The sequence below is a fragment of the Pleurodeles waltl genome, chromosome 2_1, assembly GCF_031143425.1.
Source record: "Pleurodeles waltl isolate 20211129_DDA chromosome 2_1, aPleWal1.hap1.20221129, whole genome shotgun sequence".
Taxonomy (NCBI): domain Eukaryota; kingdom Metazoa; phylum Chordata; class Amphibia; order Caudata; family Salamandridae; genus Pleurodeles; species Pleurodeles waltl.
Window position 1 is genome coordinate 902,376,349 of NC_090438.1, and position 576,716 is coordinate 902,953,064.

At 45.4% G+C, this 576,716-nt stretch overlaps 1 protein-coding gene across 2 annotated transcripts; it reads left to right on the top strand.

Annotated features, from left to right (window-relative positions):
• The first annotated feature begins 11,109 nt into the window (after nucleotides 1-11,109).
• Nucleotides 11,110-460,271, top strand: ADTRP (androgen dependent TFPI regulating protein). 2 transcript variants are annotated; one of them, XM_069218829.1, is made up of 6 exons: nucleotides 11,118-11,421; nucleotides 80,702-80,836; nucleotides 100,996-101,097; nucleotides 209,921-210,036; nucleotides 340,783-340,934; nucleotides 460,076-460,271. In XM_069218829.1, exons 1-6 carry the CDS (start codon nucleotides 11,269-11,271, stop codon nucleotides 460,105-460,107), a joined length of 690 nt encoding a protein of 229 aa, XP_069074930.1. In that variant the 5' UTR covers nucleotides 11,118-11,268; the 3' UTR covers nucleotides 460,108-460,271. The 2 variants fall into 2 exon arrangements, with proteins under 2 accessions (XP_069074931.1, XP_069074930.1); XM_069218830.1 differs by lacking the exon at nucleotides 80,702-80,836 and having other exon boundaries at nucleotides 11,110-11,421.
• The last annotated feature ends 116,445 nt before the right edge of the window (nucleotides 460,272-576,716 follow it).

The window sequence follows — 576,716 nt, forward strand, 5'->3', positions numbered from 1 at the left end:
TGGGTTTTGTTCAAACCAAGGCATAAGGAATCAGACTGGAGTTCGGCTATTAAGAGAATTGCCCATTAGCCTTTGGGTTGCATGGGAATATGGGCACTTAACTTGATTATCAAGGTGCTATTTGTCCTCATGTGAAAATAAATTTCCTGTTGCAGATAGGCCAGGTGGAACACTTAGCTAGATACCTAGAGGTTTTGCAGTAACTTTAGGACTTGCCAAAGGGAGCAGAACATCTATGAGTCATAATATGGCTCATGGGACTGCAACAGTTATGATGGACACAATAGAAAGAACAGTGGATAGCAAAGTAGAGGTTATGGGACTAGTAATCACTATTGGGCCAACCATGGAAGTTAGTGTAAAGGTAGAGCTCTCAGCTTAGATGCTAATATAACCAAAATTTGACTCTCTAACGTCTTGAAATGTAGTCAGCACACTTTTCTACATGGCCACAAGGACATGTGCAGTTGATATTAGTGCATATGATGTTGGAAGCAGGGCTTGTAGGCAAGTATCTAGGGCTAGCTCCCACTGTTTATAGTTGACAGTCACGGTTAGCTGAGGTTGGGCACACTGTGGGTTTCATGTACTGCCCGACTGGAGACCCAGACTTTGATCAAACTCATCTGTGTGAGGACTATGGCCATGCATAGAAGAGCGCTACCTGTATGGGAAGTAAAGTGCAGTGCTTGGTCCTGCAGCCAATCACCACTGGAAATGGCCACAGGCCATGCATGGTGCATGACGGCAGGGTCTAACTTCATGGCCAACCCTGCTGCCAATCCCCTACTGTACATTACTGAAGGGTGTGTGCCATTGGTATTGGTTGAGCTGGCAGTTGGGTACAGACCCTAACACACATGTCTGCTGCACATAAGCAAAGGATGTGCTCAGCAGGGATTGATCACACAAAGGATGTGCTGCAGAGGGTGACTGTAGGCCAGTGGCTACCAGTGTGTTTAGCAGCATGGTTGGCCCTTTGCATAACTCCTGCTGTACATTGCTGAGGTCTCTGTAAAACAGTAAAAAATGTGGACTGGGAGCAGGGACTGGCAAGAGGTAAGGGTCTACAGTCAACCACAGCTGCATACAGCCAAAGGATGTGCACAAACGTTTACCTCATGGGAGGTTTGGCACAGGGCCTGGTCAAAACCCTGCTGAACATGGCTGATAGGTGTGCACAGTAGAGGTCGGCCATATGGTTGATTGGCTTTAGGGTCTGGCCTTTTGGTCAATGCCCACTGCACACTGATAAAGTCTGAATTTAAGGAGTACTATTTGTCTGCATTGGTGCTTTTGTGCATGAGCTAGTTGCAAGCCGGCCCAATATATTCAGCTCCTACACCAATGTACAGCGATGGTTTGGTTGCATGGAAAGTTGGGCACAGGACCTAGCTCCTGCAGTTCACATCCTAATAGGGTGCTAGAGTGATTTGCACTATTATGCAGTACTGGTACAGTGGGATCATAACATAATAACATTTTTGGTTCACTGAAAAAATGTCAGTTATGTCAAAGTTTCTTTTGCTCATCCAAAATTAAAGTTTTTGAAAAACTTAGAAAATCCCTTGCAATAAGAGCTCAAGTGAAACTATGGTTTCAACTTACTGTAAACATAACACTGAAATTCCCGAGCTATGGTTAGCTAAGCTACTGTTACTCACCCAAGATTTAACAGATTAAATCATAAATTACATAGTTCATGACATCACTGGTGAAATCATATACTGCTCAATATTAATATCATCAATATCATCACTTTTGACCTGTAATTATCTCTTTATTTTGATGTGTATTGGTATTATTTGATGTGTTGTTATGTGCTGATATATTCTTTTCAACGTATCACCTCTCCTTTGGCCAAGTACTTTTGCATAGCCTCCATGGGGGCATAATCCACTGTACATGGCCTTTAGCCATGTATAGTGGGGAATGAATACAGTGAATGTCTTCAAGCCAGGGCCTATGCTGAGCCTCTCTAAAGATATAAACCACTGTGCACAGACTTCAGCAAGATGCTGAGTGAAATGCAAAACCCTTTTGAGTCACCCTGGATGCTTCCTCATCTGCAAGCACACTTTGAACCATTCCTGCTAGAAAGTGAATTCAGGAGTGTTGTTTAAACCCTTATAATCTTGCATCTGGATGCTGGCAACACACTGCTCCATGGACACCCAGATTGCCACTTTGAGTACTCCACCCTTTGTTTTTTTTTGCCCTCCGCTGGAGGGATCTGCATGAAACATGCATGCTGAGCCCAAATTGGATTGGCGTACTTTGGAAAGGTTTGTGCTGATTGCAGAGCCATCAAATGGCACCAAAGTTGCTTACTCTGCCTGTGTAATATGCACATACCTGCTATATATACATCTATGTATTTATATTTATAACTGGGTAGTTGTAGTTAGGGGTAAGTGAAAAATGGTGTTCTGCACTTGGAGCACGGAGTTCTGGCAAAACACTGCCAATGGTAAGTTGGGGAGCACAAGCGAAAATGTGCATCCCCTAGCTGGATTTCTGGGCTATAGAAGGCCTCCCTGGGAGGTTTCTAAACACGGGTGGTCACGGCTGTTGCAAACGTTAACATTGAGATAGCTGCCGCTTGAATAGAAAAGCACTGGTTTTAAAGTGCAGAACAAGCTCCAGGTGCTAAAAATCAGTGGGAGCTACGCAAAGTGCCTGAATTCCACTAACTTACAATATAAATCATTTGTTGGTGATACCACAATAATTTTAGGATGTGGAAGCAGGCAACTCTCACTGTGTTGACTTGTGCTAGCATCTTGAACTTGTCATCCAGGATAATCTACAGATTTCTGAAGTGTTCAGTGGGTGTTTGTCCTAGGTCTTTTGGGCACCAGGTGCCTTCCAATGTGAAGGTCTTTTTTCCAAAGACCAGTACCTCCATTTTGTTGGTGTTGAGCTTCAAGCACATGTTCTCACCCACTCTGTTACCAGGGTCCTGCAGTTGGTGAAGTTGGTTCTGGTGGTTGGTGTTTTATCCGTCAGGGAGAAGATAAGTTGGGTGTCACTGGCATAGGAGATGATAGTGATGCCTTGGAATGTTGGTGAGTGGTGTCAGGTTGATGTTTAACAGGGTTGGGCTGAGAGGAGATCCCTGGAGGACACTGCAGAACAGGTTCTTGGTGTCTGATGTAGAGGATTGTAGTCTGACTCTTTGAGTTCCTCGCCGTGAGGAAGGGGCACATCCAGTTGAGTGAGGATTCCAATCTCATTGAGTCTTCTGATTAGTGTGTTGTGGGAGACTGTGTTGAATGTCATAGACAGGACAAGAAGGATATGGGCCACTCTTTACCCTCGGTTTAGGATGGTCTCGATGTTGTTGGTGGGTTTGATGACTGCTATTTTGGTAGTGTGGGTTTTTCTGAATCCTGAATGAGTGTTGCCCAGTAGGCTATGTAGTTCAAGATGGCTTGTCAGCTGTTTATGGATGGCTTTCTCTATTTCTTTGGCACGGTTGGGGAGCAAGGAGATCAGATGGATGATGATCGACAGTTTGGGGATGAAATTGTTTGGATCTTATTGAAGTTGCTATAGATGTTTGCTATTTTGCTGTGAAAGAAGTTTGATAGGTCGTTGCAGAGTTCTTGGGTGGAGGTGATGCTCCTGACGGAGGCCAAGAGTGTGGTAAATTCCTCATGATTGCCTCTTTGAGGTTAAGGCAAAACTAAATCATATTTTCTGTATACATACACTATCTTCCTCAGCCATGTGAAAATAAAGTTGGATATATAGAGGAAAATATGTACTCCCAATGGCAGCAACAGCCTGTTAGTTGGTTTCTCATTGTTGTATTACAGCCTTGCACAGTGTTTCAATGAACAACTAAATTGCTAGCATTCTTATTTATCACAAAAGTGTGACACACCTGAAGCCAACCTGATTGAATCAAAGCTATAGAACTTGAAACATTTCTTTTACAAATGAATACAATGAGGGAGATAGTTTTATCATTTAAATTATGGTTAGTGCTGTAGAAAGCCAGAACCCATTTTTTTATGATTTCTGAAATATCTTCCTCATCCATTTGAGTAAAACATTCTGGCATGCAGACTAACACAATCAGCAGCCTATCAGTTAACTTCTTGGTGTTCATCGGCAGCTTTACCACAGTGCTTTAATGAGCGACTAGAGTGCTAACATTCTGTATTAATGAGAAATGTTTGGCACATCTTATTGCCACCTGTGCCATTTGTCTTCTCCATCACTCTGTGCTGTTTGATCATGCTGTCCCCCATTGAAAAGGTCTCCAGTTATAATTCACCCTGTGGCAGTTTCACATGTTGTGCCTAAGTAATGCCTCCAGTCGTTGCCACTCTGCAATGCTCTATCCATTTATTGCCCCTATATCATGTGTTCCTATTTTGAGAGAATTTACTTTATATCTCCTTGTGGGCCCTTTGTGTTTTCCTCTGGACCGTGGCCTTCTCAGGTTTACCTTTCAATGCAAAATCGACTTCTTGAAAAATCACATGAGATTTTGATCCATTCACATGACTGGAAGCCATCTTGGCTGGAACATGTATAAATATCACACCCCAGCCACAAGGCCAGTGCTTGTCTTCGTTGTAGCGCTGAGAAATTAGCTCTTTTATGCTGAGACTTACCTGTGAGGAGCGCCTGCTTCCTCTTTTGCCATCCTGCTCTGGATCTGGATGAGAACAGCCATTGGACATTTGCAACACTGCATTGTCCAATGAAAGAATAATTGGACCAAACTGTGGCAAGGTAATTCTAAAGTTGGTTGGATTAAACAAATGTTTTTACCATGTAGGACAGTAAGGTGGCATATGTGTTTAAGAGTATAACACACTGTTTGTGCCCCCTGTTGATTACAGCCTGCTACCGCCCCAAGCCTGCTCAGCATCCAAGGACTTGAAGCCTAGAATCTACCAATCCTCAACTCAAGAATGTGGTATCAGAGAGGCACCCCAGGCATCCCTTTCTCTCGCTCTCTCTCTCTTCACAACCACACTTCCCCCTTTTGGGACAGCTACGAGAGCCTGATTGCATGCACTGAGAGATGTTCACAAAGAGACAGATGGATTATCCTCGCTCCTGCGCAGGCCTCTGAGACCTACAGGTGAGTGGCACAGCACAAAAAACTTGAAAGCCATCTTGATGGAATCAAAGTGGTAAAATTAAAAGCCTTTTCTACAGAGGAAACTGCAGTAAATGAAGAAATGAAGGAGCTTGATAGCAAAAACGTCCCCATGATGATCGCCCCAGAAAAAGAGCCCTGTTATAGCTCAAATATCACTCAAATGCAGCACAAATATAGCCCAATGATAGAAGTGTGCAAAACGCTCTTTGAGAAAAGAACTCCTTTTATTTTATTAATTTCTGAAAGAAAGGCTTTAGATTTTACCGTTTTGATTCCAATTCTATCAAGACTACTTCATGTGTGCCACACTTTTTTCATAAATACAGAATGTTTGAGCTCTAGTTCTTCATTAGAACACTGGGGGGACAAGGGAGCAGGGGCACAGACTTGGATAAGGGAGGGAAGTAGAGAGGGGGCAGAGGCAGAGACAGAAAAGTGATCATGGCAGGCAGACTGGAAGAGGGAGGGGACAGGGGCATGCACATCAACAACAATGAGGATTTGGGAGCAGGGCAGTGGCAGCAAGCTGCCCATGCAGGAAAGGCGGGAGGGACAGTGGGAACACAATGGACCATGCAGGGCTGGAGTGAGATGGGGAGAGCTTGGACTCAAACAACAGAGAGCAGGGAGGGGAGGACTGGGGTAGTGCACAAAAAGCTAGCTACAGAGGTCAGGAGGGGTTGTAGTAGCAGCACATTGGACCAGGCAGGAGAGAAGGCAGAGACAGGGGCATGAACTCAGACTACAGAGGGCAGGGAGGAGGTGGGTAGGGGCAGCAAGCTAATCATAGAGGGAACGGAAGGCAAGCCGGAGAGCCAACAGCAGCACAAAGACCATCTAGGCCAGGAGGGAGGGGACAGGGCACAGAATCAGACAGCAGCGTTTCTGATCAAATTTATGAACAACTGTTTTTCATGTTTAAAATACCATGAATATGATCATCAGTAACAATGCACTGAGAGAAATATGAACAATAAAGTATAACTCTCATCGAAGATCACGACTACCACAAAAATGTGTGCGTCTCAGTATGTCTCTCTTATCTATTGGTGTAGCAGTATGTCAGGAGTACCTCTCGCAGCTATACATCTAACCAGCTTTTTACGTGACAGTAAAGTGCCTGTGGACTCCTGAAAGTTAATCTTCTTGATTTCCCTTTACACAGGCACTTAACTACTAATAAATGTTTGTTAAAATATGTTTTACTTGGTTGACTAGTTATATTTGAATTTTGGAAAAGTATTTGGTGTCTATTAATAACACTTTAAATATTTCTGATAATATTACATTGTAAATATTAATCTATAAATCAGCAGTGCTACCTTCTCCACCCCTGTAATGCAGGATAAAGGATTTAATTTTTATACCTCATTAATTATTAAATCCATTACTTGTAATTGGAAAGATTATGTTTACTCTTGGAACATGCTTGGTGGACTTACATTGCATTTCATTAAGGAAGGACGTTGATTGCTCTTTATCTAAACTTAACAAAATGACATATGCTTATCAGACGTTTAGGAAACCTCTGGAAAACTATGTTTCAAATTTAGTTTAGGTAGTATTTATTTAATATATTCACTTTCCTTTTATCAATAGTTTATTTATGGAAGATGTGATTTTACTTTTGAAATTGTTGTAAATTTGACATAATACTAAAGTAATTGCCCATATTTAATTTTTAATCTTTTACTTATATGCTAGTTCTGCTAGTACTGCAAAAACTGCAAACTTATTAATAATTTCAAAAGTGCTGTACTTGATTTATATTATAGAACATGTTCATACATAAGTGTATATTTTTTGTTCTTGTTGTTTTGTTCTTTATGATAAAATAACTAAATTAAATTGGAGAACAAAATAATAATATTAATTGTGATGTGCAATTTTAAGTAGTTGTAGCTGTTAATATTTTAAACGTTTAATGTGTAGGTAGTAATGTTATGTGTATGTGTGTTTTCTTTTACTCTCTTATTATATTTTTATGATTGTGACTTTATTTGAAATGTTCTATATGTAGGTTTCTGTTTTCAATGGAGTTGGTAATGTACTTTGTCATTTATTTAAGGTGTATAGATTTAATTTAATTTATAGTACGCAACATTTGTTGTTTAATTTGCATTCTGGGATAAGTAGTTTTAACTTTTTTACATTAACAGCTTTTTAGACTGTACAATATATATGAAGAAAATGTTTTACATTTTGCTGTTTTATATTTAAAAAATGCATTTTTTATCATTGATTTGTGGTTTGTTTAGTAGGTTAGTGACTTAAGTAGTATTTTTCAGTTTAGTTGATGAACTTACGTCAGAGTCTTGGAAATATTTTCTAACCAATCTAATCATTGAAAATGATCAAAGAGTAGAAGCTCAAACCAACCAAGACAGAATTCCTGGTATTTGCCATGAACAACAACCAATAAATAATACAAACCGAGCACAATGACGTGAACTTTCATGGCTTCAAAGCCTAGCTTTCTCTTTGGACACCAACCTTAACCTCAAGGAAAAGGTTTCTAAAAAAACCTAAATGTATAACAATAGCTATTTTTTCTAGAGAGGCGACTTCAGAACTGCTTTCAAGCCCCCATACTCACCTGGACGGTGATCATGCCATGCTCCCCTAGACTCCAAACTGGCACCCCTTAAGAGTATCCTACAAGCTGCAGCACAGCTCGTCAAGGACTGGAAGAAATATGATGACACCACCTTCATGCTGATGCAACTCCATTGGCTCCACTTGCTGGCCTGCATCATCTTCAAAAGCTGCTGCTTCATTTGCAGTCTCATCATGGTCAGTACCCCTGATTATCTTGCATACAAGCTCACTATCTTGGGTGTCTCTTGTACACCCAAAGCCAAGTCACAATCAGACTAGAGGCTAAGAAGGGTAAAAAGAAAAAAAAGGCAACATGCCTTTTCTAGCACTGCACCCAGGATCTGTAACAGCATCTCCATAACCATGAGGACTTCCCTATTTCTGTTCAAATTTAGAAAACAAATGAAGACACACCTCTTTAACCAATTGACTGCTAGGACTCCCATTGGTGCAAAGCCGTTTTTGGACATTTAGGGCAGTTCACACTTAAACCTTCATAACTTTTTTTTCCACAAACGTTACCCATGCCAAATTTGTGTTTATCCCTACATCCTGGGGATTCTAAAGGTCCTCATGCTTTATGGATTCTCCCAAGAGGAACTGAGAAGCTAAAATGTAGCTACATTTTGGGTGTTGTGAGAAGAATGGGAAAATGTGCTGTTCAAGAAAGTGTAAAATGTATTTCTAAAAATGGCAGTAATGAAAGATTTGCTGTTCTAGGATCACCATCTTCCCAGCTTTCAGGAATAATCAGAGTATTCTAAAAAACAGATTTTTTTACCATCTGTTTTTGCATTTTATAAGAGGTGGTCCATTTTTCCGAATTTGTGTGGTTTCCACCTACTTCCAGTGTGTGGTAGAAGCTAGGGTGAATCATAAGGATGATCCCGAAAAGTTATGCATTCCTGAAAAGTAGACACAATTTTTAATTCAGCATGGGATCATTTCTGTACATCCCTCAAGGTTTTAACAAATAAATGGAAAACAATAATAAAAATAAGTACAAAAAAACAGTCATTTGTAATGATATTTTCATCTGTACTTTTTTGTTATGATGGCTGCTTTACAAAAGCATTGTACCAATACATTAATTGCTGCACCCTGAAAAGGTTTTTCATTATGTACCAGCAATCCAGTTCTGCATTTTATTTTTATTATATCAAGAGTGAATAATTATTAACTCTTAGTACAATCAAAATGGACCACAAAACAAGGAGGGTGTACTGTAGTTGTGGAGCCCATAAAGGAGAGCTGCCACTGGTCCAAGGATACCAATCCATCAAACCATCCCATTCACTCAATAATCCATCATTGTACTTATCCAACCACCGTTCATCCTTTCCTTCATCCATCCTTTCAATCATCCATCCATCCTTTCTCTCATCCATCCACACTTTTGCTACATTTATCCACCATTGACCTCCATCTATCCATCATCCTCCCTTTGGCTCACCCATCTACCCATCATTTCACTCAGTCCTCCATACTCACACCAATCCATCCACCCTTCATCCCATCCATCCATCTATTCATCCATTCATCAATTTACTCTTTTACGCATTTACCCATCCATTCATTCATTCAGATATCCATTTACTCTGCCTTTCACTTGTCCATCCATTGTTTTACTCATCCATCAGTAATATCAGACCTGGTGTTTGTGCACATAGTAAATATGGGAGCAGGAACACCAGCCAACTGATAATTGTGTGGCACAAAATTCCACATGTGAATTCTGCTTGGCACAACTTGTTTTTGGAGCCACGGTCCAATACACTCTCTATGGATATCTAGAGGTAAGTGAGTCAATGAAAGTTCGAGCCAAGCTAGAGCCTGAAGCCTGGCTCTGGTTTAGCTCGAGGTACTGTTGAAACATCGAGCCCATAATGAGCCAAGGTTTCATGTGTCTTCTGCCTCACACCCTCACTACACCCCCAAACATAAAGAGGTGAAAACAAAGAATTATGTTTGAGGTAAAAAGGAGGGACAAATAAACACCAATTAAGTGTCCCTTTTGTACAAAGTGAAACCAGTAAGCCTAGATAATTTGCAGCTATGCTACTTAAACTGTGTGATCTTAGGCAAATATTTGATTTTTCAATCCTCCTTTTTCTTCATTATAGGGATATGGAAGCACTTTAAAATATGCAGGTTCAGAATACCAGCTGTACAAAAATATATTGTTTGATTTAATTGAATGTAACCGCCCTTAAACTTTTGACTTCTGTGGACCTCCAATGAATCATTATTGGATCCAAGGGCCCCCCAACAGCATCATTATTGGAATGGCTAAGTATTTTTGATGATGTGAACTACACAATAAACAACAAATACAGAAATAAACATTCTTGAAAAACACAAATAATTAAATATTTTATGTAATTCTCAAAAATATTTAAAAAACAAAACGTTTGATTTTAATAGGAATGTGGAAGCATATCTATATTAAATTGAGGCCACTCATCGTCAACACTATATTCTGTTTGATAGACTTGCACTGCTCCCACGAATCTATTACAGGACACTGACAATGTTTAGCCTCCAATTTCATATTCCTCCACATTTACAGAACGTTTTAAAAATTCTCATACATTTTGCCTCTTCATTTATTTATCTATTAATATTATTTAATTTTGTAAGCAGTTACAGACCTCCTAAATAGGCTTCGCTGACCCATAGGGGTCCCTGGACTACAGGTTCAGAACCACTGGACTATACTGTTGCTATATAACAATCTGGGCCGCATACGAAGTTCACATGACAACTGTCTTGCCTTTTAGTTCATTAATGGCACTGCCGCCAATGTGGGACAAGGATCAGGAATAGTTCGAAATTTATATTTAATAACTAACACTTTAAATAAGTACCTCAGCGCGGTGCTATAATGTGACTTTCTAATGTTAAAGCTCCCACAAGATAAAGAAATACACGTTTTTTTAAGAGACGTTATTACGTGATGTTCGTTGTATGATTTACAAGGAAAACATTTTTAGGGCCCTACTCTCCCTTTTAATTTGTTGGCTCGCCCTCCTCTATGAACACATGCTTTTCTCAAAAGACATAGGGAGATGTCCGGGTGCACATTCTCATCACATTATAATGACAGCAATATTTTTAAAAAGTTTTTTTCTCCTCTTTCTGAAAGTGATTAAAGTAGAACTAAAAGTAGAAAAAAAGACACATTCATCATAAGGCGAGTGAACGTTCCAGTCTAGCACGAAAAATGAAACTGTTCTTTGTTCATTGTGTCTTTCATAAACTACAAAATCCAATTAATTGACACAGTTATCCCTTGCACAGAAAGAAGTTGCATAACGGCCTTTAATCTCCATTAATCATGGCGGGCTCTTAATCACGTGAAACTGCCGGTTTTTCTTAACCAATGGCTAACCTGCAAGAAGTAAACCAACAAAAGTAAGAAGAGCAGCCTTTGCTCTTTTAAGTCAGTAGTGAGGAAGCTGTTGGCTGCCAACTCGCCCTCTTGAGGGGAACCAGGAGCCCTTGGAGACAGCAGCTCTAGGCCGCAGGCTCGAGCCCACCGCATCATGAGGACCCGTGTGCTTATCGCCTACCATTCCCTCGCCTTCCTCTGGTATTTTTTCATTACGTGCTCGGTTTCGTCGCTGAAGGCAGAGCATCAACCCTCTGGAGTGTTCCTGTACGGCGGGCAGTGGAAATATCTAACGATTCTAAATGTGGTAAGCAGCCCCTGCTGTGCCAAATGTGCGTCTTCTCAAAGACACTGGCGCTATGTATTAATTAATTGAGGTAGTAAGGCAGGTGTATCATATCTAAAGCGCCTCAGTGATTCAAATGTCTTTATTGAGTTGTGCGAAAAAGAAAAACAAAACGTTTGAAAAAGACAGTAGCATATAAACTGAGTACAGCCAAGTGAGTGCAGTCGTGTGTCAAAATCACATATTCAGTCAGTACTGCGCACCCAGGAGTAACAGAGCGGTAATAAAGTAAGTTAAATAAAATTAACAAACACAAAGTGTGTCATGATTGATGTTTTCCAAAAGGCCTGAGGAGGTTATGATTCATTTTATATATTGACGCTATTTATCCTTGTGCTCCGAAACTTCATATGTATAACCCTTCAACCACTTTCTTTTGGTATATCGACTAACTTTTCTTTACACAGATGGGGCCCCAAATGTCAGTGTAGATTATAACGGTAATCGAAATATTACTACAAATGTAGCTGCCGAAGAGGAGTAACATGGGAACAATGTTTCTGCAAATGTCCTTAGCAACAACCTACTGCTCCTGCTCAAAAGCACGCATTTCAAGTGCATTGAAGCGGTATTAAGGAATTTCTTGATGCGATTACAGAACGTTTCATTCAATAGAAAAATCATGTTGAAATCAAGGAAATCTACTCACAACTCATTCAACATTTTTAAAGTGCGAGTTATCATTTAGGGCCTGGGTGCCATAATAATTGCAAACATAATTCCACAACAAATCTTTCTCAAAGTTGTATCACGAGTGACGTATTAGTGAGGTTTGAAGGAAGCGTAAGTGGAGCCTTGGATCACTGTCAGGAAAATGGACTAAACTCTTGGGGAAATACTGATAGTTATAATTATCTTAATTTGGAGGTAAAATTACTGCACGATGATGTTTTCGCCTGCGAAATTTATCTGATCAAAATTTCCGGAAATGTATCCATGGAAATGGCTTGGAAGAAAGATTACGAGAGTAATGTAATGCTTCAAAAAACAATTCTGCATGTTGTGCCTCATTTCCAACTGAAAAACCTGGTATTTAATGCACACAGTACACACCTGACAGTGTGGTGACGACCGAGTTGACTGTCTCCTTAATTAGACTTTGCAAATCTACCTGTGAAATTTGCAGCACTTTCTCCTTCTCTGGGATCTGCTTCATATTATGTTGCTTAGAGCTTGCCTTTCTCTCTTCCAACTGCCACTCTGATAGAGATGCGCTACAGCGGTGTCACTTAAAAGCATATTGCCTCACCCCCTGCTCTCACCTGTCTGAGCAATAAGAGTGGTGAAAGCCAATACATGCAACTTTGCCAGGCCTGTCGTGCAAGGCTGCCCCAACACAGGCTTGAGATGCCCTTAACCGGCTATCAAATGGCTATACCACCAACAGTGAAGAAGCTCCCCGCCACAGCCCAGCTCATAAGGGGGGAGTGTGGTGATGCAGACACCTATGCTTCGGGGCTGCAGCCTCACCAAGTAAGTTCACAGCAATTTCTTTGCCAATAATAAAACATGTGAAATGTTTGAAAACTACATACAATAGAAATTAAATAGGAAGAAAACCCGTGGTTTACCAATGTCAGAGACAGAGAAAACACAGGAAACAACAGGAGTGTAGGGGAGTCTTCAGCTCCTCATAGTTGAAGAGGAAGAAGGACTTTATTCTAAGATCACAGACCTCAGAGAGTGGTGAAAGCTCTCTACGAGGCAGAGCACACCTCATATGGTAAGGGATGAGGAGGACTTTGAATCAGGGTAATGAAGATTACAGTACACAATTGTGATATTACTTTGCATTGTTGCTAGTTAGTGTCATATTATGTATGGATGGATCAATTAGCTATTTATTATACTTAAGCCCAAGATTAGCCAAGCACTTGCCACTTCAAAAAGAATTGCTTAGGTTGTGGAGCTACGAGATGTAATCTTGTAGCTGGAGATGCTGAGTTTGAGTCTGGGACCCATGTTCAAATCCTCCCCTTGTCTCAACATCCTGTGATTCTGGGCAAACCACTAAGGTCCCCTATCAAATCTTGGTGGCTTTGGTTAACTTCATCAGGGTTACGGAGTAAATTACTCTGTCACCCTGGCAGAGTCCCCTTCTGTCAAATTTAGAAATGTCCATGCGTCACAGCGGTTCCTGTCAATGCATTGTAGGTTTAAAGGACACCGTCCTCAACATGATGGGGCCATTCGACAACCTCACAACCTTTTTTTTATTTTCAAAAAGAAAATCTCAAAGTGGGATTTTCTTTTTGAAAATAAACGAAAACAATGCCCCTCCAATGGTGAGGGGGTCATTGAGCACTTTTCAGTGCCCCTTACGGACAGGTTTTCCCTAACAGTGATGTGCATTAAAAAATTATGATATTTCTGTCCACCTAAATAAGGTGGGCAGACATACAGCCGAAGCTCCGATGGCCCTTACGTCGTCGGGCCTTCATTGGGGTTTGACCACAACAAAGATGGAGTGGACTCCAACTTCATCGCTCTATGGTCTGCCTTAATCTAAATTGGGCAGGTGGAACATAATGTTATCTAAATCAGGCCCCTAATATCTCTGTGCCTCAAAAAATGTAGGACATATGTGGTGCTCATGTAAAGTGCTCTTATGCCCTTGGATCCGGTTTGTACTTTATAAAACTGCAAAAAATGATATATCATGCAGTTACTGTATCTGTATCTGTATCTGCTTGAAGGGGTGCTGGATACGATTCTGGTGATATGTCTGCATCAAAGTTTGTTGTAACTGATCAGGAAGTGGTAACAATTCAGCAATTGCTCCTGGAAGAGATATGCATCTTGTTTTTCCATGCACTGTGAGATGATGGATTCTGTTCTGGTGAGGATTGGGAGTGCACTCAATATGGTTGTTCACCTCCAGTGGGTTTCTATCTGCTCAAGTTTGTATTCTGGTATTTCTGTGAGTCCACTTGTTAATGAGTTACTGACCATAGGTTGTCTGTCACACGCAGGAACCTATGGCTGGACCATTTGCTGAACGTACTTTGTCTGTAGGCCCTTTGGATCCTGTGGGCCATTGTTGCAGATTTGAACAGATTTCTCGATTGGATTTTGAGTCAGTGTAATTTGTCCAAGCGTGATATGCAAGATTTCATGACCCCCCTGACTGCACTGACTGAAGCATTTTGTTTTACTGTATGTATTTTAAGAAAAACTAGAACAAGGTAAGGGATGTTTACATAGTCAGTCATGGGGTCATTAATTTTCAGCACAGTTGTGAATCTCTGTTCCTTCTTGAGGAAACATTGCATTGCATTTTGTTTAGGAGACTGACATGGTAGTTGCAGCTTTTGGCTAAATAATGGTCCTTATATGCGATAATGTCAGTCTGGAAATTAACAGCTTTCAAAGTAGTGAATGAATTTATTTTTGTCATTGCTGAAGTTCATCTATTTTGTATCTGCTCTTTTTCTGTTTGTTGATAGTTCGCTGTTGAGATTATTAGGCATGGTCGATGACATAAATTATTTTGAACTGTGTCATCTGGGCATTTATGAAAGCCAGGGTCTAATTAAGCAGGCGTGTCTCACTTAAATTATGGCCATTACACAGGATACTACTGAAACCATGGGGTGGCGTATCTTTCAATTTTGTTTGGTGACTTTAATGCTTACCTGATGACAACTGGTTTGTTTTTGTAATTTGGCTGATTGTGTTTGTCTGATTTGTGGATTTAGTCACTGTCCTCCAGTGTGCATCCAGTGTGGAATTTTTCATTAGGTGTCTATTGTTGTATTAGTAAGCGTAGGATGATTCCACCATCTAAGGATGTGTTGACCAAGGTTTTATTGTTCATGCTAGTTGGCCTACACATTCCCTGAACGTACAGAATGTCCATTGATCACCTCAGGATTGCTGATTTGATTTTTCCTCCCTTGCCGTAGGTAAAGGGAGAATGGTCCATCCAAATAGGGTATGAGAATATGAGCAGTTCCCTTTAGCTTCTTTGACTAATATATGTATGTAATGCATTGAGGTTTGATTTGCAAAACCTAATCTGATGTTCATTTCTTTTGTTAGTAAGGTTCTTGTGAAGTATTATGCACTAGTCTGTTGATGTGCTTGGGGAGTTCTTGAATAAAAGTGGGACTTACAGTTCTTAGACAATTTTGCATAGTTGTTCTGATCAGTTGTTCTTGTTTTTATAGAGCTGCCTGTTAGCCCCTATGAATGTATTGTGGTCTTTTTTTTTCCACTGCACATTCATCGCATCTTATGATTCAGAAATCATCATAACCAGAAAGTGTGAATGCAGTTTTAATTAATAGAAAATTATGGTTGCTTTAGATATGTTTTAGTTAGCATAACCAGGCCTCATTTGCCATAACTAGGACTAGTCATCCTGCACTGACATTTGTTTTTAAGTGACAGAAAGAAGAGTTGTTACATCAATAAGCTTCCAGTGTGCATGTTTTTCATCTGTGTCTTTCCATTTCAGAAATAAGTAAAATAACATTAATTTCAAGTTTCTGTTTACTTGTCAAGCTGAAATGTATTAATTTGTGTTCCCAGAGAAGGCAGTTATGTGTAGAACTTTCCTGTATTTGCAACAACTTCAAGGCTCTTTGCCCAAGTTTAATCCAAGCAGTTGTGCAGTTTATTGTTCTTGTATGCTGCAAATGCTTCATGTTATCCGTTCATTTCCTACATATGCCATATTATAATAGAATGCTTGAACACTACAGTCATGTTTGGTTTTTCAATTTTGTTGTCTCCAAGGCCTTCAGTTCATCATAAACTCTTACTTTGAGATCATCAAGTTTGATATTTTATCTCTGTCTTCTCTAGTCACCTTCTTCCTTTCACAATCACTTTTCAAAGCTCTCTTACCACAAATAACTTTTAAATATTTTAATATTAGAATTAGACCAATTAGACTCAATGCTAATATTATTAATGGTGTTATTTTCATGAGTGAGCCGCTACTCAAATCTTTCACCAATTCACACCACATCACCAAACCATTCACCAGTCTTTCCAAATTCATTTCCAATCTTACTAAACCATTAAGTAGCGTTTTCCAAAACACTAGTCTCTCTCTGGCTTTACTTGCAATATTAGTTATATTATTAATATATTTATTAATTCCATGCTGTTGTCAGTCACAAACGTACAACACTGCTGAACCTTAAGTAAACTGCACACACCACCTTACTTTGCTAACAAAATATCCAAAGCTAATCCATTTTGTATTACCACTGTACAATTAGTAACTACTTCCCGATTATTTGAGTTAATGCACCTACAGTATTAGTACCTACGTGATCTACAAAGTACACCATTTTTTAACCATCACATCATTTTAAGCCGGGCCGGTAGGAGGAATCCCTGTATGATACACACCCATAAGCACTTGACAAAATCCATGTTTCACTCTCTTCAAACTCGCTTCAGTCATACCACTCAACTCATTTGTATGATATATTTTGTCGAACACTAATGGTAGATAACAAGAACCTATCGAGTTACCTGGAATACTAAAATAAGCCATTTTACCAAAAATTTGAGCAATACCGCCTAGATATGGTATCATCAGCCAACATAAACTTTCTATCAACTATATTATTACCGCTACTACTACTCATTCTTTTCTTAACGGAAGCATGTGTTCTGTCACATTTCTCTCACATCATGCAAACATCTCCCTTCTTCTCCAGTGAATTCTTTAGTTTAGGATGTACCAGTGAGCGGTCTAAAAATAAGCTCAGCTTCCTCTTTTAACTGTATTTTTATTGCTTCAGCAAGATTCATGTCATATTCATCATCTTCTTACCATACTCTCTAATAAAGTTACATTCTACATCAGTTAGTTCATACACTCTCCTCCCATCACTGCTATTATTTTTAAAATCATTCAACATGAAGGGCCTATTGTGTTTATTAGTAGCATCTACATTTTCATCTTCATGTAATTGATTTACCATGGGATTATAATCTATTTAGAAGGAAGTCTTGCCCTGAGAAAATAGAAACATAAATGCTACAAGAAATACTATAGGAAAGGGGAAGATGTATGTATGTAATGCATTATGAAACAGAGGACTGCAAATAAGTATAACCACAACAATTTGACGTAGTCCTAATTAGCTTATATTCATTTAGTAGATTTGTACAAATATTGGCTTTCAAGTTTCCATTAGAACCATCTCTTTGATCTAATCTTCTATTATTGTGCACAATTTTTGATAAATTGAATCAGCTCAATCAGGACAATACATTATCACTAAAACACACATCAATTTTCGTAAAATAAAAATCAGAAAAGCTATTTTTAAAGTCAAGCAAAATCTTCATTACATGTAGGCATATTTTTTCTATAAAACTATCACAATAAAATCTCAATCTCAAAATCAAGGTGCACAATTCCTAATATTCTCCAAGATTTTAGTTTAAAATGGTTTTGAGCATATAACAAACCAGTCTTTCAGACATTTTGATATAAGTATCAAAAACAAAAAAATGCATAGAAAATATTTTCAACTGTTCAAATGTTTTTGATATTAAGCGAGCATTAGAAAAATAATTCACTTAGAACTAAATTGAATTCACACTTTCATACAAATTATGCAGACACAAATTCCTCTTCAACTTGCTACCGTAAAAGATACAAAACCAGTCTTTTTCAAATGCAAGCTTTTACTTGTGGAAAGCATTTGTAAATGCAAGCATAGACAAAAACAAAAATTCTAATTCTGACATGAGGGTTATGCAATCACACTCTGAAGAATTAAAAATTATCTTCTTAAAAGCTTCAAAAATTTATTCTGTTATTCTATCAAAAAACTATTAAATTATGATCCCTTTCACATTCAGTTTATGCAAATTCATGGAGATTCTTCAAAGAAAAATCAATAGTGCCTCAGGTCAGTCTGTCTTCTGGTTAAATCTTTGGCAGATATTCCCATTCAGGAGCTCCATGTTGTATGATTGGCATGCCTGCTGCTGTTGCTATTCTGACTAGGCTTTTCAAAATCTTTGTCATTTAGATCTGACACTGCTTTAGTTGCTTTTAGATCAGTTCCCTTCAGACTGTCAAGTCTTTCAAATGCTCGTCTCTCTTTCACATCTTCAGATCATTCAGCATGTATCCATCTTTCAGTGACATTTGTTCTGCTTGCCTCAGTTTCATCTTCACTTTTTTCTTGATTTGCACAACTTGCAACTGGAACACTTTTAATTGCTCTTGGGATTTTCAGAGTGTGAGTTTTTAAGGTCTGATTTTCCTGTTTTTGATTTTGTTGTTGGTGTTCTTGGTTTTTTTTCTTCTTGAACTGTTTGTTCTTCCCTTTCTGGATCCTCACAGTGAACAGCAGTGCTCATCACCATAATCACTTGGTATGGGTTGAACCAGAGGAAGGACATCTGGCTTTTTCACTGATTTTGAGGCACAAACATTTGTCAATACTGTTGGCTCTTTCCACTACACCTGATGCTTTGGGAAGATAACCACAATGGAATTTCTGGTGGATGCTCAGTGCCCTGCATGACTGTCACCACCTCATTTTTAAAACGAGTTCCCCTAGCTGATTTAAAGATGTCGGCAAGCCAAATCTTGGGCTCATTTCCTCTTGCAATAGTTTGGTTACAGTGTGTGTTTCACAAAACATCATTGGTAACACTTCCGTCCATCTGCTGATTAAACAGATGACCACCAAAATATAATGCAGCCCATTAAACAATGGCATTTCTGCAAAATCTACTTGTAATCCTGTGAATGGACCTTCTGATTATCCTGCGGGCTCATATTCACTTTTGTTTTTGTGACAACATTTACCTGCTTGCAGATTCTGAAATGAGGATTAAACCAATACTTTTTAAACATCACAGCCATCCTGTTCCATCACACATGTATCCTGACACCTGCAATAATGTTGAATCTGGTAATCAACCTTCCCATCTGTTGATTTCCACAAATCATCTTTGTCTTGATAACTGCCTGTGTTTTCCTAACTTTTTCTTTCCTCTTCCAATACCCCACCGTGCAAATATTTAAATTCTTTAAATGGTTGAACTGATATTGACAAAATATGTTTATTTTACTCTGTTCTCTTTCTGATTTTTCATGTAGCTGCTATGTATCAGGTGCAAAAGCACAGCACTTTGCAATTTCATCTGCAAATTTGTTGCCTACTGAGGTCATGTCATCTCCATTCTTGTGTGTAGCACATTTTACAACAGCAGTTTTTTCAGCATTTGCAGGGCAGCAAGTAAATCTAGAATTTGCAGTCTGCTTTCAGTGGGAGTTCCCGATGATGTCATAATACTCCTTTGTGATTACAGCCGCTCACAATTGTGGGCTACTCCAAAACCATATTAGTTATCCATGTAGACTGTAGCACTCCTTTATTTAGCCACACAACAGGCTCTTGTAATTCAATAAATTCTGCTACCTGTGCAGAAGTTACATTACACAAGAGCGGCACATCAATAACATGTGTCACTGTTTACACTGCATATGCTGCTTGAAGAGTTCCATGATAGTCTCTCAGACAAAAATTATCCACAAATCAAAGCAAATCATCCAGCTCCAGTGGTACATCTTGAATAGCGGGTCTTTGATTGGTGCACAACTCTGTCACGTCAATACAATCAAGATGACCATCATCTCCTTTGTCTCCCCTTTCCCCTTTTGGCAAAGGCAACAGTGTAGCAGGATTCAGGGTATCACAATGTCTGATTTAAATATTCTTTGCTGCCAAGATTATCTGCTTATACATGGCCAAGCAACTATTTTTGATCTGCTGAGTGTGGGTGTGAGTTAGCAATATGTCTACTGAATGTGGATCAATTACAAAGAGTTTGCACCACCTCACAATTGCCTCACTCTGTGCAATTAACGAAAAAGTTGCTGCAGTATTTTTCATCCAACCAGGCAGAGCGGCAGCTACTGGATCCAGTGTTGCATAAAAATATGCAATGAGCTGTTGCTGGATCAAAACAGAAAATATGCAACCTTCTCTTTCATGACTGAGTAAATACAAATCTTTCTCATGATTGGCCATTTCTAGAGAAGGCATGCCACACAATCTGTGTTTGAGCTCTAGGAAGGCTTGCTTGGTATCATCTCCCAAGGGCACTCTAGGAAAGTACCATCTTTCTTGCCATGTTACTCACATTTGTACCTGTATGTCAGTATGTTTTTGCCTGTTTCACTGGGATCCTGATGGTCAGGACTGCAGTGGTCCTAGTTTGTGTCCTAATGTGTGTGTTGTCACTGCTTAACTGTGTCACTGAGGCTCTGCTAACCAGAACCTCAGTGCCTATGCTCTCTCTGCTTCTAAATTTGTCACTATAGGCTAGTGACTTAATTTACCAATTTCAATTGGCACACTGGACCCCCCTTTTAAGTCCCTAGTATATGGTACCTAAGTACCCAGGGCATTGGGGGTTCCAGGAGATCCTTATGGACTGCAGCATTTCTTTTGCCACCCATAAGAAGCTCAGACAAACCCTTTCACTTTCTGCCACTGCAGCCTGCGTGAAATAGTGCACACACTATTTCACAGCCATTTTCGCTGTACTTAAGTAACTTATAAGTCATCTATATGTCTAACCTTCATTTACTGAAAGCTAGGTGCAAAGTTACTAAGTGTGAGGGCACCATTGCACTAGCAAAGGTGCCCCCACGCAGTCGAGGGCCAATTCCCCGGACTTTGTGAGTTCAGGGATGCCATTACACATGTGCACTACATATAGGTCGATACCTACATGAAGCTTCACAATGGTAACTCTGAATATGGCATGCAAGGTGTCTAAGATCATGGAATTGTTCCCCCATTCCAAATCTGGTATTGGGGAGCCACTTCCTTGCATCCTGGGGCTCCACCATGGACCCCCAGAACTGCCAAACCATCTCTCTGAGGTTTGCCCTGCAGCTACAGCTGCTGCCACCTCACAGACAGGGTTCTGCCCTCATGGGGTCTGAGCAGCTCAGTCCCAGAAAGGCAGAACAAAGCATTTCCTTTGGGAGGAGTGTGTTACACCCTCTCCCTTTGGAAATAGGTGTTAGAGGCTTGGGAGGGGTAGCCTCCCAGAGCCTCTGGAAATGCTTTGAAGGGCACAGATGGGGCCCTCCTTGCATAAACCAGTCTACATTGGTTCAGGGACCACCAGTCCATACTCTGACATGAAACTGGACAAAGAAAAGTGGAGTGACCACTCCCCTGTCCATCACCACCCCAGGGGTGGTGGCCAGAGCTCCTCCAGTGTGTCCCAGACTTAAGCCATATTGTTTTCCAAGGTGTGGGGACACTCTGGAGGCCTCTGAGTGGCCAGTGCCAGCAGGTGACGCCAGAGACCCCTCCTGATAGGTGCATACCTGGTTAGGTAGCCAATCCCCCTCTCAGGGCTATTTAGGGTCTCTCCTGTGGGTTCTGCTTCAGATTCTGCTTGCAAGTTTCCATCAGGAATCCTCTGCAACTACTACTTCATCCTCTGACCTCGGATTGACTGCAGACTGCTCCAGGAACCGCTGTAACTGCAACAAAGTATCTAGAAGGGATACTTTGACTCTGCAACTTCAGCTCCAGCCAGCAACTGCAACAGTTTCCACGGTGTGCACTCTCTGGGGACTCCCTGTCTTCACCCTGCACCAGAAGGACCAAAGAAATCTCTGGTGGAGTAACGGAGTCACTTCCCTGCTCCAGTAGGCACCTTCTAAGATGATGACTTGTTCTCTTGGACTCCTCAACTGGCGATGAGCATGCTCCTTGGAACACAGGTGGTGGACCCCTTTGACACAGACTGTCCTAATGTCCTGCCGTCCAAATGTGGAGGAGGTAAGAGCTTGCCTTCCCCGTTTACGACTGTCCCCCTGTGCACCTCATCATATTCACCTCCTGAGGCCTCTGTGAACTATTTGCAAGAATCCTTCATGCATAGGCTGGCCCAGGTCCCCAGCACTCTATTCTGTGATGCTCAACTCGCTGAGTTGTTCTCTTGCGGCATGGGACCTTCTTTTGTAGTGCTGCAACAACCGCAATTCCACCTTCTTTGTCCCAGTGTACTGTGACCTCCGTGGGTGTTGCCTGGTCATCTGTGGGTTCCCTCCAGTGTTGGGAGGCTCCTTTGTCTTCTCAGTTTGAGTTGAGTCCTCCAGGTCCCTCCTGGACCCAGGCAGAGCCATTTTGACGCAGTCCGTGACATTGCTGGAACCAAGGCTTGTTGAATGAATCCAGCGCTGCAACTCGTCTGCATCCAGCATATCCACATGGGACGTCCTTTGCATCATGCGGAACCCACAGCCATCTTCCTTGGTGCTCTTCTGCAGTCTTCTTCCAACCGAAGACTCCTCTTTTGCACCATCTTCTAGGTTGGCAGGGGCTCCTGCCCTTCCTGGAATATTCTGCAACTTCTGGACTTGGTCTCCTCTCTTCACAGGTCTTCAGGTCCAGGAATCCACCATTTGTTGTTTGCAGTCTTACTTGGTTCTTGCAATAACTCTAATCATGACTTGTAGTGTGTCCTAAGGAAACTTGCAGTACTTTACTCCTACTTTCCTGGGCTCTGGGTGGGGTATTTTACTCACCTTTGTGGTTTTCTTACTCTCCCAGTGATTCTCTACACCCTACACTTGTCTAAGGGGAAATTTGTGATTCGCATTCCACTTTCTTAGTATAAGGTTTGTGTTGCCCCTACACCTATTTTCTCCTATTGCATTCTATAGAATTTCCTATTGTTTGCACTATCCTATGACTAATTACTTACCTTATTTTGGTGTCTAGTTTATATATTGTGTATAATACTTACCTTCAGAAGGAGTATTGCCTCTAAGATATTTTTGGCCTTGTGTCACTAAAATAAACTACCTTTATTTTTGGTAACACTGAGGGGCATATTTATACTCTGTGTCCACCGAATGTGCGTCAAACATTTTGACACACATTCAGCGCAAACCTTGCCCCATATTTAAACTTTGACGCCCGCGGACATCAAAATCACGCTGTGTGCATAATTTTTTGGATGTGGCAACCCGACTTGCGTTAATCATATGCAAGGTAGGCCTTCCCGTCCAAAAAATGACTTAAACGCCCGTGCGTCGTATTTATGCTTCCGGGCAAAAATCCTGCATGGCCGGGAGGCGGAGCCGGAGAATGATTCACAGCCCAATTTGCGTCAAAAATTAACGCCTGGGTCAGGGCAGGTGTTAAAATGGGGCAAAAACATCTGTATTTAATCAGAACACACAGAAGCAACAGCAGAGCAGCAAAACTGAGACATGGAGGTGATTCTCATCCAGCGTGCACGCAGATGCAGAGCCCAGCAACAACAACAGCAGCTACCACAGCACCAGCAGGGACCCCAAAGGCAGCGCAGAAGACAGGAGAGGATATTCCGCACCAGAACAACCCTTCATGGCCTCAGGGAACATGACATCATCCAGAGGTACAGGTTGAACTGGCAGGCCATTCAGCAGCTGCTGCGAAACATAGAGCCACAGTTGGCACCCACCTTGCTGACACCTTGCACCATCCCAACAGAAACCAAGCTGCTAGCTGTACTTCACATGTTGGCAAGTGGCTCTTTTCAAACAACTGGTGCCCTGGTTGCCGGAATATCACAGCCATCATTTTCTGCCTTCTTGCCCACAGTACTGGATGCCATCATTGGACTCACACCCGCCACATCCGCTTCCCAAACACACTGCGGAAGCAGCAGGAGACAAAACAGGTGTTTTACCTCATTAGTGGCTTCCCACACGTCCTTGGTGTCATCGACTGCACACATGTACGCCTTGTGCCACCTGCTGCAACTGAACACCTCTACCGCAACAGGAAACGCACACATTCCATCAATGTGCAGGCCATTGTTGATCACCAAGGATTGATCACCAACATCGTGGCAAAATATCCTGGGAGTGTCTGTGACTCATTCATCTTCCATCACTCTACCATCAATCAGCACTTCCAGGATGGACGGTATGGCAATGAACTACTGGTTGGTAAGTACAGAAACCTACTTATATACACACTGCACAGCAACCCTCTAGGACACACAACACATACACCACAACAGCAACATGTGGACAGGAACTCACTGAGGTCGTGACATCACTAGCCATGTTTCATAGGTCTGCAGTGAACCTGTCACACATCTGAAATTAGTGTACAGTCTAATGTTAAAACGTCAATGATCACAACGTTTGGAGTGGTTTGCCTAATTGTCACCTTGCAAAATGTAAGAGTCTCACTGATGTTTTAATTAATCCATTGCATAAGTCTGAAGGTATGGTATGTCCAGGGTACATTAATGTAAACGTGTTACCACCACTGTCAATTTGAATCTGTGTATGGAACTATCATCTCACCCCCAGTGAAGACACAGGGACACCTGTATCACAAGTCACAATGCTCGGGAGGGCACACTGTACTGCAAATCCCAAAACATACTGCTGACAACCGGTCAGCAGCCAAACACTTGTTCAGCCAAGGAAACAACACAATGCAGATGTTACATCCTACAAGCCTAAGAAGGAACACTATAATACAAAAGAGTCACAGACAACACAAGACAACTACTGTCATGCAAGGTGATTTCAATGGGGCAAGCTACATCAACATGATCCCATTCATTTTCTTTTTCAGCTGATCAGGGTATGGGATCCAGCCATGGATAATGACACCATTTGGCAACCCAAGCACTGCAGCAGAGCGTGCCTACAATGACGCACATAGGAGGACACACAGCATAGTCGAGAGGACCTTCGGCATCTTCAAGTCGAGATTCAGGTGCCTCGACATCACTGGTGGTAGCCTCCTTTATTCCCCTGAAATGGTCTGTAAGATCATTCTAACATGTGCCATCCTGCACAACATTTGCATACGAAGGAACATTCCCCTCTTGGAACCAGAGCCACACATGCCTGAAGAGGAGGATGGTGGCCTGCAACATGAGGGGGAACAACAAAACATGGCTGCTGGAGTGCGTAGTCGCCAACATATCGTGAACAATTTCTTTTAAAACTAATCACCATTACCACTGTTTTAACTAATGTAAATAAACACCGATAATAATCACCATATCATGGTCTGGCTAATCATTTTTGCTCACCTTTATCTCTAACTATCAGAATAAGAGTGTAGCCTGATGGAGCATTGCTGATATACCGATCAGGACACAGAAAATCCCAGAGCAATTGTGATTCGTATCATACAACAGTCACATACACACACACTGTAAATGACATACATCCTGTACATTTCACCTTTGAAGGGCAATAGCAGAGGACCACACCTATTTCACACATACATGTTGGCAGCATGGGTCATCGCAGCATATGGCACACAACTAAGACACCATCACTCAATAAGGAGAAAACAAGCCTCATACATGAGGCAGTTGATGTGCTATTGCATTGGTAACAGGAATGTATGACCAGACCCTTGACAGCTGTAAGTCCAACTGCACCGATCTTTGCAAGGAGTATCTGTGACTAGAGTTCCATATAAGCAGAACATAGACAGCACAAGTGCCACACCTATGACAAGCATTGCGCACATGACATTCCATGTACATGTCAGCCCATTTCCTAACTCCTGACACACCTATGCTCCTGGTCACAACCCACCTGTCTGAAGAGGTCCCTGGAATGGTAATATGTGTACCCCGATATTTCCTCCTCTACACACACAGACAAACAATACTAATCCTGTGTGCTACACCCTTTCCTATGTTATACCATTGTCATAATACATCTGACTGCATGGACGTCAGGTCAATTAATACACTGGCTTGTAGTTTCTAAGCCCTGTTATCTCTTGTAGATTGCTTCCCGTGTGAAAGGTACTGTTGGCCATTTGAATTCAAATTTCACATACAGGACTTGTGAGAAACTGATGCAGCACACCCGTGATCACCTCCATGCACACCACCCATTTGAACATGCACTGCCCCTGCTGATGCCTGGAACAGCATGGAAGTTTCCATTTAGTCAAATACACCGTTATGCTTTGCTACTAATTAAGCTGTGTAACACAGCTCTTGGGCTTATGTGTCACCTTCAAAAACACAGGACATACACAGTTTTCCATGTCAACTGTCTTGTTCTTCCTCCGACCAGTCTTAGTCAGACCACTGATTATTGTAAAATTGCTGGATCCAGATTGGCCCTGCATCCTGTCAGCCTGACTGGCACCTGTCTGTACGTTACCCTAAAGGTTCCTTGTGGCTACATATGTACCACACTTGCGTTAGCAGACCTCTCATTCCTCAGAGGGTATTTTGTCATGTGCTTCATCAATGCATACACAAATACATTGTATAGCATCATCTGCTTTTTAATTGTACCATATTAGTAAAATTGTCTTTGAATACCAAAATCATGGCCCATCCCTTGTCTGGGTCTCATGTATGCATGAACGACAAAGTGTGACAGTGTACCAGGGCCGTATGCAGGGATTGGGTATGGTGCCTCCAGCAGAACCAGCTACCTCTGATAATGTGCATGAAAAGTCCACACATATTAGGACCCTGACAGTTCACATGCTGAATCACATTGCTCACAACATATTGATGGGCTGTGCATGCTGAATAGCTGCTACATTAATCAACACAGAGGCTATGATGTTCCCAGATGCAGTGGGAACTTCACAGGCCAACTTGTGTACAAATGTTGTAATGACACCTGCCGGAACATGACACCTGAGACATTATCTCACTCAGCACACCAAGGTGGCCCTGTTGACAGTCTCATTACACGTCGTCAGTGACAGGGTGGGACCATCCCCATGTAGGTTCATATGTCCTTATCCACTTTACTCACATTGATCTCCGAAGGTTACTCAGTAGATACAGGAATAGCTGCCACTGACTCATGATGAGACCTGGATGTAACTGTGACAGCATACACCCCTAAAAATATACAGGATCAACATTGGACCACACACCTGAACAAGACACCTCTGTGTAATTGATCACTGGAAATATGTGGCCACGTGCTGCCTCGTCTGCTGGTCCACCACTGCCACTGGAGAGTTGTGGCTCAGTCATATGACCACAACTGTGGCATCATATTACATTTGTGGTTCACCTTTGGCTGTCTGTGCCAATAACATGGTACCCAGTTTGTCTATGCACGTGCCTGACTGACTGTGCCTAGGAAGCAGTTACCAAATTTCTAGGACATGGGATGGCCAACTTGTGGACCATTGACATGAACAAGCTTTTGCCATCTATCCGGTGCATGCTTTGTCATTTGTGGTGTCTACGTTACCCAAAATCTTGGAAGTGTACACAACAGATGTTGCTACATGTATGACTAGCACATGTCCTCTCTCATTTCCACAATGACTTTCATCTAAGGTTTGGACACATTGACTTCACATTTATACAAGCATATTTGCAATAATGCATCTTGTGATGCACACACACTGGGTCGACAAATACCTTAGTAGCCACTGCACACACATTGAGCCATAGGCATTGAGGTATTGTACTCATGTGCGTCACCTTGCTATCCTCTCCTGATGCCAAACATGCCCAAATTGTGCAACACATATATGTAGGCCACACATATGGCCATCTAGTGCGTCAGCCAAGCGTGAGAATCCTGTTAAGGAAGTAACGGGTCATCGTCCGCAGCAGTATGATTTCTCACATGTGAACATACACCATCAACACCAAAGTGGGTGCAATCAGCCTATCTCAGTTTTGTCCCAAATGTAACATTACATGAAAATTGAAAAAATACCCAAAACCAGTTCATGCCCTGAAATTTTGAGGCATACGCGTAAAAAATGACGCTTATTCCCGAAAAACGATGCATAATGGCCTGAAAATTGGTTAAGTGTTAAGACTATTTCCAAATATATGGATGCAGCCTAATTTTTACTTCTGTGCATCACAAAAAATGACGCACATACCGTATGTGTGAAAAAATATGACGCATAACGATAAAAACGGCGGCCATTTTATGCAGGAAGTGATGTAATAGGATATCCTGTTTACAGATTATGTACAGTGGGTGTACTTTCACTTTGTAGTCTGTGATTCTTCTAGGCTGTGTGGCTGTGTTCTGAGTTTTGTCCAGTGAAATTGTGCTTTTGTCTCCTGTGTGCTCCTTTACTTGTTAGTTTGTGAAATAAATATTGTTGTTGTATACTGTCTGAGTGTGTTTTGTGTACAATTGTCCAGTATTGTATTGTATTTGTTGTTTGTGGGAGTCTGTTGTGGGTAGTGCTAGTTTGGGGATAGTTGGGCTCTTTTAGTTGTTAAGTTTACTTTTTTTACTTCTACTTTCCCCCTTTTCTCCTTTGTTCTTCTTTATCCCCTATTCCCCTTTTCGGTGCTAAGATGTTGGGTCTTCAGAAGACCGCGTGGTTATGGCAATTTTCATACTGTATTAAGGTTTTGCTATGGATTTTGTTTGACTGTTGTAGCCCGTGAATAGGCACAGTTTTTAGTTTCCATTAAGTTCGCCGAGTGCACTTTAAAGATGGCGCCCGCGTTGGGGTTTTAGTCCTTTTTCACTTTCAAATTTGAGTAGCGTCCGAGAGGACGCTATAAGTTGTGTTCTCCTCGGGCTGCTGATGTTCATTATGATGCACTGGATACAGAAGCGCCACGTGATTATTTGAACGCGGTCTTCTGAGGATTCTGTTTTCTATATTGATAGGTGAGTTTCTGTTCTTGTGTTTAGGCTAGTGGCAGTAGCCTTTAACGTAGCGTGTAGCTTGATTCCTATTAACAGTACCCTATTATCTTGTTTCAGTTGCCTTTACATGTTACGGAGCTGAGCATTTAGCGTGCAGCTTGATACCTAATTAACATTACCGTATTTACTTGTTTCAGTTGCCTTTACACGATACGGAGTTGAGTATTCAGCAAACGTTTGGTACGGCAAAATAAGGGTAAGTTAGGCCTATTGGCTTTACAATTTTCAGAGAATAGTCACCGTTTACTGACCTTTACATGTTCATTGTGTTAATAAGTAGAGTTTCATGGGGGTCATTATTATTTTTCTAGATATTCAGATTAAGTCTGATGGTTTTGTAGATACAAGTTCTTTGAATTATTGTGAAAGGTATGTATTGTGAGACGTCAGGTTAGTTTTTCTGGCACTGAATTATTGATTGGCACTCTGGGTATATTGGCAGCATTTTTGTGTGAATTCTCTTCTCAATTTTGTTACTTGCGACGCACTTTCTTATCGTTTCTCATCTTATGAGAGGACATGCACACTGATGTCATGACTGTTTTTTGATCACGTGTCACCCTTTTTGTTAATCTTGAATACATGATGTCTTTGAGGCATTTTGATGCATGTTATAGATCATAATTTTATACAATGGTGGCCTTCTGTCTATTTCTATGTGTTAAATACATGTCACATAAAGTCACAAATTGTGATAGCTGTTTTTTCACAAAAGTCACGGGGACAAGGGTTGAATTGTACAATGGGATAAGTTAATTTCATAATTTCAGTTACTGTTTATATTTCTTACTGCCCTGATGAAGTCTTTGAGAGTAATTATCTCATAGGACGAAACACGTGTTGGCTGTTGTTGCATTATGGATATTGGTTCCAAGGACGGCTTTTGTTGCCCTGATGGACTTCTTGTTTCATGATTAAACTGAGTCTTTTGCTTACGAATCCCGGTCCGATTTATATTTTGATGGTATTGAACTTAACATCAAGCTCTGACACAAAACATACATGAAGGATTGAGCTTTGATTCATGAGTGCCCTGACATCTGTTTATCACTGTTTGGTTTCCTAACGGAAACATTAGAGGAGGGAGGAAGATCCTCTTGCCAGGAGCACCGTGCTAAAATATTGTTCTATTTTTGATGTGATGATTCACTATGAGCGCTGTTTTTCCTATGACTTTCTTCCTATTTGCATTTGCCTTGTTTCTTTTTGCTGTATATAGGAGGGCTGCTCCAGACCCTCTGTACAGTGTACCTATGTGACATAAATGTGTCATGGCCACATAGGCTGTTTGACTGGTAATACACTCCTCGAGTAACCAGGCTTTGGATGTCTCTCTTGGATGCACATGATGAGACGAATACACGCCATTATTATATCTGCTCACTACTGAATGAGCATGTTTGCCACCACATGATAGTTAGGGCCACTGCATGTGTGCAGATATGTGTGTAATCGTCACAGGAGACCCATGCTATGTACATGTTAGCCGTGCTATATCGGATGCAGTATCATCATGTCTGAGTGGCTTTACTTACTTATGTCATCTTCCACATAGTTTTTGTCTTTGGAATTGTTGATCAGTGCACAGATTTTGAGCACATTTCTTCCTTCCGTGCCTTACAGGTGGACCGGCACACTACACTGTGGGTGAGGTGGCTTCATTTGAGGACCCGACAACTCCAGTAAGTGTTGATATGTCTGTTATGTGTTGTGTTTGCTGGTGATGTGTGATGGACTCCTGTGTGTTGAACACACAGCAAGGTATGCTGCGCTGGCCCATCATTTGTCTTGTTCCATGAGTGGGATTTCATTTTCTAAGCATTTTGGAGTTTGCCAATGCTTATCCTATTGTCTTATCTAGGGATTCTAGGTCATTCCTGTAGGTCCCGCAATGTGAACTGGGGTGAGTCATGTGGATAGCACTTGTATCAACAAGAGTCCCACTTGACCTAATCTCAGATTTAGTCTGCCTGTCAGACCCACATTCTCCCTGAATGGGGCTGCAAAATGCTTACCCACAGACTTCTGCTTCCCTATTCACCAAAGTACTTATGAAACTGTAGGGTGAACTTCCTAGCAGCATGTAGCTCCACATGTAGTGCTACAAGTATGTGGCACTTGAGTGCAATGGCCTAGGTGTGGCCTAGGTGTGCATGCAAATCATGGCCAGGGGCGTTCTTGCAACTCTGTGTTTGTTGTAAGTCATGCCTTACTGGAAGTATATGATGTGGACAACGGTCTGCATTCCCAGACATGTGTGGCGCTGCGATTGGTCAAGGGTTTGCTGTCTCCTATTTGTAGATACACCTTACCTGTGGTGTGTGTATAGAGCCAAACACATGTCCAGCTTTCATAAGCTTCCTAGGTGTCCATGTTGGTTGAAATTGTTAGTTGTTTCCCCACCCCCACCCTCAAACACAGGCATGCGTTTGTGAATAGCGTACCTAGGACTTATGATACAAGTATGTTACACAGACATGTAAATCTGTGAATGTTTGGTCGGAACATAGTATACACACTCAGGTATATCACATGAGTACTATACTAGCAAGTCCATTTACAACTTGCAGATCATGTGGCCCTAGATTTCCATCCCGTACACTGACATTTGTAGCCCTGGCATTGGCGGAGGATGTGCTGCATGATTGTTAGCTGGCAACTGTCAGAACTCTGATGCCAAATTAATGCCAGTTGTTTCCCATCTTGTAGGGTTTGGATGTGCTATGTGTGAGACGACCTTTGTAGGCTGGCCTGCCATGTACTTCCTCAGGGACATTCAATGATCTGTATGATGATAGGAGCTGTTACAAGTACAGTAGATGTACTGTCTGATTTACTTCTTGTGCCATTTCACACAATGCAGTTCCTGATGTAATTTTTTGCCTTTGTCTTCACAGCTGCTAACATGACACCCATCCAAGTCCGTGAGTTCCAGAGGAGGGCAATGCGTTACCAGCATATCCTGCTGGTAGAGTCGGGGTTCAGACGGATGGCCCGAAGATACAGGAACGAACGGGCCTCTGGAGCATGGAGGGCTTTCCCACAAGGTGGCCCTACTTTGCCCACCACAACCACCACCAGCACAACCACCACTTCCACCCAGGTGGCACCACCCACAGTTGGGACTGTTGTCCCAACAACGTCTGCAAGTGCTCCAGGCCCTAGCAGTGGACCACCTTTTGGGCAGCCCACAGGCATTGACTATACACGCCCACACACGTCCTCAGCTGGTACCCAGACCACCCCAGCTGCTACAGTTGACCCTGCAGCTTTTCAGGACATGCAACGCAAAATGGACCGTGTCCTACGGAAAGTTAGTCACCTGAGCCGGGGTGTTCGCCATATGAACAGGCGTGTGCGGTCCATAAAGCGGACCCTCTGGAGGGCAACCTCTAGACTTTTTGAATGGACATAATTCCCTCCCCTCCCTCCTCTTTCCTTGTTCGTATACTTAGTGGGCTTAGGGGGCTTAGTGTTAGGTTAGTATAGGCTGTTAGTTTAGTTAGTGTTAGTGGGTGGGGGAGAGGGGTCCTTATTATTTCTATTTTTTCTTTTTGAGTGTGTGGGTGGGGGGCTATGTTGGGGTTCCTGTGTGTTTACAAAAAACAAAATACAAAAAAATATATATTTTTTAGTATAGGATAGTATGTGTTTAGGTTACTATCTGTTGTCCTCCATGTGTCCTGTCTCATAAGGGGGGTGGGGTGTTGATGTTTAGAAGGTTTCGTTACATATAATAAGTAAGTTTAGCTTAGGTTAGTTAGGGACAGTTGTGGGTAATGAGTAGTTAGGGTAGATTAGGGTAGGTAAGACTTTTCCCCAAGTTTCCTCTTCTGTTATTACAGTTTAATAAATATATAGTGAACCCTTTACAGTATGTGTTAAATGCTTGTTGATAAGGGCCTTGGCATAAGTGTACATGAATTTTGTTCTATTACATTTGTGTCCTATGCTACGAACAAATCGCAACTGAGCTGTAAGATTGGCAGCTACCCCAGAGCTACCTTGCAAAGATTCCACCATTCATTGCAACCACCAATCACAGTTAATATGGATCCCAACGTGTTTATTTCAATAAGTATGTTTTCAAAGTCACAAACAGTGCTTCCAGATTTGGTATTGGGGGAACTGTTTTATATCTGACTGCAGTGTGATGTTCAAGGAAACCCTTATAAGGTGAGTGGTCGTAAGCACTCTTGTAGTATCGTCTTCATGACTCACAGACATAATTTGTGACACTGTTCAGCATGATTACTTATTTGGATTGAAACTCAGACACCTTCATTCATGCAGTTTTTTGAGTGTTTGCTTAGATTTGTGGGCACTGTTATATGTGTTAGTATTGCATGGTGACAACATTTTGCTGACACTATTTAATGGCTTAGATATCCCTTGAAGAAGCATTATTCTGTCCAACACAGCTTGATGGTGTATGGTTTCTCTTTTCATCAGATATTACCCTCAGGAAGGGCAGAGTATGATGCAATCCAGGCCACTGTGCAAAGTTATCAGACTGCATAATTTCAGGACAGTTATATTGACAAGCTACGTAATTTGTCAGGAGGCACATTTCAGTTATCTACTGCACAGTTGATGTATCACATTACACAGAGACAAAATGGTTGTGTAAGTGCTATTTATTGAAAAGTGCTGTAGTGCTATATGTACATTGTCGATGATTGTGAGTCCATTATAGTGACATCGTCCATTGTGATCATACACAAGTGCTAAAGGAAAATGCATTTGACATGCTGGGGCGATGTGTCAGACAGTGCAGAGGGACAAGATTTGCCAATGAGTAAGTGAGAGACAATCACTGGGCAGGCTGACAAGATAAACAGTGGTTTGCAGAACAGTCATTGAGTACAGTTGTTGTAAGACTGGCATGTAACAAAGCACTGGGCCTTGGTAATAGTTGGCCATGTGGCAGGGACCAGTGCTTCCGGGTACTTTTCCATGTGAAGGTGATCTGTTCCATGTCTTCTTTTTCTGATGTGTGTGTTGCTTCCTCTGTTCTTGGTGGTGGTGTTTGTGAAGGGGCAACACACACCTCAGTGTTAGAAGACGTGGAGTCAGACATCCCGGTCGCTGCTACCTGTGAAGGTCTTAAGGGCAGTACTGCTGCAAGGAGGATCTGCTGATTCTTAAGTATAGCAGCCACATCACGATGGTAGGCAGACAGGTCGGCCCTGAGGGGGTCATGATTGCATTTGTGCATGCAGTGGAAGGTTTGGGGTGCGAGGTGTTGTGGCAACTCCCTTACTGCAGTGGTGAATTCCTTGACAGTTTGTTGTACTCCTTGCAGGATAGATGTTAGGGCTTGCATGGCTGCTGCCTGATCTGCAGATGACATCATGCACGAACGCACCCCCTCTAGGCTGGCTGCCATAGATTGCATCCCCAACTGCACCTCCTTGGCCAGCTCTCGCTGTACTCCGACTACAGTTCTCCCAAAGCTGGTGCCTGTGTCGTCTGAGTCCTCAGCTGTATTGGAGCTGGCAGGTCTTACAATTGGTGTTGTGGGTGGGTCCTCTGTGATGGCTGCTTGTTCTGAGCACCTCCTTGTGACTGAAGGTGGGGTCTGGAGGGTTCCAAGGACATCTTGGAGGGTCTGTTGGGTGATGTTTGTCAGCTCGTCATCCGTGTCATCAGGGTAGTCCTGGACAGGCATATCTGCAGGAGATACATCATCCTCTACAATGAAATAGGGTACAATTAGTGTGTCTGTGTTGTGGCATTGGTGATGTGACATGCCTGCCTTGTGATGAATTTACATTGTAATCTTGTTTCCTGTTCATTGCTCCAGTCTTTCAGATGGGCATTCTCCCAGGCCAAAGGCCCACCTGCATGTCACATGTATTGTATTAAGTTATTAGACTTGTCGGCATCATCTCCTCTAGTGTTGTTTTAGGCCAAATAGTGATTTGCCACATTCTTGTCCTACTCAAGCTTCCGTCTACATCCATTCTCGTGGTGAGGCCTTTCACTGGCTGTGGGTGCTCTGATGGCACTAGCAGCACACTTAACAATCTGGACCTGCCCCAGTCTCTGGTCTTTTACATCCACTTATATGTAGTTGACATGTAGCGTATCCTATGCATAGCATTGTTATGGCACGATATGGATGTTAGCATTGATAATGTGTACAGCTGATGTTGGGAAATGTGTGGTACATTGGATTGCCCTGATAATCGTAGCAGTGTCCTATTTCCTCCTCTGACTGTGCAGGTGTATGTCAGTGACCAGTTACATGTGTCCTCCCCCTCAATGCTGTGGTCTGAGCAGTATGACATTTGGGATGTTGCATTGTGACCCAGGCACAGGATGGATCCTGGTATATGCAGCATGAGTGTGTCCTTAGTACTGTATAGGTTCTCATTTTGATGACATTGGCTGATGTTTGCGGCAACTATAGGCATTCACATTTGACCGGACTGGAGCCTTTGTCTTGTTTCAGGGGATTGTTAAAATTGTCATCCTCAACCCACTAATTTAGGTGTGTATGATCCATGGGGACGTTACTGCCATTGGCTACTTGACCAGCACACACAGCAGAGGTGGTAGTGGCAACTGTTGTCACTGTTACATTCCAGTTGTTGGTATGGCTAGAGGTTGTTAATTGGGCCCTAGTTAATGTAGGGGGTATAGTGGCTGACGTGTGACGGGATGTCAGTTTGACATTGTGCCCTTCCCTCCTGGCATGGCTTTACCTTTGCTCCATCGTTGGCATGGCAGCATGCCCCCATGGGACTGTTGTTGGTGTAGTGTAATGGTGTGCCCCAGCTTCTGTCTGTGCAGGCCATGCCCTCATGCCATACCCTTTAACCCATGCCACTCCATGTATATGATGACTTCCATGCATGTAGTGGTCCATATCTCCCCCTCTTACAGTTGACATTAGTGCATTATAATTCCCCATGTGACTTACCCTGCATGTGTGTTGTCTCCTGGTAGTCTACGCTGTCCTGTCCTTGAATCCCTGTGACGATCTCCTCAGGGATGATGGCTGCGACCATCTCCTCCATGTGGTCCAAGGCCTCCTGGTGTGCTGGACTCCCACCTCCAGTCTGCAGTGCTGCCTTCCTGTTCCTGGCAATCATTTCATTGGTCCTGCGCTTGCAGTCATGCCAGCGTTTCTTGCACTTGATGACTGTTCTGCGTACATCTGCCACACTGTTAATCTTGTCAACAGTGTGTTGCCATATTGCCTCTCTCCTACCGATTGGCAACTTTGAGGTGACAAACAGTTGGCGCTGGTGTTCCGTCACCTCTTTAACCAGAATTTCCTGTTCCTCTGCACTGAAGCAACACTTTATTTTCTTCTTAAAACTGTCCTGGTTCTTGTGTGGGTCCTCCTGACTGGTTCCTGGTCTGTTGTAATCTTCCTGGGGTCTGTACAGGCATCTGGGATCTATTTTGGCTCTCCTCTGCTGAAATGGCAGTCATTTCCGCCACGTTAACGTCGTTTTGCTTTACGACTTGAAGCTGCGGTTTGTGTAAAAAAAAAAAATGACTTACACCTGTGGTTTGCACCGCTGGGCAGCAAAGTATAAATTTGATGCCCACACGGCGCACAGAAATGGCGTTAGCCGGCGGTGATATTTTTGATGCAAAACTGCGGCGGCGCAGTTTTGCGTCAAAAAGTATAAATATGGTCTTGAGTATATTCTTTCCTTGTGTATAAGTACTGTGTAACTATAGTGATATTGCAGGAGCTTTGCATGTCTCCTAGTTTAGCCTAAGCTGCTTTGCTACAGCTACATCTATCAGGCTAAGCTGCTAGAACACTACTACATTTCACTAGTAAGGGATAACTGGACCTGGTATAAGGTGTAAGTACCCAAGGTACCCACTACAAACCAGGCCAGCCTCCTACAGGCACCAAGTCCCTTACATCATTCTGATACAAACCCTGTTGAGACTAAGCCATCAAGGAAAAGTTTGCAATTCAATGACAACAGTAGTTAACCATTCACAAAAACCCTCACTTCGCCCTGTGTAATTAGTGACTTCATTCTCAAAACTGTAGAAATGTGTTTTTGGACACCTTTCCCACTCCCTTTTCAATTTGGCATTCAAAATAAATGACTTTAGTGGTCCTTATGAACATGACGGTGTAGGTCACCATGCCGGCGATGGCGGGAAATCCCACCAGCCAGCATGGCGACCCACACCGCCACATAATGAATCTATGGAGGGCTGCCAGAGGCGGCCCTCACTCACTGCCAGGCTGCCTTCGTCAGGCACCCTAGAGGCAGTCGCCATCATCATCATCCGACAGGGCAGCAGTGCTGCCCCTCGGATAATGATCCCTCTGGCTCCAGCCTTTCCCTGGCGGGTTTCCCCGCCAGGGAAAGGCTGACAGAAGGGGTGCACCGGGGCATCCTTGAGGGCCCCTACACTGCCCATGCACTTGGCATGGGCAGTGCAGGGGCCCCTGTGCAGTGCCCCATTGCGCAGGTCACTGCCCGATTTCCGTGCAGTGATCTGCGCGACGAGTGCAGCTGCACCCACCGCACGGAGGCATTGGCGGTGGCTCCATGTGGAGCCACCGTCAATGTCCGGGCCAGGCATTCCTCTGGGCCGGCAGGCGGAAACAATGTTTCTGCCCGCCAGCCGACAGGAATGTTAATAATACAGCCGGTGGGGTTCCAGGTGCACTGGTGGTCACTAAAAAGACCGCGAGCATGAACACAGCGGTTTCAACCGCCATGTTCATAATGAGGGCTTTTGTTTTGATAGTATTGTAACTTGGCTAAGGATACTTAGGCCCTCTTTATGAACACGGCGGTCGAAACCACAGTGTTCATGCTGGCAGTCTTTCTAGTGACCGCCAGTGCCCCCGGAAAGGCTGGAACCTGAGGGATCGTTATCCGAGGGGCAGCACTGCTGCCCTGTCGGATGATGATGCCCCCCACCGCCAGGCTGCCTGACAGAGGCAGCCTGGTGGTGAGTGAGGGCCGCCTATGGCAGCCCTCCATAGGTTCATTATGTGGCGGTGTGGGCCGCCATACCGGCTGCAGGATTTCCCGCAATGGCGGCCAGCACCGCCATGTTCATAATGACCACCTTAATGCCCAGTTTCAGCCAAATGGTTTAATAAAACCATTGTATAAAGTCTACAACCCTCTCTTGCTCTGGCTGCTATCATCATACCTTTGATATATTATACCAGCACTGAATCACAGGGCAAATTAAAATTTTCCAAATCCTTATTCAGTATTTCAGAAAAGACTGAAGGACTCTCTATGCCATTGTGGATTAATTTATACCAAATTATGTCTTTATTTTGGCATCTGAACACAGAGATACTGACTATACTTATGTAAAGGGATTCTAGCAAAATGCTTGATGTGAGCCTGTGATAGTGGACAAATCAGCTTCTGCTAGAATTTGAATAAATGTACTGCTGGAGTTGGTACTTTGGGGCAACACTGGATCACTTTAGCATTAATTTTGCACATGTCTTGTACTATGCATCATTTTCTGCTCGGTGTCTTTATTTTAATGATCAGAGAGTTACATGGGCTCATTAGCACTATTTTAAAATGCCCTGTTCAAACATTTTGTCTGTGACAGGTGAAATTCCCTACACTGCTTCATGAATAAGCCTGTATTGAGGAGTAAGGGTGCATTTGGTTTTCCTGTGAGCTGCACTGGTTCTGAACTTTTAATCAAACTCATTTCTTTTCCTATAAAATCCCAAACCTCCTTCTTTAAAGTATGCCTTAAATCTGGAGATAGGTCTTTTGAAATGAGCACTGGGAACATTTTAACTTTTGCCTCTTGTGATTTTATTTTAAAATCTAAGGGCCTGATTCAGAGTTTGCCAGAGTGGGCGGGATATCCATTATGTCTGTGATGGGGTAACCTGGTAGCCAAACTCTAAATCAGGCCCTAAATCTTCAACTTGTATGTAAATGCCAGCACCATCCTGAGTGCAGTAGATCACACATTCAATTTCCACAAGAGATCTTGACTCAACAAATTAACTGAATTTGCCTCACTGACTATAAATTCATGATTATTTATAGTGGAACCAATGTCCACCGGAAACATTTTAAATTTGTCTCTTGTGAATTTATTTTAAAATCTAAGGCCCTCATTATGAACTTGGCGGTAATCACCGCCGACCGCCATGCTGACGGTGAACAGAAAGACCGCCAGTTGCAGTGAACATCACACTGTCGAATAATGATGCCAAAAAGATAAACCTCCAAAAATCCTGCAACTTCCACCCACTGCCAGGGCCAACGACGGCAGAAAGGCAGTACACCCCACTCTGCCACCGCCATGCAGACAAAGCCCCCACCCACCAAATAATGATGCAGAAATCAGCTTGGCAGGCAGTGAATGCCGAAGGACCATTGGAGGTATGGACCGCCACAGCCAGCAATGGAACCACCAACAACAAACGCACACATTGGCAAGTTTGTAACCCCCACACCTGACACACATCCACAATACTATAAAACACTCACATACACACCCCACAATCCTTTTCAATGCCAATTGCACAACAGATATTGACAATACAACACGCTTACACGGAACTCATCATCACACAAGCCACACACACAAATACACCACCAAAAACCATACATACCCCAACCACACAACAGCACCCTCACCAGTACACCTACAACACACCACCCACAACACACACCATGGCATCCCTAAACACCCCCACTTCACAGACAAGGAGCTAAGGACCATGGTGGACGAAATACTCAGGGTCGAGCCAGAACTATTCAGGGCACAGGTGCAGCAGACACCTGTGGCTAGGAAGATGGAGCTATGGCAGAGGATAGTCAACAAGGTCAATGCAGTGGGAAACCATCCACGCACAAGGGACGACATCAGGAAGAGATGGAATGACCTGCGCGGGAATGTTCGGTCTATGGCATCCAGGCATAACATCGCCATACAGAAGACTCGTGGTGGTCTCCCACCTCCACCCCCTGAATACACAGACTGGGAGGAGAAGGTCCTGGCTATCCTGCACCCGGAGGGCCTCACTAGACTCACTGGAGGTCTGGACTCGGGTACGTAAACTACAATACCCTAACAGAGCACCACACCTGTAATGCATGTATCACCCCATCCCCTCACTACCACCAGAACCCCAACCACTACCCAGTCCACAATGCCCACATCCAAGCCCCCTGCATGACCACAATCCCCCCAAAAAATCACCAACCAGCCCCCTGTGCACAGTCACCTACCCCTGCATGGAATCCCAGTGGCACCACAGCACCCACAATGCAACTCCACCCCCCACAAAAAATGCACCAAAATGTACACGAAGGGACCTTGCATGCCACTACATGAGAATTCAACCACCAATCAGTGCTTCAATTGACAAGAAACTCCAGGACACCCACAGCTCTATTCTCTCACACAGGCACCACAACCCGTGCCACCTGGACGTAGACGTCAAGGAGTGCCAGTCCTCCACCTGAAGATGGGGGCCCAACTCAGGAGAGTGCAGAGGGATGTCTGGACATAGAGGAAACCCCTGGCCCATCCCACACCCCTGGACTGTCATCCTCCAGAAGCTCTACCCAGACCACCACTGACACCCCTACCACTCAGCCACCATCATCAGCTCTGGCCAAACGACCGCACACTACTGTCTCCCAGGAACGGACTGGCTGCCCACATGTACAGAGGCCAGAGTCTTCACCCACCAGCAGGCAGGATAATGAAGGGCCAACTGCAAGTGGGACTGCCAGACCTGTGCAGGGGACACAGGCACATGGGGCTAGGGCCAGTGGGAGGGCATCAGTGGCCCTGGGGGTGGCTAAAGGATGGACGCAGCAGCCCAGGAGGAGAAAACTGAGGTCCTGGGAGCATACCACTATACCCAGGACGGGATAGGCCAGATCGTGGCCACCCTAGAGCAGAATCAGAGGCTGCAGATAGCACACCACCAGGAGGCCTTGGAGCAATGGAAACAGCTCATTGTCACCATGGGCACCATTGCAGGGGTGCTGCACCACCAGTACCACAGCCAGCCCCAGTCCTCCACCCACCTGCAAGCCACTACAACTAGCCAGGACACTGCCCTGATTCTACATCTGCAGCATCCACTGGACTGGTGGCACTGCCAGAGGACTCACAGGACACCAGAACACCTACCCCTGCAGCCCAGCTGCAAGTTCACAAACATGCCCTCAGACCCAGATATCCCACTGAAACACCAGCCAAGACCAAGCCCAGCACCAGGAAGTGACTCTGCCCTGAACTGTGTCCTTTGTGTGCCACAGAGCTACCTTGTTGACATGGCACTGCCATCACCCCATCTTCCACTGGCCACATGGACTATACCCCAGTGCAACCAACAGCTGAGCATATGTACCTGAGTATGTTTTTCACCATGTGCCCACTCCCTTTCACTGTCCCAACACTTATGTATATATTGTCATTGAATAAATACACCTATGCACTCAAATGATATGCCATTCATGAAGATGAGAGATCAATTGTGAATGTGACTGCATTAGCCAGTTACTATCATAATCCCACTTTTATACTTTTATTGCAGGAGGGGACCTAACACACTGTAGTGTCAGAAGTATGTCAAACTGTACCTAAAATTGTGTTTCCTGGCACATGCCACTTCAGTCATGATTTAGCATTGTCACTGACAAAAGACACCACAATACTAATTACATGAGTCAGACTGTAACAATGCAGTAAAGACATCACCATCAATGAACAGTACCTTAGCGTCACTGGAAGTATAGCCAGATTAGCTGGGTCTTGGAGTTGAGATCTTCCCCCTCTTCTTCCTCACCGTCACTCTCATCTCCTCTCTGAGGTTGCAGGGCTGGTTGTACAGCACCCTCTTCTTCCAGAAGGGGGGTAGCTTTCCTCACAGCCAAGTTGTGCAGCATGCAGCAGGCTACCACTATCTTGCACACCTTGTCAGGGACATGGCACAGGGATCCCCCAGAGAGATGGACACAACAAAATCTTGCCTTCATGAGTCCTATAGTGCACTCCATCACACTCCTACTATGACCATAGGCCTCATTATAATTCCTCTCTGCATCTGTCCTAAGATTCTGTGCAGGTGTCAGGAGCCATTGCAAGTTTGGGTAGCCAGAATCACCTGCAAAAGTGGGTGAAAGAGGACTTGAAAAAAATGCCTTTACTTGTATACAGCCTGGCTGTCAGCTATGTAACTGATCCAGTGTCATACACACTCTCCTATGAGCCAAGCTCTGTCCCCCTATAGTTGTCCCATCATGTGCGACAAACTGCTGTTTCTCAGGACAAATGAATCATGGACTGATCCTGGGAACTTGGCATTGACATGTGATATGTACTGATCAGCAGTACACACCAATTGTACATTCATGGAGTGATAGTTCTTATGATTCATATACACCTATTCATTCACTCTTGGAGGTATGAGATCTATGTGGGTACCATCAATGGAACCTCTTACATGGGGGATATAATCCTGATGTGATGGCAGTGAGTTCAGCCCTTTGGGAAAACTGGACATAAGTTTGCAGGTGTTGAACGAATGCATCCAGGAAATTGGACAAGATGTGGCTGAACATTGGCTGTGAAACCACTGTAGCCATGCCCACTGTCACTTGAAATGAGCCCATGGCCAAAAAATGGAGCACAGATAGCACTTGCACAGTTGTAGGGATGACATGCTGATGCTGATTGTCCGGCTTCAGAACAGGATCCATTAATGCACACAGGTCACGGATTGTAGCTTTATTGAGTGGGTAGGTGATAATGATGTGACCTTCCTCCATAGTGGCCAGATGTTCCAGGGGTCTGTAAACAGATGGCCCCCCTCCCTCACCCCATGGGTCTGTCCCTATAGGGGAGGAGGAAAGAACACATTTTGAGTGTCAACATACACTTGGGGAGGGTGTGGCCTGTGACCGATGAAGCTGCACGCCTAGAGCGAAGCTCCCTGCGGCCGTCGGAGGGCTCTAAGTACCCTGTCAAATTGGTGGCCCGAGGGTGGAACTGAGCGGTGTCGGAGGGCCCCGTGCAGTGGGGGCACCAACGCGCATACTTTTCCGAAGCAGAGGGAGCCCCACAAAGCCACGCAGAGTCTTCGGACTCCGGGCTGATATGAGACAAGATGGCGGCCGCGAGTCATGGACGGAGGAGGCTACGATGACTGTGCTGTGCACAGGAGCGCAGAATTGAGTTAGGTGCAATCCGGACCCACCGTTGAAAAGGAGACCCTGGAGCTGGGTGCTGTAGGGGTGACTGCACCCCCTCCGAGTACTGGTGAGATCCATCGAAGGACGGCGCTGGGGTGAGTGGGGGCCGTGCTTGGGTTTAATGGAGTGGGAGTCCCAGTCCATTGCCATATGCCAGCCCCCACGGGTTGGACACCATAGCGGGAACCACCATCTGTGCCCCTCCGGCCCCCTCCGTAACAAGTGGATGCTAGGGGTGGTTGGGGGGGGCGGTTGCAACCCCATCGCGCTGGAATTGCCTTTCGGCATGTGGCGCATCATTGCGGAGCGCCGCAGGTTACACAAGTAGCGTGGCTCTCATGGGCCCAGGGGAAAGTGGCAAAATTGTCAACAGCGAGTTTTTCTTAATGGTGGCGGCAGGGTGAGGCACAGCCACATAATATTACAGCTACATAAGGCTACATCACGCTCCAGCGCAGGGCCCCGGGACTAAGAAGTGGAGATTAGATTCATGTATGCTGATACCCTCCACAATTGCTGGAGACATGAACGGGCTGTGGCTGGCGCTAGGCAGCCAGTCTCCTGGACTAAAAAGGACTCAATAGCCTGCTGTGATTAGTGGCGCTTCGTCCCCGAGAGAGAAGAGGAGATAGCATCCATCACGATGGACAAATCAAAAAAGAAGGAGGGCCAGGACTCGGACACTACAGGAGCTGCTATTCCGCCTGGGCAGACCACTAACATAGGGGTGAGCAGCAGTGTACCAACCCCTGAGACCACACTGGACACTATACTCCAGGCGATCCAAGTCTTCTGAGAGGCCCTTGAACATAAAAAAGACACTCTAACAGTGGATCTCTACCTGCTTAGGGACGACCATCGCAGGCTAACGGATAGAGTGGTCTCCAATGAAAGAACCCTTGAACATCTGGCCCCAGACCATAAAGCTCTCTCTGCAGACCTGACGGATCTCACATCCCGATCAATGATACTGGAAATAAGAGTAGAGGATGCCTAAAATCGTGCTTGCATGAGCAATATCCGACTGCTGGGTCTCCCTGAAAAGGTGGAACAAGGGGGGGTGAGTATGGAGACTTCCTAGGAGAAATGGATACAGGGAAAGTAGCTCCCGAGGGCTTATCCTCCTTCTTTGCTATTTAAAGGGCCCATAGAGTGCTGGCTAGACCTCCTCCCCAGGGGCAAGACCTTGCCCAATTATTGCCAAACTGCTCCATTTTAAAGACAGAGACTATATTTTGGCCCAAGCAAGACTGAAGGGTGAAATAAAGCTGGGGAACCAACAGATAATGATCTTCCTGGACTTCACCAGGGAAACGCAAAAACAAACAGCCTCTTTCAAGGATACCAAAAGAAAACTCTGTGACCGAGGAATTCAATATGCTATGCTCTTCCCGGGCAAATTGAGAGTATCACACAGCGATAAGACCCACTTTTTCACTTCATCCCAGACGGTATGGGACTGGTTAGAATCTCTTGACTCATCTGCCACAGATTCGCAGCAGGGAACGGCCCGAACAACCAGCAAGCAGCGCAACAGGCCCAGCAGACAAGGAACAATTGTGGCACCCCCACGTCACCAGGCACTACAAGAAGTGAAAGAAGCAGTGGACGTTGCAGCAGTTAGGCCCTCTCCGATCATGACTCCTATTTTGGAAGTGCATCCGTTTCATCTCAAGAAACTTCCATCAGTATGCCTAAAGTAACGCTGAGATCCTCGGAGGATATTATTTGAGTTCTGTATACATTTGTGTTGATGGACTTGAGGAGTAACTTTGTAGACTGAATATAACAGCTTGCTCTATTGAACAGTGGCAGATGACTTGCAAGCGGTATGTGGGTCCTGGGGGGGGGGGGGAGTTGCAGCCAACACAGGGAGGCTTGCTGTGGGAGCCCATAGTCCATGGGTCCTTCTCTTGTCTGCACAGCATAATGACCCCCAGCAGATACAGGGGCGGCCAAGTAGCAATACTGATGAAACATGACTCAGTCTGATTGGGCACCCGATGACACGCCGGGATGCTGGCTCTCGGTCCTTGATGTGTCGCCCTACCTTCTTAATGTTAGTCATTGCTTTAACAGTTTGGATGGGGATAGTTATAGATACCGGTCCTGGGGAGAGGGAGTTGGGGGGTTGGGGCTCTAGTTACATGTATTATAGATTGTTTGCTCCCAGCACAGTGACATTTGAAGTATTTAAAACCAGGACGAGCACATCTCTGATGGTACGCCCCACGCTGCTATGGTGGGGTGAGGGCACCTTAATTTTCCACACTTATAAACTATGGATCCCTCCTTGACTTACAAAATAATTACCTGGAATGTCAGAGGTCTGAACAGCATGCGTAAAAGGTATAAGGTCTACAATCAGCTTAAAAGAAGAGGGATCCATGTAGCCATAATACAGGAAACAAACCTCTTAGAATAGGAGGTTAGGGCCCTCGCGAAGAGATGGTGTGGCCAAATATATGCAACAACCTATTTAGCCTTCGCTAGAGGTGTACTAATATGGGTTAGTCCTGGGGTGCCCTTCCAGAGGATGCACAAAATTATAGATAAGGAGGGGAGATATGTCCTGGTGGCTGGGAGACTAGAGGGTAGAGATATAACAATAGGGGGCATATATGCACCAAACCAGGAGCAGGGAGCTTTTCTTACAGCGCTTTCCTGGGAATTGGGACCCTACTTCACACAGGCAACTCTAATAAGGGGAGACTTTAAATGTATTGCAGACCCTGACTTAGATAGGTCGCACCCCGCCACATTCCCCAACTACTAAAGTGGCTAGATTGTTCTCTGAATGGCAGCAACAGTGGAGGTTTATTGGTAGTTGGAGACACCTCCACCCAACAGCCTGAGACTACTCTTTTCATTCCACACTACACGACCTACACGTACGTCTGGACGCATTCATTGCCTCCCCTGAGGTAGACAGTGTAATGGAAGCAGCGGAATATCTATTCAGCACAATCTCAGATCATAATCCCCTGTTGTTGTCACTAGCTTGGCACAGAGAAAAAACGCGTATACCAAATTGGCGTCTCAGAGCAGAAATGCTTGAGGATCATGCATTCAAACACTCAATATCATCTGCAAGAGGGGATTTCTTTGATTATAGCACGGGAACTGCATCCTCCTGAGCGATTGAGTGGGAGACATTTAAAACAATCATTAGGGGTAAATGTATAGCGGAGAACATCGGGGTTCGTAGGACCCTAGAACAAGATATCCAAAAATATGAAGACTCCCTTAGAGACATCAAACGTCATAGGCCAAATAACCCAGAGCTGGCCCACCTTCTCACAGATGCTAAAGAAAAAATCGCAACGGCAACAGAACAGTTGAGCCGTTTTGATTACAAAAGGTACTTATCTAGACAGCACGCAGAGGGAGATAAGGCGGGATCACTGTTGGCACGGCTTGCGACTCTACCAAGACCTCAGGCCTTGGTAATGGAGATTGAGGATGCTACAGGATGCCATCTATATGGGCAGAGTGAAATAAATACCAGTTTTACTAGCTATTATTCTCAATTATATGCCCCACCAGTGGAGGCTTTGAGCCCAGCTCAACTCAAAGATTTAGATGACATTGACCTCCCACGCCTAAGGGAGGAGGACAGACTGGCCCTTGCGGAACCAATCACGACTGCGGATATTAAAGCTGCTGTGAAAAATATGGCAAGAGGAAAGGTACCAGGAGCTGACGGACTCCCAGTGGAGTGTTATAGTGCATACTTGGAACAGTTGTCCCCACATCTGTGTACCATCTACGCTGAAGCGAGGGAGAGGGGATCGCTACCTCAGTCCACAAATTAAGCGATAATGATACCACTCCTGAAACCTGGCAGACCGGCGGGGGATGTGCGCTCATACTGCCCCTTGACCATGCTTAACATAGACTATAAAATACTTAGCCGAATACTAGCTGCCCAACTCTTGCCCCATATGCCAACACTAATTCATAAAGACCAATCTGGCTTTGTCCCCCAGCGTAGCACAGCACAGAACATAAGACGACTGGTCTCGATCCTACACTCGAAATCCCCAGCCTTGCAGAATGCGGCAATTATTGCAGCAGATATTGGGAAGGCTTTTGATAGCCTTAGATGGAATTTTTTGGAGCACCTAATGTTGAGATTCGGACTAGGGCAAGACTTTATCCGTTCGACGAAGCTGCCCCCACGGCACGAGTACGCACAGGCAGGTCTATATCAGAACCCCGCATAAAATAGCAAAAATGTATGCTACTGGAGGTGAGGGTGCCCCGCTGCTCAGAGCCGGAAGCAGGATTAGAACATATGTTATGGAGCTGTCCAAAAATCGTGCCCTACTGGGAAGAGGTGTTCAGGAGTCTGACTGCGATTACAGATAGAAAGCTAGAACTATCCCCCTTAGCGGCACTACCAGGGGATTTTCCCTGCCCCCAGGCCAAAAAAACAACCAATAGATATATTGACCTAGCATTAATTCTGGCCAAAAGAGAGATCATGATACACTGGAAGGACGTTGGGGGCCCTCACATACAAAGATGGCAGAACGCAGTGATAAAATGGGCAGAGGCAGAGGGAAGCATATTACATCAAGAGGCAGCACAAGGGTGTGGGTCACGAGTCATGGCAAGACAATGGGACACATTGGGGGTCATTACAACATTGGCGGTATAAGGTGCTTACCGCCGTGCAGAAGACCGCCAATACACCGCCGCGGCCGCGGTAGACCGCCACAGCTACTATGACACACATCACGGAATCTGCCGAAATTCAGACACCCACACAACACCGCCACACCAAAGGTCAGCGATAAACTGGCGGAAACAAATCCTCCACCTCCACGCCAACAGAAACACACCCATGCTATTACGACCCACGAATCCACGCTGCGGTCTTTCAACCGCGGTATTCCATTGGCGGTACACACCGCCGCGCTCAAAATATACACACATATACAAAACACCGCCACATTGGACAATTAAAAATACACACACCTGATACACATACACACACAACTCCAACACACGCAATACAATATAAAACACACACCCACATCACACAGAAACTCCTACAACCAGAAATTCTGAGAGAAGGCCAGAGAGACAGCATAGCTATTGACAACCCCATCCCACAGAGGCACACAACACCATCACCCACACAACATCCACGCACAAAACACCACATACCACTACACTCACCACACTCATCAACACATACACCACCCCACACATCACACATAACACCCCATGTCACGCCAAAGACACCCCCGCTTCTCCGAGGAGGAGCTCAGGGTCATGGTGGAGGAAATCGTACGGGTAGAGCCACAGCTATTTGGCTCACAGGTACAGCACACATGAATAGCCAGGAAGATGGAGCTATGGCAAAGAATAGTGGACAGGGTCAACGCCCTGGGACAGCACCCAAGAAATAGGGAGGACATCAGGAAGAGGTGGAACGACCTAGGGGGGAAGGTGCATTCAGCGGTCTCCAGGCACAACATAGCGGTGCAGCGGACTGGCGGAGGACCCCCACCTCCTCCCCCACAATTAACAACATGGGAGGAGCAAGTCCTGACCATCTTGCATCCTGAGGGCCTCGGAGGAGTTGGTGGAGGATGGGACACTGGTAAGTCAAATCTTAACTATCACATCCCCCACCCTACCTGCATGCTATCACACAACCCCACCCTCACACCCTCCCCTATCACCCCAAATCCTCACTAATCTACCCATGACACCAAGCACCATCCCAACACCAAGCCCTGCATGACACAACTAAGCATGGTCCCCCCTCACTAAAGCATGCCCACTGCACATACCCAGAACACCCCCCCAACCATCACCACACAAGCCCCCACACAGGAATGCCTGCACTGGGGATCACGCACACCCAACCATTGCACACCATTACACACACAGATGCAATAACCATGTTCTCATACCCCTGCAGGAACCCGAAGGAATGTCACCACACCAGAGGGTCCAGACAACACCACCCCACCCCCAGAAGAGGCCCACAGTGACGACAGCAGCTCTGCCCCACTGGATCCGGATGACCAGCCCGGACCATCGTGGGCCTCGGGACAGTCGGTTCCCCTTGCCCAGCCACAGCCCAACACCGAGCTGCCACCCTCTGGTAACACCAGCACAGCACCCACCCAGCGGGCCCAAACCTCCCTACCCAGGACAGGTCAATCAGCGGTGTGTCCACCACTACAGGGCACCCAGGGTAACCCACCACCCCAACAACAACAGGGACCTGGGGGCAGTGGTAGTGGCACACGGTCCAGGGGACGGAGGCACAGGAACACAGGGGAACTGGGAGGGCTGCTGTGCGACAGAGGGAGGACAGGCCAAGGGAACCAACTCTCCACGAGGCACTATCCTCCATCATGGGAGCATACCACCACTCCCAGGAGACGATGGTCACGGTCCTGGACAAGTTGCAGGAGACCCTGCGTCTGCAGGACGAACTGTATTTGGGGTTCAGGGAGGAGCATCAGCTCCAACCTGGGCACCATCGTAGGGGTGCTGACGACCATTCAAAAGACCTTGAGGGACACCATGGCACTCCAAGGGGCCCCTGACACTAGCCAGGACGACAAACTGCCCACCACCTCCGCTGGCGCTAGTGGACAGGACGCCCCGCCACAGGACCACCACACCAGCACCCCATCCCCTGCAGACGGGCAACCACCACGCAAGCGGTCCCTGAGATCCAGGAACAGGACAGAGCCAGATGGCAAGACCCCTGCCAGGAAATAAGACCACCCTGATTGTCCCCCCACTGTCCCACTTTGTCACCCTGTCCAGATTGGAACTGCCCCAGCTCCACTTCCAATGCCCAGATGGGCAGTGCACCTGTGAGACGAATAGACTGGACTCTGCCATGGACATTCCTCCACCATCACCCATCCCCATTTTACAACCTTCCTTGATTTTTTTAGCACTTAAATAAACACCCTTGAAAGCCAAAAAAATCTTGAGTCAGTCTATGATTTGGAACTTTGTATTATCAATTACAGTGTCATAATGGGTTACCCATTGTAAGGCTAACATACCAATGTCACACATCACAAGCCCTTGAAGGATGCAAGCAGTTGACACGTAGGTTACCACACTTGTGAAACTGAAATGGAAGGGTACAACTCAATTAACAAATAGTGAGTGAAATGTAGGTACAGGATAGAGGTAGACGTGTTAAAGTGATTGTAATGTTAAACCAGAAAATGTTCTCACCTGTGTGTCACTGGAAATATTGCTGTATGACTGACTCCCTGTTGTCGTTTTCTCCATACTCAGCTTCATCCTCATCACTGTCCACTGGCTCCACAGGCTCCACAGCTGCCACAACACCGTCATCTGGATCATCCTCCTGCAGAAAAGGCACCTGGCGTTGCAATGCCAAATTATGGAGCATGGAGCAGGCGATGATGATGTCGCACACCTTCTTCGGTGAGTAGAATAGGGATCCACCTGTCATATGGAGGCACCAGAACCTGGCCTTAAGAAGGCGGAAGGTGCGTTCGATTACCCTCCTAGTCCGCCCATGGGCATCATTGTACCGTTCCTCTGCCCTGGTCCTGGGATTCCTCACTGGGGTCAATAGCCAGGAAAGGTTGGGGTAACCAGAGTCCCCCAATAGCCATACACGGTGCCTCTGGAGTTGACCCATCATATCAGGGATGCTGCTATTCCACAGGATGTAGGCATCATGCACAGAGCCAGGGAACATTGCATTTACCTGCGAGATGTTCTGGTCTGCCAAACAGACCATCTGGACATTCATGGAATGATACCTCTTCCGGTTTCTGTACACTTGTTCACTCCTGCGGGGGAGACCAGAGCTACATGGGTCCCATCAATGGCACCTATGATGTTGGGGATATGTCCAAGGGCATAGAAGTCACCTTTCACTGTAGGCAAATCCTCCACCTCAGGGAAAATGATGTATCTCCTTACGTGTTTCAACAGGGCAGACAACACTCTGGACAGCACGTTGGAAAACATAGGCTGGGACATCCCTGATGCCATGGCCACTGTTGTCTGAAATGACCCACTTACAAGGAAATGGAGGACTGACAGCACCTGCACGTCAGGGGGGATTCCAGTTGGATGGCGGATTGGTGACATCAGGTATGGCTCCAACTGGGTACATAGTTCCTGGATTGTTGCACGGTCAAACCGGTAGGTGAGAATGATATGTCTTTCTTCCATTGTCAACAGGTCCACCAGCGGTCGGTACACCGGAGGATTCCGCCATCTTCTCATATGTCCCAGCTGACGGTGCCTAAGAAGGACAACAGCGAAGAACCAGTCACTATTCCTCCAGGTATGTACCCACAGTTACACACAAGACTACACCAGACAAAAAAGCCTTCCTGTATGTGTGTTGATTATAGGCCTAGCTATGCTTGACGCAGTAGTAAATGAAGCCATGTGGGCCCCTGAAATGGCGGCTGCCTGACCTCTAAACTGGGACAATGGGATTGTGGGGTAACTGCGCTGGCGTTGCACACCATCGCGGTAGGCGGTTGTAGACCGCGGCGCAATGCTGCATTGGTTAACATTGGACCCTATGGGTCCCAGGAGCCAATGAACAGGTGCGCCGGCGGTGATGATGCGCACCGCCGCGGACGTCACCGCCATTTTCTATCTCTTCACTCACTAGATACCTGACCTTCGACAGGAGAGGACCTACACTGCTAGTGCTGCTGTGACCTCGGTCTGGAAGCGACGATGGCTGATGCGTCTGGGGAAAGGGCCCCTGCCTTCACTGCACAGGAGTTGGAGAAACTTGTGGATGGGGTCCTCCCCCAGTACACGCTACTCTACGGTCCTCCAGACCAACAGGTTAGTACACAGGGAGCACGTTGTATGGGCTAGGCCTGGGTGGAGAGGGCTGGGTGGAAGAGGGAAGGGGGCAGAGTCCATAGAACAGTTATGCATGGGCATGAATGGGCCACAAGGCCAGAGTAGGAAGGGGGCCACTCACATTGACGGTGCAGTTGGTAATGACTGTTCCTCTTTCCTTGTGCATGTCATGTAGGTCAGCGCCCACCAGAAGAGGGACATTTGGTGTGCCATCGCCAAGGAGGTCCGGACCCTGTTGGCCCACCAGAGACGGGGCACCCACTGCCGTAAGAGATGGAAGGACATTCGCCGCTGCAGCAAGAAGACGGCGGAGGCTCAGCTGGGGATGGCCTCCCAATGTGGGAGGGGTGCCTGTCGCACCATGACCCCCCTGATGTTCCGGATCCTGGCGGTGGCCTACCCAGAGTTGGATGGGCGCTTGAGGACATCACAGCAGACACAAGGGGTGAGTAGAACCTAATTCAGCCCACTTTGCGTGCAGTGGAGGGGTCTGGGTGGGGGAGGTGGGCTGTCGGTGTCCCTAGGCCAGGGCGAGTTAGGTAGGCAAGGCCCCTCCGTAATGTAGGTCATGTGGCACTCAACCCCACCTCAGCAGAGTGGCAAGTTGAGGTATAGTTTCCCCTGTGGCATCCATGTGTGCAGATTCCCACCATTGCCATGTAGGCCATGTCCCAGAAATTGCATGTGCAGAGGTCAGGAGCACGGCGTAATGCAGGGGGCTGCTGCTTCTGTCTTGTCCGCCAACGGTAGCGGTATGCCATGCACTAATACTCTCTTTGTTCTGTCTCCCCCCCTTTTCCTGCTCTTTCTGTCCTTTTGTACATCAGCATCATCAGGCGGAGGTACAGTGGCACCGGAGCACGAGGGAGCTGCATCCCACATGGCCATGGAGGGCCACACCACAGACTCTGAATGCACCAGTGGGACGGAGGGCGAGGGGAGCTTCACGTCGGCCACCGGATCACCAAGCAGCGACACGGACTCGTCTGCCGATGGGAGCTCCCCTGTGGTGGCGGCACCACCTGTGCGCCCCACTTCTACAGGTACAGCCGCCCCCCCCCCCTACCAGCACCGCCCTCCCAGCAGCCCCTCAGCGTTCACCCCGTGCCCGCTCACCCAGGAGGGTGGGCATCACTTTCGCCCCAGTCACCCCTGCTGCCCTCAGTGAGGAGGCCATTGACCTCCTCAGGTCACTCACTGTTGGGCAGCCTACCACTGTGAATGCCATCCAGGGTGTCGAAAGGGAGTTGCAACACGGTAATGCATTCCTGGAGGGCATTCATTCTGGTCAGGCTGTCCTTCAGCGAACCCTGCAATCTCTGGCCTCAGCACTTATGGCAGCCATTGTCCCTGTGTCTAGCCTCCCTCCTCCAACTTCCTCCAACCAGACCCAATCTCCTGTACCCCAGCCCATCCCAAGCACACCTACAGACTAGCATGCACACAAGTCAACACACACAAGTAGCTCAAGGAAACATAGGCACCACACACACCACAGGCACTCACGCAAGCCTCACCCACATACAGACACAGCAACATCCACTGTCTCCACTGTGTCCCCCTCCTCCTCTTCTCCGTCCTCCCTCCCAGTCTCGTCTACACACACACCTGCATGCACCACATCTACAGGCACTAGGACTCGCACCAGGACACCCAGCACCACAAGCCGCTCACCTGCACTCACCACCTCCACTGCCATTTACACGTCCCCGTGTCCTCTCCCAATGTGTCTGTGACGCCCCCTCCCAAAGTACCCAAACGCCGGCAATCACTCACCCAACATCTATCCACCTCACGACAGCCTCCAGTATCTGCACCTGCACCCAAAACATCTAAAGTGACACCTCCTACAACCACCTCCTCTCCCTCCACTCCCAGACCCCCTCCAGCTACCCATCCCAGTGTTCGTCAGAAACTGTCCCTCTGTCAAATTGACCTTTTTGCCCCCACCCCCCCTCCAATTCATCAGTCCCGTCGTAGCGCCTCAGCCAAAAAGCTCCAGTACCAGTGGTGCGTGTTTCAGGTTTTTGGAGTGCACCGGCCACCAGGGCAGGCAGTAGGACCCGGAGCCAAGGCAGTGGCAGCCCACCCCCTGTAAAGGCTCTGAAAATGGACAGTGGACGACTGGACCGTCTTAAGACTCCTGGTGGGACAACAAGTGACATGGGATCGAAGGCAATTGGTGAGTCAGCTGTAACTCCACCAAAGGTGGGGAAGGTCCAGAGGAAGTCTGCCCAGCCTGTTGTGAGTGTCACGGCGGAGAAGTGCGCCATCATATCCGGCGGTCCAGACACAACCGCCAGCACCGTCGTCACTGGTCCAGAGACCACCACCAGAGTCACAGCCCAGGAGGGCCCAAGTATCGTCACTGGTCGAGAGACCACCGCCATAGTCACAGCCCAGGAGGGCACAAGTATCGTCACTGGTCCAGAGACCACCGCCAGAGTCACAGCCCAGGAGGGCACAAGTATCATCACTGGTCAGGAGACCACCGCCGGAGTCATTGCCCAGAAGGGCACAAGTATCGTCACTGGTCAGGAGACCACCGCCGGAGTCATTGCCCAGGAGGGCACAAGTATCGTCACTGGTCAGGAGACCACCGCCGGAGTCACAGCCCATGAGGGCCAAGTATCGTCACTGGTCCAGAGACCACCGCCAGAGTCACAGCCCAGGAGGGCACAAGTATCGTCACTGGTCAGGAGACCACCGCCGGAGTCATTGCCCAGGAGGGCACAAGTATCGTCACTGGTCAGGAGACCACCGCCGGAGTCATTGCCCAGGAGGGCACAAGTATCGTCACTGGTCAGGAGATCACCGCCGGAGTCACAGCCCATGAGGGCCCAAGTATCGTCACTGGTCCAGAGACCACCGCCAGAGTCACAGCCCAGGAGGGCACAAGTATCGTCACTGGTCAGGAGACCACCGCCGGAGTCTCAGCCCATGAGGGGCCAGGATGCCACATCCCCGCTGGGCAATGATGGAACGTCATGCCACACACCAATGTCCGTATCAGAACCGCCATGTCAAAGCACTGCTGAACAGGGCAAAGACCGCCATGTCAAAGCACCCCTGAACAGGGCGAAGACCGCCATGGCAAAGCACCGCTGAACAGGGAAAAGACCGCCGTGGCAAAGCACCGCTGAACAGTCCTGAAACGCCATGTCAAAGCACCGCTGAACAGTGCAAAGACCGCCATGGCAAAGCACCGCTGAACAGGGCAAAGACCGCCGTGGCAAAGCACCGCTGAACAGTCCTGAAACGCCATGTCAAAGCACCGCTGAACAGGGCAAAGACCGCCATGGCAAAGCACCGCTGAACAGGGCAAAGACCGCTATGTCAAAGCACCGCTGAACAGTCCTGAAACGCCATGTCAAAGCACCGCTGAACAGGGCAAAGACCGCCATGTCAAAGCACCGCTGAACAAGGCAAAGACTGCCATGGCAAAGCACTGCTGAACAGGGCATGCACCATGTAGGAATTAATGGACCGCCACATCAGGCATCCTTCTCCCATGTGCAGCTGGGACAGCGACAGGACAGATACTTTCATGTGGAGACTCATCCAGTCTGAGCACCAGTCCCCCTCCACAACCAGTGGAGACCTGCATCTACTTGAGAGACTGTGGCTTTGCACTCCCCAGGATGGCACAGTGGGCAAACCACCCACTGTAGTGACTTGAGAGACTGTGGCTTTGCACTCCCCAGGATGTAACAGTGGGCAAACCACCCACTGTAGGACTTGAGAGACTGTGGCTTTGCACTCCCCAGGATGTAACAGTGGGCAACCCACCCACTGTAGTGACTTGAGAGACTGTGGCTTTGCACTCCCCAGGATGTAACAGTGGGCAAACCACCCACTGTAGGACTTGAGAGACTGTGGCTTTGCACTCCCCAGGATGGCACAGTGGGCAAACCACCCACTGTAGTGACTTGAGAGACTGTGGCTTTGCACTCCCCAGGATACATCAATGGGCATGGAGCCCTGTCGTGGATCTGGCTTCGCATTCATCTGGCTGAGGTGCCCCCCATTCCCTTCCCCCTGAGGTGCCTGTAGTGTTTCTATCTGATGCCCCGGCAGTGTTCTCTCCGATTTTGGTCAGGTATCTATTGTGGGCCTCGCCCATGCATTTTTGGACTGTTGGTGCACGGACATTGTTGTGTACATATCTGCACTACTTCTCGGATTGTATGTGTAAATAAGAGTGATTTTGAGATATGTATATCTGTATATTTTTGTATGACATGTATATTGGCACATTACAATGTTTGCCCGAATTTCGCATTGTCTTTGCATTCTTCTGGGGGGGATTGTGGGTTGTTACTGTGATTTTTGTGACTACATTGGTGTGTATGTTGTGATATGCGAGGGTGGGGGTGGGGGTGTTTGGTGGGTGTCCCCCTAACTTTTGCCTCCCCCTCCCCCGTGTCGTAGGTGCAGTACTTTATCTTCTGCGCCTACGTAGCTGTTGGTTGTAAAGGAGCAGAAAAACAAGGGCAGGTAGGATTTGTAATACCGGCTCCATGGTGTCCTCCTTCCTCGTGGGATGTGTTTAGGTGAGTGTTTTCCCATAGCAAAAGCTGTTTCCGCCGTGTTTTTGTTCGGGTTGGTTCCGCCCCGGAAAAGGTGGCGGATTGGCGGGTTGTAATAGTGTGGGCGGTACATTGTCTCCCGCCTGTCTGTTGGTGGTAACCGCCGCGCTGCTTGTCTGTACCGCTGCGGCGGTTGGAGTGTTAAAGTGTCTGTCTTTGTTGGCGGTTTCCGCCACGGTCATAATTCCTTTTTTTTTCCCACCAGCCTGTTTGCGGTATTACCGGCGCTTTAACACCATCCGCCAGGGTTGTAATGACCCCCATAGTTAGATTGCCACAAACATCCAAGTGGAACAGCCTCAGACCAATCGCGATCAGCTTCTGAATTAGATACTGCCAAAGACCCTACTTCATAAATGTACAAATAACCAAATCTGATCAGGTTTCTCATCTGAAAAGACCATGATGCTCAAGGAATGACTTATTGTATGCTGGGAGTGAACATGGGGGGAGGGAACGGGGGAAGTATAATGTTTATTACATCTTGTAGGTGTATGTTCTTTTACTATCTTTATTTGCAAACTAATAAAATATATTTAAAAAAACAAATACACTTGCATCACATGATGTCACTGTAATTTTCAAAATGCATCACGTAGGTAACGCACAAAAACAGACAGAATGAGGTACACTCTCAGGCTGATGTGTGCTGAGGTTTCTCTGTCATAATTGCAGCACATTGTATACACACTTCCGACCGTGACTACATGTGGGGATCAGGGAATCATGTCGGTAATCAACGAATGGGAGAGACAATGGGACCATGGATAAGTCCTCCGGCAATGCCATTGAAACGTGGTGAAAGCAAAATGGCATTCTTCTGCCATCCAGGTATAGTAGTGTGGAAGTGACTTGATTCCGCTGGCTAAAGTCGTCATGGCGGAAGGCGGTGGTCACCGCCGTGCACCTGATCATTGGATTACATGGTTGTCAATGTGGAACCTGGGCCAATCCTGATTGCCTCCAGCGGTGATGGTGCACACCACCGTGCTATCTACCGCCATTTTGTCAGACCCTTGACACCTAACTCCTGCTTCACGGAAAGGGTAGTACTCCACTGCATGTGCTGCTGTGTCCTGACTCTGGTCCCTGAGATTGCTCGTCACAGGGGTATAGGCCCCCACCTTCACAGCGGAGGATCTGGAAAAGCTGGTGGATGGGGTCCTACCCCTGTATGCAAAGTTGAATGGGCGACCAGAGGAGCAGGTGAGTTGCCATCTGTGATCCTTAGATGTGGGTGATTGTGGCGGATGCCTGTATGCATGCGTGTTCAATGTGTGACTGCCCAGCCGTAGGTTGTCTGGCACTTTCTGCCTGTAATTTGTTGATATACAGGTCAACATGGGCCATGTCAGTATGTAAGGGCATGCCATTTGTGTACGGGGCACCCACACTGATGTCTGTTTCTTTGCTCTGTGTGTCCCATGCAGGTCAGCGGAGGGAGGACCTGAGGTGCTGGGCCAGGGAGACCAGAGAGGCCCAGCTGGGGAAGGCCTCCCAACAAGGAAGGGGCGCCCGTCGGACCCTGGCCCCCCTAATGGCCTGCATTCTGGCAGTGGCCTATCCAGATTTGGGTGGGCGCTTGAAGGCAGCACAGCAGCCACAAGGGGGTGAGTACCAACACTGTTGTGATAACACTTTGATGGGTGTATCTAGGTGCTGTGGGATGCATGCATTGTAGTGCAAAGAACCCAGACAGGTGTGTCCCCGCAGTCCTGCCCGCTCCACGTCCTTGGGATAGTGTCATAGCTACTTTTGGCAGGGTCTGTAGGCCTATGAGGGGTCCCCTTTTGTCATCTGGTAATCATTGTGGCCTTAGGGACTTGGAAATGCATTGGTTTTGCATGGTCTCTCATGTGTGTACTTCACACAGTGTATCAGAGTCGTGTTTCATGAGAGTTATGTGGTGTATTCTGGGTCATGACTACTAGTCAGGGGCCCGTTCATGACATTTGTTGTGTCTGCTGAGGGTTCGTGCCTGACCTGGGTGGGAGTGTCTGTGACCCAAAATGTACATACTTTCAGGATTTTACATACTTCTTTCTTGTTTTGTTTCCCTACCCCTGTGCTCTTGTGTCCCTATGTACATTAGCATCAACTAGCAAGGGAGATGAGGCACTGCCAGATAGGGATCCAGCAGCCCATGGTTCCAAGGAGGCAGAGTCGACTGACGTCAAGGGGACCAGTGGGTTGGAGGGCGAGGGGAGTACCACGGGGAGGCAAATACCACTGGAGGTAGCGACTTTGATTCCTCCTGTGATGGCAGCTCCCTGGTGGTGGCAGACCCTACTGGGCCCACCTATTCTTTATCATCTTCCACCACCCCCATACCATCTGCCCTCCCAGTTGCTCCCCAACGAGTTGCCCGTGCCCGCTCACCCAGAAGGGTGGGCGTCTACTTTGCCCCAGGCACCTCGTCCCCAGCCCCAGTCAGCCCTTCTACCCTCATGGAGGAAGCTATTGACCTCCTGAGGACCATATCTGTAGGGCAGACAACCATCCCAGATGCAGCAATGCAATGCATACCTGGAAGGCATTCAGGGTGCCATGTCTAGCCTACAGAGATCTTTTCAGGCTATGGCCTCCTCTTTGATGGCAGCCGGTGTCCCTGGTCTTTCCCTCCCCTCTCCCACCACCTCTATCCCTTCCAGCACCCCACTCCCTTCACCCATCCCAAGCACACATACAGACAGCCATGCACACAGATCAACACACAAGAAGCACACTGAGAAACACAAGCACCACACTTCCCACCACAGGCAGGCACACGCTCAACATTCCAAAGCACACACAACAACATCCACTTCCCCCAGTGTGTCAACCTCCCCTGCCACCCTGTCTGTCACCTCACCATGCACATCCACACGCACTGCACCCTCAGTCACTGCTGCTGCCCCATTTATGCAGTCACCACAACATCTGACATCCAGACATGCACCCCAGACACCACATCTGCACTCACCATGACTACATTTAAAGACACTTGCAGCACACTCACCAGACCTGCAGACGCCCAGACAACATCCATCTACACTGGCAGCCTGTCTTCTCCCACTGGGTCCATTCCCCTCCTCCCAGAACACTCAAACGTTCGCTCACATCCACACCACACACATCCAACACACATAAGCATACTATACAGTCATCTGCATCTACGTCCGGCACACCTACACATGGTACGAGCACTCTCTCAACCTCCACTTCCAGACCTGCCTCCAAATCCCTTCCACCTGCACCTAAGAAGCTTTTTCTCTCCAGTGTTGACCTGTTCTAACCCACTGGCCCACTCCGTCTTGCCCCTAGACGTTCCCAAGTCCTTGCCCAGTCCACTCCTTCCTCGTTTAAATCCACCCTAGTCCACCCTTTCCATTCCGGTGCCCCTTCCCCAGGGAGGAAGAAGCCCTGTGTTGCCCCAGGTCCCTCTGCCACCCCCCGGTCCAGGCCCAATACCCCTACTTCCAAGGGCAAGCCCAAACCCCCTCTACCTCCCAAAACTAAGCCCAAGACCCCCCTTCCAGACCTAAGTCCCCACCCCAGCTATCCCCTGAGCCTGTTCCCTGAGATACCTGGCTGCCCCATTGATGCTCATTTCCAGTGGAGTTTTCTTTGCACACATGGGAGTCAAGTTTGGGCTATATTTGCCCTTCAGGCACTTTACAAAGGAATGACCACTGGCCTTATGTGGACATTACCTTTCTTCCTAGAAATACATTTTAGGTGGCCAGCAGTGCTGTTGGCACATTATAGTGAAGTTGTGCAGCATTTCACTGTGGGGGTGTAGTGTGCACAGGTGTGTACAATGGTGCAGGTATTTGTTGGCTTGTGTCTGGTAAATATATCTTGTTATTGCATGTATGGCTTGGGATGGTGAGAGGGGTTTGGAGTGCATTGCGGGGTGGATGGGGTGGGTGTGTAACTGTGCCCTTATTTCCACTGTGTACTAGGTTGCGGTACTTACTGTTGTTGTTGGCCACGGTCCTCCAGGAATATGGCAAGGAGAAGCACTGGTATAATTTCCAACTTTTGCTCTGTGTCTGCGTCGGCGTGTTCTTTGTACCTCCGGTGATTGTTTCCTTTTATATTGTTAGTTTCCGTCACGCTTTGCCTGGCGGTGGTTCCCGCTTTGGAACTGATGGTGGTGTGGTGTTTCATTATTTGGTGGGCGGGATGGTCCTTTCCACCGTCCTGAGGGCAGCCTCCCCGTCGTTGTCGGGACTACAAAAATGGCAGTGTGGGGATGGACCGCTACTTGTTTGTCATGTGCTTCATTATTTGGCGGTCCGGACTGCCAGCCTGTTGGTGGTAGTTACCGCCACTGCTGGCTGTCCGATGTTTACCGTCATGTTCATAATGACCACCTAAATATTAATCTTGTGTTTGAATGCCAGCACCGTCTGGAGTGTAGTAGATCACACAGTTCAATTTACACAAAATATCTAGACTTAACAAATTAACTGGATTTGTCTCATTGATTAAAATTTCATGATTATTCATAGTTATACCAATTTTCTCCGGGACACCAGCTGACAGCGTCTTAGTCACCTATTTATTTGAAATGGCTGAAAGCTGGATTTCCTTTCCCAAGAGGGGGTATATCAGGAACCTCCACTTGCCAAACCTATGAGTGGGTAGCATCTTCATCCATTAACAATAAAACTTTATGTGGTAAAGGTGCGGAGGGGGGTGGGGGGAACTGGGTTAGTAAATACATGTAATATGGTTGGAAAATCAATAAAATACTGTATAAAAAATAATAATACTTGATGGCCTTTCAACACTATTTCCAGGAAAGAAGGTTTCTGGTGGGCCCCTAGGACTTTACTAAGCATGCAGTCCTTCTCCCTACTCAGACACCTGTACTGTATTTGCCTCCGTCCTATGGATATTCCAAATGTAGCTGCAAATTGTGGAAAGTTTTCATTATTCACTGGATGTTCTTGCTGAAATCTGAACTTTGGCTGAAATTCTGCATGTGATTCTGCATACGTTGCATGTCTGGGGCTGAAGACATATTCCCATTGAATTGCCCTGGAGACTGCATTTACAGTTCATTTTGAAATATATTTGGATTAAATCTACAATCCTGTTTCCAGTGCACCCTGCAGATGTGACATGGATTATTTCTTATTTCTGCATTGTCAATACTATTGTCCACATTAGCATTGTTATTAAACCCTCTACCATAAGGACCACCATTTCTACCTTGCAGAAATTGGACTCCATTGTCTTGTGAATTAAAACCTTGTGTATCAACATCAGCACCAAAAGTAGGTGCATGAAATCCACCTTGAGCTCCTTTTTGAATGAAACTTTTTTTGAGTCACCATCAGCTTCTCATTCCTCATTTTCCTTTTTAGGAAGGATTTCGTCTAACGATTTTGCTTGCTAATGCATCACTTTTTGCTGAATATGAGCACTAATCTCTGGGCACAGTCCCGACACAAATGCGGGGAGAAATTTGGAGATGCCTTCTTATTTGGGGTCATCAATTTCACTACACTGTCAATAAATCTGCACCAGTTTCTCATAATATTCCTGTACTGACTTAACTGGATTTTGTGTCGCTCTCAGGATTTCTGACTTGTTTCTGGGGAAACTTCTGAAACTTTGTCTTCAAATGCTCAATAACCTGATAACAATTGGGAGTGGCTTAGTAAGAGGAGCCCCTCTCTAGTTCTTCTCCTGATCACTGCACTCTAGTTTTTGAGACAGCTCACAAATATCAGTGCATAACAATTGAAAATAAAGCATCCAAGTGTGCCCAAAGTACCTTTGAAACAGCCACAATTCTTTCTATCTCTCTCTACCACATGTCAGACTCTTTTCTGAGCTTCAGGAAATTCTTTTTAAATGGGAATAGATCACTTCTTGACCAAGGTACTTGAGCATATGCACCTCCCTGCACAACCACCTCACTTTCAGAATCACTCACATTCTTCCCATTTTTTGATCTTGTCAAGTAACTGTTTAATATTTTCTTGCAAGGTTTTATGATCATGGTTTTGTGATTCACTTTCTGTTTTGCTTAAGTCCACATTTAGGGCCAGATGTAGCAAACAAAAAATTTGCGACTCGCATTTTGCGAGTTGATGCGACTCGCAAAATGCGAGTCGCAAATTGGAATGCAGGCAAAAAAAACGTGCCGAAATAGCGACTCGCACCCGGACTCGCAACGCAGTGTGCGAGTCCGCCGATTGCGAGGTCGCTTTTTGCGAGTGTGCAAAAAACGAACTCGCAATTAGCGAGTAGATGTCGCAAATTGCGATTAACTTGTAAATTGATTACAGGTGCAGCAGAACACTCCAGAAACCACTCCAGAACACTCTGGAAACACTTCCTGGCACATGATGATGACATCACAGCCAGGAAGTTTACTAATACACCTGGGAGGAGGGAGGACCACACCCTTTTATAACTGCCGAACTACACACAGGTCAAAGAGCAGCTTCCATGGAGGGAACACCAAGGAAGAGGAAGATGAAATTCTCTGAGAGGGAGCTGGAGGTGCTGACAGACGAATGGTGCCAGCACTATGATGACTTGTTTGGTAAATCAGCCCTCAATGTTCCTGAAGCCACCAAGAAACAGCTGTGGCAGGACATACAGGACAAGATAAATTCCCTGGGGGTGAGCCATAGGACCATAGACGACATAAAGAAAAGGTGGTATGACCTCCGCTCCCGGACCAAGGAGAGGGTGGCTGAAAGGCTCCGGGAGATGAGAGGCATAGGTGGGGGACCATCGTCTGTGCCACCACCCACACCCCTGGAAGAAAGGGTGGAGGAAACCTTGGAGCAGGAGGCAGTGTATGGATTTGGGGACCTGGACACCACAGAGCCCAGCACATCAACCGGTGAGTACCATGTGACATGCCTGTACCCCTATCAGTGCCATACCCCCATCCACCATGTACACAGGGGCATGCACAACCAAGATAGCTCCATTTCAGGGTAGCAAATGCCAGAATGATGCATTATGGGAAATGTAGTCAAGTAGGCAGTTCATAGGCACATGCTTATTATGAAGTGTGCAATAGATAGTAGACACTGACAGTCTGTTCCCCATGTCCCACAGGTCTCCAAAAAGACACCACCACTACTCCAAGCAGCCAGCCCCATGAGGACACCTCAGGACCCGCCAGCACCCCCACCTGCACGGTCAATAGCATCCCTGCAGTAGCCACACCTGCTGCAACAATATCACAAGAGGCTGCCCCAGCAACAGGCAGGGATGAGACAGGTGAAAGCACAGGGCAGCCACCGCTGCGCAGGCGTCGCAGGTCCATTACATCAGGGCTGCAGTCTGCATCCGGGCTACTTCCTCCCAGCACCAGTGAGGCACATCTGCTGCATGGTCAGCGCCTACAAAATCAAATTTTAGGGAGGATTAGTGGTGTGCTGCACCGCTTCGTGCGCAATAACCATGCCAGCATGCAGCACCTGAACTCAAGGATGGACATGATCTGCAATAACACTGGGGACCTTGCCCTTGCCATGAGGGAACTGGCGGGAGGACTACTGGCCCAGGCCGAGGGTGGGCGGCGCAGGGACCGTCTACTCCTGCACAGACTGGACAGGATGGCCACATCCATCGGCAGGCTCGCCATGAACACCACAGGCCTGTCGAGGAGGACAGTTGGGCTGCAGGTGGAAATGGGCCATTTTGCTGGGGATGTGGCAAGGGGCCTGGGACGTCTGACCCACATCATAGACATGATGGAGACACGGAATATGTCGAGGGGCACAGGGGAAACACCCCAGGACAGTGAGGAGGGCTCGACAGTGAGCAGTGTCTCTGTCACTGACAGCAGGGTGCTCAGGAGTAGCAGGCAGAGCACCACGGAAGCACCAGGGAGCAGCCAGGCTGGCAGGAGGGGCAGAAGGTCTTAGAGATCACCCTGGACCATAAGAAGTGGCACATGACGTCAATGTGCCACATGCCTGGTTTGCATTTTCATGCCCATGGACATTCAGTACTTGTAAATAGTTTCATTAATGCACTAATAAAACAGTTATTTTTGTTCCACTTAACAAATGGAGTTTTTGGTCAATAGGTGAGTATGGTTGGAGTTGGCACGTACCTTCCAAAATATTGTGTTGCGATGTGTTCCCGTCTCAGTCTGCCTTGATTAGCTATACTCCTATCCCCATGATGGCGATGTGGTTGTTCTTGCTCTTCATCATCAGGATCTGGGTCTGCGGGGTGAGAGGTAGCCCACGTCGGGTGGCTATGTTGTGGAGGATGGCGCATGCGACCACAATTTTGAATGCGGTAATGGGGGTATATTGGAGGGCACCTCCACTGCGGTGGAGGCATCTGAATCTTGCTTTCAGGAGTCCGAAGGTGCGCTCTATGAGGTTCCTGGACCTCTTATGTGCATTGTTGTATTGCCTCTCTGAATCATTGCTGGGTGATAAAAACGGAGTCATGATCCAAGGCCTAAGAGCATATGCACTGTCACCTGTTGGGCACAAAAAGAACACTGTTAGGAAGTCCTGATTGTCGTGCACAGTGACCTGTGTGTATGTCTGCAAGTGTCTGTAGCTCTACCTAGGAGGTAACCGTCTCCGAATTCCCCACGTTCCAGGCATTGATGTATCCCACTATGCCTAAACATGTATGAGTCATGGGTACTGCCTGGAAACTTAGCTACAATGTCCGTGATGACATAATGGGCGTCACAAACAACCTGAATATTGAGTGAGTGGGTACACTTTCTGTTGCGGAAAAGGTGTTCCAGATTTGCAGGGGGGCATATTTGAATGTGTGTCCCATCTACACACCCTATGACATGGGGAAAGTGGGCAATGCGGTAAAAGTCCAGCTTGGTGCTGTTCATTTCTGGCTCATTCCTTGGTAGGTATATGAAGTGAGACATGTGTGTGAGCAAGGCATCTAGGAAGGCCCTGAGGAACCTTGACACTGCACTTTGGGATACCCCACCTGCCACAGCAATGACCCCCTGATAGCTCCCTGAGGCCAAGAGGTGCAGTGAGCATAGCACTTGCACATGCGTAGGGATGGCGCAGCCACGCAGGGTCTGGTGTTCTAGCTGTGGTTTGAGTTAATCAATTAATTCTAGGATGGCTGCGCTGCTAAGGCGGTATTTATCGTATATCTCATCCTCAGTTTGCTGAAAAAGAGTCTGCCTTGTTCTATATATCTTCTCCTGTCTGTGGCCCCTCCTCCTCCTCTGCTGGGCTGCGTGGACTCTCCTTCTCACTGCTATCAGGTATATCTCCGCCATCTTGGTGAACCCAGATGCCTTCTGGGGCTCCTTTTATACTTTGGTAATGGTTACCACCTGCTCTGAGTTAGTGGTAAATGGGACGTGCAAATTGCGACTTGCTATTTGCGGGTCGCAAAATGGGGTCGCAACTGATGCGACTCGCAAACGGGTCCCATCGCTTTTTGCAAGTCGGAAATGGGCTTTTTGCATCCCATTTCCGATTTTGCACTGTCGCAAATAGCGAATCGGCCCATTTGCGACTCGAAAACCTTTGCTACATCTGGCCCTTAATTCTTTAGCCTTCTGCTCGATCTTCTTAAATGCATTATCTGCATGCTTTTCTGCACTCAAAAATGCCAATTCTTAGTTATTGTATGTGACATTTTGTTACTGTAAATTCCAATTCTGTCACAATTTCTAAATCATTTGATTAAGTCAGAAAGTATTAATCCTCACCACTTTAATCTCACTTACTGAATAAGAACTAACCTCCACTTCATCTAGCCTCATGCTTAGCTCACATGCTCTTATTTCTTCCATCTCCACTCACACATGTGCCTCGTTATATGGAGGTAGTCTTACCTCAGTCAACAATCTGTCTATAAACTCATCCTCTCCCTTTCATTCTTTTCCATCCCATTCTTTTTCTTGTTTTTGTTTTTATTTTTGTCATGTTTTGTTTTCTTTTTGTCTGATCAGTCAATATTTGCAGGAAAAGCACCAACAGTGTCCAACAGTTCCCAATTCTTCCTAATGCCACACCTTCTTCTGTAAGTGCAATACCCGATCCAGCCAATTGATAACAGCTTTACAAATTTGTCCTTTAACAATTCCCGTATTCTCATTAGCCAAGTAGTCCCACTCATTCAAAGCTTCAAACTGTGCAGCTTCTTATCAAACATGACATGCCTCAAATTCTCAATATTTTCACTTCCAAAGTAACATTTGCATGAAATTGTAATTTTATATTGTCAGCAGTAATTCTGTTTCATTGTTTAATCCATAGACATGTGTGCTTCTCTGAGTTAAGGAGAACTTCATGTGCTGTGGTGCCAACCAGGGGTGGAGTCCCTCCCCCAAAAGTAGGAATTACGGACTTATTCAAAAGTGCACCCATTGCAATCTCAACCTAGCTTGACAATACATATAATGCTAATGCAGCGAAACACAATACAGTTCGAAAAAGAGGCCTGATACGGACTCCAAAAAGTTAATAAGCAAAGGAAATAAAAGTTTTTTCTGCCTAGTGAGATATGGAGTGTGAGAATATGGGTGTAATATATGATATAGCTGTGCGGCCTTGCTGTGGAATATACTGAAAAAAACTGTCTTGGGTCCAGTCAGGCTCTTTTGTACAACCTTTATCTTAACCCTGGGTAGCTGTGGTTCGAGCAGCCAGGTTTAACAATGCAACTTAGTATAAAGAATTTAACAGTACCAAAACAACAGAATTAGGAAGCCACAGAACACACAAGAAACTGGACAGAAATTTTTTATAATACATTACATTTTAATAAATTTTTAGAGACCTTGATGAGCGAGATCAGCCAGAGAGTTCCAGAGATTGAGATTTATCCGTTTTTAACTCAACCACAAATATGCATTGGTCAATCAAAAGTTTGTAAAAGTTACTTTGGCTACTCCATCCCAACCAACTCTGATAGGATGAAGGTCTTGGAGGCCGATGGGGTAGAGTTAGACAGTTACTTTACCACCATAGTGTTTTCCAGTCTAGTTCCAAACTTTTCAGCATGACTGCCATAGACTAAAATGGAGTGGGTCAGATGAGGGGATGCAGGATGAAAAGATGCCTTTGTGGTGATTCCTTGGTATACCAGTGATGTGGGGCGCCTTTGGCGACAGAGGTCCTGGTCCCCTGAATTCCTCTGTGAGACAATAGGATAGCTCTGGGCTCTGGGGACACTCCTGGTTCTGTCTGACTCGGGTGCAACTTCTGGCTATCAAGGTTCTCCCAGCGTCAGGTAGCTGCATATCTCCTTCTGTGGCTACCATCTTGCTGGTTTGGGCTTCTTCTGTTCTTTTGTCCATGGAACTGGTTCTAAGGGATCAGTCAATTGATCCTTGAAGTCACTGCGTTGGTCTGACGCTGGGGCACGACTTTTCCTCATGTCAGGAGCCACAGTCACAGTCCTAATTTTGCTAGCCAAAAGTATAGGAGGCACAGTCCATAAGAAGGTGAAATCTCAATTTGTGCAATTTTAAGGGCAGTAGGGCACTCCTTCTTTGGTCCTTGTTCCAGTTCTGGTGTGATCCGGGATTCAGGATGTCAGGAGTGCTATATTTATCCCAGGAATTTGTCCTGAGAGGACCACACATTCACTGGCCAATAGGTTACCTTCTGGTGACAAATTTCCAGCAAAGTATGGGATTTGACAATCCCAGGTTGCACTATTCTAGCCATGTTCAAGATATCTGAACCTTCCTTCAACTGTGAGGATCTTGGCAGCCCAACCTAGATGTGTGGCTTCTGGGGGCCACATGCCCACAGAAAAAATGGTCCATGCACTGCTCTTCCCTCTCTGGCCCTCTCATCGACATTTGCACCCCAAAGGTGGCCTCCTCTTTGAAGCTCCCCTTTTGGGCTAACACCCAAGTGGCTTCCTGCTAAGGAGAGGTAACATTTCACCCTTCTGCCGTCTGCTATTTTTCCTTAGCCTGGGAGTGATTTACGCAACTGTCCAGGTGCGCAGAAAGCTGCCTGTTGGCCAATGCTCGTGTGAGGCCACTGGTCTGGCTGGATAACAGAGTGGTAACTTTCTAAAAGTTGCATTAGTTTAATAGTGACATTAAATTCTGCCTGGGCATCAGGTCAGTGCTAATGCCACGATTAATTTGATACCTTACAGCACCCAGTTAGGTAGTTCTATTCAGAGTTAGCCAGGCTGGGGAGCCAGCCAGTAACCCTGTGTTAGCCAATGGCGCTACTAACTCTTCCACAGCTAAACAACAATTATGAAGTGTTGCTGCTAAGACATAAGGAAAACATATGTCCCACTTAATAATATACAGCTCCCTGCCGTAGGGCTCTATGGGCTTTCCTTAGGAGACTTACAAATAGTGTTGAGAGCAGGGGTGATTTTGCCATTGGCTTAAATGGTAAAGACAAAGTAGTAGTGTAAAGACTGCCCTTCCAGACTACAGTAGCAGACTGGGAACCATTTGTACTTGGTCACTCTCAGCACCCTGAGTACCATATACTAGGGCCTTATTAGTAAGTCAGCACTTGCCAATTGGGTAAAACCAATTCGACATACACTTTATAAGGGGTTAAAATACTGGCACTGAGGTCTGGTTAGCAGGCCTCAGAGCACTCTCGACAAACCAGCAGCATCAGTCCAAAATTGGGTAGGAACATGCAAAAAGAGGCATTTCCTTACAGGGATGTAAAATCAAACTCTCCAGAGAAAAGGGATAGCACCTTGAGTGCTTCCAATCACACCAAGATCGGCTCGCCACCAGTTATAACCTACCCTTACAGTAAACAAGTCTTCCCTCGTGTACACAATAAACACCACTACTCAGGATTAATTCTCATACACAACCAGACTAATAAGGATTTCATAAAACTTCAACCTATAACCTGGTATACCATCTAAACCTTTATTCAACAGACAGCCTTAATATAATCTCAAGATCTTAGATTCCCATGAATCTGTAACCTTTATAGTTAAATCCAAAAAGCTTTACACATAGATTTCCTAAAATCACAATACTTCTTCACAATGTACACAGCTTTAGGAATTTGTGTAACACATTACACTGCAATAGCTTTTTCAGTGCATGCTCGAAACAAAACACCATTGGCATAACAGGATGCGCGGCATGCTCAAAACAAGTGACTTCACTCCAAATCACATGTCACAAGACAATAGTGTCCAAGCATGACAACTCATCCTGCAAAGCTCAATTGAGTCTCATATCATTCAAATCCCACCAACACCAACAGGTACACCAGCAATAAACCAAACCTTTCAAGGATTCTCTAAATTCTTGCAATTGTTGGGGCAAAAATGTTCACTAATTATTTAAGATAATTAATTATGCAACTAATGCAAATTAATAAGTACGTACAATTGCCTGCATTACTCCACCAAAATTTAGCCAATGGTTTTAAATATAAATCAAAAGGGTTGAAGCACAGGAGTGGGGTGGTATGAGTCTTATAACACAATGGCTCTTGTACAAATTAAAAAGAAAACCTTCACAAGACAGCATTCAAAGTCAAAACCATAGTGTTTATTTAAAAATCTAAGAATCATTACTGAAATCAAAGGGTAATTAGTTAGTCGTACTCAAATCAGCATCAGTATTGCATCAAATTATGAACATTGCAAGATGATCAACATAAGTTCAACCTTCAAAGCAAGTAACTAGCTTGACTCACAGTATACTTCAGAATAGGCAGAATGACATAGAGACTGCTCAGTTTGAGAGGCAAGAAAAGCCTAACTATAAACCAATAGACAGACTAGTGTAGATTCTGCACAATTCAGAAAGCAAAAAAAGCCTGGCACATCTCCAAAATGGGCACATTTTATAGGTTTCAGGCAGCAAAAGCCACAAACACAACTTGGTGAGATCAGAGATAATCGGACTGTTGTAATAACATAACTTTCAAGCAAACCAAATATTTCAAGATAATATAATACATCAAATAAGAAACAATAAGGAACACCTCCATTCATGCATAACTTAAATAAGGTGTACATAGAAAATGAAGGGAATAACATAGCATTTGTGCAATCGATAGAAACAGTAGACAATGCAACTGCTTAGAGCAATAAAAGTGCCTTAATTTGTTGAAAATATAGGTACATTATGCAAATGGAAACCTTCTTGAGGAACACAAATTAATACATATCAGCTCGACAAGTGAATAGCAAGAGGAAATTAATTCTATTATATTTTCTGAAATGCAAAGATGCAAAAAGCGAAACATGCACAAAGAAAAAGCTGATTTCTTTCTGTCACCCTAAAACTAATATCAATGTAAGTTGGCTAGCCATGTCAAATGAAAGCCTGGTTATGCTAACTAAAACACATTTAAATCTAACTGGTATGTGTGTGTACCCTCATCTCTGTGTGTTACCCATTGTAATGAGCCATTTAGCCATGAAAAGGATGTTGATGTGATGCAGGAGGCAGAACAATGCGATAGATAGATAGTTTTTATTAAAGGAAAAATAGCACAGATTAAAAATAAGAAATTGCATATTACATAGTGATTGACATTATCAGCAAACTTTGCACCTTGCCACAGCTAATATGTGAGCTAGTGAAGTTACCTCTGTGTTTGCTAAACAGATGATACATTTTGATGGACTAATTGTAAAGAGCAAATCAACATATTAAATGCCTGGGTATATGTTTATTGGTTAAGAATTTATTAAAATGTATACATAAGCCAAACTTGGACCTAGACTATACAGTGAATTTAATTCCATGGGGTAGGGAGTTCAGTGGTACGAAACAAAGGTGATTCTGAAATTTCCCTTAGATCTTGGCACAGCGGGGGAGAGCAACACACCTCTGTTAACAAAACAAGAAGGAAATACGGACACAGACACTTGATGACAGCATTCAATACTGGATATCGTTCTCAAGAGGGAAGCCAATGAGTATGTGAAAAAGTCAGCAAGCAAACAAAATGATGTTTTTATAACTTTGGCAGCATTTTCACCATTTCCAGAATGTTAGTTTCTTACTAGACTCTGGAAATAGAGCAGTGAAGATCAGGAATCTGGAAAGCTTCAGAAGGGTTCTGGTGTTAGACCATGTTGCAGCAAATCAGAAAACTGAAAAGAGAATCCAGCAGGACCAAATATTTCACAGGAGCAGGGTTACTAGATAGAAGCAAAGAAAACAGGTCAAACTACCAATGATTCTCTGGCACAATACCAAATTTACCACAAGATAAGCTAAGTTAGCAGCTTTTTCGAATAAGTATGTACCTAAATCGAATCTAAATCTCCACCACCCAATGTTCCAGACCACCCAACAGGACCAGGTAGGGAGGGGGTAAGGGAAGAAAGGAAAGAGCAAGGAACAGAACATAGGACATAACATGTTTGTTTTATGCTATGATTTCCATTTTTTTTAATCAGAAATGTGGAACTGACAAAGTCAATAATTTTGAAGGAATTCCAAAAAAGGAATCCTACTACTGGGTTGGTTCTTTACACGTTCAGCCAGAGTCCTATGCTAGGGCAATAATGTAAGATCTATCACCTTTTACGGGGCAAAGAATGCACGACCCCCTTCTGAAATATGACTGTAAAAAGAACCTCTTCTTGGTATGGCTTGGATGTTTAAAGGGTCAGAGCCATATACAACAAGATCATAACTAGACTCAACATCATCTACCACATCAGAATCAACGTGCACTAAATCTTTCACACACTTCAATATTCTTCATGAACTCTAAAATTTACCATCCTGGGTAACGACACTCCCTTTGTTTACCTTAAACATCTGTATTGGCCTGAAGTACTGTCTTCTACCTTTCTCACCAAATTTGGTATCCGGTTCCTGATCAAATCACCAATGGCAATATTTGAAGTGGTAGCCCTATGTAGGTGTAATAATATTTTGGGGAATTAATTTAGGGGGAATGACACTTTAGTCCATACCTTCTTTAGATCTACAGTGGTTCCCCTTTACTAGGCATTGGATGAGTTGGACATGAACCACCATTAACAGACCAAAGAAACACTTCCCTTTAGTTACTTTTTGAAGCATTCCACTTGCCCATTAATTTGAGAGTCATAAAGAGCAGCCTTATTATGTTCTATATTATGCATATGGAGGATCTCTGACATCTCCTTAGTGGAGAGTTGTAACTGGTATCGACGACAAAACACTCTTGGAAACCTTCCCTGCTAAAGACTTCCATGAGAAACCTTAAGACACCAGTTCTGGACACTCTCTTTGAAAATAAGAACAAGTACCTCATCTATGGCATTTTCAGACAGCCATTTATCTCCTCCTCGCACAGCACCACACACATCACAAATGCAAGCAATATCATCTAATTCTTTGTCATCAGATATATACTGCCTGTGGCTTGAGGAAGGCAATCTGAACAAACATACCTCAGTTGATTTCTGCATCCAGGCACATATGTGATGTCAAGACTGTACATCCAAATGTACCAAGCCTTTATTCGTTTGGAAATGGTCCAATTCACAGAATTGGGTCATTTGAACCCCCAAAAAGGCATTTTGGTATGTCAGAACATATTACCTTGCCACAAATTACCAATTCAGTATTTGGAAGGGGCATATTTAGGGCATCCCTTCCAAATTCCCAATAGTAGTGTATTAACGTTTTGCAACCGATAATTAGTTGCAAAACATTAATGCTTTACAAACTGCTAAAAGGTAGTGGTAAGGGATTCACTAATGGGAAAGGGCACCTAGGGACCCCTTCCTCTTTGTGAATGTTTAAAAATATTTTTAAGGGTAGGCAGTGGTCAACGGACCACTGCCAGTTCTTAAAATATTTTAGATACAAGATTAATATTTCTGTTTAAAACATTTAGGACAACAGGTAATATTTTTTGATAAAAAATTATTTATTTTAAAGCAATCACACATACGGTGGCACGTGATGGCTGCAATTCATAGAGGGTCACAGTTTGTGACCTACCTCAGTAACAGTCATTAGGTAGGTTGAAATAAGATCCCATAATGAATACAGGCCCAAATGTATTAACCCCTTGACTGCCAGGTGTTTTCCCCCTAGTGCTGAGCCCTTTTTTGGCTATTTGGGGTAGTTCATGCTTAGGCCTCCATAAAGTTTTGTCCACATAAGGCACTTGTGCCAAATTTGCATCCTTTTTTCCAACATCCATGGGATTCTAAACTTCATCAGGGTTTGTGGATTCCCCCGAATGGGACCAAGAAAATAGCCAAAATATAGCATATGGCATCAACAAACAGCTTGGTGTGCTAAAGTCACCATCTTTCCAGCTTTCAGGAACATGCAGAGCTAAATCAATAAAACTAATTTTTAATCTCAGTTTTGACATTTTTCAAAGAGGTAGCCCATTTGTCATATTTTGTGCTTTCAACTTACTTCCAGTTTGTGGTGAAACCAGTGAGAAACCTAAGGGTGATCCATGAAAGTTATACATTTTTGAAAAGTGGACAAACTTCCAAACTCATAGAGGGGTCATATTTGCACAGCCCTCAAGATTTTCCAAAAGAAACTTGGGGCCTGATTTAGACCTTGGCGGAAAAGAATACTGCATCACAAACGTGATGGATATCCAGTGCGCCATATTCCGCTCCCATTATGTCCTATGGGGATCGTAGTACTGCAGACGGGATATCCGTCATGCTTGCGGTGCAGTATTCGATCCGCCAAGTTCTAAATCAGACCCTAACTGTTTAAATAAAGAAAAATTGAAAAAGAGTTGGAAAAAACAGCCATTTTTGACAGTGTTTTCACCATTAGCTTTTTGTCACAATGTCTGATTTAGAAAAGCAATGAACCATTATATTTGATAGACTATTTTGGTTGAGGCGATATATAGGGTTTGTAGGTTCTCCAAGAACCCAAGGTACCCAGAGCCAACATCTGAGCTGCACAGTAAAATATTTTTTAACTGTGTACTGAGAATAGACCAGTTCATATGGTTAAACATGGTAACCCGTGTGTTTCTGAACTGAAAAGATATGGAATTTAGGGACAGAAGTTATTAGTATATCTCTGAATTTGTGGGTATCTGTACGAACATATGATTTGGAGGGTATTTTTCAAAATGCCTTCTTTCTTACACACTGGCTTACATTTGGAAGGCACAAATGCAAAACAAGTAAATTCCTAATAAAAACTATCCTACTAGTCTAATCTCCCACGAAAATGGTACCTCACTTTGTGGGTAGGCCTAGTGACTGCAACAGGAAATGGACCAAAATGGAACATGAACACATCACATTTGTCCACTCAAAACCTACCTGTTTTTTGCAAAGTGTGTAGCTGTGGATTTTAGGCCCTATCTGAGCTGACACCCAGACAAACCTAGCAAACCTGTAAAGTTTTGAAAACTAGGCACATAGGGGAATCCATGATGGGGTGACTTGTGTGGTTCTCACCAGGTTGTTTCACCCCGAATCCCTTACAAACGTCAAACTTTTACTAAAAAACATTTTCCTCACATTTCTGTGATGGGAAGTTCTAGAATGTGCCACTTAAGTCTGGGGCACAATCAGTGCCCTGGGCACAGGTAGTGTACTTTATTACAGATATATACATAAATTAAATTTGCCAATTATGAATAAACCAATGTTAACATGTTTTAGGCAGAGAGCACATGCACCTTAGCACCAGTTAGCAGTGGTGAAGTGCCCAGAGTGCTAAAGCCAGCAAAAACTAGGTCAGCAAAACAAGAAGTCTGAAGGCAAAAGGTCAGGGAAAACCATGCCAAGGATGCCATGTCTAACACTACCTAAATTTAAATTTAAATTTGTGGTTTAGTGAAAACAAAAGGATTTGCTTCACGAACCAAGTGATTTTACCGATGCAAAGGTCAAGTTTGAGCCTCTGCGGTCTCAAAATTGCTTTTTTATTTGTACAAAACTCAAATTGTGATTCAGTAACATTTTACAGAATCACAATTTGGGCTTTGGAATAAATACAGATTCGGGGATTGCAGTGTGGTGTAAAAGGGGAATCCCTTCTGATTTTTAGCATATGTATTAATGTGTTGCAACCAAAATCCAGTCACAAAACTATATTATTTCACAACAAAATCAAAATTGGTGGTAACCATTTGCAAATGGGAAGGAGGTCCCTGGTAAGACTGCCTGCTCTTAAAAATGTTTATAAAAGTATTCATTTTCTTTTTTAAACAAATCCCTTTTACTTATTAGGTAAACAGGGTCTGTCTTAAAAGCTAAAAAAATTAGTTATATAAAAGTAATAACAGATATGGTGGTCTGCTGACCCCAACTGGCCAGCATGCCTGTGACTCTAACCAATCATAGATGGTCTCAATGTGTGACCTATCTAATGCATAATGATGAGGTAGGTCGAATTGTGACCCACTATGAATTGGTATTTTGTGAATCAACCTATTAACACGGAAGATGGTTTGTGAAATACTAATGTATTTATTAGAAGTTGGTGTACAAATTGCACCCACTTCTACCGAATCCATTTTAACAGAATCAAATCCTTATTTGATGCAATGTATGATTTCTTAACAGGAATCTTAGTACATCAGGCCTCAAGTTATGAGTTGAAATTAAAAAAAGTCCAATAGTCTCTAGAATCTGGACTTTAGTATGCAAGGTTATGAGTTTGAAAGAAAGTCATGGAAATATATGTTAAAGATGGGGTGAAAGTAAGAATTGGTATAGGATTTTTGTTATTCATGAATGATGGTTGTCCTCTGTTATTGTTGGGTTTTCAGTGTGAGATTACATTGGCTGTATATTATAGCTGTTGCTTTTTGCTCTGATGAATAGGATTTCTTACTGGCTACATGTAAGGTGTTGGAATATACAGTAGATACGCGGTGGCTTTCATCTGTTGAAGGATAACAAGGCAGAGATGCGTGTACAGTAATGCATTGCGTGCTAATTTTTGAATTTTTCAATTTGTGCAGGTGATCTGGACTGAAGTGATGACAGACGCAAGGTTGGGTCCCATGACTATTTAATATGGGTGGAGAAACAAATATTGTTTCATTCTGTGTGTGAAATGAGGCATGTCCAAATGAGAGTCAGAGAACTGGCTTTGCTAGCATTGAATTCAAAACATTGATTGAGTTCAGTTGTAGCCCACACCCCTTGTTACCTTGAACGAAAAAGAGTCCAAAGTTGAATATAGAGCAATCTAGTGCTTTGATAATAGAATAGAAAGCTATAGAGTGGTGCTGTCTAGTACTCTGAAAGGTTGGTGACTGTTACTGTTTGTGTACTTCATTTAAAAAAAAAAACAATTTATGGAAGCCATGTGTAGATGATTTTGCAGGTCAGGAGAGGCAAAAGACTGTGCACAATATGGATATCCAAGCTATAATTTGGAAATGTCTTTTGTAGATAAGAAAACTGAATCAACTTATTCACAAAAATGTTTTCACGTTTGATAGTTTCAGATGTTGTGACATTTACATCAAGCATTAAAAGCGTTCTTTATTTTTTTGATATGCAGAGATCATCAATGACATCCAGGAAACACTAAATCATTGTGTGAGGGAAGTAGAGATATTTTGAATCTGATTTAAGATGACTGCCAGATGTCCCATTTTAAGTGAGATGTGTATTTTGTGGCTTACAGTATATTTAAAACTTCCTTAGTATTGTAATCTATGAAAACATTACATGGTAAATGAAATAATAACATTAAAAAATACATTCAGGTATAACTTGCATTAGAGATTATCCAGGAAGTGTCCCTGGAAATGGAAACATAGCATACGCAACTTTTGAGGGATCTGAGAATACAGTGAACTTATGAAAACGATTACTAAGGTGAAATTATATGATCAAGTGTTATGTTGTATATATAAAAGCATGTCTTTGTCTGAGATATATTGATTTTTTAAAAAATTTGTGAACATTGTCAGTAACCTAACTGTAGGTTCAACAAAAACATAAAAAGATAATGATGGATGTGATTTGACTAATTTAGAGGAAGGGAATGAAGCTATACTTTTAAAACTAGGAGTAGAAGTGAGTTTTGTAAAGGACATGTTCAGTGAACTCATGCTATATAATTAGGGTCAGATTTATGTGCGGGTTACCCCATGCATACACAATGCATCACTAAGTCATATTCTTGAAGCCACATAAAGCCACTTTGCGTGGCTTTGAATGGCCTCAAAAATATGGAGTAAGGCAAGGCTGCACAAATTGCTGCGTTGCCTTATTCTGCTCCAGGGAGGCATTCCATGGGTGTTTTGTGGGTGTTCCCGCACAACTCCCATGGTTTGTGATGCATTCCCAGTTTTACAAGACCTTCTAAACCTGGGAATGTGCCAAAAAGATATGTCTCCCCAGTATAGGTGTAACGAGGAGAAATATATTTTTTTCTCCTCATTTTTTTCCTCTTTTTGTGTGTTGCATTCTGCAGCACACATAGAAAGAGGGAAAAGCCTTTCAGAATTGTTTTTGTGCAGGAAGGTGCCCCTTCTGAATTTAGTCTTTAAGGTCCCAATCCACCATAGGAGTGCAATTCTAAAGCCCCACCAAGACCTTAGGGGAGGCCCTTAGAGACTCAAGGGTGTTAGGCGGAGGCCAATAGCAGAGTCCAGCCCAGGTCCAGTTGTCACTGGTCAGCTGAACAGTTAGAGGAAAGACCTCCTTATAGCTTATTGTATTTTTGTAGCTTGCACATGCGATTATCCCTATGATACTTGAAGCCCACTTCTTTGTCTGGGTACAGGAAAGATCAGGTTAAGCCCTCTTCTGTTCTTCCTTAAGTGCAAGAGTGGTCTGAAGTGGGTTCATGAGAAGCCACATTTATGCTTGGCATGAGCTAGTGAGTGGTAATGAATCTAAGCATACCCTAACCAATGGGGTAAAGGTTCCCGGGGACAACACTCCCTGACCCCCTCTTGTCATTTTCAAGATGGTGAAAGTCTTCGGCCACACCATACTTGGGCTCTGAGGGTTGGAATTTTACTGTGGTAATCCTAGTATCCTCCCACATCTAACACTAAAATCTAGTTTGGTGCAGCCATTGTACCCACAAAAAACACAGACGATGAAGTCTGGTAGAATAAAAGTAAGTTTTTACAGCAACCAGACAGTGGATATTCAAGAATTGTTTTGGCATCCCATTTCCCTTCTTCTCAAGGTGTCAATGTTAAATGTAAAGCCAAGTGACAGAAGCCTGGTAGATCAAAAGCAGGCTTTGCAGCAACCAGACAGTGGATACATAATAATTATATTAGCATTCAGTTCTCTGTCTTTCAAATGTACCCTCAAGTGTTATATGTAACCTCAGCAGATCTGTTAAGCGTAATTTGACATTGAAGCAGGATTTGATACTATAATACCAAAAAGGTTTCTCACAGTCCCCACCCTGCATATTATGTGAGGATCATCTCTACTCATTCAGAGCAGCCTATTGTTTTTTATTAGGGGGCATGTCACACCTTTTTCACATCTGTTCATATACTAATCAGTGACTGGGTGACTTTTGAGAGCCAAGACAAATTAGCGTCCAGGAACTTCAGGCAGGGAAATGTTACGTTTCCTTGATATTTATTACAATTCCAACTTCACCATTAAAACAAATTTTTTATAACTATTAAAAATACTTGTTTATTAGGATTTTTAATCTGTGCTCTGGTTTTCTACACTGGACAGGTAGGCCTCCCACTGTAAAAAAAATAGCTTTTGGTTGCTAGTCACTGTAAGGGCATGTTAACATTAAATTTCTATATGTCCTACTTTTAAATACCATGCTCCCTGCTTTGTAGACTAGAAGGTCCTTGTACAAGTCACGTATTATCATTTAAAAGATATGTTTTGACCTGTCTAAAGGGTTTATTTTGACAGACTGAATTGCAGTGTTTAAACTGTCACAGTTAGGCTATAATGGTAGGGCTGAAGACATGTTTTACACTGTCACTGCAGTGGATGGCACGGTAGATGTTACAAACCAATAGTACCCTGGGTACACATTGTGTCATATACTAGGGACTTATAAGTAAGTTAAATATATCAATAAGGAATATGCTAGTTCAACTATATTTGAAGGTGGAGCCCAGGCATGTTACCACTGGTTAGCAATGTTAAAATGCACAGAGTTCTAAAGCTAGCAAAAGGCAAAACATCTGAGGTGACCACGCAGAAAAGGCAGATTTCTTACAAGTTGAATGCTGTTAGAGTTTAAGATATAAAGGAAGTAATTGCTTCCTCGTCTATTGTGGAAGGGTGAAGATAGTAATGGTACCACATTAGAGGATATCCTCACATCCTTAGTCTGTGTACCCTGACTTTACAAACAGTCTCAAACCATAACCAGGGTACTCCGTATAGTTAGACCATCTGTATACTTCTCATCATAAGACTACTTTCAGGCTCATTCTCTCTCCTATAGGATATCCCGTGCAGGTTCAAACAGTAGATTGAGACAGGATCAGGATTCCAAGTTTTTGTGTTTGCATGTCCTTTCTTGTGGCCCTCCTTAATTTATTTTTTCCTCTTCCCATCTTGTAGTAGATGTTCCTAATTTTCCTGTCTCTTTGGCTTACCAATCTTGCATATACATCAAAAAATGTATACATACTTGTGTGTAGTTCACCGTGATCATGGCCTAGAGCTAAACACATGGTGGATAGAACAGGTATAGGCAGAGATCTCTTCCACTACATATGTGAATTACATTTAACAATGATACTATAAAAGTACTATGTCGCATACACATAAAAGCCTTTGGTTGATTGGGCACAGAATGTTTGATCTGGATTTACAAATGCTCACTTACCTGGTGAATGTATACATGGCCTTTGAGTATACATTCCAGTGGTCAACCAGTTTGTAGGCTTATCATGCAGAGTGCAAATTGTGCATTACAGGGCAATGCATACGTAAAACTAAAACATTATTATGCGTTTGCAACAGGGTGCTTTCACTTCATTTAGCTCACTTAGTCATTTCAAAGGAATGGATGACCTTATCTCACTATGTTCATTGTCACTGTTTAGCTTTTGCAGACAGTTTTCTACGGAAACGCTCTCCTGGCTGATCTTTTGAGACCAATAGGCAAACTGAGAGGTGTGAAGTTCATTACATCATGCAGAGACCTGCTTTTTTCTGTCCTGGCTTTTCCAGTCGCCATGGTGAGTTTTCTTGTCCTGCCTATTGTTGCAAAGTGCTTTATTTCTAATGGTAGTCAATAAGCTAATTTCTGGACATTGATATAACGGTAATGACGCTTCTCTAATATTTGATTCAGCTAACAGAAGCCAACAGTTCAGATTCCAAGGACATTCTCAATTAAGAGCTGATGGTGCATATTATGTTAGCCATGATAACTGAATGCTCTCATTTTGAATCTAGCACAAAAGTTTATGTTAAATTGTTGGCAAAATATTAATAAAGGTGCACAAACAATTGATATAGTCAGATACAATGTGAGCAGAAAACATGAAGGACTGGGTGTATAAGGAATAAGAGAAATGTCAGGCATGATTTTTGACAAAGTATGCAGGGTGAGGGGATGGAGCAGGGCCACACAGTGAGATTCTCTTTCATTTTCAGACTATAAAACTTAATGTACATTTGTTTTTCCCCTTTCATAATTTGATAATAAGAGTCACCACCTCCAACCACCTAAGAAGTTAAACAAATCATATTGGCAAGTATATGAAATATTGGTGTGTTATGAACTGCATGCTAAATGACTTGTGCTAATCCAGAGACTAAATACACACTATTGGCATTTCATATGCACTGTTGGAGACTCACAATGTATGTATCTAGTACACTTACATTGGAGTCACAAATTAACAGGCGTTGTGCATGGATGGATTGCAAATTGTTTGATAAAATTATCACAAGGGCTCCGGGAAATGCCCCCGAACTGTATTTGGAATTTCTGGGTTTAAATGCATTATTTTTACTTGCAGTTTGGTCACAGTTGTTGACGGAGTAATGTAATCTTTGGTGTGCAATGTTCACAGAATGTTTCACAGAATAATACTTAAGCTATGTGAGAATTTAACAATATGATCTCTTCTTAATCCTACATATATTGACCAGTGGTAAACACCCAGTATGGTTTGTGGGCAACTGAGTGAGTGCAGGCATGAGATAACAAACTCCAAGTAGGAGAACAGCCCTTGAAACAACAAACAAACAAAAGAGGGATCATATTTTCTGGCCAAGAAGAAAGCCAATTGACCTGTATAAGTATAAGTAACAACCTGGCTGAAACACGTAGACCTAGAGATGATGAAGATAATAATTAATTACCTCCAAAAGCATTGCTAAATGTTTTTAAGATTATCAGGAAACACTTTCTAATAAAACTTAGAAATTCTTTATAACGGGTACCAATAGGTACTTTTAACTTTAGATTTAGACCCCTCTGCAGAATAGAAAGTGCTGCCTTGGAATCCTAGGTTGAGCCCACTCCGTCACACTAGGTAGCTGGGTGCGGACTCGATGAAGCTTGCCACTAGATTTTCTAGTAGGTGAAAGTTCTTATGTGACCTATGAAGGATTCCACAGTAGGTTTAGGGAGATTGGCAATGCGTTTGGTGTGTTACTCTTTATTGATATATCGTTGGGAAGTTGGGAAGCAAGGACACAATGGACCTCTTCTCAATTCTATCTTCATGGTTCATACTTACCTCTTGTTGTACATGGTCAAGGCATTTTTGAGTGGGTGGCAAGTCACATGATACTTGGTACTGAGATAATGATGGCAATTTATTCAATTATTAACTTAGGAGTTTTATACATCCTTGCAAATCATCGCACAATTGTTTGTGAGAACTGTATAGTTTAAAGTCAGTACTTATGGTGTAGAAAACATCAAATAATTTCAGAATCAGTCAGCATAACTCATTTTTTAGGAGTTTGCTGAAGTACCGATAATTGAGTTTTGCTTTCATGGTCCGTTTCAGCACATTTCTCAATATTGGGCCTTGAACTCATAACAATTTGTCTCATTTAAAGTTTCTGTGGTAATCCAAAGCAGTGTGGTTCATGAGAGGTTTTTCAATGGGGATATAATGGGGCATGATTTTCAATGTACCTCTGGGCTTTCCTCGAATTAGTTTTATGAACAGTGGAGAGAATTTTAAGGCCCTTCTACCAACAGTCAGTGGCTAGTGTTTGAAACATATAGTTATCTCAAAATTTGATTTTTAAAACATGGACTTGGTGTGAAAGAATGACTGGCAGTCTGTCTTTGCTTACTGTCATTGTCAGTATGCTTACACTTTCTATTTTGAAGTTTTCTTTAGAATGTCCCCCAGGTGAAGACTATCTTGATTTTATTTATGATGTTTGCTTCTTTCTTGCTTTTTCCTAAACACATACTTGTGTATGCTGAGATTCTGTTTTTCTTCTCCTTCATTATAAGGCAGAGACAAGGGGGAAAAGGTCAAAATCTGCATATCTGGCCCAGTGCAATATTCAACCCAGAATATAAAGCCCCTACTGATGATTATTTTCATAATTTCCTCTTTGGTGACTGGCAACTGGGTGTCCTCTGTTGATGGAGTTTCTTGCCTTCATCTCCCCCCTCACGGCAGCAGTGGGCATAGTAGAGACTGGCAGGTGCTATTTAATATTTTATCTCTAGTTCTAGAATATTTGGGGAATGTGCAACTTCCCCCAAAATAATCCATGTCTTATTTCTATTCTTACTCCAGTCCTATAGAAAAGTACTAATCTTGTTTTGCAAAAATTGCTGCCTTGAGGACGCCACTCAATGTAAACAACTAGCCATATGTCCATCACTCTTCACTATGTATTTGGCTGATGCATCTTATCATAGCATTACATGAACCAATGATTGTACAGTGATTACTACAATCATGCCGGAAGGGAAATTCTGAATGACCAGTGGACTTTCATTACCCATAGCACATGATTTATGAGTGGGGCAAAATGTATTTCCTTCAGCTGGTATTTTGAAGAGGTAATTGCACCAGAATAGTCTATTTTTTATAAGCCCTCTTTAGCTCTCTGAAATTCAGTATAGTCTCCTGATCTATTTCTCTGTGTGTTTTATTTTTGATTTTTGCCACCTAACCCCTTCGCTGCCAGGCCTTTTCCCCTCCTGTGCCGAGCCTTTTTTTGTGGCTATTTGGGCAGTTCGCGCTTAGGCCCTCATAACTTTTTGTTCACATAAGCTACCCACGCCAAATATGTGTCCTTTTTTTCCAACATCCTAGGGATTCCAGAGGGACCCAGACTTTGTGGGTTCCCCTGAAGGAGACCAAGAAATTAGCCAAAATACAGCAACATTTTTTTTTTTTTTTTAAACAATGGGAAAAAAGGGCTGCCGAAGAAGGCTTGTGGTTTTTCCTCTGAAAATGGCAGCAACAAAAGGTTTGCAGTGGTAAAATCACCATCTTCCCAATTTTCAGGAACAGGCAGACTTGAATTAGAAAATCTAATTTTTCAACACAATTTTGACATTTTACTGGGACATACCCCATTTTTACTACAGTATTTGTTGTGCTTTCAGCCTCCTTCCAGTTAGTGACAGAAATGGGTGAGAAACCAATGCTGGATCCCAGACAGCTAAACATTTCTGAAAAGTAGAAAAAAATTCGAAATTCATCAAGGGGTCATTTGTGTAGATCCTACAAGTGTTTCCTACAGAAAATAACAGCTGAAATAAAAGAATATTGAAATTGAGGTGAAAAAAACAGGCATTTTTCTCCACGTTTTACTCTGTAACTTTTTCCTGCGATGTCAGATTTGTGAAAGCAATATACCGTTATGTCAGCTGGACTCTTCTGGTTGCCGGGATATATATAGCTTGTAAGTTTATCAAGAACCCTAGGTACCCAGAGCCAATAAATAAGCTGCACCTTGCAATGGGTTTTCATTCTATACCGGGTATACAGCAATTCATTTGCTGAAACATAAAAAATGAAAAATAGGTATCAAGAAAACCTTAGTATTTCCAAAATGGCCACAAGATAAGGTGTCGAGAAGCAGTGGTTATTTGCTCATCTCTGAATTCCAGGGTGGCCATACTAGCACGTGGATTAAAGGGCATTTCTCAAATAGACGTCTTTTTTACACACTGTCTTACATTTGAAGGAAAAAATGTAGAGAAAACAAGGGGCAATAACACTTGTTTTGCTATTCTGTGTTCCCCCATGTCTGCCGATAAAAATGGTACTATAATATAATACACTGTTCCAAAACTGGTGAACGGGAAAGGGGAGAAGTCCTGATAATCAGGAGCACAAGTCCTCACACACCACATTTGGTGTCATGCTTCATCATAGGACAGCTCCTCGTCAGGCCGGCACTGCAATGCCTGACGGGCACCCCCCGAAGGGGGGCTCTTTGCCGGAGATCTTTTAGTTAATGATGAAGCCGCGGAACCACATGTGGGTCCGAAAAAGAGGAAAGAAAAAAGACAAGAAGAGGATAAAATTGGCTCAAAACCCTCACTAAATAATTTATTGTTCGCTGTTGGGAATTGGTCAAGATTAAAAAAGTAGCGAGGGAGTGAAACAAGAGGTAATGCTCAGACACTCGTACAAAAATCAAGACAAAGGAAGACGGTAATTATCCGAAGTCCCTCAGTATAAGGTCAATATACGGTCGACATGTTTCGCGTCTCTCATGGTCCAACAGGATCCCTTGACGCTTCTTCAGGACCTATTTATTCATTGGACTTCTCCAATTGAAAACAAAGGAAAATTCATCAGCTCCTGCAACCTAACGCTCACAGTCAAGACGTCATTGGTCACTTACTAGAGGTAAACCGGACTGGCTTCCCTTTCCTAATAGTCACCCATCTCTATTTAGAGGAAGTGTTTCATGGGATCACGCAGGCCTGTTGCCCGGTTCACAATGAATTAGAGGTAAACCGGACTGGCTTCCCTTTCCTAATAGTCACCCATCTCTATTTAGAGGAAGTGTTTCATGGGATCACGCAGGCCTGTTGCCCGGTTCACAATGAATTTGTGAGGTTACCGGCGTGCAATGAGACACCTACCCCCGCGGCTGCGTTCCCGAATATGGAATTTTCCCGAATATTCGGGAACGCAGCCGCGGGGGTAGGTGTCTCATTGCACGCCGGTAACCTCACAAATTCATTGTGAACCGGGCAACAGGCCTGCGTGATCCCATGAAACACTTCCTCTAAATAGAGATGGGTGACTATTAGGAAAGGGAAGCCAGTCCGGTTTACCTCTAATTCATTGTGAACCGGGCAACAGGCCTGCGTGATCCCATGAAACACTTCCTCTAAATAGAGATGGGTGACTATTAGGAAAGGGAAGCCAGTCCGGTTTACCTCTAGTAAGTGACCAATGACGTCTTGACTGTGAGCGTTAGGTTGCAGGAGCTGATGAATTTTCCTTTGTTTTCAATTGGAGAAGTCCAATGAATAAATAGGTCCTGAAGAAGCGTCAAGGGATCCTGTTGGACCATGAGAGACGCGAAACATGTCGACCGTATATTGACCTTATACTGAGGGACTTCGGATAATTACCGTCTTCCTTTGTCTTGATTTTTGTACGAGTGTCTGAGCATTACCTCTTGTTTCACTCCCTCGCTACTTTTTTAATCTTGACCAATTCCCAACAGCGAACAATAAATTATTTAGTGAGGGTTTTGAGCCAATTTTATCCTCTTCTTGTCTTTTTTCTTTCCTCTTTTTCGGACCCACATGTGGTTCCGCGGCTTCATCATTAACTAAAAGATCTCCGGCAAAGAGCCCCCCTTCGGGGGGTGCCCGTCAGGCATTGCAGTGCCGGCCTGACGAGGAGCTGTCCTATGATGAAGCATGACACCAAATGTGGTGTGTGAGGACTTGTGCTCCTGATTATCAGGACTTCTCCCCTTTCCCGTTCACCAGTTTTGGAACAGTGTATTATATTATATTATCAGTTTGACTGGAGGGTGTACACTGGACCACAAAATCCTCCGATCCCTTCTCTTTATTTGAAGATAAAAATGGTACCTCACTTGCGTAGGTAGGCCTAGCGTCCGCGACAGGAAAAGCCCCAAAACACAACAAGGACACATCAAATTTTCACAAAGAAAACATAGCTGATTTTTGCAAAGTGGCTAGCTGTGGATTTTGGCCTCTAGCTCAGCCGGCACCTAGGGAAACCTACCAAACCTGCGCAGTTCTGAAAACTAGACACCTAGGGGAATCCAAGATGGGGTGATTTGTTGAGCTCTGACCAGAATCCTTTGCAAACCTCAGAATTTGGCCAAAAACACACTTTTACCTCGCATTTCGGTGACAGAAAGTTCTGTAATCAGAGAGGAGCCACAAATTTTCTTCCACCCAGCGTTCCCCCATGTCTCCCGATAAAAATGGTACATCACTTGTGGGCGTAGGCCTAGTGCCCGCGACAGGAAAAGCCCCAAAACACAATGTGGACACATCACATTTTCACAAAGAAAAAAGAGCTGTTTTTTGCCTAGTGCCTAGCTGTGGATTTTGGCCTCTAGCTCAGCCGGCACCTAGGGAAACCTAGCAAACCTGCGCAGTTTTGAAAACTAGACACCTAGGGGAATCCAAGATGGGGTGACTTGTGGGGCTCTGACCAGGTTCTGTTACCCAGAATCCTTTGCAAACCTCAGAATTTGGCCCAAAAAACACTTTTACCTCGCATTTCGGTGACAGAAAGTTCTTTAATCAGAGAGGAGCCACAAATTTCCTTCCACCCAGCATTCCCCCATGTCTCCCGATAAAAATGGTACCTCACTTGTGGGGGTAGGCCTAGTGCCCGCGACAGGAAAAGACCCAAAACACAACGTGGACACATCACATTTTCACAAAGAAAACAGAGATGTTTTCTGCAAAGTGCCTAGCTGTGGATTTTGGCCTCTAGCTCAGCCGGCACCTAGGGAAACCTAGCAAACCTGCGCAGTTTTGAAAACTAGACACCTAGGAGAATCCAAGATGGGGTGGCTTGTGGGGCTCTGACCAGATTCTGTTACCCAGAATCCTTTGAAAACCTCAAAATTTGGCCAAAAAAGCACTTTTACCTCTCATCTCGGTGACAGAAAGTTCTATAATCAGAGAGGAGCCACAAATTTCCTTCCACCCAGCATTCCCCCAAGTCTCCCGATAAAAATGGTACCTCACTTGTGGGGGTAGGCTTAGCGCCTGCAAAAGGAAAAGCCCCAAAACACAACGTGGACACATCACATTTTCACAAAGAAAACAGAGCTGTTTTTTGCAAAGTGCCTAGCTGTGGATTTTGGCCTCTAGCTCAGCCGGCACCTAGGGAATCCTAGCAACCTGCGCAGTTTTGAAAACTAGACACCTAGGGGAATCCAAGATGGGATGACTTGTGGGGCTCTGACCAGGTTCTGTTACCCAGAATCCACTGCAAACTTCAACATTTGGCCAAAAAAATACCTTTTCCTCTCATTTTGGTTACAGAAAGTTCTGGAATCAGAGAGCAGCCACAAATTTCCTTCCACCCAGCATTCCCCCAAGTCTCCTGATAAAAATGGTACCTCACTTTTGTGGGTGGGCCTAGTGCCCGCGACAGGAAAAGCCCCAACACACAACGTGGACACATCACATTTTCACAAAGAAAACAGAGCTGTTTTTTGCAAAGTGCCTAGCTGTGGATTTTGGCCTGTAGCTCATCCGGCATCTAGGGAAACCTAGCAAACCTGCGCAGTTTTGAAAACTAGACACCTAGAGGAATCCAGGATGGGGTTACTTGTGGGGTTCTGACCAAGTTCTCTTACCCAGAATCCTTTGCAAACCTCAAAATTTGGCCAAAAAAGCACTTTTACCTCTCATCTCGGTGACAGAAAGTTCTGTAATCAGAGAGGAGCCACAAATTTCCTTCCACCCAGCATTCCCCCAAGTCTCCCGATAAAAATGGTACCTCACTTGTGGGGGTAGGCCTAGCGCCCGCAAAAGGAAAAGCCCCAAAACACAACGTGGACACATCACATTTTTACAAAGAAAACAGAGCTGTTTTTTGCAAAGTGTCTAGCTGTGGATTTTGGCCTCTAGCTCAGCCGGCACCTAGGGAATCCTAGCAACCTGCGCAGTTTTGAAAACTAGACACCTAGAGGAATCCAAGATGGGGTGACTTGTGGGGCTCTGACCAGGTTCTGTTACCCAGAATCCACTGCAAACCTCAACATTTGGCCAAAAAAATACCTTTTCCTCTCATTTTGGTGACAGAAAGTTCTGGAATCAGAGAGCAGCCACAAATTTCCTTACACCCAGCGTTCCCACAAGTCTCCCGATAAAAATGGTACCTCACTTTTGTGGGTGGGCCTAGTGCCCGCGACAGGAAAAGCCCCAAAACACAAAGTTGACACATCACATTTTCACAAAGAAAACAGAGCTGTTTTTTGCAAAGTGCCTAGCTGTGGATTTTGGCCTCTAGCTGAGCCGGCACCTAGGGAATCCTAGCAACCTGCACAGTTTTGAAAACTAGACACCTAGGGGAATCCAAGATGGGGTTACTTGTGGGGTTCTGACTAGGTTCTGTTACCCAGAATCCTTTGCAAACCTCAAAATTTGGCCAAAAAAGCACTTTTACCTCTCATCTCGGTGACAGAAAGTTCTGTAATCAGAGAGGAGCCACAAATTTCCTTCCACCCAGCGTTCCCCCATGTCTCCCGATAAAAATGGTACCTTACTTGTGGGGGTAGGTCTAGCGCCCGTGACAGGAAAAGCCCAAAAATAGGCCCCAATGGGGGGCAGATATGGCCAAGAGTAATGTGCCCCTATGGGGAGCGACCTTTACCTAAGGGGCTGCCCCCTAAAGAAAACACACGCATACACACACACCAATCCCTGGTGCCTAAGTGGTTTCTGTCCCCATGGGGGCAGATTGGCCTAACAAAAATCGGCCGATCTGCCCCCAAGGGGGGCAGAAATGGTCTAAATACAGTTTTCCCCCCAGGGGAGCGACCCTCGACTAAGGGGTCGCATCCCACCTCTAAAAAACTAAAAAAACTAAAAAACATTTTTTTATCCTTGGCGCCTGGAGGTTTATGCCACACCTGGGGGCAGATCATCCTAATAACAATAGGCCGATCTGCCCCCGGGGGGCAGAAAAGTCCTAAAATAAGTTTGCAAAATGTATCCCTGGCACCTAGAGGCTTCTGCCCCACCCGGGTGTAGATTGGTCTAATAACAATAGGCAGATCTGCCCCCGGGGGGGGCAGAAAAGGCCTAAAATAAATTTGCCCCCCCTCTCCCTGGGAGTGACCCTTGCCTAAGGGGTCGCTCCCCACCTCTAAAAAAAAAAAAAAAAAAAAAAAAATGTGTCCCTGGCGCCTAGAGGCTTCTGCCCCCCCCCCCCCCGGGGGCAGATCGGCCTAGTAACAATAGGCCGATCTGCCCCTGGGGAGGCAGAAACGGCCTAAAATAAATTTGCTCCCCAACCCTCTAGGGAGAAATCCTTGACTAAGGGGTCGCTCCCATTGCGTGACATAGGTGCAAAAAAAAAAAGATGCCTGGTTGTTTTTGCCCCTCTTGGGGGCAGATTGACATAACAAAAATCAGCCGATCTGCCTCCAAGGAGGGCAGAAATAGTCTAAATACAATGTGCCCTCCAGGGGAGCGACCCTTGGCTAAGGGGCCGCTCCCAACCTCTAAAAAACAAAACAATTTTTTTTTTTTTATCCCTGGCGCCTTGAGGCTTCTACCCCCCCAGGGGCAGATCGGCCTAATAACAATAAGGCGATCTGCCCCCGGGGGGGGGGGAAGAAATGGCCTAAAATAAATTTGCAACCCCGGGGAGCGACCCTTGCCTAAGGGGTCGATCCCATTCTGTGAATTTGGCGTAAAAAAACAACTCCCTGGTGTCTAGTGGTTTCTGCCCCCCTTGGGGGCAGAAATGGCCTAAATATAATTTGCCCCCTAGGGAGCGACCCTTGCCTAAGGGGTCGCTCCCCAACTAAAAACAAAAACAAAAGAAACACACAAAAAAAAAAAAAGATCCCTGGTGCCTAGTGGATCCTGCCCCCCCTGGAGGCAGAAATGGCCTAAAATAGATTTGCCCCCCCCCGGGCCTAGGGGGTCGCTCCCCTTCTGTGAATTTGGCATAAAAAAAAAACTCCCTGGTGTCTAGTGGTTTCTGCCCCCCTTGGGGGCAGACTGGCCTCATAAAAATAGGCCATTCTGCACCCAGGGGGGGCAGAAATGGCCTAAATATAATTTCCCCCCTAGGGAGCGACCCTTGGGCAAGGGTCGCTCCCCAACTAAAAAAAAACTAAAGCAACACACAGGGGGGGCAGAAAAGGCCTTGAAAAATATTGACCCCCCTGGGGAGCGACCCTTGCCCAAGGGGTCGCTCCCTTCATGCCAGTTTCCCTTGAAAAATACATCCCTGGTGTCTAGTGGGCATTTCAAAAGCCGGATTGCTTTACAATCCGGCTTTTGAAATGCTCTGAGAGACTTCAAAGGGAAGGAAATTCCTTTCCTTCCCTTTGAAGCCTCTCAGGCCCCAATCACATGATCGGAAGAGAAATGCTTTGCATTTCTCTTCCGATTGCACTGGAAGCTGAGCTTCCTGCACGATGGGGAAGTGTCCTCTGATGAGGTCAGCTCGCATTTGCACGCTGATGTCATCAGATGTCACTGGGGGGGGGGCAAGGGGGGTCAGGTGGAAGAGGAAGGGCTTCCCCTTCCACCCCTGCCTTGGGGGGGTTGGAGGGAAGCCCCTAGCACTCCCTCCCCTCTAAGCTCAGTGCCGAGGACGTAATCGTTGCATCCACGGCACTGAGCACTGTGCCGCAGGACATAACCATTACGTCCGCGGCACAGAACCGGTTAATTGGTTTAGCCATTTACATGTGTCAGCCCTGACTGTTAGGCTTCAGTACTCTGGCATTGTTTGTTACCTGCTTTGATAACAAAATGTAATGGTCTAACCAGCTGGTTATTTTTCTGAGCATTTTGTTAAAGATTTATTGTAGTTTGTTTGTCAGATGGTCCATTTCTCATAGTTTGTTGTGGCGCTGGTTTTAGTGTTGCTTTATTAGGGTAGTAAACGTACTTGATGATTGTTTTTGTTTTGTATTTGACTGTCAACGTAGTTGAATGTTGGGCTAGATACTGGTATTCATGCCTGATCTAACTTTAGTGTGGTTTTCAGCATCGTTTCTTTAGATACAAAGTTCCTTGTGAGAAACCAGTCCAGAATATGTCCTTTTTTGTGAACATGAGACCTAACTCATTTGACCATAGAAAGAGCATCTAGATGTTCTAGGAATCAAGCTACTATAGTGTGGTTTACATTGCTCATCCATCTAATGAAATCACCTGTAAAATATAGTGGAATATTGTATGCAACTAGTAAGTAATAAAGTTCAATAAAGTCCTCTTAAAGACTATTAGGTTTTATAAATGCTCACAATGTTGTTGGCTGTCAGTGCTTTCTTCTTTTCATACCATATTTCGGCCAATTACTTGTCTAAATTGCTTCTACAATATTTATGGACCACTTCAACACTTAACAAGTCAGGAGCTAACTGCTAAGAGTCATATATTTAATCATGCTTTCCTAAACTTATTATATGGAGTGCGGCATTTAATACCATTTACCACACTACCCTGTCCAACCGATTACACCCAATAAATATGCACAAGCCTACCCACATCAAATCAAATATAGTATTGACCATACACGATGATCTTGTTTGCTGCCTGATACCTACTAAGCCACTCTGTCCTCCCGACTCAGGTCCTGTCTAACGTCCTATTGTGGGCTGATTTTCAGGTACCCTTCATTTCCCCTATTATTTATTTTACTTGTGTAATTGCTACCATTGGCCAACTTTATTGCACTGTTCAGCTTCTAGTTCACATTTCAGACACATTTTACTCAATTCAGAACACCATCTTAACCTGATGATGATGCCTGCTTAACTAATTTCTTAGCGAGTAGACCACATGATCCCCAAAATGCTCTAGAATAATATATGTGAAGGCCAAGAACTTAGAGAGCATATCACCTTTTATAGCTTTTATTTGGCTACCAGTAAAAATAAGCATTCTGTTCAGATCCTTTGGCATTAACCCCTAGCCATGCCAGGCAGTTGTTCCACCTTACTCCTTCAGATAGTCACAAAAAACCCTACAAAACTGTGTTTTGGAAACAGAAGACCAAGACCTGCTCAAGATTCTTCCATTTTGATGCATGAGAGGTGAGTGCCATGCATTTACGGTGCAGGTCACAAAACTATGAAAAGAATAAGTAACACCATCTTAAACATAGATAGTCATGTGCATCTCCAAGAAGTAATGAAGACTCGTTGATTGAACCTGTGATAGTCCAAGTGTGCTTTATCTTCATACGTAATGGTCTATCTAGTCCCTGTGCCACAAGGACGCTTGAGTCATCATATATTCAATGTACATTCTCCATGTTACATAGCACATCAAACAAAACAGCTATTATCACTCTACAGTTTTCCCTTACACTCATGTTCACATGATTTGTTGTCATTTAAATATATTTCCACCATCCACAGACTGTTGCTGTCTCTTCCATTTGATACATTTATTTGTACTTTAAAAGATCATATTCAAATAAAAAATCACAATACTCCTCCCTGCCTTTTCACTTCTTTCCAATTTCATGGGCCAACTGATATCTCTACTTATCTACCCCATCCTTTCAGGTTTAACCCAGCTGCTATAGCTAACTTTCCTTTGCTCTTTTAAATCAATATAGAAAACGCATAGAGGACCTAATGCTTCATTGGGTATGTCACAAACGATAGGTGTAGATTGCAACTTGTGACTTGCACAGCATGTTGAGATGCAACTCATTTTCTTATGGCAATAATAGAATCCTGTAATGGTCAGCAGAACTCCAATGCTGAGATCGTACTATTGATAGAAAAAACAGAATCTTGGCATCTGTTTCTGTATACCTACTCTGAATTACCTCTTTGTGCATAGAGATGGTTCAGACACCCGTTCCGCTGGTTTTCGATGGACAGTTGTCAGAAGGCCTATCTCCAAGGCCACTGTGTCTATCTTTCTCACATGTAAGTTATTATTTCGCCACAGGAAAAAAATATTTAATTCCACTGCATTCTCAAAAAATATGGAAAGGCATACTCCTGCTTTTGAAAGATGTGGTTTTAAAAGTCTTTCCATGGTGGGAAGCTACCTGCAAAATGTTTTTGAGTACCCACAAGGCTATTAGCTTGTGGGTGTCCTGTGCATTTTGCAAGGGCACCACCCACTCCCAAGGCACTTCATTTTCCAGCCTTGGCCCGTAATTTAAGATGATGGAAAATGTACTATGGAAGTGAAGTTCCCATAGCTCTAAGCATTCCCTAAATCTTTTTGACCAACCCAAAGAAACGTCTGTTTTGAACAGTGTTTGAGGGTTAGGGAAATCTGTTACATTCTTAGAAATGCTTGAAGAGTTTGTTTTGGGATTCAAAGACCCCTTGAAGGTGCCCTACATGTCACTACAGCATGCACCCGCTTGTTTGTTTTGGAAACGTATATTGTAATCAAAATATTATGAATTATGAGGGATCATATACAAAGCATGTAAAGGGTTGGTGGATCAATATCATAATTTTGAAGAAAAAAAAAGGAAATAGCATGAAAGCTAAAGAGGATTAAAAATACAGGGTTGTAAAATATATTGTTAGGGTAGTGCATTTACTGACTATATGAAACTGAAACAAAAAAATAATTAAAAGATCCACAAATTGCTATCAATTCTGAAAAATACTGTTCATGTTTCTCAATGATGCTTGAGCTGTCTAGGTTACAAAATTCAAGGAACGACCCTGGTTTGGGCTGGTGCACACCTTATTTGAACATGCTTGGCACAGATCGTAGGTGAACGTCTAATTGGAAAAATGTGCAGTAATCTAAACAGTGCACATGCTAACTTGCTATGAAACATTGGGTGGAGTGCAAAATGCTGTTTTATCAGTATCTATTTAGAGCAGAGACCAGGAGAAGGGACCCTGATTTAGGGACCCTGATTTCCCACACAAGGAGGAATGCCGTCACAAAATACAACCACCCTGGTGTGGAATTTAAGCACTTGATGTGCTGCGTGCATGCAGAAGCAGAACACTGACTGTGTGAAGTCTGCCATGACCCATATTACACTGGCTGTATCGTCCCAAATTATTACTGTGGTTCTTCGAAGTGAGATTGGGACCTCACCATCACCTGAAGTCAGGAATCCCTGTGGATCTTTCAAACCCTCTTCCTATCTTACCGCAAGGCAACCTTCTGTGTACCATCTCCTGGGTGATGTGTAGTCAGCACATCTTTCAAATATCTTAATGCATTTAGAACCAACACCTTAAATATGATGCAGGCACACAGGCAAATGTGATAAGTTATTTCTTTGAGTTCTGCGCCATGCAACTGAGAGTGTAAGAGCAATTAAAGTGGGTGAAAACACCACTAAAATTGTTAAGTCTTTTTAATAAAGTGACTCTAAAATATTTCAAGGCAATTTGCTGATGAAAACACGTCATTAAATTGTTCTGCACTTACTTTTTTAGTCCTTTTATGCAGGGAATAAGTTACAGGCAATTTTCTCCATAAGTTTTTTAAGGTGCCGGAATGTTCAAACATGACTCGTATAATCACCATTGTACAATTCCCAAAGTCTGAATCCTGAAATAACTGATCTTATGCTACAGCCTTGAAGGGTCGTTCCTTACATATGGAACCTCTCTTTCTGTATGATGCTCTTGTCTTTCAAGATTCTTGCCATTAGAATTTCCTTAGCCACTAGACAGGAAACAGAAATCTTGATACGGCAACCCACCAGGTTTCAGATGTATTAACATTTTATGTTGTGGTTGTGCCACTTTTTTGGTACAGCCACAGTGCAAAATGGTAGTCAAGATTTACAAAGGCATGCAACAGTTGATTTGCGAGTCTTTTGTCAGGTAGCCGTTACATGGGCGTTCCCATGCATCTACCCATGCAAATTGACCCAAACACAGGTTAACTAAATGTAGTAAACCTTGGTTAGCTTGAAAATAGTCTGCCAACCCGGGAGAGGTGTAGCAAGGAGAAATAGCTTCATTTCTCCTTGTTAGTTCCTTTTTCCTTGTGTGCTGCAGAAGCAAGCAGAATATTCCTCTAAGGATTCTTTTCGTTCAGGAAGGTATCCCTTCCAGCACAAAAGCAATCCTACCTGTAAAGCAGACACCCTTGCGTCATGGTCCAAGGTGAGTGTGTTGATGCTAAGCAGCCACAAGTTCACCAGCACACGGAGAGAGAGGAACAGAGCCATATCTTTGTAAATATGGCTGTTAGACCTGGCATCCTTGGCGTGGTCTTCCCTGTCCTTTCTGGCTCTGCTTCCCATGTTATGGCTGTGTGCTGGACTCTGTTTTTGCTGTTTTTGGTACTCTGGGTACTTTACCACTGCTGACCAGTTCTAAAGTGCAAGTGGTCCCCGTGTAAAATGTATGTGTAATTGACTTTTCCATGATTGGCATATTTGATTTACTAGTAAGTCCCAAGTAAAGTGCACTAGAGGTGCATTAGAGGTGTCCAATGCCTGTAAATCAAATGCTACTAGTGGGCCTGCAGCACTGGTTGTGCCACCCACATGAGTAGCCCTGCAAACATGGATCAGACCTGCCACTGCAGTGTCTGTGTGTGCAGTTTTAAACTGACAATTCGACCTGTCAAGTGTACCCACTTGCGAGGTCCAAACCTTCCCTTTCTATACATGTAAGGCACCCCTAAGGTAGGCCCTAGGTAGCCCCATGGGCAGGGTGCAGTGTATGCTAAAGGTGTGACATGAACTGATGTATTTTACATGTCCTAACAGTGAAATACTGCCAAATTCGTTTTTCGCTATTGCAAGGCCTATCTCTCTCATAGGTTAACATGGGGGCTGCCTTTAAATATCTTTTAAGTGCAGTTTCCCTTTGGGAGGAGATAGAGTTTAAAAATACATATTTTGGTAAATTTGGTTTTTAAATTGTCAGTTTGAAAATACCACTTTTACAAAGTGGGCATTTTCTTGCTTAAACCATTCTGTGACTCTGCCTGCTTGTGTATTCCTTGTCGAGGACAGACTGGCAGTTGGGCTGTTTGAGAATCCCCTCTAGACAGTGACACAAAGGGAGCTAGGGTGTAGCCTGCATATACTGATGAGCCACCTGGGCTACAGTGGAGGGAGGAGTAGTCACTTATACCTGAATGGGTTGTGCCTGACCTCACACAATGCAGTCTCCAACCCCATAGTGTGTGTCAGGGGCCAGGCCTGGGCAAGGCAGAATCTTGTGAACAACAGAGACTTTCCTTTGTGGTTTGCCTACTTCAAAGGTAGAAATGGATATAAGTAGTGGATCCACCCCCCCAGATTTTTAGATTACTTCTGGAAACAAGAGGAACCGCTGCCAAGGAGAAGAGCTGGAGGAGGAGTACTGCCCCTTTGCCTGTGACTGTGGTTTGCTGGGTTGGCCTGCAATTGCTGCTTCTGCCAGAAAGAGGACAAAAACTTGACGTTGTACTATACTCCTGCTTGTGAGGTGTCTCCAAGGGGTTGGACTGAGCTTGCCCCCTGGTTTGTAGTCTCAGGGCCATCAAAGATTTCCTCTGCCAGCATTTGGACTCTCTGCTGAGACTCTTGCCCTGCCAAGTGGTGCCCTATCAGTTCCTGGTCCCTTGAAAGGTGAAGCTGCTAGAACAAGGACTGAAATTATTCCACAGGGAGACGTGTGGGAAAATTTTTGATGCACCAACTGGAACAGTGCTGTAAAAATGATGCACCCCCACCTCTTGGCTGAAGTCGACGCATCACTTGCATCGTGGCAGGAAAATCGATGCACCTCCTGCATTGCGGCTGAAGAAACAATGCAACACCCACTTGTGGCTGATGAAAACGATGAAAACCCACACAGCATGATTTTCCATCACTGTGCGACTGGATTTCTCATGCAACACCGCTGAGTGTCAAAATCCACTTGCGTGGTTCTGAGTTGCCCAGTCTGGAAATTGACGCATCGCTCCCTTGCAGGAGTGAAAAACTGCGCATCGCCTACTCAACCGGAGAAGAAACGATGCACGGCCTCACTTGCGAGTAAGAAATTGATGCATCATTGACTTTTCTGACGCCCGTTCGCCCTTGTGGCTTTACTTTTGATGCAAACCAGATACTTTGTGTAACAACAACGTTACCATTGTTTTCTATGGAGTAGGACTCTTTTTATTTTAAAAATTCATATCTTGACTTGTGTATGCTGGATTTTTGTCGCTTTGGTCTTGTTTGCTTTAGAAGAATATTGGCTATTTTTCTAAACTGGTGTGGTATCCATTTCGTAGTGTTTTCCCTGTATTGCTGTGTGTGTTGGTACAAATACTTTACACATTGCCTTTGGGATAAGCTTGACTCCTTGTGCCAAGCTACCAAGGGGGTGAGCAGGGGTTATCTTAAGTGTGTATCTCCATTGCCCTGACTAGCATGTGAGTACCTCCTTCAACAGAGTGCAAACTTACTTCCAACCAAAGACCCGATTACTAACAATGGCGCTGTTCATCTCTCTCCCATTCATGCAGCACAGCAACTTGCCTTGCTGTACTGCGCAAACGTTTAGTGAATCTAGCCCTCAGTATGGCGAGATGATGCCATGCAGCCCCAGCAGCTGCTCTGCACCATAGACACTTAAAAGATGGCATTCTAGACCTTCATCAGTACCTCTAACTTTTTCAGTCTGCTTAGGAGGCAGAATATTAAAATCAATACTGACCTGCTGAAAGTGAACAAAGATGGGCAGGTATGTGATTTCAGGCATTGTCAATAGTTTGGTCTCCCCTTCTCTGAGGCTCTTGTCATTTATCAAGGTGCATTTGTTGCAGGCATCGGGTCGCATTAGAGGCAGTGTACCACCAGCACACCTTGCGTTGGTCAGAGAGAAGACAATTGCTTCCTACACAGTTTGAAGCCTAAGACTTTAGGAAGATACCTGCCACTGAGGACAAACGGTAACATGAAGAACACAGTAGAGCTGTGGCAGGGTTGATTCTAGGATTTTTGAGGCCCTGGGCACAGATGGAATGTGCGAGGTCCCTTTAATTTGCATACAACATGACATCACAGAAAGTCACATCACAGGAAGTATCATCAATTGACTATCAATCCTATGACATTATAGAAGCGACTTGCCTACAGCTAATAAACAATAACAACATACATAATAACCCTAATAAAATACATATGTTTCAAAACTCTGTAAAGAGAAAATACATTTTAGTAGTCCCATTGAATGGAAAAGCTTGTCCCACATCTGTCCAAAATGTATATCTTTATTTCAATATTAAAACTATTTCAAGACTAGCAGGTTATAATATAAGCATGTGATATTCTGCATTGCAAGAACATTGTAAAAGAAGAATTTATGCTAGTGGCCAAATGGCACCTTATAATTGTTAACACAGAGTTTTTAATAAGTTTATTAAGGAATATTCATGTATTTTGAGTTTCATATTTGCATAGAAAATGTATTAATTTAGAGAAACATAATGCACACATTTGAAGGTGCACCCACCAGAGTGGCCGTCAACGTTCACAAAGTGTACTTATTAATGGCCTATTAATATGAAATGAATAGCTTATGTTTAATTAATGTAGTAATATGTCACATTAAGGGTTATGCATTAGCTTTATTAATTGTAGGCTTTAACTTAGCGAGGTTGTGGCCTGGTTGCACGGCCTCATGTCAAGCTGCATTTCTTAGCCGTTTCATGAAATGTCTCTTTAAGGAACTAAACTGTGATTTCCTACTGTACTGTCCATGTGCTCATAGCTGAAGTTATTTTTCATGAGAACCGCTTTCTAGAAGATGATGTACTTGCTAGTGTAACAATTTTTAATGTAATGTGTGTAAGACTGACCTTCCCAGGAGAAGACAATGGACCCACTGACTGGAGTATAAGCTGCAACAATATTGATACCTGACAAGCCGAATGTCGGGAGCGGGACAAGGGGAGCCAATCATTGACATGTGAACCATGTGCTAGTAAAATTGTAGATTAGAGGGTTTCGTTTTATCGCACAAAGTGTAAATATGCGATGCCTTGACGAATTAGGGTGCAGGAAGTAGTTTTGAGAAATCAAACTTATCCAGACTGCACTGAGAGGAGATATGCCATTCTCCCCATCCTTCATGAGAGTTTAGAGTATTAGCTATATTCTTTTGATCTGCTTAGAGAGAGACTTTGCTTTTTCTGAACTTTGATGCTGAATCCTGATGTGTAGCTGACTGAACTGATGTTCTGTTGATGAAGACTGTTACAGCTTGCTGAACCCTGTTGAGGACAGGTATACAAGGACTTTACTGATTGCTATGTCTATTTGCTTTTGTTTCTAAGTACCAGCCGCTATTTTGATAGAGCCATAGTTAAATGTTTTCCAAATTTGTGTGACTAAATTGTTTTGCATGAAGCCCAAACATGCTATTTTAATCTGGTGTTAGGGTTCTCACTGATGAAGTTCACTACATGTAATAACAGTAGAAGTATTTTTCTTGCTGAATCTAAATGTATGTAATATAATTTGCACAGTTATTCTTGCTATTAATTAGTATCGTAACATTAAAATGTGTAGTAGCACAAGCTTGATTAGATTGCTTTTATTTTGCCGCTTTTGACAGCCAGTATTGTTTCTGTATGTTTATCAATTGATTCTGAGATTGAGTTACATGACATTAGCATTGTTAATATAGGGAAATAAACATTCTAACTTTTACATAACGTGTGGTTATTCGTGACCACAAGGTCATGGTGAGTGAAAAATGACTGACTCCTGTTGTTCATTGATGTCATTGATTGATTATTGTTATTGATTTGTGTTGGTACGGGTTATATGGTGGGAAAACCTGAAGCAAGTCAAAAGGTTCATCGACCTATATGCGTCTCCCTTGTAAGTTTACTTAAGGAAGTCTGACACACTAACATAAGGAAGGGGCTGTGTCGTCGTGTGTGGAGTCATGGCCAATGCTCATTTGAGGGCTATTGCAGTGTGAAGAATTCCAGTCCAGTCTACGGCCAGAACATACTCAATGGCTAAGGAATCTGCAGGAAGAAATATATTTGAAACTACTCTTTTACTAATTGGCGCAATGGCTTGTTCTTTTTATTAATAGTAATATCAAAAAGGTAAATACAGAAGATGTTCTGAGGATCCGTTGTGGATATTTCTGAACATTTGCTTCTTAAATCCATAAATATTAAGGCATGTTTACTGTGTGGGTGTGTGGTTGTATAGACTTTCTTCTAGACCACACAATTCTTCTATTGTGAGTTGCTGTTGCTTAAACTCATGTTTTTCTTTTTTAGTTTGTGTTCACATCCTTTTGGGGATTGTACACGTATAACAGAGAGCTGGTATACCCCAAGGGTATCGACGAGTTCATTCCTCTGTGGTTAAATCATGCTATGGTAAGTCTACTGCTATTAATTCCGATTAAACAAATTGCAAAAAAGATAATCCCTTTTAACAACATTGCACTTGTTGGTATAAGTTATATAGTGAAATATTTTTCTTTGTGTACTATATCTGCATCGCCATTACTGTTACAATCCAAGTCTCTCCTCTATTAATCTGCATTTTCAAAATATGTTCTCTATTTTATTTAGTGTAGCTATCTATGTTGTACTGTTCTTTACTCTGATTAGACCTCTTTCAATCTACCCTCTGTCTCTCCCTTTCACGTTCTCTCTCTCTGTCACTTTATCTCTTTATTTTTCTCTTCTCATCCTTTACCTCTCTGTCTCTTTCTGTCTCTCTTTCTCTTTCTAATTCACTTTTACTCTCTCCCTCTCGTTTTTCTCCGACTCTCCCAAAAAAACAGCGTTGTAAGCTTAAGGATGTATTTGTATTTTGCATGTGTTTATCTTATAAGATAATTACAGTTATATACGAATGCAACGCAGTCAGTCAATTACGATATCATCAATGAAAATGAGTAATAAGAGCTTGAAGTCAATGATAGTCTTAGGCCTTAGGAAGAGTAAAAACTGAGCTGTGATGGAGAGAAGAGCGTTCCACAATGCAACTCCGGCTATGCCCACCTGCCTGGTCAAACCTTGGCGCATTTTTATCTAATGGGAACTCATTTAGGACCAGATACTGAATGTAACTCACTAGGTTGCTTCCCGAGATGAAAGCAGTTCAATAAGTAATCGGGGCTAAGCCTGTGTACTGATTTCCATAGCAGAACGAAAACTTTAAAATTGATCAAGCCCCTGATTTGAAGCAGGTAGGGTGCTCTGCAATGATTGGACTAATGGTAATTGTTTAAGACTACATACGCCTTGGATTATTCCCATTTTGCCCTACTTTTAATGTGGTGAAATTGTACTGAGTTACATTTAAGTATTTTCTACAGCCATATAACTGTGTGCAAAAAAACACCAACAGAAGAAGGTGTGTGGTCTATGATCGTAGAGTGACTGACTAGACTATCTGTGGAGAGTTGTCACGTTCAAGGGGTCCAAAACATGAGAACCGAATACTTGCCACCATAGAGCAAGATGTCTCTTTTACTGGTAGACAAAATATAGACTTGCTGTACTCCACGTCTAATGTCACCTTTAAATCATGCTTATGTGCTACCTATCACTAGCCATTTACCTTAACTTTGCATCAGGCCCTACACAGGCAGCCTCTAAAGTTATTTTTTCAATGCTATGAAAACACTGTGGTGGTCTGCAAAAATTATCACATTTGTTTAAACAAACTTTGTGTCAGCGAAGCCGAAGAAAATGGTTTGGGCCAAACCTTTCCTATTGGAGCATGGCCAAGACTGATTTGCATATGGTAGGTCTCTGTCTATAGTGCCTACCAGCAAAAACAATGATCTGGAATGTGGCCTTGAGCCGTCGGCTGTGGTAATTCAAGCATTCCTTCATCGATTTAATGTTTTTTGCGGTGCATATCCTAAGTACAACAGATATGTCCAGACGTGAGCCCTGTGGTCATGCTGCCACAGGACTCATGCTATACCTCCATGAAGGCGGGGACCCGGCCTAGCAGTCTGGCCTAGCAGTCTGGGCTGGAATTATTCCACTGGCCCAAGACTAATTTGCATATGGCAGGTCTGTATGAAGAGAGCCAGAATTAGTTAAAACAATGGTATTTGGTGTTGCTAGCAGGCACACTGATTGCACTTTCTATTGTGCTGTAGTGAGAGGGAAAGGTGCTACAGAGGTAGAGTAAGGGAGACAGAATTAAAGGGAAGGGGTCAGACTGGACCATATATATGTTTTTGTGGGGCAAGACACAAGCAGGTGTTGGTAGCAGCACAGACCTCTTTTGTATAACATGAAAGATAGATGCAGGATAAATATGGATGTACTGGACTTTAAGAAGACAGCACATACGGTACATAGAGGAGAGGAAACAAGTACAACATTTAAATGTATGTGGGGCTGGGAGTAAAGTTTAAGGTAACAATAGGCAAGAGGAGAAGTTGAAAGATGGCAGGAAATTTGAAGTACATACAAGATAGATTTCAAAGAGGAAAAGTTGAAGTGGTGTATTAGATTCTAAGTATTTTGTAAGTATTTTGTACGTGTTGTATGTCATTTTTCGACACACTATAGCCACTCAAATATAAATGTTGTACACAACTAACATAAAGTTGCAGGTCCACTGGAATTATCCGATTCTGTGGCTGCAGTTTTCAGCATAATTATTGACTTACTATACTTGCCACTTAATCAAACATTTGCAGATTTCAACCAAAAAGTTTGTTTCTAACTCAAACGATTTGAAGGTTGGATTTGAATAAAAAAAAAAAAAAGTATTGGCATTTCAATAGATGACCACAGTTAAACGGTATTTTTACATTGTTACAGTGGCAGATGACCCAACCCTGCAATTGTGGCAGGAGAATAAGTACCAAGAGTATACCAATAAATCAAAAGGCACTAAACAAGTTCAACTCTAGAATCCCCCCTACCCACCCTCAACTCCAAAAAACGTCTACACCCCACTGGGTCACCGATAGATGAACAAGGAATGTAATTCATCAGTCACTAGTATGTCAGCACAACAAAAGACAGTCACTTTAGCAGTCATGGTCATAGGGTCGGCGGCACAGCCTGTCAACCCCGTGCTCGGCATGGGGTCAATTTCTCCAGACTTGTGTAGGTCATCAAGGAGTACCGTCCTCCAGAGAATCGGTAAGTGCCTGCATCATGACCTCCTAGGAGACAAGGTCACCTGCTACCCTCTCATTCCTTTGTGTCTTGCATATTTGGGCCTCCTCCACTGCCAGACACTTTATCATGTCGTTCCTCCAGTTTTCTAACTGGGGAGACCTCATGCTCAGGCAACATATAGAAGTGCATTGTTTTTCAACAGTGAGACACTATACCATGAGGCGCCTGCTTTATTTCTTTTTGGCCCTAACAGGGAGCAAGCCTAATAGGCGGTGTTGAATCTCAAGTGGGACATCCCACCCCGTCAGATGTAGGAGCTGGGCCAGGACTTCCACCCAATAAAGACTAACAACAGAACAGCTCCATGCCACATGTAGGAAGTCTTCCACTGTGGTGTTGCACCTGACACATCCCAGATGTTTCTTAAGGTAAATAGCATTTAGCCTTTTAGGAAACGGATCAAAGGTTATTTAAAATGAACCATGTCATGCCTTGCCATGGAAGACACTTTGTAGAGGTCAAATTGTCACCTTTCACTTGTTGATTGCTGTATTCAGATGTCACACCGAGACTGGTACTAAAGAGGTAATACATTTGCCCTTACAGAATTAATATGTGTTAACATGCCAGAATATCAAAATAGTACTGCCGCAGAATTTGCTACATTATACAGCATCATTTGCTTTTTCTTATTGCATAACTGTCAAATTGCATACTTTGCTCCTTGTTTGCTTCTTAATTTCAGTGGTCACATAAATAGGTGAAACACATAAGACAATTGAACAAACTTGACAGAAACATATTGATGGCATTGTATACATTTAAGGAGTGGTAGAGCTAGTCAAATAAAGACTACATACATAATATATGATAGGTGAGACCTCCTTCATGGGAACCTGGAGCGTTCAGATATTACTGTAGTCCAAATGAACTGCTTGGAGTCATTTACCACTGGTGTACACATTAGTATTAAACCCAAAGTGAAATGACCATCTACAACTTTTTTAGCACTTGACAGCCAACTGTAACAAGACATACTGGTCTGCAACTTAATCAATGAGATGGTGCAGGTTTAGGCACTCCGAATATGAGTAAGATCCCAGTAATATCACTGAATATTTTTAACACTTCAGTCAGTGTTTTACTTTATAGTACACATAATCAAACATACTGTACTGAAAACAATAAGCAATGACAGCCATAACTCTCTAGACCACTCCCAGTGAGAGATATTACTGTACCTTATTACAGTTCTTACACGCTATCATTTTATTAAAATTGAAGTCGGAGGACAGTGTTGGTCTATGGCAGCTCATGACTGTCTATGTAGTTAGTGGATCACCAATCCAGTGGCCTCATTGCATCTTGAGGAGAATGAAGCAGGATGGGTGAACTACCAACTGTTTCATAAATTTCAGGAATACATACAGTACCAAAGGACCTTCAGAGATACAGTTCAAAGTGGGATGTCTGTTTCAGAGGTTTTGATTTCTTGTTCTGTGTTTCAGCAAGACATTTGGGCCCTCATTACAACCTCGGCGGTCTTTTCAAAAGACTGCGGAGGCTGTGGGAGCCAGAATGCCGCCAGTGCTGGTGGTATTTCTGGCCCCCTATTACGACATTTCTGCTGAACCAGGGGACGGTAACAGTGTTACCGTTCGCTGGCCCAGCGCAAAAGTCACATCAACATTGCTGTCGGCTCATAATAGAGCTGGCGGCAATGCTGGTGTGCAGCTGGTAAAGTAGCACCAGTCGTGCATTTCAAATGCGCGACGGGGCTATGCCTGGGGGCCCCTGCACTGCCAATGCCAAGTGCATGAGCAGTGCAGGGGCCCCCAGGGGCACCCCAAATCCCCCTTACTGCCAGCCTTTCCATGGCGGAGTTTACCGCCGTGGCCAGGCTGGCGGCCGGGGGGTCATAATCCCCAGGGCAGCGGTTCTGCCTGGCAGTATAGTGGAGGGGCTGGGGGTATGGCCATGGCTATTGTGCCACGGTCATAATGGCTGGCAGAATACTGCCACCCTGTTGGCCAGCTTACTGCCGGCCGCCAGGGTCATAATGAGGCCGTTAGTATTGTGTAGGGCACTTGGAAATCCTAGGAGTGTCCATGGGCAAACCCTCCAAAGAACAAAGTACCCACCCACACTTTGAAAGATAAAAAGTGTTTTCTTGATGTCATAGTGGGGTGTGGGCCCTAACCATAAAGTAGAACTCTCACTATACCATAGTATTGTAGCCAAAATATCGAGGACAAATATATCAATGGAAGGTATGTGGAGTTAGGAATAGTAAAACTATGCACCCGATGTGCTCAATATTTTGGTTACCATATTAAGGTATGATATTTCCTATTGGACATTCCAGACTAACCCCCATGGTGATGTCTGATGCCCAGTTTGGAGCACAGTTTACTGGGTTCCTACTAGTCTAGTGCCCACTGACTAGTCCTTAAGACGTTACAGCTGGTCTATGTGTTAATCCATGCAGATGTTAAAAGAATAGCACAGATGTTGGGAGGGGCTATATCTCCAAACCCTCTAATCAAGGTTATGACATTCTGTTAGTGGTGGACACCCAGTGGTTTGGCAATGCCCTTTTCAATCACAAAAAGCACAAAACAGGAGACAGTCTTGTCTTGGTGGCCCAGACTAGGGGGTTCAAATCCTTATAATTCTGGAACCTCTTTTAATAGAAAGATGGAGTCATACATTCCAATATCAGGGTAACATTGACTGACACCCTTTCAGAATTCCCATACTGTAGGGTGAAACTGAGGTAATCCACAAGGCCTCTGGGTACAGCTGAATGTCACACACAGGTAATCCTGCAACATGGATAGGGATCTGGGATAACAGAGCCTCATCTTCAACAGTTGCAGAAGGCAATAGGTTTTCCACTGGGTCTCAGGCAATGTAATTGATGCAGGAAAAAGTGCGGACAAGTTCTGATGCAGTTGGATTGAGGGACCCTTGTGTCTCAAAGAAAGCACTATCAATGATGTCTCCAACATGTCCTTGCTGCTCAGCTGAGCTCCTAACCTCACTAGTGTGTAGGCACTTCTTATGAAAGATACAGCACAATCTTACAAAAGGAGCAGAATTTCCTCAAACTTGATGGTCACAGCAGCACTTCTTCTTGAGACATTCATCCAAAGCTGACCACATCTGGCTGCTACCTTTTTTCTGCTAGCGTTGTGTGCAATTCTGCCTAAGATGTTAGGAAGTCCCAGAACAGCATAACCTTCAAGAGATCCAGTATTTATGGTCATGCATATCAATCTTTTCTTCTTTATCCTTTGAATTTCGTGGGAATCCTCCAACCCATGCAAGGACCATAAACAATAATAGGTTCTACTGGGCTAGTTTCAGCTGGTCCATTAGGAATATGTATCCAGTCCTGACAAAGTGATGTGATCCTTCAGATATGTAGATTAAAGTAGCAAAAGAGGGAGAAGCAGAGGGCTCTTTGACAGAAACACAGCAACTACTTCAAAGCCTTGGAGGCGGGTGGCTTAAACAAGAGGAAGGAGGAAATATGGAACCCTTTGGTAAAATGGGGAAGAGATCAAGAGAGGTGGTAAAAGATTAAAAGGGCTTAAGATCAGGTGTTCATAGTCCAATGATTATACTCCCTCCCCCCACTCTTCAGCTGTTTCAGTGCGGGCGTCCACCTACAGCGGGATGGCTGAGTGAGAGAAAAAGCAGGCTCCATGGCATGGGTCAGCTCCACATTTGAGAAGGTGCAAGGTGCAACAATGGAGTTGATTTAGGAGCTTGAGGTGTATGAGGAAAAAATTAATAAAAAAACTACTTCAAAGCCATGTGGGCCAAATATCCACCTACAGAAATAACTATTGGGGGGCAAGAAAATGCAAACATGCAGGCCACCATCCGAATGCGGCATACCCTTGAAATCCAGTGGTTTCTATTATGCACTACACACTCATTCACAAACATAGACAGGTATGCACATTCACCCCTATACATGTCCCATGCAACTAGGAGGTAAAGAACTCAGTTTTGGGAGAGTTGATGGACCTTTTACATGGGAGACGCCAGAAAGATTCTTCACCTAATGGGCACATGTAAATGTTCAGTCTATTAACCATGATAAAGCTGCCACCACTCGGCCAGTCTCTCAATGCCTATATAGAGAGGGTAGTAAATACTCTTTGAAAAGATGAATACACATTTGGAGGCCACTGACAACAGAAAACAGCTCTGGGGTATCATGTCATTTAACAGATTGAACACCAAGATGGCTACTATGATTCTAAAGCTCACTGGGGAAAAGCAATAAAACTTGCAGGTAAAGAACACAAAGTAGGGAATTATGGCTCTGCAGAGGCATGCAAGGGACGTTTTATTTAAACACATAATTACAGTATTAGGCTTTAGGAGTTAGTTGTTATGTTTGGAATAAATCCCTTTGTTAGCCATTCTTACCTCATTTACTGCCTTCTGTGCTTCACTGCCAAGGCCCCTAGATGAAGTGCTGATGGAGCAAAGATAAGAGCAGGTCACACATAGCACAAACTTTAGGATGGATGGGCCCATTTCAGGATTAGTGAATCCCACTTTGGGTCTGAGAGTGGTATTGATGTCTGAAGTTGTGTGTTTGGCCTTCCTTTGACAGAGTGCAAAATGACTGCCAACCAGAGACCCCATTTCTAACAACGTTGCATTCCAGTTTTTGTATGGTCCATGACTGTTTTGGCTCTTGTTTGACTGCAGTAAATATTGAAGTTGTGCAGTTTGTGAATAGCAACAGGCGTACTCTTATGTGTGTTGGTGCAAGGCTCTCCATAAACATCTCTCTAGCCCTCCCTTAACCCCTCCCTACTCCATCCCTAAACCCTTTCCCTTTATTTGTCAAAGTTACCCTTTTTCTAGCTACTCTCCTTTCCCTTCCACATTTAATAGTAAAATGTCTGTCTGTGCAGATATCTCTGTTCTATCTGTGTGGAGATTGCTGTACCTAAACGCTAGGAGAAGCAGAGGCATGGCATAGTGAACAGCATTTTGTTGTATGGTAGTAGTGCAGTTGTAATACTACTAAGAGTACACCAAAATGGAGTTTGTGAAGAAGCCCCTTTCATTCTTCAAAGAGCCAAAGTTTTCGGAGGGTTTCTTTGGTTCATAACTCTCAGCCAATTTTGAGGAGAAAAATATCCATGGTCAGCTAACAATTACTATTAACTGGAATAAGAAATTCAATTGTATATTCAGCTTAACATCTGCACATGAATAGGTCTAACACATTGCCTTAATAGTGACTAATTTAAATTCCCTGGTTGCATTGACTGTCAGTATTGTGATTTTCTTTACTTAACTAAAGGAGTCCTTGAACTAAGTCATGGTCTGTCCATGTTAAAGGAGTAATTGTTGGATTTTATGGTAGGAGGTTAAAACCTAATACAAGAGCTAGTAGCAGGCAAGTGATATGTGCAGACCTACCTGTTGCCTGAATAAAACATGAAGTATCCAATAAAGCTAAATCACAATTTGGTAAAAGACGATCATTTTCTATCCTAACATTAAATCACCCAATATTAAATATGTTTTCACAAGGCTTGGACACCTTCATGAAGTCTTGAAATTCTATTTAGAACAATGTGTTGTACTGGGGAGATACACAACAGCAATTGTACTAGAGGAATTCTCTTATGTAATGCATGTCATTGTTAGATGCTCAAAGGAGGTAAGGGAGTGGAAAGGATTGATATTAACAGATAAAACGAGTGTAATGCTTTATTGCCAGTGCTCCATCCCTCTTACATCGAGAGCTAGATCAAATGACTTTGAAACATTTAGGAAGTTCATGTATATAATTTACAATTTTCAGTAATCCAATTCTCAGTTGCTGCCAGCAGGCCTATTACCTTAGCATTGTGTAAATCTGAAATACACTAACAGTTCTTTACTGTTGATCACTGTTAGAAATTGATTTTTGGTTGGTAGAGCGATGCACCCTGTCCAAGCGGGAACCTCAGTCCTAGTCACAAACACACCTTCTGTTAACCTATGCTCGTCCTCTGGTAACTGGGTACAGAGCATTCGGGCATAACTTAAGAGGCAATGTGTTAAGTATTTGGCCAAAATTTCAAACAGCACAGTAGTAAAAACACCACACAAAAGGATTCCACACCAGGTTAGAAAAATATAACTTAATCTAATAAATAAAACAAGACCAAAACCACAAAACTTCAAAAAGTAGAAGTTGAGAAACACATTTTTAAAGATTAAAAGTAAAATAGCGCTTGGAAGCCATAAGTGCTTAACTGGGATATCTGGTCTCACTGTACCGGGCCAAAGTCGAAAGTTCAGGTTGCCCGCGTGGTGTGTGGGCTGGATACAGGGACTCATATGGGCCTGCTGAACCAAAGTACCTTGATCCGGGGTTGCGTAGTTGTTGACGATGTGAGGTACAGCCTAAGCAATGCATCAGTGTTGAGCCACACAGTGGACAAGGTGTGTGGGGTTTTCTCCACAAAACTGAGGCAGTTCCGAGTGTGAAGCGCTGGTTGAAAATGGAATGCGCACCTGCTGCTCCAGCATTAGGCAATGTGTGAATTCTGAAGGTGGTGCGCCGGTTCTGAAGGCAATGTGTCAGGTCCACTCCACACAACTAAGAGGATGCTTAGGTTCACACTCATGCAAAGGTGAAGATGTACTGGTACCAAGGAGGATGCTTGGATTCTGGTTGAAGCAGCACTTTATACCCACTCCCACGGCCCCAGGACTGGATTGGCTCTTAGCAGGGCAAGACTTACAGAAAGCAAAGTCCAGATGCTGTAACAGGGTGAGTTGAAGTCTTTTGTATCTCTGAGATTTCAGAAAACAGGAGACCAGTCAGCTGGCCCTTGGAGTCCCTCTGGTTCTTGGTTGTAGAGATGTAGGTCCAGAACTATTTCTCCCAGGCCAGAGAGCAGCAGGCAGCCGGTCTGCACAGAAAAGCAGGAGTCCAGCAGAGTAGCAGCTCAGCAGATTGACAGTCCTTGTAGCAGCACAGCAGTCCTTCTTCTTGGTAGAGTATCCAAAGATCCAGAAGTGTACTGAGTTGGTGGTGTCAGAGGTCCAGTACTTATACCCAATTGTGCTTTTGAAGTTGGGGAGACCTCAAGGAAAGGTCTTTGAAGCGCACAGAGGCCCTCCCTTCCAGCCCTGACTCTAGATATACTACAGGGGGTATACGGTTCTTTGTGTGGGGCAGGATACTGCATATTCAGTGTCAGGTACTCCTTCCCATCCTGCCCAGGATGGCCCATTAGGATGTTGATGGCCCATCAGTCACACCTAAGCTCCCATTTTGTGTGGCTTTCTAGAGGGAATGTACAAAGTCCAGCTGTAACTCTACCCCAGACGTATACTGGAGACTGGCAGTAAGCACCAAATCGCTAAATTAGGAAAATGCCAACTTTCTAAAAGTGGAATTTTCAGAAAAGCAACTTGAAATCTGACTTCGTTGTGGTTTTAAATTGTGAGTCCAGAGACACCAAACTTGACAGACATATTTCTTCTAGATTGTGAATTACACTTATAAGATGTAATTCGGTGTTCCCAATGTTATCCTATATGAGAGATAGGCCATGCTGTAGTGAAAAGTGACTTTGGGAGTTTTTCACTGCCAGGACATGTAAAACTTTAAACTACATGTCCTGCTTTTTTAATATATTGCACCATGCCCTCTGGGTTTTCCAGGGCCTACCTTAGGGGTGATATATGCATAAAGAGGGAAGAATTGGGTCTGGCAGAAGGGTTAGTTTGCCACGCCGACATGGTAGTGTAAACTACACACACACACTGTGCAGTGGCAGACCTGAGGTATGGTTAGAGGGCTACTTAAGTGGGTGGCACAATCAGTGCTGAATGCCCACAAGTAGCATTTAATTTACAGGCCTTGGGCACAGTTATTGCACTTTACTAGGGACTAATAAGTAAATCAAATGTGGCAATTGGGTTTAAGCCTATGTTACTATGGTTTAGGGGAGAAAGCAAAAGCACCTTAACACTGGTTAGCAGTTGTTAAGTGCATAGGCCTAAAGCCAGCAAAAACGAGGTCAGACAAGTGGAGGAGGTAGGCAAAAGGTTGGGGGGGGAGACCACCTTAAGGCTACCTAGTCTAACAATCACAAAATTAAAAGTATCCATACAAACAGGATCGGTCTTCATTATTTAGGGCATATAGCTGACATTCAGGTACTTAATGCAAGTGACCACTCTTTTTACTGAAATCAAAGTAATTATGTGCAACTCCCAATGCTCCCAGACTCCAACAGAGTTTTAACGTTCTTTAATGGAGGTCCAGTCAATTGACGCCCAACAGTAGTGACCAATAAAAGTTTGTGATGTTAACATCTCTGGATGGCTGAACAACAAGCCAGTCAAGAGCCTCACTGTATCTTTAGGCAAAAGGTTGCATTCTACTTGGGAGCTAGCTCAGTTTACCAGTACTTCAAACTGTGATGAGCTTCATAATGTCTACTTCTTGCTCACATCACCAAACGCCTCACCACGTGGCATTTTGGGCAATGGACAGCAGAATGCCAGACTCACAGTCCTTATGAAGTCCAGCAATCATGTGACCTCTCATCAGCCTGGCAGACAACCAATGACCACCCTTCAAGGATTTTGAGGAGATGGGCTCTATTGAAGTCCGGACTTGGTCCTGATCACCTTGTGTGTGATCTCACCACACCTGCCACTCGCTGGTGCTCTGGTTTTACTGTGATATTTAGTGACCAGTTTCTATAGCTGTCGGTAACGTTCTGTGGGGATGTTTTCTAAAATTGCGCCCTTATCGCTCTTATGAGTACCAACGCCAATCTTTCTCAAACATTCATAGTTCTTCATACAAAAAGATGATGTCTGGGAGGGAGCTAGTTGGAAAGGTACCCTGTGGATGTCTCTGGGCTCACTTTGTTACGGCACCGATAGCCAGTCATCGAGAATTTTCAGATATGAAGCACTTTTCTCCTGCAGCGCTGCAATTAATTTGTATGCAGCTGTCATCACAACATAGGAACGTCCCTCTCCGTCTGCCAGTGACTCACAGGATGTCAGTTAAAAATAGTGCTCTTTTCTGAACTTGTATTGCACTACCACGTGTGGCTGTCGGAGTTAATTAGGCAGTATCCCGATGGTTTGCCAGGGGCAAAATATCGGGCGTTTTGGAGCGCAGACGGTTTGTATATCAAAAACATAGGTTCAAAATTCAAGCTGTAAAAATCGTTTTTTTAACTCATAATTAATTGGAAGTTGGTATGTCAAATATATCACCAATTTCCAGCCTTACCACCACAAAAAATAAATACAGTTATCACCCGAGCCAAAGCTGTAAGCGAAACTTAGCTTTCCTCGAACATATCCCAGTCATCTCTCTCCGTCTATCTCACAATTCGGACCCATCTGTGAAAATAATGCAAGGTGTACATATTGCAAAGTTACATGCTATTCTAAAACAAATATATTATCAATATAATTTAGATAAAATGCTGCAAACTTTCAGCATTTTCAAAAGTCTCTCTATAAGTATGTACATGGTATTTGTGGGAACCTAGTCAAACGGCTCGCTATAGAGGGCCAAACGCAAAGATACAGTCATTGAGTCTTTGGAGAGGAAAACAGGTTCTGAGAGTAGAGAGGGGCTGTTTCTACGTCCTGGTGTTGTGTTCTTTAAAGAGGTGCGTCTTCAGTTCTTACCTAAATTAAACCAGGCAATGATCAGTCTTGATAAATATAGGGATGTTGCCCCAGATCCTGGGTAAATAAAGTAGAAAGCCTGTTGCCTTTTTATTTTCGTTTTGCACATCCTCATCTCCCATCTTAGGGGGCCAGATGTATAATTTTATCCAATAGCGATTACCTAATTACGATTTTTTGCGAATCACAATTAAGTAATCGCTATTGAAATGTATGAAACTCCAGTAGTTTCATACTGGATTCACAATGGCTTGCAAATGGACCTACCTCATCAATATTCATGAGGTTGGTTGCAATTTGCGAGCCATTGCGAATGGCTACAATCACAGGGATGGTGGCCTGCTGGACTCAGCAGACCTCCATGTTTGTGATTGCTTTTCAATAAAGCAATCTTTTTTTTTCAAATGCAATCAGTTTTCCTTAAAGGAAAACAGGATGCGTTTAAAAATAAAAAATGAAAAGTTTTCTTTTCATTTTTTAAGAGTAGGCAGTGGTCCGCGGGACCACTGCCTGCTCTTAAGAAACGTTTTTGCATGCATTCACAAAGGGGAAGGGGTCTGCGAATGGGTTACCACCTACTTGAAGAAGTTGGTAACTGCAATTGTTTTGCGACCTCATTCACGGTCACAAAACAATCATATCTACCTCTGTGATTCGGTATTAGGAAGGGACGCTCTTGACACGCCGCTTCCTAATACCGAATCGGTATGTAGTTGCAAATCCAATTTGCGATTCATTAACAAGTTACCAAATCGCAAATTGGACTTGTTACATACCAAAACGCATTTTTGCAATTGCAAAAATGTTTGGTACATCTGGCCCATGGTGTCGTGGCTGTGGGTGTGCTGACAGCAACCGGACGTCATGAGCTTTTATGCAGGGGCATAATGCAATCCCATGCACCCACTGCAATGCAGGGGTATCAACCTTTTTAGGGGTTCTCCGGGGAGCCCACATTCAGCTCACAGTACTTGATGAGGCATGCTGAGGCATGTGAAATGCTCTTAAGGAAGGCAAAGTGGAGGCTGGGATTCTCTGGAACAGGGCATTGCCACCATCGAGATGCAAGCCTAATATGGCTTTAATAATAATCAAGATGTTAGTATTACTTGAGTTGACCTTCAAGTGTCAATTTTAGAACCGTTGTTAAAGGAAGCACATTTAGAGACAAACTGATGATATAATACACATAACAACACAGAATTATTATAGCTTGATTATTACAAAGTATAAGGCACTCTCATTATCTTAATCCTCATTCCAGACAATTGTCATTGTGGGGGCTAAGCTGAATGCCTTAACCAAGTTTTCTTGTAATCCTAGGATCATAAAAAAACATCTCTGGTACCATAGATTGTGATTTAGTCCATGTTGTTAGTTGAAACATTAGAATACTGGCTCACCGGTTAGAAGTCTAGTGGTCACAAAACATATATTTTCTGACAGGGGGGGTGGGGTCAAAGCCTTCCTTTTCAATGTCTTGCTATCATAATTCTTGCAATGCAAGTTACTAGTATTATCAAAGTTTGGAGAAACTTTGACTTTTGTTAAAGTTGCAAATTTGTTTCATACATAAATGTTATTTTATCCAGCGCTAATAATTATATAAGTCAGTTTTCAAGATAATCTGCTGTAGCACTCTTTAATTCTATTAAATTAGAGCATTTGACAGATGTGTGAAGATGGTCTGTTTTTTCTTGGTTGCATCTAGGACAAGCATGTTCCTTTTGTTTTGATATTTTAGTTTACTGGCAGTTCATTTAACATGCTGTATAGTTAATAGGCATTAAACTCTTTTTCACAAACAGGATCCACGTGAAAAGATATCTGCCAAGCTTTAGGCAGAGACTTCCACATTGATGGAATTCTCCAATTTCAAGTAAAAATGTCAGCTTGAAAGTAGATATTTGAGAGTCACCTTACAAATGAGAGAGTGAAATATATTACTACCGTAGTTATGGTGGTATAGTTACTTTTAGTAAATCTGTACTTGCATTTCTACCACCCATCTCTTTGGAGTAATCTCTGCCACCGGGGAAAAACAGTCTCACCACCGGAGCGGTGATATCAGAATAGAAGGTCTAATGGGTGTGTGGGCAAATGCTTTCAGCTACAGCTGTTCCTATTGGCAGTGACTTGCGGGATAATGAGGTTTAGGAGGGGGTACAAATAGAGGCCTCAATGGTATGGGGGTCTCTGGAATGAAGGAGGAGGGGGCTAAAGGCCAGATGATATTGAGCCTCCTCTGGGACACTAGTGCAAGCTTTTCTTGAGAGTCAGGAGGAGCCCCATTGTCCACCTCCTCCTGCAGTGTGCTCTCCACTTTTCTTCCCCCAATCATGGCCCCAAGAGGGACCAGCAGACTCCACCCAGATACCTTTTTGCAGTAGCGTGTGACTCCCAGGGGGATTCCTCGTATTGCTAGGACTTGGTTCCTCCTCCTCATTGGGGTAGTAATGTCTTATGTCTTGCCTTAGTGCCACCCGAGGACCTTAATCTGAAGCTGTTTTTACCTTACTTTCAGTTGTACATGATACATTGTTTTTGTACTCTGGTGAGTTGTTCCAGTTTTACCAGAGGTTACACCACCAGGTGTTTTTACCCTTAGTAAGTTTTCATCTTCAGCACCAAAATTCCTTACTTCTTGACTTAGGAACATTTCATCTTGTGTGATGTACATTAATTCATTCATTCACTTACCAATAGAGTGGGGATCCATTTACAAACTCCCTTGAATTCGGTATATTCCTTACCCCTTGTTCCATGAGGCAGAATGCGTAGTTCTCTGTTGATATGTCCTCAACCATGATGATGCTTTGCTGGAGGCTCTTATTTTCAGTGAGTACACAGACTATTGCAAATTCATGCTAAATGGTTTCCAATCTATGTGTCTGCCCTGTGAAGACTGTCCTGGGATATTACTTAGTTTAAGGGCCTTGCTGTAAGTGTTTAGTCACTTTTTCAGTTTCCAGTTAGGAACACTTTTAGACAAGGAAGATCATCATAAGTTTGTGGCCTATGTTCAGCCAAAGTGCTTGGTGCAGTAAGTGCTTAATGGCATGGGTGTGCAGACCTACAATCCTAGGGATCAACTACTGCATGATCTGTAGGCATGGACAGGTGATTTGAGATTCCTACAGTACTTACCTTTTATAGGGATAATACTTTCACCCTTTGGTCTGTTGTCTATGTTTGTTACGCTTAAATTGATCGTCTTGCACTGATGAGTTCCAATAATGTGGAAAGCAAGCCCTGCCCTGGGAGATGAAGTGGGCCCTGACTATGCCAACTTCTTGAGGGAGTTGTTATTTTGGGAATCTGGAAAAGAATGGCATATGAGAACTTTGTCTGCCACAGTATCAAAGCACAATCCACAAGCTGCATATTACACCTCTGGATTCATTTTCCTCAGTGAAGACCTTAACAAACGGATTTATCTTACATGTTTGACTAGATCATGTTCACCAGTAGAAGTAATAGCAAGAATAATGGATGTGTACCCCAAGGGAGAGGATATCCACGATCATGAACTCCTTATACAAATTGTATACCACATCTATTGTCTCTCTCAGACAACAATCCAATGTTTACCACAGCAGAAGTTTGCACCATGTTAAATTTGGCAGTACCAGGATTGTAAAGGAATTTATAGCTTGATTTTTGAAACACATGAAAGTGGTCAGTCCGGGTATACTAGAACAGGAGTGCTTCAGCAAGCCCCCAGTAATGAAGAGATTGCACAGTCTGAATTTCTAAAGAATAAACTGTACAATAGAACTTAGAAGCAAAAAGTGCCAACCGGGGATATCTGGCCGGCCTTGACCGGGGCAAAGTCAAAGGTTCAGGCTGATTGTGATAGAGGATGGACTGGCTACAGGTACCCAGTTAGGTTAACTGAACGAAGTACCTTTATTTATTTATAATGCTTTATACATCGTGAACATGACCCTTGCGAGTATCAGATCGCTTTACAAATGTTCAGCATCCAGGTTGCATGAAAAGCAGCATAATCAAGGATGAAAACAAGATGAGTCCGAATCTACAAAGAAACCGCATCCAAGGCCAAACAATTAGAGGTCATGAGATTTACAGCACAAATTTGTTCATCAGTATCATTGTAACTTCTTTCTTGAAAGTGGCCTTTGAGGGGTTCAGTCTGATTTCAGGGATAGGGAGTTCCAGATTCTATGAGCAATACCATAGAAAGCTCGGTTTTATGTTTTCTTTTTGTACAATTTAGGTGATTTCAATAGTAGGATGCTAGTCCCTCTGGATACTCGTAAGTCACCAGATAACTCTTGTTTTTGTGCAAGCTATCTTGGGATGTTAAGGTGTAAGGCTATGTGGGTCATGAAGGCAATTTTAAATGAATCCTCCCCTCATTTGAGAGCCAGTTTAGTGATTTCAGACTGATGCAATTGTTTCTTTTAGATCCTGTGATAAGCCTAGCAGCAGAGTTAAGAGAGGCCCTTAGTGGTGCCATCTTAGATCTGGGAAGGCCACTGAGGGTTGCACTTCCTGCTTAGGGATCACTAGGGCTTGAACAGCTGAATTGAGGTCATCGAGTCGAAGAAAGGGTATAATTTTTCTTAGGCTATTCATGTGGAAGTTCACTCCTTTGGTGGCAGAGCTAATATGCTCCTGCATGTTCATAATTGAATTGTACAATGTGGCTGCATAGTTGTACAAGGACACATTTCTTGAGGAGCTTCACCAGTGTCAGAATGTTAGAGATTTTTTGCGGAAGTTGTTTGGGTCTCAGTGATCCGCCATGTTTTTTTTTTCAAAATGGGGGTAACCTGTCTTGCTTTAAGGCAGTCGGGGATCAATTCTTAAAGTAGTGAGGCATTAACAATCTTGGCCCAGAGAGGGAGTACGGACATTTTGATCTCACTGAAAACATTCACTGGAAGAGGGTCACTAAAGTGGTTAAAGGGGATTAGGGCCAGATGTACCAAAGGGTTTTATCCATTCTGTGTCTATGGGAAAATGTGTTCGTACATATGGGCCTTAGTGTTGTAAGGATTTTGAGAATGGCGCTTTCATTCAAGGTGTTGAATATGTTCCATGAAGCATTGTTTTTGGGTGTGTGCACTGAGCGACCTGGTGGCTCATTGTAGGAAAGTACCATCTTGCCAGGCATGTTACCCCCATTTTTCACTGTATATATGTTGTTTTAGTTGTATGTGTCACTGGGACCCTGGTAACCCAGGGCCCCAGTGCTCATAAGTGTGCCTGTATGTGTTACCTGTGTAGTGACTAACTGTCTCACTGAGGCTCTGCTAATCAGAACCTCAGTGGTTATGCTCTCTCATTGCTTTCCAAATTGTCACTGACAGGCTAGTGACCATTTTTACCAATTTACATTGGCTTACTGGAACACCCTTATAATCCCCTAGTATATGGTACTGAGGTACCCAGGGTATTGGGGTTCCAGGAGATCCCTATGGGCTGCAGCATTTCTTTTGCCACCCATAGGGAGCTCTGACAATTCTTACACAGGCCTGCCACTGCAGCCTGAGTGAAATAACGTCCACGTTATTTCACAGCCATTTTACACTGCACTTAAGTAACTTATAAGTCACCTATATGTCTAACCTTTACCTGGTAAAGGTTAGGTGCAAAGTTACTTAGTGTGAGGGCACCCTGGCACTAGCCAAGGTGCCCCCACATTGTTCAGAGCCAATTCACTGAACTTTGTGAGTGCGGGGACACCATTACACGCGTGCACTACATATAGCTCACTACCTATATGTGGCTTCACCATGGTAACTCCGAATATGGCCATGTAACATGTCTATGATCATGGAATTGCCCCCTCTATGCCATCCTGGCATTGTTGGTACAATTCCATGATCCCAGTGGTCTGTAGCACAGACCCTGGTACTGCCAGACTGCCCTTCCTGGGGTTTCTCTGCAGCTGCTGCTGCTGCCAACCCCTCAGACAGGCATCTGCCCTCCTGGGGTCCAGCCAGGCCTGGCCCAGGATGGCAGAACAAAGAACTTCCTCTGAGAGAGGGTGTGACACCCTCTCCCTTTGGAAAATGGTGTGAAGGCAGGGGAGGAGTAGCCTCCCCCAGCCTCTGGAAATGCTTTGTTGGGCACAGAGGTGCCCAATTCTGCATAAGCCAGTCTACACCGGTTCAGGGACCCCTTAGCCCCTGCTCTGGCGCGAAACTGGACAAAGGAAAGGGGAGTGACCACTCCCCTGACCTGCACCTCCCCTGGGAGGTGTCCAGAGCTCCTCCAGTGTGCTCCAGACCTCTGCCATCTTGGAAACAGAGGTGCTGCTGGCACACTGGACTGCTCTGAGTGGCCAGTGCCACCAGGTGACGTCAGAGACTCCTTGTGATAGGCTCCTTCAGGTGTTAGTAGCCTTTCCTCTCTCCTAGGTAGCCAAACCCTCTTTTCTGGCTATTTAGGGTCTCTGTCTCTGGGGAAACTTTAGATAACGAATGCATGAGCTCAGCCGAGTTCCTCTGCATCTCCCTCTTCACCTTCTGATAAGGAATCGACCGCTGACCGCGCTGGAAGCCTGCAAACCTGCAACATAGTAGCAAAGACGACTACTGCAACTCTGTAACGCTGATCCTGCCGCCTTCTCGACTGTTTTCCTGCTTGTGCATGCTGTGGGGGTAGCCTGCCTCCTCTCTGCACCAGAAGCTCCGAAGAAATCTCCCGTGGGTCGACGGAATCTTCCCCCTGCAACCGCAGGCACCAAAAAGCTGCATCTCCGGTCCCTTGGGTCTCCTCTCAGCACGACGAGCGAGGTCCCTCGAATCCAGCGACACCGTCCAAGTGACCCCCACAGTCCAGTGACTCTTCAGCCCAAGTTTGGTGGAGGTAAGTCCTTGCCTCACCTCGCTGGGCTGCATTGCTGGGAACCGCGACTTTGCAAGCTTCTCCGGCCCCTGTGCACTTCCGGCGGAAATCCTGTGTGCACAGCCAAGCCTGGGTCCACGGCACTCTAACCTGCATTGCACGACTTTCTAAGTTGGTCTCCGGCGACGTGGGACTCCTTTGTGCAACTTCGGCGAGCACCGTTTCACGCATCCTCGTAGTGCCTGTTTCTGGCACTTCTCCGGGTGCTACCTGCTTCAGTGAGGGCTCTTTGTCTTGCTCGACGTCCCCTCTCTCTGCAGGTCCAATTTGCGACCTCCTGGTCCCTCCTGGGCCCCAGCAGCGTCCAAAAACGCCAAACGCACGATTTGCGTGTAGCAAGGCTTGTTGGCGTCCATCCGGCGGGAAAACACTTCTGCACGACTCTCCAAGGCGTGGGGGATCCATCCTCCAAAGGGGAAGTCTCTAGCCCTTGTCGTTCCTGCAGTATTCACAGTTCTTCAGCCTAGTAAGAGCTTCTTTGCACCAACCGCTGGCATTTCTTGGGCATCTGCCCATCTCCGAGCTGCTTGTGACTTTTGGACTTGGTCCCCTTGTTCCACAGGTACCCTCAGTCAGGAATCCATCGTTGTTGCATTGCTGATTTGTGTTTTCCTTGCATTTTCCCTCTAACACGACTATTTTGTCCTTAGGGGAACTTTGGTGCACTTTGCACTCACTTTTCAGGGTCTTGGGGAGGGTTATTTTTCTAACTCTCACTATTTTCTAATAGTCCCAGCGACCCTCTACAAGGTCACATAGGTTTGGGGTCCATTCGTGGTTCGCATTCCACTTTTGGAGTATATGGTTTGTGTTGCCCCTATCCCTATGTTTCCCCATTGCATCCTATTGTAACTATACATTGTTTGCACTGTTTTCTAAGACTATACTGCATATTTTTGCTATTGTGTATATATATCTTGTGTATATTTCCTATCCTCTCACTGAGGGTACACTCTAAGATACTTTGGCATATTGTCATAAAAATAAAGTACCTTTATTTTTAGTATAACTGTGTATTGTGTTTTCTTATGATATTGTGCATATGACACTAAGTGGTACTGTAGTAGCTTCACACGTCTCCTAGTTCAGCCTGAGCTGCTTTGCTAAGCTACCATTATCTATCAGCCTAAGCTGCTAGACACCCTATACACTAATAAGGGATAACTGGGCCTGGTGCAAGGTGCAAGTACCCCTTGGTACTCACTACAAGCCAGTCCAGCCTCCTACATTGGTTGTGCAGTGGTGGGATAAGTGCTTTGAGACTACTTACCACTCTTGTCATTGTACTTTTCATAAGAGAAAAATATACAAAACAAGGTCAGTATATATACACATAGACAAAAAGTTTTGCATTTCCTCTTCTCACTGTTTTCTAAGTGCTGAAAAGTACTACTAAACTTTCAAAAAGTTCTTAAAAGTTTAAAAAGTTTTTTTCTGTCTTTCCAAAAAGTTCTGAAAACTTTTTTCTCTTTGTCTATCACTTTAACTCTCTCTAAAAATGTCTGGCACAGGCCAAAAAGTTGAACTGTCCAAACTTGCATTGGATCACCTTAGCTGGAAAGGAGCAAGGAGTCTCTGCATAGAGAGAGGTTTGAGTGTAGGGAAGAATCCTTCTTTAGAACTGTTAATTAATATGCTTAGAGTACAGGATAAGGCCATAAGTGCCCAATCTGTAGAAAAAGTAGCTAATGGTTCTCAATCTGATCCAGGGACTCCCCCAGGAAAAGGTTCAGGAAAGAAACTTCTCAGCCTGCCCATTACTAGACAGTCTAGCATAGTTGGTACAGAGGTTGAATCACATCATACTGATGATGTGCTCTCACATTATACTGGTAGCCAAGCTGTTAGGGTGCCCTCTGTAAGGGACAGGTCTCCTTCTGTTCATTCCCATCATACCTCTGTATCTAGAAATGTCCCTCCCACCCACCCTGATGACAGATTGTTGGAAAGGGAGCTCAATAGATTGAGAGTGGAGCAAACCAGACTGAAGCTCAAGAAGCAACAGCTGGATTTGGATAGACAGTCTTTAGAAATAGAGAGGGAAAGACAGAAAATGGGTTTAGATACCCATGGTGGCAGCAGCAGTATTCCCCATAGTCATCCTGCAAAAGAGCATGATTCCAGGAATCTGCATAAGATAGTTCCCCCTTACAAGGAGGGGGATGACATTAACAAGTGGTTTGCTGCACTTGAGAGGGCCTGTGCTGTACAGGATGTCCCTCAAAGGCAGTGGGCTGCTATCCTATGGCTATCATTTACTGGAAAAGGTAGGGATAGGCTCCTTACTGTAAAAGAAAATGATGCTAACAATTTCCAAGTTCTTAAGAATGCACTCCTGGATGGTTATGGCTTAACCACTGAACAGTACAGGATCAAGTTCAGAGATACCAAAAAGGAGTCTTCACAAGACTGGGTTGATTTCATTGACCAGGCAGTGAAGGCCTTGGAGGGGTGGTTACATGGCAGTAAAGTTACTGATTATGACAGCCTGTATAACTTAATCCTGAGAGAGCATATTCTTAATAATTGTGTGTCTGATTTGTTGCACCAGTACTTGGTGGACTCTGATCTGACCTCTCCCCAAGAATTGGGAAAGAAGGCAGACAAATGGGTCAGAACAAGAGTGAACAGAAAAGTTCATACAGGGGGTGACAAAGATGGCAACAAAAAGAAGGATGGTAAGTCTTCTGACAAGGGTGGGGACAAATCTAAAAATGAGTCTTCATCAGGCCCACAAAAACACTCTGGTGGGGGTGGTGGGCCCAAACCCTCCTTTAATCAGAACAAGGAAAAGAAACCATGGTGCTATTTATGTAAGATAAAAGGCCATTGGACAACAGATCCCAGTTGTCCAAAGAAAGGCACCACAGCTCCTACCACTACAACCCCTACTGCTACACCTAGTGTCCCTACTAATAGCAGTGGTGGTGGGAGCAAACCTACTAATAGCCAATCCAAGGGAGTAGCTGGGCTCACTTTTGGTAATTTAGTTGGGGTTGGTCTGATTAGGGAGACCACAGAGGCTACTTTAGTCTCTGAACGGGCTATTGACTTAGCCACTTTGGTTGCTTGCCCCCATAACTTGGAGAAGTACAAGCAACTAACCCTAATAAATGGTGTTGAGGTCCAGGCCTACAGGGACACAGGTGCCAGTGTCACAATGGTGATTGAGAAACTGGTGCACCCTGAACAACACATACTTGGACACCAGTACCAAGTAACCGATGCTCACAACATAACACAAAGCCACCCCATGGCTGTTGTAAATCTCAACTGGGGGGGGGTATCTGGTCCAAAGAAAGTTGTGGTAGCTTCAGATTTACCTGTAGACTGTCTATTAGGGAACGATTTGGAGACATCAGCTTGGTCAGATGTGGAGTTGGAGGCCCATGCAGCAATGCTGGGCATCCCAGGGCATATTTTTGCTTTGACAAGGGCTCAGGCCAAAAAGCAAAAAGGACAGGGAAGCTTGGATCCTGAAACAATGGACCAAGTGCTCCCTAAAGCTAGGGCTAGTAAAAGCAAACCACTTCCTACTATCCCTCCCTCTACAGTGGATTCTAATTCTGAGGAAGAAGAATTCCCTCCCTGTGCAGAACCTACACCAGAGGAGCTGGAAGCAGACACTGCTGAGCTTTTGGGTGAAGGGGGGCCTGCCAGAGAGGAGCTGAGTGTGGCACAGCAAACCTGTCCCACATTAGAGGGTCTCAGACAGCAAGCTGTCAAACAGGCTAATGGGGATGTCAGTGACTCACACAGAGTTTACTGGGAGGACAACCTCTTGTACACTGAGCAAAGGGATCCTAAACCTGGAGCTGCCAGGAGATTAGTGATTCCTCAGGAGTACAGAAAGTTCCTCCTAACACTGGCACATGACATTCCCTTAGCTGGGCACCTGGGTCAAATGAAAACTTGGGACAGATTGGTACCACTGTTTCATTGGTCTAGGATGTCTGAGGACACAAAAGAATTTTGTAAGTCCTGTGAAACCTGTCAAGCCAGTGGCAAGACAGGTGGCACTCCAAAGGCACCCCTTATCCCACTGCCTGTGGTTGGGGTTCCCTTTGAAAGGGTAGGGGTTGACATAGTTGGCCCCCTTGACCCTCCTACTGCTTCAGGCAATAGGTTTATCTTAGTGGTAGTGGACCATGCCACAAGGTATCCTGAAGCAATTCCTTTAAGGACCACTACAGCTCCTGCAGTGGCAAAGGCCCTCCTGGGAATATTTTCCAGGGTGGGCTTCCCAAAGGAAGTAGTATCAGACAGAGGAAGCAATTTCATGTCTGCATACTTAAAGGCCATGTGGAAGGAGTGTGGTGTAACTTACAAGTTCACAACACCCTATCATCCACAAACAAATGGACTGGTGGAGAGATTTAATAAAACTCTCAAAGGCATGATTATGGGACTCCCTGAAAAACTCCGCAGGAGATGGGATATCCTTCTACCATGCCTCCTTTTTGCCTACAGGGAGGTACCCCAGAAAGGAGTGGGCTTCAGCCCCTTTGAACTTCTTTTTGGACACCCTGTTAGGGGTCCACTCACACTTGTAAAGGAGGGTTGGGAACAACCTTTAAAAGCTCCTAAGCAGGATATTGTGGATTATGTACTTGGCCTCAGATCAAGGATGGCTGAGTACATGAAAAAGGCCAGTAAAAACCTTCAGGCCAGCCAAGAGCTCCAGAAGCAATGGCATGATCAGAAGGCTGTTTTGGTTCAGTACCAACCAGGGCAGAAAGTGTGGGTCTTGGAGCCTGTGGCCCCAAGAGCACTCCAAGATAAATGGAGTGGTCCACACACAATTGTTGAAAAGAAGGGTGAAGTCACCTACTTGGTTGACTTAGGCACTGCCAGGAGTCCCCTTAGGGTGCTCCATGTCAACCGCCTGAAACCCTACTATGACAGGGCTGATCTCACCCTGCTCATGGCAACAGATGAGGGACAGGAAGAAGACAGTGATCCTCTACCTGATCTCTTCTCTTCCACAGAACAAGATGCTCTTGTGGAAGGGGTAGTTTTGGCTGATTGTCTTACTGCTGAGCAGAAAGATAATTGCATAAATCTCCTAGGACAATTTTCAGAACTCTTCTCCATTGTGCCAGGCACCACTTCTTGGTGTGAGCACACTATAGATACTGGAGACAGTTTACCTGTCAAAAGTAAGATCTATAGGCAGCCTGACCATGTCAGGGACTGCATAAAGCAAGAAGTTCAGAAGATGTTGGAACTAGGAGTGGTTGAGCACTCTGACAGTCCATGGGCTTCTCCTGTGGTACTGGTACCAAAACCCAATTCTAAAGATGGAAAGAAGGAAATGAGGTTTTGTGTAGACTATAGAGGTCTCAACTTGGTAACCAAAACAGATGCTCACCCTATACCCAGGGCAGATGGGCTAATAGATACACTGGCATCTGCCAAGTATCTAAGCACTTTTGATTTGACTGCAGGGTATTGGCAGATCAAAATGTCAGAAGATGCTAAACCTAAGACTGCATTTTCTACCATTGGAGGACATTACCAGTTTACTGTAATGCCTTTTGGTTTGAAAAATGCACCTGCCACTTTTCAGAGGTTGGTGAACACAGTCCTGCAAGGGCTGGAAGCTTTCAGTGCAGCATATTTGGATGATATAGCTGTCTTTAGCTCCAGCTGGGATGATCACCTGGTCCACCTTTGGAAAGTTTTGGAGGCCCTGCAAAAGGCAGGCCTCACTATCAAGGCTTCAAAGTGCCAGATAGGGCAGGGTAAGGTGGTTTATCTGGGACACCTTGTTGGTGGGGAACAGATTGCATCACTTCAGGGGAAAATCCAAACTATTATTGATTGGATTCCCCCTACCACTCAGACTCAGGTGAGAGCCTTCCTAGGCCTCACTGGGTATTACAGGAGGTTCATTAAGAACTATGGCTCCATTGCAGCCCCTCTTAATGACCTCACATCCAAGAAAATGACTAAAAAGGTATTATGGACAGCAAACTGTCAGAAAGCTTTTGAGGAGCTGAAGCAGGCCATGTGCTCTGCACCTGTCCTGAAAAGCCCTTGTTACTCTAAAAAATTCTATGTCCAAACTGATGCATCTGAATTAGGAGTAGGGGCAGTCCTATCACAACTTAATTCTGAGGGCCAGGATCAACCTGTTGCTTTTATTAGTAGAAGGTTGACCCCTAGAGAAAAGCGTTGGTCTGCCATTGAGAGGGAGGCCTTTGCTGTGGTCTGGGCTCTGAAGAAGTTGAGGCCATACCTGTTTGGCACTCACTTCATTGTTCAGACAGACCACAAACCTCTACTTTGGCTAAAACAAATGAAAGGTGAAAATCCTAAATTGTTGAGGTGGTCCATATCCCTACAGGGAATGGACTATACAGTGGAACATAGACCTGGGAGTAGCCACTCCAATGCAGATGGACTCTCCAGATATTTCCACTTAGACAATGAAGACTCATCAGGTAATGGCTAGTCTTATTGTCCTTCGTTTGGGGGGGGGTTGTGTAGGAAAGTACCATCTTGCCAGGCATGTTACCCCCATTTTTCACTGTATATATGTTGTTTTAGTTGTATGTGTCACTGGGACCCTGGTAACCCAGGGCCCCAGTGCTCATAAGTGTGCCTGTATGTGTTACCTGTGTAGTGACTAACTGTCTCACTGAGGCTCTGCTAATCAGAACCTCAGTGGTTATGCTCTCTCATTGCTTTCCAAATTGTCACTGACAGGCTAGTGACCATTTTTACCAATTTACATTGGCTTACTGGAACACCCTTATAATCCCCTAGTATATGGTACTGAGGTACCCAGGGTATTGGGGTTCCAGGAGATCCCTATGGGCTGCAGCATTTCTTTTGCCACCCATAGGGAGCTCTGACAATTCTTACACAGGCCTGCCACTGCAGCCTGAGTGAAATAACGTCCACGTTATTTCACAGCCATTTTACACTGCACTTAAGTAACTTATAAGTCACCTATATGTCTAACCTTTACCTGGTAAAGGTTAGGTGCAAAGTTACTTAGTGTGAGGGCACCCTGGCACTAGCCAAGGTGCCCCCACATTGTTCAGAGCCAATTCACTGAACTTTGTGAGTGCGGGGACACCATTACACGCGTGCACTACATATAGGTCACTACCTATATGTGGCTTCACCATGGTAACTCCGAATATGGCCATGTAACATGTCTATGATCATGGAATTGCCCCCTCTATGCCATCCTGGCATTGTTGGTACAATTCCATGATCCCAGTGGTCTGTAGCACAGACCCTGGTACTGCCAGACTGCCCTTCCTGGGGTTTCTCTGCAGCTGCTGCTGCTGCCAACCCCTCAGACAGGCATCTGCCCTCCTGGGGTCCAGCCAGGCCTGGCCCAGGATGGCAGAACAAAGAACTTCCTCTGAGAGAGGGTGTGACACCCTCTCCCTTTGGAAAATGGTGTGAAGGCAGGGGAGGAGTAGCCTCCCCAGCCTCTGGAAATGCTTTGTTGGGCACAGAGGTGCCCAATTCTGCATAAGCCAGTCTACACCGGTTCAGGGACCCCTTAGCCCCTGCTCTGGCGCGAAACTGGACAAAGGAAAGGGGAGTGACCACTCCCCTGACCTGCACCTCCCCTGGGAGGTGTCCAGAGCTCCTCCAGTGTGCTCCAGACCTCTGCCATCTTGGAAACAGAGGTGCTGCTGGCACACTGGACTGCTCTGAGTGGCCAGTGCCACCAGGTGACGTCAGAGACTCCTTGTGATAGGCTCCTTCAGGTGTTAGTAGCCTTTCCTCTCTCCTAGGTAGCCAAACCCTCTTTTCTGGCTATTTAGGGTCTCTGTCTCTGGGGAAACTTTAGATAACGAATGCATGAGCTCAGCCGAGTTCCTCTGCATCTCCCTCTTCACCTTCTGATAAGGAATCGACCGCTGACCGCGCTGGAAGCCTGCAAACCTGCAACATAGTAGCAAAGACGACTACTGCAACTCTGTAACGCTGATCCTGCCGCCTTCTCGACTGTTTTCCTGCTTGTGCAGGCTGTGGGGGTAGCCTGCCTCCTCTCTGCACCAGAAGCTCCGAAGAAATCTCCTGTGGGTCGACGGAATCTTCCCCCTGCAACCGCAGGCACCAAAAAGCTGCATCTCCGGTCCCTTGGGTCTCCTCTCAGCACGACGAGCGAGGTCCCTCGAATCCAGCGACACCGTCCAAGTGACCCCCACAGTCCAGTGACTCTTCAGCCCAAGTTTGGTGGAGGTAAGTCCTTGCCTCACCTCGCTGGGCTGCATTGCTGGGAACCGCGACTTTGCAAGCTTCTCCGGCCCCTGTGCACTTCCGGCGGAAATCCTGTGTGCACAGCCAAGCCTGGGTCCACGGCACTCTAACCTGCATTGCACGACTTTCTAAGTTGGTCTCCGGCGACGTGGGACTCCTTTGTGCAACTTCGGCGAGCACCGTTTCACGCATCCTTGTAGTGCCTGTTTCTGGCACTTCTCTGGGTGCTACCTGCTTCAGTGAGGGCTCTTTGTCTTGCTCGACGTCCCCTCTCTCTGCAGGTCCAATTTGCGACCTCCTGGTCCCTCCTGGGCCCCAGCAGCGTCCAAAAACGCCAAACGCACGATTTGCGTGTAGCAAGGCTTGTTGGCGTCCATCCGGCGGGAAAACACTTCTGCACGACTCTCCAAGGCGTGGGGGATCCATCCTCCAAAGGGGAAGTCTCTAGCCCTTGTCGTTCCTGCAGTATTCACAGTTCTTCAGCCTAGTAAGAGCTTCTTTGCACCAACCGCTGGCATTTCTTGGGCATCTGCCCATCTCCGAGCTGCTTGTGACTTTTGGACTTGGTCCCCTTGTTCCACAGGTACCCTCAGTCAGGAATCCATCGTTGTTGCATTGCTGATTTGTGTTTTCCTTGCATTTTCCCTCTAACACGACTATTTTGTCCTTAGGGGAACTTTGGTGCACTTTGCACTCACTTTTCAGGGTCTTGGGGAGGGTTATTTTTCTAACTCTCACTATTTTCTAATAGTCCCAGCGACCCTCTACAAGGTCACATAGGTTTGGGGTCCATTCGTGGTTCGCATTCCACTTTTGGAGTATATGGTTTGTGTTGCCCCTATCCCTATGTTTCCCCATTGCATCCTATTGTAACTATACATTGTTTGCACTGTTTTCTAAGACTATACTGCATATTTTTGCTATTGTGTATATATATCTTGTGTATATTTCCTATCCTCTCACTGAGGGTACACTCTAAGATACTTTGGCATATTGTCATAAAAATAAAGTACCTTTATTTTTAGTATAACTGTGTATTGTGTTTTCTTATGATATTGTGCATATGACACTAAGTGGTACTGTAGTAGCTTCACACGTCTCCTAGTTCAGCCTGAGCTGCTTTGCTAAGCTACCATTATCTATCAGCCTAAGCTGCTAGACACCCTATACACTAATAAGGGATAACTGGGCCTGGTGCAAGGTGCAAGTACCCCTTGGTACTCACTACAAGCCAGTCCAGCCTCCTACACTCATTGATAAGGGGCGGGGGTTGGGAGATGCCGATATGATGTGTGAAAGGCATGTGCTCCATAGCTGACTGCAAATCAGTTTTAATCTTTCTTTTCTTTTGACATGAAGAAGGAGGCAAATTCTGCGCAGTGTGGTTGTGCATTAGACCCCATTGGGGAAGAGACACCTGTTGGATTGTAGCTTGACGAGTTCTTTTTTGGATGATTTCTAGCTTTATTTAATTGGTTTCTAAAGAAATTTAGCTCCTGATGCATTTGTTGTAGATATTCATCTGAGATCTCAGGTGTTTAAGGTGTTCTAGGGACAGGGAGCTGAACTTAGGCTATCAATGAACCATTGTTTTGAATCTTTGGTGGACATTCTTTTTAGCAGTAGAGGTGCTATTGAGTCAAGAATGTTCAGTATGGAGTTATTGTAATGGTCAGTGAGCACATGGACATCTGTCATATCCAAGGGAGGTTGCAAGAAGTTATTGCTGAGGGATGTCAGATCATTTAGGTTTATACTACGCATTCTCCTTTGTTTGGGTTTCTTTTGTTGAGGCTTTTTTGTCCTCACCAGTTCTGAGGTGCAGAACGTGATGCAGTGATGATCTGTCCAGTCACAAGGGATGATAGTTCCATTTGATTTGGATGGTATTGCTTTTTGCAGTGATAAGGTCCAAAGTCGCACCAATGTTGTGGGTAGCACTATCACAGAATTGAGTCAGGTTGAGGTAATCTAGAAAGGTTTTAAGGTGTTAACAGCTGTGTCGTTAGCTTTGTCCCAGTGGAGGTTGAAATCTCAGAGGAAGATCTGGGTGCAGTAACGTCCTGCACTGGTTGAGATAGTTTCCATGATTTGTTCTATGAATGTGATGTTATCTCCTGGTGGGTGGTAGAACGTGTGCAGTTTGCATAATGTATTGTTGTTGCTCAATATATCAATCCATAAGTATTCGCATGAGGATAGGGCAATGGTATGTGACTGTTTCATTGAGTGATCATTATGACGAATACAAGCAATACCTCCTCCTGTTCTGCTGGATCTATCTAGCCTTATGATGTCATGTTTAGGTGGAACTAGTAAGTAAAGGATAGATGTGAAGGAGTCATTTAGCTATGTTTCAGCCAGGATAAGAAGGTCCAACTCATGCGCAAGGATGAGATCCACAATGTCAGCCACGTGTTTCAAGTATGGTTTGGTGTCAGCAGAGGTATATTGAGTGGTGGCACTTGCTTAAGGTTAGATATGTTTACAGTTCTGTGACTGGGTCTTGGGTCTTTGTGTGGGTTTGTAAGAATAATTTGGATTCAATCCAGATGGACTTTGTTACCAGAGTAAGTGGAATTATATGAAAGTAGGAGGGAGTGAACGTTACTATTAGAGAGAGGATCATTCATTCTGAACGGTTGAGTGTGGGCATTGGGGTAAGGTATCGTTCTCCATCACATTTGGGAGGGTGCAGAGATAGTTGAGGTCGCGTTAGCTGTGGGCTGTGACATTGGTTTAGTGCGATAATGATTGTCTAGGACATAAATGTGTCTATTCTTCACAGGAGTTTTGTTACGCCACCTATTGTTTGCCAATTCTGAGGTGATGCTTATTAGGCTTGTTAGATTTGTCTTCAGTAGTTGAAGGTTATAGGTGATCTCATCCAATCTGGATTCCAATGAAGAGTGAGCACAGTTGGTCATGGTTTGGGTCAAAGAACCTTGAGGTGGGGTGTGCTCAAGACTTTGGTTTTAGAGTGCTGCTGGTCTAGGAGTAAGTGGGGTGGAAGTTGAGTTGATGGTAGAGAGGGACATGAAGGGTAAGGTGTAGAGCTCGTGAGTTAGTTAGGTAGGGGAGCGGGGGTCTGATGTTGTATGGTACTGTTCGGTTTTGGATTTTCAATCGAGGAAGACATCAATTGGGTGAAGGAAGTGTCCTGAGCACATTGATGTGTTCATCAGTTGAAGGTGTAGTCTGGGTGATATGATTATTTCCGTGGTTTTGTGTCTCTGTGATTGCTACTCTTGAGGTGTAGTAAGGCTATGATCTTGTTTGGAAGTTTATGGTTCTGGACTTTGATTGAAAAGTTGTTGGTGGAGATTTGGTGTAGTTGGTGTTGCATACTATAGGGGAGCAAGGGGGGAAGGAGTGGAACACTTAATGTGGATAAGTTATTAGAGGACACTACTGGGGGATCCTGTGAGACTCCTAGGGAGTCAACGCAGCCTTGTGAGGGGACATATTCAATGCTGGTTAAAGAGTTTTTGATGTTATAGAAGATTTCATCAAACAAGCCAGGTTTGCGGTCTGAATATTGGATGAGGATAATACTGTTATTACCTAGTGAGATGGTTGCATCTGGTCTGAAAGAAAGTGAGGGAGCTATCGAGAGTCTGAACCCATGTAGGATTTTGCTGGATATAGTGATCAGGGGCAGAGAGAGCAAGAGTTTCCTCCATTGTGCTCTTCTTTTGGTGTTGAATATAGGATCACTTTTTATAGCGCCTTTTTTGTACAAACGTAAGGGTCAGAGATTAAGGTTTCTAGGTGGAATTTGAGAAAGTTGTGTTTTAACTTCTTGGATGCTTTCTTAGTCAGGTTGGTAGGATATATAATTCTAAAGGAATTGAGGACTACCTGCTCCAATTTATTGTCGAGTGCTGTTAGGGGGTTAGTCTCCTTGACTGAGAGAATAACTTACAACCAACTAAATAGAAGGGACCTGGTTGCAGAGCATTGCGTGGTTCCGAGACAAAGATGTGTTGTCCAGCCGAGGCGATGCGTTGATTCCAAGATGTGGCAATTCTGCAGTGCGAGCTCCTGTAGCATCGATGTCAAGGATCCCGTTGATGGGCTTTCATTGTGAAGTTTGAAGTCGGGGATGCATCCTGCACTCGAGGTGATGCGTTTGTTCTGATAGTGTGATGCTGAGCTTCACCAACTGTGTTAAGGCTTCTATCGACGATGGATGTGAGGAACTGCTCTGGTTAAATTGTTGCACAGCTGGCAGTTCTGAGTGTACTGCGCTGGGCCCAGGATGCGGGTTGCAGAGGTGATGCGAGTCTGTTGCAAATAAACCAATCAATGCTGCACCGGTTCTGCTCAAGGATGCACTGATCCGTAGAGGAGATGCATATGTTCTGCTCAGAGATGTGGCACTGAGCAGGGGCGATGAGTCAGTTAGGCTCCGAGATGTGCCACTGTAAATTAGAGATTCACCAAGTTGGTATATGCCAATGCTGCCATGTTTTGGTGAAAGAGCGCAGCACTTTAGAACTGATAGCAGGGGTAAAGTGTGCAGAAAACTAAGTCCAGCAAAAATAAATTCAGCAAAACAGGAGATGTGAAGGCAAAAAGTCGGGAGGAAACCACACCAAGGATGTCAACACTGACACAAAGTGTTTCTTAATTTGGACAGTACAACACCCCTATGCAATAAGGGAATGTTCCCTTGAGATCACACTGACGTACATATAATCAAGCATGTTCTGCATTACAGAAGGTTGCTTAAGCATCTGCAGCACCTTCTGCAAAAACAAAAAGTCCAATAAAGCAGGACTATATGCCCTTTTCACCACCAAGGCACTTAGGGGGTCATTCTGACTTTAGCGGGCGGCGGAGGCCGCCCGCCAAAGTCCCACCGTCAGAATACCGCTGCGCGGTCAGAAGACCGCTGCGGTAATTCTGAGTTTCCCGCTGGGCTGGCGGGCGACCGCCAGAAAGCCGCCCGCCAGCCCAGCGGGAAACCCCCTTCCATGAGGATGCCGGCTCCGAATGGAGCCGGCGGAGTGGAAGGGGTGCGACGGGTGCAGTTGCACCCGTCGCGATTTTCAGTGTCTGCTTGGCAGACACTGAAAATCTTGGTGGGGCCCTGCTAGGGGGCCCCTGCAGTGCCCATGCCAGTGGCATGGGCACTGCAGGGGCCCTCAGGGGCCCCGCGACACCCGTTACCGCCAGCCAGGTTCTGGCGGTCAAAACCACCAGAGCCAGGCTGGCGGTAAGGGGGTCGGAATCCCCATGGCGGCGCTGCCTGCAGCGCCGCCATGGAGGATTCCCCAGGGCAGCGGGAAACCGGCGGGACACCGCCGATTTTCCGTTTCTGACCACGGCGGTACCGCCGCGGTCAGAATGCCCATGGATGCACCGCCAGCCTGTTGGCGGTGCATCCGCGGTCGTTGGCCAGGGTCAGAATGACCCCCTTAGTGTAATGCGGTCCCTGTTGTTTCCAGTAACAAGGGCAAATAAGCCACTATATTGTAAAGAGTTCTGAACATTTAATATTGATGCCGAAGTGTGACAAAGTGGTAGACACTTTGGAGGTCTGACATTATGGGTGACGATAAGTACTGCAGTGAAAGTGGTAAATATCCTGTTTGCAACTAAGACTATAACACACATCCAGTTTGAAGGGAAGAAAGGAACTATTCCTAATGTGATAAACACTTATAATGCTGGGATTGATATAAATGGAAATTCTGAAACCCCCAACATGCTAGTTAATATAATTTACAATTTTCAAACCAAAGAAGTGCAATTTAAAAAAACTTTAATGGTAATTTATGTGGATTTAGCTCCTCAATAATTTTTAATTTAGTGATATGGGGGAATCAAACTGCTTGCCCTCTTGCAGGCAGGTAGGATTTAATCCCCTCCAGTGCTTGTCAATGGATCGCAGATTCAAACAATCAGGCATTCCTGGCAGACCATATTAAAAGCAGCGGTTAAATCCAGCAGCACCAATGTTAATAAATGTCACTGGTCTGCTGGTAAACAAAAGTTATCTAATGTACTTAACAAATCCCGTTTTGGTACTGTGAGATAACTGAAATTCTAAATGTGCATCACCTAACACATTATGGTGGTCATTACAACTCTGGTGGTCGGTGTTAAAGCGGCGGTAAAACCGCAAACAGGCCGGCGGAAAACAAAATAGAATCACGACCGTGGCAGGAACCGCCAACAGAGGCAGCCAGGCGGAGGACAGTGTACCGCCCACAGTATCACAACCTACCAATCCACCACCTTTTCCTAGGCGGATTCACCGCGAACAAAAACACAGTGGAAACAGGACTTCGAAGGGAAAACGCTCACCTCTACACACCCCACGAGGAATCCGGACGCCATGGAACCCGAGCTCCAGATACTGCCAGCCCTTATCTTCTTTCTCCTCTACCAGGAGCACGAACGCCGGCGGCGAAGACCACGGTGAGTACTGCACCTACGACACAGGGGAGGGGGGAGGGAAAAAACAGACACACACACATGCAACACCCCCACCCCTACCCTCACCCACGACAACACACACACTAATACAGAATGATACATTACAGTTACACACCGCAACCCCCGGGAAGAATGCAAAGACCAAAGAAAATGAGTGTAACCATTGTAATATATTAAAATCCAGTACGCAAAAATGTATATATACACTATAAACAAAATATACACCAAGAATAGTAGTCCAGGTAGTGCTCCATTGAAGTCCTTGGAACACTGGGCCCACATGGTATGGGCGATGCCCACACTCAATCCCCGAACATGACGGAGAGAACACTGCAGGGGCATCAGATAGCAATAGCTCAGGGGGAAGGGAAAGAGGGGGCACCTCAGCCGGTTGAGTGCACGACGCCAAATCAACGAGGGGGCCACTTGCCCACTGTTCCATCCTGGGGAGTGCAAAGCCACAGTCTCTCAAGTCTCTACAGTGGGTGGTTTGCCCACTGTTCAGTCCTGGGAAGTGCAAAGCCACAGTCTCTCAAGTCTCTACAGTGGGTGGTTTGCCCACTGTTCCATCCTGGGGAGTGCAAAGGCAAAGTCTCTCAAGTCTCTACAGTGGGTGGTTTGCCTACTGTTCAATCCTGGGGAGTGCAAAGCTACAGTCTCTTAAGTCTCTACAGTGGGTGGGTTGCCCACTGTTCAATCCTGGGGAGTGCAAAGCCACAGTCTCTCAAGTCTCTACAGTGGGTGGTTTGCCCACTGTTCCATCCTGGGGAGTGCAAAGCCACAGTCTCTCAAGTGGATGCCTTTCTCCACTGGTTCTGGAGGGGGCTTTGTGCCCAGAGTGCTTCATCCTGCCAAGGACAGAGGTAGTGGATGTGATACTCCACTGGTTCTGGAGGGGGCTTGGTGCCCAGAGTGCTTCATCCTGCTTGTGGCGGACTCAGTAGTGTCAGTGCCCTTAGCGCTCATGGGCCAGCGGTGCTTGTTGCGGCGGAGCCCTGTTCAGCAGTGCTTGTGGCGGCGGTGGCCTCCTGGGCAGCGGGCATGATGGCGGTCGCCTCCTGGGCAGCTGGGCTGGTGCTGGCGGTGGCCTCCTGTGCAGCGGGGATGATGGCGGTCTTCTCCGCTGTGTTACTCTTCCCAGACTTGCTGACTTTCTTGTGGCTCTTCCCCACCTTGGAAGGTGTTGCAGCTGACTCACTCCACACTCCCACCTGTACCCCTGGGAGCGGCTTTGGTGGCTGGAGTCTTCCCCCTCTCCCGCCGGGCACTGGCCAACTTTTGATGCTTGACAAGTGGGGGACTGTCCGTGCTGCTGCCCTGGTGGCCGGTGCACTTCCAGATTCTGGTGACTACAGGCACCACTGGTCCCGGAGATGTTGTGGCTGGGGTGCTAGGTTGGGACCTGGAGATTCGGTCCCTAGGAGACGGACGGGGTGGGGAGGTGAGGGAAAGAGGTCAATGTTGAACAGGAAAAGTTTCTTGGGAACACTGGGACGGGCAGCTGGAGGGGGTTTGGGAGTGGAGGAAGGGGTTGTGGTTGTAGGAGGTGTTCGTTTGGTGACTTTGGGTGAAGGTGCATGCGCGGGAGGTTGTCGTGAGGTGGATGGCTGTTGGGTGGGTGTGTGCATGCGTTTGTGTATCTTGGGAGGTGGCGTCACAGACACACTGGGAGAGGACACAGGGGACGTGTGAATGGCAGTGGGGGTGGTGACTGCACGTGATCGGGTGTGGTGGTGGATGTGCTGGTGATGGAAGTAGTGGCTGTAGATGTAGTGCATGCAGGTGTGAGTGTAGACGAGACTGGGAGGGAGGAGGGAGACGAGGAGGAGGGGGACACAGTGGAGGCAGTGGATGTTGGTGTGTCTGCATGTGTGTGATGCTTGCGTCAGTGCCTGTGGGATATGTGGTGCTTATGTTTGCCAGAGCTTCCCTTGTGTGTTGACGTTTGTGCATGCTGGTCTGAAGGTGTGCTTGGGATAGGCTGAGGTACAGGGGATTGGGTCTGGGTGGAGGAAGTTGGAGGGGGGAGGCTAGAGACAGGGACAATGGCTGCCATCAGTGCTGAGGCCAGAGTCTGAAAAGCTCGCTGAAGGGCCGTCTGACCAGAATGAAGGCCCTCCAGGAATGCATTTGTTTGTTGCAACTGCCTTTCTACACCCTGGATGGCATTCAAAATGGTAGACTGCCCAACAGTGAGGGACCTGAGGAGATCAATGGCCTTCTCACTGAGGGCAGCAGGGGTGACTGGGGCAGGAGGTGAGGTGCCTGGGGCGAAGGTGATGCCCACCCTCCTGGGTGAGCGGGCACGGGGCAAAGGCTGAGGGGCTGCTGGGAGGGCGGTGCTGGTAGGGGGGTGGCGGCTGTACCTGTAGATGCGGGGGGCACAGATGTTGCCGCCACCACAAGGGAACTCCGATCAGAGGACGAGTCTGTGTCACTGGTGTCAGCTCCTGTCCCTGCCGTGGAGCTCCCCTCGCCCTCCGTCCCACTGGTGAACTCCGAGTCTGTAGTGTTGCCCTCCAGGCCCTTGTGGGATGCAGCTCCCTCCTGCTCCGGTGACACTGCTCCTCCGCCTGATAATGCTAATGCACACAAAAACAGGAAGACCACAAAAAGGGGTAGACGACAGAAGAAAGACATGTTGAGTGCATGCATTACCGCTCCCGTTGGCGGACAAGACTGTTCAATCCCTCGGACATGGCCTACAAGGCTATGGCCGACATCTGCACACATGGATGACACAGGAGCCTGACTAGGTGTACTTGGCACTGTACACAGGTGGGGTGGGGTGGGGTGGGGTGCCACAGGGTCTGCCAGAACAAGGGGACCTAACTAGCACACTCGCCCTGGCCTAGGGAAACCCACAGCCCACCTCCCCCACCCAGACACCTCCACTTCGCACAAAATCAGCAGAATGAGAGTGTACTCACCCCCTTGTGGCTGCCGTGATGCCCTCAAGCGCCCATCCAACTCCGGGTACGCCACCGCCAGGATCCTGAACATCAGGGGGGACATGGTGCGACGGGCACCCCTCCCACGTTGGGAGGCCATCCGCAGCTGGGTCTCTGCCGTCTTCTTGCTCCAGCAGCGAATGTCCTCCCATCTCTTACGGCAGTGGGTGCTCCGTCTGTGGTAGACCCCAGGTTCCGGACGTCCTTGGCGATGGCACACCAAATATCTTTTTTCTGGTGGGCGCTGACCTACATGAATTGTACTAGTAACTACCAAACGCACCGTCACAGTCATTGGCCCCCATCCCTACCCTTGCCATGATGCACATGCACTCACCGTCGTTTCATGCACGCCTCAATCTCCTCCCCCCCCATCTTTCATCCACCCCACTCCACACAGGAATAGCCCATACAGCATGCTCCCAGTGTAATAACCTGTTTGTGCGGAGGACTGTAGAGTAACGTGTACTGGGGGAGGACCCCATCCACGAGTTTCTCCAACTCCTCCGATGTGAAGGCAGGGGCCCTTTCCCCAGATGCACGAGCCATTGTCTCTTCCAGACCGAGGTCACAGCAGCACTTCCAGTGTAGGTCCTCTCTTGCCGAAGATCAGGTATCGAGTGATTGCACAGATAGAAAATGTCAGTCACGTCCGCAGCGATGCGTACTGTCTCCGCCGGAGTACATCGTCATTGGCTCCTGGGACCCATAGGGTCCAATGTTAACCAATGCAGAATTGCGCCACGGTCATCGACCGCCTAACTCGACGGTGTACAACGCCAGCGCAGTTACCTCACATCCCATTGTCCCACTTTACAGGTCAGGCAGCCGCCATTTCAGGGGCCCACATGGCTTAATTTTTCACTGCGTCACACATAAATGGCCTTGCCTCAACACTCATACAGGCCAAATTTCGGATTATGATTTGTGTTCTGTGTAAGCTGTGGGTAGGTACCTCTGAGTTGGTTGACTCTGTGCTCGCTGTTGTCCTTCATATGCACCGTCCGCTGGGACATGTGAGGAGATGGCAGCTTTGGTACCCCCCGAAGGAATAAACAGGTGTACAGAAACCGGAAGAGTTATCATTCCATGAATGTGCAGATGGTGTGTTTGGCAGACCAGTACATCTCCTATGTTAATGCCAAATTCCCTGGCTCAGTGCATGACACTTACATCCTGCGGAATAGCATCATCCCTTATGTGATGGGGCAACTCCAAAGGCACCGTGTGTGGCTATTAGGTGAGCACCTGGAAGCAAGTCAGTGGGAATGGTTGTCTGGGTCTGGGGATATCCCTACAGGTTAGTGTGTGTCTAACAGTTGTCCCTCGCCATTTGCAGGTGACTCTGGTTACCCCAACCTGTCATGGCTACTCACCCCAGTGAGGAATCCCAGGACAAGGGCAGAGGAACGCTACAATGAGGCCCATGGGCGAACTCAGCGGATAATAGAGCGGACCTTTGGCCTCCTGAAGGCCAGGTTCAGGTGCCTCCATATGACAGGTAGATCCCTATTCTACTCACCAAAGAAGGTGTGCCAGATCATCGTGGCCTGCTGTAGGCTTCACAACTTAGCTTTGCGAGGACAGGTGCCCTTTCTGCAGGAGGATGGTCCAAATGGCGGCGTTGTTGCAGCTGTGGAGCCTGTGGACAGTGAAGATGAGGAAGCAGAAGAAGAGGACATCGACAACAGGAACTCAGTGATCCTGCAATATTTCCAGCAAGACACAGGTAAGAATACAAACCTGCCTACTATGTGTACTTTAACACTACTACCTCTCTACTGTCTGTCATTTTCACCCAGTGTATGGTCACTGAGTTGTCACTTTCCCTTACGATTTCACAGATGTGGGTCCCACAGTGTGACATCTGCTTTGTTTCCTCATGGACTAGAGCTGTGTGACATAGGTATGTTGACAATACAATTGAAAGAGCATTTTGACACTGTAATTGCTAATACACTATTTCGAAATCACAGACTGACTCCAGATTGTTTTGAGCTTCAAGGGTGTTTATTTAAGTGCTCAATATTGGAGGGGGTTGTAAAATGGGGAGGGGTGATGGTGGAGGAATGTCCATGGCAGAGTCCAGTCTATTAGTCTCACAGGTGCATTGCCCAAATGGGCATAGGAAGTGGAGCTGGGGCAGTTTGAGGATGGACAGGGTGACAAAGTGGGACAGAAAGATGACATTCAGGGTGGTCTAATTTCTTGGCGGGGTCTTGGCATTGTTCTCTGTCTTTGTCCTGGATCTCAGGGACCGTTTGCGGGGTGGTTCTCCCTCTGCAGGGGGTGGGGTGCTGGTGTTGTGGTCCTGTGGCGGTGCCTCCTGTCCACTAGCGCAGGCGGAGGTGGTGGGCAGTTCATCGTCCAGGCTAGTGTCAGGGGCCCCTTGTTGTGCCACAGTGTCCCTCCTGGTGTTGAGTACTTCCTTCAGCACCCCTACGATGGTGCCCAGGGTGGAATTGATGGATCTGAGTTCCTCCCTGAAGCCCAAATACTGTTCCTCCTGCAGGCGCTGGGTCTCCTGAAACTTGGCCAGTACCGTTGCCATCGTCTCCTGGGACTGGTGGTAGGCTCCCATGATGTTGGAGAGGGCCTCGTGGAGAGTGGATTCCATTGGCCTGTCCTCCCCCTGTTGCACAGCAGCCCTCCCAGTTCCCCTGTGTTCCTGGGCCTCCGTCCCCTGGACCGTCTGCCCACTACCACTGCCCCCAGGTCCCTGTTGTTGTTGGGGTGGTAGGTTAGCCTGGGTTCCCTCTAGTGGTGGACACACTGCTGATTGACGTGTCCTGGGGACAGAGGTATGGGCCCGCTGGGTGCTGGTGTTTTCAGAGGGGGGAAACTCTGTAGTGGCCTGTGACTGTGTCATGGGAACCGACTGTTCCGAGGTCCCCGATGGGCCGGGCTGGTCGTCTAGATCCAGTTGGACAGAGCTGCTGTCATCACTGTGGGCCTCTTCTGTTGGTGGTGTGGACATGTGTGGACCCTCCTGTCTGGTGACATTGGGTAGGGGTCCTGTAGGGGTATAAAAGGATGTTTATTACATCTGTGTGTGCCATGGTGTGCAATAGGTGGGTGACCGTGTACCCCTGTGCTTACATTCCTGTGTGGGACCTTGTGTGATGGTGGTTTAGGGGGGTGTATGGGTATGTGCAGTGGCCATGCTTTGGTGATGGGTGTCCATGCTTTGTTGTTGCATGCAAGGCTTGGTGTAAGGATGTGTGGTTTGTGATGTTGGGACATTTGTGAGGAGTTGGAGTGATGGGGGTGAGGGTGGGGGTATGTGATGGCATGCAGGTAGGGTGGGGGATGTAATAGTTAAGATTTGACTTACCAGAGTCCATTCCTCCATCTACTCCTGCGAGGCCCTCAGGATGCAGAATCGCCAAGACCTGCTCCTCCCATGTTGTTAGTTGTGGGGGAGGAGGTGGGGGGCCGCCGCCAGTCCGCTGAACCGCAAGGTGGTGTCTTGAGACCACGGAACGCACCTTCCCCTGTAGGTCGTTCCACCTCTTCCTGATGTCATCCCTATTTCTTGGGTGCTGTCCCACTGCGTTAACCCTGTCCACTATTTTGCGCCATAGCTCCATCTTCCTAGCTATGGAGGTGTGCTGCACCTGTGATCTGAATAGCTGTGGCTCTACCCGGACGATTTCCTCCACCATGACCCTGATCTCCTCCTCAGAGAACCTGGGGTGTCTTTGCCGTGCCATGGGGTGGTGTGGGTGATGTGTGGGGTGGTGTGTGTAGTGATAAGTGGGGTGATATTTAGTGGTGTGTTGTGTGAGGTGCGTGGAAGTTAGGTGGGTGATGGTATTGTGTGCCTGTGGATGCTTGGTAGTTGTTTGTGGTGTCTCTCTCTGGCCTTCTCTCGGTAATTGTGGTTGTAGGGGTTTGTGGGTGATGTAGTTGTGTGTTTTATATTGAAATGGGTGTGTGGGAGTGGTATGTGCATGTGTATCGGGTGTGTGTATTTTGAATTGTCCAATGTGGCTGTGTTTTCTAAAAGTGTGTGTATTTTGAGTGCAGCGGTGTGTACCGCCAATGGAATACCGCGGTTGAAAGACCGCTGCATGGATTCGTGTGTCGTGGTAGTGTGGGCGTATTTCTGTTGGCGTGACAGTGGACGTTTTGTTTTCGCCAGTTTATCACTGACCTTTGGTGTGGCGGACTTGTGTGGGTGTCTGAATTTTGGTGGATTCCGAGCTGTGGGTCATAATAGCTGTGGCGGATAATTGTGGCCGCGGCAGTGTGTTGGCGGTCTTCTGCACGACGGTAAGCAGCATGTTGTAATGACCACCTATGTGTGTCCAGAAAAAAAAATATATTTATTGATAGCATTTTTCAAGAATTTAACTTAAAAGGGAAGCAGCAAAAACAGTCAAACATTAATCAGACATGATGGATCTGCAGTAGTCTTCTTCCAAATTGTTATAACCAGAGCTTTCTTCCAAGCCTCTAGTAATGATGCTGCAAGAATTCATTTGTTATAGATATTAAAGACTGATTGAGGAAGGGTTGGAGTGCCAGATTATGGGAGGAACTAGATCAAGGGGTAAACTAGAAGAGATAACTAATAGCATCTATGATAACTTTTCATAGCTGAACAGATCACATTGGCTTAATGAGGTAAATGTATTGTCATGCTCAACAGGAGACTCTCTCGTACACAGAATTATTCAAAGAAGTGCCACAAGTGTTACAAAGCTTTTTGAATTTGTCAGAGAAGGAAATCATAAACCTTATCTCACGGACCCTGTGAATGTTCAGTGGTCTGAGCCAAGTAAATGAGGCTAGAGAATCGGCAATAGAAAATACTTCCTTGGAGGCATTAAGGCCCTGATTTATACTTTTTGGTGCAAAACTGCACCAACGCAGTTTTGCACCAAAATGTTTAGCACCGGCTTGCACCATTTCTGAGCACCAGCTGGGCACCATATTTATGGAATGGTGCAAGCTGGTGCAAAGGGTAGACGCGTTAAAGATAATGATGTTAGCTGGGTGGGGCTGGCGGTATGGAAGAAGCGGGGTTTGCACCAAAAAATGACGTTAGGCAGGTTAGAGTAAAAAGAAAACTGACTGTAACCAGCCTAGCATCATTTTCTGACGCAAAACCATCCAAACCACATGACTCCTGTCTTAGAAAAGACAGGTGTCATGCCCACCACCCCAATGGCCAGCACAGGGGACCAAGGTCCCCTGGTCATGGCAATTGCACCCAGTGCCATGTAGGGGGCCACTTCATGGGCCACAATGGGAGTTAAAAAAAAAAAAACTTACCTGAACTTACCTATACTTACCTGGGATGGGTTCCCCCATCCTCCGCTGTCCCTCTGGTGCGGATGGGTGTGTCCCTGAGGCCTAGGGAGGGAACCTGTGGGCTTATTCCATGGTGTTCTGCCATGAAAATAGGCCCATAGGTCCCCTGACGCCTGGCCTGACCCAGGCATTAAATGATGGTGCCAAGCAAGCTCTGCACCATTATTTGACCCCTCCTCCCTCTATGCATGATTTTAGCACGGGGATAAATATGGCGCTGAGGCCATAGAGTCAATTTTTGCATGGGAATGCCTACTTTCCATCTCATTGACGCAAAGTAGGTTTCCACATCCACAAAATGACTTTAACTCCATAAATTTGGCGCTAGACGGGTCTAGTGCCAAAGTATAAAAATGGAGTTCGTTTTGGACCGAATTTGCGTAAAACAATTACGCAAATTCGGTCAATTACAAGTATAAATATGCTTCTTAATGAATTGAGGATCCTATTTGCATAATATTTAGTCTTGGCGGATAAGACTGTTTTTTAAATATGTCTTAAAGGCTTGTTTCAAACCAGCCTTTGCCTCAGGGGCGTAATATATCTGGTGTTTACATTTCAATCTCTTAAAACTAATTTGACTTCTCTTAATGAAGAGTCATAGTAAGCAGCTGAAGGGTGGAAGCGGGGGAAAGAGAGATTTACACTGGGAGAACCATGTCTAAAGCAGAAATTATCAGGTTACTGCATTTCTAACAATAAGCATCCATAGAGGAGTTAAGCACAGGGATCCACAGGTCAATTAAATCATTAGATAGTGCTTCCAAAGGCACTTCGGACATGGTCACATAGAGGTTGATTATTTCCTGAGGGGTCAAAGATTTTCAAACTATGTCATGACAATCCTAAATTCGATCAAGAAATAATCTGACCAGACTACCAGTGTGATCATCCAACATCTCAGCAATGCTTTAGGAGCAAAAATAAGGTAGAGCCAATGAACCACCTGATGAGTTACTTCTGCAACTATTTGTTGGATATTTAAGGCCACTAAGCATTGCTGCTATTACATTATTGGGCATCTCTGCCCATACACGGAAATCACCTAAGATGATAAATGCCAAATGACTGATGAAAAGAGGGGCCAGGAAGGCAAGCAGAAAATCACCAAAATTAGGCCATGTTGCAGAGGGGTGATAACAATGCTTTCCCCAATTGGGACAATGGGTGAAAGCACAGCTGTAAAGCCAAATAGCCTAGCATAAGGAAAGGGCCTGAGGTTGAATATATTTCATTTAAAACATTTCCTAGATAAAGTTGCTAGCCCCAATGACCTGTTGGGGCACGGCCAATAAGATAGTTTATGTGCTTGAGGACAGGCAGTAAGAAAGGCAAGTGGCAAAGCATCGGAGGCGCAAGTCTAAAAAAAAAAGGTCAAATATAAACTGGGCTACAAGCTCAAATACTTCTATTGAGTGCTTGATTCTTGAATGTGTGTTTATATGCTCACAATTAAGGCCAGAGCCGTCAGAGGCTAAAGATCTCTCAATGTTAGGGAGCCCAAAAGAATCATCAACAATATGGTCGAAACGGGGCTTCATCGTCATGGGTTCCACCTTCTTCAACATGAGCACAACAGAAGTGCCCACCAATATGCAAACAGCTCTGCATGTCGATTGCACCTTAATCTTAAACTAACTTTAAATAGACTTTCACAAACATAGGTCAATCTAGACTTATCCTCAAGTTAGTATAATGTTGCCATAAAGGACGAGCAGCATGGATGGTGTTTTGCGTATCTGGTGCGTGAACAGGTGCAGATGGGCTTGTCTTTAGTACGTTGCTGACTGTCTTGGTGCAGACATGCTGTGGGCTGGTGTGAAAGTCTGCCCATGAATCTACCCATTAGCCTGACCTGAAAACTAGAATGTATGCCAAAATCGCTGCAGATCGCATCGCTTTGAACAGAAGAGAAAATGGCAGCGTGAGCTGGCCCGTACACCATGTCAGACCAACTGGCTCCGCAGAGGGAGAAACACACAACTCTCCCAGGAGCTCAAACCAGTAACTATAGAACACGTTTCATGAGAGGTAAATTACAATGAGAAAATAAAAAGTGATATGCAGCTAAAGTGCAATATGAGTTGAACGTATCTCCTGAAAAAATCTCCCTCTCCTTCCTTCTCACTAAGTAGCAGTAATGACAGAACTAAAACAAAATGGAAATAGTCAAAGATCAAAAACTAAAATGTATGTAAAACATCGTAAAGCAAAATGTCACCCAATGTTTTACCAACTAAACGTGCTGCAATAATCAGGCAGTATGCCATCATTCACATTCCCTCACTAGCCAAATACGAATGGCTGTCCTTTTGGCTGATACTAATTGTGATTGACGTTACCCATAAGCCAGTGACTGGAGGGGGCTGACCTTGACACTCGCTCTATGTATGGTGTCCTAGTGATTGAACTTGAGTAAATGACAGTCCAACAGAACAGTAGCTGACGATGGCTGACCAAAATCCATTTTTTCTATATAATGGTACTAAGGGGCAAATGTACTAGGAATTGGCATAGTGCAGCGCCACAAGACTTTCTGCTGCGCCGCTCTATGCCAATTCAAAAGGCCAGATATGCACCGTATTTACAAGATACAGTGCATTTCTGTTTCTCCCCATGCTGCCTAGCACCAATGCCCTCACCCTTGCACCATGGTGTTAGGGTGTCTGCGTTGTTATCAGGATTGTTTTTGTGCTGGAAGGGACACCTTCCAGACAAAACAATCCAGAAAGGTATTTTCATCTCAGAATGCAGCTCACACAGAAAGAGGAAACAACGAGGAGAAGTAAAGATATTCCTACTCGTCGTGCCTTCCTTGGGGTGGCTTATGGTTTTGATGCATTCTCAGGTTTACAGATTCTTGTAAATCTGGGAATGCTTCAAAACCCATGAGTGTTGCATGGGAAAACCCATTGCAACGCCCATGGTACGCCTCCTTGACTCAGTGAAAGGCAACGCAGTGACTTGTGCTGCATTGCCTTTCACCATATCTACGATGCCATGAAAAGTCACACAAAGTGACTTTGCGTGGCCTTGTAGTTATGGGTCTGCACTATGTGCTGCCGGTGCATCACAAAATGTGACGCACCAGCTGCGCACAGGGCTTGTAAAGTCCCCCTAAGAATAAAATATATTCATTTTTGAGAGTACAATAGGTCGGCAACTTGTGGTAAATTTTTGCTTATGACAGACTTAAAAATACCTGAGAGCATGTTACAGGAGGGTACAGATTAGGAGGCCCCTAAAGATAACCTATGGATAGTAAAAGAGAGTGCAGGCAAGCAATAAAATGAAATAGATTGGCATTTTATGGACAGACGTTGAATTGCACTATAAAGGCAGCATGATAGAAAGATACTAGGAATGTTGGTCTATTGTAGTAATAGCAATACAGGGGCACTTTCTGAGGAAATTAGCACAGTTAGTGGTGACTGGGGCCAAAATGCCACTTTGTTGTACAACACTAGAGGTATGACACTAGCTGATGATATAAGAGAGTGGAGCTGTGAACATGCACCAATATTAAATATGGGAGTGTCTAATCTAAGCACACTAGGGGGATAAACACATAATACAACTGCAGGGACCTTATGTTCATCGATATTTGTTTGTCTCGTCATGTGGTATGGTTTCCCATTCAGTGGAAAATCATGATTGCCTTCCTACAAATTCGCTTTTTTTCCAGCCTCCTGGAAAGTGCCATAATTTTCCCACTGTCTAAAAAACGTGACAGGAATATACCTGCAAACTAAAAACTAACGATAAATTGAAGTTAGCTGGTAAGAACTTTGGTAAGCTCTTGATGATCAGATATATTTTTTTTTAATTCTAAGGATGATTTTGCGGCCATCACAGCAAGATTTTGCCGTGTTTTCAACTACTTTTGATAGAATTGAAAAAATACCTACACAAAACAATCATCTCTATGGCTGTCTGCTTATCACAAAGCTGTATTTGATTCTGTTTATTCGGATTTGTGAAAAGCCCTTGAAAATGAAGGAATGCATTGTAGTACGATATGTTTTTTTTTATTGGTTCTCACAGAAAACACTTTACATTCATGCCATGACAGTACTGAAAATTTGAAATAGACAATACCAATGAAAGGGGTATATTTAATACTCATATTTTTATGGATACAGGAACATAGTATAAAAACAGAGTATAAAAGAGACATTTCTACAATGAATGCTTTGAAAGCTGCCCCTATAATTATGCTCTTTTTCTGGATTAAGCTCAACCATGCGCATTGAGGAACAAATCACCCGGATAGGTTCTGAGACAGTGGCAAAAGAGAACAATGAAGCACTGTTAACACTGTGTGTGTGTCTTGCTCGCTATCCTGTAAATAGACAATGCTGCTCACAGCTTGTGTCACATAACTCTAATGAGGGCTATCTCATATTTTCTGATGTGCCGCCTTAAATTTCATTTGTATACTCAACATACTAAAGGATTTTCTTGTGAGTCCATTTAAAGCCTTGTGAGTTATTTAATTTTCAAAAGCTTTCATAGGTTAGTTAGCTAATAGTTCAGTTAGAGTGTTTCTTTCATCGGAATGCTCTGATTATGCTTCCTCTGCAGTGCCTCTCTTGGGTTCAATGCTACCAAAGGTACACATATTAGACCAATCAGAGCTAATCAGGGCTCATGAATCCCACATTCTAGAGGTCGGTCAGTTGTTCCAGAGAAGTCACAGCTTAAAAATTTTAAAAAATCAACCCTGTGACAAGGAAGGCTTCATAGATGAACCACTACAGTTATAGTATCAACCTCAGAAGTGATCAATTCTGTGGCTAATCCGAGTTGCAAAATTCCATTTCTTAGTCCAATATTTTCACATTTTCTTCCAGAGATATGTTTTCAGCTATTTTATTCTCTTTTAGATGCAATGCTAATGTACAATTAATTTCTGCATGTAATAATCCGTCCATTTGTCTATTTCTGCAGGGCTCAATATGCCATTAAACAGTTATTTTAACAGTTAGGTATGTCACTGGGAAGCAGAGGTTCTGGAGAGATAACAGTGTATGTGGAAAATGAGATTGAAAACTCATACTGTATATAACTATCTATTAAGGCCCAGTAGGATGACAAGAATGTGTTCCTCCGATAATAGCACTTCTGAGGAGGTGGGAAACACTGTGGAGTCCTGCTTGTCCACAGGCACCACCAACTAGTTTCCATGATGCCAAAGTTGAACATATCTGTTATATTCAGCCACCTAGAAACTCATTGGGACTGTTCTGGATAAATCAGTAGCAATGGAGAGGTTTTCTGCATCATGATGATGCATAGGCACGGAGATCCTCTCAGATAAAATGTATATTGCCAGACCAGTCTGCTCAAACTGGAACAGCATCACTGGAAGGGTCTGGAACACTGCTATCAACCCACTGACCAAACATAGCAACAGCCTCCTCAATGCGATCAAGAGTTTCACCAGTTGGATCACCGTCCGCACTGACTCCCTGGCCAGCTCCCTCAAACACAGCAATACAAGAAGAACCTGATCCCAGGCCAGTAGGTACATGGGGGCACTCAGACTGATGAAGCGCCAATGCAAACAACTGAAGCACCAGTTGAGAATGAGCCAGGACAATGCAGACAGAGGCATGTTCAAATCCAACCTAAGATGCTACCATCAAATGCTCTGGACCATCAAATGATCTGGACCGCCAAATGTGCCGCTATGGCAGAGTACATCAACCCAAAACACTAATAGAAGCAAAAACACATTCACCATGGTGAAAGATTTCACCTCAACATTGGCCGCATCCAACTCAACAGCCCCCTTCGCTGGACCTCTGCAACAATCTATCTCAATTCTCCAGCACCAATATCACCGCCATTTGGAACAATTCTATCCTGCAACGGGACCAGAAAGACCTCGTCAAACACTTCCCGATCATATCCAGAGAACAAATACTGAGCACATGGCCAGTCATCACACCAGAAGAAGTGCCACCACCATGAAGTACATTCACTCAGTGACTCCATCAGACCCCTGACCTCACCATGCCTACTCCAGAGGACTGTAATTCATCAGTGCCATGCTCACACCCATTCTGAATGCCTCCATCTCTTCGACGACTTTCCCAGATGTTTGGAAACAAGCAACTGTCCTCCCATTGCTGAAAAAACCCTCTACAGACCGTTTAACGCTCACCAACTGCAGGCTGAACTCTATGCTATCATTCCCAGCCAGGGACTTAGAGGGAATCCTTAACAGAGACCACACCAAAAACCTCAGTGACTATCAACTCCTCAGCACAACTCTGTCTGTTTTTAGACCCAACAGCATCATGGAACCTGCCCTCATCACTGCCACAGATGACATCTGCATGACTTTGGACAGACGAGACACAGCAGCCCTCATCCTCCTCGACCTCTCCACAGCATTTGACATAGTCTCCCACCACATCCACATCAAACACTTTCATGACATCAGAATATAAGGACATGCACGTCAATGGATCTGCTACTTCCTAACTGTAAAGACTCAGTTAGTCAGCCTAACACATACACCCCAAACACCCACAACCTCATCTGCAGAGTACCACAAGGATCATCCCTGAGCCAGACCATCTTCAATGCATATATGTTCCCTATAGCCAGAATCATCCACTCTTACAACATCAACATCCTTCCTTACACCAACAACTCATTCTCTCCCTTATGTACAAGATGCAGATTACCCGGATCAAGTTCAGTGCCTGCATAACTGAAATCGGCCACATTTAAAGTTGAACACCGACAAGATCAAAATCATGATTTTTTAGATGAGCACATCACCATGGACTCCACCTCGTGGCCAATATAGCTAGGACTGACACCCGACCCCACCACACACACTAAGAATCTCAGAATTAGCATCAACAGCAAACTCGACATGACAGCCAAAAGTCAATGCTTTCATTGCCTCATGCTTCCAAACCCTGAAAATGCTGAGGAAGATTTTCAAATAGCTTGCAATCAGCACCCGGAAACTTGTCACACATGCTCTGGTCACAAGCAAGCTTTACTACGGGATCACCCTCTATGCCACAAGCAACAAAAAACAAACTAGACGGCTGCAGAGTATCCAGAAGTCAGTGACGAGAATCACTCTCAACCTCCCACACGCGCTCACATCACACCACAGTCAAAGGAACTCCACTGGCTCTTCGTTCACAAACAAGCACAATTCAACCTCCTCACCCACACTTTCAAGTCACTACATAACACTGGTGCAGCATACCTCAGCATTCACCTTTGCTTTCACAAACCTTCCAGACACCTGTTCTCACCTGGACTCCTACTTACACAAATCCCATGCATACAGAAAACCACATCTGCCAGTCAGTCCTTCTCGTACATTTCTCCTAAAGTATAGAAAGACCTGCAGCTACACATAAGAGCCTCTTCCTCACTTCTTCAGTTCCACAAGAAGCTGAAGACCTTCCTTTTTGAGTAGTTCCATTAGGCCCTAGATATAGCTAGACTTTCACTTGCTCAGCACCAGGACACCCTCCTGGTTGATAGTGCGCTCTACAAATCTGCATAACATAACATGACATCACAAAACGTATGTCACAATATTCACCTTGAGATTATTCACAGCTACAGAATCATCTTTAGTCATCTGTGACAGCTGTATAGCTTAGCAGAAAGGAGTTTTGACACCAGGAACATCAGTTCCTCAAAGGGACTTAAAATGCACCCTTTACATTTGTTTTGCATCCCTCCAGCAGTATACTCTCTAGACTTACAATGTGATAGCGAGTGTTGATGTAAAGTACAGTGTCACCACAGACGGAAACCTACTTCCAACATCTGTGTCTTCCAGCCATCCCTTGCTTCCCATTCCCAGTATCACTTGATAGTTGATAATTTGAAGAAAGGGCTTCCTTACTAAAAAGTTCGCCAATTGCAAGCGTATTGTGTTAGTACACATGTCTGGCTAGGGTGTCAGTGCATGTCCTCTGGTCTGTTAAGAATGAGGATGTACAAATATGGGGACCATGGCAGGCCTAGGGATATGTATAAGGAGGAGAAGGTCACAGGTAACCAGTGGCCCTCTGGCACACCAGACTTTATAGAGGGTAATATAGGCACTAGCAGGAATATCAAAGAAGGTTTAAATGTATGGTGTTGCAGAGATCTCTGTCAGTTTACTGTTGCACTGACATCTACAGGCTGATGCCACAGCAATGGAAAGTGGTCTACAAATGCATTGTTGGCAGATCCTGTGATCAGCCACCATTTGCACATCAACTGGATAGTTCTCTACGATGTCATTATTAATGGGTGTTAAGATGCGTTACCTTGGTTGTCCAGCGGCCCTCACCAAAGTCAGTCTCCCAAATGCAAAACCGAGTACATTGTGGCTGTTCAATACACATACCACACCTATGGGGAGAGATGTATACTTCAGCTTCTGTACTTTGGAGAATGAGTTATGTCATACTCACTTATTAATCTGACAAAAGCAAAGGGGCCTCCACGATTCCTTTCATATTCGATTCTTGGTGCATGGTACAACCCGACGCTCCCTAATCAGATATGACCAGACATTCCTGACCACTTAAGCCCTTCCTGGTAGCTTCAAATATGTGCAAACCTGACATGTTTGTGGGACCAGCTATCATAATTATAAAAGGATACTTTCGGTAGATGCAGTGGCAAGTAGTTGTCTTGTAGCCTGCTTCCTTTGACCTTCCGAATTGGTATTTGTCACTATGACATGCATTTCTCGTAATATAAATTGTAGTATGGTATAATTGTATAACTCTATGGAGTCATTGCTAATTGCATTGCACTTTAATTCCAGGTAACACTGTTAAAGTCATACTTTTAGATTTTCTCAAGTGGTGTATACCATTTTATAAATAGTTTTATGAGGTATTTTCTAATGAACTTTGCAATATTGTATAACATAGATGCCAATGAATCGGCTCACAAACAGTCAAATGAAAAACCTAATAAAATCCCCCCCTTTCTCACCATTTGGTTAATGTCTGCCATCTGATTTTAATACAGCTTCGAGCAGAATTTCATATAGTTTTTTTTAAAGAATTAGGAAATAATTTTGGTATCAACATCAAATAAGGCTAAAGATCAGGCATTAGAAGACACGTTTAGGTTAAAGTCTGGCTTCTTAACATTTATTATTTACAAAATATTCAAATGGTTCGTAACACTTTCTTTTTCGGCATTCTGGCTATGCACTTTTTTAGGTGTGTAGATGTGTGGTCATTTAAGCGAGATTTGTCAAACTCCCGTCCTTTTTCTAGGCATTTCCACTGAGGCTTGAAAATTATCGTATCCACATGTTCCAGTTGTGGCACTAAACCATAAAGCCTCAGTAATTATCTGCTGGTGATCATCGTTTTCATTTTATTTCCTTACCCACTTGCACCAGATGGATTAATTAGCTATCTGCATGAAAGAAAAATGTCGCTGTTTCACATCCTATTGGTTACCATCCGGTGCAATTGGAGTTTGTTTTTTAACTCCAAGAAATTTACATAGGAAATAAGTAGATATTAAATAAATATATGTTCGAATAATTGATTTTGTCTAATATGATGTGACAGTAACTCTTCATACTGGTCTCCTCTCTAAGCCTCTCCCCTGTGCAATGCACGATGAATTCACGTTCCATTGCCATATTAGTTTTCTCTGAAATCTTTACTTTGCTTCGAGTACCTACGATTCTTTTCAACCTTTTCTTGTATCTTAGCCGTGTGACTTAAGCATTTTTTTAAATAAACACCTTGGCATTTCAGAAACCCAATTTACTTTTTCAGTATTTTTTTGGATTTCCTTTGTGCATCAAGAAAACTGCAATTTCCTTTTAAACTCTTGATGAACAGAGGGATGCTTGTGTGTGTATGTGTGCACAGTTACTGCTACAACGTTTCTTCTACGACAGAACACATTAAAAGGTCTTGTATCATTTGGTTTTCTTTGCATAACACCAATTGCTCTTCCATAAGCCATTTCTTGAGCTTCAGTACTTGTAAAGATATGTCAACTAGGTAACACAAAAGGCCCTCGATGTAGTGAACTGTAGGTGTGAGGGGCTTCGTGCCCCTATTAATCTTTTTCTGGAAGAGTTTGAGCCACGTGGGTCCTCCCCACCCCTTTTATAAGGGATGTTTTAACCTCCTTATTGCAGCGGGATGCGCACATGCCAGCTTCAATGACAATGCTGTATCTAAATCATTTCAGCTCTTTTCTTCACCATCACAGTATGGTCTCCACACAATTTTCAAGGTGTGTGTGTGTCTGCATGTGGGCCATGGTGGTTGAATGACACTATATTGAGAATGCTACTCTACAATAACATCAAATTCACTACATCATCTACCGCGATATATCGTCAAGAAAAATAAATGATTACAGTCCTTAACTTCACGTATATGTACCTAACGATGGGGTAAATAGTTCGATCAAATTGATGGGCTATTATTGTGATGCAATATAACACATACAGCTACATGCGTACCGGCATCGTTGGTTTACGTGTCTCAGGTAATAGGTATTCCCTCTGGACCCTCTTGATTTCTTCCCCCATCCGTACCCTCTTCCCTTCCTCAATAACATCCCCACTATATGAGTCTGACCAAAATCAGGAATGTGGAACTTTACACATCATTGACTCTTACCAGTAGTTTGCATAAAATTAACAATTTCTGTGTTTTGCAGAGGCTCACACGCATCTGTTCGGACATCCATGGCAATCGCAAAATTCCAGAATTACTTGTGGTCCGCTGTTTATGTTTAGATTGACCGCCTAAATGACAAACAAATCCTGGCGTATTCAAGGCAGACATGTGTAAATCAAATGATATTACCATTTTATATGAGTAAGATAAACCTCTTCCCCCTTGGAGAAACCCCTTTGATTATACACCCATGAAATACAAGGGTAGAATAATTCCCTTCCCGCCACTTAAACGTACTTCAACAAATCGCAGGAGTAACATGTTATTGAGGAAATGGAACTAAGGGTGCCGATGTTCACAGACATTTGACTAAAACACGTCCATGCACTTTTCTGTCTAATGTGTGATTGAGCAAGAGTTTTGAATTAATTGCATTTTAGTGGGTCTCTGCTGGACCTCTGCGGTGAGCAAACTCTCGTCTCTCCACTTCTCGAGTCTCTTTGTTACATGAGCAGAGAATTAAGTTTTGAGTGAAGGAAATAAAGGTAACCTCCATACGAAGGAGCACAACAAACCCTACTTGTCATTTCCCAGTAGCTGAGATCTGGGAATATTTGGCTGTTGGAATTCCAAAGAAGTCTAATCAGGCACGTTATGTACTGAAAAGCCTTATCAGATGAATATCTAATTTACAAAATGGTCAAACTAACAAAGAAAAACGTTGAATTTTTTTTCTCCAAAAATGGACTAAAACATTTATTTTACTTCTCTGACTAGTTTTGCATAAAAACCCTACGAAACTTTTACTAATCCCCCCAGTGTTAGAAATGGAAAGAATAATGAATACAAAACACTAGTAATGAACGAGGGATTATGGTAAAAAATGGGTTTGCAGTCCATCTTTGGTATCTACCATGTTTAATGCCCCTCTGTTTAGCCATTAGCTTTTCTCGATTTTCCATTATTTGCCGTTGCTTGAATAGGCTGTCCATCAAGGCCATGGCATTTCCAGGAGAGTAACATTGTTCGGGTAAAGTTCTTATTTGATTTCTGACATGGAATATCAAGTAGACCTTTTGTTAAAATACAGATGTGACATGATCCATTGCTTGTAATTTTGTGTTTTTGTTGATGTATGTATTTTTCTGACATATGACATTTTAAAGGCTGATTTATGCTTTTTTTGTTTAAAAATTGATTGCTGTTTGGGTGTGCTAGTCAATTATTAAAACACAGTGCTGTTCATTAATCACCCTTGCCTGTTTATTTGTTTTACTCTGCTGTTATCTTAATATGTTGTTGAATGTACAGCTGTTTTTATTCACAAAGTAAAGGCATGTTGTCAAAACCCCATTCAGAGGGCCATGAGGTAAGCAGAACCTACTGGGCCTAACCGTGGTGGTCAAAGCCTTTTATTTTTGATGTCCCAGGGCCCAACATACGATGGACCCTGACCAAATGAGCCAAGTAACCCTTTAGCACTTAACTCTTAGTGGTAGCACAGGTTGAGTAATCCAAGGCTTCCTGGGAGTTAGATCAGGAGGGTAAAAACATGTTCACAACTCAAAATACATTCAGTATCAGCAATAAATAATTGTCCAGTTAAATACTTGCTTTTATGACAAAAGGAGTATTTATATATGAACACAAAGTAAAATACTTCAGTCACCAACAATACACACAGTCCCCTGAGGTCAGGACTCTAATGTTTTAATAGGTGGGTCCCTGAGTCCCACTTCCCTGTTGCTAAGGGTGGTGGCTACTCCCCATTCACTATAAGTAACATTCAGGTTATTCCCCCCAGTAGCCCATGTCTCAGGAGTCCCCCTCTGACCTTTATTAAAGTATTAGGGTTCCCGGGCTGAAGTGCTATATGGCAGGTAAGCTCCCCAGGGGCTGTCTGGCCACAAAATCAGTCTTACCTCGCCCAACAGAATCTGAACGACTGAGTGTGGCCCCTTTACGGATGCTGAAGCTGCAGCAGCAGCCTGCAATAAGTTCTTCACATGCGGCCCTATTTGGGAAGTGGTCAGGTGTCCTTGAGGTCCACACTTGCAGTCCTGTGGAGGCAGAGGCCAGGAGGTCCTCAATGCTCCTCCAATGCTGGTAAATGTTTTGGGATCCTCCCCGCAGGTGGGAGGGTCAGGGGGGTCCAACACTCCTGGTACAGGTCCTCAGTCAGGGTTTGGACCATCTCTGGTTAGTACAGCAGCCTTCTTCTCACGATAATGGCCTCAATCAGACCTCGCTCCTTGCCTTGTCCCAATGCTCCCCCGGCACACAAGATCACTGTCCTCACTCTGTACAAAGGCTACGGCTCAATCGGTGAAGCAGTAATCTTTCAAACGGCCCCACCTGTCATACGGGGTTGCCAACTTTACTCCACACATAGGATATGGCTTGATTGGCACAACAGAAATGTCACTGTGGCCCCACCTATCATACGAGGTTGCTGATTTCAGAACTGCACACAGGCAACGACCCGATCAGTGGAGCAAAGTTCACTGCTCACTTCACAGTGGCCGTCTTCTGGCGTACATGGGCTGTCAACTCTTCCTTATGCATGGGCAGTGACCCAATTAGTGCAGCAGCCATCTCCTCACACCCAGTAGCAGTTGGTGATATGAAAAAGGTGGGGCACTACATACATTAATACAAACATAAATTACAAAATTACATTAAAACAAACATTGCAATAAACAATTAAGAAAAATAAAAATAAAGTATCACTTGCTTCATCCTGCAGCATTTGTTCAGTGCTTTCCAGTCCCAAGCTCCAAACTCCTCTGAGCACGAGCTGACATCACACAGCCAACTATCTTATCCAATTGGCCACTCCTCATTGCTGCCAATCAACAGCAGTGATGCACTGGCCCTGCCTGCACACTCCGTTCAGCAGAGAGTTCACAGTAAAATGGTAATAAAATAATTCTATTACCATTTTATTTTTCACTCTCTCTGCAGCAGTGTGAGGGGCGACGTTCCTCGACTCCTATGGAGGAACCGCTGCTGCTCACACCTTGCTACAGGCTTCCAATCTCTAGGTTCTACCACTGAACGTCATTCCTCCAGCACTTTCCTCTTCCTAAAAGAGCACCCTGGTAATGGCAAGCAGTCAGGCACTGGTGCTCCAGACTCCAGGGGCAGGTGATCTTAGATTACCTGCGTGATGTCCCTCATACTCAGCTGTGAGGCTTGGCATGCCATAGCTCTCAGTCCTGATCACAGACCAAAGTCTTTCAGAGCTTTTTCTCCTCACACAGACTGATTGACTGCTTAATAGTTGACAGTTTGAGACCGGGTCATAAGCTCCCCTTCTTATTGTCCATTTCCAGATACCAAATGTGATTTAGAGTCTAAGGAGCATATTTACAAGCCCCATGCGCCACTGGAGCATCACTTTTTTTGAAGCTATGGTGGTGCAGACTACAGTGCCATATTTATGAATCTATGCAGAGTCACTTTGTGTGCCTTTTCATGGCCTCATAGATATGGAGTGAGGCAAAGCAGCACAAGTCATTGCGTTGTCTTACTCTGCAACAGGGAGCGTTTCATGTCCGGTGCAGTGGGTTTTCCACTGCAACTCTCATGGATTTTGCGCATTCCCAGATTTACAAGGACTTCTAAACCTGGTAGTGTGTCAAAATCTTATGCCTCCCTAGGGGAGGAGTAACAAGGAGACATATTTTTATTTCTCCTCATTTGTCTTTTCCTCTTTCTATGTGTAGTGCATTCTGCAGCATACATAGAAAGATGAAAACACCTCCATGGATTGTTTTTGTGCAGGACGGTACCCCTTCCTGCACCAAAACAATCATGCATGCAACAGAGGCAACGTTGTGCAATAAGGGCGCCATCGCAGGGGGAAAGAACAGGAATGCACCATTTTTCATAAATAGGGTGCATTTCTGCCCTTTCCCTGTGATGCAGGGTGGTACAGCAAGGTAACTTGCTGTGCTACCCTGCGGCACCATTTCAGTTAATATGCCCCTGAGTTTTTGAAGTTTATGTTAGGGCTCTGTATCCCTTTGAGATGCCCTTTCTCAGCCCTGACCTTCCTCATGAAATCAGTCTGTCACAGCAAGAGAGACTCTAAATCTGATTTCCCCGCATCACAGGCCATGGGAGTGACTAGCGGTTGACACCTGGATGTCAGCCACAGTGATATGGGCATCAAAAGATTACCCCAGGGCCTCAGCCCTACTCTTTATGATTCTCTTATCATCCCTATCTCATTCCTGAAACGTGCCCAGGCCCTTACTAGTTACCTCTCTCTGAATCAAAGAGCACTCTTTGAAGTCCACTAAAAAGCCTGACTTTCTCTTCCTCCAATGTGTTTCACCAATTTTACAGGAATTCAGCAATCCACAAATATGTTTGGGCAATCCATAAATATGTCTCTACCTTCTCATGTTTCTCCATTTAGCCTTGGATCTCCCAAAATGAAACCCAGAATCCTCCATGTACCATTCACAGGCACACATTCACCCAGCACCTTCATATGTCACACATGCACTGCACAACACTGCATCCTCTATGTATTGTACCATTCACATGCACACATACACTCAGCACATGCCTATAACATACATTCACTGTACTACACTGCACGATCCCTATAATGTATCACTCACAGGCACACATACACACAGGCACTGCGCAGCACTACACTTTAAACCCGATTTAGGTAAAAGGTGAGTTAAGCACACAAGAGATGAACTTCAAATGAATGAACTTGTAGGCCTCACTCCAGTGGCATAGGTAAAGCGGTTTGTTCAATCCTACTGATCACTACACAGTATGCTGCCACCACCGTGCTCATGCTACTTAACTCATGGCAAAGGTATAGTTCACCACTATGAGGGTAGTGTTTTGGGGACCACAATCTGTGAGGCAAGCCTTTTGTTATGGTGCATGCATGATCTGTGGTCACCCATGACAACAAAAATCAGCAATAGGGATCCAGGCATCTTTACAGTTGGGGCACTCACGGCAAGGGTATAAGTCCTCTGCGAGGGACTTTTCTGTCCCAACCCATATAATGATATGCTTTGTTATAGAAGCAGCAATAATTTTGTCCATTTGTAAAAATATCTACTATACAAGCTATGCAATACTTTGTTGTGTATGCCTTTTAATTTCACTGTTTATAGTGCAAACATCATCTTCTGCCTCCCTTTCGCAATACTGTTCTTTAAGGGTACACCTTAACTCTGCTAATACAATTTGTTCAGCAAAATAGCTAAATGTTTTTATTTTTAGGGAGAACACAAACACACAATTTAAACAATAAATCAATAATTTTTATATTTGTTTGGAGATTTATATTTCATGGAGTGAATTGTACAATCAGTATAGACACATTACAGCAACAAATATAATAAAACACTCATCTGTCTGCAAGAATGTGTGATTTAATATTAACAATACATATTTCTACTTCCCCAAGATAATATTTTATTTATAGGCAAAATGTCTAGAAAATATTTAAGTAATGCAAACCTTTAATTCTCAAGCAAAAATGTTATATCTCCTGCCATACAGAACCTACCATACCTACCATACCTTACCTACAATACCTACCATGCCTATCCATCTACCATACCTAACCTACCATTCCCAACTATTTTAGCTAGACTATTGTACCTACAATACATAATACTATACCTACCATCCATATCTATGATAGCTACCTAACCTCCATGCTATGCTTACTCTAGCATACCTTTCTACAATGCCTACCTACATTACCTACTTACCATACTAACCATTAATAACACCCTGTACCTACCAATCATAATTACCTATCATACCTACCTACCATATTTAAGCTACAAACGTATCATTCCTAATGATGTGACATATCTAACTTCCCATACCTACCTATCATACCTGCCTACCATGCCTACAGTACCATAACTAACATATAAGATGACCAGGTTTAAGAAATAAAAATTCTGGGCGTTTTTGCAAACATAGAAGTAGGGCTACAATTTAGCATTGACCTGGAGACTGAAAACTACTTAACTGAAAACACTCATCAACATAGTAGAAACAGACAATGAGTCAGTAAGGGAAAATTACATGCAGGTTTTACACAGGTATCATTTGCCTTCTGCTCATGGCTGCTAATTCTGCACTAGAACAGACAAAACTTCTGTCCCTCTGAGTTAATTTGAAAACCAGGACATGTGTTACATTCACTCAATTTTGGCAAGATAGATTTTGAAAATCTGGGACCGTCCTTGCAAACCTGGGATATCTGATCATCCTTCTACCATATCTATAATCCCTGTCAATCATACCTGCCAACCATACCTAATCTACCGCTCCTACCTTCCATGCCAGGCTACCTACAATACCTACATACCACTGATACGTACCTAACCTAAATTATGATACCTGCCTTGCATGTTTACTTACCATAATCATGTGCCATACATACTGTAACTAACCTAGCATACCTACCTACAAACCTAGCATGCCATACCTATACTACAAGACCCAAACTACCATACTTGCCTAGGATGCCTACCTTTCATATCCAACCTACCATAAAAAAATCATACTTACCCACAATACTTAGCTACCATACCAACCTACCAGATATAATCTACCAAACCTACAATTCCTACTGACCTGACATGCCACCCCTCCCTATCATAATTGCCTATCATGATTACCATAACTACATATCTGCAATTCATATCTGCTACACCTAACCTACTATCCCTACCTACCATACCAATCTGCAGACTATACACATCATAACTAGTTGCTGTATGTACCTACCTAACCTACTAGGCCTACCTCTCATACCTCTCATAATTATATACCATACTTACCTTAACTAACCTCTGGTACCCACCTTCCATGCCACACCTAACCTACAAGACCCGAATCTACCGTACCTGCCTATGATGCCTACCTACCTACCATACCTAACCTACCACAAATAAGTCACCATACCTATCTACCATAACTATCTGTAATGCCTACCTACCATACATAACCTATCATACAAAGCGTTCCTGTCTACCTACCCTACCATATCTCACCTACCATACCTATCTATCTACCATACCTTCCAACAATGTTCATCCTACCATAATCACTGTATCTACTATCCCACTCTACCATACCTTCTTGCCATGCTTAACCTGCCATTCTTAATTATCACACATACCTACATACCTCACCTAACCTACCACACCTACCCGCCATCTCTAGCTTCCATACCTAAACTACAATTCCTACCTACCATACCTTCCATAATTATTCTACCATACTGGTCATCCCAATTTACCATACTTAACCTACTATACCTAGTTTACCAATCATTCCTGCAATCTCTACTTACCCTACCTAACCTACCATGCTTTCGGACATAACCTACTAACCCTACACATCTAACCTACCGCCCCTACATGCCACAACTCCATACCATGCCTACACTACTATAACTACCATACTAACAATACTTACCTGACATACCTGCTGTTGTAGCTCACAGATTTTCATTACCTGTGTGCAGGAGGGACATAAAGCTAATCCTATTCACCTCCACAGAGACTATGATTTCTAATTGTAACAGAAATCACATTAGCCTATACAGAGGGAGAAAAGGAAAATGGGAAGAGAGTGAAAACAATAATGCCAGGCTTCTCACACGTCTGCAGAATTTGCTTATGGAAGTCTGCAATAAAACAATAGCAGATTAGAAAAAATATCTTGTAAAATTCAAATCATATGCAATCCCTATACCTAACTAGCACCAATAACAAGTCCTCTAACTCAGCCCTTTTTCTCTAAAACAGAATGTGTTTATCTCACTGAAACTATAAAGAAACAATATTTATTACTTTTTCTCTTGAAAATCCTTGTGGTGTAGGCTTTGCATAAGATTCTTATGTATGGGGCTTGGCTGGGGGCACATTGACACAGCGGCATGGGAGCCGGGGTCCAGTGCCCAAGGCACATGACAGATGACATCCTGCAGATTCCTAGGTCCTCTAGGACCACAGGCAAGGTGGGGGGTCCTTCAGAGGTTCAAAGCAGGTGGGGAAGTAGCAGCAGCACCTGCAATCTTTCAAGCTGCTCGGTCGATATGGACCTGGAGAGGCGATAGGCAAGATGGTGGCCCCACAGAGCCAGTGTGGTAAACGGCCAGCCAGGGACCCAGTGAATAGGCACATACTGGCGTGAGGATACTAGATGGGTGCTCAACCTGGACCCAGCCACTCACCACGAACACCCACGACACCCTAGACAGCGCAGAACACCTACACTTCTTAATTCACATTAACGCCAACACCACCCTCAGAGAAACTCTCATTTACAGACCACCAGGACCCTGCCCCCTTTCTGTGATGCCATCGCTGACACCATCAGCCCCCACGCCCTCACCGCCACAGACTATATCCTCCTTGGTGATATCAACTTTCACCTGGAGAACCCCCACGACCATAACTCCACAACCCTGCTAGACAACCTCACAAACCTAGGACTCAAACAACTGGTCACATCACCCACTCACTCAGCAGGACACACGCTAGCTGCAATTTTCTCCTCCAGAGGCATGCCAGAGGCAAGCCCGTCTGCGCCCGTCTGCGCCCGTCTGCGGCTGGCCTGCGCCCAGCGCCAGTCCCCCTGGTCCTCGCTGCCCCGACCCCCCTAGGCAGCATTACTCCTCCACTAAACTACACACCCTCAACCCAGGAAAGCTCCCGCCTGCTCCCAAGCCAACCCCAAGCACCCACACGGACGTTTCACATGTCATGCATGCCGTTTCTCCTGCACCCCCACAAATACCAACAACACCAACATGCACCACACCAACATGCCCCACACCAACTCTAACACGCCACACACCAACTATAACATTCCCCACATCTACACTAACACGCCCCACAACTACACTAACACGCTCCACAACAACACTAAGATGCTCCTCAACAACACTAACACACTCCACAACAACACTAACAAACTCCACACCAACACGCACCACAACAACAACAGCCCCCGCAACCACCTTAACTGCATACTCCTAAACACCTGCTCCATACACAAGCACACCATTGAGCTCTGGGACCTGATCACAACACACTCCCCTGACATCGCCTTCCTCACGGAAACTTGGATGAACCCCTCATCTGAACCCGACATACCCATAGCCATCCCAGAAGGCTACAAAATCTCCCGTAAAGACCGTCTAAACAAACCGGGAGGAGGCATAGCCATCATACATAAAAGCACCATCAAGATCACCACCAATACCCACAACACCCTAGACAGCGCAGAACACCTACACTTCTTAATTCACATTAACACCAACACCACCCTCAGAGGAACCCTCATTTACAGACCACGAGGACCCCGCCCCCCTTTCTGTGATGCCATCGCTGACACCATCAGCCCCAACGCCCTCACCTCCACAGACTACATCCTCCTTGGTGATATCAACTTTCACCTGGAGAACCCCCACGACCACAACTCCACAACCCTGCTAGACAACCTCACGAACCTAGGACTCAAACAGCTGGTCACATCAACCACTCACTCAGCAGGACTCACGCTAGATGCAATTTTCTCCTCCAGCAACCACATAACATTCACACACACCACCAAACTCCACTGGACCGACCACCACTGCGTCCACTTCTCCTTCATGAAACCCCCCACCCACTACCGACAACACACCACACCCTACCGTATGTGGGGCAAGATCCCTACAGAACATCTGAACGCCAAGCTCACACAAACTCCCCAACATCGCTGCCCACAACCTCACACAATGGATTACAAAAGAAACAACACCACCCGCAACATCAAGACCGCCCCTTTTTCACTACTGAACTCCAAGCCTCGAAGCGTGAATGCCACAAAACCAAGAAAGCTTGGCGCCAAGAACCCTCCATGATCAACTTCTCCACCCTCAAAACCACCATACGCAAACATCACCAATTCATCCGAACCACCAAAAGGGCTTACTACAAAGAACTTCATAGATAGTAACTCACTTAACAGCAAAGAACTCTTTACCTTCATCAAAGAGCTCACCAAACCCAAATCCTGCAGCACCGACCCCACTCACACACAAAACCTTTGCAACTCCCTCTCCAACCACTTTCACCTAAAAATTCTAGACATACACAACAGCTTCACACCATCTGCACCCACCATCACCACCACCGGCATGACCAACAACACCACACACCCCCACTCCAACCATCTGCAGGCCTGGGCCCCTAACAACGATGAAGAAACCGAAAAAAACATGAACCCCATCCACTCAGGCTCCCCCACAGACCCCTGCCCCCACCACATCTTCAACAAGGCCAGCCCAATCATCGCTCCCCAGCTCTGGCTGTAATCAACAGCTCCTTCGACGCTGCCACCTTCCCAGACTCCTGGAAGCATGCCGAAGTAACCGCACTCCTCAAAAAACCCAAAGCAGACCCGGATGACCTCATGAACTACCGCCCCATTTCTCATCTCCCCTTCCCCGCCAAGGTCGCTGAGAATCTAGTGAACACCTGCCTGTCACACTTCCTAGAGGAAAACAACGCACTCAACGCCTCCCAGTCTGGATTACGCAAGAACCACAGCACTGAGACCGCCCTCATCGCCTGCACTGACGACATTAGAACCAGAGTTGACAAGGGCGAGACCGTCGCACTCATCCTCCTGGACCTCTCCGCAGCCTTCGACACTGTTTTCCATCAAACCCTCTGAACACGCCTTTTCGACGCCGGAATCCGACACAAGGCCCTGGATTCCTCGCCGAAAGAACGAACAAAGTTCGCCTCCCTCCCTTCCAGTCCCCAGGAACCAAGATCATCTGCGGGGTCCCCCAAGGGTCCTCCCTCAGCCCTACCCTCTTCAACATTTACATGGCCCCGCTCGCCAACATCCTCCACCCTCATGGAATCACCATCATATCTTACGCAGACGACACCCAGCTCTTCATCTCCCTCACCAGTAACCCCACCACCTCCAAGACAAACCTCCACGCCAGACTCCTCGACACCACCAAATGGATGACAGCAAGCCACCTCAAACTCAACTCCAACAAAACAGAAATCATCATCTTCGGCCCCAACAAGACAGTATGGGACGACTCCCGGTGGCCCACCGCCCTAGGACCACCACCAACACCCTCCACCCACGCACGCAATCTCGGCATCATCTTAGACTCATCTCTCTCCACGGCCCAGCAAATCAACTCTATAACTTCCTCCTGCTTAAACACCCTCTGCATGCTGCGAAAGACCTTCAAATGGATCCCCATAGAAACCAGGAAGACCGTCACCCATGCACTCATCAGCAGCAGACTAGACTACGGAAACGCCCTCTATGCTGGTACCACAGTCAAGCTTCAGCAGAAACTCCAGCGGATCCAGAACGCAGTCACACGTCTCATCCTGAACCTCCCACGCCACAAACTTATCTCCGCCCACCTCAGATCCCTTCACTGGCTGCCCATCAGCAAAAGGATCACTTTCAAAATCCTCATCCACGCCCACAAATCCCTCCACAACATGGGACCAGCCTACCTCAACGAAAGAGTGAACTTCCACACTCCCACTCGTCTCCTCTGCTCTGCTGACCTCGCCCTCGCCACAGTCCCCCGCATCCAACACAACACTTCCGGAGGCAGATCCTTCTCCTACCTTGCCTCCAAGACCTGGAACTCCCTCCCGACCAAGCTGCTCAAGACCCAGGACCTCCTTACCTTCAGAAAACACCTCAAGACATGGCTTTTTGAACAGTAAATCGGCTCCCCCCTGTTTCCCCCCCCACAGCGCCTTGAGACCCTACCGGGTGAGTAGGGTGCTTAATACATTTTTTGATTGATTGATTGATTGGGAAACCCTGACAACCTGGGACCTCTGTTTGTGGTCCGATGGCACAGTGGGGCTATCACGGAGAGTGTCCCGCCTTTTTGAGAAAGTGAACGGGAGGGAAATCTCCCTCAACAGTGCTAAATTGAGATCCTGATGTTTTGTGAGGAGAGTTAAGCAGACTACAGCCAGTGACAGAGGGGAAACCAAAATGAAGCAGTGAGTGCCTGCAGAGTGAAGGGGGCAAGTAGGGGAATGCTGGTGCCCAGGGTGCAGCAACAGAGCCAGCCCGGGAAGGTAGCCGGGCCCACCAGAGTTGCGCTTAGTGCTGGACAGAGGGAAAGGAATGCTACAACTTGCCAGAGGCTCAACTAAAGGTAGCCTTTGAAGGTGTTCCCCAAAACAAGACTCAGGCTCGAACGCTCCACCAACTCAACTTGGAGGACTGCGACTAATGGACATTTCACCACTGGAAGGGCCTCTGCTAAAACGATGATGTAGCCTTAACCCCTTCGCTGCCAGGCCTTTTCCCCCTCCTGTGCCGAGCCTTTTTTTGGCTATTAGGGGCAGTTCGCGCTTAGGCCCTCATAACGTTTTGTTCACATAAGCTACCCACACCAAATGTGCATCCTTTTTTTTCCAACATCCTAGGGATTCTAGAGGTACCCAGACTTTGTGGGTTCCCCAAAAGGAGGCCAAGAAATAAGCCAAAATACAGTGAAAATTTCTTTTTTTTCAAAAAAATGGGAAAAAGGGGCTGCAGAAGAAGGCTTGTGGTTTTTCCCTGAAAATGGCATCAACAAAGGGTTTGCAGTGCTAAAATCGCCAGCTTTCAGGAACAGGCAGACTTGAATCAGAAAACCCAAATTTTCAACACAAATTTGGCATTTTACTGGGACATACCCCATTTTTACGATTTTTGTGCTTTCAGCCTCCTTTCAGTCAGTGACAGAAATGGGCATGAAACCAATGCTGGATCCCAGAAACCGAAACATTTCTGAAAAGTAGACAAAATCCTGAATTCAGCAAGGGGTAATTTGTGTAGATCCTACAAGGGTTTCCTACAGAAAATAACAACTTAATTTTTTTTAATTGAAATTGAGGTGAAAAAAACTGCTATTTTTCTCTACGTTTTACTCTGTAACTTTTTCCTACAATGTCAGATTTTTGAAAGCAATATACCGTTACGTCTGATGGACTCTTCTGGTTGCGGGAATATATAGGGCTTGTAGGTTCATCAAGAACTCTAGGTACCCAGAGCCAATAAATGACCTGCACCCTGCAGTGGGTTTTCATTCTATACCGGGTATACAGCAATTCATTTGCTGAAATATAAAGAGTGAAAAATAGCTATCAAGAAAACCTTTGTATTTCCAAAATGGGCACAAGATAAGGTGTTGAGGAGCAGTGGTTATTTGCACATCTCTGAATTCCGGGGTGCCCATACTAGCATGTGAATTACAGGGCATTTCTCAAATAGACATCTTTTTTACACACTCTCTTATATTTGGAAGGAAAAAATGTAGAGAAAGCCAAGGGGCAATAACACTTGTTTTGATATTCTATGTTCCCCCAAGTCTCCCGATAAAAATGATACCTCACTTGTGTGGGTAGGCCTAGCGCCCGCAACAGGTAATGCCCCAAAACACAACGTGGACACATCCCACATCCCACCCATGCCTACCTGTAGATTTTGGCCTCTAGCTCAGCCTGCACCTGGGGAAACCTAGCAAACCAGCACATTTCTGAAAACTAGACACCTAGGGGAATCCAGGATGGGGTGACTTGTGGGGCTCTGACCAGGTTCTGTTACCCAGAATCCTTTGCAAACCTCAAAATTTGGCCAAAAAAACACTTTTTCCTCTCATTTCGGTGACAGAAAGTTCTGGAATCTGAGAGGAGCCACAAATTTCCTTCCACCCAGCGTTCCCCCAAGTCTCCAGATAAAAATGGTACCTCACTTGTGTGGGTAGGCCTAGCGCCCACGAAAGGAAAGGGCCCAAAACAGAACATGGACACATCACATTTTTTCATAGAAAACAGTGCCTACCTGTGGATTTTGGCCTCTAGCTCAGCCGGCACCTGGGGAAACCTAGCAAACCAGCCCATTTCTGAAAACTAGACACCTAGGGGAATCCAAGATGGGGTGACTTGTGGGGCTCTGACCAGGTTCTGTTACCCAGAATCCTTTGCAAACCTCAAAATTTGGACAAAAAAAAAAACTTTTTCCTCTCATTTTTGTGACAGAAAGTTCTGGAATCTTAGAGGAGCCACAAATGTCCTTCCACCCAGCGTTCCCCCAAGTCTCCCGATAAAAATGGTACCTCACTTGTGTGGGTGGGCCTAGCGCCCACGAAAGGAACTGGCCCAAAACACAACGTGGACACATCACATTTTTTCACAGAAAACAGAGGTGTTTTTTGCAAAGTGCCTACCTGTGGATTTTGGCCTCTAGCTCAGCCAGCCCCAGGGGGGCAGAAATTACCTAAAATAAATTTGCCCCCGACCCCCCGGGGAGCGACCCTTGCCTACGGGGTTGCTCCCCTTGCGTGACGGCGCAAAAAAAAAAGATCCCTGGTGCCTAGTGGTTTCGGGGGGCAGATTGACCTAAAATTGGCCGATCTGCCCCCAAAGCGGGCAGAAATGGCCTAAATACAATTTGCCCCTCCAGGGGAGCGACCCTTGCCTAAGGGGTCGCTCCCCATCTCTAAAAAAAACAAACAAGCAAAAAAATAAAAACACAATTTTTTTTTTAGCCCTGGTGCCTAGAGGTTTCTGCCCCCCCTGGGGGCAGATTGGCCTAATAATAGGCCGATCTGCCCCCGGGGGGGCAGAAAAGTCCTTAAAAAAAAATGCCCCCCCTGGGAGCGACCCTTGCCCAAGGGGTCGCTCCCTCATGCCAGTTTCCTTTTTAAAATTAAATCCCTGGTGTCTAGTGAGCGTTTTGACAGCCGGATTGCTTTCAACCCGGCAGCCAAAACGCAGAGAGAGACTTCAAAGGGAAGGAAATAACTTCCCTTCCCTTTGAAGCCTCTCTCAGCCTCCCCCACGTGATCGGAAGAGAAATGCAAAGCATTTCTCTTCCAATCGCGCTGGAAATGGGAGGAGGCCCTGTGACAAACAGCGCGGAATTGCACGCTGATGTCGCAGGGGGGGTGGGGGGGGTCAGGGGTGGAAGGGGAAGGGCTTCCGCTTCCATCCCTGCCTTGCGGGGGTGGGGGGAACCCCACAGAGGGAGCGCTAGCGCTCCCTCTGGGCTGTGTGCCCAGGAAGTAATGGTTACGTCCTGGGCACAGCAGCACTGTGCCTCAGGACGTAACCATTACGTCCTGGGCACAGAAGGGGTTAAGAGGCCAAATTACCCAAGATTACTCCAGGGGATGGAGACACCATGCTTGCAGGAAGACAAGTCCCTACCTGTAGTGGTACCTGGGACGCAGGACCTCAGGGCCCATACGTCCATCATACTGGCAGCAATACAGGATGCAAAAATATCCCTGGAACACAGAATTGTGATGGTGGACCATAGTGTCCTATTGGAAATGGTCCTCTCTGGAGGGTGAGCCCCAAACCTTTGGCCTGCTTGCCTCCAATTTTGCTGAATTCGTTTTTGTTGGCCTTAGGACTTTACCACTGCTAGCCAGTGCTTAAGTGCCTGTGCTCTCTCTCTAAAACATGATTTGATCGGTATACACCTAATTGGCATATTTAATTCACTCTTAAGTTCCTAGTAAAGTGCACTGCATGTGCCCAGGGCATGTAAATTAAATGCTACTAATAGACCTGCAGCACTGCTTGTGTTGGCCACTTAAGTAGCACTTTAAAAGATGTCCCAAGCCTGCCATAGCAGCCTGAATACAGTGTTACACTGTCATGTTGACTTGGTATTTAAAACCCCTTGCCAAGCCTTAAACTTCCTTTTTATTACAAATATGTCACCCCTATGGTAGGCTCTACGTAGTTGCTAGGGCAAGGTGCTGTCTAAATTAAATATTTGTAATTTTCAAATGTCCTGGGAGTGAAAAAGTCTCAAATTCATTTTTCACAACTTTTAGGCCTATCACTCTTAAAGGATAACATTAGCGTTTCCTTATTACATTTAATAAGTTGTAATTCCTGATTGGTAAGAGGTAGATCTCTCATGATTATTGCCTATGGAATTGTAATGGTAAATTCTCTTTAATAGTAAAGTCAGATTTATTGTTACAATTCTGATAATATCATTTTTAGAAAGGTGGCATTTTCTTGCTCTTGACCCAGTGTGCCTGCAGCCTGTCTCCAATACACATCTAGGGAGGATGACAGCTAGGCCTTGTGCATTCCCTCCAGACAACAACACACAAAGGGGGCATAGGTGTGACTGATGGGCCACCCACATCCTGATGGGACATCCGGGGCAGAATGGGAGGCAGGAGTTGAGCACAGCCTCACACTTACACCTGAATATGCTGTGTCCTGTCCCCACACAAAGGGCTGGTGAACCACCTATAGTGAGTCTGGAGCCAGGGCTGGAAGGAAGGACCTTTGAGCACCTTAAAGTCCTCCTTTGAGGTCTCCTCCACTTCTAAGGCACCACTGGGTATAAGGACTGGTCTTGACCCTACCAACTTGGCACACTTCTGGACCTGTGGATACTCTGCCTGAAAGGTCTGATGTGCTGCTACAAGCACTGCAACTCTGCTGGACTGCTGGTCTAGAAGAACTGCTTTCTTGATGTGCTGACCTGCTGCCTCTTACCTTCCTTGCGTGGGGGAGAAGGTCAACGACGATACATTGCCTCCTTTGTCGTTTGCATCTTCCTCAACATAGAAGCAAATAAGGTACTTTTTCAGCGGGCCAAGGTCTATCACAACCAGATAGCCTCATCGACGCTTTATGGTTTTAAGCACTTCATTTCAGTTTATTCTTTAAAAAAATAATCATATCTCAAGGTCTACCTATTGGATTTATGTCATTTTCGTCTTGTTTTGTAAACTGGTGTGGAGTCTTTCTGTGGTGTTTTCACTGTGTTACTGTTTGAAGTGTTGGACAAATACTTTACACATTGCCTCTTAAGTTAAGCCTGCCTGCTTTATGCCAAGTTACCAGAGGGTGAGTACAGGGTAATTTAGGGTGTGTTTGTGACTTAACCTGACAAGAATTGTGCTTCCTGCCTGGACAGGGTGCATATTTCTGCCAACCAGAAACCCAATTTCTAAGACACCTGCATTCAGACCCTAGAAAAAGAGATAAGCAGACTACAGGGTAAAATGGACGACGCAGAAGGAAGATCCCACCCCAACAATGTTCGACTGCCGGGTGCCCCAGAAGGGGCAGAAGGCCCCAGTGTGGAGATCTTCTTAGAGAAATGGCTGGAGTTGGTGTTGCTGAAAAGGAAAGCTTCACATGGAGAGCAATCATAGAATGCCAGGCATGCCACCGTGCCCGGGGCATCTCCATGAGCCACAGTGGCGAGACTACTCAACTTCTTTAACAAAGATACAATACTTCAGAGTGCACAGACACAAGGCTCCTGGCATGTGGAATAGAGTGAGGTACATATCTACCCTGACTATACCACGGCATTCCTGAAACAATGCAAAACATTCATCAGAGTCAAATGACAGCTGCTCAAATTGACCATACCATATGCCCTACTCTTCCAGGCAAACCGAGAATAATTGAGAAAGGCTTGTCCCACTTGTTTGAGGCCGCATCGGAGATATGGTGTGGCAGGAAATACATGGCTACCCCCTACTTGTGGAGAAGGAGACATGCTGAACCAAGCAATGGGATGAGCACAAGAAACATCACAGACCTCAGAAACGCATCACTAGGGCACCCACCAAAGACCAAACTAAAATAGAATGAGAAAAAGTAGTGGCGGAGATCCAGACAGACCACTCTTTGGACATTAATGACTGGTGGGAAGCCCTCATCCAGGAATAGGAGACCTCCAATGAGGAGGACAGACAACCAGGAGACTGGGAAGACAGCCAAACATCACCAGGGTCACACCCATGGTAGTGGATGAAATAGTATGAACCATGACTACACACAGGATGACCAGTGTGCTGAGTACCAGGTGGGTGTCTCAGGGAAATCCAATGAACTGGAGAGCATTCAGTCAACTGGCCCTTGCCCCCAATACTCCAGCAACATGAGCAGAACTCAACCTAGACATCAATGAGGCTGAAATTCTACATGTTGGGGCAACGGACATACTGTGAATTGGGAAGGCAGTCAGTTCAAAGACCATGGCACGGTAAGGTAGGGTGTGATGAGATTTAAGACTGGTTAATAAGTTAGCACACAAGACACACAGTACAGGACTCGAACAGGAAATGCACGACCTGCGTGAGGGCTGGGAGACTTATTGGGGAATGGAAACAAAATGCGTGACGACCCATGCACTTAAGATACTAATATAGAATGTTAACGGCCTGGTCAGCAAAATTAAGAGAAGGCTATTGATGAAAGCACTCAGTTGATTTGTGGCAGATGTTTTCCTCCAAGAAACACACATGAAGGGTACCAAGTGTGAAGCACTAAACAAAGGGAAGTACGTAGTAGTGAGCCATGCAGGATGTACTTCATGCTCAACCTTCCATTTCATTAGAATGTGGGATGAAGACCTAGGCCACTACATAGTAACACTGAAAGAGTGACAGGGGGAAACAATTGCCCTGTTAAATGTATACACCACAATGGGACTGCAAGTAGAAACACTGGCCAAGCTAGGAAGCCTGATTATGTAACTGCCTTATGCAATAACAATCTTGGGAGGGAACTTCAACCTGACATTGGACTAGGACCTCGACCGCATCATGGCTGATGGGCAACCTCACCACTGCCTGGAAGGCTGCACTCGTTCATGCAGGCACTAGGCATTGGGGATATCTGGAGAAGCCCATTGTGCATCGGTGCTAGGGAAAGGACAGGAATTCACCGTATTGGAATAAATATGGTGCATTCCTGCCCTTTTCCTGCATAACCTGGTCATAAATAGGCCTCGCAGTGAGGGAGAAAACCACCCTCAAGGAAGTCTATAAAGCCATGATATGTGGAGTGATAATATTGGGGTAAGTGAAAGAGAGGCAGAACACAGCAGCACAACATGACATAATTGAGGGGAGCTCCTAGAAAGAGAGAGAGATTATCTCCTACAACCCTCAGAGGCATATAAGACCCTCCTCACACTGAAACAGGAAGAATTTAGAATACTGGCCATGGAGATGGTCAAATGCACTTACATTGCACAACAAAAACACATTTACAAGACAGGGGACAAGGCAGGTAAGATCTTAGCCTGGCTTGGCACCACAGAAAGAGAAAGGAGCCATATTCCGTTGCTAATAGCCCCAGTTGACACACGGGCCCGAGGCAGTAAGACAATAGCTGATTCTACGGCAGACTATTTGCAACACTTCTGTTCCACAAAATCCACTCAGCCAGAGAGGGCTGTAAGGGAATTTGTTTACCAATGCCCTTGCAGGAGGCTACAGGATGCAAGGTAGAGGTACTGGATGAAGACCTAACACAGGATGAGATCCAACTGGCCTTCACACAGTTGCTTTCAGGGAAAACCCTGTGCCACTGTGGAGTTCTGGTGGAATTTCTCAAGAGAATGGCCTGTTAGATAGTGATGCCACTACACAACATGGTCAAGGAGACCCACCAAAAGGGCATTCTCCCCTGGAGATATGGAAACGGCAACAATAGTACCCACACCCAAGGCAGGGAAGCCTGGAGAGTGCTGGGAATCATACAGGCCTGTCATGCAACTCAAAGCAGACACAAATATTCTAGCAAAGGTCTTGGCAAATTGTTTGAGGAGCATAAAGCTGTATCTGGTACACCTAGACCAGAACGGCTTCATGCCCTACAGATCCACAAACCTTAACCTACGACGCTTATATAACAACATGGCATTGGCAAGTAGGCCTGATAGAACCACTGGTTATAACCTCCCTAGATGTGAACAAAGTATTTGATTCAGTAGAGTGGCCCTTTCTGTTCGAGACCCTCAGTAAAAATGGCCTTCAGACCAAAATTCCTGAAATGGGTGCAATTATTGTACACAAACCCCAGGGCCCATGTTAAGGTAAATGGGGTCCTATTACATGAATTCCCAATTTGACGTGGACAAGGCAGGGCTGCCCCCTGTTGCCAATGCTATTTGCCTTGGCAAATTGATAAGAGATAACCCACATGGGAAGAACAGATAGCTCATTATTCGGAGGATATTGTGCTGTACCTGGCAGAACCAGAACTCTCCCTGGTTTGTGTGGGTGAGATGTTCCAAATGTATGGGGAGTACTCAGGATTAAGTATAAAGTGATACAAATCCCTATTCTCCCGATAGGTGGCTGGACCCCGCCATGCTCCCTAACTATGTCCCTAAAGATTGTAGATAGCCACTTTAAATCCCTAGGTCTGTGGCTATCCACCAAGGAGAATAAACACTATGCTGACAACCTCGCCCCTCTACTCATTAAACTGGAAGCAGACATAAAGCACTGGAGATCTCTGCTGTGCTCCCTAATGGGTGCTGCCCAAATTCACATAGATACTACATAACTGCCCATACACTGTACCACACACACACACATTCTTTCAGACACCCAATAGATTATTGCAGTGCCTGTTATGGCAGGATGGTCTGCCACGCTTAGCACTCACTAAGCTCCAATGCTCACCATACAAAGGCAGCATAGCACTCCTGAATGTCTGGAAATATTAGGAGGTGGCACAAGGCAGTGTCATAAATGAATGGGCCTATGCATTCCTGGATAACCCAGGGTATCAACTGGAGCGGGCGTGATGGGCGAAAGGGCTCTGTTCATGCCCTATTTTATGGTAGACTGCCATGCGATGCACAATACACTGGTGCCAATGGTAAAGACGGTCACCACCTGTCGCAGACTAACAACATATATATGGGATGGGAAAAGCGACTGACACCAAAGACCCCTCTGTGGCTGGGGAATAAACTGGACCTAGTCAACTTCCTGGCTGGGTTCAGGAGATGGCATATATTGGCTTATCAGTGCCAGAAGATGTATGGGATGCCAAAGCTATAGTCCCCGGTCAAACATTTGAGAATAGACAACGACATAGCACCCAACCAGCTATTTAAATACTTGCAGCTGTGCCATGCACTACAACCCAGCTCTTCCCCCTGGAAGAGACTATGAAAGAGTCTCCCCTGAAGAGACAACTGCTAGACAGTCATATGACCACCAAAACAATTTCTCTAGCCTACGACACATTAATGGTAAACACACATGGTAACCTGAGCAAACTAAAAGAACCCTGACAAGGAGATCTAGGAGACATAGACGATGGCTGGTGGGACTCCCCCTGATCTGTCTTATACTGCACTAGAACACTGTTGCACAAAATAGGATGGGATTGAAAATGACAAGAGCCTGCACGTGTTTGGCCAGCAAGGGTCCTTTTTTCCTTACAATATGGAACTGCCCAATGTTGTTGCAATTCTGGACGGTGGTGTGGATCAGACTGGAGGCTGCAATGGGCACACAGGTAGATGATCAGGCATCTCTAATATTGCTGGGGGTGTGGAGGGACTCAGATGTCACGTTGTACCAGAAGATACTGGTTAACCTGGGCCTATTGTTGGTCAAAAGAGAAATTGTGTAAAGGTGGGGTAGAGCAGGCCGACTATGGGTGCAGGTCTGGTGACAGAAATAAATAGGTGCAAGCAATAGAAAAACTACTATATGAGGACAAAGGATGTTCCCAACATTTTTTTAAAATCTGGGATAGCTGGGAAGTGGAGGAAAACTAGGCAATGGAACATCACCATCAAAGACCGATGGGGTGATAGACTGCACCACAGCTGAAAAAACTATTGACGGTCTTAAACCTATTGTGAAGGCATCCCACTGCCCATAAATGTAATTGAAGGGGCAGGTGAGGTGCTGTGGTAAACCCAGGTCAGGGAGCACTGTCAGGGGAGAGGTGGTGGGCGAGACCATGCATGCCTATAACTTGGTTGGTTGTGATTCAACAGGATATAAATGGTTAGGCTTCACTGTGAGTTATACAGCTACTGATACTGTAAAACCTGCAAAATATAATTAAAAAAAAATTCTTATGAACATAATAGAGTTCATGCAACTAAGTTCAAAATGAGTTCCACTCTTGTAAATTCAAGCAAAAATTACTATATATACAATGTCGACAATAAAACTGGGGAGAAGCAAAGAGCAGATATGAATATAAAAAAACCCAAAAACATGATAGAAAAGAGTGCACACATATAATAGGCATAAATTGCTTTGTGAAGTATGGAGTCTCTTAATTGACTCTTCTCTTATGCAATCGTAATCTAAGATGGCCACCACATCTGAAATTCCACTTCCGGTGAGATGCAGGTTTTTTTTTGTTTTGTTTTCGGCATTCACTGCCGCACACACCAGCTTTTCTCTACACCTGAATATCCTTATATATTCAGCTCTATAGTTGATGAAGGCAATTAACAAACACCACTTGAAGTTGTTATTACCTCTAACATGACAGTTATTAACACAGCTATATTTAGCAATCATGACATCTGCCTACCAAATCTAACCTACCATCCATACCTACTATACACTCCTACCTCCCATACATGCCTACCTTACTAATCTAACATACCTTTCTGTTATACTTACCATATCTACCACCCATAGTTACCTTTTCTACCTACCATATCTAATCTACAATGCTTCATCTACTTACCATACATAACCTATCATATCTACCATCATACTAAGCCTGCCTATCACACTTACCCACCACACCTACCTACCTACCTAACCTACTATGTATAGCCTGCCATCCCCTTTGGGACCCAATCGAGCCATCTTGAAACACAGCTAAACAGCCCTTGTCTGTTCTGCAACGTGCCCACTGGCTTGCAGGCTGTGGCCTGCTACCTCCTTGAATGGAGATAGGTCAAGGCCCAGGTGGCAAATCCAGCCAGAGCAGAATGGCTCTAGCAGTGCTGGGACTACAGGAACATGAGTTCTTCAGAGACTGGTGACATGCACTGTTTGACTCCTTCCTGCCAACAGATGACTGGGATGAGAAACATAATGGATTTGGCTCCAAGAGAGCTTACAGAGGAGTTGGTAGGCTAAATTAAGAAGGGCAGTGCTGTTAAGTGAGAGTTGGCGAGTGCTGGCGACAGAGCAGTGGGGTGCTGACAATGCCCTGCCCATTGGCCTAAATGCATAGTTAGATGGGGACCTGGCCCTCAAGCTCACTGAGTCTTTCTGTCACAGCGGATTATCCTGGTCAGCATTGACAATGGGCACTGAAAGGCACTGATGGACATGTTTTAAGTGTTGCCTTGATAATCATATCAAAATGTCATGCCTTTGAGGACACTCAGCACTGGGTCAGGGGTCCCAGCAGCCAGAGGGGACATGCTGAGTCTCATGGTTGCCCTCTCCTTTGGGCAGCTTGAGGAGTTACCTCTTCCTTTACTGGGCAGGAAAAAATGTCCTGCTTCTCGCTGACTAAACATTCAAAAATGCATACTCACCTCAGTATTGGTAACTACACATAAAGTACATTGCCCTGAGATGCTGGTAGGCATTGCCACTTGTCATTGTTAGGCTTAGACCGCAGTGTTCCACTATAAGGTACTATGAAGATCCTAATAGAATGGCGAAGGCCTAGTGGAATAAACAGGGTACAACATGAAGGCAAAGACATGTGAACTCAACAACAGGACAAACTAGACATTATCCTCAAAGCAATAAAAGAAACCCATGAAGCCCCAGAGAAAAACACTTTGGCCATTGATTTCGCTCTCTTATGAGCTGACCAACAGAAATTACGTGATAGAATAAAGGGTAATTAAATTGTCCTCTCTGTGCCGTGGCCAGTGACAAGAAACTTGCAACAACAGTTACTCAACATGATAGAATGCATATGTTTCCTGGAGTACAGAGCAGAGAACACCGAGGGCCTCTACAGGAAAAACTATATTAGAATAGTAGGCCTGCCTGAGAAGGCAGAGGGCTCAAAGAGAGAGCTGTTTCTCCAATAAGTTTGCTTCTGGTCATCTCTCCAATTCCTTCTATGCTGAACGGGCCCATTGAGACCCGTCTCTGCCAACTGCCCTGGGAACCCCACCAAGGCCAATGCTCCTCCCTCTTCTTACTTGCGTGCGAGAATGCCTCCTGAAGAAGACAAAATGGACCCTATGTGATACAGAACAGCAAAATCTTTCTATCCTGAACTACACAGATATAGCCCAACAACAACAGAACAGATTCAGAGAAAGTAAACACATGCTGTATGTCCTGAAACTGAATTTCATGCTTATGTTTCCATCGAAACACAAGGTAAAAGGGCAGTGAGACACCCATTCCTTCAGGGACACCATGGAAGCAGGACAAAGGGGGGAGAGATGGGCCACTGAGCACAACTTTTGTGTTCCATTTCTCAAGATACCCATCCCGGGGACAAGGGACCAAAGCCCAAGACCGAGCGCAAGAAAGGAGCCATCTGCTGAACATGCAAGAACTGAATGCAAGGATATCATAACCAAGGTTTAATCTTGGTGGCAGAGCTTGATGCAGGAAGAAGAGGAGTCAATGAACTCAGGCAGCAATCTGTGGCAGTCATCGAGTAGCACTGGCAATAACAACAAGGACTCCCGCAAAATCAACCTCTGAATGTAACAGCATTTACAGTGGACAATTTCCTCTAGAATGAAGATGAGTTTGGTATGTCGTGACAGGGCCACTCACCTGAAAAGCAGGATGTCTGCAGGGGCAACCTTCTGAAACACCTCTCGGCATCTCCTAGTGGACACAGAAACCCCGGCAGGTGTCTCAAAAGGAAAGGGGGAGTGGAAGAGAAAGAGACAAAACACTGCCTCGTCTTGCCGGTCCAGCCAGGCACCCTGTATCTTCGGGGGCAGGTCGTTGTTGACAGAGTGATAGTAGAGTTAGAGCACTCAACTTCCTTGAAACTGAATCTCTCTTTCTGATATGGGCATGGGAGTGGTAGAAGAACACCAGGATGCTCCAGCACTTTTCTCAGATAATAATAACTGTTGGCACAATTACTAACACTGCATTACCAAAAACCCAAACTGAATACCATAACAATAAGTACTGCAACACTATGGCTGGCTTCACAGAGATTCATTGTTGCACATTACAATTAGAACTGTGGTTGCACTTATCATGTACAAGAAACACAAACAAGGGCATTAATTATATCACGTATAACTTTCCGGCATGCATAGGGTTAAACTAAAAAGAACAAAAACAATCCAAGAAATACAAATGTCCACTCTGGGTTTAAACAGTTAGGGTGGCACAGTTTGGTTTGGTTTCAGTGTATGTGTGAAAAACCCTTCAAAATCAAATTCCTCAAGCCTGAAACACAGGCATGAATGACACAATTTAAATCCAAGAGTTGTGCTATTAGAGAAAGAAAAGTCACGTAAATGCTCTTTTAAAATTGCACTGTCACTTTTTGTAGTATTTGAGCTATAGCAGATTTCCTGAAACACATGTAGGCAAGTAACTACAATAATAATGTAGAATGTTCAGAAATGCATTTGTCTCTTCAAGATAAGCACTCTGTCAAAATACGAGGTCTGAAATACACCAGCTGTTCTAGGAAAGCGTGGCGCTCAAAGAACAAACACGGTGGAGAATACTAGTCACTTAGCTGCAGCCTTTTCCGGAGTGCTGGAGGAATGCCTGGTGTCAGCTGGTACAGGAACGAAGAAAAGAATTGCCTCAAAAGTCCTGAATACAAGGATGTCAGCAGGAGCTGGACTGCCAAATCAGATGCTGAGATCAGGAACCAAAACAAAGCCAAGCAGGGAGGCATGCTTCACTCTGCTATTTATAGCCAATCAAGAAAGCAGTTGAGTTTCCACATGTGGATGAGTTACCACACCCAATTAGAAGCACATGTCCTCACCACACCCAATTAGAAGCACATGTCTACACCTGCTCACATTAGCAAACAAGCATTGGTAAAACAACCATTGATAAAAACCAATTGTGTAACATAGCACATTATGTTTATGAAGAAACATGAAGGTTTAACCAAGAACAGCAATATGATTTAACCCTAATCCCTGGGGATGCTGACATATAACACAGGAGGCACCTTGGGGATTCCTGGCAGGTATATGTGAGTAATCTTTCTGCATGGTGGTCTTGCAGTAGCAACTAGTTTTATTGTTATGTGGTACTTGCAGGCACTTACTGAAATCAGTAGGCCAATGCATGCCAAGTAACATCAAAGGCACGCCCCCCTACATGCACTTTCACTCCATGAGTGGTATAAGGTTCCGGTAGGGATGGATTTAATGACATTTGGGTTGGACTTCGACAATTTGGAGTTGAGACAGGGCTAGAAGGTTTACGTTTGATTAGAGACTGGCACATAACAATAGGGTGGCAGAACAGTCTACCTCATGCACCTATCTAGATGACAGGAGGAATGTGAGGTGGAACCACAGTTTCCGTTCTTACATCATACCATTTTATATTTGTGCAGCAGGGGCACAGACTAGATACAGAATTTTGACCTGGAATGAACACACAGGCAATGAGAAACATAGTTAAAAGGCACAAAATGTACTCTTTCATCATGAGATGTCAGGTAGATATTGAATGCCTGCAGGAAACACCTTGCAGTGCAAGAAGGGGCTAAAAATTTTAAAAGATGGAAGGTCAGATTTTCTTCACGACATACTCTGCATACTCAAGAGGTACACTGATCTGGATTAAGCAAGAGGTACCTTATGTGGTGCATTCAAACAACATAGATCCAGTAGGCAGATACTGTATATACTACTGGACTGTACACTAGATGGTAGACTCCTCATAACAGAAGGCCTGGTTTCTCCCTCATAAAGCACAGATGGAGTTCGTAGGTGGTAAGTATGACGGAGAAAGTATAACCATGTACGATAAACACTACAGGAAAAATCTCACTCCAGTGCTCAATACCCACTGACTAAAAATTAAATGGGTATTCAGTTCAGAGCTGACTCAATTTTTGGAGGCTGCTGGATACGTGGAGGGAGCTAAACTCAAACACACATGAATACATGCATTACTCACTCTTGCACAAATTATACTCTACACAAATTGCACAAATTACACTCAAATTACACTCTAGTATGATCTACTAGAAGATACTATGCAATATGTTGAGGGCCTTGGCAAGACATTCTGCCATGTCTAACTTGGCTAGATATGTACCACACATTCCTACCTGGTGGCTACAACCACAAGCCTTACTAGACACATCATAATTTGCATGTATCGAAGCACTCATAGGCCAGTACTTGAAAGACAGTGAAGTGACAAATACCAACATGAGAAAAGAATGGAATGCATTCTTGGCTTTATAAGAGGAATATGCACACAAACCTTGGATGGGGTGAAGACAACAGTCAATAGAGATGTGATTAGGCAGGAGCTGGAAATACACTATCTAGAAATTCTTGAAAGCAAATGTGAGCAAATGAGGCACTATCTCTGTGAAACTAGGAAGACATATATTAGTACAATGGACCACCTTTGCAAACATGACTATAAAAATATACTACTGGGCAGCACAGCGAGGCAAACAAAAAAGTCAAACTGCTGGCATTGTGTTGAACTTGGCCCTTTTTGCAGGTTTATCCCCAAACTTTTTGCCTTCTTCCTCCTTTTTTTCAGACCTGTTTTTGTTGGCTTTAGGGCACTGGGCACTATACCACTGCTAATGAGTGCTAACGTGCAGAGAATCTCTGTCTAAAATGTATTGATGATCGGTTTCTTCATGGTTGCTATATTTAGGTTGCTAGTAAGTCCCTAGTACAATGCACGGTGTGTGGCCAGGGCCTGTAAATCAAATACTACTAGTGGGCCTGCAGCACTAATTGTGCCTGCTGCTTGCTGTATCTGTCCAGGGAGTAAAAGGACTAGACTGGGCTTTCTACATCCTGCTTCCAAAGGTTCTCCAAGGGCTTGGACTGAGCTTGACTCCTGTTAAGAAGTCTAAGGAACATCAAAGGCTTCTTCTGGCAGTGCCTTGACTCTTCTGCTGAGACTCCTAACTTGCCAAGGGGTGCCAGCTCGAGTCCCTGGGCCCTTGGAAGTGCAAGCTAGTAATCTGAAGAAGAAAATCCATGCAACACTTCACGCTGGAAGAATTGACACAGTGGCTTTCTTGCAGCTGAAGAATCGACATAGCACGTGCCCGCTGCTGGAGAATCAACATGGCACCTGTCTCATGGCTACAGAATCGACGCAGCACCGTGGCCCCAACACTATGCATCTAGATTTTCCATGCATCATTCCTGGGTGGCAGTTCTTCACTGACCCTGCACTGCAGTAAGGAACCAGGGTCACGTGTCTAGACATCGACGCATCACCTTTCCTAAGAGGAAAGAATCGATGCATCACTTTGCATTTCTGGCACCTCACCTACCCCGTGGGTGCATTGTCATTGTTTTTGAAGCATCCCAGGTACTTTGTGCTAAAGAAATACATCCATGATTCCTATAAATTAAGACTTGCTTAGACTTTTAAAAAGAGATATTTTGACTTGTGTATTTTGGATTTTTGTCCTCTTGGTCTTGTTTTATTCTGATAAATATTGCCTATTTTTCTAAACTAGTGAGGAGTATGTTTGTGGTGTTTTCACTGTATTGCTGTGTGTGGGTACAAATACTTTACACATTGCCTCTGAGATAAGCCAGGCTGCTTGTGCCAAGCTACCAAGGGTGTAAGCAGGGGGTATCACCTTTGTGACTCCCTTACCCTAACTAGAGTCAGAGTCCCAATTTGAACAGGGTGCAAACCACTGCCAACTAGAGACCCCATTTCGATCATATGTCTAGTCAAAAACAAAATACTCATCAACCAGTCATGTCTCTACATGCTCCAGATGGGGAGGCAATCAATACAGGAATAAAAATTAATTAGGTCATCCATGCCTTCTGTAGGAAAGTCTTCCTTTTTGCCCTGGTCACCCCCAAACCTTTTGGACAGATAATGGTGGTTATTGATTCTTGGCTGTGCCCTGGGTACTGCTTACCAGTCCCAGGGCCAGTGTTCTGTGCAAAGTGGATATGCAAATTAGGCTAATTATAATTGGCAGTATCAACCTACCTATAAGTCCCTAGTATATGGTAGAGCATGTAGGTTTAGGGACTCCAGCATAGGTAGTTAACCCGTAGGTGCCCTGCTGATATGCCCAGTGTCATTTTAAAGGCAGGCCTGCCTTGCTGGCTGCTTTTAAACTAAAGTTATTTGCAAATTTGACTTTGGAAATAAACGTACTTCCAAAATCTTAAACTACCTTATTTTTACATATAAGTCACCTCTAAGGTGTGCCCTAAGTGCCCCAATGGTTGGGTCCTTTTTAACTATAAGTAGGGACCTTATAAAATTGTTGTACAAGCCCTGGTGAGGTAAAATAGCCAAATGCGTTTTCCCTTGCTGTAGTGAATGTAATCAAGTCCCAATAGGAGCCAGATTTTTGGAGTTTGGTATCAAACTTATTGTTATAATAAATCCCACAACTTGCCATTGTTGGATTTAACATAACTAGTTCAGGGAAGGAGTTTTAAAACTGTATCTGAAAGTAGCCAACTTCAGCTCTGTAGTGCCCTTCTCTGATTGGCCAGCCTCTGGCAGTCTGTCTAGGCTGCCTTGATGAGGTGTGAAGTGGCATGGACTGAACACAAAGGAAGTGCCTGGTGGAGGCCCTGTGCCTCTGCAGATGGTGAAACAGGATGGGGGGAGAGCAGCCAAACTGTCTTCAAAGGAGGGAAGGACATTTGGAGCAGTTCAGGACCTCCCCAATTTCCTGCAGCCCCAGACAACCAGAAGCCCTCTTGAATAGATTAGGAGAGGTCAGGAGAGGGGTGTGTTAAGGATTTTTAGCCACAACAGTGGGTGGGCTGAGCCAGGTCTAACCTCCAAAAATCAATTTCAGCCATGGTGGATTTTTAAAGAATGCTGCTCCCTGGAATTGATTTTTGCCACACTTCTCAGGAAGTGGCCATCCAAGGGGGTAGAAGCCTGCCTGTGATTGGACAGACTCCCCTCCTGTCTTTCAACCCAGAAGCAAGGATAAATATAGCATAGCTGCACCTACACCTCACATCCTTACAAGGAACAACATCAGGAGAAGAAGACTGTCCTGCTGGACCCCTGACCTGCACCTAGACACTGCACTATGATGGACTGCACCAGCTGCACATGGGCTTCACCACAAGATGGACTTTGCCTGGTTTTAACTGGTTCAAGAAGGGACTCCGTGCTTGCTACAGGTGAAAAATAGCTAACTAGAGTCCCTTGCATCAAATTCTGGAGAAACTGACCAGATGAACACAGTGGCCATTTTGGAGTTTGAGCAGGGTGCATTCTGGGAGTTGGAGTGCTAGTCCTCAAGAAGCAACTCAGAGCCTCTGGAACCTTGGGGTGCGCTGCAGACTCCTAAAGGACATTTAAACACCTGGTGGATGAAGATGCACATGTTTGGAGAAGATTGGAGAACGTTTGATAAAAAGCTCCATAAGGGGATTGACCCGCTGTCGAGAGTGAAGCCGGCTTATGACAAACACAACACAACCCGGCCTGACTCCCAGCATTTCATCGGGGGCTCCTGGAAAGGCAATCTGCCATCATCAACTCGAAATTGGCTTGCTGTTGAGGGTCATCTGAGAGAAAAAGCTTTTAAAAAAGTGACACATTCCAAACATAAAAAATTGACTGGGACTAGCCCATGCAGTGTATCCTAGGAAGGTTCCAGGGATGTCGGACCAAGATTCATCTTTGGCCCGGACGAAGATTTCCGTCCTGAAAAATCATCTAAGTCCGAAGATAGAATTCTTCACTGAGGTCTCCTGCAACGCGTATCCGAAGAGGGCTCCAGTTAGGTCAGATCGGATTGGTGACTTTGTCTTGCTGCAGAAAATCTTCAAGAAAAAGACTAAGGCCCTCATTACAACCCTGGCGGTTGGTGTTAAGGTGTAAATGGAATCATGAACACGGCGGAAACCGGCAACACATACAGCCACTTTAACACTCCGACCGCCACGGCGGTAGCAGCAAACACCACAGCGGTAACCGCCAACAGCCAGGCGAAGACAATGTACCACCCACTGCATTACAACACGCCCATCCGCCAGCTTTGCCGGGGCGGTACCAATGCCACAAAAGCACGGCAGAAACAGCACTTTGAAGGGAAACCACTCACCTCTCGACACTCAAGGAAGAACCAGGACGCCATGGAGCCCTAGATGCAGGTTTTACCCATGCTGGTATATCTTCTCATATACAATGAGCATGAACACCGGCGACGACGATCACGGTGAGTACTGCACCTAGCACATAAGGGAGGGGGGAGGAAAAGAGAGTGACACACACACACACAACACGCAACACCCCCAACACCATACACACATACACATGCTACAACATTAAATGTACACCCCGTAACCCTCAGGAATAATGCAAGGACAAAAGGAATGGAGTCAAATGAGTGTAATATTAGTAATACTTAGAAATAAGTTCAGAAAGCAAATACAGTATGTACAATATATACAATATATACAAAATGTGGGACAATGCCCACTCAAAAATTGTCCGAGGCCCACTGGGCCAAAACACATAGGCCAAGCCCGCACTTGACTCCTACCTCAATACAGAGAGAACACTGCAGGGGCATCAGGTTGAAAACACACAGGCACCTTAGGGGGATGGGGAATGGGGGGCACCTCAGCCGAAAGATGGTACAACGCCATTGCTCCTGGAGGGGGCTCCATGCCCACTGCTCTGTCCTGGGGAGTGCAAGGCCACAGTCTCTCAAGTGGGTGGTTTGCCCACTGCTTGGTCCTGGGGAGCGCAAAGTCACAGTCTCTCAAGTGGGTGGTTTGCCCACTGCTTGGTCCTGGGGAGTGCAAGGCCCAGTCTCTCAAGTGGGTGGTTTGCCCACTGCTTGCTCCTGGGGAGTGCAAAGCCACAGTCTCTCAGGTGGGTGGTTTGCCCACTGCTTGCTCCTGGGGAGTGCAAAGCCACAGTCTCTCAAGTGGGTGGTTTGCCCACTGCTTACTCCTGGGGAGTTCAAAGCCACAGTATCTCAAGTGGATGCCTTCTTCCACTGGTTTAGGAGGGGGCCTTGTGCCCAGTGTGCTTCATCCTGGCAAGGATGGGCTGAGTGAATGCCTTCTTCCATTGGTTCTGGAGGGGGTCTTGTGCCCAGTGTGCTTCATCCTGGCAAGGAGGGGCTGAGTGGATGCCTTCTTTCACTGGTTCTGGAGGGGGCCTTGTGCCCAGTGTGCTTCATCCTGGCAAGGAGGGGCTGTGCTTCAGCCTGCCAAGGAGGGGCTGAGTGGATGCCTTCTTCAACTGGTTCTGGAGGGGGCTTTGCGCCCTGTGATGCAGATGTTTTTGGGTGCAAAGTCACAGTCTCTCACCTGGGTATCACAACGACAGCTTTTGCAGGGGCCAGGATGCACTGCAGCCCATGTAGTCACCACTACACACTGCTCTCCGGCGGTGACGGCTGCACAGTGGATGCCAGTTGCACTGCAGGTGGCAGTGCTGGTAGTGGTGGTAGTAGCCTCCAGGCCTTCACCTGCAGCCTCAGACGGCTTCCCCCTGGGGCTGCTGCTGCTGGCAGTGGTGCTGCTTGTGGCGGTGCAGGTGGTGGTGCTGGCTGTGGTGCAGGTGGCGGTGCTGGCCGTGATGCAGGTGGCGGTGCTGGCGGTTGTGGTGGTAGCCTCCAAGACTTCACCTGCAGCTAAAGTGCCATGGCTGGTGTTCTGTGCCCCTTTCTACCCTTGGCAGATGGTGGTGCCTCCTTGCTTCTGTCAGCTGGAGTCTTTGACTTGGCCTTGCTGGCTGGTTGTGCCTCCTTCCCCTTGCTGGATGCTGTCCCTTTCTTGCCCTTGCCAGGTGGTGGAACCTTCTTGGAGCCTCTCACAGCAGCTGAAACCACAGCAGACGTGGACTGGGTGGCTGAGGTGCTGGGCTGGGTTCTGGACACCCTGGTCTGAGGTGAAGGAAGGGGGGGAGGGGGAGGGAAGAGGTCAATGTTGGCGAGGAAAATCTTCTTAGGGATACTGGGGCAGGAAGAGGGTGAAGGTTTGGGACTGGAGGAAGAGGGAGTGGTTGTAGGAGGTGTCAGTCTGCTGTGTTTGAGTGCAGGTGCATGGGCTGGATGCTGTTGTGAATACACTTGGTCAATGCCAGCAACAACACTACTGTTGGCGTACACAACACACAGGGAACAGCCCTAGGCACTAGGCCATGCACTACCAGTCACAATAACAGTCACCAGCCCATGGGGTACATTGCCGAACTCCATTAGCTGCACACCTGAAACCAACAGGACCCTGCTCAGTAGTAGATGACCACTAACACTATTGGGGTTGGAGTGCTTCAGAGCCGGCCCAACAAGGGACCTACCCTGCAGTTCGCCCTGGCCTAGGGGCACCCACTGCCCATAACCCACACCCAGGTAAAACCTTAACGCTCGCAAAGTCATGATACTGAATCTGTATTCACCTCCTTGTGGCTGCTGTGATGCCTTCAAGCGCCCATCCAACTTCGGATAGGCCACCGCCAGGGTGCGGAACATCAAGGGTGTCAGGGTACGACGGGCACCACTTCCTCTTTGGGAGGCCAGCACCTGCTGGGCCTCCACCGTCTTCCTTGCCTCTGGCTGTCAAAGACCCCTAGGGTCCGCACCTCCTTGGAGATGGCACACCAAATATCCTTTTTCTGATGGGCGCTGACCTGCAGAAAAATTACAGCAGAAAGGGGATTATTCATATCGTCCGGACTGTTACACTCATGGCCTACAATATACCTCCCATCCCCTTACGCATGGACATTGACCACCAGACATGCAGTACTCTGCTCAGGACCCCTCAGCCCCCCCTACACAAGGTTTACACACACTGCAAACCCTACATTCATGGCCCACGCATCATGCTCACAGTGTACTCACCTGTTTGTCTGGAGGACCATAGAGTAAAGTGTACTGGGGTAGGACCCCATCCACCAGTCTCTCCAACTCCTCTGAAGTGAAGGCAGGGGCTCTTTCCCCAGACACTCAAGCCATTGTCTCTTCCAGACACAGGTCACAGCAGCACTTGCAGTGTAGGTCTTCTCCTGTTGAAGGTCAGGTAGCAAGTAAGTGAACAGATAGAAAATGGCCTCCTGGAGAGTGGGTTCCCTGGGCCTGTCCTCCCCGTGTCGCACAGCAGTCCTCCCAGCTTCCACAGGGCCTCTGTCCCCTGAACCTTGTGCCCACTTCCACTGACCCCAGGTCTCTGATTGTCTTGGGTTTGTGGGGTGTCCTGGGGTCCCTGTAGTAATGGACACACTGCTGATTGACGTGTACTGGGGACAGAGGTATGGGCCCGCTGGGTGGGTGCTGTGCTGGTTTCCTGAGGGGGGAGGCTCTGTGGTGGGTTGGGACTGTGGCAGGGTAACCGACTGTCCAGAGGTCATCGAGATCCAGGCGTGCAGAGCTGCTGTCATCACTGTGGGCCTCTTCTGGGGGGGACTGAATGTTAGTGGCACCTCCTCTCCGGTGACATTGAGTGGGGGTCCTGTGGGAATGTAAATGCAGTGTTAATGTATCTGCGTGTGCCATCTTGTGCATGGATATGTTTCCCTCTATGGTTGTTATTAGCAAGGCAGCTTTGGCTTGTGTGAGTTGTGATTTTGTTGGCTAAGTGATTGTCACTAGTGTGCTTGCTGTAGTGATGTGTGTCCATGCAGTTCTGTGATGGGGGTCCATGCATTGGTGTTGCATGCAGGGATTGAAATTGGGATGGGTGGGTTGCCATGGTGGGTATATGTGAGGTGGTGGAGTGATGGGCGTGAGGGTAGGAGTTTGTGATGGCATCCAGGTAGGAGGGGTGAAAGTAGTAAAGCGTTGACTTACCAGAGTCCAGTCCGCCTGCTACTCCTGCAAGGCCCTCAGGATGCATGATTGCCAAGACTTGCTCCTCCTATGTTGTTAGTTGTGGGGGAGGAAGTGGGGGTCCACCGCCAGTCCTCTGTACAGCTACCTGGTGTCTTGCAACCACGGAATGCACCGTAGGTCATTCCACCTCTTCCTGATGTCATCACTTGTTCTTTAGGTGCTGTCCCACGGCGTTGACTCTGTCCATAGCTCCCTCTTCCTAACAATAGATGTCTGCTGCACCTGTGATCCAAATAGCTGTGGCTCTACCTGGGTAATTTCCTCCATCATGAACCTTAGCTCCTCCTCAGAGAACCTGGGGTGTCTTTGGGGTGCCATGGGTGTAGTGCGAGTGGTATGTGTGAGGGTGTGTGGAGTGCAGTGTTGGGGTGTGTGCTGTGAGGTGCGTGGATGGTGTATAGGTGATGATGTTCTGTGGCTCTGATTCAGTGGGTGCTCCTGGCTTGTCTCTCTCTCAGTTGGCAATATTTGTTTTCATTGTAAGGGGTTGTGGGTAATGTGTGTGTGTGTTTGATAGTGTTGTGGGTGTGGTGTGTGTATGTGTGTCAGGTGTGTGTAGTTTGAATTGTCCACTGTGGTGCTGTTTTGTTAGTGTGTGTGTATTATGAGTGGGGCGGTATGTACCGCCAATGGTTTACTGCGGTTGAATGTCCACCACGGTGATTCGTGGGTCACGATGCTGTGGGCGTATTTCTGTTGGCCTAACGGTGTGGGTTTTGGTACCGCCAGTTTATCACTGACCTTTGGGCTGGCGGACTTCTGTGTGTGTCTCTATAGTGGCAGATTTCTCTGTGTGTGTCATAATACCCATAGCTGTATACCGCCGTGGTCACAGTACGTTGGCGGCCGTCAGCACGGCGGTATGGGGCATTTACCGCCAATGTTGTAATGAGGGCCTAAGTTCGAAGGTAAACTTTTGACTGAGGCCTCCTGCTTGCTGTAGCCGAACAGGGCTCCATTGTGGTCAGCCTGAAACTTTGACTTTGCCCCGGTCGAGATGCGACCAGATATCCAGAGTGGAACTTTTAGTTCATATCTCCGGTTCCACTTATCCTATTTAAATTGTTTTTGTGTCATATTAAAGATAAGAATATTTACTATTTTTATAAATTGGTTTAGGATTTTTAAACTGTTTCCTGTGTTTTATTATATTATTGTTCTGTGATACTAGAATGCTTTACACACTGTCTCCTAAATTAATCCTTGTTGCTCATTGCCAAGCTACCAAGGGTTGAGCTTGGGTTAATTTATTGTGACCTAACTGAATCTAGTAGGGATTAGTGGCCTATTGCTAAGTGTAGGTTCTTACCTGCCCTTACCAATAATCCACTTTCCAACACCTTCTATCACGATTTATACATATTACCCCCCATAGCTTCTACTGACATATGAATATCTGACAACTGTCCTCACACCTGAGACTGACACCAGCAAAGGTTGCATGTCTTGAGGAACCATTTCATCTGGATGAAATAACTACGGCCATTAAGGAAATGAAACCAGGCAAAATACCAGAAAGCAATGGCTTCTCTCCTGAATGTTACTCACATTTGTGGGGTACCTTGAGTGCACCTATGGTCCAAAACTAAAGAAACACTACATCCCACATGTGTCAATGTTTTGCTGATTCCCCCTGCCTATGCAACATCTTCCCTCTTTAGCTGCTGTGTCATAGCAACCCCCTCTCACTATTGATGATTTTGAGTAAAGGGTTTGTCAGTAGAATGATACCTTTAAGATGAGTATTAATACATCCACCACCAATTTGGATTTGTATCACCAAGAAATATTGTCCTAAACATTAGATGACTGTTTCACATGATGGGTGCCAAACTACACAAGGAATCCAGGCATTCGCTGCCATTGACATGGCCAACACCTTTGACAGTTTGGACTGGTAATAATTGTACAGCAGAAGATGGGCTTCTCCCCTGACATAACCAAATGAAACAGGCTAGTGTTAGTAAAACCAACAACTGGAAGTAGAACAGGCAAGATGGTTTCTGAATAGATACAGGTAAAAAGGGGTTCATGTCAAAGCTATCTCCACTCGACCATCCTTTTTCACTATCTGTGGAACCCCTAGCACCTGTGTTATGTAATATAAGGTGTGGTAGAGGTAATCATGCGGGAGGAGTAACACACACTATGTCCTTGTATGCAGATGACATACTAGTAGACCTCTAAAACATGGAGGAAGGTCTTGGGGAACAACTGATGAGACAGGGTACATTTAGTAAAGTCTCAGGACTGCACATGAACTAGACAAAATCCTGTGTATTTCTGCTAAATTTGCAAGAAAAGCTAGGGATCTTACAAGTGACCAATGGCTTGGGAGTTCCATACTTTCATATATTTGGGGCTTTTGACTTATCAACAGAAGCCCAATCTGTTAGACAGCAACCTGATCATGGTTATCTCAAACGCCAGTAGCTCCATTGCATTTTGGAATAGGCTGCTGTGTCTGTAATGGGGAAGATAGCCATTGCCAAAATGATATTGTTTCTTCCTATTCTCTCCTTTCCCAACATATCCCCTAAAAAGTATTTTCACTGAACTAGATGCAACCTTGAAGGATTTGATATGGGGTAATCTGTAGGATCATATAGCTCATACAGAGATACAATGCCCAAACAGGAAGCGGGGGTAGCAAGAATTATTTAGCGGCCCTGTAGCAATGAACAGCTGACCCCATAGCTCCTAAAGCCACACACAGTTGTGTGCCACTCATGGACAAACTGCTGGTGATGTGTGTGGTAGAGCCGACTACTTAAACTAAAAAGCCACACACAACTTGAGGTGGGCAACCAATGCCAGTGTAAATTACTAAAGAACACAGCAGCCTCAAGAATGTTTGCCCCAACACTGCTATTATAGTGAATCCCTGACCCGAGGCAATTGGCTGTGCACATAAACACACTGGAGTTGTAGGAGGCAGATATCTCAAATTTAGAAAACATCTATATTGGCACCCCATTCCACCCCTTCCAAATTCTGCCACAAGAGTTCCCAGTTCCAGCAGTTTGATTTATGGTGTTCAACACTATAGCACTCGCTAAACAAGAGATCTGGTGGCAAATCACCTAGCTCCCCTCGACACACATAATGTTCAGGACATATGCCACTCTAGAAAAAAGGTTGCCAGACCATGGTGGTCATTATGACCCTGGCGGTCTGGTGACCGCCAGGACAAAGGTGGCGGTTTCACCCCCAACAAGCTGGCGGTAAAGACCGCCACATCATGAGTGTGGCGGGTTGGCCTCAGCCAGCCCGCCACATGTCCACTCATACCTCCATGGCAGTCAGACCCGCTGGGCCGGAGATGAGCATCTCCAACCTGGCAGTCCACAGAAGATTTCCGGCGGTATGAGGAGCTACATTTCCACCCGGGTTTCCGCAGCGGTAAGCACCGCCTTGAAAACCCTGGGGGAAAGGCTACTGGTGACAGGGAATTTCTTCCCTGTCACCAGTAGATGGCTCCCCCAACACCCCTCAGCAAGCACAAAACCTCCCTACCCCCCCTCCCGGTACAACGCCCCCCTCCCTGCATACATGAACATGCACACAGATACCCACACTCACCACACATACATTCATGCACCTACACTTACATACACGCATTCACTCACATGCATCCATATTTGCATTCACCTCAGCACTCATACACGCATTCAACCACGCATACACACACCCATCCAAACATGCATACAAACACCCGTACAAACATGCATACACACATGCGGACAAACATGAACACACACACCCATACAAACACGCATACACACGCAACACCCCCACCCTCCCACCCTCCTCCCCTATCAGATGATCAACTTACCTGGTCCGGGGAGGAGGCCGTCCGGCAGGGAACGGGAAGGGGCACTTCCACCTCCGGCCGTGCCCTGCCATCAGGACACCGCCACACCATATTATTCCACATAATATGACGGTGTCCTTCTGGTGGGGCAGAGCCGGTTGTGGAACTGCCAATGCGCCTCCGCCTGCCACCACGACTACTCCTGAATGTCCGCCCAAAGTGTGGTGGAAATCCAGCAGCACCCGTAATATGGTGGGCGGAAGACCGCCAGCACTGGCGGTCTTCTGGCGCCCACGGCTTTGGCGTTCTTCAAGGAGGACCGCCAAAGTCATAATGTTCAGCTATATGTCCCTCTTGTGCAAGCAAATAAACTTGACATAAAGGTTTTGGGAGGGTCATGGGAGGTCGACCTTAATCTGAAACTAAAGGACGCTGAATGGAGTAATGACCTGGCTTTCTGTAAAATTGTTTTAAGGAACAATAGGTTCGAGCTTATATAATATAATATCATTCGGCGAACATCGCTAACTCCATATCCTTTATATAAAGTATTTCACACCTTCCCGACCAATGCCCAAGATGTAACTCAAGTTGCGCCATCCTACTACATATGTTTTGGACATGCACGGAAATGCAACAATTCTGGAGCTAAATCACGAAGTCCAGGCCCTGAATTACCTTCATACAATTAGACACGTCCCCAAAGTCTCAGCGATTAGGCTGCCTTCACGAGTGAGGCAGACACAAGAAGTTCGGTATTGATAGTATCCCTCAAAATGTTCCACCTGGATCAAAATCTCACCTACTTGCGCTCAAGAGATAATGTTGCATCTTTTGTGAATATATGTTAATCTCATCTTCTGTTTAATGGTCCTAATTTATTACATTATCTCCCCTCTTGCACCCCCAATTTTCCTTTTTTAATAACGGCAAGTGTTCTGCATGTAAATAACCATTGATGTATAATGGATGGTAGTTTAAATTATTAGGCACAGCATAACACTTTACTTGTAGTTGCAATGTGCTTTATAATACCATAAATCTGACAACAAATCCCCACTCTAAGAACAACCTCTCTCTACCTCAAAGCATTCACATTAAATAAGTAGTGTACATTTCTAGTAACTTAAACACATACACTTTCGAACATTCACAACTCGTTTAAAAGCGTAATAACATATTTTAAAAAATGCTCACTAAAGAAACTCGTATCTAAGCAATAAATAATCGAATAAATTAGGGATTTTAAATGCTTTTAAAGTCGCTTTACAGTATTCTTTTATTATTTCTATTCAATGTGAATATATAAATATATATATGTATGTGTTTATTACAAATACAATTTATTGTCGAACTAATTAATATAATTAAAAGATCATTCCATTTTAACAATGTTGTCAATAAACTATCAATTGCTTAAGACAACGTAATTAACAAGCCAGGTTGTTGGCATTGGCAATGATTGCTTATATACTTTGCATTGCATCGAAATACGCAGACATTGTAAACAGTGAGTCCAATGGAAAGTGCTCCCTTTTTTTTACAGAAAATGGGCCTACTGCTACTACACTGAACACAATTTGATGTTTGTTTTAACCGAGATGTTTAAATCACCCACTAAACCCCATGTATGAGCTGTTTTTTGTAAGAACAACTTCCCATCAGTCCTTTGACATTTTGCCTTAAAAATTACAACAGAAATCTCTTTCAGTATGGTGCACTTATTGTATACAAGCTATACTAAGAGGGTCTTATTTACAAAGAGCTTGTCACTGATGCATCGTTTTTTTTTTACACAGTGGCAGTGCTCTGTTAGCTCCATATTTACAATGTGACGCATTTCCGTCTGAAAAAGTCACTTGCTTCTGTCAGATGCATTAAGCAAAGCCTCCAGTGTGACAGAATCCCTATGCCTCAAAATCCCAAGCGTAGGGTCTGACACAGTGGCTTTAAATCAGGAATCTGACCATTTGAAGTGATTTCACACCTTGGAAGATGTCTTTTTTTCACATCCCCACTAGTTGTGGTAGGTCTACACATGTGCCAATCATGTTGTAGGACTCCTTCCCCAACCTGGAACCATGGCACCTCTATTTCCATCATCCACTGCAGCAAAGCTATGTGACATTGTGTACTTTTTGTAAGGGACTGGCCAGGATTGTCACTTGTTGATAGAGGAAGGGATCCCCAAGTCCAGGCCTGCCTACTCCAAAGGATAACAGTTAAGTACACAAATAACGTAGTAGAAACATGCATTGCCACTTCACATTCTGACATATACTTGTTTTCACGTACATTATACTGTCACTCACTACGTCACACATACTAATGTCTCTACATAGACATAAGTAGAATATTCCAACTCTAATATGACAAATAGCCATACTGCATGCCTTACCTCTTACATCCAGAACCAATGTAGAGTGTAGAAGGTGATAATCCACTATTTTACAGACTTTTCCATTGGTCTTCACAGATTAGGCTCCTCTTGTCAATCTTTACTGACGCAAACCCTTACACAGAAACTTTACTAATTCGCCACTTTGTGAGTGGGTGTGTTACGGCATCCTTCCCTCGGATGTGTCAGTATTTCTGAAGCATTCTGACACCTTGCGCCATGGTGCACCATATTGTAAATACAACGCATCCATGGCTTTATAAGCTTTCTTGCTGTAGCGCAAGCATTTATGATGCTTTGTTGCTTCAATGTCAGGCTCCGAGTTTTGTTCAGCAAATTCTTTCTAAAGTTGAGTCCATCAGAGTTTTAAGCTCACATATATTTTCCTTTGTTTACCTGCAGCATTTATATATTAGCCTTAGCAGCTTCTATCTTATTAGTTTTTCTCCTTGATATTCTAAACCTCTTCTTTTCATCTCTCCCTTGCCAAGTAAACTGGTTGCCAATGTTTGTAGGAGAAGTATGATAACTCTTTTGTACTTCAATTGGATATGTTATATATAGGATTATACACTATTAAATGTATGGATATTGCAAGACCTCAAAGGTCCAGGGTCCGAATAGCCAAAGTGCCTGAGACTGAGTGCCTTTATGAGATCACAAACTTTGAGGTGGCTTACAGCACCATTCATACTTTCGAGTTCGGAGTACAATATTAATATAATAATTGGTATTTAACATTTACACAAGAGATCTCACCACAAGGCCCAGGTAAGGCAGGAGTAGTTCCAAATCTGTTTGACGGAGATAGTGGAATTTATAGTAGGTTTCCAAAGAAATGAAATAGGGCCGTAAGTCCCAGAAGGCAAAGGAGAAGCCAGGCCAGTTAATAGGACGTATTTTAGATGGCCTGGATTTAAAGGCTTTTTTAGGACTAGCTGGAAATAAACAAGGAGAAGCTTGCAGAACCTGGCTGTTGACTGCTTTTCTTCTGCATCCAGATTGCGGCACCCTGACCCCTTTTGAGAAATTGGAAACAGAGAAGAAGTTACCTCTTTGGGGGAAGCATTGCAGTCTCAGTACGGTTTTGCAGCTCCTCCTTCACAGAGTAAGGCCAACAGTCTTGTCCAACCTGCAGTGACAGATCAATTTGTTATACCGATTTTGCCTTTATCAGATTAATAGGGTCTGGTTTGGAGTTTGGCAGATGGGTACTCTGGCACAAATGTGGCAGATATCTCACCCCCTAATTACAAATGCTTTAGCATATAACGCATTTGTGATAAGGTGGACCGGATATCCATCACACTTGTGATGGTGTATCTGTCCACAAAATTCTAAACCAGTCCCCCAACTCTCATATTTCATATTTTTTCTCTGACACTCTTTGAATGCCGTTATCTTACAAGAAATTGCTTTCTCCTTCTGGGTGGCATGGTCCTCCTCCTACTGCGTATTTTCTCCTTAACATTATCTACCAGCATTTGTCAACAGCTACTTGTCTTGTAATATATTTCTGCTATATATTTTCAAAAAGGCTCCAATATGTATTGTAATGCATTTTGTATGTAATCACTTACACCTTTACTGGGTATGCATATCTCATATAATGATAAATTTAATAACCAGCCTAGTGCCACTATAAAATTCCTATGTATCAGCACATGTGTATATACACACACCCAAACACCACGATTGATACAAGTCCAAATATATTTTGATAGCTGGCGCTAAAGCTGCACCTGTTTCAGCGTATGGGGTAGTAACTAATAAGGTTCATCAAACTGGTCTTTACTCATTTTTATGTTTGTGGAACAGGAAATTTAAGGGGCTGCAGACCATGATTTTTTGTGTTTGTTAGAAAACATGTTGACCTAGAAACTGTTCACAAAACAAGTACTGGCAAACCCAATAGGTCTGGCTTGCATTTTAGTCCTGATTAAAATATTTAAAGGTCTCCACAGTAAAAAGTCAAAATGAAACTTTAGTCCTGTACGTTTAATGTGTGTTGATTCTCTGTATTTTGATATGTAAAATGGTCCCCTGTGCATTGCACTTCTAACATTTCAGAGGAAGCAGAATGATTCAGTGATGAGCAAGTACAATGAGGTGAGAGGGAAACACTCCTTGGGAAGAGCCAAAGTCCACTCTATGGCCCTCATTCTGACCTTGGCGGGCGGCGGAGGCCGCCCGCCAAAGTCCCGCCGTCAGGTTACCGTTCCGCGGTCGAAAGACCGCGGCGGTAATTCTGACTTTCCCGCTGGGCTGGCGGGCGGTCTCCTTCAGACCGCCAGCCAGCCCAGCGGGAAAGAGGCTTCCACGATGAAGCCGGCTCGGAATCGAGCCGGCGGAGTGGAAGCTGTGCGACGGGTGCAGTTGCACCCGTCGCGTATTTCACTGTCTGCGCAGCAGACAGTGAAATACATTTAGGGCCCCTCTTACGGGGGCCCCTGCAATGCCCATGCCAGTGGCATGGGCACTGCAGGGGCCCCCAGGGGCCCCGCGACCCCCCCTACCGCCATCCGGATCTCGGCGGTCCGACCGCCGGGATCTGGATGGCGGTAGGGGGGGTCAGAATCCCCGCGGCGGTGCAGCAAGCTGCGCCGCCGCGGAGGATTCAATGGGGCCGCGGTACACTGGCGGGACCCCGCCAGTGGTGCCGGTCCGACCGCGGCTTTACCGCCGCGGTCGGAATCCCCATTGAAGCACCGCCGGCTTGTCGGCGGTGCTCCCGCGGTCCTCCGCCCTGGCGGTCAAAGACCGCCAGGGTCAGAATGAGGGCCTATATGTTTTAAATAATTGGCAACAATAAGTCAGGTAGAAAACTACACCATCAAGCCAGACCCAATCAAGTGAAATGCCATTAACATATTTTGCTTTATACAGATTATATCCACCAGGGTGTGAGCTGCAGTTTTATTGCAATGTGTTTACATTTGTTCTTCAAACCGGTGAATAGTGACTGCTCTATTTAGTTCAGTAAAACAGTATATTTAGTTTGATGATACTCCAAGTGCACTCTGATACATAAAGGCAGTTAGTATGTTCCAATGTGAGGGCTACATTCTCAATGATGATGGAGCAAATAGCCCTCACTCACGGTTGAAAAAGGCCTGAAAGAGCTAACTTAAAAAAGATGATAACTTTGTCAACTATATGTATTTACACAATTTGCTCAACACTGATGTTAGTTTTCAACAACCAATAAGATGGTATCATTAAGAATTAACAATCATATATTATTTTTTAATTTACATTATGATATTTTCAGCCTCGTCTGACTAAGCTTTCATTGGAAATGTAAGCATGTATCCTGTGAAGGTGCTTTGCACATCAAATCATCAAGTTGATTAATTTGCAAATGAGGGTATGCTGGGGGCTGACAGTATGATCTTAAAGGTTATTTGTCCCGCTCAGGTGTGCAATACCCTTTGGGCTAAAAGGGTTTCAAGCCCAATTCTCTCCCTTCCCATACCCCAACCCCATTGTGTGTCATAGTATGGGCTGTTGCAACATCCAGGACACTCACCATTGCAGCAGCGGCCGGCACAAATCTCAAGGGGGGGTTGGGGGACAACGAGAACAGGAGAAATAAATAATTTTAAAAAACATACCCGTTCCTGACACCGAAGCATTGCTCCTCTTCTCTTTTGGTGTCCCAGCATTCCCTGGGACAGCAGCACAGGTTCCCCAGCAATCCTGCACTGCTCTCATGCTAAACCTTGACTTGAAAAAATGGGGGAACCCTGTGCCCTGGGACCTGGTTAAGTGAGTAAAACTTTGTCAATTGGCCTTCTATTTCAAGTAGCCCTGGTGTGCTATCAATAATACCACTCTTTTACATCACCATCCCCACCCCTAAAACCTAAACCCTGAACCCCCAGCCCTAAAACCAAAAATCTGAACCCCCCTCCCCGTCCCTAAACCCTAATCACCCTGATCCTCCCACCCCACCCCCAAAAACTAAAAATACCCCAAGTCCCCACCCCGCCCCTAAAACCTAAAGCTCCTTAAGCCTCCAACCCACCCCTAAAACCTAAACTTTGACCCAGAGCCCCTCCCCTGCCCCTGAACCCTAATCACCCCAGGCCCCCACCCCACCCCCAAAAAACCAGCACCAGTCCCAGCCCAACTTACCTTCTCCTTCACCGCGTCGACTCCCTTCTTCTGTGGCTTAACCAAGCATGTACGTGGTTCACACATGCGTGGTTAAGGCCCTAAAACCAGGAAGTCGTGGAAAATGAAACCATTGTTTCGCTTTTGTTTTCCACGACTTTGTGGTTTAGGACTTGTTGTTCCAGGTGTTTCCCGTGTTTGGCCGGCTTGAGAGGTCCGGCCAAACACACATATGCAGTTAGTGCACAGACTCCACTCCCCCTCCCCCCTTTCATGGCCCAGCCCTGCCCCTTCCCACACATGCTGCTGTCTGAGCCAGCAGCTTTAAACTAAAATGATAATGAAATATCATTTTTGTTGGAAAATGGGTTATTGGTAGGGCAGGTAGGTACCTACACCTAGCAACAAGCCACAAACCTCCACATAAGTACAGTTAGGTCTCAGTAAATTAATCCCAGCTCTACCCTTGGTAGCTTGGCATCGAGCGTCAAGGCTTAACTTAGGAGACAAAGTGTAAAGCATTCAAATATCACAAAACAGTAATTAAATAAAACACAGGAAACAGTTTAAAAATCCAAAACCAATTTATAAAAATAGTTTATATTTTTATCTTTAAAATGACACAAAAACGATTAAAATCGGTTCAGGGGAACCGGAGATATGAATTTTTAAAGTATTATTATTTTCTAGCGCTTAGAAACAAAAAGCGCCAATCGGGTCATCTGGTTGCACCAGGACCGGGGCAAAGTCAAACTTTCAGGCCGACCGCGATGGAGCCCTGCTCGGCTACAAGTCGCGGGAGGCCTCGGTTAAAAAGTTACCTTCTGACTTAGTCTCTTTTTTGATGTTTTTCTTCCCCGGGACGAACCTGCCAGTTGAATCCGACCTCCTGGAGCCCTTGTCCGGATACGCGAAGTTGGTTTCCTCGGTGGTGATTTTTACCTTCGGACTTAGTCGTTTTTTCGAGTTGAAAATCCTTCGACCGGGGTAAACCTGGATCTTGATCCGACGTCCGTGGAGCCCTTCTCGGATTCGATGGCTGGGAGGTCCCGGTCAACTTTTTACGTTCGGACTTAGTCTTTTTTTTGGATGTTTTTCTTTACCGGGACGAACCACGAAGTCAGGCCGGGTCGCGGTTGAGGCAAGCCGGCTAGAATTTCCGCGTCGGGTCGGTCACTTTATGGAGCTTTTTTTCAAAAATTCTCCAATCTTTTCCAAACTTCTGGGGCTTCACCCAGATGTTCTTTTAAGGTTCTTTTGGGGTCCACAGCTCACCCCAAGGGTCCAGAAGTTCTGTGATGGTCCTTGGGAAGTGCGGACTTCAACTCCCAGAATACACCTGGCGCAAACTCCTTTTTGGCCACTGGACAGTGGTCAGCTGGTCACTTTTTCAGGAGTTGGTGCAGGGGACTCTGGATAGCAATTTTTCACCTGTAGCAAACAGGGAGTCCCTCCTTGAACCAGTGGAAGCCAGGCAAAGTCCTTCTTGTGGTGAAGCCCAAGTGTGCAGCTGGTGCAGTCTTTCTGAGTGCAGGGTCCAGGTGCAGGCCAGGGGTCCAGCAGGGCAGTCCTTCTTCTCCTTGTAGTTCCTTCTTCTTGAAATTTGGTGGGGATCTGAGGTGTGGGTGCAGGTCTGCCAGTTTTATCCTCGCTTCTGGGTGAAAAGCAGGGGGGCCCTGGTTCTCCAATCAGGAACAGGGTCGTCCCCCTGTGATGACCACTTCCTGGGAAGTGTGGCAAAAATCCATCCCAGAAGGCAACAGTCTCTAAAAATCCAACATGGATGAATCTGATTTTTGGAGGTTACATCTGGCTGAGCCCACCCACTGGTGTGGCTAAAAATCATAAACACACCCCTCTCCTGCCCTCTCCTAATCTAATCAAGGGGGCACCTAATTGTCTGGGGTTGCAGGATGTGGGGGTGTTGCTGGGTGCTTCAGATGTCCTTCTCTGCCTTTGAAGACCAGTTTGGCCGCCCTCCCCCTTCCTGCCTCACCGTCTGCTGAGGGGAGATTTCTCTCCCCCAAGCACATTCCTTTGTGTGAAGTCAGGCCACTTCACACCTCATCAAGGTAGCCTGGCAGAAGCTGCTGCAGGCTGGCCAATCAGAGCACAGCAGCAAAAACAATGCAGAGCTGAAATTGGCAACTTTTTAGGTAAAGTCTAAACTTTTTACCTGGACAAGTTATATTAAATCCCACAACTGGAAGTTGTGGGATTTATTACAACAATCAATTTGATACCAAATTCTTGGTATGTAACATTTAAGGAGACTTTAAAATTTAAAATAAAGTCTGCCCATTCTAGCCTATGAAGGCCATTTACTTCAATGAGGGAAAAACGAATTTGGCTGTTTTTACCTCACCAGGGCTTATAAATCTATTTTTATAAAGTCCCTGCTTATAGTTACATGGCACCCAGCCCTAGGGGCACATAGGGCACACCTTAGGGGTGACTTATATGTAAAAATAAGGTAGTTTAAGACTTTGGAAGTACCTTTAATTCCAAAGTCGAATTTGCATATAACTTTAATTTAAAAGCAGCCAGCAAGGCAGGCTTGCTTTTAAAATGACACTGGGCACCTCAGCAATGCACCTAGGTGTGCACCACCTATGCTGTGGTCCCTAAACCTACATGCCCTACCATGTACTAGGGACTTATAGGTAGGTTAACTTAGCCAATTATAATTAGCCTAATTTGCATATCCATTTTACACAGAGCACAGGCCTGGGACTGGTTAGCAGTACCCAGGGCACCTTTAAAGTCAGGAAAACACCAGCAAAAAGAGGAAAATGGGGGCAAAAAGTTATGGGGCCTCTGCAATCAGCCCTGTTTTCTCACAATTTTATTTTACAGCGTCTGGCTCTTTGCCAGGGGGCGATGCTCCTCCACCATTGCGGAGGAGCCGCCCCTACACCATGGTTTAGTTGATGCATGCTGCACTGGAGAAAGAGCATCATGTATTTAGAGTGTTATGAGGCCCCAGCCTGTAACTGAATGAACTGTGAACATGGAAGCCAGTATTTTAAAATTATATTGCACAGTATAAGAAAGGATGTTTCTTTTACATAATCTACAATGCCATTTTTCAGTTGAAAAGCCTGTTATTCATTTAGAAAGGCTAACAATTCGCTATTTTGAAGAGGTGTGTTTAGGGCCTCCCTTATAAAACAGCGATTCATTATGGTATGATTTGCAACGGGAACCTAGTTGCAACATATTGAAAAGTTGCTGACTCCTAAGTTGGAGTGGTAACACATTTGCAAAGGTCAACATAAAAATAAAAGTTTATTGTGGAATAAGCAGTGATCCAGGAGACCACAGCCAACTGTCAAACATTTTTTTTTTTAAATGTCTTTATTAATGCATCCCTGCTTCCTTGCCTGAGATGCTGCCACACAGTACTAGTAACTACTTGTGCAGGGTTTGCACCTTGCCAGCACAGTGCACATATGTAATTGGTGCCAAAGTCTGCTACTTAAAGCACCTGGAGATAAATCAACAGGGATGAAAGGCACAGTTATCACATCTCACCACACATACAAACGCACATTAGGCTACTTCATCACAGGTTATTGTCAACAAAAGTGAGACACTATTAGAATCTATCAGATTGTAATAGCTGGAAGCAGTGATACTGTATTTTGTTGTCATTTGTACAGCACTTCCCTAACCCATGTGAGGCCCAAAGCATAGATATAGCAGAAACATTGCTCTATTTTATTTTGTTAATGCTTTGAACCCATTCTCAAAAACATGTGCTATTTAAACACCAACTGATAGAAAACATGATCTATTCTGTCATTAGATTTTACCATTGGTTCTAATTAATGCCCCAGCCCTCTAAAGCCTGTGGACTTCCTGATCCCAGGTATTTTTTCACATATGTACAGCATATTGTGGACACTGTAGGCCATGTTGTACTGTGAAATTTGCGTGGCTTTTTCTTTCTACAGGGGCTGTTTTGGGTTAATTCTATGCACTCTTGGGTCATAGCTGTCTTAGTTCCTGAGTTTTCAGTTCCCAAGGGTAGCTCCTGGTATCTCTATACTCTTTCTCAGCCCCCATGTTCCTGTTTATTTGGATCTGTGTAGCACAGATCTCTCTACAGAAGGCAGGTATTGGGTTGTGCAGCTCCATCTAGCCTCACACCTCTCTACTACTCCAAGAGTAAGCGCTGCTACATGCTTGTTTATAGTTTCATAAGTGGAGTCACAATAATTCACATAGAACTAATTTAGAACAAGATACTTGATAGTGACAGTACAATCACTGTCAGCATTATGATTCACATAATTTATAAACACATTTAAGCAGCAGGTTTCACTTACAAAAGCAGATTTATTTGCATTTGTAAAGCACATCTTCAACTGCATATTAAGAATAACCACGTGGAGAGCAATATTAACCAACAAGCAGCTGCACGGGTGTTAGTGCTTAGAGTGTAAGGATACAGCACTCTACTTCCTAATGGTCCTATTGTTCGGAGACCATATACCCAATACCAAAATCCATACATAAAACGGAGTGCTAAGGTGGGCCAAAGAACACGGAAAGGCGATATCGCATCCTTCTTTGCAACAAATACAGGTCCCACTGCGTAAAAAGGAAACATGACCGTTGTTTGGCATGTGCTATAGAAGAAGAACCATCAGAGAAACAATAAAAAGGTGAATAAAATTTCTTTGGACTACCTTAGCACTTCCTTTTATGTAAGAATTTTGGATATTTAGAATGTATTTGTGCAAGGGGTATTTGGATAAAACATATCGGAATAAAAATATCAGGTGGCAGAAAAAAAGCCCTATTAATCCTTGCTTCTTGCAAGCCACACCTGCCCAAGAAGTGGGCGTTAAGGTTGTAAAATGTGTGGTTCTTCCGTGAAATTGTCACTGGTAAACTGCCCGGAGACCTTTTCCTAAATCTTTTTCAATAAATAAATACATCAATTAATGCATTTTGAAAAGTCTCACCACCCCATGCAGATTTTTGGGATTACTTTTTCCAGGTGAAGCTTGAACTATTAAAAAAAACCCTGTCAAAATGATGAAGAACGAATTTGAATCGCAATGCGTTTGTGAGGTAGCGTTGAGGTGTTTGTCTCGGAGACGAGGAGTGAAGCATGCCGAGAGAGAAAATGCCACTTAAGTGAATGGTATGTTCAGCTGCATACATGTGAAATAGCAACAGGATTTTCAGTGGAGTGCAAGGCCTACATCACTGCTGGACGTTTCCAAGCTGTTCATTTGCACACAATAGTTTGAGACAAAAAAAGTAAGCCACAGATCAGAAATGGGTGAGTGTTAACCTACGTTCATTTAAAGCTTCCATGATGAACAATTGTACAAGTAGTATCAGGTAAGAGGTGATTGCTTTAATAGACAATTACACAGTCGGGTAAGCAATGACAGTTTCCGCTCAGGCATACATACAGCTGCGGTGGTGGAGATGCTGTAGGTATTTCTACATTACCTGACAGATGTTATCAGAACATTTCCATCCTAATACTCAATTACCTGAACTACACTGTTTCCAACATAATACATGTTGCTATAGTGTCATTTTAGACGTAATTAGGATAAAGACATCTTTAGCTTTGCCTCATTTTTCAGTTTCACTTAATAGGGTTTGTTCTTGCCTCGTATATGTTTTGTGGCGCAGGAAACCAACTGCATAGGACAGAATTATTGTTTTCTGAATTTTTTATCCAGCCATTCATTCCGACTGAGCTATTCTTCGTTTTATAATGTTTTCTATAGTGAAAAAGTAAATGTCATATAGAGACTCAAATAAAATGCCAGTAATTCCTGCAGGTCCACCTGCTGTTTTCCCTCTGTCTTAAGGTGCCCCTATATTTTTGCTTTTTTGACACCAGTTTGAGGGGCATCGGATCCTGAAGGACCTCTAAATCTTCAGATCCCACACTCCCCAGGAATACCATTTGTGTTCTGATGCTAATGAGATCCTCCAGAGTACTCCATACCGTGTATTCTCAAGTGAGTAATGTCCCTTAGTCCTCTCTAAGCAGACTCTAACTACTAGAAGCATAACAGGTTTGGGGGGCAGTAACTGCACGCAGGGGTGATACCTGCTGGTCTCACCATGTAAATTAAGTTTACATGTAGTATCCTTCTACTAGATGGAGAGCTCTTCATATTTATTTTTTGTGTGATTACAATATTTGCAAACATTGGTGACTACTCACATAGGAAAAGTTACTTGTGTGTAAATCTACATGTATAAAATTACTCTTACACTTTGTGACCAGTTCACTACTTTTTGTTATTCACTATTGTCAAACGTAAAAAGCTTAGATTTACATACCTTCGCCCACTGAATTCAGGAAATGGCGCCTAATTTACAAGAGTACAGTTACAAAGTTACTTCTAGCAACTTTCCCACATATGTGCAGATCTCCGCCGCCAGGGCTTAGACCTCCCTATTGTAAAGCAATGACATTATTATTGTGAAGTATAGGGAAAAGGGAAGAATAGGGACACGTTTTTATAAACTTTTATTTATATTTTTTTCACTTATCCATCTATAACAAGCCCAGGAATACAGACAAAACTAATGAACAAAGTGCAATCAATGTACTACAGATACCCTGTATCAAAAACATGTAGAGTTGTATACGGACACCCCCAGGGGAGCAACAAACATCAAATACTGGCTTCAACCACTCAACTGGCATCTGATTCTCAAAGTAATAATGCTGCGTATCCCAAAAATCCTTAGAACAACTACGGACAGGCTTATACTGTCCATAACACTCAGCAGAAACACTGCAAAAAACAGCATCACAAATCCAGTGCTTTACAGGAGTGGCACCCCTCCAACAGGCAGGGCAAGTCTTCACTTTGCTAGTAACAGCAGCAGTGAAATCAGTTTGTCATGCTCTATCCTGTTATAGTCTGCTGTGTATCCGAAATATGCTTCCAGGAGGCTCCTTTGGACTGGGTGATCCAAGATAATTTGCAACCGAACCCTCACATCACACCAGAAAGCATATATAACCAGGCAATGCCAAGCAAGATGTAGAAAGCCCGCCAGCTTTGTAGGACATCTCTGGCACTGTGCACTTACAAATGCATAGAGCCTAGACATAAGCTCCGGGGTGTAGTACACTCTGTTAAGAAACTTAAGGTGAAAGAAATATGTTTATTTTAAAAGGAGATTAGTTTAATCTGTGCACAAAAATTTGACTTTCTTGCCCTAGGTCTCTTTCCCATAGACATTTATGCATGGAGGGGAGATCCAATGCATCTCTGAGCGCACCACACATCCTGTAAATTAGAGCCTAGAGACCCAGTCAGTGTTCAATGTTACACTTATATTGTGTGTAAGAAAGAAGAATTTAGGCAAGGGTTCAAGATATGACGTGAATGCAGTCCTTGTGGCACGACAGAGATGAACATATGTGTACAGGTCTATGAGTGTGGCAGTGACATCAAATTTGTATTGTCCTGCCATTATGAACCCCCTCCCCAGGGAATAGGTGCCCAAAACATGTAAACCCTCATCTGTGCAGTGAGGCTACTCTAGTTTGGGCTGCAGGAGAGGATTACAGGTCGGGGGAAAAACTGGAGAATAAAGAAAGTTGAAACCTGTCCTTCGCACAAGAGTCCACCAAGCAATCTGTGTAAAATGTGTTGTATGGTTGGTATTGCTGGGTCTGGGAATGGTGTTCCAGTAGTAGTGGAAGCCACCCCCTGTGTTTGTAGGAATTTTGTTACCATGCAGCAGGGGAGTTCGGTAAGTATCTCAAAGGGTTCTTTTTCAGCCACATCACATTCTGTCTTCTTATTTGTAGTCCGCTAAGTCAATATAGCGTGGTTTTCAACGTAATACTACAAAGCTATCATAACAGTTGAAAAATTTAACAGTGAATGCCATTTTATTCATTTCAGCAGTAATGATAATAATAGCACACTGCTGACGTTTGTATGGTGGTATCTACTCCATGCACCCCTCCTCTCTTGCCTGCTTTCGAGAGAAAACTATCTCTTTTAAGCCCTTATCAGAACTGAACTATTGATTGAGATCCGAAAGTATGCTGGGTGGTTTTGAGAGTCAGTGCTGAACAGGAATTCTCAGTCCTTCATCTAACGTGATAGCTGTGGCAATTGGAAGTGAGTTAGGTTTAACTTCATGGTGAGACCAAGCACGTGTGCATTTGATAAGATTTCTACATTTCTTTTCCTACAGTGGTCACTAAAAAATTCCCAGCTGTGTTGAAAAGAGGCACAAGCGAGTAGAAGAATATAGGCAAGGCTGGAGTAAACTAGCTAAATGTATATAAAGAAATGTATATCACTCTTAGTAATATTGAGCCGTTGTTCTCGAAAGAGGCATTCAAAGGGTTTATTTGACAGAGAAGATCATCAGAATCTAGAAAAGAAATCCTCAATCTAGTTTATCATAATATCTTCTGGGAACGAAGAATGTTTTTCGTATACAGACTGCATTCCCGACCTTGAGAATAGAAATACTTAAATTACGGTTGGGTATTAATCCCCTTATGCTCTGTTCTAGGTATTCTAGTAATTATTCATGTTAATGATGAGAACTGTTTATGTGCTTTTAATTTTAAGTCTATCTGCTTTCATTTACCTATGGATAGTTCAATATTTTATATGGGCGTCCAGAAATTTCAAAACCACTGTCTTAAAATATGGTAGTTTATCTTGATTAACTGCTAGGAATTTATTGGTAAATATGAATTTTCTTGATGTAGTTATAGGCTTCAGCTGTATTTAATGTCTTTAAAAGAGTACAATTTGACCATTTAAATGTGTTTTATTATTTGGAATTTTGTGGATGTGTTAGTTTAAAAGATTGTATTTGTCTAAATAAACTTAATTTTACACTATATTAGTTTCTTAGCACTGTAGATAACAGGTGCCACTATTACCCAATTTAATTGTACTCAAAAGGCTGAAATGCTGATTTCTCCTTACAGAGTTTTAGCCTCATGACCTTCATGTCATTGCAGCAGTCAGTGTACTAATCCCAACATCTCCATGGCCTGGACAAGATGCACCTACAACCCAGTTTCAGACCTTGGATAATATCCACCTCCAAAAACATTCTCCTGTTAGCTAGCTATTTGTTTACCTAGGTGAATGTGCCAGGGTGCGGCAGTTGTCAGGCACATGTCAATTCTGTAAAACTTTTATCTTAAATCATGCTCTGTAGCACAAGAGGCAAAGAGGTTTGGATGTTACATGCATTGATGCAGCAGTAAGTAGGCAGAACACTCAGGATGAAAGTTTTGGTCCAGACAGCCAATCTGACATTTGCCATTTTAGCTAAATGACCCTTCCCACCACTGGCAGGATTACCCACACTTTAGGAGATTCTCCTCTGTATAGCTCATGGTGTAGGACTTGCTTTATTTACAGAAGAGTAATAGGACATTGCCTACATTCGGAATCAACCTCTGTGTCTTACCTCAATAAGGTACTTCAGCCACATTTGTAAACATAAGAAACTGTATAGGACTCAGATACAAGTATGTATTTTCTACTGCACCTCCAACAAAGTGAATCTTTGTATCCAAATTGATACCGGTGACCTGTATCAACCACATTATTTGCTTAATTTAGACACTAATATATCTCCATTCACTTAGAACATGCATCAGGACCGGAGAAGTTAACACAAAAGCTCACATAGGAACTGTTGACCATATTCGTGTTCATTTCCCCCACTATATCATAATTGGTCAGATTTATCCATTACTCAGTTACACACAGTAACTTCATGGATCAATAGATGTTTAGCCCTCCTACTTGCTTCTGTATAAACAGTGATGATGTTGCTGCAACAAGTTTAAGACCCTGAGTTGCCCCCCTTCAATATCCTGTGTGCAGTTGTTTTGACCACTTAGGCTTTTGTGTCCCAAAACCCTTCATCTCAAAAAGTATGGGGAGTGCAGTTTCTAATTACTATATTACTGTGTTCAGTCTCCACCACAAATTAAAAGCAATAAACCAGTACCTAACACACGTTGACACAAAGGTTAACATGTTTCAGCATGAAACAATGTATGATGCTTTCAGCAGGGCATAACATTTCGTTTTGGAAGGATATGATGGTCACATCTTTAATATAAGAAAGCCCTCAATCAATTATCAAACTCTAGCAGGTCATGCACTGATCTACAATGCAAATCCCATCATTTTCCTTTGCAACACCATCGAACTGAAGCCATATGGAGCACACATGATAAGCTTGGAACAGCTAGTTACGGCTCTATCAATAAGAATATTCACACAGCAAAACGTGTGGAACACTTTCATTACCCCACCTTTCAATGTAATCAACAAACTCAAAGGAACAGTTATTTAATCAAAATCACCTGTGTAACCAACATATCAAATTCTAAAAGAATGAGAGGACCAATATTAGTTTACCCTCTTTGCATATTTATAGGTTTGAATGGATGACGAATCATACTAATGACACATTACTAAATCAGTGCAATAGATCATGCGCCAGTACTTTATTTTCACTGTGTGGGAAGAGGATACATTAAAGGTGCTACTTCTTATAAGCTAATGCTCATTGGCAATGTGTTTGACATGAATTTAAATTACATGACTGCCTCTTAGTGTACCTCTGAGGAATGGCATAGTTACTGTCCCCATGTGTGGACTTTGGTTGTTTCTAACATATGCCTCTGTATACTGTGCCAAATTGCACATACCAAAATGAAATATGATGACCAGTGTGTGATATTGTGTATTGTTTCTTTCCAGCACACAGCTATATTACCATTAACCTTGTTGGAGTCTTTTGCTATCCCTCACCACTACCTACCAAAGAAGAGCGGGCTAGGTCTATTGGGATTCTTCTCCTTCAGTTATCTCTTTTGGTAAGAACAACATGGCTCCTAGCATCCGCCATTATAAATTGACTTTGAAACCACCAGCAGTATTTTATCATTTAGAAAATGGTTCCTCATTTTAGGATACGTTTGCTTAGAGGCACTTGTACAGTGCACAGACCCAGATAGGCTCTGCACATGTATTCATCCTAGCAGTTACAAAAGTTTATTTGCAAAAAAGAATATTGTATTGCTTTACTCAGAGCAAAGTGGTTTTGCTGGCAGTCAGTTACTAAAGTATTGGCATGTGAGAAGATTTTAACAAATATAGGCCCGTATTTATACTTTTGTATTTTGTAAGTTTGTGCCGCTTTTGCGTCACAAAATGACGCAAATGCAGCGCTAAAAAAGTATGAATATGGGCCATAAAGAGCCCTGTTGTCACACCGATTTTCTTGAAAGGTTAGCTATAAACAGGAAATATTACCCGATCAAAGGAACCTTGAGTCCGTTTTTGCGTTTTGAAAGTGTATCTAGCAAAATTAGACTTTGATTAACACTTAAGAATATTTCAAGACTTAAGGCCGGATTAGAGTTTTGGCTGGCAGGAATTTACTCAAGAAAAGTACTCCGTTGTCCTAAGAGAGTACCCACCAACCAAACTTCAACTCAGTAGACATCTCTTGCATTTCCAGGAACTGCTGTTACGGCTCCGTCAACATAACATGAATGTTTGAGAGAAGAGACATTATTTTACCTATAAGGGTCATTAAAACCATTACAAAACATACAAATAAAAATAAATATGCACAAAATAGTAGTTTAATTGTCTAAAATACGACAGTGAAGTCTCCTTGCAAGGAATTTGAGCCCTAGTGTTACTCTGGTCCTAAAAACTTACAGGGCATGCAAAAGATAGATTAGTCATAATTTAAGGATTAGAAAATGAAAATAATAAATCAAATCCATAAATATACTGATAAAATGCAAATTCTAGACATTTAGGGCCACATTGCAATGCTGGTTAGTCGAACCGCCAAAACACTGCTGCCGCTGCCAGGTTGGTGGTGGTGAATGTTGTGGTCAGCAACAGCGGTGCCTAGTTTGGCATCACTGTGCTGATCACGACTTTCCTTTCCTCCAGCCTTTGCATGGGTGCGTCCCCAGCATGAAAAGGCTGGCGAAAAGGCAGAGATGGGGCCTCCTGTTAGCACACTCAGAAAGCACACTGTCTGCCATGGCAGACAGTGCGCATTCTGAGTGTGCTGTGCGAGGCGGCATTGGCCTCAGCTCTCTCTGAGAGCCAAGACCAATGCTGTTGTACTGTTTCCAATGGTCAACCCAACTGAAACATTGTAGTACAGTGGTAGGAAGGCCTACCGCTTGACAGCCGCTTCCCCACCACCATATTGGAGGTTTGACGGTCAAACAGACCGCCATCATAATGAGGCCCTTAATAACTGGCCATTAAAAAAAGATACTCATAGTATTCTGTGTACTTAAAACACCTGCAAGCCAACTGTGGGTTTTCCCCTTTGAAACACAAGATTAGTATTTGTCAACAGGTTTGCATCCCTGATTGGTTCAGTGGATCATGTAACCTAAGTTGTTGTGTTGCTTGAGAGGGAGAGAGCAGGACGGCTCCGTATCTAATAAGATATAACACTGGTGGTCCCCTGTCCTGGTGCACATTCTGGTGGAAAATTAAAAAAATATTGAATTAAAAACATGAAGTGAATGTGACATCAATATTGTGTTAAAAATATTGTCACTATAAAAATATTGAGGAACAGAAAATAGCAGATAGGGAGATCAGTTTTTATATATATATATATATATATATATATATATATATATATATATATATATATATATACACATATAGATGATATATATATATATTGTTTTTACAAATGTATATATTGTTTAGTTTATTATAGTTATATGACTTTTTTTAGTTAATATATTGGTTGTTGAATCATATTCGATGTTGATATTATTAGTGTAGTTGTTTTACATTTATTTTTCTAATTTTTACTGAGTAGTTACATGTTTTTCAATTTAATTAGTAGTTTATAGTTCAGTAGCTGTGTATTGAGCTTGTAGTGGAATTGTGTGAGAAGTTATAGTAATTGTAATTATAGTTTTTTATTTTTATTTAATCTTATGTTAATTAAATCTTTAATTGGTGACTAATTGTGTAAACGGATTACTGGATCAATTGTTTTTTAGTGCATTTTGTGATTTTGAATCTATATTTTAATTTTGTACAGTTTGGTTAGTAATTTACATTTTGTAGTGGCTTTTTGGGTTTGTAGGGGAATTAGGTGGGAACTTATTTAGATTATATATTTTTTTAGAAATGCATTTTTTATTTTAATTAAATATTTAGGGCCTCGTTAGGAGTTTGGCGATACCACCATGGGACCTCCAAAGTCGCTGGGAGGACGCCTATGCCATGGCGGTGACATCTCACCCGCCCTATTTCAATTTCTGTTGTAATAGAGCGTTCCAAATGGTCAGGCAGGTGGGAACAGTGCTATGAGGTAACACACATCTCCCTAAGTGCTAAGTGCTTCCTTGTAGCACAGAAGTAGCCAACCAGCACCCTCAGAATGCACACTAGCCTGGCAGGGGGGCCGCTGCATTGCCCATGCGAGGGACCCCCTGTTGCCCCCAGCACTTGTTCTCCACCAGTCTTTTCATGGCAGAGAACAAGGGTGTGATCTGCCAGGCGGCACTGAGTTCAACCAACCAAGACCGCCATCACCCCGTCAGAATCTATGTCCTAGGACCGCCAGCCTTGTAATGAGGCCTTCAATATGTAATTGATTGTTATTTTTAATTGCTTGTTTGTTATGTAAATTTATGTTTTTTAAAATAAATTTTGAATTGATTAATATAAGTATTTAATAGTAATATTGTATTTAGTATTGGTTTTAATTTTATTTGTTTATTTTAATTAATTTTTTTTATGTTAAATGATGTTGCAAAATTTATGTAGGGGAGGTTTGTTTTAACAATTGGGAGGGAAATGCATTTTATATTTTGTTTTAACAATTGGGAGGGAAATGCATTTTATATTTTGTTTTATTTGTTAAGTTATTTTTGTATTCGTTTTTTACATGTAAATTTTTGTTTAAAAATGATTATGATTTAGAAAGGTGTATTTAACCGTTTGTAAGTCCTACACTGTCAATGTTTTTTCTTACTTTGGAGTGGGAATGGTAAATGTAACTCCTACGAAGTCTAACACTTCCCCTACTGTTGATCCAATTGATATAGGATTAGTAAATGTAACCCCTCAAAATTCCAGCACTTTTCCTACTGTTGGTTGGATTTGAGTCGGAAAAGTAAGTCTGTCCCCTCCAAAGTCCAATACTTCATGTGGGGGTGAGAATAATAACTCTAACGCCTCCCAAGTCCCACTTTTTTCCTGATTTTGTTGGAGTAGAAATTTTAAATGTAACCCCTCCAGTGCTTCCCCTACTCTTACTTAAGTTGGAGCGTGAATAGTAAATCTAACCCCTCAAAAATCCATCACTTTCTCTTCTATTGTTTAGTTTAGTGTGGGAATTGGGAATCTAACCCTCCACAGTACAATATTTTCCCTGATTTTGCTTACGTTGGAGTGAGAATCGTAAATGTAACCCCTTAAAATTCTAACACTCTCCCTACTGTTATTTAGATTGAAGTGGGAATAGTACATCGAATCCATCCAAAATCCAACACTTTTCCTGCTTTTACTTATGTTGGAGGGAAAATAGTAAATCTAACCCCTCCAAAGACCAACACTTTCCCTACTCTTACTCATGTTGGAGTTTCGGATAGCCAATCCAACCCCTTGAAAGTCCAAGGCTTTCTCTTTTGCTTAAGTTGCAATAGAAATAGTAAATATAAGCCCTTCACATTCCAACGCTTTCCCTGCCTTTGCTTATGTTAGAGTCGCAATACTAAATCTAACCCCTCCAAGTGCAGCACTTTCCCCGCTTTCGTTTATGTTGTATGGAAATAGTAAATCTAACCCCTCCAAAGTCCAAGAATTTCCATAGTGTTGTTTTAATTGGAGTAGGAATGGTAAACTTAACCCCTCCAAAGTATAACACTTTCCCTGATTTTGCTCATGCTGGAGTGGGAATTGTAAATCTAACCCCTCCATAGTTCAACACTTTCCTTGTTTTTGCTTAGTTTGGAGTTAGAATAGTAAATTTAACCCATCCAAAGTCCAGGAGTTTTCCTATTTGTGCTTAAAATTGATTAGTTAAACTGACACTGTGTAGTCCAACACTTTTGCTATTGTTGTTTATTTTTGATTGTTACTTTTTAAATAGCCCAAAGTTAATGGTCTATCCATTGGTTATTGGTGTTAGTCTTGTTCTCTGTTCCATGTAATTACTCCAGTGCTATATTCCATGTGTTTACTCCAGTTTCTTTGTGGTATAGTACTGACTTAGGTGTGATCATTAGAGGGGGGGCTATGTGAGAAGGAAATGGTTGATTGAATTAATATATATTGTTAGGTTGCAGTGATATGGTTTCAAAGAAAGAGTGATTAAAATACACGTGATTTAGAGTGTGCAATATATAGATTGGAATGTAGAAGGTAGAAGGGAAGGAGAGGGGCATGCAAAATAACTAAGGGAGGGAAAAATTGAAAGTTTAAGTGAAGGTCAATTTTTCATGCAGGCTGTTAGCAATACAGGAGGGAGTTTTTTGCAATAGCATGCAACATGTGGACTCTGTAGAAAGAATCACATTTTAAATTGTTCTTCAAAGGAATTTGGCTTTTAATAGTGTTTCTAGAGACAGTGTCACTTTCAGAAGGTGGCAGATACTTGCCTTGCAAAATGCAACCCATGAGCTTGTTGAGACCCTTTACAAGCGACCGTCAAGCAGTGACATTTAAGCACATCCCAGTGAGCATAATTACCATTTGACTAAACAACACTATGGAGAGAGCTGTTGTGCACACCACCCTACTGCAGGTGCAATATAAATACTTGCAAACCTAGAAAGGACTCCTGTGTGTGCCTACTTCAGCAGCACACTACATACTATCAAGTATTGTTGGAGTTTATGCATGCAAATCATGTTAAACCATGCAAACTACACAAATAAACATGTTATTTTTAAAGGTTTTGATATACCTACCTTTTTAATGATATCATATTCCACAATACTTATGAAATTATGTTTTGGTGGTTTACATACAAAAAGTATGTAAACTTAATATTTTTGTACATAGTATTCTGGTGTCATGATATTGTTGTGCACAACATTCAGACATACAGGGGCATATTTATACTCCGTTTGCGCCGGAATTGCGTCGTTTTTTTTTACACAATTTCGACGCAAAACTAACTCCATATTTATACTTTGGCGTTAGACGCGTCTAGCGCCAAAGTCCATGGAGTTAGCGTCATTTTTTAGCGTGGACACCTACTTTGCGTTAATTATATGCAAGGTAGGCGTTCCCGTCTAAAAAATCGACTCCGAGGCATGTGCGTCGGATTTATACTCCTGGGCAAAAATCACGCCCGGGAGTGGGTGGGTCAAAAAAATGACGTACGGCCGCTTTTGCGCCGTTTTTTAGTGCCTGCAAAAGGCAGGCGTTAAGGGACCTGTGGGCTCTGAAGGAGCCCAGAGGTGCCCTCCCATGCCCCCAGGGACACCCCCTGTCACCCTTGCCCACCCCAGGAGGACACCCAAGGCTGGAGGGACCCATCCCAGGGACATTAAGGTAAGTTCTGGTAAGTATTTTTTTTAAAAAAAATTGTGGCATAGGGGGGCCTGATTTGTGCCCCCCTACATGCCACTATGCCCAATGACCATGCCCAGGGGACAGAAGTCCCCTGGGCATGGCCATTGGGTAAGGGGGCATGACTCCTGTCTTTGCTAAGACAGGAGTCATTTCTATGGGGGTTGGGAGTGAAAACAAAATGGCGCAAATCGGGTTGAGGCGAAAAAATTGCCTCAACCTGACTTGCCCCATTTCTTGACGCCCAAGCCCCATATCCCCCTACGCCGGCGCTGCCTGGTGTACGTAGTTTTTTTTAACGCACACCAGATGGCGCCGGCGGCTAACGCCGGCTAACGTCATTCAATAAATACGGTGCCCGCATGGTGCTTCAGAATGGCGTTAGCCGGCGCTAATTTTTTTGACGCAAAACTGCGTTGGCGCAGTTTTGCGTCAAAAAGTATAAATATGGGCCACAACCCTTTCACGACACATACACTTTTGCACTATAGTGCTCTGGTTAACATCCAATTTGTAGGAACAGATACTGCAACCTCCAGTTTCATTCCTATTTGAGCAACTAAGAGCACTCCCCTGGGCTCTCTCACTCACTTCCCTGCTTTATGTACATTAAACCCCTAATGTATTATTTTAAAGCAACAATGTCAAGCCACACTGTATCATTTTGGCACCCTTAAAAGAACATAATATTGAAATGTTTACTGTTTTACTTGTCTCTTTATCAAATCTCATAGCCACAAACATTGCACAATTAATCTCTTACTAAAAAGATGAGATTGGTTGTTTTATTTTCATAAAGCATTACACTTAGGAAGCCGGATTCACATTCATTCCTAAGAAAGGCAAATTAAAATCAAGAGCTATTTAAAGGCATGTCAGCATTGAAACCTTCAAAGTACTACAGTGACTGCTGCAAGCAGAGAAAGGCTTTTGCGACTTATCCAAAGGGGTGGAGGAGGGACAATTTTAAATAGCTTTACACAGCCACTGAGTTTGGACATTGCAGGGTCCCATTGACATTTGCTCACTTGTTATTCCCTTACTTTTTTTTGGTCAGGTATGTACTAGGACCTCAGCAGCTCCAACACACGGGCTACTTATGAGTTATGGACAGGCCAAGGAAATCAAAGGAGAGCTGAGTCAGAGGCCTGGATTACCTCCTAGGACTAAATCACAAAATGTTAGCTGAGCAATCAAGACATTGGGCGAGTAAATGATACAGGAAACACCCTGTAAAAGAGGCTAAAGACATTTTCCGATGAGTGGCAGTGGATGACTTTTGAATGTGGTGAGGCATAAAATTTGGTGGCACGATTGAGGGAACAAACAAACCTGACTGAACTATGGTGGCTTGCAGAGTTTCTCCCCTCCACCTCAGGACAATTTGTTTAAAAAAGAGCGGTAAATTTTAAAGCTATTTTTGACAAAGACGTTTGTGAAAAAGCAATAAGGTTTATAAAGCAGTTTTGAAGGTGTAGTTTTTTTGTCTTCATACACCTCAGGCACCAATGCAACCCCCTGGTTCCAATGTTGCATCCTTCTATAGGGGGAGAAAAAAAGGCCATGGAGGTGTTTGCCCCATGTTTCAGGTTACCCTTATCCAAGACCCGCATAGCTTCAACCATAGCAACAGAAGGTGTAATCATTGGACAGTGTATGAGCTCACCACAGTGTTAACCAAACTCTTCACCATTCCCACCATCCCAACAGAAGGGCCTAAACCTTTTTACTCTTAGAAACACCCACTGTGAAATCCATTCTAGATATGTAAGAAAGAGCATTAAGCCAATCTGTACACAAGATAGGGACAACGGCCACCCATTTCCTAAATGTTTTCCTTTGGGCCAATTGCACCATATAAAAGAGCAGTGTGGACTATTCGCCAGGGAGTCTTGCCACATCCTCTGCTACCTTGAAGATAATTAGCCTGATACCTACCTTCAAGTTTATCCCCAGTATGCGTGTGACAATCTTATCCACATTCTCCCAAAATTGTTGGATCCCAGGGCACTCCATAAACATATGAATGTCAGTCGCTTTCTCTAGTCCACACTTTAGGCATTTAGCAGGACCCCCTTTCCCATCTTTGGGATCCTACATGGCATCCAGTAGGCCCTGTGAAAGGAAAAAAGATGACTCCTTCTCAAAGAAGCAGGGTTGACAATATTATATAGAGTGTGCATCAATACTTGCCATAGATCTTGGAGCTGCGTCTTGGGCAAGTATCCTCCTCAGAGCTCTTCGAGAGGGTAAAGTCCCTGTCCAGATTTTCCAACAGCTCCAAAAACCATAATAATACTTCCTTCTTCCCAGGCATTTTTTGACTAGTGGTTCCTCCAGATGGTTAAAGGGTCTGATATCAAAGCTCAAGTTCTGGGACCAACTTTTTAGTTGCAAGTACTTGAACCTAGAGAGGTTGCCATCTATTATGGCCAAAAGCTCTTGTCAAGGAAGAAGCTTTCCATCGGATGTAAGTTGGCCCCATGTTTGCATGCCTACTGACTTAATGGATAGAGCTAATTTATTGTTGGGACACTCTGGGGTGCCCGGGAAGTCCCAGATAGGAGCAAAGTTACTATAGTATTCCAGTTTTATGGTTTTTCGAATACGAAACCACAGCCTGACCATAACCTGTAGTACTTTCAACTTCACTTTTTTGAAATACTTAAAGGTATATTTGCTAAGTTTTAGCGCCGTGCTTGCATCACAAATGTGATGCAAATCAACACTAAATCTTTTTTTGACTAAATCACGCAAAAGTAGCGCAAAACATCACACAGCACTGCTTTGCATTACTTGGCGCCAAGGGGCATACCATGGGGGGGTCCCAAGCACCACCTAAGGTTTCTGATGCTAAACCCTACTTACTGAAAAAAGTAGACAGAGTTTAGCATCTGAAAATAGTACCTACTTCAACCAGGCACTATCACTGAGAAATGCTTTAATTTCTGATTTATTTTCTGACTTTGCATGTGTGCTGCACTGTACAGCACACCTGCAAGGTGGTAAAAGTTTTAAGGTTAGTCTAAGTACAGTATTTTTTATTGAAAGAGTATCCTCCCAGTACAAAACCTATGCTAGTTTCACGTAGACACCCTTGCATTGTGGTGCAAAGGTGTGTACGTGGTACACGGCAGCACATTTCTGCACCTGCGCTACGGAGAGGGGAGGAGAGTGCCATTATTCTGTACACATGGTGGTCTCCTGCTCTCTTCTTCTCTTGCAGCACAGTGCAGCATTTGCTGCTGCTGCACTACGCTGCAGGATTATTTAGTAAATCTGGGTCTTAGTGTCCCCAAATTTAGACAAAAAGTGGTTACTAGCACCTCAGAGATCTTTTAGCATGGCCTTCAGCAGCAAACCTATCTAGGAACAATCAGGGGAGGTAAAAAGTATTCTAACATTCTTCCACTGGAAGGCCCAAGCCTAGTTCTGCATATCATGGAGCTTCGGTCCCCCGTCCGTCCTTCTGTGAAGTTTCTTCCACAATATCCTTGTGCCCGTATGTGCTCAAATAAGAGTTGATAGCTTGTTGTATTTTATCTACCCACTCCTTTCTAAAGTGTATGGGTATTTTATTAAAAAGAAAGGTACATTTAGGTAGAATAAATGTCTTCTCTAAATTAATTCTGCCAAAGACCAACAATGGAAGGTGAACCAAACTCTTCATTAGTTTAGTCGATTGCAATAGAACTTTGGCAAGATTCACCACCGGAATCATGTTGGTATCTTCTGTGATATTTAAGCCCAAGTATTTCATATTGCTTTTGACTAGAACATTATTGCTACCCTGATTCCAAACCATAATCTGTTTTTCCTACATTAACTAAATAGCCAGAGACCTTTCTCACCTCCGATGTCAAATGGCCAATAACTGGAAGGGCAGTCTATAAATTCAAGGTGTATAGCATACGGTCATCCACATATAGGGTGACTTTTTTCTCCCAGCCATTGCAAGTAAAGGGAATTATGGAAGAATCTTTTCTGATCCTCCAGGCTCAAGGCTGAATGTAGAGATTAAAAAACAAGGGGGAGAAGCGGGCACCCTTGTCTCAAACCTCTAGATATCCTGAAAGCTGAGGTTAAACTGCCATTCACTAAGACTCTTGCTGAAGGGTCTCTGTAAATCAGACGAACAGCTCTCCCAAAATTTTCTACCGCATTATTGTGTTGTAAAATGGTGACCAGATAGGTCCAATTTGCCCTATCAAAGACTTGAGCTGAATGTTGGTATTGCCCCCATGACAGCGGTGTGAGATGCACTTAAGGGTTTTCTAATGGGGAAGATAAATAGTTTATCAAGCTTTAGGAATAAGAAGAACAAGAAAGAGATCATGAAGTTGGAGCCTGGAATGACGAAAGTGGAAGTGCTATTGTCAACAGAAGCTAAAACCAAGGAGGTCCCAGCCTTAGGAATCAGACTTTGGGTGCTTAGGGAAGAATTGGCTGCACTACTGGAGGCCAGTGTGAGCTAGGTAGTGAGTAAGCTAGGTCGTTTTAAATATGGAGAGAAAACAGGGAAGCTTCTGGCTTGGAAGATTAAATCAGACTGGGCAAGGAACGCTGTTAAGGGAATAAAGAGTGACGTGGCGGAGTCTATCTTGAGATCAGTGCTGATATAGAGAAAACCTTTCAGTTTAAAAAAAAAAAAATGTGTATACTGAGGACTTGCAGATAATGGGGGAGATTAATAACCATTGGTTAGTTTCACAGGCTCAATCCATTCTATCAGTAAATGATTCAGTGTGCTTTGAATGATTGTATTACCCAGTTAGATAATAAAGAGGTTACTAAACAGGGTAAAGCACCAGGCCCAGATGGTCTTCCAGTTGGGCTTTTAAAGGCCCTAGGCTATTTGATTCTCCCTTTTATGGCCAATTGTTTGGGGAGAGTTTTGAGCAGGGGCCTCAGTTGCCACAATCTTGGTAAAAGGCAACAGTTATGTTAATCCTGAAATCTTGGGAAAACCCTTTTATATGTGAATCCTACTGACCAATCTCTCTCTTAAACAGCAGTTATACAATAGTTGTGAAGGTTTTAGCAGAGAGGTTAAGTGGAGTAGTTGGCAGCTTGCTGCACACAGACCAGAAGGGGTTTGTGAAGGGAAGATACCTAAACACATTCATTTATGGCCTTCTTGGTTCCATAGATTTGGCCACAACCCTGAATATCTCTGTAGCTATCTTAGCACTAGACGCCACAGAAGGTGTAGTCTTGAAATGTTTAAAAACCTAAAAAAATTGAGTTTTCAGGTGAAAATCGGGAAGAAAACTTTGTGGTATTAAGAATTTCGACAGTTACACAATGCTTTGCTATTTTATGATAGGTCAATGATGTGGCTAGACTGCACAACGATCTCACTAGCAAGTGCTTAAATCACTAGAGGTATTTCACTGGTGTTACTGAGTGGAACTGGCATACTAGAAACACAGAGAGAGCAGGTGCCTTAACCTCAAAAGATATTTTAAAATGTCGTCTGTTTGCGACCATTTAAGTATACCAAAACAGATATTGTCACCTTTGTCATTGCTATGTCCTCAGCCAGACTTCTGTCAATGAACCCAACTTCACGCTATCTGGGGCAGATCTCACAAGCTACTCTGCCAGACCTAACCCAGGCGTTGATCACTGTACTACTTTAAAAGTACTTATCACACCACTTACGGCTAGGAGGGACCACAGTACAGCTGTTGCTGCTATTACAGTGAGTTTATCAGGGGCGATCCAGCACTGGTTCGACAGTGAATTTTAATAAATCTGGTGATAAAACTATTAAGTAGGATTACCAGTACATCTGCGCTCACCCAGTGCCAGGGTGTACACACTGCTCTTATAAATGACCTTACTCTTTCCAGAGCTGGAACCATCACACTATTCTAACATGGCAGCTGAAACCAGGCACAGGAAACGATTTGGTGTTGACACCATCTAACTGCTCTGCAAAAACATTTCAGTCCATCAAGCGTACGGACAAGCACAGAACTCGATACATGCACCTCTTTCACATTATAAAGAAGATCACCCTACTGCTCTACTAAGGGCCTGATTTAAGAAAGTGGCACTGGCCTGATTTAAGGAAAGTGGCCAACGCTCCCTAACACCCCCATGTGTGTGCCGTATCTAAGACACGGCACACCATGGCGGTAGTTAGGTAACTAGTGTCAAAATTGTTAACTCTCGTTCGGAGCTTTGCAGGATTAGCATAAAAAATGTTGATGCTAATCCTTCAAAGCCCATTGAGACCCATTGAGAGCAGGCGTTAAAAGTGCCAAAAAATAAATGATGCAAGGAAAACTCTTAGATTTCTTTGCACCATTTTTTTGAGCCCCCTAATAAGGGAATGCCCCTTTTGCATACATTATGCATGGTGCAGGCATAATGTAGCGCAAATCGTTTCAAAGTGGTGCACTGCAAACATTGCATCACTGTGTAAATATGGCGCTGCGATTTTGGCCTCGTGGGGCCACATTAGCGTTAAAAAAAATATATGCCAATGTGGCACAAGGAGGCTCTTAAATCTGCCCCTATCTTTGGCCTACCGGGTCTGGGAAATCCACAAAGCCCTGTGAACACACCGAAACACATTTCAGTTTCCCAATGCTCTCCCAATGCACCTCATATTTACAAGAAAGTGGCGCATCGGTCTATATGCACCACTTTTCTTGCATCACCCCTGCCCCACCTAACGACTCCATAGTTGCGCCGTATTTACAAAACGGCGAACCATGGTGGATGTTAGGACAATAGCATTAACATTTTTGCCGCTATTGTGGTGCTTTGCCGCACTAGAGTCAAAAATGTTGACGCTAGTGCAGCGAAGCACAAGGAGTCCCATTGATTAAAATGGGTGCCGCATTTTAATGCCTGCTTTGAGCAGGCATTAAAAATGCCTGAAAAAATAGCGCAGTGAAATATAAATTTCACTGCGTGATTTTTTGGGCCTCCCTGCGTCGGAACACCCCCTTGCATACATTATGCCTGACGCAGGCATAATGTGGCACAAGGGGTTGCCAAATGACGCAATGCAAACATTGAGCCACTTTGCAAATACGGTGCGGGGGAAAAGCCACCTTAGCATTAAAAGAAATTACGCTATGGCGGTGCTTGGGGCTTCTAAATATGCCCCTAAAGGCTGGAGCCTAAATACTACTGTCTCACTGCACATCAACCTATGCATGGTTAGGAACCCCACATCACTCAGTCCGTACATCTCAACACATCAAGGGTCAGGAGCCCCACAACACGGCTCTGCCATTACGGATTACACTGATGTGTAAATGCACACCCACTTATGCAGTGCTGGGCGCCCAGTGCAACTTGGCAAGTTATTCTCAACCCTTCGAGGAAGCCCGGGATCACTTCATGACTCACTCCTTTACCCTCATAAAGGGTGCGTCTACAATAGCACAAGGAAAGCAGGTCTACAAAAACAGAAAGCTTTTCAAAAAATTAAAAACTACCACGTGCTCTGCGAAATTAAACACTAACCCGCGCAAAGCATTGTACTTTGCTGCTAAGGAGCAGAAAGCAGCAGACATCCTGTGGCTGAATACATAGTGTGTGACTGGGAAAACAGATCTCAAATCCCAGCTTCCCATCTATATCAAATTGTGCGATCCTATTGTAGTGGTAGAAATGAAGGAAGCGAGGCAATTGCATTTGCGTTTTAAATTGCTCTTTATTTTCCTGCCATTAAACAATAAGGCCCACGGGGAGCCGCCGCGAGCACAGCCAGCCGCATCGTGCGCGCTCCGCTTGTCGGTCCCCTCGCGCCACCCCCGACATCACGACCATCCTCGATCCGGATTGGACGTGACATCAGGAGGCAACCTAACATAGAGGAAGGACCACATTCTGCCGCCCGCGTCTCGTGCGTTAACTCACGTACGACATCTCCCCTTTTAACAGAACAAGAAACCTTATGGAACTTCATCTCATGACAAAATCTTCGAACCTCTTGGGAGCTCGGATATGCCTCACTGGCCTGCTCGGAGTAATATACTGGGGTGAACCCACCCTGCCGGCGCCTGCACCCTCTTGGCCTGAACTCATTACGTTGTGACTGTCGCTCTTCGCAGGTTCGGGCCTGCTACCATTCTGTCCTTCGGCATCCACCAAGCCGCACCATGCTTTCTCACACCGATCTGCACTTCCATGTCCGATCCGCCCTCGCATAGGGGGCGTATTCACACACTCCTCGTCGTCTGTGACTACATCCCTAGCTTCGTGCCTTTGCCACTCATCCACATCGTTCGTGCTCTCGGCCCCACACACACGACTACCTCTCATGATGATTTCCTCTTGACCAGCCTTGAGCCTGACGATGTCGTCCTTACTCCGCCACCCCCCTCCTTCCAAACAGACTGCCCCTCTTGTCACTCCTTGCACACGTACAGGGGTTTGAAACACAGACTCTCCTTTCATCACCTTGTTAGGTTTCTTCACCAATACCCAATCCCCCTGCACTATATTTTTAGTTTTGGCTCTGTTCACGATGTCAGCATACCGCTTGTTGCTTTCCTGTTTAGCCATTATTCTTTCTTTGACTCTCAAACTCTCATCAGATACCACCTCAATTTCCTCCCTCATGTCATACCACTTATTGAATTTGGGGGTAAGCTCACTCATGCATCTTCTCCCTCTCATCAAGTAGAACGGAGTGTGTCCCGTAACTTCATTGGGCGTGTTATGAAAAGTGTGCACCTTGTCCGCCAGAAACGCTTTCACATCCATGTTGGAGGCGACTGCCTGTTGCACGCCCTCTTTGAGGAATCTATTCATCCGCTCAACCTGCCCATTGCTCTTCGGGCTGTACAATGGGGTCTTCTCCTGCTTTATCCCTAATCTGGACAGAAAATCCGTCATCTGCCTGGACACCAGCTGGGTGCCATTGTCAGACACCATGATCTTCGGCTGCCCCTCAATCGCGAAAATTTTCGTCAGTGCCTTGATCACTCGTTCAGTGGTAACTTCCCTGACGAACTTGTAGTGGATCCATTTGGAGAAGTAATCCGTGATGACGATGAGATGTCTACAATCGTCTGGTAGCAGGGTAAATGGGCCCGCGAAATCAATGGCAATCTTGTTCCATGGGCCAGCAGGAATGTCCACCAGCTGCAGCTCCCCTTTCGCCGTCTTCCAGTGCTTGTCGGCCCTTAAACACGGTCTGCATCGATCAATGAAGCTGCTGACGTCGCTGCACATCCCTGGCCACCAGTAGTACTGCTTGAGGAGATTTTTGGTAGCGGTACTGCCCGGGTGGCCCTTGTGGGCAATCCTGATTAGCTTGTCTCTCAAACCTTCCGGAGGCACGAACAACTCGTGTCTTTTCACAAAGCCGCCCTCAATGGTAAGTTCGGAGCTAACCTGTTGGAAACTCCTGAGTGCTCTGTGCAAGTTCCGGACCGGGGGCCAACGAGCCGTCATGTAGTCCATCACCCTTCGAATAGTCGTGTCCTTCTCCTGAGCCGTCAACCACTCCGATATGGATCCCTTGCACATAGCTGTTGCGTCAACCATTGCTACCACGCATTCCGTGTCATCCAGGGAACCGTCCTCCTCATCCGTGACCGGTATGCGCGATAGGCAATCCGCCCTGCAATTGAGGCCACCCTTGATGTGTCTGATGATGAAGTGATATTCTTGCAACTTGGACAGTAAACGTAGGAGCCTCGAGCTGGCTTTGCCATTGCCACATCCTTCACCGTCCATCATGTATATCAGGGGTTTGTGGTCAGTAACCAGTTCGAACTCCCTGCCCCACAGATAGTTCCTCAGTTTCTCCCCGGCCCAGACGCATGCGAGCGTCTCCCTCTCGATGGTGCTGTAGTGCTTCTCTGCTTCGTTCAATGACCGGGATATGAATGCGACTGTGTTCTCCTTCTTCCCTTGGAATTGGCAAAACACTGCGCCGATACCCTTGGCACTAGCGTCAACCGTGATTACGTTCCGGAGATCCTTGTTGTACGGCTGTAATACTGGAGCCGCGGTGATTGCCTGCTTGACTGATTCAAAGGCAGCGCTTTGTTCCTGTGTCCACATGTATTTTTCATTCTTCCGCAGCAGTTTCCTTAGAGGCTCCACGGTGGTCGCGTATCCTTGCATGAAATTGGAATAGTATTCACTGAGTCCCAGGAACGACCGCAAGGCGTCTTTGTCTCCTGGGCAAGGGGCATCTCGTATGTCCCTCACTAAGTCATCTTTAGGCGCAATGCCATTTGGGGTAAGCACATGCCCTAAGTATTCGATCTTCCCTTCCATGAACTTGCATTTGTCCTTGGAGACTGTCATCCCCCTTTTTTTTAGCCCCTCCAGCACTCTGCCTAGCAGTTCCAGGTGCCCCTCCTCATCTTCCGTGTGTACCAGAATGTCGTCCTGGAAGGCTTCAACTCCCTTCATATCACAGAAGAGAAGGTCCATCAGCTTTTGGAAGACGCCCGAGGCCGATGCAAGGCCGAACGGAAGACGGACGTACCTGTATGCTCCAAACGGGGTAATAAAAGTGGTCAATTCCTTGGAATCCTCTGTGAGACATACCTGGTGGTATGCGGACTTCAGGTCTATTAGGGTGAAGAACCTCGATCCTGATGTGGAAGATAATATCTCCTGAATGTTAGGCAGAGGATGGCAGTTCACCAGGATATTTCTGTTCAAGGATCGCAGGTCTACACAGAGCCGAATGTCCCCTGTCCTCTTCTTCTTGGACACCACGATTGCGGACACCCACTCTGATGCACCTGCTTCCTCTATTACTCCTTCCATTTTCAGCCTATCCAGAACAGCCTTCAGCTCCCCCTTTACCGAAAGAGGAATCGTTCTGACCTTGTGCTTAATTGGCATGGCACCCTCTTTCAACCGTATGGCAAGCACAAATCCTCTTACACACCCTACCTTGTTTTCAAAAACGGAATCAAATTTATCGAGAACCTCAGCTAATCCTTCATGCAAATCCTCAGGCTGCACGTAATTGACCCAATCATCCCTCAGAACTATGGGATCTTCCGCCCCAGGGACTAGCATCACACCCAGCTTCGCCAGGTCCTTCCATCCCACAAGGCTCCTCCCTTTTTCAGCCACATATATCTTTGTTCTCACCGTGCGCCCTCGAAAGGTGAGGGAGTCCCAGAAGTACCCCCTCATCAATATGTCGTGTTCCCCGAATGCCTTTGGATTTACATCCGTCTTATGCAGTCGCACATTCTGCCATTTCAAATCAAATGTCCTATCAGAGATCAGGGTAAGGGGGGAACCAGAATCAGCCGTAAATGGCAATGCTACCGCACCAATCATGACGGAGCCAATAGGCCCCTTCACTCTTCCGTCCTCATTGTCAATGGACAGCACGATGTCCGCATCCGTGTCACTATCGCTCACCGAGCTCACTTTCATGCCCGTACTATATTTCTTGGCTTTACACACTGCCGCAAAGTGGCCCACCTTCCTGCATTTAGAACAGCTTTTGTACAAGGCAGGGCAGGTCCTGTTGTCCGCTAAGTGGTCCCTTGACCCACATCTAAAACAAGCGATCGGCCTCCTGCCTCCCCCTCTATCGCTCGCCGCCCTGTCTGGATTCTTGGGCGCATGTTTATGTCTGTCCTGCACATAGAACACATTTGAAGCCTGACTAGTGCTCGCCAGTTCCTTAGAAGACATCATGGAGCGTTCCATTGCCTTTGCAATGGCCATCACTTCCTTTAGTGAAGGGTTCCTGCATGAAAGCAACCGTTCCTGCACTTTCTTAGAATAGCAGTAGAACACCACCTGGTCTCTGATGTAAGTATCAGTCATCTCCGCAAATTCACAATCTTGGGCCAAAACTCGTAGGCACGCAATATACTCTTCGATAGTCTCTCCTTCCTCCTGTTTCTGCAGTGCGAATTTATGGCGCCCCACCATGATGTTACATTCCTCAGCATACTGCAACTCCAGTCGCTTAACGGCCTCCTGGTATTCATTCAGAGGAGCAGTAGCCCCAGGAGGATTCACATAAACCGGCAAGCTATCAAAAACTTCCTGGCCAGCCTTCCCCAACAGTCCGAATAACAGCGACTTTTTCCGCTCGGGGCTATACCCCTTACCATCAATGGAGACGATATAGTTCTCAAATGCGCGCAGCCATCCCTTCCATTTCATGCACGGCTTACCAGGAGAGTCCAGGAAGAGAGGAGGCACACAGATATTACCGGCCTGCGACATGACCGGAAAGCGGGCACCACACCCGGAGAGACCGCGTGACACAGGTGCAGCAGCAACTATGGAAGGCTTCTAGACAGCGCGGAAGGATACCCCAGCACTCCGGATAGCCGGGGACCACCAGTACTCCGGCCACTTCCAATGTGGTGTACACACGTTGACAGGAAACCCGGGGCACGGGCCTACTGCCTGGTCCTCACGTGGCAGGGGTCGTCAAAGATCACTCGCATAGAGCTCCCCAGCATCAGCTCACCGGAGGCAGTGCACGTGGTCATCGGGGAGGAGATATCAGCACGCCCCGCCGGCATCTGGAGACATCACGCAAGTTGGGCTACCTTCGTGGGCCATATTAGAAGCTGTGATCCTCGTCGCCATTTGTAGTGGCAGAAATGAAGGAAGCGAGGCAATTGCATTTGCGTTTTAAATCGCTCTTTATTTTCCTGCCATTAAACAATAAGGCCAACGGGGAGCCGCCGCGAGCACAGCCAGCCACATCGCGCGCGCTCCGCTTGTCGGTCCCCTCGCGCCGCCCCCGACGTCACGACCATCCTCGATCCGGATTGGACGTGACGTCAGGAGGCAACCTAACATAGAGGAAGGACCACATTCTGCCGCCCGCGTCTCGTGCGTTAACTCACGTACGACACCTATGCAAATGATTTTAATTCACTGTGCCTCCATTTAATTGACCATGAAATCTGTGGCCACCTTTAGGGAAATTCAGTCTAGGATGACTGCTATATTAAAAACTAACGTGTACCGTTGAAGACATAACCTGTTTTTAGTATAAAAGTGTATTTAGAATGTTTTGCATGGTGTTTCCAACACAGGGGCTTTTTATCCAATGTGGCTAAGCAGGAAAATCAAAGGTGAGCTGAGCCAGATATCTGGCTGGCCTACCTCCTACAGTTAAATCACGAATCACCAAACTTCAGCAGCCGCCACTGCTTGGAAGAGTTCTGAGGAAACCTGCTAATCCGACTGTGATCATTGAGGAAAATCAGCCCAATGGCGCAGTTTGTGCATGCCCTTCAGGAAAGATAGGCACTCATTTGGAAATAGGCCTCTGCAGGCTGATTGAATAAGATGACATGACTGGCAGTTTTAATATACTCAAAACCACCAACATATTAAACAGAAAATCATGGTACTGACACATCTGTCAGTCGACACCATGTCATTGAGGAAGAAAGTTATTTACCATGAACACCAGAACGCATTTGGGGGCATATTTATGAGCCCCTAGCGCCACCGGAGCATCACTTTTTATCCGGTGGCGCTATGCCCTGCACTGTCTTTACAAAGTGGCGTTAAGCCACTTTTTGTGGCTTAACGGCTCCTTGTAAATAACACCTTCACACGCAGCCCTTTACATGGAAGTGGCATGTAATGAGCATTGCTGTGGGTGTGCACAGCAACACCCATTGTATTTGGATGCAGCCCCAGATTTATGAGTTATTGTAAACCTCAGACAGCGCCAACATCTAACGGCACCCCATGGATGGCGTTAGCAAGGTGCAACAAGGAGGAATACTTTTATTCCTCCTCGTTTCTTGCTTTTTCTATGTTTGCTGCATTGAGCAGCACGCATAGAAAGAGCAAAATGCCAGAAATGATTGTTTATGTGCCAAATCGCCATTAGTGATTGTTTATGTGCAGGAAGGGACACCTTCCCACACATAAACAATCAAACCCCTCAACGCAGATATCCTTACACGATGGTGCAAGGATGCCTGCGTTTGCGCTAGGCAGCTCAATTTAGCACCAGCACAGGGGACAAAACAGGGGTGCGCCGTATTCAATTAAATACAGCACATCAATGCATTGTGAAGATCACAGAGCGCAGCGCTGCCAATCTTGGCGTAGCGTCCTACTCTGTCATTTTCCTTTAAATTTGGGCCTTAATCTCTTATGCTGGATGAAAGTTTTTTTAAAGATATGTTCATATCTAGGTGGCATTTGAAAGGCTCACATAGGTATGTATGCTAAATAGAGCTGTCATGGGGCTTTATCTATGAGTGACAGACATAAGATGATGGACACTGTATCCATAAGTACCTCCCAGGCCACATTTGTGTGTAGTGGGATTTGTCATAAATCTTTTCAAGGGATATGTATGCCTAAAATAATTTCACCCTAATTGGGCATATGGATCAATTGGTATGAGATGTAGAGTATATGATGATTGATTATCAAAAGATGGCATACCTTTAATTCTACAGACTGCCCTGTTTTACACTGGAAGCAGTCATAAGAACGCTTTTCTTTCTCTCCGGCCTGCCATTATTGAACTGATTGCTATGGCCCCCAAGGCCATAGTTTTGGGAGACTTCAATATACATCTCAAAGATAAATATGATATGGCCACGGGTGAGTTTCTGGACCTGATGTCAAGCCTTGATTGGGACCTTACAGGCTCGCCCGCCACCCATCGTGCAGGACACCCGCTGGACGGTATATTTATCCATCATGACAATTGTACCCGATTGGATAACACTGCCCTGGAGTGACGGATCATCACTTGCTTACCTTTAAGGTAGCAAGTACAATAGTCTCTGCCAATGTACCCCTTGCCCACAGGCTATCCAGGCAGTGGCACAGGGTGGAGGAGCAGAGCTTGGCTAGGGCCCTTAAGTTGGGCTGAGATCAGGCCAGAGAACAGGACATTTCCATGCGGAACAGCTTTGAGTTTGGGCTTTAACAGCGGAAACAGTGTCTTATGACTTTTTGGCACTACTTTGTCTTATTTGTTTTGGGTAAAAATACACAGCCTGCATATATTGAGTGTTGATCGTAAGATGTAAATCATTTCTGTCTTGCTAAAAATAACAAAAGTAATTATAAAAATAAGAAAAGCAATTAATTGTATTGTATTGAATTACGGTTAATGAAACGTGTTGTCTTGAACATGGTTGACTACAATGGAACAACTGCCTGGCTAAGAGCAAGACCACCGAATAAAGGAGATATGGATTAAAAACTAGACTTTAGGAATGATTACAATGCATATTTGTAGGATATAATTGTGTACTCAAGGGAATCAGTTGTATTTGCAAGAAAGTTGACCTTACAGTGGAAAAGTTGGCACAAAGCTTGCACACAATTGTGTAATGTTAGCCCCTGGACCAGTAATATGATCACAGTGAGAAGCTGGGTCATTGGCCTAAACACTGAAGAACTGGATGACTTTCTAGAAGGATTCTTCAAAGCAATGTTAATAGACGCTGTTGTTGATCAGATCCTTTTTAAGTAAAGGTCCCAAAACTATTTGCTCATCTCCAACAATCTAGACTGCCTCCGCATTGGGCTTTTCAGTTTAAAAAATGTGTCAAGTTTGTAATTAAATCAGTAGTATCCCAGAGTCTGTTCTGCTTGCCTCATTGACACATTGAGCTACCTACTGGAGATGTACCACTAAATAATGAAACCCAGAGCCTGGTACTTCCAGGCACTTTCTTCCATCGGAATTTTATTTTATGCAATGCACTTTGGGTGTATCAGTATTCCATGTCAAGGCAAGGACAATGTTTATTTCTTTAAACAACCCACTCAGCAGTTGCACAGGTATGCTAATCAAATAATATAGTAAGAAGATACAAAAATGAAAGTCTCACCCTAGCTAGCTTAAAATTATCCAAACTCACCCATTGTTGGATTAGCTCCAGAGCCAATGACATTTAGCAGCAGCATTTCACCTCTATGTAAAATGATTACAGGCACACCATCTAACACTGCTATTTCCCTATCTCTTCCTTCCTTTCGATACATTTTAGTAAATGGTTGTTAGACCTGACATCCATGGTGTGGTATCCCCTAACATTTTGCTCTCTGACCTCCTGTTGTCTCACTTCATTCTTGCTAGCATTGCTAGCCAGTGGTAAAGTGCAGGTGCTTTGTACTCTAAACATGGTGACATTGGCTTCCCTATTTTGGAAACATTATTCACTTCTCCAAAGTTCCATAAGAGAAATGTGCCACTAACAAAGGGATGTGTATATAGTTAAGTGCTGCAATGTACAGTGCCTCCACTCTATCTATATGGGAGGAAGCACCAGCAACACCAGTATCACTACCAGCTGTACAACAGAGGCACACACTTTCAATATTGCACTTCCAGGTGATCCAATCACTGGGAACCCACTACAACACCAAAAATGTAAATGCTCAAACAGCCCTTTACTAGGACAGAGAAGCAGTGCTTCCTTCCTGATATACTAAAAAGCAAATGGCCACATTGAAACTCCTGAATCCCAGCTTATTAGGAAAAGAGCAGGGGACGAGCAATAATAACAATAGCTTTCCTATCAACTACATCGGTTATTGACAAAGTAATGTAAGAGGCTCTCCAGTGTCAGACTATTGGTTATTGTATAGGTGTAAATGCAATACTGACTCTGCTTTTAGGTCCTCATAAGCTCCCAGGTACTCATGTGTAGTTTTAGGTGTATCACTATCTTCACTAGAGGTGTGTTCTGAGACTCATCACACATCAGATTAGTTTCTGACAGTATTGGTAGAGTCCCTCGAAGGCTGTCTGTTAGGAAATTCCACAAGGTCTGGTACTTCTTCATCTTTCCCTGTGTGTTCCTATATTTGTGACATTTTTGTCAACTGCCAGAGAATGGATGATTTGCGTTCTCTTCTTCATTGCTGGAAATCCTCTTGATGGTTAACATCAACTTCTGAAAATGGATGTCTCCACCCAGTACCACTTTTTTGGGCTTGGTGAAGAAATACAGTTGTGTTGAATTATTTCAGTTTTACAGGAGATGGGAATGTATTCCTCTCTCCCAGATCTCCCAATTTACATTTGACCTCTATAAAGGAGCACCATCAGTTTTGAACATCTATCTGATAGTCCAGAAAAATAACTGTTTTCTGTCATAGAGTGGCCAGCCTCAGAAGACCTTTCAGATCTTTATTGCAGCATTTCAGGATCGTAGCAACCACAGCTCTTGGCAGTGCCAACTTGGAGGAGACCTCTCAGATACAAAATGAGAATGCTTTAGAGTGGAAAAGTTTGATCGACCTTCAGGATTCACCACTTGGATGATCTATTGTTTTAGAAAAGGAATCATGCTGGGTTCCACACTTCTTTGAACACGGTAAAGACATGATTTTTTCAGCCATTTATTTCATTTTTGCAGGAAACAGAAGGACACGTCTCACTCTAGCTCTCTCAATTTACATTTGAACTCTAGAATGGAGGAGCTGCACTATTGAATTACTACTATATAGCCTGGAAGAATAATCACTTTACTCTTTTCTATCGCACAGTGGTTGGCCATATGTGTCTATCAGGTTCTGGGCATAAGACCGACCAAGAACCCCTAATGTCCCTCAATCTCTGGGTAGAGGTATTGGTTTGAGGAGATGCCTTTCTGAGGAACAGACGGAAAACAAAGAAAAAGGGATAAGAGAAAACCAAGACTGGAGTAACCCTCTAGGTGGAGCTGCTATCTCAATCAGTACTCTTTGTAGTATAAAATCGCTGTTGCTGTAGTTTAAGAGCCTAGCAACCACAGGCCCTGGCAGCATAGCTGGCAGAGGAGTACTGGCAAGTACACAATGATTATACACTAGAGTGTAAATGTTTTATAGACGTTCAGGAGCCACTGACTGGATATTCCATTGTTCCCAAAAAGCAGCCCTGTTGGGCCTCTCAGTCTTCTCTGGCTGGGCCACTACCCCGACGTTGCATTGCCAGCAAGGGTCTTCTGAGTTCTTCACTCTATACTTTACAAAGCACACTCTTTCGGTGAGGTTGATCACCTGTTTTTGTAGTGCTTCAGTAGCTGTCTTATGCTCGCTGTGGGAGGAATCGATTTGCCCAACACATTCTGTGAGTTTACTTTGTCCTTCTGTTAGGAGACTAAGGCCCTCATTCTGACCCTGGCGGTCAAAGACCGCCAGGGCGGAGGACCGCGGGAGCACCGCCGACAGGCCGGCGGTGCTCCAATGGGGATTCCGACCGCGGCGGTAAAGCCGCGGTCGGACCGGCAACACTGGCGGTCTCCCGCCAGTGTACCGCCGCCCCATTGAATCCTCCAAGGCGGCGCAGCTTGCTGCGCCGCCGAGGGGATTCCGACCCCCCCTACCGCCATCTAGATCCCGGCGGTCCGACCGCCGGGATCCGGATGGCGGTAGGGGGGGTCGCGGGGCCCCTGGGGGCCCCTGCAGTGCCCATGCCACTGGCATGGGCATTGCAGGGGCCCCCGTAAGAGGGCCCCTAAATGTATTTCACTGTCTGCTGCGCAGACAGTGAAATACGCGACGGGTGCAACTGCACCCGTCGCACAGCTTCCACTCCGCCGGCTCGATTCCGAGCCGGCTTCATCGTGGAAGCCTCTTTCCCGCTGGGCTGGCGGGCGGCCTGAAGGCGACCGCCCGCCAGCCCAGCGGGAAAGTCAGAATTACCGCCGCGGTCTTTCGACCGCGGAACGGTAACCTGACGGCGGGACTTTGGCGGGCGGCCTCCGCCGCCCGCCAAGGTCCGAATGAGGGCCTAAGTGGCAGATTTTTGAAAAGTTGTGCTTCAAGTGTGCCTCACACTTTCTCACGTGATGTGATGGTGGTCACTTGAGAAATTGGGTAAGGGGTTTCTGTACGAAGTCTTGTATAGAGTGATGTGTAGATTTTTCCAACCTTGTGCTTCAATCATAGATTTTGAAAATTATTTCACTGTGCTACTGGCCAAGAAAAAATTAATGTATTTTGTTTGGTTCATAAAATGCACATAGTTCCTCTGTGATCCCAACCCAGATGCGCACCGCACTGCTTATGTACCATTTACATAATGTGATCCTGTCTTTGAATAGATTGGTAAAAAAAAAGTTTCTACCTATACTCTGCTACTACATGTTTGATAGTCCCTAGTGCAAGGCAGTAGCCCATGGCTGTGCCTTTCTTTTGTATAAACTATTAGTCTGGGAACATAGGGAACTTTGTATATTCAAGATGAAATGTTGAGTTCATTATCTAGATGTACTCTTTCTTGGGGGTGCAGCTCAGTTATTTTCAATAAAGCAATTAGTGTATATTCCTCAGGTGAATGGTTGAGTATTCTTATCAAATAGTGGAACTTCTAAAGTATTTATAGCTTCTACTGAGTCTTTAAGAAAGCTTAGTGCTCCTGAGATAAACAGTTTGATGAAAATCTTCACAGAATTTCCTGATATTGGCTTTCAGGGGAGGTTAGATGGACCCTATATTCAGGGAGTTGTACTCCTTTTAAGGGAGAGACTCTTCTTCCAGTCTGTCATCCAACAGTTATCTAACTTGTGTGTCTTTGGTGAAAAGTGGGAGTTACCTTTTTGTAATGTTCTATGCTGGTCAGTTGCCAGATTACTTCTTCATTGTATGCTTTTGTGCCACTGGCCATGATAGCACCACCTTTATCTGTTATCTAGTGGCTCAATTATTAGTGAGTTATCTGGTGAAAGTGGAAGTGGCCCTTCTAAAAGGTCCTTCTTCATGTTGAGTCTTTTCCATGTGATTGATTTCTTTAAGAGCCAACTTCTCACAGGTGGATATTACTGGAGGAAGGTAACTGCCAAAGACGAACTAGATTATCCTTCAGTGACATCTGAAGATGCATGAGAGGAAAGTGATATTTCTCCTGGATTCACATGGACATTTTGTGAGCGCCTTAGGTAGCTTGTACCCTGATCACTTAGGTAGCTTTGAGATTTTTAGAAATACAAGTAATTGCACTTCCAATTCAATGAGCATTCGCTGCAGATAGAAGCAGCTTAATCAGGCTCTATATGAGTTGCCCAATTCTACCAGTCTAGGTATGCAGCTTGATAGTATTTGTTGATATGTGGGAGTGCAAGTTTCTATCTTCAGTTGAGAGCTGTAGCATGGAAAGTTTAGAGTGAGGTTTTTTCCTTGCCATAAGAACGGCCATATCACCTGATCCACTTCTAGAGCAAATGATTGATTCACCGCAATCATAATGTTTGAAATGACGAAGGTGAATGGAGGAGAATAGACATTTTAATTATCGTAGACCACCCTATATTGAATAGTGATAAGTTATGCCAGTTGGCCAAGATGGTGTGTGTCTTTTTTAGGGAAGCCATGTAATTCATTGTAAAAGAGTCTAAAAAATCATGAGTGACAAAAATGCCTAGATATCTAATGGCGTGAGTGTGGAAAAGTGTTGTTGCATCTCTGATGTACAGTGGAACAACAGAGCTTCTGATTTAGCTTGATTCATTCTATAGCCCCCACTATCTGAAAAAGATTGAATTCTAGCTAAAACATTCTGGACATCCAGGGCTGTACCTGCTAAATAGAGGACAATCTCTTTGGCAAATAACTTTAATTTTGGGGCTCCATTTAGCGGCGGTAAGATTTCAGGGTCCTGTCTAATAGGCGAGGCCAGTGGCTCCACAAACAGAACAAAAAGAGCTGGCAACATTGGACAGCCTTGGTGCATGCCCCTCCGGATTGGGATGGAGACTAATTACTATGAATTGACCCTAATCTGAGCCGTTGCACTAATATATATATTCTGCAGCATCTTGACTAATTTGAAAGGAAAGCCAAAGTGTAGCAGAATCATAAACAGGGCCTCCCATTGAATGCGATTAAACTCCTTCTCGCCATCTAACATAATTATGGCAGCTTTGATATTGTTAGTGGAGAAGTAATCTATCGCCTGGACCAGAACGTTCGTACTGATGGACCTTTCTGGCAAGAATCCATTCTGATCACCATGTACCACTGATGCTGCGGTGGGAGTGAATCTCAATGCTATAATTTTAGTGAAAAGCTTATAATCCGCATTCAGAAGACTTGTAGGGCAATAGGAGTCCAGAAGTTCAGGAGGCTTGCCTTTCTCAAGGAAACGAACAATAATTGCCTATGTAAAATCTTTTGGAATTTCGCCTCCATTCACAAATTCATTGAGTAGTATGACTAAGAAGTCTAATAACTGCATGGCGAATATCTTATAAAATTCAGACAGTATACCGCCATTGCCGCACGCTTTAGCGTTAGGAAGACTTGTGAATCCTTTCTGAATTTCTGACTGTGTAATGGGAGCTACTAAGTTTTCCCTCAGTTCGTTATCCAACGAAGGGAGCTTGATTGGATTTTGAAAATCCTTGATCATACTAAATGAAGGATTATCACTATGTGAATAAAGTTCGATGCAATGATCTAGAACGATTCTGCCAATCTGATCTAAGTCACTTGTTATAGTATTTTGCTTTGTAGCTAGGATTTCTCTAATAGACCCCTGACTATGCTTCTTCTTAAGGGACCATGCTAGGAAATGCCCAGTATGCTCGCTGTCTTCATAAATTCACTGGAAGCAAGCCATTTGGCTAATTGTATTGTGCAAAAAGAAGAAACCTCTAAGATTCTGACTTGTCTCTGCCAGTCTGGATTTGGTGTGGACCATACTTAACCTAATATCGTCCCTTCTAGCCTGTTCAAATTCTTGTTGTAAGGTGGCGATTTCCTCCCATCTTGTTCTATTCAGTCGGGCAGTGTAGCAAATACTCTCTCCCTGTACAAAGACTTTACAACCCCCAAACTGAGTAGTTGGAAGCTGTATTTTGCTTTCTTTGTAGAAAGTCAGATGGGCTACTTGCATACTGTCTATCCAGTTTATTTTGGTTAGTAAAGCTCTGTCTGGGGTCCATCGTACACTCCCCTTAACAAAGTTATTCATTCTCAAATCACGTACAGGGCGCAGTGGTCAGAAAATCGGTTCAAGAATATATCTGATCTTGCTCTTTTTGAAGTACGCAATATTAAAAAGTAGCTGATTCTAGACGCAGAATGGTAACGTCTGGAGAAACATGTCAATTTACTCCCTTTAGGGTGATCAGTTCTCCAAGGATCAATCAAAGGGAAATCCTGCCTCAGCTGGGCCAAAATGTTTGTTTATTTTGGCTTATTTTGCAGTTTGTTTCGATATGGGCAGTTGCAGTTAGGCTCTTAAACCAGATTGAAGTCGCCTCTCACTAGAATTAATCCCATAAGGGGTACTAGAATATCATAGATTTCTTTTAATGATGTTGCCTCATCTTCAATTGACCCCTAAAAACTGATTAGATGAGTTACCCAGTTACAAATTTGTACACTCTCCAGAACCCACCTGACTTTCGGGTAACGTACCACTAGCAGCACTTCTCCATCAAATCTTTTTTGATTTGATGGAGAAGTGTGTTAATAATATAGCCACATTTGCAGATGCATTGAACACCTTTGATATGAACTTTGGCATTACTCGCTGCTTAGTTGACACCTTCAAATGCGTTTCCTGAAGGAAAATTATTTCAGAGCCTGTTGACTTAAGGCAGAATAAAACTTACCTACGATTACTCTGGTTGTTGAGACCATTCATGTTACAGAAGATAAACCTCATTATCGTGCCATTAGGGCTTAGGCACATCACAACAATACTCTCTTGTTGGCGCCTCCGTGCTCTGCTTTAAAACAACCATACCAAATGTTCAAGCCTGGCTTTGGTATATCCCCCTGAGTCCTCTTTCTGAATGTGATTGCTAAAATTTAAGATGCCTTCATTCTATTATATTTACTCTCCTAATTATCCTTTTCCCCTTGATACCTCCCATTACCTTCCTCTCCCCCCTCATTACCTCCCCCTTACCTTGTCCCTGGAGCCCTCCCTGCCTGAGGCCCTCTGGAGAGATCCCGCATCCCTCATCACTGTGCCAGCCCTCCTCCACCTGATTCATGTAGAAAAATTCCCCCACCGGTCTGCCTCAGATCACTGAAGCAAGGAAAAAAAATCTCGAGCCTGCTCTATGACTGAGAAAATGTGTGCACTCCCCTTGTGCAGGGCTTTTAGTTTAGACTGTTGAATGATGCCTGAGGGGATGCCCTGCTTTTGAAAGCAGCTGGTCATAGTTTTAAATTCTTTACGCTGCCTGGCCGAGGAGACAGACGTCTGAAAATATCCTAAAGGGGACATTTTCATAAGTCTGATGCGACTTGTCTCATATGGCATTCGCTAGGATACTCTTTTTTATCCTGTAGTCCCCAAAGTTTATGATAATCGTCCGGAGAAGTTTAGCATTGGAAAGTTGAACTGAAGGGACACGGTGAGCACGCATAATTGTTAAATCGATCTTCTGCATAGCAGCTTTTGGGTAAACCTGTTTCAGAATAAGTTCCCTGTAAACCTCAAGTTGGAATGGCGTGACCTATTTTCCACATTGTTCACTTTAATTTGAAGCTCCTGTAGTTCATTCTGTAGGTTGCTTGTTAATAGCTCTATTGATCCGTTTGTGTCCTCCAAATCAGAGGTTCGTTGCTCACACCTGTAATGCAAGCTGTGGTCTGTTGTATATTAGACTGAATCAGGCTAAGTTATTGCTCAGTTTTCTTATGCACTTTCTCTTGTGAAATTTTAATTTGCTTCACTTCTGCTAGAATCTGATGAAGAAGTGTTGACCCTTCATGAAGTTCCTTGCCCCAGGAGTGCTTCCTACCTCCTACTCTGGCTGCATTCTAGCTATAGGAACTGGTGTATCTATTGCGCCTCACTCATCTCACTGCAGTTCATTCCCTGTTATTAATAACGTAGGAGCCTTGACCGTTGATTTGGGATCGGCAACATTCTTAGATTCCTCCACAATGGAACTCTCCTTTCTTGAGTTATGCCGTATCTTCCTTTCGCTGCTCTATAAATTTGTTGCTTGAGAAAAGGCCATAGGTCTGTACTTGCTTTGTTACTAACGGGCTAACAGCTGGCGAGCTTGGCTCCCTTCCTGCTGCATCCGGCCCCTGAAGGGCTTCCGTCATGGGTCGAGGGAGGTTGCTGGAGCTGTTGCTTGTATCACTCCCAGACCTTCGATCACTCCATCCAATGAAGAAACACCACTCCAGTTGGCACTCAATTCCATTGACATCTGGGTTATTTGATCACTTATGAGGCCATTTCCCCATGGCTTGAGGTTTAGTCCGCCCATTTCTGGGTGGTTCGCTTGCTCTTGCAGTACATCATGGGAAATACTATTGATAGTCAGATAATTTTGATATACTTCCTTTAGCGAAAGTGCTAGCGCGCCTGGTCCTTAGTAAGTACACTGACAAGGGGATGCGTATAGATCGATGAACCTTTTGAATCGCATGGAGTATCCTAATCATGCAGTGATTTCTGTATCAATAATCAACACCAACAGATCAATATCAACTACTTTGGAACCCAAAAGAGAAACCATATTAATCAGAAATAACCATTACTCATGAAGAAAGTTAATAATTTTTATTGCCTATTGATTACAATTCTAGTCATCGGTTAGTTCAATCTTTATTCAAAATCAAAATTTTTATAAATCCATCCTATAAAAGACATTGGCCCTCATTACAACATTGGCAGTAAATGCCGCTTACCGCCGTGCAGAAGACCGCCCGCACACCGCTGCGGCGGCGGAATTCCGCTACAGCTATCACGATCCACAGCTCGGAATCTGCCATAATACAGACACCCACACAAGTCCGCCACACCAAAGGTCAGTGATAAACTGGCGAAAACAAAACCGACACCGTCACGCCAACAGGAATACGCCCACACTATCACGACCCACGAAACCACGTGGCGGTCTTTCAACCGCGGTATTCCTTTGGCGGTTCACACCGCCACGCTCAAAATACACACACATTTACAAAACACAACCACATTGGACAAATCGAAATACACACACCTGATACACATACACACATCACTCCCACACACCCAATCCAATATAAAACACACACCTACATCACCCACAAACCCTTACTACCAAAAATTCCGAAAGAAGGCCAGAGAGAGACACCACCGGAAACAACACTAGCATCCACAGACACACAACATCATCACTCACACAACATCCACGCACTTCAAAGAACACACAACACATCCCGTCACACATCACAACACACACCACCTCACACATCACCCACACCACATCATGGCACCACAACGACACCCCAGGTTCTCTAAGGAGGAGCTCAGGGTCATGGTGGAAGAAATCATCTGGGTAGAGCCACAGCTATTCGGATCACAGGTGCAGCACACCTCCATTGCTAGGAAGATGGAGCTATGGCGCAGAATCGTCGACAGGGTCAACGCAGTGGGACAGCATCCAAGAACACGGGATGACATCAGGAAGAGGTGGAACGACCTACGGGGGAAGGTGCGTTCCGTGGTCTCAAGACACCAGATTGCAGTACAGGACTCTGGTAAGGCAAATCTTAACTATTATATCCCCCGCCCTACCTGCATGCCATCACATACCCCCACACTCACCCTCACCCCCATCACTCCAACACCTCACATATGTCCCGCTATCACAACCCACCCATCCCAACACCAAGCCCTGCATGCAACACCAAAGCAGGGACACCCATCACTAAAGCATGTCCACTACAGATACCCACACAGACCCCAAACCAAATATCACACAAGGACCTAGACAAGAATGCAAGCACTGGAGTACAGGGTCACTCACCCATTGCACACAATGGCACACACAGATGCAATAATCATGCCTTTACACCCCTGAAGTACCCCTACCCAATGTCACCAGACAGGAGGGTCCAGACATATCCAGTCCCCCCACAGAAGAGGCCCACAGTGATGACAGCATCTCTGCACAACTGGATCAAGATGGCCAGCCCAGCCCATCTGGGACCTCGGGACAGTCGGTTCCCCTGACACTGGCACAAGCCACCACAGAGCTTCCCCCCTCAGGAAACACCAGCACAGCACCCACCCAGCGGGCCCATCCCTCTGTCCCCAGGACACGTCAAGCAGCAGTGTGTCCATCACTACAGGGAACCCAGGCAAACCCACCACCCCAAGAAAATCAGAGACCTGGGGGCAGTGGCAGTGGGCACACGGTTCAGGGGACAGAAGAACAGGAAAACAGGGGAACTGGGAGGACAGCTGTGCGACCGGGGGAGGACAGGCCCAGGGAACCCACTCTCCACGAGGCCCTCTCCAACATCATGGGAGCGTACCATCATTCCCAGGAGATGATGGCAACGGTACTGGCCAACTTTCAGGAGACCCAGCGGCTACAGGAGGAACACTATCTAGGGATCAGGGAGGAACTGAAGTCCATTAACACCACCCTGGTCACCATTGTAGGTGTGCTGAAGGACCTTGTCAACACCAGGAGGGACACTGTGGCACAACAAGGGGCCCCTGACACCAGCCTGGATGATGAACAGCCCTCCACCTCTGCTGGCGCTAGTGGACAGGAGGCACCGCCACAGGACCACAACACCAGCACCCCACCCCCTGCAGATGGAGAGTCACCCCGCAAACGGTCCCTGAGATCCAGGAACAAGACAGAGAACATTGCCAAGACCTCCGCCAGGAAATGAGACCCCCCAAATGTCACCCTTCTGTCCCACTTTGTCACCCTGTCCATCCTTTAACTGCCCTTTCTCCACTTCCTATGCCCCTTTGGACAATGCACCTGTGAAACAAATAGACTGGACTCTGCCATGGACATTCCTCCACCATCACCATGGCCCATTTTACAACCTCCTCCACTAACTGCACAGAAATAAACACACCAAAACAATCTGGAGTCAGTCTGTGCTTTCACTAATGTGTAATTGCAATAACTATGGAATATAGCAAAGTCAATTTAATTGTCCACATACTGATGAAACCCAGCTGTAGGGCTGGAGGAAATATAGCAGAGGGCAAAAAGTTGGACCCACAGCTGTAAAATGGAAAGTCAGGGTCCATACTCGGGTAAAAATGACAGACTTCTGATAGCTCAAACAATAGTATGAGATGTGTGAGGCAGTGACATCTTCTTACCTGTGTCTCACTGGAAGTATTGCTGGATAACGTTGTTTCTGTTGTCGATATCCTCTTCTTCTGCCTCCTCTTCTTCACTGTCCACAGCCTCCACAACTGCCACAAGACCTCCAGCTGGACCATCCTCCTGCAGAAAAGGCACCTGTCGTCGCAAAGCCAGGTTGTGCAGCAAACAGCAGGCCACGATGATCTGGCACACCTTCTTTGGTGAGTAGTAGAGAGAACCACTTGTCATATGGAGGCACCGGAACCTTGCCTTCAGGAGGCCGAAGGTCCGTTCGATCACCCTCCTAGTTCGCCCATGTGCCTCATTGTAGCGTTCCTCTGCCCTTGTCCTGGGATTTCTCACTGGGGTCAGTAGCCATGACAGGTTGGGGTACCCAGAGTCACCTGCACATTTCGAGGGACAACTGTTAGACACACACTAACCCGTAGGGACAACACCATACCCAGAGGCCTATTCACACTGTATAAGGTCCTTGTCCTCACCTATTAGCCACACACTGTACCTCTGGAGTTGCCCCATCACATAAGGGATGCTGCTATTCCTCAGAATGTAAGCGTCATGCACTGAGCCAGGAAATTTGGCATTCACATGGGAGATGTACATCGAATGATAGCTTTTCCGGTTTCTGTACACCTGTTCACTCCTGCGTGGGGGTATCAAGGCCATATGTGTCCCATCAATGGCACCTATGATGTTGGGGATATGTCCCAGGGCATAGAAGTCACCTTTCACTGTAGGCAAATCCCCCACCTGAGGGAAAACGATGTAGCTGTGCATGTGTTTCAGCAGGGCAGACAACACTCTGGACAGCACGTTAGAGAACATTGGCTGGGACATCCCTGATGCAATGGCCACTGTTGTTTGAAAAGACCCACTTGCCAGGAAATGGAGTACTGACAGGACCTGCACTAGAGAGGGTATCCTTGTGGGATGGCGGATAGCTGACATCAGGTCTGGCTCCAACTGGGCACACAGTTCATGGATTGTTGCACGATCAAGTCTGTAGGTGACTATTACGTGTCTCTCTTCCATTGTCGACAGGTCCACCAGCGGTCTGTACACCGGAGGATGCCGCCATCTCATCAACTGACCCAGCAGACATGCCCTATGGAAGAGAACAGCGAGCAGAGTCAGCCTACACTGAGGTATCACAAAATGTAATTTGCACACATTTATTAATCCACAATGTGCCGGTTACTGTGTGTATGCAAGGCCTAGATAGGTGTGACGCAGTTAATATTAATGCCATGTGGCCCCCTGAAATGGCGGCTCCCTGACCTGTAAGGTGGGACAAGGGGATATGAGGTAACTGCGCTGGCGTTCTACACCGTCGCAGTAGGCAGTCGAAGACCGTGGCGCAATCCTGCATTGGTTAACATTGGACCCTATGGGTCCGAGGAGCCAATGACGATGTACTACGGCAGTGACGGTACGCACTGCCACGGACGTGACCGCCATTTTCTGTCTGTTCACTCACTTGATACCTGACCTTCAACAGAAGAGGACCTACACTGCAAGTGCTGCTGTGACCTCAGTCTGGAAGCGACGATGGCTCATGTGTCTGGGGAAAGGGCCCCTGCCTTCACTTCGGAGGAGTTGGAGAAATTAGTGGATGGGGTCCTCCCCCAGTACACACAACTGTACGGTCCCCCAGACAAACAGGTGAGTACACTGTGAGCATGCTGCATGGACAATGCCTGTTTGGAGTGGTGTGGATGGAAGATACATGGGGGGGAGGACTGAGGCCTACATGAGCGGACGGTGAGTGTATGTGCGTCAGGGCAAGGGTGGGAACGCCTACCAGAAGAAGGATATTTGGCGTGCCATCGCCAAGGACGTCCGGACCCTGGGGGTCCACCACAGACAGAGCACCCACTGCCAGAAAAGATGTAAGGACATTCGCAGCTGGAGCAAGAAGACGGCGGAGGCCCAGCTGGGGATGGCCTCCCAACGTGGGAGGGGTGCCCGTCGCACCATGACCCCCCTGATGTTCCGGATCCTGGCGGTGGCGTATCTGGAGTTGGATGGGCGCTTGAGGGCATCACAGCAGCCACAAGGGGGTGAGTACATTCACATTCATCTGACTCTGCGCGCATTATGATGTGTCTGGGTGGGGGAGGTGGGCAATGGGTTCCCCTAGGCCAGGGCGAGCTTGGTAGGCAAGGTCCCTTGAGAGGCAGGTTGAGTGGAACCCCAACCCCACTAGTGGTTAGTGCCATCTACACCTGGCTCCTGTGACTTCCATGTGTGCAGCAATCAGGCTTAAGCCTTGTACCCCATGGGCATGTGAATAATCTAGGAACAATAAGTGCATGGCGTAGTGCAGAGGGCTGCTGTGTCTGTAGTGTCCGCCGACGGTAGTGGTGTTGCATGCATTGAACATGTCTTTCTTCTGTCTTCCCACCCACTTTTTGTGGTCTCCGTGTTCTTGTGTGCAATAGCATCATCAGGCAGAGGAGCAGTGGCACCAGAGCAGGAGGGAGCTGCATCTCACTTGGCCCTGGAGGGCGAAACAATGGAGTCAGAAGCCACCAGTGGGACGGAGGGTGAGGGGAGCTCCACGGCGGGGACATGAGGTGACAGCAGTGACAGCGACTCCTCTGATGGGAGCTCCCTTGCGGTGGCGGGCCTCTCTGTGCCCCCCCATCAACAGGTACAGCTGCCACCCCCCCTACCAGCACCGACCTCCCATCAGCCCCTCAGCGTGTATCCCGTGCCCGCTCACCCAGGAGGGTGGGCATCTCCTTCGCCCCAGCCCCCTCAGGTCCTGCCCCAGTCAGCCCTGTTGCCCTCAGTGAGGAGGCTATTGACCTCCTGAGATCCCACACTGTTGGGCATTCTACCATTCTGAATGCCATCCAGGGTGTTGAGAGGCATTTGCAACAAACAAATGCATACCTGGAGGGCATTCATCCTGGCCAGGCAGCCCAACATAGAGCATTTCAGGCTCTGGCCTCAGCACTGATGGCAGCCATTGTCCTTGTGTCCAGCCTCCCCCTCCAACTTCTCCACCCAGACCCAATCCCCTGTACCTCAGCCTAACCCAAGCACACCATCAGACCAGCATGCACACACCTCAACACACAAAAGCGTCTCAGGCAAACATAAGCACCACACATCCCACAGGCAGTCACACAAGCATCATACCCATGCAGACATATCAACATCCACTACCTCCACTGTGTCCTCCTCCTCCACGTTCCCCTCCTCCCTCCCAGTCTTGTCTCCACTCACACCTGCATGCACTACATCTTCAGCCACTACCTCCATCACCAGCACCCCCATCACCACACACCACTCACGTGCAATCACCACTACCACTCACACATCCCCTGTGTCCTCTCCCAGTGTGTCAGTGAGCCCTCCTCTCAAAGTACACAAACGCAGGCACACACCCACCCAACAGCCATCCACCTCACAACAGCCTCCAGCCCATGCACCTTCACCCAAATTCAGCAGACGTACACCTCCTACAACCACTACCTCTTCCTCCACTCCCAAACCCCCTCCATCTACCCGTCCCAGTGTGTCTAAAAAACTTTTCCTGGCTAATATTGACCTCTTCCATACACCTCTGCCCCGTGCATCCCCTAGGGCCAGGCTTTCCAGGTCCCAACCCAGCACCTCAGCCACCACATCCCCTGGCACAGTGGTGCCAGCAACTGCGGGCTATTGGAGTGCACCAACCATCAGGGCTGCCAGTGTGCCACAGAGCGAGGGCAAGGACATTCCGCCACCTGCCAAGCTAAAAAAGTTGCCCACATCCCGGAGGTAGAAGCAGAAAACACCTGCCACCAAGGGGTGAGGGAAAACGAAAGGGGATAGTGGCAAGACAGCTGCGCCATCATCAAAGGTGGGGAAGGGCCAGAAAATGAAGGGCAGGTCATGAGAGACAATGGTGGCACCGACTGAGGGACCAGTGTCTCACCTTCTTTCCACATCGACACTACCTGTACGGCAGAGAACACCGCCACCTGCACTGTTGCCACAGAGCCTGCTGCCAGCACCGCTGCCACAGAGCCCACTGCCAGCACCACTGCCACAGAGCCCGCAACCAGCACTGCCGCCACAGAGCCCTCTTCCAGCACCGCTGCCACAGAGCCCACAACCAGCACCACCGCCACAGAGCCCGCCGCCAGCACCGCTGCCACAGAGCCCGCCACCAGCACCGCTGCCGCAGAGCCCGCAACCAGCACCGCCACCACAGAGCCCGCTGCCAGCACCGCTGCCACAGCGCCCACCGCCAGCACCGCTGCCACAGAGCCCGCAACCAGCACCGCCGCCAGAGAGCCGCCGCCAGCACCGCTGCCACAGACCGCGCCGCAAGCACCACCGCAACTGACACCGCCGCAAGCACCGCCAGCGGCCCGCGACATCCTGAGCCAGTGGCACCACCGCAGACATGGCTGCCATCCCCAGTGGTCAGTCGTCCGAGGCTGGTGGTGAGCTCCAGGAGCCTGGGCAGCTTCCATGAAGCATCACTTTCAATGGAGAAAGGCTTCCACTACCTCAGTCCTTGGCAGGATGAAGCACTCTGGGCACAAAGCCCCCTCCAGAACCAGTGGAGTATCACATCCACTACCTCAGTCCTTGGCAAGATGAAGCACTCTGGGCACAAAGCCCCTTCCAGAACCAGTGGAGTATCACATCCACTACCTCAGTCCTTGGCAGGATGAAGCACTCTGGGCACAAAGCCCCCTCCAGAACCAGTGGAGTATCACATCCACTACCTCTGTCCTTGGCAGGATGAAGCACTCTGGGCACAAAGCCCCCTCCAGAACCAGTGGAGTATCACATCCACTACCTCAATCCTTGTCAGGATGAAGCACTCTGGGCACAAAGCCCCCTCCAGAACCAGTGGAGACTGTTATCCACTTGAGAGACTGTGGCTTTGCACTCCCTAGGATAAAGCAGTGGGCAACCCACCCACTGAAAAGACTTGTGAGACTGTGGCTTTGCACTCCCCAGGATAAAGCAGTGGGCAACCCACCCACTAAAAAGACTTGTGAGACTGTGGCTTTGCACTCCCCAGGATGAAGCAGTGGGAAACCCACCCAATGAAAAGACTTGAGAGACTGTGGCTTTGCACTCCCCAGGATACATCAATGGGCATCCGCTCACACTCTGCCGGTCGAGCTAATTACTTCCCTGATATATTTTTAGTGTATGCTCAAACATAGTCAGTTATGCCATCCAGTGGTGCTAGGCCACCCCATTTCTTGCTTCCGGCAGACACTTCCCCTCAAATGCCCAACGGTACCTTATTTATGCAGCATATGAAGCTGAAAGGCTTCTATTGAATCAAGATAGAAGAGTGTCGTCCTGCCCGCAGTTCTGATGATGGGTTACAACTGGACCCGGTTGCCCCTCTCACTAGTCTGGTGGTGCGTTGGCTACTTTCCGAGCCTTCATGGTGCCCGCTCACTCCTTAAGCCTTAGTAAGACTTTCTCTCATCAAGCTATTTGGCAATCAAGCAGCGGGGGCATCCTTATGGTCTCTTGAGGGGCTTGATATAGAGTGCTATTACACAATGCTGGTAGCTGAAGTGCTGAGAGGGTATGCTTGGGGTGTGAAGTTTACTGCATGTAGCGGAGCGCGCGGAGCAGGATGCTATAGACCTTCCATTTTGAATTCTGTCATCTGCCATAAGCGCCGGAGCAGCCTCAGCCATGGAGCATGACGGGTGCTCAACGTGACTCCATTTCTGAAACAAATGTGTTAGCTTTTTAAGAAAGAACCTGTTTTTGTTGCCGTCAATTAACTGCTCTGTTTTTGCACAGTATGTTTTTTTCGAAATCATTTTATTTACTTAATTTGTTTTTGTGATCTTTTGTGATACTTTGCATACTTTAAAGCAATTTGTTTCAGGAAAATCGGGGACTGAATCAAATATCAATGCGAAACAAATGGGTTGTCAAAGTCTGCCACATTCACTTTTGGGCAAACTCGTTTCCACAGTTCTCATTTCTACATTATTTTGCAAATGGAGACAAAAAAAGAAAATAGAAGGTTTTTTACGTCATTTAACCATGTTTTGCATGTGAAGAAGTGCAAAATGATTAAGGTGCAATTGCACTTAATCTGAAGTATAAGAAGTAGAAAATCCACTGAGCTAAGGTCAGGTATAATCAATACATATTAGATTTCTACACATTCCCATGCATATTTTGCGTAAATTGTGTGAATCCTAAAAATGTAGAGTTTCTGAATTATAGTACTTTTTGTTAAACAGATAGAAATGCATGCCTTCATATGTCTGCCTCCAAGGAGTCAGTCCCACTAAGTGAATCTGTCATTCTACATCCTATAGAGGGGCTCACTGGGGAAGGGTTCTTCTCTAAGAACATTTTGGAATAATTATGTCTGAAATGGTGCACTTTACATCCTGATTTGATATAAATATCCAGGCTCTGAAGAGACACTAATAAAATATTTGATTTCCTTTTTAGTGTTGGGAATCACCATCCTCCCAAAGAAATATTGAATATGTGGCTGCAGAACAGTTGATATTTCAACGTAATGCCCCTTAAAAGTTGATGAGAGTTGCATTACAGGCAAAAAGAAAATATGTTTATGCAAAGGCATGAGGTCTAAAGATTTCCAAAATGTTTTAGCATTTTTCTTGCCTTCCTTTTTACCTCCAGCCACTTCTGAGAAGACCCCCAGTTATATATTACATTGCAGTGTACTGGAGTTCTATTTATATAGTGCTTACTATCCCTGATGAGGTATTGAAGTGCATTACAGAAAGTAGCATGCTACTCTGGAAGCCAGGTTAGGGGCCTTTCTAGTGTTTATTGGTTACTCTCTGCTATGCATGTGGTCCAGATTTTTTGTGTTGGATGAAATTCATAAAGGTTAGGTGTATTTGTTAGTGGGAGGTATCTAAGTCAATGTAAATGGCTGGCGTGATGAATAGAATGGAAATGAGTCATTGTTAAGTTGCAGGGATATGGTGTCAAAGAAGATGGTGTTGTTACCTGTGAAATGAGGTGTAGGCAATTTGCAGAATTACAACAGAGAATAAGGCAGACAATTGTGTGACTTAAAGTAGACTACACTGAGAGAGAATAAGGTGTGCAAAGGTTTTTGAAAGTAAAGTGTTTAATGCAGAATTTTAAGATTATAGTGGGAATATGTTTTTTGGTATAGCATGAAATCTGGGAATGTAAAGCTGTAGAAAGAAATTGTATATAATTCTCACAATGAGAGGTTCTACACAGGTCTTACAGATTCATAGAGCAATGGTGCTGCTCAATAACTTAGAGGTGATAGGATTAGACAGATGGAAAATTAAAAGTTGTAATTCTCTCACAAGCACAAGCTTTAGAGACTGGAAATAGACAAATACTATAGGTGCAGACAACAGTTTTACTGCTCCCCGACATAGAGGTCACTGGAGCAAATAGCTGTTAAGTTATACCAACCTTGCATGCATGGAGAGAAGTAATGATAACATAAAACAGCTTTAACAGTAGGAATGATGAACTGCTTTCACAAACATCGTGAAACAATATCCAAAGCAGTAAGTGACTCTGCTACCAAGGATCCAAGAGACTTCACCTTGCCCCCACCTACCAGGTGACCCAAGTAGACAGCATAACCCTGCTCTATCGGGCACTTACTGGCCTTGATAGTCAGGCTTACCTTCTGAAGGGCCTGAAACACTGCCTGGAGGTGGGTCGCATGGTCATCCCAAATGAAGCTGAAGATGGTAATGTCATCCAGATACACAGCATTGAACTCCTCCTAATCTGCCAAGACCCCTTTGACCAACCTCTGGCAGGTGGCAGTGGCATTATTTAAACCAAAAGGCATCACTTTAAACTGGAAGTGGTTTTCTGGGGTGGACAATGAATATTTCTACTTGGCCTCCTCAGTTGAATCAATCTGGCAGTATCCAGATACAGTATGTATGTACTGCCAGAAACTTGACAGCTCCCAACCAATCTATGAGCTCATCAGCTCGGGATAGGGTGTACATCAGTCTTGCTGATTGAGGGCCCGATTCATAAAGGTAAACTTAGACTTCTGGTCTAAGTTTAGACAAAAAGTCTAAGTTTACAACTTTTCATTATTCACAAAGGTAAGTTAGGAGTAGTGTCTTTATGTCCGCCCTTGGGGCGGATGATCTGCACTCGGGGTGGATTATCCGCTCTTGGGTGGATTATCTGCATTTGGACTTGAATTATTGTAACTACACACACCTGCACACTATCAATACCACCTGCAACCCTGCACCAAAAACTAGATAAAAGCAGCACACATCCAAGGCTCTGGTTTTTTCACGCCAAAACTGTGTCTGCCTGCTCTGAAGACATGTTACCCCTCAGGAGGAAGAAAAATTATACAGTATCCTCCCTACTGCAGCTGTGCCTCACAGAAGGTACCCCTATGGCAGCAGTTGACCACGGCTTTCACTGCATTGGGGGAGGATATACGTACAGTGAAACATATTAAGAAGAAGTGGCAGGATGAGAAGAGGAGGGGGCGAAGGTGAAATACAGCAGGATAGAGGTGGCCAGAGCTCTTCCAGGTTTACAAACTAGACCCTGCCTCCAACTCTCCCCACTTGAGAAGGACGTCCTTTCCACCCTAGACCCCCATCTGCTCCATGGGATGCCTTTGAGTGATGACCTCAATGTGGTGCCAGGTAATATGTGATGATCCTAACAATGACACTAAATGATCAATATCTGTGATACACTACAAATGTGACCATGAATGTTGTCCCAAGTATGTGCAATTTGCATGGTGAGATAGATCCTGATGTGCCTCATTTAGCCCATTGCACTCCAAGTCCCAGAATCATTTGCGATGGAAATTGCAACTTCCAATTCCTCATTCTCAAACAGTGGCCCTTACTGCTGCCTCATCCACTTAACACTGGTAAGTGGCAGTAGACAATGTCTGTCATTCACTTACCATTTCTGTTGCCATGTAGATGCAATTGTGTACATATGTGACAGGTTGCATATATGCAAAAAACCTGGCTAGGTCTGATGACCTTTCTTTTTTGTTGCCACAAACGGCCAGAGTTCAGTCACGCACAGGAGCACAGGTACCTACACCATCAGGCAGGTAACGTCATAGAGCACATCCACCATAACATCAGCACAAACTGGTCCTCAAATATGGTCAGAAGAGGGTCCAAACTCCGTAATTGTGCTCAGTCTACTCATAGATATATTACATGGAATCCATAAACTGTATCAAACCTGTGAAATGAACTAGGAAATATTGTGTAACATGTGTCAATTAGAATGTAAACAGAAAACACACATATCATTGTAGGACCTGTGACATTGTCCAGAAATAAACAGCAGTGAACTCTGCTACATGTATGGGTGTGACATCTGGTCAGGCACCACACACTGGGCAGATGTCGGACCCTGGTAAATACACCTAAAAATGACTTTACCAAATGCTTATGGTCCTAAACTGTGGATTAAATCTCAGCAGTTTGTGGTGTGTGTCTAATATCACTGGTGTCACTTATCTCCATATGCTCACATGTGGCTCATAACAGTATAGCACATCTTAACATGTTGACTAATGAAAGGTTGACTCCACATGTATGTGTACAATACTTACATAAGTGCTAATATTGGCCCCCATATAGGTGGATTTGGCGGAGGTCAGTGCAGCAAGTCTTAACGTTACAAGTCATTACATCTCACCTCAGGAAGTGTAGGGTTTTTGCACAAACCCATGCTTACATGGTTCTGCCACTCTGGGGAAGTGTCAAAATCCATGAGCGCTGTGTGGGAACACCACAAAAATGCTCATGGAACGCCACCCAAGTGCAGATTAAGGCAACACAGCGATTTGCACAGCCTTGCCTTACTCCATAGCTAGGAGTCCACACAAAGCCATGCAAAGGGGCTTGGTGTGGCTTCCTAGATTTGATATAGTAGTTTGTGCAGCCAGAACCGCACAAACAGTGTTGCTCTTGTAGCTCAAAGGGCTCAAAATTATGCACCCAAGTCTCTTATGGAGAGGAGTAGTCACAATTGGCTTGTATGCCCATGACATAGATACTCACTGACAAACTACCAGGCACCAAAAGGTATAGTAATGATGTGGATGAGGGGTGCAATGATGCCAGCAGGCTGGCAGTTGGGGAGGGGGTTGTGGCATGTAAGGTGATTGTAGAGGAAGTGAAGCATATACATCTAGTGGTTGAAATGCACAACACGAAACCAATAAAGGTGGGGATCTGTCCAGTTTCTCTAACTGACCAAATTGTGTGCCAATTTATTTTTTTTCAATTCCCCCTCTTTTACCTCATTATCACAAATAAGCAAACTCTGGAATATAGGACTTCTGTGTTCTGTACATGACCATATCCAGTGTCAGGTAAAATTGATCATGATGTTGTCCATGTACATTAAGAACACAGGCCAGCAAAGGAGTGTCAAAAAGCAAAAAGGGGGAGGGGCTTGAGAATACGGGAGATCTGGAAATTGAGTCCTGGTCCTGTGTATAGTACTCCCATCTAACGCATAAACAAAAAAGTATACACAATTCCACTAGAAAAAGGGTGGAAGAAGGGGGGTAAAGTGGATCCCTATACCTCAAAGGGAAAAAGGGAGAAGAAGTTCCCTGAGAATTCAAATAATTCAGAACAAAAGCCCACACTCACCAATTGGTGACATGCTTCATCATTGGGCTATGCTCCTCATCAGGCCAGCACTGCAATGCCTGGCGGCTCCGCGAGGGGGCTCTTTGCCAGAGATCTTTTGACAGTAAATGGTTGCCGGTCATTATATACTGTTGTGCAGGATTGGTATGCAAAAAGAAAAAGAGTGCTGTTAAAAATGATCAGAGGTAAAACATAATTTATTGGGATATCTAACCTCTTTCATGATTACAAACAAGAGTGAGGGGAGAGAACAACGTTAGATCTAGTCTCCCCAAAAGAACTGTGTGAATATGAGCCACTGTTGGGAAGATGTGTGCATTTGGCCCCCCTTGAAAATGTTGGTCCCATTTTGTATGAGACATGTATCCCAAAGTCAGCCTTTATTCCAAGGCACATTAAATAATATTTTACACTGATAAAACACACACAAAAGGCATACATGATACAGCATCCAACACCCAAAGGCTTCTTGTACCCCCACTGGGCATTGTCGGACCCATTCCTTTGCCATTCCACATAGCAGTTATAAGGCCCTTGGTTCACCAGTCATGGTGTTGGCATTGCATATATTCATTCAAATGCAAGCAAGAGGCTAATTTCTTCTGTGGTGTTCATAGCACTACATGTCCCATGATGCACTCTGTTTAGTGCAATCAATGTGCTACAATGAGGGATTGGCCTTGTAAGCACTAGTGGTGGAGGCTTCTCAGTCATTGCACTTGGGGCAGATCTCCACAATGGGGATTCCAAGTGAGGGGACCCATTGTGAATCAGGCCCATGTATGTGTTTCTGGATTTCATCCTTATTCAGTAGGAAGCAGCAGTCCAAGCCCCCTTTAATACGGATTCAGCCTCTCCTCCAAGCAGGATCCTCCTCCTTCTTGTTGCACTGGTGAACCCACCTCATCTAACATGGGTTAGGGACCTGAAGACAAGGTATATACTCATTCAATAAAACTGATATGAACATACTCACTGAGGGGGTGCATGATAGATAGTCTCAGCATTATGTGGGCCCAGAGAAACAGATGCGTGCTACTGTACAATGAGATCTGGGGCCTTATCACACATAGGACACACTTTCTCTGTTTGCGCCACGGCAGAGCTTAAAAAAGGTGCACCATTAAACAGAGAAAGTGCACCCTATTACATTGAATGCACTGCCCCCAGGGCAGCCGCAAACTCGCGCTGCCCTGGGGGCAGCTCAGTCGCCTAAAAAACAGAGGAGCAGCCGCTCTGTTTAGCACTATGCAGACATCAACCTGCATGCACATTTAAGGGGGTTTAGAGATGTCCTTGCAGGTAGGTGCAATAAGTGACAACACCCAACTGCAAAGGCATGTCTGTGGATTCTGTAGGACCACCTTCCTACCCTTCAGAGGGCTGCAAACAGGGGATGCACTGACAGTGCCCCACCTTTTATGTGGTTTTATATGGCGCACTGTCAGTGTACCTCCTAACAGCTTCTTTTCCTCTGCACCTGCATCTACTATATGACATGGATGCAGTGGCAAAGGGATTCCTTCATTTGCTTGAGGCTATGCCCCATGCTAATGAGTGGATACCTGCTGGTGGTAGTGCAGGCACTATATGTACGCCAGTGCTATCTGTAGTGCAGAAAGGGCACTGCTGCTCTTTCTGTACTACAGACGTGCCTTGGGGGTACACAGAGCGGTGCACTTTCATGTTGCACACCTGGGGCACTTTGTAGCATACAGCCAATGGAGTTTATTTACCGCAGTGTAGTGTGTCTTTTTACCTGTGATAGGCCTAGATGTGCTATTAGAGCAGAGTGTATTTGTGTTAGTACACTTCCAGCTCAGAGAGTGGCAGCCACTCCATGTCATATATCTTGTAATGTACCTGTTGAGTTAACATGAGACAGTGACATGTCATCATAGGGGTACATTAGAACTGCATGTGTGATGCATTCTACATTACACGCAATACAAAATACTTAGCAATGTTTGAATGTGACCAGTAGTAATCACACAGCTCTGCCAAGTTTCCTTGGTCCATTCATGATGTGCTGATCCAGGCCAAATGATCAGGATGAATTCGGGGACCTGTAGTGTTTGTCACTTCATAGTGAAACATGAACACAAGTCCCAGTTTCCACCATATTTAACCACAGGCCTGAAGTTGTACATCACATGAGCAGCTGGCAAACATTGCAGATATGAGCATGGACTATCCATGGACTACCCATGTCTTTACACTGGTCCATTTGTACTATGATGTACCTATGACATACATGTGGCCACACTGCCACACGGTTTGCATCACACACACATACAAGGGGGCTGATTCACAAAGGGACTCAGCCCTCATGGCAGACGCCCCTAGTTGTGTGGAAGTCTCCACACTTGGCGCAGGATCTCTACACTGCAAGATCTCATTGCAGTAATTCCGCCTTGTATACAGAAACGCACCGAACCCTCTGTGTGGCACCTCTCCCCCGAAGGCAGAGGTCCTTTGTGAATTAGACCCCTCTTATGAAACTGTCCAGGGAGGTCTCACATATGCTTACATTTAATTCCCTGAATCAATGGAGCCCTTAGAGATGTTGTTCCCAAAATCCCTGACGTGCACATAACGTTTTGCATGGTCAATCTTTTGTCTGCTGTCAACGGCTGTTGTTTACAGACATCATGTATGGCTTACAAAATAGTCTCAGGATGGAATTTGTGGACAGAGCGGTGAAAGGTCCGACTATCAACATTGACAACAGACTGTAAACCAAATGAAGGCCATGACACAACAGGTAGCTCAGGTGAAACTTTTTTTAACCAGCGGGTCATGCCCTCTGTTTTGTACAATGGTCCGGTTCCCCAGATTCATATCTAGATGAGGGTCCAGAGGTATGTGTAAACCGTGATTTCATGCTATGTTGTGCAAAACACAAAAGGCTACTCTAATCTTGCACACAACTTGAGGAGCACAACACCCCCCCGCACAGTCAAGACATCTTAATCTTGTCTTTAGGAGACCAAAACTGCGCTCAATAATGGCCCATGTATGTTTGTGTACCCTATTGTACCTCCACTGAGGTACAGTGGTTGCACATCTGTTTGGTGTGAGGAGATGAGGGGAGAGTGCATATGCAATATCACCTGAGGAGAGTAATGAAATAATATTTTACATCCCTCTTCCATCTGTACAGTACATGATCTAGGAAATGGTATATGCTGTGTCTGTTGGGGGCATGTAAGTAGCATGAGGATTATTATTGTATGATGGTTGTGTATATTAAAAATCAATTATATCTATCATACTTGTGTAGTCCTTGGTACTTAACCAGTAGCCACATGTTGCTAAATTCTCCTGCTGTCATCGGCTGGGCAAGGGGTCACCTGCAGATTCATAGCTGTCACGTGTACTGCCTGGAACACGGCATGCACATCAATTAGGCTACCACTGGCATCACAGGCACCCTGCACATTGCTAGAGTGCCAGCCGTGTCTGTTGCAGAAGATGTGTGCATTGCGGCAGGGTGGCTGGAGAGTCACATGAGTGCAGTCAATACCATCCAGCACATGTGGGGAACGGGACATGAGGTAGAAATCCCTATCTACCCTTTGCCTTCTGGCCTGTGTATGGGGCATTCGTATGTTGAGATGGACTCTCCTATTGATGCAGGCATCAGGACTGGGTTGCCTGGGAGATGGCCACAAGGTCACCGGAGACCCTCTGGAATGACCCCATAGCAAAAAAATGGAAAGCTACTAGAATCTGGACATAGGATTGGATGGCGTGGAAGTAGCAGGTCTCAGAGTCAAGATCCTGCTCCAACTCACAAACCTTCTTCAAGATGACATCATGGGGAAAATGGTATCTGGCCATGACATATTGGCTGGACATCCCAAAGAGGTTTATCCTTTGTATGAAAATCCTCTCTTCTCGCCTTCTCCTCCTTCTCAAACCATCCTGTTGCATGGCAAGGGGCAAACATGCAAACACATTCAGCAACATTTTGAAAGGTCTGAAAAGGTGTGTTTGTGGCAGCTCTGCTATTATATGTGCAGCAAGGCTGGGATTGGCTGTTGGGCTAAGGAGTTTCAGCTGGAGCTGATTGAGGGGATTGTAGGCACTCACATGGGTGTATCAGTATGAAGGATTAATTCCCCGAGTGCGGAAGTAAAGTTAATACACGTAACTTACCATTGTGAATACTGAAAAGTCATAAACTTAGACTTATGGTCTGATCTTAGACCAAAAGTCTAAATTTACCTTTGTGAACGGGCCCTGAGTTGAGCCCTCTATAATCCACAGAGAGCTGGAGTTCTGGTGCAATGCCCGGTTGGGTACCCTTGGGTACCACAACCAATGGGCTGGATGAATGGCTGCTGGAGTGCTCAGTCACCTCTAGTTCCAGCATCTTGGATGCTTCCTCCTTGATGCTGGCTCTTGCATTGTCAGATACGCTGTAGATCTTATTCTTCACAGGCCTATAATACCCATTGCATCCATGTCATGGGCACATAAATGGGTGAGCCCAGGGGTGAGAACATGGAAGAACCCTGCTTTAGCAGCTGGCTGCACTCTTTTTCCTGTTGAGGGTTCAGATATGATAGAGCTTCACATCCTTTGCTGACCCATTGTACTCTTTTGAGGAAAGGAGATCCAGGGAAGGTTCACTCTCTTCTTCCTCCCCTCCATCCGTCACCAATAGCTTAGTGCCCTCAGACTTCTCAAAGTGTGGCTTGAGGCGGTTGATATGCAGGACCCTTAAAGGATTCCTCTGGGTTTTGAGGTCCACCAGGTCAGTGACTGCTCTCTTGTGCTTCTTGATCTCACATGTCTGAGTCCACTGGCCCTGCAAATCCTGGAGCTCCACTGGCTCCATCACCCACACTTTCAGGCCAGGCAAAAACTAAACCAGAGTGGCCTTCAGGTCATATCAGAGTTTCATCACTTCCTTGCTGTCCACTAAGTACCAAGTGGCTGTCTTAAAGATCTGCTTCATCTGGGTTCTTAGGGTCAACATGCAGCTGATCACATTCTGAGATGGCTTCTTGAGTGCTTGGTTCCACTCCTCCTTCTATACAAGGCTGAGGGGTGCTGTAACAGAGTTACCAGACAGAAGCTCTAAAGGGCTGAACCCTCCCTGTAGGCAAACGATCATGACAAGAGGGCATCCTACTTTTGCCTTAATGGCTCTGACAGGCCCATAGTCATGCGATCATGCCCTTAAAGGTCTTTTTGAATCTCTTAACAACCCCATTGGTCTGGAGAGGATAGGGTGTGGAGAACCTATAGGTTACTCCATACGCATCTCACATGAATTTTAATGACATGAAATTAGAACCCTGGGCAGACACCACTTCTTTGGTGAAAACCAATCTAGTAAAGATCCCTATCTGTGCCCTGGACACTGCGGGCACAGTCACTGTCCTCTAGCCTCTGGTCACCAAGTGGCAGGGTCCATCATGAGCAGAATATACCTGTTTCCCAGGGCTGTCTTACGGTCTAGAGGCCCAACTATGTCAAGAGCCACTCTATCAAAGGGGGTACCAACCACAGGAAGGGGTAGCAGGGGAGCCTTCTCCTTTCCCCCTGTCTTCCCACTGACCTAGCAGGTAGGGCAGGAACTACAGAATGCACCTGGGGTCATTCAAGGCCAATGGAAGTGGGTGACCCACCCTTCGAAAATCTTGGTCTTCCCTAGATGATCTGCAAGGGGAACATCATGAGCCAGCCCCAGTAAGATGGCCCTGCAGCAGTGGGGGGCCACCAACACATGAGTTGCCCTAGAGTCAGGAACCTTAGGTTCACTAAACAGGAGATAATTCTTTCAGTAGATGAGATCATCTTCGCAGGTGTCTTCATTTGCCTGGGCATCTGCCTGGTGGGGAATGCTCCAGAGAGTGGGGAACTCTTTCTGTGCATGGCAGACCTCTGCCTGGGAGGGACCTCCTTCAGCTTGCTACCCAGTCAGCTCAGGTAGGTCTCCCAGGGACCAGTGCCCTGTTCTGTCGGTTCAGGTTCAGCTTCCACTCGGACCCTGAGAATCTCTGAGGCAGGTTTCCCACACTTCTTCCCCCTTCTCTTCTTGGCAGGTGCCTGGGCCATTGTTCTAGGCTCTAGGACTTTTTAACTCTCCTCATGGACTGTGTAGTTTGACACACCCACTAAGGCAATCCTATCATCTCTAAGTGTGGCCAGATCTTCACCTCCTTCTAGATGGTGTGCTCCATATCATTACCGGGATACCATCCACAAGCATGGCTGGACTCATATTCAAGAAGCCTGAGACTCCACCCCCCCATTCAAAGGGACCCAAAGGCACCTCACAGTGACCCTCATGGTTGTCAGCAGTTACCACTTAGTGGACTAGATTGGGAAGTACCTGCTCTGAGAATACCAGGTCACATCTTTTAGTAGTCATACTGGTGCCTGGGTCCCTCAGAGCCTCCACACTCTGCCCATTGATGATGACCCACTGCCTTTACCTTTTAGTGGTATTAGGCATATGAGTCGTGGGTACCATCTCTCTGTCACCCTGGGACATTAGGCTAACCTCTGCACTACCCCTAAACTAAGTAGAACAGCCTCCTCCTTGAACACTACACTTGCCATTCCCAGATTTTGGGGTACTTTTGAGAACTCATTTGTTTTATTTTTGACTCCTACTTCTTTCGTCTGGTGGGGGCACTGTCCACCCTCAGGGTTATTCCCCCAGATAACTTCTTGTGGACGATGTTGGTGAACCAGGGGTCTCCCTCCTTAGCAAGCTCTCCAGGGCTTGTGAGCTTGCTATCTATTAGGTGTTACCATAGCTCTGGGAAACAGTGACTTAATATGTTCCCTCTGGAAAACAGATTGTACATCTCCTCATAGGTGTTTACTTCACTATACTTCACCCTCCCACCCAGTGCCTTACTGAAATACTGAACAAAATCCTCCCAATACTGGTGGAGCTTCTTCTGGCTCTCCCTGAACTTCAGCCTATACTTTTCAGGGGTGAGTCCATATTTCCTGATAAAGACTGCCTTCATCAATGGGTAGTTCATCCTGCCACCCTTTCTCCGGGCCAACAAATAAGTCCTTCCCTCTCTGGATATGTGCCTCCGAAGACTGGCTCCCTCATCTCCCTCTGGGACACTGTCCATTTTAAGACTAACTCATGAGCCTCAAACCACTTATCAAGGTCATTCCCCACTACAATGCTAGGCACCAGGGCTTTTCATATGTGGACCTTTCATTCATGATGGGGCATTGGGGGTCACTGGCATGTGTTGTTAATTGAGGTACAACTTCTTCAGACTCACTTCCTGAGTCAGAAAAAAAATTCTCCTTCAAGGCCCTCTCAGCCTTGGCCTTTCTCCTTGGCTATGGCCTTCTCTGCCTCAGCCTTTTTCTCCTAAAGGGCTAACTTTCTCTCCTTGGGCCAGGTACTAGGCTGTATGCAAGTACAAGTCATCGACAACAGGGAGACGCTTGACAAGGTTTCAGCGAAGTCATCAACAAGGCCGGGAAAAGCTTTGAGTGGGAGAAGCTGTATTTACAGGCTGAAGAGTTCGTCTTTGTCACTGAGGTGCACATGTCCTGCGTTTTAAGTACCATGCACCCTGCCCTAGGAGCTGTTGGGGCCTACCTTAGGGGTGACTTATAAGTTTTAAGGAGGAAGGTTTAGGCCTGCAAAAGGTATATTTTAGCACTAACTGGTGCCCAAGAGGTGCCCCAGACCCAGGATGCACTACCAACTGGCATACGCCAATGAAATCAACAATGTAAGTCCAATTTCATCAATGTTAGTCCAGTTTTAATCATTTTTCCTTCATTTGAGCTTTCTTCAATACTTGTAGTGATTCCAATAATCAAGTTTATATAAGAAGCTACTCCAGGCTTATTGCTGCAGTATATAGCAGTTCACAGTTCACTAAGCAGGACCATGATGGCATCAATCCGATGCATTTCGGCACTGCCTTTATCCCTTCGTCAAACGGGTTACCAACAACTTGAAGATGGTGGTAACTGCGAATGTTTTGCAACCGTATTCATGGTTGCAAATCATTCCTACATGCCAGTGCGATTTGGTATTAGGAAGGGACTCCCTGACATGCTGCTTCCTAATACCAAATTGCAAAACTAAAATGCAATTCGGTAAACAAGTTGTGGAGTTGCATTTTGCTTTGGTACATAGAAAAGGGCATTTTTCCGGTCGCAAACTGTCCCATGGGCCGTTTGCAAACACAAAAATGCTTTGTACATCTGGCCCTCAGAGAGCATGCTCACCTTCAGCTAAACAGAAGTGCATAGCAGCATTCCAGAAAATCCTTAAAACTGCCTAACCTGTGAAGCTTATGTTAATTAATTGTGCCTAGGTTCTTAGTCATGCCATGATTTAGAATAGACCGCATGCATGTCAATTGTACATGCAAAAGCATGCACAGTAACAAAAACCAAAGTGAAAAAGAAACTCTAAATAAAGGGGCTTCAACCTTTTGTGTAATAAGAGCTACTTATTTTAATCAAAAACCATCAGGAGCTACTAATATTATTAGTGTTGTAATAGTGACCACATCAGACAAGATTACATTAGTAACCACTATGTCTAGGGTTATCAGCAGTGATCACCTCAGTGCATCAGGAGGTTTGCCAACAATAATTTTAAAAAGGCTTTGTTGATTTGGAATGCCTACATGTAGGTAATACATGCCAGCTATATCTGCAGGGACCGTGGCATAAATGTAATCATATTGGTAATACGTTTCTGCACATGATTTATCATTCACAAAATCACGTTTTAATATATATTGGTAAATTCATTTATTTTTCTCTAAACATCAGCTTATAAATTATGAGAATACTCACATATTTGTCTTGGAACACACAATTTTGTCATACATAAGTTAATCAACCAAACAAAAAGTTCCAGTTAAAAGACTGAGATGCACAGAGGAGAGCTACTGACAGGTAGCTGGAGAGCTACCAGTAGCTCACCAGCTACTCGTTGGAGAAACCTGCACTAAATAATAAAGGGGTACGTAAACTCACTGCGTGTGCATCATGTAATAAAAGACTGCTGTTGTTGACAGAACAATACAGAAACTCCATGAGTGAAACTCAAGATCAAGCAAAAGTGCATAAAATAATTAATATGATGATTTAACAACTATTCTAGTTGCAGAAGACGTTGAGAGAATAACTGTAAAAATGCTCAGTTTACCTGAACCAAATGGACTGGCCACTTACGAACAGCCCATCTGCAAGTTTTTCTCAAACAAAGACGTGTGCCGAGCACTTCTTAAATTGCGCCTTTGGGTTAATATGTGTCATATAACCCTGAACAAGCCCAAAGAAATTGAAAATAGAAACAAACAAAGTACACTCAACGTGCCATGCATGCTGCATCTCAGAAATAAAATTGGAGATGAAAATAAAAAATAACCTCCGGAAGTGACCATAATAAATGTTTTACAAAATTACACAGCCACTGTCAGAGATGCCGTAATCACCAAAACTGATAAACAAAAATAGAAATAAACAAAATACTCTAATCGTACCAAGCACGCCTTATTTCAAGATAAATAACATGAAAAATAAATAAAATACAAAATTAAAACCCAAGTGCCAATGAAGAATAGTTTGCTGGAATTCTACAACCAATTGTCTAAACCAACATAACAATCTTTGACATGACACAAATTATACATCAGAAATACTGCCTGCTACAACACAATATTAAACATTTGTACTGCAATACAGATACTAACATTTACTTAAACATTAACATATTTGCCATATAAATGAAGTTGTTTTAACGCTAGTTGCTCATGGTTTGCATAATAATAAAACAATGATTGCTGATATGCTTAGTGACCCACAGCCTTTAAAAAGAGTGATCTTAAAATGCTGATGTTATCATTGATACTGCACTATCTGTTACCTTTCAATGAAATATGCAAATCCATCAGATATGATTCTAGGGTGCAAAACTATCCTGCGGGGCAAAGCACACACCAGGGTTGCACACCAAAACCTTGTTTTTGAACATTTGTAAAAGTTGTGTGTTAAAAGGGTGCATTGTATTGGTTATACAACAATGTGTTTATTTTGGAAGATCAAAATGGAACTTTAAAACTGCACTACAGGCTACAGTTTCAGGCCTGAGGCAAATTTAATTTTAAAGTTCTACATTAGTGGATGTCACAATTAGTGCTACAGACCCAATAGTAGATTTTAATTTACTGTGCCTGGTTACATGTAGTACATTCTACCAGGGACATACAAGTATATTAAATGTGTCAATAAGTTGTAGGCCAATTTTACCACGTTTTGAGGGGAGGGGCACAAGCACTTTCGCACTGGTTAAAAGTGGTAAACTCAACAAACCGAATCAGCAAAGTAGAAGATGTGAAGTAAAAAAAAGGGGGGGGAAAGGGTTGGGGGGAAGTAAACATTGCATTTATTAAATTTTAAAAAACACTTACCTTCTCCGCCACCGCGCCACTCCTCTGCTCTGCGGCCAATCCTGACTGGGAGCCTGTGCATGCTCTCTCCAGCCCCACAATGTGTTGCTGGGCTGGGGAGAGCCTACTGCGCATGTGTGTTTGACCGGCCCGAGACGGCCAGCCAAACACACATGCGCTCTGAGGGGGGTAAGGGGTGTGCTGTGCACTCCCCCTCGCTTCTCGTCACTCCCGTGGCCCCACACCTTTAAAATAAAGGTTTTGCAGCTGCCGCTGCTGGCGGAGGGGGTGACGCTCTTCGCCTTAATGGAGGAGCCGCCCCTGCCTGCCATTGCCCTCATTAATACTGCTATAGGACACACCTATTTTAGGCAGCTCTGAAATTAAATAGACTATCTGTACTTCAAATATGACCACCAAGTCATAATCCTGTTTTTCACAGCTATGCAACTAGAGACATTCCAGAATTATTTATATATTTTCTTTGTGTCTGGTGCCCACTATTTTGTCAAAAGTGTTCTCATGAATATCATATACTCATTGAAACTCCCATGTTCTCCTGAAATCATCTAAGCCATTGGTTCTTAACTTGTGCTCCGGTGATCCTGGGGATCCGAGAAGCCTTCTCAGAGGCCCTGAGACTGATTAGAAATTTAAATAGAATAACCAGAATAATAAAGTGTATATAAATAAAGAAAAAAAATGTAAACTTGGACATTTTAAAACGTTCTGTAAATGTGAAGGAACTTGATATTAGAGGCTAAAATGAAGTTAGTATCCATAAATCGATTTGAGCAGTGCACATGCATCAAACAGAATTTGGTGTAGACAATGTGTGGCCTCAATTTAATTTTGAAATGATCCAACCCTCAAATTGGAATTACTATTTAGTTTTTTATATGTATTTGTGAAGTAAATAAAAATACTGTGTGTGTCTTTGTATGATGAATACTTGTTTCTGATTTTTTTCGTTTATTGGTTTGCACTTTAAATCATTGAAAATGCTTAGGCCGGGTCCCCAGCTTCCAATAATGATTAGTGGAGGGCAGAGGGTCCCCGTATTCCAGTAATGATTACGTGGGGGCCCACAGAAGTCAAAAGGTTAAGAATCATGCTCCAAGTGATAGAAATAGGATGAACGGAAATCATAATGTCCAGAGACTAGATGATGACAACAGTCCTGTCAATCTTGCTAACTCTTGACCAAGAACAGTTTCTTCGATATTATTCTCAACACTCTTTTTGACTGCCTTCTCTTCTTGTGGTAAAGGTTGGGCCATTGCGTCCTCCGACTTTACCAGAAATTCTAAAATATCTCTAAAAATGGCTCATCCTTTACAATATAACTCAATTTTCTTGATGGATTGAAAGTCAATATGAGGTACTCTTGTAACTGCCGTTAGTCTAGGACATTTGGAAGATGTCAATTTATAAAATTAAATTATGAATGCGTCTCCTCGTGCCCTCAAAAAAGCTAAACATGATTTAAAAGCTTGGTAAAACAAAAAGGTGCGAAGACAGCCTAGCTAAGTGGCATGTGAACTGTTAAATCCTGTTTTCAGGGCAAAAATAAATAAACTTCCTGTCTTCGTGATCCATTTCGACTGCTAAATAAATTCCAGTCACACACTCCAATCCTGGTGTCATCTGAGAATATTTCTGCATAAATGAATCCCCTCATTTTTAAACGATGGAATATCACCCACTTGTTCAGATATTTTAAACAGTTTTTATTTGTTATCAAAATTAAATAAAAGTACTCACCGGATGTTTCACTGTAGCAGTACACTGTGCAGGGGCGGAGACCCCTGACTGGGTTTAGGGGAGGGGGGGCCCCGGGGGAGAAGGGGCCCAGGTACTTTGGGGAGGTGGGGGGGGGGGGGCAGGTTCTTTTCAGGGGGGGCTGAAGTTTCCTTACGCCACTGATGCAAAGCAGCAATATAAGGCCTGTACTTGCAGCACCTACCTAAATTTTGATTATTTGGCCATGTTTTCCATGAGATAGATTAAGCAGTTTAGACACTCAATACTCCATGGCACCTACGTGGTCGAGGACTGAACATTGGGATTGTCTCAGCCAAAATGTGATAGGATCTCTGCAGATGAATGGAGGAGGGCTGTACATTTTAATGTTTCTTAAAAATAATTGTGTAAAGCAGACGTATAACTTAATTATTGACATTATTTCTATGGGGTAGGTGGAGGGAAGAGAAGCTTGGGGCTGCCCATTCTGCCGCTGCTGCATGGTTTTAAAATGAGAACAACTTGTGGCGTCAATACGCCCTCACAAATAACAGTTCTGTACGGGTTATGGAGTTCTCTAAGCAGGCGCAGGCCATCTACTTATACAGCTCTTTCTCTCAATAGGAGGGGAGGGGAAGATGTATAAAAATATGTAAGCTGTCTTACTTGTCAGCTCCTAGGTCCTTAACCTCTTTCAAGTAACAACAAAGTTCCCTATAATTTTCATCAAATTGAAAACCAGCCATTTACATGGCAAGCAGGCTCTCCTGCACGCACACCATATGATAAATAACTTGTCCCAGTGACATGTACTGAATGCAGTGATATGTAGGCGACACAATGACTAACGGGGAAAGCGTGATAAAGATTTGAACAATAGTGGTCACGATTTACCCATTGTATTGCAAGATCACGTCCACCTTCAGCAGCTAGTGCTCCTTGCGCAAAAAATGCAAAACCATGGTAACTACATTCCAGCTGATGTTTGTGACATTCCACTGGATGCTGAATGAAAGTGTTTTCTGGTAACAATTGTGGTGATGCACTACTTTTAGGTTTGGTTTGGAAACAACTTTATCTCTATTGGGCCTCATGTAACAAAAAAATCATAACACACACACACGCACACACATATATAAACATGCATATATATATACATATATATTTACTTATATATATATATATATATATATATATATATATATAGAGAGAGAGAGAGAGAGAGAGAGAGGGGAGGGTGGGAGGGAGTCCATTTCTTTGTTCAACTGGCAACCATATCATGCTTCTGTACAGCAGAACATACAGCATGGGGCTTTAGGTCAGCCCTCTTCAGCTATTAGTTCTCTTGCACTGTGTGAGTGTCCGCCTTTTCCGAAGTCACATGGGCACATCCTCTGGAAAGAGAAGTGCACTTCAGTGCCAATGCTTGTGGACCGATGCTGTCCATGTTGACAGTTTTTTATTTCTCTAGTGTTTGAACCATGTCTTCTAGTTACAGAGATTCAAAGGCAAACTTAACATTCCTTGCACAAATAGGAATTATATTTTCCTGTAAAGATAACTGAAATTGAAAAGGGTTTCTACACCTTTTTTGAGTATATGTGCCTGCTTGGAAGAGCTCAGACTCTTCTATTATTAATCTTATATTTGATGGCTATCTTTTAATTTAAAACTTTTATTGCAAGCTTATAACAGCCTGAGTGAGGCTGCAGCATATTTTCTTTTTTGTCTTGCTTTTATTGTTGTGGTGTATGCTTGCAATTAATAAAAACAAAAAATAACCATTGCACCAGCTTGCCAAGGTCAAATCAATAGGCTTTCTTAACGCTAGTTTAAAATGTGGCTTCGTTTTTTATGTCATGGTTCCCAGACTGTATACATGGCTGCGGTTCTCACAGCTCTCATGAATGTCGACTTACCAAAATACACGGAGTAGCGGAAGTGCCTTCACACATTATTTGACCACTGATGACAACACATGGTTAACCAGTTTTCGAACCCTTAAACCCACAAAATTCTCCAGGATCCTGCTGAGGGGCTAAATAATGGAATGGCAAGGGATAGCAAATAACAAAAACAGTTTTCCTAAAGCCTTCTCAACTATGTTTTCAGGAGACTTTTTTCATGCTCCCTGGAGTTAGGCGTAGAAAGGGCAGTGCCTGAGGTACCAAAGGACAAGCCACGGGTAGTAGGCGCTACAGCTGAATTCTCTTACTTGACGTCTATGACTTCTGCTCAAAAGGGATATTGTATCTAGAGAAGCTGTGCCGAATTTTAATATTTATGCTCATTCACTCCAATCCACAACACAGAAAGAATGCCTTCAAGATACGGAGCACACCCGCAATACATTCCCACTCAAGGAAATTGAATTTGATACCTCTTTCAGTCTCACAGGAGGTGAACCTGGAGAGATTCCGTCCTTCCGACATTTGTGTATATTGACAAATGCTAAGTATGATTGAAAGTTGCTCCTCTTTTAACTGTTCAGGCCTCCAGTGCAAATCTGGTATTGTGGAATTCTCGTGCGAAATTCAGCTCTGCCCAATCATGACTGGTCTCGTGCTCCAGCACCAGGATTTTGTGGGTGTGGAAACACTGGTCCTGAATTTAGCATCAGGAAAATGTGGCTGGTAAACTCCCTTTGGGAATGGGCTACATTGCAGTCGGACCCATTCAGCAACCCTGAGCTGTCCCTCAGCTGTACCATAAGGGAGCACGCAATTCTTCATCTGCTAGCCAACATCATCCTTGACCCTGCCCCACCCTGCACAGGAGCCACCTCACACATTTACCACCTGCTGAAAGCATATGGTAAACATATTCTTTAAATCCAATGACTAGGGAAATACAATTTAGGAAAGCAATGTTATTCCACATTCAGTGGGGTTTAACTCATAATTGCAAGATACTGCTGAGGTGTTCCCGCAGGCAACTAGTTTTTACACCTTCTGAGTTATCACCCTGCTAGTACAATGCAACTCGTAATCAGGGTCTGTGTTGTGTAAACCTGTTCCCCAGGAGTGTTCAAAGAAAGGTGCTATTTTGTGTGTGGTTTTTACGTTTATGGTGAATCCTGAAGTACTAATCTCCTTCTCAGCATTCATCCTGTCTCTCCATTTTTGCTAAGAGTTCCCTGTCATCACAGCGTCTGTCCTTGCATGTTTTTCCAATACTCAAAGTTCTCTTTTCATTTCTCTGAAAGGAAGTGAGCCACTAGCATTGTTACGAAGTGTAGCAGTCATAGATTGGAATGAGTCTCCTAGCAGTAGCCATGTTAGACACAGATGCAGGTGCACTGAGAACCACAGATCCCGGAGGAGGTGCAGGCAGTGTCAGAGGGCACTGTCAAACCAGGGTGGGCCACTGCTAGGTCGAATGCTGGCTCCCCAACACCTGAAATGTCTGCGGGCAGGGGCGAAGCCTGAGGACGGCCATGTTAATTTGAAATTGGCGATTGCTGCCACTCGCCAGACATGGACTTGGACTAGGTGAGGATGTAGACATCAGCAGAAACAGCGAGGAGGTGAAGGCACTGAAGCAGCAGCAGAGGCAGCAGCAGAGAGGTAGTGAGTCCGAACATCTTCTCTTCCACCTTTCTACCCATGAGTCATCATGCCCGGCCATGATATCGTACTCATGTCCCCAGTTAATATTAAGGTAATAGCAATGCAAGACGTTTAAAGACTGTCACAGGGGGGTTGTGGCAGTACTCATAAGAGATCTGATGCCGATACTGTTCAAAGTGACCTAGTCAGGTAGGTGTTCTCTTGCTTCGAAAACTGAAGCCTAGCACTGCATGGAGGATATGAAATTCAAATGGATCCTAGAGAATTAGCCCTGGACAGTTTGTGAACCTGAGATCAGGCATTCAGACCAAAAGGACAAGGACTCGGTCTTAAAATAAATGAGTGGATCCAAGAGGTATCTGAGAGTATCTGAGAGTGAAGAAAGTGCCCACTACACCCTCAGAGTGCCCTCAGAGTATAACCTGGTGCAATTAGTGGTCTAAACAGTCTGTTGAGCAAAGAGCACATGGTTGGAAATGGTTGCTAGAGCCAGCGAGAGATTACAGGAGACTTCAGGACTACAGGACATGGATACAGGGATCTAGAGGCATCAGGATACTGAACACAGTGCACATGGCATAGGCTGAAGCAGCGCACAATCCTGTCAACGTATCATAGCGTTAAGCATCATGGGACCACGTGACCGTCATAACCATAGCAGCTTCAGCCACAGTGCTTCATGAGGTTGGGGAAATCAAGAAACCTGCCACAGCATAAAGGAAAACAAAAGAAATCCACTGCAAGCATTACACTACTAAATATGTGCAAAACCGGGGACTCTGATTGTCATCCAAAAATTACCACCAAATTCCAACTTTTAAAAGGTGCAGGGACTGCCATCTACTCAACAATAACACCAATTACGGGGCTACCAGCCCCCTCATTCCGACCATCATCATCCAAACGAAAGGTCAGCTCCCAAACCCGACCCCATATAAAATCTCAAAAACAACATCAATCTCTCCATCCGACAGTATAGCCAATGGTCTTCATGAAATCTTAAGTAATGGAAATTGTACCTCAAACATAAACTGCATAGATAAAATAGCAAGGAAAAGCCCTCAGCATGGGCTCAATAAAGAAAGTGACAACAAGAAGGAGAAAGAGGCCATTAAACTAGAGGAAGGACCGGAGAAACCACTCCAAATAACCCAATTAGCCCAGCAGGTCAAACTGGACACAAAATATCAACCCAAGTTACTATACTGACTATCAGTAACCCAAGGATAGCATTAAGAGTCCTACGGAATCAGTAAGTCAGCAATGAGGTGAAGTGGCAGGGACTAGCCCCGGAAAAAGCCAGCTAAACTGCCTAAAAAAACCAACCCAGCAGGCGGTGGATGAAGGCCCAATGGAGCTAAATAGTAACACCACCTTCGAGATGACCCACAGCTGCACACCTCCAGTAAGGAATGTAGGAGGCACGGAAGAAAGATTACAATTCTCAGACCTTATACAAGTAGAGTGGAATGAGGTACTACCCTCATATATTTCTGATAAAGCTCATGAGAACTCAATTGAAGGCACAGAGGAGATCTCACCATCATCAGGGAATCCACTCCATGCAAACGGACCAGTCCAACAACGGTGCACGGTCTTCTTTGTTAAAGACCATCCAAACCCAATGGTTGACGCCCTGGTCTATCACTCTTTCAAAATGGACATTCAAATTGAGGTACTCAACACTGTAGCAGCCCCTGTGGCTGGAATTGATGGCAAAATCACCGAGCTGAATAATCTAATTAAAAGAGCTGAAGATGACACATCGGAACTCACCCCAAGGTGCACTTGCTCCTCAGTACTAGAGAAATTGAGCACCCTACCTGAGTTTCTGGGAGAGATAATTGAGGTTCTCAAAGCTTCTAACAAGCATAAAGTAAAGTTGGATTCGCTTCATGGGTAGGGCGTGAAGGTCAAAGCAGTGACACCCTAACACTTGAGCATAGAATATTAACACTGGAAAGGCCTGTTCAACACTCATCAGAATATCTGGGCAGTCCGATCATGTCCCTAACAACAACGGGTAGTACGTTGACAGAAGGTGAGGTCGTGAGGTTAAGGGCCGAACCGAGGAATGGAACCACTTTAGGGGTGGCTAGTAAAAGGGACAATCCCCCAAATACTTAAAAACCTACCAAGGAAGGAGCCAATTCCACCTCAGGAGCCTCAGGAGTAGTCAGCAAAAGGGACAACAGACCCCAAAATCATTCATCCATTCCAAAGGAAACTTACTCTCCTGCTGCGGGTGGAAATAGCATGAAAATGAAGTCTAAAAGTGGTGAAAAAAGGAAACCACACAATAAAAACTTCCCTACAACAACTTGGCTACAGAACTATGCCATCTTTGACATGCCTGGTCCTAAAACGGAAGGAAATACTAGACCCCCTTCACTGGCAACTGAATTGTCCCCAAAACAAGAAAGCAATGCAAACAACAGCCCACACATTCAACTACATGCACAGAGGCTCAAAGGGCCGGTGCCAGGGGTCCCTTGCAGCCCCTGAATCCTTTTTCTGAGACACACACACACAGGGTCTCCCACCAGTTGGCCCTTTAAAAATGTTAATAGCCCTCCAGATCTCAGAGGTACCCAGACCAGGATAACAGCAGTTCCTAGATTGGGCTCTGATGATCAGTCCAACATGCCCATGGGAAATGGGCCGCCCCCCCCCCCCCCCCCGGGGGCATATTTAAAAAAAAAGGTAGGTGCCCCCTGGGGGGGGGGGGGGGGGAGGGGTGGGGGCTGGGATGGGGGGGTGGCGCAATCGCGCCCCCCCAGGGTATTTTTTTAAATGAATAAAATAAAAAGACAGGGGGTCGCCCGTGGACAGGGTGACCCCCTGTGGGGGCCATATTTTTTTTTTAGATGTTGTAGGGTTTCCCTGGGGGCCATGTTGGCCCCCAAGGAACCATACAACAACTAAAAAAATATAGAACTATATATAGATATATATAGATATATCTATGTAGATATATCTATGTACATGGATATATCTATAGATATATCTATGTAGATGCATATATATATATATATATATATATGTATATATATATATATATATATATAGATAGATCTATATATATCAATCAATCAAAGAGATTTATAAAGCGCGCTACTCACCCGTGAGGGTCTCAAGGCTCTGGGGGGGGGGTGCGGGGGGAGGGAAAGGGGCTGGGAGGTTCACTGTTCGAAAAGCCAGGTTTTGAGGCCCTTCCTGAAAAGAAGTAGGTTTTGGGTATTGCGAAGGTGGGTTGGGAGGGCGTTCCAGGTTTTGGGTGCAAGGTAGGAGAAGGATCTGCCCCCGGTGGTGGTGTGTTTGATGCGGGGGACAGAGGCGAGAGAGAGGTAAGCTGAGTGGAGGTTTCGTGTAGGGGTGTGGAAGGTGACTCTCGTTGAGGTAGGCAGGGCCTGTGTTGTGGAGTGATTTGTGTGCGAGGATGAGGATCTTGAAGGTGATCCTTTTGTCAATGGGGAGCCAGTGGAGGGATTTGAGGTGTGGAGAGATGTGTTTGTGTCTGGGGAGGTCGAGGATGAGTCGTGCTGCTGAGTTCTGGATGCGTGTAGTTTGCGCTTGAGTTTTAGAGTGGTGCCGGCGTAGAGGGCGTTTCCGTAATCAAGTCTGCTGCTGATGAGTGCGTGAGTGACAGCTTTTCTGGTCTCTGTGGGGATCCATTTGAATGTTTTTTTCAGTATACGGAGTGTGTTGAAGCATGAGGAGGTAAGAGCGTTGATTTGTTGGGTCATCGAGAGGGAGGAGTCTAGGATGATGCCGAGGTTGCGTGCGTGGTTGGCGGGGGTGGGTGCAGGGCCTAGCGTGGTGGGCCACCATGAGGGGTCCCAGGTGTTTTTGTGTGGGCCAAAAAGGATTATTTCGGTTTTGCTTGAGTTGAGTTTCAGGTGGTTGGCTGTCATATATATATCACTTTTGTCAATATGTGTGTGGTTTCCCTGGGGGGAAAAGGGTCAGACTTGTCTAGTGGCAGTTTTAGTGCCATAAAGAAGCGCAGAAGGTTTATATGCCTACTGCAAAGAGCAAATCTGTATTTTATGTAAATAGCTGAGTACATTAGTAAAGTCAGCCATTACCTGCGCTATAATACCAATGAAATGTATGTGCGGGTGGAGGGCGGCTATGGAGAGATGAAGGGCACTTTTGCTGGGTGGTAATGAGGGAATCCTAGGAGGAGGGAGTGGGAGCACCAATAATGATTGTTGGACTGGGCGCAGGAGGTGCTAAAGACTGTGATGAATGGTATGTGACAAGGTGTTTTTTGAGAGTCTTGAAAGAATGTGCTGATTGAGGGAAGAAGCGCAGGTAAGGTGGCCTCTACTGTTGCACGTATCTCACACACACCATCGATTTTGTGACTGTCTACGTAGGCTAGTGTTTTAGAGCAACAGTTTAGCCAATAGCAGAGATGGCATCTTGATGGATGACTGCTGCCTGCACTCGGGTTATAGAGGACCGCTCTGACATAGGATCAGAGACTGACACATCAGATACTGAGACAGCATCTGAGGGATAGGACAACGGCGCAGACTCTGGGAGTGATTTTTCAGTCGGAGGAGTCCCATTCGATAACTCCTCTTCCAGTACATTATGAGGGAGGTGATGAGGACAGTCCTGCTGTCCCTTCGCAAGCTGTTTGTGCAACTGGGTAATAGTGGGTTAGCCCAACCCAGAGAGCAGGTGAATGCGGCGGCAAGCAGAGAGAGAGAGAGAGTGCTCTCTTGGGAGCTCCCCAATTTAGTTCAGCCCCAAATTCCACCACCCAAATCGTATTGTGGAGACATCAAAATTATCTATGGCAAAACAAACTGGTTTTGTAAGGCAGGCACCTGTGTTTTTGGTCCTGGATTCGGCGGCCATATAGAGAAACACACTAAACCCAAACATTTCTGGAAACTAGACATTCGGGGGAGTCCACAGAGGTGTGACTTGTGGGGATTCCCCAAAGTTTTCTTACCCAGAATACCCTGCAAAGCTGAGATGTTGAATAAAAACTCTATTTTTCTCGCATTTCTGTCACACAAACTACAGGAATATGCTGGGATCCACAAAATTCCTACCACCCAGTGACTCCTCACCTGTCCTGATAAAAACACTACCCCACTTGAGTGCCTACACCTAGTGCCTGCGTCAGGAATGGATCACCCCAGGGTCAACAGCTGCCTCACGTAAGGACCAACATTGACCGTTGTGTGATCTATTCCTGTCGCGGGCACCAGGCCTACCCACACAAGTGAGGTATCATATTTATCGGGAGACTTGGGGGAACGCTGGGTGGAAGGAAATTTGTGGCTCCTCTCAGATTCCAGAACTTTCTGTCACCGAAATGTGAGGAAAACGTGTTATTTTAGCCACATTTTGAGGTTTGCAAAGGATTCTGGGTAACAGAACCTGGTCAGAGCCCCACAAGTCACCTCATCTTGGATTCCCCTGGGTTTCTAGTTTTCAAAAATGCGCTGGTTTGCTAGGTTTCCCCAGGTGCCGGCTGAGCTAGAGGCCAAAATCCACAGGTAGGCACTGTTTTCTATGAAAAAATGTGATGTGTCCACGTTGTGTTTTGGGGCATTTCCTGTCGCGGGCGCTAGGCCTACCCACACAAGTGAGGTATCATTTTTATCAGGAGACTTGGGGGAACGCTGGGTGGAAGGAAATTTGTGGCTGCTCTCTGATTCCAGAACTTTCTGTCACCGAGATGTGAGGAAAACTTGTTTTTGTAGCCACTTTTTGAGGTTTGCAAAGGATTCTGGGTAACAGAACCTGGTCAGAGCCCCACAAGTCACCCCATCTTGGATTCCCCTAGGTCTCTAGTTTTCAAAAATGCACAGGTTTGGTAGGTTTCCCTATGTGCCGGCTGAGCTAGAGGCCAAAATCTACAGGTAAGCACTTTGCAAAAAACAGCTTTGTATTCTGTCAAAAAATGTGATGTGTCCACGTTGTGTTTTGGGGCATTTCCTGTCGCGGGCGCTAGGCCTACCCACACAAGTGAGGTATCATTTTTATCAGGAGACTTGGGGGAACGCTGGGTGTAAGGAAATTTGTGGCTCCTCTCAGATTCCAGAACTTTCTGTCACCGAAATGAGAGGAAAACGTGTTTTTTTAGCCACGTTTTGAGGTTTGCAAAGGATTCTGGGTAACAGAACCTGGTCAGAGCCCCACAAGTCACCCCCTCTTGGATTCCCCTAGGTCTCTAGTTTTCAAAAATGCATAGGGTTGGTAGGTTTCCCTAGGTGCCGGCTGAGCTAGAGGCCAAAATCTACAGGTAGGCACTTTGCAAAAAACAGCTCTGTTTTCTGTCAAGAAAAATGGGATGTGTCCACGTTGTGTTTTGGGGCATTTCCTGTTGCGGGCGCTAGGCCTACCAACACAAGTGAGGTATCATTTTTATCGGGAGACTTGGGGGAACATAGAATAGCAAAACAAGTGTTATTGCCCCTTATCTTTCTCTACATTTTTTCCTTCCAAATATAAGAGAGTGTGTAAAAAAGACGTCTATTTGAGAAATGCCCTGCAATTCACATGCTAGTATGGGCACCCCGGAATTCAGAGATGTGCAAATAACTACTGCTCCTCAAAACCTTATCTTGAGCCCATTTTAGAAATGCAAAGGTTTTCTTGATACCTATTTTTCACTCTTCATATTTCAGCAAATGAATTGCTGTATACCCAGTATAGAATGAAAAACAACTTCAGGGTGCAGCTCATTTATTGGCTCTGGGTACCTAGGGTTCTTGATGAACCTACAAGCCCTTTATATCCCCGCTACCAGAAGAGTCCAGCAGACAAAACGGTATATTGCTTTTGGAAATCTGACATCGCAGGAAAAAGTTACAGAGTAAAACATATAGAAAAATGGCTGTTGTTTTCAGCTCAATTTCAATATTTTTTTATTTCAGCTGTTATTTTCTGTAGGAAAACCTTGTAGGATCTACACAAATGACCCCTTGCTGAATTCAGAATTTTGTCTAGCTTTCAGAAATGTTTAGCATTCCGGGATCCAGCATTGGTTTCACACCCATTCCTGTCACTAACTGGAAGGAGGCTGAAAGCACCAAAAATAGTAAAAATGGGGTATGTCCCAGTAAAATGCCAAATTTGTGTTGAAAAATGTGGTTTTCTGATTCAAGTCTGCCCGTTCCTGAAAGGTGGGAAGATAGTGATTTCAGCACCAGAAACCCTTTGTTGATGGCATTTTCAGGGAAAAAACCACAAGCCTTCTTCGGCAGCCCCTTTTTCCCATTTTTTGGGAAAAAAACGAATTTTTTACTGTATTTTGGCTATTTTCTTGGTCTCCTCCAGGGGAAACCACAAACTCTGGGTGCCATTAGAATCCCTAGGATGTTGGAAAAAAAGGACGCAAATTTGGCGTGGTTAGCTTATGTGGACAAAAGGTTATGAAGGCCTAAGCGCAAACTACCCCAAATAGCCAAAAAAGGGCTCAGCACTGGGGGGAAAAGGCCCAGCAGCTAAGGGGTTAATCAGAAATGGGAAGAATCACAGATGTCTTGACGCTTGATGTAGCCCACATCATTCATAGGCATCTACCCTCAACCTCTCCCAGTCCTCAAAATCTTACACAAAACACACAGGGCTCTATCAGCAATCAGGCCCACGGAGTCACAATCCATCCTTCCTTGGAAAACATAGATCAACCCAGTGAAACTTCAAGGAGGTCTATAAAGCATAACTCTGTTCCACCCTAAATATCGGTGGGCACTGAAGGTATTATAAACCGAGGCAATATAATCAGACTGTTAAGGCAGATACCTACACTAACTGGGCTTTTCTCAACTGAAATAGACTCATTCAATTCATTAGCCCAGCACCAGGGTATCTTTGTGACTCAACCAAGGTTGCCTGGAGATCTACTGACACAGCCCAGAGAGTCCTAAACAAATGCAAACAGTTTATGGACTGGGGGGGTCGCAGTGGAAACCTTTCTCGAACCTGGTTATCCGCACCCTTTGAGAAAGCTTAAAGACCCTCAAATAAAGAACACAGAGTTCTCATACCAGCCCTACTCGGTCGTTAGGAGCTCTAAAGGGGTGCAAACACTAAAAGGAGGTAAAGCCAAAAATCCAGACCTATCTTTATCCAGTGACCCACTTCACAAGGGAGTCCCCGAGGAATGACTGAAGGTGGACCGCTGACTTCATTAATTTATTAATAACCAGCCATTTTCAAAGTGAACTGACACTATAGAGGCTGCATCAGGACAAAATGAGTCCAAACTGAAACTTTGTTCCTGGAACATTCACAGCTTGAGGGACAAAATAGGCAATCTGGACATGATTAGATACCTCCAAACCTTTGTAGTTGTAGCCCTGCAAAAAACCTGGGCCCTTGAGCCAGTGCCCATCCCTGATTTTTCTCACACTTTGACTCCAGCTTTAAGGATGCAAAATTTGGTTGCGGTAAAGGTGGCCTAGGAATTTACCTATCAACAGCCATCAGAGCCAAGAGTAAGGTATTAACAACTGACTTTGAGAATTTTCAAATACTGCATATAGGGTTCTATCCAAGTACATCACTAGTAGTGAAGAGAGATGAAAATTCTCGGCCAGTTTACACAAAGTTAAGTTATAGAGGTCCAGGACCATAACTTTGACAACCCCAAACAAGTACAAATAAACTTAGGCAGGAGGGATGTAATGGACCAAACCCTGCTTGGCAATCTAGAGCATCTGGGTCTGCAGGTAATAAACGGCCGCATTAGTGGGGACATTCCACCAGTTTATTCATTCCATTCAATCCAAGTAAATTTGCATATAGATTACACACTGGTATCCCTTCCCCTGCTAAGATCAGTTGCTTCCTTCAAAATGGGACTAAGACCAGATTCCCATCTTATCCCTCAGGAATAGAAACTCTCTTTCAAACCAACTGTACACAAACCAACAATAGAACCACGGGGGGCCAGCTACTCAACTGTTTTAAAAAGAGTTAGATGGTCCTCCGCAACATTAGAGACTTTGGTCTGTGAGGCCAAACATCACCCGCTGAAAATTCAACAACCTGATTACTCTGTATTAAAACAATGGGACGTTTTCATAGAAACCTTCATGAAGCAATTCACCTCAAAAGTTAACCACCCAGGGCCCTATCCCAATCAATTCCTTTGACCACCCAAAACATTAATGAGCTGGGAGCGCTGAAACAATTAACGCAGAAAGTCAATAATGCCCTTTGAACAGCCCGTCGGGCCCCACTCAATAAAGACTATATTGGTAATTTGAGGACTGCTAAACTGGAATACAAACAAGCTATATGGGCCATAAGGAGGCAAAATATCAAGCGCCTTTGGGCCAGACTCATTCAGGACCTCAAGCACCACAACTACAACAGGTTCTGGAAAATGGTATGTGCTCTAAAAAGTACTACCAACGGCAAACTAGAATGTAGTATTCGAGAAAACGTTTGAGATGCCTACCTACTCAGGGGTACTTCATCCGGAAGGAACTGACTCAGTTGTGGAGCTAATGCTGGATCCAGGCCGCTTGCCTCAAAACACTGTAAATGAGGTCCACCAGCAGATTGCTAAGGGGCGTATTATCAGTGCACCAGGCCCAAGGGTATCGCTTAAGCCATTTACAAAATCAGATCCGTCAATATGGGCTGAAGCTATGGTGCCACTATTCAACCGTGCTCTAATAGCGGCCACAATCCAAGCCTCCTGGATTTATCCAATTTTTAACAGTGGCCATTAAATCGATCCCGGGAATTATAGGTTAATAGCCCTCATTGACAACAAGCCGAAATATGCTGGTATTTTACTTGAACATCTCTGTGACTGGGCAAGCTCAAACTTCATCATTCCTCCATGTCAAATAGACTTTACTAGGAAAACCAGAACCATGACAAATATGTTGGTCTTGTCAATAATCTTCGACTCTTCTAAAAATGAGAATCTTCCTTTATACCTGTGCTACATTGACTATAAAGCGGCCTTTGACTGTGTCAACTGCAAAAGCCTCCGGGAAAAGCTGAAGAGTCGGGGCATCCCCCCACTTCTCTTAAGAGCGATAGAAAATGTGTATTCTAACACCTGGGTCAGAATTAAGCTGTGGAGCGGTGGAAATTTATCAAGGGCTATACCAACAGATAGTGGCCGCAAACAGGAGTGCATCTTGGCACCATCCTTATTTAATTTATTCTTGGTGGACTCCCCTTAGTTTTGTCTTCGACAACTCACATCTTCCAAAATTGGGGTCAATACAATTGTCAAACCTTCTTGATGTCGATGACCTGGTGCTACTAAGCCGAACCAGGGTTGGGATGCAATGCCTCTTGGGTCTGACACAAAAATACTCCCTAGTAAATGGGCTGGGAATAAACTTAAAAAAGACAGAAATTATGATTTTATCGGTGGGCACTCTAAAAAGGTAAGCCATCTGGTTCCTCAATGGAAAGAAGCTTGAAGAGACAAAAGACTATAAATGTCTTCAGCTTCTTATTCGATAATAAAGGCTTGTTCAAACTGCATTATGAGGAAATTAAAAGGAGGCACTCACGTTGCCAGTAGGGCTTTCTGTTATGTTCAAGAATTTGAATGTGCACCACCCAACATCCCTGCTGACCTACCACCCCTTCCACGCGACATAACTACTCCTGATTCGACTGCTTCCCCTACTGCTGACTCTAAAAACACCCTCCCCCTTGTCCTGGACACGCCCAATCCACAGATTCAGGACCACTTGGTTAATTCTGACCACACAGCTTCTGAGGGGTAAACAAGGATAGCATTCTGGAACGTGGCAGGTCTACTATCTAAGGTTGTTATAGCAGACTGGTGTGATTTTGTTAATAGCTTCACCGTAATCTGTGTTCAAGAAACATGGGCAGAACACCCATTCCACCTAAATGGTTTCAGAACCTATCATACCCTGGCAGAACCATCCAACTCTGGGAGAGCAAAAGGGGAGGATCAGTACTTATGTTTCAAACACCCTGAGAGCAGCTAGCATAACTATGCTGGCTTTGCAACCCTATGATCACATCGTTGTTGTTGAAATATCAGTAAAACGGGCACTGGCCTTAATCAACTTCTGTAACAACATCCTGAAAGCTGAGTTAAAAACCATCCTGACTCTACTAAAAAGGGATATTGAAGCTCTCAGGAATACAAATTCCAGGATTTGGTATTTCTCTGGGGGGGAGATTTCAATACAGAAGTTTGCACTAGGGCTTCAGAAAAGACCTGTGGTTTAAGTGAAAGGGGGAATGCTGGACACTCACACTTTACACACTCTACCTGTGGGGACCAACTGAATGATCTTATATTCAAAATTGACTTTGCATTCTGCAACGAGATTTGCTCCCTGCCAATCCCATTCACACCTACGTTCAATGCGTATGGGAAAAACTCAGTGATAGATTACATATTGGTCACAAACAGAGAAATTTCATTAACCATACAACTGCATGAGGCTCAACGGGTACACCTTGCGCTGGTCAAAGATTGATCCCCATGAGTTTCTAAAAAAGTTGATCCGTGGTTGTACGCAGGTTTTTGTAAGCTGTCCAGACCTGGGATCTGACCCCGAGGCTATCCTTGAGAGTTTCCAAATTAGTGCTGGGTACGTTAGGTAAGGACAGCAGCAACAACAGGATGAGAGGGTGGTTTGATGAACATTTAACAAAAGGCCCATTGAACACTGAAACTAGCACTACAAAAACGACCACGCTGTACAAATGAGGTCAGGGCGCCTAGGAAACACTACAAGGGTGTTTTAACACAGAGGAAAACAGCTTTAGAAGAAGAATTATGTGAGAAACTGCATGAAGCAAGCACGAGTAAAGACCCTGAAGCTTTTTGGCGGGCAATTAATTCACCCTACCTACAGCTAGATACCGGTCCACGCCTTGAAATAGCCATTAGTGGGGGTGACTGGATTAGTCACTTTTCCAGTATTTACTCCAATCCTACTTACAGGTCAGGGCGGACAGTAGATGCTGTATCCGATAGTGATACTTCCCCCCCTGTTACCTTCCCTATCAAGCTGGCATTCAACCTGGATGAGACCATGGCTGCCTTGAATGCTAGCAAAGCCGGCAAGGCGCCGGGCCCGGACTTCATTCCTGTAGACCTGTTGAAGCCAACATGACCCTATGGGGGCCACTGCTCACTTAAGTCCTGAATGTGTGTTGTCAAGTTGGCCTAATCAAATCCTGAAGGGAATCAATTATAGTCCCAATCTTCAAAAAGGGAGATAGACATAGTCCAACTTGCTACCATCCTGTCTCTCTCCTAGACGACTCAATGCTAAAAGTAGCAGGCCGCATTATCTTGAGCAGACCACAGGAATGGGCCCAGAACAAGAACGTTTTATCAGACTTAGAGTACGGGTTCCGGGAGGGAGTACACACTGTGGAACAGAGTCAGAACCTAAGGATGCTGATCAAGAAATACACCACTATCAAACAGGGGAGATACTCCCTAGTTTTTGTTGATTTAACTGCTGCCTTTAACTGCGTAATTCATAGCAAATTGTGTGCTATCATGGGGAACATGGGTGTGGAACTACTGATCATACAATTTCTCAGGGAAACATATCATGGATGCAGCTCCAGAGTGCGATATGGACTCAAGAGCGAATGTACCCAGCCATTTGGAATAGAGAGGGGTGTAAGGCAGGGTTGTGTTCTGGGACCCTTTCTCTTCTCCTTATACATTAACAGTCTGGGTATCTGCCATTTGTAACAACCTGCCCCAAATAGGTTCCCGGCCCGTCCCCACCCTTTTATATGCTGATGATGCGGTCCTAATGGCCCGAACCCCTCCTGCACTGGTACAGTTACTAACATGTTTTGTGTCCTATATGGAGGGTCTGGGGCTACTAGTTAACAAAAGCAAGACATTTGCTTTGAGGTGTGGGAAAGTGTTACCGAAAACTCCCAGTCTCATGATAAAAGACACCAGAATAAAGTACGTTATGTCCTTTCCTACCTGGGGATCATGTTTGACGTAGAAGGGGTGTGGCAAGTGGCAATTGGAACCAGCGGGCTACACTTCCAGAAAAACATTGCAGCCTTACGCAATTTTTTGTTTGCAAGGTTGGTACGAAACCCCCAAGGGAGATACTAACAGTGTATAAGGCCAAATGTATGTCAACTGCCATGTACGGGGCTGGCTTTTGAGGGCATGTAAACAACGTATCCCTACACTTTTGCTACTCGGAACTAGGGGTCCCACTAATTTTAAACCTAGTCAAAACCCAACCGATCTTGCTATGGCACAAGATATGGACGTCTGAGTATACAAAGCTAAAACAAGAGATCATACAGGATTGCCATAGGTCCTCTAATGTAGGAAAAGTAAAACGGCTGGGCTGCGGAAATTTTTTAATGAGTGATCTAGGACACCCAGACTACTACTATAAACCAGATACACTACGAGCTGTCACTAGAAAAAAACCTAAAGAAAGACTGCTTGTCACATCTAGAGGAACTAAGTCTAACCACTGAACTACTTAAGCCAAGTGTTCTTAAAAACCAGCTGATCTTAACCTTACCGGGGATGCCAATATATCTAAAGGAGGTGAGCAACAAACAGCACAGATTTGTTCTGACCAGGTTCCTTTATTTGGTGAGTTTTCCAACTATAAACGACTGCTCGAGACCTATGGCCAAAAGCCCATGTGTCACGGCCACTGAGCAAAGTTCTTTCCATGCGATTCTATTCTGTTCATTGTATAACTCCCCAAGAAAGATACTATTGCTGCCATTACTGAGATGCATGAACTTGAAACAATGTCGACTTTTGCTAGCGACTAAGAAGTAAATTCCCTAACTATTGCCATATGTAACCTGATGGGTGATCTAATCATTTTTATTGATTTATTCCTTGACTTTTTATGATATTATTCTGAACAGTTAATGTATATATATATATATATATATATATATATATATATATATATATATATATATAATTTTCCTTATAATTTTTTTTGCATAGTTTTTAATTACAAAACCCTGTATTTTATAGTTTTATTTTGTCCCAACACCATCCATTCTACCTGAGTCTTACTGCTTCACTTATATATTTGGTTTGTGGTTAATGTACTTATTTTGTCTTCTGTATGTATGCATTTATGACAAACTCCTGTCGACTAAAGCTTATTTGAGTTGAATGGGCACTCATTCAGCTCTATTTTGGAAATAGCCAGGGCACAAGTGGTTCCAACCTTGGCCTACGGCTGTGAGGCTCCCTGAGGAGGAAAACAACAATCCTGGACACTATGGTAAAACACATATATACGCACATTTTTTAGCTCCCCAGGTATATATCACCTGACCAGATTAGGCTAGAGAGTTCGGTCTAGTGAAGCAGTCCCTTGCCAGGTGCGTAGTGTTTGCTCTCTTTTGCCACAAGCTTAAATCCACGGAGGTAAACAGAATCAACCACTACATATGGGAGGATATCTCAACGAGGTCCCATTCATCAGCAAGAGACTACATCAAAGAAACGATCTCTTTTGGGTTGGCTGCTTTTTTAAAAAAGCTGTCAATAAAATCACAAAAATAATTTCCTCATTAGGCGGCAAGGCTACTTTAGAAAAACACTCTCATCCCTGGACTGTACTTAACAGGTATAAGGCCTTAAGACAATAGCAATACCTTGGGAAAGTCCTGAACTGCAGGACCAAGAGTAAGTCCTTGGCTGAGAACGCAGGGGGCAATGACCTGTAGACTATGTAGCACCGCACCTGAAGATCTGGTGCACACTTTTGCATCTGCACTCCACTATAGACACCCACTGGAAATGGCTGTGCCCCCTCTGGATTCAGTTAGGGGTCCATTCATGTGGACAAGCCATTCTGGCATGCCTGAATTCAGCAGATCACAGAACAATTGCACTGACTGTTAAATATCTCCTAGGAGTAGAGAGGGCACTAAAGCAAGTACGACCCCTCAACTGTAATTTGATTGCAAGTTACTCACCTCTCCTCCTGTGACGTAACTGCAGACTGTGAACCTTTGAGTTTTACTATCACACTCCTTTTAACGACTGCTATTTTTTAACTAGCTGTTGTTAGCTTACCTAAAAAAAATGTTTTATTGTCTTGCACTTGCTCTATGTGGCCTATTTTGCACATGCATTATTGAACAGTTGAATCCATTTTGTTTGTATAGTGTAACGATTTTAATTAATCTAACAATCAATTTGACTTGACTTGACAGTTTTTCATCAAATTAGCGTGGACCATAAGTTAAAAGGAGTTTTAAAAATATTTTAATATAGTTGCATCAAGCAAATTATGAGTCTCCTATAGGGCTTTGGGGATGGGGGGTCTCAATCTATCTATCTATCTATCTATCTATCTATCTATCTATCTATCTATCTATCTATCTATCTATCTATCTATCTATCTATCTATATATATATATAATACATATATATATATGTGTGTGTGTGTGTATAAATATATAACTCCTGAAGTAATGCACAACTTCAGCATTTGACCCAACACCCAGGAGCAATATTTCTCTGAAGAAGCGAACCATGCATGTGCCAGTAATAAAAATGTGTATGGCTCCCAGATGAGTGTATTGAGGGCTGACTTTGGTGAGAAATCACCCACGCCTAAAATTAGCTCCACCACTCTCTAAAGCCTATTGGGGTTTTCCTTGCATCCCACATGTCCAGACCCTCGCAGCCTAGGGCTGTCATCTAGAGGTATTTTTATACTTGGTTGTGAATTATCCACTGCTTGCAACACAGCACAGTCCTCATCAGTACAATGTAAAGTGTTAATAAAGCAAAAAGAAAATGCTACTTTAGCTTCTGAGAGTAAGTAAGATTAATGGAATGATGGGTTGAGTTAATGATAGAAAAACATTTTCTCTTTCTTCTGAAGATCTTTTGAATTTGTCCCATAATGTGAGATTCCTGTTGCCCAAAGGAACTAGGGATACAGGAATGTCAGTCACCCTCTATTTCACAGTGCAGCTAGTTATTAGCACGAGAATCTAAGTTCACCTTTCCTTTAGCAATGTTCGAACATTTTCTAACTTGAACCTAGCAATAGTCCTGCTGGTTCCTAAGTAAGACCACGACATGTCAAACGTTTTCTAATCAGGTACATGAAAGTATTGGTCTCCTGTTATCTAATGAATTACCACAATATATCTCAGAACAGAAATGTAGACGGCATCTGGGTATGCTGAGAACTGAGTAATGTCCCTGATCCCTAACACTTTTCTTAGGCATTTCATTGACTTTTTAAAACTGCCGCATGTGTTCTTGGACATATGTTTGTAGATATCACGTTAATGGACAAAGTAAAATCAGACACACTATTAAATTCAGTGCACATTTGTACAAGTGTACAAGATGTATGTGCGAAAATCGCTCATACAATATGTGCTTCATTGCTAAGACATGCTTTTTCAAGAGTAATTGCAATCATTAAGACCATAAACAATACGGAAGTGCTAACGCTGAATTTTTACTAATGAATTTTCGTGTATTCTGAGTTTTGAATCTGCATAGAAAATAAGTTCATGTAGAAAAATAATACACACATTTGAAATTGTGGCTATTTGAGTGACAACCAATAATTACAAAGTGTACTTATTACTAGCTTATTTATGTAAAATGTTGAGCTCATGTTTAGATTAAGGTAGAAGTATGTCATATTAATGGTCATGTATTTTGTATTTGCGTCATTAATCATAGGCCGTAAATGTAGCGAGGTCTTGGGCCTACTTGCACGGCCTCATTTCAAGCTGCATTTCTTAAGCAAACTATAAAATGGCTGCTTAGAGAATTAAATTGTGATTTTCCACTGCGTTGCTCAGATGCTGCTAGCTGAAATTCTTTCCCATGAGTACTGCTTGCTAAGGATACATTGTATAACTTAAGTGTGTGTAATGGTGACCTTCCCAGGAGCAGAAAATGGATGCACTGACTGAAACTATAAGTTGTTACAAATTCGTTACCTGACAAGCCCAACCACAGAAACAGGAGAAGAGGAGCCAATCATCGCAATGTGAACAGTGGTCTAGTAAATTCTTAGAATTGGGGTTCTTCTTTCATTGGACTAAACGTAACGTACGATTCCTTGACCAATAGCAATGTGGGAAATAGTTTTAGGGAATCTAACTTAGCCAGACTGCACCGGGAGGAGAGAGGCCACTAGCTGTTTTCTTCTTAACAGTCAGAGTGGCCATTCCGCTATATTCTTCTTAGCCGTCTTGAGTGTTTAGATATTATTTTTTCAAACTGCATGAAAAGACTGTTTTCTTGAACTTTACTGCTAAATTCAGATGCTTTGCTGACCGAACAGATGTCCAGTTGATGAAGACTGTCACAGCTTTTTGAACCATACTAAGGCAAGGTATAAGACGATGTTACTGATTGTTATGTATATTTGCTTTGTCCCTAAGTACCAACCGCTAAATTTGACAGAACCATAGTTATAAGTTTTCCAAATTTTTGTTGACTATATTGTTTTCTATGAAGCCCAAACATGCTATTCTAATCTGAAGGTTAGTTAGTACACTCACTGATGATGCTCGCTGCATGTAATAACAGTTGATTTATTTTCTTTGCTGAATCTAAATGTAAGCCATTTCTCTTGCACAGTTATTCTTGCTATTGATTTGAACTGTAACCTTAGAATGTGTAGTGGTCCAAGTCTTCATTAAATTACGATTCTTTAGAAGATTTGGGCAGCCAGTATTGTTTGTTTATGCTTATCATTTGACTAAGTTACGTGATATTAGCATTGTTGATACAGAGAACTAAACATTTAAACCTTTACATAAGGTGTGGTTATTCATGGCCAAGAGGTCATGGTGCGTGGAAATTACTGGCTCCTATAATTGTTGATGCTATTGATTGCCATTGCTATTGATTTGTATTGGTATGGAGTCTCATAGTGGGAACTACTCTAGGCTCAGTCAAAAGGTCCATTGAACCTCCAACGCATCCCCTTATAAATTAATGATGAATAACCAAATAAGGTCAGACGCGTCAACAGAGATAGTAGCAGAGTATGATGGTTAGTCTCCTTAAGAGCCCATCATAGAGGCCCCGTACACTGGTGCCCCCCAAAAGGTAAATTTGACAGAAAGTTTGGATTTTTCAGATTTGATGATACAAAGTGGAGAGAAAATGTGCTCCTAAGTACTTAGAAAGAATTTCCCAGAACCTTGGAGATTGCCAATGATTGTTTGAGGATGTTTCCTGAGTTCTAGTGACAGTGTGAATGAAATAGGTTTTTGGCGCTTGCACAGCTTATGCAAATCGCAGGTGAATTGTGATGTCTGCGAGGGTTTAGGGAGATTGTGTACGCCAAATGAAGTTGTAGAAGGAGCATGCATACTCCAGAGTGTGAGAGTAGGGAAGCCGTCAAACTTCACTTGTGAGTGGCGTTTTGTGCTAAAAAATTGTCCATGTGGTTGTTGTATATGGACCCTGCGTGATCTAAAACTACGGAGAATATTGAAAAGTTTATGAGACACTTGGTTTTGTTGTAATTTGTCTGGTTTAATAGGTCGATCGGGCGTGGTCGACAAGTCAGCGTGTGAGTCAAAGTGTGGGAAAGAATTTTCGACTGGGGTCTGACGAGTCCTATGTGCACTAGGACAGACCCACTGATCAGTTGAGAGTAACATTTGCGGGTAGAATTTTGCTTGCGAATCAGGGAAGCTGAGAAAGAAGGAGTAGCTGCTAGAGCGAAAGCCATCAGTGAAAAATCAGTAAGGTTTTTGAAGCGATTGTGTTACGATACCTGTAGTAAACTGTCAAATTGGGTTTTGATTTTGTTTAGTGTTCGCAGTAATTTTGCATTAGTTTAGTGTGAATCTGAGGTTAGGAGGACAAGCCACAAGACTTTGTCAGGCACAGTACGTGTGAGTGTGACGTCACTGGAGCCGCGGTGGGATAGGTTGGTTAGTGAGAAGGGTCACGCATGGATTATTGGACAACCGTGAAGTGTAATTGGATGAGAAGGTCGGTGAAAAGGATTCTGAGATTAAAAGTAACTTCCTGATTTGACTTAGAATAACATAAAGGTTGCAGAAATGAAATTTTTCAAAGCTTTAAAGAGTTTCCTAAGGGGAGATATGTACATTACAACGAGTATAAGAGATATCGCACCACCAGAAGGTACACCAGCTTACACTGTGATCGAAGAAAAGGGTGCTGCACCATGTCTTGGCTGAAGCAACGGTGCAAAGTGACAGAGAAAGATGGGAGCTTAGCATTTCCTGCCCATGGACCATTTAATTTGAGGAGCTTAGAGAATTTAAGAAGGGTGCTATATGACTTGAAACCTCCTTTCAGACCAGCACACTTCGCGGCATTAGCAATCTGGGAATTAGTAGCCAGACAGCAACAGAAGTTTGAGAGGAGGATGAGAAAGGAAGAAAAGAAAGTAGCAGAGGCTAGATGGGACAGTGATCAGAAAATTTGGAGAACCAAAACTTTACAGGGGATTAACTTGTTTCCTGCAATCACGCAGGAGAGTGAGAGAGAAGGAAGGAAAGACAAACAGAAGCCCTTTCGAGAGTACAGAGTGGAGATCAAAAGAGTTTAGGAGATCTTTAACACTTGAGGAAGAGTCAGATGATGATGAGTTTATTTTCCAATTAATGAAAAATCATCCTCCACCATATGCAGCATAAGAGAGCAGTCCGAACACTAGAGTAAACCCTAGATAAGTGGGAAGGCAGATGGATAAAGAAGAAAGATAAAAGGAAAAGAGATTCTGCAAATCTTACTGCAAATGTGCAGCAGGTTGAGGATCTGGTAAACATTTTACCAGTGAGAGAGATTCCAGGAGGGAAATTCGTTCATGTTCCTTGGAGCAGAAGTGACATTCTGTCCTTTACAAATGACTACCCCAGGTTGACAGAAAAACCAGACAGGTTCATGAAACTTGCAAAATGCATCTGGGAGGACTTGAACACTCTATTAGAAATAGTAGTTCCAGCTGATTTATGGATGGAGTGCAAGAGGAGTGTAGATTGGCCAACAAAAGAATCAGAGAGAGATCTGATTACAGGTGCACTATCACCTGAGGTAATGAAATACTACTACAAGGTGATTGAATTTTTTAATATGAGAATTTCGCCCAAAAACATTGACTGGCAGAGAATAGACAGGACAGCTCAGGAAGTGAAAGAGTCGATACAGGTGTATTATGAGAGATTGTTGCAGGCATTTAAGCATTACAGTGGTGCAGAAACAATTGAGTCAAAATACATGATTCATTTTGTTTAGATTTGTGGAAGGTTTGAGACTGAAATTAGCCAGATGATTAAAAGTCATTTGATTTGCTGGCAAACAAAGCCGATTGATGAGGTATTGCAGTATGCAAAGTACTGTAGTGACAAGATTGAGTTGAAGTAGAGAAAGTTGGAAGAAAAAGCAATGGTGATGCAGATTAGAGCGGCACAGACAGGGATGCAGGGAAATTTTCCACAACAGCAACAACAGCAGGGAATTGTGGTCTTTCAAAATCAGGCGAGAGGTAGAGATCACTGAGGAATTGGAAATGGAAACTGTAGTCCCAATTTTGGTACTGTAGTGGTTCAGAATGATGTGCAGGGAATGAAGAGATTGTTACCATGTCACGCTTACAGAGCAATCGGACATTAGAAGCAGGAGTGTCCGATGATGGTACAAGAAGGAGTTGTTCAGCAAACAAGTGACATCAATTTATTCCAAAATATGAGAGGACCGAGAATGAGAGGTCATAATCCAAATTTCCAAGACAATGTGAATCAGAAACAAAATTTCCAACTCGTGCAGCAGATGCAAATGCCACATGCGCAAATGGCACAGTTACAGCCAATGCAACAGCAGGTTCAAATGGTACCTAGACAGCAAATCCAAATAGCTCATGCCCCAATGGAACAGCAGCAGGTAATGCTTCTTTAACAGGTCACAGGTCAGAAGTTTAACCAGAGTAATAACACAGGACACCAATTCCCGTTACACAGTGAGAATGGAATAAACGATGATTGGGTGAGCGAGAGTTCCGATGAAGAGGAATGTGTGTTTGAAGCTTCCTTGGAAGTAGATCAGAAAGGTCCATATGTGAAGGGAAAAGTAATGGGTCACAAAGTTTCCTTCTTGGTTGACACAAGAGCTACACGCTCTACAGTGAGAACTGCAGAAGTTCCAAACCTGCCCCTTTCAGGAAAAACAATCCAGATTGTAGGAGTAGCGAATAAGTATCTGACCAACCCAATTACAGAACCAGTTCAGGTAAAGATTGGCAACTTTAAAGGATTACACAAATTTGTAGACTGTGATTCAAGTCTCGTATCCCTATTGGGAAGGGACTTGCTGTGTAAGACAAGATGCTTGATTACTTGCTCAAACCATTGAATTGAGATACAGATGAACAGTGATGATGAGGATGACCCAGCTCCAGAGACAGAGGGGGTCATTATGAACATGGTGGTAAACACCGTCTCCTGCCGTGGCAAAGGTGAACAGAATCCAGCCATTGGCGGTGAACAGAAACCCACCATATAAAGATGCAAAAAACAGAATATTCCAAAATTATTCCTACCACCATACACTGCCATGGCCTTGTCGGCAAAAAAGCTGCACATCCCACCCCACCACGACCGAGCACACAAATCCCCGCCCTCCAAATAATGATGCATAATTCACTGCAGCGCTCAGTGGATGTTGAACGACCATTGGCGGTACAGACTGCCACAGCAGCAAGTGGACCCAACAGTAAGAAATGCACACATTGGCAAGTTTGAAACCCACACACCTGACACACATCCACAACACTATAAAACACTCACACACACCCCACAATCCTTTGCATCACCAACAGGAGAAGCCAGACAGACAATACTACAGGCAGACACTGAATGCCACATCACAAGACTCACACACCCAACCACACAACAGCACCCTCACCAATATCCACACAAGACACACCATGGCACCCCCCAAGCACCCCTGTTTCACAGAAAGGGAGCTAAGGACCATGGTGGACGAGATACTAAAGGTCGAGCTACAAATATTCGGGTCACAGATCTAGCACACACCCATCGCCAGGAAGATGGAGTTATGGCATACCATTGTCAACAAGGTCAATGCAGTGGGAAACCATCCACGCATGAGGGACGACATCTGCAAGAGATGGCATGACCTGCGTGGGAAGGTCAGGTCCATGGCATCCGGGCACAACATTGCGGTACAGACGACTGAGGGAGTACCTCCACCAACACCCCAGACTACACTGACCTGGGGGAAAAGGTACTGGCCATTCTGCACCCTGAGGGCCTCACTGGAGGAATAGACTCGGATAAGTCATCCACAATTACCCCATATCCACCACACCTTGAATGCATGCACCACCCCACCCCTCCAATTACCACCAGGACCACTACCCCACCCAGGCCACAATCACTAAATCCAGTCACCCTGCATGCCCACAAACCCACCAACAGACCCACATCCCTCCCCCTGTGCACAGCTACCTACCCCTGGAATGCATCACAATGGCACTATACCACCCACACTGCACCTCCACATCCCAAGTAAAATGCAATGGCAACCTCACAAAGGCACCCTGCATGGCCCACCAGTGGAAGCCCTGCACAAAATAGACCTTCCCTGTGCACCCCATCCGAATTTGCAATTGTAACATACATGTCCATTCCCCCCAACAGGCACCACCACCCATGCCACCCTGACGGACAGGACAAGTAGTGGCAGTGGCCCACATGGAGACAGAGGCACCACTCAGGACACTGGAGAGGGTACTTTGGAATACCCTGGCCCTTCACACAGTCCTTTGGGCTGTCACCATCCAGCAGCCCCACTGAGGACACCACTGACACCCCTCCCACCCAGCCACCAACATCAGCTCCAAGCAACCGGCCCCACACCTGTGTATCCAGGCCACAGACTGGTGGAACACAAGGACAGAGGCCACAGTCACCACCTACCAACAGGCAGGAAGACGATGGCCCCAGTACAATTGGCACCGCCAGACCTGTGCAGGGGAGACAGGCACAAGGGGCTAGGCCCAGTGGGAGGGCAACAGTGGCCCAGGTGGGAGGTCAAAGGATGGAAGCTGCAGCCCAGGAGGTCACCTCTGAGGTCCAGGAAGCATAACACCATACCCAGGAAAGGATGGGCCAGCCTGGAGCAGAATCAAAGGCTGCAGATAGCACACCACCAGGAGGCCATGGAGCTGTGGAAACAGCTCAATGCCACCATGGACACTATTGCAGGGGCGCTACTGCACCACTCCCAACCCAGCCTGAAACCCCCACAGACCAGGAATCCCCTACCACAGACCAAGATACAGACCAGCCATCAACAGCAGCAGCAACTGGACTGGGGCCACAATCTAAGGACACACAGGAGACCAGCACCTCCACCCATACAGGCCAACACCAGGCACCCAAACGGTCCCTCAGGCCCAGATATGGCACGGGAACACCTACCAAGTCCAAGGCACCCTCAAAGAAGTGACTATGACACAAACTGTCCCCCAAGTGTGCCACTCAACCACCATCCTCACCCCTGCAATATCAACTCAACAACATGTAAAATACAGATGGACATATTACCACTGCCAACAATCGCTAAGACCATATAGCCAGTATGGACATCCACCAGCAGCCCACTCCCATCACTGTAAAGAACACCCTGGCATCCCTGACACCTAATAAAACATATGTACACCAATGTCAATGTCCCCTGTCAGTATGTTGAAACAAATCGAACTGTGCATGCAATTGTCATTGTAATCATATAATCATACCTCTATTGCAGGAATGGCACCCCACGCACAACATGGGGTGGTGTCAACAGAAACGTCTAACAAGTTGTTCATCATGTCACATGTCACATGCACACCTTGTTACAGTGAAAATGTCTATTGACCCAACAACCACAGAGGGGATAAGTCAGACAGACAGTATGCAGCACAGACAACAACAGCAGCAAATAGTGCATCTTAGTCACTGGAAGTATAGTTGGATCAGTTGGTTCCTGCAGTGTACATCTTCCCCCTCTTCATCATCACCATCACTCTCATCCCCTCTTAGAGGAAGCTGGTCTGGATATACAGCACCCTCCTCCTCCAAGAGGGGAATAGATTTCCTCACAGCCACGTTGTGCAGCATGCAGCAGGCCACCACTATTCTACAGACCTTTTCAGGGCCATAGGCCAGGGATCCCCCAGAAATATGGAGGCAACAGAATCTAGCCTTCAGGAGACCTATAGTGCACTCTAATACCCTCCTAGTATGTCCATGGGCCTTATTGTAATTCCTCTCTGCATCTGTCCTAGGATTCCTCACTGGTGTCAGGAACCAGTGCATGTTGGGGCAGCCAGAACCACCTGCAAAAAGTGGGCAAAACAGGACTGAAACTAACAACCCTCAGTTGCAGACAGGCTGGCTGTCAGCTATGTGTAGAAAATGTGTCAGACACACTTACCTATGATCCATCCTCTGTCCCCTTGTAGTTGTTCCATCATGTGTGGCACACTGCTGTTCCTCAGCACAAAGGAATCGTGGACTGATCCCGGGAACATGGCATTCACATGGGAGATGTACTGGTCAGCAGTACACACCAATTGAATGTTCATAGAGTGAAAGTTCTTCCTGTTTCTGTACATCTGTTCACTTACTCTTGGGGGATGAGAGCTATGTGGGTGCCGTCGATGGCACCAATCACATGTGGGATGTTGGCAAAAGCATAAAAGTCTGACTTGATGGCAGGGAGTTCAGCATTTTGGGGAAACCTCACATATTGTATTGTATTGTAATAGTATTTATATAGCGCTTACTGACTGCAGGTGTTGTACAAATGCATTCAGGAATCTGGAAAGCATGAGGCAGAAAATTGGCTGTGAGAAACCTGCACCCATGCCCACTGTCACCTGAAATGAGTCAGTGGCCAGGAAATGGAGTGCAGAGAGCACTTGCCCTTCAGTAGGGATGTCATGCTGATTACGATTAGCCGGTCTCAGTGCTGGATCCAGTAATGCACAAAGTTCATGAATAGTAGCACGAGTGAGTCTGTAATTGATTATGATATTACGCTCCACCATGGTCTCCAAATCAACAAGTGGTCTAAACACCGATTGGGCCCTCCCTCGCCACATGGGTCTGTACCTAGGAGGAGTGGAGAACACATGTGAGAGACACATATTCATCTTCCCAACATGTTGATTATTCATCACTGCTGGCAAACAATTTGATGGCACATATGCATTGTAGGATGTTAGACTGGAGTGACATGTCCTCACTGATACATCTGGACTGTTGTGGTGAGTAAATATTTTTTTGTCCATGCACTTGGGAGATGGGGTCCATAGGGCCTGCATGGGGCCAATGAGAAATTAATAACTGCGTAGTAGTGTGCAAAATGTCTGCCCCCAGTAATCCAGATATGTAGCAGTGGAAGTGACCTCATACCGCTAGTGGTTGTCGTAATGGCATAAGGCGGTGTTCACCGCCGTGCACACATTCATTGGTTAACATGGTTGTCAATGGGGAATATGGGCCTATCATGATCGCCGCCGGTAGTGACTGTGCACACCGTCGCGGAGCGTACGCTATCTCGTCACCCCAACTTTACTTGACTCCCGGATTACAACCATGCAAGTACTCCACTAAGTGTGCTGCTGTGTCCTGATCCTGGTCCTCGAAATGGCACAAGTGGCAGGGGAAAGGGCCCCGGCCTTCACCACCGAGGAACTGGAGAAGCTGGTGGACGGGGTGCTGCCCCTTTACGCCAAGCTCTATGGTTGACCAGAGGTACAGGTGAGTAGCCGGATTTGGGTGCATGGAGGTGTGAAATGGTGGTAAATGGCTGTAAACATGTGTGCACGATTTGACACTGTACAGACGTGGAATGCATGACATACTGTGTGCATGAGGTGCTGTAATGCTGTTTTAAGTGTCTGTCTGTCTGTAGGGGACGTATAGCCAGCTGTATCAACTGTGCATTGTCTAACCTCAGTGTCACTTTTCTGTGTGTCCCCTACAGGTCAGTGCCCATCAGAAGAGGGGCCTATGGCAGGCCATCGCCAGGGAGGTGTGGACCCTGGGGGTCTACAACCGGCGGAGCATCCACTGCAGGAAGCGGTGGGAGGACCTGCGGCGCTGGGCCAGGAGTACCTGCGAGGCCCAGCTGGGGAAGTCCTCCCAATGAAGAAGGAGTGCCATTCAGGCACTGACCCCCCTAATGTGCCTCATTCTGGCGGTGGCATATCCAGACTTGGATGGGTGCTTGAAGGCTGCACAGCAGACACCAGGGAGTACAGAGACCATTGTATGCCTCCTTGATGGATGTCTGAGGGTGCTGTAGTAGGTATGCTGTCTAGTGGCAGGGACTCTGAATGATGTCATTTGGCATTGTGGCCCCCATGGGCAGTTAGATGATAAGGGACAGGTGTGCATGTTTTCAGGTTCTTCTGTGATGTTGCAGATGGATGTATACCAGGGTTGTGGCCAATACAGGGAAACTTTTCCTATCCTCTGCAGACCTTTTTGAACCCACCGTCCCACCCCGTCTCGTTCCTAAACATGCCCACCTCCTTGCCCTGTCCACTACTCCCATGTCCAAGTCTGCCCGTGTCCGCCCTTCACATTCCCATGCACCTTCCCCTTTGAGCAAGAGGTCTCGTGCTGGCCCAGGTACATCTTCCGCACCCCAGTCAAAGGCCGTTCTCCCACCTTCCAAGACAAAAACCAAACCCCCTCCACCTCCCAAATGTGAGCCCAAGCCCCCACTCTCAGACATAATTCCCGACCCCGCAACCCCCTGTCCTTGTTCCCTGAGGTGCCTGGCTGCCCCACTGATGCCCCTTTATGGTGGAGTACCATGTGCAAATGTGGGTGTCAAGCTGGGGCCATTTGGGCCCATCAGCCTTTTAGCTATTGACTGGCCATTGGCCTAATGTGGACGTTCTTTTGCTCATGGAGCGTTAATAAAGTGTGTGTGGCCAGTGTTGTTGTTAGCACACTCTGAATCCTTGGTTACTCGTTTCATTGTTGGGGGGGTGTTTTGCACATGTGTGTACTTTGTGCAGGTTTAAATTGACTTGTGTCGGGTAAGTACCTCTGGCTCTGAGGTGTATGGCTTGTGCTGTTGTGAGGGGTTGTGGGTGCGTTGCGGGGTGGGTGTACTGGGTGGGTATGTGACTGTGCCCTTTCTTCCCTTGTTTACTAGGTTGCGGTACTTACCGTCGTCGTCTTCGTCTGTGGTCTCTGTCGTGGAGGTATATGGCAAAGAGCAGGACTGGCATGATTTGCAACTCTCTCTCCATGCCTGCTTCGGCGTGTTGTGTGAGCCTCTGGTGAGTGTTTCCTTTTATTTGGCTCGTTGCCGCCTGGCTTTGTTTGGCGGTGGTTCCCGCCCCGGAACTGACGGCGGTCTAGTGCTTCATTATTTGTTGGGCGGGTTGGGCCTATCCGTCGGCCTATGGGTGGCCTATTCCATAGTTGTCGACACTCCTCTGCTGGTGGTGAGTGTTTTTCAGGCTCCCTGTTTTTCATGTGCCTCATTATTTGGCAGCCCAGACCGCATGACTGTTGGCGGTAGTTACTGCCACCGCCGGCGGTGCGGTCTTTCCCGCCGTGTTCATAATGAAGGCCAGAGTGTTGAATATTAAGTGAGGAGTACCCTCTGATTAGTTTCTTTCCAGTTTTTACAGTAAAGGATCTTCCTCCTGACTTACAGGGAACAGTAAAAGAGAGAGTGTGGGATTTGACAGGGAAAGAGATTGGCCTGATAAAGGGAGTTGAGCCAGTTAAACTTCTGTAAAGCAGAACACAATTTTTCCCCATATTCCCCAGTACCACATGCCACTGGACATCATTGAGAAGGTTGCTCACATAATTGCAGAATTTGTGAACCAAGGGGACTTGAAAGAAGTGTTGAACAGTCCATGTAATTCACCAATAATTTGGTTAGAGAAAGCCCTGTGGGAAAGTACGGATTGTCCAGTACTTGAGAAAAATAAATGACATTGTAATCAAACGTTGTCCTGTAGTGCCAAATCCTGCCATGATTTTGTTTCAGATTCCATGTGATGCTGAATGGTTCACTGTCATAAACTTGTCACAAGCCTTCTTTTCTGTTCCTCTTCATGAGGATAGTCAATTTCTCTTTTGTTTAAAATTTTTAGATCGAGTTTACTGTTGGTGTACAATTCCTCATGGGTTTTCAGAATCACCTTCGATATTCAATCGGATCTTGAAAAAGAACCTGGAGTCATTAGAAACACAATACCTGACAAGTGCCAGATTAACTCGCTACGAGAGGAGCAGCTTGGGGTCACCTAATGTGTCACTGAGAAGATGTATAGGGGCATATTTATACTCCGTTTGCGCCGGAATTGCGTTTTTTTTTACGCAATTTCGACGCAAAACTAACTCCATATTTATACTTTGGCGTTAGACGCGTCTAGCGCCAAAGTCCATGGAGTTAGCGTCATTTTTTAGCGTGGACACCTACTTTGCGTTAATTATATGCAAGGTAGGCGTTCCCGTCTAAAAAATCGACTCCGAGGCATGTGCGTCGGATTTATACTCCCGGGCAAAAATCACGCCCGGGAGTGGGCGGGTCAAAAAAAATGACGTACGGCCGCTTTTGCGCCGTTTTTTTTGCGCCTGCAAAAGGCAGGCGTTAAGGGACCTGTGGGCTCTGAAGGAGCCCAGAGGTGCCCTCCCATGCCCCCAGGGACACCCCCTGTCACCCTTGCCCACCCCAGGAGGACACCCAAGGCTGGAGGGACCCATCCCAGGGACATTAAGGTAAGTTCAGGTAAGTATTATTTTTTTTTTTTTTGTGGCATAGGGGGGCCTGATTTGTGCCCCCCTACATGCCACTATGCCCAATGACCATGCCCAGGGGACAGAAGTCCCCTGGGCATGGCCATTGGGCAAGGGGGCATGACTCCTGTCTTTGCTAAGACAGGAGTCATTTCTATGGGGGTTGGGAGTCGTAAAAAATGGCGCAAATCGGGTTGAGGCGAAAAAATTGCCTCAACCTGACTTGCCCCATTTCTTGACACCCAAGCCCCATATCCCCCTACGCCGACGCTGCCTGGTGTACGTCATTTTTTTTAACGCACACCAGACGGCGCCGGCGGCTAACGCCGGCTAACGTCATTCAATAAATACGGCGCCCGCATGGCACTTCAGAATGGCGTTAGCCGGCGCTAATTTATTTGACGCAAAACTGCGTTAGCGCAGTTTTGCGTCAAAAAGTATAAATATGGGCCACAGTGCTTAACCCGGCAATCTTACTCCCCAATGAAAATGTTGAAATTGGAAAATTGGAAGATATTGAGCATAATTGTCTTCAAGTAACTGATCTGTGCACAAAACCGAGACCTGATATCAGAGATACCTGATTGGAATATAATGACCAAATTATCTTTGTTGATGGTTCTTGTCTAAGGGACAGTATGGGAATAGTGAGAGCAAGATATGCTGTGTGCACAATTTCTGGTATACTTGAAGCTTCCTGGCTTTGAGGAGAATATTCTGCACAGGTAGCAGAACTGGTAGCCCTAACTAAGGTGTGGCAGGTTTCTGTGCAGCTTAAAGTTACTATCTACACGGATAGCCAGTATAGATTTAGGATAGTGCAAGATTTTGGCCAGTTGTGGTCACAGAGAGGTTTCCTGACCTCCTCTGTTTCACCAGTAAGAAATGGTGAGAGAATTCAAGAGTTGTTGCAAGCTATTCAAATGCCTGAAAAGATTGCCTTGGTGAAATGCAGTGCACAGCTGAAATCTCAATATTTTGGCCCTCATTATGACATTGGCGGTAAATCCCACTTACCGCCATGCTAACGGCCAGCGACTTACCGGCACAGCAGCGGATATCCGTTCACCATATTATGACAAATACACACCAATCTGACAGAATTCAGCCACACACACAAATCTGCCAGACCAAAGGTCAATGATAAACTGCTGGTATCAAAACGCACACCGTTACGCCAACAGAACTACGCTCACCACACTATGACCCATGAATCACCACGGCAGACATTCAACAGCGGTAAACTATTGGCGATACATACCGCCGCTCTCACAATGGACACCCACATACAAAACAACACCACATTGGACAATTCAAACAACACACACCTGACACCCATACACACACCACACTCACACACCCACACCACTATAAGAAACCCACCCACATTACCCACAACCCTTTACAGATACAATTAATTGCCAACAGAGAGACACTAAGACCACTGACACAACTAGAGCCACACATTACTCACACCTATACAGCACTCACGGACTCCACATAACACACCCCAACACACTACCCAACACAACCTCACATTACACCCATGGCACCACAAAAACACCCCTGTTTCACTGAGGAGGAGCTAAGGGTCATGGTGGAGGAAATTGCCAGGGTAGAGCCACAGCTATTTGGAGCACAGGTGCAGCAAATATCTATAGCTAGGAAGATGGAGCTACGGCGGAGAATCGTGGACAGGGTCAACGCCGTGGGACAGCACCCAAGAACTAGGGATGAAATCAGGAAGAGGTGGAACGACCTGCAGGGGAAGGTACGTTCCGTAGCAGCAAAGCACCAGCTCGCTATACAGAGGACTGGCGGTGGACCCCCGCCTCCTCCCCCACAACTCACAGCATGGGAGAAGCAAGTCTTGACAATACTGCATCCTGAGGGCCTGGCTGGATTTGGAGGAGGACTGGACTCTGGTAAGTCAACTTTCTACTGTTATCACCCCATACCTGCATGCCATCTCACCCCCTCACTCCCATCACTCCACTACATCCCACACACTCCACCCTCACATCTCACTCATCCCAATGCCAAGCCGTGCATGCTGTACCAATGCATGGACACCCCTCACAGCCCTGCATGGACACTCATCACTAAAGCATGCACACCATAGAGTACTAACAATCCCACCATACACTAACATACAAGAGTGAAAGCTGGCAGAGCACATCCAACCATAGAGGGGAAGCCACGGATGTACAATATGTCAGACACATTAATCATAACACATCATTTACATCCCCACTGGTACCCCAGCCAATGTCACCAGAGAGGAGGTGACAGCAATATCCAGTCCCCAAACAGAAGAGGCCCACAGTGATGACAGTAACTCTGGTCTTCAGGATCTGGATGACCTACCTGTCCCATCAGGGACCAGTGGACAGCCGGTTACCCAAGCCCAGTCACAGACCACCACAGAGCCTAACCCCATCAGGATCCAACACCACAGCACCCACCCAGTGTACCCACACCTCTGTCCCCAGGACACGTCAATCAGCAGTGTGCCTACCTCTACAGGGACCCCAGGCCTCACCTTGCACACAAGACAATCAGGGACCTGGGGTCAGTGGCAGTGGGCACACGGTTCAGGGCACAGAGGCACAGGCCAAGAGCGACACTGGGAGGAGTGCTGTGCACCAGTGGGAGGACAGGCCCAGGGAACCGACTCTCCTGGAGGCACTCTCCGAGAACCTGGGAGCCTATCAACATTCCCAGGACCCGATGGGTCAGATCCTGGACAACGTGCAGCAGATGAGGGGGTTGCAGGAGGGACAGTGCCAGGGGATCAGGGAGGACATGCAGGCCATTAACAACATGCTGATCTCCATAGCAGGGGTGCTGGCTGACATGGCCAACATTGTGAGGGAGACAGTCTCACACCAGCGGGCCCCTGCCACTAGCCAGATATCTGAACAGCCTTCCACTTCCGCTGCAGCTAATGGCCAGGAGGCCCTGCCACAGGACTCACAGGCCACCAGCAACCCTCCCCCTGCCGAAGGTGAACCACTCCACAAACGTTCCCTGCGATCCAGACAGAAGCCAGGGGCACTTGTCAAGATCCTGCCAGAAAATGAGACTCTCCTGATTGTCACCCTTGTGTCCCACTCAGTCACCCTGTCCACCTTGAACTGCCATTGCTTCCCTTCCTATGTCCTCTTGGGCAATGCAGCTGTGCTACAAACAGACTGGAACAATACGCTGGACTTTCCTCCATCATCACCCCATCCCATTGCACTTGCCCCCTATATGTTAGCACTTCAATCAACACCCTTTGAAAAATATCCATTTGGAGTATGTCATGTATGTCAAATATGTATTATTATTTGAAACAGGAACAAACATTGCAAATGAACTGTACATAGAATGAGCATAGATTAATGACCTGTAGCTGGCTGGTGTGATCACACCAGGAGTATATGTCAAGTCACCAACATCTGCAAAATGAATTGCCAGAGGGAACAGTAAGTGGGCATGGAAGTTGGAAATATCAGAATGCCATTGCCAGACAGATTACAACCAAAGTCATTGAAATGTAAAGTTCCACTGTCCTACCTGTGTGTCATTGGACGTATTGTCATATGACTGATGTTCTGTTGTCCTCATCCTCATCCTCTGCCTCCTCATCCTCACTGTCCACAGGGTCTACTGCTGCCACACGGGCATCTTCAGTCTCGTCCTCCTGCTGAAAAGGGTCATGGCGTCTGAGGGCCATGTTGTGCAACATGCAGCATGCCACTACTCTCTGGCAGACCTTCTTGGGTGAGTAGCACAGGGATCCACCTGTTAGATGGAGGCACCTGAACCTGGCCTTCAGGAGGCCAAAGGTCCTTTCAGTGATCCTTCTGGTTCGCCCATGTGCCTCATTATAACATTCTTCTGCCCTTTTCCTGGCATTCCTCACAGGGGTCAGCAGCCATGATAGGTTTGGGTAACCAGAGTCACCTGCAAATATTGAGGGACAACACTTAGCCACACACTATCCTATATGGCCCACACCATACCCATACACCAAAATCTACTGGGTGGTAACCAGGGCTCATCTATTAGCCACACCCTGTGCCTCTGTAGTTGGCCCATCACATTTGGAATGCTGCTATTCCTTAGGACAAAGGCATCATGCACTGACCCAGGATACTTAGCATTGCCGTGGGAGATGTACTGTTCCGCCAAGCACACCATCTGAACATTCATGGAGTGGAAACTCTTACGATTCTTGAACACCTGTTCATTCTGCCGGGAGGGACAAATGCAATATGTGTACCATCAATCGCCCCATTTATGTTGGGGATATGTCGCATTGTATAAAACACGGTCTTCACTGTGGCCAAATCCTCAACCTGGGGAAAAACAATGTAGCTGCACATGTATTTTATCAGGGCAGACAACACTCTTGTCAGCACTATTGAAAACATTGGCTGTGACATTCCTGCTTCCAAGCCCACTGTCACTTGGAAAGAACCAGTTGCCAGGAAATGGAGTACAGATAGCACTTGCACAAGAGGGGGATTCCAGTGGGGTGACCAGATACTAGGTCAGGTTCCAATTGATGACACAGCTCTGTGATTGTGGCCCTGTCGAGTCTATAGGTGAGGTTAATGTGCCTGTCCTCCAGTGTTGCCAAGTCCACCAGGTGTCTGTACACAGGGGTATGTCTCCATCTCCTATTCTTCCACAGCAGTAGGTATCTATGGGACACGAGAGTTAGGAGGCTGTCACAAACTGAACATTGGAGCCACAAAAGTAGTTTTCAATCTGTAAACTTGTAATGAGTCGGTGTGCATTGTCCAGTATGTAATTGTAATTGTAATCGTATTTATATAGCGCTTACTACCCCTGACGAGGCGTCGAAGCGCTTTTCGATGAGTAGCACGCTACTCCGGTACCCAACAAGAATTAGTGATGGATTAGTATAATTTAATAAGGAGTACAGTTTTAGTATTATTATGAGTTAATTTGAGTTGCGGATATGAGAGTTTGTTAGTTAGATTGACTGGAGTAATGGAGGGGTGGAGGAGGAAAGAAATCCAGAAGTGTTAATTGGGAGTTTATCCTTCATTTGCTCAATCCAAAGGCTTGAGATGAATAAAAGGGGGGCGGAGGGGAAAGAGGATGTGGAAGGGTTAGGGAGAGCATAGTAGCAGGGTGAGATGAATGCAGGAGAATTTAGTAGGGTTGTGTGGGAGGTCACAGAGGTAGAGTGAGGTTTGGTGAGTTAGATGTGGGGGTGGAGGGATGAGCTTAGGCAGAGATATTTAGGAGATGGAAGTGGTCGAAGGGATTTGGGATGAGTCCGAGTGAGAATGGAGGATAGTTTGATAGAGACATGACATAAGAGCGATGAGTAGATAAGTGTGATAAAAAGAGAGCAGAAATTCATAGAAACATGCCAGGCACAGAAACAACATATACACATATATATATATATATTTATACACACACACACACATGACTATACACACACATCTGCACATACAATACATAATTAGAAACATGGGTAAAAAATACTTAGTCGTCCATCCATCATCCTGGTAAAAAGGCGGGAACTCCCCCACCTACCTCGAGGGTGGACGGGGCGTGGCCCAGCGGGCGGAGCCCACAGGTGCTCCACAAAGGGAGAAACCCTCCACTCTGTGTCTCCAGCAGAGGAAGACAGAAACCGCGCGTCCCAGTCAGACACAGACCACGCTCCAGCACATCATCAGCTCACCTCCAGGAAGGATTCCAGATCCCCTCCGCCATGGGATCTCTGAGCGCACAGCCCCGCCCCGCCCCATCCCTGCTAAGCCCAAGAGCCAGGGTGGGCCGTCCTTTCCAGAAGGTGAGCTTCAACCGCGGCATCTGCCGCGTCCACATTGTACACTAGGGTACGTGATGGGCCACGGGGGCAAAAACGTCTTCAGCAACCTTGTGTGCCCCCGGCAATGTCATTGCCACTAGTGCGTCCCCGCGGAGATGTCCTCGCGCCCCTGCGCATCAACGACGCACCACGCGAGTCGGCGGCAAACGCAGTGGGGTCGCCTTGGAAAGCTGTCCATCATTCTGGCAAGAGGTGGGAATTCCCCTACCTATTTCGAGGGTTGACGGGGCGTGGCTCAGCGGGCGGAGCTTACAGGTGCTTCATAAAGGGGGAACCTTCTACTCTGTGTCTCCAGGAGAGGAAGATAGAAACCGCGCGTCACAGTCAGATACAGATTACGCTCCAGTACATCATCAGTTCACCTCCAGGAAGGATTCTGGATCTTCCTCTGCTATGGGATCTCTGAGCGCACAGCCTTGCTTTATCTTTGCCAAGCCCGAGAGTTAGGGTGGCTTGTCCTTTCCAGAAGCTGAGCTTCGACTGCGGCACCTGCTACGTTTATATTGGTATTGGTAAGTGCTTCCTTTGAGGTTTAGTTTCTGTAAAATGAGCATCGTGGCCTACACAAACCGGAGTATTTTCTACGAGTATGTCAGTAAGCGTTACCTAGCATGTTTTATATACCCTGTTTATATTGTACAATAGGGGTACGTGATGGGCCACGGGGTAAACGTCTCCAGCAACCTTGTGTGCCTTTGGCAATGTTATTGTTACTAGTGCGTCTTTGTGGAGATGTCCTCGTGCTTCTGCGCATCAACAACACACCACCGGAATCGGCGGTAAAACGCAGTGGGGTCGTTTTGGAAAGCTGTCCGTCATCCTGGCAAGAGGCGGGGATTCCCTACCTACTTCGAGGGTGGACGGGGCGTGGCTCAGCGGGCGGAGCTTACAGGTGCTTCATAAAGGGAGAACCTTCTACTCTGTGCCTCCAGGAGAGGAAGATAGAACCCGCGCATCACAGTCAGATACAGATTACGCTCTAGTCCATCATCAGTTCACCTCCAGGAAGGATTCTGGATCTTTTTTTGCTATGGGATCTCTGAGCGCACAGCCTTGCTTTATCTTTGCCAAGCCTGAGAGTTAGGGTGGCTTGTCTTTTCCAGAAGCTGAGCTTCAACTGGGGCACCTGCTACGTTTATATTGGTAAGTGTTTCCTGTTGAGGTTTAGTTTCTGTAAAAATGAGCATCGTGACCGAACCAACCGGAGTATTTTCTACGAGTATGTCAGTAAGCGTTACCTAGCATGTTTTATACGCTCCGTTTATATTGTACACTAGGGGTACCTGACGGGCCACGGGGTAAACGTCTCCAGCAACCTTGTGTGCCTTTGGCAATGTTATGTGCCTATTTCTCCTGTGATGCAGCATGAATCCATAGGGCTGCCCCACCATGAAATGGCATCTGCCTGTCCTGTGTGGAGGGACAGGTGGAAGTGAGGTCAATTCCACTGATGTTGTGCACCGTGGCGGGAGGGGGTCGGGAACCGCCGTGCAACTTCTCATTGGTTAACATTGGCCCCTATGGGGTACAGTGGCCAATGGCGATCTACGCTGGCGGTGACAGTATGCAGCGCCGCGGACATGACCACCATTTTCTATCATATTCCTCACTTGCTACCTGACCTTCCATAGGAGAGGACCTACACTGCATGTGCTGCTGTGACCTGTGTCTGAACCTACCATGGCCAGTTTGACTGGGGAAAGGGCCCCAGCCTTCACTTCGGAGGAGTTGGAGAGACTGGTAGATGGGGTCCTACCCCAGTACGGACTGCTGTATGGGTCTCCAGACCAACAGGTGAGTACATTGTGGGCACTATGCATGTGGCATGAACGCATGGAGTTGTGTGTGAAGGCCTCAATATAAGGGGAGGGTGGATATCTTCTTTGCGGTGTACACGCTGAGTGCTTGGCTATGTGTGTGCCAATGGTGATGGAAATGGGTATGGTGGGCCATATGTATAACAGGCTGGACTGTTTGTCTAATGGTGTTTTCCTGTGTGTATTGCCTCTGCAGGTCAACGCCCATCAAAAGAAAGCTATATGGCGTGCCATTGCCAAGGAGGTGCTGCCCTGGGGGTTTATGGCAGGCGGAGCGCCCCCTGTCGGAAACGATGAGAGGACCTGAGACGCTGGGCACGGAAGATGGCGGAGGCTCAACTGTCGATGGCGTCCCAATGAGGAAGGGGTGGCCATTGAACCGATGGCCTGCATACTGGTGGTGGCCTATCCAGAGCTGGATGGACGCTTGAGGGCATCACAGCAGCCACAAGGGGGTGAGTACAGTGGCTATCATTACAACTTACAGCTGGTGGGGTGGTATCCGGGTGGTGGATGTGTGCCAGCAGGTGCCCCTAGGCCGGGCCTGACATAGCAGCATAGGTCCTCTGGTGGCTAGGGTTCTGAAGGGATAATCCTGCCTACCTAGCTTGTAAGCATCAACTACTGGTCAGGGCTGCATGGGTCCCAGGTGTGCTGCATTTGGCAGTGTGTGTCCCTCCTCATACCTTGGTGGCTAGCAATATCAGTGGTGGTGCAATGCATAGTGCGTAGGCCTGTTCCCTGTGTGTGAGGGTGCTGTGTACTCCAACTATGGTGTTGGTGCAGCAACTGACCCAGTGTATCCTTTGTCTCTCACCCCCCCTTTCTTGTTTTGTCATCCAGTCCTTATGTGCATTAGCATCATCTGGCGGAGGAGCAGAGGCACCGGCGATGAAGGGAGGTGCATCCCACAGGACCCAGGCATCTCCTTCGCCCCAGGCACTTCAGGCCCTGCCCCAGTTAGCCCTGCTGCCCTGAGTGAGGAGGCTATTGACCTCCTGAGATCCATCTCTGTAGGGCAGGCAACCATTGTGAATGCCATCCCTGGGCTGGTAGCCCAGGTGCAACAATCTAATGCATTCCTGGAGGACATTCACACTGGATAGGCGGCCCGACAGAGATCGATCCAGGCTCTGGCCTCTTCTCTGATGGCAGTCATTGTCCCTGTTTCTACTGTCCCCCCTCCAGCTTCCTCTTCCCCGTCCCATTCTCCTGTACCCCAGCCCATCCCAAGCACACAGCGAGACGAGCATGCACACAGGAGAACACCCAAGAGTGTCACAGGCAAACACAAGCACCACACTTCATCCCACAAGCACTCACACAAACAACATACAGTTGCAGACACTACAACATCCACTGCCTCCACTGTCTTCTCCTCCTCCTCCCCATCCACCACCTCCCTAAAAGTCACGTCCACACTCACATCTGCATGCACTACATCATCACCTCACTGGCAGACACCTCCACAACATCCATGCACACGTACCGTGTGTCCTCTCCAATGTATCTGTCCCCCTCTCCTGAAGTACACAAACGCAAGCACTCAGACACCCAACAGCCATCCACCTCACAAAAGCACACAACCCATGACACCTGAACCTAAATCCAGCAGACGGACACCTCCAACAACCACTCCCTCATCCTCCACTCCCATCCTTCTCCCTCTTCCCGCCCCAATGATGTACCTAAGAAACTTTTCCTATCCACCATTGACCTGTTCCCTACCCCTCCCCCTGTCCTGCAAGTATGGCCAGGCTATCACAAACCCAGCCAAGCATCTCAGCCACACAGTCCATGGCCCCAGTTCCATCCGCACCTACTCGTGGTAGAAAGGATTCCAGGCCACATATACTGAAGGGGAAGGAGCCTGCACCAGCAGGCAAGAAGAGCAAGGAGCCTGCACCAGCAGGGAAGAAGGACCAGGAGCATGCACCAGCAGGCAAGAAGGACCAGGAGCATGCACCAGCAGCTGTCACGGAGCCCCCACCACCAAGCATGGTTGTGCATCCAACCGAGGGTGAAGGGGATATGCAGGAGTATCCCACCACCACCACCAGTACCAGCACCACCACAGTGCATCCATCCGAGGGTGCAGGGGATGTGCAGGAGCCTCCTACCACCAACATGAGCACCACCACAGTGCAGATATCACCGCCGGTGGACGCAATGTGATCCTGACTTCATGGGCTGCTGTGCGGGCTGCCCCCTCCAGAACCAGTGTGGGAGACACCCACTCAAGAGACTATGGCCTTGCACTCCCCAGGACTAAGCACAGAGCATGTTGCCCCTTCCAGAACCAGTGTAGGAGACACCCACTTGAGAGACTGTGGGCCATCACGGCCCAGGACCAAGCATAGGGTATGTTTCCCCCTCCAGAACCAGTGTGGGTGGCACCCACTTGAGAGACTGTGGCCCATCACTCCCCAGGACCAAGCACAGGGCATGTTGCCCCCTCCAGAACCAGTGTGGGAGACACCCACTCGAGAGACTGTGGCCTTGCACTCCCCAGAACCAAGCACAGGCATGTTGCCCCCTCCAGAACCAGTGTGGGAGACCCCCACTTGAGAGACTGTGGCCCATCACTCCTCAGGATCAAGCACAGGGCATGTTGTCCCTTCCAGAACCAGTGTGGGAGACACCCACTTGAGAGACTATGGCCCATCACTCCCCAGGACCAAGCAAAGCGCATTTGCCCCCTCCAGAACCAGTGGTTTTGTTTCTTTATCCGGCTGAGGTGCCCCCCCTCCACCTAAGGTGCCTGCCTATTTGCCAACTGATGCCCCTGCAGTGTTCTCTCCGTATTGATGCAGGTGACAAGTGGGGCCTTGGACTTTGCCCTGTGGCCATTTGAAGTACACATGACACGTATTGTTTCCTAAACCTATAGTTTAGTGGGAATCACTAGCTGAGTAGTCAGTGCACAGCAAGACATGTTCATTTTACTTTGTTCCATGATACATACTTGATTACGTCACTCTGATAAATCTCTCCATTTTAAGAATACCCTGTTTTTTTCGTAATTGGCACCATTGCATGCTCCAAAGCACTGTTTGTTGTGACATAATGGGCAAGTCCAAGGTGTAATGGGAAGTTGATGTAGTTTATCATCCATTTTACGTTTTAGTACTTTTATATAATCCCAAGCAAATGGTAAATATTTGCAGAAAAAAACGTTTTTTTTTTATATATCACCATTTGAGCACATTCTGAGTTTCATAGCAATTACAGAGTGTGATTTTACTGCATATGTAACAAGGTTCAACTACTTAACAAGATGCAACACCTTGTCCCAGAATCAAAGCCAAAAGGATTATGGTATATGTACAGAAAAGAAGGTAATGGTGATACTACATTCATCCTTCATTTTCTCCTCTCAAAAAATGCCAAATTTAGAGACAAAGCCCAAGTGACATATTTTTGCACTATCAGGTTTTATCTCCCAATTGACTACTGTTTTTTAATGGAGAATAATTGTAGTTTTTTGTATTTTTTTGACCTCAGATGAACCACATTATTCCAGTGTCTCATATGTGTTAGCTATGACTATCTTTGGCGTGATTTTCCCCCAAAAATTTGCCCTATCTAATTTGGTGAATTTTCAACTGTGTGCACTTTTGCCTGCAAAACAGACTTAAGTGTCTCAACACTGCCTTTAAAAATGGTCAAATTAGTGTACCCCTGGTTGAAATATTTCACTTTCCTTTAAGTCCCTAGAATATGGCATAGAAAATGCACCAAGAGCGTGAAAGTTAAATGCCACCTGTGGACTAAAACACCTATAGTGCCATCCACCAGGTTGGGCGATGAAATAAAGCTTCAGGCGTAAAATGTGTAGCCTGACTACAGCATCCTAAAAACCTGCTGTCAAACCTGTCAATTCAACCCTTTTTGACAGGCGGTAAGCCCTCTTTTAAATATCAATGTCACTGTAACGCTGGGGCCTAATGGATTCCCAGGTTATTTGGTCAGGTTTCGTGCACCAAAACTGACAGATCCACTTTTAGAAGTAATGATAGAGTCCTTGGAGTGCAGGAGGTTGCACCTGGATTTGGACTTAGCAGAAATAGTGGTCAATCACAACCCAGTGCGTCATTCAGACCGTTGCTTCTCTGTCCGCCTGATATCCTTCTTCAACAATGCCATGGCTCTTGCAGAAAGCTTGTTAGGGCCTGCAGCAGTTCTGGTTGCTGACTTTAAAAATGCTTTTCACTTGGTGGGGTGGTACTACTTGTTTGCCTTATTACATAGCAGTAATATTCCAAGTTTTTCAGAATCTTCCGAATATTATGCACGGATCAGTCAGCTAGGTTTAGAGTAGGGAAAGAGACATTGTATCCGTTCCTGATACCGAGAAGCATAGACTAGGGGTGCCCTTTGTCCCTGTTGCTTCTCTGCATTGCAAATGAATCTTCAGCAGAATGACAGCTGGGCAGGAAGTGACCTTACTACGTTTCCCACCATGGCCATCTTTAAAAGAAGAAGCCAAACAAGAGGACTTCATTTCCCATCACCCATCAGCACAGGAAATGACATCACAGCACCCTACACTCTTTCCCCCTCCCAGTACCTACTTATTGGCAGCTGCAACACAGATGCTCAGTGGATATGTAAAACGTGTGTGCCACAAGAGTGCCAAAGGGGTGCCAACGTGAGCTTGTCTGCGCATGTCCAAGCCTGGACTGTGCTCATTGCAAGAAACCCTGGTCCGATCTACGCCCAATGATATTCTGCTGCACTCCTTAGGATGCTAGACCCCGGACGCTGTTCCCCCAACTACTGTTATGCCGTGCCTCAAACCATGGTAGGAGCTTTTCCCAGGACCTATTGCCAGTTCTCCAGCAGCCACCAACCCCCACCTTCCACACAAATACTAACAGCATCCTCAACACCCCCTCCCAATACACAAGCACCAACAATGCCTACACCTCTACCTTACAACACACCTAACAGCAAACCCGCACATCAACACCAACTTCCATGCATGCTTCTCAACACATGATCACTCAGCAAACACACAACGGAAATATAGGAACTGCTGAGTAGTGATGCACCCAGCATTCTCTTCATCACATACACCTGGCTCAACTCTTCTTCAGCTCCCGACGCAGCCACAGTAAATCCAGCTGGCTACAAGGATGCTTAACAGGATCGCCTTCACAAGCCAGGAGTAGGACTTGCTATCATCTACAAAGAATCTATCAAATGCACAACATCCACGGAGAACACCATCCATATTCATGGAACACATGTAATTCAAGCTGCAAATCTCTGAAAACTTCAATTGTAATGGAACTCTCCACTACCAGCCACCCAGACCATGACCCACTTTGACCAAACCCTTCACCAAGTTTTCTACTCCGCTCACCATCGGCTCCAGAGCCTACATTCTCCTCGGTGACCTCAACTTTAACCTAGAAGACCAAAACAACCCCTGCTCCACAGCACTCATCGAAAGCTTGAGCAAAATTGGACTCACACAGCTCATTCCAGAACCAGCACACACTGTGTGACATATGCTGGACCCCATCTTCACCACAAGGAGCAGCATCAATTACAATTCCAACACACAACTCATATGTACTGACCACTTCACCCTGCCCAGATACAGCATTTCGAGCTGCAGCTGTTGCAAAATCACGGAAACAGACTGGCTCAGCTCCCCCAGCATGGCTCAACCTAGCCCCACAGACAACCTTGACAAGAACATCAACAACGTCAGCAACTGGACCAAGAACTGTATGGATTCCCTCACACTGATCAAGCTCAAGAAGCATAGTAGATCAAACAAACAGTACAGCTGATACATAGAAGACCTCTGAGACTCCAAACAACACTATAAACAGCTAGAAAGGAAATGGAGAGCCAGCCACGATACCAAAGACAGAATTACCTACAAGGCTGCACTCACACGGCGGTACTACAATACTTGGCTGCATGATGTCTGAGAATCTGTAAGGCTCTGCCGAATGAAGCAGAAAATTTGCCAATGATCCTAACTTTAAGGTAACAGCAAGTCATCTGTGGTGTCTGCACCCTAAAATCTCTGCTGCACATAAAGATACCAAAACAGAGACTTGAGAAGAAACAGGGGGCCACTTCTTAGTCGAGGAAACTGTTGGTTTGTTGCCAGAGCTGTGCCGCATGTGTGAGGCTGCAGGAGTGATGAGCTGTTGCGGTACTCCTGCTCCACTCAGCCTAGTGCTGACTGCTGTGCCCGAGTGACGTCCTGTCGGTGAGTCAACCTAAGTGTGGGACCTGATAAATGGTGCAGGGAGATCAGCTGTTGCTGGAGAGGCCACCTCAGGCAGGAACAGCTTGCCTGGTACAACATGGAGGGCTGGTGGCTGGAAGAGGGTCGGCACCGAGGTCGGGCACAGTAAGGGTCCCCTGAATATTGAGGAAGTCATGCCAGCTTCTTGCATAAGCAGATGGGCTGCCTGCCTATTGGCGGCCCACTTGAACAGCACTGAGGGCAATGGGGCCCATTTTGAAGAGCCTGCAGTGCAGGGAAGAGTAATATTCCTGATTAGGGGGACCCACTTTGACCAAACCCTTCACCAAGTTTTCTACTCCGCTCACCATCGGCTCCAGAGCCTACATTCTCCTCGGTGACCTCAACTTTAACCTAGAAGACCAAAACAACCCCTGCTCCACAGCACTCATCGAAAGCTTGAGCAAAATTGGACTCACACAGCTCATTCCAGAACCAGCACACACTGTGTGACATATGCTGGACCCCATCTTCACCACAAGGAGCAGCATCAATTACAATTCCAACACACAACTCATATGTACTGACCACTTCACCCTGCCCAGATACAGCATTTCGAGCTGCAGCTGTTGCAAAATCACGGAAACAGACTGGCTCAGCTCCCCCAGCATGGCTCAACCTAGCCCCACAGACAACCTTGACAAGAACATCAACAACGTCAGCAACTGGACCAAGAACTGTATGGATTCCCTCACACTGATCAAGCTCAAGAAGCATAGTAGATCAAACAAACAGTACAGCTGATACATAGAAGACCTCTGAGACTCCAAACAGTGGTGGCTTGTTACCTGCAATATTGGAGGCCCAGCACCCCACCCCCTGCATTGCAGAAGTTCCTGAGGCCTACCACTTTCCCATCTGAAGACCGGATGATGCAAGGATGCCCCAAATAGACTGTGCTATCCAGGGCCTTCACAAATGAGACTGGTTGAAACCTTTAGACGTTTGCCACCCCATCACATGAACGGTTATGTCTCTTAATGGCACACCTGACCCCACTAAAGAGCCCTAGCCTGCTCATGCCCTGTGACTAGGTATTGGGGTAAGGTGGTGCCCAGAGGAGACAGCTGATGCCTGCTTCTTTTTAACTGCACCCATTGAGTAGGACATGGTGTCTCTGGAGGGGCCAAACCAGCAATGGACAACTTCTCTGAAGACTAAGCCTGTAGGGAGACCACAGTCTGCTCATGCCCCCCTCATCATTTTCCAGTGGGGGTGAGGCAGGAATTTTCAGTGAGAAACCCTGGCTGAGAGGCACAAGATTGTGCTGGCCCACATTCGGGTGTTGTGAGGTGTTGTACCCCGATGGTGTGACATGGGGAAGATGGACTCAAAGCATTCTAAGCACTCCTTTGAGTATAGGCAGACGAGGACGACAGATCTCCCTCCCAAAGTTCACGAACTGAGTCAGGGTGACGGGGAGAGCTCAGCTCCAGAACAGGACATCCGCACTATGGGCCAGATTTATGCTGTCCTTGTGTCATTCCAACGCCACATAGCGTCATTTATTTGCACTAATGTGGCGTTGGAATGGAAAAATGCTGCACCATATTTACAAAGTGTTGCAATGCTTGCATTGTGCCACTTTGTAACCCCTTGCACCACATTATGCCTGCGCCAGGCATAATGTATGCAATAAGGGCGTTCCGGCGCTACAAGGGCCGTAAAAATGGCACCAAGGAATAGATGAGATTCCTTTCAGCCATTTTTATCTGCATTTTTTTAATGCCTGCTAAGTGCAGGCGTTAAGGCTCCCATTGATTACAATGGGCCTCTGAGTTCTTTGCAGGATTAGTGTCACAAGTTTTGATGCTAATCCTGCAAAGTGCTGGACTAGCGTCAAAAATGTTGACGCTAGTCACCCTAACTACCACCATGGTGTGCCATATTTTAAATACGGCGCTGCCATGGTGGCCTTAGGGGGCGATAAGGGGCGCAGGAAAAGTGGTGCTGTACTACGTGCAGTGCCACCTTTCATAATTCTGCCCCTATGTTTCTCACCCTCAAGCAGAGCTGACTGCCATTGTTTCTAAAATTGACCAATTGAGGGCCAAATTTGACCGCCTAGAAAAAATAGTTGCTAAACATTGATGAACGCATAGAATAACTGGAGCGGCGAACATGAAACGTGGGTGGTGGGCAGTCCGTGGCTGGGGAGAAACTATTTCAAATGGAAAGAGCCCTAGAAATAATTTGCAACGAAAATGAAGACTTGGAGGCCCAATCACAAAGGAACAGCTTGCACATCTAGGAAGGACTACGTCAAGGAGATGCTCCTGGTGCTGTTTGGTTATAGTCTCCCCAATATGCTTATAGTGGAGCAGGTTCACAGATCACTCAGACAGCACCCCGCATCCCCAAGTGTGCTGGCTCACCCATTATTGGCCGGCTACTTAACTATAGAGACAGAGACAATGCTCTGCGTCTTGCAAAGAATAATCAGTTGCTCCACTACCAGGTAAACGAGATTTCCATACTCCTTGATTTCTCCTTAGCTGTGCAGACCACCAGTTGAGACTTTTGACAGATTAAACACTCGCTACAATGAAATGAAGCCAAATACTCCTTGCTATCCCCCGCCCAGCTGCAAATATATTACCTGGGAAGACCACATTATTTTACAGATCCAAAGGCAGCCACAAAATTTGTCATAACTCTCCCCTTCTATGTGGTGCAACGAGGATTCAAGACACCTGAGTGACCATGATTAAAACTTGTTCCCTCTTTTGGGGACCAGCTATGGCCGCACTTCCGTGGGATTGCCAGATCAGTTGGGGTCCTCCCATTGCACCATGATGGACAACTTTGCATTTATGATGTGCAGTAAACTGGCAGCAAGGATGAATAAGAGACTACCCTTACTGGTTCTTTGGAGGGGCCCCTGATTCTCCTTTCCCATGAGCCACCTGGCTTAGTATTAGCCGGGACAGTGCTGGGTCTCTGGTTTGTCCCGCTTAGGCATGAGTCCCTGCCTGTTCTGTGTAGTTGTTTGTTGGGGTATCCTGCATGAGAGGGTAGGTGGCATTTAGCATGATTGGGGGGCCAAAGTGGGTGGTGGGTGGTGGGTGGGTGGTGGAGGTAAAGTTTTTGTTGGCAGACTCTGGGCTGCAAAGGGTTGTCCTGTTTTCCCCCTTGATTACCACTCATATGCTTGCATTACGTTACTCTGCATGGAGGTCTACATTGGCATGCCACGGACTCACACACCTAAACATACATGCAACAGCAGACCATTAGATGCGTCACCTGGAATATAAGGGGCATCAGTGACAGGCGCAAGGCGCAGCAGGTTTTTGCCTACTTACTGAGACATTGCATCAAGATTTGCTTGCTACAAGAGATACCTCTTGTAGCTTGGAGGCATGTATGCTTGTGGGGTGAATTGGTGAACGACATACAGCGTATTATTTGAATTATGCTTGGGGTGATTGTATTGATCCGTAAAGGGTTGCCATGGCACACGTGCAGAGTTTTATATGATCTCCAAGGGCGATATGTTCTGCTTTCTGGTGTACTGCAGGGGCACCCCATCAGACTCCTCTCAGTACATGATGAGGGTCTTATTGAAGACAGTTTTGAATGGTCCTTGGTCCTGGATTATTCAAATGTCATCAGTGGCCACAAGAAGTGCTATATGGTCCCAATGTAGATGGTCCCAAATTCCTCTCGGAAATCTGGAGACTTGTGGGTACTCTGGGGGTCATTCTGACCCTGGCGGCCGGTGACCGCCAGGGTCACCGACCACGGGAGCACCGCCAACAGGCTGGCGGTGCTCCCGAGGGCATTCTGACTGCGGCGGTTCAGCCGCGGTCAGAAAGGGTAAACCGGCGGTCTCCCGCCGGTTTACCACTGCCCTACAGAATCCTCCATGGCTGCGGAGCGCGCTCCGCAGCCATGGGGATTCTGACACCCCCTACCGCCATCCTGTTCCTGGCGGTTCGCCCGCCAGGAACAGGATGGCGGTAGGGGGTGCCGCGGGGCCCCTGTGGGCCCCCTGCCGTGCCCATGCCAATGGCATGGGCACGGCAGGGGCCCCCGTAAGAGGGCCCTGCAAAGTATTTCAGTGTCTGCTAAGGAGACACTGAAATACGCGACGGGTGCAAACTGCACCCGTCGCACCCCTGCAACTACGCCGGCTCAATTCTGAGCCGGCGTCCTCGTTGCAGGGGCATTTCCTCTGGGCCGGCGGGCGCTCTTTTGGAGAGCGCCCGCCGGCCCAGAGGAAATGTCTAAATGGCCGCCGCGGTCTTTTGACCGCGGTGCGGTCATTCAGCGGCGGTACCTTGGCGGACGGCCTCCGCCGTCCGCCAGGGTCATAATCAGGCCCTCTGTGTCTGAGCGCAATCCTATGGGGGGAGGAGTGTAACTGTGCTGTATTTCTTTCTGAATCCTGATTGACTGTTGTCCAGAAGATGGTGAAGATTGAGGTGAGTCGTGTGTTGCTGGCTGATAGCCTTCTCAATCACTTTGGCTAGACAGAGGAGCAGGGAGATGGGCCAGAAGTTGCTCAGTTGATACAGGCTGGCAGTAGGCTTCCTGAGGATGGCATTGATTTCTGTAAGTTTCCATTCATCCAGAAAAGTGGTGAACATGATGGAGGTGCTGATGATTTGAGTCCGAGTGGTGCTGATTGGTAATGTTCCCAGGTTGTAGATGAAGTGGCAGTTAATTTGGCAAGAAGTTTTTTTGTCTGTGTTAATCATGGAAAGAGGTCTACACGACTCGCAGCACTGGTGCTAATTTAGCTTAAGTATTTCTGTGATCAGTGCTTCTCGCAAAGAGAAGGAAGCATGCTAGCAGCAAGAATTCCTCATACACAGCTGAAAGATGTGGTGCTAGGGCGCTGGCAAATTCCTTAGAGAAGGCCATGGCAAGACCATCCAAGCCTTGAGCCTTACCCCCTGGCAATGGAACGATAACCACTGCAACCTCTCTACAACCTTTTCCATGAAGAAAAGCTTGACTAAGAAGTGGCAATGACCCTCCTCGAGCCACAGTAACAGCAAGGAGTCAAAATAAGAGGCAAGGTCCTGGGGCAGAACCTGTTGCTTGGTCTCGTAAGGGGAGGAGGAAAAAGTGGTAATTTCTCTTTGTATTGAATCAGTGCCCACATGTTCATTAGATTGTTCGACCCTCAGTGAAACTATGTAATCACTAAACCATTGTCTGTGCAGCAGGCTATCCAGTTCCTTGCCTGCCCTATCAGCCTCTCCATATTGCTGAGCACTGTCCTCCTTCCCCAAGAATGAAACTTCCCTCTGCACTGCTTTATCATACTCCACCCATTTACTGCGGTTAGATGCTGAAAGGGACGTGCTACATTCTGCAAAATAATGGAGCTCCAGCCCTTGAATTTCCTCTTCCAAGCATGCAAGTTCGCCACACAGTGTGTGTAGCACCCCCGCCTATTTCACTATGCATGCTCCTAGCATCACAACCTTGAAGGCCTCCCAGAGTGAGGCTAGTGATTATTCTGAGTGCTTGTTGAGCTGAAAATACTCCAGGATGGCCAATCTAATCTCCTCCCTCAACACCTGATCCTGTAGCACCCCAGCCGGGTAGCACCAGGAAAATTTGCGTGCCTCCCTCCCTATAGAGCCATTTCCAGTTGTACTGGGGCATGGCCCAATAGGGATCTCCGCAGGTTAATAACATTTGTGGACCAAAGATAAATGTCACGAGTTCCCAACCAATAGTCAATATACCACCATATGGTGTGAGAAGGTAAAAAACAGGTGCCCTCTGCACTGTCTACACGCCCAGAGGACCAGGGATCAATGAGGTCATTATTTTCCATGAGTAAACAAAGCTGTGCAGCCACTTTTGCATGGAGGCAACAAGACTTGCTAGATCTATCGGCTACGCGGTTGAGAAATATGTTGAAATCCTCCTCCCACAGGATTGCACCCGGACACAGAGTACCCACAAGTCTCCAGACCTCCGAGAGGAATTTGGGATCATCTACATTGGGACCATAGACCACTCTTTGTGGCCACTGATGACATTCGAATCATCCAGGACCAAGGAGACACACTGGCCCTCATCATGCCCGACCTCTCTGGCATTCAAAACTGTCTTCCATAACACCCTCATCAGAAGACTCCACAAGATTGGCACACAAGGATCTACTATCAAATGGATATGCTCCTTCCTTATGGAAAGAACCCCAAAGATCAGGATGCCACCCTTCACATCAGAGACAAAGAGACTGATATGCGGAGTGCCATAGGGATCGTCCCTCAGCCCCACCCTTTACAACATATACAAGACACTGCTCACCAACATCATCCAATCACAAGACATCACCGTCATCTCCTGTGTCAATGACACCCAACTGATCCTTTCCCTGACGACAAGACAACCAGGACCAACTTCATCAACTGCATAACCAGGGTAGCAGACTGGATGTGAACCAACTGCCTGCAGCTCAACTCCAAAAAGACAGAAGAACTGGTCTTTGGCAACAAGACCTTCCCATAGGACTCCACCTGATGGCCGTCGGAGATAGGCCAACACCCACACCCACAGACCACGTAAGAAATCTAGTTATCATACTAGATAATGAGCTCAACATGACAGATCAAGTCAACGCAGTGTGCATCTCCTGCTTCCACATCCTACACAAGCTACGAAAGATCTTCAAATGGTTGCTTCAGAACATCAGATAGACCGTCATGCAAGCACTCATCACCAGCAAGCTGGACTATGGCAACATTCTCTACACTGGAATCTCCAGACAACTCCTACACAGACTCCAGACCATTCAGAACACTGCTACATGACTCATACTTGACCTCCCATGCCACACCTCATGAAGCCTGTCTGGCTCCCTATTCACAAGTGTAGCCAATTCAAACTTCTCATGCACACATACAAAGCCCTACACAACCCAGGACCAGCATTTGCTAAATAGCCCATACACTTTACCAACCCACCAGACACCTATGCTCTGCCTCACTCTCATTTGCACATATTTGCTGCATATGCAGCAGCAAAACTGGAGGTCGCTCTTTCTCCTACATCGCACCTAAGACTTTGAAAGACCTACCTCAACACATCAGAGCCTTCTTCTCACTTCTTGAGTTTCCTAAGAAGCTGAAGATCTGACTCTTCGTATAGGCACCTTGGGGACCACATACATACACACTTGCTCAAGCACCTGGATACCCTTTTAGGTGATTAGTTTGTTGTACAAATCAATACACCATAACATCCAGCCAATAATTGATAAATTCCTTGGAGATATAACATTCTGGGTGAAGCTTCCATTGTCGTCTTTGGGCAGATCTGAACATTTTAAAATGGTGGCTCTAACATGCTTATTATAACAACTTCAGGATTTCCCCTTTGAGATACCGCATACATTTTTCACACAAATCAACTTCATCCCAAGGCCCTTTCTGTGGAATCTGAGATTTCCCTGGATAGCATTAGCAAAATATGTTTTAAGTTTAACTATGAGGGTAGAATAGGTGTGGCTGATATTAGATCTTACTATAGAGTGTCATGGCTACCTGTCATTAATCAGTGGTGGTATGACGCACAAGGAGGCTCAGCTTATTTTTCTGAAAAATGGGAGATGCAGAGTGTAAATTGTGAATCTACTTTATGGAGGGGTGGTATATCCCACACTCCCCTCTGTCACCAGATTGGTACTGACAACTTGAAATTACACGCAGTAAGACCTGGGATGGGGACAAACACACACTAGAGAAACACGGCTGTCGGCTCAGAAAAGACTATGGCAGGTGGCAGCGTTGACGGGATATAAACAATGGGACATGATTGGAATCTGCTGCCTGGGGGGTTTGATTTCGAGAACTGTATTCAAATTATTTGGAGAGTTATAAGAAGAATATGATAATCATCAAAGTCAGTTTTTCTGCTACCTTCAGCTCCAGCATGCAGTACTCCATATATTTGGAACCAAAAGAACACTCTCACTTTTACAAAAATCACTCAAATGTATCAATCTAAAGTCACTAATAACTCTGACTCCTTTCATATACTGCATCAAGCCTGGGAGTATTATTTGGGTCCACTCTCTGATGAGGACTGGCAGAGGCTTCCCTCCCAGAGTCTAATATTGCATCAAGGCACCACCTGTTCACACTAAAGTTTCTGTACATGGGTACAAGTGTACTTCACATGGGACAGATTATGGAAGATTGGTGCAATAACCCCTCGACTTGCCTTACATGTACCTCACATGTTAATGCCCTTATACATACAGTATGGGGTTGTAGTAGAGTGATCACCCTTACTGGCAGGTATGTGCTTTCCTCTTTGTGTTCAGTGTGGGTTGGAGATTTCTAATTGATCTTAAAGGGGTTTCTCCAGATATATGTAGGCTTGGACTCTAATAGACATAAGATGGCTTTGTTGTGGCTGGGCATCCTCATTGTGATAAAATGCCCATCATTGGAAAGAGAGGAATAGCCCCATACTTGATGGATAGAAGAAAGAACTGGACCAGTGTATGCACCTTGAAAGACTCATCTATTTGGTTAGAGGGTGCCCTCAGAAACACAGAACTCGGAAAGACTGGAGCCTATACCAAGGGACTACTCCCAAGCCAAGTGGATCTGGAGTTAAGAGATTAAGGGCCATATTTATACTCTGTTTGCGCCGGAATTGCGTCGTTTTTTTTTACGCAATTCCGACGCAAAACTAACTCCATATTTATACTTTGGCGTTAGACGCGTCTAGCGCCAAAGTCCATGGAGTTTGCGTCATTTTTTAGCGTGGACACCTACTTTGCGTATGCAAGGTAGGCGTTCCCGTCTAAAAAATTGACTCCGAGGCATGTGCGCCGTATTTACACTCCCGGGCAAAATTCACACCTGGGAGTGGGCAGGTAAAAAAAAATGACGTCCAGCCGCTTTTGCGCCGTTTTTTAGCGCCTGGGCAAGGCAGGCGTTAAGGGACCTGTGGGCTCGGAAGGAGCCCAGAGGTGCCCTCCCGTGCCCCCAGGGACACCCCCTGCCACCCTTGCCCACCCCAGTGGGAGGGACCCATCCCAGGGACATTAAGGTAAGTTCAGGTAAGTATTTATTTTTTATTTTTTTGTGGCATAGGGGGGCCTGATTTGTGCCCCCCTACATGCCACTATGCCCAATGACCATGCCCAGGGGACAGAAGTCCCCTGGGCATGGCCATTGGGCAAGGGGGCATGACTCCTGTCTTTGCTAAGACAGGAGTCATTTCAATGGGGGTTGGGAGTCGAAAAAAATAGCGCAAATTGGGTTGAGGCGAAAAATTTGCCTCAGCCTGACTTGCCCCATTTTTTGGCGCCCAAGCTCCATATTCCCCTACGCCGGCGCTGCCTGGTGTACGTCATTTTTTTTCACGCACACCAGGCAGCGCCGGCGGCTAACGCCGGCTAACGTCATTGAATAAATACGGCGCCCGCATGGCGCTTCAGAATGGCGTTAGCCGGCGCTAATTTTTTTGACGCAAAACTGCGTTAGCGCAGTTTTGCGTCAAAAAGTATAAATATGGCCCTAAATGAGGAGGTGCATAGATATAGGTTCAGGTAATAGATAAATAGAAATGTGGTAAGGTTTGCAGATGTATAAAGTTGCTGGAATTGATCATTGTCATGTTTACTGCCAAGATGTACTGCTGAGGAGGGGAAAAGTTTTTTTACTTTTCTGTTCTTCTTTGTCCTACATTGTTGACATTACTGATATATAATGTGTTATTAAAACATGTCACCCCACATGGTAGGGTGCCTGATATTTTAAAGTGAAACATGTGTGAAATTAAAATTGGCATGTTCCTCCTCCTTTGTATTCATGCAAGGCATCCCTAAGGTAGGCCCTAGGTATCCCCATAGGCAGGGTACAGTGTATGTTAAAGGTGGGACATGTACTGATGTGTTTTAAATGTTCTAACAGTAAAATACTGCCAAATTCGGTTTTCACTGTTGCAAGGCTTATCTCTCCTATAGGTTAACCTGGGGGCTGCCCTTAAATATCTTTTAAGTGCAGTTTCCCTTTAGGAGCAGATAGAGATCTGGAGACATCTTTTAGTAAAGTTGTTTTTTAAAATTGTCTGTTTGAAAATGCCACTTTTAGAAAGTGGGCATTTTCTTTCTTAAATCATTCTGTGACTATGCCTGCTTGTGCATTCCCTGTCTGTGTCAAACTGACAGTTGGACTGGTTGTCAATCTCCACTAGACAGTGACACAAAGGGGGCTGGAGTGTAGCCTGCATATCCTGATGAGCCATCTGGGCTAGAGTGGACAGAGGAGTGGTCACTTACACCTGAATGGGATGTGCCTGCCCTCACACAGTGCCGTCTCCAACCCCCTGATGTGTGTCTGGGGCCTGGCCTGGGGAAGGAAAGATCCTGTAAACAATAGAGACTTCCTTTGAAGTTTGCCTACTTCAAAGGCAGAAAGAGGTATAAGTAGTGGACCCAAAACCCCAGACTTCTGGATCACTTCTGGAACCAACAGGAACCTCTGCCAAGGAGAAGAGCTGAAAAGCTTAGGAGAAGTGCTGCCCCTGCCTGTGACTGTGATTTGTTGGGCTATCCTGCAGTTGCTGCTTCTGTCTGTGAAGTGGGACAAAGACTGGGCATTGTTGTGCATTCCTGCTTGAGAAGAATCTCCAAGGGCTTGAACTTTGCTTGCCTCCTGTTTTGAAGTCTCAGGACCATCAAAGACTTCCTCTGCCAGCACCTGGACTCTCTGCTGAGACTCCTGCCCTGCCAATTGGTACTCTATCCAGTTCATGGGCCCTTGAAAGGTTAAGTTGGTAGAACAAAAGCTGAACTCCATGCACAGACCGCTGTGCGGGCAAATTTATGATGCACCATCGGCAATGCAGCTGATAAACGACGCACCACCTTCTTTGCGGCTAAAATCGATGCCCCACCTGTATCGCAGCTGGGAGATTGCTGCATCATGGCAGGAGAAAAGACACAACACCCAATTGCAGCTGCTGATAATGACACAAACCCCACGCAGCCCGATTTTCTAACACCATGGGACCAGATTTGAGCTGGAGTGTAGCCTACATATCCTCATGGGCCATCTGGGCTAGAGTGGATGGAGAGTGGTCACTTACACCTGAATGGGCTGTGCATGCCCTCACACAATGCAGTCTCCAGCCCCCTGGTGTGTGTCTTGGGTGAGGCCTGGGTAAGGCAGGATCTTGCGAACAACAGAGACTTTCCTTTGAAGTTTGCCTATTTCAAAGGCAGAAATGGGTATACGTAGTGGACCCAAAACCCCAGATGTTCAGATTACTTCTGGAACCAAGAGGAACCTCTGCCAAGGAGAAGAGCTGAAGAGCTGAGGAGAAGTGCTACCCCTGCCTGTGACTGTGCTTTGCTCGGCTATCCTGCAGTTGCTGCTTCTGTGAAGTGACAAAGACTGGACTTTGTGGTATATTCCTGCTTGAGAAGTTTCTCCAAAGGCTTGGATTGAGCTTGCCTCCTGTTTTGAAGTCTCAGGGCCATCAAAGACTTCCTCTGTCAGCATCTGGACTCACTGCTGAGACTCCTGCCCTTCCAAGTGGTGCCATATCCAGTGCTTGTGCCCTTGAAAGGTGAAGCTGGTAGAACAAGGACTGAAATCCACGCACAGGAAGACGTACAGGGAACATTTTGACGTACCACCTGCAAACCTGCTGTAAAAATGACGCACCACCTGCCTCGTAGCTAAAATTGATGCACCTCCTGCATCGTGGCTTGGAAATCGACGCATCACATGCATCGCAGCTGGAGAAACAACACAACACCCGCTTGCAGCTGCTGAAATTGATCTAAACCTCACGCAGCGTGGTATTTCATCACTGTGCGTCCGGATTTCACATGCATCATCGCTAGGCATCAAAATCTCAGTGAACCTGCGCATATCCGAGGTACCCTGCCCGGAAATCGACGCATCTCTCTCTTGAGAAAAATGACGCATTGCCTACCCGACCAGAGAAGAAATGATGCGCCGGCCTCACTTGCGAGTAAGGCATTGGCGCATCGCTGACTTTTCTGACGCACGCTCACTCGTGCAGCTTTATTTTAGATTCAAACAAGGTACTTTGTGTAACAACAACGTTTCCATTGTTTTTTATGGAGTAAAGATCTATTCTTTTGAAAATGCATATTTTGACTTGTGTATGTTGGATTTGTGTTGTTCTGGTCTTGTTTGATTTAGATAAATATTGCCTATTTTTCTAAACTGGTGTGGTGTCCATTTTTTGTGTTTTCACTGTATTACTGTGTGTGTTGGTAATAATACTTTACACATTGCCTTGGAGATAAGCCTGATTGCTTGTGCCAAGCTACCAGGGGGGTGAGCAGGGGTTATCCTATGTGTATCTCCATTACCCTGCCTAGAGTGAGGGTGCCTGCTTGGACAGAGTTCAAACTGACTGCCAACAAGAGACCCCATTTATAACAATGTCCATATAGTTCAAAGCCTTTTTTGATAATACATGCTTGTGGCAGGAGAAGCAAGCCATCATTACCAGAGTGTCAGCTATCTTTCACTTTTGTTAATCATGGACTGCCTCAAACAAAGCCTAAGTTATGAAAATATCCGGTTGCACATTGGTGCCACAAGAAATGCTGTGGAATGGCAATTAAATAGAAAAATCTAAGCAGAAAGGGTTGAGTGCGCTCAGCAAGATAACATCTTACCACTTCTATCTGGCCACAGGAATGTTAAAATAGACTGTGGAAACAGTCTCAGCTAGGTGCGTCTATTTACTTAAAGAGAAGCAGTTCTGTTCCTGGTGGCAAGGTCACTGTCACTTCACAAAAGTAAAAGTGACCGTTCACAAGCCAGTTATAAACATTTAAAGTACTTTTCCATCTGAAATTTTTTTAACTATAATGTTGAATTCATCAGGGTTATTAATGTAGTTTTACAGAATTGCCACATGTGCATAAGGTTGGTGCTGGCATGATCCTTATGCAGTTAAGACAGTTATAAAATTATTATTTAACTGCTTTATTGAACACCAATTCCTCCGTGCTTCTGAAATTGTGCCATCCCTCAGAATCAGGAACTCTCATTTTCAGAAGAAAGCTAGCTAAAGCTCTGCAGTCATCCAGCTGGGATTATGTGAAGCTTCGAAGCTTTTCTTCCCTGAACTTACTGTAATGCTCACAAATACCACAATTTCTACGCGTAGCATTTTGAATTGCATACTAGTTACCGTTCTGTAGTCCTGGACAGTGATCCGCATTAACCCTTCATTTTGTTCTGATGAATGTGTGAATGTGGGACATGTTTACGGGCAGTTAGTAGTACAGAAGCATTTTGGCATATGCAAATGTTATGTGTCTAGAAATGATGTCATCTTGGTTATTAATTATGTGGTATGGGAGCTTTAATATAGCATGATAGCCCGCTGTTGAGGATTATACCAGTTGTTAAGGACCCTGAAGATGAGTCATAGACCCAAGCCAAAGGGCTTTGAGTGAGATGTATAGCCTGTGGCAGAAGGACTAGAACACTAGTAGAACAGTCTCCTTGGGGTAGAATTCTAAATTAAACAGGGAGAGCCGAAAGGAAAAACATTGGAGTGTTGGAGTAGAAGTCTAAACCAACCCTTATTACCCTTAAGAACTAATCATTGAATGTGGAGGTCCCAACATTCCAGTGCTGTATTAAAATGGAGATACCCACTCTCCTACAGTTAGTTAAGATAACATTATTTGGAAGATAAAAGATAGAATGCAGAACACCACAAGACATATTAGGGATTACCATTAATTTCGCTAGTCAGAGTGTTGCACTTTCTCCTAAAACCCCCTCTTTTATTACCCCCTTAATATGTTAAACGGAAAGATTTGTTATCCTAGGTGTATGAATTAGAGAATTTCCTTCCCCACATGCAGTGAATCATACTCCGAATGTAGAGGACAAGGGTTATCTCTTGCTAAATAAAAAATATAAGAAGGTAGCATGTGCGCAGGAAGGAGTGGGTATTTTTCAAAGAACCGTGACTAAATGAATTATATTTTCAACTAGAACCATTACATTACTTAACATGTGCCCCTCAAAGTTACTCTCAAATTCAAAATCACACCCTGATTGAAATCTGTCTGGCTGTATCTTTTTTAATTAGGAATAACAATCGCATAAATATACCGGGCTGTAAGTTTGTAAACTGCCTTTTCTGTAAAGGTGTTGCCTGCCAAACTTGGGGCCAATTTTAGACCTAAAGCGAGACAGAACAGCACATTTAAACCTCAAGTGGCAGACATGCGTGACTTTGGACTTTCAGAAATACTTCAGGGGGATCATTAAAACCATTTTTTATTAAAAATGCCCTCGCTCTTTGAGCACGGGGATTAGGTTCTCATCGGAGGGAAACCTTTCAGGACTTAACTAAAGACAAATCTAGTCCTGGGAACCGATTTTTCATCACACCAAGGGGAATTTCTCTTGGGCTCATCTCTGGAAAGTTAAAGGGGAAAACAATAATAAATACTCGGAGCTGTCTTACAGAAATATTGCAATGTGTAAAAAAAAAGAAAGGAAAAGAAAGCAGGGGACATGTATTTGTTCATTTTTTCTGCCAGTGTAGTACTGAACAGAGCAACCGGTTTTAAATCCTTGTTTTCAAAGGATTTCTGCACCACAGTAGGTTTGTGAAATCATGGACCGTTTCACAGAAGCTTTGCACTGGTACCTTTCTGAATTATGGAACTGTGAAAACATATTTGCCACTGTTTATGTTACAGACATGGTTATGCACCAGTAAAAATGTGTCAAAATGGATTATGGAACCATTACTGAGCATGTGTAATTCACTAGGTTTTTGCTTATAAACAGTATCATGGACATTTTAAAAAGCAAACCTTAGTTCATCAATAGCCCTTTCTTCAAAAACCGAGCAAACTCATTTTGCGTTTTGTTTGCTACCTAAGTTATAAAACATAGAATAAGCTGGCTTGGGGTTTAGTTAGAGTTTTGCTGATCCAGGACAACTGACAAAAAATCAGCAAATATCTTGTCTGCTACTCTTTCGGGTATATACTGATTCCTAGTCAGGCAGAGCTGTATCGCCAGGTGAAATATGGCTCCGATAGATCACAAATGGCCTAGTCTTGCCGCACCCTTATTTTCTGGATGATGATACACCAGACCCGACTTTACCACCTGGAAAATACTCCAGGTAAAATAGCATGAGGACTAAGCAAGGGCTGCAGGCACAAGTTCAGCCTTGCCTGACCCAAAAACCTTCTACAACACAGTGGAAAATGGATGGTGCTTCATCGGTCCTGTGACGCCCTCCCTAAATAAACCCTTCACCCTGCCCCACACACGTAGGCTGCCCTGTTAATAGCAGGTAGCACATTTACGTGTAATTATTCCCAAAACTTCGCAACCTGAAATGACACAGTTATTCTGGGTCCGCCTGTTTTCCCCCATTGCACGGATAATAACTTTGAATAGATAGCTATAGGGCAGAAATATAGTCCATAAACTAGTTCCGGGAACTTGGTATCCCTGCAAATAAATTCCTCCTCACGTATAACCGGACCCGAAATAGAATGCACAAGACATTTGACATTTTTTGGGAGATGTCCTGCCTCTGCCAAATTCTAAATTGAACACTTTGGGGGTTATTACAACTTTGGAGGAGGTGTTAATCCGTCCCAAAAGTGACGGTTAAGTGATGGATATACCACCAGCCGTATTACGAGTCCATTATAGCCTATGGAACTCGTAATATGGCTGGTGGTATATCCATCACATTTGGGACGGATTAACACCTCCTCCAAAGTTGTAATAACCCCCTTTGTCTCAAACACGATTCCTGCGTTCAAGGTTCCTCTACTGACTCTTATGCAAACAGTATAAAAAAGTGAAATCATTTTGTACCATGTTTGCCGTGGTGCAAGCACCTCTTACCCTATTCTATATAATACAAAAAGTGTTGGAAATGCTTTAGTCTATTTTTCTTGTTGCGCCAGTGCAAAGCTTCTGTAATACAGCCCAGCTACCCACTGAAATAGCTGCGACTCACCACTAAAAGCACTTGCCTTTCTTGCTGATGAAACCTGCAAGATGAAGCCCGAGCTTCTTTGTGGCTCCTTTGTTGATGTGTTCTACTACCTTGTGTCACACCAAAGTCCGTTCTTTCTTCTCCTGTGAAATGGTTATGAGTGACGATCCTGCCCTCTGTCTAGGTCATATATACGTTTGCCCTGAAACATTGAACCTTATGGAGAACCCAGGTATCTCACCTTATTGTCATCTAATTGTCATAATAAATAATGGTAAACTATGTAATCCTCGCGTCTTTGCTTAGAGCCTCTTCTGTCCGGAACACCTTCATGCGCTGTTGGCTGTTGCCAGTGGTGAAGCAACAGAGTTAGGTACGATGTTTGCTTAGGAGATGGTCTTACAATGTGTTTTCTAATCTGATCCCAGATGCAGCCCTATTAAAACCTGTATCGGGCCGGAACACCTGGGAACATCATTTCTGTGTTCCGAAATGCCTCCCTTTCGACTCTTCAACACTCTGCAGTTGGTTTAGAGCCCTCTGAATTCAATCAAAAACATTAAAGTGATATAATCATTCCTTTTTGAGATGTGAAGCTTTGTTCTAAAAAAGATACATTTTTTTTAACCTATTTTAGATTAAGTGGTAACTCTTGCGATCCATACCTAAAATGTTTTTTTCCCCTCCAAAATGTACTTATAGCATGGCAGTTGTCGTTTTGCAGCCACTTCAAATCATTTTGTTATGCTTACTATATAATTAAAAGTGATGATATCATTTTGGGGGGTTTGCGTGGGTTGAATATATATATCTGGAATAATCCAAAGGGATTCAATATTTATTTATTCGGCAAATATTATTAACATTTCTGGGGAAAAATAGTAAATTGACGAAAAAAGTGTCCGTTTTAATTGTATGGATATCCATACTGAAATGTACATTGTGGTCCATTAGCCACTGGACTCTGGCTAACTATTACTCGGTTACTGCATATACGGGCTTGTCTCTCACTGATATAGGGTCTGATTTAGAGTACATTATTTACTTCCTAAGGGCATGCATCTCTTAACATTTGCAGTAACCACCAACACTGTAGTTCCTGTCGGTGTATTAACATTTTGACAGATGGTACCATCAAAATGGCGGAATGATCCATCAAGCTTTTAACATGTTTTTGTTTTTTTTCAAAAACAAATTCCCAGTCTGGGATTTATCTAATGCCCCCGACCAACTCCCATGGTAGGGGAGGGTCTTTTAAACATTTTTATTGTCCCATACTGACACATTTTTCACAGTGGTAAAGGGGAGTAGAACCTGACTATTCAACCACCCATTATAAATCGGGCAGGCATTCGAATGGCTGAAACGGCTGATGGGTCTTATTCTGTCAGGCCGTGGAAGGAGAAATTCAGTGATGGAGACAAAAAAAAGTAGCCTGGACATTTTGTAGGTGTGCGCTTGTGTGGTAATGCCTGCAAAATGACGCAGTGAGCCCTGTCAAAGATGTTTTTTTATACTTTAACCGTCTGCACAGCTTTACATATGCTGTGCCCCTTTGCTAAAAACCATTGACAAAGCCAGTAGGTCCCAAAGGTGAGACCTGTTGGCTTTGCCAGTGTTTATTTGGAGAATTTACATTGCAGAGACAGGGGTTACTTTATTCATTGTATTAAATTTTGGGGTGAAGAATAGACAGGAATCAAACCAGACACTAACATTATGAATGCTGTGTGTTTTGATATAAACAAATCCCAGAGATAGGAGCCTTTTCAAATGTCTTGTTCCACACTTTTCGGCTCTAAGCACAAGAATTTCTGATTTGGAAACATTCAGTAAAAGACTTTAAAAAAAAAAAATAATTGAACCATATGTATGATTCAGTTATTCTGTGATGTGGCTTGATCCTCTGTTTTATTTTCTAAATCCTTGTGTAGTTTTGTGTCATCTGTATATATTCAAACATGCAGGTGATGTTATTCAATAATCTGAGTTAATGGACTCACAAATATGCTAAAGAAAAATGGCCCGAGGACTGACCTCTCTGGTACTCCATTGAGGATTCCTCATTAGGTAAATTTGCTGGCTGCCTTCATTGTGAGTAAATGGTTTGCCCAATTCTTTTGCCGTACTCAGTAGTCTCATGCAATACTTAAGATTTCTAATTTAAATGATGTCATCAGTTGTTTGCCCATATATTTCCCTTTAGTTGGCACACTTCAATTTCTTGGATCCCCTTGATACGAACCTCAGCAGTCTTCAAACTGGAAATCACATGTATGCTGATGACATTATGGCTTTATAGCCTGCTGACGAGGGCTATACTAATTATTAAAGGCTCTCAAATCTGGTTATGGTGCTGAGGCTCAAAAAGAGCCTATAACGAGGGAGAGGGCTTTTAACAGCTGATATGGCCCAAGGCAGAAGGGCTATAAGGCTATTCCACAGACATATAGCAGCCATTACTGCCCTTGAGATACTTCCTTGTCTTAGGGAAGCTCCCACCATTCTAAAGTTCTAATTAAAAATCCAGATAGCTCCCAAAAGAATCAGAACAAAACAAAATGAGTGACAGGCAAATGTCTGTGAATGGGTGGCACAAAATCTGAGATATTTCTGAAATATGCGAGTCTTGCTTTTTTTTCCATCTGGTCTCTTTCAATGGGTTCCTCTTCTACTCCTCCTAACTCAGTCAGAAATCTGGGAGTCATATTCAACAACGACCTAACAATTCCCCTCAAAAACACATTTTGCAAGTCTGAGAACTCAGAAGCACTCTACCTGTACTTCCAATTTACAAGAGAATCAAAGTTGTCATAGTCATCGACTACTGCTAAGGCATATTTTGGAGATTCGCAGCCAAACACCTATACATGCAACAGACAGCACAAAACATATTTGATTGTTTAAAAGGTTTGAACCACATCATCCAACTTTAATATTTCCCCACTGTCTACCCGTGAAGCAGAGAAATGATTTCCAACTCTATCTGGTATGCAAATTACTGTGCAGAACAGCTTTATATATAATTCAATCCATAAAGACTGACCAAATGCCTAATGTTAGGCTCCCCTAGCAGTCCCTTAATACACTCACCTATAATGAAACTGTTTGGGAGAAAGCCTCTGCACCTTCCAGACTCCTCCTTCTGGAACTCTATTCCTATGCATCTTGCATGATCCCAACATCGCCTATTTCAGAAAGCAAGTGAAGACACTCCTTTTCCTCCATGCGTCTAATTCTGTATGACTACATCACCCTTTCTCTTCACCCCCCTCCTCGGGATGGCGTCAGCATTCTGTAACCTCCCTCAGTCATTTAAGCATATTATAAATAAAACAAAATGAAATAAAATATAGTAAGATAAAATAAATGAAGTAAAATAAAATAAACGTAACCTGTGTGGTTATTTTCATCAAAAGGTGTTGCTAAGTCCTCTGACACTTGCTGCTGACATGTGCCTTCCTTTCATGAGTCTCTTCTTTTTGGTAGTCGTGTATTAGATGATGTTGAAAAAATGAATTGCCCTAGATCTTATGCCTGGTTAATTTAATACATTGTTTGCTTTCACAAGACTTTGTTCTTGTAGTCTAAAGTCGACGGGTCTAGTCCCCTCTGGGTGCCTGTACTAACACACGGGAGTATTATAGTCACTCCCTTATCCTATAGCATGTTTATCCTCAAATGCACATAAAAAGGGTAGCCTATAGTTGTTAGCCACAGAGTTTATATTTGTATTCTCAGAATGTGACTTTGTGACAAATTACTAAGAGAACTTTAAACATTATTGTGCTGTAAAGTGATGGTGTTGCTGAGGCGGTAGATTGGTCTGTTGAAGGAGCTTCACCAGGCAAGTCCTGCTAAAGTTAGTTTTTGTGGCCTCATTGTTTCTCTCTCGTTCTTTCTCTGTATTCTCTCCCCCTCTCAATTTCTATACCTGTGTCTGTCCCGCTCTCCTCCTTCTAAGCTCTCTCTACCCATTTCATTCTCCTCTATTTACAATCTCCCTTTTTTCTTCTTCTATCTCAGTTCTCTTTCAAGACCCCTTTCTCTTTCTGACTCCCATCTTCCCCTCTCTCTTTCTGTCTCCGTCTTTTGCTAGTTCCACCCCTTCTCACATGCTAGATCTGTATTTAAAATATGATTTTGTGGGCTTTCTCTCACCTGCCAGCCTTTGATGGCTGGAATACATTTAAAATAGCTAATTGGACACATGATCCAATAATAAAAGTCAATCTGAAGGTCACAGGTTTGAACCTCAGTAGATTCACTTAGTTTGTCATCCTTCTGAGGTCATTAAAATGAGCCCATCGAATTGGGTAATAATTAACCTTGTTATCACCATTACCTACAAGTTAATTTGCAAAATATGCCCTTTGAGTGCACTAATTATTTGTAAATTATACAGCTCCTCAGATGTTTCAGAAATATACATTCTTGCTATCTTGCTGACAAACCATGCCTCTCTTCCTGGCTCCTCCCCTTTTTGCTCTGCAACAAATCAGAATGGTGCCATCCTTTTCCAGAGAGCTGTAAAAACTGTAAGAGACATCTGCAGAACAAAATATCACCAGCCTTGCACAAACAAGGATTGTCTGAGCACTTAACTGTATCTGCATGAGGTGCCACCCAGCAGCCCCCAAAATCGTACTTACTTATGCCTACTACCGCTTCTTGGGTATATAGACCATCAGCCCGTACTCTCCAACCATCTCTTTTCTTTCTGGCCTTTTCATTCAGTCTGACTCCAGGTACAACCAGTCTCCTTGCAGACAGCCCCGAGGCTTTAGCACCAGGTGTTGCTTGGTCTTCTGCTTTAATCACGAGGGTTCAAGGTAAGGGTTGAGTTTGCCTAGCGGTCTTTGATGCTGGTAGTGACCTATCCGGCCGCCAACTTCACACAAAGACTAAACTCTGGTATAGTCTGATGGGGGCTGATGTAGTCTGATGCAGCTTATTGATGGGGCAAGTATAGTCCCTAGCCTACACCTGTACTCACGGGTTAACAGTAGCAGCTTGCTTTTTTAGACACATGCAACACTTGTGAAGCTATTGAAAGTTTTTTGGCATTCCTTGCTACAGTCAGGATTGCTTTATTGGCCACTCCAAAACGAGCGGGTGCTCTGGACTTTTACCCAATAACTCAACTGAAGCAGTGTTTAGGTGGTGCAGCAAAGCTGTCTTCCTAAGCATAGGGGACATTTTCCTTTTCTTCCAACACGGCTGCCGAATGGCAGGGTTGGACTATATTCCACCTCTGAATTTCACAGCTAAATCTGATATTTTAAAACTGACTGCTAAACAAACATTACAACTGCGATTTATGGGGTAAAATTAATCCCACAAAAATATAATTTTGCCATTATGTTAAAATATGGTTTTATTTTCAGGTGATGTTTTTATTTTGCATTAATGTTATCCGTCTGAGTAAGGGATAAAGACATCGAAATGCTTCGATGGGAGTGACGAGGTAACATTAAGTTAACAAACAACAGAAAAACAAAAGAAAAACAACTTACAATTATGTGAAAACCAGAATTACATAATAAAACAAATCATACCCGCAGAACGAGAAGTTAAATTATTTTCACTGAGTTGGTGAGTCAGTAGATTGAGAATGGAAGGAATCCCAGCCTCAAAATGTGCAACTTATTGGAGAGGTGGATTTTGACCTTGCACAACTTCACTGGGAAATTTGGCACTGTAGATTTAAATTAAAAAAAAGTCAATGTGAAATTAGAAGTGCTCACAGAAGTCAATGAATGCATTGTGCTAGATATTATTGCTTTAGTTTATCCCTGATTTCAGGTTCTGAAATGCAGTAGATGTCACTGCCCAGAATAAATGCTGCTAATGGGGGTACTGTGTACCCCTAAATTCTTTAATAGCGTGTACACAGGTGGGTGTATCAGAGATGGTGTTACACATCAATTTTATGAGTCAAGGTGTCCCAAGATAAGGTGCAGATCAGCATATCAGATTACAATTAGGTACAAAAGGGCCTGGCTCAATTAGTGAGCTCCAGGTTGTAATTAGAACATTTATAAAGATTTATTACTAAAATGTAAAAAGGTGGAAATGTACAACAAAGAAACTGTAAAGAGCAGATGGATAATACTGATACCATGAAGGCTTTCAGTAATATGACAATACAGAATAAGACACAAAATCAAAAATAGCTTAAGTCCCAAATAATTAGCAAGTATGTAAGAAATTGGACAGCATCCCTTGTAGGAGGTGAAAGTCATCTGGCTCACCCTCAAAATCGAGGGTTTTTATAAGATAGTTTCTTATAGGTAAGTATAGAAGGGGCCGGTGTGAGCAAAAGAGATATATTTTAAACAAATCAAAATAAGAATTATAAGTGTCATACGAGCTAGCCACCCAAGCACTATCCCACTACATGAATATGGATTCAGCCCAACCTAAGTTATCATCACCAGGAGATGTCAGAAAAAAACTAAGTAAAGAACAGTGAACCATTGTGAATCAATGCAGTACAGTGTGCAGGTGGACGATTGTGAGAAACTGCCTCTTTTGACGTGTTAGCTTTTGCCTGGAATATGTTGTGGTTTCAAAGTTGTTTGTTCCCTGGAACACTCTAAACAGGCTCAGAAGATCAGATCTCTTCCCCAAATCTGTTGGGATGCATTGGCGTAATTGACAACACCTTTAGCAGCCCAATAATTCCTTAATAAATGGTACTTAGGCAGCCAGGGCATGGGGTACTAAGGGTAGGCCCCTGAAGTCACCCCTCTGGCAGGCTTTGCAGCCTAAGTAAGGGTGCACTATAATGCATGTGTGAGCATAGGTGCATGAGCAATATGCCCCTACTGTGCCCTTGCCAAACCTGGGACATAGTAAGTGTACAGAGTGGCCATTGCATGTGCTGGACACTGGTCAGTATGAGTTTTACAGCTACGTGAAGGTCACTCTGAACCGTCGGCTGTTTGGTTTCAAATGTCTCAGAACAGCAAATCCAAACTGGTACCAATATTGGATTTATTGCAAAATGTAAAAAGCTAACTAGCCCTGGCATGCTTGCTGGCCAGTCCCAACCAGCCTACCACCACCTGACAATATTCTGGATCCCTGGGGTAAGGGCCTTTGCTCTCTGCTATCAGAAAACAAAGCCCTGCCTGGGCAGAGGTGTTACACCTCCTCCCCCAGGAATGTGCATTGCCCTGCCTGTGAGCTTCAAAGGACTCTCCACCCTTGAAACTCATCCCACAGCCCTGCTGCTAGCAGTAGATGGTCGCCTCCATTGCAAACCCCCACTTTTGGCTGGAGAAGTGGCGGGAACATGCACAAAGACTAGAAGGAGTGGCCACCCTCTTCCTGCACAACCCTTCAGGTGTAACAGGTGAGGTGAAATCTCCATTTCATTTTCCTCCATCTTGCATGGTAGGAAAATAGCCAATCAGGGTTAGGGACATGACCTCTCCCCTTAGCTCAGGAGTGGTCACATCATGGGTGTAGCCACCCTAAGGTAGTTGGCCCATTGGCCACTATCAGGTGCTCCCCTAAATGCAGTATTTAGTAGGCATCCCCAGACCTATGGATCAGGTTCGATGGACACAAGAAGACCAGCAACAAAGAAGACCCAAGGCTCAAGAACAGAAGTCCTGCTGCAAGAAGAAAAAGGCACCAAACCCTTCCTGCTGCTCCCAGGGCTTGACAGTCGCCACTGAGGGGTCAACTGGACATCAGCTAGACTCTAAGAAACCCTAAAGGACCCCCAACCTTCTTGAAACCATCAAGCAAGATGCAGTGAAGTCCAGTTCACTGACCAGCCGCTGACCAAAGAACTGGACAAAGCAACCAGACCAAATTTCCCCAATGGAACCGGAGGACAAACCCAGCAAGTGTGTCAAGTATGGTGGCACTACAACCTCCAGTGGCTGAACTCTATAAGAGCCAGGGGTCCTGGACCTCCAACGTCAGACACCCACAGGAAAGACCACTCCAGACTCACCGAGTACCAGAAGCAAGCAACAGCTGAGGAACTTCAGGGCACCACCTATGAACCACCCCCCAGAGTGGCCTGGCTGACCTGCAATCCACCCTCCAAGTAACCTGTGCAGTAGTTCCAAAGGCTCCTCTGCGCACAGTTCTTGGCGGACCTATCTGCTCTGCACCTGGCTTCCCTGGCCCTTGCATCAGAGAACCAGCTGTGCTCTAGGTGTCCCCAACCCCTTGCAAACTCTACACTCCCAGGGGACCCACTGGATTCACCTTTAAGTCTGCCTGTGCAGTGCATTTCCAAATGGTCCCGCTCGCCTGTCATGCACCAGCTCCAAGACTTTCAGTAGCTGCTCCCACTCAAGCTGGGTACTGCCCGAACTTCGCCAGCTGGCCCACAGGATGTCTCGATGACCTCGACCTGAAACCAGAAGGTGACCCTTGTGAAATTATTGCCTGATTTGATATGCATGTTTAAAGTTTTCACCCATTCATTCCTATGGTGCTTAATTACCCACAAAAAGACTATTTTTGCTAAACTTTGAAAAATCATAACTTAAAAAGTACTTTTGATTTTGATGATTTTGGTCTTAAAAATGTTATCAAGATCTGAAGTATTTTTGTAAACTCGTCTTGAGTTATTCTTTTGAGTGTGTGTCCACATTTATTGATACTGTGGGTACAACAAATGCTTAGCATTTCTCCAAGATTGGCCTAACTGCTCGACCAAGCTAACACAAAAATTAGAGCATTAGGTGGTCTAGTTTTTACCTCTGTGAACCAACGTGGAATTGCTCGGACTCCCTGCACAGTGCACATCGTTTTTGTGCACTACATAGAGAGCCAGCCTCCAACAAAGATACTTAACTGAGCCCATGCTAGAGTTGCTTCTACAAGAACAGTGACTGCTGGAAATAAACAAACATGACTTTCATGATTAGGTGCGGCAGGACTAATAAACAGAACACAAACATGATTAGAGACCCATTTTTAGCAAGTTGGGGTTGAGCCCTAGGTGAGGCCTAGTCAGCATAGGCTAGGAAGAAAATCCACCTAAAATCTTTTTAAAGGCAATAGCATCATATCAGTGTATACATGTGAATTGTAATGTAGATTACTATTCAGCATGCTAGTGATAATGCACAAATCTGATTAATGCATGTAAACCTCCACTCTACATTTAATATGAAGCTGCATTTTGATGCAAGCTCTTGTATCCCTTTCATAAACATAGTTTGAGAATTAGCTGGTAGTCTCAGCTAAGAGATGGAATGCATTTATTTTGTATGTTGTGTTTTTGTATAGCACAAACCTAGCTGGGATGCTACGGAGCATTCAGAAGGGATCGGATTCAGATGACCATTCACAAGAGGCAGGTAGCTGGTTGGCAGTTTGTGGGGGTAGTGCGCCTTGAACATATGTATTCAACTTTGTTTCTGAATTGCAGGAAGGTTGGAGCGTTACTGATGGGAATGTTCCATATCATGCAGGCATCGATCAAGAAGGCCAGGTTTTTGAATGTTTGTTTCTATCATCTTTTCATTTTCAATCTTGAAGTGTCCTCGCTGCTGCAGTGGTTTTGTCTATTTGAGGCACGGGCACCAGCGGGCTACAGTGGCTCAGCTAAAAGGCTTGTGAAATTCACCATGGTCTAGGCCCTACTTGGGAACAGGGGTTCCCATGGTGGGGCTTTCTATTCATCATTACATTCCAGAGGCTTTCAATTGCTGCTGCTGCAACACAGGGACAATTGGAGAGATGCGGGTTGCTGATGGTGCTATGACAAATTGTCCACAACGCATGGGTGCTTCCAATGGGCTAGCAAGTAATGTCTTTAGTAAGTGACATTGTTGTACAGGAGTGTGACACTCAAACTTTAACATCTGCCCATAAAAATCAGTCTCCGTCCTTTCATGACTTCACTGATTAACAACCTTTGATTGCTTCGAGAACAAAACCAAATAGCACAAACTGAAATTTGTTTTTTAAATATTTGCATAGTTGCCACGTGTACCCTTGTCTTGTGTGACTCCTTCAGCCAGTCCTGCTTTTCTTGCACCACATTGCTGCATTCTGGTACATTTAGTATTTTTAAACATTGGATGTAGGTGCTGAAAATCTCAACATGCAAAGTGTTGTTGGCTAAAAATCCAAGACCGCCTGTAGGAGTCACTAATACTATAAGATCACCTGGATGTCATTTTTAAGTTTTACAAAGTGGTCTCGTCTTTTTCAACTATTGATACCACTTGATTGACATGCAAATCCAATAAATAACCTTAGTCTATCACCACTTTTCTGCATTGTTTCATTCTCATCATGCACGAAACAAGCATTGGCAACATGATTTTTTCACTTTTGAATAGGGTATAAAGAAAATGATTTTAACCAGCCTTAGTAACAGACAATCCACGGATGACAGAACAGTGCAAGTTGTTCTAACACAACACAGGGCGATTGGAAAAGTGTGAGTGTATGAGAGAGTGTTAGAGAGAGAGAGAAAGACTTTTAGTGGGAGTGAATGTAAGACCGAGTGTGTCAGACAGAGCATGTGTGAGTGTGAGGGTGAGTGCGTGTGAAAGTGCGTGTGAATATGTCATTGAATGTGTGAAAGTGTGTGTAAATGTGTATTACAGTGTGTGTTTTTGAGAGCGAGAGGACAGTACGGTGTGAGAGTGTCATGCTTTTGAGTGTGCTACTCTTCCTGGAATACTGAAGTCAATTATTGGCGTATATGTAAGGGTCCTTTGATGTATGTTTTAGGGTGTTACCCATGTTAAAGGCAATCGTTACCATACACAGGATAATTCTTGGAAAATTAGGGCACCCGTGATTAAATTCTGGTGTTGGAATTCTGTAGGTATTTCTTGGCATATGAGAGGACGCCCATGATATGTGGTCTTGCATGGTAAATTGCTAGTCTTTACTTACTGCGTATATTTTTTTACATATGGGGTACCCAAAATATACTGGAGCATTCATGGCAAAATTCTATCACTGACATATTGCATGCAATTCTTAGCATGGAAGGGCACCCTGGAATACTGGAGCTAAGTCCTGGCATAAAGCATGTACACATTTTGGAAAGAAAAGGGGTTTGCCCCTGGGAATGGTCAAGATTTCTTGGCACACCACAGAAGTACTGTAATACTTCTTAAGTTCTCTTTAAGAACCTATGACATATTAGCAATTATATGTTAAAATTGTGTTTTAAAGACCAATATTTAACGCCTCTTTTCCACCCAAACCCTCTTAAAAGAAGTCTGTCTCACTGGCTGTACTCACTTGCTGGAATCTGGGGCAAGCATTACGTCCTGCCACTATGAAAGATCGCTGACCAAAACAGCTTTGCAGGGTTGTAGAAAGAGTATGTTTTGCAGAGGACGCAGATATGTGTGAGTGTGCAGAGGTTGCAGCAGCACAGATTTGCCATTGAAGTTAAATGCCTAGTCCAGTTTTAGAATGTATAAAAATGCTTACATTTCACAAGTGGATAAAACAGCCACATTCATACCCTCCTTGTAATTCTTCCCAATTTATATTCAGAATTGACTTATGTGGCCTAAGCCTCACCAATAATGTTGTCAACCTGGCGCTGATGACCTAAGGTGGTTAGTTTCGAGGCCAGGTCAGCTAGGGTGTCATTTCTAAGGAACAAATATGTACTGCAGTTCATCTTGAAGATGACTTGGGCCTGAAGGAAAGGCCCTTGAGTGTAGGAGTGGTCCAGTGGAAATTGTTCAAGCCCTTGATAAGGTGAGATGTAGTGTGTAGGATAATTTTCAGGGGTGGAAAAGTAATATCCGGGATGCAATTTAGGAAAACATTGCTTCCATCAAGGTGGCCATGGTTTGCACTGTTGTTCTGAAATCAGTTTCTAGAAGAAGAGGTTTTAGTTTCTCTTCGAGTGAAAGTTGTACAATGCTGTCTTGGTCTTTGTTGCAATTTTCTCTTTAAAAGTGAATTCTGTGTTGAGGATGAATCCAGTTGATTTAGTACAAGTCGTCTTCAAGCTGCTGTTGTTTGGAAGCATTGGTGAAAATGACGAATTCAGTCGTTGTCCTGCTGAACTTTAGGCACCTACGACATCAGTATCTGAATCAGTTCAAGGCCATGTTAAGGTAGGGGAGATTTTGAGGTGGAGTTGGTGTCATCAGCTTAATTACTGTTTTTGATGTTGTTGTCAATGAGTATTGCTCTAAGATATTCCTTGTAAAGTGCATCTAGGCTGGTTTGTCTGATTATGTTTATGTCTAGAGTGTTGGTGACTGTAGCGTTAGAATTAACACAAGATGGAGTTTGTGTGGTTGTGGTGGAGTGTGCGCTAGTAAGTGGTATGTGGATGAGATTGTGGGTATTAGAAATATGCCAGTGTTGTTTATTTTTGCATGGTCTGTGTGTTAGTGTTGGTATTGGCATGCTACAGTCTCAGTGTGGCAGATGGTAAGGGCTCAGACAGGCACAAACATACTGCACCCTTGTCAGTGTGTTACCTTTGCTGAGGAATTCCTGGTTCTGGGATGCTTAGAGGTCCCCCTGAGCTTTTCGTAAGGTGGAGGACCAGTTGCTGATTGGACAGGAGCAGGGCAATCTTTGATGTTGCCCTTCCACTGCTGTCCTTACACAACCATTGGGGGTGCTTTGGTGTTGCTATCTCACTGTGAGGACTAGAGAGACAGAGGTTAAAAGTGTAAGCAATGAGAAACATTGTAGTGGAGAGAAGAGTAGGTTTATACAGAAACTGAAGATGTGTAAACATTGTGGCTGTTAAGGACCATCAGGAAAGTCTAGTATGTCATATCCATTTACCCACGATTTCATCAGCTATCGCGTTGACATTCTAAGACAAATTTGCTTTAAATGCCTAGAGTGTTGAGAATACAGTTTCTTCTGTTCACAATGCAAAACATATTTAATAATGTGTATGTTAGTTTTCGATGTTAGCATGACATGAAATAATCTCTTCTGCTTAACAGGGTCATATGGATATACATTGCTGCTGGAGAATGGGTGTATCCTCTCCTCGGTCTGCTTAGTCCACTTGGTTTTCTAACCTTTATCTCCACCAGTATGGTCTTGGTTGCTTTCATCTATATTATCGGTGATATCCTGAACAGCCTGAAATGGGGTAAGTTAATTATCCAAACTTTACTTAAATATTATAAAATGTAACGTTGTATTAAAGCATTGAGCATTTTCTGAAGTGTCATAGAAATACAAAGTTTAATGTAAGGTTCCAGACAACCTAAATACACTAATAGGCTAATAAATATGATTTGATTTGAGTTTCTGGGGGGTGTACATGATGTTTAAATATTTTGAATGTATTATATGGTATTTTAAGAAAAACTTCAGTTCATTTGATGTCAATGTTAAAAGTAATTCATAGTATTTAAAGTATTTTTAACAATCAAATTTAATAAAACCCAATCCTTGATTTTGTAATATTAAAATTAGAAGGGCTGTATAGATGATGGAATTCATGGTAATCACCCGAAAGTCAGTAAAAACCTTATGTTGTAGTTAAGATTTCTGGCTAAGCACACATAATCAAGGAATTTAAAAAAAAATCCAAAGTAGACAGTTTCAATTGGCAGCTTCACGTTACTGTTCCAGTCCCTCAGTGGAGGTGGTTGTCTTATTCAATCCAGAGATGTAGCCAGTTCCTGGATTCATCATTGAGACACTAATCCGTTTGCTCATACAGGTAAAATAATATAAAGGATCAGCCTCGTATAGCCAATGAAGGGAAAGAAGCATCAAAGTTGGGTTGGTGTCAGTTCCTGTGCTCTTGTTTAGGCTTGGATTGCACACATCAAATTTCTTCTCCTTAATCACATACATATCATAAAACTGTGCAAAAGCAGTTATTCCTCTGCAAAAAAAACATCAGGCAACAATGTTTAGGAAAATATATAGCCATGATTAAGGTGTTGGAACAAGAAACGCCCATTATGATCCATCTTCATGGCTGTTTAGCATTTATGGCCCAAATTTATACTTAGTTTGCGCTGAATTATCATCAATTTATTTGACGCTAATTCAGCGCAAACTTAACTCCATATTTATATTTTTACGTAATACCCATCTAGTGTCAAAATATAGGAGTTAACGTAATTTTTTGGGTGTGTGAAACCACCTTGGGTTAATGAGATGCAAGGTAGGTGTTCCAGTCCAAAAAATGACTCTAAGCCCCTAGCGCCAAATTTGTCCACCTGTGCAAAAATGACACACAGGTGGGAGGCGGATCCCGAAAATTACATCAACCCCGATTTGTGCCAAATTTTAATGACAACCCTCCTTGACCTCAGGGAACAAGACCTCATTAGGACTTACCGTCTCAACCCGCAAGCCTTGCTACGCCTGCTGCACCTCATTGAGGCACAGATCACAGCCAGGCTGCAGACACTACATAAAATATCACCTGTCACAAAGCTGCTAGCTGTCCTGCATATGCTGGCAAGTGAGTAATTCCAGACAGCGGGTGCACTGGTTGCTGGTGTGTCACAGCCGTCTTTCTCGATCTTCCTGCCGAAGGTATTAGACTCAATCATCTCCCTGACACCCCGCTGCATCTGCTTCCCCGTCACCCGGCAAATGCAGCAGGAGATAAACGAAGGATTTTACCAATTAGCTGGCTTTTCGCATGTGCAGGGTGCAATGGATAGCACCCATGTTTGACTTGTCCCACCTGCAGAAACAGAATATCTATACAGGAACCGGAAACATACACATTACATAAATGTGCAGGCCATAGTGGGCCACTGTGGACTATTTACCAACATTTTATTCAAGAATCCTGATAGTGTCCATGATGCCTACATTTTCAGGCACAGCAGGCTCAACAAAGACTTCCAGGATGGCCAATATGGTAATGGCCTACTTGTAGGTAAGTCAACACAACTAGCAATATACACACAACACACCAACCCTGTAGGACACACAAGACATACACCACTCCAAAAACACATGGTCAGGGTAACACAGATGTGCAGGTAACAATACATATGCACCATGCTGCAGTACAGTACAATTAATGCACAGCACAAATACATACACCCACATGTACGTAACACACCCACAACTTGACCGGCACGCCACGTGAAGGACAGGTGGAGCTATGTATCCTTTGCTAACAGAAGATGTCCACAAATCACTTCAAATGCCCACAGGTTGGCTACTAAATACACTTCATGCACACATTACACCAAACAAAGAATAGCACAGCAATGTCAATGGCATACACCATGGCCATGTAACGAACGTCACACATAGTCACAGACCCCTTAAATTATACTGTCTCTGCCAGAACATACATCACACGCCAGACAACTGGTGCCACTACCAACTACATCTCATCAACACATACCTGACTTACCTGCAGTGTGCATATTCATCTGCCTGATGCAATGGGTAACACACATAGGAATATCAAATTACCAGCCCTTACATACCATGTGCCAGATTTGTGAGAAGTTGCACCACCCCTATTGTAGTACCACCTCACATGCACCACTTACTGGCCCACAACACCATCATGTCTGCACTGTAAACAATAAATGGCCCACCGTAGGGCAGAGTCACTGTTAGACAGTGCAGATCATGGATGCTATAGTGGGACCCTGTAGGAGTATTTAGGACATCACTGACCTTACATGCACTGTGCTAAGGGACACATTTGTAAAGTAGCTGTGCCCCATCCCATAGCCTGCACTGTGCATATGTTGAGAGTATAAATGCTGATTCATGTATTGGAAGATAGGAGGAACACTACTAGTAATATTGCTCATCCTGAAACAATGAGATACACACCCTTGGACACCTGATGGCTGGCATAAACATCAGCTGCCACTCAAGATCACTAAGGATCATATGTAAGAGCCCCTAGTGCCATCGTCATGCCCTGCACTGTATGTACAAGTTGGCGGATGACCACTCTTTTGTAACTTGATGCCACATTGTAAATAGGGTCCTCTCCCAAGCAGCACTTTGCGTGGTAGTGGCGTGCAATGTGTGTTGCTGTAGGTGTGTCACCACAAGACGCATAGCATGATGACACTGACTCAGATGTAGGTGTCACCTAAAACCTGAAATAGTGCCAACATCAAACACCATCCCAGGGGTGGCGTTTGCAGGTTGCAATAAGGTGCCACATATCTGTGCTGCATTCTGCTGCACACATAGAAAGAGAAAATTGCCCATGAAAATAGTACATGTATAGGAAGGTGTCCGTTCCTACACAGATTTATCCACCTCCACAGGGCAGCCAGCCAAGCACCCTGGTCCAAGGTTGGCAGTGTTGGTGCACAGCTGCATATTTGGCACCGGCGCGGGGAAAAACAAAGGTTTACCTTGTAATACATTATACATGGTGCATTCCTGCATAGCAAAAATGATGCAGCACGGTGCTGACAATTTTGGAGCTGTAATGTGCACTGTCATTTACTCTTTAAAATGTGTTGCACTTCATGTGTACTGACACATGTCAAAATGGCTGGGATGCCCAGGATTTGTAGGGCTACCATGTTGTCACTACATCTGACCATATTGTGTTGCAAAGATGTGTCATGTCCCCTCTAGTGATAGCACACTGCTACAAAGATACACTACACAACACACGGTACATACATACTGAGCATCAGTTAGGAATCCAAATTATATGTCCCAGGTCCTTGAGCCAATACCCAAGATTGTCATGGCCAACAACACAGTGCTAGTGAAACTTAGCACAAGGCCAGGAACTCACACCATACCACAAACACGTCTGAGTCACAACCAACTCCAACTAACAACTGCCATGCTACATACTAATTCGGTTGCAAGCTTTAATAACAATTTACATCTTTAACCTTTGCAGCAGATCAGGGTTACAGCATACAGCCGTGGGTGATGACCCTATTTGCAAACCCTAACACAGCAGCAGAGCATGCCTACAATGAGGGACACCATCAGACACGCAATGTGGTGGAAATGACTTTTGGCATCCTTAAATCCAGATTCAGGTGTCTGGACCTGACAGGAGGCAGCCTCCTCTATGCCCCACCCATTGTGTGTAAAATAATCCTCACATGTGCCATCCTGCACAACATGTGTGTGTGAATGAACGTGCCATTATATAACCAGGTTGGAGACCTGCCTGAGAAGGAGGATAGTGCTGACGGTATGGAGGAGGAATGACACAACACAGCTGCTGCGGTATGCCAGAGACAGCATATTGTTGACAACTTTTATACATAAGAACCACAGAAATCACCATGTAAAATTTGTAAATAAACAGTTTGCATTTTTCCACCAATCCTGCTATGGTCTATTTAATCTCCACTACATATGCCATAGGAATGTGACTCTAACCTCAGGGAGCATGTAAGAAACACTAAACTGACTAGTGTTGTAGCAACATCATATGTGATGTGTTAGATCATACTGCCACCATCACACACATCACTTACATACTTATCATTGGTACATGACAACTGAAGGACACAATCCATGGACCTCTATATATTTTGTACTTTCACATTGCCAACTTGCTAATCAATAGCCCATCACACCCAACTACACCATGTCCTAATATGATGTATGCAAGGGGCCCACATACGAGGTAAGGATGTCAAAAAATGTAAATGAAGTAATGTTAGAACTGAACACTGTCACAGCTCAGTGTGAGTTGCAATGGCTGCATGGAACATGTGTGATGAGTGGGGACTTCACCGGTAACTATAGTTATCATGATTTGAGAAGGGATAGTAACAAATGGAAGAAGTTGAGCCTGCACAGTCTATCCATGGTAAACTGTCCTGCCACTGTCATGGGGCACAACTTTGACACAGAGTAAACATGATTTCACTCATTGCACAGACACGTCTGTGGAATGCACCTTAGTATAGAGTAGAATATATGCAGCTAGGGCTGCAGATCCACAACACAAAAACAACAACTATTGGTAAATGCAGTGATGTAAATAAAAAAAGTGTTATTAAACCATATTATGGGTGGAATATAGGCAGAGTGTATCATACACACTATGTACCAAATGTGTACATATGTCAGACAAATATGTTGTCTTCACACATGTCTCCAGAAACTCTAAATCTAAATACAGAGACAGATGCTGGGTTATATTTCCTAGGGAGCAATAGTTTGCACATCATCAACAATGCCTGACCTGTGTATGCAGCTTTAAATAGTATGCTCTGTATGACAACATGACACATCACATACCAAAACACAATACACAATCACAATACAGAACAATTGCATGGTACTAACTGTTAAGATGTGTCCCATACATGTTATGGACTCCAAAAGCACAATCTGGAGTGTGAAGTGAGAGCTGAATACAGACCTGAGATGATTTATAACTCTTACATCATACAGTCATGGTTAGAGTCAACTAGTTTGTGGGATGCTGGAAAGATTGCATGACCATGTTCCAAGGAGGGTGTGAATGGGCAGCTCAGAGATATTCAGTGATAGTTCCAAATAGTACACGCCATGTCACCTGGAGACTACACAAGTGCTGTGTGCGTGGTACCCATTACATCTTGCAAATACCACCAATGGTACGGGAACTAACAAGTTGCCAGTAGGAGGAGGAGGCAAGATCCCAACATCACACAAGTCATATGTTGGATTCTGTCCCCACATCACCACACAATGTAGTTGGCGAAGATGCGTACAAAGCAGTAACTGCCAAATATCTGTGATTGATGAAGGACATAATACATAACTTCACAGTAATGCCAGAAAATAATAGGGAAATGAATAGAGATACTCCAAAATGGACAGTGCAACACATCCATGACTGCAGGTCTATCCTTCACAAATGTATATTGAGGCTGGCCAAATACATACATGACCCAGACATCTTTGGCACTACCATAACATGACAATTGTCCTGCACCTGGCATCTTACTTAAAACACCATCGGTACCATGCCAATTGTTGACCATTGAGACAACTATACTCATACAACCCCTACACATGCTGCAAATGGAAACAGATGATGAGTCCCATGAATGTGAGATGTCCTATATGTGCAAGCATCCGAGCACTGTACCTGAGAGGGGAATGCCTGACATCAAGTACTGCATAGCAAAGCAGCACATCCTGGTCTGTATGAACACACTTGTGCATGTGTAGAACCACTGTGGAGTCAGCATAGATTAATGGCCTAGATCCCAGCTTTGTTAAGCCACAGACCACTGTCCTGGCTACATCAACATATGGCATGGTCAGGTGCCTGTTGTAGCTGCACAGGGGCAAGAACAAAGTGGAGCACCAGGGACTTGCAGCTTCCCAAACAAACGTGTTTCTGTGGCCATTCATACCCACAAAGTGATGATGGAGAGTAGCCCTGCAAACTATGCCACACTGCAACTGTGGTACCCCGTGGTACAGCAGAGTATGTGACAGTACAGACAAACATGAATGAGACTAGTCTGATAGTCCATTTGGAGGCTAGCACACATATACAACGTATCACTGCACGTTTTCAGCCATAATGTTCCTGGCATTGTAACGTGCCAGGATTAAGGACAGTATTCAACCTAGCAGTGGTATGATGGCATAGGCAGCAAAACACCTGTGACATCCATATATGATCTCCCCATGTGTACCCACATACATACTGAATAGGTGCCAGTGGTTTGACTGCATATACAATAGTCAAATTCCAATATCTGCCCATGCTGTAAGTTTGTTATGTGACCTTGAACAACCCTTCAGACACCAATCTCATTTGTGTTACCAAAATGCACTTACAATTATTTCTACACACACAGGGCATATCACATATTTATCACAAACACTGGTGTGCATGACATCCCCAGCAACTGAGATGCATGGGTAACCACATGACACACGTGTACCTGAGCAACAAGACAGAACATACAACTAAACACCACAGAGTCAACATACAATGCCATGTAACTCATCAATGGAAATGTGATGTTAAAGCAGGACAAGTACACTGCATACTCTGAATCCAAATTGTAATGGCTGATACATGACAAAGCATGTGTTGGAGTTAGGCCATCTCATATCATCAGTCATAGGTATGTCTAAACACTATTGTCACAGAGTTTACTAGGTGGTACACCCACACATTCAGATACCTACACATAGCTACACATAGGGCACACATGTGCCAAATATATGTGGACAGTGTTGTTACACATGCATATATATGCACGATGTGCAAATGATTGCATGCTGTTGACTCTGTAACACACTTATTGATGGACCCAACCAATCACACCCTTACCACATTGCTGCATGGACTCCCACATGTGGCCATACACCATATGCCACATTGCAGCTCAGCCCCTGTCATTTGTATGGTGAAGCAGGGTGTACTCAAGGACAATGCCAAAAACCTCACAATCAAGAAAAGAGTCAAACAATATGACGCAAATGCGTCAAAAACATCTGCAAATGTTAAGAAAATGACACATAGGCCATTAGCATGAATTCTACGTTCTACGCAATGCAGCCTTCTGTGAAATCGACACATAACCGGCATGCATCAATGTAAACGACGCATGTGCTTTATGCATCTAAAATAAACTACGCATATGCCAAACGTGTCGAATAAAAACACACCTAACTAAGAAACGGGACGCACATGCCCAGGAAGTGATGTAATAGGAAATCCTATCTACAGATATGGTTCACTGGTTGTAGTTTCACTTACTCTTTACAGTCTGTGCCTTTGGGACTGTGTGTGGTTGAGTATTGGAGCTGATGGTCGATTTTTGGCTGTGATTGGAAGTTTGTGGTGTCCCTTGTGCGTGTCCTGTGTAATTTCATGTGCATTTTGTCCTAGAATGTGTGGTTTTGTGTAGTTTTCGTCCAGTTTTGTAATTGTACTGTGGGGTGTCTGTCTGGGGTTGTTAATTAGTTGGGATGGTTGGGTGAAGTTAGTGGGGTTAAGTTTCCTTTTATGTTGTATCATAATTTATTGTGGTGAACTCTGTACATCTGTTGACATGTCCAGAAAGAGGAAGATGACCAGAATGTCAGCGGATGAGCTTGGAGGATCCCTTTGACTGGTTGCACACTAGCTGTCAATGATGCTGGAAATGGGTGGCAGGTGATCTTCAGCTACCAGATAGAGGCCAGGCGGCTGCGGTGGGGCAAGGTGCTCCTCCACCTTAGACGTGTATATCAAACAGGCCGGAATGACCACCAGCTGAAGCTTTGCTGGGTAGATCTGGTGGCCAGGGATCAGGATCTGCTAGATCACCTGGGGATCGAGATGGATGGAACTGTTGGCAAGTCTCCCATTGGCATACTATTGACTGTTTACTGCTTTTGATAGACAGTAGCAGATAAGTTGGAGTGCTGCATGCAATGCTTGTGAACAGGTTGTATGCAACCGGTCTGAAGAGTATGTACACCAGTTCAGGCATGGAGTTCACATGTTCAACAATTATACCAATGCAGGTCAGATGCCCGATGAGTCCTCCACAACCATCACAAAGGCATAGAGCCCATAGGGTCACCTTGCACCGGCACAGTGTCTTGTATGTAATGCCAAGGCACCGCCAGCCTACCATTTCTCCCAGGATTGTTTCAACCAAGTGGCGCAATGCATGCATAGCGCAGCTTTGTCAACATTTCACACACATGAGCCCTGCCCCAGCCATTATGTTTGCAAAGGGGGCTTACTTGCCTTAAGTGGGTAATGAATATGGTACATTTGATTCCATAAGACAACTTTGCCACATCAGTCATGAAATGATCAACGCATGATCATTGCAGACTTTTATTAGAGCTGCATTTCAATTACAAAGTGCCTCTGGGTGCCTTGCAGGACTAGTTTAAGTACTTGAGTTGTAAGTCTTGCAAAGCGCCAGGGTAGTGTCATGTATTAACTACACAACTCCCCCATACACCATGTTGCGCCATTTTGTATAAACAGACCACACATGGGGCCAGATGTACCAAGGGGTTTTACCCATTCTGTGTCTATGGAAAAATGCTTTAGTACATATGGCCCAGGGTGTAGTAAGGGGCACACATCATGTGGGGCAGCACTAGGGGCCAAATTCATGAGAGGATAGCACCACCCTTCCATCACTGTGTGACGCATTGGCAGCACAAAATTAACCTCAAACATTGTAATTTAGCATTGCTTTTGCGTCGGAAAATGATGCAAATGCTGCGCTCACTTTTCATTACTCAAGTCTCAGGTGCTGCACCACTGTTGACCTATTGGCCCCTTTGTCTCATTAGGCAAGGCCATGTATGGGAGATTGAACATGAATTGGGAAGAGAATACTGGCAGTTCCATGCTCCAGTTCATGTTCTGTCACAGACAGCCTCTACCTCCCTCATACAACACACATGTGCAGAGTCTGTTCCACTGGCCTACAACTCCTCACTGACAGTATGAGGCTGCACTGCATCAGCTCCATCTCTCCCACATCACTCAATAACCTGCAACTCCAGATGCATCCTCTGACCACAGAGGATATGTGTCTGTGTTGAGGGCTATTTCTATGCCCAAGTACCCACTATTTGCAATACATACATAGCACAATGCAGTCAATGTGCAGGTAGGTAAAGCAACTGCACATGTGTTCACAGCAATAGCAATTTCTTAAGCGTGTCTTCCTTGTGATGGCACACACATTTAACGCTGTTCATTGCAGGGTGTGTAATGCAAATTCCCAGCACCTTGCAATACCCACACAATTCCTGGGTAGTAGCATGTCTGAGAGCTATGATGATGACATAGTTGTTTTCTTCATCTGTTGCAGGCAGAAATGCCATGGGTATGACAATGGTCCTGCCACTGCTACAACCATAGCATGGCCCTCAGATGGAAAATACATGATCAAACAGTCCCATATGGTAGTGGGGGTGTCGTGCCCCCAGATAGCTGTATGACAATGCCACATATAAATGTTTCAGGGTGTAGCACCACAGGAGTCTCTGGCCCAGTGCTAGTGTTCAGAATGTTGCTATAACTCATCTGAGTGTAGGTGTCATTGTGTGATAGTAGTGGTGTCTCTGTTGCATTGATTTCCACTAGGATGACTAGGTCACTCCTCTTAATTAGTTCTCACTGACATTTTTTCTCCACTCACAGTGACTATGATTTGATACTAAGCATGGTTTACCATTCATGTCTTACAGGTGGACCAGCCCCCTACACTATTGGTGAAGTGGTGTGTTTTGAAGACCCTGATGCATCCAGTAAGTGTGAGAATGTGTGTCCTGTGAAGTAATCCATGGTTTGGTGTGAGTGAGTCATGTGTGTTGAATACAGTGCCAGCTGTGATAAACTGTCCAATGATCAGATATCATAGTAGGCTGTATGGAGATATCATGGCCCATTTTAAAGAGCCCCAAACACCACCAGAGGGTCACATCTTGTGAGGCTGATGGTGCGCAATGGCCAGCATCTTGTATACAAGGTGGTGACAAGCCACATGTAGTGCCATGTGTAACTAAGAATGACAGAGTGCAATGCTGTGAGAAAATTGGCAGTTGCACACTTCGTCATTTTCACAACACAGGGTTGTGCCATATTTAATCGTATACAGTGCACCCCTGTGTTGTCCCCTGTGTTGTTGCTAAATTTGAAGCCAAGCCCCAAAGCAGCTACCCTTGTGCCAAGGTGCATGGTCGGCTGCATTGAGAGGAGGGTTAGTTGTGCAGGAGGGACACCATCCTGCACAAAATAGTATCTACATATGTGATTTGCCCTTACTCTGTGTTTTGCAGCGTGCAGCAAGGGTATATGCCAATTTCTTTCCTCATTGCACCCTGATAACACCACCACTGGCATGGGGTTAGCCAAATTTGCTGTGACTGAGGTGTGAGTAGATTTCAATGTCTGGGGCAGCGTGATAAGCTGCAGTGGATGTTGCTGTGGCACAACCACAGCAACAACCATTGCATTTAGACATAGTCCCAGATTAACAGATATGCTCACACCAGAGTCAGTGCCAAATTCAGCACACACCCTAAGGGGGGGCCTCTACAATGCTCACTAAGGATGAATACTCTCATGTATTCTCCAATTGGGATCTTTCAATGGCTGATGCATTAGGCAGCACACATCTATTGTATATCCTCTTTCTCGGTAACTGTAATGTGTTGGAAGGTGTCCCTTCCGGCACATAATCAAACTCATCCTCATCGCAGCCTACTGTGCACCATGGGGCAAGGCTCCCTCGAGGGACGTAAGATAGCAATAAGTGCCCAGTCATAAGTGACAACACAGGAGTGCACCATATTGATCCTGTATTGTTGCCTGTATTGTCATGAAGGTGAAGGACTGGGCTGGCAGTTGTCCCCCAGCATGACGCTTCGTCTTTTGAACTCCATGTATGTTTCACTTTTGTGGAATGTCATTAGCTTGCATGCAGGTCAAGCCTCAACGTGTGCTGGCATGGAACTGGGTGTGAAAGGAATATTTATGGCTGATCCCATATTGATGGGTGTCTACACCTGGACACATGAATGTAGATGTGATTGACCTATGGATACCAGCTTCCTAATTGGCAGCCCTCCTAATATATAGTCCACTCCTTGACTCCATGTATGAGTGGTCAGGCCTTGGTGGAGGACCAGGACTGTTGAGATGATGGATAGCATGGCCATCCCTCCCTAGGCTCAGGGGGAGAAGAATAAAAAATGTGTAGGTAGATGTGATGTTCACAGTGTAGGTGACAGTTATGTTGATCAGGCTTGCATGTGTACCTATCAGCTCTCACCCCCTTATGGTTACCAAAAGCATCCCACTCTCCCAATGACATGTCCAAGTTACTGGTGACGTATGGTTGGAAATAGACACAGATGAGGAGGAAATTTGGGCCTGATCAATGTAAATTTGGCACCGCCTTTGCATGATTTTTTGACGCAAAAGCGGCGCAAACTTACAAAATATAAGTTTCTTTTGTAAGTCTGCATCGATTTAGTGTCAAAATAATGATGCAAAGGCGGCGTTGATTTCAATATTTATCAGGGCCTTTATTTTTTCTAGAATGTGAGTTGGAGTGCATGTGTAATTAGATGTAGCAGTGTAAGCTAGTAATCTGTACAGACTCCACACAATGCTGACACTGATGGTTGCTTGTTTCCATATTACAGCTGCCAACATGACCAATGAGGAGAGGCATGAGTTTCAGAAGAGGGCCGAAAGGTACCGCCACATCCTGGCAGTGGAGTCTGGGTACAGACGTATGGGTTGCCGCTTCTGGGCAGAGAAGGCTACAGGGGAATGGTGGGCATTCCCACATGGGGCCCCCATACTGCCTAAAAAGGCTCAGCAAACTTCAGGCTCCTCAGCAGTGCTGCGGGACACAGCTAACACCACCCCAACGACATCGGCTGCAGCAGTCACCAAACCAGCGCAGCAGCCCACACCACCTGCTGCCATTGCAACACAGTTGCTGCAGGATCTGCAGAGGGACGTGTCCTTCATTCTCAAACTTTTGGACAGATTGGAGGAGGAAGTTACAGAAAATAAGAAGATGTTGAAATACATCAAAAAGAAACTAAAAAAGGCAAAACTGTGACTGCAATGTGATTTGCCACCTCCAAGTTCAGTCCCCTCCCTTACGATGTTCTTAGATATTTTATTGTGGGTTTTAGATGGTTAGTGTAGGTTTATAGATTAGTTAGAATAACTGTAGTTGAGGGGTGGGTTATTTTCTTCTTATTTGTTTCTTTGTGGGTGGTTCGTCATGTTGGGGTATCTATGTGATTTATTAAAAAATAATGAAAAAAAAAGATTTTTTTTTTTTTACAAGAAATATATATTTGTTTAGAATTAGTATATGTGTAGTATTAGTATGTGTTGACCAGCATGTGTCTTGTAACTTACGGGGGTGGGAGGGCAATGTTTAGAGTGTGGTGTTCAATGTGTAAGTTAAGTTTAGCATGGGGTAGGTAGCTTTAGTTGTTGGATAGGTATAGTTAGAATAGGTTAGTTTACGATAGGGTAGGTTTTAGTGTTTTTTTAGGTTATTCACATTTTTCTGAAAGATTTTTGCATTCTCCCATACAATTTGTGTCATATGCTTGAGTCTCAGGGTCTTCCCATGAGTGCACAGGGCAAATTGAGGGTTGGCCTAGGGATTCTGTCCTGCCTCCAAATACCTCTTTTTAACAACTGAGCTCTCACATTGACAGAAACTTTACATCTAGTCCATGCATCTGCCATCCAGTGTACCCACCTCTCATGATGACTATGTTTACTTTGTATTGGACAGGTAGGTCTGGTACTTCAGCTGTCAGTGTTGGCGTCCTGTGTAGGAATGTCGGGAACTGTGGGACATCTGACAACAGCCTAAATTGGAACTCTATCCTGCAAAACGGACCAATGGCAATCACTAATGAGGTTGGCTACCTCTGTATCACACCAATGAATTCTATTGGTACTCCCAGCTGACTATATTGCCCTAGACTTGCTGTCCACCCATTCCTGCCGTGTATAGTGAGGGAAGCATACATGTGTTCTTCATTTGTGACATACCCAGTAAATTACTTGTAGGTGATGAGACCAGCATAAACATTTGTCTTTTAGGGACCTTCTGTGTAGCTTTGTTCCCCCAGAGTCCTGCACTCATGTACTTATATTCTGTGACCAGTTACATGGATTCACACATTACAATCATTTAGCTAAGTCGATGGATCACAATACACGTAGACATGCTGATTGTGTAGAAGGTGTTTATTTACAAATAGAAGTGTTGTAGTGAGATATTTGCAATGTCCAGGTCAGTGATCCCATTTGTGAAATCAATACATTTGTGACACAACACAAGTCCAGGGTTAAGGAACACGCCCTGGGACATGCTTGGGAGAAGTATTGTTAAATGCGGAGGAACAATAATTGCCAATTGGTAAGTGAAAGACAATGAGAGTCCATAGCAGACAGGTGAACAGTATGTGGGTAAAGAGTGCACATATCTAACTGTGCTAACACTGGCATGATCTCAAGCACAAGACAAAGGAGAGCACTGCCCACGTGTCATAGGCTGGTGCAACTGGGAACTCTTACGAGTGAAGCTGATCTGTTCCACATCTTCATCCTCCGGTGAGTGTGGTGTCTCCTCTGCCTTTGATGGTGGTGGTGGGAAGATAGAGGGGGCCACACACACTTCAGTGGTTGAAGATGTGTAATCCCAATTCCCGGCAGCTGCCATTTGTGGAACAACGTATGGCATCACTGCAGCAAGGAGGAGCTGCTGATTTTACAGGATAGCAGCAACATCCCAGTTGTAGGCAGCCATGTCTGCCCTGAGGGAGGCCACTTCCCGCTGCATGGAGTCCAGCTTGTTCTCAATCATGCTGCTGCCAGTTTAGGAGGGCAGTTGTTGTGGCCTCTCCCTCATGCAGCAGCTATGTCCCTCCGACACTGCTGGACTCTATGCAGTGGAGAGTCCGTGCCTCGTTTGGCAGCTGCATGTTCATTGGCCGTCACGAGGCACATGCACATTCCTCTAGGCTGGCTGCTACAGTCGCCATCCCCACCCACACCTGCTCCCGCTGGACTCTTACCACTGTCCTCTCGAAGCTTGTCCCTGAGTCCTTGGAGTCCTCAGCTTTGTCGGTGCTGGCAGGTTGTACTATTGGGGTGTTGGGTGGGGTATCTGGGATGGCTGCTACATTATTTGTCCTGGAGGTGGTGTCTGGAAGGATACCAGGACATCTTGGAGGATCTCTTTGCTGATGGTTGTCAGCTGGTCATCCAGGTGATCGGGGAATTCCAGGGCAGGCAGATCAGCAGGAGAGCCGTCACCCTCTGTAATGAGATGGTGTAAAATCAATCTTTCTATGTTGTGGCAGTTGACATGTCACATCACTGACTTGCTATTGGAGGCTCAGTGACAACTTACAGCCCAAACATTGTTCCTGTACATCATAGGTGCAATCTATCAGCCCTTTGCCCCACCTGAGCAACATATAAAGGGAAGCTTAGGTGGCGCAATTGGGTGCGTCATATGTACTAGGTGTGATGTATTTCCTTTTGGTGGCTTGACACCACCTTGTTATTGTGGACCCTTCCTATGCATCCATTTACATGGTAGGGCCTTGCAATAGGTGTTGCAGTGGTCAAACCACAGAAACACACATTGCAATATGCCCCTGTCCCAGTGTACATGTTTTACATACACCAGGGCAGTACCAAAACCATACACCACCACAGAGATGGCATTACCAAGGCGCTATGTTGTTTCCGTTGATTGCTTCTCATGTTGATGTATGTGTATGTGTGCTACACTGCACAGCACACAGGAACCCAGCAGATTGCCATTTCAGTTTCTGGTTGTGCTGGAAGGTGCTCCTTTCTACACAACTATGATCTCCACCTCAATGCAGCCATCCTTGCACTATGGTGCAATAGATGCAGCATTGTGGCAGTACAGCTAATTTAACACAGGAACAGGGGTAGACCAAGGGATGACCAGCATGGGTACATCATTTTCTACATGATAGCACCTGATGGCACAAAATAATGGACATAGCCAGTTGACTAAAGTTGAACTTAGATCAGGGCCTCAAGCTAGTTTGACGGAGATTTTGCAGGTAGCTGTACTGGTTCATATATTGACCCTCATTACAAGTCCAGCAGTTCTATGACCACCAGACTGCCATTGTCAATATGACCACCGCCAACAGTGCAGGTGGAAGTACACATGTTGTCCATGGCAAATGCCCCATGGGCCAATGGCCTGGCACTGGCAGTTTGCCGGCAGCTTACAGACTGCCAATGCCACCTGTCTTGTGACACCAGACCTGTATTACAATCGTTACCCTCCAGGTATGTTCCAGCTTTTTCACCAGCCTTTGCATGGCGATGAAACCCCCATGCAAAGGTTGGTGGTAATGTAGTGTGGTGTGCCCCTGGCTGCCCCTGCACAGCCCAGGCACCTGGCATGGGCAGTGCAGGGGGGCCGATGCCCAGGCCCTTTGTGCTTTCCACTGGCTGATTTGCAGTGCTAAGAGCAGCATGTCCTGTTACACCCAATGCACCCCAAGATTGGCGCTGACTGTATTTGATCCATCAACAGTGTACTGGTAGCTATCCCACAATGCTGACATGAGCAGACAGATTTCCACCCGCCATCCCAGTGTGTAACTCATACTGCCAACCGCAAATGGCACACTGTATTGGCAGTCTTACCAACACCAGACTTGCCCATGCACCATTCCCCGCCATCAATGTGAAATTGTACACCATGATGTTCACAAATATACACATGGGTTGTGTTTGTGTGGTTATTTCCTCATTCCTATGTGTCTCACATGGTTGTGTCAGAGAAGTTGTGGGTTCAGCCTGTATGTGTTGTGATCTACAGTTTACAAACTGCAGTACATATTTTCCCTAGTGGCACAGTTTTGATCAGCGTCCATATGTGTGGCTCCACACTACACCAGTTTAGTTACACTGGGTAGTGCCATGTTTCCTGTGATACAGGACCACCCTGCAATTCCCCCAGTGGCTGCCCAGATTACCTTTCCCTGCACCCAGAGAGGCATCCTTACTGCATGATGGAGAAGAGGCTGTCTTATGAAGATGTGTTGTTTATGTGCGGGGTGGTGGTGCTTCCGACACATGTCTGAGTAATGTTGGCTAAGGTTGCGTTTTATTGTGTGCTGTAAGATGCAGCACACATGTGTTTTTGTAATGGGACAAGGCAGTTGTGAGGTGTTTCTGCAAAGGACATCACAATGACATAACCCCAGGAATGATATTGACTGACTTCATAGTCTCTGATGTCTGGATTGTCTTGTTGGGATTTGTTTGACTATATGCAAGGCATGTTATGATGACACAATCATAGGCACAGTAATTAGACATGCCTTCCATCCTATGTGCTGCATATGTACATGTTGGTATGTAGGCTCAGTGATTTATATATGTCCAGGTTGTGTTACACAGATACCGCAGCACTCACAACAAATGTTCGTAATTAACACGTCTTCCAGATGAGTTAGTTGTAGTGGTTTCCTTTTATTTGTAGACATGGACATCATAGTCATAGGATGGGCATCATTCCACAATCGTAGCCTACACGTGTTTAATCACAACAGGTGATTTTTTTCAAGGCTGCAAGATATACAGAGATATGGTTGCCAAAGCTTGTATGCAAGTGTTGAGGATGACATCATAGAGACTATACGTGTAAGCTCTGTTGGTAAAGCATGCGTCCATCCCAAGTAGAGGACAGGAGATAAAGTACCCCCTTATGTCAAAAATAGGAGTCAGACGATTGTGAAGCACGCAGAGTGGTTAATAACAGGGCAAACTAACCAGTGCAAAGTGTACAAGCAAAAAAACGGTTCCTTGCAACAATGTTCTCTCTCCCCCACTATGATTCATCACCACCTCATTGTTGAGTTTCTCTGACACACAAATTCACATTAATGGTGACAGGTTTAAGATTTAACTAACCTCATGACCGATCCAACGACACTGCTATGCGGTGGGCACATACAATACTTTTTTTTTGCTTGTATACTTTGCACTGATTGGTTTGCTCTGTTATTAACCACCCTGTGTGCTTCACAATCGTCTGACTCCTTCCATTTAATATAAAAGGATCCCACTACAACTAACTCATCTGGAAGACGTGTTATTTACAAACATTTTTTGAGTTCTGTGGTATCTGTGTAACATTACATGCATGGTGTTTCCCCTCTAACACTATATTATGCTCTTGGGTAGTGACGCATACCTCCCAGCATAGCACCATAGTCCACCCTAACTCTGAATAATCATCGATATAAACTACTATTGACTGTACTCGCATAACGCTGGCGAAGTGCTCCCTGTCAAACCACCACTACCCATATCTTGCTTTAAATATGTCCAGGTTGTGTATGTGTTGTGGTGCATGGCACAACCAAGGCGTATATACATGTGTTGCTTACGTTTGAATGGTGCAACTTGTTTCATGTGCAATGGGTCCCTCTGCGCTCCTTTCACATGCATTGAGTGTGTCCTATGTGCCTCCCCCTTCTTGCATTTTACAGTTTTGCATTAATTTCCCCCAGGCAACTTACCCTGCATTTGAGGTGGTTCCTGGTAGTCTGCACTGTCCTGACCTGCGATTCCAGTGACCAGTTCCTCTGGGATGACCGCTGCAACTATCTCCTCCATCTAGTCCAGGTCCTCTTGTGGTGCTGGACTTCCACTTCCAGTTTGCAGTGCAGCCTTCCTGTTTCTTGACATTTTCTCCTTTGTCCTTCATTTACAATCATGCAAACATTTCTTGCATTTGGTTATGGTTCTCCTCACCTCTGCTGCACTGTTAATCTTGTCAACTATCTGCTGCCATATTGCCTCTCTCCTGCCAATTTGGAGGTGACAATAGTTGTTGCTGGAGCTCTGTCACCTCTCTCACAAGGATTTCCTGCTCCTCTCCACTAAAATGACACTTGCATGTTTTCTTCTCCTTCCCCTGGGACTTGTGTGTGTCCTCCTGGCTGGTTCCTGGTGGAATGGGGTCACCCTGGGGTTTCTCCTGGCTTGCTGGGTCCATTTTGCCTCTCCTGTGCAATGTTTTCTGCATTAGCATCTGAAGTTGACGCAAATTCGGTTTAAAATGGTGCATATCCATTTTGCAACATATTTACATGCTGTAAAACTGATTAGAGTCATTTTTGCAGTGCTAACATCATTTTGCCTTACGACAGGGTGCAAGGGTTAACGTAAAAAATGTTGACTCTAACCAGTTTTTAGCGCCGTCGTGCATCATAGGAGAAATCTTTCGATGCAAAACTGCATTTGTGCAGTTTTGCATCAAAAAGTATAAATATGGGCCTATCTTTTTAGTAAGTGCTACTTTCAACACAAAATGGCCTCATTGTTCTAAAGTGGTGCATAACAGACTTAAGCAATGAAAAAAGGAAACAATGTGCATGGAACAAGGGTTGCCAGCGAATATTCATAATAGCTGCTGTGTAACCTATTCTCTAAAGAGTTCTAAACAATTCTTCTGTTTTCAATGGTTTTGTGAGTGGGAATTTGCCAGGAAGCGGAGCTATCATTCTACTCAATAAGGTCTATAGTACTTGAGGACTGATAACATAGTTTCTTTAATATATATTGTGGACAGGGGTGTAGCTTCAGGGGTGGGGGGTGCTTGGAGTGTTACACCCCACTAATAAATATATTTTCTGCTAAATAGTTGGGTGCAGGTGCTTTCAGTCGGGTAATGGTGATGTGTCTGTCAGATTTCACCAGGAATTTTTATGTGCACAAAGACAAAAACGCACGAGGGCGCACGCGCACACACACACACACACACACACACACACACAGTTTTGAAAGTCTTAAAAAATGTTGGTTAGTTTACAAAATATTGTTTTTTCCATCACTGAGTACCCTACCAATCTGCATTACTATTCCTTTCCACTGCCCTTTCAGCATTTCTCATGTGTCCTCCCTGCGTGATTGTTGGAAAAACTGAAGCTGACCCCCCCCACCCAATCTTACTGACCAAGCTACGCCCCTGATTGTGGACTTCACTTCTACAAAAGCAGTGATATACATGTGCTTAAAAGTCCAGTTTTCAGCGGCCGGTAGCATGTGAAGTGAATGAAAGACTTGCAGTATGTGTTTTCTGGACAAGAGCTGCAGTTTGAGCCTACATCTCAGTTTCTGAAATCATTACTGATGGGCCAGAAGACAGACAGTAGACCCCAGTAAAGGTGGTTGACATAGTCAAGTGGGGTTATACAAGGACTACAACAGATGTCATCCTCTGTGGAAAAGCCAGTTATGAAATGTCCTTTTTTCTACAGTAAGGTATAAAATGTTTTCTATATCATTTTGAAATCTTGGAATCAAGATTTATATTATTAAAGGTACACTTGATGCTATTACAAGGCTTTCCAAACCTTTGACTCACACCACCCAATCGAGAACTTTGATTATTATTACATGTGTTAAGTAGAACTGATGCATGACTGACTCTATGCTATGAAGTGCTGGGGGCCAAGCAAAGTAGTACTTTTAATAATGGCTATCATTTGAGCTATTACAGCTGACGCCAAGCTTGAAATCAAAACAGATTTCCCATTTAACATTCCATTGCCCTATGTGTTTCTATTTGTGTCTGGGAGTTGATAATAGCTTGCTTAATAATACATCTTCTGCGTCAAATTATCTTCTGAATTTTACAGTGTGTTTTTTCAGTAAGGACATGCCATCCAAAATGGACCATCCTACATTTTTGATTCACAAAGGCTTCTTAAGCACCATTAAATATGATGTTTTGTATTTTTGTATGCCGCAAACTCAACCCAAAGCATGGGAGAGCTTAACACTGACATCAGTCACATTACACAAGGTCACATTAGTTTTGTGTAGGCACTGGAATATTAAGTGATTTGCCCAGAATCACAGGATGTTGAGTCAATGCTGAGACTTGAACCTGGTTCCCCAGTTCCAAAGTTGGTAGCTCTGGCCATAATGCCACTTATACATTATATAAAAGCCTCTACTTGCTGAAGGCTTTTAAATGAAGGGGCACTTTCATCATCCAAGAGAAGTACCCGTTCCAGGATAATCAGCTTTCAGTATTTTCCTGGTCTAAATGACCTTCCCTGTTTAGTAAAAGGAAAAATGTAGTTCAGTAAGAAAAGGGCTGGGAGAGAAAACGAAAACATTTTAAAGTGCAAAAGAGCCTCCAGGCATTGCTGCTAACAGAGCTATTTATGCTAGAAACGCTTGCAGTGCTTCCTCCCTCAAATAACACACTAGCAAGTACATCACTTGTTGTGAATTCTGGGTTTTATCCAAGATCTGCAGGCGTTGGATTTCTAACCGACAAGTTTAATGCACCACAGTGAGGAACAAATACCACTTGAACTGCAGACCCACTCAACCCACTGTGAAATTCTAAAAGGTTGGTGTTTTTAGGTTACTTGCATTCCTAAAACAAATTCAGGGACACAGTGGTAATCGAAACAATCTTTTATTAACAAGTTACTTCAAGGATCACTAGAAACGGATTAGACATTTTGATATATTTATTTAAAAATAGTTATTAGAAAATCCCTGAATCTAAACCACAGAATATTGTATGGTAACATCACAGAAGATATAAATTAGAAGCATCTAAGCATTTCAGAAGCAGTGAAATAACATATAAAAAATACAACATCATTATCACAATGTGTAGCCCTAAATCCCTCACTGACCTATCTCTGGAGATATGCTATTTCTAGCAGAATCAGTAAGTTATATGCCTATTTCTTGTGTTTCAGGGATGGTGCTCATAACTGAGACAACAGGGTTTGTTGCATGTCTGGAATAGTTTGGTAGCTATTGTGAGGGCAAAGCATTGTGCTTGTTCAGGGACAAACATCTCCCTGGCACCATTCAGTGCAGCCTGAGCCTCGTAGGAGTCTCGCTCTAACCTTCTTCAGTTAAGGGTGAATCTGGTACCACACCATCTGGATCTGCTCCCTGGGTGAAGTTTCTCTCTCAATCAATGGTCAATATCTGGGGCTTATATAGAGTATTGATCACTGATTCTTATCTTATGTTTTCAGAATTAAATGGGGATTTTAAACAACTGGATGTAACCGAACTAAAACTGGTGGGATGCAAAATTTGTCATATATGTAAAAGACCCTAAGCATCTGAGCCATCTTTATCTTACATTTACTATGTTTACTTTGAGTGTTTAAGGTTAAAGGGTGTTTAGATATGAATGTCTTCTTCAGACATTCTGTGAAAGATCTTAGAAATGCTAATACAGTGCAAACAGGATAACAAAAATTAAAACGTGTTTAAGAAATCCCTGGAACAGCTTCTAAACTAAACAGTCACTGGATGTGTTTTTGCATTAGCTTTATTATCATAACTTCATGGCAGATTTAAAGACAAAAAGAATGTGCTAGAAACACACATTTGATGGAATCACAGTTCATCACTTGTTGCGTGTTCAAAAACACATTTTCCTACTGAAAAGGAAAGGTTCTCTGCATTGGAAGACACGGGATCACAACAACATGCCTTCAGGCTTCTGGAGATATCAGCCATGGTAAAGGAAGATGTAAAATAATTCTTCTCCTTAATCACTAAGAACATTATTTAGGGGAGTTCTCTTGAAATAATGGGGACTGGGAAAATGAAATACACTTATTTCTAGTTGTATATTGCAGACAATGAGTAACTGCATTGTCCATCCCCAACCACAAATAAAAACAGCAGAAAGAAAAAAAAAGTAATATTTCAGAAGTGTTGATGGTTAAAATCTTCCATAACTTGTGTCAACCTCCAGTTATTTACGCTCTCTGAGGAAACATGAAGTCACTACTTTGCCCTTTCTCACCCAGTTGCCACTACGCCCTGTCCAAATGCCAGCCCTCTCCCACTAGAGATAGTATCCTGTTACCTCACTGGAAATATGACTTCTGGGAGTTGCAGATGTCCCATGGTTGTACAGTATTTTCTGTGATATTGCTAATACTTACTTCCTTTATCAAGTCTGTTCTTTAGTTTATTTACTTTTGTTGCATGATTGAAATAAATATGGGGATTTCCAATGTGTCTAATTGAAAAAGGTAACCATAAACTGAAATGGTGAACAGTAAGCAGGCAAATGAACGCACTACATGGTGAGAGGTCTCCTGCTAATTTTCAATGATCATGGGACTGTTGAATTTGAGCCATTCCCACAACTATGCATCCAGTGGCACATACAACAATAATGAAATCATGGTATAATTCAGCACAATTAAGCCCCACTAAGAGCTGTTGAGATAGACTCTTCCCTGTGCTGCAGCTTTATCAACTGACCCTCCATCAGATATAATTCTGGCAGTGCACCCGTAGGGTCATGACAACCAAACAAGCCTTCTAAGTGCACCATTTCTACACTGTCCCCAATTTATCGCAGAATGCAAGCACACATCCATTACAAAGAGATGCACTCACAAGCAACCACACTCTCACACACCATGTAGTGATGCAGCTCATTTTCACCCTTCCAGCAAAAGATGCCCAAAACGAACAGAGAAATCTAAACATAATCTGTAATGCAACTGGGATCTTACTTGCGTGTTTGTCTATCTTTGAGATGATGCGTTCACATGAAATTACCATGGGTCACATTGGCAGAGTAATCTCCAAATCTGCTATGTGCTACTTGTCCATTATATGCAATCACACAATTCAGATTTCACACAAGACTATAAATTACACCTAAACCTTTGCCATAAGAAAGTTCACTCTCAAAGTATTGGAACAGCACAAGGCAAACCTATGCCTGATACACAAAAAACTATTTCCATCAATTCATCTCAGATGGGTGAATCAACAACTGTTCTTTTGTCATCCCTCTTTCACAAGCTTTATTACTTCTAACAAAAGCCACAGGATCTAGCAAATTCTGCTCATATCCTTCAGCTGCAGTCAGTGATTTAAAGACCATGGCCCGTATTTATACTTTTTGACGCTAAACTGCGCTAACGCAGTTTAGCGTCAAAAAGTTTTGCGCCGGCTAACGCCATTCTGAAGCACCATGCGGGCGCCGTATTTATTGAATGGCGTTAGCCGGCGCTAGCAGACCGGCGCTGCCTGGTGTGCGTGGAAAAAAAACACGTACACCAGGCAGCGCCGGCGTAGGGAAAAATGGCGTTAGGGTGTCTTAAAAATGGGGCAAGTCAGGTTGAGGCAAAAAAATCGCCTCCACCCGATTTGCGCCATTTTTAACGACGCCCAGACGCCATTTACATGACTCCTGTCTTAGTAAAGACAGGAGTCATGCACCCTTGCCCAATGGCCATGCCCAGGGGACTTATGTCCCCTGGGCATGGTCATTGGGCATTGTGGCATGTAGGGGAGCACAAATCAGGCCCCCCTATGCCAAAAAAAAATAAAAATAAAAAATAAAAATTATACTTACCTGAACTTACCTGAATGTCCCTGGGATGGGTCCCTCCATCCTTGGGTGTCCTCCTGGAGTGGGCAAGGGTGGCAGGGGGGGTCCCTGGGGGCATGGGAGGGCAGCTGTGGGCTCATTTTGAGCCCACAGGTCCCTTAACGCCTGCCCTGACCCAGGCGTTAAAAAGAGGCGCAAATCCGGGGTTTTTTGCCCCGCCCACTCCCGGGCGTGATTTTTGCCCGGGAGTATAAATACGACGCATTTGCGTCGCAGTCATTTTTTTAGACGGGAACGCCTACCTTGCATCTCATTAACGCACGGAAGGCGTTCACGCAAAAAAATGACGCTCTTTCCTCATACTTTGGCGCTAGACGCGTCTAACGCCAAAGTATAAATATGGCGTTAGTTTTGCGCCGAATTTGCACCGAAAAAAACGACGCAAATTTGGCGCAAACGGAGTATAAATATGCCCCCATGTACGCTATCCTTCACATTACTTTCTTCCTTGTTTTCTTCCTCCTTAACCAAAAGTACACCAAATTGTCCTCTGCGTTTACCTGTAAACAACGGTTGATCTATAGCAATTGTATTTATCTGAGCTTGGGTCACCTATGTACAGCTTTGTGAGTCACTATCACATCTTTTCAAGGCCTTTGGTTGTAAATGTTGTAAAAATTGCCTTCAGAGGTTACAAAATGGAACACGTTTTCTATACTTTCCTATATCACCTGTGCACTCCTTTATTTCCACTCAATTTTTCACCTCTCTGAGGAAAGCCTTTGCCTTCTGTCTTTCTTCTATGTCCTTGTAAAATCACTTCCTCTATTCTTCTAAACATTTATGTCACACAATATACCTGTTCTGTCACCCTTCATAATATTTTTTCTGTCATAGTCTTAATATGGCAGATTGATCTTTATACAAACCATGCAGTGCCTTATATTTTTACACAGTTAAAACTAAGATATGGTTGAGGGAGTACAAATAGTCTCATCTTAAACCATTGAAAAAACAAATGAACTTCACTTTAAAAAAAACAAAGTTAAAATATTGTTATGTTTAAAAAGTCAAACCCAAAAGCTCATAAATTTCAAAGCTGCAGTACGCTACTTATAACTCATGCTCCAAGATGCAATGCTCACAACCTCCCACAAGGCCTCACTGTTGATATCACCAATGAAATCCAAGTGAATGTTTAAGAGTTCATACTACAAATAGCCATGATTGTATTTTAACTGTTTAATTCATAAATTTCTGAGGTTTCTGAAGGACAATTAGTGGTAAGATACAGGGTCACTGCTTGTTCACAAAATCGGTGAATGCCTTATATGCCAATGCATGGCTTTAATATTTTCTGTGTTGATATCAACCACTGTAAGGTGCTTAGAAACAGTCATCAATTTCATCCAGCAGCCACATCGCAAGAAACGTTCAAATGTTGTTGACCAATATAGAAAGGTGTTACCCCTTTCAAACCATCTTGACACCCTTTACAAATGAGCATATATTCAAAACTACTTGATGGATGTATGCCAAACCATAAACAGCATACTTTCCGGGTAATATTTTACTTTCATACCAGCATTAATATAATGCAATTCAGCAATGTTGCTGCAGCGAAGTGCAACTTTTCATATGGATGCTTGCCTGGGAAATTCTGTTTTTAACTTCTCCACTTAAATATATCCCATCCCCTGAACAAAAGCGCATGAAACTTGGGAGGGTACAATTTAGCTAGATATGCTAAGAAAGTGTCAACTTATGGTGCAGATTCATCAAATGACACCAAAGTTATAAAACAAAAAATCTGTCTTGTCAATGGAAAGTGCATATCAACCTAACTAGAGTCACTTTTGTTGTTAGACCTGTCAGCCATAGTGTGGTCTTCCCCCAAATGTTTTTGCCTTTACCCTCCACATTTTGCTGAAATGTGTTTTGATGACTCTAGGAGTTCAGTGCTAAAGTGCTTGTACTCGCTCTCTTAAGCATGGTAAAATTGTCTCAGACCTGATTGGCATATTTAATTTACTGATAAGTCCTCCTTTGAGTGGTACATCATACACCCAGGGCCTGTAAATTAAATGACACTAGTGGGACCGCAGCACTTATTGTGCCACTCACTTAAGTAGCCCCTTAAAACATCTCCCAGGCTGCCATCACAGCCCGAAACCAGTTTAAAACTGTCAATTTGTCTTAGCAATATAACCTCCTTTCCAAGCCTTAAACCACGCTTTCAGTGCATACATCACCCCTAACGTAGGCCCTTGGTAGCCCATAGGGCAGGGTGCATTGTAATTAAATGGTTTAAAACTCCTAAATTCATTTGTCACTATTGTGAGGTATAAGCATCCTATAGGATAACATTGGGTTGCCTTATTATATTTAATCAGTGCTAACTTTTAATTTTGAACAGGGAAGCATATCATGTTTGGTATCTGAGAAATTGATTTAAAAATCCTCTTTGGTGGTAAAGTTGGATTTTAAATTACAATTTTATTTTGAAGATGTTACTTTTTGAAAGTTGGCATTTTCCTGCCCTAACCACGGTGCCAGCAGCCTGTTCCTGAGTCATATGACTTTGGTGCAGTTACCAGTTGGACTTAGTTTATTCTTCCCAGATAGGTACGCAATAGATGGATTAGGTGTGCCTGCATGGGCCATCAACTGGCAGGATGGGAAGAGCCAGGCATAGCCCCACTTGCAACTGAATAGGCTGTCACTCCTGCATTGTTTGTGCAGTCAGATTGGAACAAGGAAAGCAGACTTAGGAAACGTCAAGCACCTCAGAGAGAATTCTCTATAAAAATCTCCTACTTCTAAAAAGGCACCAGGTATAAAAATGGGACCCTTATACCCACTCTTCAGTTCTCATTCTGGACATGTGGAAGTACCCTTGGATACTTCCTGCTGCTGTGACCTGCTTTAAACTCCACAAGACTGCTGTGCTGCACCTGTAAGGACTGTTTTGCTGCTAGGGTGTTGCAATAACTCCTCAGGGGTCTGCCTTGCTGCTTGAGCTCTGTTTCATCAGTTGAACCCAGGACTACTAGAGTGACTCCAAGTGCTAGTTGACTGGCCTCCTGGTCAGAGCCCCAGGGACAGAAAAGGCTCCAACCATCTTGAACCCACACTTGGACTCCTAACCCCCTTAAACCCCCCCTCCCCAAGTGATGTCCCTCCAACCCTGGACCCTTGGTAGTGGTGCTAAAGTTACCCGAAAACCAAAATCTGAAACATTAGACTTAAAAAAAGTTGGGGTAAAAACTGCTCTGAGAATCGAAAGGAGACTGGCACCAACCTGCCCGTATATCTGCACAAGGTATATTGCTGGCCAGCCTGACTTTGCAGCAGCTCCTGCTACATTCATCTCTGCAGCATCAAATCCTGTTCAGCGGTCCTTCAACAAACGGGGTATCCACCGTGTGGAACTTTATTCAGCTACAGCCTCCAGCCTCATCCCACTGGAGACTTTCAACTTCCAAACAAGTGACTAAGTGTGAATGAAACTTCATCTAGCTGTTCCCTCACAACAACACTCCCTCCTCAGACACCTCCCCCAGCCTTGCCCTGCTGAACTTTACCTTCTCTGAACATTTTTTCTTAAAAGTTTCTTCTAAATGGGAAGGTAAGGCTGATCGGGCCTTATCCAGTTTTTGCATCCGACTCACACTCCATTGCGGTCTATAATATTATTCAAAGTCGACCCAGTTTCGCATGATCAAGGGCCTGATTTAGATATTGGCAGATGGGTTACTCCATCACAATGGTGAGAGATATCCCATTCTCTGAAATCTACATCCCATTATGTTCTGTGGGATTTAGTTTTCGGTGGGCGGGATATTCCTCACCGTTGTGACGGAGTAACTCATCTGCCAATATCTAAATCATGCCCAAAATGTCCACTGTTGCCGCTTTGATCTGTTAGATGCTAGTTTTTACCTTAAGATTTAAACATTCATAACTCTGGTGCTACTAATTGGATTTTTGTTATTTTGGTGTCAAATAATGTATTACAATGTACTCTATGTTTCTAAATTGGTGTGAAAATTGTTTTTGTTATGTTTTCACTTTATTACTGTTTCTGTGCTGCATAAATAGTTTACACATTACTTCTAAGTAAAGTCTGACTGCTTTTGTGCCAAGCTACCAGACGGTTAAGCACAGGTTACTTTAGTGACTTCCATGGTTCACCCAGACAGGGATTGTGACATATGAACAAGGGTCACCCACGTTCAACCAACAACCCATTTTCTCACACTTGTCCAAAAAATAAAGTTGAATGGGAGTTGAAACATTTACAATAGTTTGCCATAAACTAAAAGAGTGCAGAAATTGCCAAGTTAAGGACCTACCTTCACCCCAGAAACCACTGTACTGAGTCAACCTTAACTACCACATCTGTTATTAGAGGGTTTTTGAAGCAAAACTATTAAGAACTGTAAAAGAGAGGTTGTAATGGTTCATGATGGTTGATGTATGAATGCTTTACATGGGTGGTGGTGGAGTTGTATGTTAGTAGAGATGTGCTTGTTCAAGCATGTGTGTTTGGATGTATAATGCTAGCTGTGTGGGTAAATGTTTTTATGTGTGCTGCAAAATGCAGCACACATAGAAAGAGGAAATAAGGAGAAATAAACATATTTCTCTTCCATACGCCTCTGTTGGGATGGCGTAGCATTTTGATGCATTGCCAGGTTTACGACCCTTGGTAAATCTGAGAATGAGCCAAAATCATTGACTGAATGTGTGGGAATGCCCACACTCCACTCATGGAATGGTTTCCGTACACAGAGTAATGGCAGGCATTGATTTGTGCTGCCTTAAATTACTCTGGATTTACCAAGCCATGCAGACCCATGCAATGTGGCTTAGTGTGGCTTAGTAAATATCATTTAAGCTGCAGTGGCACTGCAGGCGCTTAGTAAGGCTGCCACCAAGTGTGATGCAAAGATGTTGATTGCTCTCAATTGGAAGTTAAAGTTTACACCTGTGTTAGCATTTATTACCACAGACTTAGGAAAGTCGTGGGCATTTCACCTAAGTTTAGGGAAATATGGAACCCTTTACTCACTTCTTGTATGATATTGGTGCATTTTCGTTTTTCACCGGTGCACCTAAAGGCCCTCCAGGTTTTTTCCCCTTACGGAATGGTAGGAAATGGTACAACTGAAACTCAGTTCATTATCCCTAGCATCAATACTCTATGTGGGGAGCCTGTGAACATCTTTGACAGTACACGTCTGCTTGCCAACTCAACAATGGACCTGTAAATTGTGCAGATCGTTGTAAAAGAAGGAAATCTTTTATTATGGGCTGTAGACCAACAGCCTTAGGTATAGCTCTGTGATTTCCCTCGAAACTTTAAAAAAACAGACAATTACCAAAAAACGATAGACTATTTTTGATACATACCTCTTTTCAATCCTACCAATGTGAAATCTTCAGTGATCATAGCTCTGTAAACCTGTTTAACAGTTACGTCAATGAGATTCATTGCTGTTAGAAATCTAGGGGCAGATGTAGTATTCTTTCATGCAGTGCAACACAACGGGAGAGGGCAGGAGTGTTCTATATTTGCCATTATAAGGCACTTTCCTAACCTTTCCTAGCACACTAGCGGCCTAGTTTCAATGCAGACACCCTTGCGTCATGGTGCAAGGGTGCCTGCGTTGTAGGGACACTTTCCTGCAAAAAAACAATCCTTGGAGGCATTTTTTTTTTTCTGTGTGTGCTGAAGAATGCAGCACACAAAGAAATAATTAAAAATGAAGAGAAATAAATATATTTCTCCTTGCTATGCCTTACCTGGGATGGTGTACTATTGTAGTGGTCTACTACTAATGATAAATCTGAGAACGTGGCAAAATCCATGGGTGTTTGAATGGGAACATGCATGGAACAATACTTTGCTGGAGAATAATGCAAGGCAGTTGCATTACATTGCTCTAGATTTATCAAGCAATTCAGAACCATGCAAGGTGGCCCTTACGTGGCTTGACAAATTTTATTTAGGTTTTGTGTCGTTCTTGGGCACCTTGCGTGGTGCAAGGGTGAAACAAAACCTTAATAAATTTGGCCCATAGTTCTGTCATAGATACATTTCACATTGACTAATTAGAGCACCCCACTTTAAATGTCATTGAATGGGTACCATATCAATATGAAAAGATTAGTTTGTAGTAGTATGGGCGCAAGAATTTTACACGGAAGAGATCAGAGGAGAAGAGTGGGGGGGTTTCAAATTCTGATGGTAATGAAAAAGATAGATTTTCCATGGATGCCTTTTTTGAGGGGGATATGAATAAAGGGCTTGAGTTAGAGTTTGGCAGGCAGAGTAGTCTGTTGCAAACACAATGGATTACCCAATCCACCAAATTCTCTGCCAGCCTCATTTATGGAGAGCCAGACCCTAAGTTTTCCATTACCGAAACCTCTGTGGGCTCCATTGGTAGGATGCTTTCTTCCACTGCCCGACAGAGTAGTGGCTGTCGGAGGAAGGGTATTAAACTGCCTGCCCTTTTTAAGATATATAGTGTAATGCCCTTCTTTTCTTTCCATCACCACCACAACCTGCCAGTGAGGATAGAAAAAGCTGCCTCTACCTGCAAGGTACAAACCTGGTGGTGACAACCAGGAAATAAAAAATAAACCACACACCTCAGGAAAAGATAAGCTTCCAGGGTGTGGGGAACATTAGGTTTTTAGTTTTTTCAGAAACAAACTGCTGATTTTCAGAAATTGCTTATGAAAAACAAAAATAAGCTTACAAGGTTGAAGAACAGCCCAAAGTCTCTCCTGGATAAAAATGAAAGCTAGGTAGAGGACAGCGCAGCATTTAGAGGCTGGGTCCTCTATTGTTGCTCTGAATAGGACTTCCTATCCAAAAAAAAGTGATTTAAATTTTTTTTATTATAGGGTTAAAGTGCCAGTACAAACATTATCACAGCCTTCAAACAAACCATTATCAAGACCTCAGTGGTCAAACCTCTTTAGTAATTAATTTTCCACTGTGATAAGATTAGGGAAAGCAATAAGGGCCACATTTATCAAACTTGTCATGCACCGCAGCAAGCCACCTGTGTGAGATGGAAATTGCAGGGATGCGCCATATTTACCATCATACAATACATTACTTTCTTTTCTTTATGCCGATGCCCTTTTGGCTGCCTAGTGCCAAAAAGGCACCCTTGTGCCACTAGCGCAAGGGTGCCTGCGTTAAAGGCAGGATTATTTTTGTGCAGGAAGGGGCACCTTCCAGGCAAAAACATTCCTCAGGATAATTTTCCTCTTTAATTTTTTTAAGGGTGCAGCAGAATACTGCACACTTAGAAAGAGGAAACAACCATGAGAAATAAAGATATTTCTCCTCCTTGCGCATCCCCTGGAAAGGCGCAGCATTTTGACACATTCCCAGGTTTACCAGTGTTGGTAAATCTGAAAATGCACCAAACTCCATGGGCCTAAGAAAAATAGGCCGATCTGCCCCCCCAGTTGGGCAGAAAATCCACTGACCCAAAAGAAATAGGCAGATCTGCTGCCAAAGGGGGCAGAAATGCCCTAAAATAAATTTGCCCCCAAGGGAGGCATCCCTTGGCTAAGGTGTTTCTTCCCTTTGGTCTAGTGTTTTCTGCCCCCCTTAGGGGCTGATTGGCCCTAATAAAAATAGGCTGATTTGCCCCCACGGGGAAGAAATGGGAAAAAATAAATTTGGACCCCAGGGGAGTGACCCTTGCCTAAGGGGTCGCTCCACTCCTGCAAAAAAATAAAATAAAATTGTCGCTGGTGTCTAATGTTTTTTTCCCCCCTTGGGGCAGATGGGCTTCATCAACATAGGCTAATCTGCCCCCTAGGGGGACAGAAATGGCATAAAAATATTTTGGCCCCCTGGGGAGCGACCCTTGTCTAAGGGGTCACTCCCTTCATAATAATAAACAAAAACAAACAAAATCCCTGGGCCCTTATTTATACTTTTTTAGCGCCGCATTTGCGTCATTTTTTGACGCAAAATAGGTGCAAACTTACAAAATACAATTGTGTTTTGGGAGCTTGCGCTGCTTTTGTGTAAAAAAATAGCGCAAATGCGGCCCTAAAAAAGTATAAATATGGGCCGTGGTGTCTACTGGGCATTCCTGCAGCCTGATGGCTGTGCGATCGGGCTGCAGGAATGCTCAGAGAGACATGAAAAGGAAAGGAAGAGCCTTTCCTTTTCATGCCTCCCTGACCTCCCCTGCCCCCCGCACTGAGAAGAAACTACTAATTTTCTCCTCGGATCACACTGGAAGCCATGCTTCCAGTGCGCGATGGAGGCGACCTCTGATGAGGTCAGCGCGTGATTGTGTCAGGTCCATCCCTGCCTAGGGGAGGGGTGGGAGGCCCTTGGGAGGGCCTGGTGCAGGACGTAATGGTTACATCCTCAGCACCCGAGCGGTGCTGCCAAGGACGTAACCGTTACATTCTGGGCACCCAAGGCGTTAATACAGACTATGGGGGTTATTCCAACTTTGGAGGAGGTGGTAATCCGTCCCAAATGTGACGGATTTACCACCAGCCGTATTACGAGTTCCATAGGATATAATGGACTCGTAATACGGCTGGTGGTATATCCGCCACTTTACTGTCACTTTTGGGACGGATTACCACTTCCTCCAAAGTTGGAATAACCCCCTATGTCACTAAGTCACTAGACAAAAGTATTGCCAAAAAACATCATTACTCGTAGTGAAACCCTACTTCTCTACTAGACCATATGGCAGGACATTTGTGCTTCTTCACTTCCAACTCCACTCGTTGCCTGGCCCCAATAAATTAATGGGCAAGGGGTTTATAGGAACAAGCAGCAGAAGCACTGTTGAACAGACAGCTGTTGGGTAATTTTGAATGTAACAACCAGGGGCATTTCTGAGTTAATGAGATTCAGGGGTGTCCATCTCAAATTTCCCTAACAAAAAAGCAGAGATTTGCAGGGTGGAGGGATGAGATGACTAAGGTTTGGGATGAACTTTTTCCATGAGCGACATGGTCAGTGCTGATTTGCATTAGGTGGGCATCTGTATAAGGTAGCACAGTGGGCAAAAAGTGATGGGTTGGAATAGTACCCCAAGTGATTGCCATTGGTTCGACTATTTGTAAGTAGCCTCCTCACCATGTTTTGAGTGTTTGATTGTCTGTAGTATGCCTGGAAACCTGAGACTGGTGCAGCTTTCCAAGTCTACTCCTGCCAATGTTTGTGAATTCTAAAAAGTAGTACATTGCACTCATTCAAGGAGTACATATATGGGTGTGGATTTACCATTTTTTTATAAATCGGTCACTGTATAGGCATTAGTCACAAATTACACTTTTACAACTTTTTGGCTAGTCACAAAATCAGTCTTAATTTACTCCAAAAGTGTAGCATACATGTCTCCGAAAAATTAAAAGGCCTGGGGCGAATTACAAACTGCATTTCGTACTATGCTTTGTACTACTACAATAGTATTGCACACATACTACAAAATGTTATTCACAAACTGCACTTCTATTATTGAGGAAAAACAGTAATACTTTATGAGTCAGTTTGTTTTGGCCCGCTGGGGCCTTTCTGACCCAAGATAAAGGCCCCTTAGGGCCGAAACACGTTGGGAGAAGCCACAAATACACTGTAGTATGCACATTCCAGCTGTTTCTGAGCCATTTTTCTTTGGTGTGAAGAGATGAGCTGATTAAAAGGGCTACTTTGAGCCCTGCTCTGACCACCATGCCTCAGCCTTGGATAAAACCAGTAACGTATGTGCAGTGACACACACACACACACACACACACATATACATATATATATATTCACTAAGTAGCTAAAGCTCGTGCCCTAAGGTAACTATAACTTGCGCCCTCGCCATGCACAGTTGTCTCATCAATAATTTTATTGCAAATGTTGCAGTGACAGTATGAAAAATGACATACAATATGTCATCAATTATATAATATGTGACGTAATTAGCTGTGCATGGTGAAGGTGCGACTTGTAGTTACCCTAGATTGTGAGTTTTAGTTATGAAAGAACTCTTACTATAATTGCTGAATTTCTGTGGTTTTGTACGAATAAATTCAGAACTTAACTATAACGTCCCTGTAACTTTTTTTTTCCAGTGAATTTCTATGTTTTTTGTATGTATATTAGTTTTAATTGCATTCATTTCTATACGTGAATCCAACCACCACTGCGCACGGCCGTGCGCAGTAAGAGTTGCCCGCAAGGGTTGGCCTGTACCCAGTCCCTGTGGCCTACTCCCCTAACCACTTAACCCACTGCTCTGCACAGCACTTTGCCCATGCATGGCAGAACTTGGCTGCAGCCTGTCTGGGTGTGAGATTAGGTGTGACAGGCTGTATCTGGGGGTCAGAGTGGCTGTCAGAGTGTCTGTCACGATGTCAGAGTGCATACATCAGTGTTTTATTCTGTGCATCAATATGTGTGCTGGTCTGTGAGTGGGTGCATCAGGGTGTCAATGGGTCTGTAAGTGGGTGTGTGATGGTCTGAGTGGGTGTGAGTGGGTACGTAACTGTCTGAGAGGGTCTGAGTGGGTGCGTGAGGTCTGACTGGGGCTGTGAATCAGTGCATGAGGGTCAGAGTAGGTTTGTGAGTGAGTGCATGAGTGTGTGTCTGTGAGTAGGTGCAAACGTGTCTGAGTAGGTCTGTGAGTGGGTGTGTAAATGTCTGAGTGGGTGCGTGAGTGGGAGAACTGAATGAAAGAGAGACACAGAGAGAGAAAGTGAGAGGGAGAGAGATGGAGATTTTTTTAGGCCTTGATGTTTGATATACGTAGAATGAGGTATTTGTCTACAGTTTAAATTTAAAAAAAGTATTTGCTATTTTTAAAACATAAATTATTTTGTTTTTATAAAAAAAGAAGAAAAATGAGTCCAGCTGGACTCAAACCTCGAATGCGAAGGTCTGCGACCTTCACACTGAGCTATGGGTTTTTGTTTTTTTATTGTATATTTTAGCCCTTTATGGACTATCTGGGACTGTGAGGGAGCCCTCAAGGGTTCCCCCACGGTCCCTAGTGATTTATTTATTTATTAATTTATTTTAACATTTTTTTAAATTAAAAAACCCTGGGCCTTATTTATACTTTTTGGTGCAAAACTGAACTAAGGCAGTTTTGCCCCAAAAAGTTTTGCACCGGCTTGCACCATTTTTTAGCACCAGCTGGGCACCATATTTATGGAATGGTGCAAGCCGGTGCAAAGGGTAGGCTAGCTTAAAAAAAAACGACGTTAGGCAGTTTTGAGTCAAAATAAATGATTCTGACCAGATTAGCATCATTTTTTGACGCTAAGGGGCATATTTATACTCTGTTTGCACTGAATTAGCGTCATTTTTTTTAAACTCTAATTCAGTGCAAAACTAACTCCATATTTATACTTTGGTGATAGACCCGTCTAGCACCAAATTTATGGAGTTAAAGTCATTTTTTGGAAGTGGAAACCTACCTTGCCTTAATGAGATGCAAGGTAGGCGTTCCTGTGCAAAAAAATGACTCTATGGCCTTAACACCATATTTATACTCCCATGTAAAAATGGTGCAAGGGAGGGAGGAGGGCTCAAAAAATGGGGCAAAGCTTGCTTTGCCCCATTTTTTAAGACCTGGGTCAGGGCAGGCGTTAGGGGACCTGTGGCCCTATTTCCATGGTGGAACACCATGGAATAAGCCCAGAGGTGCCCTCCCTAGGCCCTAGGGGCACCCCCACCCACACTAGAGGGACTGCGAGGATGGGGGACCCCATCCCAGGTAAGTACAGGTAAGTGCATTTTATTTTTGAAAGTGCCATAGGGGGCCCTGAAATGGGCCCCCATACATGGCACAGGGTGCAATGGCCATGCCCAGGGGACCCCTGTCCTCTGTGCTGGCCACTGGGGTGGTGGGCATGACTCCTGCCTTTTCTAAGGCAGGAGTCATGTGGCATGGTAGGTTTAGCACCATAAAATGACGCTAATCTGGTTAGAGTCATTTTTTTAAATTCTAACCTGCCTAAAGCAATTTTTTGGTGCTAAACCCTTTTCTTCTATACTGCCAGCCCCACCCGACTAAATAGCATCAAAAATACCCGCGAACACTGCCCTTTCAGCAGAGGAGAGCCAAAATGGATCCCAGATGCCACTACAGACCCCAGGAAGATGACAGCAGACCAGGAACCAGCAAGGATGATCCATACAGGAACCAGGACATATATAGACAAAAAAGAAAGTGTCGCTTCAGTGCAGAGGAGCAGGAAATCCTGGTTAAAGAGGTGACGGAACACCAGCACCAACTGTTCATCACCTCTAAGTTGCCAATCAGTAGGAGAGAGGCCATATGGCAACAAATTGTTGACAAGATCAACAGTGTGGCTGAAGTACGCAGAACAGTCACCGAGTGTAAAAAACGCTGGCATGACTGCAAACGTAGGACAAAGGAAAAAATGGCCAGGAACAGGAAGGCAGCACTGCAGACTGGAGGGGGGAGTCCAGCACACCAGGAGGCCCTGGACCACATGGAGGAGATGGTCGCAGCCGTCATCCCTGAGGAGATCGTCACAGGGATTCAAGGACAGGACAGCGCAGACTACCACGAGACAACGCACATGCAGGGTAAGTCACATGGGGAATTATAATGCAATAATGTTAACTGTAAGCAGGGGGGGAAATACCTCTACACATTGCATGTAAGTCAGCATATACATGGAGTGGCATGGGTAAAGGGGCACCGCAGGGGGGCATGCCCTGCACATACAGAAGCTGGGGCACAACATTACACAACACCAACAACAGTCCCAGGGGGGCATCCTGTCATGACAACAATGGAGCTAAGGGAAAGCCTCGACAGGAGGGAAGGGCACTACGTCAAACTTACATCCTGGCACTCGTCAGCTAAAATATCTCCTACATCAACTAGGGCCCTATCAGTAATCCAGTAGCCAAAACAACAACTGCAATGTAACTGCCACAACAGTTGACACTAACACCTCTGATCTCTGTGCAGCTCAAGTAGCCAATGGCAGTAACCTCCCCATGGAACATACATACCTAAATTAAGGGGTGAGGATGACATCTGCAACAATCTCCTGAAACAAGACAAAGGCCCCAGTACACTCATATGTCAATGCCCATAGTTGTCACATACATCAGCCAAAGTAAACAGCAATAGGAGCCACACAGCACTAAGGACACACACATGCTGCATATGTCAGGGTCCTTCACGTGCCTGGCTAACAAGGCAACATCACAAATGTCATACTGCTCAGACAACAGCATTGAGGAGGGGACACATGCAACTGGTCACTAAAATACACCTGCACAGTCAGAGGACCATATAGGACATTGATACGATAAACAGGGCAATCCAATTAAACACACATTACCCAACATCAGCTGGACACATTAACAATGTCTACATCCATATCACATCATAACATTGCCATGCATAGGATATGCCACATGTCAATTACAATTAAGTCAATGTGATCAATCAGGGATTGGGGCAGGTCCTGAGAGGCAAGTGTGCTGCCAGGGCAATCACAACACCCACAGCCAGTGAAAGGTCTCACCATAAGAATAGATATACACGGAGGGTCGAGTAGGACCAAAAGATGGCTATTCCCTATTTGGTACAAAGCAACACCTAGAGGCGATTAGGCAGACAAGTCAGATAACTCTATATCATACATGTGACACACAGGTGGGCCATAGGCCTATAACAATGCCCATATGAAGGACAGCAGATACCAATACCAAACAAGATCACAAAGTGAATTCATGAAAAGGCTGGCATGTTACGTAAAAATTGTCAAAACACAGACACACTAATTGTACCCTGTTTCATTGCAGAGGATCATGGATCTCCTGCCGATATGCCTGTCCCTGATTTCCCTGATGACATGGATGACGAGCCCATAAACATTCCCCAGGAGACCATCCAAAAGGTCCTTGAAACCCTCCAGACCCCACCTTCAGTCACAAGGAGGAGCACAGAACAAGCAGCCATCACAGAAGAACCACCCACCACCCCAATTGCAAGACCTGCCAGCTCCAATACAGCTGAGGACTCTGACGACACTGGCACCAGCTTTGAAAGAACTGTAGTTGGAGTACAGTGGGAGCTGGCCAAGGATGTGCGGGTGGGGATGCAAACTATGGCAGCCAGCCTTGAGGGGGTGCGCTCGTGCATGATGTCATCTGCAGATCAGGCAGGAGCTATGCAAGCCCTAACATCCATACTGCAAGGACTACAAGAAACTATAAAGGAATTCACCACTGCAGTAAGGGAGTTGCCACAACACCTCGCACCCCAAACTTTCCACTGCATGCACGAATGCAATCATGACTCTCTCAGGGCCGACCTGGCTGCCTACCATCGTGATGTAGCTGCTATTCTCAAAAACCAGCAGGCCCTCCTTGTTGCAGTACTGCCCTTAAGAACTTCACAGGGAGCAGCCACCGGGATGTCTGACTCCACGTCTTCTAACACTGAGGTGTGTGTTGCCCCTTCACAACCAACAACAACAAGGACAAAGCAGGCAACACACACATCAGAAGAAGACGACATGGAACAGATCACATTCACACGGAAGAGTACCCGGAAGCACTAGTCCCTGCACCATGGCCTACTTTGACCAAGGTCCTACGTTTTGTCAATTGCCAGTCTCAGTACAACTATACTCAATGACTGTTCTGCTAACCACTGTATGACTTGTCAGCATTGCCAGTGAATGTCTCTCTCCTACTAATCGGCAAATCCTGTCCCTCTGCACTGTCTGTAACATCACCCCAGCATGTCAGGAGCATCATCCACACCCCTTCTGTAGGATCACCATGTAAGAATGCACTAGAACGGACTCAGCAAACATGGACAATGTACATTTTGCACTACAACACCTATCAATAAATAGCACTTGCCCAACTAATATGTCTCTGTGTTATTTGACACATCAACTGTGCAGTAGATAACTCTAAAGTGCCTGTGTGACAACCATGTAGCTTGTCAATACAACTGTCCTGACATCATGTAGTCTGAGACATCTGTGCAGTGGCCAGGATTGCATCATAGCCTGACCATCCTGAGGAGAATAACTGATGAAGGGAGAAACCACACACAATCATGCTGTGTTGGACAGAATAATGCTCCATCAATAGCAATCAAAGTCAACTAATGGTGGCTGATAAATGTGGGCACCATGCAATACTAACACATGAAATTATGCAGTATAATCTAAGCAAACACAACTAAACATAGCATCAATCACCCTTTCTGAGTATACTTCCATGAAGGGAAGTAATGCTGAATTTTTGAACACATGATCTATGTCAGCAATGAAGACAACAAGACAAGAGTGTTAACAACACCTCATCTACAAAGATGTCCCTGAACATCACACTGCAGTCCGACCTAATAAATTACCCACAATACCAAGTCTGGAAGCACACTTTGTGATGTAGAAAACATACTCATCAACACAATTCCTTGGTGATCCATGTAAACTACAAATGGTGGTTCTATCAAATGGTGGATACTTACCAAGTTAGCACAGGGGTAGCTGCCATTTTAAACCTCTATTTTCTTCGGTGTGTAGCATAGGACACAAATGTCATAGAAAAACAATCACCTACACTGATGTCAAGGCCATGATCAAGTAGCAGTTAACACATAATGCAAAGGGTTAACTAGATATTTATTCATATGTATTCCCACCAGAGGCAACTAAGGGAAAAGTCATACCTACACTAATCTAACCTGACTACTCCTTACCCACAACTGTCCCTAACTAACCTAATCTAAACTTACCCTACACATATAACGAATCGATCTAAACATCAACCCCCCACCCACCATTATGAGACAGGACACATGCAGGACAACACATACTAACCTACACACATACTATACTATCCTAAACAATCATATATTTTTTTGTATTGTTTTTTTTTTTCTAAACAGACAGGAATCCCAACATGGACCCCCACCCACCCACACACTCAAAAATGAAAACTAGAAAGAATAAGGACCCCCCACCCTCCTCCCTAACACTAACTAAGCTAACAACCTATACTAACCTAACACTAATCCCCAAAACCCACCTATCATGATAAAAAGGAAAGAGGAGAGAGGGGAGGCATAAATTTAAATGAACCAAATAAGTCCTAGAGGTTGGCCCTCCGTAGGGTCCGCCTGATGGACCTGACCCGCTTCTTAATGTACGCCACATCTTGGCTCAGCTTGTCCACCTTCTGAATGAACTTGTCCATTTTCCGGTCTAAAGCCTGGAATGCCGCAGGGTCAATTGGAGGTGCTGCTGCTGTCTGTGTGCTGGCAGAGGTGCTCGGTGTGGGAGTTATTTGTAGCCCACTGGACTGTCCTGCAGCTCTGAAATTGCTGGGTCCAGGTCGTGCTGCAGAGGCAGGGACAACTGTCCCCGCCGTTGCTGGGGCCACTTGGGGAGAACTGGTGGATGTGGTGGTGGTGGCTGTAGTGGGCAACGTTGGGCCACCCTGTGGTGAGGCCCACCATGCTCCGGAGGCCCGATCCGCCTGGTATTTTCAGGCCATCCGTCGGAACCCCGACTGCACCTGCAGGATGTGCCAGTATCTCATTGCCCGCCTTTCAAAATCATGCCTCTGTGCGGCACTCATGTTTGCAGCTGTGAAGAGAAAGGGCAACTATTTACCATAGGAAATGCATTGGGTGGAATAGCACAATGGGTCAATTGGAAATTACTTTTACTGTAGTTGTAACAGCTAATTTCACCACATAGATCATTGAAAGTCTCAGAGGAAGTACATGGGAAGCCTGCATACAAAAGGGCATCTCACACCTAGCATATACATGTCTATACATGATGGGTGACATCAGCCTAAACTTCTCATCAAAATAATTAGTAATGCAGCTGACATTATGGCTGCACCTCCTCCGCCTATTGCCTTGACTACATATGTCAGTCTATGTGATAACAATCAAACCCCTCAATATCTGTCATTTGTAATTGTTTTTGCTAGTATAGAACTCATGTGCCATAACCGAGTGTGTACACTAGGTTCAAAACAAAGTTGCAAATGGTCACAAGTATGTGTAACATACTGGTTGCTACAGTCCTAGGTACCCTATTCCCAAACACATGGCAGTCTTTGAGGTTGGGGTGGGAAGAACAACCAACAATCCCATAATCAATGCACACCCAGGAGTGTCTAGAAAGCTCAACAAGTTTTTGCCTCCACACACACAACACCAGTGAAGGCCTAGCAACAAATTGGAGTCAGCTAAACCTTGTCCTATCCAAGGTCCACACATGTCAAAATGTACTGACTTAGGCCAACATCACATACCACCAGTGAGGCATATTTTACTACACACACAGAGGAGCAAGAACACCCATGTTCATGAGTAGAATGTACACCTAGGCCATTGCACTCTAGTCCCACACACTTCTAGTTCAACTTGTGGAAGTACATGCCCCCGGAAGATCCAACCTACAGTGTACTCAGTCCATCGTTAACTAGGGAAGCAGCATATTTCAGACAAGCCTTTTGCAGAAGCTATCTGGGAGAATGTCAGTCTGAAATGCAGACTCAGTCCGAGACAAGTCCCAGAGCAACTCTTATATTAACCCGTATAGTCCACATGACTCACCCCATTCCCCATAGCGGGTCCTACTGGAATGGCCTACAGATGCAAAATCTGAGAAATGGATAAGCATAGGTCTACTCAAAATGAAGTGATAATTGAAATCCCACTAATGGAACAATACTAATGAATGGGCAGCGCATCAAACCTTGAATTCTGTTGAACACACAGTAGTCCATCATGCATCACCAGCAAACATTAAAAATAGCACACATGCAACACTCACTGTAGGTGTCGGGGTCCGCAAAATGAGCCACCTCTCCCACAGTGTACGGTGCAGGTCCGCCTGTAAAGCATGGAAGGAAGAATATACTCAGAATCTGTGCACTGACAAACAATTGCAATTACAAAGACAATGTGAGAATATGACATGAGTAATGAAACACTTTCACACATGCTCATACTGCATGGAATTATTCTTGAGCAACATTTACATTGGATGAGTGTCCTGCTACAGTTACACACCCTACTACACACATGCAGTGGCCTGGACAGTCATGTGGTGTCAAAGATGTACCTCCATTAGTATGCCCCAACAATATAGGGGTGCATTCATCTCATCATGTGCATCCAAGAGAGACATCCAAAAGCTGGTTACTTGAGGACTGCATGACCTCTCAAACTCAAACAGCCTATGTGGTCATTTTCCCTACACACCAACCAGACACACATGTGACATATGTGTGGACAACATTGCTAACTTCAATTTACGTGAAGGCAACACTAATTTATAGCATCATGTTGGGTTTACAAATGTCAATCTAGCTATGGCGTCTACATATATAGGTATGATGTTTCAACATCCATTTTCCACTGGCTATTGTGACCTGTAGAGTTGTAATTGAGTCATTAACGTGTTGCTTGTCTGACACAAAGGCAGCACTACATTACATACTGCTACAGGCAACCGGTATGTGTCGAAAACATGAGCTACCTGACTGCTAGCATTTGTCTTCCTTCACATTGTGCAACAATTACCCAGTAGGTTTCCCTAGCATTACACACAGTCAGCTACTTATCTGGCAGATTGGGTAACAATCATCACATGTCGCCACACAGCTTTAAATTGTGCACATGTAATTGATGTGTACTCACCAACATGGCCACCAATCCTGATTCCTAGGTGGTCCAGCAGATCTTGCTCCCTGGATATCAGATCAGCCCAGCGGTGCTTCAGTTGATGTTCATTCCTTAGGCTACCATATACACCGACCAAGTGATGGCGCACCTTCCCCCACCGGACTTTACGGGCCTCCGTGTGATACCCCTGTACCACCCTACCCCCAGCCTCCAGCATGAGTGGGAGGAAATGGCAAACAAGCCATATAAATCCACCCAATTCCTCCTCACCCATCCTGGCAAGCCGTGGCCTACCAGACATGTCAGCACTGACAAAGGGGAAAAAGTTGGAGAAAAAGGAAAAGGGGGAAATGGGGAAAGGTAGAGTGGTGAAAAACAAAGAAAACTTAAGAAGAACTAACCCCTATATTACAGTACCCACAGCAGACTCCCACAGACAATAAATGAAACACTGGACTTGACAAAATAATACAACACAGACTCAGACAGTATTCAACAACAAGACAATGATGACAAAAGCACAATTGAGAAGGTACACTGGACACAAAAGCACTAATACACAGGACAACACTTTCCACACAGCCACACAGTCTAGAATAATCTGAGACTGCAAAGTGAAAGTGAAAGTACACCCACTGTACAGATTCTGTAAACAGGATATCCTATAACATTACATCCTGCATAAAATGGCCGCCGTTTTTCCCCGCTATGCGTCATTTTTTCACGCATACAGCTTGTGCGTCATATTTTTTGACGCATAGGAGTGCACATAATGCAGAGTCAAAAAAAAATTCATCATTGGTCCATTATATTTGTTTGAGGCTTATTTTACAGTTCTAGAGTTGAGAATTAAGCCGCTGGCAATTATGATATCTAAATATGAAAAATAATTTTGACTCTGCATTATCTGCACTCCTGTGCGTGAAAAATTATGACGGACAAGCTGTATGCGTGGAAATATGACGCATTATGGAAAAAAATGGTGGCCATGTAATGCTGGATAGTATTATATCTATTTTTAAGATATTTTTTTGACTCAGCATTATCTGCACTCCTGTGCGTCAAAAATTATGACGCACAAGCTGTATGACGCATTATGACAAATATGTCTTTCATTTGTCAAATTGTGAAAAGAATTTTGTCATGACCAAACGGTGCTAAGTGATACACATTTGGGGTTAGCTATGGCAAATGTCCCTTATAGGATGTATAGAAGGTATTCACAGTGCAATAGTAATGATTGTTCAGAATGGATATTACTCATAATTGTACACATATGTGGGTAATTGCTGATGGCTAATTTCAAAATGTGAATGGGATACCAGGATGTATTCCTTAGCAAAAATGTGTCCACATTTATCACGGTAATCAAAATTATATAAAGGCCAAATAGGTAGTGCAATTGTCGCCTACACTTTTCAAGGGGGTAACCATGTCCTAATTACGAGTTAATGTATCTTAAATGTGTTTTACTTTTGACATGTAGGCCACACATGCGCCTTATGCATGTGTGTGCTTCACATGTGCATATATAATGTCTATTTGGGGGGCAGTAGAGGTGGACTTAGGCCCCCAGCACCCTAGGGTTTGCTCTTCCAGACTTGCAATTTTATCCAAGGTTTTCCCAAATTCAGTAATGCTAAACCTGCAGCAGCAGGCTCATGGAAGCAAATAGGGTATGATTCACTGTTTGCCATTCTGTAATCCCATTTGCCCATTTGACGTTTGCCCTATTGATTCTTTGGAGAAATCTGACATACCATTTTGCATTGATATTTTTTGCTAAATCTCAACGTTCTTCATGTCCTGATGGCAAATAGGTTGTTGATGTATGTGGCCCTTTATGCATTACCTGGTTTAGTGGCATGTTTCATTCTTCCTGCTAGGTTACAACTGGGACACTACTGTGATCGGCTGCTTGCAAATATTTTGTTGATTGGATGGTACATGTTTATGTGTGTGGTCCAGTATCAACTGTCAGGGTGTATGTTGTCACTGTAACTTCCAGGTCTCCTCATGAGTTAGTGGCAGCTAATCTTGTTTCAATTGGGTATTGTTTGTAGCAAAATTTGAGAGAAGCCATTGAGGACATGGTCACCTACACATGGATGGTCCCACCCTGTCACTGAAAACGTGTAATGAGACTTTCAACTGGGCAACCTAGGTGTGCTGAGTGAGAGAATGTCTCAGGTGTCTGGATCCGGCATGTGTCATTGCAACATTTCTACTCCAGTTGGCCTCTGTGGATGGTAATGTATCAGGAAACATCATAGCCTCTGTGCAGAAGTAAATGGCTGTTATTCAACACATGACTCATCTTTATCATTTGAAAAATGTTACTCAGCGTTTGAACAGTCAGGGTCCTCATATGTGTTACCTTTTCATGGACATTATCTGAGGTTGCTGGCTTTGATGGAGGCCATTTACAACATCATACACTATGGTCCTGGTCCACTGTCACACTTTGTAGTTTAGGCATTAATGAGGGCCAGACAACGGAAGGGCCAAGATTTGGCTATTCAAGGGCACTGTCACAAATTGGATGCAAATAACAGTCAGATGATGCAATACTATGTATTTGAGTATACATTGATGAGGCTAATGACAAATTAGTGTCTGAGGTACAAGAGGTTTTGGACAGCACGTGTGGTCCATAGGTGGACCCCAGGTATCTGTAGAATGACCCAGGGACAGGTGCCAGTCAGGCTGACAGGATGCTGGGTCAATCAGGAGCAAGTTCTTTCAGTAATTACATGATCACGTGTTCTGACTAGGACTGGTCAGAGGGAGCAGTAGACAGTTGAGATGTCACACTGTGTATGTCCTGTGTTGTTTTGAAGGTGACACATGAACCCTGAAAAAGTTTTCTACAGCAACATTAGTGTCAAAGCTTAATGATGTAATAGCTCAAATTCAAACATGTATGCAGTAGGAGGCATCAGCAGGGACGGGGCATGTACATTTGGGTGGTGTGCATTGAGGGGATCACTGGTGTGGCCTCCATCTGTGTCTCACTAGTCCTGTCAGATGGGATTTGCTGATAAATTGCCTACAGTACCTTTCACAGAAGAATCAATCTACAGGTGATACCAGGCCCTATAAACTCCAAGCCAGTGTATTATATGAGCTGAGTTCCATGCAGTGAGATGGTAGTATGACAATGGTAGGCATAGGAAAGGGTGTGGCACACTGGATGACTCTTGTGAGTGTGTGTGTGTAGATGAGGGAATCTCAGTGTACACAAATCGGCATTCCAGGGACCTCTTCAGACAGGTGGGGTGTGAGCAGCTGCAAGTGTGTGTAATGTTTTTAGAAAAGGGCTGACATGTAGATGGGATGTGATGTGCTGGATGCTTGTCATAGGTGTAGCACTTGTGCTGTGTATGTTCTGCTTATATGTAACTCTAGTGACAGATAGTCATTGCAATGATAGTAAGTAGTTGGAATTACTGTTGGCAAGAGTCTAGTACTACATTCCTGTTCCTGAAGCATTAGCATGTGAACTGCCTGATGTATGAGGCCTGTTTTCCCCTAGTTGAGTGATGGTGTTTTAGTTGTGTGCCATCTGCTGCGATGATCCATGATTACTACATGTATGTGAGTCATATGTGTGGTCCTCAGCTATTGCCCTTCAAAGGTGAACTGTACAGGATGTCTGTCATTTACATTGTGTGTGTATTTGATCATTGTATGGTGGCCATTACATTTGTGGTGTATTTTTTTGTGTCATGAGTGTTATATCATTCTTGCTCAATGAGACGACATTCTTCTTCAGATATTTCAAGCTAAAGGTGGGCAGAAATGAATAGGCCAAACCATGATGTGGTGTTTGTTATCAGTGTTTATTTACAATAGTGCATTAAGTGGTGATGGTGATAATTATGAAAATAAATTATTTACAATCTGTTAGCGCCTACGCACTCCAGCAGCCGTGTTTGGTTGTTCCCCCTCCTGTTGCAGGCCAGCATCCTCCTCTTCTTCGTCTTCAGGCATATATGGGTCTGGTTTGAGGAGGGGAACGTTCCTTTTTACACAAATGTTGTGCAATATTGCACATGTGAGTATGATCCTACAGACCATCTCGGGGGAATATAGTAGGCTACCGCCAGTGATGTCAAGGCAGCGGAACCTTGACTTGAGCATCCCAAAGCTCAACAATGCTGCGTGTCCTCTTATGGGTGTCGTTGTATGCCCGCTCTGCAGCAGTACTTGGGTTCCCAAATGGTGTCATTAGCCATGGCTGGATGCCATACCCCTGATCAGCTGAAAGAAAAACACAGAATGGGATCATGTAGATGTAGCTGGCACTATTGAAAAGACCTTTAATAGCAGTAGTTGTCTTGTGTTGTCTGTGACTCTTTTGTGTACTAATGTGACATCCTATACTTGTAGGCTATGCCATCTGCATTGTGTTGTTTCCTTGGCTGAACGAGTGTTTGTCTGCTAACCGTTTGTCATCAGTATGTTTTGGGATTTGCAGTACAGTGTGCCCTCCCTAGCATTATGACTTGTGATACAGGTGTCCGTGTGTCTTCACTGAGGGTGAGATGATAGTTCCATGCACATTTAAATTTGGAAGTGTTGTTAACACGTTCATATCAAAGTACCCTGTACATCCCATACCTTGAAACTTATGCACTGTATTAATGTAAAGGTCATTGTGACACTTACAATTTGCAAGGTGACATTTAGGCAACCACACTCATTAATGTCTTCACATTAGGCTGTACAGTAAATTCCAATGTGTGACAGGTTCAATGGTGACTTAAGAAACATGGCTAGTGATGTAAGGACCTCAGTGTGTTCCTGTCTAGATGTTGCTGTTGTGGTGTATGTGTTGTGTGTCCTAGAGGGTTGCTGTGCAGTGTGTATATAAGTAGGTTTCTGTACTTACCAACAAGTAGTCCATTGCCATACCGTCCATCCTGGAAGTGTTGGTTGATGGTGCTGTGACGGAAGATGAATGAGTCATGTACACTCCCAGGATATTTAGCCACGATGTTGCTGATCAATCCCTGGTGATTGACTATAGCCTGCACGTTGATTGAATGTGTGTGTTTCCTGTTGCGGTAGAGGTGTTCTGTTGCAGCAGGTGGTACAAGGCGTACGTGTGTGCAATCGATTGCACCAAGGACGTGTGGGAAGCCACTGATTGCGTAGAACCCCTGTTTTGTTTCCTGCTGCTTCTGCAGTGTGTTAGGGAAGCAGATGTGGAGGGGTGTCAGGCGAATGATGGCATCCAGTACTTTTGGCAGAAATGCGGAGAATGATGGTTGTGATATTCCGCCAACCAGGGTACCAGTTGTTTGAAATGAGCCACTTGCCAGCAGGTGAAGTACGGCAAGCAGCTTTGTTTCTATTGGGATGGTGCGGGGTGTCACTAAAGTGGGGGCCAACTGCGGTTCAATGTTGCGCAGCAGCTGCTGAATGGCCTGCCAGTTCAACCGGTACCTCTGTATGATGTTGTGTTCCCTGAGGCCATGCAGGGTTGTTCTTGGGTGGAATATTCTCTCCTGCCTTCTGCGCTGCCTTTGGGGTCCCTGCTGGTGTTGTTGTAGCTGCTGTTGTTGCTGCTGGGCTCTGCGTCTACGTGCACGCTGGATAAAAATCACCTCCACGTCTCCCTGTTGCTGCTCTGCTGCTCTGCTGTTTGTTCTGTGTGTTCTGATTAAATACAGGTGTGTTTGCCCCATTTTAACGCCTTCCCTGACCTAGGTGTTAAATTTTGACGCAAATCGGGCTATGCGTCATTTTTTTGCTCCGCCTCCCGGCCGAGAGTCATTTTTGCCCAGAAGCATAAATACGACGCACGGCCGTTTGCGTCGTTTTTTGGACGGAAACGCCTACCCTGCATATCATTAACGCAGGGCACGTTGCCGCATCCAAGAAATGACGCACACTGCGGAATTTTGTCGTCCGCGGGCTCGGGCGTCAGAGTTTAAATATGGGGCAACGTTTGCACTGATTGTGCGTCAAATTTTTGGACGCACAATCGGCGCAAACGGAGTATAAATATGCCCCTTTGTATTTTGACAGAAGGACTTGCTTTACGGATCCCGCTGGCAAAACCCTCACTGTTTGCTGTGGCTTGCCTGCAGAGCTGCAGACAAGCCTCAGTAAAAAGCTATGACCCGGGGTGTGCACCCCGGGACATAGTAGGAGCCGGCCCTGGTGGGTGGCAGTCCCCAGGTCCATCAATGGTTCACCGAGGGGGGCCATGCAGCTCCTCTCCAAGGTGAAGATAGCCCAGGGGCGTGGTGGTCCCCAGGACTACTCGGGTCTAAAACGGACCCCCTTTCTATTGTTTTCTCTTTGCCCCAGGGGGTGTTGGTACCCGGGGCAAGGGGGGTCATAGGGCCCCCATATATTTAAATAGAAGCCCAGGTGAGGTGGTGGTCCTTGGGGACCCAGGGTCCCCCGCATGTATTTAAATAGAAGCCCTGGTGTAGAAGACTGGCCTGGTTTGTAGCGGGTACCTCTGGTACTTACACCTTACACCAGGTCCAGTTATCCCTTATTAGTGAAATATAGTAGTGTTCTAGCAGCTTAGGCTGATAGAGGTAGCTATTGCAGAGCAGATTAGGCTGAACTAGGAGACATGCAAAGCTCCTGCAATACCACTTATAGTCACACAGTACTTATACACAAGTAAAGACAATACTCAGTGTTTCCAAAAATATTTTGGGGGTGACACAGTACTAAAAATATCTTAGAGGCAACACTCCTTCTGGAGGTAAGTATTATACACAATATATACACTAGACACCAAAATAAGGTAAGTAATTAGACATAGGATAGTGCAAACAATAGGAAATGCTTTACAATGCAATGGGAGAAAATATGCCTGGGGCAACACAATCCATATCCTAAGAAAGTGGAATGTGAATCACAAATTCCCCCCTGGACAAGTGTAGTGTGCGCAGAATCGCTGGGAGAGTAACAATACAGTAAAGGTAAGTAAATTACCCCACCCCAGAGCCCAGAAAAGCAGGAGTAAAGTACTGCAAGTTTCCTTAAGACACACTAAAAGTCTTGATTAGAGTTATTGCTGGAACCAACCAAGTCTGCAAACAACAAATGGTGGATTCTTGGACCTGAAGACCTGCAAAGGAAGGAGACCAAGTCCAGAAGTTGAAAGAAGTTCCAGGAAGGACAGGAGCCCCGCCAACCCAGAAGAGGGTGCAAAAGAAGAGTCCCTGGTTGGACGAAGACTGCAGAAATGCACTCAAGGAAGATGTCAGCGGGTTCCTGCATGATGCACTGGATGTCACATGTCGTGAAGTTGCATGCAGGTGAGTTTTGGTGCTGGATTCCTCCAACAACACTTGGTTCTGGCAAAGTCGTATTTTGCATCAAGTAGGTGCTGTCTGGATGCAGGAGGAACCTAGGGGCCTCAACTCTGTGTGAGGTGGAAGAGAGGGCTCTCAGCACTTCAGAGAGTCCTCAGAGCACCAGGTAGCACGCACAGGAGTCCCACGACACAGGGACAAAGGAGGTGCAAAATGCACTACAAAGGAAGGTCCCACGCCGCCAGAATTCATCTCAGCCAGTTAAGCGTCGCAGGATAGAGTGCTGGGGACATGGGCCAGGCTGTGCACAACGGAATTTTGCAAATAGTGCACAGAGGCCACAGGAGGTGAAGAAGATGCTGTGCACTGGGGTACTGTCATTCTGGGGGAAGGCAAGGTCTTACCTCATCCAAATTGGGACAGCAGGACCTCAGGACAGTCTGTGTCGGTGGGGGTCCACCCTCTGTGTTACAAAAACCACGCTCATCTCCAGGAGAGGAGTCCAAGAGAACTGGTCATCGACTTAGAAGGTGCCTGCTTCAGCAAGGGAGTGACTCTGTCACCACATGGGAGATTTCTTCGGTCCTTCTGGTGCAGGGTGAATATAGTGAGTCTTCAGAGCGTGCACACCGTGGAAACTACTATAGTGGCTGGCTGGTGCTCAAGTTGCAGAGGAAAAGTATCCCTTCTGAATACTTTGGCCCTCGTTATGAACATGGCGGTCCATTCCGCTCCGCCGGTGGTGGCGGTAGAAACCGCCAACAGAGGATCGGGCCAGACCGCCAAATAATGAAGCAAGCAAAACACACGCATCCCGCGCACCACACACCGCCAGGAAAGGAGTCCCGCTGACGACGCTAGAGTCCGCCCACAGGCCGTCCGAAAGGCCCAACCCGCCCATCAAATTATGAACCACCATTCTGCCGCCAGTTCCGGGGCGGGAACCACCGCTACACAAAGCCAGGCAGAAAAGAAACAAATAGAAGAAAACAGTCACCGGAGTTCCACAAAACGTGCAGCAGCAGCCATGGACGGAGAGCTGCAGATCATGGCAGCCTTGCTCCTTGCCATATATCTACATGACCGAAACCACTGACGAAGACGACTACGGTAAGTATCGCAACCTACGACACAAGGGAGGAAAGGGCAAAGTTACATAGCCACCCACTCCACAGACTCCGCAGCGCCCCCAACCCTTCCCAGTCAGATACTCCACACCAAGAGGGACGTACCCGACCGAAAGCCACTGCAACTTGGCCATAGTACATACAATAGTCTCATACACATAAATAATTAAAAAAACACCAGGGTGGAACTGCGTGCAGCCCAAACAGAGGCCACACCGAAACATTAATATGTAGCTCACTGAGCAAAACAGTGCCAACAGAGCCAATGGCCAGTCCATAAAAAGTAATTTGTCATTGGCCACAACTGCCCACACCTGACTCTCACAAGTGCTGGGTACTCCACTGAATGGGGCACCATATGGGGATCCAGGCACCTCACGGAAAGGTGGTGGGGGGGGGTGGGTTTATTTCCGACGGGGGTGGGACTTAGACTTGTGTGAGGAGGTTGGAGATGGGGTGGGCTTCACCTTTGAAGGGGGTGGGGGCTGCTTGGCTCGGGTGGCGCAGGATGCCTTAGGCTCTGAGCGGGCCTTCTTCTTTACCAGAGAAGGGGCACGGGAATGGGAAGGCTGGACCGGGGTGGGCTGTGATGTGGAAGGAGCGGAAAGGGCAAGGAATCGGGCAAGTTTCGGGACAAGACGGGGCGGGCCTGTGGGTTCGAACAGGTCTTCACGGGAGCCGAAAAGTTTTTTGGGAGCAATTGGGGTGGTCGTGGATGAGGGCGTGGGAGTGGAGGCAGAGGGAGTGGATGTATGGGGTGTAGGTGTGCGTGTAGTGGATGCAGGTGACTGCTCAGTATGCTGTGGTGTGGTGGATGTCTGATGGGTGGGTGTCTTGGTGCATGAGTGTTTTGGGAGGTGGGGGGATGGACACAGTGGGAGAAGACAGACAGCTAGTGTGCATGTATGTTGGGTGTGTGTCTGCAAGTCGGGTGAGTGTGCTGCATGTGTCAACTACAGTGGAGGTGGTGAGTGCAGGTGTGGTGTATGGGGTGCATGCATGGCTGTCTGCTATTGTGGTGAGTGTAGGAAGAGGAGCAGTAACAGTGAGTGAAGGTGCAGTGCATGAGGGTGTGGATGTAGAGGGGACAGACAGGCAGGCGGAAGAGGTGGGCACACTGAGGGAAGTGGATGTTGTTGTGTGTGCAGGTGTCTGTTGGCTGTGTGAATGCTTGTGGTGGGAGGTGTGGTGCTTGTGTTTGGAAGTGTGCTTCTTGTGTGCTGATGTGCCTGTAAGCGGCTGCTTTGGACGGGTGAAGTGAGTGGGGTGCTGAAAGGGGTAGAGGAGGTTGGAGGGGGGACGGAATGGCCAGGGAAACTGGCTGCCATCCAAGAGGAGGCCAGAGCCTGAAAAGATCTCTGTAGGGCAGACACAACACCGTGAATGCCATCCAGATAGGCATTGGTCTGCTGCACCTCAGAAGCCAGACCCTGGATGGCATTGACGATGGTTGTCTGCCCTACAGAGATGGTTCTCAGGAGGTCAATAGCCTCCTCTGTGAGGGCAGCAGGGCTGACTGGGGCAGGGGAGGAGGTTCCTGGGGCGAAGGAGACGCCTACCTTTCTGGGTGGGGGGCATGGGCAACTCAGTGGGGAACAGAAGGGAGGGCGCTGATGGTATGGAGGGTGGCAGAAGATCTCACGGTAGTGGTTTGTCCACTAGGGTCCGCCACCGCCGGAGGAGCCCCATCGGAGGAGGTCTCAGAGTCCCTACCTCCTGTGGTAGTAGCCTCCCCCATGGAAGTCCCCTCGCCCTCCCACCCACTGGTCCCCTGGGCGTCCATTGTCTCTGCCTAGGAGGATCCGTGGGCTGCTGCCTCCCCACTTGCCGGTGCCTCAGCTCCCTCGCCTGATGTTGATGCTGTACCAGACAAACACAAGAGAACAGGGATGGGGAGACAAAATAAGAGAGACACTTGTGAGTAGCTGAATTCTGATACACAATGGCCAGACATACACCTACCCAGCAGAAACACCCAACAGGCAGCACCGTGAACTATGGCCATGGCCATGGCCATGACTACTGAGCAGTATACTGACCTACACCCATATCCTGAAATTGTATTGGAGCTGAGGTAGGTGAAACCTGACAGGGACACCCCTACACCCTTTGGGGACCAGACAGTAGCTGGACACCAGTCAAATTCACTGCTCTAAGCACCATGAGCCCTATCGCACACACACACTCATCCTTCCAGGCTGAAGTATGGTCTGTTAGTACTCACCCACTTGTGACTGCTGTGCAGCCTTCAGGCGCCCATCTAGGTCTGGGTACGCCACCGCCAGGATCCTTCGCATGAGGGGGGTTAGTGCCCGACGGGCACCCCTTCCACGTTGGGACCTCAGTGATCTTCCACGCCCAGCACAGCAGGTCCTCCCACCTTTTCAACAGTGGGTGCTCCGCCGGTTGTAGACCCCCAGGGTCCGTACCTCCTTTGCAATGGCATGCCAACGTGCCCTCTTCTGGTGGACGCTGGCCTAGTTGGGTGACACAGAAATGGCACACATAGTCAGGCACCTGCACGATGGCAACAGCTGGCAGATTGTCAGACATAGGACAGACAGTACTCCCAGACATGCAGGACAGTGGCATGCAGCATTCCATGCCCCAAGGCCCATCCTGGCTCACAGGAGCACACATCTGTGCAATCCACTCCATCCATCACTCAGACAGTGCCCCCCAAACCCAGACTCACCTGTACCTCTGGCCGGCCGTAGAGTCTGCCGTACAGGGGCAGGACCCCTTCCACAAGTTTCTCCAGTTCTTCCTGGGTGAAGGCCAGGGCCCTTTCCCCTGCACCACGTGGAACATCCATAGCCAGAGGCAGGCCACAGCAGTACACAGAATGGAGTACCTGTCCGCACAAGATCAGGGACTCAAGTGATCAAGCGATGACGAATGCGCGTACGTTCCGCGGCAGTATGCACCGTCAACGCCTGCAGCGATCATGATACACCAGGATTCTCCATTGGCATCCATGTTAGCCAATGAGGGTGCGAACAGTGGTCAACACCGCCGTACGCTGTGACATCAACCGCTATCAATATTAGGTCACTTCCACAACGAAGAGGCAGAACTACAGTGGGCAGACATTTTGCCATCACCTACGCATCTTGAAATTCATAATACTCATAATGCTGGGCCTGCTAGCCATGTAAAGCACCTAAGCCTCGATCCATTGATTATATAATCACACATGATTTACTCCGTTTCCTCCTAGTGATGTACATGTACATCTGTCAGGTTGAAGTCATTGTACAGACACTACTATAAATAATTCACTGCTAGTGTATGTGTGCACATCACTCCTTTCTCTTACCCCTCATAGGTACCGACCCTTGTGGCGAGGAAGGGTACCATATGTGTACAGACCACTTGTGGATATGGCGACCATGGTGGAGCGTCAGATCATAATCACCTACAGACTCACACGTGCAACTATTCAGGACCTATGTGCATTACTGGATCCTGCACTGACTCCCGGAAATCGTAATCAGCATGCCATTTCAACTGAAGTGCAGGTGCTCTCCACACTCCATTTCCTGGCCACAGGCTAATTTCAAGTGACAGTGGGCATGGGTGCTGGTTTCTCACAGCCAGTGTTCAGCCAGGTACTGACAAGATTTCTGAATGCATTTGTACAACATCTGCAATCCTATGTGCGATTCCCCCAAAGTGCTGATCTCCCTGCCATCAAGTCTGACTTCTATGCCTTTGCAAACATTCCCCATGTCATAGGTGCCATCGATGGCACCCACATAGTTATCATCCCCCCAAGAATGAGTGAAAAGGTGTAGAGAAACAGGAAGAACTTTCACTCCATGAACATCCAATTGGTATGTATGCAGACCAGTACATATTCCATGTGAATGCCATGTTTCCGGGTTCAGTCCATGATTCATTTGTTTTGAGGAACAGTAATGTGCCACAGAAGATGGAACAACTACAAGAGGATAGAGGATGGATCATAGGTAAGTTTGCCTGTCACTAACTGACACATTGCAGAAAACCAGCCTGTCTGACTAAGGACATTCCAATGACGACTCTGTATTGACCATTTCTCTAGGTGATTCTGGCTATCCAAACTTGCGTTGGCTCCTGACACCAGTGAGGAATCCCAGGACGGATGCAGAGAGGAAATACAATGAGGCCCATGGACGTACTAGGAGGGTGATAGAGCGTACTATAGGTCTCCTGAAGGCTAGATTCTGGTGCCTACATATCTCTGGGGGTTCCCTGGCCTAAGGGCCTGATAAGGTGTGTAGAAAAGTGGTGGCCTGCTGCATGCTGCACAACGTGGCAGTGAGACATTCAATCCCCCTTTTGGAGGTAGAGGGTGCTATAGGTCCTGATCAGTTACCTCAGAGAGGTGAGGAGAGTGATAGTGAGGATAAGGAAGGGGAAGATGTCAATTCCAGGAACCAATTGATACAACTCTACTTCCAATAACTGTGTGGGACTTAAGCCTGTAATTGTGGTTAGTGACTAATACTGTAAGTGTGCCATGTCATATAGGGGGAATTGGTCATGATAGGCGAGACATGGACCTCTTCAGCATGGTACTGACAGACAATATATGCATTAACTCCTTGCATAATTTGAAACACACATTACCACCCCCAGGCACAAACTGACAATAAAGTTGTTCCCTGCAGGGTGGTGGATGTGGTGGGTAATGGCTGGATGGGGTGTGGGTCTAGGTGGGTGTGGGTAGGGTGGGGTGGTGCATGCGTTGCAGGTATGGTGTATATGGGGTAATTGTAGATGACTTACCTGAGTCCATTCCTCCAGTGAGTCCAGTAGTCCCTCTCGGTGCAGGATGGCGAGTACCTTCTCCTCCCAGTCGGTGTAGTCGGGTGGTGTTGGTGGCGGTCCTTCCCCAGTCTTCTGCACTGCGATGTGGTGCCTGGATGCCATGGCCCTGACCTTCCCCCACAGGTCGTCCCATCTCTTGCAGATGTCGTCCCTAGTACGTGGATGGTGTCCCACTGGATTCACCCTGTTGACAGTGGTCTGTCACAGCTCCATTTTCCACACAATGGGTGTGTGCTGCACCTGGGCCCGAATATTTGTGGCTCCACTTTTAGGAACTCGACCACCATGGTCCTTAGCTCCCTTTCAGTGAAGCGTGGATTTTTGGGTGGGGACATGGTGAGGGTGGTGGATGGCGTCGGGACTGGGGACGGGGTTTGGGTGTTCCTGTGTGGGTCGCTATGCGTGTCCTGTCTGCTGCCGTTTTCTGTCTGGCTCTGGTGCTCTCCGTCTTCTGGTCCTGGTTTCATTGCAAGGGATTGTGGGGTGTGTCTGGGGGTGTTTTGTGGTGTTCTGGATGTGTGTCAGGTGTGTGGGTGATAGGCCTAGCCAATGTGTGCACTGGTTGCTGTTGGGCCCACTTGCCGCCTGTGGCGGTCGCAGCCAGCAATGGTCGTCCGGCCTCCACTGTCCGCCAAGGTGAGTTGTGCATCATTATTTGGAGGGCGGGATATGGGTGTGCTTGGCGGTGGTGGGGTGGGGTGGGCCGGGATTCCCGCCGACAGTGTCCTGGCGGGGAGTGGTGGTCTGGGAATTTTTGGCGGGGTTGGGTTTTTCTATCTTTATATGGTGGGTTTCCATTCGCCGCCGCCACAGCGGTCTTTCCCGCCATGTTCGGAATGACCGCCTTTGTTTCTGTCACAGCAGTTCCTGGAGCAGGCTGCGGTTGATCTGAGGTCAGAAGATGAAGTAGTAGTTGCAGAGGATTCCTGCTGGAAACTTGCAAGTAGTATCTGAAGAGAACCCACAGGAGAGACCCTAAATAGCCCTGAGAGGGGGATTGGCTACCCTATCAGGTATGGACCTATCAGGAAGGGCCTCTGATGTCACCATCTGGCACTGGCCACTCAGAGGCCTCCAGAGTGTCCCCACACCTTGGAAAACAATATGGCTGAAGTCTGGGACACACTGGAGGAGCTCTGGCCACCACCCCTGGGGTGGTGATGGACAGGGGAGTGGTCACTCCCCTTTCCTTTGTCCAGTTTCGTACCAGAGCAGGGACAAGGGGTCCCTGAACTGGTGTAGACTGGCTTATGCAAGGAGGGCACCATCTGTGCCCTTCAAAGCATTTCCAGAGGCTGGGGGAGGCTACCCCTCCCCAGCCTGTAAAACCTATTTCCAAAGGGACAAGGCATAACACCCTGCTCTCAAAGGAAATGCTTTGTTCTGCCTTCCTGGGACTAGGCTGCTCAGACCCCAGGAAGGCAGAACCCTGTCTGTGAGGTGGCAGCAGCTGTAGGTGCATTGCAAGCCTCAGAGTGCTGGTTTGGCAGTACTGGGGGTCCATGGTGGAGCCCCCAGGATGCATGGAATTGGCTCCCCAGTACCAGATTTGGAAAGGGGGGTCAATTCCATGATCTTAGACACCTTACATGGCCATATTCAGAGTTACCATTGTGAAGCTACATATAGGTTTTGACCTAAATGTAGTGCACACGTGTAATGGCGTGCCCGCACTCACAAAGCTCTGGGAATTGGCCCTCAACTATGTGGGGGGGCACCTTTGCTAGTGCAAGAGTGACCTCATACTTAGTAACTTTGCACCTAGCCTTCATTAAATGAAGGTTAGACATATAGGAGACTTATAAGTTACTTAAGTGCAAATGGCTGTGAAATAATGTGTACTATTTAACGCAGGCTGCAATGGCAGACATGTGGAAGGGTTTTTCTGAGCTCCTTATGGGTGTCAAAAGAAATGCTGCAGCCCATAAGGATCTCCTGGGTACCAATGTCCTGGGTACCTAGGTACCATATACTAGGGACTTATAAAGAGGGTCCAATGTGCCATTCGAAATAGTAAATGAAGTCACTAGCCTATAGTGACAAATTTAAAAGCAGAGAGAGCATGAGTACTGAGGTTCTGATTAGCAGAGCCTCAGTGACACAGTTAAGCACTATACAGACACACACATTAGGCCATAAACTATGAGCACTGGGGTCCTGACCAGCAGGATCCCAGTGAGATAGGCAAAAACATACTGACATACAGGCAAAAAAGGGGGTGACATGCCAAGAAAGATGGTACTTTCCTACACCTGGGGAGGGGATGGCCCCCAGGGTGCGGGGGTTCCCTTGGATATATGAAAATTAAAGCCCTGGTGAGGTGGTGGTCCCTGGGGTGTGGGGGGCCTTGGGCCCCCTCCTACTATATTAGATTATAAGCCCCAGAGAGGTGGTGGTCCCTGGGACTCTTGGGGGGGGGGGGCTGGGAGGCCCTGCCACACAAAAGTTTTAATGCCCCAGGACGTGGCCCACCTGGGGGCCTATAAAAAAACAAGTGTGGGAGCCCACGCTTGAGTTTAAATTGCTACAAATTTTGCGAATTAGCAGCAAAAAAATAGTTTAAACAATGTTTTTTGCTCTGGGGGGTCCCTCTGAGCTAAGGAGTGTCCTAACCTGGCCCCTTTTCTTTTTTTTAAACCTTATTTCCCTGCTCAGCTCAAGCCGAGTTCTAAGATGGTTGCCAACACTTCCTGGTTTGAAGTGTTGCCAGCCAATCAGAGCTGTGCATTTCCTTGCACAAGCTTGTCTTTGTTCGTGAATACTTCATGGCCAGAGATATGCAAATTTGAATTTCCCCACATTTCTCAAAAACTACTGAACGTATTTACACCACATAACAAAAAGCACAATCTGCTTCTTGACAGCTGGTTTTCTACCACATTTGGTGTAATTCCGTCCAGCGATTTAGGCTGTAGACGTGTTGACAGATCCTATGGGAATTAACATGGGAAACTCAATTTTTTTTTAGGCCCCTTTTTATCTGCCTCTGCTTGATGGATCACCCTGAAACTTTCCATGCACACCAAGAATCACTCGGCCGCTTTTTTTTGTGAAAATTTAATGAAGATTCGTCAAATGGTGCCAAAGATACAGGCAAGTCAAAAAATGCTTTTTCTATGGAAACATTGCCTCCTAACTATAAATACCTAGTAGTGACTGCCACTAAGTAATATATATTTATATATATATATATATTTGTGTGTATATATATGTATATATATATATATATACATGTATATATATATATATATATATATATATAAAAAACAAAGGAGAACTCTGGGAAGTTCCCAATTTTAGGTGGAGAGCTGCTCTAGTAAGGAGCACCCTGCAACACCAGCAACACTCTAAATTTGCTCACCTCAAATATCTGCTTATCTAGCAAAGTTTTTAAGCATAGGATCAGCACAGTGCTATCCTCGCCAAGCTAGATAGGGACAAAGTCTTTTGCCATTTGTACAGCAAAATCTTTAAGCATAGGATTGACATAGTGTCATCCTCACCGAGCTGTAAAATGACAAAAGCCATTTACCACTCCAGGCACAGTATAGAAGTACACAACTTACAACCACAGTCTTCAGAGTTTCAGGCTAGCATCGGGCAACGTTTAGGTAGGTACCAAGTGTGCACTCACAGCGGTGCAGGGGCAGCTGGGTGCCAAGGTCGAATTCAGAGTCGGTGGCTAATGTTAATCAATTGAGACTGGGGGGACTCACGACATGCTACTCCCAGGTAAGTGCTGGTGGTGTTAAAGGTAGGTCTCTTGTTTGGTGTGGGTGAAGCACTGGGGGGGCCACAAGGCAGCAGCTAACTTACACCCTCAGCAGCACAGGGGCCGCTGTGTGCAGTGAGCTAACACAGCGTTGGGCACTCAATGCTATCCAAGGAGACAGGGAGTATCTGCTGCATTGCTACTTACAGGTGAGTAGAGCGGGGTCAGGGGTGGATCTCCCGGAGTTGAGGCAAGGACAAGGGGAGCCACAAGGCAACACCAAACTTACAACTTCAGTGGCACAGAGGCGGCCGGAGGCAGAGTGTCAACACAGCCTTGGGCTCCCAATGTTTGTCAATGCAGGAGATGTCTTTCAGAAATGGGCTGCAGGCTCTAACCAGGGGCTCCGGAGAGGTCAACCCACAGCTGCCAAGGTAAGTTAGGATGCCTGGGGTTGTAGAGACACCTATGGTCTAGTTCCCCAAGGCCCATGGGCTCCTGGTGCAGGTGTGTCTTTTGGTGTCGGAAACAGCTTACCGGGCAGGTCGTGGTCAGGGGTAGCCCTCAGGTTTAGGCTTCAGGCGTCTCTATGGAGTCCGGCAGGGGTCAGCCCATGATGGACTCTGGGTCAGAAGTACTGGCGAACCTTCACTGGACTCGTGGGCCAGTTGGACTCTGGCTGTGGGTGTCAGGTGCAGAGGTGGTTCTAGGCGGCATTTGTACGGTTCCTCAGGCAGACTTCTTTCTTCTTTGAAGATGTTTCTTTTGGACAGGTCCACTGTCCACAGGTGTTCTTGTTCTTTTTTGAAGAATTACAGTCCTCCCAAGTCCTCGGAGGTTGCTGGGCTGCAGGACAGTCATCTTCTGGGTGCAAGTTTTTTTGAAGGCTGTAGACAGGCCGGTACGGCTGGGGGCAAGTAGGTTGGTGTCTTCAGTCTTCTCTGCTGGGCAACTTCTGTTTTGTCTGGCTCCTCTTCGGTCAACAGGAATCTTATTCTAGGGTTCAGGGGTGCCACATAAATACTAAATTTAGGGGCGATAAAGGGAGTGCCAGGTGGTAGCCAATGGGCTGCTCACCTTTAGGGTGACTGCACCCTTCCTATGACCACTTCCTTTGGGAAGTGCCATAGCCCTAACCCTATTGGCGTAATTCCTTCCAAGCAAGATGGAAGAATTAAAAAAGTAGGGTCCACTTCAACTCATCCACACTAGGGGTGGGACTCGCATGAAGTGGACACTCCTCCTAAAATTACCTAATTGTCCCGCTAGTCCTGCCACCAAACGTGGGGTCAGGTGCTGGGGGTTGGCCTCCTCCACCATTTGGAGAGGTCTGGGTCGCATTTCAAAGATGGCAAGGCCTTTGAAGTTCCCTGCCCTGAAATGTCCATTCTGCCTAGGAGAGGAAGTCACACCTCTGTCCAGAGCAGACCTTTGTTCTGAGCCCTCCATAGCACTGGCTCTCACTGCAGGGGGCCACAACTCTGTCTAAAGTGGCTGCACTGTTTCAGATCAGTCATTGCCCACTTTAGGAGTTGGTAGGTTGCAAGGGGCCGCCTATAAGGTGCCCTCTGAGTGCATGTATTAATAAATCCATCACTAGGTTCAATGAGGGTTTATTAATATGAGATGTTTGATACAAAACATCCCTATTATCAGTGAAGCCATCATGTAGCAGGGAAACTCATAAATACCAGTGCCCAACACATCCTTAAAATGGCTGCACTATTCACTTACTATGTCTGAGAATGAACAAAAGCATAGCAAGGGCATATCTGCTCAATTTCAGTTGAAATTACACCATAAACCAGGCAAAAAGTGGGGGAATGATCATGTCAAAAGAGGCACTTTCCAACATGACCCCCTCCCAAACAAAAGAGGATGAAGCTAACTCTTCCCAGGAGAAGACCATCTGCATTGGCCTGGTCAGTCCCAGGTCTTGTTCCACTGCAAAAGTCCATTCCCTTTAGGGAGATGGACCACTTTAAAAGTTTGAGGTTTTCCCCTTTCATTTCCATTAGCCATCTGAGAGGCCTGTAGTCAGTTTGAACTAGGAAGTGAGAACCAAACAAGTATGGTCTCAGTTTCTTCAGAGACTAAAGCACAGTAAAGGCTTCCCTCTCAATGGCACTCCAACGCTGCTTTCTGGGGAGTAACCTCCTGCTAATGAAGGCAACCGGTTAGTAATTGTTATCATCATTGATTTGGGACAGAACTGCTCCTATCCCATGTTCAGAGGAATCTGTCTGCAAAAGAAACTGCTTAGAGTAATCTGGAGCCTTTAGAACAGAGCACATTGCTTCTTTCAGGATGTGAATGGCCTGTTGACAGCTGACTGTCCAATTTACCTTTTTGGGCATCTTTCTGGACATGAGTTCTGTGAGGGGTGTCACATTGGTGCCATAGCCCTTCACAAATCTTCTGTAATACCCAGTCAAGCCAAGGAATCCCTGACTTGGGTCTGGATTGTTGGAGCTACCCAGTCCAGAATAGTCTGGATCTTGGGTTGGAGTGGTTAAACTTGGCCTCCGCCAACAAGGTGTCCCGAGTATACAACCTGACCCTGCACTGTCTGGCACTTGCTTGCCATTATCAGGTGATCCTGCCAGGTAGAGCTAAAGACAGCCATATCATCAAGATATGCTGCAGTAAAGTCTTCTAACCCAGCAAGGACCTTGTTCACAAACCTCTGAAAGGTTGCAGGGGCATTCTTCAGAACAAAGGGCATAACAGTGAACTGATATTGCCCATCAGGAAAGGAGAATGCAGATCTCTCTTTTGCTCCTGGAGTCAGGCCTATCTGCCAATACCCTCATGTGAGATCAAAAGTCCTCAGCTATTTGGCTGTTCCCAATCTGTCAATGAGTTCATCTGCTCTTGGAATTGGGTGGGCAACAGAACCTCATGTCTTTCTTCCACACTGGGAATGAGGGTTGGGGACTAGCGCAACTGGGCTGGCCCAGGAGCTCTCTGAGTGCTCAATAACTCCCAATTCCAGCATCTTGCTGGCTTCAGCTTTGATGCTCTCCTTGACATGCTCAGATTGTTGTTATATTTTGTTCTTGACAGGTAAACTGTCCCCAGTGTCCACATCATGGGTACACCAGGTATTTCTGGTAGGGGTCAAGGAGAAGAGTTCAGCAATCTGGTGCAAGGCCTACCTGTATTCGGTCTGCTGTTGGTTTTGCGATGGTGTCTAAAAAGACTACTCCCTCAACTGAGCCATCTTTATGATTGCTGCTGAGGAGGTCAGGGAGAGGTTCACTCACAATTTCCTGTCCCTCATCTGTGACCATAAGCAGGGTCAACTCAGCTCTGTCAGGGTAGGGGGTTAGGCAGTTTAAATGGATTGCCCTCTTGGGATTCATGCAACTGCCACAGTCCACCAGATAGGTGACTTCCCCTTTCTTTTCTAGGCTGGGGTAGGGTCCACTCCACTTATCTTGGAGGGCCCTAGGGGATATAGAGGCCAACACCTAAACCTTCTGCCAATGTTGGTATACAACCAGTGCAGCTTTTTGGTCAAACCAGAGCATCTGGAACTCTTGACTGACCTCAAGGTTTTTATTTGCTTTTTTCATGTTCTCAGGCATCCTTGAATGAAGGTCAAACACATTCCACAATGTCCTGATTGGGCTCTCTAGGAGGTCTCCCCTATCCTTCCTTCGCAATGCAAAGTGGTCCCCTAACAGGATGCTCAAACAAAAGTTCAAATGGGGAGAAACCTACTCCCTTCTGTGGCGTTTATCTATAGGCAAAAAGCAGACAAGGAAGAAGGACAGCCCATCGCCGTATTAGTTTTTCAGGAAACACACCAATCATGCCTTTGAGGGTCATGTTAACTCTCTCAACAAAAACATTGCACTGGGCTTGATATAGGGTTGTGAACTTTTAGGTCACACCACATTCAGCCCACATGTGCTTCAGATATCCAGACATGAAGTTGGTGCCTCTGTCTGACACCACCACCTTAGGAAAATCCACTCTGGTAAAAATACCAAAGGCAGAGGCAGTAGTAGTCCTTGGGGTGGTGGGGGGGATGCTTCAGGGTACCCAGTGGCATGATCCTCTGCCACCAGTATCAGTCTGTGCTCTGATATTGTTGGAAGGCCAAGGGGACCAACAATGTCAATCTCAACCCTTTCAAAAGGAACCCCAACCACTGGAAGTGGAATTAAGGGGGTCTTTGGTTGTCCACCTGTCTTGCAACTGGCCTGACAGGTGACACTGGAGTTATAAAACTCCTTTACTTTCTGGGACATGCTTGGCCAGAAGAAGTGGTTAACCAACTGACTCCATGTTTTTGTCTGGCTAAGAGTTCCAGGTAAGGGGATGTCAGGGGCCAATGTTAGGCGACACTCTCTGCATTGCTGAGGCACCACTAGTCTTCTGGTGGCACCAGGTGTAAAGTCTCTTCCTCAGTATACAGGAGTCCCTCCTCCCAATAGGTCTTGTGGGACCCACTAACATCACCTTTTTCATGTGTAGCAGCTTTCTGCCTCAGGCCTTCAAGAGTGGGATAGGTTTGTTGTCCCTGGCTCAGATGTTCCTTAGAGGGTCCCCCTGGTCCTAGGAGCTCTGCTGTGTAAGGCCCACGCTCCTGACGCTCAGTTTCCTGTGGGGCTGTTAGGATTTCTCCCAGAAGAGAGAGACCCTGTGCTGTGATCTGTTTGGAAGTTGGTCCTCCAGTCTTCCTGCCTTTTCTCTTGGTAGATTGAGCCATTATCCCAGGCTCCAAGTCTACTCTTTCACCCTGTGCTTTGCTCTATGTTCGGGTTTTGACGCACACTCACTCAGGGATACCCAGCATAGCTGCATGGGTTTTTCTTTCTACCTTAATCCAGGATGAGGACTTCAGATCATTCCCTAGCAGAGATTGGATAGGTGTTACAGGAGATACCACCACCTTCTTTTGGCCAGTAACCCTTCACCATTCTAATGCACAGTTGCCATGGAATGGACCTTAGCCTGATTGTCAGCATCGTGGACAGTCTATGTCTCTCCAGGAGTATATTGATCTGAAGACACCAGTTGCTTAGTCACCATGGTGACACTTCACCTTGAATCCCATTGATCAGAGCTGTTGTCTGTACTTCTCCAGACTACTAGGCCAGACAGCGAGGGCAGCTACACCCACTGCACCCTCTGTGACTAAAGTTGCCTCAGTAGACTCGTTGACATGGTCAAGGTCTACTTGGAATCCCATCTGGAGACTTACCACTGCCTTTAATGCATGTGCGTTAGTGGCATTCCTTTTGTTAAGACAGTTAGAAAATCCAGTTTAGTGTCCATTGGCTTTGCAGGCATGATAACAAGCCATTCTGGGATCCCACTATTTCCCTTTGTACCCACACTAGGCCTGGGAAGAGCCTTGGGGCCCACCCTCCTGTGCAGGTTTTTGGGGGCCTTAAGAAGACTCTTTATTTTTGTCCTGCTTGGAGTGACCCTCTTTCCCCTGTGTTTTTTTTTGGCCTCTTTCATGTGGTCATCCCCACCAGTGGAAGTTTTGGTCACCCATGTTTGACCGAGTGATCTGCCTTCTTCCCCAACTCTTGAGGAGAAAATGAACCTAGGTCTACCAGGTACTGGTGCAACGTTTCTTGAACACAATTACTCAACAGATGCTCTTTCATCACAAGATTGTAAAACCCCTCACAATCACGGACATTGGTACCTTTTAATAAACCACTGAGAGCTTTCACTGAGAAGTCCACAAAATCAACCCAGGACTGACTCTGGGTTTTTCGAGTCTTCCTGAAGTTTATTCTGTACTCCTCAGGAGTCAACCCAAATCCCTCAATCTGGGTAGCCTTCATGAGACCATATGAGGTTTCATCTGCCTCATTCAGTGTAAGGAGTCTATTCCTACACTTTCCTGAGAACACTTCCCAAAGGAGACTTCCCCAGTACTCTTTCTTAATTCTCCTGGAAACAGGCCCTCTCATAGGCTGTGAACCACTTGGTGATGTCATCACCTTCCTCATATTTGGGGACAATCTCTTTGGGGATTTTATGGTCATATTTTTTTTTACTCTGACCCTGTTTATGATATTGTTGAGACCATTCATGGGTGCTAAACCCATTTCTGCTCTTTCCCTCTATATAGCTAGGATCCGGTGTTCCAGATCCAGTCTCTTAGCTAACTTCTCTAAGAGGGCATCTTCCTCAGAGATTTTATCTCTGGATTTTGAGAACCTAAGTCGCTTTCACTAGAGGGTGGTTTCCTAAACACTTGGGGTATAGATTTCTTTCCTTCAAATGGTGAAGGGTCCCTTTCTTCCTCTTCACTTGAGTTGTCTTGATCCTGATTTACAGGATAAGTGGCTTCATCAGAAGGATGGGCCTGTCTGTATTGTGCCAGTAGCTCCTGGAGCTTTGCACTGGTAGAGCTTGGGCCTGTTTTTATTTTGTACCCTTTACAGAGGACCCTTAACTGCTTGTGAGAAAGCTTAAGATAAGGGGTGATGTCGAGCTCCACAACCCTGTCCTCTGAGGTACTCATTATTTTACTTAATTGGGGACCTTTTTGAGCTAGATAAAAAATCCTAACAAGTTTTTCAGTCCTCACTGAAGTAAGGTTTAAGTTTCACTGTTAAGCTACAGGGACATAACCAGGGTCCTCACAATTACTTTTAGGAATTGAGAAAAATACCCAATTCAACAAATGCAATTTAACCAACTGCTATTTTTTTATTTATTCATGTAGTCACTTATTTTCCCAGTGGTATAAGTAAATGCAAAGTCGCAGACCACACTTCTGTTCTATCAATGTGTATAAGATAGCAAGCTGGCTTTCTATATAGTACACTAAAATGAAGTGCACTGTGGAGAGAGTCCAGGTTTGCAGTGGCAGAAATAGATAGGTCTAGTGCCCTTTGTGTGGTAGTGTGGGCTAGCAGCTAGGCTTATCAAGAAGTTGTGTTAAGCATTTGTTGTACTCACAGAGGCAATAAACGAGACACACACTCAAAGAATAAATCCGAGACCAATTTAGAAAAGTAGCAGTTGCTTTTATTTATGCTTTGAACCAAAGAGCTTCATTATAAGATAAGCAATTTTTAAATTAAAAATACTTTGATGTTTCAAAAATCGACACAGTACAATTTTCATAGTCTTCAATGTTAGCCTATGGAAGTAAAACAAGAATCCAGTTTCTCAGGTAAGTACTCAACTTACAACCCCAGTCTTCAGGATTTCAGACTAGCACCGGGCAAAGTTCAGGTTGGTACCAAGTGTGCAGCCACAGCAGTGCAGAGGCAGCTAGGTGCCAAAGTCAGAGTTGGTGCCCAATGTTAGTCAACGGAGACTGGGGGAGACTTAAGATGCCCTGCGTTAAAGGAAGTACAGGCAATGTCAGAGGTTGGTCTCCAGGGGGTGAGGCAAGCACTCCCGGGGGGGGGGCTATAAGGCAGCACCAAACGTATACCCACAGCAGCACAGAGGCAGCCTGGTGCAGTGTGTCAACACAGCCTCACGCGCCAGTGCTATCCAACTAAGACAATGGGTATCTGCTGCAGCGTTGCTTACAAGTGAGTAGAGCAGGGTCAGGAGTGGATCTTCTGGGGTTGAAGCAAGGACAAGAGGGGCCATAAGGCAGCACAAACTTAAACCCTTATCTGCACAGGGGCGGCTGGGTGCAGAGCGCTAATACAGTATCAGGCTCCCAATGGTAGTCAATGCAAGAGATCAATTTCAGAAAAGGGCTGTAGGCTCTGACAAGAGGGTTAGGAGAGGTTAACCCATAGCTGCCCAGTTAAGTTAGGATGCCATGAGTCGTAGGGACATGAACGGTCTCGCTCCCCAAGGCTCAGGGGCTCCAGGTTTGAGGGATGTCTTCTGGTGTCTGAAACAGCGTATGGGTCAGGTCAGGGAGAGCTCTCAGATTTAGGCCATAGGCATTGCCGTGGAGTCTGGCAGAAGTTAGCCCATGATGGACTCTGGGTCAGAAGCACTGGGAACTTTCACTAGTCTGGTGGGCCACTTGGACTCGGGCTGTGGGTGTTGGGTGCAGAGGTGGTTCCAGGTGATAGTTTGGCTGCTCCTCAGGCAGACTTCTTTCTTCTTTGGAGAATTTTTTTCAGACAGATGTGCTGTCCACAGAGGTCCTTGTTCTTTGTTGAAGGCAGGAAGTCCTCCCAAGACTTTGGAGCTCACTGGGCTGCAGGACAGTCATCTTCTGGGTGCAGGCTTCATTGAAGCTGGGGTCAAGTCAGATGGTGTCTTCAGTCTTCTCTGCTGGGCGATGTCTGTTCTGTCTGTAGGAATCTGATTCTAGGGTTCAGGGGTGTCACCTAAATACTGAATTTAGGGGTGTTACGGGGAGTGCCTGGTGGTAGCCAACAGACTGCTCACCTTTAGGGTGACTACACACTTCCTATGACCACTTCTGTGGGCCAATTACTTCCTTGCTAGATAGTGGAATTTAAAAATTAGTGACCACTTCAGCTTGTCCACCCTAGGAGTGGGACTGGCATGAAGTGGGCTCTCCTCCTAATTTACCTCATTTTCCCGCCAGTCCTGCGACCAAAAGTGGGGTCAGGAACTGGGGGTCGGCCTCCTCCACAATTTGGAGAGGCCTGGGTCACATTTCAAAGGTGGCAAGGCCTTTGAAGCTCCCTGCCCTGGAATGTCCATCCTGCCTGGGAGGGGAGGTCACACCTCTAACCAGAGCAGACCTTCATTCTGAGCCTTCCCGAGCATTGGCTCTCACCTCAGGGGGCAAGAACTCTGTCTAAAGTGGCTGCACTGGTTCTGACCAGTCAGTGCCCACTCTAGGAATTGGTAGGTGTCAAGGCAGCACCTCTAAAGTGCCCTCTGAGTGCATGTATTGATAAATTAATCACTGGATTCAGTGAGGGTTTATCAATATGAGATGGTGATACCAAACATCCCTATTATCAGTGAATTCATCATGAAGCTGGGGAACTTGTAATGACCAGTGTTGAGCATATAGACTTAAAATGGCTGCACTGTTCACTTACTATATCTGAGAATCCACAAACACATAACAGGGGCATATCTGCTCATGCAGGTATGTGCTCATATGTAACATAATGCACCTTGCCTTCAGGGATGGAAGGCCTGAAATAGGGGTGACTTAGATATATTGCATGCAGTGGGCAGGGCACACAGGCTTGTGCCATGTTGTGTTTTCATTTTAGGTCTGCACCAAGACACGCAGCCTGTGAAGGCAGCACTGTGTGCACTTAGATGAGAGGGTCCCTGAAGGTGGCACAATCTGTGCTGCAGCACTGAGGGGGCTTCCTGTAGTACTCCATGCCTTAGGTACCAAGGGTACCATTTACTAGGAACTTACAGTGGCAACTAAAGATTTGACAATAGGAAAAACGACTTTGCAGTTTTAGGAAAGAGTTCTGGCACTGGCTGTTTAACAGGGTCCCAGGGCACTGTCAGTCAAAACTGCACCAGGAACCAGGCACAAAGTGAGGGGTGGGGGTCGGTGACCATGTCAAAAGAGGCACTTTCCTACACTTACCTATTTATGCTTACCTTCACAATATTTTGATTTTTAATACTTACAACACAATATTTTGGCACCGCAGTATTTAAAACTCCATTTTCCAATGGCATATAATAAACAAAGTCATTCCACAACGATCATAAAGAAATATAATAAAAAGACAACACATGGGAAGGCTGCAAAATGAAGGATGTAAAGCAGGAGAAAATAATTGCAGGTTCTGAGAAAAAAATGGAAAGTTCAAGGAACTCTTCTAACATCAAATCTTTATGATGAACGAAACTGAGACTATCTCAGAATTCAGGACATACCATTTTCTAAAGTCTGGGCTATGCTGAAGAGGGAGGAGAGGAGTGCAAGAAAATCACCACTCGCAAACATACACAGGCCGTCCAAAGACATACAGACAAAAACACAGCCCATCATTCCCAAGCTAGCCCCTTAGTCCTCCCTGCATTCTACTTGCTGGGAAGGGAAAAGTCACAGTCACAAAGGATGCTCAGTTCAAGCATGACACACTGGGAGCACCACCTCATCCTGTTATCTGATCTTTCTACACAAGCTGCCTTGAACTGAGCTCGAAGTATGTGTAAGAAAAAGATCCTTACGTTTGCCGCAAGGACGTGGCTTGCAGATGCTCACTTCAGGAACCCCTCTTCATTGGCCATTTTGTTTCCTGTGTGTCTTGAGGCACAACTGGAATTCTGGATTCCTGCATGCCATCTCCTGGCATAGGTCTCATTAAAAAAATATATAAAGGAGCCAGTGAAGAACTATAAAATCATGCCTACACATTAATATGATTGATCTTGTTTTTTTATCTTGAAGAACTTATAGTAACCTTATTTTTTCTTGTCAATCCAAGGAGGCCAACTTTTTTTTGTTTGAGGTCACTTCCTTTACTCCACTAGATAAGCAGGTTCATTGAGAAGTCCAGTTGTGTTGCAATTCTTTCTTGCCATTGCTCACTCCTGGTTTCTGTGGATCTTCAATATTTCCAGTCTTCCTCTGCTTATCAAGCTTTCTGTTGGACCAGCCTATAGTTTTTTCTCTGGTTTCCTTCTTCCTGGGTTGTTACCTGGAGCAGTGGTGGACTCTAGTTACAATCTTGCATCCAGTCCTGCCTCTTGAGATAGACAGCCTTATCTTCTCCAGGAGAAACCTTTGTCAGCGTAATTTATACTCTTACGGAGATGGCTAAGATACGAGCTCAAAGGCCAACTTGCTAGGGTGGCCAGACCCCCTGACCTTCAGGCTCTTATCTAATTCGTCCTTCAAATTGATAGTTGCCTTCAAGAAAGGAGTCAGGAAAAAAGGAAACAGTCCTCCTTCAAGACTCTTTTCAGGCCACCACTAAAAACATTGCCTAAGGTTTTCATCACTAAAGAAGAACCTATGCAAATAGGATCTACTAAAGGTCCCTTAACCGAAGAAGAGAAGGCAAAAAGATTACAACTATACCTTGATCAGGCATGCAACCTTCTGAGTTCTTGTCTTGCAAATCCTGTGTGTCCCTCACAGAACTTGGGAAACTGAAGAGCTCACCACTAGTGTAAGGAATTGAGTTGAGTGATGAACAACAATCCCTGCCTTCATCATTAAACTTTCTACTTTTGTTCTTCTACAGGGTTGCAATTTTCAGTGAGTGCAGAGCCTCGAACATCTATATGGACATTCAGTGAGTTTCACATCACTGTATCCTGTCATCAGAGAGAAGCTTCTGGTGGCTGCAGAGGCAGTTAATGGTACCTTAATACATTCTGGATTGGCAGTAAAAGAAACTCTATCATTGCCTCTAAAAATAGCTGCTCATTATGAGGTGATTACATTTGATCTGATTTCTTGTCCTCGCTGTCTATTCTAGGAATTAAATGGTTAGCAAAGCACAATCCCTATATTAACTAGACTGCCAAATCTCCTTTTAGGTTCTGAATTATGTGTCGCCAACTGAACCGTTGGCCAATTCTTTTATAGAAACATCTGAACTTCAATCTAAAATTCCTGTTTCTTCAGTCATCCACCATGTGGAAAACCCAGACATCTATTGTGAGTTAATGGATGTGTTTCAATAAAACTGCAGCTAAAGAGGTAACCTGTCACTGCCCCATTGATTATGCGATTGAAATCTACCTGACGCCATTTTTCCTTATAGGAAAACTTTACCTTGTCTCTGTCAGAAGCCTTAGGTACTATCTGGATGCCAATCTATCTAATGGACATATGGGGCCAGATGTAGCAAATTTTAAATTTGCGAGGTGCAAAGTGCGAGTCCATGCGACTCGCACTTTGCACCTCGCAAATTGGTATGCAGTACGGTGTCTCAGACACCGACTGCAACTCGCAATGGGGTCGCAATGACCCACCTCATGAATATTCATGAGGTGGGTCGCAAATTGCGGCCCCATAGCGAGTATAGGCACTCGCAAAAATGGAGGCCTGCTGTCGTCAGCAGACCTCCATGTTCGTGACTGCTGTTAAATAAAGCAGTTTTTTTTTTTTTAAGTGTAGCCCGTTTTCCTTACAGGAAAACGAGCTGCACTTTAAAAAAACCGAAACCTTTAGTTTCGGTATTTTTTCTGGGCAGGGAGTGGTCCCTTGGACCACTCCCTGCCCTGAAAAAATATTTGTGGGTCCAGTCACAAACTGGAAGGGGTCCCATGGGGACCCCTTCCGATTTGCGAGTGGGTTACCATCCACTTGAAGTGGATGGTAACTGCGATGCCATTTGCGACCGCGTACGCGGTCGCAAATGGTATTTCATACCACTCAGACTCGCAAATAGGAAGGGAACACCCCTTCCTATTTGCGAGTCGGAAATGCATATTGCGAGTCGGTACCAACTCGCAATATGCATTTCTGCATAGCAAAGAGGCATTTGCACCTCGCAAACTGCGATTTTCGCCGTTTGCGACGTGCAAATACTTTGCTACATCTGGCCCATTGTTCCTTCAGAATCTTCAGCTGGTGCTTCTTTTTTCTGTGTACCTGAGAAAGGAGCATTCAAAATTCACCCATGTATTGGTTACAGAGGCTTAAATCAGTTACTGTTTGCTTTTAATTTTGGACATATTAGATGCCGTCCAAGGAGCAGAACAAGTTAGACTAAGGGCAGCATATAATTTGATTCCGTTTTGATCTGGAGATGAGTGGAAAACAGGATTCCGAACACCCTTTGTACATTTTGATAATCAAGTAATGCCTTTTGGCTTATGCTATGCTCCAGCTGTATTTTAACATGTTATGAGTGTGGTTTTCTCAGAATTACTGCTGCACACTATGGTCTTGATGATATTTTATTAATCTCAAAAGTGCCAGGTAAAATCATCAACCATGTAAACAAGTGCTACAAAGTTTACAACAGAACAAGTTGTTAGCCAACTCCGAGGAGTGTTTATTCCATAAGGACTCCGTGGAGTACTTGGGTTATGTTTTTTCATGTGAGGGAATCTCTATGGATAGTTGCAAAGTTCAAGCAATTCCTGTCTGGCCTGTTCCCTCTTCGCTGAAAGAAACATAGGGGCAAATGTAAGAGCCCCTAGCGTCTCCTTGAGCCACATTAGAATAATTTATTTTTTACACTAATGTGGCCCAACAAGGCCAAAATCGCTGCCCCAAATTTACAAAGTCATCATTACATACAACGAATGCCCTAAAAAGAAAAGGCCAACAAAATTATCTATACAACATAGAACAACATAGGTGAAGATAGAAAAACTATTTATTCATATACATATATATTCATTCATATACTTATACATCTAAAAATAATCTTAATATATTCATCCTTTACAGACAACCCATCTAATAAACAACACACCGAAGGACAGGCAGTGTGGGAAAAAGTGCTTGTGATAGACAGAAAGAAGAATAATACATATTCAGATAGATCAAACACCTATACAGAAAACAATAAAAACAGTCAGTTGGTTCTTTTTTTGCTGCATTGACTCCATTCCAAATCCTCAAAGAGTCTATATCACTTCCTTCAGTCCACCAAAGATCCTATGCAGAAACCAATCCAAACTATGACATACACGTCGACGTTTCGACCCCTCAATATCTTGGGCCAATTCACAGCTCCCCAATGGGTCTTCTTCAGGACTAAACTGATGGGAGTCCCTTAATATATCCTCAGGCTCCATCACTTTTCTATTTATCTACTTATCAGTAGACTGAATCTGATTCTAAACTACAATTCCTCCTCATAAAACGTGTCTCTGATCACTTCCATACATTCTTCATTTGTTTTCAGAGCCCTCGAAAAACTGAGTGTTATTCAAACAAAAAGGACATTTACAAAGTGGTACAATGCATGCATTGCACCACTTTGTAACCCTTTACGCTACATTATGGCTGACCAGGAATAATGTGTGCAAAGGGGGCATTGCCCCTTTAGGGGAGGGGGCCGAAAAAATGGCACAAAGAAATCTAAGAGATTTCTTTGCATCATTTTTTTCGGCACTTATAAAGGCACTCAGAGCAGGCATTAAAAGGAGGCCACCATTGTTTTCAATGGGTCTCAAAGGGCTTTGCAGGATTAGTGGCTACATTTTGGGTGCTAATCCTGCAAAGCTACGAAATATCATCAAAACATTTGATGCTAGTTCCCTAACTACCACCATGGTGCGCTGTATCTTAGATTTGGCACACACATGGTGGTGTTAGAGGGGTGCTAAGGTGTGCAAGGAAAGTGGCATTTCCCTGAGTGCAGCACCACATTGTTAAATCAGGCCCATAGAGTTTTCTTGGGTTAGCAAACTACGCCTGAAAATGTATAAGAATGACATTTTTTCTAGCTTACGCGTTGAGAATTTTCAATTCTATTAAGGACACGGAGGCGAGGATTATGCTTCTCTTTCTTTACTGAAAAATCACAGCAGCCAATTAAAACACAATAAACAAAAAACTTCATCTCCCAAGATGCTCCAGTCCTTGAATCACATGCACCAATCACAGTATGTGACCTTAGTCCTTATAAGCAATAACCCCCAACATCATATCCTCTTTCTTTGATCAAACCAATAACTTTAACTCCTTTCCAACGACCTCTTCTCTAATGGATGATACGAAACCTCATCCTGGAATGGAGCGTACAACGAAGAATAGACCAGACTGAACTTCAAGTCGGCTTTCTACTCATGGAAGAGATAGGGTCTTTAACACATAGCTATCAGGATGGAAAGACCATCAGGAAGTCTTTTGATCCGACCCTGGAAAAAATAATAAATACAGGCCGGTAATATCTCAAAACAATAGAATTAATAGCAAACACAAAAGTCTTACATTTCAATACCCAATATAACATACTGGGAGGGTATAAATGGATAGGGTTCAAAACATATAAATATAAATACCATTATTCATTATAGGGTGGGATAATCCTCGCCTCCGTGTCCTTAATAGAATTGAAAATTCTTAACGCGTAAGCTAGAAAATTTTTCATTCTATATCAGGACCGGAGGCTCGGATTATGCTAGTTCAAAGCTGACCCATAACAACAGAGGCCACATCTAGCACAGGTTTAAAATAAAACTTACAAAAAGTGCCCTCAGACGACCAGTCTGATGATTTCATAATGTTCTCCAAACTAGAACCTAGAATAAATGACTTAGATGCCATGGCTCCTCTCACTGAATAAGCACCGAAATGACTGGTATCAATACCTGCTTCATTCATAAGCCATCTTATCCATCTCGCAAGAGTGGCAGAGGCAACTGGTTTAAATAGTTTCTGTAATGCAATTAAGACTTGCCCATTCATGTTTTGCCTTAACTCTTCTGTAACCACTTCAGAATCGTTAAGACACTGCACCACACATAGAGGGTCATTCTGACCCTCAACGACCACGGAAGCACCGCCAACAGGCTGGCGGTGCTTCCTGGCCAATTCTGACCGCGGCGGTAAAGCTCTGGCCAAAGGAATCCTCCATGGCGGCGCTGCAAGCAGCGCCGCCATGGGGATTCCGACCCCCTTCCCGCCAGCCTGTTCCTGGCGGTTTACACCGCCAGGAAGAGGCTGACGGGAACGGGTGTCGTGGGCCCCCTAACAGGGCCCCATTAAGCAGACTCTGAAAATCGCGACGGGTGCAACTGCACCCGTCGCACCCCAGCAAATCCGCCGGCTCCATTCGGAGCCGGCTTCATCTTTGCTGGGGCTTTCCCACTGGGCCGGCGGGCGATCTTTTGAAGATCGCCCGCCGGCCCAGCGGGAAAGTTAGAATGCTCCCCGCGGTCATTTGACCCCCATAATTTTGAATTGTCTGGAAACCAAGGATAAGATACTGACCTGCAATTATTCTTAGTTCTCCTGGAAATATTAAAGGTTACACTTTCCGGAGAATAAATCCTACCCGATAAGTCCAGTGCTCTAACATCTGAAACCCTCTTGCATGAAACTAAACATAATAACATAGTCAACCTGGCTGAAAGCTGTTTACGGGATAAGTATTTGTTACTGGGCCAAGAATCCCAAAATTTTAGCACAATGTTCACATCCCAAAGAACAGAATATTTGGCTTGAGGAGGATTCGAAAAACGAATACCCCTCAAAAGCTTACATACCAGTGGATGTTCACCTACCTGTTTACCATCAATAGGTGTATGACCTGAGGAAATTGCCGATCTAAAATTATTAATCGTGCTATAGGCCAGACCAGAAGAAGCTAATTCTGCCAAAAAATTGATAATCATATCAATACTTGACTCCAAGGGATTAATACCCCTTCCATTGCACCAACTATTCCATCTACACCATGCAGAAGCATATCTCTTGTGGGTGCTAGTTGCCCATGCTTGCTTGATATAGCTTTCAGCTTGTTGCGAAAGTCCTGGGGTTTTCTATCTTGACCTGAAACCCTCCATGCCATCAACGTTAGAGTCCCCGATACAATCAAGGAATGTTGAAGGCCCTCCGGACTCAGTAACAGGTTCTGACGAGGAGGAATGAGCAATGGCAGAGCACACGCTAACTGAAGTGCAATAGGGAACCAAGGTTGAGACCTCCACAATGGAGTCACCAGGATCAGATCTGCCTTCTGCCTCCGCATTTGATACAGGACTCTGGGTATCAAGAGAAATGGAGGGAATGCATAACTCCGGACAGGGTGCCAATTCTGTAAAAAGGCATCTGTCGCTATAGCCTGTGGATCTGGTCTCCAGCTGTAGAACTTCAGGATCTGAGTGTTGAGGCGAGACGCAAAAAGATCTATCTCGCAACAACCCCATTCCTGGACTATCTGTTGATAGATCATTGGATCCAGTCTCCAATCGCTGGGATCCGTCAGATATCTGGAGTTCCAGTCTGCTACTGTATTCTGATCTCCCGGGAGATATTCCGCCATCACCACTAATCTGTGGCTCAGACAGTAATGCCAAAATTCCTTGGCTATCTCCGCCAGAACTCTGGATTTTGTTCCTCCCAACTTGTTGACATAGCGCACTGCCGAAATATTGTCCATTCTCAGAAGGATGCAGCAGTCTGACTTGATCGGGGATAAACTCTTTATTGCAAAAGACCCCGCTAGGAGTTCTAAGCAATTGATGTGAAGATCTTTTTCCCCACTTGACCAACGTCCCTCTGTCACTACTGAGCCGCAACGAGCTCCCCAACCCCACTGGCTGGCGTCTGATTCTATGACAATTTTTGGGTGATATCTGAAGATGGCCCTGCCATTCCATGCTTCCATGTGGTGAAGCCACCACTGAATCTCTTCCTTGACCTCTGGGTTCAGAGGGATTAGAGCCGAGTAACTCAAACCCTGTCTCAAGTACTGGATCTTCAGTCTCTGGAGAGCTCGATAATGCAAGGGGGCCAGAAAAATTGCTTGAATGGATGAGGCTAATAGACCCACCAAACGAGCAATGTTCCTTAGAGAGATTGTCGGGCTGATCAAAGCCGATCTCAACTCCCTCTTGATGTTGCGAATTTGTGACGCTGGAAGAATCAATTGCGAGAGGATGGACTCTATCTTGAAACCCAAAAACTCTATTGTTTGGGATGGTTTCAACAATGACTTCTGCGCATTGATAAGGAAACCTAAATCCTGTAACAGACTGATTGTCCAATTCAAATGCATCAGTAAAGTCAGGGAGTCTTGCGCCATCAATAAGATGTCGTCCAGATATATGATAAGATGAACACCCTTGGTTCTCAACCATTCCACCACTGGTCTCAAAAGTTTTGTGAAACACCATGGGGCCGAAGACAGGCTGAACGGGAGAGCCGTAAACTCCATGCAATGACCCTTCCACTGAAATTGAAGGAATTTCCTGTGAGGGACAAAAATCGGAATTGAGAGGTATGCGTCCTTAAGGTCTAATCGTACCATCCAGTCTCCTTCTAAAAGGATGTCTCGCAACATGTGAATCCCTTCCATCTTGAAGTGCCTGTACTCTATCCAAGAATTGAAGTCTTTTAAGTTCAACACCAGTTGATGACCACCTCCCTTTTTGTCTACTACAAAGATGGGATTGCAGAACCCGGCAGGATGAGCGGTTGAATAAATCACTGCTTCTTTGTTTAATAAAGCTTGTACTTCTAGATCTATGAAACTCTGATTTATTTGGGAAAAACTCATATTTACAGGAGGAGTTAGTTGAATTCGGAGTGCTGATAAAATCTAGGTGAAAACCTGACACAGTCTGGATAACCCAAGGATCCCCAGAGATCTCTTTCCATTTGTCCACAATCAGTCTCACTCTTCCCCCAAACATAACTTGTGAATGGTGAATAAGTCTTACCGGTAAGGGAGGAGTCTTGAATAGCTCCTTGTTGAACTCTGCGGTGTCCCCTGCGGAATCTGGACCTCCCTCCTCGGGGGCGGGAAGGATAGAACGTGGTATCTGCTTGGTCTCCGGACCAGCTACCTCTACCTCTCGGGTAATAGTTTTGGGGACTGACAAAACCACCTCGGCCGGGCATTCATCCGCCATAACGCCCAGCCCTGATAAAAAGGCCTCTTCTAAAATCTTTTTTGAGGGACAACTGAGCCTTATCCAAGGTGAAGAAGGTAAAACAAAATTTGGCCAGTTCTTTAATGAAGGAAGATCCAACAAGGAGACCTTCGGCTGCCGGCCCAGCTTCTGACGCTGCTAAGTCAACTAATTTAGGGTCCATTCGCATAAGAATAGACTTTCTGCGCTCAGTGGATATAGCACAATTTGTGTTGCCCAAAATGCACACCGCTCTCTGAACCCAGCCTAATAGGACGTCCGTGTTAACAGGGGTGCCCGATTCCTTGGAAGAGATAGCCAAATCTAAGATCTTTGTTAGTGGGCCTGACATATCAAGTAATTTATCCTGACAGATCTATCTAAACCTTTTTTGGGGTCTTTCGTGTATTTTTTCAAAAAGGTAATCATAGTTGGGTCAATTTCTGGCGTGTCCGCCACATTATTGTCCAGATCCGGTCTGGGACATTCCGCCTTGAGTCGGGAACGCACTTCCTTATCAAAACTTTTTCTTAAGTTTGCATGAACATATTGCGCAACCTCTGAGGATGGCATCCAATTAGAGGACCTAGGGTGCATAATCTCGGAAGGGTCAAAGTCTAAAAACTGAAGGGCGGTAGGTTGTTTTTTGGCTTTTTTACTGGGAGTTGGTTTGGTTAAGTCATCGGAATCAGGATCATCAGAATCCTCAGAAGAGGAGGAATCCAGACGAGAGCTATAATTGTGCTCTTCACTCCTTTTCTTACGCAGTTTCTCAAACATATCTGCATGTAATTCTCCAGAAGGAACATCCTTTGTCAAGTTCTTAGATTTAGATTTGGACTTTGACGATACTGGTGTAGTAGTTTCTTCAGAGAGGGGGGTTGCATTGCCAGCCATCCAGCCCTGAGATTGGGCATATTCTAACAATTGCCCAGAGAATGGGCCAAGTGCTCTCACCAGAGCATCATTAACTGACTGTTGCACTCTGGAGTCTAGTGCCTCAACCAAATTCACCTCCAATTGGTTGTCAGTATCGTCAGGGTAGTACCCTGCATCTTGGTCACTCCACTGAGCCGTAGAAAATATTAATAGGATCAGCAAAGTCAGAAATTATAAAGGGGGAGTGAAAAAAACCCTACAGGCACTTTAAAATGTATATAAATATATATGTATAAATATGCACAAACATATAACCAAGATATAAATATGTATTAATGTACAATCAAATATGTATGTGGAGGAAGCTGCCTGTAATAACCCTTCTAGGCAAAGCCTTATTTAGATTTTACTACCCAGCAAGGATTTAAGCTGGGCGTCAGGGAGATGTTCTAAGTCTGCCACTTGAAATAACAAGCTCCGATGCCTCGCGCGCCGCTCTAACACGAACCGATCTCCTGAAAACAGAGGGAAATTAGATCGGCTCGTGAAGAACGCGCGCGCATGGCAACCTCGGTTTCCAGTGAAAACAGACAACGCGCTCGGCGCGTAGCACACTCCCGCTTCGCTCCACAGGATCGGGGTCTAACGAACCCTGTCAAAACTCGGGGGGAAGCCGAAATTAACTCGAAATAATTCTGGAAGGCGAGCGGAATCGCGTCACCTACACAACTTTAAAAATAACGATTAAAATTCGAAATAGCATACAATAAACAGTACAACAAGAGATAACTGTTACTTATCTGCTGCGAAGCAGCAAAGAAAGAGGATATGACGTTGGGGGTTATTGCTTATAAGGACTAAGGTCACATACTGTGATTGGTGCATGTTATTTAAGGATTAGAGCATTTTGGGAGATTAAGTTTTTTTTTTATTGTGTTTTAATTGGCTGCTGTGATTTTTCAGTAAAGAAAGAGAAAGCATAATCCAAGCCTTCGGTCCTGATATAGAATTTCTCTCAACTACCAAGTGCTGACCGATTAAAAATGAACAAATCTTTTCAGTGGTCCCAAGTTGCCTCTATCGTCTTCAAAATATTAAAATCTGAATTCATTAAGGCTCCAATTTTACAACACCCTGACATTACCAAACCCTATATTGTCTAAACAGATGCCTTTGATCAGGCCATGGGGGCTGTTCTAAATCTGAACCCAGTCAGAAATGAGAAAAACAACCTATGTTTTTCTTCTCAAAGCAATTTTTTCAGCTGAGAGAAATTACTCCTTAAAGGGAAATAGCTGTTTGCTATCAAGGGACTATTTCTAGAGTGGAGCCACTTTTTTTGCTTCTGACACAACACAATGTAGTAGTTGATACTGACCATCAAAACCGTCAGTTTCTTTAACGAGTTGAATGTCAAAAAAGCAGGCAAGCCTGTTGGGTATTTTTCTTTCAGCAATTTGACTTCATCATCACATACATTCCTGGCTCTGAAAAAATAATAGTAGATTCTTTATACAGACGTTACTCAGAGTCTGGTAATATTAGGAATGCAGAGAATATCATTAACCCTCAAGCATTTGTTTCACCCATGACCTCTACATTTCTCAAAACAATTTGTCTAGAAACAAGACGTTTTAATTTACAAAAACTCAGACTGTATTCACATTTTCAATTCAAAGAAATCAATGGCTAATTTTTGTACAAAGAAAACACTTTGGGGGTCATTCCGACCCCGGCGGGCGGCGGGCGCCGCCCGCCGGGCGGAGACCGCCAGAAGACCGCACCACGGTCAAATGTCCGCGGCGGTCATTCTGACTTTCCCGCTGGGCGGGCGGGCGACAGCCAAAAGGCCGCCCGCCCGCCCAGCGGGAAAGCCCCAGCAACGATGAAGCCGGCTCCGAATGGAGCCGGCGGAGTTCCTGGTGTGCGACGGGTGCAGTGGCACCCGTCGCGATTTTCAGTGTCTGCTTTGCAGACACTGAAAATCTGAATGGGGCCCTGTTAGGGGGCCCCATGACACCCGTTTCCGCCAGCCTCTTCCTGGCGGTGTAAACCGCCAGGAACAGGCTGGAGGGAAGGGGGTCGGAATCCCCTTGGCGGCGCTGCTTGCAGCGCCGCCGTGGAGGATTCCCTGGGGCAGGAGAAAACCGGCGGAAAACCGCCGGTTCCCCTTTTCTGACCGCGGCTTTACCGCAGCGGTCACAATTGCCCCAGAAGCACCACCAGCCTGTTGGCGGTGCTTCCTCCGTCCCCGGCCCTGGCGGTCCATGACCGCCAGGGTCGGAATGACCCCCTTTATTCCCACAAAACAATCACAGAAATACATAATGCAACTATGTCATGATTCACCAGTCTCAAGTCATCTGGGTCAATGCGTAACAGAAGACTGCATTAAAATAATATTTCGGTGGCCATCTTTTCACCTACACATCAGCAGATTTGTTAAAACTTGTGAAATCTACGCCCAGACAAATCTGAACCTAAAGATAACAGGATTGCTAACACCAAAAACTAATTCTAAGCATTGGTAAATAATTCCTTTGGACGTTATCACAAAGTTACCCGCCTCTGAGGGTTGTACTACAATCAGGTTTACACTCTGCGGTTGATTAAACAATTTCTCTTAAAACATCCTTACAAACCCAGAGCTCTTAAGAGGGAGCAGAGTGTAAGGAAATGATTGTTACCTCTGCTGTGAGAGCATGGCTCACGGCGCCTTCCTTCAGGGACCATTTGTTTCTGAGAATGTGGTGGTGTCCTTGCCCATCGCCATGTTGTTTCTTGCACCTCATGAGGCAAACAGGGAATTCTTGGACAATTCCTGCATGCTCGCTCCTGGTATATGCCACTGGCAGGAAAATGATTAAAATCAAAAGGGGGGGAACTATACGTTCATACCTGTACATAAAGAATATTATGGATTGTGTTTTTTTCACCTACAGTAACCTTATTTTTTCTTCCCAATCCAAGATGGCTGTTTTTTTCTTGATTTAGATCACCTCCTGTTCACCTCCATATAAGCAGGCCCATTGAGACATCCAGTTGCATCAAAATCCATTCTTCCTCTGCTTATTGCACTTTCCATGGACCAGCTCAAAGTGGTTTTCTCTGCCTACCAGTTTGTTCCTTTTTGCTGGTTTGTTTCCTGGAGCAGTGTTGAACTCTAGTTACAATCTGGCCTCCAAACCTTCTTCTTTAGATAAACAGCTTTATCGTCACAAGAAGAAACCTTCGTCAGCATTGCCCAGAAGATCAGCTCTTCACAAAATTATTCTCATACCTGTTGTGTTGCCTCAAAGGAGGTGTGGCTGCTGGGGCACAAAATCTTTGGTATGAGAAGTCCTGTTATTGTGAGGGAACTGATCTTTAAGGAGCTGGAAAATTGTCTCAGACACAGAGCCACCATCATCGTTCTTTATCACTCTAGCTGGCAGAATCCCGCTTCACATCCTCCCACTACATGCATTTGCAACAAAATTAACACATTGAGCATGCATATTAGAGCAAGACAGATTCATTCATCAGCCAATAAAATGTGAGCCTGACTGTTGATAGATTGTTGTGAAGAGTGAGTGCCAGGTTTTGATTGCCAAGTGTTAAGGTGGGTGATCAAAGAGACTGAGTAAGGGTGAGAATAATTAAACGGGAGCGTGAACTAGGTATAGCAAAATTGGGGAGGGCAGGAAACTGGTCCACCATGTGCAAGTGTATTTTTTTTAATGTTTTGTATTAGCATTTGTCAGGTGAAACCTATTGACATATGGTAGATGCATACAAATATCTCCACATATTTGTCGTACAGTTATCATGATGGTGATCCTTGAAATAAACCCAGTGCATTTCCCACGTAATTCTACATCACATAAGTAAGAAATTGCAACAGGCCGCACTTATTGAGGGAGAAAGCATATATAAACCTTTCACTGTAACATTCTAATACCAGTTTAGACTGGAGCAAAGAATATACTAAAAAATAAGAAGAAAACAAAGAACATTTTCAAGTCAAACAGTGAAGTATTGTACCCAAACTCCACCCTCCTCCTCCCCCTGGCTTTCCGGGGTCTCAGCTCATATTACTACATAATGTATTGTTCCACACATGTTCACTTAATATCAATCATATATACAGAGCCATAAGTGTTGCAGCACAATAACAACCTACATACGGTTAGCATCAGCCATGGGTCAACATAAGTATTTCAGCTATCTAGGGTCCATGGTCAGCGTCGTCTCATTTATCTCTGTTGAGGTAACGCCCTTCCCTGAAAATTTGGTCATGGTCTGTATGATCGTTCCCCATGCCAACAGGGCATCTGCTGACTTTGTGTCTCATCGTGGACATCAGGGGTCTCTGACAAAAATATGTGTAATTGTTTAGGAGAACCATATGTCATATGTACAATATTATATTTTATTTGTTTGAACCGTGCACAGGCAGACACTCTCCGGACCCCAATGTGGATTCTGCACCAATCTTTTGGAGTGATAGGTTAGTTGCAGAGATGTTGCCATTTCTCCTCTAGGCTCGGTTGTATCGTCTATTTATCTGCTTGACGAGTCCTATATAGATGTGTTATGAGCTGGGAGCCACCCGCTATGCCTGGTAATGTCACCATTGTGTGTGAGGGGTCGTGTTTCTCTGGAACCGAGGGCCACAATTGTTGGGCGGGGCAGTAATTTTTGCATTTTGAAAGAATTTCCCACTTCTTCTTCTCAGTCCAAAAGTGTCCATCGCCTCTTGGACAGTTATGAAACAGCCCCCCCAGATAGAGGTCAGACAGCATTAGGCATCCTCTCTTTTGCCATCTATCAATAGCTATAAATTTTGTAATTTGGGCAAACAAATTCAAGATCCAGATATCTAGGTCCGGAGCATAAGGAGTGTGACCAATCACCTTGCAAACAATTCTGTCCAATATTCTGCACATTATTCACATCCAGATTGGGAAGGTATTAGCGATATCGCAACCCCACATCAACAATCTGCACAGTTGGAACCCACTATGTGTGCCCTCAAACAGTGATCTCTCCCAGTTCAGTTCACCATGAAGCAGCATGTTGTATCTGGGCCGGGAGATAGTATAGTTCCAGATCAGATAATTCCATTCTACCCTTGCCCCATTCCCTATTTAAAACACTTTAAGGCCTATCTTACATCTACTGCCAGCCCATAGGATTTCCACTAATAGGGAGTCCATGTCTTGGAACATCTTTTGGGGTATTTCATATATTTCTCCCTGCTGGGTGTAAAGGCAACTGGTTAAAATCACTATTTTAATTAGAGCTGTCTTCCTCATCAGGGCTAATTTAGGGTATTCCAGAACTGAATTGAGGGGCATAGGTTATTTATCACTCTGCCTAGGTTTAGGTCAAATTCATGTTGTTCTGTGCGGGTGACATATGTTCTTAAGTATTTAACCTTGACCATTGCCCGGAGCAGGTCCACTGCAGGAAGCCAGTGGGCCAACATGCTGAGCAAGCAGCCAACTGGGAACAGTACTGATTTTGTAGCACTGAGATGCAGCCCTGAGTATTCCCAGAATTCTTGCATGACATTGAGTAACAGTGGAATGGAAATGTCATGCTGACGAAGATAGACCATCGTCAGCACATAGCAAAACTATATGTTCAGATTTACCTATCCGCATGCCCCAACCATGAAGGATCTGTCGCAAATGGCAGGCAAGTGGTACTATTGTGATAGCAAAGATCATCAGAGACAGGAAGTAGCGCTGCCAGGTTCCCCATTGTAGTTCAATGATGTCCGATACATAGCCGCCCGTTTGCACTTGGGCCCTCGAGGACCCGGACTAGGCAAATCTATTTGTGCCCCAATCACATCACATCCAACACTTGCAAAATATATTCCCAACAACTCGAATGCTTGTTCTATATCTAAAAATGCCAGTGCATAACTGTCTTCTTGTAGTTCAAATGCATGCAGGACATGGGCAAGATGGCACTCGTTACACAGTGTATATCTCCTCGGGATCATTCCTGATTGGTCAGTGTGTATGAGCATCTGGAGTTATGGAAGCAGTCTTTAAGTCAATCTTCTGGTCCATATTCAACATGGAGGGTGGTCTATATGAAGACATCTCTAGGGGATCCCTATCCAGCTTAGGATACATAACAATGAGGGCCTCCATCATAGAGTCAGGGAGGTAGCCGGTCCACAGGGCCTCATCCTAAACTGGTAGTAGTTTGTCAACCAAGCAGTCTGTAAAAGGGTTATAGAATTCAGGGGGTAGCCCATCTCTGCCTGGCACTTTGGGAGCTTTCAGGGCAGATACAGCATAAAGGAGTTCTTGTTTAGACAGGGGTACACCCAGTACCCCACCACCCTGCAAGGATGAGCACAGCCACGGCACATTACACAGGTAATTGGATGGGGGGGGGGGTGCTTTATGTCAGCATGGGCCTCAGTATAGACCTGTTTCAAATGTGTTTGTTAGAATTGTTAAGTGCCTGTTGCATGTGTAGTACCATTCCTTTTTGCTTCTGAAATGCTAAGATAGGTTGTGGCGCAGATTCGGACCGGATCAAGTGGGCCACAGTCTCCCCGCTTTGTCAGCCTCTATATAGCAGCAGCAACAGTTCACGTTTGGTTTTCAAGCTCATCCCACAACTCAGTAATTTTATATTGTTGCCTACCCAAGCACACAGCATATCGGGATTCAGCTGACAGAGCCTTTACAAGCTCTATTCGCTCTGTTTCTCTCCTAGTTAAATGCTCGTCCAGCATTCAGGGTATGCCAACCTTCATGGTCAGGCATACCCCATGAACCACCACTTTAATGGCATCCCACTCCATCGCCCTGCTGTGTGTACTATTCCAATTATGATAACAATATTGAGATAGGGCCTCAGTAAGCATGTGCCTTAAAGCCTAGTCTGTTAGAAAATCAGTGTTGAGGCACAATAACGATATTTTGGGCAGCAGTCACTCCAGGGAGATGGTGAGTTGGGCACGTGAATGATCTGATATATAAGGTGCTAAGCATTGTACATCCATTACCCTATAGGTTGCGTTTGTGTGAACAAAAACATAATCTAGCCAGCTGTGTGTTGCCGTTGCCAGTGTGTAGCAACAATACGGAAGTGGTTGGGGTTGAAGTACCTGCCAGATATCTCAAAGCGACAGGACCGTGAGGGAGCGTTGCAGTGCTGCGGTCATCTGAGGTTTAGTATCATGATGAGGGGGGATTGGTCCAGCTGACCATTGAGCACGGAATTAGAGTCACCTGCCATTAGGACCTCCACAGAGGAGTGAATTTGAGCAATTGCTAGTACTCTACCAAAAAAGTTGTTATCATCTGTATTTGGCTCATGTATATTAATGAGGCAGAGCTCGTGTGAGTCCACCATGCCTTCAAGTACCACATATCTCCCCTCCCTGTCTACAATAGTGCGGGTGTGTTTAAATGGAACCCCTGGGGCCACCCAGATGAGTGCTCCGCGAGCAAAATCAGAATATGACGTAGCATAAATGGAACCCCTCCATCTCTTCCACAGATATATAAGGCGGTCACACCAAATATGTGTTTCCTGTAGGAAGGTCACAGCAATTCGATAGCATCATAGTTAAGCATACACCCTATTCCGTTACACAGGGCTATTTAATCCCCAGACATTCCAGGTCAACAATTTATATTGGGTACCCATGAAGTTTGTGAGTAACCAGGTATATGATGTTTGGTAGAAGGTTGTGTGCAGCATAAAACATGCAGTAGTTCATAGGAGCCGTTACACTCGGAAGCTTGTTCCCTAGGAGTGGAGGAGGCGGCTGCAATCCGCAGCAGTGGGGGAGGAGGCTGATGAGGGAGCCTCCAGGCGTGTGAGGCCCCAAAGGGAGACATTGCTCTCCGCAGCAGCACAAGCACAGGGTTATTTGCAGGCCTCCTCCATCACTGATACTGTGGCCCCCATGAGCTGCTCCTTTCCTCAAGCACTGGTAGGCAGTCGATGTCCTGTTTATCAGCCCCCAAAGTGGGCCTCAGCAACATTCAGGCATCTTCTCTTTGTGGGAGCTCTCCTTCCAAGCTCAGTGGAGAGCCGAAGGCATAAGGGCAATACAGGATTGAGCAGGATTGTTATTTTAGCAGCTGGAGTAGCTCCGGGGCACATCTAGCCGGCTATCTTGCTTGGCTAAGCCTCCCCAGGTGCATGTGTTATTTTTGCTGTGGTGGCTTGCTGTACCTACCTGCAAGTGCACTGCCATGTTAGTGTAAGGCTGGGACCAAATTGGCAATGAAGAAGAGGTTTCAGCAGAGGAGGGAAGGTGGATGGAGATGTTCAGGCACATACAGGATGACTGTTAAAACTTCAATTAAGGGCAACATCTGTATCTGCTTGTGCTTCCTGTTCATCTTGCAAGAATCTGGGATGGCTATCTTGGGAGTCAGGCTAACCTGATGCAAGAAAAGTCAAAAGAATGAGGTGGCAATGTTAGGGACATATTTACATTTTTTGGTGCAAAACTGCTCTAATGCAGTTTTGCACTAAAAGGTTTACCGCCAGCTTGCGCCATTCCTGAGCGCCAGCTGAGCACCATATTTATAGAATGGTGCAAGCTGGCGCTAAGCTTGGGCTAGCATCAACAAAAATGACGCTAGCCGGGTGGAGTGGCAGCATGGGAATAGGAGGCTGTGCGTCAAAAAATGACGTTAAGCTGATTAGCGGCAAAGCAAAAAAAAATGCAGCTAACCAGACATATATTTCCAGGTGCACAACCGTCCTAAAACATGACTCCTGTCTTAGCTTAGAAAAGACAGGAGGCATGCCCACCACCCCAATGGCCAGCACAAGGGACCAGTGTCTCCTGAGTGTGGCCATTGCATCCAGCGCCATGCAGGGGCCCCTTGTTGGGCCCCAATGGCACTTCACAAAAACAGAACAAAAATGCTTACCTATACTTACCATTTTTACCTGGGATGGGGTCCCCCATCCTCTGATGTCCCTCTGGTGTGGGTGGGGGGTGTTCCTGGGGCTTGGGGTGAGCACCTGCGAACCCATTCCATGGTGTTTGACCTTGCATTTCATTGACGTAAGGTGGGTTCACGCATCCAAAAAAGGGTGCAAACTTCAATATTTTGATGCCAAACGGGTCTAGAATCAAAATATAAATATGGAGTTAAGTTTGCGCAGAATTTGCTTAAAAAATGACCCAAATTCTGTGCAGAGTATAAATATGCCCCTTAGTGTCACGCTCCTAACCCATTTCTGCCACATTGATAAAATGTAAAATTGTAAAATAAAGAAGTATCAAAACATGGAGGTCTCCTTGAAAAGATGGTTCTGTGGTGAGAGCAACACATCTGAGATAAGTATAAAGGAATGACACCTTAAATTATGAATACATATGTATGTGGATGCATTGAAATATTTGTTAAGTTCCTGTTTTCCAGATTATTTTATATTGCTTTTTTTTACAAACACAAAAAATGATATTTATTGTTATGCATGTGTATACTAATATAGATCCAACTTCTAGAAAGTATTTTGTTAACATGTTTAACATCTTGCTGTTAGAGGAGCAGGGGGCTTCTTTCCAAAATGACTTGTTTATTCACCAAAATATTTCTGTCACATCCCGAACCCAATGTGACTCATACATTGCAATGGAAACACTTTTTAGGAGCTTGAATGATACACAAAACAACCAAAATTACGTGGTGAGAGATGAATACTCATCTGAGTTTATCCTCGTTTTAAAGCAATGAAAAGCGATGGCTGAAGGAAGCTAACCCACACACGGCAGTGGTTAAAGGGGGGAGAACCCAAAACCGCACTCTGAATATTGTGGAAAAAAGGTTTTGAAAACAACTAAGCTACCAAGCAGGACATACATGTGAAATGTTCATAAATTGCTTTGGTCTGCTCCAGTGATACGCAGCACTAAGAACGGCAAGGAACATCACCCCCCACTTTTAGATCTGGAATCCAAGTCCTCCCTGCCCAGCAGTGCACATAGCAAGTGAAGAAAGATTTTCTTCACCAGAGACCAGAAATTGCGTGAAGGTCAGCCCAACACTACTAACAACCACAGTCACGTTTATTTACTTCCACCTAGTTCAAACTATTTTCATTTTAAATAAAACAAAATTACATTGACTATTTATGTTGTATAATTTACATCACGAATTGGTTCTTCTTGTTTGCACAGCAAATTTAACCATTTCATTGATCTCAGAAAGAGGAAAGGCAGCCCCACTGAAACTCGAACCCATGACTTGCATGCCACATGCAAAGATCTGCAGAAGAGGCCTCAGCTCATGGAGCTTTGTTCTGGTATTCTGACATCATCTGTGAATAGCAGAGTGATATCAGTAGAAGTTTATTTCTGCTGTTCTTATTTGTAATGCTTAAACTGAATATCTGTTTTTGATCCATACTACAATTATCACTTTTGGTCCATGTTAAACACTGCTAAGTTTATTGTGCTATGTACTGAAAACATCCGTTGGTACATTTCTGATTAAAATGCTATGGTGGCTAAATACATAATGAAGTAAGTACATAAGATGTTGAACTATATGAAGGTCTTTACCAGGGAAGAAGAGCTGCTTTCTCATCCACAAGAGGTGTAGCAATATTCCCCGCTGGATGATGATGTGCCATTCAAAGGCTTGATGATACAAGGACTAAGGCCCATATTTATACTTTTTTGCACTGCATTTGCGTCTTTTTTTGCCGCAAAAGTGGCCCAAACTTACAAAATAAATTATATTTTGTAAGTTTGAACCGCTTTTGCAACCAAAAATGACTCAAATGTGGCCCAAAAAAGTATAAATATGGGCCTAAGAGCAATCGACACTGGAAGTAGTGGTACGGGGGCGTGGCAGCAACTCCACAATACCCATGTATGAGTTCAGAAGGTGAATGAGCTATAAAGATGCCTTAAATTTTGTTTTTATCTTGTCACAGAGGTCAAATGTCAGACTGTTATCTTCTGGCAAATTGCAGCTTATTCTTTTACCATGGAGATAGATACCTTCTTTCTCTGAATGTAGAGTGAGAGGACTTCACAAAGTGAACTTTGTGACAATTATGCTGGGGTACAAACAGGGAGGGTAAAGGAAAGGCTGCCAGATGTCATTGTTTTTCTGAAATCAAAACATAAATACCTGTCAATGAACTGTAAAAATATTCCAAAATATGTCAGCAGTTGGGAAAGCACAAATTAAGTAACTTTCTTTTTTTAATTCTGAAGTGTGTTTGAAGCAAAGATTTTAAAAGAAAATATTTTTAAAGGATCAAAACAAATCAAGACACTTTATTTATAAAAAGTTGCTGAAAACCGATTTCCTCATAATGTTGTTTGAGTGCTACATCTGCACAAATTTAGTGGCCATTTGAAAGGCACATTGTAAATCTGTGTCTTTAAATGACAGTGCCCTACTCCAGCTAACTTTATTAATATGACCTTTAGCCTCAATTGTCAAAATGCTTTAATTCAAACCAAACCCCTGTCTACTGGATTCGTCAATCTTGTTTTATCTATAGCTGTGCACAATGAAAATGTAAATAAAACAGTTTGTTGTACACAAGGCTGGGCTGGCATATGTTGCAGTTACCAACTTTTTAAATATAAATTTAGAACATATAATTACAACCACGTGAAACATAAAGTTGCTCTATAGCATGGTGCGAGCAAAAGTATTATTTTAGCCCATATTAAACATAATTACTGCAAATTTAAAATCTTCAACTTATATGAAATCATATCAATATGGTCTTTCTTTCATCCACCATTATATAGCACCAGTGTGTGCCATTACAATGGCATGCATCCAGCAGAAGCTCAAAGCTTGGGGGCTGATCCAGAGGCAGTATGCAATTTATTTAACTTTTTAACACTTTGGGCCCAATTACGAGTACGGAGGTCCATGACTGCCGTACCTTGGTGGCAGTCAGACCGTGGCAACCTTGCTGGTCCGACCACCACATTACGATGCAGGTGGTCAGACCACCAGACCACTGCTGCCACCTCCAGGATCATGGATCCTGTTGGGTTGGCAGCAGTGCAAGTCATGTTTAACCATGGGTACCGATTTCAGCACTGCTGTGCTGATTACAACTTACCTTTCCACTGGCCTTTCCATGGTGGGGACCTCTCTGTGGAAAGGCCGATGGAGAGGCAGGGACGGGGCCACACAGGGGCCCCTGCACTGCCCATGACATAGGCAGCACACTCCGAATGCACCCTGCCTTGGCAGACAGTGTGCATTCCAAGTGTGCTGCCAGTGCACACAGAGTGGCAGCATTGGCCTCAGCTCTCCTTGAGAGCTGAAGCCAATGCCACCAAACTGCATCCACAAGCCAGTTGCAACGAAGTATGCAGCAGAATTGGTGGGAGCAGTAGTGGCCGGGCTATGAGTAAGATGGCGTCCAAGGTCCAGTAAAGGGACAGAGGATGATCCAGGTAACAGGCAGCTGGAAACTAACCCGGACGACTGGAGAAACGCGGCTCCTGAGCATAACTCTCTTATAGGGGTGGGAGACTACTGCTGACAGACGCCCCAGAGACTGCACAACCCTGGCAAGGTGGCAGAGTGTGGTAAGAATGTACCACGCAGAGTAGGAGGCCTGAACGCTGGGTGCAGGATGAGAGGAGGGGGCCCATCCTGCATATGGCAATGTGCCGAAGCTGCTGCTTTGGAAGGCGGCACAACACTACAAGGAGGGCAGAAGGGGCATCTAACAACCGCCAGCGAGAGATCAACTACCTGACGCCGCAATAGGTCAAGCAGCAGAACCAACGAGGGCAGAAAAGACTGGGCCGAGTGTGAGATGGTGGATGCAGCTCGCTGAAAAAACGGAGATCGCTCCACGCAGCAGGCGATAAGGAGATAGCCCTGGAGATCGGCAGATTGAGACTCCTGATGGCACCTCTCCCTAATCGACGGAGAGGTAGCACTTAACAACATCCCTGAGACTATACAGCCCCCCGTCGACGTGGTGGAGCGGGAGAGAGGCCACGTGCAAGGTGAGAGAAGTGGGTCTGATTTGCTCACAGGAGTGAAGCGGGGCTGCTACACACAGCGGTGATGGGTGAGACGTACCTAAAACCAGCAAAGTTAAAACAAGGGGCCTGATCTAAAGGGCTTTGGGAGGACGCTTGGAGAAGAACCTGACTGAACTCTAGAGGGCCACTGAGGTATAATCTGGATGACATAGACCCAAGGACCCTGACCAGTTCCTGGCACCAGGCGCGTCATGGGCACAAGCAAACTAACTGAGCGAGTACATACAAAGGGGGGTCCCCCTGGAGATCCATCGAGGATGCAGCCAGCGCACCCTACAAGCAAAAGCCAATGAGGTGATCTATAACCTATAACATACCACTAGACTAACAGATCGGACTCGGGGGCCCTGGCGGAGGGAACCAAGCAGAGCAGGGGGCTGGTATTGCGGACACATCAAGGGGTTAGACATGGGAAAAACTAGGCACAAAAAGGATCCAGAGGTGAGAGAGTTAGTAACTGCGGGCTCCCCGATTCCACGCCCGGAGATTAAACTACCTCACCTCATCGAAGGCCCTGACAACCCCACCCTCTGGGACATCCTACAGGCAATCACGACCTCTCATGAAGCCCTAGAGGGTAAGATTGATGCATTGGCGATGGATCTGAGCATACTGCGTGATGACCACCACCAACTAGTGGAAACAGTATCTACCTCGAAGAAACAAATCAGTAGTAAATGATTCAACCGATAAACTGCAAAAGCTGGAGGAACAAATCCGCACTTTGGAACCAAGAGCAGATGACGCAGAAAATAGATCACAGAGGAATAATATTTGCCTAATTGGTTTACTGGAGCGAATTGAGAATAATAATATGGTGGACCTCCTAGAACATTGGCTCTGGGAGAGGGTAGCTGATGAGGGTCTCTCCCCCTTTAACGCCCTGGAGAGGGCACATAGGGTTCCGGTGTGCCCTCCCCCACTAGGGGCACTGGCACATTCAGTCATCACAAGGTTATTACACTATAAGGGCATAGGCCACCTTCTAAGTCAGGCGCGATAAAATGGTGACTCCACTATGGAGACTAGTACAGTCCGCCTATTCCCAGACTTTTCACGAGAAGTACAGAAACGGAGAATTACTTTTCGCGAAGCGAAGCAAAAGTTGAGGCAATTAAACATTCAATATAGCATGGTGTTTACAGCCTGCTTGCACATCATAACGAAAAAAGGAACACAATTCTTTCACTGTCAAGAAGAGATCTGGCAATGGATAGACACCTGCGAGACAAATGGACTAGATACCGAAAGAGGTGACAATCCTCAACAGGTGCAAAGACGCCCTCAACATAGACTCCAGCACAAACCGACTGTCCCTTTCCCAATGGAACTCCAGCAGGAACGCCAGAAAGTGATGGAAGCAGTGGCCGCCCTGAACGGCCGGTTATGGTCTTATCCCCAGTGATCGGAGAAGAGATGTGTAAGGAAATGCCTCCTTGGCATGGTTACCCCCTGACTTTTTGCCTTTGCTGATGCTAAGTTTTTGATTTGAAAGTGTGCTGAGGCCTGCTAACCAGGCCCCAGCACCAGTGTTCCTTCCCTATCCTGTACTTTTGTTTCCACAATTGGCACACCCTGGCATCCAGGTAAGTCCCTTGTAACTGGTACCCCTGGTACCAAGGGCCCTGATGCCAGGGAATGTCTCTAAGGGCTGCAGCATATCTTATGCCACCCTGGGGACCCCTCACTCAGTACAGACACACTGCTTGCCAACTTGTGTGTGCTAGTGGGGATAAAAAGACTAAGTCAACATGGCACTCCCCTCAGGGTGCCATGCCAACCTCACACTGCCTATGAAGTATAGATAAGTCACCCATCTAGCAGGCCTTACAGCCCTAAGGCAGGGTGCACTATACCATAGGTGAGGGCATAAGTGCATGAGCACTATGCCCCTACAGTGTCTAAGCAAAACCTTAGACATTGTAAGTGCAGGGTAGCCATAAGAGTATATGGTCTGGGAGTCTGTCATGCACGAACTCCACAGCACCATAATGGCTACACTGAAAACTGTGAAGTTTGGTATCAAACTTCTCAGCACAATAAATGCACACTGATGCCAGTGTACATTTTATTGTAACATACACCCCAGAGGGCAACTTAGAGGTGCCCCCTGAAACCTTAACCGACTATCCGTGTAGGCTGACTAGTTTTAGCAGCCTGCCACACACCAGACATGTTGCTGGCCACATGGGGAGAGTGCCTTTTTCACTCTGTAGCTAGTAACAAAGCCTGTACTGGGTGGAGGTGCTTCACACCTCCCCCTGCAGGAGCTGTAACACCTGGTGGTGAGCCTCAAAGGCTCACCCCCTTTGTTACCGCACCCCAGGGCACTCCAGCTAGTGGAGTTGCCCGCCCCCTCCGGCCACGGCCCCACTTTTGGCGGCAAGGCCGGAGGAGATAATGAGAAAAACAAGGAGGAGTCACTGGCCAGTCAGGACAGCCCCTAAGGTGTCCTGAGCTGAGGTGACTCTAACTTTTAGAAATCCTCCATCTTGCAGATGGAGGATTCCCCCAATAGGGATAGGAATGTGCCCCCCTCCCCTCAGGGAGGAGGCACAAAGAGGGTGTAGCCACCCTCAGGGCTAGTAGCCATTGGCTACTAACCCCCAGACCTAAAACACACCCCTAAATTCAGTATTTAGGGTCTCCCCAGAACCTAGGAACTCAGATTCTTGCAACCTAAGAAGAAGAGGACTGCTGAACTGAAAAACCTGCAGAGAAGACGGAGACACCAACTGCTTTGGCCCCAGCTCTACCGGCCTGTCTCCCCACTTCTAAAGACACTGCTCCAGCGACGCGTTCCCAGGGTCCAGCAACCTCTGAAGCCTCAGGGGACTACCCTGCATCTAGAAGGACCAAGAACTCCCGAGGAAAGCGGCTCTGTTTCCCAAAGACTGCACCTTTGCAACAAAGAAGCAACTTTGAAACAACACACGTTTCCCGCCGGAAGCGTGAGATTTTGCACTCTGCACCCGATGCCCCGGCTCGACTTGTGGAGAACAAACACCACAGGGAGGACTCCCCGGCGACTATGACACCGTGAGTAGCCAGAGTTGACCCCCCTGAGCCCCCACAGCAACGCCTGCAGAGGGAATCCCGAGGCTCCCCCTGACCGCGACTGCCTGCTTCAATGACCCGACGCCTGGTAAAGACTCTGCACCCGCAGCCCCCAGGACCTGAAGGATCCGACCTCCAGTGCAGGAGCGACCCCCAGGTGGCCCTCTCCCTTGCCCAGGTGGTGGCTACTCCGAGGAGCCCCCCCCTTGCCTGCCTGCATCGCTGAAGAGACCCCTTGGTCTCCCATTGAAACCTATTGCTAACCCGACGCCTGTTTGCACACTGCACCCGGCCGCCCCCGTGCCGCTGAGGGTATACTTTTTGTGCTGACTTGTATCCCCCCCGGTGCCCTACAAAACCCCCCTGGTCTGCCCTCCGAAGACACGGGTACTTACCTGCTGGCAGACTGGAACCGGGGCACCCCCTTCTCCATTGAGGCCTATGCGTTTTGGGCACCACTTTGACCTCTGCACCTGACCGGCCCTGAGCTGCTGGTGTGGTAACTTTGGGGTTGCTCCGAACCCCCAACAGTGGGCTACCTTGGACCCAAACTTGAACCCCGTAGGTGGTTTACTTACCTGCAAAAACTAAGAAACACTTACCTCCCCCAGGAACTATTGAAAATTGCAGTGTGTCTAGTTTTAAAATAGCTATATGTCATTTATGTGAAAACTGTATATGCTATTTTGCTAATTCAAAGTTCCTAAAGTACCTACCTGAAATACCTTTAATTTGAAGTATTACTTGTAAATCTTGAACCTGTGGTTCTTAAAATAAACTAAGAAAAGATATTTTTCTATACAAAAACCTATTGGCCTGGAATTGTCTCTGAGTGTGTGCTCCTCATTTATTGCCTGTGTATGTACAACAAATGCTTAACACTACTCCTCTGATAAACCTACTGCTCTACCACACTACCACAAAATAGAGCATTAGAATTATCTCTTTTTGCCACTATCTTACCTCTAAGGGGAACCCTTGGACTCTGTGCATACTATTCCTTACTTTGAAATAGTGCATACAGAGCCAACTTCCTACAAGATGGACCAGGCAAGCTCGGATCGAGACGCTGTCATCACTCGACTATCTGAGGAGACCGGACCAAAAGTGACACCATGGACTTCTGACTGCCTAATCTGACTCTCTCTCCTTTGAAAATGTTGGAACTTGAACCACCACATGGGTACGACGGTGCATTAGCACAATGAGCTTCTTCTGGGGGAAAGGGTGATGGATGGAGGAGAGGTTGACCAAGAAGACCGAGGACAGCTGAAACTATGGAGAAAGTAAAGTGGGGGAGGGGCGGGATACAAGCGATGAAGCACCACTACTGAAATGACTTAAATAGCCGGCCTCTAACTTTGTAAGCATTTTTAACAAATTTATAGTTTGGATGAGAGACAGTTGCCTTTTTGTCCTGAGGAAGGGGAGCTGGGAAACGGTTTGTTTCTTTAGGGGATTATGAGTCTACTGCATTTGAGGGAACACATATAGACCTGTGGTGGGTCACGTTTAAACTGAAGGAAAGGAGGCGGGGAATGCAGAGGAATTTAGGATTAAGGCCAAACAGTGATTACACCTGAGAAATATCATGGAATGTCCTGGGAATGCATACGATGTCAAAAAGGTATAAAGTCTTCTCCTACTTGCAATGACAGGTCGTACATGTAGCTGTGCTCCAAGAAACACATATGACAATAAAAGAGGGAAGGGCTATACAGAAACGTTGGAGAGGACAGGTCTTTTACACCACTTACTCAGCCTTTGCCAGAGGAACTTTGATCTGGGTGAGGGCTGGGGTCCAGTTCCAACCAATTGATAGTTTTATTGATCCCAATGGGCGCTATGTGGCGGTGAAAAGCAGACTTGAAGGACATGATTTAGCTCTGGTCAGTGTCTACGTGCCCAATACGGACCAAGGTTCATTTTTTGCCAGACTTACTGAGAGATTTGCCTCACTTCTAATACACACAATAGTGTTTGGTGGAGATTTTAACTGCATTGAGGATCCTGATATAGATCGGTCACATCCTTCACTGAAAGACTCCCTAATAACAAGGGTAGCACAGCAGTGTACAACCTGGCAGGCACAGTGGGGGCTCATAGATGCATGGCGAAGATCACACCCACACACCTGAGGCTACTTATATTTTTCACACCTGTATGACTTACACGTACGTCTGGACGCCTTTCACTGCACCCCTGAGGTATTCACAACCATTCAAAATGTTGAATACTTAGGCCACACCATATCGCAATATCGGATCATAACCCCTTATTAATGTCACTGGGGTGGCCCAACATGGAACCAAAAAAACAAATTTTTAAAAGACCCCTGTTACCAGGAAACAGTGAGACAGCATATTATTAATTTCTTTACTGCTAATGTAGACACAGCTAGCAGCCCCTTAATTGAGTGGGATGCTTTCAAGGCAGGGCTGAGGGGGAGATGTATAGCAGAGTCGGTAGGAGCCAGGCGTATACTGATTGAAGACACGCTAGAGGCGGAAGATAAATTAAGAGAGGAAGAAAATAACAGGCCAGGACATCCAGATCTCCAACAGAAAATACTAGAACTGAAAGAGATAGTTGGGGAGCATGTGGAAAAACTTTGTTGATTTGATTAAAAGAATTACATTTTTAGGGCTCATGCGGAGAGAGATAAATCAGGAAGGATGCTTGCGTGGTTAGCATCACCTACCAGAAGGGGGACAATCATTATGGAGATACATACAGACGAGGAGGACAAACTTTACAAACAGGAGGAGATTAACACTCATTTCTTGAAATATTATGAGAGCTTACTACTGGGAAGTGGAGACCATTCAAGCCTATCTGGATAAAGTGCCACTTCCGGTGCTCCCTCAGGAAACCGCTGAACATCTGGGAGGAGATATCACATTACCAGAGGTTAGCAGTGCCATCAAGGACTGAGCTAAGGGTAAGACACAGGGGTCAGATGGTCTTCCAGTTGAATTTTATGCCACATATTCTGACCTATTGGCCCCATGACTAGTAGCCCTCTATAAAGTGGCAATGGAACGAAGAACTTTACCGACTACAACTCGGGAAGCGTTGGTAGTGCCCTTGTTAAAACCAGGCAAGGCTCCAACTAAGTGTGGGCATATAGGCCATTGGCCATTTTGACGCACAATCAGCGCAAACGTTGCCCCATATTTAAACATTGACGCACGAGCCCGTGGATGACAAAATTCCGCCGTGTGCGTCATTTTTTGGATGCGGCAACCCGCCCTGCGTTAATGATATGCAAGGTAGGCGTTCCCGTCCAAAAAATGACTTAAACAGCCGTGCATCGTATTTATGCTTTCGGGCAAAAATGACGCACGGCCGGGAGGCGGAGCCAGAAAATGACGCACAGCCCAGTTTGCGTCAAAATTTAACGCCTGGGTCAGGGCAGGCATTAAAATGGGGCAAACACACCTGTATTTAATCAGAACACACAGAACATACTGCAGAGCAGCAGAGCAGCAACAGGGAGCCATGGAGGTCATTCTAATCCAGCGTGCACGCAGACACAGAGCCCAGCAGCAACAACAGCAGCTACAACAACACCAGCAGGGACCCCAAAGGCAGCGCAGAAGGCAGGAGATGATGTTCCGCCCAAGAACCACCCTCCAGGGCCTCAGGGAACATGACATCATATAGAGGTACCGGTTGAACTGGCAGGCCATTCAGCAGCTGCTGAGAAACATTGAACAGCAGTTGGCCCCCACTTTGGTGACACCCCACACCATACCAACAGAAACAAAGCTGCTTGCCGTACTCCACATGCTGGCAAGTGGCTCTTTTCAAACAACTGGTGCCCTGGTAGGCGGAATATCACAACCATCATTCTCCGCATTTCTGCCCAAAGTACTGGATGCCATCATTCGACTGACACCCCGCCACATCTGCTTCCCTAACACACTGCAGAAGCAGCAGGAAACTAAACAGGGGTTCTACGCAATCAGTGGCTTCCCACACGTCCTTGGTGCAATCGACTGCACACATGTACGCCTTGTGCCACCTGCTGCAACTGAACACCTCTACCGCAACAGGAAGCACACACATTCCATCAACGTGCAGGCCATAGTCGATCACCAAGGATTGATCACCAACATCGTGGCTAAATATCCTGGGAGTGTACATGACTCATTCATCTTCCGTCACTGCACCATCAACCAACACTTCCAGGATGGACGGTATGGCAATGGACTACTTGTTGGTAAGTACAAAAACCTACTTATATACACACTGCACAGCAACCCTCTAGGACAAACAACACATACACCACAACAGCAACATCTAGACAGGAACACACTGAGGTCCTTACATCACTAGCCATGTTTCTTAAGTCACCATTGAACCTGTCACACATTGGATTTTACTGTACAGCCTAATGTGAAGACATTAATGAGTGTGGTTTCCGAAATGTCACCTTGCAAATTGTAAGTGTCCCAATGACCTTTACATTAATACATTGCATAAGCCCAAAGGTATGGGATGTCCAGGGTACTTTGATATGGACGTGTGAACAACAGTTACAATTTAAACTCTACATGGAACTATCAACTCACCCCAAGTGAAGACACAAGGACACCTGTATCACAAGTCACAATGCTAGGGAGGGCACACTGCATTGAAAATCCCAAAACATACTGATGACAAACGGTTAGCAGACAAACACTTGCTCAGCCAAGGAAACAACACAATGCAGATGGTCAAGCCTACAAGTATAGGATGTCACATCAGTACACAAAAGAGTCAAAGACAACACAAGACTACTACTGCCATGAAAGGTCTTTTCAATAGTGCCATCTACATCAACATGATCCCATTCTTTTTCTCTTTCAGCTGATCAGGGGTATGGCATCCAGCCATGGATAATGACACCATTTGGCAACCCGAGTACTGCTGCCGAGCGTGCATACAACGAGGCCCATAAGAGGACACGCAGCATTGTCGAGCGGACCTTCGGCATCCTCAAGTCAAGGTTCCGCTGCCTCGACATCACTGGTGGTAGCCTACTATATTCCCCCGAGATGGTCTGTAGGATAATCCTCACATGTGCAATATTGCACAACATTTGTGTCAAAAGGAACATTCCCCTCCTGGAACCAGACCCATACATGCCTGAAGACGAGGAAGAGGAGGATGCTGCCCTGCAACAGGAGGGGGAACAACCAAACACGGCTGCTGGAGTGCGTAGGCGCCAACACATTGTGAACAATTGTTTTTAATTATTATCACCATCACCACTTAATGAACTATTGTAAATAAACACTGATAACAAACACCACATCATGGTCTGGCTATTCATTTCTGCACACCTTTAGCTCTAAATATCAGAAGAAGAGTGTCGCCTCATGGAGCATTAATGAAAGAACAATCAGGACACAGAAAATTCCACTACAAATGTGATGCCTATCATACAACGGTCACATACACACACAATGTAAATGGCTGACATCCTGTACAGTTCACCTTTGAAGGGCAATAGCTGAGGACCACACCTATTACACACATACATGTTTGAAACATGGTTCATCGCAGCAGATGGCACACAACTAAAACATCATCACTCAACTAGGGATAAACAGGCCTCATACATCAGGCAGTTGACATGCTTTTGCTTCAGGAACAGGAATGTATGACCAGACTCTTGGCAGCAGTAATTCCAACTACATACAATCTTTGCAAAGACTATCTGTCACTAGAGTTACACACAAGCAGAACATACACAGCACAAGTGCCACACATATGACAAGCATCCAGCACATCACTTACCATCTACATGTCAACCCTTTTCTAAAAACCTTACACACCCATGCGCCTGGTCAGACCCCACCTGTCTGAAGAGGTCCCTGGAATGCTGATATGTATACCCTGAGATTCCCTCATCTACACACACACACTCACAAGAGTCATCCAGTGTGCCACACCCTTTCCTATGCCTACCATTGTCATAGTACCATCTCACTGCATGGAAGTCAGCTCAAATAATACACTGGCTTGGAGTTTTTAAGGCCTGGTATCACCTGTAGATTGATTCCTGTGTGAAAGGTACTGTAGGCCATTTTAAAGCAAATCTCATCCGACAGGACTTGCGAGACACTGATGGAGGCCACACCAGTGATCCCCTCCATGCACACCACCCACATTTACATGCCCCGTCCCTGCTGATGCCTCCTACAGCATAGATGTTGTCATTTGGGCAATTACACCATTAAGCATTGCTACTAATGTTGCCGTGTAACACTTTATCAGGGTTCATGTGTCACCTTCAAAACAACACAGGACATACACAGTGTGACATGTCAACTGTCTACTGCTCCCTCTGACCAGTCCTAATCAGACCACTGATCATGTCATTTGTCAAAGAGCTGGCTCCTGATTGACCCAGCATCCTGTTAGCCTGACTGGCATCTGTCCGTGGGTCACCCTAAAGATATCCGGTGGCCACATATGGACCACACTTGCTGTCCAAAACCTCTCTTTCCTCAGAGGCTAATTTGTCATTTGCCTCATCAATGTATACTCAAATACATTGTATTGCATCATCTGACTGTTATTCGTATCATATTTGTTACAGTGCCCTTGAAAAGCGAAATCATGCCCCATCCGTTGTCTGGGCCTCATTAATGCCCAAACTACAAAGCGTGACAGTGTACCTGGGCCGTAGCCTTTGATGGTGTACATGGCCTCTAGTAGAACCAGCAACCTCAGATAATGTCCATGAAAAGTCGACACATATGAGGACCCTGACAGTTCACACGCTGAGTAACATTGTTCAAATAATAGAGATGGCTCGTGTGTGGTGGATACCAGCCATTTAATTCTGCACAGAGGCTATGATGTTTCATGATGCATTTCCATCCACAGAGGCCAACTTGAGTACACATGTTGCAATGACACATGCCAGATCCAGACACCTGAGACATTCTCTCACTCAGCACACCACGGTTGCCAAGTTGAAAGTCTCATTACACATCTTCAGTGACAGGGTGGGACCATCCATGTGTAGGTTACCATGTCCTCAATGACTTTAGTCACATTTAGCTACAAACGATACTCATTAGATACACGATTAGCTGCCACTAACTCATGATGAGACCTGGACGTTACAGTGACAACATATACCTTAACAGTTGATACTGGATCAACATTGGACCATACACATGTACATGTACCATCCAATCAACAAAATGGTTGCAAGCAGCCTATCACAGTAGTATCCCAGTTGTAACCTAGCAGGAAGATTGAAACATGCCACTAAACCAGGTAATGCATAAAGGGTCACATACATCAAAAACCTATTTGCTATCATGACATAAGGAACGTTGAGAATTTGCAATTAAATCAATGCTAAATGGTATGTCAGAATTCTCTAAAGAAGTAATAGGGCAAACTTCAAATGGGCAATTGGTATTACAGATTTGCAAAAAGAGAATCATACTCAATTTGCATCTCTGGGCCTGCTGCCAATGGTTTAGCATTACTAAATTTGGGAAAACCTTTGATAAATTTGCAAGTCAGGAACAGCAAACCCCAGGGTGCTGGGGGCCTAAGTCCCCCTCTGCTGCTCCCCAAATAGACATTTTTTACGCACATGTGAAGCACACACATGCATAAGGGGCAGGTGTGCCCTACATGTCAATAGTGAAACATATTTTAGCTACATTAACTCGTACTTAGCACATGGTTACCCCCAAAAAAGGTTTAGGCGACAATTGCATTACCTAAATGGCCTTTTTGCTATTTGGAATAGCTTGATACATGTGCTCACAAATTTGCTAATGAATACATCCTGAAATCTCTTTCATATTTTGAAAGTTGCAGTCAGCAATTACCCACATATGTACGCAATTATGAGTAATATCCATTCTGGCCAATCATTACTATTGCACTGTGAATACCTTCTATACATCCTATAAGGACATTTGCCATAGCTGACACCAAGGTTTATCACTTAGCACCGTTTGGTCATGCAAAATTCCATTACTTATTTGGACAAATGAAATTCATATTTGTCATAATGCGTCATATTTTCACGCACACAGCTTGTGCGTCATAATTTTTGACGCACAGGAGTGCAAATAATGCAGAGTCCATTTTTTTTTTTTATAAATAGAAATTATATTTGGCTGCGGCTTAATTTTCACCTCTGGAACTGTAAATTATGCCGCAAACAAATATTATTTACCAATTATTAAAAATATTTTGACTCTGCATTATCTGCACTCATGTGCGTCAAAAAATATGACGCACAACCTGTATGCGTGAAAATATGACGCATAATGGGAAAAATCGGCGGCCATGTTATGCAGGATGTGATGTAATAGGATATCCTGTTTACAGACTCTGTACAGTGGGTGTACTTTCACTTTCACTTTCACTTTGCAGTCTCTGATTATTCTAGACTGTGTGGCTGTGTGCAAAGTGTTGTCCTGTGAATTTGTGCTTTTGTGTCCAGAGTGCCATCTTACTTGTTGTTTTGTCATCAATATATTGTTGTAGAATACTGTCTGAGTGTGTATTGTATAAATTTGTCCAGTCCAGTGTTGTATTTATTGTCTGTGGGAGTCTGTTGTGGGTACTGTTATATAGGGGATAGTTGGGCTCTTCTATTTGTTAAGTTTTCTTTGTATTTCCTCACTCAAACTTCCCCATTTCCCCCCTTTAAAAAAAAAATTCTACTACTTTTCCCTCCTTTTTCTGTGCCTAAATGTCTGGTAGGCCACGTCTTTCCAGGATGGGTGAGGAGGAACTGGGGGGGTTCATATGGCTGGTTTGCCATTTCCTCCCACTGATGCTGGAGGCTGGGGGTAGGGTGATACAGGGGTATCACACGGAGGCCCGAAAAGTCGGGTGGGGGAAGGTGCGCCATCACTTGGTGCGTCTGTATGGGAGCCAACGGAATGAGCATCAACTGAAGCACCGCTGGGCTGACCTGATCTCCAGGGAGCAAGATCTGCTGGACCACCTGGGAATCATGATTGGTGGCCATGTTGGTGAGTACAGATCATGTAAATGTGCACAATTAAAAGCAGTGTAGTGACATGAGATGATTGGTACACAATCTGCCAGATAAGTAGCTGACTGTGTGTAATGCTAGGGAAACATACAGGGTAATTGATGCACTATGTGAAGGATGAAAAATGCTAGCAGTCAGGCAGCTCATGTTTTCCACACTTACAGGTTGCTTGTAGCAGAATGTAATGTAGTGCCGCCTTTGTGTCAGACAAGCGACACATTAATGACGCAATCAGGATTCTACAGGTCACAATTGCCAGTGAAGTATGGATGTAGTAACATCATACCTTCATATGTTGAAGCTATAGCTAGACTGACATTGGAAACCCTACATGATGCTGAAAATGAGTGCTGCCTTCACGTCAATTGATGATAACAATGTGGCCCAGACATATGTCTCATGTGTGTCTGGTTAGTGTGTAGGGAAAGTGTTCACAGAAGTGCCATGCCTGTTCGGGATAAATGTGCTCCTTCACATTTTATTGATACATGCCAGATCTGAACATGAACCATATTTGTAAAGGAGTCAGGTGCCCTCAGCTAACATCTTAGACAGGTATTTTTTGTTACTTGTGCCAAAATCCAATTAGGGATGGCAGTCCAAAGGTATGGACTAGGGTACAAACATCTATGTTTGGTGCCAATCACGTTTGTTTGGACACATCAATTTATGAAACTGTAACAAAATGAGGTATTGCCAAAGTACCTGGCTCTCTGTACCATGTACCTAACTGTCACAAATGTGTCATGACCACATAGGCTGTTTGACAGGTCACGCAGTCCTCAAGTAACCAGCTTTTGGATGTCTCTCTTGGATGCACATGATGAGATGAATACACATCTATATTGTTGCTGCACACTAATGGAGGTGCATGTTTGCCACCACATGACAGTCAGGGCCACATGTGTGTAGAAGTGTGTGTAACTGTAGCAGGAGACCCAGCCTATGTAAATGTTGCCCAGGAATTATTCCATGCAGTATGAGCATGTCTGAAAGTGTTTCATTACTCATGTCAGCTTATCACATTGTATTTATATTTGAAATTGTTTGTCAGTGCACGGATTCTGAGCATATTCTTCCTTCCATGCTTTACAGGTGGACCTGCACCGTACACAGTGGGAGAGGTGGCTCGTTTTGAGGACCCCGAAACCTACAGTGAGTGTTGACATGTGTGGTATGTTTTGTGTTTGCTGATGATGTGTTATGGACTACTGTGTGTTGAACACATTGCAAGGTGTGATGCGCTGCCCAATCATTAGTCTTGTTCCATTAGTGGGATTTCAGTTCTTAGAAAATTTAGAGTTGACCAATGCTTATCCATTTGTCAGATCTTGGGTTTGTAGGCCATTCCTGAAGGGCCCGATATGGGAACTGGGGTGAGTCATGTGGAATACACTACTTACAATAAGAGTTGCACTGGGACTCGTCTCGGACTGAGTCTGCATGTCAGACTGACATTCTCCCAGATAGCTTCTGCAAATGTCTTGTCTGAAGACTGCTGCTTCCCTATTAACCGATGTACTGAGTACACTGTAGGTTGGATCTTCCGGGAGCATGTACTTCCACAAGTTGTAGTAGAAGTGTGTGGGACTAGAGTGCAACGGCCTAGGTGTGCATGCTATTCATGATCATCGGTGTTCTTGCTCCTCTGTGTCTGTTGAAAATTATGCCTCACTGGAAGTATGTGATGCTGCCCTAGGTCTGTACATTTTGACATGTGTGGACCTTGGATAGGACAAGGTTTAGCTGACTCCAATTTGTTGATAGCCCTTACTGGTGGTGTGTGTGTGGAGCCAAAAACATGGTGAGCTTTCTATACACTCCTGGGTGTGCATATCTTTTGGGATTGTTTGTTGTTCTTCCCCCCCACCCCCAAACACAGGCATGGGTTTGAGAATAGGGTACCTAGGACTGAAGCAACCAGTATGTTACACATACTTGTGATTATATGAAATATGGTTTTGAACCTAGTGTACACACTCAGTAATGGCACATGAGTACTATACTAGCAAATCCCGTTACAAATTGTAGACCTTGAAGTTTGTGATTGTTATCACATACACTGACATATGTAGTCCAGGCAATAGGCAGAGGATGTGCAGCATGATTGTTAGCTGCAACTGTCAGTACTTTGATGACACGTTATTGCCAGTTGTTACCCATCATGTAGATTTTGTATGTGCTATGTGTGAGATTACCTTTGTAGGCAGGCTTTCCATGTACTTCCTCTGGGACTTTCAATGATCTGTATGGTGATATGAGCTGTTACAAGTATAGTAGATGTATTGTCAGATTGACCACTTGTGCTATTCCACACAATGCAGTTCCTATGGTAAAAAGTTGCCCTTTGTCTTCACAGCTGCAAACATGACTGCCGCACAGAGGCATGAATTTGAGAGGCGGGCCATGAGCTACCGACACATCCTGCAGGTGCAGTCGGGGTTCCGAAGGATGGCCCGTAAATACCAGTCGGATCGGGCCTCCGGAGCATGGTGGGCTTCACCACAGGGTGGCCCAAGGTTGCCCACTACAGCCACCACCACCACAACCACCGGTTCTCCCCAAGTGGCCCCAACCACAGCGGGGACAGTTGTCCCTGCCTCTGCAGCACACCCAGGCCCCAGCAGTGTGACAGCTGCAGGACAGTCCAGTGGGCTAGGCTCAACACGCCCACAGAGCACCTCTGCCGGGACCCAAACAGCAGCAGCACCACCAATCAACCCTGCGGCATTCATGGCTTTGGAATGCAAAATGGAGAAAGTTATAAGGAAGGGGGACAATCTCAGCCAGGATGTCGCCTACATCAAGAAGCGGGTCAGGTCTATCAAGCGGACCCTCCGGAGGGCCAACCTCTAGGACTGATGTATTCAATGGACATGATTCCCTCCCCTCCCTCCTCTTTCCTTGTTATCATGATTAGTGGGCTTGGGGGATTAGTGTTAGGTTAGTATAGGTTGTTAGTTTAGTTAGTGTTAAGAAGGAGGGTGGGGGGGTCCTGATTCTTTCTACTTTTCCTTATTAAGTGTGTGGGTGGGTGGGGGTCAATGTTGGTGTTCCTGTGTGTTTAAAAAAATAAAAAATAAAAATAAAAATAAAATATCAAAAAAATATATGATTGTTTAGGATACTATAGTATGTGTGTAGGTTAGTATGTGTTGTCCTGCTTGTGTCCTGTCTCATAATGGTGGGTGGGGGGTTGATGTTTAGATCGATTCGTTATATGTGAAGAGTAAGTTTAGCTTAGGTTAGTTATGGACAGTTGTGGGTAATGAGTAGTTAGGTTAGATTAGTGTAGGTATGACTTTTCCCTTAGTTGCCTCTGGTGTGATTAGTTTGGAATAAATATATAGATAACTCTTTGCATTATGTGTTAACTGCTACTTGATCATCGCCTTGCCATCAGTGTAGATGATTGTTGTTCTATGACATTTGTGTCCTATGCTACAAACAAAAACAAACTGAGGTGTAAAATGGCAGGTACCCCAGTGCTACCTTGGTAAGTATCCACCATTTGTTAGAACCACCAATCGGAGTTGACATGGATCACAAAGGATTTGTGTCGATGAGTATGTTTTCTACGTCACAAAGTGTGCTTCCAGACTTGGTATTGTGGGAACATTTTTAGATCGGACTGCGGTGTGATGTTCAGGGACATCTTTGAAGATGAGGTCTTGTTAACACTCTTGTCTTCATAACTGACATAGATCATTTGTGCAAAATTCAGCATGATTACCTATTTGGATGTTTACTCAGAAAGGTTGATTGATGCTGTGTTTTGTAGTGTTTGCTTAGATTAGACTGCATAGTTCAATGTGTTAGTATTGCATGGTGACAACATTTATCAGCCACTATTAGTTGACTTTGATTTCCCTTGATGAATCATTATTCTGTCCAACACACCATGATGGTGTGTAGTTTCTCCCTTCATCAGTTATTCTCCTCAGGATGGGCAGGCTATGATGCAATCCTGGCCACTGCACAGATGTATCTGACTACATGATGTCAGGACAGTTGTATTGACAAGCTACATGATTGTCACACAGGCACATTTGTGTTATCTACTGCACAGTTGATGTGTCAAATTACACAGAGACATATTTGGTGTGCAAGTGCTATTTATTGATAGGTGCTGTAGTGCAATATGTACATTGTCCATGTTTGCTGAGTCCATTCTAGTGCAATGTTACATGGTGATCCTACAGAAGGGGTGTAGATAATGCTACTGACATGCTGGGGTTATGTTACAGACAGTGCAGAGGGACAGGAATTGCCGATTAGTAGGAGAGAGACATTAACTGGGCATGCTGACAAGTTATACAGTGGTTAGCAGAACAGTCATTGAGAATAGTTGTTGTAAGACTGGCATTTGACAAAACGTAGGACCTTGGTCAAAGTAGGCAATGGTGCAGGAACTAGTGCTTCCGGGTACTCTTCCGTGTGAATGTGATCTGTTCCATGTCTTCTTCTTCTGATGTGTGTGTTGCCTGCTTTGTCCTTGTTGTTGTTGGTTGTGAAGGGGCAACACACACCTCAGTGTTAGAAGACTTGGAGTCAGACATCCCAATCGCTGCTCCCTGTGAAGGTCTTAAGGGCAGTACTGCAGCAAGGAGGGTCTGCTGGTTTTTGAGAATAGCAGCCACATCACGATGGTAGGCAGCCAGGTCGGCCCTGAGGGAGTCATGATTGCATTCGTGCATGCAGTGGAATGTTTGGGGTGCGAGGTGTTGTGGCAACTCCCTTACTGCAGTGGTGAATTCCTTGACAGTTTCTTGTAGTCCTTGCAGTATGGATGTTAGGGCTTGCATAGCTGCTGCCTGATCTGCAGATGACATCATGCACGAGCGCACCCCCTCAAGGCTGGCTGGCATAGTTTGCATCCCCACCCGCACCTCCTTGGCCAGCTCCCGCTGTACTCCAACTACAGTTATTTCAAAGCTGGTGCCAGTGTCGTCAGAGTCCTCAGCTGTATTGGAGCTGGCAGGTCTTGCAATTGGGGTGGTGGGTGGTTCCTCTGCGCTGGCTGCTTGTTCTGTGCTCCTCCTTGTGACTGAAGGTGGGGTCTGGAGGGTTTCAAGGACCTTTTGGATGGTCTTCTGGGGAATGTTTATGGGCTCGTCATCCATGTCATCAGGCAGATCCGTCTTCCTCTGCAATGAAACAGGGTACAATTAGTGTGTCTGTGTTGTGACAATTTTGATGTGATGTCCCTGCCTTTTGATGAATTCACTTTGTGATCTTGTTTTGTATTGATATCTGCTGTCCTTCAGATGGGCATTCTTCCAGGCCTATGGCCCACCTGTGTGTCACATGTATGTTATTGAGTTATCAGACTTGTCAGCCTCATCGCCTCTAGGTGTTGCTTTATGCCAAATAGAGAATAGCCAGCTTTTTGTCCTACTCGACCCTCCGTGTATATCCATTCTCATGGTGAGACCTTTCACTGGCTGTGGGTGTTCTGATGGTCCTGGCAGCACACTTGACTCTCAGGACCTGCCCCTATCCCTGAGTGTTCCCATTGACTTAATTGTAACTGACATGTAGCATATCCTATGCATTGCAATGTTATGATGTGATATGGATGTTGATATTGTTAATGTGTCCTGCTGATGTTGGGTAATGTGTGTTACATTGGATTGCCCTGATAGTTGTATCAGTGTCCTATTTCCCCCTCTGACTGTGCAGGTGTATTTCAGTGACCAGTTGCATGTGTCCACTCCTCAATGCTGTTGTCTGAGCAGTATGACATTTGTGATGTTGCCTTGTTTGCCAGGTACGGGAAGGACCCTGACTTTTGCAGGATGGGTGTGTCCTTAGTGCTGTGTCACTCCTATTGTTGTTTGCATTGGCTGATGTTTGTGACACCTATGGGCATTGACATTTGCGTGTACTGGGGCCTTTGTCTTGTTTCAGGAGATTGTTGCAGATGTCATCCTCACCCCCTAATTTAGGTATGTATGTTCCATGGGGAGGTTACTGCCATTGGCTACTATAGCTGCACACAGATCAGAGGTGGTAGTGGCAACTGTTGTTGCAGTTACATTGCAGTTGTCGTTTTGGCTAGAGGATTGCTAATAGGGCCCTAGTTACTGTAGGAGATATATTGGCTGATGAGTGCCAGGATGTAAGTTTGACGTAGTGGCCTTCCCTCCTGTCGAGGCTTTCCCTTTGCTCCATTTTTGGCATGACAGCATGCCCCCAAGAGACCATGGGACTGTTGTTGGTGTAGTGTAATGTTGTGCCCCAGCTTATGTTTGTGCAGGCCATGCCCCCCTGCAGTACCCCTTTACCCATGCCACTCCATGTATATGATGACTTACATGCAATGTGTAGTAGGTATTTCCCCCCCTGCTTACAGTCAACATTATTGTATTTTAATTCCCCATGCGATTTACCCTGCATGTGTGTTGTCTCGTGGTAGTCTGCGCTGTCCTGTCCTTGAATCCCTGTGACGATCTCCTCAGGGATAACGGCTGCAACCATCTCCTCCATGTGGTCCAGGGCCTCCTGGTGTGCTGGACTCCCCCCTCCAGTCTGCAGTGCTGCCTTCCTGTTCCTGGCCATCTTTTCCTTGGTCCTGCGTTTGCAGTCATGCCAGCATTTCTTACACTCGGTGACTGTCCTGCGTACTTCAGCCACACTGTTAATCTTGTCAACAATTTGTTGCCATATGGCCTCTCTCCTACTGATTGGCAACTTTGAGGTGATAAACAGTTAGTGCTGGTGTTCTGTCACCTCTTTAACCAGGATTTCCTGCTCCTCTGCACTGAAGCGACACTTTCATTTCTTTCTATAAATGTCCTGGTTCTTGTATGGATCGTCCTGGCTGGTTCCTGGTCTGCTGTCATCTTCCTGGGGTCTGTAGTGGCATCTGGGATCCATATTGGCTCTCCTCTGGTGCACTTGCAGTGTTCGCGGGTATTTTTTACGCTATTGCGTAAAAAAACAGCGCATATCCGGGTTGCGGTGTCATAAATCGACCCACAGTCATTTCCGCCGCGTTAACGTTGTTTTCCTTTACGACTTGACGCCGCGGTGTGTGTCAAAAATAATTACTCCCACCTATTGATTGCGCCGCCGTGCGTCAAAGTATAAATCTGACGCCCGCACGGCGCTACGTAATGGCGTTAGCTGGCGGTAAATTTTTTGACGCAAAACTGCGGCAGCGCAGTTTTGCGTTAAAAAGTATAAATATGGCCCTTAATGTCCAGGCTTGAGCAGTACACATACCTCCCCCACCTAAGGAAAGATTAACCTCAGATGACACACTAATACACCACATCCAATATACATTGGACTTTACTCATTGGGAAAGGAGGGTGAGGGGAAAAGAGAATGGGTAGATTATACATGTTTATGATGATATTTTTGGTTGGGTGCCATCATTGACAATATGCAGACCAAGAGTTGTGCATTGGATATAACTGTACTGTTGATTATGCCACAAGCCTGCCAATAAAAATGTGTTTACAAAAAAAAAAGTGATAAAATTTGTGGACATAACTTTATGTTCTCCTAGTGGCAGTGGAAATAAATCAGTCCGTTATATGTGCCATGGTCAGGCCAGGGTGGATCATACTTTTTAAATTTTGGAGGGTGACAGATAAGGGCACACCACTGTTTTAAGCCACAATTAGGGAATACCACAAAAGAAACACCAAGCTATACTCTCATACATGTCACAGAGTGTAATTGTTTTATAGAGCTTAAGACACTGTGAACAATGGCCCAATGTAGCAGTTTTTGCCATTTTCCCTGGACCCCCTAATCAGAAGCCATATGTGGTGATGAAATATATTCAATACAATGTGTTCATGTAGACACGTTTGAAAGTTGTGGCAATGACTACATTTATATAATTCACCATAATGACCCCCTCATAGAAACCAGTATGAGTGAATATTAACAGTTTCATAGCCTCTAGCATCATCTCAAGCTTCTGAATCAGCAGCTTACATAGATTTTTGACTTCACATGAAAGAGGGTGATCAATCAATAATTCAATATTTTGGTTTTATCCCTCTTCTTGAATACAGAGCAATGAATCAACCTCTTTCAGGACCACAATATCAATGTTGACTCCTTTATGTTCTTAAATAGTGGGGTCAACAGACCTGCCCAAAACTCAAATTTAGCTTGGATCAAAATCAGAGGTGTTACTAGTTTGACCTGGGTTAGAGTATTTAACTCCTCTCATCAGTCCCCCATTCTCTTCTCAGTTACTTCACCTCCAGCAGGTATTTCATGGTAGATTCATCACACTTCAGTGTGTGATATGGTATTTATAACTTTTTGTTGCCTGGAATCATCAGACTTGTTAATAAGATTATTGTGATTATTGCAATTCCCAACAAAGATTAAAAGCCAGGCAGGAAGTCACAGGTAGACTTATTCAGGACAAGCTATCCCCAAGCACTGGATCAGGTTAACAGACCCACTTACTTCCATTAGAACTTTAGAATGTTGGAGTACAATTCAACAAAAGGTGCCAAGGAGAGTGTGGAAGGAGGAGGAAATTGCAAATGGGAGTGAAGGAAGCCAGAAATGGGGAAAAGAGCAAGATATAAATATGTGAAATGTACAGCAGAAATTAATTTACTTACAATATATAGATGAGAACTACATTGGAGAGATGGCAATAGAGATCCTAGAGTTTTTGTACATCATAATAATTCAAAATGCATTTTTTTAACTGCTGCACTTCTGAAAACAGGGGCCAACACCGCAGGTTGGCAGGCCCCCAGGAAGGGTGCAGGCCAGATTAGACCGGCCTGAGCCTGCGGCCAACGATGGCTGCATCTTTGAATTTTAGGGGCGGGTACCCAATTGGTTACCCGCAAGCTGGTGGGGTCGCCTGGGTGCCTGATGGGGGCAACATGGGGAGGATAAATGCAGGGGCAGCCCTGCTGAGGGTCACCTCACTCCCCCTGGTTGCACCCTAGGGTCGTTGATGCTTTTCAAGCTGATTAGCTAGACAATGTGCTGCTATAGCCATGCATGTGCTTTACTAAGGTGCACTAATCTAAGTGAGTTCTGCAAAAAAAATGTAGCTTCTCTCACAGTCCTCCCTCATTTTCATTGCTCACTGACTGATTGTTTTCTGGGTTTTCATAAATTCCTCATAGGGCATCAGATCTGTCTGGAGCACCATGCCACCTAAGAAGTTCAAGCACAAATTTGATATTGCAGCAATCATGGGCAGGTTGAATGCCATGGACCAGGTCCTTGCCTTATTGCAACCTGCCTTGTCCTCCCTAGCTCCAAGGGAGATGGCCTCACCGCCCAATCCCGGGCACTGGTTGTGGGGGCACTACGGAGGGGCACCCTAGATGAACTGGGGTCCCCCCAAAGCAGCATTCCCCCTGTCAGTAAGCAACCATGGAAGGGTGGGATAAAAACAGGTGTAGCTAAGGCTCCTGCCTGCCACAGAAGTCAATTCTGGGCAGGAGGAGCCAGAAATCATTGAAGTGGCAGAGAGCAAGGTAGAGTGACCCAGCCTTTTAAAAACACGATCTAGTCCTCCAGGTGGGGAACTATCATCAACCTTGACAAAGTGTTGCCTTGGCTGACCCGCCTGAGTGGCCAGGGGAGGCGGCCTTGGCAGCTTCTAGCACTATGGCAGTGGCCCCGGCATCTGGTCAGGGGACATGTGGAGTCAGCACAACATTCACACCGGCACAGGAGGTAACAACTAGCACCGCCACGCCCCATGTGGCAGCTAGTAAAGATGAGGAGGCAGTACATTTGAGTGGACATGATCAGGTGATCTGGCCCAGAGACAGGTTGGGGTTGCATCTATCAGAGGGACTGAGGGACAAAAAAAAGAAGGGGTCTTATGTAGATCTGTTTGAACTCACAATGGCGAGAACCCCGAAGGAAGACAGTCAGGAATCCAAGAATTGCATGCATAAATTGAAAAATACAAGGTAGAGGAAACCCTAATGAATTGGATTAAAGGTTTTATCATCTATCACTTGGTGCTTCTAGAGAAATACCCTGATTGGGAACCACAGACGGCCTATTATTTGAACAAAATTGCGGGTGCCTATGAGGAATTCATTGGGTCTGCCTGAAAGGATTATGATAAGGCATTTATGCTGAAGAAAGTCACAACTCAGCATGTTTTGAGACCAAAGGGATATTAATAGGGGGGTCAAAAAAAGGGCCTGCTGGGCGTTCAATCAAAAGGCATACTCTACACTCCAAGGTACCTGTCAACACATTTGCGCCTTCTGTGGGTCACCGGGCCACCCTGAATACAGATGCTTTCAGAAAGTCAAAGATAAGAATAGCCAGACGTGAGAATGTCCCTCCAGTAGTGTTGTCAGTCCATCCCCAGTGTCATTAATGGCTCTGAACTTATACCCTGAATGCGATGTGAATCTCCAGCTTTACCTAGGCTTTCACAATGGTTTCAGGATACTGGCACAGGACCTCTTGGTCCTGGGTTTTGCAAGAATCAGCACTCTTTGGAGCTGAGTAGGAAGTGGTGCAGCGAACATTGATAAGGAGCTAAAGCTGGGTAGAGTGGGTGGCCTTTTCACTTTCCCTACCTTGTTGAATTTTGTTTGTTCCCCCCTAGGTTTGGTCCCAAAGAAGGAGAAAGGAGAGTACAGACTGATTCACAATCTATCATCACCTGGGGGTGTGTGGAGTGCTTCAGTGAATGATGCCATTGATCCATCCTTGTGCCTGGTAAAATATGCATCCTTGGACGGGTTTTGGCTCTGTTAGAAAAGCCTGGCCCTGGGGCTCTCCTGGTGACATTGAGTCAGCCTTTTGTTTGCTTCCTGTCCACCCAGATGATTACCAGCTTCTGGCCTTTTAGTTTCAGAGCATGTCTTACTACGACAGGGTTGTGCCCAAGGATTGCTCATTTCTTGCATGTACTTTGAACAATTCAGTTTCTTTTTGGAGTGGGTTTTACTGACATGTCAGGGTCCAATTTCATTATCATTACTTGGTTGATTTCCTTTTATTGGGGCTGGGGAAACAGACCACTGTGCCGGATCCCCGGCTACCTTCCTACACTGAAGTGTCAATTTTGTATCCCACTAGCCCCTGAAAAGACAGAGAGCCCAGCGATGACCTTAGTGTTCTTGGAGATATAGATTGATTCTGTTAAGGATGAATGCAGACTCCCAGCGCACAAGGTGGAGGCCTTTGGGTCCTCCCTTAAGGCCTGCCTGTGGGCACACAAGTTCACCCTCCAGCAGTTGCAAACCTTAGTAGGTCAACTCAGTTTTACCCTATTGATAATTCTGAAGGTGCGCCTATTCTCCCATTCAAGAGCCCAAGCCATGTCAGGACTGAAGGAGAAGCACCAAAGGACAATTCTCACGACGAATCATAAACAGGATTTGAGGATTTGGCTATCTTTTCTAAACACATTCACTGGGGCCAGGGTCTTGCCTGCCACCCCAGAGTCCATCAGGAGTTTGGCTAATTCACTGATGCGGCAGGCAGCCTGTGTTTTGGGGCTATACTGGGGAACAATTGGTGTGCCCAGCCCTGGCCCCAGGCCTGGTCAGATGTGGGTTTAGTGTGCAACATCGCCCTCTTGGAATTGTTTCCCATTATAGTGGCCTTATATATGTGGACTGACTGCTTCCACAACCAATTGGTGATATTTTGGTCAGATACCATGGCAGTAGCGGAGTACATCAATTCTCAGTGGGCGAATTGGAAAAAAGTCTTCAGCTTATTGAAGGAAATGGTCTTTTTGTGTCTTCAGAATAACATTTTGCTTAGAGCAAAACATGTGCCTGCTATGTTTAGTAACGAGGCAGATGCATTGTCCCATTTTAAGTTTTAGGATTTTCTGCACTTTCACCCCACAGCCCACTTTCCAGAAAACCTGTGGAACCTAGAAAAACCTGCTTTCTACAAGTTGATTGTAGCAAGTCTTGCACCAAAAACTTTGCGAGCATATAAAGGACTTTCATCACATACAGAGCCGACATGCGAGCCAACCCCCAGGAGCACCCGTGCTCACTCACTAGCTGAATGGGGTTTCTGTGGCACATTCGGTAACAGGGTAGATCAGAGGCATTTGTGAGATGACATGTTTTAGCACTGGCCTTTTTTTGCAAAATTATAGGGAGGGGGTAGATCATTCACACTCTTTTTTAGTCAAACAAGCCCTTCAGGGGTGGGAAAGACTGGAAGGGACCAGGAGTGACATAATGTGTCCCATAGATGTAGACAAACTGGGGAACTCACCAGGCTCCTGCCAAGGATTTGCACATCCTCCTTCAAGGTTGCTCTCTTTACTGCAGCCTTCTTACTTGTTGTTAATCCCCCGCTCTATGACGGACCATGGGGAGGGAGAAGACTGTTAGGTTAAAAGTAATTTGGGAATATGCAGTTTGCCCAGAGACTGTGATCCTTAATTACCTCCAGTTACGCCCCCACGAGTATGTGGATGCCTTGCTTGTCCACATACCAGGTAACCCACTGACGCAATTCCAGTTCACTCAGGTTAAGCGCAAGGCCCTCCAAGCAGCAGGGATGCAGGTCCAGGTCAGCTTGCATTCCTTTAGAATAGGGGCAGAGACACCTGTGGTAGGAGCAGGGCTTAGCCCGGAGGTTGTTGTGCGACTTGGCAGGTGGAAAACTGACTACTACAAACACTATGTGCGACTCAATCTGATGTAGTAATCAATGTTTTTGGTTTCTCCTGCATGAGTAAAGTTCTTCCTTTTCTTCTGTCTGCTTGTGCATTAGTACACATGCCTTCGGCCAGTGTGTGTATTTTAGGTCATTCCTTTGTTCGTTGGGCACAGGCAACATTCTTGCAGGGTATTTGCACTGGCAGGAAGCGGATGCCGGCCTGCACTTCAATTGGGCTGGTATTGGCTGTCTCTACCTGGATGGTCTATGGAAACAGGTGGAGGACAAGGCAGCGTCTGGGAGGCTTCTGCAGCCGACACTCATCATTCTCTACATTGGTGGCAACGATTTGGCAAACCTACGCAGAAGCACCCTATTTGAGAACTTATTGGTAGAAATCTTGTGGCTTTCCAAAAGATACAGGGGAGCAGCCATTGCTGGTCCCACATCATCCTCAAGAAAGTATGGTGGTTTGATTGCTCCTCCAAAAACCTCAACTAGTTGGCAAGGACATTGAAGAGCAGGATGAGGCAACTATTGAATACTGCTCTCTTACAGACAATCCTTCGCAGATGCCTTCGGGAGGACACTCTCGTTCACAGGGATGGGGTACACCTGTCAGCTCAAGGCAATGCAATCTTTAGGGACAACTTGGTCACTTTTGCTGTGGAGCTTTTTGGGGGCCTCTAGGGCATGAAGCTTGGGGAGGTGAGCCCTTGGCGGTTGGTAAACCACCAAGGTCTGTTGCGTAGGAAGGGTTATGATTGGCTACAAAACACATAGATGACCTTGGCATCATGGATAAGTGAAGGCGAACCCAAGAGGGAATTTTGCTTAAGCCGATGTGCCACTCGGGGCAGGGATATGCAACTTGAGGCAAGGGCTAGAGGCATCTGCTCCCACCAGTGCCTCAGGCCTCACTCTATGGTGCCCTGAGGCATATTTTGGGAATTGGGAGGACCATCCTGAATAGTTGACCGGGGGGTTCCCCTATTGGGTGAATCTGGCGTGGCTATTATTAAACTGGGGGGTGGTGGGAGGGGTAGCTTGTTCCTGCCCAGGTTTCCTGTATTCTGAGGGAACAGCTGGGTTCATCTGGTATGGTCTTGTGAATCCAGAATATATGGTAAAGCCGTGGGCAACTGAACCAAAAGAGGTGGTCAAACAGAACTCTGCCAATAGATTATTTTTATGTGTTCAGTTGTTCATCCCAATGTATTCCTTGACTTTTATTGACTCATTGTAAATACTGTTGTTTTACCAAATGTGATTATGTCCTCCCCACTTTTTATTGGTCTTTTCTATCTCTTTTGTCATATTTATGATGGGTAATAAATTTGGCCTGAGAATGTGGGGATTCTCTAAAACAGGAACAGCTTGGTGTCTTGGTTCTTTGATAATGGGGATAATCCTGCATGTATGGTCTGGTTTCTCCGTGAGAGGGGTGGGGATTGGTAGCTAGGGCTGGTCCTAATCTGGTCACCCACATTTTGTCCTGTTTGAAGTTGGATAATTTGTTTACGTTCTTCAGCAACTAAGGCCCATTTTTATGGGAAAATGATGATGCGCCAAAATTGGTCGCGCTCCGTCATTTTCACAATTCAGGGATGCGCCGTATTTAAGTGAATACGGCGCACACCCTGTGTTGTCCCCTGCGCTGGTGCTAAATTTAGCTTCCAGTGCCAACGCAGGAATCCTTGCACCATCGTGCAAGGATGTTTGCGTTGAGGGGTGTGATTGTTTATGTGCAGGAAGGCTTCCCTTCCCGCACATAAACAATCACTAAGGCCGCTTTGGCACTTCTGTGTGTGCTGCAGAAGGCAGAGCACACAAAAGTGCAAAACGGTAATTTTCAAATGATTGTTTATGTGCAGGAAGGGACACTTTCCCCCCACATAAACAGTAGTTTCTGACATTTTGCTCTTTATATGCATGCTGCGAATTATTTAGGCCGGTGCGCCATTATGCACGAGGGGATAAATTTGGTGCTATGGGCTTATAGTCATTTTTTGGACGGGAACACCTACCTTGCATCTCATTGATGCAAGATATGTTCACTCATCCAAAAAATGGTGCAAGATCCTATATTTTGACGTTAGACATGACTTTGGCATAATATTGTCTTCATAACTGTGAAGTAGTACTCTGGCTTGTACTACCTCCAACTCTTTCACGGCGTGGTGTTCCTCTGATGGGGTAACTCCTAACATCCTTACATCATTAAACCTATTAGCTGCCAATCAGTTTTGGAATTTATGTAAGGGCACTAGAGTCAAATGTAATATATATTTAAACCAGTAGTATGTCACTTAAGAATTCAGAAATAATTTGCAATGTGTCTTAGTATCCTCGACTTCTGAACGTCCGGGAGAACTCACAACGGTGGTGTTCTAAGATTAAGAGATGCTGATATATTGTATATTAGCAGGTGTTTTACACAAATCATCTATCTCCTAATCTCACTCTTGACCTTCTGTAGTGATATTATTTGACAATTTTTGAAAAGTATTACTATTTGCCTAAATTCTGCACCTCTCTCTCTCTCTCTCTCTCCCTCTCTGCCACACACATACATACGGGCACTCTCTCTCTCACTCACTCTCTGTCTTTCTCTACTGGTCCGCTATAGTTTCAGTAATTCGGTTTGAAATGCTTTTTTTCTCTTGCAGAATAGGGTACTTGGAAGGGATAATGTGATTAGCAATTAAAATCATTCTTTATGTCTAAATAGGTGACACCAAGTCCCAGAAGAAACTGGAATGAAGATTTGCTCTAGGGCGGCACCTGCTGGGAACAGAAACTGGTGACAGTGAAAGGAAATAATGGCGTCAGTCCTTCAAACGTGTGTCCGTAAAAACCCTAAAAGTAAAAATAATAATACAACAATAAATAAAAAGACACACCTCTGTGTTGGTGCATGATTTGTAGATATGATTACTGTCATATTTTTCCTATAGGGTTGTGATTGTCAACGTTTCGTCCGTTCATTTGTAGTGTGTTTGAGTGAACGTATGAGTACCCGTGCAGGTGGCACTCATTACACATGCCTCTGCCCTTGTTACCAGTCTGTGGATGTTGAGGGACGGTGATGTCCTATCACAATGCGTTGTGGCTGCAGTATACACATACACGATCTGAGCTAAAGTATATTACTTATATCATATATCACCCTGCTCAGAGTACGGCTTTTGTGTATCAAATCCACCGTTCTGCACGCCACTGTAATAAACTGCAGCTTGTGTGAACTTGGTAACTGTGGAACTTCTCAGTCATGTTTTGCATTAGAATGTACAGCTCAAAACCTGCAGTACTGCTTCAGGTTGACAGAATCTTTTGAAATGTAATTTTTTTCTCTCAGCAACAATACAACTCTTCTGCGCCAGAATGTGTCACATAATGAGTGAGTGAGAGGAGTAAAGAGAGCTGATTGATATGTTGTCATTCTGCTTGTATACAGCGCTCTTAGTGTAAATGGCACAACATTGTGTTGTGGCGATTTCGAATTGTGTTACCATTCATATGATCGGTGGTGTTTGTTTACTTCTACATAGAAGGCATGGAATCATCAGCCTTCCACCTACGTCTTTAAGAATACACACTTTCTGTGAATGTCAGTTCACTTAAATGCCAAGGGTGGCAAGACGTGATATCACACACTTTGATATTGTGTTACATCACATGAACTGACATCACATAACCTTTACCTCTGAAGACGTCACAGAAAGTGGCATCATATAATGCTTGGTCTTCATGGCCTCATGTGAAGTGACATATTGGAAGTGAGTGTGAACTATGAATATAATTTGTAAATGTTGCAGTCGTGGGCAAAGCCATCAAAGGGAAATATTATTGTCCCAATTCTGAGTGATACATTCTCGACATATAGTTTCAGGATCCGGGCAGTTAAAGATGCGTCTTTGTACATTGTCTGAACGCTCATAATTTCCTATGAAAAGTTGCTAATAACAATGACAGTTCAAGCAGATAATGGATTATAGGTAATGATCACAGAAAGTATACAGCTTTCCTTCTTCTGACTTTGATGAACTCAGGATTATTATCAAGTAAAAACTTGATCTAAGATCTGTCAGTATATCCCTCACACATGGGACAGTGTGATGAGAACAACAAATCATATTAAAATTGCCAACTAGAAACATCTTCTATCGGAAACTTAATAAGAAATTTGATATGAAATTGATTTACATTGATTACAACAAAATGGCAACGGAAAGAACTGTGACCTGAGGATGCCACAGTACCAGATTGCAAAATCAGTTGCAAATTTGATTGTTTTTAATGTGCATGATGCCGGTCAATTAAGATTTTTTATGGCTTTAGCAGCAGCAGTTTATTCGTTCAGCAGACGAGACAAGTATTGCACACGCAGCAATAGTACTACGTATACGATATGCATCACCCACAAAAGAAGTGAAAAATTCTCAGCAGCGGTGCTTGTTTTTCAAGAACACAAGAACAACATGTAGCAGAGACACCGTCGCAATGCAAGATGCAAAGGACCTCTACAGAGAAATAACAGCAGAGGAGACAGGCATGGCTGCCAAGGTCGAATAGGGCAATCTGCAAACGCCTGAAAATTGGATGTGACAGGTAAATGTGTGGGCCGTTGGTAGACTGCACATTCTTGGCATGGTATTCCCCCAAGCTTTATGCCTTCACTCCTCTTGTTTTTTGCTGTATTAGTTTTTGGTGGCTTTAGGACGCTGTACACTTTGTCACTACTAACTAGTGCTAAGGTGCTTGTGGTTTCTCCTTAAAATATGGTAAAGTTGGCTTATACCTGGTTGGCAAACGTTTAAGTCTCTAGTATCTGGTATTGCATGTACTTATGTCTTGTAAATCAAATGCTTCTAGTGGGTCTGCAGCACTCATTGTGCCACCCACTCAAGTAGCCTTTTCAATATGCCTCAAAACCGCCACTACAGCATGTAGTGCGGTTTTAAACTGCCATTCGTTTTTCCAGGCCAAAGCCCTCCTCTGTAGCACTTATAAGTCATCCCTACGGTAGGATCTAAAAGCTCAAAGTGCAGGGTACATGGTCATATTTAAAAGGTAGCACATGTGTTTAAGGTTTACATGTCCTGACAGTGAAAAACTCCTAAACTCATGTTTCACTGTGGTAAGGGGTATCTCTCCCATTGACTAACACTGGATTACCTTATTATGTTTAATAAGTGCTAATTTTGGATTGGGAGCAGATACAGATATGCTCAAATTACAAATACAGATTGACTCAAATTAAGTGTAATTTAAAATCCTCTTTAATAGTAAGGTCATGTTTTAGGTGACAATTCTGATAATGCCCTTTTAGAAAGTTCACATTTTTATGTCCTATTTGTGCCTTCTGCCAGTGTCCTGGGTAAATTGAGTGTGAATGGCTCTGCTGTTAAGGTTTGTGTATTCCTGCCAGAAAGTGGGCTGGGTGTAGGATGGGCCATGCTGGGGGCATAGCTGTGCCCTATCCCACTTACATTTCAAAGGGCTTGCCTCCAGCACACACAAAGGAACCTGACACTAGGGCCCATATTTAAACTTTTTGATGCAAAACTGCGTTTTGGGCTCTTCACAACCATGAACGGTCCTAGTGGCACTGAGGCTCTGCTACTTGCAATGACCACCAATGTGAAACTCCAGTGAACCTGACTGTTGACACTACCACAACCGCCACCGTCAACCACCAAAGTAAGATCGGCGCTTTACGCTACAGCAACAACAGCCTATGGTGACCCCCAGCCTATGGTGACCCCCAATGCCAAGGTCCAGCATCAATCATCCCCAACGCTCAATCAACAACCCATACCACCGCCTGCTCTTTGTGCTCGATGACGATCATTCGTGATGCTCTCCCTATTCCTTGCAGCCTCCTCCACCGCAAATTGGAATTCCTTGCACTAGAGTTTGAGAACGTACATTTTTAGCAGTACTAATCTGGCCCCTGTATCCGGCCCATTCTCCATTGCAGTCGGCCTGAACTTTTGACTTTCTGCTGCTATAATATGAACAAATGACCATGAGATATAACAAACAAGGGTTCCCTCAGAGGAATACTTACCCCTACGCTTACTTGGCTAAACAATTCATACTGATCGTTATACAGTTAAATTTATTCACTGTATGAGAACACATTTTATATCATATACAGGTGCTCCATCAGATTGGTGGATTAAAGCTGAGTAGTGACAGTTGTGAGACAAATGATGGCAATTCTATATACAAAGCAAATGTACACATCTAGGGCCTGATAAAATACAGGCTTTCACACCACGATTCAAACTAAGATTACGGTATGCCCATAAATTAAATTATTATACGTCTACTAGTATGCTTGTCGACTTTTCAACCACAAATAATAAATAGTTTAGGAAAATGTCATCATCAGGATACAAATATGGTAGCAACCAGCATTCAATGATAGAATCATGTGGATAAAACGTTTCTAGTAAATCCTGCAAAAAGTCAGGATATTATATGATTGCATAAACCGAATGGAAGCGGAATCACCAAGCAATGAGACCACATATCAAAGGATTGGTAACAAATAAAATGCACTGAATGCACCCCGGGCGGTAGATGCAAAACAATGCTCAAAACTGTCTGCGAGTGGAGCTTTAAGCTTTTAGGCGCTCTACTGATCGAAACATTTGAAATTATATATCTATGGTCCTATTGATTGATTGGATATTTGTCATTTTGATCCCATTTTATTCATTCAAATGTTTCCTATTTTTTCTAAATAAGTGTTTTTTGTGTTGTGTTTTCAATTATTACTGTTTGTGTGCCGCGTAAATTCTTAACACATTGCCTGTAAGTAACCATGGCTGCTTTGTGCCGAGCTACCAGAGGGTTAAGCACAGATTCATTTAGTGACTTTTGTAGTTCACCCTGACAAGGATTGTGGTTGTTTCCTGACCGGAGCTTCAACCTCTCAAAAAATAACCTGATTTCTTACGGCCATTTATTTAGCTTTTTATGGGCCTGTGCTATGGTCTGATGGGCATTTTTTACTATTAATTTCCCTTCTATTATGACAAACATTGTCAGCAGTAAATACACATCCATGCCGACTCCCTTACCTAGCAAAACACTTATGCAGCTTGTCTTTACAGTTCAAAACTGTCACTTTTTTAACTACCTGATTAGCTAACAGGGGACCTGTTTTCTGTCCCAGTACAGCCCTGATTATTGCTGCACAAGTTTTGAGATTAAACTTGCTTCACAGCATTTTCTCCCTCTGCATAACCTTTCATTCATGGTGCTCACTCTGTTCACTGTGACTGTCTAGATTTGGCTTTCATTTGAAATTTCTGTATTTGTGCAGTGTATCGGTGCCAAACATTAGGAATATTACACACAATCAACCCAAAGGCTGCTGCATACAGGTTAATTGATGCCTATGGCTTAGACTGGGACCTACTGCACACAAACTAAAGTATTTTACATATAGGTAGCCCTGATATATTGAGGATGAATCTGAGACATGGGGCCTGGAATGTTGCATGCAAATCACCTCACAAGGTCTTGCAAAGACAAAATGAGTCTCTTGTTTGCTGCACACACAACTGTGCCTTGTGCCATGAGGCTTGCTGCCCACATCATAGCCTGAACGCTTTTATTCTATTTCACGTACGTGATACTATTCCAGAAATCCATTGTACGTGTTGCTTGCTTTAGTTAGCCTTTTCTCAACTTGAAATCCGTAAGTTCTGACCAAGTCTACAAACACAGTACACAATATCTTAGTGCTTTCTTTGCCCATTCAGGAGACAGGTACTAATATCTAGATAAAGCTTTGCATCAGAGCTGCTTGCAACACAATGTGGTTTTATAATATAAATGATGCCCTAACATGAAAGGGGCAGAGGGTCATTCCAGTCACAACTATCCGTGGACGAACGCTGCAGCTCTGCTGGCGCTAATCCACCAGCTTCCTGAGAGAATTGCCATCCACACTACAGGCTGACTCCTGACCTCATTTCTAGGTTTGGGGCTGAGGTTAATCCTATAGATCGGGCAGGTAGAAGGGTACACCTGCTATGCTGTCATATGTTAGGGTTAAGTAGGAACCTCTAGAACCTCTATAGCTCATTTATCATAGTTTGATTGTTTATTATTTTTACCATGTTCATTATGCTGGTTATCTTGCTTTGTTTCAGCTGCCTAAATATTACAGACCATCCTTTCTATGCAAGATTACAATTGTTTCAATACATGTATGGAAAACTTATCTCGTATCTCTCTTTTGTTTCACCTAGGCATGCATAAGTAATACAACAAAAAGGTGACATCTGTTTCCACGACTTCCCTGGAGAGTCTGAGTATCATGTTCAGGTTGCGGCAATCACCTTCCAACCTGTCAGGGTTGGGGATGTAGGTGAGGCATTGTGAGTTAGCCAGGAGTTGGGCCGGTGGTTTCTAATGGTGTGGAAAGACTCAGTTCCCAATTTTCTGAAGTTCTGCCAGTCTAAATATGCAGTCCTATTATCTTAGTAGGAACCTTGTAACATGTATGTGTGAAGTGTGTAAAGTCTGCAGCAAAGATATACCCTTGGTACACACAGGCAGTCCATAGTGTATTCCACACAGACAGAGCACAACACCAATTTAATCTTTAAAGCCTGAGACCTCAGGGGATTGCCTATTTAAAAAGCCGAATAAAATAGGAGATCGAGATGGAAGCATATATAAAGGGTGCCCTCCACTGAAAACATAATATAAACAATAGAGCTCTTGAACACAGTCACACTGTATGCTCAATTCTTAAGACAAATTAATTCCAAATTCTTGTGGTAGGGAAGGGTCATGTTCCAGTAGCTTTTGGAGACTGCCCTTGTGCTTGTGTTTGATGCTTTTGCCAGGTCAGGCGACAAAGGATATTCACATCAATCCCATTTACTATGATTGTGTGAATAAATATTGGAGGCGCCTCAGGTAAGCAATCACCTCGAGCTACTTTGCTGTTACTCACCAACTTGCCCACTTTCTCATCTTTGGCTGCTTTCCTTTAACACAGAGGAACCGACACTCATATTGAATCAAAAAGTGCTGCTTGTGTTTGTTCCTGTACAGTGTAAACTTCAACACACTTATCAACCTCATAGATCCTTGTAAAGGAAGAGAGTCTATACTTTCCTCCTTACATGAATGTTAAAAATGAGGTCAATGTGGCATCTAGGATATGTCTTTATTCCATGTCCATAATCATGATTAAAACCAAGTCCCATGTTTAAATCATTTTAATGGGAACAGCCAACGTTTTATTGCCAAATATTACTTACTAGCAATTTCATCAGGGCAAGAGGACAAGTGATCACCCAACCGTGCACCGGACCAGATGGCTTCCAGATGAACACCTATCATTAGGACATTGGTACAAAAATCTGGGACCACAACTGTGGGTGCCGCCGGTGCTGGGCAACACTTTCAAACGAGTCACTCCCATTCGTGTCATTGGAACTGGACCCTTCCTACTACAATAATTTACTTATTTGTCTTAACGATTTGGCATACAGTATGACTGTGTTCAAAGGCTCTATTGTTTATACAATGTTGCCTATTTAACTCAGATAGTCAGGCATGCTGCAATAAACAGTGGCAATGCCAATAGGTTTGGCTGTGAATGAAAGTGCCTTTATGGTCGTTGATAGATTTAGGGACTCAATAAGTCATCATACATATAGGGCCAGATGTAGCAAATTTTAAATTTGCGAGGTGCAAAGTGCGAGTCCATGCGACTCGCACTTTGCACCTCGCAAATTGGTATGCAGTACGGTGTCTCAGACACCGACTGCAACTCGCTATGGGGTCGCAATGACCCACCTCATGAATATTCATGAGGTGGGTCGCAAATTGCGGCCCCATAGCGAGTATAGGTACTCGCAAACATGGAGGCCTGCTGTCGTCAGCAGACCTCCATGTTCGTGACTGCTGTTAAATAAAGCAGTTTTTTTTTTTTAAGTGTAGCCCGTTTTCCTTACAGGAAAACGAGCTGCACTTAAAAAAAAAACGAAACCTTTAGTTTCGGTATTTTTTCAGGGCAGGGAGTGGTCCCTTGGACCACTCCCTGCCCTGAAAAAATATTTGTGGGTCCAGTCACAAACTGGAAGGGGTCCCATGGGGACCCCTTCCAATTTGCGAGTGGGTTACCATCCACTTGAAGTGGATGGTAACTGCGATGCCATTTGCGACCGCGTACGCGGTCGCAAATGGTATTGCATACCACTCAGACCCGCAAATAGGAAGGGAACACCCCTTCCTATTTGCGAGTCGGAAATGCATATTGCGAGTCGGTACCGACTTGCAATATGCATTTCTGCATAGCAAAGAGGCATTTGCACCTCGCAAACAGCGATTTTCGCCGTTTGCGACGTGCAAATACTTTGCTACATCTGGCCCATAGTCACTTACCTTTGCACTCATGCATCCATTCATCCACCCACTGACTCATTCTTGTATTCTCCCTCTCAAAAAACCACATATAAACACATACACACTCAACACCATATGCAAGACAACATAAAAGAATATAAGTAGAAACAAAAAACATCCTGCTGTCTAAACACAGAAGACATATGCTTTCAAGAATGAAACTGAACATCTTGCCATTCCTGCAGAGGTATTTCTCATCTTGTAGAGGTATTGTAAACAGCCTGTGTTGTTTTAAAATTCAGCATGTCTCCCACATTTAGAACAAATGTTTTGGCTGTCTTGGAATGATAAAACAATGATATGCAATGGACAACAACATTCTATAATGATTGCCTGGTTTAGAGAAAGTGACAATAGGGGATGTGGTGCACCGTAGGTGAAATGAGCAGCAAGCAAGCAAACTCTTAGCACAGTCTATAGAACTTTAGTAACCTCTTTAGAAAATGTAGACTAAGAGGATGAGAATCATGGAGATGAAAAGGGATCTATAAAAGGAGAACATTGAAAACTAAAGGACTGGCCAACCTGTCTTGACACTGAAGTGTACTCATTTTCAGATGAATGTGCACGTATGATCAGAAATTTCCATCAATCACAGGAAAGAGAACTAATGACTTATGTGGACTGAACAGTTACCCTATGTAAGCATGCATGGATAGAAGCAGACTGTAAATGACGCTCAGACAGACCATTGGCAGAAGAGGTCTAACCCAAAGGCTCTCTATGTATCTCTATGCATATATATTTATATATTTATTGATGCATATATTGTTTAATGAGCTTTTTATTACAAGATTGTGGAAGACAGATAAGCCTGTCAATACTTCCGAAGAGGTTCTAGCAAGACGTATTGCAGTGTTAATGTTTGACCCCTACATTTTTTCAGACTCCTTCCCTACAAAGGTAATCTTTGAGCTTTCATAAAACAAAGTACATAACTGCAGGCTTTAACACAGAATAATAACAATCCACACCAATTGCAGTGTAATCTTTTCACAATCAATATGTTAGGCCTTCTGCCTTTATAATAATATTTTACCATAAACAATCAAAGCTATAGCTTTTATCATTTGCTTGTCATCATAACCAATACAGACCTCCTGTGTTGGTCATGAGTTTTCCCACAAAGCATCCATCAGGAATACCTTAATAAAAGTACAAGTATATACATGTGTATTTTTGTCAAAATAATACAAATTCCATACCGATGAAGTTCTGTAAGGGTTACGATAGCGCAAGTCTTCTATCCCCATGGTTTGTTCTGGTAGGTCTCCAAAACCTTTGCCTAATACAATAGTTTGCGAGATTCCATGTAACAACATTTTAGGCCTCAGCAAAATGTATATTATGCCAGCAAAATTTAAATTCTGCCGGTGTAAGTCACGTACTTTTGGAAATTTTTTATTACACTTATCATATAAAATGTACACAATTACATCATTATGCTATGCTGTGTAATTATACCATCATTTTCAGGAAAATTATAGCTCTGGAGTGCAGAAACAACATGAACAACCAGAATGTGAGTGGCTGTTGCTTGTGGCATTTGTTTTTACCAGACTAGTTTTTTTGTACAAAATGTATTATTGCATCAAAAAATACTGCAAGGATGATTTTACTCTAAACTATAGTACTAAATGGTGGACTAGCATTTTACGTAATTATGCATAATTTTCATAAATTTTTCTTGTGATAACTCGAAAGCAAATTAGACAAATTTTTCACTTTTCTTCAAAGTAGCTGCCTGGAGGCTTTAGCACAGTGCAATAACAATCCAGCCTTAGAATTATACTGCGTTCAACACATGCTGTTACCAATAAATAAATCAGGCCTGCCCGCTTTGTCAAAAGTTTTCATTTTAAACAGATCACTCCTAAGAAATCTAACATAACTTTTCCCAATGAACCAATAATGGCTTTCGCCTTTATCATTGGGTTGGCAGAATAACTAATGCAGACCTACTGAAGGGTGCATAAACTGGCAATCATCATGCATACAGTTATAATATTATACATGTGCAGATTTGTAGTTGGAAAAATAATATATACAACCCATTTCAACAGGGCCAAACAAGAATCATCACAGTTAAAATCTACTTTCAGGGCTTGTCAGATTGGGTGACCAACACCAAAATAATTTCCTACTATGGTAATCTGTGAGATTACTTGAAACCAAATACTGAAGGTTTGCTAAAAATGTGTTATAGGAAGTTGGCTCTGTATATACTATTTCAAAGTAAGAAATAGTGTGCACACAGTCCAAGGGTTCACCTTAGAGGTAAGATAGTGGCAAAAGTAGATAATTCTAATGCTCTATTTTGTGGTAGTGTGGTTGAGCAGTAGGCTTATCAGAGGGTAGTGTTAAGCATTTGTTGCACACACACAGGCAATAAATGAGGAGCACACACTCAAAGACTTACTCCAGACCAATAGGTTTTTATATGGAAAAATATATTTTCTTAGTTTATTTTAAGAACCACAGGTTCAAGATTTACAGTTAATACTTTAAATGTAAGGTACTTCACTTAGATACTTTAGGAACTTTGAATGAAAACAATATCATGTACAGTCTTTGTAAAAATGGCAATAATCAATTTTCAAAAATCCACAGTTCCTGGGGGAGGTAAGTAAAGGTTAGATTAGGTGGTACGTAAAACACTTACAAGTCTCAGTCCTGGGGCATAGGCAGCCCACCGTTGGGGGTTCAGGGCAACCCTAAAGATACCACACCAGCAGCTCAGGGCCGGTCAGGTGCAGAGGTCAAAGAGGTGCCGAAAACACAAAGGCGCCTATGGAGAACAGGTGTGCTCCGGTTCCAGTCTGCCAGCAGGTAAGTTCCTTCGTCTTCGGGGGGCAGACCAGAGGGTTTTGTAGAGCACTGGGGGGGACACAAGAAGGCACACAGAACACACCCTCAGCGGCACAGGGGCGGCCGGGTGCAGTGTGCAAAGCAGGCGTCGGGTTTTAGATTGAAAACAATGGAGGGACCCGGGGTCACTCCAGCGTTGCAGGCAGGCACGGGGGAGCTTCTCGGGACAGCCACCACCTGGGCTAGGCAGTGGGTCACCTGGGGGTCGCTCCTGCACTCAGGTTCGGTTCCTTCAGGTCCTGGGGGCTGCGGGTGCAGTGTTGGTTCCAGGCGTCGGGTCCCTTGTTACAGGCAGTCGCGGTCAGGGGGAGCCTCTGGATTCTCTCTGCAGGCGTCGCTGTGGGGGCTCTGGGGGGTCTTCTCTGGTTACTCACGGGCTCACAGTCGCCGGGGAGTCCTCCCTGAGGTGTTGGTTTTCTGCAGGTCGAGCCGGGGGCGTCGGGTGCAGAGTGTAGAATCTCACGCTTCTGGCGGGAAACATGAAGTCCTTGGAAGTTGCTTCTTTGTTGCAAAGAAGTAGCTGATTTTGAACAGGGCCGCTGTTCACAGGAGTTTCTTGGTCCTGTAGTCCAGAGCAGTCCTCTGAGGCTTCAGAGGTCGCTGATCCCTCTTGGATGCGTCGCTGGAGCAGGTTTTCAAAGTTGGAGACAGGCCGATAGGGCTGGGGCCAAATCAGTTGTCGTCTTCCTCCTTCTCTGCAGGCTTGTAGGTCAGAAGTCCTTCTTCTTTCTTCAGAGTGACGAAGGCACTCTCCGCATGTGGCCAGCAACATGTCTGGTGTGTGGCAGGCTGGCAGAAACTAGTCAGCCTACACTGGAAGTCGGGTTGGTATTCAGGGGTCACCTCTAAGGTGCCCTCTGGGAGTATGTTACAATAAATTGCACACTGGCATCGGTGTGCATTTATTGTACTGAGAAGTTTGATACCAAACATCCCAGTTTTCAGAGTAGCCATTATGGAACTGTGGAGTTTGTGTTTGACAAACTCTCAGACCATATACTCTTATGGCTACCCTGCACTTACAATGTCTAAGGTTTTGCTTAGACACTGTAGAGGCATAGTGCTCATTCACATATGCCCTCACCTGTGGTATAGTGCACCCTGCCTTAGGGCTGGAAGGTAAGGCCTTCTAGAGGGGTGACTTACCTATGCCACAGGTAGTGTGAGATTGGCATGGCACGCTGAGGGGAGTGCCATGTCGACTTAGTCATTTTCTCCCCACCAGCACACACAAGCTGTGAGGCAGTGTGCATGTGCTGAGTGAGGGGTCCCCAGGGTGGCATAAGACATGCTGCAGCCCCTAGAGACCTTCCCTGGCATCAAGGCCCTTGGTACCAGAGGTACCAGTTACAAGGGACTTACCTGAGTGCCATGGTTGTGACAATTGTGGAGACAAAGGTACAGTTTAGGGAAAGAACACTGGTGCTGGGGCCTGGTTAGCAGGGTCCCAGCACACTTTCAAATCATAACTTAGCATCAGCAAAGGCAAAAAGTCAGGGGGTAACCATGCCAAGGAGGCATTTCCTTACATGTGTAATTTTACTTTTGTGTATTTATTTGGGAAATTTGGGAAAAATTATGCAGAACTATGCCTAATAATGCAAAATGCAAATTGGTCATTTAGTGGTATATTTCAGCATGAAATGCATTCTCAGATCAGACTTTAATGCAAGGATTCATTTCACAGTAAAAAGAAATAGTACGGAATACACAATTGGAGCAAGCAACAGCTGCTTGCATTCTAGCCATTTGTGTTTTCCCACATGCTGGTGGTATAATTTTTGCTGTGAATGGTGTGTAATTATGCAAAATGGTGTAATGTCATAATTTTGGGATCTTAGTATAACAAGCATAGTGTGATATATCCGGAAAGATGGAAATTGCACCAGCCTAATGTAAATTTTGCCCAGACTTACAAACTACCTGTCTACAGCTGTTAGCATAATGTGTGATAAACACCCACAGTTAGATGACTATTGGCTTTAGCAAATACGTTTCTCAATAAATAAGCAAAGACATGCTGCATTTGTCATAGTTTTTCATAATAATCAGACCAGACCAATGGCATTTGGCATAACGTTTCCCTGTGCACCAATCAGCCCTTTATGTGTTATCATTGGCTTGTAATGGTAACCAACTCAGGCCTACTGTACTGTGCCTAAGCCTTCACGCAAGGAAATCATCAGTCAAACAATCATACCATTACAAATGTCTCCAAAGCTGAATTTGTCAAAGCAAACTACTGTCTCTCCTAAGAATGCTTCATAAGGGTCATCATAGTACATATCTTCTATCTCCTTGCCTATTACAGTAATATGTGAGATTCCATGTAACAAAATACTTGTTGATCACCTGTATTATGATCGGATAACAACTGCTAAAAGCCTACTGGCTTCAGCGAATGCTTATCACAATAAATTAGCTGGGCCCACTGTCTGTGTTATAACTTTTCATAATAAGCAGTTCAAACCTCTGGCATCGAACGTAATGTTTCCCTTTACACCAATCAGGCCAATAGTTTGCCACCATAACCAACTCAACCTTGCTGTTTGAGCGTAAGCATTTCCACAAGGCGACCATGAAGCACACAGTCATAAAATTAGAACCTTTTTTAAAATTACAGTTGACTAAGCAAAATACTATCATGCTTAAGAAGGCATGAAAACAAATTCTCACAGAGAAAACCTATATCTATGGCTTGTCACAAAAGGTAACAAACCCCAAAAGCCTTAACTATTATGTTAATCTGTGAGATTCCATGTAACAAATATCTAACTTTTGTCTTTAATATAAAGTAATAACAATCCTCCCTTAAATGCCAGTGACTTTAGGAGGTGATTTTTAGAATAAATACATCATGCCAACTATTTTTCCTAACAATTCATAATAAACAAATCAGGCCTATATCCATGCTCATTGGCTTGACACCATAACCTACTCTGTCCTGCTGCATTGAGTATAAACTTTGCCACAAGCCAAAAAGTTCATTACAAAGCTTTTTTAGTGGAAGCACAAACCTTCAGCCCAATCATATCATTTACTCAAGAAAAACAACATGTGAGCTGAGTCTAGCTTTTTTTTGTTGATCACATAAAACCTACATTGCGTGTAGATTAGTGTAGCCATGGGCATAACATACTGCTCTCAAATACACTACTGCACTCTTCAGTCTAAAGTTAATGATGGAATAGGCAACCAATCTTTGCTGCAGCCAGAGAAAAATGAACACGGTCAATTATTTACTTACCTCAGACATTTTAAAAGAATTACAATACCATGTGTGATCCCGAAATTTCAATCTCCATGCCAGTGTAAGGTTGGTACTTTATGCATGTTAGTGAGCCTCTTCTGTGCAAGCCATACTGTTGCTTGCTCATGCTGCTGGATAAACAATATAATCACAGCTGCATGAATGGGGAGTACTGATTCTGTGGAATCACACAATTTCTGCCCATCAAAACATCTTCTCCTGTCCACCAACATGTGTGTGATGCAAAAGCACATCTCTGTAGTAATGTCTTTCCTATGTTGATCACATAAGGTCTGATGTCAGCAGCGATGTAAAGGCAGGCCTGAAAAGGATATCTTGGGGTGTGCTGCAAAAACATTCTGAAGATTGCTGCATCCATGAACCTAAGGCACAGTATCTACAAGTCTCAGGTAGAAAGCTGGAAGACTCATCAATCTAGGAAACATTTCAAATTATGGCACGAGCATTACAAGATTTTCTAAGCAGATTAGGTTCAGCAACGTGAGTCACATGTTAGGAAAAGCTAACGTTGCATGCTGCCTAACTCTGCAGCTTCCTGTCTGTGCTCCTGTTGTAGTGAGCTGGGCACCATGAATGTACTCCAAAGTCGAATATAGCCTCCAACTTCATTGCATTTGCTGTTGGTGGTATCGTGGGGATGTGGTCCAGAGGCAACCAGACGGCCAAGGATGCAGCATTCTGTACTGTAGAATAGAGAGAAGACATGTACAGGGCAGCGACAATTACAGGGTAGCACCATCTCTGCTGAGATATGGACAGAGATAGAGTAGAGGTGAGGACCTGGAGTCAGCCATTTCCTCTAAAAGAAGTATATTGCCAATCTAATGATTTAGGTGGTAGGTGATTGCTTTTATGGCAATCCTACTGCCAAGTGCTTGAATCTTGCCATTGGAAGCTATGATTCATATATTGGAAGGTGTCTCAACATAACAAAAACACATCCTTGATCATGTCCAATAGATAGATAGATAGATAGATAGATAGATAGATAGATAGATAGATAGATAGATAGATAGATAGATAGATAGATCACATTCTTAAGTTCACACAGGTGTAAGCATAACACCGACTGGGAAGACGGCCAGCATCCAGCAACACACCTCCATCGAAAATTAAAAAAACACTCATCGCAGGCGCACTTTTGCAGTGAAATGTCACACGGACACCTTGGTGACCTTGGAAACACCTTGGAAACAGGCTTACAGAATTCCGAGGGGTCACCAGCGACTTCCCAGGGGTAACAGGGGTCTTTGCTGCACTTCAGTGTTGTCTTCCTATTCTACCTCTATGCTGCCGCCTCTTCACTTTACTCCTGCACTGCTGGTTCTCTGTTCCACCTCCCCACCCCTGTCTCTTTTCTACAGTCGTGTGCTGCTGTTGTTTTCTCCCTTTCTACTCCTTTACACCTGTCTCTTTAATCTGCCCTCATGCTGCAGCTTCCGTTCCGCCACTACTTGTGCTGGGGCCTCTGCCTACTGAACACCAAGTGGGGTGATCAGAGGAAAGGATTGTGTGGGCCATGCTTCTCTCTGTGCAAACAAGCTGGATAAACGAGAGATCAGGCGAGGAAGTGAGCAGGGCATGTTCTGCCTCAGGCTCGCACTGAGAAAAAACCCATAGAAATGAACAGATTTACCACCTGGTGTATGTGAGTGGCAGGCAAGCAAAAATGTACGAAAAATATCAAATTTTGGTAAATACCCAGTGCATATTCAGCTTCATTCAGCACGGCAGGACAATTTAATGATACGGTAGACTTCATAAACACAGGGGTCGCAAGAAGGCTAAAGCCCATAGCAGCTGCGACCTATGGCGACCAATAAACGGCGTCCATGATAGTTTCCAACATGCACGTTGAAAGTTCTGAATATGTTATTAATAAAGTTCAGTTTCACCCAATTGCTGAAATAAATTAAAGCATCATTTAGGAAAGTTCAGTAATGGGCAGTGTGAAGTGGCAAGATCTCATGCTGAGTGAGAGAGAGCCTGCTTGGAGGTGGCGGAGAAAAACAGATATATACATTTTTAAAGGTAAAGGGGATTGTCTGCATCTTCGGTGACATCAGTGGGCATGCTAGATGCTACATCACTGGAGCAAGTGAGGGTTTCTATCGTTTCAACCCTGTAGGACATAACATCCCCTCAAAGTTGGATAAGAAGGATCTATAACGTCTGTTCTTGCTATGTCAATAAAACTTTTCTACTTATACTACAGAGGGTATCATTTACACTCTGGTACATCACACTGTCTGCTTGTTTCGCAGGACATCCTGTTACGCCATAATAGTAGTGCCCTTATCATTCATAATCAGAGTCCAGGAACTGTTGGGTTTCAGAAGGAGCAACTTCAGCGGGGTCTGCTGTGAGAAACCTTTAGTGAACAGGTAATACAGCACAGGGTCATCAGGGCTTGGCACAAGAATATTGAGGGCCTTATTTAGAATGTAGTTTTTGCATACTCCATCACAAAGGTGATGGATAGTCCGCCTGCCTTACGCCAAGTGCATTAGGAGGCAACGGCACTTGTAATAAGGCGGACGAGCTATCCCTCATGTTTGTGAATGAGCACCCATCCACCAAACTCGAAATCAGGCCCTTAGTCTTTACTAGTGTGCTAGCATTGTATCTTAGCAAAATATATTGACGGCCAAAATATCAACATGGTTGATAGGTAAGTACAGATTGACTATACTTAACTCCACTTAACGATATATATCTTCATGAATTGTAGACAAAGATATAATAACAGTAACTCTACACTTTCCTAAATATACTTACATTTTCAATATTTTTGTTGGGTTATTATGGTAGAGCAATATTAAAACCTCAATATTCTGAAATAGCATACAATAGGGCATCTAGTTAACAGCCTTTATAATTTACAATAGGCTTTCCAAAACTATTTTTTTCAGTTTTCAAATGTTTTATGAACACGACGCTATCACACTGGAAAAAAAAGCAATGGCCACAAATGCATTGGGATAAAACTCCCAGTGTGTAAGGGATATATATATTATTGTTTGTTTTCACAAAACAAAACCTTCTTTTGGGGTTTCTACGAAACAGAAACACTATATTATGGACTGCCATGACATGACAGAAGGCCCAGCATTACATTGTTACCAAAATGAGCTCACAGACACAGCAGCAGGGAATATATACCACCATAAAGTAGTGAATCACCTGCACCCCGCCCCAAGTAATTATTTCCCCATCCCTTGCAGAGGTGGGGAAAAGGCAAGGTTTGTGTCCTTGGAGCTTCCTCTGGTTTCGTTGGTGCAAACCTTTGACATGGTAGCCATGCACCAGTGGACTTCCTGGCCCTTGTTATTGTTGCCCAGCGCTATTTATTGCCTGACCAACATCACCAGATTTCCTTGCCTGGTACCACCATGCTCAGAGAGTCACGACATAGAAATCAATTAATGCACTGATGCAGAACCAGAAAACTCCCTGCATATAAGGACATCAATTGTTTTTAACAAGCAAGCTCCTCAGCACCTAATCCACTTGTCTGTAACCCACACAGTTACTGAGTATCAGACCACCACCTAATTAAGAAAGCCTCCCTACAGCCAGGGTTGAACAGGGACAGAAAATAGGCCCGGCACAAAAATAAAAGTGGCCTTCATTAGTGAACTAGATAGCTAAAAAAGTGGCCCATGTCTGCAACTTGGGGAAGCTTTGAATTTGTAAAGGCACACCATATAAGTGATTTGCAAGGGATGGAAGACTGTGTGGGTTCGAGTTTTGGATGGGCGATATTAGTTTTTTCAGCTAAATCAATTGTTTTAACCTGTTTAACAGAGCATAAAACAGACCCACAGACAGCCAGAAAAGCAGCCCCTCACAGCGACTTTTCAGACCATCACCATTGGCAACTGCCTGATTGCCCGTTAGGATATTTGGACCTTCTCAACAGCTGGTGCTTTAATGCATGGAGTGGAGAGACAGCAACACAAAGGGGGTCATTGCAACATTGGCGGTAAAAGCCGCTTACCGCCGTGCAGAAGTCCGCCAACACACCACCGCGGCCGCAGAATTTTGCCACGGTCATTATGACCCAAAGCTCGGAATCCGCCAAAATCTAGACACCCACACAAGTCCGCCGCACCAAAGGTCAGTGATAAACTGGTGATAAGAAATCCTCCACCGTCACACCAACAGGAATACACCCACACTATAACAACCCACGAATCCACGCGGCGGTCTCTCAACTGCAGTATTCCATTGGTGGTACACACCGCCGCGCTCAAAATACACACACTCTTACAAAACACATCCACATTGGACAATTCCAAATACACACACCTGATACACATACACACACCACTCCCACACACCCAATACAATATAAAACACACCCACATCACCCACAAACCTTCCGTCCACAATTGCGACTGAAGGCCAGAGAGAGACACCACCATCTACAAACGAGCATCCACAGGCACTTAACACCATCACCCACATAACATCCACGCACCTCACACAACACACCACTAAATATCACCCTACACATCACAACACACACCACCCCACACATCACCCACACCACCCCATGGCACGGCAAAGACACCCCAGGTTCTCTGAGGAGAAGCTCAGGGTCATGGTGGAGGAAATCATCCGGGTAGAGCCACAGCTATTCAGATCACAGGTGGAGCATACCTCCATAGCTAAGAAGATGGAGCTATGGTGAAGAATCGTGGACAGGGTCAACGCAGTGGGACAGCACCCAAGAAATAGGGATGACATCAGGAAGAGGTGGAACGACCTACGGGGGAAGGTGCGTTCCGTGGTCTCAAGACACCACATCGCGGTACAGAGGACTGGCGGCGGACCCCCACCTCCTCCCCCACAACTAACAACATGGCAGGAGTAAGTCTTGGCTATTCTGCATCCTGAGGGCCTCGCAGGAGTAGCTGGAGGAATGGACTCTGGTAAGTCAAATCTTTACTATTACATCCCCCACCCTACCTGCATACCACCACATAGCACGACCCTCGCCCTCACCCCCATCACTCCTACTCCTCACACATGTCCCAATATCACAACCCACCCATCCCAACACCATGCCCTGCATGCAACACCAAAGCATGGACACCGATCACCAAAGCATGGCCACTGCACATACCCATACACCCCCCTAAACCAACATCACACAAGGTCCTACACAGGAATGTAAGCACTGGGGTACACAGTCACCCACCCATTGCACACCATGGCACACACAGATGCAATAATCATGCTTTTACCCTCCTGCAGGACCCCTACCCAACGTCCCCGGACAGGAGGGTCCACACATGTCCACTCCACCCACAGAAGAGGCCCACGGTGATGACAGCAGCTCTGTCCAACTGGATCTAGACGACCAGCCCGGCCCATCTGAGACCTCGGGACAGTCGGTTCTCCTCACACTGGCACAGGCCACTACGGAGCTTCCCCCCTCTGGAAACACCAGCACAGCACCCAACCAGCGGGCCCAGACCTCTGTCCCCAGGACACGTCAATCAGCAGTGTGTCCACCACTACAGGGAACCCAGGCTAACCCACCACCCCAACAACAACAGGGACCTGGGGGCAGTGGCAGTGGGCACATGGTTCAGAGGACAGAGGCCCAGGAACACAGTGGAACTGGGAGGGCTGCTGTGCGACAGGGGGAGGACAGGCTCAGGGAACCCACTCTCCACGAGGCCCTCTCCAACATCATGGGAGCCTACCACCATTCACAGGAGACAATTGCAAAGGTACTGGCCAAGTTTCAGGAGACCCAGCGGCTGCAGGAGGAACAGTATTTGGTCTTCAGGTAGGAACTCAAATCCATCACTTCCACCCTGGGCACCAATGTAGGGGTGCTGAAGGAACTCGTCAACACCAGGAGGGACACTGTGGCACAACAAGGGGACCCTGACACTAGCCTGGACGATGAACTGCCCACCACCTCCGCCGGCGCTAGTGGACAGGAGGCACCGCCATAGGACCACCACACCAGTACCCCACCCCCTGCAGAGGGAGAACCACCCCGCAAACGGTCCCTGAGATCCAGGACAAAGACAGAGAATGATGCCAAGACCCCGCCAAGAAATGAGACCACCCTGATTGTCATCCATTTGTCCCACCTTGTCACCCTGTCCATCCTTAAACTGCCCCAGCTCCACTTCCTCTGCCCCTTTGAACAATGCACCTGTGAGACTAATAGACTGGACTCTGCCATGGACATTCCTCCACCATCACCCCTCACCATTTTACAACCCCCTCCAATATTGAGCACTTAAATAAACTCTCTTAAAGCACAAAACAATCTGGAGTCTGTCTGTGATTTCAAAATAGTGTATTAGCAATTACAGTGCCAAAATGCTCTTTCAAATGTAATGTCAACATACCTAAGTCACACAGCTCTAGTCCATGAGGAAACAAAGCAGATGTCACACAGTGGGACCCACATCTGTGAAATCGTAAGGGAAAGTGACAACTCAGTGACCATACACTGGGTGAAAATGACAGACAGTAGAGAGGTAGTACATTTTAATTAGATGTGTCAGGCAGGTTTGTCTTCTTACCTGTGTCTCACTGGAAGTATTACAGGATCACCGTGTTCCTGTTGTCGATGTCCTCTTCTTCTGCTTCCTCATCTTCACTGTCCACAGGCTCCACAGCTGCCACAACACCTCCATCTGGACCATCCTCCTGCAGAAAAGGCACCTGTCATTGCAAAGCCAAGTTGTGAAGCATCCAGCAGGCCACGATGATCTGGCACACCTTCTTTGGTGAGTAGAATAGGGAACCACCTGTCATATGGAGACATCGGAACCTGGCCTTCAGGAGTCCGAAGGTCCGCTCTATAATCCCCCTAGTTCACCCATGGGCCTCATTGTAGCGTTCCCCTGCCCTTGTCCTGGGATTCCTCACTGGGGTCAGTAGCCATGACAGGTTGGGGTAACCAGAGTCACCTGCAAATGGCGAGGGACAACTGTTAGACACACACTGACTCATAGGGACATCCATAGACCCAGACAACTATTCCCACTGATTTGGGTCCATGTGCTCACCTAATAGCCACACCCGGTGCCTCTGGAGTTGCCCCATCACATAAGGGATGCTGCTATTCCGCAGTATGTAAGCGTCATGCACTGAGCCAGGGAATTTTGCATTAACATGGGAGATGTACTGTTCTGCCAAACACACCATCTGCACATTCATGGAATGGTAACTCTTCCGGTTTCTGTACACCTGTTCATTCCTGCGTGGGGTGACCATGTGTCCCATCAATGGCACCTATGATGTTGGGGATATGTCCGAGGGCATAGAAGTCACCTTTCACTGTAGGCAAATCCTCCACCTGAGGGAAAACGATGTAGCTCTGCATGTGTTTCAGCAGGGCAGACAACACTCTGGACAACACGTTGGAAAACATAGGCTGGGACATCCCTGAAGCTATGGCCACTGTTGTTTGAAAAGACCCACTTGCTAGGAAACAGAGTACTGACAGCACCTGCACTTGAGGGGGGATTCCTGTGGGATGGCGGATAGCTGACATCAGGTCTGGCTCCAACTGGGCACACAGTTTCTGGATTGTGGCACGATCAAGCCTGTAGGTGATGATCACATGTCTTTCCTCCATTGTCGATAGGTCCACCAGCGGTCTGTACACCGGAGGATGCCGCCATCTCCTCACATGCCCCAGCGGACAGTGCCTATGGAGGAGAACAGCGAGCACAGAGTCAACCAACTCGGAGGTACGTAAACACAGCTTACTCTGAAAATATTCATAAATTGAAATTTACCCGTATGAGTGGTTAGGCAACGCCTAGGTATGTGTGACGCAGTCAAAAATAAAGCCATGTGGGCCCCTGAAATGGCAGCTGCCTGACCTGTAAAGTGGGACAATGGGATATGAGGTACCTGCGCTGGCGTTGTACACCGTCGCGGTAGGCAGCTGAAGACCGCGGCGCAATTCTGCATTGGTTAACATTGGACCCTATGGGTTCCAGGAGCCAATGACAATGTACGCCGGCAGTGACGGTACGCACCGCTGCGGACATGATCGCCATTTTCTCTCTGTTCAATCACTCGATACCTGATCTTCGACAGGAGAGGACCTACACTGCAAGTGCTGCTGTGACCTCAGTCTGGAAGAGACAATGGCTCGTGTGTCTGGGGAAAGGGCCCCTGCCTTCAGCACGGAGGAGTTGGAGACACTCGTGGATGGGGTCTTCCCCCAGTACACACTACTCTACGGTCCTCCAGGCAAACAGGTAAGTACACTGTGAGCATGCTGTATGGGCAATGCCTGTGTGGAGTGGGGTGAATGAAAGATGGGGGGGTGAGAATGAGGTGTGCATGAAACGACGGTGAGTGCATGTGCGTCATGGCAAGGATAGGGATGTGGGCCAATGACTGTGACGGTGCAGTCGGTAATTACTTCTCTTTTCCACTGTACAATTCCTGTAGGTCAGTGCCCACCTGAAGAAGGACATCTGGCATGCCATCACCAAGGAAGTCCGGACCCTGGTGGTCTACCACAGACGGAGCACCCACTGCCGGAAAAGATGGGAGGACATTAGCCACTGGAGCAAGAAGATGGCGGAGGCCCAGGTGGGGATGGCCTCCCAACGTGGCAGGGGTACCTGTCGCACCATGACCTCCTTGATGTTCAGGATCTTGGAGGTGGCGGATCCGGACTTGGATGGGCACTTGAGGGCATCACAGCAGCCACAATGGGGTGAGTACACCCTCATTCTGCTGATTCAGCGCGCATTTTAGGTGTCTGGGTGAGGGAGGTGGTCTGTGGGTTCCCCTAGGCCAGGGTGAGTTTGCTAGTTAAGTTCCCTTCTTCAGGCAGACCCTGTGGCACCCCACCCCACCTGTGTACAGTCCCAACTACACCTAGTCAGGCTCCTGTGACATCCATGTGTGCAGAAATAGGGCATAGCCTTGTAAGCCATGTCCCAGGAATTGAATAGTGGACACCAAGTGCGCGGCGTGACCGCCAACGGTAGCGATATTGCATGCACTAAACATGTCTTTCTTCTGTCTCTCCCCCCTCTTTTTGTGGTCTTTCTGTACTTGTGTGCATTAGCACCATCAGGCGGATGAGCAGTGGCACCGGAGCAGGAGGGAGCTGCATCCCACATGGCCCTGGAGGGCGGCACTACGTACTCTGAATTCACTAGTGGGACGGAGGGCGAGGGAAGCACCACGGCGGGGACAGGAGCTGACACCAGCGAGACGGACTCCTCCTCTGATGGGAGCTCCCTTGCGGTGGCGGCCCCATCTGTGCCCCCGCATCTACAGGTACAGCCACCACCCCCCCTACTAGCACCGCCCTCCCAGCAGCCCCTCAGCCTTTGCCCCGTGCCCGCTCACCCAAGAGGATGGGCATTACCTTCGCCCCAGGCACCTCAGCCCCTGCCCCTGTCACCCCTGCTGCCCTCAGTGAGGAGGCCATTGACCTCCTCAGGTCCCTCACTGTTGGGCAGTCTACCATTTTGAATGCTATCCAGGGTCTAAAGAGGCAGTTGCAACAGATGAATGCATACCTGGAGGGCATTCACTCTGGTCAGGCAGCCCTTCAGCGAGCTTTTCAGACTCTGGCCTAAGCACTGATGGCAGCCATTGTCCCTGTCTCTAGCCTCCCCCCTCCAACTTCCTCCACCCAGACCCACACCCCTGTACCTCAGCCTATCCCAATCACACCATCAGACCAGCATGCACACACCTCAACACACAAGGGAAGCTCTGGCAAACATAAGCACAACACATCCCACAGGCACTCACGCAAGCATCACACACATGCAGACACACCAACGTCCACTGCCTCCACTGTGTCCCCCACCTCCTCATCTCCCTCCTCCCTCCCTGTCTTGTTTCCACTCACACCTGCATGCACTACATCCTCAGCCACTGCATCCATCACCAGCACACCCACCACCACACCCCGCTCATGTGCAGTCACCACCCCCACTACCATTCACACATCCCCTGTGTCCTCTCCCAGTGTGTCTGTGAGGCCACCTCCCAAGGTACAGAAACGCAGACACACACCCACCCAACAGCCATCCACCTCACGACAGCCTCCAGCCCATGCACCTTCACCCAAAGTCACCAAATGTACACCTCCTACAACCACAACCTCTTCCTCCACTCCCAAACCCCCTCCAGCTACCCGTCCCAGTGTTCCTAAGAAACTTTTCCTGGCCAGCCTTGACCTCTTTCCCTCACCTCCCCCACCCCGTCAGTCTCCTAGGGCCCAACTCTCCAGGTCCCAACCTAGCACCTCAGCCACAACATCTGCGGGACCAGTGGTGTCAGTAGTCACCGGATTATGGAGTGCACCAGGCAGCAGGGCAGGCAGTGTGGTAAGGAGCCACAGCACGGACAGTCCTCCACCTGTCAAGCATAAAAAGTTGGCCAGTGCCCGGCGTGAGAGGGGAAATAAACCAGCCACCAAACCACTCCCAGGCGTACAGTTGGGAGTGTGGAGACAGCTGCAACACCATCCAAGGTGGGAAAGGGGCACAGTAAAACCGGCAAGTCTGGGACGATCAGCACAGCGGACAAGACCGCCAGCAGCCACACTGCCCAGGAAGCGCCCGCTAGCAGACCCACTGCCACAGACAGGACCGCCAGCAGCAGCCCCGCAGCCCAGGAGGCGACCGCCAGCAGCCACACTGCCCATGAGAAGACCGCCAGCAGCAGCCCCGCTGCCCAGGAAGCGACCGACAGCAGCCCCGCTGCCACAGACAGGACCGCCAGCAGCAGCCTCGCTGCCCAGGAGGCGACTGCCAGCAGCCACACTGCCCAGGAGAAGACTGCCAGCAGCAGCCCTGCTGCCCAGGAAGTGACCGCCAGCAGCCCCGCTGCCACAGACAGGACCGCCAGCAGCAGCCCCGCTGCCCAGGAGGCGACCGCCAGCAGCCCAGCTGCCACAGACAGGACGGCCACCAGCTGAACTGCTGCCCAGGACACTGCCGCCAGCAGCCCGCAGGCCAGGACAAGACCGCCACCAGCTGAACCGCTGCCCAGGACACTGCCGCCAGCAGCCCCGCAGGCCAGGACAAGACCGCCACCAGCTGAACAGCTTCCCAGGACACCACCGCCAGCAGCCCCACAGGCCAGTGAGCGCCAATGATTCCGACGCTACTGAGTCCGCCACGGGCAGGATGAAGCACTCTGGGCACAAGGACCCCTCCAGAATCAGTGGAGAAAGACATCCACTACCTCAGTCCTTGGCAGGTTGAAGCACTCTGGCCACAAGGCCCCCTCCAGAACCAGTGGAGAAAGACATCCACTACCTCAGTCCTTGGCAGGTTGAAGCACTCTGGGCACAAGGCCCCCTCCAGAAACCAGTGGAGAATGTTATCCACTTGAGAGGCTGTGGCTTTGCACTCCCCAGGATTGAACAGTGGGCAACCCACCCACGGTAGAGACTTGAGAGACTGTGGCTTTGCACTCCCCAGGATTGAACAGTGGGCAAACCACCCACTGTAGAGACTTGAGAGATTGTGGCTTTGCACTCCCCAGGATTAAACAGTGGGCAAACCACTCACTGTAGAGACTTGAGAGACTGTGGCTTTGCACTCCCCAGGATTGAACAGTGGGCATGGAGCCCCCTCGTGGATCTGGTGTTGTGCACTCAACCGGCTGAGGTGCCCCCCCTTCCCTTCCCCTGAAGGTGCCTGTTTTATTTCTAACTGATGCCCCTGCAGTGTTCTTTCCGTTTTGATCGGGTATTGAGTGTGGGCCTCGCCCATGCCTTTTGGGCCCAGTGATCCACGGACTATGATGGTGGAATCCCTTGGACTTGTGTTCTTGTTGTATATAATTGTATATAGTACGTATGTATGTATTTGTAAATATTTTTAATGTATGTAATTGAATATATCACAATTATTCGACTCATATCCTTTTGTCCTTGCATTCTTCCAGTGGGGGTTGGGGGGTGTAACTGTTATGTATCAATATGTATTGGCGTGTGTGTTGTAGTGGGTGAGGGTGGGGGTGGGGGTGTTGCGTGTTGGTGTGTGTGTCACTCTCTTTTCCACCCCCCTCCCCTGTGTCGTAGGTGCAGTACTCACCGTTGTCTTCGCCGGCGGCGTTCGTGCTCCAGGTAGAGGAGCAGGAAGATAAAGGCTGGCAGAATCTGGAGCTCGGGGTCCATGGCGTCCTGATTCCTCGTGGGTTGTGTAGAGGTGAGCGTTTTCCCTTCGAAGTCCTGTTTCCACCGTGTTTTTGTTTGCGGTGAATCCGCCCCGGAAAAGGTGGCGGATTGGTGGGTTGTAATAGTGTGGGTGGTACATTGTCCTCCGCCTGTCTGTTGGTGGTTACTGCTGCAGTGTTTGTTTGTACAGCCGTGGCAGTTGGAGTGTTAAAGTGGCTGTCTATGTTGGCGCTTTGTCGCTCGGTCGTAATTCCATTTTTTTAACTGCCTGCCTGTTGGCGGTTTTAACGCCGCTTTAACACCGACCGCCAGGGTTGTAATGACCACCAAAGTGATTTACCTTTCGGCAGTGCGCCTATTATCTCACTTTAATTCCCCCAGTCTGTCTTTCACTGTTCTGGTTCATGTCTTCAGTGTAGAGAGCTCTGCAGCTGTTTTGTAAAGATTCTGCACTTCCTCCCTACTCAGATCTATGTTGAGAGAGAAAATCGATGTGGGAGGAGGCGAGAAAATGATGGTCACAAAGGACAGAGCAAGAAAAGAACAAAGGAGAGAAGGAAAAGACTTAGGCCCAGATTCTCAAAGGTTTAGCTTTGCTCTTTTAATACTAAACCGATGCTAAAGTTTTTTTGGCATTCGCAAATCAACGCAAATCTGTATTTCCATTAGTTTTCGTGGCAAAGTAACACAAAACCTATGCTAGATCCATGCAGACACCCTGGCACTATTGTACTGAGGTCTGTGAATACTGCAAGCCAGCTGAAATCAGCGCCGGCTGTAGGGAGAGGGGAGAAGAGTGGCATTTTTTTGTGAATATGGTGCTCTCCTGCTCTATCCTCGTCTCGCAGCACATTTTTTGGGATGCTGCTCTACCCTGCGTGACACCTATCAGAATCTGGGCCCAAGCCTAAAAAAAAAATAGAAAAGCACAAGGAAAGAGCTCTCCTAGGGAAGTATGAGAAAAATCTGATGTTGAAAAGGTTGGGGCAGAAAACGAAGATAAAGGGAAACATAAGACATAGAAAACAGCAAGAAACGCACGAAGTTTACAGGTGACATTTAATAGAGAATGCAAAAGTGGTTGAGACGAGCAGAAAACTATAGAAAAAAGGGGGAAAAAAGAAAACTGAGAAACCAGAAGAGGACAATACATATGAACTGGGAAATCGCAGGAAGGAGTGGCTCCAACAAGAAAATCAGAGACGAAATGTAATGAAAAAGAAAACTGCAAAGCATAGCCTGGCACTATTTGGTATATATTAAATTCGAATAAGATACAACTTAAGATCAATGTACCTAGTGCAGAATTCTGTAGGTCACCGAATTATGGGGGTGATTCTAACCCTGGCGGTCGGTGATAAAGCGGCGGCCAACCCGCCAACATGCCGGCGGTCCAAAAAATGTAATTCTGACCCTGGCGGGAACCGCCAACACAGCCCGCCAACTTAACACTCCAACCGCCACGGCGGGACCGACAAACAGCGCGGCGGTCACCGCCAACAGCCAGGCGGCAGACAATGTTCCGCCCACACTATCATGACCGGCCAATCCGCCACCTTTTCTGGGGCGGGAGCACCGCCGATAAAAACACGACGGAAACAGACTACGAACGGGAAAACGCGCACCTCTACGCACTCCACGAGGAAGGAGGACAGCATGGAACCCGAATGAAACATCCTACCTGCTCTCGTCTACCTGCTCATCTACCACGAGTACGAACGCCGGCGCAGACGACAACGGTGAGTACTGCACCTACGACACAGGGGAGGGGGGAGGACGAAAGGTCACGTGCACACACATACGCGATACACCCACCCCCCCAAACCATGTACACACCAATGCAGAGCAACAAGTCACAGTGAAACCACGCAAACCCCCGTAAAGAAAACAAGGACATAATTAAATAGTGGCTCGAAATTTATGGGAAAGAAAAACCACTGATAAGTCACGGTCAAATAGCAATAACAACTCAAATATCCAAAATCAATATCCAGTGCATACGAAATACCGAGGCAATAAGTCCTGCACAACTAACGAGATTCAAAGTGTCCGTGGGCCAAAGTGTAGCAACACAAGGGCAAAGCCCACACAGGAGACCTGAGTCCTTTGGAGAGAACACTGCAGGGGCATCTGATGAAAAAGCTACAGGCACCTCAGGGGGAAAGGAAGGGGGGGGGCACCACAGTCACATGATTCCACGACGCCAGATCCACGAAGGGGCCACCATGCCCACTCGGCCATCCTGGGGAGTGCAAAGCCACAGTCTCTCAAGTCTCTACAGTGGGTGGCTTGCCCACTGTTCCATCCTGGGAAGTGCAAAGCCACAGTCCATCAGGTGGATTACAGTCTCCACTGGTCAAGGAGGAGGCATGGTGGGCACAGTGAACCGTTAACAGTGCATGACAGGAAGGGCCCAGCGGAGCGGTGCTTGAGACGGCGGGGCCCAGCGGAGCGTGCTTGACAGGAAGGGCCCAGCGGAGCGGTGCTTGAGACGGCGGGGCCCAGCGGAGCGGTGCTTGACAGGAAGGGCCCAGCGGAGCGGTGCTTGAGATGAAGGGGCCCAGCGGAGCGGTGCTTGAGATGAAGGGGCCCAGCAGAGCGGTGCTTGAGACGGCGGGGCCCAGCTGAGCGGTGCTTGAGATGGCGGGGCCCAGCGGAGCGGTGCTTGAGATGGCGGGGCCCAGCGGAGCGGTGCTTGAGACGGTGGGGCCCAGCGGAGCGGTGCTTGAGATGAAGGGGCCCAGAGGAGCGGTGCTTGAGATGGCGGGGCCCAGCGGAGCGGTGCTTGAGACGGCGATGCACAGCGGAGCGGTGCTTGAGATGAAGGGCCCAGCGGAGCGGTGCTTGAGATGAAGGGCCCAGCGGAGCGGTGCTTGAGATGAAGGGCCCAGCGGAGCGGTGCTTGAGATGGCGGGGCCCAGCGGAGCGGTGCTTGAGATGGCGGGGCCCAGCGGAGCGGTGCTTGAGACGGTGGGGCCCAGCGGAGCGGTGCTTGAGATGAAGGGGCCCAGAGGAGCGGTGCTTGAGATGGCGGGGCCCAGCGGAGCGGTGCTTGAGACGGCGATGCCCAGCGGAGCGGTGCTTGAGATGAAGGGCCCAGCGGAGCGGTGCTTGAGATGAAGGGCCCAGCGGAGCGGTGCTTGAGATGAAGGGCCCAGCGGAGCGGTGCTTGAGATGGCGGGGCCCAGTGGAGAGGTGCTTGAGACGGCGGTGCCCAGCGGAGCGGTGCTTGAGATGGCGGGGCCCAGCGGAGCGGTGCTTGACAGGAAGGGCCCAGCGGAGCGGTGCTTGAGACGGCGGGGCCCAGCGGAGTGGTGCTTGAGACGGCGGGGCCCAGCGGAGCGGTGCTTGAGATGAAGGGGCCCAGCGGAGCGGTGCTTGAGATGGCGGGGCCCAGCGGAGCGGTGCTTGAGACGGCGGTGCCCAGCGGAGCGGTGCTTGAGATGAAGGGCCCAGCGGAGCGGTGCTTGAGATGAAGGGCCCAGCGGAGCCGTGCTTGAGATGAAGGGCCCAGCGGAGCGGTGCTTGAGATGGCGGGGCCCAGCGGAGCGGTGCCTGAGACGGCGGTGCCCAGCGGAGCGGTGCTTGAGATGGCGGGGCCCAGCGGAGCGGTGCTTGACAGGAAGGGCCCAGCGGAGCGGTGCTTGAGACGGCGGGGCCCAGCGGAGCGGTGCTTGACAGGAAGGGCCCAGCGGAGCGGTGCTTGAGATGAAGGGCCCAGCGGAGCGGTGCTTGAGATGAAGGGCCCAGCGGAGCGGTGCTTGAGATGGCGGGGCCCAGCGGAGCGGTGCTTGAGATGGCGGTGCCCAGCGGAGCGGTGCTTGAGATGAAGGGCCCAGCGGAGCGGTGCTTGAGATGAAGGGCCCAGCGGAGCTTGAGATGAAGGGCCCAGCGGAGCGGTGCTTGAGATGAAGGGCCCAGAGGAGCGGTGCTTGAGATGGCGGGGCCCAGCGGAGCGGTGCTTGAGACGGCGGTGCCCAGCGGAGCGGTGCTTGAGATGGCGGGGCCCAGCGGAGCGGTGCTTGACAGGAAGGGCCCAGCGGAGCGGTGCTTGAGACGGCGGGGCCCAGCGGAGCGGTGCTTGACAGGAAGGGCCCAGCGGAGCGGTGCTTGAGATGAAGGGCCCAGCGGAGCGGTGCTTGAGACGGCGGGGCCCAGCGGAGCAGTGCTTGAGATGAAGGGCCCAGCGGAGCGGTGCTTGAGACGGCGGGGCCCAGCGGAGCGGTGCTTGAGATGAAGGGCCCAGCGGAGCGGTGCTTGAGATGAAGGGCCCAGCGGAGCGGTGCTTGAGATGAAGGGGCCCAGCGGAGCGGTGCTTGAGACGGCGGGGCCCACCGGAGCGGTGCTTGACAGGAAGGGCCCAGCGGAACGGTGCTTGAGACGGCGGGGCCCAGCGGAGCGGTGCTTGACAGGAAGGGCCCAGCGGAGCGGTGCTTGAGATGGCGGGGCCCAGCGGAGCGGTGCTTGAGATGGCGGGGCCCTCTTCAGCGGTGCTCTTCTGCACGGCGGGCCCTGTTCAGCAGTGCTCTTCTGCACGGCGGGGCCCTCTTCAGCGGTGCTCTTCGGCACGGCGGGGCCCTGTTCAGCGGTGCTGTTCTGCACGGCGGGGCCCTCTTCAGCGGTGCTCTTCTGCACGGCGGGGCCCTGTTCAGCGGTGCTCTTCTGCACGGCGGGGCCCTGTTCAGCGGTGCTCTTCTGCACGGTGGGGCCCTGTTCAGCGGTGCTCTTCTGCACGGCGGGGCCCTCTTCAGCGGTGCTCTTCTGCATGGCAGGGCCATCTTCAGCGGTGCTCTTCTGCACGGCGGGGCCCAGCGGAGCGGTGCTTGAGATGGCGGGGCCCTCTTCAGCGGTGCTCTTCTGCACGGCGGGGCCCTGTTCAGCGGTGCTCTTCTGCACAGCGGGGCCCTCTTCAGCGGTGCTCTTCTGCACGGCGGGGCCCTGTTCAGCGGTGCTCTTCTGCACGGGGGGGCCCTGTTCAGCGGTGATCTTCTGCACGGCGGGGCCCTGTTCAGCGGTGCTCTTCTGCACGGCGGGCCCTCTTCAGCAGTGCTCTTCTGCACGGCGGGGCCCTCTTCAGCGGTGCTCTTCTGCACGGCGGGGCCCAGCGGAGCGGTGCTTGAGATGGCGGGGCCCTCTTCAGCGGTGCTCTTCTGCACGGCGGGGCCCTGTTCAGCGGTGCTCTTCTGCACGGCGGGGCCCTCTTCAGCGGTGCTCTTCTGCACGGCGGGGCCCTGTTCAGCGGTGCTCTTCTGCACGGCGGGGCCCTGTTCAGCGGTGCTCTTCTGCACGGCGGGGCCCTGTTCAGCGGTGCTCTTCTGCACGGCAGGGCCCTGTTCAGCGGTGCTCTTCTGCACGGCGGGGCCCTGTTCAGCGGTGCTCTTCTGCACGGCGGGGCCCTCTTCAGCGGTGCTCTTCAGCACGGCGGGGCCCTGTTCAGCGGTGCTCTTCTGCACGGCGGGGCCCTGTTCAGCGGTGCTCTTCTGCACGGCGGGGCCCTCTTCAGCGGTGCTCGTCCAGTAGGTCAAGGGAGCCAGACCTGGCCTGGACTCCCTGCTCACTCGCCCTCCGACCGTTGCTGGACCCTTCGGTGACGGAGTCCTGGGCCCTTTGGTGTCCTTCCTATCACCCGGGATGGGGCTTGTGGGCCCCTCCTGCTCCGCGCTCCTGCTGGCTGACTTTTCCGCCCTGCTACCCTTTCGCTCCTTAGATGGGGCTCTCGGGCCCTTGCCTCCCCTAGCTGTTGTGGCTGGTGATGTGGGAGAACTTGGCTCCTTGGGGGCAGCCGTGTCAGTCCTCTCACGGCGGCCCTTTACCTTCCTGGTCTTCTTGCCTGGTGGGGGGCTGGCTGTCCCCTTGCTGCTGATTGAGGTGTCACTGCTGGCAAAGGGTGGGCTCCAGAACCCATGCACCACAGTGACACTCGAAGCTGGGCTGGTGGTGGCTGAGGTGCTCTTGGGACTCTTTGCAGATGGAGGGGGTGGGTCAGTGGAGGGAAAGATGTCAAGATTAGCAAGGAAAACTTTCTTAGGACCAAGGTAAAAGGTAGGAGAAGTGGAGATGGAAGTGAAGGAAGAGGATGTGGTTGTAGGAGAGTCAGGTGTGCTGTCTTTGGGTGCAGGTGCATGTGCTGGAGGCTGTCGTGAGGTGGATGGCTGTTGGGTGGGTGGCTGCCTGCCTGCGTTTGTGTGTCTTGGAAGAGGGGGTGACAGACACAGTGGGAGAGGACACAGGGGACGTGTAAATGGTAGTGGGGGTGGTGACTGCATGTGTGCGGACTGGACTGGAGGGTGTGCTGGTGATGGAAGCACTGGCTGATGGTGGTGTGCATGCAGGTGTGAGTGTAGACGTGACAGGGAGGGAGGAGGGAGACAAGGAGGTGGGGGACACAGAGGTGGTAGTGACTGTTGGAATGTCTGCATCTGGGTGTTGCTTGCGTGAATGCGTGTGGCTTCTGTGGTGCCTGTGTCTGGATGAGCTTCCCTTGGGTGTTGAGGTGTGTGCAGGCTGGTCTGATGGTGTGGATGGGATAGGCTGAGGAACAGGAGACAGAGACAGGCTGGAGGCAGTCAGAAGAAGGAGGCTGGAAACAGGGACAATGGCTGCCATCAGTGCTGAGGCCAGAGCATTGAATGATCGTTGATGGGCAGCCTGACCTGAATGAATGCCCTCCAGGTAGGCATTGCTCCGATGCACCTCCCTTTCTACCCCCTGGATGGCATTCAAAAGGGTAGTCTGCCCAACAATGAGTGTCCTGAGGAGATCAATGACCTCCTCACTGAGGGCAGCAGGGGTAACAGGGGCAGGGGCTGAGGTGCCTGGGGCGAAGGAGACGCCCGCCTTCCTGGGCGAGCGGGCACAGAGCGTAGGCTGAGGGGCTGCTGGGAGGGCGGGGCTGGTGCGCTGGGTGGCGGCTGTACCTGGAGAGGCGGGGGGCCCAGATGTTGCCGCCACCGCTAGGGAGCTCACATCCGAGGACGTGTCGCTGTCGCTGGTGTCACCACCGGTCCCCGTTGTGGTGCTCACCTCGCCCTCCGGATCACTGGTGCCCTCGGTGTCTGTTCCTGGTCCCACCGGGGCCTTGTGACTTGCAGCTCCCTCGTGCTCCGATGCCAATTCTCCTCCGCCTGATGATGCTAATGCACAGATGCACAAGAAGACGAAGAAGAAGGGTGGGGGGAGAAAAACGAAGACCAGGTTGAGTGCATGCAATGTCAACACCGTTGGCGGAGAGGACAGACACAGGAGCCTCATGCACTAAGCCGCGCATTCGGGGTACACTACTCAGTACTTCGGACTAGGACTACAGGTCTACAGACGCCAAAGGCGCACATGTGTGATGCTGGACCATCGATAGCTGTACTTGTCACCCTACAGAGATGAGGTCCGGGAGCACAGGGCCATGCCTAAAGGAGCGGACTACACAACAGAAAGCGCCCTGGCCTAATGTCACCCCAACCCTCCTCCCCCACCCAGACGCCTCCACTGCGCAGAGAGATAGCAGAATGTGCTGATACTCACCCCCTTGTGTCTGCTGTGATGTCCTCAAGCGCCCATCCAAATCAGGGTAGGCCACCGCCAGGATCCGGGACATCAGGGTGGTCAGGGTACGACTGGCACCCCTCCTAGGTTGGGAGGCCATCCCCAGCAGTGACTCAGCGGTCTTCCTGGTCCCGCGGCGGATGTCCTCCCACCTCTTGCGGCAGTGGGTGCCCCATCTGACGTGGACCCCCAGGGCCCGGACTTCCTTGGCGATGGCACGCCATATGTCCACTTTCTCATGGGCGCTGACCTACTTGACATGTACAGGGTGGGAAGGAGAAATCATCATATTCCTGCATGTTAGATGCGATTGGCCCCCCCTCCCCAACCTTGCCATATGGCACATGCTCTCATCTGTCGTGCGTTGCACTCCTCATTCGCCCCCCACCCCACCAACTTAGCATCCACCCCACTCCACAAAGGCATAGCCCATTCAATGTGCACCAGTGTACTTACCTGTTGGTCTGGAGGACCGTAGAGTAACGCATACTGGGGGAGGACCCTGTCCACGAGCTTCTCCAACTCTTCGGAACTGAAGGCGGGGGCCCTTTCCCCAGTCGCAGCAGCCATTGTCACTTCCAGACCGAGGTCACAGCAGCACTTGCAGTATAGGTCCTCTCCTGTGGAAGATCAGGTCTCGAGTGATTAAGCAGATAGAAAATGGCGGTCACGCCCGTGGCGGTGCGTACCGCGGCGGTGCGTACCGCGACCGCCGGCGCACCTCATTATTGGCTCCTGAAACCCATAGGCTTCAATGTTAGCCAATGCGGCTTCGTATAGCGGTATTCGACCGCCTACCGCCACGGTGTGCCACGCCAGCGCATTGACCTCACATCCCATTGTCCCACTTCACAGGTCAGGCAGCCGCCATTTCAAGGGCCCACATGGCATTATTTGTACTGCGAACACAGGCCTAGGCCTTGCATTGCCACACATACACGCCTTTCAATACATAGATAATCGTGTGCTATGCATGCAGTGGTGAACGTACCTGTGACTTGCTTGACTCTGTGCTCCATGTTGTCCTTCCTAGGCACCGTCCGCTGGGACTTGCGAGGAGAAGGATGAATCCTCGCGTGTACCGCCCGCTGGTGGACCTGTCGACAATGGAAGAACGCCACATCATACTACGATACCGACTTGACCGAGCCACTATACATGAACTGTGTGCCCAGCTGGAGCCAGACCTGATGTCCCCCATCCGCCAACCCACAGGAATTCCCCCTCTAGTGCAGGTTCTGTCAGTCCTCCATTTTTTGGCAAGTGGCTCATTCCAGACAACAGTGGCCATGTCATCTGGAATGTCTCAGCCTATGTTTTCAAAAATCTTGTCTAGAGTGTTGTCTGCCCTGACGAAACACATGCGGCGCTACATTGTATTCCCTGAGGAGGTTGATTTGGCCACTGTGAAGGGTGATTTTTATGCCCTTGGACATATCCCCAACATAATTGGTGCCATTGATGGGACCCATGTGGCTTTAGTACCCCCAAAAGACGATGAGCAGGTGTACAGAAACAGGAAAAGTTACCATTCGATGAACGTCCAGGTGGTCTGTTTGGCTGACCAGTACATCTCCCATGTGAATGCCAAGTTCCCTGGGTCAGTGCATGACGCGTATGTGATGCGAAATAGCAGCATCCCTTATGTGATGGAACAGCTACAGAGACAACGTGTGTGGCTAATTGGTGACTCTGGTTACCCCAACCTGCCTTGGCTATTGACCCCAGTGAGGAATCCCCGGACCAGGGCAGAGGAACGGTACAATGAGGCCCATGGGCGAACTAGGAGGGTCATTGAAAGAACCTTTGGCCTCCTGAAGGCCAGGTTTAGGTGCCTACATATGACAGGGGGATCCCTGATGTACTCACCAAAGAAGGTGTGCCAGATCATCGTGGCCTGCTGTATGCTTCACAATCTGGCATTGCGACGTCAGGTGCCCTTCCTGCAGGAGGATGGTCCAGATGGTGGTGTTGAAGCAGCTGTGGAGCCTGCGGAGAGTGAAGAGGAGGAAGACGAAGAGGACGACCCAGACAACAGGGACAGAGTTATCCAACAGTATTTTCAGTAGCACACAGGTAGTAATCACCCACGCCATTTACCATTTACTGAATGCCCCCTGCATCTTTACTTTGTGTATTTCCCCCCAGTTCTTTTAAACTGAAGTTTACTTTTCCCTTCCCTTTTCAGTGCTGTATGACCCACTGCATGACTTCTGCTTGGTTAGCCCATGGACTAATGCTTATTGACATCGGTATGTTGTCCACACATATATAACAGAACATTATTGATAAGTAATGTGTTATACATTTGTAAATAATACAGGCTGACTCCAGAATGATTTATGTGCAATGAGTGATTTATTTTTAGTGCTATATTTTGGTACATGATATTAAAACGGTGAAGGGTGAGGGTGGAGTTATGTCCATGGCAGAGTCCAGTTCTCGGTCGCACAGGTGCATTGTTCATATGGCAGTGGAAGGATGGAGCAGGGGCAGTTCAAGGTTGGACAGGGTGACACTGTGGGACAGTGGAATGACATCCGGGGGGATATTAGACTGGCGGGGGTCTTGGCATCCTACTCTGTCTTCCTTTGAGATCTCAGGTTCCTCTTGCGGGGTGGTTGTTCTTCAGCAGGAGGTGGGGTTCTGGTGGCCCGTCGTTCTGTGGGGGCCTCCTGACCACTAGCGCCGGCGGAGGTGGTAGGCTGTTCCTGGCTAGTGACAGTGGCCCTTTGCGATGCCACATGGTCCCGCAATGTGGTTTCTATCCGGTTGAGGGCCTGGACTATGGTCCCCATTGCGGTAGCGATGTCCCGGAGTTCATTGCTGAACCCCATGTACCGTTCCTCCTGCTGTGCCTGGATCTCGGTGAACCTGGCCAGTACCGTCGCCATCGTCTCCTGGGAGTGATGGTAGGCTCCCATGATGGTGGTGAGGGCCTCTTGGAGAGTCGGTTCCCTGGGCCTGTCCTCCCCCCCCTGTCGCACAGCAGCCCTCCCAGTTGCCCTGTTTCCCCGGGCCTCTGTACCCTGGACGGTGTGCCCACTACCACTGCCCCCAGGTCCCTGTTGTTGTTGGGGTGTTGGGTCAGCCTGGGTGCCCTGTAGTGGCGGACACACCGCTGATTGACGTGTCCGTGGGACAGAGGCATGGGCCCGCTGGGTGGGAGCTGTGCTGGTGTTCCCAGAGGGGTTTGGGTCTGCTGTGGCCTGTGTCTGTGTGTGGGGAACCGACTGTCCAGAGGTCCCCGATGGTCCGGGCTGGTCGTCAGGTTCTAGGTCGACAGAGCTGCTGTCCTCGCTGGGGGCCTGTTCTGGGGGTGGGATGGACATCTCTGGACCCTCCGTGGCGGTGTGTTGGCGTTCGGGCCCTGCAGGGGTGAAGGAGTATGGTTATTGTTTCTGTGTGTGCCATGGCGTGCATTTTGGGTGCCCTTGTCCCCCAGTGCTGGCATTCCCTTGTGGGAGGTGTTGTGAGGGTTTGGGGGGGGTGTATGGGTATGTGCAATCGTCATGCTTTGGTGGTGGCTGTCTATGGTTTGTGTTGGCATTCAGGGGTTGGTGTTGTTTAGGGTGGGTTGTGCTGGTGAGACATTGGCAGGGAGGTTATGTGCTGGGGGGTGATATTGGGGGTGAGGGGGGGGGGGGGGTTGGCATGCTGGTGGTTGGGGGGGGGTGAAGTAGTTGAGATTCGACTTACCAGAGTCCATTCCTCCGCCTACTCCAGCGAGGCCATCAGGATGCAGGATGTTTACCACCTCTTGCTCCCATGCTGTGAATTGGGGTGGGGTGGGTGGGGGTCCGCCGCCAGTCTTCTGCACAGCGATGTTGTGCCTGGAGATCATCGAGCGCACCTTCCCCCGTAGGTCGTTCCATCGCTTTCTGATATCTTCCCGATTTCTGGGATGCTGTCCCACAGCGTTGACCCTGTCTACGATCCTTTGCCATAGCTCAGCCTTCCTTGCTATGGTGGTGTGCTGCACCTGTGTGCCGAAGAGCTGGGGCTCAACCCTCATGATTTCCTCCACCATGACCCGGAGTTCTTGGTCCGAAAACCTTGGGTGTCTTTGGGGTGCCATGGGGTGGTGTGGATGAGGTGTGGGGTGGTGTTTGTGGTGATGTGCGTGGTGATATGTGGTGATGTGTGCGTAGATGTGGTGTGGGTGATGAAGTTGTGTTCCTGTGTGTGTTGGGGTTTTCTAATGCTGTGCTCGCTATCTCTATCTCTCTCGCTCTCGCCTTTGCTCCGATTTCCAACTAGTGGGGGTTTGTGGGTGATGTGGGTGTGTGTTTTATAATTGATTGGATGTGTGGGAGCGTTGTTTGTATGTGTCTCAGGTGTGCATATTTCAAAATGTCCAATGTGGCAGTGTTTTGGAGCTGTGTGTGTATTTTGAGCGCGGCGGTGTGTACCACCAATGGAATACCGCGGTTGAAAGACCGCCGCGTGGATTCGTGGGTCAGAATGGCATGGGCGTGTTTGTGTTGGCGTGACGGTGGAGTTTTGGTCATCTCCAGTTTTCCGCGGCCCGCTGATGTGGCGGCCTTCCTTTGATGTCGGATTTTTGGCGGTTTCACAGTTGGTGGTCAGAATGACCGTGGCGGTCTACCGCGGCCGCGGCGGTAGAATGGCGGACTTCTGACCGGCGGTAAGGGCCTTTTACCGCCGAGGTCAGAATGACCCCCTATATATCTTGTAAGAAAATTCTATGACTTGGAGTACCTACTGGAGAGGTCCGTATAACGGTCAGCTCATCAGTTCTCATCAAAGTCAGAAAGTCTTACATGCATACACCTCCTGCACAGAACTATATACCCGGCAGAACACAGACTCGAATTCTAATGAGAAAGGTAAGAGGATAAATGCAGGTTAAGTAGAAATTTGCGTGCAGCGTACATCCCCACTGTTATAGTTCTCTCCAAGCAGTAGTGTTACTGCTAAAATAGGATACAACTTTAAACCAAGAAATGTACATATTTACTCCTAAAATTATTCATCACTGCATCAGAAACCATCTGACCACCCACAGCCCCACCCCTACTCTACCAATCGACCTCACACCATCCTTTGAACAAGAGGCAACACAATTCACAGGTGGACCAGTGAAACAGTGTTGCTTGCTATACAGCGCATGCTGTTCATGGCCTACAAATGCAATGCAGAATGTAATCAGCCATGTAGCGCAAGAGGAGCTTAAGTAGTACCATTGTAGGCACAATTTGGAGACACATGTAGGTGGGTAATAGCCGTGAATACTGGGCTGTTTTCTTCCCGATATATGATCTAATCTGATATGTGAGATTCTCATACAAGAGCGACTTGAACTTTAGGGCAGCTAAAAGGATCTTCTCGTTCAATGCTTATGTTTGGAATTTCATCAAAATCCTTTTCTGAGCTTTACGATTCTGCCTAAAAGGGTCACTTGTGTATCCTCGGAATGTCTGCCTCAAGGTTGGCATCTGGCCTGAATGTCCTTAAAAAAAACCTTCTTTGAGGGTTCACTGGGTGAGGAACATGGTGGCAGGTTGAGGCTGGTCACAAGAAACTCCCGGGCGGAGCCTATGTAGCTGCACAAGTTTGCTGATACTACCCTTGCCAAGTACGCTTTGAGGAGCTGGACCCCTTAAACTCCCTTAACAGTACCCTTTCCACGTATACCCCCTCCCACCAGTTTTTTCTTTTCTTTGGGCTCCTGGTGCACCGTAGCAAAGCAGCAGTAACTTGACTTTGCCTCCGGGGACACCCAGCATTAACAGCCCAAGCCTGTTGGCCTTCCGGGCTCATAGCGCACTGTACTTCCATACTAACAGATGTTGTGGTAGAGCAAGAGCAGAGGGGGATTTGAAACTGCCTTTGCCTGCAACCGAGTTCTCTGGACGGTAAAGCAAATTGCAGCTGGCTACCATAATGAGCAATGATCAAGCCAAAAAGGTGCAGGTATAGGCATGGGCTATTTCGCGGCCTCATGGAGAACTGGGGGGGCTTGTCTATTCTTTTGGTGGAGAGAGGAGAGGATTAGGCCATGCTTTCAAATGTATTTCTGCCTCTGTGCTGTCAGTCCCAATTAAGGTGGTTGCTTCATTCAAAGAAGCGTTGCTAAATGGATATACACTTAAGTCTGCAAAAGCTAAGGAAGCAGGTCCTCCGCTGAATGGAAATAAAGAGAAGAGTGTCACTACTATAGCTCAGTAGTAAAAGCCCCTGCGAAGGGTGGGTATACTAAGTTACAGGGCAAGGGAAGCATGACTCAAGGCACAAGGTGAAACACTCCCAAAGAAGAGACTCTTTCTCTTTAAATCTTACTTCAAGATTATGGAGGACCAGGGTAAAGAAGTCAAAGATGATCCTCAGGGAAAAAGTGGGGACCAGGAGTCTCAGCACCAGGTTCGCCAACTGGGAGAGGTGGTAGGGCCAACTAAAGAGGTAGTAGGATTATCCCCCCATGTCCTTTTCTCTGCACCAGTTGAATTGTCAAATAAATTCCAAGCTTTATCTGATGCTGTGCTTTTAGAACCGGCAAGTTCTATTTTGCAGTCTCTTCTATGGTTATCTAGCCAGTCGCGGGAGCAGCTTCCCTTGGAATTAGTGAGACCACAGGATCTCCTCAATGTGAAAGTTTCTCAGAGGCGGAGCTTCTTTGGTCACCTAAATCAGACGTCATTCAAAGGTTTGAGATCTCGGAGCAAATCCAGAAGGAGATTTGTGGTGCATACCATGCATTGGGAGACCAATTGGATGAGCTAGCTCAACGCACGGATCTTTTAGAGGAAAGGATGGCCCAGGTAAATCTGGGGGGCACTGAGAATTTATAGGGAATTAAAGCTTTACACGATCCGAACAAGCAGCTGAGAGACAACATTGAAAGATTTGAGATCCACTTAAAAAAGAATAACTTGTGAATCTTGAATGTTCCAGAAGGGACACAGGGCTCTGACCTAAAAAGCTTTCATTATAAAAATGATGTAGTCATTAATTGACACCCTTGCTTATCACCTAGGAATCTGTGCAAGATAATTGTCCTGAGACCTATTGGGCTGAACATTCTTTCACTAGGCTATTTAGGTCAGGCAACAATACTTTCTTTCTGATTTTCATTTTCATTGTCATAAATCATTGGTGACTGGCGCAGGCACCTGTGTGTGCTTCAAATTAAATATGTGGGCAGAGGAAGGTCCCACAAAGTGTTAAATCACTTGTTACTGAAAGTTCATCTTTCACATTGTGTACTACTGGAAATGCTGTGAGCCTCTTCAGGTTGGTTATCGCTGTAACACTTCGTTGAGTTTTCATATGTGGGGTTCAGAGTGATTGACAGCCAGCCATTTGAGAAAACATTGCAACAGTATCCAGGAAAATAGAGAATGCCTCGCTCAATTCCACACATTTTTAAAGGTATTGCTCTAATTCTTCTGGCTGTATGTACTCCTTCACATTCCCAGTGCCAGGGTAATTATACAGGTAAATACAGTATTTGAATATCTGGTGTGTTTTGGAGTTGAAAAGAGTATCTATGCTCATGAAGTATCATTTCCTGCAACTGGAGGGGGGACTTGGAAGATGACACATGATTGGCAGAATCAGTGGTATTTGATGTGTTACAATTTGGAATTAACTTCTGTCTGGGTATAGATTAAAGTGCCTGCATCCCAGTAGAATGGCTACAGCCTCCTTCTTAGTGGGCAGGTGTCTTTGTTCATCTTGAGTTAGAGCTCTGCTGGCATATGCCACTGGTGCTCATGCACGATTATCTTGCAGCTGGAACAATACTGCACCTAGTTCTGATGGTATGACATCAACCACAAGGTCTATTGTGTATGCTTGGTCATAGTACTTCATTATGGCTGAGAAGGATAAAGCATTGTTTGGAACGCTTAGCTGTGTTCTTGTGTCAATTATGTCTGTGTGATGGTTTTTAATAATTATTACAGGTAATAATTCAGTGAGAATATATTTTATACAAATTACCCACAAAAATTGACCTTGCCCATTTAGTGAGCAGCTGATTTGATGCCTGCTACATTGTCTAATTCTGATCTTATTCATTTGTATTTTTCCTTATATAAGGTGAAGTAATTTGTTCAGATGCTTAAGTGCTTCTTACAGTTGACTGTTAAGTTCTCATGTTCTAGTATGTCATTGATGACATTCATGGCTGCTACTAATACTATCCTGGTACAGTTCTGGAATACTTCAGCCGAATGGCTAACACAAAGTTAAGACAATCTAATATTAATTCATAGTGCCATGAGTTTAGGTCAGTGTTCAAGGACCAATGGGATCCATTCATTCTGACCTGTCAACCTTAAGATAATTTTCACTGTGTGATCATACAGAGAATGTCAGATGGCTTTGGCAAGTTATGAGTGGGAATTTGGACACCCTGTTCTGCCTAACAGCCCCCGTTTGCTCGGGCCCCAACCCCACACCAACAACTACTTGGCTGGGGCCACCTCCCATGTCATAGGGATGTTTTAAATGTAAGAATGCTGTGCACCGTGTGCAACGTATTCACATCTGAGCTTAAAACCCGTTCTATAAAAGGGTTTTCATCTCACTGTGTGATAGTGCCTATTTACCAGGTCACTGTGTGATGAGGTGTGCAACCTTGTGTCACACTGCACCACCATGTGAGTTGCAGGGCTGCACCTCTGCTACCAGATCATCAGTATGGCCGTAAGATAGCACTCACTTTTGATTATTATTTTGTGGAGGTGGACATCAACCAATAATCTCACGGCATCAGATGTGTTGGAAAATGCCCTTTTCCCAAGGTTACCCCCAAACCGTTTGCCTTTTTCCTCCAATTTTCTGAACCTCGTAATGTTGGCTTTAGGACTCTGGGCACTTTACTACTGCTAAACAGTGCTAAAGTGCATGTGCTCTCTTCCCCAAAACATGGTAACATTGGTGGATCCACAATTGACATATTTAATTTACGTGTAAGTCCCTTGTAGAGTGGTATACTCTATACCTAAGGACTGTGAATTTAAATGCTACTAGTGGGCCTGCAGTACTTTTTATGCCACCCACTTGAGTAGCTCTGTAAACATGTCTGAGGCCTGCCACTGCAGAGCCTGTGTGCGCAGTCGAACTGCCACCCTGGCTTGGCAATTCAAACCTCTGCCAAGCCTTAATCTCCCCTTTTCTTACATTTAAGTCACCCCCAAGGTAGGGCCTACGTAGCCCATAGTGCAGGGTGACATGCAAGCAAAAGGCAGGACATATACTTTTCAGTGGTGGCTGAAGCAACCTCAAGAGGAGGGGCAGGAAGGAGGGGACGAAGACACAGAGGGGAATATACAAAATAAAATAAAAGGAACTTACCTTCCCACCATCTCCGTCTCCTGTTGCCTCGCGCTTCTCTTCCCTTCATGTGGTGTCTCAGCATTTGCTGGGACACCAGCATAGGTTCCCCAGCAATCCTGATGCTGCTTTCATGCTAAACATAGCATGAAAGCAGCATCAGGATTGGTCTGAGCGGCAGTCACTGCCACTCTGACAGTGCCGTGGGGTCTGTGCAGTTTCTCCAGCTCAGCTGTTAAACACAGCCGGGCTGGAGAAACCTAAGTAGAACAGACTGGACAGGGCTGATTACCTTCCAGTGATAGTCGGGAGCCGAGGCTGACCTGAAAGGGAGACCTGTGCACTTCACACATACTTTTTGTAGTCACCCCAAACATCAAAGGCACATTTTGATATAAGTATTGGGCCCTATCACACACTAAGGACAGTACACTTCTGGACTCAAGAAATGCTGCTGGAGTAACAACTGCTGTGTGCCAGGACAGCCACTCTACCAGGACTGACTGCTTTCAGGAACTGCTTCCCTGCTTGGTTGTGCCCTCTTGCTTCCTGCTGATCTCTGCCCGGTAACCCAAGACTCAACCTGCAAGCCTAGAGTGACGCAGAGCAGTCCTGCTTTCCCTCACTATTCACATTGCATTAACCTCACCCGAGTGGCTTTTGGTATCCTTTGCCACTCGCACTGCATCAACCTCACCTGAGCGACTTCTGACCTGCTTTGGCATTCTCCTGACATCAGTCTCACCCGAGCAGCTTCTGCCCTGCTTTGCTGCTCTCATCACCTCAACCTCATCTGAGCGGCTGCTGCCCTGCTGTGCTGCTCCCATCACATCAACTTTTCACCCAAGCAGCTTCTTGCCTGCTTTGCCCCCCACATTGCATCCACCTCACCCAAGAAGGTTCGGACTTGTTTTGCCACTCACATCTCAACAACTTCACCGGAGCAGCTTCTGTCTTGCTTCACTGCTCTCAATGCAACAACCTCACCTGAGTGACTTCTGCCCTGTTTTGCTACTCCCATCTCTTCAGCTTCACCGAAGTGGCATGTGCCCCAATCTTCCTGTTCACTCTTCTTTAACTTAACTCGAGCGCCCCAAGCACAGCCCCGCCGCTCGCACCTCTTCAACTTCAACCCAAGTTCCTCTTGCCCTACATAGCCGCATCCAACTCCTGCTAGGAGCACGAACACAGATGTTGGGCACCCGCGCCAAAGAGTACCCCGGCACCATTGTTTTGACCTATTACTCTTTTTTGCACATTGATCTTACTACCTTCAGCCTTCAAAGCTAAAAAATTCTGTATCATATTCAACTTAAAAGTATCTAAATAAACAAGCTTTATTTGTTTATATACCCATCCAAGGTCTTTTTCTGTGGTGCGCATCAAATGATTATTGTGTGTGTGCTACCAGAGGGTGAGCACAGGCTAATTTATGACATATCACTGACTTGCCGTGACTAAAACTGTGGTCCATACTTGGCAGGGTGCATACCTCTGCCAACTAGAGACCTGGATGGGAAAAAGGTGTGACAACAGTCTGAGGAACCAACATAGGAGGCCCTGTAATCCTCTCAATAACATTGACTTGTCCAAGTTCTGTAAGTTTTTTCTACACCTTCTTCCACATGTGAAAAGCCATCTATTTTTGCCCCTCAGCAAAGCAGGATGTACAGAAGAATGAATATGAAATATTCTGAGCTACTCCTTAAGACAGCCACCATCTCTTAAGAGGCTCTGAAATTTAGTGAGCTGGTCATCAAGCTCACAGGTCTGAATGACAAACTGCAACTAGAATGAGCTGTGATGTTACAGTGGTGTGGCTGCTGCGGTTGGTGCTAGTGCCTTCTTTGATGATAAAGATATTTGTGGAACAGAGACTGTGTGTTGCCACATACAAATATCATGCCCTTCGCCAGTGACATTTCAAGGGCAGGCATTACCAGTTTAAGTTATTTGAGTGACATTAATCAGATGGTGGTGGCTGTGAGAAGGAATGTTATGATAATGTGCCCTTAGAAGTATATTTTGCAGTTTCATTGTAAATTTTTTTGTGACTTGTTTGTGGACTACATAATAAAACATGGATGAATTTTTATTTGTCCTCTTCACCCACATCGTCCTTGCATGTTTTCCTCATGAGAATCAATTGTTCTTGCTTCTCTACCTTTGCTTTGTGATAATAAGCGAAAAGTTGCTTGGGTCTGCATTCTTAAGCAAAGTGGTTTAATTATACCACATGCTGAATATTACTTGCATTTCACTGGACAGTCATTTCAGTATGGGTGAAAGCCACCACAGTATAGAGAAACAGAATGGGCCAGCTTTTCTCAGCGTATAATCCTCTAGAGATGTGCCTCACAGTATGCAGTCTTTACTCAGCTGTCTTTAGCCACCAGGACCTTACCACACAAGCATAATGCAAGCCTATTATGGTACTTTACTCTGTGGTTAAATGACATAAATGTTATGTTCTTTAATAAAAAAGGTGATTTAAGAGTTAAAGGTTAGTAATGGTAAAAGAGAGAAGAGGTTAAGGAAACAAGGTGCTTTAAGGGTTTAAGGGTCTGTAGGGGGAAAGGGAGGCTTTTTTTAGGGTTTAGATTCAAATAGTGATAAAGGAAAGTACTGGTATTTTAAGTTTTAAGGGCAGGTATAGGTAAAGGAAGGTAAGGTTTTTTTGGGGGGTTCAGGAGCAGGTAAAGGTAAAGGGAGGTAAGAGGTTTTAGGATTCAGGGGTGGGTAGGGGTAAAGGGAGGTAAGGTTTTTTTAGGGATTAGCTTGGGGTAGAGGTAAAGGAAGGTATGGGGGATTTAGGATTCAGGGGTGGATATAGTTAAAGGGATGTAAGAGGTTTTTAGGGTTGATGAAGGGTTTTTAATGTTCAGGGGTGGGTAGCGGCACAGGGAGTAAGGGTTTTAAGGGTTTTCTACAAGGCCAGACTGGCCGTACCAGGCATCAGAAGTTTTCCTGGAAGGCTGGAAGAGAGGGGACAGCTTTTGTTACTGGGGGTCAGTTTTGTAGCAGTGCAACAGTTTTAAAAGCACTGCAGAGTTCCTTGTATAGTCAACAGTGGGATAATGTTTTTGCCAGAGAGCTCCTTCTGTTACTGTGCAGTTCATAAGTTACAGTAATAATCTAGCACAGTATGCTAACAACTGCCATCAAAGAGGTGCATGCAAACTGCATGGTACAGGTTAGAAAGTTACGTTCTTTCTCAGTCTTTGATTGTCTTAATTTTGCTTAAAAGGATTTGTTTGGATATTAATAAATCGCTATTAGTAACGTCAACCCTAGCCACTATGTTATGTTCTGAATCCTGAGTTTATGCTTCCCCAACCAAGCACTCCCCTGTGTTTTATGTAACATTTTCTTACACTGATTTACACATGTATGATTCATTTTCTCTGTATGTGTGTGTTATGTAAGGTGCTCCAACACCCTATGTTGATATGAGAGGTGCTATAAAACTAATGAAATACATGTGAGAGAGGTGCTATGGAGAGATGAGAGGAACTGTTAGAGGGTGATGGTGATGGTGAGGGAATCATTGAACAACCCAAATAAAGATTTGCTGTATCCTGGTGCACTCTAAGGTCATTAGTTACTATGCTTTAAAAACTAATGCAATTTAATATATAATGTAAAATGTGTTGTTGAATGCACCTCCTTCGAAATTTTTCCCAAATTTTCTTGGGGGCCCCAAGCCCCATTGTAGTGGTCAGGCTTGCTCGCTATCTATGCACCCTAAAGGGGCGAGTGTTAGAAACTTTTCTAGGGCTGCTTTGGGTTCCCAGGCCAGCCCTGGTTTCTACAGTCCAGGGATAGGTAGAGGTACAGAGAGGTTAAGTGGTAAAAAACAAGAATTGGTGCTTTGGGGGGCAGGGTTACCCCAAAACATAAGAAGGAATAAAAGGAGTACTGACACCGGACCCGGAACAGAAAGCACAACTTACCCAGGATTCCGCTGGACCCTCCCATTGGTTCTTGTATTAGTACTACTGCACCTATGGGAGGCCAAACAAAAAATGAAGAATCAGCCATGCAATTGGCTACTTAGGAGACACATCTAGAAAAAAACTACACCTTTTAGAAACATACTCAAATTATTTTTTTAACCACCTTTACTGGTTTTATGTTTAACAGAGACAGTTTGCTGTTCAAAGAATCTTAAGCGATCATGGCCTCAAGCAGAACTGTAGACTAGCAGACACCAAGTTCATCATCCTATGCAAGGTTTACCATTGGAAGATGTTAATGTCATTGTCCTCCCAAGAACGTCTGCAGCACCAAAAGAAGAAAGACCAGCAAAGGAATTACTGGTGTGGCAGTTTTTTGCTATTCCAGCCGGTGAAAAATTTTGTGCATAGCAGGTGTCATGCACTTTTTGCCAGAGGGAGCTGCGCAGAGGGGAGATTGGCCAGTATTCAATGGAACCACTGGAATGTGGAAGCACAGAAGGACTATGCACCCAAATACTATACTGCATGCAGACATAGAAATGAAATGAGTGGTTGAAAGACAACCAGCTGCTCCAGAGGCAATACTACAACAAGAAGAGGAAGAAAATAATGACAACATGCAGCGTTTCTGGGTATATTCAGGCACTGTCATACAGTTATGGCCTGTGCTGAAGTAAACAGAAAAATATATTCAAGGGCCATGGAACAGCATCTGCAAAGAGCCCATAATGTTGTGTAAAAATAAAAGAAGTAATAAAAAAGTTTTAAAAAAGTTCATCAAACAAATTTTCAATACAGTAGTTCAAAACCATTTAAAAAAATGATAAACACAAAAAGATCATAACGATATAAAAACAGTAGATGGACAATGCAAAAAAATTGAAGAACACAAAAAGTGAAAAACATATAAAAAAATATCCACTCTGTTCTACTGATGGAGTTGGGTACTCACCGAGGGTTCGACAAAGAGCCCGGCCGCAGGCCAAGCTTCGCATCCAACATTCCACTTTGTATTACTAAAGACTGTGTGGCAGAGGGTTTGTCAGTTCGTTAGTGTTGGGAGCACGACCTGCTACAGGCCAGACCCTGTGGCCAACCCCACACCACACACCTCCAAAGGCTATCTAGCAGAGGAGGGCTGCCCATCTATGAGGGCTAGATGCAAGGCCTAGCTGAAGGCCAGGTCCTGTGAACAAACCCCTACCACGTACTGCCGAAAGCCGTGCTCAGTAGGAGAACTGGATGATTAGTTTGTCTTTGAGCAGCAAAAACAATAATTACGGTGTAAACATGGTGAGACATCCATTTTGAACAAGGTGGCGTTGAGGCCCAATCGCGGCATAGTTAGCATACACCAGGAAAATGCACTTTAACAAGTCATAGCAAAATCGTTTCAAAACCAATAACTTCATGCAAGTGTAGGCATGTGAATTCAAGTGTGGATTTATATTCTACACACAATAAAAGATGAACACCTTTGCTTAATACATAAAAGCTTCCTCAGTTTCTCCCCTCTGATGATTCGATCATCACTAAAAACCCTCCAACTATTTCAAGTAGTCTGCATTATTTCTGCCTCTTTCATCTCAATTCCTTCAACATCTTGAGTTGATTATACACTTGATCTCTGTCATCTTTCATCTCCATTTCATATCTCTTCCTCCTACATGACATGATTTCCTCTTTCCACTCACATTTAACAAAAATAATTCCGAAAATCGAACAAGAAAAACAGAACAATTGCACAAATTAACACAATAATCACAGGTGTTAGTATAGCACTGAGGTTGGCTGCACTCAAGCTTTCAAACTACTCATCAACTGTACTAAAACCCTTTCCAGTCACACAACCCTAGAACCTACAGATTCCCATAAGCCATACTCTTCAAATGTTTGGACTTCACAAGAAATATTAGTAATATTAGAACAATATGCCCATGTGAGCTTACTCTTATCTGGTATGAAGGAACAGCACACTCAGACCTTCAAAGCCCTGCAAACTCCATCTTTCTTTGCAAGAAGGATGTCTAGTGCTAGGAGTTTTGCATAATTACTCCATGCATTGCAGTTAATTCATTGTTTATTTGTGTTAATGCACCTGTGGTGTCAAAAGCAAGCCAATTTGCAAGCACAGGTAATTTTGAAATGTTAATATAATTCATAGAAGGAATCATATCTCCTAGTACATCTAACACAATTTGCCAATACCCTTGTTTTGCTCTCTTCAAACCAACAGCATTGCTCATCTCATTAACATGGTAAACTCCTGGGAATAGCAAAGCAAGATTGTAGTATTGGTTCTTCACCAATTGGAAATTCACCACTAACAACATAACGTCTTCACACTAACAACATAACTTTTCCCACACTCACTTTTTCTCACAAAGGCCATTGATCTAACTCCTATAGGTGCATGATGCACCATACATAATTCACTCTTTTTTCATGCTCCATTGTCAACCTTGGATTGAAATTCGAAGTTGTACATTCCTTGTCAGCCTTGACCTGTTCTCTAATTTACCTTTCATCCTTCTTTCAAAATTTTCAGTCTCCTCTCATTATATTATTTAATAAAATCACATTCCTCTTTACTCAAACTGCACGCATACCCATCTCCAACAGTTTCAAAATTCTAGTTAGTTTGTGCAACCGAATTCAATGGTTAATATATGTTAATGTATGCACAAAATATCCAGAAACAGGAAGGCCTGCCACTGAAGCCTTGAGTTAATACAGCTTTGGTGACAGAAACTCTTGCTTAGTAAATATGCTCACAAACATATTGCATGACAAACTATGAGACATTGGCAGTTCATAGTAATTGGATCCTTCGCCCACAGAAGATGGGAGAAAAGTGCCCACAAGATAATTGGTAACCCCTATTATGTCTATATATTCTTTAAATAGATTTCTGCATATGATTTTCAAAATTACTCACTTTCCCTATGTGTCAGGTGTGTTATGTTTAACTTCATAATCAACTTGGGATAAAATATCGAACAGGAGAAACCATGTACAACATTGGGCCAATCAAATCTATTAATATCACTATTAGTAAAGTCATACTAACAATTTTACAGCATCTGTTTTATGCCATTTCTCAAGAGGTCAAAACAAAAATGTAAAACAATTTCCTGTGCGGTCTGCTCTCTTCTTTTTGAGCCATAGGCCCTCTTTTGGTAGGGAAATCCATACCCCGGGGCCATTTATTGTAAAATCCATAGTTTTCATGTTTATTCTCTGGGCCCATTATAATTTCATTTTTATCCCCTGGGTCATTTATTTTGAGTGCCATTATCCCCCAGGAAAAGCCCTTAAAATTTAATTTGAGCTTGTTTCAACAATATGGAAGGCTCTGGTCACTGCGCCCTTCCCAAAATCTCACAAGATTTTGAAAATGGTGGCCATCTTGGGCGCAGCAGTATAAATACCCCACCCCTGCCCTAGAACCTTGCTTGACTTCTGAGCTTCCACGGAGAAAGAAGCTCCAAGGGGCATATTTAAACTCCATTTGCGCCAAATTTGCATCATTTTTTAATGCTAATTCGGCGCAAAACTAACTTCATATTTATATTTTGACATTAGACACGTCTAACATCAAAATATAGGAGTTTGCACCATTTTGTAGATGCGTGAACCTACCTTGCGTCAATGAGGTTGAAGGTAGGCGTTCTCATGTAAAAATTGGTGCTAACCCAATAGTCACATATTTATCCCCCCATGCAAAAATGACGCACGGCTGAGAGGCAGGGCTAAATAATGGTGCAAAGCTTGCTTTGCACCATTATTTAACGCCTGGGTCAGACCAGGCATTAGGGGACCTGTGGACCCATTTCCATGGTTAAACACCATGGAATGGGCCCACAGGTGCCCTGCTCAAGCGCCAGGAACACCCCCAACCCCACCAGAGGGACACTGGAGAATGGGGGACCCCATCCCAGGTAAGTAGGGTAAGTATAGTTAAGTATTTTTTGTTTTAAATTAAAGTGCCACCATGGGCCAAACTTGAGGCCCCCTGCATGGCACAGGATGCAATGGCCATGCCCAGGGGACACTGGTCCCCTGTGCTGGCCACTAGGGTGGTGGGCATGACTCCTGTGTTTTCTAAGACAGGAATCATGTTTTATGGATGGTTTTGCATCAGAAAATTACACTAGGCAGGTTAGAGGCATTTTTTCCCTCTAACCAGCCTAACGTCATTTTTGTGTGCAAAATCTCCTTCTCCCATACCCCTACCCGGTTAACGTAATTTTATTTTTACGCTAGCCCACCCTTTGCAACGGCTTGCACCAATCCATTAATATGGCACACGGCTGGCTCTCAGGAATGGCGCAAGCTGGTGCTAAACTTTTTGATGCAAAACTGCATTAGTGCAGTTTTGCATCAAAAAGTCTAAATATGCCCCCAAGTATTTACCCTTTGAAGAAGATGACAACCCCCGCTGAAAGTTCCAGTATCCAGTGGTTTGTCTTCATCAACCATGTTGGGAGCACTCTGGAATCGGGATCCCGAATCCCGCAAAAACTTTTCTAAGATTAAAAAGAGAAACAGTTAAATCAAGCGCAGTAAGAAGACATTATTGCAGCACAAGCATATACAGACACAAAGGTAAGTGCATTAAAAAATAAGACTTTACAGATTGGCAAAGAAGGTGTGTAGAAGCACCATTAACCCTTTGGCTGCTAGACATCACCCCCGCAACACTCCTCTCCCAGGCTGAGACCCTTTTATCGCTATTTGGGGTAGTTCATGCTTAGGATCCCATAACTTTTTGTACACATAAGGTATCCATGCCAAATTTTTGTCCTTTTTTTCCACCATCCTGGGGATTCCTAAGGTGTCCATGGTTTGTGGATCCTTTTGGAGAGACTGAGAAAATAGGCAAAATATAGAAAAAAATTGACTTTTTGAAGAAGAGAAAAAATGCTCCAGGTAAAAGTGCCTGTTATTTCCCTAAAAAAGTCATCTTTGAAAGGTTTGCTGTACTACTACCATCTTCCCAGCTTTCAGGAGCATTCAGAGCTGAATAAAAAAAACTGATTTTTTTACCACAGCTTTTGTCATTTTTCTGAGAGGTAACCTATTTTCCCTAGTTTTTGTGCTCTGAACCACCTTCCAGTTTGTGGTAGAAACCAATATGAAATCCATGGGTGATCCAGAAAAGCTATACATTTCTGAAATGTACACAAAATTCTAGATTTAGCAAGGGGTCATAAGAGTAGAACCCTCAAAATGTTCCCAAGGAAAATAACTGTTGAAAAAAAGAAATATTGAAAAAGACTTGGAAAAAAATAGGCATTTTTGACAACATTTTCATCTGTAACTTTTTGTCACAATGGCAGATTGATAAAAACAATATATCATTACGTGCGCTAGACCCTTTTGGGTTACGGAAATATATAGGGTTTGTAGGTTCTCCCTGAACCGAAGCTACTCAGAGCAAACAAACTGAGCTGCACCACACAAAAGCGTTTCATTGAGTACCGAGTATAGACCAATTCTTATAGCGATGTAGGCAGAGTGAAAAATGATTATCAATAAAACTTAAGTGTTTCTGAAATGGGCACAAGATATAGAGTTTAGGAGCGCTGGCTATTTCTACATCTCTCAATTTGTCAGTAGCCATATAACTGTATGATTCAGAGGGTATTTTTCAAAATGTCATCTTTCTTATACACTTGTTTACATTTGAAAGGCACAAATGCAGTGAAATCCCATTGGCAATAAGTGTTCTACTATTATATGCTCCTACAAGTCTGCTCACTTGTGTGGGTAGGCCTAGTGCCAGCGATGGGTAACAGCCCAAAATCCAACATGGACGCAACACATGTTTCCACCTAAAACTGACCCTCTTTTTCCGCTGTCGGTAGCTCTATAGTCTAGGGTACTCACAAACATTTTTCCGGGGGCCAACATTTTTGGTCTATGATGTGACGAGGGCCGCACTGATGCCAGCAATGTGGCACTCAGAAGGAGAAAGTTCCAGGGAGTGGTGCCAGTAAACTGGGTGTAGTGGAAGCAAAACACATAACAGCTGCAAACTAGAATTAATCCCAGCTTCCCCACTTTATCAAATTGTGTGATCCTAGGCAATTGTTTTGTTCCACTTTCCCTTTTTTCTTCAATATCACATACAAAAGCATGTCGAAATACATGACCTCAAGATGTGGAATGTGCAAAACCTTCCCCTGTGTTTGATTTAATAAACTATAATGTTTGTGTATAACAGGAACCCAACCCACAGGGTGCACTTAACAGCTGATATGCATCTTAGCTCACTATTGACACTGTTGTAAGGCTGGGGGAAAAACTAATGTAAATTCATGTTTAAAAACTTACTTTAAAAAAAAAAAGTTCTCAATGTACTGATAAAATGTGATGTACGAAGGTGGAACGGTTTTATATGTTAATGAAATACGCTTTCTGAATTTTTAGTGGATTTAATCATATTTTTACAGTATTGCTTTAGAAATAAAGGTGCTTCTAAAGATAAATAGTGCTGGATAAACTAGTTACTTTCTTTTTTTTAATTTCAGTTAACCTTTACATAAATGCTTGCTTGTTTATTTCGTTTCTTGCTCAATGTTTGCACTGATTCAGCCCACTGCTGCTTTTGACTTTGGGGCCGCATGTAAAGGTCAGGGGGGCCGCATGCGGCCCCCGGGCCGTACTTTGAGTATCACTGCTCTAGATGTTGGACTTTGGACCCTAGTTCAGCTGACACCTAGGGAAACCTAGCCAACCTGCACATTTTTGAAAGCTAGACACCTAGAGGTAATCAGGGTGGGCTGACCTGTGCAGCTCGCACCACATTTTGTTACCCATAACCCCTTGCAAAACAAAAAATTGACTAAAAACACATTTTCCTCACTCTTCTGTGATGGAAAGTTCTGAAGTATGTGGGAAACTACAAACGTCATTCCACCCGACATTCCCCCAAGTCTCCCAATAACAATGGTCTAGATTTTGGACCCTAGCTCAGCCGGCAACTAGGGATACCTAGCCAACATTTTAAAAACCTACAGACCTAGAGGAATCCAGGATGGCATGTCTTGCGTGTATGCCATAAGGTTTTATTTACCCGCAATGCCCGGCAAACTTCCAACCTTTCCTGAAATTGTGCATTTTCCTTTAATTTCTGTGATGGAAACTTCCAGAATAGCAGGAATCCACAAAATTCCTACCACTCAGCATTGTCCCAGCTGTGTCAATAAAAAGACTGCCCTACTTGTGTGGCTGGGCCTAGTGCCGATATAGGAACAAATCTAACCAAGGACAATGGGAGACTTTGCGTGGAAACTCCTGTTTGCCACAATTGATTCCATTCCTGTTGCTGGCTCTGGGCCCAGCCACACAAGCAGGGAAGAGTTTTTATTGGTATAGATGGAGAAATGCTGGTAGTAGGAATTTTGTGGATTCCGGAAGTTTACTTCACCAAAATGAAGGGAAAATGCGTGACGTCAAGAAATGTTGGAGGTTTGCAGGGCATTGTGGGTAAGAAACTGGACTCTAGCAGATGTCTATCTTTCAGACATAACCTTGTCAGAAGTGTCTTGGCCTGATAAGTTTTTCCAGGCGGCAGCTTACCCAAGCCCAAAAAGGGCAGACATTCACCATTCCAAGTGGTAACATATTGGGAGTTAGCCAGCTCTCCTGGCCCATATGTAAAACACCCAAAACAGTCAAATGTCATCTTGCTTCCCATTGGGATGAGATGCTTTAGGCCTCAGGGGGAGTAAAAAGACTATTGCCCCTTCTGTTGGCGGTATTGGCATAACCATCCCCATGCCCAGTATGCTTTCTGTCCTCCCCCAGGGGTGTGGTAGATCAGGCGTGGGAGGGGGGCAGAGAGACTGAAAATGGCCAAAAAACTTCAGGGGGAGCAAAAGCCCTTGCCAAGGGGCCTCTACCTCTTTGCTGGTGTCTAGTGGTGGATTCCTAGTTGGGGATTACCTTCTTGCGGCTACCCCCCAAGCAGGAATCCAGAAAGGAGGGCTACCATTGGAAAGGGGAAATTCTCGCTTTCCCATGACACCTCTCACGTCTGCCTCGGTGCTCGGGGCTAAGATAGCCCAGATAGCAATGAGGCAGAGAAAGTGAAATTAGCCGATCTGCCCATTTCACTTTTGTTTTCAGTGACATGACATCAGCGCGCCATGGGCACAGATCGTCATGTCACTGAAAACAAAGAAACTGTTTTGGGAGCTGGATTTCAGATGAGTGGATGTGGTCTGACAAATTCAGAAACAAAAAATAGTCTTCAAGAGAACTTTTTTGTTCAAACTAATAATGCATCTTTTTTTCTTCTTCTTTTTTTTACAGTAATAGTCAAAATTAAAAAATCAAATTTCATTTTTCTTCTACATTCAGTTAATAAATTCAAGACTCTATTTTTGCAACTGGATACTTTAGTAAAGAACAAAAGATGAACTGGCAATGGTTTGTTGGATTGAAGACTTCCACATATGAGTCTTATTCTTATTCTTTAGACACAGATGCTATATGTTTGTGACTATGGGGGTTATTCTAACTTTGGAGGAGGTGTTAATCCGTCCCAAAAGTGACGGAAAAGTGACGGATTTACCACCAGCCGTATTACGAGTCCATTATATCCTATGGAACTCGTAATACGGCTGGTGGTATATCTGTCACTTTACCGTCACTTTTGGGACGGATTAACACTCCTCCAAAGTTAGAATAACCCCCTATATGTTTGTGACTCTCTGTCTTGTTAGTCTCTTAGCAACAGGTGATTCAATGGCATTATTTTCAAATTCAACTTAAATGATGTCTGATTCTTCTCTGGTTGACTGATCTTTCATTTACACAAAGTCTTCTTTTGCAAAATCTCTTCACTGCCTTGTGTCACTTATGTCCTCAATGCACTAGCTTCACTTTTCTGTTTTCAGTTGTGTCTATTGATGAGTCTTTGTCACTCAATATTGAACTTGTACTTTGATCAGCATCTCGCCTCACCATGAATTGCTTCTTTTCCTGAGTGTATGTGGGGAGGGGGTTGGGGATGAAGGGTTCTGGTATGGAAGGGGGGACATGGGGGTGCTGTACTAGAAGTGGAGGTGGTGGTCTCTGGTATGGAAGGAGGGGTGGGGAGAGGGGGTGCTGTACTCAAAGGGGGATCGGGAGGGGGTTCTGGTATGAAAGGGAGGGTGGGGGGGTGTTGGGATTGCCGGGGGTGTGGGAAAATCATTTACCGGTGACAAGAAAGACATTTCCTGTCACCGGTAGCCTTTCTGCTAGGGTTTTTGTGGTGGTGTTACCTCCACAGAAACCCTGGTGGAAAGCCGACTCTTAATACCACTGGTGGTCTTCATTGGACCGCCGGGTTGGAGATGCTAATCTCTGGCCCGGTTTTCCACCGGCCCTGACGGTACAGGGGGATGTGGCGGGTTGGCAGATGCCAACCCGCCAAACTCATAATGTGGCGGTCTTCACCACTGGCTCATCGGTGGTGAGACCGCCACCGTGGCCCTGGTGGTCTTCGGACCGCCAGGGTCATAATGGCGGCCTAAGTCTGCATAATTATTGCCCATTTGTGACTATGTCATCACCAGTTTTGTGGGATGTATATTTGGCCACTGCTATTTTTCTAGGTTGCTGTATTTATTCCAGAAGATTACGAATGTAGGAACCATTCCTGATAGGAGTACCAGATGATATCATAAAGCATCGTTTTGATCATACCTGCCCAACATTTTGCAGCACTTCAAATCCATATTGGCCCAATTCATCTGCTAGGCAGCAAGCCCTTGTCAGAGAAATGAACTCTGCCACTTGTGCTGAAGTCCCAGCAGAAATGTATAATGCTTCATGATTTCAGAAATGGAACAGGCTGCATAAGCAGCTTTTAATGCTCCTTGGTGGTCTCTCAGACAAGAAACATCTACAAACAAGGTTTGATCAGTCATCTGAAGGGGAACATCTTTGATATTTGGTCTTAGCTTGGTACACAATTCTGTCACATCAAAACAATCTTGGTCAGGGTCCTCATGAACATCTTCATCCCTGTAAGTAGAAACAGGTAGCAGTGTTGCAGGAATCAATGCATTTACACCTCTTTATCAAGATATTTCTCACATTTTTATCTGCTCATATCTGGTGAGGTGACTGCTAAATGTTGAGTTCTGGTGGAAGTCAATAAAATGACAACTGAATATAAAGAAATAAACTCAATGAGCATATGTCCCATAACAAACTCTTCACTCTGTTCCATTGAAAAGCAAATAGTTGCAATTGCCTTCAGACAGCCAAGAAGAGTTTCAGCTACTGGAATTAATGTAGCAGGAAAAAAGGCTACAGGTTGAAAAAACCCTCTGTGTTTTAGAGTCAACGTGGACAATGCATACCCGCTCTCCTCATGACAAAAGAGATAATACTCTTTCTCATTATCACGTGTTTCTGGGGTGAGTGCAGTTCAGAGATTTTCTCTTAATTCTTAGAAGGCGTTAATGCATTCATCATCAAATGGTACCGGATCCTTGACATCAATGTGGGTAGGCCTTATAAAGGATTGCAGAAAGGTGTTCTTCTGAGATTCCCCTTGCCCCCTTGCAATGTGATGGCCACAATAAATCCCTTCTCTTTTACAGTACTGCATCATTGTGGGAAAGACCTTGTGACCATTGTCCGCAATATGATTCAGGAATGTAACTGTATCAGGTTTGCAGCCTTCTTTTCTTCTTTGTTATCATCAGTAGATCATCTATATAATGAACTAACACAGAGTTACAGGGTATCTGCAAACGTTCCAAATCTTTCTTTAGGTTGTGACTAAAATTGTGGAACTTTCAGTATAACTCTGTGGGATTCAGCACCAAACAACGACTTAGGCGGTCATTCTGACCGCGGCGGTCGGCGGTCGCCGCCCGCCAAGCGGTTCCCACCGAAAGACCGCACCACGGTCAAAAGACCACAGCGGTCATTCCGGCTTTCCCGCTGGGCCGGCGGGCGACCGCCAGAAGACCGCCGGCCAGGCCAGCGGGACAGCCCCTTCAACAATGAAGCCGGCTCGGAATGGAGCCGGCGGAGTTGAAGGGGTGCGACGGGTGCAGTGGCACCCGTCACGATTTTCACTGTCTGCTAAGCAGACAGTGAAAATCTTTGTGGGGCCCTGTTAGGGGGCCCCTGCACTGCCCATGCCAGTGGCATGGGCAGTGCAGGGGCCCCCAGGGGCCCCACGGCACCCGTTCCCGCCATCCTGGTTCCGGCGGTGGACACCGCCAGAAACAGGCTGGCGGTAAGGGGGTCGGAATCCCCATGGCGGTGCTGCAAGCAGCGCCGCCATGGCGGGTTCCCTGGGCCAGCAGGAAACCGCCGGGAAACCGCCGGCTCCCCTTTTCCGACCGCGGCTTTACCACCGCGGTCAGAATCGCCCAGGAAGCACAGCCAGCCTGTTGGCGGTGCTTCCGCTGCACTCCGCCATGGCGGTCATGGACCGCCAAGGTCAGAATGACCCCCTTAATTTTGAAACCGGAATGCAAAAATATATTGACTATCCTAATGTAGAGGAATAGAACAGAATCCGGTATGAAATAAATCACACCATTCATCTTGCAAAGCAGATGTCTGATAAGCACAATAACAGGACTCAAATCACACAATAGGAATTTGTGACTGATTTCCATTGATCCTGTTTTAACTGGAACAATAGCTGTGGACAGATTCATAATCTGTTTGTTGCTAGTGCTAACTTGGACCTCTTTTCCCAAGAGAGGTAAGGATGGAGCCTCAACAGAATGAACTGTAGAGCGGGTTATATCACTGTTGGTCAAAAATAATGCAGGATTGCCATTCACCCCACCATCTACATATGGGCCACTCTGGTCTTCCTCTATGACTGCACCAAGCCTGCAATCCTCCTTCCCTCTCAGTTACTGTCATTGTGAATTTGTCTCTGGTAAAAACTGAGGAAAATCATTGCTTAGAATCAATGTATTCTGTTGGTACTCTGAATTATATGGCATATTGTTTCTCATGTTCTGCTCTGCTGCAACATAAGAGCAAGCCCATTCGTATGGAGCTGCCCTAGGTTTTCCAAATTGTACATAGATGTCTGTTGGGCAACAAATTGTGTTTGCATTTGATTTGTGCTTTGCTGCATCTGGAGAACAAAATAATTCTGGGTTTAATCTAGATTGTGTCTGCACTCATACTTCCAGTGTCCAATTTTACCACAGATGTGACAAGCAGTGCTCTTGTTCAGCAAATTAATATTCACATTCAGTTTAGAAATATTCATATTTCCTCTACCATGACCTTGCACAATCCCATTCCTAAATCCTTGCATTCCCTGTAACCCATTTATTCCTGAAGTCTCAGCTTGAAGAAAATCTGAAACAGAACTTGGCATCTTATTTCTGTTTCTTCTCTGAATCTGCTTCATCTGTGCAATCATCATCTTCTCTGTTTCTGATTTGTGTCAAAACGGTCACTACAGCATTTGGCATACTACAAAATCTCACCACTACTCTTAGTCTGCCAAAACATTAAACTCTGTTGAGTATGATAAGTAAGCTCTGGATGCAAACCCAAAACAAAAGTTGATATGAATCCACTAGCACCTTCCTTTTTGTGATCTTCAAAACAGCTATACTTACTATTAATTTGCATATGCCTTTCATAATAAGCATGAGGTGACTCTTTCAGCTCTTGTATAGCTGTCTTATTGTTTCCAGTTTACTTCTTTGTCTGTCACCTTCTTTTTTCAAATGTTCTATCACTGCTCTGTATTTTTCCATGAAACTCAGGTGGAGCATTGTTAGGTGGAACTCTAGCTGGTGTTTGATTTGGCCGAGCAACAGCAACCTTGTACTCTGTTCATAAATCAGTAGGAACAACCACTTCAAATAATGTATGTAAATCAATCTGAAGCCTCTTTGAAACTGTCACTAACCCATGAACCTCTTTGTACCACTTATCAGGTTCCTCTCTCAATTTTGGAAAATTTGTCAGAAAGGCATAGAGATCACTGCTAGTCCAAGGCACATGCACATAATTCCCTGCACGCATTTCTCTTAATGGAAATTCTACCACTGCTTCAGATTCTGAATTATTCACAACAACTTTGGCTTTCGTTCCTGCCTCAGTATTTTTCTTAATACCACCAACTTTCTTTTTCCACTTTTCCTTTCTCAGGACTCTCCAATCCTTAATATGCTCAACTAAATATATAAAGTAAGTTTGAGAAGTCACAGGAGTCACCTGCATTATTTCTGCTTCATTTAACTCCATTCTAGAAATGGTCTGCAAGGTTTACAAGGTATCAGTAGACACAGCAGTAGACATAGTAGTGGAGACACTGCTACTTTTATTAGGTAAATCTGTCAACGCACTCTCAAGCACAGCACTTACATTCATGATTGTAATGGCAGTTGTTACCACAAGCACTGTTATTCCCTGAGCACTCATACCAGTTTACCTGATGCACCTATATCAGGTACCAGTGGTCTCTGTGCTTATACACATGTGCCACACGTGTATGGAGGACCTGGATCTTAAAAGATCATTTAAGAAATTGTCCTACTCATCTGAACCCTTTTCTTCGTTTTGCTTCTCTCTGTCTCTTTCAGACTTATCAGATTTCTTTTTATCAGTTGTCTCGTTAACTACTATAGGGAAAAACGCACTCCTTCCACCATGTCCTCCCTTCAAGATTTTTCCTGAATCCCCCTTAATTTCTAATGACTGACTATATGAATTCTTAAACTGTTTCATCATGTTCTTTCTATTTTTCTCTGTGGCTTCTCAATTCCATTTATTCAGTGCTTCAAGTTGTGTAGGTCTATGTAGTGGCATCTTCTCACTCACTTTTTGACTTGGGTAATCTACTTTTCTAATATTAAGGGTTTCCGCTGTACTCATGCCTGTCTAATATCCATGCACATGTATATAGCCCAATGCCCATTAACATTTCGTACTTAGTCAAGCGTCTGGAGAAATCTTCTGTCCCTCCATAGCAGGTATGCTATTAGGGCCCATATTTATACTCTGTTTGCGCTGAATTAGCTTAATTTTGTTTACGCTAATTCAGCACAAACTTAACTCCATATTTATACTTTGGCACTAGACATGTCTAGCCCCAAAGTTATAGAGTTAACGTTATTTTCTGGACGTGAAAACCTACCTTGCATCAAGGAGATGCAAGGTAGGCGTTCCCGTCCAGAAAATTACAGTATGGCCCTTGCGCCATATTTATCCCCGTGCTAAAATCATGCATGGGGGGGGTTGGGGCCTTAAATAATGGTGCTTGCTTAGCACCATTATTTTACGCTTGGGTCAGGGCAGGCGTTACAGGACCTGTGGGCCTATTTCCATGGTCAGATACCATGGAAAGAGCCCACATGTGCCCTTCCCTGGCCCCAGGGACACCCCCACCCACACCAGGAAGACACCTAAGGATGGGGGACCCCATCCCAGGTAAGTAGAGGAAAGTATTTTTTTTAAGTGCCATAGGGGGGCGTAACTTGGGGCCCCCTACATGGCACTGTGCCCAATGGCCCAATGACATTAGTCCCCTGGGCATGGCCATTGGACTGGTGGACATGACACCTGTCTTAACTGAGACAAGAATCATGTCCATGGGGTTTTAATGTCAAAAAAGCATGCTAGTCTGGGCAGAAGCATTTCTTTTGCCTCTGCCCGTACTATAATCATCCTCTGATGCTAAACCCCCTGTTTAGCCCACCTGGCTAGCGTCCTTTTCTATGATTCTAGCTGGGCCTTACTGCCGGCTAGCATCATACCATAAATATGACACCCGGCCGGCGTCTTGGTATGGCGCTAGCCGGCGGTAAGCTTTTTGGCGCTGAACTGCATTAACGCAGTTCAGTGTCAAAAAGTACAAATATGGGTGTAGGTTTTTTAACCCAGCACCCATTATTCCACTCAAAATAATGAAAAAAAACTCCCAAAAGGCCAAAAGGAAGAAGTGAACAACAACCAGTTCCAGCACAGCTAGGCCAAAGGTCAACCAATCACAATGTGCCTCACATGGCAACTAATCAATGACAGGACAACTCTGTGGTGATGTTCCGCCAATCCCAGCGCAACACCTCAGTTGACTAGCCTATTGCAATGTGATTTTTCCTTGAATGGAACTATACTAAACAACATTTTCTTTCATGGAATGCACACAAAATACATAAATAAACCTTGTCTGCCCAACCTAAACAGGATAGAATCTCCAAGTTGCATGAAAAGACTCTCACAATCAATAATAACAAGACTAGTACCTTCATGTCGCTTGTCAAACACCAGTTCACTCTAAAGTAGGCTCCCGTCCAATAGAAATCTACCTTTGATCAATGTACTTACTACCATTCACCGAAGAGCAACCAAAACTAACCCAAATTAGACACCCAAAACCTAAAAGAAAACTGGTTATCAAGAAAACCCTTATATGTGTGAATGCAGCACACTATAGGATCATGCTACCACTTTAACACTTAGCACACAAGTTTAACAACGTAAACAATAATATTTCGAGTTTTTGGATTATGACAAATCTGATTACGTTAATCAACAAACAATAAAACCAAAACCTAGTCAACACAAATACGATAAGTATATCAAAATCACAGTAACTAAACCACCAACTAAATTAAGAATCAATAGTGCATAACCAAAAATCTCAGGAACTCAGCAAATAATCCAAAGGCAGACTCTGGAATGCAGACAGAAGGTCAGTGTAGGGATATGGCAAAAAGGGAATCTCTAATGGCACCCTTTTGTTTGAAATTTTCCTCTGCAACCAAAGTGTTGTGGGCAAGCTGTACTCCTGAAATTATACTCCTCACAATACGCACAGAGTTAGATTAATTGGGGACAGTGTTAACCTCAATTTCATGCGGCAATGTGTCACAGGAAAAGATGCAAACCAGCATGTCAAGAAATACAGTCCAATAGGAAAAGACTGACTCATTATGTGAGTTTTAGGGAGGAATTAGACATTTATGAAGATTTATTACAAAACTTTTAAAGTGTACAACACAGAATAATGAAATGCAGAAACCTCCAAGATACATGGAAATCAATTGCCATAAATTCCATCAGTCCAGAAAAGTGACAAAATCAGAAAATAATAGTAGGTACCAAGGGGCACATTTATACTCTGTTTGCACCGAATTAGCGTCTTTTTTTTTTTTTTACTCTAATTTGGTGAAAAACTAACTCCATACTTTTACTTTGGCGCTAGAACGGTCTAGTGCTAAATGTATGGAGTTAAAGGCATTTTTTGGACGTGGAAACCTACCTTGCCTTAATGAGATGCAAGGTAGGCGTTCCTGTGTAAAAAATTAATCTATGGCCTTAACGCCATATTTATACTCTGTGCAAAAAGGGTGCACAGGAGGGAGGAGGGGTAAAAAAATAGGGCAAAGCTTGCTTTGCCCCATTTTTTAAAGCCTGGGTCAGGGCAGGCGTTAGGGGACCTGTGGGCCTATTTCCATGATGGAAAACCATGGAATAAGCCCACAGGTGCCCTCCCCAGGCCCCAAGGACACCCACACCAGAGGGACAGCGGCGGATGGGTGACCCCATCCCAGGTAAGTACAGGTAAGTATTTGATTTTTTAAGGTGCCATAGGGGGCCCTCAAATGGGCCCACATACATGGCACAGGGTGCAATGGTCATGCCCATGTGATCCTGGTCCCCCGTGCTGGGCATTGGGGTGGTGGGCATGACTCCTGTCTTTTCTAAGACAGTAGTCATGTGGTATGGATGGTTTAGCATCAGAAAATGACTAGGCAGGTTAGAGTCATTTGTTTTTACTCTAAGCTGCCTAACGTAATTTTTTGGTGCAAAACCCTCTTCTTCCATACCGCCAGCCCAACCTGAATAACATCATTTTTTTTATACTAGCCTACCCTTTGTACCCGCTTGCACCATTTCTTAAATATGGTGCCCGGCTGGTGCACAGAAATGGTGCAAGCTGGTGCTAAATCTTTTGGTGCAAAACTGCGTTAGTGCATAGCATAAACATTCTGCAGTTTTGATGCATCTCTATGTGAAAGGTCTGTAGATAAACTTTCAAATTTGAAGGTGAGTCAAAGGCCTTTCCTATTTTACTAGGGATGCTGTCTGACCCTTTACTGATTTTGCTGCACATTTGGGCCCTGATTTATACTTTTGAGAAGCACCCGCTCCAGTGAACATGTGGCCCACAGCATTTTTTTAAAACCCCCAAGCTGGCTCAGGGCTGGCCTAGGACACAGAGGCCAACATTTTAGAACAGGAAAGAGGCAGATTTAAAAAAAAAAATATCAGGAGAATATTTCCCCCATTGACTACTGTTGAAGAAGGCACAATTTCAGGTGAAAGACAGCCGAAATAAAGCCATTTTTGGTTTGAAAAACCAGGAGTGTCCTGTCTGAGTCGGTTCTATAAGCATGTATGCTAGAGCCAGCCCTGGGCTTCACTTTTCGAGGGGCTGAAGAGACCTCTTGTCAACGATGTGCAGTAGTGTCATATTTATAAGCATTTCTGGGAGCCTAGAGCATAAGCCATGTATTTCAAGGACTGCCTGTCAATCGCTATTACAGGCTGCAAGCAACACCCTTTCCAAACTGTCACCTGTGACTTATTGGGAATGGATGTTGCTTGCCGCCTGTGAAGGACTGTGGGCATGTGACTCAAGGTCACAGAGCCTGTGCCCTCTAGCCACATGCATGCTGTAAACTGATACACTGAGCATGCTTTAGCACGCTAGAATGATGGGAGGCTGAGAGGGCACGCTTGGCACTCTCAAGCCTCCCATCCTGGACTGGAACAGCAGCAGCATACCCTGTTGCAGGCTGCTGTGAGTGTTCCAAAGCAGGATTTGCCACATAAGTGGGAACGGAAGGAGGCCTGCCAGTCTGTGGTTCGTTTTCACTGTTTTTGAAAAAATAAAAACAAACCGATGGTGGCAGAGCATAGCACGCATCCTGAACTCAAAAGTGCTCCCTTTTTATATGCTTTTAACATGTGGGAGCATTACAATTTATACCAGTTTGTATCACTATGGTGAGAGGTATTTATTGAGACTGTTAATAAATGCCTATCGTTATAGTGATATAAACGGATGTGCTAAAATGAAAACCTTCTGCATGTTAAAAGCATACAAGAGAGCACTTTTATTTAAGATGCACAGGTCACTTGTGTTCTTTTAACATGCGGCATCGTTTCACTTTAGTACATCAGTTTTTATCACTATGTTGCAAGGCATTTATTAACAGTTTAGATAAATGTCTCTCAATAAATATAGTGATGTTAACTGATGTAAAGTGAAAAGCTCCCATGTATTAAAAGCATATAAAAGTACAATTTTAAATATGTGAGTTCAGGATGCACACATCCAGAACTTACATATTTAAAAGTGTTCTCTTGCATGCTTTTAACATGCGACATCGTTTCACTTTAGAACATGTTTATATCACTAAAAGGCATTTATTAACAGTTTTAATAAATGCCTCTCAATATAGTGATGTAAACTGATGTAATGAAGTGACACGCTCCGGCATTTTAAAAGCATACAAGAGGCGCCCCGCCACTTTCAAATTCCATCAGCCCCGCTTTTTGAACGTTACCAACAGAGTAAACAAAAGTCATCAGAAGCAGCTCTGGTGACATTTGTTAGGATGTTGCTCATAGAAATAAGGCCTCATGAACGCTGCAGTCACTTAGTTTTACTTTGACCATGCCTGTTAGCGTAGAAGTCATGATTGTTAACAATCATATCTTATTATGATATTTTTAGAAAGATCTACAGAACACAGTTATGTGCAGAGCATGTGAGGCAAACACTAATCACACATGACTTTTCATCGTGGTAAACAAGCTCAATTCCTGTGTCCCTAATTCATAAGAACCTGGCATTCATGTAGAAAACACAATGCTATAGGGACTCTTTTCAATTATAGTTTATCAACATTATTTTCCTGAAAGCTGTACATTCTTTTAAAAGAACCAGTAGTACTTATATTACAGTTCCTCTGTAGCAGAACCGCATCTTGCCGACTCCAATTGCCAAGAATACATTACTTCACATCCAGATTATATTACAGGGCAAAAGTTCCTTCTTAAGGTGTCATTACGAGTTTAGTGATCAGTGAACTGCCATGACGGCGGTGGCGGGTGGACCACCATCGGCATGGCAGTCGGACCACTGTATTACGAGTCATGTAGGCCTATGGAGCGAAGACCGCTGCCGTCCCACCGCCAGGCAGCGCAAACCACCATGGTTACGAGGCAGCACAAACAGGCCGGTGGAGCCTGTATCGCCACCAGATACATTATGAGGTTGCACACCACCAATGTGACCAATGGTGGTCCAACCACCACGTACCAGCAGGTGGAAACGGAGAGTATAAAGGGAGCAACTCACCTGCAGGCAGCATTACACATCCTGTGCCGCCATGGAGCCCATCGCACACGTCCTGCTGATGTTGTTGCTCATCGATGGAGCCCACAATCCATGCTGCAATAGACGCAATCAACCATAAGTACACACACCTACCTGTGTCATTAAACTCAACAGATCATCATACCATCATCCACATGATATGGGGGTCATGCAACATAAGCCAAGTACACTTGCCACTGTGTCCTCAGTCGGAGTCATTCACAAAGCAGGACAAATTCACAGCCACAAAATACCCCCTTTGGGCAGGTCATTCATACTGCAGTGCAACACTACACAAAAACACACATCTGCACATTTTAGGCACAGGGACTGAGAAGTGTACACAACATTGTGTCACTGTGTCACACAACACCAACAACACAGCAATTACACATCTACAAACACAACTGACACCCTCACATTGCACACATACCATGGTCTGTCATCAGCTACAACACACATAAGTATGGATGTGTCATGGAACATAAACACCTCTCCCTTGAACCAGCCCTGCAATGGACCCACAAATCACCCACATTGCAACTCAATGGAAGGACAATGCAATTTATATTCATATCGTCTACTTCTACATTTGTCTTGGGTGACACCAGAACTGCCCACAAAGTCAGATATTGTAAACAACAGCAAATGAACCAGCAAGCAGGCTGAAACACACACCACTGTAGGCAGACAACACAAGTTACTCAGGAAAACATAAAGGTAGACAAAGCTGTTTTGGTTTATTTTTAAAGGAAATGGGAAATGTCCAACACCATTGACCAGTCTATCAGTCTTTCAGTGCACAGTATTGTACCCACACTTGGCTCCTATTACTGCCAGGGAGACTCCACAGGAAGAGGCATCAGGTGGACTGGCAGACACCTCAGGGATCATCCAGGATGTCAGATTTGGGATGGGTGGGTTTGAGTTTGGGAGGGGTGGACTGTTTCTTAGGAGGGGTGGACTTCTTCTTGGGGGAGGGGGTTTGCAGGGGGCAGGTGTGAGGACTTGGATGTGGAAGGGATGGGTTGGGATGTGGGTTGGGGCCTCTTGGGTTTGGGAAGGGGGGAAAGGGCAAGTTAAAAAAACTTTCCTTGGGAACATGGGGATAGTCATCAGAAGGGGGGGGGATTTGGAGGTTGAGGGAGTGGTTGTCTGGTGTGTCAGTGTTGATGTCTTGGGTGTGTGGGGTATTCTTATGTTTGGGTGGTGTCTGTGGCATATGTGAGTGTGGGTGTTTGCCTGTCTTGGGGCTGAGAGGTGGAGGTACTGGTTGATGTGGGAGTGGGACTGGTGGATGTATGTGTGTCTGTTGGGGTAGTTTCTGCAGATATTCTTCTAGTGGTGAATGTGCATGTGTCTGTTGGGGTGGTGCCTACAGGTATGGTGGATGTGGGGAGTGTCTGTGTGTCTGTTGGGGAGGTGTCTGTGAGTATGGTGGGTGTGTTACTACTGTTGTCATGGTGTCTGTGGGTATGCTGGTTGTGTTGTTGGTGCCAGTGGGGGTGGTGGCGGTGTATGGGGATGTGGTGACTGATATGTGTGTGGGTGTATGTTGAGTGCTTGCATGCTGGTGTGTTTTGTGGTGTTTTTATTTATGTGTGCTGCTTTTGTGTTTTGAGGTGGGTGTGTGCAGCTCTGTCTGTGTGCATGGGATTGGTAGGGGAGTGGGGGATTTGAATTGGGAAGAAGGAGATGGAGAGGGACACAAGTTGGGGGATGACTGGCTGCCATCAGTTGGGAGGCCAGAGCTTGAAAAGATCTCTATAGGCCAGATATGGAACTATGAATGCCTTCCAGGAAAGCACTGCTCTGCTGAAGTTGGCGGGCCAACCCCAGGATTGCATTCACAATGGCAGACTGCCCCACAGAGATTCTCCTCAGGAAATCAATAGCCTTCTCAATCCGGGCAGGAGAGGCAACAGGGGCTGAGGCAAAGGTGCCTGTGGCAAAGGAAATGTCCACCGTTTTGGGTGAGCGGCCACGGCCAACTGTGTGGGGACCAACAGAGAGGGTTGTGATAGATCTATGCGTGGTAGACAAGGATGGTACTGGAGTGGCCACTGGAGGAAGAATTAGATGATGATGATGTAGATCAGGTCTCCTTTGTAGAACTCCCTTCACCCTCCAGGCCACTTGGTCCCTCTGTGTTGGTGGTGTCTTGACCCAAGGTGTTGTGGCCAGATGCAGCCTTGCCCTGTCTACTTCACTTGCCTGAGCTGATGCTGCAAATACAATGAGAAATAGGGTCATCACATGAACAGCAGCTGTGATTAGCAAACATTACCATGATGTCAAGTAGGCCCCAGCAACTAATTCCACCTAAGGGGCCCCTACATGGACTATACAATATGCATGCATGGCAGGTGAATTGTCAACAGTTGCCCAGAAGAAAATCAGGATCTCAGACAACTACAATTGTATTGAAGTTGTGCAATCACAGTGACAATTTAACAAGTAGGAGGCCACATCACCTTCAATGCTTTGCCTCATGGAGCAAACATCACTTACCTGTTGGCATACAATACAAGTTCAATGCCATCTGCATTCCTACATATCCCACACAAGGTCATGCAGGCATACATTTGTCACATACACTATAACACAACAATAAGAAATGATGATCCCAGAACATGCCATGTTGCTGACAACAGTACAATAGCCTGGAGAAGGTGACATGAAAATACTCATGTAACATTGGAAACATATCCACAATGCACACTTCACCAGGCAATTTGTCCCAATGGAGTCATAGAGGTAGTACCACTGTTGCTCTGATAAGCCACACATTGGCATGGAAATGTGCACTGTAGACATCATGTGCAAATTTACAGAGAGATATGTCTCTAAAATCCACAACACAATGAATCAGCAAGCCTCAGGGAAATCACCACTAATGTCTAGCACCCCTTATAATGGCACGCTCTGACAGAATCAGTAAAAGTCATTAGTACTTTGTATGCTGTAGAGACATAAAGACTTGCAAGTACCTGTAGAAGGCCCTCAACCTATTGTCCAGTTGGAAGCTACATCACTGTCTCTATTTTGGTCCTGCAAACCCAGATGTCGGTGAATGAATGGTTGTACCTAAACACATGTGATTTCAACATAACTGCAAGACATTCCATGATGCATGCTAACAGTCAGGTAAAAAACCTTACCCATTACACACGTGCAGTGCAATTTGCTACATGATGCCACATCAATGGCCTGGAAATTAAAATTGTGGCTAAAAAATCTAGTCATACACATCTTGCCCCTCATTGCTACTGAAGTTGTACATGCCAAACGATAAACAGTGACGGTTGAGGATATGTGTCAGCCAACAATCAATGGTGACATACTCCAGTCTGTACATGAAATGTACTCCCATTGCAAATGTTCTATTCCAAACACAGGTTCGCATGCACATATATGTGAAAGAAGACAGGAATCATCCCATGAACACAGGTAGACCATGCATGAAACAGCAGTGCACACATTTTGTCAAAAGAGAAAGGGACACATGCTAACAAGTAGGCACAAGTAATGTTGGCAACAGTGGAGGCACACAAATCATGTTCATGGACATTCCCCACTTACCAAGTGAAAGTGCTGATCTGTAGCAGCACCCAAAGATAAATATATGCTCTGTCACATGTATGATTGCCATCTTCACATTACAGACAGTAGAGAGGCATCAGCACCCGTCTCATGCTGAATACAAGTAGCCGCTTGGTGTCAGTTGCCAGTATACTAATTTAACCAGACACTTGGCTGAGGACAATGATCCATCACTTCTTTTACATAGACCTGTAACACTGAGGAGTAGTGGTCTGCTGCATAGAATGTACAGTCACTACAACAAACAGTACTTGATTGATCAATGTACACAGCCATATGTTGCCCCTGGAGAGCAACTTGTTTGGGGTTTGTACACAGTTGTGTCTTAGGTCTCTGAGTGGATAGGCAAGGCACATTAGTATGCAACACATCACATAACTATGCAAAGAGTCGGTCATAAACTGTGCCACACATGGCACATTCCTAATCATCAGGGGGAGATGTTAGAACCTAAAAGATTAACATGGCAATATGACAGGCAGGAATGTGCCCTGTACGCACCCCCTTATGGCTCCTATGTTCCCCTCAAATGCCCATCAAGTTCTGGATACTCCACCTCCAGGATGCAGGACATAATGGGTGTCATGGTCAAACGTGTACCCGGCCCACATTGGGAGGACAGCCCCAACTGGACCTTCGCAATCTTACGGGCCCAGCGACTCAGATCCTCCCACCTCTTGTGACAGTGGGTGCTCTGCCGCCTCTGGACCTCCAGAGTCTACACCATCCAGGCGATGGCTCTCCGCAGCACCTTCCGATGGGTGTTGACCTGCATGGATGCAAAAGACAAATCAAGAGATTACAATCACAAGTTCTCTCACAAATGGTTGAGTCACACACATGTCAGAAAAACCAAGCTAGACAATTTCAATTTGCTAACACACCACAAGTGTAAAACACACAAGCCAAAAGATACAGGGACATGACAGCACACTTTTATATCTAGCTGCAGACTAACCCACTACCCTGCCTGTGGCCTACAATGACTAAGCAAGCCTACTCACATCAGATATCCCATGCTCCAGCAACATGTACTGTGATGTGAGCAACATGAAACACAACACACATATGTGGCTTCTGAAAGGTAAACTCCTTAGGCCTGACTGGGTTAACACATTCACAGTCTACGAGATTGACTCATTGCATACTGTCCCTACAGGCAACTGTCACAATACAGATTCGCCATTAGACTTAAATGACAATGAAAGGGCTGGCATGGTGGGTACATGGTGGGTACAGAAAGTGTCTTCCTTGTGCATGTGTGGCCATGTGGCCTACCAAATGCAAACTCATGCCCCTTCAGGGGGTGAATCCAGTGGTATGTACCTGTACCACATAACACTCCTTTAAACATATGAGTCTATCCCACAGAGATGGCATCCAACAGACAAAGGTATGCATTGTATAATTTCTGCTATGTGACCAAGCTATTGAGTCACATGTTATGGCCTCCCAGGAATCAACACACTGTCTGCCCTGTGGGCCAGTCATCAGTGTAAATAGCCTGTTCAGGACAAATGTGACTTCTGTAAATGTGACAACAGAACTGTGGGAGTAAGGGACCTGTCATGAGTCAAAGGCACACATCAACAGTGATGCTAAATGCGCATATGGATTAGTTCATGGATTAACCTCAATACCCTGTCCTAATTTAGTCAATGTACTGAGGCATGCAGGGCAAGCTTTGCCACTAGAGCCTCATATTGGCCACACAACAGGACCTGCTGGTGTACAGGCAGTGGGCACAGTGCCACAGTTGCATATCCAAAGTGACTCTACCACAGCCTAGAGTAGGTCCCATACTGGGAGATATATTTGACAGGCCCTGGTCTCCTCTGACTGAGTATCATGTGGCCATCATCAATTTGGCAGGTGGTCTACATGGCAACCAGAAGGGCAGAGTGACCGCCAAACTTGTAATGAGGCCATTAGTTTACACCCAGGATATATACAATAAGTTTTCTTTGAACTTTCCAGTGATTATGTAATAAAGGAAATATGGTCTTTGCCTTAGTTCTCACTACTTTGAGGTGATCTTACTGTGACTTAAAGCACAATGCAATTAAACAAGTAATATATTAAAACGTGGACATTTAAAAGGCATTGTTAAACATTACCAAGCTGATATCAGGGAGTAATGTCAAGTTATATAGTTTTGAATGTAATTTTTCAATCCACTTGTGTAAAATTGTTTCTAATTTATTTCATTTATTCATTTATTTCTTAGTTGAATTTCTAACATGCAGAACTAAGAACTAATAACATGGAAGTGTGGTTTTCTGACTTGCAACCTTTATGATAGTGATCAAATGTATGGGTGGCAACTAGCTGGATAAAATGGAGGGTAGTGAGTAAAGGAAGGGAAAAGAGGGAGGTGTAGCCCTCCAGTCATGTCCTTGGAGTTCTTATCGCCTAGTCACACCCTTGGCAGCAGGTAGGATTAAGCCACATGCAGCAGGTAGGAGACTGCACTCATGTCCTTTGAGTTTTTACCCTAGAATGAGAATGCAGAAAGCAGGAATGAGACCTGCAATCATGTCCCTTGAGTATGACCCCTGAGTCAAGGCACAGGAGGACCTAAAGACAATTAGGAGGTGGAGTAAAAGAACAGGCAACAAGGGGAATGAAGTAACAGGAAGCCGGTGAAATCAAAGCACAGGTAGTAGCTGGCAGCCTCTTTCCATGTGCCATGAGTTTTTACCCTAGAATTAACATGCAGTGGTGTCTTTGGAGTGTGTATCCCAGAGCCAAGGCAAAGGTGAAATTAGAGCACAGGCAGCAGATGGGACCCAAGTCCCTTAACCCCTAAGCTGCTGGGACTTCCTCTCACCCCAATGCTGAGCCTTTTTTGGCTATATGGGGTAGTTCGCACTTCATAACTTTTTGTCCACATAAGCTATCCAAGCCAAGGTTGCGTGCTTTTTTTCCAACATCCTAGGGATTCTAAAGGTACCCAGAGTTTATGGGTTCCCCTAGAGGAGACCAAGAAAGTATCCAAAATACAGCAAAACATTTGTTTTTTTAAAATAAAAATGGGGAAAAAGGGCTGCCAAAGAAGGCTTGTGGGTTTTCCCCTGAAAGTGGCAGAAACAAAGGATTTGTGGTGCTAAAATCACCATCTTCTTAGCTTTCAGGAACAGGCAAACTTGAATCAGAAAACCTCATTGCAACACAATTTTGACATTTTAATGGGACATACCCTATTTGTACTATTTTGTGTGCTTTCAGCCTCCTTCCAGTTAGTGACAAAAATGGGTTTGAAACCAGTGCTGGATCCCAGAAAGCTAAACATTTCTGAAAAGTAGACAAAATTATGAATTCACCAGGGGTCATTCGTGTAGATCCTACAAGCTTTTCCTACAGAAAATAACAGCTGAAATAAAACAATATTGAAATTGAGGTGAAAAAAACGTCAATGTTTCTCCATGTTTTACTCTGTAACTTTTTCCTGCGATGCCAGATTTTTTAAAGCAATATACCGTTACATCTGCTGTGCTATCAAGAAAACCTTTGTATTTCCAAAATGGGCACAAGAGAAGGTGTTGAGAAGCAGTGGCTATTTCCACATCTCTGAATTCTGTGGTGCCCATACTAGCATGTGAATTACGGGGCATTTCTCAAATAGACGTCTTTTTTACACACTGTCTTACATTTGAAAGGAAAAATTGCAGAGAAAGACAAGGGACAATAACACTTGATCTGCTATTCTGTGTTCCCCCTAGTCTCCCGATAAAAATGGTACCTCACTTGCGTGGGTAGGCCTGATGCCAGCGACAGGTAACGCAACATGGGCACATCTCATTTTTACATTGAAATCAGACTTTTTTTGGAAACTGCCTAGCTTTGGCTTTTTGCCTCTAGCTCAGCCAGCACCTAAGGAAACCTATCAAACCTGTGCATTTTTTAAAACTATACACCTAGGGGAATCCAAGATGGGGTGACTTGTGGGGCTCTTACCAGGTTCTGTTACCCAGAAAACCTCAAAATTTGGCCAAAAAAACACTTTTTCCTCACATTTCGGTAATAGAAAGTTCTGGAATCTGAGAGGAGCCACAAATGTCCTTCCACCCAGCATTCTCCCAAGTCTCCTAATAAAAATGGTACCTCAGTTGTGTGGGTAGGCCTAGTGCCTGCAACAGGAATAGATAACACAACGGTCAATGCTGGTCCTTACATGAGGGCAACTGTTGACCCTGGGGTGATCCATTCCTGACACAGGCACTAGGTAGAGGCACTCAGGTGGGATAGCGTTTTTATCAGGACATATGGGGAAACACTGGGTGGTAGAAATTTTGGATCCCAGCATCTTCCTGTAGTTTGTGTAAGAGTAATGCAAGAAAAATATAGGACCTCATTACAACCCTGGCGGTCGGTGTTAAAACGGCAGTAAGACCGCCAACAGGCCGGCGGTAAACAAAATGGAATTATGACTGCTGCGAAAACTGCCAACATAGACAGCCACTTTAACATTCCGACCGCCATGGCGGTACAAACAAACAGCATGGCAGTCACCGCCAACAGAGAGGCGGAAGACAAGGTACCGCCCACACCATTATGAGAGGCCAATCCGCCACCTTTTCCGGGGCGGATTCAACGTGAACATAAACACTGCGGAAACAGGAATTGGAAGTGAAAACTCTCACCTCTACACACCCTATGAGGAACCAGGACACGATGGAGCCGGAACCCAAATTCTCCCTGCGATAGTCTTCCAGCTCCTCTACCAGGAGCACGACCGACGGCGGCGACGACCACGGTGAGTACCGCACCTACGACACAGGGGAGGGGGGAGGGAAAAGAGAGTGACATACACACGCAACACTCAACACACAACACCCCCACCCCCACCCTCAAACACAATAACACACACACCAATACATGCTGAAACATTACATTTCCCCCCCCCAAACCCCCCTGGAAGTACGCAAGGACAAAAGGAAATGAGTTGAACGATTGTAATCATGAAAAATTAATTACTCAAAAATATATATACACTACTAACCAATATGTACACCAAGACTTCAAGTCCATGTACTGCACCTACATAGTCTGTGAACCACTGGGCTCAAAATGCATGGGCAAGGCCCACACTCAGTACCCCATCCAAATGGAAAGAACATTGCAGGGGCATCAAATTGAAATAAAACAGGCACCTCAGGGGGAAGGGAAGGGGGGGCACCTCAGCTGGATGAGGGCACGACGCCAGCTCCATGAGGGGTCTCCATGCCCATTTGATGTATCCTGGGGAGTGCAAAGCCACAGTCTCTCAAGTCCCTCCAGTGGGTGGGTTGCCCACTGCTTTATCCCGGGGAGTGCAAAGCCACAGTCTCACGAGTCTCTACAGTGGGTGGTTTGCCCACTGCTTTATCCTGGGGAGTGCAAAGCCACAGTCTCTCGAGTCTCTCCAGTGGGTGCTTTGCCCACTGCTTTATCCTGGGGAGTGCAAAGCCACAGTCTCTCAAGCCTCTCCAGTGGGTGCTTTTCCCACTGCTTTATCCTGGGGAGTGCAAAGCCACAGTCTCTCGAGTCTCTCCAGTGGGTGGTTTGCCCACTGCTTTATCCTCGGGAGTGCAAAGCCACAGTCTCTCAAGTCTCTCCAGTGGGTGGTTTGCCCACTGCTTTATCCTGGGGAGTGCAAAGCCACAGTCTCTCAAGTGGATAACAGTCTCCACTGGTTCTGGAGGGGGCTTTGTGCCCAGAGAGCTTCATCCTGCCAAAGACTGAGGTAGTGGATGTGAATCTCCACTGGTTCTGGAGGGGGCTTTGGGCCCAGAGTGCTTCATCCTGCCAAGGACTCAGGTAGTGGATCTGACACTCCACTGACGGTGGGGCAACATGGAAGCTCTCCAGGCCCCTGGAACTGACCACCAGCCTCATATGAATGACCACTGGGGATGGCAGCCATGTCTGCGGTGGTGCCACTGGCACAGGATGTGGCGTGGCCACTAGTGATGCTGGCGGCGGGCACAGTAGCGGCGGTGCTTGCGGCGCTCATTGGGCAGCGGTGCTGGTGGGTGGCTCACTGAGCGTGCTGCTGGCGGCGGTGTCCTGAGCGGCGGTGCTGGTGGAGGGCTCACTGAGCTTGCTGCTGGTGGCGGTGTCCTGAGCGGCGGTGCTGGTGAATGGCTCACTGAGCGTGCGCCTGGCGACGGCGTCCTGAGCGGCGGTGCTGGTGGGGGGCTCACTGGCGGTGTCCTGAACAGTGTCTGCGGTGCAGGTGAAGGGCACAGTACCCTGGGTGCTGGCAGCGGTGCCCGTGGCAGCAGTGCATGTGGCGGTGGCGGTCTTGTCTGCCGTGCAGGTTGGCAGCGACTTCCCTTTCTTTCTCCGGCCCTTCTCCACCTTGGATGGTGACGCAGCTGTCTTGCCACTCCCAACTGTTGTCTTGCCTGAGCCCTTGGTGGCAGGTGTTTTGGCCTTCTCCCTCCGGGCTGTGGGCAACTTCTTTTGTTTTGGAGGTGGGGGAATGTCCTTGGCCTCGCTCCTTCGGACACTGGCTGCCCTGGTGCTTGGCGCACTCCAGAAGCCGGTTACTCCTGGCACCACTGTTCTCGGTGATGTGGTGGCTGAGGTGCTGGGTTGGGACCTGGAAAGGCGGGCCGTAGGGGACGGAAGGGGTGGGAGAGGTGAAGGGAAGAGATCAAGGTTTGACAGGAAAAGTTTTTTAGACACATTGGGACGGGTAGATGGAGGGGGTTTGGGAGTGGAGGAAGAGGTAGTGGTTGTAGGAGGTGTTCGTTTGCTGACTTTGGTTGAAGGTGCATGGGCTGGAGGCTGTCGTGAGGTGGATGGCTGTTGGGTGGGTGTGTGACTGCGTTTGTGTAGTTTGGGAGGAGGGCTCACAGACACACTGGGAGAGGACACAGGGGATGTGTGAATGGTAGTGGGGGTGGTGAGTGTACGTGAGCGGTGTGTGGTGATGGGCGTGCTGGTGATGGAGGTAGTGGCTGAAGATGTAGTGCCTGCAGGTGTGAGTGGAGACGTGACAGGGAGGGAGGAGGGAGATGTGGAGGAGGGGGACACAGTGGAGGCAGTGGATGTTGGTATGTGTGCATGGGTATGATGCTTGTGTGAGTGTCTGTGGGATGTGTGGTGCTTATGTTTGCCAGAGCTACCCTTGTGTGTTGAGGTGTGTGCATGCTGGTCTGATGGTGTGCTTGGGATAGGCTGAGGTACTGGGGATTGGGTCTGGGTGGAGGAAGTTGGAGGGGTGAGGCTGGACATAGGGACAATGGCTGCCATCAGTGCTGAGGCCAGAGTCTGAAAAGCTCGCTGTTGGGCTGCCTGACCAGTATGAATGCCCTCCAGGTATGCATTTGTCTGTTGCAACTGCCTCTCTACACCATGGATGGCATTCAGAATGGTAGACTGCCCAACAGTGAGGGATCTGAGGAGGTCAATGGCCTCCTCACTGAGGGCAGCAGGGCTGACTGGGGCAGGGGCTGAGGTGCCTGGGACGAAAGAGATGCCCACCCTCCTGGGTGAGCGGCCACGGGACACACGCTGAGGGGCTGCTGGGAGGGCGGTGCTGGTAGGAGGGGTGGCAGCTGTACCTGTTGATATGGTGGGCACAGAGGGGCCGACCACCGCAAGGGAGTTCCAATCAGAGAAGGAGTCGGTGTCACTGGTCTCAGCTCCTGTCCCCGCTGTGGAGCTCCCCTCGTCCTCTGTCCCACTGGTGAATTCTGAGTCCGTAGTCTCGCCCTCCAGGGCCATGTGGGATGCAGCTCCCTCCTGCTCCGGTGGCACAGCTTCTCCGCCTGATGATATTAATGCACACAAGAACAGGGAGACCTCAAAGAGGGGGGAAAGAAAGTAGAAAGACATGTTCAGTGCATGCAATACCGCTACCGTTGGCGAACACTACAGACACAGCAGCCCTCTGCACTACGCCATGCACTTTGAGTTCCCTAATTGATCACAGGGACATGGGGTACAAGGCCTATGCCCGATTGCTGCACACATGCAAGTCACAGGAGCCTGATTAGGTGTAGATGGCTCTTACCACTGGTGGGGATGGGGTGCCACTGAGCCTGCCTCACAAAGGGTCCTTGCCGACAAGACTCGCCCTAGCCTAGGGGAACCCACAGTCCACCTCCCCCACCCAGACACCTCCAATGCGCGCTGAATCAGATGGATGTTAGTGTACTCACCCCCTTGTGGCTGCTGTGATGCCCTCAAGCGCCCATCCAACTCCGGATACGCCACCACCAGGATCCGGAACATCAGGGGGATCATGGTGCGACGGGCACCCCTCCCACGTTGGGAGGCCATCCCCAGCTGGGCCTCTGCAGTCTTCTTGCTCCAGCGGCGAATGTCCTCCAATCTTTTCCGGCAGTGGGTGCTCCATCTGTGGTGGACCCCCAGGGCCCAGACGTCCTTGGCGATGGCACGCCAAATATCCTTCTTCTGGTGGGCGCTGACCTACAGGAATAGGACAGGGGAAAAGGAAAAAAAATAACCGTCTGGACCGTCACAGTCATTGGCCCACGTTCCCACCCTTGCCCTGACGCACATCCACTCACCGTTGTTTCATGCATGCCTCATTCCCCCCCATCTCCCATCCACACCCCTCCAAACAGGCATTGCCCATACAGCATGCTCACAGTGTACTCACCTGTTTGTCTGGAGGACCGTAGAGTAGTGTATACTGGGGGAGGACCCCATCCACTAGTTTCTCCAACTCTTCCGATGTGAAGGCGATGGGCCCTTTCCCCAGACACTTGAGCCATTGTCGCTTCCAGACTGAGGTCACAGCAGCACTTGAATTGTAGGTCCTCTCCTGTCGAAGATCAGGTATGAAGTGAGTGAACAGACAGAAAATGGCGGTCACGTCAGCGGCGGTGCATACCGTCACCGCCGGCATACATCGTCATTGGCTCCTGGGACCCATAGGGTCCAATGTTAACCAATGCAGGATTGCGCCGCTGTCTACGACCGCCTACCGTGACGGTGTACAATGCCAGCTCATATCCCCTTGTCCCACATTACAGGTCAGGCAGCCACCATTTCAGGGGGCTACATGGCATTAATTTTCAATGTGTCACACATATCTAGGCCTTGCATACACATTAAGACAGGCACATAGCGGATTGACAAATGTGTGCAATAAAGTTGTTTATTTCATACCTCAGTGTTGGCTGACCCTCTGATCGCTGTTCTCATCCATAGAGCACGTCTGCTGGGGCAGGTGAGGAGATGTCGGCATCCTCCAGTGTACAGACCTCTGGTGGACCTGTCGACATTGGAAGAGCGACATGTAATAGTCACCTACAGACTTGATCGTGCCACAATCCATGAACTGTGTGCCCAGTTGGAGCTAGACCTGATGTCAGCTATCCACCATCCCACAGGAATCCCCCCTCTAGTGCAGGTCCTGTCAGTACTCCATTTCCTGGCAAGTGGTTCCTTTCAAACAACAGTGGCCATTGCATCAGGCATGTCCCAGCCAATGTTCTCTAACGTGTTGTCCAGAGTGTTGTCTGCTCTGCTGAAACACATGTGCAGCTACATCGTTTTCCACCAGGTGGAGGACTTGCCTACAGTGAAAGGTGACTTCTATGCCCTGGGACATATCCCCAACATCATAGGTGCCACTGATGGGTCACATGTGGCCTTGGTACCCCCCCGCAGGAGTGAACAGGTGCACAGAAACCGGAAGAGTTACCATTCAATGAATGTGCAGATGGTGTGTTTGGCCGACCAGTACATCTCCCATGTGAACGCCAAGTTTCCTGGCTCAGTGCATGACACTTACATTCTGAGGAATAGCAGCATCCCTTATGTGATGGGGCAACTCCAGAGGCACCGTGTGTGGCTATTAGGTGAGGACATGGACCCTATATAGTGTGAATAGTTGTCTGGGTCTGGGGTTGTCCCTAAGGGTTAGTGTGTGTCTAACAGTTGTCCCTCGCCATTTGCAGGTGACTCTGGGTACCCCAACCTGTCATGGCTACTGATCCCAGTGAGGAATCCCAGGACAAGGGCAGAGGAACGCTACAGTGAGGCACATGGGCGAACTAGGAGGGTTATAGATAGGACCTTCGGCCTCCTGAAGGCCAGGTTCAGGTGCCTCCATATGACAGGTGGTTCCCTACCCTATACTACTCACCAAAGAAGGTGTGCCAGATCATTGTGGCCTGCTGTATGCTGCACAACTTGGCTTTGCGACAACAGGTGCCTTTTCTGCTGGCGGATGGTCCTGAAGGAGGTGTTGTGGCAGCTGTGGAGCCTGTGGACAGTGAAAAAGAGGAGGCAGTAGAAGAGGACATAGACCACAGAAACACCGTGATCCATCAATACTTCCAGTGAGACACAGGTAAGAAGAAATCACTGCCTCCTGCATCTGATAAAATTGTTCGACCTCTCATCTGTCTGTCACTTTCACCCAGTGTATGGACCCTGATTTGTCACTTTCCCTTTCGATTTCACAGATGTGGGACCCACTGTGTGACCTCTGCTATGTTACCTCATGGACTAGAGCTGTGTGGCATAGGTATGTTGACAATACAATGGACATTGTTATTTCCCTCAGTTATTGCAAATACACAATTGTGAAAGCACAGACTGACTCCAGATTGTTTTGTGATTTAAGGGTGTTTATTTAAGTGCTAAATAGTGGAGGGGGTTATAAAATGGTCAGGCGTGATGGTGGAGGAATGTCCATGTCAGAGTCCAGTCTATTAGTCTCACAGGTGCATTGTCCAAAGGGGCATAGGAAGTGGAGCTAGGGCAGTTTAAGGATGGACAGGGTGACAAAGTGGGACAGAGGATGACATTTAGGGTGGTCTCATTTCTTGGCGGGAGTCTTGGCATTGTTCTCTACATTTGTCCTGGATCTCAGGGACTGCTTGCGGACTGGTGTTGTGGTCCTGTGGTGGTGCCTCCTGTCTACTAGAGCCAGCGGAGTTGGTGGGCAGTTCATTGTACCGGCTAGTGTCAGGGGCCCCTTGTTGTGCCACAGTGTCCCTCCTGGTGTTCACGAGGTCCTTCAGCACCCCTACAATGGTGCCCAGGGTGGTATTGATGTATTTGAGTTCCTCCCTGAACCCCAAATACTGTTCCTCCTGCAGCCGCTGGGTCTCCTGAAATGTGGCCAGTACCGTTGCCATCGTCTCCTGGGAATGATGGTAGGCTCCCATGATGTTGGAGAGGGCCTCGTGGACAGTGGGTTCCCAGTGCCTATCCTCCCCTGACGCACAGCAGCCCTCCCAGTTCCCCGGTTTTCCTGGGCCTCTGTATCCTGAATCGTGTGCCCACTGCCACTGCCCCCAGGTCCCTGCTGATCTTGGGGTGGTGGGTTAGCCTGGGTTCCCTATAGTGGCGGACACACTGCTGCTTGACGTGTCCTGGGGACAGAGGTATGGGCCCGCTGGATGGGTGCTGTGCTAGTGTTTCCTGAGGGGGGAGGCTCTGTGGTGGCCTGTGAATGTGTGAGGGGAACCAACTGTCCCGAGGTCCCAGATGGGCCGGGCTGGTCATCTAGATCCAGTTGGACAGAGCTGCTGTCATCACTGTGGGCCTCTTCTGTGGGTGGAGAGCACATGTCTGGAACCTCCTGTCCGGTGACATTGGGTAGGGGTCCTGCAGGGGTGTAAAGGCATGATTATTGCATCTGTGTTTGCCATGGTGTGATATGGGTGGGTGACCCTGTACCCCAGTGTTTGCATTCCTGTGTAGGACCTTGTGTGCTAATTGTTTAGAGGTCTGTGTGGGTATGTGTAGTGGACATGCATTGGTGATGGGTGTCCATGCTTTGTTGGTGCATGCAGGGCTTGGTGTTGGGATGTGTGGTTTGTGATAGTGGGACATATGTGAGGAGTTGGAGTGATGGGGGTGAGGGCAAGGGTGGGGGTATGTGATAGCATGCAGGTAGGGTGGGGGATGAAGTAGTTAAAGCTTTCCCTTATCAGAGTCCATTCCTCCAGCTACTCCTGCAAGGCCCTCAGGATGAGTATAGCCAAGACCTGCTCCTCCCATGTTGTTAGTTGTGGGGGAGGAGGTGGGGGGTCCCCCGCCAGTCTCTGAACCGCCATGTTGTGTCTTGAGACCACGGAACGCACCTTCCCCCGTAAGACGTTCCACCTCTTCCTGATGTCATCCTGTGTTCTTGGGTGCTGTCCCGCTGCGTTGACCCTGTCCACGATTCTGCGCCATAGCTCCATCTTCCTAGCTATGGTGGTGTGCTGCACCTGTGATCCGAATAGCTGTGGCTCTACCCGGATGATTTCCTTCACCATGACCCTGAGCTCCTCCTCAGAAAACCTGGGGTGTCTTTGTGGTGTCATAGGGTGGTGTGGGTGATGTGTGAGGTGGTGTGTGTTGTGATGTGTGGGGTGATGTTAAGGGGTGTGTGGTGTTTTGTGCATGGATGTGTATGTGTGATGGTGTTGTGTGCCTCTGTATGCTGGTGTTGTCTTTGCTTTGCTGTTTCTCTGTCCTTCTTCTAAAGTTTTGGTAGTAAGGGTTTGTGCATAATTCAGGTGTGTGTTTTATATTGTATTGGGTGTGTGGGAGTGGTGTGTGTATGTGTATCAGGTGTGTGTATTTCGATTTGTCCAATGTGGTTGTGTTTTGTTAATGTGTGTGTATTTTGAGCGTGGCGGTGTGTACCGCCAATGGAATACCACGGTGTAAAGACCGCCGCGTGGATTCGTGGGTCGTAATAGTGTGGGCGTATTCCAGTTGGCGTGACGGTGGAGGTTTTGTTATCGCCAGTTTATCACTGACCTTTGGTGTGGCGGACTTGTGTGGGTGTCTAGATTTTGGCAGATTCAGATACTGCCACTAGACAAAAGTCAGATCCTTTTCTAGCAGAAACATAATCGCAAGACTTAATTGACTTTTTTTATTTCTGCCTAAAAGCTACAGTTGAAACACGTCAGTTGAAGTATGTGCATTGCTCTCAAGAAGCAAGCTGCAACTGCAATAGAACTGGTGGTGAATATATATATATATATATATATATATATATATATATATATATATATAAAACCTATATATAGCTATATATATCTACATCTATCTATCTATATATATAAATAAATATATATATATATATATATATATATATATATATATAAACTCACAGATTTTCGGCGTAGCCGCTCCGCACCAAATCGCCGGTGGTGCTGCTCATTAATATGTTTTCAACATGATCGTCTTTTTTTCTCAATTTCCCATAATCAAATCTCCCACATTTCATATACTCCATAAGAATAATTACTCACAATTACATACAAAAAATTAAAATTTACACTTGAAAAAACACTATTACACCACCTCAATATGTTAATAGGACTTCGCGCAAATTCATGACATAACAACATCATGTGGAGCAAGACTCAAGTGGAGTTGAAACGCGTTGGTGGTTGCTATTCTTATCAATAAATCTGCCTAAAGGAATTTTGGAGTGCGGTAAATTACTTTTTGGACACAAAATATCTTTCAAGGGTGGTCTCCTTTTTTACCGGCACCAGCAACCGAGTGAGCTTTTAGGAAAATGACTCTGACCATTTGGATAAACTATAGCTATATAGATCTATATATTTTTTTAACAGTTATATGGTTTTCTTGTGGCCACAGTGGCCCCCGGTGCAACCATACAGCTGTTAAAAAAAAAATGTATTGCCCCCACAGGGGGGGCGCCCCCCGCTCACGGGAGACCCCCTGTCCACTGAATTTTGCTTAACATTTTTTTTTTTTTTTTAAACATTTTTTACACCCCAGGGGTGGGGGGGGCTCGACCCTCAGGGGTAAACCTACCTTTTAAAAAAAAATCTTCCCAATGTGTCTAGTGGAGGTTTCCTGGCCCTCGATTGCAGCTGCGCTGCAATTGAGGGCCAAGAAACTCATTCAGGAAGGCCTCATTTGAAAGGGGAGATTCTCCCCTTTCAAACAAGGCCTTCCCGAACATCGGATAGGCCGTTTGGGGCTCTTTTCCACACCAAAGCAGGAAGCAGCCTTGTGGCTGCTTCCTGCTCTGGTGGTGAAAACAGATAATGATGTCAGCGTCACAAAGGACTGGGTGGGGGGGTGGGGGAGACACAGAAGATCTAAAATAAAAAAAATCCTCGGGTGCATCACACCCGAGGATTTTTTAACTCCCTCCCTGGTGTCGGCCTCTGGTCGTGACCTGCACCATGGAGGTAGTCCCGCACTGAACAGGTTAAGGTTACTACCCCAGTCAAGACACATGTGAGGTGTTTGGACAAAATATTGAGTTTTGAATATCAAGTTACAGAAATATTGGAAAAAAAGTATTGTGATACAGGAATATCATGATGCAGAAATATTGTCAAGAATATCGATTTTTTTAGGTAATTTATTTTTATTTATGAATATTGTTGTTTTTAATATCATTTTCAAAAACTCTTTGTTTTAGTTCATATAATAATTTTTTGTTATTATTGTTTGTATAATTGCTAATTATATTTTTTAATATAGTTTGTAATTTTAAGTGATTTGACATTTTTAATTTAATTGCTCATTGTAATTTCTAGTGTAGTGGGTTGCTATGTGTATAGGGGTATAGAGTAGGAAGTAAATGAAGTATACATAGTTAACAATTAATTATTAATGTATTATAAATTATTTAACTGATAAATCATCAGGTACATTGTCTTTTAATTTTTTTTTTTTTTGTTATATATTGGGTTTGGGCTGCTAGGTTTCTAGGGGTGAGGGCAGAAATTGAATTAAGCAATAATCAATTAACAATTACTTATTCATGTATATTTAATTATTTAATTGATTATTAGTTATGTAAATTGTGTAATAATTATATTCTTTAAGTAATATATTAGGTGCAGGCTGTTGGGTTTGTAAGGGGATAGGGTGACAAGTAAATTAAGTAATAATGAGCAATTAGTTGTTAATCTATTAGTAATTATTTAATTGATTATTAATTATGTGCATTGCATACTAATTATATTCTTTAAGTTATTAGCTATGTGTGGGATATTGGGTGGAAATGTATTCAAGTATTATTTAATAATTATTAATAAATATCCACTTGATTATTTATTGTGTAAATTCTGTAATACTTATTTATTTTAGGTATATTTAGCTTTCTGAGAGTATAGTGTGGGAAGTTAGTTAAGTAGTAAATATATAACATTATCTTTTAAATTGATAATTAATGATTAAATTGCGTAATAATCATGTAAATTAGTTAATTTTTTTTTAAATGTTTGTATACATAATTTTTTGTTTGGTTAAATAATAATGTTCACATTAGGAGTTTTATATTTGTTGTAAATTCATAGGGTTATTCAAATATGTTATGTGGTTGAACTGAAGTACTTTCCCTACTGTTGCACAGATTGGAGTGAGAATAGTAAATTTAACCCCTCCAAAATCCAACGCTTTCCCTACTGTTCCAGAGACTGGAGTGGCAATAGCACACTTAATCCTGTTGCAGTCCAATATTTCCCTATAGTTCCAGAGATTGGAGTGGGAGTAGTAAATTTTACCCCTCAAAAGTCCAACACTGTCCCTAACTTTTGCACAGACTTGAGTGAGAATAGTTAATGTAATCCCTCTGAAGTCCAATGTTTCACCACTTTTATATGGAATAGAGTGGGAATAGTAAATCTTACCTCTCCAAAGTCCTTCAATTTCTCTACTGTTGCACAGACTGGAGTAGGAACAGTAAATTTTACCCCTCCGAAGTCCAACGATTTCCCTAATATTGCACAGACTGGAGTGGGAATAATGCATTTTACCACTCCAAAGTCAAACACTTTTCCTACTGTTGTACAGACTGGAGTGAAAATAGTAAATCTTACCCCTCTGAAGTTCAACGCGTTCACTATTATTGCACGGACTGGAGTGGGAATAGTAAATCTTACCTCTCCAAAGTCCAGTGCATTCTTTACTGTTGGACAGACTGGAGTGGGAATAGTCAATCTTATTCTTCTGAAGTCCAACACATTCCCTAATATTGTTCAGGTTGGAGTGGGAATAGTGCATTTAACCCCTTGGAAATACAATGTCTTCTTTACTGTTGTGCAGAGTGGAATGGGCATAATAAATGCACCTCTCTGAAGTCCAACGATTTGCCAACTGTTGCACAGAATGGAGTGGGAATAGTAACTCTTACCTCTCCAAAGTCCAATGTTTTCCCTACTGTTGCACAGAATGAAGTGGGAATAGTAAATGTTACCTATCTGAAGTTCATCGCTTTCTCTATTGATTCACAGATTGGAATGGGAATAGTAAATTCTGTCAATTTAACGTTTCCACAGTCCAAGGGTTTCCATACTGTTGCACAGACTGGAAAAGGAATAATGAATTTGACCTCTCTGAAAGCTCACGGTTTCACTATTTTTGCATACAATGAAGTGAGAATGCTATATCTATCCTCTATTATTCCTAGACTTCAATATCTTTTTTACATAAAGATATTATTTGTTTGTTTAATTGTATATCATTAATTTTTTTTAGCAAATGTCTTTTTTGAATTTTATAGTTTTTTTATATTTAAATAATTTGGTTAGTTATTGAAAGTTTTGCAGTTGATTTGTTATTTTTTTCTGTTTCATACATATATATTTACAGAAATATTTTTTCTGCACAGTCTTCTTTGGCGCTGATTTTCTGCACTATGGGGCTCATTACCAGTTTGGCAGTCCTGTGACCGCCATGTTGGTGGTAGCAGTCTGACCGCCATGTTGGCGGTAGCAGGCTGACCGCCAACAGGTTGGCGGGGAAGAGCGTCAAATTATGAGCACCATAAAAAGCACCACCGGCATCACCAGTGTGGTCAGACCCCCATAGTCTGAAATAATAAAAAGTTTAAACCCACTTTTGGGTCCAAGTATGAGATTTCAAGCTTGCAACTTGTTATGATTTGTAATATGAAATTAGTACTCAGAGTCAAGATGATGAATCCAAGTGTATTTATTGGTGCCCATTTTGCCAGAGGATCAAGGACATTAGTTGATGTCCTTTCTGGACAAAGATTTGTAGACTTTTGAACTGACAGCCGGCAAGTGTTTCACCCCCTATGATGGATTCACCTGGTGCTTTTTCAAGGCTAGTAGTACTCATCAAAAGGAGTCCATTACTTGGGTCATTCAAAAGTAATCTGAAAATAATAGCATTGTAGTACTAGAACGTGTGCTCATCTGATGCTGTTAAAGCTTGATTAGAAACATCCTTTGCTGTGAATGTACATAGCAATTAGTCTCACTCACATGATCACAACAATGGAGAAAGGCTCAAAAAGGTTGCATTTCTGTATTTTCTCATTTAATTTTTTTTCACTGCTGTGAGGCCTACTTCTTCCATAGAATAACTTTGGGTTAATGTAGACGTTTTGGTCTGTGGTGGCAGAGTTCCGTCAGCCCATCATCAGGAATCAGTGTTGTAAAATATTACAAGAGGTTGCAAAAATAGACTCAGTAGCAACACACAAGAGGACTTCAACCTTCTAAATATGGGACCACTAGCGTCTGTCTCCATCCACATCCACTTAACCCATGCGAGTCAGAATCAAAAGACCCCACTAGTCGATTTGAGCCAGCAACAGTCCGGTGGAGACCATGTTACCGCCAGACTCAATACCAGGTGACACACCGCCAACATTTCCGCCCGGTCGGACCACCATGGAACACAAGGTGGAAACGAACAGCATAAAAGGAGAAGCTCACCTCCAGGAAGCCATACCTGTCCGGATCTGCCATGAAGCTACAACTCAACGTCATCCTGCTGCTCCTGCTTAACGAAAGACAAAAGAATCATTGCTGACGACAACAACTGTAAATACACACACCCACCTGTTACATTTGTATATTGTCAAGTTTGTACAGTTATAACATACCATAGGGCAGGGGTTGCGAGGGATACACTCACACGTAACAGTACAGTGACACACACTCTCACATACAGCAACAAAGACAGCCACACATACACAGCATGCACACTGCAGCCAGCACACACACACACACACCCCACACGTCAAGAACACACAGTTGTGCATGGCAACACAGCACAGGTTCAGCCTTACATAATCCCATACAACATACGAACTCGTAACCACAACACCAAAACCACACAAATATGAACACATATCAAATACTCACACCAACACTGGCCAGGGATCAGACACAAATACAACACAATGTATAACCATCTGTAATGCAACACGCACACTCACACCATCATACAACCTAGCAATCTACGCACAGTACATATGGCCTATTATGCCAAGTACAATACACACAGACTCAAACAGTCAAAACACACAAAGCCACACAGAACAACAACAAACACATATCAACACAAACACAACACAATACTAGGCAACAACATTTCTGCTACAAACACAAGCCCAGCACACAACACACACCCAATCACTTGGGGACAAAAGCACTGCACACAACCTCATAGACTGCTTAAACAATACAGGAAGCAAAAGCAGCACACACATACAGGCATACTACCAATGACAGCCAGGAACAACTCAAACCTAGGAAAGGAAAGGCAGGACAAAGATGTAACCAGAAACACCAACAACTGGTTGGATTTAATGGGAGAAAGGAATAAATAAATAAGAGTGTCCAAGGCCATAGGCCAGTCCATAGTCCTTCAGAATGGGAACAAAGGCGCATAATGGTGCCCCAACTTGCCTGTAACCTCCACAGCTAGGGGCATCAAAAAGGCAGGCAGGCACCTCAGGTATTCTTCAGGGTGGTGGGGGAAGGGAGGGTTTGGGCTTAGGCTCGGGGGTGTTAGGCTTTGACTTGGTACGGGGTTGGATCTTTTTGGGAGGGGAGGATTTCTTTTTAGTGGGTGGAGGGACACAGGTGTTCTCAGGGGTGTAGAGGAGGCCTTACTGGTGGAAGAGATGGCCTTGGGGAGTATTAAAGAAAGTTTAGAGGTGTCACTGGGGAAGAGTAGGGAAAAGGCCAAGATCAGAAAAGAAAACATTCTTCAACATATGGGGACAGTCATCAGAAGGGGGTTTGGGTGTGGAGGGCGAGGGAGTAATTGTATGACATTTAGGTGTGGATGTCTTGAGTGTGTTTTGGTGGGAGGTATGCTTGTGGGCGGTGGGTATCTGTCAGGTGGTGAGTGAGGGCGTTTATGTGTCTGACTGAGGGAGGGTGGAGGTGCTGGGGATGCTGTGGTGGGTCGGTGGCTGTCTGTTGAGGTGATTAATGCAGGTTTGGTAGATGTGATGGATGTAGGAGTGTCACTAGTTGTTGTGTCTGGGGGTGTGGTAACTGGGGTGGATGTCTGAGGGTCTGCTTTCTGTGGGTTGGATAGGTATGGTGGCTGGATCAGTAAATTTGTTGTAGTGTCTGCAGGTGTGCCAGGTGTTGTGTCTGTCATGCTGGGGGTGATGGGGTGTCAGGGCAGGTTGTGACTGTTGCTGGGTCTGCAGGAGTGTCTTGTGGTACTTAAGTTTATGTGTGCTACCCTTGTCTGTTGTGGTCGATGCATTCAAGTCTGTTTGTGTGCTTTGGCTGGGTTGGGGAAGGGAGGATTTGGACTGGGAAGAGGAAGGTGAAGGGGGGACAGTAGACAGAGGGTGACTGGCTGCCATCAGTGTGGAGGCCATATCATGAAAATATCTCTGTAGGCCAGCCAGTGTACCGTATATGCCCTCCAGGAACACATTGCTCTGTTGGATTTGCGTTGCCATTCCCTGGATAGTATTCACCATGGTCTACTGACCCACAATGATCGGTCTCAGGAGGTAAATAGCCTCCTCAGGGACTGAGGCAGAGGTGCCTGCGGCAAAGTAGAAGCCCACCCTCTTGGATGTGCGGTCACAGCCAACTGGGTGGAGAGCTACAGGGAGGACAGTGATAAAAAGAGGGGTGGCAGGCAGAGATGGTACAGGAATGGTTCCAGATGGTTCTACCACTGCTGGGGATTGGACGTTGGAGGAAGATTCCAAAGAAGATGTAGTGGATCCGGTCATCACATTCCACTCCTCTTGCCCTCCAGGCCACTTGGTCCCTCAGTGTCGGTGGTGTTGTGACTAGAGGTCCCAGGTAGTAGCTTCCCCACTCGGTTGTGCCTTGTCTCCTTCACCTGTCGGTGCTGATGCTGAAAATAGATAGTGAAGTAAGGTCATTACGTTCCCAAGATAACACTTCATCATACATTACACATAATTCTCATTACGTCCAGTTGACCAACACCTTAGGTAGTGCCAGTAAACTGCCAGCATAATGTCACAACAAAATATGATATATGTCCATCAATAAAAAAACATTGTTATACACCAGCTAAGCTAGCAAACTCACACCTATAATATCATGAATTAATTTGTGCTATCACACTGACCACACCAGGACAAGATGACTTTGCCACATTATACAGGTTCCCCATCCACACCAACATAGTCAAGCACCACTCAAGCAATAGTTCAGAAATGTGACATAACTTTGCACTAATCAACAACACATACTCAACACATATTTTAAAGTGATGTCATGTACCAGGCAACGATACATGTTGTAAACTAAGGGCAAGCAAGCCTTGTGTAAACAATCCATACCTTCATCATTTCACATAGCTACTACCATACAATATGGGCACATGCAAACATGTAACACTTCAAGTTGTCACATATGCTAATTTTAGCTCAAGGAGTCAAAACACATTTCACACACATGCACCAATAGTGATGCATCAAAGACTGAATATACAATGTGGATCAAGGCATCTAGGTCATTGGTCTTCTGAAAACAAACATTGTTGGTCATGTAAAGGCCAAGTAAGCTCAGACCAATGTCCCACACACAACCACAAGTTGTCAATAAAGTCTACCTTACAAAAGGGGCCACTGTACTGGACATGAAGGTGACATTCAGACCTACCTAATCATGCAATATGGCCATCAATGCGCAACTGATTGAGTGACTACATCACTACCCACACATCAGACATGGAAAGTCTTACATCTGTCTGAGGAGGATTCTTAGAGCCAAAGCACATGTTATGCTAACATGTCAGGCAGGTACACCAACCATAATGCAAGCCAAAAGCCTGGATAGACTTACAATACTACTTACATGTGTATATGAACTACCACACCTGCATCACATAAGTGGCATTGCCAACATTAGGTTCCCAATCAGCCAGGTCTCCGTTGAGATATCCTTCAAAGCAACAGCAGGTTGATATGACGATTTCCAATGTTGATTCTTGACTGAAGCTTTCAATTGACACATGATGTTGACACATATCTGTCAAGAATATATCTGTGAATAGGCTACCACTGCCTATGTATCATGCCTGCAACAGTATGCCCAAGGTCAATACTGTGTAGCCACTTTCTACTTACAGAGCATCAGCATGGTAGTAACATTCCTAGCCTCTGCCACAAATATGCGTGTACACATAGAAATATGTCAACAACTTAATGGTATCTAACATGCATATTGTTAACTTTGATGAAACATCACAAGTGTCTATGTACATCTCTCACTTACCAAGGGGGATTAATTTGAAAGAGGTATGGAGATATTAACCTTGTTTGTCATGTGACATGTCAGATGGATATCACAGCCTCACATTTTGCTGCCACTTCTCAGAAACTGTAAGCAAACTATTGATGACTTGATTATGTTTGGCTCTGTGTTGACATTGCAGAGGAGGATTGATCTTTTGGTGGAAATTAACAAACACCAGGATATAGGAAGCTGTATAATGGTACACATATGACACAGACATATGTGCATCATTATATGCTATTGTACGGAGGGGCCAACATAGTTGAGTAACATGTATCTAAATACATTTTTATGTGGATATCTGTGTGCTATAGAATGCCACTGTACATCAATGCGTCTGCAGGAGATTTGTAACACTTTACACTTACCACATTGTCAGAGCTAGCAATCTGTAACATCATTCAATCATGTGATAAAGAGGCAAACATGTTTTAGGTCTATACGTACCCCCTTGTGACTGCTTTGCTGCCTTCAAATGTCCATCCATTCCAGGGTAGGCCATCACCAAAATGCAGGCCATTGGGGGGTCAGGGTCTGAAAGGCACCCAGTCTTCGTTGGGAGGAATTCCCCAGCTGGGCCTCTGTGGTCTTCCGGGCCCAGCATCTCAGGGCCTCCCTCTCTTTCGACAGTGGGAGCTCCAGGGTCTACACTTTCTTGGCAATGGCACGCCAGATCCCAGACAGAGTTAGCAATGAGTTAGTACAACATGCCAAACACAGACTCTTTCAAACATCCCCGCCACTGATAGATGATAATTTACAATGAGGGCATATGTGAAGTGGAAACAGGCAGGCAACATGCATCTCCAGCCCCAGCTGTCATGTCATCACATATGACCAGACAGCAAACACATATAAAAATATGATTTTTATGGAGGGGCACAGTATATCAACTCCACTAATCATGTGCAAAAGTCACAAGGTGAGTCAGGGAACATACATCAAACACTCTTCACAATGTCTCAGGACTCAAAATCTGTCACCAAACAGAAGTACGTGCCCAGGAAGTCACCCATTCTACCACAACCTTGAAACCCTACAGACTTTAAGGACACTATCAGAAACATTGTCCATCAGCTTTTGCTTAGAATAATGAAGTATAGTTGGAATAATGAGACATATGTTCACATGGTGCACTTACCTGCTCCTCTGGTGCACCACAGAGCTGTCTATACAGGGGCATGACTGCCTCCACCAGCTTCTTCAGCTCCTCGGGTGAGAAGGCAGGGGCCCTATCACCTGTAGAACATGGCATGATTGCTCCCTGAGACAGTACACAGCAGCTCAGGTTGTGGGGATCTTGCTCACAGCAGTGTCAGGAGTCAAGTGAGAAATGCAGCATGAGAGGGTGGTCACGTCCGTGACGTAAGACACCGTCACCACCAGCAGACATCACCATTGGCACTAGACCACCAAAGGCAGCAATGAGTTGCAATGGCAATATCTACTGCTGTAGTATCCACCTACTGCCATGACGACTTCTGCCGGCGGTCATAGGTCATTTCCTAATGTCCAGTACAGTACGTCATGCAGCTGCCATTTTAAGGTCCTTAGATGGTTGGAGAAGTTAATTTAATGTTGCATTACAAGCTGTGAAACATATCTACTCCATAGTTTTCAGTCTTAGCTTTGACTAAGCATGTATGAATATGCAGATTTAATAGACAGGTTATAATATTGATGTGGTAAAAGTAATGTTTCATTAGTGGTATTGTCAGAACCCTCATGGCAATTAGGTAGATGGAATTTGTGCCTATTGCATGTGAAACATGGTAAGAATATCAATATCACAGGGACTTTTAGTGACATGCGTATCCATTTCCAAGTAATAATTGAGAAAAAGGGATGAGATTACAGTAATGAGCCATTATTTCCCTAGGTAAGCGCTGTGTACCATGTTTTTACTATATCACATGGCCTGTCCAAGCATTATGTGTGACATATGTGTCTTCACACTTACAATGGACACAATGAGTGATAGACATACCTTATTGTTTGCTCTCACATAGTTACCTTGGCATGAGAATGGGCAGACAACCTCCAGTGCACCATCCACTAGCAGACCTGCAGACTATGGAGGATCGACGTGATTCAGATCTACCGCCTGAATAGGCAGACAGTAATGGATCTCTGTCGTCAGTTAGAGCCAGATCTGATGCCTGCCCTTTGCCATCTCAATAGCATACCACCCATTGTACAAGTCATGTCAGTGCTGCATTTCAAAATACTGTGGCCCTAACTGCAGGATTGTCCCAGCCTATGTTCAATCTGATCTTGAAGGTTGTACGGTCTGCATTGTCGAAGCATCTGGACAGCTACATCTGATTTCCACAACGTGAAGATTTGGCCCATGTGAAGGCTGAATGTTATGCTTTGGCACACATCCCACATGTAGTGGGAGCCATCGCGGGTACCCATGTAGCCTTGGTTCCCACAAATGGCAATGAACAGGTGTATCGGAACAGGAAGAACTTCCACTCCATTAATGTCCAAGTAGTCTATTTGGCAGACCTCTACATATTACAAGTATGTGCAAGGTACCCGGGTTCAGTCCATGATGCCTTCATCATACAGAACAGAAATATCCCACTGCTGATGACACAACACAACACAGAGAGGGCCTGGCTGGTTGGTAAGTCATATATGTGATGTGTGTCAGTGTCTCATGCCTGCTGCCAAATGTAAGGATGTCCAAGATTTATTTTTGCACACATGTAAGGATTCCTTACAGGGGATTCTGGCTACCCAAACTGTCCCTGGTTGTTGACACCAGTGAAGTACCCCAACACCCATGGGGAAGTTCGTTTCAATGATGGCCACGGAAGGATAAGGTGTGTCGTGGAGCGGACGTTTGGGCCCCTAAAGGCTAGATTTCTTGCATTGATAAGTTTGGTGGAGCCCTCCTCTACTCACCTGCCAAAGTGTGTCAGATCATTATTGCCTGCTGCATGTTCCTGAACCTCGCCCTGAGATGTTAGATCCCATATATACCAGATGAGGGGGAGCCAGCAGTTCCAGCAGGTGAGAATGCAGAATTGCCAAGTGAGGATGACTATGATGAGGATGAAGGTGGAGACAGCCATGCAGATCTCATAACTGACTGTAGGTATTTGTTTTTCTGTAAAATACTTGGCTCAGTGGGGTTTTGGGGGGGCTTAGAGATATTTGTGAAGGGTCTTTGTGTGATCATCAGACAGCTCATTAGTTGCTTAGCAGTACATAGTTCAGGTGTGCAAGCAAAATTGTACATGGAGTTGTGACTATCGTGATGATCTCCTTTGTTGATGTTTGTCACCATGCACAATCAGTGTAGCTATTGCATTCAGGAAATGTCTTTATAGGTCTTCATTACCAATACCTGTCTATACCTTTTGTATTGTATTTTTACTTTGCAGATTTATTCACAAGGTCATCCTCATGTGGTCAATTCTGAATTACGTCACAGACTGGTGGGATTTGCAGGTCTAACATGTGAAGTGAACATGGATAGAATCAGGTACTGTATGGCATCATATTGGTGGTGTCTGAGTTCCACGCACAGAGTGTCAGGACAGTGGTATGGTAGTATACTGTTCCAAACAATAGACCTGTGTGCCATGTTCTCTGGGTCCAATAGTGTTATATGTATGGTCTTGTGTCTCTGACACCTTCTCCTTGGTTTGATAATTATACTATTTAACTTGTATTTAGCTGTCACTGTGTTTCCTCATTGCAGGCTACTGTACATGTGTGTCAAGACTAACACAGGTGAGTAGCATGCCTAGAGATACCTGGCCATGGTAAGTAGAAGGTTCCATGACTGGGGACATTTGTACTGACCTCTGTCTGTATTATCGGGTATAGACATTTGGGAAGTACGGTATGAGTATGTGATAAGGCTTTAGCTGATGACACATTGAACCTAACTGTTTGCCTATTTGGACAGGCAAAACTGGCATGTCCCTAACTTTAGTAGTCTGTGGGGTGTTATTCTTTCACAGTTTTGCAGAAGGAGAAATTTGTCAAGATGTATTTCACCGTGTGATCATTGGCATGTTGTCAACCTATGTGCATGAACATATTATAAATGGGAATTAAAGATTGACCATTTGTACCATTGTGTATTAATTGAACCCAGATTCAACACATGTGAGATGGGACTTAACAGATTTGTTACATTTGTAAATATCGTTTATTGGCAGCACATTTCACAAATCATTGTTCAATATAGATGACAAAGGGCTCTCTAACATATATTGTGGTTTAATTGTGTTGACTGACAAGTGTGTAGGTAAATGAAAGGAATGGGATCAAATCAAAATGTGGAAACAGTGAAGGGTTCAGTCATGGTGGATGTAATCATCAGGGTAGCTGCTGAAACATTTGTAGTCTCAAGTCCGGTGTCCTTGTACCATGAATAAATGGAGAGTGGCTGAGAAACAGTCAACACGGTGTATCAGTGACACATAAGAGGATCACTTCTTGGCAGTGGTTGAAGTCTTGGTATCTGCTCCTTCTGGATGTTTTGGTGAATGTCCACGTTTGCGGGGGTTTTTTCAGCTACAGAGGCAGTGGGGTCTGAGGCATGTCCTTCCCTTGGCAGAGCATCCATTCCACTGGCTGCTACAGATGATGTTACAAGGCCAATGGAAGGTGTCTGCTGCTGTGGACTACTCAAGGTGATGTTAATGCTTCTCAGCACCCCTGTTATGGTAGCCAGCTGGGCATTGTGGGCCACTCCCACTGTTGAATGATTTCCTGGTGGTTGTCCCTTTGCAGCTAGTTTATCTCCCCCAGCATGGCAAATATCTGGCCCATCAAGTCTTGGGGCTATTGGTTAGCTCCCAAAACTTGGGAGATGGTGTCTGTAGCAGGCTGGCCTGGCTTGTAGTGGGTACCGAAGGCACTTACACCTGATGCCTGGTCTAGTTATCCTTATTAGTGAATAGAGGTGTTTCTAGCAGCTTAGGCAGATAGAGGGTAGCTATGGCAAAGCATCTTAGGCTGAACTAGGAGACATGCAAAGCTCCTACTATACCACTTATATCATATGCACAATATCATAAGATAACACAATACACACAGTTACTAAAAATAAAGGTACTTTATTTCTATGACAATATGCCACAAGTATCTCAGTGAGTACCCTCAGTAGGAAGGTAAGTAATATACACAAGTTATATGTACACAAACCACAAATAGGTAAGTAAGAGTCAGAAAACAAAAGTAAGCCAAACAATGTAGAATTACAATAGGTTGCAATAGGCAAGCATAGGTCTAGGGGGCAACACAAACCATATACCTCAAAAGTGGAATGCGAATCACGAATGGACCCGAGACCTATGGGAGCTTGTAGAGGGTCACTGGGACTGTAAGAAAACAGTCAGGGTGTCCAAAATACCCCACCCCACCCCAAGACCCTGAAAAGTAAGAGTAAAGTACTACCTACTACCCCAAGAGAGCACAATAGTCATGAAAGGGGGGTTCTGCAAGAACAACAAACACCAGCAGTGCACTGAAAACGGATTCCTGGACCTGAGGACCTGCAAAGCAAGGGGACCAAGTCCAATAGTCGCAACAGTGTCCGGGGGGGCAGGAGCCCAGAAAACCCCGGATGAAGGTGCAAGGAAGCTGCCTCCGAATGGAAGAAGCTTGGAGTTCTGCAAGAAAGAAGAGGACTAGGGACTTCTCCTTTGGATGGAAGATTTCCCACGTTGCGATGAAGCTTGCAGAGGTGTTCCCACGCAGAAATACCACAAACAAGCCTTGTTAGCTGCAAGGGTCGCGGTAGAGGTTTTTGGGTGCTGCTGAGGACCAAGAAGGACCAGGATGTCGCCACTTGGAGGAGGAAACAGATGGGGCGTTCAGCAACTCAGAGAGCCCTCACAGAAGCAGGCAGCACCCGCAGATAGGGGGATTCTGCAAGGAAAACCAACACCAGCAAAGCAACAACAGTGGATTTCCGGACCTGAGTACCTGTAAGAGAAGGGGACCAAGTCCAAGAGTTGCGACAGTGTCGAGAGTGGGCAGAAGCCCAGGAAATACCAGCTGAGGGTGCAAGGAAGCTGCCATCGGATGGGAGAAGCTTGGTGTTTTGCAAGATCGAAGAGGACTAGGAACTTCCTCTTTGGAGGATGGATGTCCCACGTCTTGAAGAAGCTTCCAGAGGTGTTCCCACGCAGAAAGACCGCAAACAAGCATTGCTAGCTGCAAGGGTCGCTGTAAGGGTTTTTGGATACTGCTGTGGCCCAGGATGTCGCCACTTGGATGAGGAGACAGACGGTGCACCCAGCAAGTCAGGGAGCCCTCACAGAAGCAGGCAGCACCCGCAGAAGTACCTGAACAGGCACTTGGAAGAGGAGTGAACTGGAGTCCACCCGAAGTCAGAAAAGGGAGTCCCACGATGCCAGAGGACAACTCAGAAGGTTGTGCACTGCAGGTTAGAGTGTCGGGGACCCAGGCTTGGCTGTGCACAAAGGAAATCCTGGAAGAGTGCACAGGAGCCGGAGCAGCTGCAAATCACGTGGTACCCAGCAATGCAGTCTAGCGTGGGGAGGCAAGGACTTACCTCCACCAAACTTGGACTGAAGAGTCACTGGACTGTGGGAGTCCCTTGGACAGAGTTGCTGAGTTCCAGGGACCACGCTCGTCGTGCTGAGAGGGGACCCAGAGGACCGGTGATGCAGTCTTTTGTTGCCTGTGGTTGCAGGGGGAAGATTCCGTAAACCCACAGGAGATTTCTTCAGAGCTCCTGGTGCAAGAAGGAGGCAGGCTACCCCCAGAGCATGCACCACCAGGAAACAGGCAAGAAAGCCGGCAGGATGAAGCGATACAAGGTTGCAGTAGTCGTCTTTGCTACTTTGTTGCAGTTTTGCAGGCGTCCTGAGCAGTCAGCGGTCGATCCTTTGGCAGAAGGTGAAGAGGGAAATGCAGAGGAACTCTGGTGAGCTCTTGCATTCGGTATCTGAAGAATTCCCCAAAGCAGAGACCCTAAATAGCCAGTAAAGGAGGTTTGGCTACCTAGGAAGGAGGATAGGCTAGTAAGAAAGGTAAGAGCCTATCAGAAGGAGTCTCTGACGTCACCTGCTGACCCTGGCCACTCAGAGCAGTCCAGTGTGCCAGCACACCTCTGAATCCAAGATGGCAGAGGTCTGGGCACGCTGGCGGAGCTCTGGGCACCTCCCCTGGGAGGTGCAGGTCAGGGGAGTGGTCACTCCCCTTTCCTTTGTCCAGTTTCGCGCCAGAGCAGGGCTGGGGGATCCCTAAACTGGTGTAGACTGGCTTATGCAGAGATGGGCACCATCTGTGCCCATCAAAGCATTTCCAGAGGCTGGGGGAGGCTACTCCTCCCCAGCCCTGACACCTTTTTCCAAAGGGAGAGGGTGTAACACCCTCTCTCTGAGGAAGTCCTTTGTTCTGCCTTCCTGGGCCAGGCCTGGCTGGACCCCAGGAGGGCAGAAACTTGTCTGAGGGGTTGGCAGCAGCAGCAGCTGCAGTGACACCCCGGGAAAGGCAGTTTGGCAGTACCTGGGTTCTGTGCTAGAGACTGGGGGGATCATGGAATTGTCTCCCCAATGCCAGTATGGCATTGGGGTGACAATTCCATGATCTTAGACATGTTACATGGCCATGTTCGGAGTTACCATTGTGACGCTATACATAGGTAGTGACCTATGTATAGTGCACGTGTGAAATGGTGTCCCCGCACTCACAAAGTCCGGGGACTTTGCCCTGAACAATGTGGGGGCACCTTGGCTAGTGCCAGGGTGCCCACACACTAAGTAACTTAGCACCCAACCTTCACCAGGTGAAGGTTAGGCATATAGGTGACTTATAAGTTACTTAAGTGCAGTGGTAAATGGCTGTGAAATAACGTGGATGTTATTTCACTCAGGCTGCACTGGCAGGCCTGTGTAAGAATAGTCAGATCTCCCTTGGGGTGGCAAAAGAAATGCTGCAGCCCATAGGGATCTCCTGGAACCCCAATACCCTGGGTACCTCAGTACCATATACTAGGGAATTATAAGGGCGTTCCAGTATGCCAATGTGAATTGGTGAAATTGGTCACTAGCCTGTTAGTGACAATTTGGAAAGCAGAGAGAGCATAACCACTGAGGTTCTGGATAGCAGAGCCTCAGTGAGACAGTTAGGCATCACACAGGGAACACATACATATAGGCCACAAACTTATGAGCACTGGGGTCCTGGCAAGCAGGGTCCCAGTGACACATAACAAACATACTGACAACATAGGGTTTTCACTATGAGCACTGGGCCCTGGCAAGCAGGATTAAAGTTTAACTAATAGAGATTGGTGACATGTATGGTAATTTTATTTCCACCTTATCTGGATCCCTGTAATTTATCCAGCCAGTTTAAATTTCAGCACTCCCTCTTGTTCTTTTAACTAAGAGGTTGAGTCCGCCCAAGTAGTACCATCTTACTTGGGTGGGGCTAGGTGGTCAAATGATGAAGCAAGACACTATTAAGTGTGTGAGACCACCTAGTCCGTAAGGGAACTTCCCCCTCCCCTCTTATCTCAACACAGCCTTTTCACTCCTGAGACACTCTCCACACATGTTTTTTTCCCCCTCTCTTACAAAAACGCAACCTAATCGGTACCGCCAATTGAGGGAACACTGGTCCAACTCCACCCTCAACCCCAACTACCCCACACCCTTAGTGGCTATATAGATTTCTCTTGGGAGGTGGTGTGGGATAGCAAACACTCTCAGTACTCTCCTTTTGTGTTTTATGATTCAGCGCAGCGGCTAGCTGTGAGAGTCTATGTTATATATATTTTTTTTTGCCTGAGCCGTTTACCCTGTGACAATCTTGCAGGAGTACTATAAGCCTCACTTACCCTACCCTACCATGGCTGAAGGGCTAGCTTTTAGCGAGGAAGAGCTCCGGGCCATCCTCGCAGCACCCTCACTTTTAGGAGATTCTTCTTTTTCTAAGACAATAACCCTATTAGGAGACTGGGACACACTGATCGAACTAAAAAGGACTCAAGTAAAAACAATATTACACAGGGCGGTCTTAACAGAGTACCTGAGAAAAAACGCAGCACCCAATGGACTGATTGTAACCACTGAGCCACGTATCTTCCTAGAAGATAAAGAATTTAGGAAGGATTGGTCACTGATAGCCTGGAAGTGCACACAAGATTGGTTGATCTTAATCATTAAAACTGCCTCCAGACTTTCAGATAGCCTGATGATACAAATCAAAGCGGCTGAAAGCAACTTAAAAACCGGACTCACAACTGCTGCATTTAAAAAGAAACTAGAGGAAACAAACAAAACAATCAGTGAATTTAAAGATTACTTAACTCAACGCAAAATTGCAAAATTCCAAAAAGACCTGGATAGGTTCTCTCTAGAAAAAGTACACCCTTACTCAAAGGAAGACTTTGCAGCCCAACCCTCTCTACCCTCTGACACATCCTCCGGGGGTTACTCCAGTTCCGATTCCGACAATGGTCAGACACAATCCTCACGTCCAAGGCGTGGCAGGAGGGGGAATCCACAGAATAATTGGCCTGCCCCATACACCGCCCCTCCGCCCCCTTTACTTAACATGCCACCCTGGACCTGGCCCTCTCCGTATGGGCCACCCAACCAATTCCAAGCCCCGCTGTACCCCCAACCACCGACGACCTGGACCTACCCTAATGTTCCTTTTTTTGGGAGAGGCCCCGGACGTGGAAGGGGAAGGAAAAAGGGAGTAAGTTGGAACCTAAAGGAGGGACCCACAGACGACGAGAACCCCAGCACAAGCAGAGCATAAACAAGGGATCAACCACTGTTGTAAACCTGAGCACAAAAGTACTGAATGAAAGTGAGCTTCAAGCATTAGAGAAAGGCTTGGGCTTCGTTCCCACTCCCAAACTTGACATTTTCAAACTAAGGATTGAACTGGCCGATTTCTTCCGTAAAATCAGGCTAAGAACTCTCTTCCTCCAGAACCCCGAACCCAACGCTGGACAAGAAAAGAATACAGGGCTGCGCCCTAAATCTAAGTTCACTCCAACCTCCCACCTAATGCCACCCGAAGTTCTGGCTTTCAAAAAATCAGTAAGCAGGAAAATCGATGACCTACAGAATGAGCAAGGGGAGGTCTTCCATAATATCAGCACCCAAGAACTAAAAGCCCTCAACAATCTAAGTAATGACCCCTCTATCACTATTAAACCAGCTGACAAAGGTGGGGCAATAGTGATAATGCCGACGACTATGTATACTGTGGAATGCTTACGCCTATTAAACAATAACCATCACTATAGTAGACTATCTAAGGACCCTACAGCAGATGTCAAGGAGGAAATCACCTTTCTGGTTAGCAAAGGTATTAACAATGGCTGGATTACAAAGTATGAGGCTACCTTCCTCATCCAAACCGACCCAAAAACACCATACTTCTACATTCTACCTAAAATCTATAAAAATAAACATATACCCCCAGGGAGACCAATAGTATCTGGGATTGGCTCCATTCTGGAATCACTGTCTCAATTTTGCGACTGGTTCCTCCAACCATTTGTAAAACGGATTCCCACTTATCTAAAAGACACCACAGATGTGCTTGCACTACTAAGCACTCTCGAATTCAACAAGGAAGAGGAACAACTGATGACCCTGGATGTGGAGTCATTGTATACCAATATCCCACAGGAGGCAACTTTAGAAGTGATCAGCAATTTACTGAACAATAGTGACTGGAACTATATTACTCCACCAGAATTTATCTTAGATCTAGCCCATTTGGCCCTTACTAGAAATTTCTTTGAATTCAACAAAAACTTCTTCCTACAGATCCAGGATACCTCAATGGGGAGTACTTTCGCACCTAGTCTGGCATGCCTATATGTGGACCATTTCGAAAAAGAAATGGTATTCACAGAAGATAATCCTTACGTCAATAACATCAAGATATGGAAAAGATATATTGATGATATCCTCATTATTTGGAAAGGCACAAGGGAAGAAGTAACTACCTTTGTCACATGGTTAAACGCCTTAAACCATTTTTTAAGATTCACAGCTACCCTGGGAGACTCGGACGTCTCCTTTCTTGACCTTTTAATACCTGAAAGGAACGGCTCCCTCGTAACAGAGGTGTATTACAAACCAACTGATAGAAATACCCTTCTTCAGTTCCAAAATTTCCACCCACGCTCCCTCAGAGAGAACCTACCACTGGTCCAGTTCCTCTGCCTTCGGCGGAACTGTACTGAACTAATGGACTACAAAAGACATGCACAGCAACTCACGAACAAACTCCGAGCAAGACGGTACCCGGATCACCTCTTGAGGAGAGCCGATAAACGTGCCCGCGTCTGTCCAAGGGAAACACTACTTCAACCCACCACCAGAACCAACAAGGGAGACACACTAACCTGTGTGACCACTTTTAACCCAGCATCCAATACTATCAAAAAGATAATAAACGAGGACTGGAAAATTCTTACTTCTGGTGATCTTCCCTTTCAGTTACCTATGAATGCTTATAGAAAGGCCAAGAGCATCCGAGATATGATCATACATACTCGTCCGCGGGTGGTGCCCACTGGGAACAGACAAGGAACCCTGTGGGATTTCCCACCCCCAAAAGGACACTTCCCATGTGGCAATTGTAGTGTATGTGCATTCACCAAAAAAAAACCCTTACAGTGGATTTGGGCCTACAAACACCATGGGAACTAAGACAGTTGACAAATTGCAACAGCAAGAATGTCGTCTATATGATCACCTGCCCCTGTGGTTTAAAATATATTGGGATGACAACAAGAAGAGTGGGTACACGCATCTGTTAACACAGAAGCACCATTCGCTGTAAAAGAGATGCCACGAGACTAACAGAGCACTACGTCACCAACAATCACCATCCCGACCACATGCAATGGGTGGTATTAGACCAACTTAAAACTACAGTGACTAATGTTAAACAGAAACTCTTACTATACGAACAGAGATGGGTATGGAGACTGCGGACCGATACCATTGGACTCAATGACAATATCCAGTGGTCAGCCTTAGGCTAATGGCTATACCATAAAAAGAATATATCCATATCAAGATATACCATGCACGACTCAACTACTGTCCAGCAAGATTACCACCTTGTTCGCTGGTAAAATCCTTCCTGTGTCCCTCAGACTGCTGCGCAGACGACCTCTTACTGTCCTCGGTTTTGAAACAACAAAACCCTGCTTGCTGTGACAACTACCTATTGTCATCTTCTTCTTTTTCTTCTTCTTTTGCTTCTTCCCGCTTTTCTTTCGCTCTTCTCTTATAATTTTTCCTTTTCTATTCTTCTGTCTTCTTTCTCTCTGTTCTTTTTTCCTTCAAATAAACAAACGCTCTTCTTCTGCTCCTCTCTGTAATCCTCCCCTCCCCTTCTCGAGCCTTCCTCTTCACCTTATTATTTATTATTTATTATTTTTATTATTATACATTTCCCCCCCCCCCTTTGGTTTTTTCCCTCCTCCACTTACTTCCTTTTTCTTCCCCTTTTTTTTCCGCCTTCCTTTTCCCTGTTCCACCCCCCCCCCACTTTTCATCTTTCATTCATTTTTTTCGGCTTTCACAGGATAACCCCGGGGAACCCCTGTGCGCGCCGCGCATCCCGCTGTGCGCTGTTTAACCAGCGCTGCACCGCGTCCTCAAACCTGGACCCAGGACGCGATCGGAGCACCGGCTTTCCAGGCCAGCCCCACACGCTTAGCGCTCCAACCTTATGACACCGGAACTTCCGTTTTTTCAAATTAATACGTGTAACGAATGCCGGTGCCTGCCAGCCCAGCATTCATTGGCTCTGCCTCCACCCACAGTACCATAAATACCGGGCCAACCCTCTACTCGACACCAGAGCGGTCTGGCACCTGCATGTAGGTACTCTCCACGGTATTCCCTTTGCAGTGGTAAGTTTGATCTTGAATTTTCCTGCAATTCGGGTCTTTCATTTACCCTGGTCCAGAGGCAACTCCTCTGGATATCAGCCCTACTTCCCATTCCTTTCTTTTTTTCTCTTTTTTTCTCTCTTATTTTTCTATTTTTCAATTTTTCTACTCTTATTTTTCTCTGTTTCTACTCTTATTTTTCTACTCTTATTTTTCTACTCTTTCTTATTATCTCACCACTTTCCTTACATCTACTACACTTCCCCCTCCCCTACCTGAACTCTTCCATCCCTGGCATCTTGCTTCTCTTTAACCTTTCCCCCCCAATCTCTCTCCCCCCCCCTTAATCTCCTTTTTCTCCCCTACCCTCAAGAGTGTGACTACAAGGGAAAACCCCACCCCCGGCTCTACCCAGACCAGAGGCCATTCGCCCCTAATTCCGGGGTAAGTCAACATTGCATGTGTGCTTGAGTGTTTTTCACCTTTTATCATTTACCAATTATCGTCACTTTATTTTTGCTGTGTTGTGTGCAGTGGTGTGCCACCCCTCACCCTTTATAATCTGTAGTTTATCTATTATACATTACAGACCTACCATATCATGAACCACCTGTTCAGGTAGGATTTTTAGAATTCACCTTTGAGCACTGCACTTAGTATTAGTGCTCAGGGATCCTAGACACTGATGAATGCCCCTGACCTACCAGCACTTCGAGAGGGCAGAAACATGTTGGTCATACGTATTCCTTTTTAAGACTCCAAGAGACATTATCCTCTAGTGAGCCTCCTTCCCCGTCCTTAACCTTACCAACATGCACCCCCATTAAAGTTTAATTAATAGAGATTGGTGACATGTATGGTAATTTTATTTCCACCTTATCTGGATCCCTGTAATTTATCCAACCAGTTTAAATTTCAGCACTCCCTCTTGTTCTTTTAACTAAGAGGTTGAGTCCGCCCAAGTAGTACCATCTTACTTGGGTGGGGCTAGGTGGTCAAATGATGAAGCAAGACACTATTATGTGTGTGAGACCACCAAGTCCGTAAGGGAACTTCCCCCTCCCCTCTTATCTCAACACAGCCTTTTCAATCCTGAGACACTCTCCACACATGGTTTTTTCCCCCCTCTCTTACAAAAACGCAACCTAATCGGTACCGCCAATTGAGGGAACACTGGTCCAACTCCACCCTCAACCCCAACTACCCCACACCCTTAGTGGCTATATAAAACTGAGACCCAGCATGGCTACCAACACTTCCTTGTTAAAGTGTTGTCAGCCAATCAGATCTCAGCACGAGATCAAGAGGGTTCGTGGAGCCTTCTCGTCCTTTTATATACAGATTTGTTTTTTCTTTACTTTCTCAAAAACTACTGAACTGATTTACACTAAATAATAAAAAGGTTGTTTTCTGAACCAAGAGCTACAGTTCTGCTGAATTTGGTATTATTCTGTCCAGTAATTTGGGAACTATTCCTGTTCAAAATCCCTGTGGAAACATGCATGGGGAAAAGTGTTTCGGGACGCACTTATTCTTGGCTCCCATTTGATGGATCACCCCAAACGTTTCCAGACAGATTCTGAAGGGAGTGTCATATTTTTGGGGGAAACTTTTGTGAAGATTCATCAAAGAGTGCCGAAGTAGTAGCAAAACAAAAAACGCTTCTTCTATAGGAACTAAGGGCCAGATGTAGCAAACTAAAAATTGGCGACTCGGATTTTGCGAGTTGATGCGACTCGCAAAATGCGAGTCGCAAATTGGAATGCAGAAAAAAAAAACGTGCCGAAATAGCGACTCGCACCCGGACTCGCAACGCAGTGTGCGAGTCCGCCGATTGCGAGGTCGCTTTTTGCGAGTGTGCAAAAAACGAACTTGCAATTAGCGAGTGGATGTCGCAAATTGCGATTAACTTGTAAATTGATTACAGGTGCAGCAGAACACTCCAGAAACCACTCCAGAACACTCTGGAAACACTTCCTGGCACATGATGATGACATCACAGCCAGGAAGTTTACTAATACACCTGGGAGGAGGGAGGACCACACCCTTTTATAACTGCTGAACTACACACAGGACAAACAGCAGCTGCCATGGAGGGAACACCAAGGAAGAGGAAGCTGAAATTCTCTGAGAGGGAGCTGGAGGTGCTGACAGACGAATGCTGTCAGCACTATGATGACTTGTTTGGAAAATCAGCCCTCAATGTTCCTGAAGCCACCAAGAAACAGCTGTGGCAGGACATACAGGACAAGATCAATTCCCTGGGGGTGAGCCATAGGACCATAGATGACATAAAGAAAAGGTGGTATGACCTCCGCTCCCGGACCAAGGAGAGGGTGGCTGAAAGGCTCCGGGAGATGAGAGGCACAGGAGGGGGACCATCGTCTGTGCCACACACCGCTGGAAGAAAGGGTGGAGGAAACCTTGGAGCAGGAGGCAGTGTCTGGATTTGGGGACCTGGACACCTCAGAGCCCAGCACATCAACCGGTGAGTACCATGTGACATGCCTGTACCCCTATCAATGCCATACCCCCACCCACCATGTACACAGGGGCATGCACAACCAAGATAGCTCCATTTCAGGGTAGCAAATGCCAGAATGATGCATTATGGGAAATGTAGTCAAGTAGGCAGTTCATAGGCAAATGTTTATTATGAAGTGTGCAACAGATAGTAGACACTGACAGTCTGTTCCCCATGTCCCACAGGTCTCCAACAAGACACCACCACTACTCCAATCAGCCAGCCCCATGAGGACACCTCAGGACCCGCCAGCACCCCCACCTGCACAGTCAGCAGCATCCCTGCAGTAGCCACACCTGCTGCAACAGTATCACAAGAGGCTGCCCCAGCAACAGGCAGGGATGAGACAAGGGAAATCACAGGGCAGCCACCGCTGCGCAGGCGTCGCAGGTCCAGGACATCAGGGCTGCAGTCTGCATCCGGGCAACTTCCTCCCAGCACCAGTGAGGCACATCTGCTGCATGGTCAGCGCCTACAAAATCAAATTTTAGGGAGGATTAGTGGTGTGCTGCACCGCTTCGTGCGCAATAACCATGCCAGCATGCAGCACCTGAACTCAAGGATGGACATGATCTGAACTAACACTGGGGACCTTGCCATGAGGGAACTGGCGGGAGGACTTCTGGCCCAGGCCGAGGGTGGGCGGCGCAGGGACCGTCAGCTCCTGCACAGACTGGACAGGATGGCCACATCCATCGGCAGGCTCGCCATGAACACCACAGGCCTGTCGAGGAGGACAGTTGGGCTGCAGGTGGAAATGGGCCATTTCGCTGGGGATGTGGCTAGGGGCCTGGGACGTCTGACCCACATCATTGACTTGATGGAGACACGGAATATGTCTAAGGGCACAGGGGAAACACCCCAGGATAGTGAGGAGGGCTCGCCAGTGAGCAGTGTCTCTGTCACTGACAGCAGGGTGCTCAGGAGTAGCAGGCAGAGCACCACGGAAGCACCAGGGACCAGCCAGGCTGGCAGGAGGGGCAGAAGGTCATAGAGATCACCCTGGACCATTAGAAGTGACACATGACGTCAATGTGCCACATGCCTGGTTTGCATTTTCATGCCCATGGACATTCAGTACTTGTAAATAGTTTCATTTCTGCACTAATAAAATAGTTATTTTTGTTCCACTTAACAAATGGAGTTTTTGGTCAATAGGTGAGTATGGTTGGAGTTGACACGTACCTTCCAAAATATTGTGTTGCGATGTGTTCCCGTCTCAGTCTGCCTTGATTAGCTATACTCCTATCCCCATGATGGCGATGTGGTTGTTCTTGCTCTTCATCATCAGGATCTGGGTCTGCAGGGGTGAGAGGTAGCCCACGTCTGGTGGCTATGTTGTGGAGGATGGCGCATGCGACCACAATTTTGAATGCGGTAATGGGGGTATATTGGAGGGCACCTCCACTGCGGTGGAGGCATCTGAAGCTTGCTTTCAGGAGTCCGAAGGTGCGCTCTATCAGGTTCCTGGTCCTCTTATGTGCATTGTTGTATTGCCTCTCACATTCATTGCTGGGTGTTAAAAACGGAGTCATGATCCATGGCCTTAGAGCATATGCACTGTCACCTGTTGGGCACAAAAAGTACACTGTTAGGAAGTCCTGATTGTTGTGCACAGTGACCTGTGTGTATGTCTGCAAAGTGTCTGTAGCTCTACCTAGGAGGTAACCGTCTCCGAATTCCCCACGTTCCAGGCGTTGATGTATCCCACTATGCCTAAACATGTATGAGTCATGGGTACTGCCTGGAAACTTAGCTACAATGTCCGTGATGACATAATGGGCGTCACACACAACCTGAATATTGAGTGAGTGGGTACACTTTCTGTTGAGGAAAAGGTGTTCCAGATTTGCAGGGGGGCATATTTGAATGTGTGTCCCAACTACACACCCTATGACATGGGGAAAGTGGGCAATGCAGTAAAAGTCTACTTGGTGCTGTTCATTTCTGCCTCATTCCTTGGTAGGTATATGAAGTGAGACATGTGCGTGACTAAGGCATCTAGGAAGGCCCTGAGGAACCTGGACACTGCACTTTGGGATACCCCACCTGCCACAGCAATGACCCCCTGATAGCTCCTGGAGGCCAAGAGGTGCAGTGAGCATAGCACTTGCACATGCGTAGGGATGGCGCAGCCACGCAGAGTCTGGTGTTCTAGCTGTGGTTTCAGTAAATCAATTAATTCTAGGATGGCTGCGCTGCTAAGGCGGTATTTATCGTATATCTCTTCCTCAGTTTGCTGAAAAAGAGTCTGCCTTGTTCTATATATCTTCTCCTGTCTGTGGCCCCTCCTCCTCCTCTGCTGGGCTGCGTGGACTCTCCTTCTCACTGCTATCAGGTATATCTCCGCCATCTTGAGTAACCCAGGTGCCTTCTGGGTCTCCTTTTATACTTTGGTAATGGTTACCACCTGCTCTGAGTTAGTGGTAAATGGGACGTGCAAAATGGGCTTTTTGCGACTAGTCGCAATTTGCGAGTTGCAATTGCATAAGGTTTGCGACTCGCAAATTGCGACTTGCTATTTGCAGCTCGCAAAATGGGGTTGCAACTGATGCGACTCGCAAACGGGTCCCATCGCTTTTTGCAAGTCGGAAATGGGCTTTTTGCATCCCATTTCCGATTTTGCACTGTCGCAAATAGCGAATCGGCCCATTTGCGACTCGCAAAACTTTGCTACATCTGGCCCTAAGTCCTAACTATAACTACTCAGTTGCAACAGCCACTAGGAAATTTTGATATTAGTATTAGATATTGTTTAAAATTATTTAATTTACATTATATTAATTTTGTATGTTAAAACACTTGAATATTTACTATTTGACTATATATATTAAAAACCCTATTTTGTATGTTTGTAACAATATTAATGCGAAATATTTATTTCTGATATTTTTGTACTTCCCATTCTAAGTATAGGGAACCAATATTTTCATAATCAATATTTTTTATATGATATTTCTGTACCTCGATATTGTTGATGTCGATATTCTGTCAGAGATCCCACAGGTGAATTTAAGGCATAGTCAACCGTTGGAATCATGGCACTGGCATCAGGTGTTAATCTGCACTTATGTCTCTTATGTTTTCACTCTAGAGTCAAGGCATAGGCAGCAGGTGATGACCTCGATCCATGTACCTTGGGTTTTCACTCTAGAATCAAGAGGTTAGCAGCAGGTTGGGACTTGCCATCACATTCATGTAGCCTTTATCTTAGAATCAAGGCACAGATGGAATTAAGGCACAGGCATAAGATGCAAAAAAGGCGCAGGTGGCAGGTGTAAACCTTCTGTCATGTCCCTTGAGTTTTTATCCTAGAACCAACATGGAGGCAGCGTGTATTATTCTGACTGCTGTCAGCGGAGCAACTGCACCAGAATCAAGGCACAGATGCAATGAAAACACAGGCAGCCGTTGGACTGGAGCTACAGGCAGCAGCTAGAGGCCTGCACCATCGTCCCTGAATCTTTTACCACAAAGTCAAGGCACAGGTGGAATTAAGGCGTAAGCTGCAGGTGGAATCAGGAGACAGACAGCAGATGGAATCCTGCGCTCAAGTCAATTTTAGAACAAAATGAGGCTACCATTACGAATGCAATATTTTATTTTACCACTCCTTGCAGCATTTACAAGTTAGAAAATTGACAGCATCATCAAATTAGAATTAGAACAGTAACTGAATACATCGTTAATCCCCTATCTTTTAATATCTTCATCTTTTGTTTCCTGCTAGGTACAATTATTTCTATTATTTAGCTATGTGAGTTGTAGACTCTTGTTCAATTAATGAGTTTTTGTCTCTTTGGTTATAGTGTATGCTTTGTTTCCAATGTATGGAAACTCTTGTTGTGAAAGGGATACTTAAAATTAATTGTTTTTTTTTCATTATTACTGTTGCCCAGGGAAAAAGGAGCTGCCCTTAATTGCTCAAATGAGAGTGTCTTAAGTGCCACACAAGATCTTCAAACTTCAGCTCCGAATATTTTTGAGGTTTACAGCATGGATTGTCTGGGCATGTTTTTGATACAGATGATGAGTGCAGTCGGAATTTGACTGATGGGAATGGACAGGATTTGGATGAGAATGACAGAATTATTTTAAAACTATTGGAAAAGTAAGCAATTGAAGATCCCAAAGGGGATCAAATGTTTGACGATGATCCTGTTATCCAAAAGGTACCAAGTGGTGGCCACTGGATCATGTTGGAAAGTTTATTTAAACATTGGTTGTGCAGACCATTTAGAAAGAAACTAGGGCTGTCATGAGAGTGAAATGTCCTAGACTTATTAATTGTAATAAATAACACACACTGTATTCCAGATTTGTATCCAAATGCCTTTGGGACCACTGCCTGCTCTTACAAAATGTTGGCGCCCATATTCACAAAGGAGAAAGGGTCCCTTGGGGACCCCTTCTGGTTTGTGAATGGGTTACCACATTCTTCACGGAGTCTGTAAAATCTGAATGTTGTGCGACTACATTCTGGCCGCAAAACATTCATACTTGCCCCTGTGACTTGCTATTAGGAAGGGACACCCTGATCATGCCCCTTCCTAAAACGCCCCTTCCTAACACCAACTCGTAAACCCTATTTTGCAATTCGGTAATAGGTTATCAAATCGCAAAATAGGGTTAGTACACATGAAAGGCTATTCAGAGGTCGCAAACAACCCGATTTGCCACTTGCGACCACTAAAATCTTTTGTAGATGTGACCTCAAGACTATTGTTTTTTCTGAGGAAGAATATTACTTGATAAACGAACGGGTATGGTCCAGGTTAGGAAAAGGTGCCATTATTCAAATGTGTGAAAACACAGAGGCTTTGAAAGTAAGATGTTCTTGATATAGAAAAGAGTTGGAGGCAGTATATGACTGGCTAACGGATGGCTTTTCAAAAGTAAAAGGCAGCCATGTTCTTATAACCACACCTTGGCTGTGTTCTGTGAGTTGGGCCTTAGATATAGGTAAACAGCAGGTTGCATTGTCGTTCCCTACCTATCACCATGTTATTAAAGTAGTGATAGGTAGGCACATTTTTTGTATTTCTCTATATATTCTTTAAAAATGTTTATGGAGTACCGCACTAGCTCTTAGAAAGTACTGCAATACTTACAAATACCAAAAAAATCTAACAAATTAAAAATACACTGTACGTATAGTGCACAGTATATTTTTAATTGTTTAACAAATTGAAAATGTTTATATTTTTAAGTACATCGGTGATTTGTGGATATCACTGTGGTACTCAGTAGACTTTTTGTAAATATTTAAATATGTAAAAAATTGAAAAAACATTGTAGTACGCTATATTTGTGAAATATTGTGCAGCGTGTGTTTAATCTGTTTACATATCTAATTTCTTTAGAAAATAAATAAATACTGCAGTACTCTGCAAACGTTTTGTGCTTCCATTGTGCAGTGTGTGATGTGTGTATTGATTGTGGGGTTGTTTGATGGTAGTTTGTGTGTTCCATGGCACATGGATGTACATGTGTGTTGTATGTGCGGGTAGTCCCTGGCCAGTGTTGTGTGTGAGTTTGTGTAATGTACTTGTTTGTGTGCAGCAGTTATGTTGTGGTTACTGTGTGTGTATGTTGTGTGGCCTTTAGTGTCTCTGAGCCTGTGCTCTGTAGCCGTGGGAATATGTGTAGTATTGCCATGCAGTGTGGGTGTGTGCTGGCTGTAGTGTGCGTGTTGTGAATGTGTGGCAGCTCTAAAACAAAGACACAATGGAACGAGAAGCTTCATCACTCAGCCACCTCTAAACTTGTTATAGATAACAGCTCTTAGGAAGAACATAGGAAAAGGGCAAGGATGTCCTTATATTTCAATGGAGCCTTCTGTCATACAACTGAGTGTCTAGATCTCCTCTCTCTAGAACAAAGTATCTCCAGAATGCTTTGGCGGAGCCCTGCAATTAACGTTGTTGTTTGGTAGGCTCTCTCCAACCACTATCTTGTGTGCCATTCTTACACGGTAGAGGCAAAACTATTTCATGGAACACCATTACTGAGAAACTATTTCATCTAAATTATTTAATGGAAATTTTCAGAATGAATGGCATTTATCTCTTCATTCATTCATAGACCTTCATATAAATGTCTTTTTGGTTGAGACTGACTTTTGGGTGTAATGACTGCAGGACTTACTTTCATGAATAGTTATGTTGGAGATATTTATTTCATTGATTTCCATCAAGGGACATTTTTTTATATTTAGATCCTTTATGCCGTTACACAATTACATCAGATACTCTTAATTTGCTGACCCATCACCACCTATAAACACCATCCATAACTGATCCCTCACAACCTCTAAACACCACCAATCCCTGACCCCTAAAACCCTTCACCACACCTAAGCTACACTCATCGCTGAAGCCTAAAAGCCCTTTCTACCCCAAAAATCTGCCATCCCTGAACCATATGATCACTCACTACTCCTAACTAAATTAATCCTAACTCCACTCATTCCTGAACCCCAAAAAGCCCTGTCTACACTAGAACCCTACTCATCCCATACCCTTTAGAACACCTCAGCACACCCAAACTCCACCCATCCCAGAACCCTAAAAAACTCTCACTGCCCTTAAACACCAGCAATCATTGACCCATAAGAACTCATCAGCCTAAACTAATAATCCTTAAACCCTAACAACCTCTTTCAACATCTAAATTCACCCATCTCTGAGGCCTCAAAACCCCTCACCACCCTAAATTCAACCCATCCTGAACCCTACAAAATCTTCAGCACCGCGGTCGCTACCCATAATTGAACCCCAGCCCTAAACTCTGCACATCCATGAACCCTAAAGCCCCTCAACACCTTTACACTTCAATAATCCCTGAATTCTAAAAGCCTCACACCACCCATCTCTGAACCCTAAAATACCCCTTCTATGCCAGAACTCCAATTATTCCTGACCCCTAAAATGCCCTCGTCACTCTAAACATTACCCATTCGTGAACCCAAAAAGCCCATAGTAGCCCTAACATCAACCCAAGTTAATGTACTTTTAGATTTTTCCTTAAAATTATTTTTTTCATTTAAAATGTTTCCCTTTTTTTATTTTTCTATCTTCATTTAAAATTGTCATTCATTTAAATTGGCTTGCCATAAAATGGTTTTGTAAAGTCCCCTTTTTGGATGATCACCCCTCACTTTTTACTGCTTGGTGCTGGTGCTTTTGGCCTGGAAGGGTACCGAGGCTTGATAACCAGATCTCAGTATCAGTCCTCTTTCCCTTAAATAATTGTACTGAGATGTTTGCAAGTCCAATTGGCAAGGACTGTGCCACCCCTGTAAGGCCCTAGAAATGGTACCAGTGCTACCCAGGGCAGGAATGGTAAAGAGGTCACAAGGACTGCAGCACTGATTGGGCCACCCAGAGTGACCCAAGTAAACACAAAGTCTGCAGAGCTGCCATGTCAGCCTGCATGAGCAGCTTGTCTGCTCTAGTTCAACTCCACCAACACCAAGTGCAGGCAGAGTCCATTCACTGCCTAAGCACAGGTCAGTCATCCCTAAAGCAGGCATCCTATAGCCCAGAAAGAAATGAATGTGGACATATATGCACAAGCATATATGGGCATGTGACAGCATTTAAAACTTAATACTACTGCAAGTGACTGCCATTCCATAGGATACCTTGGGCCGGCACCCAGACAGTACCCAGACTCCAGCTCCATGATGGCCCGGCTGATTCCTCCTGTGTTTGGTTTCAAACACTGTGCTTTTTAACCCCAAGCATGATTCTTATATCCATAAACGCATGATGGAACAACGCATGCGAGAGCCACGCATGCCTGAACTACGCGGTCGGAACAATGACCGCATTGTTACAACAAATGCCTTTACCACGCATGCCTTTACAATGATTTTCATTGTAAAAGCATGCCTAGTAAAGGCATGTGTGGGAACGGCATGCGTGGTTCTACCATACCGCCCCCACCAACCTTAAGGCCCAAAAGTACCCCACCCCTAATACTAAAACTACCGACCCCTCCACCCTACCCCTAAAAACAAACATACATCAACACCTCACACCCACCCTGAGCCTTAAAACCTTCCTGACTCCCCACACGCCCTAAAAACAATCGACCTCCCACTCCTTACCCTAAAAACCAAACTACCCTGACCCCCCACCGACCCCTAAAAACCAAACTACCCCTACCCTCCGCCCCTAAAAACAAAACCTCCCGACCCCCCCAACCTCACCCCTAAAAACAAAACTACCCTGACCCCCGCCCTTAAAAACAAAACTACCCCGACACCCACACCCACCCTGAGCCCTAAAACCTTCCCTGACCCCCCACCCAACCTAAAAACAACTGATCCCAGCCCTAAAAACAAAACTACTCTGACCCGCCGCTCCTAAAAACGAAAGTACCCGACCCCCCACCCTCATCCCTAAAAACAAAACTACTCCAACACCCACACCCACCCTGAGCCCTAAAACCTTCCCTGACCCTTCACCCACCTTAAAAACAACCAACCCCAAGCCCTAAAAACAAAACTACCCTGATCCCCCACAAGTGAAAACCAAACTACCCCAATCCCCCCATCTCTGTCCCTAAAAAGTCCAACTACCCCGACCCTTCCCCTTAAAAAAAACACCCTGATGATGGAACAACACATGCGAGAACCACGCATGCCTGAACAACGGAATGGCAAGGAGAACTACTTACAAGACACTTTTACACATGCATTTAATGAAAACCTTACTGACTGGTTCACTTCTACACACTATGCCAAATCCACGTGGGTTTATGGTAGGTACCAAGATAAGTGTAGGAAGTGCATGCCTAGATGTTTACAAATAGCCAAAATTGTGTTACTTCATAGTGGATGGTTAACAGATGTGTAATTGCATGCCACACATGTCTAATCACTTTGTGATTAATATGTCATGTACAAATGACAACACCAGAAAACTTCGTAAGCGTAAAAAGAGATCATGCTTGGAAAAACTCTTGTGAATTGGCCAAATTATCGCTGAACGCAATTGAACTGAAATTTAAAATGTATTGTATAAGAAATGATAAAATATCTATACAATAAATATTATAATAAAAATCACAGTTAACGTGCCTTATCCATCACTTGTACTAAGAGCCTGTTTGGAAATGGTGATAAGATCTAAGAATTTAGTTACTCTGCCTATAAATTGGCAATCTTGTGTTGTCTAGCTGTATTTTTCTGTTTCCTTAATAGTAAATCAGTTTTCTGCAATAAATGAACGTTTCAAATATTATTTCCGTAAATCCAGAAGGGCCGAACATATACATATGATGCGTTTGATGGTTTCCTCCCTGAATCCGTAAAATATGAAGGCTTTTGTTGATAGGCAGTTAATGTTCCATGCTCCCTTCGAATTGTGAATTTGGAATCTAAAAAAGTTGAAATCTCAAATACCTATTTTTACAGGCAGCGACCAGAGTGAACATAGGTATCCCTGCGTTTTATGAGAATATGAATATAGTATGTAATTTACATGTTTTTGATTTTCTGAAGTGTTCAAACTGGACAGTCTGCTGTTAGCTATCAAGACTTTCAGAACCAGTCTTGCGCTGCAGACAGAGGGTATTTGCTTAAATTGTTAAATACAGTAGATTATTTTTGTCATTATTTTTGTGATTGTTTTTACGCTCAGTGTGGGATATGGACTTTCAGAGGGTCTGAATTCCTCAGCAAGTAGCCATTTTAATGACTTCAGGGACAAAATACAGTCCCAAATATAATTTATTTGAGCCATGTGAAGTAAATCGATCAGAGACGTTATTTCGAGTCCTAGTTTCACCTCTGGGGTCAAGTAACGTAAACTTAGCAGGGATTTCATTTAATTGATATAAATTTTAATACGTTTGTTTATAGTATTATCCTTGAAGATAGCAGAACCGTATAAAAGGGTTGGTACCAGTTTAAAATTATTTATTTGAAGTGATTGAGTAAT

Coding starts and splice junctions, on each gene's coding strand:
- ADTRP (XM_069218829.1), top strand. CDS start 11,269: ATGAGGACCCGTGTGCTTATCGCCTACCATTCCCTCGCCTTCCTCTGG. Junction 80,837..100,995: donor TGGCTTTTCCAGTCGCCATG/GTGAGTTTTCTT, acceptor TTTCTTTTTTAG/TTTGTGTTCACATCCTTTTG. Junction 101,098..209,920: donor TGTGGTTAAATCATGCTATG/GTAAGTCTACTG, acceptor GTTTCTTTCCAG/CACACAGCTATATTACCATT.